General features: G+C 42.6%; 11 protein-coding genes and 10 non-coding genes across 45 annotated transcripts; 7 read left to right on the plus strand and 14 right to left on the minus strand.

The window, feature by feature from the left end:
* Positions 1–12,295: 12,295 nt before the first annotated feature.
* fam172a (family with sequence similarity 172 member A) lies at positions 12,296–157,147 on the minus strand. Its single transcript, XM_046387048.1, has 11 exons — positions 157,030–157,147; positions 156,182–156,322; positions 155,139–155,240; positions 151,235–151,335; positions 140,705–140,770; positions 139,060–139,251; positions 101,575–101,793; positions 90,029–90,148; positions 65,520–65,636; positions 58,995–59,079; positions 12,296–14,791 (listed from the first exon to the last, which is right to left on the minus strand). Exons 2-11 carry the CDS (start codon positions 156,285–156,287, stop codon positions 14,631–14,633), a joined length of 1,269 nt encoding a protein of 422 aa, XP_046243004.1. The 5' UTR covers positions 156,288–156,322; positions 157,030–157,147; the 3' UTR covers positions 12,296–14,630.
* Positions 157,148–160,066: 2,919 nt separating this feature from the next.
* Positions 160,067–270,114, minus strand: kiaa0825 (KIAA0825 ortholog). 2 transcript variants are annotated; one of them, XM_046387050.1, is made up of 23 exons: positions 269,653–270,114; positions 265,125–265,238; positions 258,539–258,707; positions 257,949–258,134; positions 257,650–257,829; positions 257,235–257,556; positions 248,264–248,431; positions 246,607–246,692; positions 246,153–246,410; positions 241,333–241,610; positions 239,800–239,950; positions 237,559–237,749; positions 235,678–235,884; positions 235,373–235,483; positions 233,460–233,599; positions 230,586–230,765; positions 227,735–227,965; positions 227,327–227,631; positions 227,036–227,142; positions 224,552–224,696; positions 222,536–222,691; positions 220,938–221,032; positions 160,067–160,989 (listed from the first exon to the last, which is right to left on the minus strand). In XM_046387050.1, the coding sequence occupies exons 2-23, from the start codon at positions 265,232–265,234 to the stop codon at positions 160,806–160,808; spliced, it is 3,960 nt and encodes a 1,319-aa protein (XP_046243006.1). In that variant the 5' UTR covers positions 265,235–265,238; positions 269,653–270,114; the 3' UTR covers positions 160,067–160,805. The 2 variants fall into 2 exon arrangements, with proteins under 2 accessions (XP_046243006.1, XP_046243005.1); XM_046387049.1 differs by having other exon boundaries at positions 257,650–257,835.
* Positions 270,115–270,313: 199 nt separating this feature from the next.
* Positions 270,314–299,461, plus strand: slf1 (SMC5-SMC6 complex localization factor 1). Of its 7 annotated transcripts, none has more exons than XM_046387067.1 (19): positions 270,314–270,598; positions 270,848–270,904; positions 270,993–271,104; positions 271,931–272,009; positions 272,192–272,417; positions 272,517–272,670; positions 273,193–273,321; positions 273,467–273,532; positions 274,036–274,182; positions 274,375–274,544; positions 274,765–274,899; positions 275,349–275,502; positions 275,656–275,824; positions 276,240–276,385; positions 276,843–276,952; positions 280,477–280,556; positions 285,047–285,139; positions 286,226–286,408; positions 298,522–299,461. In XM_046387067.1, the coding sequence occupies exons 3-19, from the start codon at positions 270,994–270,996 to the stop codon at positions 299,019–299,021; spliced, it is 2,652 nt and encodes an 883-aa protein (XP_046243023.1). In that variant the 5' UTR covers positions 270,314–270,598; positions 270,848–270,904; position 270,993; the 3' UTR covers positions 299,022–299,461. The 7 variants fall into 7 exon arrangements, with proteins under 7 accessions (XP_046243023.1, XP_046243027.1, XP_046243026.1 ...); XM_046387071.1 differs by having other exon boundaries at positions 270,993–271,035; XM_046387069.1 differs by having other exon boundaries at positions 270,327–270,455.
* A 55-nt stretch (positions 299,462–299,516) lies between these two features.
* Positions 299,517–446,254, minus strand: LOC124058133 (multiple C2 and transmembrane domain-containing protein 1-like). Of its 15 annotated transcripts, none has more exons than XM_046387052.1 (26): positions 443,806–443,967; positions 439,564–439,657; positions 433,333–434,416; positions 432,682–432,765; positions 427,671–432,373; positions 384,195–384,315; positions 369,259–369,401; positions 369,003–369,082; positions 367,367–367,478; positions 365,735–365,773; positions 362,760–362,924; positions 362,239–362,369; positions 361,217–361,403; positions 354,723–354,816; positions 349,918–350,020; positions 348,959–349,061; positions 348,262–348,363; positions 347,738–347,812; positions 345,431–345,550; positions 336,869–336,985; positions 326,028–326,084; positions 319,525–319,623; positions 311,289–311,398; positions 310,388–310,497; positions 310,166–310,263; positions 299,517–299,773 (listed from the first exon to the last, which is right to left on the minus strand). In XM_046387052.1, the coding sequence occupies exons 5-26, from the start codon at positions 428,202–428,204 to the stop codon at positions 299,648–299,650; spliced, it is 2,826 nt and encodes a 941-aa protein (XP_046243008.1). In that variant the 5' UTR covers positions 428,205–432,373; positions 432,682–432,765; positions 433,333–434,416; positions 439,564–439,657; positions 443,806–443,967; the 3' UTR covers positions 299,517–299,647. The 15 variants fall into 15 exon arrangements, with proteins under 15 accessions (XP_046243008.1, XP_046243009.1, XP_046243011.1 ...); XM_046387053.1 differs by having other exon boundaries at positions 427,671–428,302; positions 428,475–432,765; XM_046387055.1 differs by lacking the exon at positions 443,806–443,967 and adding an exon at positions 446,151–446,254 and having other exon boundaries at positions 427,671–432,765.
* LOC124058136 lies at positions 411,851–414,383 on the plus strand. The gene is made up of 3 exons (XM_046387073.1): positions 411,851–411,979; positions 413,083–413,145; positions 413,318–414,383. Exons 2-3 carry the CDS (start codon positions 413,099–413,101, stop codon positions 414,270–414,272), a joined length of 1,002 nt encoding a protein of 333 aa, XP_046243029.1. The 5' UTR covers positions 411,851–411,979; positions 413,083–413,098; the 3' UTR covers positions 414,273–414,383.
* Positions 430,899–442,245, plus strand: fam81b (family with sequence similarity 81 member B). Its single transcript, XM_046387074.1, has 9 exons — positions 430,899–431,071; positions 431,313–431,365; positions 431,858–432,065; positions 432,833–432,951; positions 434,299–434,428; positions 436,265–436,371; positions 439,615–439,726; positions 440,359–440,560; positions 442,112–442,245. Exons 2-9 carry the CDS (start codon positions 431,322–431,324, stop codon positions 442,243–442,245), a joined length of 1,056 nt encoding a protein of 351 aa, XP_046243030.1. The 5' UTR covers positions 430,899–431,071; positions 431,313–431,321.
* Positions 442,976–443,048, minus strand: trnaf-gaa. Its single transcript has one exon. It is a non-coding gene; the product is annotated as a tRNA-Phe (tRNA).
* Positions 443,471–443,544, minus strand: trnai-aau. The gene has a single exon. It is a non-coding gene; the product is annotated as a tRNA-Ile (tRNA).
* Positions 444,441–444,513, minus strand: trnaf-gaa. The gene has a single exon. It is a non-coding gene; the product is annotated as a tRNA-Phe (tRNA).
* Positions 445,031–445,104, minus strand: trnai-aau. The gene has a single exon. It is a non-coding gene; the product is annotated as a tRNA-Ile (tRNA).
* A 1,513-nt stretch (positions 446,255–447,767) lies between the features above and the next one.
* On the minus strand, positions 447,768–447,841 carry trnai-aau. Its single transcript has one exon. It is a non-coding gene; the product is annotated as a tRNA-Ile (tRNA).
* A 351-nt stretch (positions 447,842–448,192) lies between these two features.
* On the minus strand, positions 448,193–448,266 carry trnai-aau. The gene has a single exon. It is a non-coding gene; the product is annotated as a tRNA-Ile (tRNA).
* Positions 448,267–448,544: 278 nt separating this feature from the next.
* trnaf-gaa lies at positions 448,545–448,617 on the minus strand. Its single transcript has one exon. It is a non-coding gene; the product is annotated as a tRNA-Phe (tRNA).
* A 188-nt stretch (positions 448,618–448,805) lies between these two features.
* Positions 448,806–451,358, plus strand: LOC124058140. Its single transcript, XM_046387078.1, has 2 exons — positions 448,806–449,167; positions 449,762–451,358. The coding sequence occupies exon 2, from the start codon at positions 449,816–449,818 to the stop codon at positions 450,497–450,499; it is 684 nt and encodes a 227-aa protein (XP_046243034.1). The 5' UTR covers positions 448,806–449,167; positions 449,762–449,815; the 3' UTR covers positions 450,500–451,358.
* trnai-aau lies at positions 448,993–449,066 on the minus strand. Its single transcript has one exon. It is a non-coding gene; the product is annotated as a tRNA-Ile (tRNA).
* Positions 451,359–451,372: 14 nt separating the features above from the next.
* Positions 451,373–451,446, minus strand: trnai-aau. Its single transcript has one exon. It is a non-coding gene; the product is annotated as a tRNA-Ile (tRNA).
* Positions 451,447–451,480: 34 nt separating this feature from the next.
* LOC124058139 lies at positions 451,481–453,807 on the plus strand. The gene is made up of 2 exons (XM_046387077.1): positions 451,481–451,577; positions 452,046–453,807. Exon 2 carries the CDS (start codon positions 452,084–452,086, stop codon positions 452,777–452,779), a length of 696 nt encoding a protein of 231 aa, XP_046243033.1. The 5' UTR covers positions 451,481–451,577; positions 452,046–452,083; the 3' UTR covers positions 452,780–453,807.
* On the minus strand, positions 453,649–468,013 carry ttc37 (tetratricopeptide repeat domain 37). 2 transcript variants are annotated; one of them, XM_046387076.1, is made up of 41 exons: positions 467,857–468,013; positions 467,390–467,494; positions 467,102–467,245; positions 466,765–466,856; positions 466,519–466,594; positions 466,278–466,424; positions 465,813–465,911; positions 465,548–465,656; positions 465,253–465,393; positions 465,046–465,144; positions 464,772–464,896; positions 464,542–464,628; positions 464,184–464,287; positions 463,909–464,035; positions 463,493–463,672; positions 463,173–463,297; positions 462,812–463,062; positions 462,595–462,697; positions 462,300–462,482; positions 461,936–462,083; positions 461,771–461,849; positions 461,442–461,503; positions 461,292–461,348; positions 461,100–461,168; positions 460,678–460,752; positions 460,292–460,433; positions 460,078–460,171; positions 459,847–459,924; positions 459,633–459,757; positions 459,427–459,550; positions 458,935–459,159; positions 458,219–458,291; positions 458,017–458,070; positions 457,691–457,802; positions 457,371–457,499; positions 457,164–457,288; positions 456,833–456,997; positions 455,701–455,853; positions 454,944–455,074; positions 454,216–454,345; positions 453,649–454,009 (listed from the first exon to the last, which is right to left on the minus strand). In XM_046387076.1, exons 2-41 carry the CDS (start codon positions 467,477–467,479, stop codon positions 453,929–453,931), a joined length of 4,713 nt encoding a protein of 1,570 aa, XP_046243032.1. In that variant the 5' UTR covers positions 467,480–467,494; positions 467,857–468,013; the 3' UTR covers positions 453,649–453,928. The 2 variants fall into 2 exon arrangements, with proteins under 2 accessions (XP_046243032.1, XP_046243031.1); XM_046387075.1 differs by having other exon boundaries at positions 460,292–460,436.
* Positions 468,014–468,384: 371 nt separating this feature from the next.
* arsk (arylsulfatase family, member K) lies at positions 468,385–474,687 on the minus strand. 2 transcript variants are annotated; one of them, XM_046387080.1, is made up of 9 exons: positions 474,474–474,687; positions 471,929–472,068; positions 471,626–471,755; positions 471,346–471,505; positions 470,771–471,053; positions 470,482–470,653; positions 469,495–469,719; positions 469,137–469,349; positions 468,385–469,014 (listed from the first exon to the last, which is right to left on the minus strand). In XM_046387080.1, exons 2-9 carry the CDS (start codon positions 472,028–472,030, stop codon positions 468,740–468,742), a joined length of 1,560 nt encoding a protein of 519 aa, XP_046243036.1. In that variant the 5' UTR covers positions 472,031–472,068; positions 474,474–474,687; the 3' UTR covers positions 468,385–468,739. The 2 variants fall into 2 exon arrangements, with proteins under 2 accessions (XP_046243036.1, XP_046243035.1); XM_046387079.1 differs by lacking the exon at positions 474,474–474,687 and having other exon boundaries at positions 471,929–472,169.
* Positions 470,046–470,118, plus strand: trnak-uuu. The gene has a single exon. It is a non-coding gene; the product is annotated as a tRNA-Lys (tRNA).
* On the plus strand, positions 473,563–481,355 carry arrdc3a (arrestin domain containing 3a). Of its 2 annotated transcripts, none has more exons than XM_046387081.1 (8): positions 473,563–474,093; positions 476,045–476,126; positions 476,248–476,395; positions 476,605–476,707; positions 476,903–477,159; positions 477,764–477,920; positions 478,015–478,157; positions 478,279–481,355. In XM_046387081.1, exons 1-8 carry the CDS (start codon positions 473,814–473,816, stop codon positions 478,345–478,347), a joined length of 1,239 nt encoding a protein of 412 aa, XP_046243037.1. In that variant the 5' UTR covers positions 473,563–473,813; the 3' UTR covers positions 478,348–481,355. The 2 variants fall into 2 exon arrangements, with proteins under 2 accessions (XP_046243037.1, XP_046243038.1); XM_046387082.1 differs by having other exon boundaries at positions 473,953–474,093; positions 475,974–476,126.
* The last annotated feature ends 14,982 nt before the right edge of the window (positions 481,356–496,337 follow it).

Here is a 496,337-nt window from a genome sequence, read left to right on the forward strand (position 1 = left end):
AGCTTGAAAGTGATAGTATCGATTGATTTTGTCAAGAGGGGGAGTCACCTGCTGGTCGTCTCCTCCCTCACCCACTTTGACATTAAAAGTTCTCCCATTTTCAGCTTGACCACTGATCAGCTGCTTTGCCGTCTTGACCTCCTCGGATGCTCATTAAAATTTGATCCGGTGGAGGGGGGAAAAAAGAAAGCACAGAAAGAGAAAACAGCAGACGTTACACTAACAGGAATTAATCGATCTGGGCTGGATCGCGTATTAATCTTGGTGAGCTTGCATAGCAGGTACGGCAGGGCTGGGATCGCACACATGGTGCACAAAGTATTTAGTTTGAGAGCGCTGAGCGGCGGCGCTTTGTTGTGGCGTCCCTGTGCGCCCCTGTGTGCTGCGTGCGTAAAGACAGCCTCTCCGTCTCAGAGCCCTCCGCGCTATTATTGTTTCTACCTTTGTTTGCTAGATGGCGCTCTGCGTTGTGGGACCCTTCTGACACAAGAACCGCCTCATACCCTCCCTCTCTCTCCCTCTCTCTCCTCAGCTCTGCTCTCAGCCCACAGTCCACCGCGCAGCACACAGCAGCGTCTCCAAAGCCATTTTTTAAACAGGAATTTCAGCAGCTGCAAACGACTCTAATGCAACTCCACCGCTGTGAATCGTGGGGGGAGTTCCATAATTGCATTATCCTCCGCTGACTGACATTTTTGTTTGTTTTGTTAAGCCGTGGAATCACATCGATTAAAACCAGCGATCAGTAATGCATTTAATTTTAATGTAAACTGATAGTAACAAAGACTATCGCGCAATATTTGAGCTTTAGATAATTAATTGTTTGTTTATGCAATGTAACGTTGCAGAACATATACACTGATTTAATTCTGAATCACGTTGAAAGGAATGAAAGGACTTTAATTATCCGTTTTCGAATAAATAATGTCTTATTCATTTTTGTAAAGACAGGCACACTTAGTCTGACGACGCAGCCGAGAATTAAGTTCGACCACAAAATCCATACAGCAGAAATACTTCACATTTTGGCTTTGCAGAATTTGTTATGTATGGGCTCTCTGGGGAAGGCTGCTGTAGGTGCAGTGACGCAAAATAAAGCGTATTATTCAGGTAAAAAATATTTGTAAAATTTACAAAACAAATCTTAAGATTTTTTTGCAATTTCCGTGATTTTTTAAAACAATCCAGCGATCATCTGTCTTGGCTGTAAAATCTATTTTATATTGGTTGCAACCAAGAGGGGAAATAGTCCATTGTATTGTTTGCTGAGTGGCCCACTCTGCTCTAAGATATACTGCTGCAGTTACACTTTCACTAAATAGCAGCTTGTCGGTGTCTGACGTTGATGAATGTGTTGGAGACTTGGAGAGCCTTTTACAGCTGTCTTAAAACGCGCCGTGGCCCCAGACCAGCCACAAGCAGATCAGGTGCAGGGGCCTTAATACGGCAGTCAGTGACAAAGAAACACGCACTTTACACGCATTTGGAAAAGGCCACTTCTGCTGTGAAAAGTGAACTCTGCGAACGATTCACTCTCAGATCGAGTTTACTCACCTTTTCCGTTTACTCAAGTCTTTATGTTGTAAATTGAAACAATATGAGCCTGGAAGTTATTTGAAGATGTGGACTGTTGAGAAAAACAAACGCGTGAGGATTAAGCTTTTGTGAAGGTGGAAATGGTTTTAGCTCATGTTGGACAGTAGAAGTAGAAATCTTGTATTTAACCAGCTTTTAATTTGTCAGCAGATCACTGGTCAGATCCAGAAAATCAGCTTCCTCTTACGTGGTTCGAGATAAACAGCGCGAGTGCAGCCCATGTGCACTGTGAATGGTGGTTTTGGCTTTTCTTCCTGGCTGTGGCTCCGTCAGTTCCTCATGTGAAGACATCTGAAATACAAATGTAATCTCCAGTATTTCAAAATATCAGATGGGAATTAAAACTTGACGGAGGCTCATTTTTTTTGGGTAAATAGTCACCAGTGGTCTATTTATAGGAATGATACATTTTGAAATTCTGTCCGAGGTGCTCAGAAACTTTTATGGCCGTTACAGCGGAGGGCTTCAGGAACAAACCACAAACTCTTGGACACACAAGTTGCAGGATTTGAACCTTACTTGGACCTTCTAGTTTACAAGAAAATCTAACCACAGGCAATGCTGCACTGATGATTGAGTTGTATTATCTATTTGTTCTACACACACACACACACTTGCTCCCCCCTTGGATCCTGGGTGGTGTGGCACAGCAGGTTCGCTTGTACTGGATGCAGGGCTTCTCCACCTGCTGCCCCCCCTCCCCAGAAGACACAAACCCAGTCAGGCTTCACCTCATCCACCCCCCCACCCCCCCACCCCCCACAAACCCCCGTCTTCTCTCACTGCTATTTACATGAGTTGGTCTACACTTGGCTAACGCGTTATTAGCGAGCGGGGGAGAGAAGGAAGCAGCATTTCAATTATTTTTTGAACAATGGGCGTGGGCCCGTCATACATTTTGAGTGTTTGAGTAAGGCTCTCTTGGTATTTGTTTTCCTCGACTTAACAAGCCATCATCTCACGCATGCATATAGAATTGAAATTGCTCAGAGATCCCGCAGGCAAAGGGCGGGTTGCGGGTTCAATTAAGGTGGAATAATGCATGGATACAAACCGTATGATGACCTCTATTGAAAGTGATCAGAAAACGCATTCACCAAAAAACACACACAGTAGCCTCTTTGTTTTGACTTAATGTTGCCTCTTTGTGTCCGCACGGAGGCCTCTCCTCCTTCCTGAGATCCAAGCCACTTTGATTTTGGAAATAATTCCAGTGTCTGAATATAAAGCTAAGAATTTAATACCAGCCAACCTATGTCTAGACTAATTTGCTCTTTTTTTGACATTTCTTTCTTTCCTTCCTTAATCGAATTTGCCACATTTAAGCTGGTGTGTGGATTTTGAAGCATAAGCAGCCATTCGGGCTCTATCCCTGGAATGACAGAGAATACGAAGGTTTGTCATAATTTCTTAAGTAGAAAACAAGATATTTCACCGCCACAGTGGGATTTTAACGAATTAAAATATCTCACTGCCTGCCTGTGATAAAACGGTACAGGATTGAGGCGCTCGCTTGTTAAGTAACTTGCTGTCAGTATAGTTAGCAGTGCTCTGATATGGACGGTGGCTGCAGAGCCTCATCTCTTGGGGTTTTAATTAACAAGCTGTCTCAAAGCTGTAGAGCTCCATCAAACAGCCTCTCTCTCTCTCTCTCTCTCTCTCTCTCCCTCTCCCTCTCTTTCTCCACCAGTAAATCCTCCTCCCGTCAGCGCCTTGGGCTCTCTCTCAAACTTTAAGACATTCTGGTTCCCAAATCAACTTGTTACCGCAGTATGTGCGCCAGCTGATAGTGTGCAACTACTCCGAGAAGATTTACAAAATATAAATTGCTTGTTTTCTCTTTTTGCTCAGCATCTATTTACATGCACTGATGCGCACGTATATTCGCCAGACGTCCACATACTGTACGAATTCTGTTCAAGGCCTGACTGGTGCATGAAGAACTGTTGCTTTCTCTGCAGCTGAGAGAGATGATAGAGAGAGATGGCTTTTTAAAAGTGTATGAAATCGTTCAATCTGCTGCGCAAATGTTGGATTTTGAACATTTAACCCGCAAAACATGTCCTGAATATTCTTTAAACATGCTTTAGAAACTCACATTTTAAGTGTGTTAGGAAAACAAAGGCATTGGTGGAATGCAACTGAGGGAAATTGTGCTTTTGACTCACCTACGTTCACCGCTTAACACACTAAGATACGAAACAGGTTTAGAAAAATACAGATTAGACTACCCATCAGTAAACTGAATGGTTAAAATGAGCTCCACCTCAACCAGACAGGAGTAAAATCCTACTTACTCCTTAATGCATACTATGCAGCATATTGCATCGCTCACAGGGGGACATTATTGTAACAGATGAGCACTTTTAATGCTTTAAATGAATTAACAATACTTGCACTTTTCCTTAAGAGACATTTTCACTGCGGGGCTTTTATCTTTGATGTGTTTTCATACTGCAGTATAAGTGAAAGATCTGAAACTTTCCTTCTCTGCTGGGGAATGTTTATTTTAAGATAAGGTGACCATCACTTCTTATAAAATTAGGCTAAATACGACCAGTTAACCGAACATAATTTAAGCTGACCCGGTGGTGTCAACCTGAACGAAGACACACAGCAGGCGTGAGTTGAAAAAAAAAAAAGCACACCAAATACAGTCTATGTGTAATTGTAACTGATGAGGCGGTTGGCGTAACAGCCCGAGTAAACCGCCAAGCTCCTCTCGCTTTACCACAGTATTACAGAGTGTAAGCATTGGATTCAGAGAAGATTTGTCTTTGGTGAAGAAGTGAGAGAAGCATCCCTCTCCCTCCCTCTCTCCATCTCTCTCTCTCTCTCTCCCTCTCCCTCTCTGAGCCTATAGTAAACTTGGTGCCGGGGCTCCCACCGTGGCCCAGACGGGGGTAATTTGATAGCAAGGCAAGGTCAAGACAGTGCGCTGTCCATGGTGCTGCGGCGGGGCACACTGGATGTTATCATCAAATTAGACAGGACAAGTTTCAAATCGATGCCACCCCCGGATGTCTGGAGACCGCCAGCAGTCGGAGTTAAAGTCCTAACAAGTCCCCCCTGACAGGTCAACACCTCAACACAAACACACACCTCTGATGCAGCAGCCTACAGGTCAGCAGCGCTGTGCTGGCGAGATAAGCACCAATCCCATTGAAGGCTGTAAGTGAAATGTGGCTGCAGGTCCGCTGTTATTCTGCGGGCCCTGCGTGAGGCTCGGACAGCTGAGGTTGGATGTCGTGCTTTTGTAAAGATTTCCCCCCCCCGCCAACACTTGAAGTTCTTGTGTTGGCCGATTTATTTGACGGTCTTCATTTCTCTGTATGTGAGGAATATCAAAACCCTCACACGCACACACATTTTGGTCGGAAGGACGGAAGTTTAGTGAGGAGAGTAGCTTTTGGGATAATTTACTGAAGTGTGATTGTAATGCTATAATGCTAGAAATATTTTTGTTAAATAAGGACCAGCAGTTGTGGACATAAAGGTTGCACAGCCAGCAGCCGAGACACAAACAATGAGCTTTTCATACTGAGAAGATGAAAGAATATGATGTTTTATGGATGTTTTTGATCCACAAAATTGAAAAAAAAACTATACTTTTCTTTGAAATTTTCAAACACAAAGTTCAAATACGATATTATTATGAATATATTTCTTTGTGTAGTCCCGTTGCCTGAAATGAGCTGCAATTTGTTACAGATTCTGCAAAATATAGAAAATATTTCAGATTTATTAGGGTTTGAATTAAGCGTTTCTAAAGAAAATAACAATTCACGTTGTGTGTGCATTTCATACGTTTTGCTGCAAGTTCGCTACATTATAGATTTTTTTATTTTAATTCGTGTCAACGTGATCCAACTCGATTTATTTTTAAGAATATGTTTAGACTTTCAAACACCCAGCGCACATCTTTGCGCACTAAATAATGAAACCTAACAACTATCTCGACATTCTTCAAATCGTAACAATGAAAAGTTTCACTTTATTTATCCGTGCTCTGTATGTAACAGCCAAGGAGTAAACGCCATTAGTAACAATCCATTTGTGAGAGATCAGAAGTGGATGAGTTGAGGGGGGATCTCAGAGAGGAGGGAAGAGGGCACTGATTAGAGATGCTGCCAATCTGTCACCGCCTGACAGCTTTTGCTTCAGGGATAAACAGCAATAAAGTAGAGTTGGCCGCGGTGCTCTTAACTTCACACACCCTGTCACACACACACACACACACACACACACACAGCTCGCCACCGGAGGAGCAGGTAAATCCACTGAGCTCCTCACAGGGCCCCGCTCGCCTATCATCGCCTCCGTCTCCCTCCCTGCATGTCAAACTACCCCTTCCTCCCCGTCCTTCCTCCGTCAAACTCTCCTCTTTTCATCCTCCCTGCTGACTCAGGTAGCGAACACAATGAGGACCTTAGCGACAAGAAAGAGAGCTATTCAACCGGATGGAGAGATTGTGGACGGGCGACAGAGACAGACACAGAGAGAGAGAGAGAGAGAGAGAGAGAGGAGCGTTACATTTGAATGGCTGATAAAGAAGTGAAATAGATGGGAACAAAGTCTAAGCCGTCGGAACGGGAGGGGGAGGAGGGGTGAGGGAGGGAGGGGTGAGGCATCACAGAGCGGACTGCAAGGTGACTGCAGGCCCTTTAATAACACAAGTATATTAACTCGCTTAACCACGGAGATTCAAAATGAACCCAACTTCACTTAAGGGCCCCGCAAACCATGAAATGCACATCAAAACATACACCTGCCAATCCCAGCACCGATTTTCCTCCAAGCCGGCAACCCCCCCCCCCCCCCTCACACACACACACACACACACCTCACTCCACCCGAGCTGTCTGTCATGGTGTGGCCCGGCTAATTTGAGTTCATTGGATGGCAATAACTTCATTTAGACGTTCATCTCTTTTTGGGCTGGATGTAATGAGGATGCAGGGTGCTGCCAGTGAAAGGCCGCTCCCTCAGTAATAATAACTTGGATCTCACGCACTGCCGTGTTTATCCTCGGAGGGCTGCGTCCACATGATGAAACTCATCTATAATGTGTGATTTAATATCGCGTTGCGCTCCATTTTTTTTTGTTTCCCGGAGATTTTAAACCCAAAAGAGAGAAGACGGTGGGTTATAGTGTGGTTGAGTTACACTGCAAAAAAAACAAAACAAAACAAAAACAAACAAAAAAAAGATCTTTTTTTTCACTCCACACTGAGTTCTTTTTGTAATGTTTGATATTGTGAGTGTGTAAAAGCAATCTTAAAGTGGAGATAATTTCACTTCAGAGCAACTTTTAAAAAAAAGAAATCTGAACGAGTCATATTTTTCTCATGTTGCTGTACTTGTCTTAGTTTACAGTGTTTGAAAAAATATCCAATAAACATCATTTAGTGATCAGATAAAAAAAAAAAACTGGAAATGAAATGAAAAGTCATTTGACACTGTCAGGTGTAAAAACTTCAAGTTTTTAAGAAAAAAAAACCTATTTAAAAGAAAATATATGGGGGATGGTTTCGTTAAAAGGCAACATTGTTTTGCAGTGCGTGTCCAGGCCTTTTCTCTCACCGCTAACTAATCGATATCACACCAACTCCGATGCGATATCGATTTAGGGAGGATTAGACTTGAAGGAACTGTGGAAACACCTCATTATTTCGTTGCTTTAAGTGCAAGAAAAATATTGTTTCACTTACAGTCGACCTCCTTCGATTTATTGTGGTCACTTAAAATAAGACTATGCACTTAATATCTGCTCGTGGATGACAAACTTCTGCTGTTGTTAGTACTAATAAAATGGGTTATAAGGAGAATTGATCCATTTTTTTACCTACAAAATGGACTTTAAGCCACTTTCCAATTAAATTTCCGAGTCTTTTTTTCCAGACATACTTTCAGTAAAGTCTGAGAAAACCTTTTAATTATATATATATAATATAATATATAATATTTGTATATATAGCTTCGTTTAGGATTATTTTATGCATACTTTTATCTATACAACCACTTCCTTTATCCACTAATTTTTATATTTATTACTTTATTGTATAACTGCTTTTTTGAAATTGTATTCATTTAAAATTGTTCACATGCATTCTTTAAGAGAACAGAAAGTCCAGGAGGTTTGGGAATTAAAGACATTTTGTATTTTTGTTTCTTTTTTCGTTTTAATTAAATTAACGTAGTTGACCTCCTATAAAGATGTAGAACACACAGCAGTTTAGAATGTACATTTATATTTAAAAATAGATTGTAGATCTATAATGCAGATTTTTATAATATCATTTGTTGTAATATTTTAGGGTGGTGTGTTAGGTCGGTATCAGAAATGAAAGTAGGAAGATCAACTTGAGTTTATGCTGATGGGGGAAAAAAGTTCCTGCGTATTTTATTATTCATGATCAACGATCCTCTGTCACAACTTTAACACCATTTGGATTTAAATCGATGGAAATTTTTCAAAGGCCTTGTTGGTAAAATGTTAACTCTCTGAAAAACAACGAATAAATACAACAAATAAAGCTGGGGGTAATTTAGAAGTGAGCATGGGATCTGTGAGCAGCAAACTTTACGTTCCCTTCAACTTTTTCTGTGTTTGTTATGAGGAAATACTCGGAGACACTCGGGCTATTACGCGGCACAATAAAAGATTTTATTTAATTTATTTATTTTTTTTTCTATGAAGTGTACTTGTCTGAGAAAAGAAACAAGAACATACAGAGACACACACCCACGCGTGTGTAATTAAAATTGGCATTTGTCAGTATGAAAGCTGACAAATTACAGAGTGCTAAATAATACACATTTTATGTCCTAAGTTTTCGGATCCAGTCGCATTTTACAGCCTGAGAAAGGCCCCGATCATAGGCCTGCCTGGAGCCCCTTCATCCAGCCTGCCATTCATCAAGACAAAATGACCAATTTTTCCCCAGTAAGTCGTCGGTGGCCTGTTAAACCAGGCCAATGAGCTGCGCTGTGCTTCCTCCCCTGCCTCCTTCATCACTGCTCGCCTAACATTGCTTCCCTGAAATCATCGGAGTATAGCCCCAAATCTTAAAAGTCAGAGCCCATTCTTCAAATGTATTGCATTTCAGAGGGTGTTTTTTACAGCAGGAGTCTTTAGGCCAGCAGAGTATCAGAGGAGGTGTAATTGAGGGGGCGGTGAGGGGATAGAGTAGCGGTCCGCCTGAAAGCTGCTATTAAAGCCAAATGGACTGAACACCGTAAAACGGCTCTGCCAACAGCTGTCCCACAATCGGAGTATTATATGCCAGGATCCTCGAGCACGCACCACACACACATTAGGCCATGCTGCTGATGTAGTGGCTACTTAGACAGCAAAGCCGAGAAAAGAAAACACCAACGAATAAGATCATTCTCCTAATATTCGTATTATATTCCTACAGGGACTTGAGCCAAGCCGTGTTTCTTGGTGAGTTTGGTCTCTAAAGGCATTTTTCGCCTCTCTACAAGCCTTGCTCTTCTTATAATAACCTGGGGAATTGCAATTTCGCTGGGATGGCCGATTTGCTTTGCATATTTCCACACATTATGGTTATGATGGTCCTTTTTCATAGGAGCCACGAGACAGGTGAAAGCAGAGGCAGCAGAAAAGCGGGTCATCCTATATGTGACTCATATGTGTGTGTGTGTGTGTGTGCTCGGAGAGAGGAAGCTTGAGGTGTCGTTACACAAGTTTTTTGTTTCCTTTTCAAATGGCAGGAACTCCATAATCGTGTTTTCCTGCGGTTGTGCAGATTCTCAAATATATGACGTGTGATATCTTGCACATCGAGTGACTCGCATCATTAGACAGCTAAAAATTAAAGTATATATTTGCATGTTTCCGTGGGGATTCTGACAAGCCTTGAGAGTCCCAGCGCCCCACTTTTGAGACCCCACTTGGCGCGACACCTGTGCCCAGACCCGCATCTCTCAGCAGAGCTTCACCTTCCCTGCCCTGCAGAATGAAGCCCAGTCACACCCTCTCCTGAACGCGATGTCTGCGGCCCCAAGTGTCGTCTCAGTCTGCGAGTCCTCCTTATTAGAATAGAGAAGGAGAGAGGCGATTGAAGAGGAGTTGTTTCCACTGGATTAAATGGTTTTTCTGCAAGTCAATGAATATGTAATGATGTCTAACGAAACCGGCCAGCGAGTTCTGTGCTCTGGTATACAGGCCCCGTATTAAAGACCTCTTCTACTGAGGAAAAACACAGTATAGGGACGGGCAGAGAAAAGAGGGGCAGAATAGGGGAAGGAAAGAAGGGATACAATCTTGAATGCAGCGCCAAGCTTAAGCCACACATTCTCCCCCAGTCAATAGATGAAAAAGTATTTGCTCACGCACTGAGAGACTGAGAGAGAGCGGGGTTTGTTGGGTCTTTTTTGAGGCAAGGGTGGGGGGCGAATTTACATTTTTTAAACTGCTATGGAAATATTGTTTCTGATAAGCAGTCATGCCAATAAAGTAATTGAATTGAGTTGATAGAGAAGGGGCGAGAGGGAGAGAAAGAGAGTCCCTCCACCATGATTGTTGGAGACATTTTTTCCTTAGTATACCCGATAAAACATTGATTGTTGCAGTTAGTTGACCCGTAAAATTTGGGGGTTAGTTTTCTCTTCTGAGCTGAGCATATAATTATGCAAATAGTGATCTGACAGTGATCCGCTGGAGGAGTGCTGAAGGAGTGTGTGTGTGTGTGTGTGTGTGTGTGTGTGAGGAGGGGGGCTGTCAGACGGGTGACATTCCAACTTTGCCTAATGCCTGGTTCCTTTGGAAAGAGTTCATCTTCTGCAGGGACTGCGTGCATATCAGAGTGGTCCGGATCAAGCAAGCGTGACAACAACTCTCTCAAAGTAAAAATTGAAATATCAGGACGTGGCAGCACAAGGGTTCCCCAACTTTTTCACGTCAAGGACCCCACCCAACTTGCCCACTCCACTCGAAATCTGACATCACAGCACAGACCCCCACCCGTTTGGCAGGATTTCACCCCCAAGCTCCGCAGCTGATGTTATTTTCTCTTGAAGATATGATTCCGTGTGGAGCTCGTCTGTAGCTGTCTGCACCGTGAAGTCACGACAGCAGCCGGGAGAGAAGAAACAAAGCAGCCATACCTTCTATACATTCACATGCGAGCAAAAAGACAAAACGGGTCAGACTGTTTGCGGTCTGGTGTGTGGGGGTCCCTCCTCGCAGGGTCGAGAGAGCCTAAACTGGCCCCCGTGGACGTGAAGGAATCATCGCTGCCTTTAGAAGTCAGGACACAACCACATGTCACAAAGCGATGCATGCAGTGATCAATCGACTTCACAGAATCACTGTGGATAAAGGGGATATAGTTCCCATTTAGCCAAACGCCAAGAAACAGGATCACAGACGCCCAAATGCAGCCGAAACTCAAAAACCCTTGATGGAGAAGTTTGGGAACGGCGGTGAAAACTGAAGTTTATATACCCAAAGTTACTTTATACAACTTTTAATGTTGCCATACAATCTGTAAAAAATAGACTTACCAGATAGTGAACAAGCCTCAAGGCGTAAAATCAACCCTGACCGAATTTATAATTTATTTCGACGTGTGTTAGTCGTCTGCCTTTGACGATCACTGACTGGAGGTCTTAATTTATGGGGCGACTACATCACTGCTGTGGACTGAAGGAAGGTTATTTAATTAAACTCAGGAAATTCTCTACAAGGAGAGCGATCTTCTCCCTCAACGCCGCAGATTGAAGTCGGACAGGCTTGTCCTTAGGAAGTTCTAAACACATTTTTAAGACAGAAAGTTGAGTCTAATTCAGTGTGTGTGAGTGTGTGTGATTGAATGCCTCCCTTTAATCAGCGGCCTGACACGGTGTGAGGGGGACTCGCCTGGTTCCACTTGTTGTTCAGGGGTTAATGGAAAAGATTTCAAAAGATTTATTGAGGGGGCGTTTAATGACCTGATCGGTTTCACCGTGTGAAAACAAATGATGCTGTAAAACGTCGCTGAGTTGGGAGAGAGAGAGAGGGCGAGAGAGGGAGAGAGGGAGAGGGAGAGAGAGAGTGAGAGAGAGAGAGAGGGAGAGAGAGAGAGGGAGAGAGAGGGAGAGAGAGAGAGAGAGAGAGAGAGAGAGAGAGAGGGGGTCACTTTGCCAAAATTAATGACCAAAAAGAAACGAATTACTGTTTATAGTTTGTTTTCCTTGTGCTCTGACACACTGCTTACCGAGGATGTAATCAGTTTAAAGATCTTGCTCTCTTTCAGAGCAGTCTGACCTTAAATTTTCAAACCTTAAAACTTTTATCGCTTAACTTGAAAAAAAAAGGGCGACACTGAAATAAAGTTTAAACTGATTAGAAACTTAACGCTAACACTCTTCCTTCTCGGTTGGGCTTCACAGATGTCATGTGATATGACAGCTCGGGTCATTTTCACTCGGTGCTCGTCTTTCCGGTCCCTCTGCATCCGCTTTGCCCCGTTTGCACCGTCGGGCACATCTCCAGTTCTCTTTGCTCTTTGCGCACCTGGCGGTCTAATATTGTTGCTGTATTTTTCAACACCTTCCTAATGTCGCCATCCTGTACCGCCATCAGGACAGCAGACGACTGCAGATGATCAGCAAGTGCAATAAATATTAAAGCCAAAAGGAAATGCGGTATAAATCAATCGTGAAATAGAGAAATATGTACACTTAAAAAAAATCAATAAGCAAAAGTTGATTTTATTTGATTTCGACAGCTTTAATAGGCTAATTACAAAATCATTCATGTAAAAGTACAGTAGTTACTGTGTTTAAAATATTCTAAAGACAGCGTTTAAACCAAAATGGATCGAAAGAGAAGGAGAGGAACAGTTGAGAATAAAGTAAAGAATGTGTAACCTGGCAAGACACTCGCGGTTTCATAAAATCCAAAGGCTTCGTATACTGCGATAAAACAAAACAGGCGTGTTCCGTAAACCAATACAACATATAAACCATCTGGAAAAAAAATAATAATGTCTTCAAGAGCAATTGGCAAAATTAGTCCCCTTTTATTTGCAGACTTTGCTTTGGATTTAGGCTGCTCTTACATCTTTAGTTCCATTCACATATGGCTTGCTGGATAATATTAAAAACAGTGAACAGAGTCTTGTTTATTCCTAAGGCAACAATATACAAATTACGGAGTGAAAAATGAACTGATTGTAGCTGAAAAGCAGAAAGATGAGCAATGGTATCTTGAAACGAAACTCATCAAATCAAATAATAAGCCAACTTCTTTGCTGAAACCTAGAGAGATCTGAATCAAATTAAAAGGAAATTAGGCCTGCAACCATCAGCCACAGTTGTCTCATTACAGCAGAAAGATAATCCACAAAAGCCTTAAACCATACACACAGTCGGCAGGGGAGGCAGGATTTCACAGTGTAGAAGTTAAACAATAGTAAGTATTTGGAGTTTAAAAAAAGTGTATATTTGAGAATGTGTCTAAGGTATCGTAAGATTTACTATCCGGTTTGAGTTTTTGCTTAAGTCATGACACATTAGAAACGTATTCCATTAAGCCTTGAGTGGTTTATAAAACACACCAGCCTTGTGGAAAAAAAAAATGTTATCATGTTTGTGTCACATAGTCAGATTATGTGCGGCTGAGCGGGGAGCTGACTTTGTCACTTCTAAGTACACAAGAAAAGTACTTTGGTGGAGGGAAAAAGCGGGGGAAGAATAGATATGTTACAGTTCTCCAACATCTAAGGAAATATCATTCAGGCTTAGAATAATATTGAAATCTGGGATTTCCTGACATGTGTAAGGCGATATATTGAGGCTTTATGAGTGTTGTGAGCTGACTTCTGGCTCCTGTTAAAATGAAATATCCCTCAAAGCCATCCTGATGCTTGACTTTAAGTAATTTTAAATATGCTCAGTGTCCTGAATTTTCCATATTCAGCACAGGTTGTGTTTGTTTTATTTGTTTCATCACATTCAATCACACAGAGGCATCAATTTCAAAGATATCAAATTGAAAAAAAAAAAAAAAGATATTTATAATAAACACAGAGAGATGGACTCTCCACAGTTTTAGAGATATTCTAAAGTAAACACAGCTCCGAGAAGCACTGGCTTAATATTAAAAATCAAATAGTGTGAATGTGTGTACGAGACATTGCATTCAAATTTAGCTCAAAGTTGAGAAATTAAAAAAAAAAAGCTATCTCTTATTATAAGCACTGCAATCCGAGAAATATATGGCATGGGTTAGAACCACACTTTACACAAAGCTGAATGAGAAAAGTCTGGTTTAAAAGCTGACTGCATTTGCGGAGGAGTTGGAGAATGAAGAGGTCATAAAAACACCACCCTTTGTTAAAACAAAACAAATGGCCACCAGTTAAAAGCGAATGTTCACTCTTGCTTTAAAAAATAAAAAAAAAAAGCAGCAAGTAAAGGCTTAAAAAAATTAAGATGGGCACAAATCAGGATGAAATGATATCAGCAGAAGATGCCATACAGTAAGAGCTGATTTCAGGGTAAGCAGCTCAGGCTCTGGAGGGGAGAGAGAGACTGAGCAGTGCAGACTGGAGGGCAGGCGGGGCATTAGCTCAGTTCAGGCTGATGTCAGGACAATTAGAGGTGCACCACAGTGCATTGTGCACAGCGCCTGTCAGCCTTAATCTCTGCTGCCGTGGCCCGTACCCGCAGCCAGGCCACAGCCCACGGGAAAAGCTAACACTCAGGCCCATATTGCTTTGACAGTTGCACTCATCTAGAAGTAATGCAAAACGTTATTGTGATGTATACATGGTGACCCCGTACTCTTGTCTCTTTCAACAACAAGGCTATGTGTGTGCAGAGCCAGGGAAGGCTGGAAGGGAGAAATGACACTCAGGGAGAAGAGTTAGGAAAGAAAGATGGAGAGAGGTTGCAGAGGGAGAAAAAAGGGAAAGAAATTGCAGAGAGGATGTGGAACCTCAGCCGCCCTTTCTGCATTGCCCCCTCTGTTCCTTTGCCATCTCGTTCTTTCTCCTCTTGTTCCAAGTCATTCTTGTTGTCTTCTATAAATCTTGGTGTTTGCTTTTGAGGGAGCTGCTGCGTGTGGTGACAGTGTTGGAGGTCTCCTCTGCTTGCCCAACCTCCTTCAACTGTAGGACCCCACTGAAGAACCTGAAGATTGAGTCGAAACTCATCCAGGAGGTCAGCTCGTGTCTCTCTGTGCCTACATGTGAAAGACACACAGACACAAACATACACATGAGCAGGGTCCACAAAACATTTGCTTACCATGAAACTGCAAGCAAACAAGGTTTACAGCTAATATTTTTGGATTATCAGACATGTAGCTTTGTCTCCAATGCTACGTGGCAACGCAAAAGGTGAAAACAAATGAGCACCGTGAGAAAAGATGAAAAGCTTGAAAGGCTGTCCGCTCCCACAATGCAATGCATCGCTCCATGCAGGCCTAAAGTCTTATGCATGAGAGCCATGACAGCCTATGACCTGTAAGTCCAACGGGACAGCCTTAATATGTTATCCAAGTGGATACCTGATAACACCACTGCATGTCCCTCCTTCCATCTCAGGCCTTCCAACAAAACCCAGAGTCATACACAATGGGTGCACTAAGCAAAACCAGTGGAGCGGTAGTCATTCATTCTAAAGGGCTGATTGAGGATAGGCAAGATAGAAGCTGCAGAGACCAGTGAGCATATCAAGTGGTCTGGTGGTGGTGGGGAGGCAGCAGTGCTGGGTTTCCCTCTGACCTCCTCCAGGTTAGCCAGTTCCCAAGTTAGGGTCACACTGGAGCTTGAAATCTGGTACATGCGCCTCGGGTTCCGGTCTGCCTGAGAGGTTAGGGTGTCACTGGTCAGCTCTTTTAGTTGCATAGCTTGCAAACTTGATGGAAGTTTCTATTTTTCTTTTAAGACAGCAAGTCCTGCTGCAGAATACCCCGGCTCTTCATCAGAGCAGCGATGATGAGGACAGACAGTGGCTGCAGCTGGTACCCGACTTGTCTCCACTCCTGCTCGCTAGCCATTCAGTGAGAGCGCTAACAGATAATGGCTTGTTTCTGCTGCCGCTGGCTAGCTGTTCAGCTGCTAAGCAACACAACTGTAACTGGACTTGAGAAGCCATACTGAGGTGCCCTCTCGTTTCCCAGAGGGGGAATAGGTTTGCCACTAGATGATATTAAGAGTTTCATCCCTTGAGAGATAGATCTAAGAGAAATTTACATGTGTTTACAGACGGAGGGATGAAGCGTCGAAGTAATGAGTTTTCTCTTTTTGAATCCTTATTTGCACACTGAAGTCTTTTTTTGTTCTTGTTGGGGCCTGCAATCGTTCTTAAGATAAGAAAATTAAAATGGCTCCCCACAATTTTCTCCTGAGGATTAAAATAAAAAGGATAAGCTTAGAATCTGAAATCAGTTAGGGTAATATGAAAACAACTGTTCCCAGCAGAAAAGGGTTGAAAACCACAACCCTTGCGGATGAGTCAAATCAGCAGTACATTTAAAACACCTCTGCTCCTCTCCTTGGCGCCTTCCTCTTTCCTTCATTGCCTGCTTCCTCTCCTCTCGTCTGTGTACGTGTGATCGGCTATAAAAAGCTAGACTAGAAGGCCGCGGGGATACAATTAGGTAGCGCCTTAAAGGCTCTCGCACCATAGACAGGCCTCCGATGACCACTGCACTGACCCCGTGTTTATTAGATTGACCCCTGCCTGGATGCATTAATGGAGATGGTGTGTGTGTTTGTGTATTTGTTTGTGTGTATGATTGTTTGACTGGGGGTAAATGGGGGGTCTTTGGCTGAGGGTGGGTTTGGGTTCAGTTTGCTGCTGGTATGTTGTGTGTGTGTGTGTGTGTGTGTGTGTAAGTAATTTGTGTGTACGAGTATGTAAGGGGCTTCTCGATCACTCTGAGATAAGGGACTGAGCTGCACGCTATATAGCAGACTGCAGTTAGTGCCTTGGGTCAAATTTACTGGCCCAGCAATCATGGGAGTCAATAACCCAGCACTCTCAGTGACTCTGCTACCTGTGTAGGGCTCAACATAACATCCATCCCTGGAAAACAAAGACACAGCCCTCTCACACCTCTAATCTATCATTTATATCCAATTTGAGGCACCATGATCTTTTTTTTCCACCTCCACCTCCTCCATTTTACCCATCTCATCGGTCTCTCCCTCACTAGTGTTTTTACTTCTGTTTTGTCCATTTTTTTTCTCCTGCAGAAGCGATCAATGCCGCAGCGCTCTCTCATTCACCCTGAACTGGCGGTGAACTCCTCCGGAACGCCGCCAGCCTCTCCACCCTATCCCATCGCAGTTTGGGGTCACCAGGGGGGCGTCTCTGTGCCAATATGCAGATGAGCCTGTGGCCCTCCAATGACTCTGGTGTGAAGTGAAGCTCCACCCCTCTATATGGCAGAGCAGACCCCCCAACACACACATACACACACTCCCTACACACCCCTCGACAACATTCACACACGCAGAGACATAAACCCGCTCTCACACTGGCTTAAATAGGCCTATAAGAGCTTACGTCCACTCTTCCTTTAATAGCCAAAGTGTGTCGAACCTAATGGATGTTGTCAAAGCTGAGATGTGACCACTGATTTAGAGGAGGTACCCCAATGACCAGGCTTCACTAGCCACTAAAGACCGAGAGAGAGAGAGAGAGAGAGAGAGAGAGAGGGAATTACCTCAGCTATGCCACAAATCAAAGTAATATCTTTAAAAGATGTGGCGATCGATAAGGTGTCATCTGGCTGTGTCTTGTGTGTAAAGCGAACCCATAAACAGCAGCCAATGAGTACTTCTTTATCCGCAATTTTGGTCTCTCGCTGAAAAAGTTTTTCAACTAATAAGCAGATTTTATTTTATGAGCAATTGATTTCATGTATTGTTTAAACAAGATATAACAGACGAAGAGCTCGTCCATTTTAATCAGTGTAATTATAACTCGTATCTTGTGTTTAATTGATCAGACTTTGGAAATAAAGTACCCTGTGTATTTTTGTGTGTGTGTGTGCTTTCTTGCATTAACTGTAAAGCAATTAAGTTGCATGTGCTAATTTTAACAAGATCACTGTAATTGCATTAATTTAATAAAGTTTACTATAAATGCAATAATGTCCTCATTCAGTGTAAATGCAATAATGATGTTACTGTGAGATCCATGACGCTGGGTATTGTCATGGGAAACACTGGAAAAAAAATCTCTTTACTTTCACAATGTGTTTATAATTAACGTGAGGCAATGGCGAGCTTAACAGAGATTGTTTCAGTCAGTAGAACGATGACGGCTGTAACCTTGAGGTGAGGCAACACACACACACAGACACACGCAAACACATCCCTCCATGATGATATTTCACTGTTATGCAGGAAAGGGCAGGTTTAGACAGAAGGTCTATGGTGAAAGCTCCCCTTCCGTGCTCTCTGCTCAGGTCATGGCAAAGTTTCAGGCCAGCGTCTAACCTGTGGCCTGTGTTCCAGCATTCTGTGTGTGTTGTCTGAGCCCGGTGAGGCCGCCTCATTATGTGACAGGCAGAGGAGAGTATTTGATCCTGGATATTTAGCCTCCTCCTCTCTGTCACAGCCACTGGAGCCCTCTCAAGGTAATTGACTGACTGTTTGATCTCCCTCTGACTCTACACCGGTACAAGGCGCCAACACGCGCCCACACACACACACACTCACACACACGGTTGTTATCATTTGTGTGCAGTGAGGTAAGGCAACAGGGGAGGAGAGTTTTGAGCTGTTAAAAAGGAAACAAGAAAACTCCTCCATAGCTATGGGCCATGCTTTCTTCCCCCCCACACCAAACGCTGCATGCTGTTACAAATGGTAATCGTCTCTGATTGTCACAAATTTCAAAACAAACGCTAGGTGACTGAAAAGCCAAAGTGACGCCCCGAGTGATACTCCGACAGAAAGCCTGAATCAAAGCATGCCGACTATAATTAGGTTCCATCTGGGCTACATTATTTAAAGCCGCACCAGTTAATTGCTTGTGTACAAATGGCCTATTTTATTTGAATCCAACTTTTTTTGTGATTCGTAATTACATTGATGTGAAGGGGGGCATCTCTTTACTTCATTTATAATATAAATACATATTCAAATTATTAAGAGGACTTTGAGGCAAGGGAAATGTAAAGTGATGATACTTTTCTTTGTGTGAACTGAATTTCTTTAAACAATGATGAGTGCTTAATCAAATATCCTGACATTTGGGTTAAACATTTAATGAGCTTCAATTAAAACAAGGAGATGAACAATGATATAATCATGAAGCGAAAATTCCAAAAACAGAAGACCTAACAGGACTGATACATGTGATATTATTGCAAGCAGAAGCAAACATTTTCTCATTTCCTCTTGTCAAAGTTTTCATCAAAAATCTAACACAAACAGCGCATTTTCTTATCAATTTCCTATCGATGGTAACCTAAGCTTTTGTTTTATCGCGATGTGAGGCAGAGCAGTGCATTGTGGTGCGGGCCCTGGTTGGCTGTAACCTTAGCCGGCATGCTGTTTGTGGAAACAATCTGTTGCATGGATCAGCGGTGGGGAATCGCTATCTGTATCCTGGTTGTCAGACGATCGGATTTCCGCCCCTGACGCTCTCTGATATTAGATGATCTTTGGTGGTGGTGTGTGATAGAGTATGTGCACAGCGTGGGTGGTTGTCCATATGAGATACAAACGCACATACAGTCAGTTATGCGTGTTGTCATCTTGCTTGCTGACATGCATAAAGGTCACAAATGTCATTTTTGTCCCCCGTGGCTGCCTGTCGAAGGGGTTACGATCTGTTGCCACTGGAGACGAGGTCAAAGAGAGCCCAGGCAGGTGACACCCGGTCAGCCACGCTGCCAGAGCAACCCTGTCTGGTATAACTAAACGTGGAGATGTTGTCCTCACTCAAAATGCTAATTAAATCCAAATTTACGCCCTCCCTCCCTTCAGCAGCCTCTCATTTTCCACTCAGGGTGAAAACATCCATGTCAGTGTAACAGGTATAATCAGACTTTTATTTATGCTATGGTATGCAACGTGTCTTCATTTTTAATAAAATTAACACGGTACCAAGACTTCACACATCCACTGGAGCAAGAGAGACACACACACATTACACAAGGAAGAAAAAAATAAACAGGAAAACTACTCAAAACAGAGCTCATTTCATAAAACTAGTCATACCACTGCTGCTCCTTGAATGCAATTCATTTTTAATGCTCGTCAGTAAGCTGGGTCTGCTCTCCCCCTCCTCATCTCCCTCGCACTGCTTTTAATTACTTTGCTTATTATTGCGCGTTGTTGTTAGACAAAAACAAGGCAAAACTCATTACACATCCAGAGATGAGGAACCTGAATCACTAGCTACAGGGGCCGCTGAGGGGACTATGTATTTACTTAGAATAAAATACAATCAGAAGAGAGACATAGAGGAACAAAATCGAGTGAAAGCCCAGGGAAGGGAGAATATCACATTAACTTGTTTAAATCGTCACCCAGCATAAGCTACTTTACATTCCATATAATAATTCCAGGAAAAGGAAAACTTGTGACAACAAGGACTCAACACAAAAGTAAGTGCGGCACTGTTCTTCTACTTCTCTCTCCTTCAGTTCCCTCCCTTCATCTACCTTCCCCACTTGCCGCCTCCCTACCCAGACACCGAGACTGCACTGAGTGCTTTTTTATTTCAACGTGAATGAGTGGCCTTGGCCGTCATAAAGGACCCTCGCTTTTATAGACTTGGAGCGGAGTATTTACAAGATAACCCCGGTCCAAGGACAGCGCAAGCTATTTGATACCAGTGTCAGACTCCCCCCTCTCCTCTCAGTAAAATTCAAAAGCCCAAACATGCCCTCGCCTCTGACGGTACCTCTCGACGTCGGCTGCTTTACTCTGCTCTACTGAAACGGGATGAGACACTTTGGATTGAGAGCAGAGACAGCTGTGTGTGGCATTTCACAAAGACATCAGCTGTACCTTTTCTCATTTACTTCTTAGACTGGAATAATAATCGCATTAAATAACAACATTAGAGATATATTCAAAAAGTGCACTAGAATTCATTCAAGTATTCACTGTATATTTACAGCATGTGAAAATAAATTGTTAAGACATTGTCTCATATGTTAAATGAATAAAAAACTCCCCCAGTGAACATAAAAAAATATATTTAGAATTAAAAAAGACACTGCCATTTGGAACTATTTTAGATGTGGCGAAAAACAGGGGAAAATGGAAAATTTTAAGAAAAAATGTGGTTAGAATTAATTACGAAATTATGGAAAATATGTTATCCGGTTAATCTGGGGAATGCATTTATAATGGAAAGAATTTATGGCAGCTTTGAAAAACAAATCATAGCCACTTCAATTATCAGACGCACAAAACATTCCATTTCTTGCTTCTGGTGACATATTCATCCCCCATTATTATAGTGAACAAATGCTCACCCCACCGTGTTCCAAGATTGACCGGTAGTTTTTGTTCTAAACATGCACAACGTCTGCACATGTACCTGTTGATTCAGTGTACGTATGTGACAGAGAGGGTCACAGAAAGAGAGGGACTGAGCGACTGAGAGTGCGTACACATGTATGTGTATGGAGGGGCCTTGTTGGGAGTGCCACCCAGACATTAGCACTGTAAACAGTGCAGGCCTCCTTCCCTGTCCAGGCCTTTTGTTCCATCTGCACCACCATTGGTCAGGACTTAAATGGCAAACACTCAGGGGCTGCTAGCTCGCCTGACACGGTTTTGTTTTTGGCCTATTGAGGGGCAATGGAGAGCTTCTGTTTCTATGCCCAGGCACAATGTGTCTCAAAAGCAGCATGGCTGAAAAGAGAGGCCCCCACAAAGACTGTCCATTAGTGGAGGCACTGCATGCATGTGTGTACGTGCACTTACATAGACACAGGAAGACACACACACATACACACACGCACATCGTGATGCCTGGGCAAGGGTCAGGACAGACAACCTTGCCAAAGATAATGGTGGAGACGGCGCATGTGCATATGTGGGTGTGCCCATGCACACACTAAATACCACACACACATGCACACACACACACACACACAAGCACAGAGTCTATATAACCAATCCAAGCCAAACTGCACACTTGCTACACCACTTCACTACACTACGCTCACTCCTCACTCACACAAACACACAACCTCTGCTCCACTTCAGCACAATGAGGTCTGGCACACACACATGAACACACACACACACACCTCGATAGCACCTTCAGGACAATGCCGGGCATAGAAAAACACACACATGGTCAGACACACACTCACACACTTCTACAATATCAGACACACATCGCTCAGTCACAAAAGAGATGGTGGAGGAGGAGAGGGGTAAGAGAGAGCCCCTTGCACCTGTAAGAACGACAGGCTGCATTGAAAATCAATGGTCACAGAATAGACAGCTCTGAGTGTGAGAACCCCCATACACACAAGGCCATGGCAACACACCTTACGTGTAGCCTTTCTTCACTAACTAGGTTCTCTAAGTTTTACAGAAGAGCAGAGCACAGCCGTTAACACCACGAGCACATGCTATGCACAATGTAAAGGATAACCGCAAAGTGTACTGTATAGACAAAAGTATTCGGACACCAAAACGGACTTTAATGACATCACAAGTACATAGACAGCTTTGCGCCTACAACAGCTTCCACGCATCTGTGAAGGCTTTCCACAAGAGTTTGAAGTGTTTCTGTAAGAATTCTTACCCAATCATACAGTAGAGCATTTGGGAGGTTGGACCAAAAGGTCTGGCTCGCACTATCAGCTCCAGTTCATCCCAACGGTGTTGGATGGTTGGATGGGGTTGAGGTCAGAGCTCTGTGCTGGACAGTCAAATTTTTCTACACCAAACTCATCTAACCATGTCTTTATGGAGCTTTGCTTTGTGCACTGGGGCACAGTCACGCTGGAATAGAAAAGGGCCTTCAACAAACTGTTGGCCACAAAGTTGGAAGCATAGCATTGTCCAAAATGTCTTTGTGTGCTCAAGCATTAGAATTTCCCTTCAGTGAAAGTAAGGGGCTGAGCCCAACCTCTGAAAAACAGCCCCCAAAAAAACAGTTATGTCTGGATATTTCTGTTGATATAGTGTATGTTAAAGTAATGTCTAATACATAGCAATATTTTTGAATTGACTGTACAACACTACACTTCCCACTTTCACTCTACAGTGGGAAAAATGCCTTGTTGAATGTTCTTCACAATTCTAGAACTTATTATTGTTGAGAAAAAGCATGAATCAGATTTGACAGCCTTATAGCAACAGCAGTCATGACCAGCACTCATTCAGAAAACAAGCTACAACAAGAGCATAACAGTGGACGCAAATGACTGGTATTCTGTGTAACGATGTCATCCATGTCAGTCTTCAACAAAGCTTAGAAAACACCTGTTTGGTCGCACAAAGCAGCTGCTTTCGGACCACAGGACACAAGAAGGAAAACAAGTGGATCTGCTTGAATTCTTCTGCTTGGCCTAAGACTGTACTGAACTAAAGAAGAACAAAGACATACTCACACAGACATACTTACATACAGTTCTGATTTTCTTTGGTGAGATGACATTTTTCAACAATTCTCACAATCTCAACAATTCAATACAAACAGGCGAACAAGATATGAAACCATGTGCGGACATACTGTAAGACAAAGACAAACAGTAGTGTTTATGCGATCAGAGGAGTCATACAGTGCTCACATTCACAGACACACAGGGAGAAAAAAAGAAATGTGGGTTCCAAAGGGCATTTTTGGCGACCCGATGTGGACTGTATGATTTCCAAAAAATTTTGAATTGAGAGTCAACTGCAGTGGAAATTGGACATCAAAATCCACCAACCAGGTGCTTTATAAACGCCTCAGTTTGAGCTTTTCGCTTCAAACAGATGCACATACATACACCTCTATGGATGTGTAGAGCTACTTCTCACATGACCTTGTGATCCCATGCATTGTAACACAGAGAAGGGGAGATAGTGTGTGTGAGTTGGGGGGATGAATAGAGGAGAGGAGAGGAGAGGAGAGGAAAAAAGAGGGGTCAGATGGGGGAGGAGCAGGCCAGGGGTGGAGATAGCAGAGAGTGGGTGTTGAGGGTGGAGCAGGTCTGAAATAGATCACTTAAGGGAACAAAGTGTAATTAATGGGTCGCCACAGATAAGAGGGCTCTGGCCCTATCTGGGAATGTGCTAATGGAGTTGACACACACTCAACAAGATCAGCGGACAGCCCCTCTTTATGTGTGTGTGCACGTGTACGTGTTTGCATGCGCGTGCATGGGCGGGTGTGTTTTAAGGGGACACAATGGATAAATAGTGGGAGGAGAAGACTGCTAAGGTGACAGGTTAACATGGTTTCCTCCATGACGAAGATCTGCCATCCCTGCAATCAGAGAAAACCCAGAAGGAAATACATACACACACACACACAAACATATCTACGTGAGTCCGCCTCCCTAACTCACGTAGATGTCCCTCCTCACATCAAAACATGAGTGATGTTATTACACTTGGCGAGCCGGCACGCCTTCAGTCGCGGGGATGTGGTTGTTTACGGAGAGATGGAGGAGGAGGAAGCCGCCTGGTCAAGAGAGGGTCAGACCTGAAGTGTTCTAAGAGAAGCAAACTGACACAAACCTCTCCTCAAACTTCCTGCCTGCGTGTGTCCCTGCGTCAGGGGAACCTGGCTGGAGCCAAGGGGCCTGTGTGTGTGTGTGTGTGTGCTGGATAAATCTCTTAGGTCTGGAGCCTGGATGGGGAGGTCAGGGGGGAAGGGTCTGCAGGAGCCCACGTGCACTGGGACAGTGAGATGGTTTGTGATGGACAAGGCAAGACAAGGAGGATTTCCCCTGTTTGTCTGGGAGAGCAGAGCAGCCGCGTCACTCATACAAACACACACACACACACACACACACACACAGGGAGACGTCTGTCTCCAGGATGGATTTCGTGTGTGCGTATGTGTGTTTATGTGTGTGGCATGAGGGGTCAGGCATCTGGTTGGTTTTGTGTGTAGGTGTGTGCCTCTCTCATGGTCACGGACCCTGGGGCCATCTACTTCAGTCTGGTTTAGTCAGACAAGCCAAGGCCACATTGACACACAGCATGACTTAGTAATATAGAGACCGTTGGCTTGGTGCCGCAAATACAAGGCTCAGATGTGCGAATAATCAAAAAAAAAACCCAACACATATCTTACATCTTTATGGAAATGAGCTATTCAATATTATTACAGTCACCTTGATGAGTCAATAAATATCAAATGAAGTAAATGTAACAGTCCTTAAACACAAGGGCGTGACCTCGACAAGAGCAAGCTGTGCACAGTGTTGTTATATGTGTCGGCAGAAGCCTGAAAAGCGTGTTTTGTTTGCATGCGAGTATGCAGCGTAGCATCAGGGGGTTAAACAGAGAGGGACGAGACTCCAATCTGTCAGGACAAGGGGAGAACAGCTTCAAAGACTCAACATCAACCTCTCTCTGTTGCACACACACACACACACTCACGTACGTACACAAACACACTGACGGACAGTCCATTGCTCCCAGCATATCTCTACTTTGTCCTTGGACTGTCTGAATAGCACTGGAGGCGAGCATGATTTGAGAGAGCAAGTGGGAACAAGAGAGAGGGAGACAGGGAGAGGGGAAGAAAGACGAAAAGGATAGAGGGAAAGAGAGGGAAAGAAAAGAGGCGCCCCTCAATGACATCTAAAGAGATAACTCACTCTCCAGAGCTTCTTTTCTCTTGCTATCACTTTCCCAGGCAGCACTCGTGCCACATAAGGCCTCGAGTGTGTGTGCGTGTGTGTTAACTTTGTGTGTGCGCATGTGTGAATGAGTGACAGTAGTGTATATGGGAATACAGCGTACGTGAAGGTGAAAATGGCAAAAGAGTTTCGAGTCTCAATGAGATGATCTAAAGAGCTATCAAGCACAATGATGTGCATACTGAATGTGGTACATGCTATCAGTGTTGGGAAAGTTCACTTTCTAAGTGAATTAGTTCAAAGTTCAGTTCACAAATTTTCCTTTTTTTCTTCAATACGCTGCTGCGAGCTATTATTTGTCAAAATTATTGCCCATAGAGAACCACAGACAGCAATTATTTAATCAGTTTTAACACTGAAACTGTGTGTCAGATTCACCTTCGTATCAAACGCCGTAGAGTCTGAGCGGTCTGAGCTAGCTCTGTCTTCGCCCAGGCTCCATATTTTGATGACGTATTTGTTAGTGCGACAGGTATGACAGCTGTTGCCAGGTTGGGTGGTTTTTCTGCTACGTATTAAGGGCTGTTTACAGTGCGTTTAGCGTGGGTTGTCGCCTGGAAGGCTCTATGGAAATCTGGCGCGCTCTTGAACGAAGTTATACTGTGAGAGAGCGCCGTTCACAAACGCCGGAATAAATGCATTCACAAAAACGTTATTCAAGCGGAAATACAGCACGTTCAGTTCATGGTCACCTAAAATATGAACGAGCTCGTGAACGACCATTCATTGAACGCGTTCACGTGCACACTGCATGCTATATGATGGCCAGAAAAAAAACGTTCTGCTTAGTCAGATTCCATGATGGCTCTCAGCAATTACGTGCATGAAAACAGATTAGCATGTTTGTTTTTCATGTGACAGTAGTATTTAATTGTACAGACAAAGCTGAAAGTTGATAATACAATATAATTGCATGCTGGAGATGTATGTATTCACAGCAGAATCACTTCACTATAAATCTGCACTCAGATGGCTGCTTAAAAAATGATGTACAGAACACAAAACAAACAACAGCTGGCATGTCTCTTGATTGAAAGTTAACTTTGGGTAAACAAACATCGGGCCAGCGGCGGGTCACAACAATGTTGAAAACACCCAAACAAAACAGCAGGAAAACACAAAGTGGTCCGACGCTGCCACTGTTGTCGGAAATGCTCCCCTTTGTAGGCACAGACAACTGTGGGGAAGAGTTAACCTTTTGATAAGCTGCTTGGAGTCCCAGCTGTATGCATTTTTCATCGAAATGTGTGAGTCAGAAAGAGAATCATTATCTCCTCTCGCTCCATGCAGAGGCAAAGGGTTGCAGCCCTCAGTCCGGTCTTCATAAATGAACTAAGCCCTGAAATAAAGCAGTGCTGATGAGCAGAGAGAGAAACTGACCAATGCTAATTCCTAACAAAAAAAAATAAAGGAAATTTAGAGCTTTTCTTGTTAAGCACAATTGCAAAAACACTGAGACGCAGTCTAAACACTGGAATTGCTGGATGAGTGAAGATGTTCCATTCAGTTAAGAACTACCAGAATCTCCACTGCAGCTTTTTTTAAAATCCCAATTAGAGTTGTTCCTGACTAATTACCCTGACGTGTATATAGACATATTGCATATAGACATATGCAATATAAATATATATATATATATATATATATATAGCACATATTGCATATATTATAGGTGCCAAATGACATCATAACATCATAGGCGCAAAACTGTAAGCCATTGTTGACAATAGTAACAAATGCTTTTTTGTTTTTACATAGCAATATTTGACCAGGAAGATATGATATTTTGGTGCGAGAATCCAGAACCGATGTCCATAAATATCCATACAGGCAAACATTTGATTAACATGGCACACGCCTAGCATAGCAAAAAAACAAAAACTGTGCTCTTGTCTCCTCTCACGAGTGAAGAACATGGTATAGAATGATATCAATTGAAAAACCAAATTAATTCCAGTGAAGACTAGTGAGGGTAGCAACGTTTAAACGACTAGTCGACTGAGATTAGTACCTGATCCCAATGCAACTAAAAACTTTATCCTTAACATCTTTAACTTGTAACCTAAGGAACCTAATTGAGCCGTATTCAGACTGACTCTGCTTCAAATATTACAGCTTTTGCATTCATTTCAATAATATCACTGATTTTGTGCAGTGAAGTTGTTGTCTCAGACGGCTCCATCAGGGTCATCTGGCAAAAAAAAAATGAAAAAATAACTGTATAGGCCAAACAAATAAGTGCAATCGTGCTGAAAAGTACGGTGCTAGCTCTACCAATTAAGCTTGCACATGGTGAGACAGAAGAGCACATTGTTGCTACCATGACACATTTGTAGAAAGATTCTGCCTCAAAGAACTATAAACCCTCATGTTGAGCCTTTGCTTCTGACATCTCTTGACTGGACTTCTTGGTTTGAATTCCATCTGTACTCAGACCGGTGGAGCCCCTATTTCTTTAACGCAGGGTTAGTTGTTGTTCTGAACGCGGCCACGCAGTTCTTTTTCTGGAAGACTTTCCTGATTAGTACAAGAACAAACATGTATGCACACAGACATATAAGCTGGGCAGTGCTCGCCAAACAGGGCAAGGTCATTGATCCCCGTTTCAGAATGGCCACGATCACCTCTCGAGGAGACACAATCTACACCCACCCTGGCACACAGACACACACAGAAAAAAAAAAGACCCAAAGCACCCACCCCAACAGAGCTTAAGACCTTTATCTGACAGCATCAGCTAACACCAGATACACACAGTGCTGCCCTGACCTTGCAGCACTTCAAGACTAATCAAAATTGTAGCTGGGATCAGAGGTGTGGGTACAACGGGCAGAGGGAGTCACTCCTTTCGTGCATGTGTGTGTGTGCTTTTCTATACGAGTATGTGAGTATGTGGAGTGGGGTGGACCAGACAAGTCAGAGATTGAGGGAGAGGAGGTCAGGGGAGGCGCTCCACCTCTCAATCCTCCACTATTGACTTGTGAGCAGAGAGATGGTGCCGAGCGGTCAACGGCAAATTGAATAAACTGATCAATAACCTCACACTTGTCAGGAGGGGCGAAGGCACCTTTAAAAAAACACAGTAGCCCAACTTGAACTCTGCAGGAGGGGGCAATTGATCAAAATCACACAGAGCTCACCAGTTTTGTCCTCCATCCATGATATGCGTGGAGCGCTACTTCTCAATAACACTGTGGGAGAGGGCTTAGAGAGGACGGGCGTTGGGAGGAGGTGTCACTGCATTTCGACAATGGGCTACCACAGCCGAGTAGCACATTAAAACATTTAAAAGAGATAACCGACACAGAAGGTGAAAATTGCTTATGCTCAGCCTTCAAACAGCAAACAATTTAAGAGTGTGATTGAGTGTGTGGAGGTGGCTGCTTGTTGAGGCAGGTGATTGAGAAAAGTGAAAGAGTGAAACACAAGGTAAAAAAGTCAGCAGGATTGGAGGAGAAAAAGCGAGGAAACTGGGAGTGAGAAAAAGAAGTGCGGGAAGGAAGAAAGAAGAGGAGGAAAAACTACCCTCTGTCATAATTTAAACGAGCCGTAGTCTCCCAACGCTCTGTTTACAATGTATAATTTATGCCTCCCAGTTCAAACACAGCTTTATCTGCACTCAGCTGCTAAGTGATATGATTTCACTTTTTATAGCAGTGCCCCCCACCACCCATCCAATCCACCTCCACCCCCCCAGTCCCTCTGTAATGCAGGCTGGTGTGATTCTGCACGCCTCATGCACTGACTTTCAACTGTACAGCCCCCCGAGGGCTAAAGTAGCATATTAAACCCCTCCCTAACCCCATCCTCTTTCCTCCCTTAAGCAACACCACAGTCTTTGACACACATGCGTTCTTGCGTGTGCATGCACACACCCACAGACATGCACGCCCCGTATGCTGCAAAAAGAGAGGACTGCCTCATATTTTACAGCAGTTAAAGTTTCTTTCTGTATTTATGGCTATGTTGGCGAGCGGTAATGTCCCATTTCACAGCAGCATGCTCTGACCTCTGATCAGAGCCTCTCTGATGACCCCATGGCTCCGACTGAGTTGCACTAATACTCCACTTAGGTTACTCCGGTTTAATGGCACTTTTCATCCTTACTTACCATGCGGTGCACACACTCTCTCACATGCATACACATACATTACAGATACATATACACAGAGGTTGCAGTATGCTGGGAGGACATTCTGGGTATGTTTGGCGTTTGGCACAAAGTGTTTGTCAACGATTACAACACCTAATAAAGGCTTAATGGGTTGCTACAGTGTTCATGATGATACCAAGGGTAAAAAATTAAACCAATGAAGGCAAAAACTGGGGTGTACTGAGGAGATGACAAAGTTTAAGGTGAGCATGAACATTAATCTGTAATATTCCAATAGTAATTACTATTGGTAATTTTGGTGAGTTTCCATAGGCCACGTGGACGTAAGCAATAATAAACGCTTGTGAAAATGTATCTTTGTGATGATGATGTGGATTACAATTTCAAAATTAATAAAAAAAAAACTCATACTTTTAGTCACATGCATGATGACTGTGGCTTGTATACAATAAAGCGGGAGGATTCTCACTGAATCAAACTACGAACTTTGGTCTATTCTCATTACACCATTATGCAACGAATCAATTTATCTGACTTCTGCAAAGTACAACCCCTCTGCTTTTCTTCTCTGAACTCTTCTCCTCTGCTTTCCCACCATTTCATCTATACATCATATTGCTCCCTTCTCCCTTCCTCCAGCTCCCCTCTTTTTACTTATTCTCTGCCATCTCCTCCCCTCTTCTTTCTCAGCGAACTGCCTGCATAGTGTTTGTGCTAGCAGAAAATTCCCACTTAGTCTCTGGGGGTAACTGCGTTTTTCTCTGCTCCACTCGTCTCCCGTTCTTCTCTTGTATGTTTTCCATGCTGGCAAAGCTCTCTCTTCCTGCATGCAGTAGGGAGTGCGCTCCGTCTGTGGCTGTCCCATAAGGGACCCTACAGTGTGATGTTACTATCTCTCCATCCAGAGGGATCCTCTCTCCATCTTCCTCTCTCTCTCTCTGTCTGGCTGCTCTTTTCTCTCTTTTTCTACAAGATGTTCATGCCCTTATTTCCCTTCCTGCCTCTCATTACTTTATCCTCTACTCCCTCCCTTACTTTCTTAATCTGTTTATCTGACTCTTACCCCTCTGACACTTTCCACCTTTCATGCACTCTCTCTGTTTCTCCCTACCCACACCAACACTCACACACTTACTCCTTTTTCCTGTTTACTTTTCTGTTCTTTACTTTCCTGTATTCTTTTTTGGGATTGAACGATGTGGTCTCAGACAAGTGCAAATCCTAGACACTGTGCCAAAAAACATAAACCTTCAAAATGAACTGAGGTCTGAAACATCAAGAAACATCTTCTGAATATCTGGTTGCAAGCTCTCTTGTCCACCTTGTAGTCTCTCCATTTCTTTTTTTTTTTTTAAATATTACACGTTTTGGTCTTCCTTTACTCTTCTAATAGAATGGTGTGTGAGGCCTGCAGCCCAGTAAAATCTGGAGTTTCAAGTCTCCACAAACCCTCTTCTGCTACCATACTGAACAAAGTCTCAGTCTTCCCTCTCCAGGGAGGAGGCTGTTGTGTGCGTGTGTGTGCTGCAGTCCAAGTGACTGGCCAGCCAACAGACCAGGGACCCCCGCCATATGGCTAAGGGCTGTCCTGCTCCAGTGTTCCTGTAGGAGCACACTATGATGGGCCACCTCCTGCAGAACCTGAACTGGGCACTACGCCCTGTGACACACACTAAGTGGTACAGAAAGATAACCGAAACATACACTGCAGATGTTCATACGTGCATTAACAAGAGGGCTTCACAGAGCCATGGGGCTTTCTGTTTTTATATTTAAAGGAAGTACTAAAGTTAGTGTAAAAACTGAGCTAAACAATATGGAGAGTTTAACATAAATGGCGTCCTTCTCTCTAACCAGACTAAGCATTCTGTCAAAACAGGACCACCAACAGGAAATGAGCCAGACCCTTATGTGCATTCCCTTTAACATCATAGAAAATATCTGAAATGCGTATAAACATGACTTCTTAAATTCCAGCTCAAAAGAAATTCCCTGTTGGATACACTTGCTAATCGTATGCACATGTTTATTGTAAGACATCGCCTGTCTTAGTATATTTTACTTTTTCCTTGGTAAAAATAGACATACAAGAACAAGAGAAGACACAAGAAAATGAGTAAAAGAAACTGGATTTACATGAAATACAGTTTCACAATAAAATTAAACCCACTACTTATCTGTAAAATAGAGAGGGAGGGAAATGGCTCATACCACCATTAAAATGTGTTGTGTCTAAAGCTGCTTATTACCCATATCACCCTGTAAGAAAGCATGTCATCACTTAGAAATTTGGAATTGGCAACTCCAAAGTGAAAGCTGCAGATGGGAACACAGCTTGGCCAAGACACTCACACACTCACATAATGATACCAGTACATACATATACAGTGAAATACTGTATGTACTGCAGAAAGATGTAAACAGAGTTTTAAAGGTTGAGGGAGAGCTTCAGTGTGTACGAATGCAGAGCGATGGCTTGACTAGAAAAGATGAGATGCTGTGTGGGTGAGGTTCCCTTGACCTGCCATCTATGGACAAGGTCTCCGGTTAATTAAGTTTCTTGTACATCCAGCTGCATGACTATTATGTTTGCAGTTCTCTTTGGAGATTAACATGGAGGCCTCTAAATCCACCTCACAATTTCATTTCATTCAACAGGATTTCTTTTCTCTTTTCTAAAGGTTCATATCAGCAATGTGATATGGGGGTGAGGGACGGTACGTGTGTTTGTGCACGCACATGAGTGTGTGTGCATGTATATCTGTTCTTTTCAACGTGCATTTTGTGATGTGTCTGTGCTGAAGTGATAGATAAAGAGAGAGGGGGAAAGGCAGAGAGTGCTTTTCAGTGTACGTTCTGGCATGTCTGTGTGGCAGAGAGAGGTGTTAAACTGAAACACAGAGAATGGGATTCGGGTTAAAGTGAATTCATCTCTCCAAATATTACTGTTGGCTGAGTATGGCACATTGGTACATGGTGTTCTCACATGGCCAGAGATGAGCTGGGACACAAAATGTCAGAACCTGATTCCAGTGTGATCAAGTGTGAGCAATCACAAGGTGATGTCGGCACAAAAGCAGACTTTGACATGTCTGGGTAACACAATACCTCGGTGTAAATGATGAGTACAGAGGGCATGCAGCATAAGTATGTGGGACACACACACTGTTGTCTGGTATATACAGACAAATGTACATCCACATAGACACACATGCTCGCACACACATGCACACACGCACACACACCTAATGAGCGAGAGATACAGTATGTTTGTTTGGGTGGAATTTGAACCTGTCTGTGCCCCACGGCCACAGCTCAGCAGGTGTTGATGTGAACACACACACACACACACACACAAAATCACATTCAGAAAGTAAGAACACCTGGACACCTGGGCTGGGCTGCACAGCACTGTCAGACTCACAGGAGCTGTCACACACTCCAGGATGAAAGTGACCCTAGAGCTGAGGGGGGCACACCTGTGCCATGGGAGGCCCCCTGTCTGTCGAGGACCCTCTCAAAAAAAACACTCTGTCAGAGTGACAAAGTTGTAGGCGTTTAATTGGCACTTAATCTCGCTCACTGCTAACAAGAGTACTAATGACATCTCTCAGAGCTGCCTAAACAATGGGACGAAACAGGCTGAAGAGGCAAAGAGGGTTACAGTGATACACATGAAGTAAAATGAACATCATGTTCTGCATGAAGATTACTGCAAATTTTATATTTGTATGGACGAACTAGTTGACTGGCCACCTAACTAGTTTCCAGGCTGGTGGCCACAGCTTTGGTAATACTCTGTAAGTCTTTGTGTCTTTGCAGGGCGGTACAATGAGCAGCTTTGCACTTTACGCTGCTATGAGCAATCATCAAAGCCAGTCACACGTACGCATGGGAAGCCGAGGTTCCCGGGTTTCTTGCTTGGTCTCCCGGCTCAGGGCATAGTGTGTGTGTGTGTGTGCGTTTATGTGTGTGTGAGGGTTTCAAGGGATCAGAGCATTGTTTGATCATTGCCCAGTATTGTTCAGTCCAGCCACTGAAGGGCATTTTACCTGTGTGCTTAATGAGCAATGATGAGAGATGTGTGGAGAGAGACAGACAGATGGAGACACGGACAGATATAACATGAGTGAGATAGGCCAAGTCTCAGAGACAGGGTGGGACAGAGTTATAATGAGGGAGTTTGACACACAGCCACGACAGGAGACAAAAACAATGCAGCGGTAGAACGGTGACACTACAAACCCAGGCTGGGCAGTTCAGATAGATTGAGTGGAGGGAAGGGACAAGGGAGGGCAGTGGGCTTGTGGGTCCTGTCCTGCCCTCGACCTGTGAATGCTGGCACACCCTGTCCTGCTGCTGGCTAAATAAAGAGCCCCAGGGTGGGCCGGGCTGGGCGGCAGGAGAAACAGACACAGAGTCGGCATTACCCGGCTAATCTCATTAGGGAGGCAGCCCTGCCAAGCTGCCAGGGGTCAGCCAGAGTGCCACGTCACTCATCGCACCTTTGGCACTCGCTGTGACCCCCAGGCAGATTTGGTCTCAAACTTATGTCCAGCAGGAGTGGGGGCAATAAGGAGTAGGGTTGGTAGGAAAGGTGGGTAGCAGGCAGTAACGCTAAGAGGAGGGAGTAAACCAGACCAGCAGGGTTTAGAGTCAGTATAGCTTAGAGACTGCAGAGCGTCTGCATTACTTTCAGATAGAAGAAGCCAAGGGGAGAGAAACCAAAAAGTGGATAAAAGAAAAACGAGAATGAAATGAAACAGATATAAAGCAAGTGAGAGGGAGACAGAGAGAGGGACACTGAGATAAAGAGAGAGAAAGTAGCAGAGGATGGATAAGCAGCTTCCTCCTCTGCAGCTTGGTTTAATGTATTTACAGCGGATTGCATCAGGGTGCTGTAGTTAAAAGGGCCATCGCCATCCAGCAGGGTCATCTGTAGTGTGATGTGCCTCTCATAAGGGGGATGTGTGTCACACACACACACACACATACAGGATAGAGTCATATACCCACAGAGACACACAAGCATACACGAGTGTGTGCACACATGCACACACGTTCGAATCTCTTCACAGAAAAATATGAAAAGCCAACTGAGTGTCACAAACCTCTTGCCAGTTCTTTCCCATGGAGCAGACTCCTCCTACCTTCCTATCTGTCTTTCTCTTCTTCCCTCCCTCTGTGAACACAGTTGAGGGCTGATATGATGGCACTTTAAGCTCTAGCTCCCTGTGCTGGGTTGACATTCAGCGACACAGGCAAAGGTAGGGTTTAGAGCCATGGAGCACCTCAGTCCTGTCAACACCTTGACTGCATGCTGCTCCTAGACAGGGTCAGGCATGTTATCTAACGTTACCAGCGCAGCAGGCTCAGCATCACCAGCACTGCCCATTGTGGACACAGAACCAGAGCCATAATCTCTGTACCTGCATAATTCCACAGAGGAAAACTTTTCATGACAAGCTTTTCAGCCCCATTGTCCATGTCGTTCGAAAAAATAAATATGCTATAAGCAATTGCATTTATAACCGCATTAAATCCCAAGTTCTGGCATAACCTAACCTGTTAGACAAACAAATATTCAGGCCTCATAACCCCTGACTGTAAGCGAAGGACTAGCATGAAACACTACCATGAGTTCAGTTGTTTTAAACCCCAATCTCATTTTTGTAACTCTTGATACTCAGGAAATATAGTGAATGGAGGGGGATCTGAGTGATAGAGAAAAAGTAGAGTGAAAGCAAGCTGAGGGCAAGATGGAAAGCAAAGGTCATGTTAAGTCTACAGCTGCTGGTTTGTGCCCGTGATGACTAAAACAGAGACTCGCAGTTTTTGGCGGGGGCTTCCATCATTAGCCCCAAGCCAGTGCCAGTTGACATACTTGGTGGTTTTCAAAACGAAGTAAGAAAAGAGAAATTACCCGAATTGCCTTCTCTGCTCAGGGGACACATTTTCAGAGCTGTCTTAGTAAGCCCAGCTTTGTGCTATTCATGACGGCTGGCTGGCTGATGGGTTAGGCGACTACCATGATGGTAGTTTGACTGACAGCATGCAGCAGTGTGACTCCCTGGCTAGCTAGCTGACTGGCTGGCTGCCTGCCTAGCCGGGTGGCTGGTTGGTGCGCTGGCTGCAGTCTGGATAATAGCAGAGAGTTTATGTTATTGTTGAGCTCTACTCGACACCCTGAGTGTGTTTAGACGTGCCCTGTAAACTGTGCATAAGAGCATCCACTGCATATTGAGGCCCTCATCCAAAACCCTCCTAAAATAGGCAGAGATGGAGTCAGGGAGAGGGAGAGCCAGCAAACTAGAGAGGGAAGGGCACAGAGGGAAAGGTTGAGAGTTCACAGCTGAGTTCAGGCAGGCCATGCACTGCTTTGGGCCCCCGGCCAAGGCTGAGATTGGGATAAGCTCCTGATGGTTCCACTGTGAAATGGGATCAGAGGAAGGACAGAGGGAGGGATGGAGGGGTGGAGGGAGGGCTTGGGGGGGTGTAACTGTATGAATAGGCTCAAGTTGGCGTTGAGATTTGAAATTGTTTAACAAGCTGGTGTTGGAATATGCTGCCGGGAGCGGAGCTGACTGAACTGCAGCTGTACAGGGAGGAAACATGCTTGGAGGAATTTCTCTTCTCTCTAAAGTATAACAATTGATAGAATGGTGCATTTTGATTTTATTCCTGAAGAACCACATGACCTATGCCAGAGGAAATTATCTTCAGAGTATCAAAGCGAGGAATTCAAATGAATCTAGTCAGACAAACCATATGATGTGATTCTCTTTTCTGTTGTATAACTGATTTAAAAAAGGTTTCAGTCACATAGAGAATGACCAGGGAGGTGAGGTAAACACTGAAAGTAAAAGTTTTGTTGTAGTCAGCCAAAGTGCTTGAGGGCCTATTCCACCGCAGGTGCCAAAGTTTCCTAACTACAAGCTGATCAAGCTAACCTTACAGTTACCTCAGTGTAAATGCTCTACAGCTGACTAAGAGTGGGAGTGCCCTTATCCTCTCAGCAGGAGGGAGAAAGAAGTAGAGGAGAGGAGAGAGAGGGGTGTGGAGATAAAGAAAGGGTCTTTAAAAAGAGAAGCTCTCCTGGCTAATTTTGGAGGGGTGAACAGTACAGAGTTCGGATTTGTGCCAGAACACGATTTGCAATCAAAGCACATGCACCCCTTCAGGAAATATTAACAAGGACTGGAGGTGCATGCCATAGCTCGGTACAAGAGACGGTTATTGCCAGTAATTAGCCATTTAGAAACTAACACTTTTAGAGATATGATATATATGGCCAGTTAACACAGCCACAATGACTGAAAAGATACTTTCTCTTTTGTATAAAAAAAAAAGAGATCGAATTAGCTGATTTTAAAATTTGAACAAAGTGGTGCGGCTCTACAAATATGACCATTTACAAGGTGTTCTTATGACATGCTGAAAAGTGCTGAACATGAACCGATCTGCAACACATTGTATTTTTGTAACATCCAAAAACATTTCAGACACAACAACACATCTATTATGTATGTTTCTGTGAAAAGAGGAGTGCTTGTGCCATGTGCGTGCAGCGTACGTGCATGTTTTGACACGTCTGTGCGTGGTGACATTCTGGAACTCATCACCAGAAAAATCAATTCATGACACTGGTTTATAGCAGACGGCTTCTCATCAGTCTAAGACCTCATTCCATCCTCTCTCATTTCAGGTTTAGCACAGACACCAAAAAAATAAGAGCACAGACACAAAAACACACAAATCAATACACTCAGTGTATACAGAAGGTACAACTCATCCCTATGAGTGTCATCAAACACAGCTGAAAATGTGTAAAGGCTTTATTTTGTGTGTGTCCGTGAGTGTGTTTGTGTCAGAGAGATGTAGTCATTATAAACAGATGTGTCTGTGAACGTGCACAAGGCAGCATGTGCATTAGCTTGTATGTATGCATGTTTGTGTGACTGTGCGTTTGTCAAAGCATGCATATATGCGTTTTGTGCTTGTGGGTGTAATGGATCTTTTGTGTGTGTGTGTGTGTGTGTGTGTGTGTGTGTGTGTGTATGTTTGCACACAGACATGTCTGATGAAGATATCAGAGTTAGCACAGCCAGGGCAGGATCAGAATGTTGAGGAGGACTGGGGGGCTCAACAGGCAGAAAAGAGGATGCTGTCTGCCTGAAGTGTGCGCACACACAGGCACACACACACACACACATGCGCACAGGCATCCTCACACAAGTCTCTGTCATGGCCTCTGCTCCTACTGTATGTGTGGCACGCAGCACGCTTTAAAGCTAAAACTACGAGCCGCAACACTGTCTGCCTGGGGAATTCTCTACCTCAACATCACTCTCCTCCTTTGCACGTCTCTCTTAGCTTCGCATCTCTGCTCCCTCACTCTGACTCTATGGAAACCCAGAAAAAAAAACAACTTTTACTTGCACAGCCTTCCCACAAGAGTGACGCCCTCTCCGTCTCTCTCTCTTTCCCTCCTGTTGCCAACAAGCGGAAGAGACGGCAACCCCACGCTCAAAAGTGATCAATTTTTAATTCCTCACCAGTTTTTCATGTTGTGTCAGAGAAAGATGTCAGCAAACAGGAGCCCTGGGGAGGCTAGAAGAAGAAGGAAGATGAGGAGGAGGAGGAGGTAGCAGATGAGGAGAGTGCAGGTGAGGAGAACGTGGAACAAGAGCTAGAGAGTAGAACGGATCAATGTGAACAAATTGTTTTCTATATTATCACTGTTCAAATAAAGGAATTTATCATGTATCTTTTACCTATGATCACTTCCACACTCCTGAAATGTTTTCATGTATCTTTCAACGTTAAAATTCTTTTTTGAAATGTTGTTAAAGTAGCGGCTGTTGTGTCTGTGCCACAAACCAGCTGAGCAGACTGGCTTTCTGTTGGGCTCTTCGTGGTGACATGGGCGGTGAAAACGAGCAGAAAATCTAACTGTTCCATATCAAGGAATATTTTTACTGCTGCTAATGTGACTTAAATACCTTGTTCCACAGCTGAGTGGGCTAGCACCTGCTGCGAGCGGCAGCTAGCCTATTACAGCTCGGTACAGCGCTGTCGCTAATTTTCTGATTCAATTAGCATGCCTCAGAGCTTTCCAGTCTAATTGCAAACTACTTCACAGTTACCTCTCTGATTAATCGTTGCCCATCTGCGAGCCATTGCACGAGGAACTTGGTGGAACAAATTTGTGTATTCTCAAACATCAGCTGCACCGCCCTGAGCTGTTGACTACATTTCTATTGCAAAGTGTCCCCTGTGTGGCCCTGATATCTGACTTATGCCTTGATCCCATGGGACTGTACATACTGAAGATTCAAAGACCACATCCCAATGTTATACAAATGTTGTGAGAAGATGTTAGTGAACACATTGACAGTACACAGGTAGTTGAAGAACGTGTGTATTGGTCTGCGTGTGTATTTTATATGTAGGATGTAAACAGAAAAAGCTGTGGATCATGTAAATTGAAGAACTCCCACTTCCTAAACTGGAAGATAAAGGCCAGAGAAAGGATGCACAAAGACAGCCTCCCATTCCTTTGGTAGTCTTCAGCTTTTAATTACCAAATTATGCTCCAAATTACAAATAATATCTCAAAGGACAACTATCACCCTATTGCTAATTTATTCCTAATTATATACACTGACAAACACTAGTCCCATTCCTGTAGGCTTTGAACCTTTATTGAACCTTAAATCCAAGTCAAGCCAATTTTATCTACATACATACAGCCCTATAACACTCTCCAACACCGTCTATTCTTAGACTATTAGGATAAGAATTTCACAAAAAAAATCCTTTAACAGGGAAAACATGGAGGAAGCTGCTGGAAGAGCAGCAGAGGAGGGATGCATCTTCCAGGACAGACAGACATGCAATAGAAGTGATAGATGTGCAACAGATGACAAAATTATAGATTGATTGTACACATATGACAAATATGGACGCCAAGCAACTTCCAAGTACCACCAAACAGACAGGACCAGAGACATATGAGCTGGAAAGAGTACAGACAACACAAACACAGGACAGGCAAAGCTCAAGCACACCATTCCCACAGGCAGGACAGAAGAAAGTACACGGAGGGAGAAATAGACAAGACATGCACAAAAGGAAGGGGCTGAACCAGATCCAAAACATCTGGAAGAAAGCAGCCAATGGAGAGAGAGAGAGAGGTCTAAGGATGGCTATTGGTCAAACACACTGAAGTCTGAGTGGAAAGAGTGGACAAGGAGAGGAAAATAGGGAGAAAGAGAGAGAGAGGAAGAGAACAATTTTTAGTTTATGGTGATCATATACTAATGAAAACATCTGGACCTTCAAGACTGAGGCTGTCCTGTACAAAGGTTAACTAACAGGTACCAGGCCTGAAGCAAGTGAAGAATATGGAACTTGGAGACAGTCTCAGTGTAGTAGAATGGGCTGATAGTCACATATTAGTCACATATTAACAAAGCTAGCGAACTCCAACTCCTCCTCACTACCTCTCACTATCTCTAAACCAAGTAGGCTCTGTAATCACCTGTGACCTGATGAGTGCTAGGTCTCTAAGGTCAGAACTTGACGTAAACACCTGCCTATATTCAAAGATAAAATAGCAGCGCCTATTCCAGTAGCTGCTTTTAGCATATCCGGGGCAGCCCTAAAAAGGACAGGCATGAAAAAAAATTTAAAAATCCTGCTCACTACAGTAATGAGCCAACCAGCAGTCCTGTGAATTAAGCCCATTGTACATCTCATAATTACCCCTAATGCCCATGTCAATCTAAGGTAACGTCAGCTGAGATAAGCTGTTCGACCTGATGGACACATCACCACTGCTGTAATACTGTAGCACTTGATTTGCATATTGTGGAAGATCACATCAAAATAATGATACAATTGTGAGTTACAGACAGTGTTTCCACAAACAAAATCGCCGTACATAAAATCATGCACATCTCATAGCTTTACCCTGTCATGGACCAAGCTAAACACTTGCAGCCCTGTTAAAACCTCAGTCTACACCGACTGACTGTTATTGGCTTGATACTCAATTTTTCCAAACCTCCCCAAGCCAAAGGACCCAGGATGGTGTTGTGTAGACCTGGAGGTCGTAACCCTCCTCGAGACCCACCAGGAGAGCCATCACCTTTCCCACCAAACCAGATCAATAGCTCTGTGTTGTCTGGGCTGTCGGCCAGTGTATACTCGTGTTGACCTCTGGAGCTCATGAAGAGCAGCATAGGATAGATGACAGCAGAAACAGAGAAAAGCATCATGGCAGAGAAGATGAGGGCAGACAGTGGACAAGCTGCGGGCAGAGGTACTGCTAAAGAAGAAAGGAGTGGGGGTCAGACAGGAGAAAAGAGAAGGGTAGAGAGAACATGAGGAGAGGGTAATAACAAGTGTTCAAGAGAAAGCAAATACACCAATATCAAAGAGAAAGGAGTGGAGCAGAGGCAAGTGGAGAGGTTTGACAGTGAGAGAGAGCAGAAACATGGTTAAAGGAGTGTAGCTTGGGTCAAAGGTAAGGCTGAGGTATCTCAGGTTATCATATCAGTCAGTCAGCTAGAGACTTCCAGCTATCATAGCCAGGGCACATTGCTCTCAATCCCACACAATCCTCTTCTCTGTTCTCCAACCCAGCCCTATTGACAAATCTAAAACCAAGGTCACAGCAGTGTTTACACAGCCTTTAGCCTAAATTACATCATCCAAACTCTAGCCCACTGGATGCATCACACTGTCACTGAGAGTAAATGACCTGGCAGGCTGCCTTCCCGCTGAAAGAGGAGAAACAGAAGGAACAAAAGAGACAACAAGGGGAGTGTACTCTGATTAAATTTTTAAAAAAAAGCCTGATAAAAAATGTGAAGAAGAAATCGTAAAGGAGTTGGGCATGTAGAAACTTATCAGGGTGTTCAATTTGTGGCCACACAAAAAACATTCAATGCCCCTAAAACACACACACAAACATTATACACAGCATTATTGTCTTACTGTCTGTGGCAATGCTTTCCCTTTATGAGTCTCAACACTAAACAACAAGGGAGCATAATGCATATTGTTGTTGGCTCCCAATAATGATGCATAACCCAGCGGCTGCAGAGGAATATAATACCAATATGTCAGGTCTCTGATTTGGCCACAATTTGCATGGTTATAATAGCTTATCGACTGGCTCAAGGTTGAGCAGGGCCAGGCAGCTTCACTATAATGACTGGCCGGGTGCCTCCGACAGTTTATTTCAAGCTTCTGTGGCTCACTCACCCGGCCCCCTTTTTCATCAATACCCAATCTTGATCCCACTATCTGCATCCTGACAAAGTCTGCACAAACACATCTGCCCCCCCCCACCTCACCAACAACCTCACCTCCATCTCCTGCAACCCAGTGTTTTTTTCTTTAAATTATTCCTGTATCACACAAGCATTTCCCATGGAGATCAATACAGGTGCAATTCATTAGGCCTCCCAAAATCTGCTTGTCTGCAAGCATTTGCCTGTAGAACAGCTATCGACTCTTCCCGGTTTGGCCCACCGCCCACCTTGCTAAATGTTTGTGCAGCAGCACAACAGGCTCTGGAAACAGAAATTAAATTTTTTAGAAGTAAAAATCAGAATATTCTTTGAAACAATTAAAAATAGGCTCTGATATCATCTCTAAATAAAATATTTGTGTTGTAAAAAAGGTGAAAGTACTTTCAGAACTGTACAACTTCAAGCAATCCACAAACTAACATTTTAAAATTATACAGGGAAATTTGCAAAATCTGAAACTTCCAGGACAACATAAAACTGTAATAGTTAATTACAATCAACCAGTTAATAACTGTCAATTAGTTATCAATCACACAAATTCAGTCAAAAATTCCCACATATGTGAGAAGTTTATTTGTCTTTTGTTACTGCTGATATAATAATGTTGTGTTAGTTGTGACAGGCTTTAAGCAATATTTTTGACATTTATAAAACTATACATGACAAAACATTTCATTGAAAATATAATTTGGAGATTAATAGAGGAAAATAATAAAAACATTATGAGAAATAAGGGAGGTAGAGAAAAGAGACATAAGAAAAGGTTAAACAGGAGACTGGACATGTGCAGAAGAAATGGGGATGGCAGTAAAGAGCTGAAGAAAAGAACAAGTCAGACAGTCTGTCTTCATACGAGCTTGTCACTGCAAGTCCTTTCCTTCACAACAGACTGCAACACTTGACAGTGTTATTGCTCCAACACTAACCTTCTCTGAGTCAGTGTGAAGGGCATCACCTTGAGAGAAAGTCCTCAAGTGCAGGGAAAAGAGGTCATAAAACAAGAGAAACCCTGCCTTCCTTGCTCTTGCAATTTGAAACCTGTGACTGTAACTATTAAAACAAAATAAAATTAGATTGTTTTCGTTAAAACAACCAACGTAAACAATTGAAAAAAATTCTTGTGCTGCAGCATACAATCAAACTAAATTGTCTGTAAGATTGTTGTAAATAAATGCTTATTTGAAAAGTGACAGCAACAAATTGTTTCAAACCACGTTGGGACAGGGTCAAACACTCCAGTATAAAGGATATTACTACACAAGCTACTTCATAAATCTGTTGTCAGTAAACACAGTTCATCAGCAAATAACTGCTTTCTGATTTTATTTACATTTTACACAGCATGTCAGCTTCCTTAGGGTTGTACATATCAGTGTAGCCTCATTGATTATCTTTTTAAACACCACTTTCCTTTAGTGTACACATGGCACTCAGCAGGGTCTAACAAGAAAACTCTGATTTCCACTCATATGAGAGCACAAAACAAATCTTTTCTTCTCCTGACAGCAACTATCTGATATTTGACAGACACAAATTAATTAACATGCTACCTGTAATAGTTTTTGAACATCAGAAAAATTGCTTTCAGAGTTTTGTTTTGATCAAAAGGTGAATGATTGGTTGCACTGTATTTAAGAAACAAAAAAGTCCCAAAAGCTTCCTACTGGCCGTCTGATCACAAACCTATTCCATTGCTTTGACAAATCAATTCTGAAACATCTCTGTTTTGGCTGTTATGAAGCCATTTCTAAAATACAAAAGGGAGGGGGGGGGGGCACAAGGAGAAGAAAGGGATAAATCAAAAGGGGTGGTGGAAACAGTCAAGCAGTGGTCCTCGGTTGAGAGGTCAGAGTGAAGGCAGTGCGGCCATGCCCACTGTGGGCACTCAGCTGGAACTAAACGTGGACGCTGAGACGCCAACTACTGGAGCACTGCCAAGGACCTTTCACCCTGCAGCGCTTTCTCTCTCTCTCTTTTTGCCCGAGACTCAACAATGAGTGGGAACTCACTGCCTCCCACCCTACAGCCCTCCTCCAACTCCCCCATACTACATCCCCCTACCACATTTCGCACTCATTCTGTCATTTGGCTTAACATGTTCATTATGGCAAGCATAGGGATGGTAGTAAGGAGGAAGATCACTGAAGGCGGGGCAAATGAATGACTGAGAGGTGAACTTCAGAACTGTGACTGCAATGTTGTCCAAATTATTACACACATATATATATATATATATATATTTCAACACCCTCCTGGGTGACTGGGTGGTTATGGGCTTGTGTGTGTTTGTGCAGGACCACCCTCTCTGAGATGTGTGGGAGAGACAATGGGGCCAGTGAGCTAGTCCAAACAGCTGTGATCGAGCTGGGTGTCATACCACCTCCACACAGGCACACACACACGCACACGTACGCACGCACGCACACACACACACACACACACACACACACACACCATCTGTGAACACCAACACATGACAGAGCAAATAGGATTACAGTATGGAGGAAGACGAGGAGGATGATCCAAACACCATAATATCATTTCCAAGAAGGGACGGGTATGGGGCAAGGCATGGGGCAGGCTTGGGTGAGGGGTTTACCAGGGGGTGGAGCAGGGGCTTAGCCGGTCAGAGGTCAGACCTACAGTGCAGCGATCTAATGGCAGTCTGGTTTGTGCACCAAAGCTTAGCTCATATTTTCCGAAAACAAGATATAGAAACTAGGCCGGGATTCAAGAGATGAAAAGCACCACAAATAGCACACCAGATAAATGAAATGCACCAAAGTTCACATAGTTCAAACCTTTTTTTGCAGTAGGACCTTGTTTATCTTAACTCCTCAGAGACTAAAGTTATTCAGAGGAAAGTATTTGATACATAAAACACACAGAAATCCCTGATTACAATTTATATGTATGTGTATTTAACATTCTAATTTACTCTATAGCTCAAATGTATCAACATTGCTTATGCTCTAAGAACAACATACATAGTTTTTATGAGGTTTTATTTTGAGATAAATTAAGTCTGTTTTTATGTCTCCAAGGGGTTAGCTGTAATTTCTGATGGTTGGTGAGCTTTTAGCCCCTGCTGTGCGAAGGTTATAGGCCAACATTGAACATAAACCTTTTGACATGGTCAACATAACAAGGACTGAGTGTCAACTACGATTAGACCATCCGGTTAAATCCTTGGTGTATTTTATCATTCAGAAGAAACATTTTCATATCACTTTATTATCATGTGTTTTGTCGACTAATATTGAATGTATTAAAAAGAGATTACGGTTGCATTAGAGGATTAGAGGTCTTTTAAGGAACCAGGAATGAATGCACAGTGACCCCCATCAACATCCATACACACATCACCTAACCATATATGAAAGAGATTAAAATGTGATTTTCAGAATTGTAGTACACTGCAATCAATTTCTCTCTCATCCATTTTTTTCATACATACATGTATTCATTTCTCTGTTGATTGGTTCAAAGGCCTATCCGTGTGACAAAAACAAAAGGTTGATCCTGGGGCCAGAGCGGGGTAAGAATGCCAAGCATGGGTTTAAGCTGTAAAGCAACATCTATGTCAAAAGCCTCATCGTGTGTAAGATTACATCTCTGGGCCCGGTTGGGCAGGTCTTGAGTAGGAACTACTGAGACAATCTAATATGAACACATCGAGCGTGGTCCACAGGAGCCAGCCTGACATGTGACTGGCTGCGACACCTCAAGGTGAAAGGTCAACACAGATTTCAGCAAATCTGAGCAGGCACGGCATGAGCTTATATCCATGGAGGGGAGGGGGCACTGGCCTCCAACCCTTACCCGTTAAGACCCTTGAAGTTTTTTACCCTGACCTAGACTTGACTCCTTCATCTGGGATGTTAGCTATACTAATTACTGCCTGATAGCTGCCTGGTGCCAAATGCAATTCACTTCCCCCACAATTCTCCTCGACTCTGCTCCTACAGCTGGTGCCAACCTCACTTAATGCTCACGAAGTGTTTCAGACACAAAGTGGGCGCCCCCACCTTTCTTCTGCTCTGGCAATCTACCTCTTTTGTTTAGGGTTTGTTATTTGGCCACATGTTGTTCAGAGGGCAGGGCTGGGGGCAAAGGGGAGCTGCACTATGTAACATCAGAAGGTCAGCTGGCATGCACTCTGAAAGAAAAAAAAAGCATTTCATAAGCCAAACAAAAGGGGATTAAAATGGCGCCAAAGATGGATTTGGAATTTGCACTTCAGAGTACTGACCCCACCCATTTGCATCTCAAGGGTAGATGCAAGACAAACTGTCTCCTCTGCGGCTGGGGATTCTTTGGTAAGGTGGAGGTGGCTGGAAGGAGGGCCAGAGTCACTAAGTGGTCAGGTGACTTGGGCTCAAGGGTAGGGGATGGGATGCTCTGTTAGAGTCAGGAGGCCCAGTTTATTTCCTCTATGCCCTAAAGCTCCCCTGTCCAACCTTGTGGTGTCCTCAACTACCTGATCTGGTTGTGTACCACTTGGCCTTAGACCCCCATCTGTGCCTTCTGGGTCACTCCAACATCTTACTGCAACAGCTAGTCAAATCTGGGAACACAGAGAAGGCCCAGGTTTGTCTGTGATTATCAGCATGTCGGTGTGCACGTGCGGTGTCTGCACGTGTCGTTGGGGTGCACCACTAACTGTGTCTACATGTGTAGGGCTATCTCTGAGCATGACCATGTGAATTCATACATGCAGTTTGTGTGTGTGTGCGTGTGCATGTGGACAAGTGGCCTGTCTATGTTGATTAGATAGGTAAGCCCTGCAGTAGGCGGACATACTGGCCCTGAGAGGCTCACAGAAGTGATAACCAGTCTGTCTCTAGGTCACTCAGATAACATGCCTCTACACACAGCATTCTTCTTGGGAGGATGTACACACAAACATAGGTGGATATCCATGTGTGCAGGAAGGAAGGCACACATACATTCACCTAAGTATAACAAAATCACATCTCCCAATCACAGATGACACAGTTGAGGGGCCTCGGGGGATTTAAGTTTCAGAGTAAAAGTGAAACAAGTTGTACTGTACGGAAAAAAAAGTATTGGGACACCTGGCCATTACACCAACAGGGATTTAACAGCAAGGGATTCTAAATAAATAGACAACTTTGCAGCTATAACAGCTTCCACTCTTCTGGGAAGGTTTTCCACAAGATTTTGTTTCTGTGGAAATTTTTGCCCATTCATGCAGAAGAGCATTTATGAGATCAGGCACTGCTGTTGGACCAAAACTTTTGGCTCACAATCTCCGTTCCAGTTCATCTCAAAAGTGTTGGATGGGGTTGAGGTCAGGGCTCTGTGTGGGTCAGTCAAGTTCTTCTACACCAAACTCACCCAACTATGTCTTTATGGAGCTTTGCTGGAATAGAAAAGGGCCTTTCCCCAAACTGCTGCCACAAAGTTGAAAGCATAGCACTGCCCAAAATGCTGGGTGCTGAAGCGTCACTGGAGGTAAGGTGCCGAGCCCAACCCCTGAAAAACAGCCCAATACCACACCTGAATTTCTTAATAAAAAGCTGTGCCCCAATACATTTGTCCATATAGTGTACAAGTATAAATTATATGAAAACACCAATGGATGACACCTAAACTCCAGAATCTCATAATATAGACAGAAAATTTGCACCAAGATCCCAAAGTGCCCTATCTTGATTTGAAATGTCAGTTGTCTCAATTTGAGACATCACTTTAGACATATTCGTGTAGAGAAAATGGTAAGTCAAGTGAGACTAACATAACTGGAAACTAGATCGTTTAAAAATTAAGCCAATTGTTTCAAGACTAACTACTCTGGTGGTAAAACAAACAGACTTAGTTGCACACTGAGAAAAACTAAATACACAAAATTTACAACACATTTGTAATCCTGTAGTTTTGACTCAATACTTGACCACTTCCAGAGCTCAAAAGTCAGCTGACACGCAGGTCAAAGGTCCGCTGGCTCTGCCCAGAGCAGTGACAAGCCAGCGACGGTCAGAGGATGTTGGTGGATAAACAAGAGAAGCAGCAGAAGAGGGTTGGGGATTAGGAGCCATACAGCATCAGTGAGGGATCAGTGCAGACTATCTCATTACTCTGAGGCACTATAAGCACAACAACTCTCCAAGCACTTTATAATTGCTGCTTCCCAGGCTACAAACAAGCTGTGTTTATTACCCCTTTCTACTCCTTGGTGTCTTTACTGGAAAAAAATATCATCCTCTAATTGCCACATTTCTCTAATAGTAGCGTGCGTCGGTTTCACGGGCGGTTTGTCTCCTGTCCTGAAGATGGCTGGTTAATAAAGTTTTTATCTGTCAACATGGAGCACAGGGGAGGATTCAAGGTCACTGCTGTATACTAAAAACCTGCCTGGTAGTGGAATCTACCATCACTTTTGTTTACATAATTACATAAATAAGAGGTAATTTTCTTTTCTCAGCAAAAAAGACAAATAAACATTATAATTTGAGGCTGATTATAACTCAAGGACTTTCAAGGATATTTTTTTTCTTTATTTTCTAATCATCTCTTTGGCAATTATGTGCATCCCAAATATATTCTCACAGCTTCCATGTTTGTATTTCATAACAATCATATGAAATGTGCATTTAATTATAACCTAATTGTGCAGAAGAGAAGTAAGGTGGTAAAACTGCTGCCACAACATATCAGGAAGGTTCAACTAAACAGGAGCAGTGGCTTTAAACTAATAAAACCGTTCAGTGCACACAGACAAACTGCTGTTGCAGATGCTGGATCCCAGCATGAGCTCTTCAATTCAGTCGCTGTGCATACTTTATGTGTGTGTCTGTTTGTATCAATTAACAGCTAAACCTTATGAACTGGCCTCGTGAACCCATAACAGGGACAGTAACCATTAAAAAAGAAACATATAACAAGCCCAACAGAGCACAGCAGAAAATCAGTAGAATAAGAAAAAAATCTAACTTGCCCCTCATTACAGTTAATATACACTTCTAGGCGCTACGATTATATGATCTAATTAAATGTAGAAGTAAAATTCTATTTACACCCCATATAATGACCACATCTGTATTTGGAGTCACTGACAAATTGCTTAACAGAATAAAGGTAAATCAAGATTAGGTGGCATCTAAACTCCAACTGGTCTCTTTGAAAGGCAAACAAATTAAAATTAGTAGTTTGTCTAATGTTAAAAAAATCAAGCAAGCGTTAACAGATTTAACCATGTAACTTGTATCTTTGCAGCAAATGAAGTAACACTGACAAAAATGAACACAGATAAATATTACATGCATCGGTATCTGCAGGTTTGTCTTCCTTTCCTGTCATTTTAAGTGATATTATACAGTCTCTTAATCTTGAATAAAAAGCATTGAATTAGCTATGTTTTTATTTGCTAGCAGCTTGAACTTATAGGGATTTATGGTGACACTCTTGTGATTATGAATACTCAATAGATTAACCTCTCCCTGCTCTAATCTACTTTATCCCATCAACTAAGTTCACCCAGTAGCAGAGTCTTCCTATCAGACTACATTTACTGGCAAAACACTGATAATATCTCGACTACAATAGTGTCATGAATTTCAGGAGTAGTTCATGCATCATTAAATGTTTGTAAAAACCCCCAGCAATGAAGGTCAAGATGTGAGTTTTTCCTAGCTGGCTAAGTTATTCTGTCCTCCTCTCACAGACAAGGTCAACATCAATAATGATGATGATGAATATCAATCAGAGGGTTGTTGCAACACGGAAAACATCGCTCTGACACTTGTTGGGTGGTAACTTCGGAGACTCGAAGACTGTGGGATGAAGGTGATTGCTAAGAGTTATGATGCAAGCACTGGTTAGGATTTGCTGTAACCCACTGGAGTTTACTGGATTAATCCTACACCAGGGAATGCACCTAAAACCAATCTACGGCCACAAGGACACAGCATGTAATTATGGTATTTCCTGCTTTTTAACTAAATGACAGCCTACATTTGGGAAAAGTATTTAACATCCCACACAACCACTGACGATGAAAAATACAGTGGTCACCACTTCTAATCTACATCTTTACACTTGATCCTGTTGATTCTATAGCCATCAAATGTGGTATATGCATGGATTCTGTGTTCTTTTTTACTAAGTGGTTTGCCGCACATTGAGGTCAGGGGTAAATGCTAGGCGGATTAGAGCCTATATCGAGTCAATGAGAAGAGGCCATATGGGCAAATGAGATCCATTTCCGTGAAGCACTAATCTGGGGATGCCCTCTGAGTGACCAGGGATGGACACTAAACACAGCGGCTCAGAGGCTTTGGGATTCGAAAGCATCCCGTGGCCTGCTCTACTGTACACTGTACATTAGCTCCCCCATCTGACCCTGTAAACTCAGAGATGAAAGAGCTTGCCCTGAACATGAAAGATGATTAAAACACAATGAGGGCAAACAAATACAAAGTACTGTGCAGCTGCATTGGTGCCATTCATCCAAAATGTACATTACCAATACATAATATGATGTGGTCACAGTGTTTTGAATGCATTATATGGAAAAAAGTATTGGGACACCTGACCCTTACAGCAACAGGGACTTTTATGACATTGCATTCTAAACACACAGACATCTTTGCAGCTATAACAGCTTCCACTCTTCTGGGAAGGTTTTCTACTAGACTGTAAAATGTTTCTGTGGAAATTTTTGCCCATTCATGCAGTAGAACATTTGGGAGGTCAGACACTGATGTTGGACCAAAAGGTCTGGCTCACAAACTCTGGTCCAGTTCATCCCAAAGATGTTGGATGGGTTTGAGGTCAGGGCTCTGTGTGGGCCAGTCAAGTTCTCCCACATCAAACTCATCCAACCATGTCTTTATGGAGCCGTTGCTTTGTGCACTGGACCACAGTCACGCTGGAATAGAAAAGGGCCTTCCCCAAACTGTTGCCACAAAGTTGGAAGCATAGCATTGTTCAAAATGTCTTGGTATGCTGAATCATTTAGAGTTCCCTTCAGTTGAAGTCAAGGGCCGAGCCAAACCCCTGAGAGACAGCTCCATACCACACCTATATTCAATGATAAAGAGGTGTGTGCTAATATTTTTGTCTATATAGTGTTTGCAGAGTATTATGTCTGAACCTTGCTATTTCTATGTGAGTGAAAAAAGTCGCACATAGTAGGATTCAGATCAAAGCACATACAATATAAAAGCTTAGATACTATTTACTCACCATACAGATGGGTTTAAGGGGAAATACTTTCTATAAATATATACAATTATTAGTAGACTACTGAATCAAAGCTTGGAGTTTGCCCCAAAGCAAGTAAAAGTTAAAATAAAATCATAAATAAAGCAGTAGGAGGTATGGCAAGGGAAAAAAATAAAAGTGGAGATAAAACAAGAAGGAAGGGGTATTTATTAGAGATACTGTGATTGGCTGCAAGGCGGGTAGCAGAAGGACAAATGGACAAATCAGAGGAGCTAATAAGAGTGAATACGGAACGGCCCTCATGGGCAAATCTGGCACTAAGATGATAATGAGATTATAAAACCCCACTATATTGCAGCAAATTGTATAAGTGTTTCAGTGAACCTTGTTGAACTTTCATTTATGCATGCCAGGCTCTTTCCCTTTTTGTCTCTCCCCCTTCTTCTTTTTCCCGGGATGATGGGTAGAGTATGAGAAAGGAGGAGAGGATAAAATGCCTCCTGGATGGAGTTTACCTAGTGCAGGGGTGAACTGCAGACCACAGACTGCATTTTCCAGACACGCTTCTAGTTAGCATAATCACAATAGCCTAAATCGTTAAAGTAATAGAGCAATTCTAAATCACACTTGACAGCATCTTTCATGAATGCATTCATCACATAATAAATATATATGTTTATAAAACATGGCCAGCAGTGAATATACCTGACAGCAACATCATTTACAAACCTGTATTTTTTTCTTTTTTGTTCAGTCTATGTTTTGAGATTTTTCCAGTAGAAGCAAATGAACTGATTTTAACAATGACATATGAAGTGTGGTCCAAATAACAACACCAGAAGAACCTGAACTGAACTGAACAGTTAGCCAAGTTGATAACCTGGAAAAACCTTTAATATTATAAATTAATATTATATATATCATGAAACAACAACAAAAAAAACTTGCTGTTAAAGATGATAGAGAAAAAAATTTGAAAGACGACTTTTTTCTTTCTGTAAAAGACCTCAGGTTTTTTTTTACACTCTAACTAGACTCCTCTTTTTGTTTTCTCGTCCTTCACTTAGATGTAACCCATCACAGATAATGAATGTTATGAAAAATCACATGACACTATTGAGGTAGATTGTATTTGTTTATGTTAAATGTCACTGTTGTCATATTACAATTAAACTGATTTTGAAAGGCTACTGAAAATTAAAGTCTGTACAATCTTTGTATACTACTACAAATACTGTTTATATTAATAGTTTATTAAGAAACACTATTACCATTATTTTTACTGATGATACTGATCTGGCCATTACATTGTCTTAAATTACAAAAGGAGCAATATCTTCACATGACTCAAAGTTGTAAAGATGAAAACTAACTACTACTAGAAAACTAATGCCACATGTCATGACCTGCAAATCACTGCTGAAGAATTATATAGTGTTTAACTCTGACAAGCTTGAACAATTATTAGCTTAACATATTGATCAACTTCATTTCCTCCGGTTTGTCAGTTCAGACAAACAAATGGCAACACCCTTGTCTTGGACATGTAGCAAGGGCTTGTCTATTGACTATGTCGGCATATCTTTGATTCTGATCTGGGTGAAGATAAATGTCTGACAGAAAGCAAGGTGCTGGAATAGATCAATAAACATAGACACTCCTCTAGAACTGAATCAAAGTGGTCAAGTCTTTGATTCAAAGGAAACATCCTCAAGAGACGGCAACGTACATGATGGGACAGATTGGCCTGTCAACATGGAACAATACTTGTCCCAGACAATGGACTCAGGGCAGTGTTTGTAGCTGAGACACAAAGTGTGAAGGTTGGTTAACATTTTGAAGGATGATGAGTGCTGCAAAAGCCCCAAATTTAAGGTGACAAATCCATGCGCTTATTTTTTCTGTGGTTTTTACTAACTCAAGGTATTGAGAGAGGGGTTACATTTGGTTCAGGGAAAAAATACTTAAAAGTTAAGTTTTAAAGGCCAGTTTGTATTCATTCAAACAAAAATAAAAGTTACAAACCTACAAGGAGTGTTGGCAAAAAATACCAGAGAGATTTCTTGTGGTTGTAATTTTTGTGGCGTATATGCTTAAAAATGTATCTAAAAGATTGGCAAGTGGACACACCCTAGTTATCACTCCTGTGGACCACTTTCTGGAGGTCCAGGATGCGGACTTCAACAAAGAAGGGATGAGTATGTTCCATGACTGCTGGAGTAAGTGTGTAAACAAAAGAGGTGTGTTTGTAATGAATCACCAACTAGCAGGTCAGTGACGTATAGTTGGGGTTTTGGATTGCATATGCAGTTTGGGGTGTTGTACAGACCAGCATGTGGATGGCATATTAAGACATGACAGCCATTTCCACAGAAAGTAACATAAGGAATTAGGAGGTTCAAACTTACTGTCTAACAAGCAGGTACAAATTTCAGAAGGTCTTTGTGAGATAATATTCAAACAGGATTGCACAAACTCCCTATTCCCCAGCTACAACATACCATGAATGTTTCAAAATGGATCTTTTAATGCAACGTAAATCAGAATTGGGAAGATCAACACAAATGCCAAAGTCTCTTCCATCTAAACACCAGCTGTGCACTCAACAATCGTCTTCGTTTTTCTTATTTAGCACAGGTAAAATCAATGGGACGGGGCTGATAGTAATCCATGGTTTTTAAATTGTAAACATATTCATTAGCCTGTCAACAGCTCTGATTCCTTCAGGCAGGTGTACAGAATACGACCAGTGGCCAAACAAGTCTCACTGTGTGCTTAAACCTTTAGCTGTGCAAGTTATATTCCAGCTCTAATATGGCACAAATCTTGTTGTAACACTAAAACTGTCACTTTTGTGGTGTCTTGGAGAACCAGAAAATCAGAGCATCCAAAGACAAAACACCTTGTTGAGTCTCCAAGTCAAGTTGGTCATTGTAAATACGTGCGTGTGTGTGTGTATGTGTTTTTTTTTCTGAATATTCTGAATATTTTCTGAAAGACAGACACACTGCGGACAACTCAGTTCTCCAAATAATGGCATAAAGTTTCTGTGACAAAACCTGCTCCTTCAAAGTCTCTCAAACATAAATAATACAAACTGGTGCACTTAGCCAATCACCAGGAAGTGAAATGTTGTGTGAGATTTACTTGGACACTAAAGAAAAAGAATTTGTCAGAGGCTGTCATTGTTTGATGGCTGGGTATCAAATGGAAATATCACTTAAGTGGAAACATTACAGTGCTTGACATTTTAATATTCTGTGGTATTGTGTAAGCTGAGATGAATCACCCCTCTTAGGACTAGTAGAGTTGCCTTAATATGAATCAAACCAAAATGTAATTCCATCTCAAAAATCAGCACTTCATTACTAGTTTCTGACAGGCACACCGATCCCAGACATCAGAAATCCTCGGTCAGCGTTTTCCACATCACGATGATATGGTCTGTCAAAAATGTGACCCAGACAATAGCCTAATGCAACCTCAGTGAATCCAGGTCAGAGGTTAGGGTCCGGTTCAGCAGAGTTTACTGGTCTATTTCCTGCAACACTAGCGCAACGTGTGCCAGTCTGGCTAAGAAAACACTCAAACACGTATGCGAAAACACAGGCACAAACACATACGCATGCTCATGTGATCTTCCACTGGAGCACCGGACTTCCACCTTACCAAGCTGAAAAAACAGTGGCAGGAGGGAGTGAGGTTAATTCGCGTGGGCCTGAGTTTCCTCTTAAAGAGTTAAGTCACACAAACATCAATCAGACAGTGTGTATGTGTGTGTGCTAGAGGTGTTTCACGGTCAGCAGTGCGTGCATTAGAGAGGTGAGGGTTATAGTCAAGTCAAACCTAAAGCAGGACAGAACACATTTGCAATAAGAGCATGGAAGTGTATATGTATGTGTGTGTGTGTGCGTGCTTTGTATCAGCCTGTCTACTTTTATTCTAAGGCGCTCTTTTGTGTCTTTGTGGTATCTTGGTACATAAATAACACTGAGCCACAAAAGTACTCGTCCTCGTCATGAAGCAGAAAGGCAAAGTGACCTCCCATGGCACTACACAGGAATTATTTCTCGTTTCTGTAACAATATTGCATCACTTTTCAAACAGACTCCCTGCTATTTTAATTCAAGATACAAAAATCAAGAAATCCTTTCAGCAAAATCCTCACTTTTAATTATGGAAAACCTAGTTGGCAAGCAAGAAAGGTGGGCACCTCAAAAGCTTACATACACTAGTGTATTTATGTTGTGAAAGAAAATGAAAGTGAGTCTCTTTCTGCAGTCCATTAGAGTTAATTACAGCCTTGTGTTGGGATGCTTGTAACAGTGCAAGGTTGGTAATTAAAGTACAGGTAAGACATTAACTTACTTTTGTTAGCCATTAATCAGTGTTTACCTTCAGAGAGCTCTCCCTTTGTAATTAATAATCAGCTTGGACAATGAGTAATCACCCAAGAGGAAGTTGTGTGTACATGTGTGTGCGTGCATGCTTATGTTTGTCTGTTATGAGCAGAGGGGGTTTTCCCACCTTTGAAGCAAAATCTTTACTGATCAAACAACCGATCATCCATCTCACCAGAAAAAAAGTCAATAAGCTAAGCAAGAAAAACAGAGGAGCACCTACAAGAAAAATCACTCTAAGACATAGATTTTTGCTCTGTTTATCTATTTTTTTATCATGTCTACATTCACTCCTATGACGTGTTTATCCTTCTCTTGGCATTTAAATGACTGTGGAAGTTTGTAATAATTATGTCTTGGGAAAGCTTCACCAACTCCACTTCAGCAGCTCACTCCCCTTATTTCTGTTAGCCTTATAGCCACAGTGCCACACACACACACACACACACACACACACACACACACACACACACACACACAAAGGGAGCTTTTCCAGCAGGAGATTGGTTCCACTTTATCTGCATATTGAGCCTGTGTTTGGCGTGCTCCTAACTGATAAAATTCTGCTAGTGTGCCAGGCCACTGCCAAACGCCAGACCAATGACCTTCTTGGTGGAACAAATTCCTTTTGCAAGATGGAAAAAAAGAATGGAGGGAGAAGAAGAAAGATTAGGACAAAAAAAATAAATACACAAAATGAAAGTGAGGGCAGCTAGCCAGTCAAATGCGAAGGGAATGGGTCCAGGTTTTATCACATTTAAAACAAGGAATGGAGATGTTAGCAGACACCCCCGCTACGCGTTATTCTCCCTCCGTCTCGGGGTTCTTCCAGCCCCATCAGAGTGCTGTGCTGGTGTACCGGCATTGCTTCACAGATGATTAGGAATAACAGAGAAGCTCAGCCCCCACTTCTCCCTACCTCCTTCTGCCAAGAGTCTACCGGCATGGAAAACACAATCATCATATCATCAGTGCGCCACACAGAGAGGCAGAACGCAAGCGGACGAGGGGAAAGGGAGATGTATAGAGAAAGTCAGAAACAGAGGAGGGAAAGAAAAACAGACAGAATGAGACACGAAAGAGCAACTGCAAAACCCGTCCTTCAACCCATTCCTTCATCATGCCACCTGACCAGTCCCAGTGCCCATATACAAGCATGTATCCAATACTATGTTAGCCCTCAGACATCCTAGTATGTGTGTGTGTTTGCGTGCATGTGTGTGTGTGTGTGTGTGTGTCTGATCACATGCCATTTTCCACAGCAGCTGAGTTGCCCTGGGCCTGCCTTAGTCTGGCTCCACACAGGAGCAGTGGTTCACTCTATGATGTGTGTGTCTACATATGTGCATGTGTGCATGGCAGTAAAGATGCATCAGTCTGTTCTGTCTTTATGGTCAACCCTGATTACCCCCACCTATACACATACACACACACGCACACACACACACACACACACACACACACACTCATTCACATACACAAACATACTCCTACCATAGCAACCCAGACAACAGCAGTCATGGTAGCAGGAGAGGTGACTTTTGGGAGCTGTATGTGTGTTGATTGAAGTGCTGGGCCACGATGCCCTGACAGCCTTCCCTCAACCTTCTCTCAACCTCGTCACCTCTGTTGCTCTGCTGTGACTCTCTCCACAATGGCTGCTGCCTGTGAACCTGCCAGGCTGCCAAGGACACAAAGACGACTAAGACAACCTTTGACATCAGAAGCTGCCACCAAAAGACCAGAGACAAGCAGAGTTGGCAGCTCTGTTAACAGGCCAGAGACTCCGATCTATTCAGGCCGGTTAAAGTAGCAAAAGTCAATAGAGCACAAGTCAATAGTGCATACATACAGATGGACGCTGTGTCAAACAGGTCTGCGTTAGGACAATGTCAGGCATGCCAGCAGCTTCAAAAAGTAAACCTGGATATCTTGGCTCAAATGTTGCTGTCTTTTGACCGACAGCAGTCACTGAGAGGAGACATAAAACATCAAGGTAAAAAAAACTGACATTTGGACATGAAATACATTACAGGTTTTGTATCGAAGGTTAGATGACATTTCAAGGAGATGATTCACTGGTAGATGTTAAGGCCACCCACCCACACAGCTCCGTGTGGAACATGGTGTTTTAGTAGCCAAGATGAGATAGCAGTGTGAGAGATGTATTCACTGACATGAGGAGCATGTGTAAAGTGACCTATACACTTAGCATGATGTCAGTGAGGGAGTTTGAAAGGAATACAATCACACAATCGGACCTCCAGAGTGACGATGGAAATGAGCGATGAGCAAAAGATGTGTTTGCATGTGTGCACACGTAACCTAACAATCGGTCCTTAAACATGCACATGAGGCAAAAACAGGTGCATTCAGTTCTTATGACAGATGTATTATTTCCTGTTTCTGTGTGTGTGTGCGCATGCCTGCATGTGTGTCACTCTTCAAACAACACTGCAATCATCATCTCTTATCAACGGTCATGTTGAGGATTACAGCGTTCATCCCTAATCCTACATTGAGGACACATTCTCGTGATGGCCGTGACATCATCAAGGCCAGTCAGCCACAGAGAGGGCACACGGACAGGAAGCCAAACACCACAGGAGAGGATTAATGAATATAGGAGACAGAGTACATGATGAAAAAGAAAGAGGGTGCGACAAAGAAGACGAAAATAGAAGCAAAAATCAAACAGCACATTTCTGCAGCATTTGTGAGACTTTCTGTGTGTATTTGTGCTTCAAGATAATCTGCCTCTGCTTCAGTTTCTCAGTTTCTCTGGCAATGATTCTTCTCAGTCAGCCCTACTAAGACATCCAGTCTACCCAACAACCAGAAGCATGTGCACGCATATGCACACGCAGAAACAAATACTGTCAACACAAAGTGAACCCTGATAACCTTCACATTCGCACTGCTGTAAGCCACTGATGAACACATACGCAGTGCGCAAACATTGAGGAATCTATGGGAAATGATGCAAAATCATTTGACTCACCTGCAGTGTTAGATCAGCGATATAGTGTCACATAAAACCAAACTTGATTTGCCCTCTCTTCTCTTTCAGAACAGAGATTATTCACATTTTTAGGCTGCATTTAAGGAACCTGTGGTGGTTGGTTAATGAGCATTTGATTTATTTTTCAGTACATCCATGACTATGAAAATCACCAGTCATTCATAACACACCATTACAATCATTACCACATCACTGGTGGTGACCCTCACGGCTGTGCCAGTTTCTCATTATTCCCAACTGCACCTACCAACATCCCAACGCAACCCAGATTTAATTTTCCCCTTCAACTGCAGAATATAAACTTGCCTCAGCTGACACTGATATCCTGCCAGCTGCCTGCTGGTGAAGCTCTGTTAAATTTTGACGTACAAAGAGTGTACTAATAACCTATTGTTCAACAGCTTTGAGATTAATCAAGTCCTTCAAGTTCCTTCAGTAAATGTCATATTTGGAAACTTATAAGCAGTAAGTAATAAGCAGATAGAGAGTTATAATGGTTTTACTGTCAGAGTGTGTTTAAAGACAGTTAGTTTGATACCTGCAGAGACTCGGGGGCAGTCTGGCAGCATGGGTTCCAGTGGTGTGTCCAGGGGCTCTGGACTCGATACCCAGTTAAAACAGTGCTGTGGGGAGAGGAAAAAAGGGAGTGAAAATTCTGAGGATTCAGAGATTCTCTGTGTTTCCTCTGCAAATGATTCAAATGACTTTCACACAGATTACTTATGACGTGGAGGGCTGTGTATGGGAGATAATTATGTGGCAACCAGCATCCTTTACTATTATTACCTCAAACACAAACAGAATATATGGAAAAATAGAAAGGGCATGTTTTATCTTGATACTTCAAAAGCATATATTTTTACCTGATGGCAGCAAGTTTAACTGAATTTGAAAGAGACATAAGAAAGTTGGAGAAATAAATAGAGAAGGGAGTGAAAACATGGAGGAAAGGGAGACAAAGAGAAGGGGGGACAGGTGCGAAGGACAAGGAGGAGAGACAGTAAGCCAGCAAGAGGTGTGTGTATGGCTGAGCGAGGTGGGGGGAGGAGAAAGAGAGACAGGAACAAGCAATTAAAAGCTCTGTGACATGTTGCTCAGACAGCTTGGCGTTTGTTTGTGGTGGAGAGCTGAGGCCTTCTACCACGGTAGATCAGTGGGTGCCCTGGGGGGAGGGTGTCTGCCCAGCTTGCTGACCCATAACCCCCTGCAAACACCCCTAGTCCTCTCAAACCCCCTGTGGTTGACAACTCCACTGTCAGAAAGAGGAGAGGACCTCTTTATCTGTTTTTTTCTGTCTTCATCTTCCTGTCTGTGTGGCATTCTCTCTTTCTATCTCCTAAGTTATGTCACACATAGCACAGTTCAACCTGGTTAATTGACTGATGCTATATAAAAAACATACTTTCACATAGTTTTGGTTTTTCATTCTCTGGGTCAGCAGATGACAGCATTTCAAAGAGTGTTTTCCCTCTTGACTGTGCAATGTGAATTGCTATGCTGTTGCTTGTAAGGTTAGTACACAAACAAGGGAAAAGGGAGGCAGGGACAGAGGGAGGCTGAGAAGGAATGCTTGGAGAAGACGTTCCACAGATAAGATAAAAGTTCAATAGAAGAAAGAGAAAATGTAAAGAGATTAGAGTGTGCAGCTGGCGTCCCTCTGAATCACTGCTTATCTGCCCTTGTTTACTTTCACCCTGGCCCCCTGACAGTCATTACAGTGTTGTGCACACTTGTGTGTGTGCGTGTGACTGCATTGCAGGGGGTCTCCCACGAAGATGTGTAGCGCTGTGAACCCTTCAGACTCAAATACGCACAAAAACACAAATGCGTGCTTTCACATTTTTGCCCTCGGTGACCCTGACTCCCAAGGCCTTGAAAGATGAGGGACTGGAGAGACAAATCTATGAAACTCCCATTTAAACCCATCCAAACACACACACACACACACACACACACACACACACACTACATGCATGCATGCATATAAATAAATCCAGGGTCATGTCAAACTTCTACACTGCTGTTATCCTTCAAGTAACACAAACAAACACACACCGAGCTCTCAGATATGTTTTTTCCATATGAATATGTAAAGATACACAGGGACACTGAATACACTTGATGCCTACGTGAGCCCCACCTGGCTGTTGCTTTTTGTCTGCATACGTTTCTGCAGCTGTGTTAAATGTCTTCTGTTCTCTCTCTGCTTGACATGTACTACATATTAATGTGTCCCACAGTGTTACATTTACCATAAGCTTAAAAAGAAATATATAAACTCACTGCAAGAGATGATCATGATGAAACATCTGGCCCATGTCCGCAAATCCTTAGCAAATATCAACAAGCAAATAGTCGTAATATCAACAAATAAATACACAAAATCCAGTTGGGAAATGTGCACAAAATGATCTGTTAGAATGAAGTTTGGCTCATGAGTGACCTAATCCTATCCAGTCAAAAGAAATAAAAGTCAAGCAAACTGAATCTGCCTCTTAAATAGCACAAATGACCTTTCACTCTCTTCCTCTATATGTAATTTCTTCAGCACTGTCGATAAAAAAGTGCTGGCAGTCAGAAAAGGGTATAGCACAAGAGGAGTCCAAAAAATGTGGTAAGGCGGGAAGATGGAGGGGGTGGGGGGTGGGGTGTGTGTGTGACAAGTCATCTTGGTAAACAGTGGCATATTGTGTATTTTTAGATCCTTTGCTTTGCCCTAGATGTGCTCTCCTCCGAGCCTGGGCTTGAGGGCAGAGCGCTGTAGAGCAGCAGAGAAGCAGTGGGGCTCCTTGACTGCTACATCAAGTGTCTCATTGTATCTCCTTTAATTCATTCAGTATGTCTCAAGGAAGATGTCAGCTGGGCTGTGGAGCAGTGGGCTGAAGGCGGCTGGATTGAGGGAAAGGAGGGGAGCGTTTCAAAGGGCCCTGCTCCCTCCCCCCTTCACCTCCACCATCACCACCAATGGATGCAGGAAAGCCAGGGTTTGAATAGATTTGTCAAGGCAACAACACACATGTGCACACAACTTCTTGTATAAATGCGCGCACACACACACACACACGCACACACAGTCCCAGTGCTGTGGGAGACCGCAGGCATAACAGCAGTCACATAAAGGCAAGGCCTGCTGGCTGGGATTAGAGAAGGGCGACGTGACAAAAGGATGGCACATCACATCAGCTGCCTCCGACGCATAGCATCATCACTTCAAGCAGCTCGTCTGCCGATCAATGATGCCATTGAACTAAAGGCAGACAGAGAAACAAACATGTAAACAGATTTGACTCTTCCCCCACCTCTGCTGCTCTGTGCATTTGGGTCTCTGTGTGTGTGTTTGGATTTGTGCTGGATATGCACGCATACATGTGCCCATGTGTGCACACACAGCAAGACACATTGTTGCACTGTGCATTTTGTTTCTCTTGAGTCCAATCGACAACATCATGCAGAAACAAAGTTTAAAAACAATCCTTTAAAGTGGTGAGTTCGAGGCTAATACCGTGTGCTAAAGCTAACCCATAGGCTAACAATGTACTCCGAGGGTATAAATGACAAGCAGGTGTCAGTTCTACTCCTCTGCCTCTGAGATGCTTTTAAGCCTTCTTTGCTGCATGTGTGTGTGTGTGTGTGTGCGCGTGTCTGTGATCCACCACCTGCTGCCTTCTACGAGTCAGAGTGGAAGCCAGCCTGCTTCTTTCACATAACCAAAACACACACATGCGCACACGCACACACACCCGGAGAGTAATGGACACAAATCACTGCACTCAGCTGATGGCAGGGTGATCTAATGGAGCCTTCATGACGACCAAATAGGCCTGTCATAGGTGTCCATATCCACTATGCAGTAAATGTTGTAGGACTACACACACACACACACACAAACACACAGTGCCTTTAAAAAAAGAATAAAGTCTCCCTACCTTCCAAAACCTGCATTAACACATAATTACAGACTTTTATAATCACCAAGCAAATAACTTGATAATGAAGGTGGCTGACTATTAAAATAATTGTTAAGGCTAACATTATTTTATAGATCTGAATGCAAATATTAAACAAAAAAGGTGTAGCGTGTATATTTGCTCCATTCAATAGTAAAACAGTATTTCAACCTCTACTTTCAGAGAGCACACAGGACAGAGTCCCTCGACAGAAACTCTGAGCTAAGTGTACAAAAGTCCCCTAAACCATAACACACATGACAGCCAGCAACCTAACTTCTCAGAAAGTAGTCCTGAGTATCAATTCTTGCTCACTCTCTCTGCGTCTGTCTCCCTCCCATCTCCTCCAGTTGCTGTATAATCTCTATGGATTAAGATGGTTTATTCATGACCATAGTGTACTCCGTATTTGTGTGTGTGTGTGTGTGTGTGTGTGTGTGCTCTGGGCAGGCCACTAGAGTGTGACAGCAGGCCAGCACAGTGACAGGAGACACCTTGGAGACTGTGACAGGCTGCCAGCTGTACACCATCATTCGAATTTCTCTCTCTCACTGACTTCTCTTCACTATGCTACTCATCTATCTCCACATACATCTCTTCATCTCCACACCTCCATCTGTATTCACTTCATTCATATCCTACCTGTCTTTTTGTTTTTCTTTTCCACAGCCCTGCCCTGTGCTTTCTCTGCGGCAGTCAACGGGATTTAAATAATTGAACATTTCTCATACTTTATTTCTTTGTCTATTTCTTTTTCTGTCTCAGTCAATGGATGACTCTTTCCACCTCTGCTTCTGTTTGTTCCCCTCCTTTTCTCTTGTGTCTCACTTCTCCCGGCAGTGACGTCAGTTGGCCCTTGCCTGACCCATCTGCTCTATATAACCTGGCCCAGCAGGTGTTGATCTCCAAATCCCATCTCCTCTCTTTTACTCTCCTCTTCTCATCGCTCCATCCCACCATCCAGTGACCTCTTGAACCCCAGAGGGAGGGAATTATCTCTGTCCGAGGAAAACAGAGCAGTGCACTGCTGGGGTGCACCGACCTCACATGCACCCACTCATATGGGCACCCATATTTATACACCACCCAGGGCATTATTCAGGTTCACTGCTAGCTCTCCTCTGTGATGTGCAGCACCTTGAGGGCTGCCCTCCCCGTGTGTGTGTGGTGCATGTCCTTAGTGTGCAATGCAAGTGTTGTTTACATTCAAGATCCAGATATATTGGCTCTTCCTATTGATACAGATGTCCTTTAAAAGCAGCGTTATATGCATCTACTGTCAGGTTGTGTGTGTATGTTTTGCACAGCACCAACAAGTGCATGTACTTGCAGCTTGTGTGATCATTTAAAGCCAAACATCACAAAACTGAGCCAGTGGTAGAAACCACGGGATTAGCATATTGGGTGGAACACAAGGGAGTCTGACCTTTTGGTGGAACCACAGCACACAAACAGCATTGGTTTCTAACGTGAATGATTGGGACAGATTCGATTTTGGATTCACCCAATCCTCGTGCTGACCCAGGGTCTTGTTAACTAGCACTGCCACCCATGCCCGGAAGTGAGTGATAATGAAATGCTGTATTTGAGTAACATGATTGAAGTTATCGGTTTTGAAATATAAGATATCATCGACCAATCAGATGATATCCTAAACGAGGACCCATTTTCTGTCAGTGAGATGGTAAGAACAATAGGCTTCAATACCGTTTGTTTTCCTGAAAATTCAATTAAAGTTAATTTGGGTTTCAGAAGATAAAACACATTTTTTTGTTGTTGTCAAATAAAACTGATGTAATGATTTACATAATGAATTCAATGGTTCCTGAGAGAATTAAATAGACAATATAAACAATAACAATAAACATTGTTTTTGCAACAAGTAATGAGTACTCTTATAGAACAGAGCCCAAAACTGTGAGAATTAAAAATGAAAGGAAATGATGGACACATTTCCTCCAAATTTGCTTTTTTTGTTGTTGTATCATTGAGAAGGACATAACATAGCACAGGAGTGTCACTTTTTTCCCTCAAGAAAAAAAATCCCTTTAATTAGGCAAGCTCTTCTCTTAATTTTAGCCAAAAAAAGGACCGTGGGTTAATGAGTACGAGAGAGAGTGAATCCTTGCCTGTCCCCTTCCTCCGGTTGGACAAAGAAGGTTATTTCAGATTTATTGTTCTGGGTAATCATCACAAATAGAAAATCACTTAACATTCCAATTATGCTCTGTCCCAAACATCCCTTAGATGAATCAAAAATAGGAAAAGCCAGACAACGAGAAGGGGGCCAGTGCAACCTTGAATCCCCACCACTAAAGCTAACATACATACACATTCACATACAACTAACACACACTTGGGTGCACTAAACAAACACACCCGCGAAATGGGAGATGACAGAAATAGCAAAAACAAAAAGCAAGGGATATAAAAGCGGATGTAATACAAATAAAGGTATCATGTGTGAGTATGCGTGTATGTGCGTGTGTGTGTATGTGTGTATGTGTGTGTGCGTGCGTGCATGCATGACATTTGCATCGTGGGCTCCCAAGCAGCTCTGGTCTTGGATGGTCCTCATCTGTATGTGCATACTGAGTGAGCCCAGGCGCTGTACATGGCACAGAGGTCACACCAGAAAGGGCAAGTGCTAAAATGAAGCTAACACAAATGCACATGCGCATGTGCATGAGTACATCACACCCTTATCCAAAAGCACATATAGACACACGCAAGCAGGCACATATGCACCGAGCTGCATACACAACCACTATCCAGGGTTAACTGTCTTAGTTATCCATTGACATGCATGCACAAAGCACGAACAAGTGGAGGCTGATTGGAAAAAAAAAAAGGAGAAGACGACAAGGGAAGGGAAACACGCAAACAATGGTTCTTCATGACTTCTAAGGCTGGCTGTTGGTCAGAGGTAGCTGTGTAGGTCAGCAGGGTTGTGCAGGAGAAATTACAGAGGAGCAAAATCAGAGAGACCTCAGCTCACCGCTGGGAGAATTTACATGATAATATGGGAGCTCAGGCATGGACTCCTGTACAGTTTGCAGTCTCTTTGTTTGTCTTCAGTACATGTTTGTGTACTTCAGCATGTGTGCTTATTTCACCTGCTGCATCCAATCCTGCGTGCCTTTGCTGGTCTCCTGTAGCCAGATGTTGTGAGCCGAGTCAGTCAGGGCCACAGCGCACACTCTGTTCTTCACCTGCATCTCCCTCTGATTCATCTGTCAAGAAAAGGATTAAAATGTTGAATCAAATGTTAGTCAACCTTTGCGTTATGTTAATGACACAGTCACTATTGAGGAGGAAACTGTTTGCTTCAGGCAACATTAAAACAACTAAGAGACCTCATGCCGTAAGAGATATGGCATCCTCATCTTCAGAACAAACAATATTTTTTGATTGCAGTGAATGTGAATAGAACTATTTAAAAATGACATTCTGTCAATAGATTCTTGACTCACAAAAATGTTATCCCGGTCCAACACATACTGTCGGTCTACTCCTCAGACCATAACAGCACGGGCCCAGTGGATAGCTTTGTAACCAGCAGATACAGATTCAACCTGGTGTACAGCATAATGTTATAAAGTGAAATATGAAAGACCTGCTCCACCATAGCGTGTCCTTGTCACGTTCTGAGCAAATGTCCTTCCCTGTGCACGTTCAAATACCTCGACCCCCATTCTTAATACCCTTTCCCTTCACATGTCACAGAGAATGTGGCGTCCACAGACCCTTCTTCCTATTCCCTTCTGAATGTCAACGCCAAGGAAAATGTCACACAAAGAACTTGTTACCGCACTACAATAGACTTCCCACACCGCTGGTCCCACCCCAAGGAGTACTGCAGTCAGGCCTTGGGAACAAGGCTTTGCTTTAAGATAAAACAGGAAGAAAGGGGAACAGGACTTGCAAGAATAGGTTAACAATCACTTACTGTATACCTTTAGTGAACCTGGGAAACGGATTGGTGGACTGGGGATGGGTACGGCGCTGCAGTACAGCACTATGTATGGTGACTGCCTGGTCATTTGTGCATAGCGCACAGAGACCAAATGGACCAAATTATTAATGACATTGAAGCTTTATCTTAAGTGTCATCTAGCAGAATGAAAAACTTGCAGAGCAGCGGACTTCTGCTAAGCTGATAATGTTGATGGTGGTTATGACTTGGTGCTTGAGAATAAGACTAGCACTTCAGAAGGGGATCTAGGTCATATTAAAGCTGAAGGAGGAATTATACAAGTATAATAATAATAAAAAAATAAACATGGGCTGAAGCTTTAAAGCTACTATTTGACACACACACAGACTCAGGGTAAGGCTGGAGTAATCACCCATCTTACAGTATACACATTCACAGACATATAACACTGGTCATGTACAGCCAGCCAACTCTGGCTGTCTGGCTGGCTGTACATCAAAATGACGGTGGGCATTTGAATACATCCTCCCTCGCCCAGCCAAATTAAAGTGGGAGTGTATAGAGATAAATGGAACCTATTAAGGCCCTAAGGACTCATACATCATACGGCTGATAAGGCTTCCACTGGAGCGTCTTCACCAGGGTGGAGGATAGAGCAGACTAAGAGGAGGTACAACCACAAGCATAAAAAAGTCTACAACTGTAAAGACAGACAACAAAAGAGGACAGACACCACGCACACATGCTGCCTCATACAATCACATAAGCACACACAGAGATACACCCTCCTCTCTCTACTCCACCCTCATCCACGCTTGGTTGAAAAGCTTTCCTATGGCAGAACTGGACCCGTGGGAGTAGCAAAGCCAACCTTTTAAAACTGGAAGTGTCAGTCAAGGTCCTGTTTTCTGGCGCTGGCCAAACGGGCCAGTCCCTGAGTATAGGGGCTGCTAACAGAGGCCAGGAAACAGGAGGCAGTGGACTGACTGTCCATGGAAAACACTAAGCACATGACTCCTAACCAGTCAAAAACATTCCAAGCATTAAACATTTTTTTCCACCCTCCAAGTGGATAAATAGGTCTCTACTTGCTCCTATTGTAAGCCCCCCTCCCCCCTTTTTTTATTATTTTGGATGGAAAATGTTCTTAACATGGCTAAGGTTCACTGCATATCATTGGCATATTAAAACGGTACCTATGCTATAATATATTAGGTAAACGATGCGTATTTGCCAACTAGGCAACCAGGTTCATGACAGGTTGTTCCAGGCTTTCTTTTTGTAAAACCTTTTTGATTACTAGATGGATGGAAGCAAGACATAGAGCAATAATACTAATAAAGACAACCAGAGGAAGTGTGTGTGTGTGTGTGTGTGTATGTTGTACAAGCATGGCTTTATGGATATGTGTGCAGGAACAAATTTGAGCAGATTCGAGAGAGAACTGCTCAAAAGGGGGCATTTTGGTGAAGCCAGAGAATGACTGACAGTGGTTTGTCAAAGATAAAAGTATGTGCGACAAAAAAGCACAGCTGGTAAGGTGGGAGTAAAGCCGAGTTGTAGATACTGTTGGATGGATATGTCTGGAACTTAAATACTGGACTTCAGTATTTAGACAGTACATGAATAATCTTGTATAGACAGCCTGTCTCATCAAGCCGACAGATGACTGGAGAGAATGGTTTTTAAAAAAGAAGCAAACGAGACCTTCGGAAATCCGAAAGCAGCCATCCAAATTGATTAGATTCAGCACCTCTGTATGCTATCTGGTAGATAAAAACAAGTTCTTCCTATTTTCCTGGTTTGAAATACAATGAAAAACTGCTTTGCCATTCTCTAACCAACTTTTGTGCAAAAGTTTCTCTGTGAATTGATTTTCATAAATACTCACAAAGTGTTGTGTATCTGTTGAAATGAGGGGGGAAATAAATCAGGAATTCTCACCAAACAAAACCTATTTTCTTGATGATGCCTAAACCAACCAATACTGGTTATATCAATCACGCTTTGTGACAGCTCTCATTGCCGCAATGCTTATAAACATATGGTTGGCTGTGGTCACAGTTGGAGTAATAGGTTGACAAATAATGACTCCAGGAGAAAGTGCTCCATGCAGTGTGGCCCTAAACCACAATGATTTGACACCACTCAGTCCCATGTTTTACAAGCCACAATGACAACTGTTTAGCTGCATGTTGAAAGCCAAATCTAAGCAAGCCTGTGTCTTCTGCGAGGTGCATGATACCCGAGGTTAACTTACAAACCAGTTGGAACCATAAAGCCACATGCTCCCAAGTGGGCAGAGATGTTGTCTTATCTTGTCTCAGCTGTCTTATCATATGACTCTTCATGTTAGAATTTTTACTTCACGTTAGCCTGTGAGTTAGTGTCAGCCATCTCCATCCAGAATGTTAAATGTGCTAATCCACTATGTGACCACAGACTGCAGCTTTAACAAGGAAACAGGCCAGCTGTTGTGATCAGTCTTGTATCGAACAGGGAAAATGGAAGAGAAACATGTGGAAATACTTGTTGAGCTAAAACCAACACACAGATGTTGAGACATTTGCCGCCTCTCTGCTGGCCTTTGCTTTAACGTTAAAGCAGCTGGATATGCACAGCGAAGTTCGGGTGGGGGTTGGACACGGGGAGCTTGTAAGAAAAGGGAGTAGAAAAGGCAGAAGGTTTTAAGGAGAAACTAATGGATATCAAAAGTAGTACGCTTGGCAGAAAAAGGAAGGAATGTCAAGAAGAAGGAAGACAGATGAAAGACAGACAGGCAGATGTGCACAACAAAGAATATTTATGAATGCTTTATTGGTCCCCATGAGGAAAATTCTCTTTTCCCTTGGCCCACTTCACAGGAAGAACAGAACACAGGGTCAGCATCAGAACAGCATCCCTGAAGCAAGTGGGATTTCGCTGTAAAACATAAGCAGAAGCTTAAATTTAAGTGGAAATGAAGTGCCTGAACCTGAGTCCTCAGCTTGGAGGGTGGTATCTGTCCTCACTACAGCACACTGACAAAATGTTCAGTCAGATGCACTTCATCCAACTTCTGCACCATTACGGGCTGAAAAATCGACATCGGTCAAATTATCAAATCCATTTCGACGTCCTAATTTGGTGTGCCACCAAAAAAAAGGTGTAAAATAAATTTCATAACCCATTTGTGTGACAAGCTGATTTTAAGCACACCCCCTCGCTGTGATTTGGACTTAAGTTAACCTCAAATACACCACGATAACGCGATAACAAAGCTGAGTCACAAGTGATGACACAGACTTGAGTTCACCCCCGACCCACACACATTCAAACTCTAGTTGAACTAAAAACCTTCTCCCTCTTTCTCCCTGCTCTCCGTTTCGTCCTCATAAACCATTTCTGATTTCTCTGCAGAGGGCCTGGTTGCTATAGAGACTCACAAACATCACAGATTTCTGACCCCCTAGTTGGCACAATTCTGCTAAATCCAGCTTTTCACAAGCTCTATGAAATAGCCAACCCCCACACATTTGGAGCCACTCGAACACACGCACACACAGACACACCCACAGAGACTTTTTTCTAACCCCTGTATCTTGTACCTGACCTCTCACATGGCCCTCAGCAAAGTACAGTGTTTAGCGCTTTAAGCTGCTTCCTGCTACAAAGCCAGCTAATTGCCAGACTTTTGTTGTGCATAATCTTTTTTTCACCACTGACATAGAATATGATATGAAATGGTGACTGTGCCTATGTACGTGTGGGGTGTGTGCATGAAGAAAGGAAAGAGGGGGGCATATTAATCATGTTTATTTATCTGAACGAGGAGTTGAAATAAGCGACGAGACATCATTTAACAGCATGCTAAGCTAATCTCTGGTCGAGATAAATACTTCATTTCTCTCCTCTCCCTGTGACGCTTCCTTGCTTGCGACTGCTCCGCTGACGCTACATCTAAACACCGGCAATAATAAAGACAATTATTTAGGCCTTTGATAATTATGTGTCAAAGGCAGCGAAAGCCACTAGATAATTGGGCGAAAACTGAATGGTAATCCACAATGGAGATCCCCGTGGGGAGACAGGCAGACTTATCCCTAGAAAGAATGCAGAGCGAGAGAAGAGAGAGAAACAGGCAAAGACAGAAAGATGAGAGCTCTTTAAGGGGCCTTGCTCACTGTCAGACAGTCAATGTGAAAAGCCACAATTATACAGAGAGAGAGAGTGCAGATAGAGAGCAGCGAACAAGGGAAAGGAAAACAAGAGATAGAGAGAGTATGACAGAAAATAAGAGAGCATGAAAAAAGAGGACAAAATGTAGAGTGTTAGTGTGAGTGAGCAAAGGCTGAGCAGAGGCCAAGGGGAAGGAGGAGAGAGAGAAAGAGGGAGAGAGAGAGAGAGGAAGAAGCGCCCTGTGACGATGCCAGTCAGAGACGAGGCTTATAATGTGGCTGCGCCATGCACTGCCAACAGCCACAGATAATCTAGGACTACCCACTGAGCACTGAAGCACTGCTTAAATATTTGATTGATTAACTGTCCTGTTCCTGCCAGAGAGTAAGAGGAGAGCGTCAGAGAAGCCAGGGCGAACACAGAAAAAACAAACAAACATGTATGCGGGTGCACATCGAAGGTTGGAAAACACATGGCACAGACACACTAACACATACACCCCCATAAATCCTTACACGCCAACATTGGAACAGGAGGACAAACACAAACACACAGAGACATGTACACATTGCAAGCATGTGTAGAGTCTGCAAAGACAGTGGCAAGGGCTGGAAAAACAAACATAAAGGCTGACTGATGCTTTGGCAGGGATTTTCTTCTATCATAAATCAATGGAGACAATAGATTTATAGATAAACAGTGGTTAAGTTGACGACACTCAGCTGGTTTTGGCTTTTAATGACTAGAGGATTCGTAACAGGGACTATGTTTGAGAGCCATCGCTGTTATTCCTATCTGTGTATTACGGCACGTTGATAGCAACTGATCTCAGGTCATAGAGGGGTGAATTGGAGTGGAAGTGTGACGTGTTCAGCCACTCTACTTACCTTGTCCGACACACACACAAACACGCTCATCCCTGTTCACCCCTGGCTGTGAAAACACAGGCAGCTGGCCCCCTACGCTCTGACACCCTCAACAGGAAGAGACAACACCAGCGCTTCCTGTGACTTTGAAGCAGTGGTCCCAGGTCCCCTGTCGGACCCCAGCTTCCTTTGTCTTAACCGCAGGAAGGAAGCCCTCTCTAGCACGAGGCCACAGAGCCCTGGGGAGCGAGAGGGAGGGCGTTTGTATGTGTATGTGTGTGTGCGTGCATCTTTCAGTGCTGTGGGAGTGTGCAGTGGTTTTGTTCACTGAGGTCACATGCATTTACTTGCAGGGTTTTTCCCCTCTGAGTGTCCAGTGTACAAACTCTGGTCGTGGTGAGGGTGCAGAGGGGGGGCGAGAGCAGGAGAAAACTGCAATAACTTCCTCCTCGCTTTCCTCTCACGGCCGCTCGACACATGCATGATGGAGAAAGATTAGGCAGACGGAGAGAGAAAGAGAGAGAGACAGGGAGGATGGTGGCTGGAGAGACAGAGTGGGATATAAAAAAGGGTGAGGAGGGGGCATAGCTGAATTGTGTGACTGACAGCACCGGACGCAGGGTAGTAGGAGGTGGTGTATGTCTGTGTACGTGTTGGGGAGGACTCTATGTGTGTATAAGCATGCAAACCACACACACATGTATACAGGGGAGAGAAACACACCAACATCAGTGGGGGCGGTGAGGAAAAGGAAGGCCAATAAATATTTACTGACACAGCAGAAGTGGAGAATGGTTGTCCACTGGTGGAAACAAAAGGCAGAGGATGAGGAGCGGCGTGCCAGGAAACCTGCCGGCTGCGGGCGCTGCGCCCCGCTTGTGCCCGCATGGAAAACAAGAGGAAGACGGGAAGTGAGGATGGAGGAGCGAGAGAGAGAGAGCAGGGAGGATAGGATGGAGGAAGGGAGGGAAGAAGGGAGGGACAAACGGGGTTGTGGGTAAGGGAGCGCTCAAAAACAATAGAAGCCTGGTGAACATCAACTGTTGTTCACTTAAAAATTAATTTAGTTCCCGTAAAATCAGGTTGCGTGAGAGCTTTAACGTGTGAGATGACGAAGGTTTTTTTTGCATTATGGTATGTGTGATCGCGTATTTTTACAATAAAGTACAGTTTTTTTATTACTTCTTCAAACTACTGTGTGTAGGTTAGTGAGTCTCCTCAGAACTGCCAACATAATCGGAATTTACCTTCCAAATAAATCTTTTTCTTCCTGTTATTACTGTACATCCACATAATCGCAACAAAAACCTGAAACACTTGAATTCCTGTTGGTTTTTCACTTGACTGATGAGTTTTACATGCCAGTGGAAATGCATTCAAGAGCCAATGAGCCAAGCAGATGCTCAAATGTGTAGCCGCATTTCATAGTTCCTACAACAGAATTCAATTAATTTCTAATTAACATCTGCACTGTGGTAAGTGTTAATGATATCAAGTCCCAACAGTTTGATCAATTTACATTTCTGTCACCATGAAAGGACTGCTGGTCGCTGCTCAAGCTGTATCAACAATATTCATATAATGTTCACATTGAAGTGATATTGACACAATTAAGAAAGTGGACAAAGTTTTGTAACATTAGTAGTTAAGGATGTTCGTGTATTGTTTAGCGACAGCAATTACAGAAATTCTCCGAATGGTAATTTCTAATTAGGCAGCATTCCTTAACGAAGTCAAATTACGGCATGGCGACTAATTAAAGTCTTGTGTTAATTAGAATACATCTTAGTTAAGAAAACCAGCACAAGGTACGGTGGGCAACGTCTTCATCATTCCCAAATCAACTGGCCATATTAACAGCTTTGGTCTACAGAGCGAAATGAGAAAGTTACTTTTGCGCACTGCATAAAGCCTAGGCCTCATCATTTCCACTCGCCTTTTCTCTCCCTCCCTCTCACTTCCAAAGTGCTTCTTTCTTGTCTTTCTCCCTGTCTCCCAACCCTCCGGCAATGCTGTAAAATAGAAACCTAACCTCAATATTTTCCCTCACGGTGCTGGGACTTGCTGGCCCATTAAATTCCCCTTCCCATGTGTCAGCTTGCACATTTCCACCATGAAATTTTCGTATAATTAAACTTTCTTAATGATTTATAAGCTATAATAATAGCCATAAGTATTTCAGAGCAGGTTAAAGGGACAGCCTTTAAGTGCACACCGGGGGATGACCCTGTTTTAACATAGTTTCGGATGGGTGACTCTCGGCTGGAGACGAGGATGGATAGGGTGAGGGAGAACGGGATTGACGGAGGGAGGGAGTGAACGAGAGGGCCTAACAAGGGTGGGTGGAGGAGGAGGCTGAGACCTTTGTGCCATAACTCAGGGTGATACTGACATCGAGGAGAACCAAGGGCTCCATGAACCCTGGCGGGGAGGAGACAGCTTACCACAGGCAGACGGGGAGAGACACACACATGCAGAGGAGGCAAACGCAGCAACGGAGGCCGAGAAACTGACAGAGAGACGGAAAACTCGGGCTGGGAAAGGTAAAAGACTGGATGGAGAAAGAAAGAAAGACACAGGTGGAATGAGAGACAGAAAGAGATGCAGAGAGATACATAAAACAGATTCTATTAAATAAAAGTGATATTACGAGGCACTTTATTTTTAAAAGGCTAAATGAGCCCACTTAATTCTAGTGAATCAAAAAAGTTTACTGTACGAATCTAAAGCAGTACAGGAATCATTGTCTAAATGAGGTGCGCAAACACTCCGCATGTGTGTGTTGTGGAGTGCGTGCGGACACACACACACACACACACACACAGATGTTTGCTCTCTGCTGCCTCTCTGACGGCGAGGCTGATATGATTGCCACTTAGGAAATCAGTGTGTTTTCACACCACTCTCAGCTCTGCCAAAGCTAATGTGTTAAATATCCATCGGGTACTGCTGTCCATTTCTGAGACACACACACACAGACACACACAGCCTTAGGGGCCGATAAACACTGATTCCTTGTACTAACTGAGCCCACAGTTGGTATCCAAGCCAAAATTTCTAAATTGGGGTGCAGTGAGAAAATTTCACCGACTTATGATGTGGATTTTTCACTCAGCTCTTCTAAATTTGTTGTGATAAGGTTTAGGGAAGGGTAAATTATAACAATCGTGTGACTTTTTTCACTTTTGTTGTTATTTTTTATGCATCACTGTTATATACAAATCCACTTTCATGTTGTACAAATCAACACATGAAGTCCAGCTACAGGAAGTGTTTTGAAAAGGTGGAGCCTGCTAATGGCAAAATCTACCAAATATCTCGGTGGACCGTTTTTCACCTTAGCTGTGAATGGGGAGGAGGAGGAGGAGGAAGAGAAAGAAAATGAAACAAAAACAACAAATCTGGAGGCGCCTGCTGCTCAGCACATTACTGGCAAATCAGGTGTGTGTGTGTGTGTGTGTGTGTGTGTCCCTTCAGGGCTGCAGGAGATTCTCAGGGGAGGTGTTTTGTTTAAACTTCCAGGGCCACCTGACCCATCTCTGAGTGAGAAGCCACTCGTGGACAAAACAAGAAAAAAAAAAGAAAAAGAAAAGTTAGGGGAAAAAAGGAAAGGGGAGGAGAGGTCTACGGCGGCGCAAATGAAAGTGACAAAGACAGTCTTCCTTCCTTCAGGTATCACCCTCCACTTCATACACACTTCATATTTGCTCGTCTCCTGTGCTGTGGGGCAAAGGGGAAAGACAGCGACCAGGAAAAAGGAAAAAAAGAAAAACAGACTCTGTGATCCCCTTGTATTCAGTGGAAGGGGAGACTGAGGGAGGGAAAACTACAGAAGGCCAAACGAAATTAATGGAATATATAACAATCTGAAATTAACTTCTCATTGCCACTAGCCATGATTTAAAACAGTTTTTTTAACGAGAGGAAAGATGAGTCAGAAAAGAAAAAAACGGAAGAACGGGTTGAGGCCATATTACAAATTGGACAGGCTGGAGGAAGTTACAAGTTAATTTGCCCATCATGTAAAAACTTTGTAGTTCTCAAAGCAAACTAAATTATTATTTTTATGTCCAAATTAATCAAGACATAAACCTAAAAAAATTAGACCAATGTGGTTTATAAGAAAATACAAAGCAATTCAATTTGCCAATTCAACAGGCAGGGCAAAACCAAAAAAAACCAAATCCATTTCAAGTACCTGAATCATATCAGGATGCTCTGTTCAACGGGACTTAACAGCAAAAACATTTTCCCTTCAAGCTTGAAATATAAATTTAACACGCATAAATAGTTAGTCAAAATAGAAACAGAAAATTGGGTTCTATTCCAACAAAAGAAAAAAATCTGTAAAAAAAAAAAAAAGGAATAAAATAATATCCATACACTGACATTAAAAGCTATTCTTATTCTTATTTCTATTCTTATTATTGTTATTATGCATAAATCAAATACTATTTCTTGAATAAAAAAATATGTTTGCTATTCTATTCTATTCGTTTTATACTGCGGTTTATTAATACACCCAACAACCACAGCAATGCAGTTCTGAGTTCATAATGAAATCACCACAGCGATTCCCTTAATGAACTAAATGTAAAATCTACAAAAAGTAGTACACCGGTTGAAGTGCTTTTCAAGTGATATTATTGATTAAAAACAAAGCCTGAGAGAAGGGTAAGCAGCACGTACACACACATACACACACACAAACACACACACACACAGACACACACACACAATTCAGTATAAAGTATATTATTAATCTTATAAAAAAAAGCAATTAAATCAAAGTGGTATAGAGCCTGAAGCTATGAGGACTGTCAATTCTGCTGGAAATGCCACAGAAGATTACAGATGGGTTTGTGGATTCCATGAACCCTTTTTTTTGATTAGGGAGTCAATTATTTCTCATTACTGAAGATGCTATTTCGGAAAAAGACCTTGTCAGTCAATCATGCAAAAAGTCCTCGAAAAGCGTGAATAAACCATTAAAGAGAGAGGCGGATGGGGGGGTTGGAGGGAAAGCACACTGACCCTTTTCCCCACCCAAACTCCTACTTGTAGTCAAATTACCTTTTTAACTATTACACCTCTGTCAGGTCTTTGTCAGCAAATGGTAATTAGGGCCTTCAGTGGAGAACATTTGAAAAGAAAACAGTATATTTATTAGTTTATCTCAGAGAGAGGCATTTACCCAGAGCTGAAGGTAAGTTTGAATGTGGTGATTATCTTGTCAGTTTCAGGCTGTTTGTCTAAGAGTGTGCATGTGTGCACCACTAGGTGTTTGTGTGTACGAGTGTGAGTATGTCAGTGTGACTGAACGCTGATGTGTATGACTCTAGGTATAACGTGCTGATGTGTGTGCGCGTGTAGATGGACATACACATGTGCACTCATATGCACATATATACTATATATTTATATATGTGTGTGTGTGGGTGTGTGTGTGTATGCGTGTATTTTAGCTGCTTTCAGCACACTGATAGGCGAGCACAGCACATTTCTCCCGTCCTCTTTGTTCTGTGTTGGGTTTGACACCTCTAAACAATAGCAGCGCTTCACTTCGCCCAGCCCCAACCCACCACCAACCACACACTGCATGGACGGGAGCTGCCAATTAGCACTATCAAACACCCCTCATCAGCTGTCTGCTTACCACAAAAAGAAAAAAAAAATCCCAAAACAAATCAATAATTCAGAGGTTTTTTTCTATCAAAAACAATCACAGTCATCAGTGGACGTGATGACACATGAGGCAGTGTGGTCACTAATTGGACAGTACGGATTGTGTGTATAGAAAAGATGCACAGAAAACAACTGGAGTACTGCTGGGGTGACCACATTAAGTAACAACAGGCTCCCGAGCAGCAGAGTAGAAACAAAGGCCTGCATCCTCTCTGTCTCCTCCTTTCCACTCCACTGTCTGGAGCGGATCTTTATTTTGGGGCCGACTCTTCCTTGACCCAACCTGAAAGCGACTGATGTCTAAATCCCCAGCCTGTTGGATAAAGAGGGAAGTCGCTCTCTCGTCTCTCTCTCTCTCTCTCTCTCTTTTTCCTCACGCACAAAAACTCTCGTACACTTAACATATGCCCCACTCTCTCTCTTTTAGTTTCCTCACCTTTGTTTGATGCCACGCTGGGTGAGTTGTGTTTGGCGGCCACCGGGCAGGCGGACGATGTGGTGTGACCCGAGGGAAGGAGGGCCGACGTGGGGAGAGAAAAGCAAAGGGGGGGGGGGGGGACCAGACCTGTCACAGAGAAGGGTCTCAGAGGGCCGGAGGTGAACAGAGGTGTCTGGGAGATGACTCTCGCTGTTCTCGGTGGTCCAGGCCCTTTTCATTAACCTACACCCCTGAGTTCTTCCAAACACGAACGGGGGGTGGAAGTGGGGATATGTGGGGTGTGGACGGGTGCAGAGCACTAGCCCTGGTGACCACCAGAGACCTGCTGCCTGCCTGCCTGTCTGTCTGAATGCAGATCTGTGTCATCCATTACAGACAAGGGACTGCGTTTTAACAAAATACCAACACAAACAGGAGCACATGCAAGGGTACACAGACACAGACAAAACACACGCATACAAAAATACACATTCATCGGCACCTACCAAGGGAAAGAGAGGGGTAACAAAGGACAGGCAGTGCCCCCTAGTGTTTTCATCAAAGAGAAATCAGACCAAATCAGCTTACCATCAGCCTTAGCAAAGCCACAAAAACAGATACAGGAGAAAAGCGAAAAGCGAAAAGCAAAAAGAGGGAGTGGGGGGGGGGATTGGCTGGATTCACAGCAGAAATGGCATCACACGCAGAAGGCACAAGGGTGGGGGCTGGGTTACTAAGGTGGAGGGGGCAAGACACTGGGGGAAGGAAGGAGAGGGATGGAGGGATCTCGGGATGAGGAAGTTGAGGAACGAGCATGGGGGATGGGGGCGTACAGTGCATGTTAGCTGGTTGGTGGGGGAGGAAGAGGGTTAAAGGATGTCTTGACACGACCAAGATGTTTTTTAATGTTTGAGGCCGAGAAAGTGTGAGGGGGGAGAAGCAGAGAAAAAGGGAGAGAGAGGCAGACAGGCCATGCATGAAAGCTGATGTCAGAAGAGTCCAGAGGAATCGTCGAGTGTGAAGCCATCTAATAAGAAAGCAGAATATATACGAGACAGGAAGACACGCACACACACAATTACTGAGGCACCCAACGTGGCCTGCTAACCACAAAACCAATGAGTGACACGACAGGGAGAAAAATGAAACCTAGCTTACTGGGACAACAAACAACCTTTTTGGAGCAAAATGCACACTCATGCTTGAAGATGAAAAACACAAACGTGTACACAAACACGAATGCTGAAGAAAAATCTGTGCAAATGCACGTTTTTTGTTTGTTTCTGTTTTTGTTTTTTTTTAACTCGGACAACACATCCAGCTTCGTATTCCCACCATGAAACAAGGCCTACTCTTCAGTGAGTTGTGCATTCAGCTCCAAGCCAGCTAAGACATCAAAGGCTGCTCCACACCAGGAGTCTCTCGCTCGCGCTCCTTCTCCTTTCCTCTCCCTCTCTCTCTTCCTTTTGCTCTTTCATAACCCCCATCGTATTTCACAGCACATAAAGCCTTAAAATGGCACATAAAACAGTTCATCTCTTTTCACTGTCAGCTTTCCAGGCTTAAAAAATTAAATATGTTTTACTGCAGGTACATAACTAAAACACACCCATGGATAGAAATTGCCATAAAGGATTCAAACTAAGCTTTCCATAAGTAAAGGAGGATGTAGATTCTCAGCTGAATAGCCAGTATAGGGTATTTCCAGCTTTAAGTGCAGAAAACAGGAGGCGTTTAAGAAACTGTGGGATTGCCTGTTTTCCATTTAAACACAGGAGATATGTGCAGGAAATACACCGCATAGTCTACAGACGACACTGAAAAATTCTTTACAAACACTCCAAAAGAATGCTGTGACCCTGGTGCTGAGGGTTTGGAGTCGGCAAGGCAAAAACACCACAGAATACCAACACTGCATTCAGTGAACTTTAAAAGCAGTGAAACACAGAGAGCAGAGAGTGAAGGAGGTGAGCGTGGATGGAGATGCAGAGTTTGAAGGAAAAAGCAGAAACGAGAGCGAGAGGATGACAGACACGGGAACAGAGGAGGGAGAGAGGGTTTAAACTTCAACCTCAAGAGTCACTGAGTTCACTGACATTTGCACCAGGATCCGCCTAGCTGTTCCTCGCAGCTTTTCAAAAACGACACTTTCTCTCCTTTCAATTCCAGAGACTTATTCTTCCTCCTACATTCACCGCAGAATGAGACCATTCACAGTCTTGAGGGCAGAGAAAGAAAAAAAAAAAACACACAGAAAAGCAAAGTGAATTGAATGCGTTGAATTCGAGTGATGTCTGTGTGACAGTTTGCAACCCCGTATGTCCTCTCATATATTGTATGCATTCTTATGGAAGAATTAACAAGGGGGGGAGGGGAAAAATGACATGTGACAAGCGATTCATTTGAGCTGTCAACATGTCATCTTCGCCACATTCAAGCCTCGTGTCAAGCGCTCGGATTCCCTCTCTGGTGAAGGTGACCTGGGTCGTAACCGGCTGACACACCCAGCCCAGACACAGCAGGTGAAGGCAATGAAACACAACAGTCAGAACAGTTAGAGCAAAAAGAAAAAGAAAGAAATGAAAAAGAAATGTGACATCTTCTAACAAAGCAGTAAACATATGAAGAGAATCTTGCATTTTCAGGTTAGAAAAAAAAATAATTTGCCATTTTAAATGAGAAGGATGAAGCAGTGGGAGAAACTGGTGGCCTTGGACACAGACATTTGTTGAAAAAGACAAAATAAAAAGTGTATAACAGTGTGAAGAAGACCGACATAAGTGAGGTCAGTCACAAGTGAAGGATCGGAGTGAGACGACAAAAAGATGAAGAAGCAAGGCCGGTGTGAAGTTGAGGTTAAGAGAGAGAAGGGAAAACCAAAGTGACTGAATCAAAAGCAAAAGGGAAGAGCAAAGAAAAGGTGAAAGACCATATACACCAGGGTACGAGATAAAAGGGAGAAAACGAGAAGAGGTTAAGTTAAGTGGCAGACAGTAGGAGGGTTATGGCCAAAGTAGCTCAAAAGAGTGTGAGAGTCACACACACACACAAAAGAACAACGGGGAGTGGTTTGACATTTTTAAAAACACTGAGTAAGTGAAGGGTAGTTTCGCTGCGAATTAAGAAGCAAGGTAAAAGACAACAAACGACAGCGAGAAAAGCGAAAGGAGTGGACGGCAGTGCCCAGTGGGTATTACAGAGTGAATGAAAGAGCGAGCGAGGTCTGAAGTAGAGGAAAGGGAAGGGAGCGAGACCTTGCCTCTGAGGCAACGAGCCGAGAGGAACGAGAGAGGCAGACAAAGCCGCACACTGCTCTCACACGGCAGAACAAAGAGAAGAGGTGCATCTTGGGATTCTGAGCCTTGTGCCGCCACTGACGCCATGCTGGATAAACACACAATGGCACAAAAACACGGGCCTTCGTGCAGTAAAATGAACCTGTTCCCCGCTATTTTTGCAAGAGCCGTTAAATCTGTCAAGAAGAACAAGATCACTTTTACGCCTCTTGTGCCTCCTCTGCTTTCATAAAACTGAACATGAATAAGCAAAAAAATCACGACCATACAGAATATGATTAAGGTCTGTCTGTCTGTTATAAACTTGGTTATAATACTGACTTCAACATGGCATAAAAACATGCTGCTAAAATAGGGCAAAGAACAAGGAAACCCTGAGTAAATCAAGACAGCATCCTCGCTGACCAAGTGAGTAGGTGGAGAGATGGAAGACTGTCCGAACTGCTACAATGCAGGCAGTGTTGGTATGAGAATGGAAACAGGCAAGAGGAGGAGAAAAAAACACTGAAGTGAAAGACAGCACTGGGAGAGGAGAGTTTTCTTAACAGCACACTGATACAAGCAGACCAGGGCTGAGGCAGAGCGTGAGGATGAACAGGACGGGTAGAAGCGCTAATGTCAGTCTGAGAGTGTTCTTTGTATTTCAGTGCACATTTGATGAAGTGCATATATGCATTTGTTTGCTCCCGTAAAAGCAGTGTATATCACTGTATAGTGTTTACAGCTCAAGCCACAGGAGTGGCAGGGTAAAACTGGTTGCTACTTTCTCAGTTCAAGTGTCAAAATCCAAAAGAAAAGTATTCAAAATTATTGTGATATTGGCTCTCAAGTTTTCTGTCTTCAGCATCTGACTCTTACTCATACCTCCCTTGTACTCTTTTCTTTTTCCTCTCCTCCTCTCTCTCTCTCTCTCTTCCTCCGGCAGGTCTGATATGCCGGCGCTGCAGCTGAACTCTGTGTAGCACTGTCTCCGGGAAAAAAACAAAGTGATCAATGTGAGAAGGCACGGGGCGCTCATGGACAGGCCAATCAATGGTGGAAAGAACCTTGCCCAGGGCCTTATGCAAATGGAAGCACGTCCCGTAACCTCGGGAGTGAACATGCGCACTAGATCAATGGGATGAGGGTAGAACCTTACAGCAAGATCAGCCTCAGCCAGTAAATATGTAATGATGAATCCCTCAAGATTTAACTGAACTCAAATGAACTTCAACTAGCCTGGCTTCTTATATCACAAAGTGGCAAGAAAGACCCCGTGCTGAAGAGGTGGGGTTTGGGGTGGGTGGGACTTGACAAGAGAGACTTAAAAAAGAAAAAAAACAAAAACAAAAAAAGATTTGCACAACGACACACTTTGGACAGATGGATTTTTCTCTTCCTTTTCACTTGGAATGGAAAAAAAGAGGAAGACAAAAAGGTGAGGGCAGACTTATGAATAGTCACCTCAACAATACTTGTAATGATTTTCAATTATGTCACCATGGCAACATCTGTGTGTTTTGAAAAATGAAGGAAGAGAGTGGATGGATGGTCAGACCCAAGGACTGGATAAGAGCAACTATTCAAAACCAACAGCTGACATTTAGCGATGCCCTCATTTACCACAGTCTGAAACTGGTATCACTCAAGCTATCACAGACCAATTAGAAGTAGTGCATGACTTTATTATGTACAAGGTAACCGTGGTGATAACTGTGAGTGATAACTTTTGTCACCGTAAGCAGAAAATAATGGACCTCAACTCACTGAACTGGTCATGACACAGAAGACACAGAGAAAGAGAGAACTACAACTGAGAACTGAGAAACAGAGAAAAAATACTGAAAGATAAGTTAAGGACACACACAGTGAGAAAGAGGGATTCCTGAACTGATGATGAACCTGAAGCACATAGACCGTTCCAGTGTCAAAACTTCATGTGAGAGCAACAACTCCACACCTGCCTCCAGGCTGCTGAGTACACCAGAGGAGAGTGTGATCAAATGAAACACATGCTGCATATGCGCAAGGTTTTAAACAGTGTAAAAATGAAAGTGATGCATGGACTTACCCTTAGTGGGTGGCTATGGCTACAGTAGTCTTTGTAGCTCATTGATAAGAAACAAATAATTTTATCCTGTGTACTCAAGGTGCTTCCCTTCAACCTGAAACAAACTGACTAAAAATATGAATGGAATATATGTATAATCTATATTTATTTATGACAAATAACATTTATGCTAGATAAAACAAACAGATCAACGCACTGTGTTTAGTTTCTGAGACCTCGACTCTCTTGCAAATGTACAACAATAAAACAAGGTCAAATTAATCATGAAGGTAATCAAAAAAAATTTAAATCTCACACAAAATCAATTTTTCTAGATGCTGAAGGGAAGACAAGACAGACACCCCCCCCCCTTCCAGTCCTGTACAACACAACAAATGTAATCTAGAACCCAAAGAAGCTCCTGAAACATAGAGAGAAACACCAACAAAGGTGAGAATAATGGCGACGTATTGAAGGGAATACTTCACAAAGCCTATTGTGTGAGTATCCTTTTCAGGCAGCAAACCCGCTGTAATTTGGTCTGCGTCATCTGCCTCTAGTCACAATGCAGCACTACAGCTTTGAAATGGATGGCAAATGAAGGCCATTTGTACATAATCACAGCAGATAGAAGAATTCAGAAGCCCTACAATGTGTTGTTGAGGTGCAAAGAAAGACCTTGGTCTATCTTGTGGCAGCCAGCGCAGCTAAGGTTTGGTAAGGGAGGTCTCTTTTTTTCCAGAAACAAGCAAATCAATTCAAATCAAATCAGCTTGCTAGCCGTGACATTTAAACAGTTCAATTTACATCCTTATGTTAAGAGGAGAGCCGCTCTCTAAGGCGCCTGTTCATTCACAAAGAAATTAGACGTCTATATTTCAGTTGCTTAATAGAGCAAATATGCTGTAGCTGTGCTGAGGAAGAAACCATGTCTTTTCATGGTGTACAAAGGGATAGGCATTGTCTGTCATTACGAGGAGAGCACAAAAACACAGAGGGATAATATACATAATATAGACAGGAGTTGAAAACAGCGCTATTCATGATATGCATGCATTACCACGTACACACACGCAAATGCACACCAACACACATGCACACGTGCAAAACGCACATACACTCTTTCTCAGTGGTGATGGTATACAGTATGTCCTGAGGGCTGCTGTCCTGCTGTGCAGGCTGGCAGGCACTTTTGTCATGGTGGTCCTTTTGTTTCACATCAAACAAAACGCCACAGCTTTGCATACGGCTCCACTAATTTCTGCTAGTGTGCCCCAGCCATTTATCATCGCCTCTCACCCTCTCTTCCTCTCCTCCCCTAACGTGGCTCTGATAGCTGCTCTCCACCAAGCTGTTCTGCTCAGGATGATACTGGCTTCTCCAGGCAAAGGGTGACACACACAGACGCACAGACCCATACAGTACGTGAGCACCCACTTGCATACATAGACAGACATGCACACACAAACACACGCACATCAGCACACGCAGACGGTCATACACACAGGAAACTGCACTACTACTACATCGCTTGCAAGCCCGGCAGCTATGGAGAACCTTGAGATAAAAACAAACCTTCTCTTCATCCCCTCCAGAAGCAATAGACAGGCAAGCATTCAGAGTTACGAAGGCGGCCGAGATGTGCATACAACATTAGACGAGGGGATTTTCAGAGACTGCACATGGACGTCTTCACAGCTGGGATGATTTTGTCAACAAATTGAAGTGTTTTTTTTTTTTTTTTTTTGCTTGTGTTGTGATGAGCCCAGATGAAGGTTGCACTAGCCCTTGAAAAGTATTTCAGATGGATAGAAATGTGAAATTCTGTTTAAAGGAATACTCCAACATTTAAAGAATACAAACTTTTTTGCTGTCTGAGTGGGATTTAGATATCGTAAGAACATTAATACCAATTGTATGACTGAGCATTTGTAGACTGGTCTGGAAAAGATAACTTCCAGCAAAAGAGACAACTTAGAATTTGTCGTACTTACATTTTGAGCTGTGTGTGGCCACCAATCCATCCAAGAATCAGTAAGGAAAGTGCAGAGAGCCAGCGACTTAACTAAGACGACAGGACTTCTAAAAGGTTGCATGTCACATTTCCCAACAGCTGGTTATTAAATAGCTCCTTAAACCATTTGGTCCGTTTGTTTTCTTAATTTCTAAATATATCGAACATAAAAGGAAAAAATAGCAAATTAGCATATTTCCTAAAATATCAACAGTAGCCCTTTCAAACTACTGAAGCTGACAGCAAACAGTACATGACAATGAAGAAAAAAGCTGTAAGCAGTTACAGAACATGAACGCAGCTATGAATGTAAATCTGTGTCTGAGCTCTCCATGTGTATGACTTTCAAAAAGACTAAACATAGATACTTAAAGTGGTATAGGTAATAATGAGAATCAGGTACAATAAGAACACTTAATATAATCTCTTCTAATATTTACAAATGTACATTTTACAGAGTTTCCAGAAGCACACTGTTAAAAGGGTGAGCACTGCAAACAGAAGTGTTTGCACAGCGCCATGTGTTCTGTGGGCTGTTACCATGCCAGTCATGGAGCTGTACAGACCACTGCCAGACCAAGAGTTCTGCACAGAGGGCATAGTTGGCACCACCACTGCCCTGAGGGTCACCACGACTGGGAGAGAAGGAATTAGGAGGATGAAGAAAATGAGGACACAAAATAGGACCTAAAGCAGAGTGGATTTTGGAATGGTGGATATTGTGTATGGACAGGGATAAAGATTAAGGAGTGAGAAATCTGAAGACAACGGCAATGAGCTGGTTTAGGAAACTTTTTGTGCTAAATGAAAAAACAAATCTCAAACAGACACAGAAAATATAAGTACATACTTTTCCTGACATGAATCTGATTTGGCACAAACAAAGCAGTGTCAAATTTTGCATCTTCCCATACCAAGTCAGTGTGAGGATGCCGTATCAGGGCAGAGAAAATCAATCACTTTCTGAACCCTGAGCGATGTAAAACTAACTTCTCCGACTCTGACTGATTCACCTGCCAGTGTTTCATCTTTCTCATCCTCCACACACCGGTATAGCGATGAAGTCCACAAGGAGTGAACAAATCCTCCATATCTCACCTCAAGCATCTCTTCCCACATCTGACACCTAGCCACAACACACACACACAAACACACACACACACACACACACACACACACATGAAACCAAGGACGGCAGAGAGAAAACTAGCCATATTCATTATAGATTGAAACAGATGGCACTATAGAGAAAGTGTGCAGAAAGATATTCTGCAAGCATGTACTGGATGTATGTGGCAGGGGACTCTTAAAATCTGTAATCATGTTTTTGAGGGGCTGTTATGGCGACTGGCTTCTTGTCTGGTTGGCACCCACACATTTGTGTACTGGGAGACAGATGCATTCTTACATAAGACCTTATATAATGCTGCCCTGTCCTAACCAATAAGAGTGCTCCTTTTTCATTCTGTGAGCGGCAAGGTTAGTGCGGGTTAGACAACCCTTCCTCAGCGCAACCACGACTACAACTTACACTTACATGTCCAACCCCCCACACTCCTGGCAATGGAGAAAGATGAAAAGACAGGCTGAGCAGAGGGAGAGAAGGCAGCTTTATGTATGGCTCTATCCCCAGGTCCTCTGTTGTTGTTGTTGTTTATTTTTTGTTTGTTTGTTTATTTTTTGGGGGGGTGAGATTTTGTCAGCAGGTGAAGAAAGGATAATGCAGACCTGAAACCTAGAGACCGAGAGATGTGTAGAGAAAGACAGTGTACAGCCACGCAAAATCATATAGACGCTAAATAGATAGATAGATAGATAGATAGATAGATAGATAGATAGATAGATAGATAGATAGATAGATAGATAGATAGATAGATAGATAGATAGATAGATAGATAGATAGATAGATAGATAGATAGATAGATAGATAGATACTTTTTTGATCCCAGGGGAAATTCAAGATGGGGATACAGGAAAACTGGGTTCCAAACAAAGTCGCATGATGGGGGAACATGACCCATCTTCCTTAAAAACTATACGGCAAACAGACAGCAAAGGAGGAGCGAGGGGGGGTAGGCTGGCCAAGCATGAAAGCAGATGTCAGAGGAGACTAGAGACTCTGAGGGAGAGACAGAAAAAAGGAGGAACTGAAAAACAGTGAATGGCAATGGATGGATGGATTCTGCGATAGCTGAAGAATGACAGAGAGGGGAAAAGATCGTGAAAAAATAAAAAGTGGGGCCAAAGCAGAGACAGAGCGAGCAGCTTTCCCCCTGCAGCGCAAGCTTCTCTTTCTCTCTCACACTCTCATTCAAAGGCAGTTAGCTACTCTTTGATGTATCTATAATTAGTCAGTACACACTGTGAAGTGTTTTAAAAGAAATCAAATCGCAATGAAACACTTGAGCGCTCCAAACAGGGGCTAACATGCTCCGGAGCAAGGGGAGCGAGCAAGAGAAATTAATGGTGGGCCTTTTTGATGTGCTTGATCAGAAATGTATTTATTAACTGCAAAGGGGAGTAGTAATTAACCCACAGACAGCTTGTTTTCTCTGGGTCTTCTCATGTGTCAAACGGTTCATCCCGCAAGGCTCCACTCTCCACTCGCCCGCTCATGCGCATGCACCTCCCCTCCCCGTCCCGCTGGACCACTTTCTCCTCAATTAAGTAGATGGTGTGTGCATGCATGTACGTGCGTATGCGTGTGCTTGTTTATACGTATGGGAGTGTGTGCGGACTCATATGTGAGAGAGCACAGGAAAAAAAATAATGCAATAACAAGAAAGAAATGTATGGTGGCTGCTTTAAATCCCATGCGTGTCTTTATATGGAACTCCTGTAAACTGTGTGTCTGCGCCGGGGGGGGGGGGGGGGGTTGGATAAAGAGCCAAACTGCCAGGGGAAGAATACATCACCGAAATAAAACCTGTAGCACACAAAAAAAAAAAAATCTCTTCAAAACCTGCATGATTGACACGTTGTCCTCAACAGGCAAAGGTGCTGATAGGTACAGGCAGACATTTGAGAGTAGCTCATAAAAACTATGACTCCATGTATATGTTCAGGTTGGTGTGTCAGGTTGGAAAAGGTGAAGGATTTTCAACACCGATAGACAACACAAGCTGGGATGGCCTCGAGGGAAGACTGACAATGGCACATTCGACCAACTTGTCATTTAAAGTGAACACAAAGATCTTTCAAGTCTCAGTTTTGATGTTATCTTCCCCACACTGCATCTGCTATATGTATTTATATATGCACATATTGTATATTAGGGTTTTAAACAGGGTTTTCACATGACAAGGACATCACATAGAAGAAAGCAGTTAGAACACTGTCGAGGCCTTTACACACACACACACACACACACACACACACACACACACACACACACACAGAAAGTCTGACTGAAGGAAACACAGAGAGACAGAAAGAGACAAATAGAGAGAATAGCTAGTCCTCGTCACACAGCGAGAAAGCCCAGGAGATTGTGAGGCTGTCACGGACAAAACACTGCATGAATATTTAGCAGCCAAATTAAAATTACAAAATACTAAACAAAAAAAAGAGTAGGTGAAAGAGAGAGAAAGAAAATAAAATATTCCTGAAAACACCAGTTGGACAAGTGCCCATCTTTAATCCCCCACTAGCCGTATCCTCATTGTGCCGCCTCCCTCCTTTTCCCTTTCCTAAGAAAAGAGGAGAGATATGTCCTGAATAATATGGGATGTGGTGAGTCTAGCAGTAAATCCTTCAGATCAAGAGACCAGCAGACTGGCAATGTAACGCAGCTCTCAGATCATAGAGAGGCTTGCAAACATAGCTAGCACAGTATGTTAGCTACCAAAGCTGAATACAGTGCTGTCCTTTGCATTAACAGTTTTTTAAATGCTAACCCAGCTAGCACAGCATGTTAGCAGTAGGACTGGAACTGAGCCGTGCAAGCTATAAGCAAGTGGTTGTTGGAACTTCACAAGCTGCAAAAACAACAGTTTTAGGTCAGAAATAACTCCAAAAAGTAGATTTATGGTTGTGCTTTTCTTTTTCTTATCAGGCTTCAGTAATCTTGGACTAAATATGACATGTGGCTGTTGTCTTTGCTGTGGTAAAATGTTCTGAATTAAAATAATCATTAGATTATAGTCTCTTAAACCGCACAAAAGTCATTTAGGTATCAAACACATATGAATAGTACATCTTTAAACATCGCATCCCCTTAACCTGTATCTTTATTACCTCTAAGCAATTTATGTGTGCAAAACTGTTACATCTCAAAGCACATTAACTACACAGCACCTGAGTTTTTATTGCTGTCACTAGTAGGACATTTAAGTGGATGATAAATCAAGTAGTGAGTAGCGAGCTAAAATGGTACCAACAAAACCTTCCCCAGCATCAACCAAAGTGGTACTCTGGAACCTGGTATGGATAACTCACTATAACGGTATTGGAACCCTGCACTCTGAAGCTTTATTATTAGGTAACTCAAGTCATTAAAACACTAACAGAAGAGAAAGTGATGATCGATATGTGATACAGAATCCCACTAGGACATCACAGTAAGACAAAGAGTAGAAAATAAAACATTAACCTTAGAAGCTTTCATATAACCCACAAAAGACACACTGTAGGCCAATTTAGCTGAAGGGTGCGGTTATAAAGCCAAGTTGAGCCAACTTTTATTTTCACCCTCCCCTGTGCACCATTAATTCCTTCAAATCCACTTTCCTCCCACCATCTTTCAACCTATCCGCTGTCTCTCTTATGGCTGTGAGATCTGCATGCTCTGCAGCAGATCTGGTTTAACAGTACCGCTGTTGTTGCACTGCCATCCCTACATTTATCCAGCCGTGCCCCACCTTTCCTCCTGTTCGTGATGTGTAGAGGTGGTGGATATTGCCCAAGGACAAGGATGAACCAGATTGTTTACAGAAGAAGAACTTTCTTGAAGAAACAAAATGCTACTTATTTTTAATCGTTTCACCATGTTTCACACACTATCACTCTGCTGCCTGACCGATGCCAGTACTGCTCTGCATGTTCGTTTCAATGTACACTATGAGATAAAACATCGTTGTGTTTTATTTAATGTTGAAATATGTAGATTTTCCAACCTGACCATGTATGTGGATGACCGCGCTGACACGAGCGCACTGTGTGTCCGAGCTCATCTTTCTGTCAGTGGGAGGTAGGAAGGATAAACGGAAAACTAAAACACTCACCAGCTCAACAAAAGACAGCCCTCCATAGCTGTGGGCCATGATGAAGACATTCTTGGCTGCGGCTTTGGACACAAAGTGGTCCCACACGTACAGCACGTGTTCCTCGGAGGAACCATTTTCCTGCAACACACACACAACAAAACAACTCTAATGTTATATATTATATATATAAACAAAACCAAACTGCAGTTAAATTACACAACCATCCATGAGAATGAAGCATCAATAGAGTTATCAAACTTCTAGAAATTTAATGTTACAGCATCAAAACCTGAACCCTGGGGACAGCTAACAAGAAAGGTATAAAAACAAAACAAAAAAAAGTGGTGGTGGCCCGAGGTGATTTCTATAAAGAGCCACACTTCAGTAGATCAATAAGTCCTGCATATTGCAAATGCCCTAAATGTAAAACTCAATAGGCTGGGTGACGTAACGTTTAAATCTTAATTTGTACCCTGTTGCTGAATCGATGGTTCATCTATACACCAGAACAGACATAATGGGAAGACACTAGGGGAAGGTCAAAGGGAAAAAACACAGAGAGGAGATATAAACATATCTGTGACATAAACAAACTGGGAGAGGTTTGCAACCATGCACACAATTGCAAATGAATACCCTTACATAGATTCTCTCTCTCTTTCCTCTGCATGCATGTATACACACACACACACACACACACACACACACACACACACACACACACACAAACACACGAGCAGAAGACATGTTTAATTAACCAGAGATGTAAGCGTTTATCCAGGGCAGGAAAGAATAATAGTAAAAGTACATGCGAGAAAAGGGCATCCGTTAATGAACTTGTGACATTGATTCTAGACTTTGATTTCCTATCAAACTGTCCGGCTGACAGCAGAAATCAACAACACATTTCAGCAAGATGTTGCACTACACACGGACCTTTGTGGACTACAAACACCTGCATCACAACACCACACTATGTTTAAACCGCCAACAGACGCGTTGTTTTGGCTTTAATGTATAGTTATGAAGTAACTATTAATTGCACAATGTAATGGCTACAGAATAATGATTCCATCAGTGTTTAGACTGGTTCCCTATAAACCTCGATTTGCGATGTGTCTGCCACTGGGCACGAAATCTCGAGGGAAAATGAAGGCTGACTGGCGATCCAGTCAGGCTGGCAGTCTGGCACCATTTCTATCTGCTTTCATGTCTCCATTATAGACAAAATGAATGAATAAACTCACGCTTTTGTCCTGTGTAGCTGGTAGTTGCTCCTCTTGAGAAAAATGCAAAGTGATCCGGTAGTCTTTTGTGACAGCACGCCAACAACAATACTAAACCAACAATAATATCACACACACACATACACATACAGTTCTCCTAATTAGTATACAGATGTATAGAAAAAATAATATCTTGAAATAAACAAACACACAGCCTATAGAGAATGGAGTTTCGTCTGTTAATTGAGAGTCAGACTGTTCCATGTGACTCCAAAACAAATAATTAGTGATATGAGGTAAAGGACAGAAGAGGTTTCTTAAGAGACTATAATGGTTTTCATAAATGTGCTTGCATTTCACAAAGTAAGCCGGTATATTACCACAGATAGTACAAATAACGCAATTGAGGACAACGTGTACAGAACGCATATACATGTGGCAGAAAATATGGTTTAAACTTTAGTTTTAAAAGAAAGTAAGGCGGCCTGTGATTTGATGTTTTCACTTGTGTGCAAGAGTGTGTGTGTGCTTGTACTATTTGATGATGCGCTGATGTGTGTTTTGGTTTGCTGTGTTTGTCTAGAGGTAAATTAACCTGTCAGAGTGTTTGTGTTTACTGCTAGATTAGCATGAGGGGGTTGTAGTGTCAGCACCCACCTCCATTCACAGAGTGTGATGCAAGAGCAGGCAACTCCTCTCTGCCCTGCCCTTCTGCCATCAGAGCGCCTCGTGTGCTTGTGTGCATATGTGTGTGCGTTATCCTACGCGCACGGCTGAGGCAAAGTTGTCTCCCCGAAAGGCTGTGACATTAAAGTCTTTTGAAGTCTCCCTCCTCTCTCCTCGGCCTCGTCGCCCTTTATCTGTGAAGCCCATTTACTTAGCCCGCTTCCTTTCCTCTCTTCTATCTTATTTTTCTCCTCCGCTGATACCACCTGTTTCACTTTCTTCGCACTTCTCCATCTCCTGTTCTGTCCACCTCTCCACTCGCCTTTTCAGTGGCAATGCCTCACATGCACACATTAGGGAGGGTTTTCTTCTGCACATGGCATCTTTATGTTCCTATATGTGACATTTACTTCACATTAAAACTTCCAAAATTATAATAATAATAATAACTTCTATTATAGCAGTAAATAATGTAAGAATTTTCAGACACATTGCCCGGCTGATCTCTTTATGGTGTCAAATCAGTCCCCATATGCTCCAGACTCCATCACCCAACCACGCACACACAACAGCAAACACTCTTTGCCTACACCCTCAGCGACTGGCGACAGAGTGACTGACTACCTGGCATGGCAGTGTAGTGAATTATCTAAACAGCATTTGCATATTGTTGCAATTATTTCCTGGGGTTAATTAGCTGCAGTGGAGCACACCGCCCTGCGAGACCGGCATCCTGTCACAGCTCTCACACAGTATCTTAGCTTATTTATTTATTTATTAATTTTGCACAGTTTCCTCACACTGTTTGTGCGTGTTTGCTTGTGTGTGCATCTGCCAACGCTGTCAGAGCAGCGTCCCAACCGCACACCTGTTGCCAACATCCTTCAGCCATGACTGTCAGGGGACATTTCAGGGTGTGTACTGATTGTGAGTGTATACCAAATATATAGCGATCCATACTGTCCCCTCAGAGAATATAAGTATCAGGACCAGACAGTCTCCAGATGCTGACAGCTAACAATTGTCAAAGAGAAATAAAAATGGTGGATAGAGAGAGAGAGAGAGAGAGAGAGAGAGAGAGAGAGAGAGAGAGACGTTATGAAGGTTATACAGTAAATCTGTATGTGTCTAACAGAAACCGACAGCAGTGTTTGACAGTTTCTCTCCGACACACACACACAGATACACAACAATGTGAGTCCAAACAGAACTAATGCGCATTTACTGTCAGTCAGCATGAACTCCAGACTTTCAGTAAAATTAAAGCTTGTAAATAAACAGACAATATATCCAATAACGCACTACATCGAGTAAAGCGCATTTCTCTGACCTTTACAACAAGACAAACGCTACAATGCAAGACCAAATACACTATTTTTGAGACGTGTACATACATGCATACATATATGCACACACATACACTATATAGACAAAGAATTGGGATGGAGCTGTTTCTCAGGGGTTGGGCTCGGCCTCTTATTTCCAGTGAAGGGATACTTAATGCTTCAGCATACCAAGACATTTTGGACAATGCTATGCTTCCAACTTTGTGGCAACAGTTTGTTGAAGGCCCTTTTCTATTCCAGCATGACTGTGCCCCAGTGCACAAAGCAAAGCTCCATAAAGACATGGTTGGATGAGTTTGGTGTGGAAGTACTTGACTGGCCCGCAGTCAAGAGTCCTGACCTAAACCGCATCCAACACCTTTGGGATGAAGTAAAATGGAGGTTGCAGGCCAGGCTTTTTTGTCCAACATCAGTGTCTGACCTCACAAATGCTCTACTGCATGAATGGGCAAAAACTCCCACAGAAACACTCTAAAATCTTGCGGATTGCCTTCCCAGAAGAGGGGAAGCTGTTATGGCTGCAAAGCTGTCTATCATTAAAGTCCCTGTCAGTGTAACCGTCAACTGTCCCAATATTTTTGTCTAGAAAGTATGTATGTATGTATGCATATGTATATGAGTGTGTGAGCGTGTTTTGTATGTATATGCATTTTTTTAAACCTCGAAGTCTTCAGTGTTGACTAACCAAAATGTGGCTTTAGCCACATTCCAGCTACCCAATCAACTCTGATTATGTGTTATAACTTACGTCACCATTAAACCTGCTGGACAACCTGCTATGCAACATTGTGCATGATCATCTACTTCGCCTTTAGTATGTAAGTAGTTCCAACTGTTACTGCTCTGTTGAATGTGTTTGGCTTACAATTCTACTTTCAAGAATTTGTTCAGTTTAGCTCTTTCCATTACTTAGACAATAACAACTCACACTCCATTCCAAAGCCACAAATGATTCCATGAGGTGATACACACACACACACACACACACACACACACACACAAAAGCTGTCCAGTGCAATACTTGCCCTGTGTTTATTTGTCATAATGAGAAGCAGGGAGAGGAGAGCATAGAGGAGGAGAGCACTGCAGCCAGAATAACAGCCCCAACGCCAACACAAACCCAGTGTCTGACCAACACAGGAAACAATAAATCTAACAACATCAACACACTTTGACAAACAACCACTTCAGACCTCCCTGCTCCTCCCTTCTGCTCCTCCTCCTCAGTCATCTAAAGCACACAGGACTTCAAAAAACTTCTGAGGAAGCTAGAATTTCAAGTTGGGAGATGCTGAGCAGTGTGGACCGGAAGGAATCAGTGGATAGGAGCCATTATACTTTTTACACTCAGAAACTTTTCAGTGGGAGCCAGAAGTGTCAGGACAGTGTCACGGGATCCCTAAACAACTTTATTGAGTTTGGACTGTTTTGCTTGGGCAGCGCTGGTTTCAATCTTGCAAAAATGTCAATAAGTATTTCAAGGTGTTGCAGGGAGAGCCGAAGTAAAACTAAGTACGACAAACATCACAATATTTTCCAAGATTTCCTTCCGGCATCAGAAAAAGCAGAAACAAATTACTCAGCTTACATGAGGAACTTTTGCACACTTTCTCACTGACTCTTGATGCAATGCCCTTTTCCGATATTTCTCAATTCCTTGTATGTAGCAGTTACTTTTCTGCTGTCTGCATAATGTTTATATGGTGGTACACTGGCATGTTTGCACTTTTTGAAGTTTTTGTTCTTGATCTAACTTACTGATTATATTCTTGGTTTTTACTGACTCTCTTATTATTGTTGTTGCAGTCTTTGCCAACGTACTGTGTACAGCATGTCTCTGTCTATGATGGCAAACTTGCGTCCCCTCTGGGAACCGACAAAGAATCCTATCCTGTCCTTAACTCTGATTGGCTGAGTGATCTGTCTCAAACTCCCAGTCCCCTCTTGCTCCCAGGCCACAAACTGTGCAAACCCACCTGCAGCCCGAGTCATTATACTCTTTAATATGTCCTGATCAGCATGGAACAGGATTGTTTTCATTTGGCCTAATGACTAAATATTAAATAAACAATGTACATAATTACATTTGGTTTTAGAGGTTATTAGAGTAAGTTAGTTTGTGTGTGCACTTGTATGTGTGTCTGCATGATTGTGTACGGGTCTCTGTGCACACAATTAAAACGTGGACCTCAACGACACCTGTTTGCAATTGCATTCTAATCAATGTCTGGGGCGTGTACTCCTTCGACGTCTCTTTTTTTCCTTCCCCTCCCATCTTTGTTTCTTTCTTCATTTTCTTTTAAGATAGACAGAGAGCTGAAGTTGGCTAGAAGCTGTCTGGGAGCTGATGTGTCTGCTAGAGTGGGGGAAAGGAAGGTATGGAGCAAATTAGCGGTAGAGATGGGAAAATAATGACTGTGGCATTGTGGGTAATTAGCAGGTATAGTACCTATGGAGAGTTGGGAATATAATGATGTGCGAAAGAGACCGAGAAAAGGGAGAATGAGGTGAAAAACGTGTGCAAGACTAACAAGGGGGTGGGGGGTGCGGTGGAGGGGGTGCAAGTAAGAGAGTGAGGGACAGAAATGTATGTGCAGGTGTGCTATTCGACTTTGCAATGAAGGGATGCCATATAAGGAGAGGTGAAGTGAGAGAGAAAGAGAGAGAGAGAGAGCCGGAGCCAGGGAAAGGAGAAAAACTATAACGTACATGTCATCCCACGTGCAGATTAGTGTGCTCAGACTGTATACAATAAAATAGCATGACCTTGGTGGGGTCAGTCTGCTCTGACAATATTTGCCAGGGCATTGTTTCAAATCAATAACTCATTAACAAAGTACAAAGGAAGTTGCTGTGGGTTTGTGAGATTCTTTATTAGAAAAGAGCGGCTGTGGGCCAGAAAGGTCATCGCTGTGACATCTCGACTAGCCTCGCGCTGCCGCCCGGATTGTCAGGTGAAATTACTGCAAGCCATTAATTGACATAAGGCAAAGGAGAGCGGGCAGGCAGACAAGGCTGTGTTTGTTCCAGGATGACCCTGAGGTGCTGCATTTGTGTGTGTGTGTGTGTGTGTGAGTGAGTGAGTGTGAGTGAGTGTGAGTCTCTGTATGTCTTTATTCGGGTCAGCTTGTATCCACAACAGGGTTATGTGCAGAGAGAGGAGAAGAAGGAGGAGAGAGGGAGAGGGTGAGGGAGAGGGAGCTCAGTGGGTGGGGAGGTGTGAGGGAGGGCAGGATGGATGTGTTTGATGGTTGACCTGACTAGAAGATTGGGAGCAGGGATCTGAGACCAGCAACAGTGGTTCTGCCTTGAGCGAACACACAAACACACGGGTGTACGCACACAGATGTTGTATACTACACGTAACACATATTCAGAAATGCTCGCACACACACTAACACACTAACAAGACCTCCGCAGACTCATTCCCCTTTAAGGGTTTCACACCTTGACACTAAATTCAAACATAAGCAGATAGACCCTGATGTTAAAACATGCCACACACCGCAGTGAGCTTGTACGATAGCCTTAAACATGAAAACATGAAAAAGATAGATACACATGCACACAGGTCAAGAGTTTTTCTCTTCTACACCCACACAGAAATACACATCCAAATACAAAGATGGCATCTAGCCAATTTGCTCTCTGCAGCATGCAGGTGAGCTGCCCTCTAGCCCTGTTCATTGACCTCTCTCTGACCAAGTTCAGAGGTTAATCAAGTCCCTACCTGTCCTTGGATATGCTGAGCCTTACTTCTTGGCACGACCACAAGTCAAAGGTCAAATAAACCCTGTCTGTATAATTGCTTGTGGGCCACAGATTGGGGCAAAGGGGTGAAGGTGACAAAGAGCAAAAACCCAGTCCCCACAGAGAAACACTGCAGCACCATGTCGAATACAATTACTACTGTGTGTGCTTGTGTGTCTATGTCTTAATGTTCATAATCAACTTGTGGTGTGTGTGTGTGTGTGTTTCTGTGTATGTCAGTGAATCCTCAAGACGTTTTGCAGTACAGTGCGAACATGAGGAAACAGGACATCATCCGCTAAAGAAGGACAAGGATCTCAGCCGGTCCCTGTGGACAGCTGCAGCTGGGAATAATGGATCTTGGAGAGGCAGGGTCTAAATAATGGATGGTTCTTTCCTTTAGGAGACACACACTGTACAATCTACAACAGTCAGATCAGCATGTCATACTACAAGACCTCCCTGTCTGCGCCACGATCATCACTGAGAAATTGGAAACCACTGCACTCCAAATTGTCCTGAATCTGCACAGAAGACAGGAGAACTAAAGGTATGAAATTCAACACAAAAATGGCTTAACAAAAGAGACGTAAACACTCCCGTGAGTGGAAACACTAGATTTTTTTTTTTTATTCATTCATTGTGGTCTGATTGTGCCAAATCAATACATGTAGAGAACCGCCAAGGAATTCGATGTCCACCGATCTCAGTCACACAGGTGTCTCATTCCTGCACTGAAGATGAACAAAGATGGAGAAAAAGGAGAAAAGGAACAGTCTCAATCTGCTACTTCAAAATGCTACCGGAATGAGGGCTGTTCTGTACATCTCGCTCGTCGAACATTTCAGAAATATGTGACAATGTGTGACGCTAAAAGGAAAAGCATAAAAACCTTAAAGGGAAAGTGAGAAAAGTATTCCAGTCATTTATTAAAATAAGTGGTGCTCAAAGAAAGGCGAAGCTCTGTTTTTTTGTCCCCTTTGCTCTTTTTTTCCCCTTCTTCTTTCCAGGGCCTGCTGGCCTAATCCCAGCCAGAAAGCCTTGGGTGAACTCTTTGGAAGCTTCTTAAGCCCATGAATGTGCCTTTTGTTCCTGCCATTCCTCCGCTTGGCTGACAGAAAATAGCTAACTGGATTACTGCTAAAATTCAAAGTAAAGTGAACTCCCAAACTTCTATATGGCAAAGTGCTAAGAGAGCACCCCCCTCATCCTCATCAGCATCCCTCCGACCAGACTTTCTATCCTTCCATCCCTCCCTCTGTCCTCTCTTTCTCTCGTCCTCCTCAACCAACATCCCCCTAAACATGGCCCAGTGGTGTGTGATCTGGAGCAGAGGAGAGGAGAGGGATTAGATAAGGTTGAGGGGTTGCACACTGTGAACCCAAGGCTAAAAAGTAAGATTCCTAAAAGCAGTTAAGAGCTTATTAATGTGTGTAAGGAAGCGTATTAATCAACTGAGCTCTATCAGGGAGCTGGTGTGTGTGCTGGTCCGTCTTTGTGAGTCAAAGATTTGTCAGTCAAAAAAAAAAAAAAACTGTACAGTGTAATTTTATGAGTTGCAGCTCTAAACACAGAGCAAACTTGTGATATTTTTTGTGTAATCTTGGATTTCAATGTATCGCGAGAAGAAGAGGTATATATTCGAGTGTGTGTTTCTGAAAAGCTGTGTGCAGGTGGTCTGGCAGCTCAGTGGGAGTTAGAGCGCGAGGTGTAGTGACTAAAAAAGGTTTGTGTGTGCATGTCAGTGCACGTGTCTTGGGTGGGTGCTATGAAAAAAAAAAGATGAAAACAGCCCTGCTAAAGAGGTTTGATTTGATCCACCACCCACCCTGACTAACAGAGGTGAAGGAAAAAGATACACACACACACACACACACACACCAATGTCAAAACCTTAGTTCTTTTTCCACCTCCTTTACTCTTTTGTCTGCCGGTATGTGTGTGCCTTTGCATATCTGCTTGAGTGTGTGTTTATGTGCGTGTGTCCATGGATGTGTGTGTGTGGATGTGTGGATGTGTGTGACAGCTTACTCTGGGGTGGATGCAGACAGAGCAGTGGAGAGTAAAGCAGCGGAGGAGGAGGAGGAGGCGTGGACGATAGAGGCGAGGTCATACGGACTAAAGTCCTGCTGACTTCTGGATCAAAGGTCAAAATTCAAGGGGCACCCACACAGGACCGACCTGCTCACTCATTAATCTTTATCCCAAGTCTTGCAATCCCTGTATTTAAGGACAAGTGTATTTGGCTGGAAAGTCTAAACCTTCTACGTGACCCCCTACTTCTCTGGCTAATGAGGATAATTTAGCCTGTTGGTCTGAAAAAGCAGACACAGAAAGATAATTTTTCTATCTGTCTCTCTGTTCTAAAATGTCACCACACTAAATGCTGCACGACTACGGACGGCTAAATCAATTATCAAGCTACCACTCGGTATATTAAAAGTGACTTGACATGGCACTGGGCTGGTGGGGTATTTTCTTCAGTTACTCACTATGCCGTCTGTCCTGACTTCCGTGTCATGGAGCTGTGAAAAGCCGAGAAAGTTTAACTGCACAGTATTTTCAAGACTGAGACTGCAGTCTCAGAAAGAAACACCGCTGCTGCGTGCCGCCCTTGTCTCAATGCATCCGACCCTATCCAGCATGCATTATGCAGGCATGGGAGAAGCAAGTCGAGCCCAATATCGAGATGTGAATAACACAGCGTGCTTCCGCATAGGATACGGAAACCTTGGTTGGGACTGTGGTAACGATCTTATACTGCTGATGTTACTGAGTGTTAAAGATTTCAGGCAAGAGTACGGGAAGTGCGGAAGATATATATAAGGAGAAACAGAGAAATGGAGGAAAAAGGAAAAACATATTATGAATACTCCTATATATGCACATCGAAGAAAATATGGATGGCATTGACATATGCATGTCCTGCATGTACACACACAAATGCGAAATGATATAACACCCTCACACGTAATAACCATTGGATTTGAAATATTGATTTGGTGCAGTTTAAAATGAAATATAAAAGTGGCAGCAGATGCAAGTTAGTTTGACAACATTCCTGTGAACGACATGATGGATTATTTAAGACCTTCATGTCAGATAGTGTAAAGCTAGTTCATCAGCTGTATGATGGGGAAACCGGCACACATGTAAAGAAGTGTGATAGAGTAAGATAGAACTGCAGCTAATTATCTCTTATTAGAGTGTGTGTAAAGGTACTGATGAGGGGGGAAAAGCCTGCGTTGACAGCTCACACACCACCCACTAGTCCCACAGCAGCCCTAACTCTTGTCAGACACCAGAGACTGACGTATTTCACACACACACACACACACACACACACACAAACACACACACACACATACGCAAACACCCACCCACATGCACAAACGTACACGCATTTCCATGACGCTACTGCCATCAACCAAAGTAAGATGCAGATGATAAGGACGGTGAGGACAGTTCGTCGTGCCCTTAATGGTTAAATTCTTAATGAATAAGAGCACTGAAGCCGCAATTTCTGAAATTTTGTTGTCAGGGGTGAAACAAAAGACATCTATGAAGAGGACATCCCTTTTTAATTTCTCATCACGCTGGCTGTATTTATTTTATGCAAAGGGGCACTTCCTTTGTTTGACCACAAGGTAAACTGGCTGAGCTAGGTGCCTCGAGCATGGTGTGTGTGTGTGTGTGTGTGTGTGTGTGTGTGTGTGTGTGTGTGTGTGTGTGTGTGTGTGTGCGTGCATGCGTGTATTATGTATATATGGGTGTGTGATTAGGCGGGTGTACGGTCAGTGTAGTGTATGTGTGTGCGTCTGTGTGTGTGTGCGTGCGTGTATTATGTATATATGGGTGTGTGATTAGGCGGGTGTACGGTCAGTGTAGTGTATGTGTGTGTGTGTGTGTGTGCGTGCGTGCGTGTATTATGTATATATGGGTGTGTGATTAGGCGGTTGTACGGTCAGTGTAGCATGATAAGAATGTTGCCGTGTGTTTGCAGAGTGTGTGTTATGGAGATAATAATCCCAGCGGTCAACAAGAGTGAAGGGCCAGAGCTGCACTGACCAGCCCACCATCTGAGAGAGAAAAAGAGTGAGAGGGAAAGAGGGAGAGGAAGAGGGAGAGAGGGCGGTAGCCATGTGGTTAACACTTGCTCACTGAGAGGCGACTGGAGCACGGCCAACCTCTTCACACACAGGCTGACCACACAAGAGCCTCTCTTTCTCCCTCTGCCTCCCATCCTCCTTTCATCCCTTGTTACCTAACATTTCCTTCCCTAGCTTCCTCAGTTAGCCACCTCCCACCTTCCTCCTCCCCCCCGCACCTTCTTGCCTCTTTTGTCTCTTCCAAACTTGCCCAAATTCCTCCCTCCCATTTTCTCACCTATGTCTCTTCTCCTACCTCCTCCCACGACCCTAAACTGTCACTCTGTCCACCTCCCCCATCATGTCTGCTTTTGATGAACATCTATCCTTCTGGCTCTCCAAACACTTCTTCCCTGCCTTCCTTATCTGTCTCTCCTCCCCCCATCCATCCCTTCGTCCATCCCACCCTCCCTTCTTCTCCGACTTACTCGTACAGGGATCCGTTCGGTCTCTGTCTCCTTCTGTGGGTTACGATACTTCTCATAAAATTCTCTCTTCTTTTTGCCCTCTTTATCATCTTTGCGTTCCCTCTTTTCAGCGGGTTCATCCGAGGGTTCGGTCGGAGAGGGCAGGGGAGAGGACTTGGCTGGCTTCTCCACCTCCAGGTAGTTCTCGTTGGGGTTGAGCACCATCACACCGTAGCCCTCCTAAAACAAACAAGAAACACAAGTGTGTTTATTAAAGCAATGGCATCAGCATTATCTACCTTAGATATTGCTCTTCATAAGTGTTTAGCAATTGTGATATTTTATAGATTCACTGATTTCTTTCCCTTTGTAGTATAAAAAATCTATTTGTAAAGACCTTTTGCTTTATATAGTAAAATAAAATATAAAAATTTACCAGGCTGAGAAGACAAAAGGGATAAAAAAAAGAGTAGAAAAATGTCTATCAGAGAGAGGACACAATGTCAAAAATTTATTAATAATACAAATGTATCTTCGGGTAGAGAGAAACAATAGATCTGTCCGTGTGAGAGAAAAATGTGTACAAAGTTATCTTTTTAATTGTTTAATTTTTTTGTTTCTTTTAAAAATTCCTATATGAACTTTATTAAACAGCTTTTATATTTCTGGTTTGTAAGTAAGGTTTCATCACAATAATGAGACAAGCTAGGTTGTAGTTTGTTTGTTTATTAATTTATCTCATCATTTTCAGAACAGGAAAATACCAAACCTACTAAGGAAAGTTGCTACAATAAAACACAACCATCTCTGCTACACTGAAGTTCTGAAATTTTCCTGCTCAGTACACGTCCGGTGTTTCAGAGACAGCTCAGTAGTGGACAACTATGAGCGCATAATACCATAACGACACTTACAAGACACAGACTGTGAGAAGACTGAGGGGAAGATGCAAATCCAGACTGAAAGAAATGGCAGAGAGAGAGAGACAGAGGAGCGAGTGTCACTGGAGGGACAAGCCTGAGAAGTAACTGGGGGATTGGAATTCAGCAACGGTGGTCTCAGTCGGTGAGTAGCATTTAGTGACTCCAAAGGCCATGTGTCACTTAATATCAAACACAATCGATCCTACCATCTCTCGACCAAAGGGTTAGCCGCAAATGCATACGGATCTGGTATATGCATGTACGTGTGTGTGACTTCAAACTTCTCCACACAGCACTACAGATCTACAGTCTACATTTACAAAAAAAAAAAAAAAAGTGAAAATGTTTACAGGTGGAAATGTTTACAGGAGTTAATATTAAATAAATCATCACTGCACTACTTCAAAATGCCAGCATTGGAAAGAGTTAAAATGAGGAAACCCACACGGCTATAATACGAAATAATAACAGAGAGGAAACGTATTGTGAAGAGAAGGAAGTTTTCTCGTAGCCTTTAGTGACTTCGTCAACTTGGAAGCCATTTTAATTAACTGTGTTTATTATCCAAAGCACTCGGAGACTAAAGCAGGAAATGGATGGATTCCTGTTTCACTTTGGTTGTGCTAAATACACATACACACCCCAAGACTCAAACTTGTGGGTACACACACACACACACACACACACATTCTAAGGAGTACGCAAGTCATTCGTGCTGACAAAAAGACCTTTAGGAGATGTGAGAGGGAGTTAAGAGAGGCGGTGTCGCTCAGCTTCCTCTGCAAATCACCATCACACACACTATCTTCTCAAGGCGGCACGTCTCCTCTTCCTTAATAAGTGTTAACACAATGTGCCTGTCTTCCTTTGACGCAGCATGAGCATGTGTCCCTCCTGTGCCCATCGACATCAAACCTGCCACACACCCCTTCCCTTAGCACCTGCCGTGTGTTGACAACGGCAAAATGTCACTTTCTCACTTACTCAGATTAAAAAATTTGTCCGATTCTCGCTCCTCAGACAAGGCTATCCTTCCCTCAATGGACATATTTGCAATGTAAAACTTATTAATCTAAAGATAAGAAACCTAAGAAAACATTTCCAAGTTAATAAAGTGAAACCGGACATGATTACATTTAAAGTATGCTGTAAAATTACTTCAGTATTACATTGACTTCTAAACACCATTGAAACTTGAAATCAAATTTGTTTTGAAATTCTAATTTCAAGCTTTAAACAATTTCTAGCTACATAATGGCACCTGCAAGGTGATAAAGTGAAGTTTTGCATTTTACTCCAAGGCACCAAGTCTATTGGTAATTTAGCAAGTGATTTATGATTTTAAAAAAAACTACAGATGGTTTTTATGCAAATTCTAAGTAGATGTTTCTCCAAACCAGGACTTTTACTAGTCTGAGTGAGTATATACGTGTGTGTACGTAAAGCAGGAAAAGTGAAGTTTGAGAGGTTATGGAAGACGAAAGAAAATGGAATGAGTGAGGGAAGAAGAATGTGCAAGAGACAGAAGAGGAGAAACTGTGAGAAGCGGAAAGGAGACATGTATACATAAATGATAAGACAAAGATGGAGAAGAAAGGAGATACAGAGAGATGTAGTCTAACCGCATCCACACCAGCTTTGTGCCACTGCCCACTGGTGGCAGCCTGATAAAATAACTGACAAGACCAGTTCAGCCCTGTGACAGCAACATCATAAAAACAGGAAAACATTTATGATCAACGAACACATAAATTCAATACTGATAAGTTTTTCATATGAAAAGCTAAATGATCCCAAAATGAAGACCACACTGCAACGACAACATATTTCCCACAAACAGGAGGACAACAGCAGGAAAAAAAAGCTTCTTTCCCTTAAACAGTGTCAGAACACTTTGTGTGCGTTTCTCCTTTCCTCTAATCCCAGTTCACAAGGCCAAGAGTTAATGGTTTACCCGTGTCCTGATGCTAACCCTGAGTGGCCTACAACCGTGTTTAGTCTCCAATGCTCTTACCCTAAACCTTGCTGGTCAATAACCCTTGCTGGCCTTAAGTATACTACTGGTAACCTCAAGTGGTTCAGTTCCTAGCCTTTAGCTTCTTCATGCTAACCCCTACGGCGTATCCTTTGGAGAGGCTAACACACCTAACTGAGCTAACGGTGCTAACCCTTTCAGCCGTCCAGTCACCCAGAAGGACATCGCTGTAAAGGCGACCAGTGTCGTCAGCGTGCTTAGTCTGGCGGAGCAGGGCCGCCGAGTTCACCTCTGTGTCGGAAACCATCATTTATTTGAACACTGAGAGGTCTGTGTTGGTGTCAGGACAACACTGCTCTCCCTGTCCAGACACTTCCTCCTCTTATTCTTCTCTCCATCAACCAAATATACGACACTCAGTCTAATGCTGGGCACAACAAACCAACTGGACAATTTTTTTTCCTTAAAATTTTTTAATAATTTCAACTTAAACTGAAATAGGGCTTACTTATAAAGTGATTCTTGTATTTATTTTTTCTTATACAAAAAACTACTGTGACGGAAAAATTTCTGTTTTAGAGGGGGAAAAAAAGAGCACAATATTCAAATTGAACAGCACAAAGTCAATGTTTTGTCCCGAATGCCACCAAACTTTCTCCCACAGAGCTCATGTTAATCATCCTACTCACTGCGCTGGTTTGTGACAGCTAAATCTCGACATACGCCCTTCTTAAGGTAGGTCATCCTGTCTTTGTGTTTCTAGCTCACTGCTGAGTCTCTCCCACATGCACACATGCTGAATGCACCTGCTAAATCTGATCTTTGTGTTGTGATGTGCTGTCAAAGTGTGAATCTTACACAAACGCACACTGCAAACCTTGGGACAGGCTGCTTTTAACACAACTAAATCTCTCTCACACACATTGCTAACATTGGGTCACTTCGCCTTTGTCTTATACACACACACACACACACACACACACAGTCATCTAGCGTTGGGTCAGTCTTGTCTTTCTGCTGCAGTATGCAGGCTAAGTCTCTTCCCATGCCCTGTGGGTGCCCCTGTGCCACCACCACACTGAGTCCCTGCCCCGGGGCCAGCGGTCAAGAGGGTCGCCCCGACCCCTCCAAGGGGGGGCACCCCGACCCCCATCACCCTGCTCCGGACGCTCCTTAGCGCTCCTTTGTGGGCCTGTCCCGCACCAGATAGCACAACAAAGACTGCCGCTGCTACGGAAACCAGGGCTTGTCTCATCATCGTCATGAAACCCTTCCTTCGTCATCGCCTGATCCCCCCTCATGCAGCAACGTGAATCCCGCTGAAAACCCAAATGCTCCTTGTCATCATCAGTATATTGAGAACGCTGACTGAAAAAATACAATAAATAAAAGGGAATGTAAATATTATGATATTAAGCATAATTATTATATGAGCACGCTTTAGTATTACAGATCTGGAGGCACACACTGTGCTGTCCTAACATTATTGTTAATACTCTTTGATGACAATGATGTGCCCTCTTTATGGTCAAATTAGATGCCGCTTGTCCACTAGAACTTTGATGCTAACAGATCATTATTTTCCCTTCCAGTCGCATTATTTGAAAAGAAAGTAGACAGCGCGCGCACGTGTGTGTGTGTGTCCTTGTGAGTGAGTACACAAGTGCGAGGGAGAGTAAATAAGATGTTCCTTTAAGACAGCAGCACCTCTACTTTTTCCAGTGGCGTTGTAATGAAATGAAATGTGTCTAATGTGCAGAAGCGGGAGTGAGGCGGCCGGAGTGAGAGGGTGTTTCATCTGTGCGTGTGGAGCTCAGCAAAGCTTTGATGTGAGAGCTCTCATGTAGTGAGCAGGGCTTTGGGCACAGGGAAAAGGACAGCACTTGACAGGTACAAAGCATGGCTGATAGAGGTCACGGGTGCATGCAGTGAGGAAAGTGAATGGTATGGTTGTGTAAATTTGAGGTTTTATGCATGGCTCTTTGCTGAATAGGAGCATGTAAATACTCTTCTTTGCATTGCACTTGTATTTTAATGTGTTTATGTATCTGCGAGCATGCATCTTACATTTCAAGAATTAGCGTGCAGTCTATAGGCGTCTATTGAAATTGGATCTTGGGCAGCTTGCTTTATTAGTTTTTCTGTCGGGGAGCTGTTGAGATCAGGGCAAATGGCGCTCTCTTTTCTCAACAGCTTTCGCTCTACTTCCTTGTTTCAGCAATACACAGCTCCCGATTTGCTACTCAGGCTTGACTGACAAGGGGGAAAGGGTCACCAAGCATGGCATACCCAATAAGAAGAGGAGGAGGGGAGGGATGTCTGCAGGCTACAGTCTGGTTTGAGGTCTGAACGACGCACAATGGCTGACCGAGAAGAAAGGCTAAGTTGTAAAATAGGCGAGAGCAAAGCATTGGCGTCACAATTGGTTTGCATTTCAGTTACTCGTGGCTGAAGCGACATCAGATGCAAGTGAAAATCGTGAAGGAGGAAGACGGAAAAAACACAGACTGTACGGAGGTATGAAGCAGCTGAGAAGGAAGGTAAACACTAATAACAAGTACACTGTGGCTCTCCCTCTCTGTCAGGGCCACCCTGCTCTGCGTGACCTTGTCTGTCTCCGTCTCTACATGAGCTTTTTTTTTTTTTTTTTTTTGCTTGCAGGGCCCCTTTATCCATCCGATCCCCATCTTTTCTCTCTCTCTTTCGCTTTCTTTCCCACTCCCCCTCTCCCTGAGGCTGAGATACCACACAGATCGCACAGTAATGTCAGATTAAGTCACGGTGCCCCCTTTCTCATTTTAACACAGCACCAGTCTGGGACCCCCCCATACCCACCAAATACACTGCTATGTTTCTCTGAGAGCAGAACGGTGGGAGAGTACTTACTGTACCACTGGGGCTATGAAAAGACATGTGTGGATCTTAGGGATGATGTGAAAGGGGATGAGACGGGATTGTCATCAGCCTGTCAGCACAAAATCAATCACCCTCTTGATAACTAGCGACATCCATGAGGCCACTCCAGTATTTGCAGAGAAGACCTAAATGTTACTAAATACTATTATGTTTAAAAAAAAAAAAAGATGTAAAAAATGTAAATTGTGATAAAGAAAATAACATAATAACTGGGCAAAATAACAACATAAGTTAAGACACGGCTCAACTAAATAAAGTTGCATAAATCGTCAGACATACATGTGCTCAACTTCCCTTTCGTGATCCTCTGCTTAACCCCACATCCTTGTATGTTTGAGCACTCAATTGAGCAGCCAACACAAATGTTTACATAGGAAAAGTAAGACAAACTGGAGCTTCATCTCCCCGTCTGCCCTCTGAGTTAATTTTAAACAAATCGCCCACCACATGGGTTTCTCCTCTAATAAAGAGTACACATTTAATTAAGTTTCTCTAAATTCGACTTTTCACTTCAAGTTCAAAGACTGTATTTGGTGTTTGCTTCCGCTAATGTAGTCGTACACTAATTTGGTCAAAGTAAATAAGACTCTGTGGTAATGATTGCCTTTTTCTTGATCTTAATGAGCACAAATAGTTTAGGTCAGAATAAGAGGCTAACCTTTTGAGCTAGTCAAGTAGTTGTGTCTGTAATAAGCAGCAGCATTTTTAACCTTGGCATGGATGCCTCGGCTCATTTGGTTATTGTTTATATGTAGAGCTGAATATTTATAAATGAGTTCAAAGTGGAGCAGTAGGGTGGAGGAAGTGAAGAGAATAGCACAGCTTCTGATCCCTGATGCCTCAGCTTCTTTTCATGCTCGCATTTACATTTCTTTCTCCCTGTTTCACTTTCTATTTCTCTCTTCCTGTCTCGCTCCTCCCGATCTGTCTATTTTCAGCACCTTGGTGAAAGGATAGACATAAAGACACTTGCACAGACTCTGTTGAGTAACTCGCTCTGCGCAAAGCCAAAGCCAGTTTACGTGTTAATTATTTACCGTACTCGATGCCTGTGCATTGGTGGATGTGTTCAGCCACTAACCACGTTCAGTGGTTGACCAGGCATCCAAACATCTGGACAGACGCTGCCACGTAAAAACACACATATGTACAATGACACACACACAGACACACACACACAGAGAGAGTTAGGAGGCCTGCCTCATCTGCTCTCAGCACGACACACACAGAGGGAGGTGCGGGGCTGGGGGAGTGTGGTGGAGGGGTGCTCGTTTGGGGGTGGATGTAGCATTAATCACCGTCCAGGTGGAAAGTGTCAGAGCTATCGATTGTGCAAGTAAATGTTACACAAGTCATTTGTCAATTTTTTTTTTTTTTGCAACAGAAGACTTTGTGTCATTCACAAAGTATGTATGTACGTATGAATGTAAACTCACTAAAAGTGATATTTGAGAGCTGCCTCAGCAGATGTGTAATCAACTCAACTGACAACTGAATGTTTCAGAGTCTATCTATTTTATATTACATCGTTAACTACACAACCTTTAAAATAAATGGAATATTACAGTAAGCCATGTCTCAGCCGGCAGTGTTTTTAGAGCTGATTATCAAATCAATGTAGTATAACAAATAATATTTCCAGTGTACTTTAATATTAGAGTATAAAACACATGCTTGCCACAAACACAGTGTAGGAAATACAGCAAGCAGGAAGAGTCTTCAGCTAACAGAGGGAAAGCTATGGGGAAATAAATACAGGAGGCTCATTCTGACGCCGTTAGCATTTTGATTTATATATTCCATATTGTCTCCCCTAAGCATACACATGTATTTTTAATGAGGGCACAGAGAGATATAGATCATGGAATGATAGGTGCCTCCCTGCCCTCCTGCCTAACTATTTAATGTATAAATCAGGGAGAGAGGTGAAAAGAGAGGGGGAGGCAGAAAAGCCACAAAAAAGGGAAGATAGGGCATCCCAGAAGCAACCCTGTCCTGAAGGCCACTAATAACCAGGCACAGAAGAATGAAAGGCAGACAAATCGTCAGCTCAACTGGCCTAGGAAGGAAGGAAGGAGCACGGTGCTAAAAGGAGGAGATGATTATGATTATGGTTATAAAGAAGTATTCGGGTGCTATTCAGAATCTCATTTCTGAACAAGATTGGGCAAAAATAAGGAATATGACCTCTGCGGTGACAGTAAAATATCCAACAATGACAAATCAATGAGCCCAAAATGTGATTGTGCTTTTCATCTTGACTGAAGTAAAGAAATTCCACCACCATGTGAATGCTTAAAGAGCGCCGTCGATGAATGTTTCTACTTCACCATCTGGACAGGTAGTTAGTGCCTTAACTCACATGAACACACATGAACACACATGGTGGGTGTGAGACGCACAGCCATATGCCGGGGTCAGTGGCAGGACACATCTAAATACTGTGGACACATGAGCACATGTATGCATGCATGTGTATGCACAGGCTTAGGCACATGCCCATCACAATGGTAAAATAATACACAAGTACATGTGTGTGCCATGGTAAGTTATAATATATATAAGGTGTGTATATATATAATATGTAGCATGTGACACTTTTATTTTTTACAAACAATGACCATAACAATACAATAAAAGCACAGTATTTTTTTCAGGTGTGCTGTGCTATGCTGGGTGTCATCTACAAGTGAACAGCAATGTGTTGGTGAATAGTGAGACCGCGCTATTACAGCCAGGGTATTAATCTTACTGAACATCACAGGACCACTGTGACCTCCACGGGTCAGAGTTCAAGGAGGTATCCCTTCACCCCTGCCCTGTTATTGTGACCTGGACGCAAGAGCCACACAGAGAACTGGTGGTCCTGTTGACGTCACTGACTGGTGCTATGTGAGGTGCGTGCGTGATATTTCTTCTTAGGTGTGACATTCTATGAAAGGAAATTTGCTGTCTTATACGTGTAAAATATTCATTTCGAACACTGTGAGTTTGAAAGGCTACAGCTGCGCAACCGGCAATAAATCTGACTGCCACAGCATTAGCACACAGACGCACAAACACAATGAGACACACACACACACTGCAGAAGTCCAAGAGTCTAACCCCTCTCTAAGTGGAGCTGCACCACAGGTCCATGAGTCAGGGGAGGTCGCCACAGCCAATCACAAGCTGTGTTTGAAGTGTGAAGGGTAAACACCACGGCTGCTCTGTCCTGCCATTTACTCTGCTTATTTTCACAGGATGTAACCTCGCATCTCTCTGTGTGTATGTATGCACTGTATGTCTGTGTGTTCCAGTACATTTTCCATAGTGTCATTACCACATGGCTGGGTTTATGCATCATAGCACACACATGGGGCTACGCATGTATATTGGAATCCCCTTCATCCTCTCGCCATACGGCTAAAAGCACGTGGAGAAATCCATGCTGTGGCCACTAAGGAAACCATGCATGGAGCAATAGACATTTTCCTATTAACCCAATGTAGCCTTCAAAAATGGTTGAAAGCAATTTACCATGGAAAGCGGCTGTAAAACACATCCTCTCTCGCTCACACACACACACACACGCACACACAGACCAACTCCCCTCAACCCCACAGCCACCACAATCCTCACTAGAAGCTCTTTCAAATCGACAACTTTTTCTTTTTAAGACCACCTGTTGTCTATTATTTTTACATACTGCTTTTCTCATAAATCATAACACTCTGTAATTAATCAAGCTGTCAAAACAGGGACCAGAGGTCACCTGGAGGGGTCGGAGGTGGTTGCAGGGCCGATGGAGGTCAGGGTCACACCGCATTCCTCATTATCAAGTTGGGATGGGAGAGGGGCCAGGCAAACAAAAGCGAAAGCAGATGGAGGAGGGGGGGCAGATGAAAAAGAGAGCTGGAGAGACAGAGAGAGAAGGAGAAGGAGAAATTGACAAAGAAAAGTGAAAGAAGCTGTCAGCTGCCTACAGACAGAGGAGGCGATTCTGAGAAGGGAGACATCACATAAAGAGGTGGAAAAAAGAAAGAGGCATGAAATAAGAACAAAAGAAATCTACAAGATGTTTCTACTGTATAGACCTGAAATTGGCTGCAGAGAGGAGAAAGAGAAAAGAAGGAGGTAGGGTGGTGTGGCTTCTTCGATGAGAAAATAGGGAATCAGCTGTGAAAGTATGATTGTTATCTCGTTCTCTCTCTGAGTGTGAGAGTGTGTATGTGGGTGTGTGTGTGTGTATGTGTGTGTCTGTGTGGATGTGGGTGATGAGGCAGACTGATATCTCTCTCAGAGGACTGTGTATCGGTGTCTCTGTGGGTTGAGAGCCAGTTCAGAGACAGGACCACGGGCCTGGAGTGGCATGTCACAGACTCCACAATACATACTGCTGATTAGATCACACTGATTAGACTGACTGACACACACTGACACACACACACAGATAAATGCTCACAGACGAAAGCACAAAGCTGAATGAACGTGCTGTCTATACACGTGGTTATTTCCCTGCCCATCACTGGGCGAGTTATTTCAGAGACATTAAATCAGAAAAAAAAAATCAAAAGATTAAGACTATAATATTGGGCTGATAAAAGGTACGTTATTTTCGGTCTTCCTGGTTCACTTAGTGATATGAAGTAGTGTGGCAAAATGTGTTGACATTTAAAAAAGTGAATTATCTCATTATGTTGAATGTGAATATGTTACATGAAGTTATGCACAATCAACAAGATGGGGAAAAAAATGAAAGAAGCAAAATGTTCAGTAGGAGGGATGAAGGACTGGGACAGATGACTGGAATGACGGAGGGAGGAAAAGATTAGAAAAAAAGAACAATTTAAAAAGTGCAAATGCCGCGGAACTCCTCGCGCTATGTTGCCCCCCCCGCCGAATTCTCAGGCGTGGCTCGCTCTATCAAAAACATCACTCTTGAATGAGGCGCCGACCATTGCGCAAAATTAGCTGTCACCCTTTCCTCAAAATCTTTGTTAATCTTGTTTCCAGTGTTTGCGGATTTATCAGCACATGCATCAATGTCAGCTCCTTGGTTACTGAGCCGCACTACTTGGGAGAAGATATAATTAAAAATGTTTGGGGCGTGGGGGAGGGAGGGGGGGGACGGGGGTGCTGCTGTGGAGCGGGAGTGCTACGAAAGGCAGCGAGGGGTGGTGATGGCGGGGAGGTATCTGGGTGGAGGAAGGTGAAGTCTTCCTCTCGTCTCGTAGTTTCCCCTGGGAGCCTGTGGAACACATAGGCAGTGATAACAGACAAACGGGCTGGGCTGCGCCTCCCTTCCTCTCCCTCTGTTGCTCACTCTTCGGTATCACTCGGGTCAACATGTGCTGCTATCTCTCTAATGGCTCGAGCTCCACTGATCTGGCCGCGGTCAGGAAACTGGTCTCATTGTTAACAGCTGCTTGACACGGAGGAAAACAACAGCCAAATGCATCCACATAGTGATATTACTGCCTTATCAACGAATCTGATGCACGACTAACCTATACAAAGGTGTTCAACACAGGGTTGTCACGGCTGGGAGAGGAAGAAAAAGCAGAAAGGCAGTCATTTAGTACACGACATGCATGAAGATCATTTTGGAGGGAGCCGCTGTGAGTAAATAAAACAACGGTGCAACTGAAATTCTGCGGTTATTTAAGGATCTGTTTGCACATTCAGTGACTTAAACTGCACTTTGACATGTGGAGAAGGCAGTGATGAATTACACCAAGCCACCACAGCTTGTTCCTTGATATGTTTCCAGCACATCTCTTATTATCATGCGGCTTTTCAAAAACCATCACTTGCCCATCCAGCTTGCGTCAAGGGACATAAGACATGATGCATTGGATATTCAACATCCAAGTCTCCACTGCTAACTCACAGATACAAACACACACACACACACACACACACACACACCCCTCTGGGAGTGCGGTTGTGCTGCAGAGACATCCCGGAGAGCCGTGCCACAGTACCAGCAGGTTTCAGAACTGTGTGGACAGAACTCTGGCCACAGACATGACAGCTTGGGAGACAGCTCGGGAAGATGACAGACACATGTTTAAAACATACCGCATAAATGCAAACCCCTTATGAGATGACACCCACCATGAAGGCCCCCGGTCTTTCTCCCAAAAGAGTGGAGTGTCAAAGAATTCAACAACTGTGCACCCTTGTGCGTGAATGTCCATAACAAACACTGGATAAAAAAAAGCATACAGGACAAACTGTGTGTGGTTAACATCTTGGCATGCAAGCAGTCATGTGAACAGGGAGGTTTTTGATAATAGAGGATTTTCAGAGAGGCAAGAGATATCTAGTTTTTCTAATTTTCCCACATCATGGTGAGGGCTGCCACGGTTGTGTAGACCGAGGTTCACAGGTCTCGGAGACAAGAATACGGCTGTCCCATTGCAGAGGCCTTTCCATGCCATTAGGACTGGAGTGTGAACAGTAAGGTGGCCCAAGCCTTAACCTTTCACCATGCCTGATACAACACGTCAGCACTAAGAGCAGAGCTTTTTATCCGTGCTCACAAATTCTCTTCTTCTGTCCTCCTTCGACTCTTCTTCCTCCCTCCTTTTCTCCTCCATCCAGACCTTAAAGTGCGGTCTGGCAGGTTTGGCTGGGAGGTCGCGTATTCCCCCTCTTCATTAGTGAGAAAATGGACTCTGGTAAACGCTTGTTAAAGCCCTTACCTACACTCCCCCAGTTAATGGGAGTGATCCATTTGTGTCCGTTTCTGCCTGACAAGGCTTTACTGGAAGATTAATAGTGCAGTGTCAGGCCACGGCCACCCTCTGTCCCGTTCTCATTTCCTTTCTTCTGGGACGCACACATGCAATAATGGAGCCCCGTCTTTTGTTGTAACACCATGATTAGCCAGGGAGAAAAAAGCACAAGAATGAAAGAAGGACAGAAAAGGAGGAGAGAAAGGGAAAACAAAAGGAATATAAGGAAAAAAACTCTTCCCTTCATGACATGGTACAAGTGTAGGTTTTAAGGTTGTGAATTACAGGCACTTGACAATGGCAAAGTGATATTATTAATTAATCTCCACATGAGGTGAAGAGAGATATAATGAATCACTTATGGATATTTCCTCTGTTTTTAAAGGCTGGCTTTATCTTGGCATGATCCAGAGAGAGGTCTTAGAAAGAGTTGACGATGGAATGTATGACAGAAAGAGAGACAGAGAGACGGAGAAAAAGAACACCACGGGAGAAATAATAGAGACAGGGAAAAAAGACAGAGAGAGAGTGAGAGAAAGGAGTGGGGTGAAGTTCTTAAAGGGCCACCCAGGGTTTCGACTATCACCCAGGCCCCCCAGCCATCCCTCTTCCTTTCAGGGATGACACTGTCAAGTGTTCCGTCCCTTCACTGGGTGAACAGGATAAACGCTCTTAATAATTACACGGACGTTCCGGGGAAGTCTGTCCTGTCCGGGAAGAGTAATTCTTCAGATGAGAACCCCGTGGTGTAACAGGCCTGGAAATGTGCCATAAACATGTAAAATTAAAATCTAGACAGAATATTTTATTTTGTTTGGGTTTTTTTTTTTCTTTTTGTTTTATCTCTCTGGGTCTTTTCTCTCGTGTGATTTCTCTGATGGGAAGACCAACAATCTGGTAAACACACAAACAGACACAGACAGGCGACCTGCATCACAACCCCCTCCTCGCTACATCACACTCGGTGCCAACGGAGAGCAGGGTGTTTCTCAAAGGAGAGTATGGGGGATTGGGGCTGCTGGTGTCTCATTAAATTCTTGGGATTGTCTAATTGTCTTTCGTGGACCTCCGAGAGACTAGTACATTATACTCATTGCAATTAACTAAACAAAAGAGCCGAACCGCCCAAGCACTGGGGACAAGGCTGGCTAGGGGGAGCAAGCCGTCCAGCCGGGACCAGGACAACAAAACACAAACACACACACACACACCAGAAGAGAGTGCAGAGAAACACTAAGGAACAAGAGAAAAGATATGAAGGAGGAGAGCAAAAAATGAAGGCGGAATCAAAGGGGAGGGGAATGAGCGAGGACCCAGACACATCTTGGGATTGGCCAGATGTCAGATTTGGGTGGGAGGTCGGGGTGAGACCGGGTGAGGCAAAAGAGGAGGAGGGTGTCTGTGCTCATTTGAGACGCACCTTTGTGCTGGACCTGTCTTGTTTACTGCACTACAGCTTAGCAGTGCGAGGGTCCTATTCAGGGTCCAGGCCTTTCAGAAGGTACTGAAGGAGCCCTTAAGCCCACTTAACTACCATTTTCACACACTCTGCCTGCTCTCCTCTTTGTCCTTGCCTCCATTACATCAAACGCAGGAACAAAGGCGGGGAACAGAAACTGGGGCTGGCAGAATGGCGCCCATCACAAATATTAATTTGAAAAGGTGTTGGAGAGTAGAATCTACTTTTATGCACAAGGACAACTTGGGATTTTTTTTTCGCTACCTTGTCAGGGGGCTCTTTGGGGGCCGCAATGAGCTTGGTTTTCAGGCTAAAGGGGATGCTGAGGACTTGCAGCACAATTATCCAAGAATAAGGGGCTTGAGACGTGGCACACTGCTAAAGACCGAGCACACACAAGCACAGACACATGCACGCGCACTGCCTATTAAATAAGCTCCAAACATCAGGGCTCATTCACTTGCCAGGGCTATTAGGCAGAGCAACAAACTCAAAGAAGACACACACACACACACACACACACACACACACACAAGGAGCCCATGTGACTGCAGCGGTTTGCATACAAAAAACTGAGAATCAACCAACTACTCTTCTCCAGAAAAATATTCATGATACAAGCCACTACAGCAACAGAACAGCATACATAAATTAAAAAACATAGTGGAGTAAGAAAGAAAATAACAACATGTCATAATCTGATATGTCTGAAAAAACACTTTGTTCAAACACACTTGATTGAAGCACATTTGCTGGCAAGTAAATGGGTTTCTAAAACTGACCTTGAATTGACTGGTGGAAAGATAATTGTCTGAACTAGAGGTAATCCACAGTCCACCGCTCTTATTGCTATTAGCTCAGAAACACACACAAGCTTTCACACACATATGCACACACATTCACAGAGGTACAAGGCGCATGCGTTTTCAGTGGTATTCTCTTTTAGTCAGATCACATGAGAAAGTGGGGTGAAAAGTTTACGCTGCGATTACCCATCAGAAAAAAGTACCGCTTTATGACGTTGTCTCACTCACACACACACACACACACTTGCACATTTGGTAAACACACTTCCTCAGTTCAGGCAGTCACGGCCAGGGTAGTGTGGTATGTTGAAAAGCCCATCCTGTCTGTATAGATGCTGTCTTGCTCTAATCGGCAGGATACAAGAGCTGCTGTGCCGCCCCCACCTCCATCTGAGTCTGCACACACTCCAGGTCTCGTTGCTGGTCACACCAAACGCTGGCCTTCCCTGGCTCTGGCTCTCAGCAGGCTGGCTCTCACCCAGATACTCTGGCTGACCCTGCAAACATGTGGTCAACTTGGGCACGACAGACCCTCAACTCTCAGGTGTGGGGTGGGAATGGGTGGATGGAAAAACAGAAGGAGAGAAATGAGGAAAAAACACAGGACACGGGGCTCGACACCTAACTCATATTGAATTAAATAGATTTGTCCTATCACAAATGCAAGACGTAAGGCAGCTGCAACACCTCCTCCTGCTGCGTTGAGTTTAAATATGTATCTTACTCTTTGCTTTCTAACTCAGTGGAAGGTAGGAAGCTGCTGTGTGTTTATGTATACGTGTTACAATTACTAGCATGTGTGCAAGCACACGACCTGTCCACTCAGTCCCACAGGTACTCCTCAGAGGAGCAGAATGCAGTAGGGGGAGAACAGCTATTTTGATCTGTGACAGAGCCACCACTGTCAGAATCAAAGCCCGGCTCAGCGGGACGACAGACAGGCAGGGCAAAGCCACTCGGGGGGGGGGGGCACTCAATTCACCCTCGCAACAACCCCCTTCGAAAAACATAAACACCTACAATTACTCATAATCTGCTTATGATACATGTCTGAGGTTTGCTAACATTACCAGGGTGAGATAGAGACATGAGCGGAAGAGAGTGTGAGAGTCTCCACATGTCAAACAATAGCAATGACTTTTTGTTTTACTTTACTTGTTTTATTTTCATCGACCACACACTGAGGCTTAAATATTTCACACAGTGGCTTTGCTCCAGAGCTTCAAGGAAGAAATAAAGCCCGGGTGGACAGGGAGGGAAAATAACTGTCAAATAGATTGCATTTAGAGAATGAAACAAACAGGTTGGAAGCAAGTAGTGTGTAAAGACAAGTAAATAGGAAAAAATGATGAGCTGTTGTTGTTTTCTTGCTCATTCAGCTGCAGGATGGATAAATATCATGGGATGGGAACCCTGACCTGTCAATAGACATGGAAAGAGATTCTTTTTCACTGTATGATGCAACCTCGTACACCATACAATCTCAGAAGAAAAACGTTCCTTTCTAAACTGCCATGTAGAAAATTAAATACAATGGCAAGCTAGTCAGGATGTTTACTCTAAGTAGCAATCAATCTTGGACATTTTTTGTGCTTCCTGTGAGTGACACAGCAAACAGTTGGATATTAATCCTCCCTTTGCTGCAGATTGACAATACTGGGATTGTGAGTACTCGCCACAGTATGATGCCGAGCAAAAGAGGAGAGAAAGGAGGAACGAGGAGGAAAAGAAAGAAAGTAAAATCATAAACCAGATTGTCTGCAATGTAATGACTATTAACGTCTACTAACTGCCTAACAATAGTGAATATAAGCTCAACAGGCATTAATAGACAAGTGTAAAATGTCATCCAGTCAGTGAAAAACAGAACAAAACAAAGCATCAATTGAAAACTGCAAAGTTCAGTCTAACTTAAAGTAACTGATGGCAAACTCAGAAGAGCACAAGCAGGTATAAAAAAACACTTCCTTTCTCAGAGTAAATGCTGTTTAGCTTAAGGACATAATAAAATGTAGACAATAAAGGAGGAGGAGTACGTAGTATGTGTGTGTGTGTGTGTGTCAGATGGAGGTTATTGAACAAGAGAATGGAAAAGGAGCAGAAGAAAGTCTGTGAGTTGAGGACACCACCACAGTGGTGCATCTCCGGGGAAGAGTGGTGGGTGTTTCGATGACAAAGCCGTCTATTTCCATAGGCTCTCTCTGCCTGATCTCCCTCTAGTCCCTCAGAGCCACGGCCTTGATCTGGGCAAACACTGTGTGTGTGTGTGTGTGTGTGTGTGTTTATGCATTATCTGCTCATATCACTGGATGTTAATGGTACTGAGTCACAGCTGGCATTCAGTGCTACAATTTCTTCTCCATACACTCTTATAGATCCTATATCGAACACAGAGGAATGAATAGCCACATCTGCACTAACAAGGGCTAAAATCAGTGCATTTTAACATTTAAGCAATCACTAGCTGCAGGGGGAGATGAGGGATGAGTTTGTAGAAATGGAGAGATAGCCTGGAGGGAGGCTGACTGTAGGGATGAAACAAAAGATGAATGATGAAAAAGGTATGATAGTGAGGGCTGAAGATGACCATGAAGATAGAAACCAGTATAACCCATGACTTGATGTGATAATATAGACACACAGATAGATAGATAGATAGATAGATAGATAGATAGATAGATAGATAGATAGATAGATAGATAGATAGATAGATAGATAGATAGATAGATAGATAGATAGATAGATAGATAGATAGATAGATAGATAGATAGATAGATAGATAGATAGATAGCTGCAACAAAAAGGGACCCAATGAAGTCAGAGGAGGGCACAGTGGGAGAGATTGAGGCAGAGTGTTGATCTAGCCTGACAGTATACTGCCACCCATCTGTCTGAACTGGTACAACTAGGATCTGTTCTAGGATCTGTCGCTCAAGTTTCATATATTCAGGAAAAAACACAACCATAAGAAAGGCGAGATCTGAGGCAGGGAAATGATAAAAGCCCCAAAGAGATTACATGCAGACAGTGACAGTTTTTTCAAGAGAAAAGGACAGAGAGAAAGAGAGAGGAGAAGAAAAAATCATGTCTGTTCCACAAAGCCTGTTGAATCAAAAGGTAGCACAGAAGCCTGGAGCAAACGTCTGCTCACCTGCCAGTCCAGCCTGACCAAATCTCTCTCTGTCTCTCTCTCTCTTTCTGTCTCTCATCTGCATCACACACACAAATGCACACAAAAGCAAATTATCATTTTTCATTTCATTAACATCAAACCAACAATTTCATAACATGTGCTTGAATCTAAGAAGATATAAAAGTGCTCTAACACCCCACCACCACCACCCCAACTCTCGTCCACATCAGCATCAATCCGGTTTAGGAATTCCCCGGCTGGGGAACAGGGATGGCTGCTGGGCTGGGCTACCACCAGTCCTGGTTCATATGCAGGTTCCAGTTCATCCACAGTTCACGCATACTCTCATCTTTTTGAAGCAGCATCCCATCAGCTCAGGATCATGATTATTCAGGACAGAGAAGAGAAGCGTGGCATGCCATCAATATAACATCTGCCCTTCTCCCTCCCTCCCTGTCTCTCTTTTTTTTTTCTTTTATACACACACAAAACTCCCAAAGAGAGTTAGCGCTGCAGCATTTAAACTCATGTTCTGACCCCGTGTGCAGATCCATGCCAAGTAATCATTCGCCTTTACGCTCTCATTGTGCAATGTCTCCCCAGCTACAAAAAAGTACACTGCCCTAAGCTCTGAACCTTTAGCCACTCAATTTGACTAACTTTGAGGATCTTGCTGCGAAAGTTAAGCATGCATATTTAAATCTGGCACATCTGTCGAAGTATTCTGTGTATTGTTAATGCCTTGATATAAAACGGACAAAAATGAGCATGGGAATAGACATCTTTTGCCCTAAGTAATACTGGAGGGCACCCTCTATAGATTAATCTGGGTTAATCAGGTTAGAGCATGTGTGCATACTCACAGACACACACAAACGCACACAGAAACAGATAGTCGACTAAGTGGAGTTTATATTTCACAGCTTGTTAGCAGCTGTCTGACAGAGTTATCCAATATTTATGTCCACTAGATCAGTGTAGAAATGATGACTCTCCACTTTCTGTCTTTCACTTACTCTTGTTCACTCGAACATTTATGACTAGCAAAGCACACAGCATTGCCCCCTAAAATAATAGTTGGACAATGATAATCTCATAACTTCCAGTTGTATATATTGTCTTTAAGTTGGCATATAATCAACTGATGCAAAATGTGAGCCTTCCAGAGAAAAACTAAAGGACACCGGCTTCGCTGTCAACATATGTTTTTAAAAGTATTCAACACTGAAAGTCAGCATCTTCCAGCATTAGAAGCACAGGGTTTTTTCCCCCTTACTGTTGTGACTCAGGTCCCCCACCAGCCAACCAGCTTGCTTTTCCTGCACTGCCACCCACTGCCAACATATGCCACTTTCATACACAAGTAAAAGCTCAAGGAATTTCACACAAGCTACACACATATTGAATGCACACACACACACACACTGTACATGTGTTCATGTTAACACACAAGTCCCTCTAATATGCACACAAACACCCCACCCAGTCAACACACACACACACACAAACTTTGTTCTTCTCATCTGGCCTCCTCCTCCTCTTCTTGTCTTTATTTTAATCTGCAGGAGAGGAGTTCACCAAAAAGTCAGCGGGGCACACAGGAGTTGCGCCTCCAGCGTCACACAGTTGCGCACACGCATACACACATGAACATGCAAAACTACAGGGACACACAGCAGCATGGTGCAGAATGAGGAACAAGGCAAGGTGGAGGTAAGACGTTTCAGCATTTTAAATTAACCAGTGGTAAAAAGACAACAATTAAACATCAAGAACCCCCTCATGTCTTCCCGTATCAGTGAGAAAAAAAAGAACAAAGTGCACCATCCTTTTGGATTGATGTTTGTAAAGAAAGGTGAAGCAAAAAAAAAAGGATAAAGATATTCATTAGCGTTCTTATATATGTACATACATTACACATTTAATAATATATATTGTGTTCAAAAAAAACACTGGAGGGTGACGGAGTAAAGGATATTAGTAGTCAAAATGAAAAGCACTAACGCTGGAATAAATGAGAGAGAGAGAGAAAAGAGCATGATGGATCGAAAGAAATGGGAATAAGAGAAAGAAAGAAAGAGAGAGACAGAAGATAGAGAGAGAGAGAGAGAGAGAGAAATGTCTGTATGTAGGTTATTGCAGTCTCACTGCACCACTCTTGAATTTCAAACAAGAACCCTGGGCAGAGCAGAGAGCAGAGCAGAGAGCAGAGGAGAGGAAAGGCAGGAGAGACGGAGAGGCGGCGGGGCGAGAGAACGAGCAGCAAGCTAACACTGGAGGCTAACAGGAGGCAGGCAAGAGAAGTGGTTAGTAATGAGATATCTTAACTAAAGGAGGGCAACAAAGAGAAAGAGGGGAGCTGCAGGAAGAGAAGAGAGAGGCATGGATCAGGAAGAGGAACTGCTGGTAGAGAGTGCAGAAAGGGGCTGAAGAGATGAATAAAAGTCTAAAGATATCTGAACAGAACTGATGTTTTTTTCACATTTTCACTTCATCCTCAGGTTTCTTTCCCCTCAGTGTTTGTATTTGTGAGTATGTGCACTTGTATTTGTTCACGTTTGCGTGCTTCCAGGTGTTACTCGAAGAGTGTGTGCCCACTAATTTCTGCTTCTGTGTGTGAGCGTTAGACTGCAGCATCCTTCTAATTGCTGGTGTATGAGAGGGCCAGCGCTTTGAACTGGGGGCTGCGCCGGGCCTCAGTACTCGCTGCGCAGGGTGGTCTCCCATCATGCTTGGCTGATCACAGACGCTGCCTCACTATTGGCTGCCTGGCAGGCCCTCCCATCAGCCTCCATGTTACCCGCCTCTGACAACTTCATTAGCCCCATTCGGCCGTCCAAGTCTACTCTGTTATACTCTGCGCTGCCAGCAACAGGAAGCTAGCGCTGGTGCAACTGGCACACAACGAAGGGGGTGTAGGGGAGGCTCTCTTCATATCAAGTACTGTGCTAAGAAAAAAAAAAGACATCACAGAGGAAAAACACACATGCAGACAAATGTGTTTGGTTGATGGTAAGAGTTAATAAGGAGATGACACATTTGCTTTGTCCAGTAATTCCTTTCCTGAACGGGTAAATATTCATAAAGGCTCACATTTTTGTATGTTTTTGTGTCCTACTGTTGCATTCACTGAGGTATACTATCCCTTTATTATCAGACTAATAAGTGATGATATTTTTATCTGATGAATGAGGTGGAATGAACATCAGGAAAAAAGATGAGTGGAATTTTAATACGCCGTCCTCTCTATTATATGGCTACTCTAATATATTAAAGGCATCTCTGTCTCTGCCAATCAGTCTGTCTCCACTCTCTGTCTCTCTCGTTCTCACTCACACATTTAAATGGGTGTGGTAATATATTTAGATATTTAATTAAGTTGTAAAGGAATTTGCAACAAACTAACAGACGTAATTAAATGGACACCAATTGTGCCAATCATCCATTTTTTTACTCTGTTGTTTTAGAGCAAGAACTGTGAGTCTGCTTAATGTTTTATATATGAATACTGAGCAAATATATTAATAAGGCTCACTAATTTTATCATCAGTTTATCTAAAATCTGACAGACTGAAGATTTATTTTTAAAATACCAAATATCAAGATGAAAGTTCTGATGATACAGTGTGCCACAACAGAAACTGACTGACGGTCCATATCATCAATATCCTTTAATCAATTACAGGCACAGCTGACACATCTGGGACAAAGCATTTACAACACCCCATTGTAAATGACAGTCGTCATAAATCTGATCCCATTAACAAATCTTTGGTTGTCTTTCATTCCGTCACTATTCCTACTACTCAACATGCCAGCTCCTCAGTCTCCAGGCCCATCAAACTTTTTCCCGCCAGTGACACACAGAGATTATGGAGTAAGCAGCTATGTCTCTTCTCGGGACAACAGATTTTGTGTAAATCCACCTGGCCGGCTCTTTGGACTGATCTGATTTCCAGGTTGCTGAACAAGAAAGGTACTTGTAATATTAGGGTTTGGTAGCAGGTAGAGCAGGTAATCCAGGTTTACCATCGTTGTAGCTCAGTGGTAGATAGGTGAACTATTGAACCCTGTCCCTGCAGCTGAGGCTTGGTAGTGTAGCAGGCTAATTAGCCGGTTGCAGGTATGAGGGGGGAAAAAAAGGAGATATCTCTCTCTCTTCCTCTTCTGCTCCACTTCTGCTTCTTTTCATCTCTCATTCATGAGCCCTTGGTGGTGCCCTTGGCATTGGGTATGTAAACTATCAATTCATACCATCACACACAGACTCGGGGCTGGCATTATAAACCCCGTACCACAGGTTGCATAATGAGCACACAGCTTAATGAAGTTGTTTCAGAGGTGATGCTGTGTGGAAAAGAAAAATCAATGATTATTCCACAATCCTCCTTCGCTTCAAGTGAATTTAAATGCGTTAGCTGTTAGAACCTTTAGAGATGATGTTGTATCCTTAAAAGAAAGCAAAGCATATAAATATTTCTCTTCAAATCTTTTATTCATGTCACCATCTGATCATATTCACTCAGCAGTTCAGTTACTCAGTTACTCTGAATCCAAGCCTGCACACTGACCACTTCCTGCGACCACAGTTTAAGAGAAAGATGTGAAGAGGAAATTCCAACACAGAACACACTAGTTTACCTGACACCACTGGTCGCAGGCTTCAGTCCAGCTCAAATAAACAGCACAGTGTCCAGTCCTCTCCCTGATTTCTTTACTTCTGCTTCAGCATGTGAATACTGACAGAACTCAACATCAAAGGTACAACATATAGATCAGATAACATCTACAGGAAATTGATCATCTACTGTCAGAGAAAATAAAAAACAGCACCTGTGGCCCTTGGGGGCAACGGGAATAGTAATTTTCACATCGTTCTGATTTCTATTTCATAGATGAAACAATTAGGAAAATTCGTTACAAATAATCAGTGGGAAAATAAGGAATCTGAAAATATCACCTTGGACTCCGACACATGATCTTTTATATTTATTTTCTATAGAATAAACAACTAATTTATTAAGTGAACATAACCACTGACAGCTCTACAACTGAGCACCTCTCATTATTACTTTATTTGACTCACAGTCTCCCATTCAACTATTCTATTAATCAAGAACACAGAGGTGAAAATATCCATCTGGTGTACTGGGTCTTCAAGCAAAACGATGGCTGGCTGGATGGCTGAGAGAGAAACTCAATCCCGCCTCCTGCTGAGGGGGAGACGAGCACTGGCTGTCGACAGACACACCACCTGACTACTACACAGCAACTGATTTGAAACGACAAGTCAAGAGAAGTCAGGAGTAAATAAGGGAGCTATACAGAGAGTGAAAAATAGAGGGAAAGAGAGACAGAGAGAGAGAGAGAGAGAGAGGGGTAATAGATTTTAGAGTGTTTTGGGGGAGTAAACAGATGGAGTAAACACAGCATGAGGGAAACCAGGGGACTCCCACCGAACCCGCTCAATGTGTCACTGACACTGCAGAGCAGAATCAACAAAGTGCTCCGAGGGCAACATGCGCACATGCATACGCACACACCAACACAATCACACACAGTTCACCAATTGGCACGATGCTGAGACCCAGAGCTCCTATCCCGAACACTGACAGGCACATGGAGAACAGCTGGTTGACAGCACATGACAACTCCTCAGCTAGTGGGAGAGGAGAAAGGCATCTTCTTCTCCTCTAACTGTGGCTTTAACAAGTGGCCCGAAAGTGTGGGAGTGAGAATACTGTAACACTAATATATTCAGGATAGTTAGAGTAAAATATCACTCGACATTGAGGCATAGCTACAATTTACCTTCTTTCATCTCCTGATCGTGCTCTCAACCTCATCCTAATGCCCATCTGTACTCCGTCTCTCTCCAATTTCTTTCATGCCCCCAGACCTGCTCGCACGCCCAAACTGTGCTGCTGTGTGCCAGCGCAGCGACAGGCCTGTAGGCCTGTCCAAGAGAGAGATAGGGAGGAAGAGAGAAAGAGGGGAGGTAGCCAATTAAGATTGGGTAATGGGAGAGTGAATGTGAATGTGTGCGTGTGTGTGTTTCCATGCACACTCGTATGGGCGAATGCCTGACTTCAAGCCGCTGTAAGTGCACTTGTTCTTGTGTGTGTGTGTGTGTGCATGTGTGTGGTGCCACAGGCTGTGCACACAGCCAAACTTAATTTAGTAGGCCCAGGTTTTTAACACAGGCCTGAAGCTAGCCAGCAAGCTATAGCTGGACCAGAGAGCCAGACGTTAACAGGCACACTGCTCTCCTAAACCTCCTGAGATTTCCTCCGCCCTGAGGGGTGAGTGAACTCATTTACTCATTGATGACCATCACTGATCACATCCTTGTGGTCATATCTTTCCGTCAGACACTTCATTACAATAAAGCTTTATGGAGCAAAAACTTTTTCCCCCTCTGACTTTCAAGACCTTGACAGTTGACAATGCTAAAAGAGGTACAGGGACCATACAGCTGTCATTGACAAAACTTCTGACATGGTTTGTGATTGTGCGCGAATCTGACATTTTGGAAGACTGTTACCACTTGCCTTGCTGTATACAGTCTGACAGAGCCTGCTTTTAAGCCACAAACAACAAAGATAGCAACATCCAACATGTTTCTGTTGTCTCTGTGTCCCCTGGAAGGGGAGCTGAGAAGACATGCTGCTTTGTGTATATGTTTGTGTGTAGTACCCAGGTGTAATGTATGTGCAGTACATGTGTGGCATCCAGGCTGAGATGGATAAGGCAACGTGGAATTTTTGTACTGCAGTGGGGCATGCCCTTGACGTTGTTGTCACTGATAAAAACACAGGCGCAGCAACAGTCTGAACACAAACACACACCTTGATCACTAGTGTGTATGGGAATTCACGCCTGGGGACTCAACACAACAAAACAGTGTCGGATTGTGTCAGAGCCTCCAAATAAACAAACATGCGCCAAACTAGCTAAGCAAATAGCAACCAAATTTCCTCTTGTCTGGCTTACATGCTGTTTGGCTATGGAATTAATAAATATTGCATCAATGAAAAGTAGATCAACTACAAATGATGGCGGGTGGATGTAGCCTAAAGCTAAAGACTGCAGAGTGACAATCAAACTAAACATAGAATGAGGCATGTGCGTTTGCGCATGCATGGATGCACACATGCACATGCACACACTTCTTGACAATGTCTCTCTGTGTCTCATGTCTGTTTGTGTCGTCTTATTCTACGAGGTAATAGGCAGTCAGCTTCACAGCCGGAGCATGACCTAGAAAGTGAAACCACACGGCAAGGGACTAAATGTGTCACATGGGCTCAATCATTTTCCCTCTCTCTGAAGACAGAGACAGAGAGAGGGGGGGGGGAGACAGAGGGAGAGAGAGAGAGAGAGAGAGAGAGAGAGAGAGGGGAAAGGGTTTCTACCTACCCACTGCACTCAGAAGCTAATTAAGTCATTTGAAATAGCCACAGAGGGTACCTGTATGCAATCTAGCCAAGGCAAAGGGTTGATGAGGCTCTGCAAGGCCCCAGGCTAACTTCAAAAAGAAGGCAAAGGAAGAGAATGAGAGAGAGGAGGAAAAGGAGATAGACAGAGGAAAAAAAGGGAAGTGGATTTTTTAATTGAAGCCCAAGTTGAAGAGGAGCGTGTGTGTCTGTGTCTTCTTGTGTTGTGCAGCAGGAAAAAGGTTAAGCATGCCCCCAGCAGCGTATGTCTGCACACACAGGCTGTCTCAATGGGAAGCAGGTGGAAAGACGCAGAGATGGAGGGACGGAGGGGTACAGGAGAAAGGCTCAATATAATTGAGAGAGTTCACTGAGCGGCCACGTCATACTCTGTGCAAGTGTGTGTGTATGTGTGTGGCCATGAACTTCACACAAACACACACCTGTGTGTATTAGTGTATTACTTCTTACACACACATGCTGAACTTTAAACGCACATTTTCTAGTCATGGAAACTTAATTAAAATCTACAGACAACAGTGGCAGCCAGTTACACAGAGACCGAAAAGTTTGGCGTTTAAAGTGAGAGAAGAAGTCATTTTTGCTAGATTTCCAAATGACAGATTAATCAGAAACATACAGCTGTGTACACACACACATCTGAGGGTTTTGTGCCCTAACATGCATGCCCTCACCAGGGGCAAGCCTGGCGACACCGGCAACTGAACTGGGTCACTCATACACACACACATATACACACACAGTATAGACTGCGGCATTGGCAGCATGGTGATCACAGGAGAGGGCAGACAGGGGGCTGGATGTAGAGTGATTGGACTATTCTAGGTCAGCTCTCCTGACAATGCACCACTGTCTCCTAATGTGGTGGGCTAAAGGATAAAGGCTGTGTTTGGCCTGACATTACAGCTACGTGTTCCAAAAGGAATACCTGCTATAAAAAGACACACACACACACACACACACACACACACACACATACAGAAAGCTGCTAACAACTGCACCGTTGCAAACGCATGATACACACTTGTAAGTATAAACTGACACACACATGTAAATATGCACATATCTACATGTAGCAGAGGAGGTTTAGGGCAGGTTCAAGACCCCAGGAATTTGATTCACCCCCCCCTCTCTCTCTCTCTCTCTCTCTCTCTCTCTCTCTCTATTTCTATCCCAGTCTAATAAAGCTGAATGCAGCAGATCTCCTCTGCTGCCTATAGAGAGAGATCAGCCTGTGGACTTCAAAGAGGTTGCAACTAGGTCACCACAAGACACTGCAGTCAGATAGAGCACAGTCTCTGGTCTGAGACACCTCTCTTCTCTCCCTTTCCCTTCTCTCTCCTCTCCTCCCCTCTCCCTCTGGCTCTGCCAACCTCCCTCTCCCTCTCTCTCTCTCTCTCCCTCTCAAGACAATGATATCAGTGAAATTAAAATGGATTATGGCGCCTTTCTCTCTTGTCATTCCCTGGGGTTGTACAGCACCATGTCATGTTACTGTTACTATAATGTTACTTTTTTATCACTGTCTATCGAAGCTGGTGCTCAGCAGTTTAACTAATGTTTAATTTAGACACAGAGTGAGAGAAATGGGGGAAGAGAGAGGCAGCGAGAGGAGGCAGAGACAGAAAACGAGACAGAGACACCAAGCGGAATGCAGAAACAGCCCATGCCGCCCTGATCTGTCAAAGGCCAAGAAGACGATGACTCCAAAGGCACCTGCACCCCACTTTGGACAAAACAGCCACAGAGGCAGCCCGAGAGATTAACAGCAAAAAAGAACCCAAGAAAGGGAGGCAGAATTGGAGAGAAGAAGTAAAACTCAAGAGGGAGAGGGATGGGCAAATTTTAACAAGGTCAAAAAGAACAGAGAGCTGCAGGGCCACATTGCCTCTGTGAACAAAACACAGCAGCACTTAACGTGAGAAAACAGTCACCAACATCTTAAAATGGATACAGAGGAGAGGAACAAAGGGGTAAACCTTCAACAGGTAAGTGAAGAGCAGTCACACACACACACACACACACACACACACACACACACACACACACAAACGCATGCACACATCATTTTCTCTATGAAAACATTTCAGAGAATGATAAACAAGCTTTTATATACTGGCCAATATGACTGTATGAGTGCAGTAGGTGTGTGTGCTTTTGTATGCATGTGGCTGCAAATGTACATCTACATTTGATGTGCTTGTGTCTGCACATGCTTGCATTAGCAGCAATGTCCACCTACCCGTGTGGCTTCTGGAAGTGTTGCTGTGTTTATGTGTGTTCTCCTATTTTGATGCCAACACCAAAGAAACAATTACTGACAACTGCTCCTGACAGACAATACTCACTTCAACTTCCTTTTTTGAAATTAATTATCAAATATTTTGATAATGGAGTGACCATTTTGAGCCCTTTTTTAAGAAAACATGCCTAAATTCTCAGATTTTGTCTTCTCCAGTGTTTACTTAGCAGTTTCCTTGATGATCAATTAATAAAGAAAATGGTCAATAATGAAAATAATCATTCATTGTAGCTCTGTTAAGGGTAGAAATCACATTTGCTTAATGTTAGAATGATTAAGTTCTGTTAGGGGAAAAGAATTAAAGACGTTTCAGCTTTAGATGAAAAACCCAGTTATCAGAGTCTTGACAAAGAGAACCGTTTAAATCAATGAACTGAGACAAGTTATCTGTTGGTCAAACACAATTTCCTGCTTATTTAAGGGCAGGTTTAGGTGCATGTCTTACAGACGAGACTTCTCTAACTACCACTGCAGATGCTGCTGCATCCTTCAGTCAGCTGATGAAGAGCAGCATGTCGGAGCCTTCCTGGAGACAGGCTACACTGTCATCTCATCCCTCTCAAGATTCTCTTTTGTTTTCATACATAGTGTTGCTCTATGCCAAATTCATTTGCGCGTACAGTATGGGTGTACGCGTGTCACTGTCACCACGCTTCCGTGTGTGCGCCGTGTTCTGAGCTCAGGTTGACATTCGTTTGACTGACATCGGGGGCGACAGCAGCACAGTGGCATATGGTAACCGCCTGCTAACCGCTAAAACTTGACATCAGCGCAAACAAGTCAGCCAAGCGTGGCATAGTGTGCTCCTAAGAGGGTTAAGGGATAGGCTGTCAGCATACAGTGGGATAATAACACCTATCACGAACACCATAATACCACAGGAAACACACAGGTTGGTTGGTGTTGACTCTGAAGGAACTGGTGACAAGTTACAAAGTAATGGATAAGCTAGAAGGGATCTAAACATGTGTTGCATAGTTGTTGTGCCATGAAAAAGCTCAGGTGCTGATCTCAGTATTTTGTAGCATTAATGAAGCAGAAATGTAAAAAGAAACACTGCAGCAGAGAGGAGAGTCTCACACATGACATTAGCATGAGTCTGGTGTGTAAGCAGAAATAAAACACAGCCACTATGAAGTGAAAATATGTCTTCATAGTACAAGCTGTATTTGTTGACAAATATTTTACATTAATGAACACTTAAAATGTTCTTCCATCTGCTTTTAACTACATATTAGAGTGTTGTGAATCTTATTTAAATATTTACATAATAGAGGAACTGCAGTGTAAGATTTACATTTCGGTTAGCTGGATTATGTTCACCGTGGCTTTGACGTGCCTCTTTAGTACTGACTCAGAAATTTGTCCTCCCTTTCCTTTCCCAAGATACGGATCAACTTCCTTTCATAATATTTATACTGAAAATGAGTTAAGGCTTCATCAGGCTTGTTCCTCATCCTCAATTAACCTGACAACGTATTTTTAAAAATTAAACTACAAACAGAGAAGTCTGATGCCTCTTCTTCCGTGTGTGCGTGTGTGCATTGTCTCTTTTTTTAAATCTCTGCTTAAGGAGCTCCTTTGAATGGACTGGAAATTAATCACATTTTCATGTCATCGCACACGCATTTCATGCATTTATTTGTGCACAAGTTCAACCCCAGATGCATGTTGATGCCTCTTGTAACATTGGCACACACTGACCCAGTGAGCTGCAGAAAACAAAACAGCTGCAGACAAATCCGATCACCGATGCCATCTCTCCTCATTGTCTGTCTCTCTTTCTTCTGCACAGACACAAAAGCACACATATCTTGAAATGTTGTGACGCCGCCATTACTGCCATGATCTGATGTACCGCAATGTACATTTCACATCCACAGAGAATGCAGGGCAATATCAGTCGCAACAGACAGATAAGCCTTCAAATAAAGATTCCATCTTCAATGTCTGGTCACATACAGAGAAAGCCAAATGACAAAAGCAGACAGCTACAAGACACTAACACATACGGTTAGACAAAACAGACAAAACCGCAGCCTCAAATAAATGTATGGCCAAAATTACCAATCATTTGTATATGACAAATAATCCAGTGGGCTGAATGATTGAAAAGCTGGTTTAGATGCCTCTATAGCTCCATGTTGTCACCAGAAAACTCTGAAAAACTGGTTTCCACATGTCTACAGGAAAACTAAAGTGGGCCTTCAGCATCTATTTTCATTTCCAACCACAGAGTCGGCACTAAAACTATTAACAGAAAGATTTGTTGTTGTTTGCTTCTGACCCCAGCGTACCCCCCAGGACCCTGGTAACCCCTATTTAAGCACTGAGTTTCCGCTCATCGATCAAAGTGTGGCACACACAGTCCAGGAGCATGACACTGGTACCGAAGAGCTTACAGCAGTTTTCAACTTTGACCCTAAGAGATGCTCAGTGGCTGATTTGTGTTTGTGTGTGTGTGTGTAGTGTAGTGTAAATTCACAGTAGGTCACTTATCTGCACACCACTAGCTCCTCACAAAACTCAATTTCCTCCTGGAATGTCCACAGCTAAGCACTTTTAACCTCTACAAACCTGCTGCGATGGAGGATACATGTAAAATTTACAAGGGGATGAAAGAGCCTTTGCATGTGTGTGTGTGTGTGTGTGTGTGTGTGTGTGTGTGTGTGTGTGTGTGTGCATATATTATTAACTGACTCAAACTCATACAACACATACACCCACCTGTATCCAAAAAGAAGTAAAAGCCGTTACGTTTCAGCTGTCAGATAGTGAACATGCTTGAACAGGTTGATTTTGGAAGATTTTTCTGTGCATGTGTGTCTGTGTGTGCCTCTGCGTGCCTGTGTGTGTGTGTGTGTGTGTGTGTGTGTGTGTGCGTGGGTATGTGTGCGTTGGCCATAGAGGAGTGTTCCCAGTGAGAGAGTGAAGAGGTATCCACCACACACTGCCTGGGGCCCTCTGGAAGAGAGACTAAACAAGACCTTCCCATTGGGACACACATACACAGCCTGCAGCAGCAAATGACCTACTACCCACCTCACTCACACACACACACACACACACACACACACACTCACACACAGAGACAAAGCCTTTTTGATAATAGAATTTGTTAATTTCAAGAAAAAAAAAATAAAGTCAATTATCACACGTGGGCTAAAACATGCACACTCCCAGATAATGTCTCACAATTAGATCAAAGTCTTCCTCTCTCATCTTTTGTTTTTCATCCTCTCGTTTCTTCCATCCTCTCATCCCCCAAGCAACTTGGTGGCATGAGCAGCCCGAAAACCGAAGCACCGAACAACATCAGCTTCTGTATGTATATAACACATCTGAACGCATGTGCACACACTGTACATCCACAAAGCCAAAGATTTTTTTCCCCGAAGACCGTAAATAAAATCCTTAAACTTCTTAAACTGTTACATCTGTCCTCACCACGTTCAGTGTTTGAATCCACTGCAATAGTTCCCAAGCGTTTTTTAAACAATAGCACCCCAGTGAAACACAAACCATGTCGTAGTAAATATCTATTATCAGCATTTATTTTAGGTCTGTTTGCTGTAACAAATGTGCGATAAATTGTCATAAATCAAATCTTGCCACATCTCTGGCCAGTTTTTGTGGCACCCTGGGGTTCCACAGCAGGAACTTTGGGAACAACTGATCTAAAGAACCATCTTTAAAGTCATACTGTTCAAATTGGATTACTTTCAGTGGAGGAATCCTCTAATGCTATTACATTTGCTGTGTGTGTGTGTGTAAATCCTGAGGTACTTTGTACAAGGTAAACAGTATCTGCACAGCAAAATTGCCAGACTAAATTTACTTTAACTCTGAAAGTGTTGAAATTAACACTTGCTATGTTTATAGAGACCAATCAACACTTATTTACGCCACAAAACTTGAGATGTGTTTTCCTTTGAATCTCTGCTCTGAGCTCAAATGTGAAATGTCATAATGCACACTCCCGCTTACATACGTGTAAATTATGTATCTGGCAGATTTGCACTGGATGAAAATTACAGATGCCACTAGTAATTACGCTAATGACAGGACCTCCCAAAAGAAAATCCATTTTAAATAAGGTTTAATACGGAACACGGAAAACATGTCCTGGTGCACTGACGTTCAGAAAAAGTGGTAAAAAAAACAAAAAAAAGCATGCTACAACCTTTGTGTGTTTGGAAAATACTTCACCTCCATTGGAAACTGTCGTTCTCATTTATCAGTGTCTTGTGAAACAATAGCCCGTGTGTTTTCCTAGAGGAAGCCTGAGGATGAACATATCTTCTTCATATCGTTCGCTGACTGACAAATAAAGGCTCCCTGCCAAGAGAAACTCAATGAGACCACAATCAATACTCTGCTACAAGGTGTGCAGTGTACGCATGTATACACACACACACACACACACACACACACACACACACAACACAGATAGGGGATGATGTATGATTACCTGGAGCAAATAACAATCAGCTGATGCTCATACAGTATGCACACACACACACACACACACACACACAGAGACGTACACACAGACGTGCACTCTGAAAGACACTTAATATGCAAATTTTTTTTCACAACTGGGACAGCACTCCATTGTCCATCTGGACGAAGGAGGGGGCAGGGGGGCAGATAGATAGATAAATAGGTCTCTAGATATCTAGCTTGGACCTCAATTGATGAGATTCCGCATACGGTAGCAGCAGTGCTGTTAGGACAGGGAATACCACCACAAAATAATGTTTTCTCTCCCTCTGATCAATTTTTAATTTGGCCTGTGCAGCCGAGCCCTTGGCGGGCCTGGCCCCGGTAATTATGGTGGGTTATTGACAGCTGCCTTCCCGCGGGATGCTATTTAAAAGAGGTTTAACCCCAGAGCAAGTCCAGGCCCCACACCCGCCTTTGAAGGTGTCAAGTGCATTGATCTGAGCTGCGGGATGTGCTGGGACCTTCCCACCTGGAGGTGTGTGTATACCTGTGTGTGAGTGTGTGTCCATTGCTTGCAGGGGTGCTATTACAAGGCCATGGCAAGGCAGCTCCTCTTTTGACCCTTAGACACACACACACACACACACACACAACTGTCCTCTGGCTAAACCTTGCCGGCTGCCAGAATGATACCTGTCTGGCCTCTGTAGCCACTTGATGCCCCAAGATAGGCTGTACAGACATTGCATGTACAATGTTATCACTTAGATACATGCACACGTACACACACACACACACAGGTTAACTCACTGCTCGGGGGGGAATTAGAGGAACTAATGAGAAAGGAGGAGGTGGAGGAAGGATGCTGAATGGAGAGAGCGAGGAGAGAGAGACATATCCTCACGTCACACAGGGCCGTGACACAAGACAGGCAGATGCCAGAGTGTTGAAGAGGACATCGTCCAGCCCCCCAAAAAAAGGGCGGGCAGGATGACAGAAATTAAAAGAGGATTTCTGTGTTAGAGTTTGTCTGCTTCGCTGACCCCTTTCAGCCTCCCATTGAAATTCTGGGCAGATACAAAGCCCTGGGCTTTTGACACACTTTTGAAAACACCACACCCCCTTTTTCTTTCCAGTGGGTCTCCAGTGTCGAGTCTGACTCACTATCGATAGAGATAGAAAGAGAAAGAGAAAGAGAGAGAGACAGAGAGAGAGAGAGAGAGAGAGAGGCAAAGATGAAGAGAAGCGAGGTTAGGGTTCTGCATTAGCAACTTCTAAATTAAGTCATTCTTGATGAAGTGCAGAATATTTGTGTGTATACATGCACACATTTTGAAGAGAATTTTTCAAATAGCAGTAATTAACTAACAGCCTAGAAAACTAGTAAGGGCTACTTTCAGGAGAAGTTAAGGAAAAAAGGTTAAGAAAATTTTTGGATTGTTACCTCTTTCTGTGAGTTTTTTTTTCCCACTTTGGACACAAACTTACACAAGTTGGACGTCCTACTCCGAACTCCAACAGCTACTATGACTAACGATCCCACTTTTCAATATTCTCTCCTTCCTCAATTATTCTGACTGTACCCACACAATCTACCCCTGCCCCATCCCCCATACCCACCAAACCCCACTGCACCCACCTCACCCTCCCCCTCCACCATCTCAGTCTCAGGATGCAGAGCAGTGACAGGGCCAGAAGGTAATGATACAGCTGCCATGATGCAACAAGCAGACCTGTCGACTGTCAGGAATTGAAATCATGAAGGAATAAGCTGTCATTAAGAGGCCCTCTCCCAGTAGTGGAGCTGTCAGACGCCTGCCTTCTGCCTACTCTCTCCCGCTTTCTATACTCCCGTCTCTCCTCTGCCAGTCCCACCCCATTTGCAGTCACTCCCTCACCCTCCTCTCATTTCTCTCTTCCTGCTTCAATCCTTTTCGTACCCCTCTTCGTCTTTCCTCTTCTGTCCTCTTCCAACCAATCATAACCCTTCTCCCTCTCTGTACCCCCCCACCCCACCCACACACCTACACACACACCTACACACACACACACACACACACACACAAGCACTATCCAACACTCTCCATCTCAGATTCCTCTTTTCCACCTCTTCCCCCCCACACTCTGGTTGTTGCAGGAGCATCCTCCTCTCACCTGTCATTTTACCTCTAGGCTATGGGAATAGCACCACTTACATGTGCACACACACACACACACACACACACACATGCACATAAAGACAACATGCATGAGTGCTGCACACACAACACAAAGATTTTCCTGAGCCTTGCGTCGCTGTACACACCGAGCCACAACTAAATCCTCTGTCCAGTACCACGCAATCGTGTGTGCACGTCAGTGTGTGCATATTTTCCACTTCAACATATACATTCTACCATCTTATTAATGTGTCATCATCATGTAACAGCATGACAAATATTGTGATATGTCTGTTTGACATGAACATGGTGGGTAGGGGAATCAGAGACAGGCGATGGGGTGTAAATGGTGTATGAATGGTGTAAATGCCTGCCCTGAGATTCACCCTGTGAGAGTGTGAAGGGTCTGAATTGCAATCAGCTATTTTTCCCATCGGAAGAGAGGAAAGGCTGACTCGAACTTCCAAGGAACATGGCTAAGAATTTCAGTGTGCTGCTTTGACATAAGAATGTGCAAACCCATACACACCACTGAGTCAAATTAACTTTTATCTGTGTGTGTGTGTGTGTGTGTGTGTGTGCATGTGTGTGCTAGCTCATGTGTTTTGCAGAGCCACAAGCCCCCCCCATATTTGTCAAACGCACTCCATTTGACCCTTTGCTGCAGGCTTTGAATTTTCAATCAATTTCCCATGAGTAACCTCACATGAGCTGCACTCGAAGCAATAGATTCTTGCCACAAAACATTTTTGGAACACGGAGCCTAAACTAAACAATAAATAATAAAATGCATAGTCAAAATGTCAACATTTGACCCAGCACTGCATTTGACACATAATACTTGCAACTAAAAATATTGAGTAATTGTCATGGTGCCAGAGTTGTCAATACCAGATCTAATATAGTGAAAAAAACTGCCTATAGACACACTGTAGTGATATGTTAGTGTTTATTGCTGACTTTATGCTGACTTACTGTTTTAATTTTCCTTGTTTTAATGCTGAGTAGTCACGTATATATTTTGAGTATACTGCAATCCTAATTATCTACTTAAAGCACCATGCTGAATAACTATACTGGGTACTGCTGATGAGTATGCAATGTGTCACTAGTTTTGATTGTTGTCCTGGTTATTTCATTGATTAGCTCATCCCTCTCTGCTTGAAGGAGAACTAATCATCGAAATCAGATGACGTGTTGGGTTGAGAGGAAAACCAGCAAACTCTTGCCTGCCAGCACCACAATGCACTGCTTTTCTGACTAGTGCTGGGAGAAAACAGTAGCCAGCTGGGGGCTGGGGATGAGGGGGCTGGTGGGCTCTGATTGGCAGGAGCCCAGTTTGCCCACTTGGATAACTGCATGCAGCAGGAGGCATGTCCGGCCATCAGGCTGATAGCTGACACTTATGGGAAACTCTGAACGACTCTGAGTTGTCACTCATTTGTGAGCTACAGATCAAATGTGTTTCATTGCTTGTTTGTTGCATGAATGTGAATTAAGGTATAACATGTATATTTATCAACAAAAAGCAGCTTCACTGAATCAGTAACTAAACTTGTTTCATCAGACTGAACAGTTGTAAGCTGTAATTTCTGTAAATCCACAAGAACATCCACACAAATTTCATGGTATGACATAATGAACCACAAGCCTGCCCCATAATAGATGCAGACAGCATGAATTGAGTGTAAATGTGTGCGCCTGTCTTTCAAGTGCACACACAGAGTATAAGGCCTGTGTGTGGTAAATGCCTGGATGATGATTTGTCAGGGTGTAAGAACACGATTTCTTGTTTACTATGATGAATGAGCAACACTCGCACTACACACACCATGTTCTCTATATCGAAGCTGTCACTTTGGCTTCCTGCAGCACAAGTCTACCTTCTCCAACTGTAATACCAGGCAGGGTAACTGTAATTCAAAGTCTCGGGGTAGCCAAATCATCTGTACCCACACAGACAGACACACTGACACACATGCAGGCAACCCAAAACGCTACTGTTGTTGTACACAGCAGGAAAGGGCTCTACACAGCAGTGAAAGTCTTTATGGCGTTCAGAGGAACGAAACAAGGGAACAAGGGGGAGAAGGAGAGCAGGAGCTCCCCTAAGTCAGTTTGAGCAGCAGACAAATGAAATTACACAGGTGCTGTAGTGAGGGCCAGGCTGATAAATGAACACATGGATGAGGATGAAAATTATGAGACAGGCAGAGCCACCTTTTGCTTGCTGACACAAAGATGTATACACTTGTATGTGATCATACAGTAGAAAAAGAAAAACTAATCTATATTTTACATTACATTATCTCTTCGCCCCCTCAGCTCAGTCACCCATGAACACCCAGGACTACACAGGAATACACGCACACATCACACAAATGCATAAATGTTTTCTTGTGTAATAATGATCATGTTGAGGAATATGCCTCATTTAATGTTATTTTATAAGTCTCAGTTCTGGGTTTAGGACTATACAGTTTTAGTATTACTCAGGAAACACCTTAACGAATGTCTGCTTGTTATTATTTGCAACTGTGATTGCATGACGCTGTGGAGTGCAGAAATTGTTCAGCATAATATCATTTCTCATATGACCTCAGGACAACTGCTACACACTTGTGCAAATTGTACAATGAAGTTAAACTGAACTGGGTCGATGCAGTACATGCACAGTCAAAGCTTTGAAAGCACACACCAAAAACAAATTACCAGCAATCACATTCAAACCTCTGGTCAAATACGAGAAAACAAAATACCAGGACACTCTGCTTCTGACTGTGCCATGATGCCCTCTGCAGCCTCAAATATTCATGCCTGCCCTTCAAAATAAACTAGCGGGTTACACTTGTCACACCGATACGCCATCGGGCTAACCACTGTCGTAGTGGTGGTACCACCAACCACATATGAGCACACCCTCAGAGATGCACAAAACTCTACATACCAAAGATGTGTCACAGCTTATACTATTGGCAAAGGAAAAATCTCTAAAAAGTAGAAAAACAGAGATTATAAATGCAATTTTGCTGCATTTACAGCTGGCTGCATATTAAATCTGTTCTAGCACCTTGCCTGCAGAGTCCTCAGCTCAGCCCACGTGTCCCTCTTAGCGCAACAGAACAACAGAACATCTTGGATCAAAGATCAGAAAATCAATTTAGCATATAACAAGAATAGCTTGAACTTCTTTTGTTGTGCCCCCTACCGCCATGGCTCTGGTGATGAAGGGGATCTGAGTGCCTGAGTCCAGGTCCTGATTGATGATGAGTCTACGGGCCCACTGACCGGCCCGCACTACGCCACTGCCCTGGATCAGCACCAGCAGCTTGGACGGGTTGGATAAGGCATCTGGGCTCAGGTAGATAAAACTGGTAGGTTCACCTTCTGTAGCATCCACCTGCACATTCAAGAAAGAAGAAAGTTATCATGTGTCACTGACAAACATGGCTATCGGAGTCGTGCAGTTAAGTAAGATTTGTACACTTTACAACTGATGTTCACTGAATTTTTTAACTGCTCAACATGGGGGGCATTAAAGTTGCTGAAAATAAATTGCAAAAGACGATCAAATAGTGACTAACATTTTCTAGCGTAACATGCATGAGTTTAAGGAGAAAAGGCCTTGGAAAGTAAATAACACTAATCATCAGTAATCGTGATTAGAAAGCAGCCTTTGCGTGATTAAAACTGAAGCAGAAAGTAATAGAGACAGATAAAAAGAGGCTAAGTGAGTTTGTGAGTGTTTCTGTGTGTGCATGCTCTCCGTCCACATCCCATGCGTCTTTGCATCCTTCCCAAGTATGCGTGGAAGAATCTCTAAGGAGACAAACACTGTCCATAAAAGCCATGGGTGGCAGCTGCAAGAACTTAATCCCAGCAGACAAAGAGAGCCGAGTGGGGGAGAAAATCTTACCCTTTATTCTCCTGTGCTCCCTCATTCCCTCTCCCTATACTTGGCTGCGGTTAATCTTCTTAAAATCTGCGGTCACAAGTTCAATGCCACGCAGGTGGACGGACCCACCGCTAACACACAGATACACACACTTGCTTACACACACACACGACATATACACGCAGGCGGGTGGGCAGCAGAAAAGCAGAACAGAGCAATTTTCCAGAGAAATAATGAGATAAATAGGCCAGGCAGATAAACCAGTAAAAGTGTACGGGGGCTAATGAAAGGCACTGAGACCCTGGCTAGGTGATTTATGGACACTGTTAGCACTACAGCTAACTCTGCTATCCTTCTTAACAACAGCGCTGCCTAACATCCCCATAAACGCAGCCTGAAAAATGATCACAACTTTTATAAACAGGAAAAGAGCAGGAACGGAGGTGTAAAAGGGTGGGGAGGGGGGGGGCAACAAAAAAGAAACAAACATGCTTCCAACAACAAATAAAAGGGATCAAGTCGGTGCTCTGAGCCTGGATGAGCCGGGCAAAGAATAACTCTGTGATGGCAGAGTAGAAAGTCCCCTTCAGTGCAAATGAATGCAGAACAGATTAAGCATCAGCATGCTGCGCCTCTGCGCCTTTGAAATGACACGTCACAATACGGTTAATTTGTCGAGGAGACACTTTCTCACAAAGGATGTGTGCAGAGGAGGTGGTAAAAGAAAGAGAGGGAGTAAGAGAGAAACTGAGTGAGATAGAAAGACAAAGACTGTTAGAGAATGAGGAGAGCTGACTCCTCACAATCCCCTTTTCTTTATTTTTTTAAACGGGACACTCAATATCATAATCACACTCTGAAGCCCAAGCATTTACGTCAATTTTCATATTTAATACTCCCTTTTAATCTTCAAGGGTATAAATCAGAGGAAAATGCCTCTTTTCACTCTGGTACTTACTGGGAGGATTGCTTTAGTCATGTTGCACTTTTTCTCCAACAGCTCATAAACATACTGAGTGATGATCTGGAAAGAAAAAAAGACACAGAACAGACACACAGTCAAACGTTACACCGATAATGCAGTCTAATGCAATGAATATTTATATACTGCTGTTGATACAAACCCATCCAACAAAAGCCAACTAAACTCTGTGTGTATGTGTGAACAAGTAATAGCAACCGCTGTCATGCTCACAAACAGAATAAAAAAAATGCTTCAAAAACCCTCGTTTGCCCTCTGGTGTGTGTGTGTGTATCCATGAGCTACTTGAAAGGGTCTGAATAGTCCTGTGTGCGGTGTGTGTCTGTGAATCACAGTGCAGTTAGAGCGTCGAGGTTGTAAGTGCCAGGAGAGGAAATCTCCTGTACAAGCGAAGGGCTGATGTAAGTTATGTTTATCCCTGCAGCCACAGCACTAAAGAACCTTGTATACCGAATCATTCCAACCTCGGGCCAAGACTTTCATGGTTCAGTGACATTAACAACTTTCTTTTCCATTTTCCTTATTTTTTTTCTCTCCTTCTTTTCTTCTCCTCACATCCTGCTAAGCTGAGAACAGAGAGAAGTGCTTTGTGGAACAGATTTTGATTTTATTATCATTTCTGAGACAAAGACAGAGGAGAGGTGATAACAGATGACAGGGCACGCGACCGCTGGCAGCACTTCTGGAGCTGTTGTTGCTGTGATGATGCTTCCCAAACACGTGTAATGACAGACTTCCTGTCCTGTGCATGTCACAACAACACAGTGACGGGCGAATGGCGGAGGGACCACAGGGAGAGCAGAGTAACATGCTGTGCAGCTCTGCTCTGAAGTCTCACTTTGGTTCACTTTTCAAACAAAAGTACATGTGCAGTGGTTCCCACACTTGTTCACATCAAGGACCCCTAAACTGACATAAATTGCCCCAAACTGAAAACATTTAGTCCCAGAGTCTTCCATCTGATAAGAATTTTGCTTTTAGATGTTTTATTACAGAAAGTGTCAACCAATACAGTCATCCATACTCTAATTGTGTTACTCATGGATGGACTTAAGAGTTTAAATAAATCATTCCCTGTTTTGGTCTCTGAAGCTCACAGCTACACGACAGTGTATGTCACAGCATATAACCCAGATGTACTAAAATGAAAAAGAACTGATGGGATTCTTCTGGGACATGAACTGCTCAGCTTTTAGAACCTCTGGAACACACAAAACAAAGCGTTTTCTTTAGAGCATGTTCTGAAAGGTCAATCTTAGGACACTGAAATGACGCATATCCATAAATTACATCTTATAAACTCTAAACACTTTTTAAATGGCATGAATTGACATTTTCACACAGAAAAGAAAGGACAACAAAAGGCCAAATGCAACTTAAGACCCAAAAAATGAAAGTGCTTTTGCTTTTAAGTCAAATGTGAATTCTCATGACAATCACAATATTGCCATGCTCTTTATGCCTCAAAGAAACTCAATGCTAACTTGATTACTGCTTTAAGAACAATATGCAAGAACATCATTATGTACCAGACACATATTAGCCTTATGACAGCCAATCAAAGGGTAGCAGACGGACCAATGAGATGATCGATTCTACCATTTGACCCTGTGGAGGAAGGGGAAAAAAGCTACAGGAGCTAAATCCACCCCACCTCACTGCAACCCACCAAACCTCCAACAGCTAATTCACTAAAATGTCAGCCAGTCTGATGAAGACTAAAATGATTCCGGGCCTCTGTATGCCAGTGTTTAATGACATCAATAAGCCTCACAGGATATTTCATTTGCACTACGTTATTTGTTCAGGGCCTCAGGTGGCTCGAGAACCATCTGATACAGAATAAGGAGAGAGAGAGTGATGGGGAACAAGAGAAGAGGGAAAAAAGGTTGAAAAGATGTGAGAGTTTCTCTGTGTGAATGCATTTCCACTGACAGTGTAGATCATAAATAAGAATCTAGCATCCAAGCTTGTATACGGGGTGTGGTCATATGTATGCCTTAATGCATTATGAAAACTGTAGTCACATAACCTTTTCAGTAAACATAATCAAGTTCAAAGTTGAGAATCCCAACCTCTGAAAAACAGCCCCATACCACATCTGAATTCAATAATAAGGAGGTCCCAATACTTTTGTCTATATATGTATATATATTTAGAAAAAAATGGGATACAACTCAGACACTCACAAACATATCCTGATCCACAGAGACGTGCACACAGACACAGCCAACCTCCTTCTGTGTGGGCCTCTGAGGACTATGTCTCAGCAGCTGATCAGCCCAACAAGAAAAGCCTCTTTGTCACCTAATTACCAATGTGTTATTAGTGCTTTAATGAAATGCCTGCAGGAAACAACGCTGAGTGCCTGCTTTGTCAGCATCGGACGATAGGAGATGCATGAGGAGTGGATTTGGCAAACAATATTAAGACACACAAAGAGAAGTAAAGGAGGTGGGGTGAGACAGAGTAGGACTGAGATAAAAGCGACCTAAATCAATTCAGATCAATAGGTTTCATGACCATAAACATGCTTACAAGGTCCTTCTTATCTGCAACAAATACGTAATATCATTCAGGCGGACAAGATATGGGTGTAACATTATCGGAAATGTCAATGTAAGCTTAGATGCTCTCTGCCTATCATAAAAAGGGTGGTGATGGGGGGGATAAGTCCCATATTGCACAATTTCACCTACAAAGGCACAGAGCAATGAACATGAGTGACATTTAATGAAACCTCTGTAAGCATTGTAACCCTCGCTTACTTTGTCTCTCTGGACTGAAGGTAAAAAAGGCAAGAAAAGGATAAACTTTCAGTTGCCTGCTAGGACAGCAGGATGATGACGTATCCTCAAACCACACTGAGCTTTCTATGTGGCTGTGAGAGCGACCGTGAGAGAGTTTGAAATAGACCTTCTGTGGCTGAGGTCACCTCTGTGTCTGTGGTTTGTTTGTGTAGAGGAAGCATTGTGGCGATGAAGCAAAAAGAGCAGGATCAGAGAGGAAGGAAGGGACTTAGAGGAGGGCTCAGTGGGAGGAAAGAAAGAAGACAAGAAGGGAGATGTGGAGAAGTAATCCCCAGGAGCAAAAGGTTGGTGCCAGCTCCCACTGCGGTGAACAGCTGAGAGGAGCTGCAGCAACGGAAAGAGGGATGATGGAGAGAGAAAACAGTACAGTACGTAGCCTTCATATGAGGCCTTTAAGTGGGTGGGCTCTGACATCAACTCCTTGCAAACCTCAAGTCATCCCCATGAAAATCTCTTCATTACTCTCAATCTCACTCCAAGCCAAGGTCTTAATGAAGACCACTGTGGCTGCAAGATGATATGTTTTTAAATTCCTCACTACAGAGAGAGACCCCCCACATTATGTCAGCACACGTATCAGTTAATGTGTGTGCATGTGTGTGTGTGTATGCGTGTGCTCTGATTACAGCAGTCATGCCTGGTTTATCTGACCGCACCTAAGGCGACAAGGAGATGATCTTTGCCGGACATGCACAAAATAAGCATGAGGAGGAAGTGAACCAGGACAGAAAGAGAAGGACAGAGAGAAAGGTGGAAAAGACAAGGAGATGAGAAACAGGAGGTAGGGGACAGAGAGTAAAGTAAATACGGAAAGAAAAGAAGGGCAGCAGTGAAGAAACAAACCGAGGTAATTACAGGGGAGGAAGAGAACTTACTGTGGCCCTGATGTTTATCATTTAAGACTAATTCAGTGCCAGTCGTAGTGTAATGTACAATCAATTTCAAAATGAAAAGCATCAAACATTGATAAAGATTCTGTATGCAATATCAATATGTAATATTTAAATGAAAATACACTTCTTTAAATTTAAAATAATCCATCTGAAGCTCTTACTGGGATCAATGAAGCTTCAGTGTTTCATATGGAAAAAAAAACTACCTCAGTGTGCACAGATGCACTCAAGACAGCAACACACACTGTACACACACTTACACAAGTAACTCATGTATAGACACACAAACACACACCTCTTGTCTCTCTAGTCCAGAGACCCTCAAAAAGCCACTTAGCCATAGAAACCATAGAGCAAGAAGAGGCATCAAAGCTGTTTATATAATGAAACTGAAAGAGCTGTCCTATGCCGTATCACTGACTGCACCCAGGAAAGCATTGCTTCTTCTCCAGAGAATAGAGGAGAGGAAGAAAAAGGAAGAAAAAAAAGAAGAAAATCCCCCTGAACAATGCAGCACAACAACAGCGGCAACAACAGCAAAGCATACTCAGAAAGAGAGAGAGAGGCTGTGAAAATGAGAGAGCATGAGGCAACAGAAAGGTTGTTTATTTTAAGTCAGCCTCATGTACCAACAGAAAGTGGTATTAAAATAGAGCCTATTGTTGTGAATTTGTGATCTGTCAGTCCGCGTGGGAAACAAAGTGAGAGAGAGAGTGAGAGAGAGAGACTGGTGTAATTCCCATGAGGTCTCTGTCAGTCTTCTGTCAGAGGAGAGAGGGCTCTCCAGGGGAAAAGAAAGTTCTCAGACACAGACTGACAGACAGACTGTTTACCCTTAGCGTAGATATCCCTCTCTCTCTCGCTTCCTCGCCGCCCTCCTTGCACTACTCCTCCTAATGGCATCGTAATGACCTCCTCAGGTGTTAACTGAGAAGCCACTGGAGGTCTAATTCAAAGTAAAGTACTGTATGCCACCGTGGGTGCCAGAGGTAGCGACAGATGCCAGCGCTGTAACTACCAGCCCTCCTGCCTTTTTTCTCACCCTCCCACCACCACCCCCTCCAAACCTCCACCCCCTGTCCAATTCCCCTTCTCTTTCATCAACTCTAATCCACCTCACCCACTACCTGCAACCATTTCTGTCTGACTGCATCTGCTTCCTCCTCTGTGCTCTCAGCAGAAGCTGCAGCGGCAGTGTTTAAGTGTTTTGGGGATGGAGACGTGATGGCAGTGAGCGAATCTGGGCAGACAGCTGTCATTTACTGGCCTCTTTAGAGAGATCCCATTAGCTTCCCAACAAAATGGCCCACGACTGGTATGGCGCATCCTGAAGTACAGTATGGAGGCCTGTCTCCGGGGTTCCCACTTGACGCAACACTTTATGGCTGCATCATGACTTTTCAGTAGATTCATGTTGATTAATGCTGATTTTCTAAAGGGCGATACAGTCTATTACGTGTCTGCAAACACAACATCTAATGGAACATTGATGGCCTTTTCTGATAGAGCTGGGCTACCTTTACTATATACCTTCACTTTAACTTCAGATGGCTTGATAATCTGAAAGTGACATGAACGCATGACACGACAGCAGCATGAACAAGGTATACGGCTCTGTTTATGCTACTCTGTCTGCTCAGGTAGACATGTTCACACGTGTGCAATTGACAAGCAAAGTCCCTCTATAGATCCTATTGGGCCTGCATCTGCATAGTCCGCAAAGACTATCGCACCACACTGGCAGATGACAAAATTTGCTATGCAACAATGTGACCATGGAAAGCATGTTTTCAGCTCAATGAACAGCAGCCTAACTGTACTACACCATCATCAACCAACCAATCAAGGACCCTCTCTGTTTCTCTCTGACTCTCAGTCTGTATTAAATCCCTCCCCTTTTACTGCTTATATTTTCGTCCTGAGACCAGCATCCAAATGTATGCAGAAGACATTGTAATTTATGCACATGGTTGAGGTAAAACACAAGTTTCTACCATAAACTCAATTTAGTATAGTCTTGTGTAGTATAAAATAATTACTCATTACCAAAGAAAATTCTTGCCATTCTCTTCAGTGTTTTTGCTCCAGGGCACGTCAGCAGGGCCTTAAACCTTGGCCAGCTGGTCACTGCTGTGACTACACCCCGCATCCATAACGTGGAGACAGAGGGAGACAGGAAGAGAGAGAAAAAAAAAAAACATAACAGAGAGACAGCAGAGAGTGCAAGAAACAGAGCGAGAGATGAAGAGACAGAGAGAAAAGAAGAAAGAGAGAGCACGAGAGCGAGAGAGAGAGGGAGAGACGGCTTTCTAATGCAGCCATCTGGATAGCTTTACTTCATTATAATATTCTGACTGTGTGTGTGTGCGTGTGTGTTTACAAATTTGTGAGTGCCTTCCATTCCACAGATGCAGGCAGAGCAGAGAAGAATCCTCATTTATTAACAGCTTAATAGAGCTCCATCTGGGCCAGACCCTATGCTTGTCTTCTATCAGAGAGATTCATCACCGAATCACAGGAATTAGACTACAACTGACACCTACACAGGCTGAGGTGACCCTGCTGCACTTGAGCAACACTGCGCAGACAGCGAGCACTGTATTACAGCCGTAGTAAAGTCATTACGTTAACAGTCGAAGCCAAAATGTCACTACGCCAGCACTCTGTGGGTTTTTAAGTCATTTGTGTGATGTTTTAGGAAGAATGTGACAAAACACGATACAAAAGAACACGATAAAGTATAACACAACAATTACTGAAACTGGGGTTAGTGGGAATAACGGGAAATAAGATCCTCTACGTCTGTGCTTAAACTCTTTATAGAGTGCACTCAGAACATAAAGGGATATTTCAATCACAGACTTTTCATTTGTCCTACTTATCCAGACACAGACAGCCATACATGCCCTTTCTTGTGCTATTGCCATGTCTTCAGACTACACCGAGAGACATAAAAAAGGCATCAGTGAGTAGGCAGACTCGGGCTAAAAAGGAAAAATAGCTCCATCAACCAAATAACAAAGCTTTCCCTTGAACAGATTTATTTCAGATAGTTAATAATAATGTGTTCCCAGAGGACATTCAAAGGTTCTCACACCAGAGCTCAAGGTTCTCAGTACACCGTACCCAGATTCAACAGTAAACAGTGTATTTTGTGTAATACATATTTTTTTTATCATTTAGTTTTCAGTTCAACTTTTAGCAGATAAGCCACTCTTCACCTCACAGTTAAATAAAGTAAAAGGTAAGAGTGACACAGTGGAGAGAAATTCAGAATAGCAGTGAGAAAGTAGCTGTTGCAACAGGTGCTTGGAAAGCACTCAGAAAGTAATGGAGAAAAAAAAGCTTTGTTCACCTTGTACCATTCATATCTGTTTAATTTTCTATTTGTTTAATGATTCGTATTTCTTTACTAACACAGACAGGTCTACAAATTAGATCTAACTTAATAGGTGACAGTTTTCTTCTCTGAACTGTAGCCCAGGTGCCCAGCCACAAATATGGCTTCAACATATACACACAGGAATATGGCCTATACAGAGGTCAGACACAGTGGATCACTGCAGCTTCTCGAAAAGTGTGGCTGTAAAAATCCCTCCACATTATACCAAAACTATAACAGAAAGAAAAATTTTGGATTTGTTTTATATAGAAGTAAAAAAAAATTCATTGCTCACTGCTCAACCCAAATTTTCTCGCTCTTTCTTTTGCTTAGAGGCCATCACACCAACATCCTTGCTCTCCCAGTTTCTACCCGTCCCTCCATTCAGATGAGGCTGAAGTGCAAATTGGACATCTGGTGCTGTGATGTGTGTGACAATATCGGCGTACCCCCCCCCCCAACCCCAACCCAAACACACACACACACACACACAGAGAGTCCTCCACACAAAATACAGGACCACAAGCCCAAAGAAGGCACTGAAAGGAAGCATGGAGGGAGGTAGAGATGGACAGAAGAAAAGCAAGGTAAATTTATTTGTATAGCACCTTTCAACAACAGGACAATTCAAAGTGCTTTATGTAATACGTAAAGGTATTAACACAAAATACAAAAGAAACAAAGTGGAATTTAAAAAGATAATATCCAAAGACACACATAAATAGATTTAAGAGGATTAAAACTGAGTAAAATAGAAGATTAATATGACAGATAAAGAGTAGAATAAAAGTTCTAGGGCAGTTGAATTAACATGAATGAATCAATAGTCCGTATTTTCACTTCATCAAATGAAGTGGCAAACAGGAGAGCCTAAGTGCTTATTTAAAAGTTGGCACAGATCTCAGGTTTCCTTGGAGTTACTTTCTGATATGTGGCGCATTAATACTGAAAATTGCTTCTCCGTGTTTAGTTTCCACTCTGTGGAAAAGTACGCACACCTGTCCCAGAAGATCTGAGAGGTCTGGATGGTTCATGATGGAGAAGCAGGTCAGACGTATATTGTGGTCCTGTACCACTCAGTGCGTTAAAACTCCAGTGGAGAGTGAACAGAGGAAAAACTGAGAGACAAATTAATAGACTGATTCCCGAGTGGGGATCAGTGCACTGGTCCTGAGGCAGTGGTGTTTTGTCTTTGAGGAGCCAAGGCTGCTCTGTGTCTGGATGCATTATCTTAGGTCTGGTGTTGCAGGCAGAGCCAAAAATGGTTCACCAGTGTTGTTAGCATTGTAGGTATCATAAGGCAATCATTCATTTAGCTGCAAGAGATAATCTCCCTGAATGTTTTGTAGGTTGAGATAAGCAGGGGAAAACTATTAAAAATAACAGGTAACCAAAGAGCAAGCAGGAAGAGCATATGCACTGAAGCACAAAGCAGCCATCAGTCCACCAGAGGGACAGAAGAAGGGAAGGAGCGAACATTAGGGGGCAACGATGATGCGGTTCCATTCAGACCACCAGGGGCAAACAAATGCACCCACGTCCTTCCAGCTCTCAAATCCCTCAGGCTGAACTTGCTAGGCTAGTTCTCAGTCCGTCCCTGGTGGCAGGATGATAGACGGCACTGGGTTGTGTTGTGGTGTTGACCCATAGCCTGCTATGGGTCCACCACCACTGTCTGCACACAAACGTATTCCACATTTAAATTCATGACATCCGACAAAATCTCTCATCCTGTCTGATGCTGAAATGAAGTAGAGGGACGAGAGGAACAACCAGAGGAGCAAACAAAGTCGTTGAGGGAAGGAACGGACACAGAAATAACAACGCAGATACGCCTGTGTGACACACACTTTTAAACTCACACATACAGAGGCTGACTAAGCATATAACCCACTTTTACAACCAAAGTAGTTGTGTCTATTTATAATGGGGCATATTTCTTCACAACAAAAAACAATGCATTTGTACTTGCAAAACTGTATGAGGTACAATATTCATTTTCTTGAATCATCTGTGGCCTAAAAACAACAGACAGATAATACTGCTTATTCAGGTAGTGTTTCTTTTTTCTAAGCCAGTTAATCTCCAGCAGCACAATTCATACAGTATCTGCTCTCATTACACAAGCTCGTATCAACACCGATTGACACGGTTCCCTTTTTCCTTCTCAAAAGATGATGCTTCTCTGAATTTTTTAATCACAGGACAAATTTGCATACATCCTGCTTGATGATTATTTGTTTCCTCCAAATGTTTGGCCCCCCTCGGATGCCTGAGTTCAGTTAGTTTAAATGTCTGTGTGTTCTCTCAGGGCCTCTGCTTGCATGCTACCAAATGTTTGTTTCTCCAGCCTTTTTAGATGCTGGGAGATAGTGTCTGAGCAGGCAAAAGAAAATAGGAGGGAAAAAGCCTTCACAGAAAACTGGCTCTCAAAGGAGCTACTGTATACCTGCATTAGAAATAATAATAAAAAACACCCAGGTAATCCCACAAACGGGTCTATCACTTTGCTTTGAACTTCAAAGAATGCACACAATTAAAAGCAGCATAGCAGGGGATGCAAACAAAAAAAAAGAAAACAGATTACAAAAGAACATTTGTCTCATTATCTTAATGCATATTGCATGTGGTGGTACTGTGGGAGTGAATCAGAGGTGGACTTTAGGATGATGTATGTTTGGATATAAGTGTTGATAGGATTTTAAAGCTGTTGGTACCTTTCAGGATCCATGCTTTTCGTCATATACTTCATACATATGTGGCAAAGAACAAAAAAGGCCATAGGTTCTCTAATGTTTCTCGGCATCTCCATCTTAAGACGTTTGGCTGACAGGAATCAGAGGCAGGTTGTTCAATCTTCTCTTTTTTTAACCTTTATTTATTTAGGGAAGGACGCCTCTCCTTTGCAGAAAAGCCCTCATCACAATCACACAGTTGCAAACATTCACACCCTGAAGCTTCTTAGTACAGCCACATTCTGCTGTGCTGGCCGCTGGGCAGCTCCACTGGAGAGGCTGGGGTGAAGAGCTTCGGTCGAAGCACCTCAGAGGTGGAAATGAGGGAGGGGGAAACACTGCTTTTTCACTTTCCACACTAAGATTTAGTCTGCTGGGGCGGGTAACTAAACCAGTGACCTTGCAGCACAAGATATCTACACCTTCTTAATGTTGCTTCAGAGGCTTCAGGTTTGGTTTAGGACTTTCTTGCTGTTGGAGTGTGCAAAACAGAAGATCTATATGTGAAGCAACAAAGCATGTCTCAGGTTCCATGTGCCCAGTCTGTTCGCTCTCCTAAGAATCAACAGACCATTGCAGTGTCTTGTAATGTCATGTCACAGAAACTGCCCAGGACAGAAAACCCTAATAGACCCAGTAGCTGAGGCAAAGGCAGCTGAAAATGGCTGGCCTGAATTATGTGTTACCTCTCCGAGAGCTTCATAGCGCTTCTGGTTCCAGCGGTGGAGATCCTCTCTGGCATTGAACACAAAGGGCTCTCCTGTTTTTATATGTCTGAGCTGACCATCTGTTGGAGAGAGATAGAATGAAAGAAGGAAAAACACATGTGTAATCATAATGGATATCTGTGTATGTGTGTGAGAGTAAAGTGGGCAGACCACTACTTCTGACTGGACACGTAAAAGTACCTCAAAGTTAAGCAAACTAAACTTGAACTCTTTTCTTTTTTCATTGCTTATTTTTATTTTCTATCTCTCTGCTCCTCTGTTGATCCTTGGCTTCCTTACCCTCCCTCCCTCAGCCACCCGCATCTGGCAGGTTCAAGGCCTGTGGATGCAGCAGCATTCGTCCAGTCGCGACTCCAACGGCCTTCTGGCTAGTCTGGCAGGCCAGGGCTGGACAGCTGGTATGGCAAAAATTCTCCCTCTCTCACTCTTTTCATCCGTCTAAAAGCCTCTCCCCGTCCTCTTTTACATTGAAATTCCCTCTTTCCCTTCCCTCCCTCCCTCTCCTTCCTCACTCCTCTGGCCAGGCCGCAGATATGTCCCTGCCTTTTCCACCTGAAATCTCCAAGAGTAAAGACTAAAAGAGGTGTGGGAAAAGCTTCTCAACGTTTTTGTTTGTGTGTGTGTGTGTGCATGTGCACGTGCACGTGTGTGCGTGCATGTGTGTGTGAAGAGTGAAAGGTGGTCTGGCACGCGTTAACCATGACGACAACTGTTCCTTGCAATTCCTTTGAGGATACTGTCTGGGTATCAGCCAATCACGCTAACCAGCATAGCTTACACACACACACACACACACACACACACACACACACACACACACACACCAGCAGCTCCAGCCAGGAGGACCAGGTGTGGTGGTCATACAAGTGTCACTAAGCTTAAGTATGTGTGTTTCTGTAAATTGCTGGAAGCTAGGTTGCCATTACAAGAGACAAAAATTGACTGAGAAGAAACAAAAGCTTTTTGGGACAACATTTAAGTGATTTATTATAATTCGGTGGAAGCAGAGGAGTTTTTAAGACATCCAGGTTTTATTTGATAGAAAACAGTCATAAGAGCGGAAAACACTGTTCAGAAATGATGCTACTTTTTTCTTAATAAACAATTACCCTTGTGTGGCTGTGGAACCTCTACATTTACCTTAGCAATGAGCCCATCGATCCTGTGGTTGACACTACAACACAATAAAACTCTAAAGAGTGTTAAATTTAATTTTGACCTTTATGACTGCCGAATTTGTAAAAGCTAAACCACTGAAAAGTACACATACTTAACCCAAACAGCCAGGGGGCTCTCATACTTTCTCAATTATTGCACAATGTGAGGAAACCCTTCTAAGAAATAAATAAATATCTTTGCAAGATAAAAGAATGCATAAGCATTTTTTTCATCTCCTTCTAAATTACCACAATTTTCACCCCACTATCAACGTGATAAATCTTACATTGCTAATACACGGCGTATTGTGGCACTTGCTTTCATGGTTAGTTGTTAGACAACATGTAATCCTGAATCTGAGTTTGTCATCATGTTGCATTAAAAAGCAGACTTGTGCCTGAGAGGATAGCACATGAGACGAGTGAGAAGTTAGGATAAAGCCGTGTGCACTAAAAGTACCTTGAAGAAAATCAATTATGCATTCATGGAGGGGTGAGGATCTAAACACTACTGCCTAAGAGAAGGAAGAGAGGAGCTATAATGAAATCCTACTGTAGAAAAGGGGTGTGTGTGTGTGTGTGTGTGTGTGTGTGTGTGCGTGCATGAAAGAAGGAGAGAAGAAGTGCGTGTATGTGTGTGAGTGTGAGCTAGGGGGGTGATCAGCTCCATTGCCTCCCCCAACGCATCCTCTCAGAGGAATAACGTTTTCTCAACTTTTCTCCTCTTTTCTGTCATAATTAGCATTCTGTTCTCAATTTGGCCGCTTAATTAGGTGTACATAACCTTGGATTTCCAGTAATGGAAAACTGGAGGGCTAGCAAGATGAAGCCATCATCTTCAGTTGATTAAGATACCTGCAAACTATTGTACACAGGCTCGTCTGTATTCACATCATTACATGGTCAAATTAACATTTTTGTTCCACCTGTCTCGGGCAAAGGTAGCCCGGGTGTAGCTATAGAAATGCCTGCAAGCCAGAGCAACTGTGAAATGCTACCCTTCGAAAACAGGCCTGAGTGGAAATTGACAAGACATAAAGATTGGTGTGTGTGTGTGTGTGTGAGTGTGTGTGTGTGTGTGTGTGGCAGCAATAGAGAGATACATAAGAGGGCTGGAGAGACAGAAGGGTGAAGAAGAAGCGATTGAGAGTCTCTGAATGTGTTTCTCCCTCCATGGGAGGCTGAGCTGGTACTTAAGGGTGGGGCTGCTGGGTGGCGAGTGTTGGCACGGCAGCGGATGGGGGTGGGGGTCTGGGGGTGAGTCTCCGTGTCTCTGTTTTTAGGCACAGCGAGGTTATGCAAATGCTCCGTCAGGCGGAGGGCAAGGCTGAGTAGGTTACTGACGGGCCGTAGAGTACACAACATGTCCCCCACTCAGCCAGCCAGACAGCCAGGAGAGACACTGACAGAGAACAGAGGGGGTAAGAGAGATAGAGATAGAGAGGGAGGGAGAGAGAGGGAGAGAGAGACTAGGGGAATACAAAGAGTCACCACCACCTCCATCCGCTTTCAAACCTCCTTCTTTCCACCTGGTTTGATTAAAGCAAGCCAATGAATTCTAAAGAGACTTTAATATTATCTGGACCCGCACCGTTCTGGGTCCAGCTGTGCTCCTTCCTGTCAGTAATAACTGACACAGACATGCACACTCGCCAACAGTACATAATTACCCCCAAAATGTCGCAGGTGACAGCAGGGACAAGTGATGACTTAAAAAAGAGTGACATAAGTCAAACACAAATGCAATTGCACAATGATCTTAAAACCCGCCAAGGACTGTTCAACTACCATATTATCATAATCACGATTACGGTCAGTATTGAGTTCGTGATTATTCACGATTACTCTGGGCTTTGAAAATATCCAACATGTGCTCATCCCAGCTCATCTTGTACCGACTCTTTGTCACGCCCCTTGTGTGTCTCTTCAGATGCGTCAGGTATCCTCTTCACCTTAGTGCTTAGACATGTAAAGCCTGAATATGTGCTTAACATGAAATGTCAATCTGGTTACATTAAGGCACAAAAACTAGGTGGTTCGGTTCAGGTGAAGACATGCATTTCCTTTGACACGGGATGCAAAGTGCAGTCCCGCCACTCAACTCTAACCTCTGCCACTCTCAGGACTTTATGGCTTTATAAACTGCATCACGTTGCGCAGTTGCTCTGCTCTTCTGACACTGACCCTGATGTGTTTGCATGGGAACTACATTAATCACTGGCATTTTCACAAACAATGAACTGCAGTGTGCTGAACTAAACATGGCATATCCCGGCCGAGAGTGAGTCCCGGCTTTTAGAGACGGGTGTAAGGACGCCGCTGGACAGCAAAGAGGTGTGCTGGATTTATAACACGAGAATAAACAGGAGCATCATTACAAAACAGAATGCAGCACAATAATCATTTTAACTCTGGTACCTTCTTTCTATCATCACTGGAAGCCAAAATGATTTGCTCAGTTCTCTGTTGACCAACCTGCCATTAGGAACCGTCCACTGGTCACATAATTAATCTGATTTATCTTGTGTTTCCTTCAGTTTCTATCAAGAACTCATACAGTTTCACCGCCAAGATCTGATTCACCTCAGCTGATGCCTGAACTGCCAGCAGAGTTGTTTCATTTAGAGTTCATGGGATTTGGTGTTTTTTGTTAAAGCAGAAGGCTCACAGTGCTTTATGCTTTGAAGACTGAAATATGTACTTACATTCATTGAAGGCATATTCAAACTCCTCCAGTGTTCTGGGGAATGTGAATGGAGGTTCATCTTTCTTCATCAGTTCATCCAAGTCTATTCTTGAGAGCAAATCTGAGAGGAAAGGAAATAAAAAAAACGATAAGATCAAAGGTACAAAATGTGGCGACAAAAGTTGTAGATGCTATCGTTCAAAGAATGTCGAAGTCAAGATTTCATGTTATAATCTCAGTCAACAACATAGCCTGAGGCTAACCAGCAAAATCACCTATTTTATAATTTAATAATGTCTCTTCGTTTATTTTTTAACTTTTGAATTAACGCAAAAGTCCTTCCCACTCGCTTAAACTGAAAGCTATTTATCCTCAAGTGGCATAGTAGCTGAATAAAAGAAAATTCCCATCAAATAATAGCCAAACTAAGGTGTCCATTAAAATTTCATTGTGATTCTGTCAGTGGAGTAGAAAAAAAATCATACAATTGGGGGCCGAAAATGGTTGGTGAACATGTTTGACTCAAGGTTAAGTGGAATATTTCCTGTTCTGATCCAGCAAAAAGCCTGAATGTGAACTGGTGAATAAAGCTGACAAAAAATGTAAAAAAAAAAAAAAAAAATCTTCTTAGAGTCATATTGGCCACATACACATACATACTTAAATTTAAATTTAAATTTTCTATTTACCTACTTTTTGGTAGCAGGGACATAAAGAATTTCACTGCACATTGTACCGTGTATGATTGTGTGTGTGACAAATAAACCTATCTTGTATCACATTCTTTTATAACAATATGAGAGAAAGCTAATATTTCCGCCCCATTTAAAGTGACTTATTCCCAGTTTTGTTTTATTTCACATTGCCATCCATTATTTTAGTTGTGACATGAAATCTTGACTTTTTAGTTAAACTCAAAAATAAATTAAAACGAAAGTAAAAATATATATAGCACGTTTAGGAAAGTGTATGTGGCCATGTCAGCCGTGCTCATAATTTTATGTCAAAGATGTTTTCTCCTCTTTCAGTATTGCTCCCTCGTCTCCTTCGCATCATATTTACCTTTCAGTGCAGTGGTTTTCTCTCTGTCCTCCTGGCCAGCTATCTGGGCCATTGTGATCCACAGTACATACAAGGCTGGTGTGGCAGCACAAAGGTTGGCAAGCATGGGTCCTCCCCTCCCAAAGATCACAGAAAGGCGTCCTGTCACATGTGGGCATGGAAAAAGGTGAAAACTAAGCAGAAATCAGCATTGCTGGAACACTGTGTTATATCGTGCTCTAACATCCCTGTGCCTATCAGAGAATAATTCTGTTCTTTATCTACTGAAGACCATGAAGGTAATCCTCTCATAGGCTGCTGCACCTGTAAGGTGGCTCACTGCCACCTTACAGGTGCATACTGTCGTATCACACTGCTGATTCTCCTATGCAGGCTACGAGCTCACAGCTTACTGAATAAAACGGAGCGGTGATTATTTACACTGCAATAACACAATGCCTAAACAGCCAGTTATTTGTCTACATTATTGCTATGAAACATGTAAGTGTTAGCTCGGCTGCTGCACTGTGTTCGCTCAACTTTGCACACGTGTTACAACTGCATTAATTATGCAAATACAGTCAAGTTATTCTTTCCACAAAAGCACGCTGCAGGCGGTGAAAGCATCCAGCACCACACGCTTAGTCATTTTCTCACCAAGTCAATATCTGTTTAAAGTTTAGTGGTGTTAAAAACAACTCCCGGAATGTGTGCGGTCGCTCTGCATGGAGCCACTGCGAGCAGGTTCAGTAAGAATGGCTACTCGTGCTTTTATTTTACACTCGTTTCGACCAGACGAAACCGGGAGTTTCTGAGAGGAACCGCTCTTTACAGGAGACACATGCATGCCTTTTGTTCGACTCACGCACCATGAGTGTATGCGACTGTCCAGATGCTGCTGCTTCCTTGAAATTTCTAAAACAGGAAGAACTCTGAGGAGTGCTGAGCATGGAGAGCATGAAGCTTCCGGGTTACCGGGGCAACGGACCGGAAGAGATATTTAAAGAGACAGTAGCACGACAGCTGCTTCTGGTCATTCACATGTTTTCTCCTCTGTATGATTTCGACCACTCGGCTTATTTGTATTTGTTTATACAATTTTGAGGCACTAACTACATTTATTCTGTTAGACAACGTAGTTAATAAACAAAGATTTTAGATGTAAAATATATGATTATGAAATTATATATGATGCATTGTTATAGGTCAGTCTACCAACACTAAATAAAGCTGTTTAATTCAGTTTCCCCTTGAAAGCATTGAAATGTTTATCACATGCTAATACTTCAATAGTTAATAATATTCAAGGAATATATATATGATAAATGTTACACAGATTGTAAATTGTTGCTGTTTTGATATCTGGTAGTATTTTAACTTTTAACATGTTCACCATATTTATCATTACATTCATTCATTAATTCATTTATTAATTCATTCATTTATGCATTTGAACACTAAATTATGCAGTTATTATGAAAGATATGATTATGTGCACATATTGCGTGTATGCAATCACACTTCTGCCTCCATATGTTTTACGTGTGTCTGAACCGTTTCAGTGTTTCAGGTGGTGGTGCATGTGTGTATGGTATATGGTATATGGTGAATGGGCCATTCGGTCAGGATGGGTAAACACAGGCTCCTTTCTCACCCATGTTGTGGAGACCTGCAAGTGGAACTTGACTAAATGAATTTGATTGGGTCAGACTAACAAGAGGACTTAATGATTGTCATGTAGGCCATCTACAGAGCTGTTTCATGGCACCTCATCAGCTTCCTCTACAGATGTTACTTTTGATTAATAGGTTGCTTTTCACTTATCCAAACAATCCCGTTCTGCTCTGTGTCTAAAGCCATTGAAGTGACGTACCACCTTTATAAAAGGATAACTTTGCAAATGAGTAACCACAAGTTTCACAGACTTTTCACACATTTAAGGTGTTGGATACTGCCTCCTTCTCTTCCTTTTTGGCAGTAGCTGTTGTGGTGGAAATGCTCAGGACTGTCCTCACACAACTGTCAGTGTGACACTAATCAGAGCCAGTCCCTTTGAGAGGGAAAGATCACTTGATTAGTTTTATGGATGAAGCTAAAGGCCACAGGTGACTTACCAAAAACTGCCTGCCGCGCCCTGCTCACCTGCATTTTGTACCTGCACCTGTACTTTATGACATGCGCTTTTTGATGCACAGAAATAGCCCTCTGGTTATAATAAAGCTGGATGGCCTACTTCTGGACAGCCTCTAGAAGCCAGAGCTGCTGTCTCAGGGGAGCTGAGCTACCCTGTTTCCTCAAGCAAAATGCTGGCAATGCTGTGAAGGGAGACCCAAATAAGAAACAGTGATGACACATTGTGGCATCGATATCAACTGAGTTTGACAAGATAAAGGAGATTGTTCTTGCTCACTCACTGCAGCACCTCAGAGCAGAGGTGTGGACCTGAGTTACATGACTTGGACTTAAGTCACATTTTAGTGACTTGACAAATTAAAAACAACCAAATACTCGATTCACTTCTCAAAAAAAAAAAAAAAAATCTTTCCTGGCACACAGCAATGCAGACATTTTTGCCAGTCTACAAAGTGTAATTTCATGGCCTAAGTTTTCAGGTCTCAATGTAGTAAGAGATCTTAGACAAAGAAATTAACAGTTAGTGTAGATACGTTTCTGATATATCTGCACTTATTATTTATTGTCACATTTGGTGGCAGTCAAATTCACCAAAAATTTGCTTTTGTTTGGTACCACAGTGTCTTGTGGATAATCATGTTTTACCATAAGTTAGAAAAGCAGTATCAACTTTGATGCACTAATCTGACACAGTTCTTTCTTAAAATTACTTTGTTGGTGTACTTGATGTTAAATTTTGTGACAAATGCGTTATGACTTCCTCAGAACCTGAAAGCTAAATCATAAGGAATTGGGACTTGAAGAGAAACCAGGGCTCTGGTAGAAGGACGATGTTCTTGTATTGCCACCATGCTGGCTCGCTACATGCAGACACAAAGCTTGTTGCACTCAGTGGATGCACATACAAATAAAACCAGCATGTTTCTGCAGTGCTGCAGTTTGCTGTGGATAATGCACCAGAAGTCAAAATGCTGTGACTGTTTATCCCGCATAAATATGTCACGATGAGCTCTGGGATTCTGAAATGTTTATGTAGGTTTGATAATCCCTGAATGACTAGTGTATAATAGAATATTCAGTTTATTCGTTGTGATGAATCATTCTTTGTAATGATTTGTGGAGAATTATACTGTCAGCTGTCTTGCAAACCTGTCACCTAATGGAAATACAAATTGATAAGACAACAAGTACGTACTCCAGGAGAAAGAGCGAGGGAGAAAGAAGGAGATCAAGGTTTTCTTATTTAACAGAAAGCTGTTATCGTACAAGAACAGTTTGGCAAACCAAATACTTTCTTTCCTGCAACACCAGTTGTGTCTAATACAATAGATTTGCAAAGACTAACGGTGCTTTGTTGCCTTTTAGTCTTTATTCAGAGCCACAGGCTGAATATTCTGTTGTCTTTTGTATTCTCTAAGTGGTTTGGTGATCACAATCTTGCTACATTTGCATTAAAGTTCTAGTTAAGGAAAGGAACATCTCACTCCCTCCCTCTCTCTCTCCGGAGCAGGAAATACTTTCCTCCTTTCACAAATGCATTGCACAGGGTGTGCAGTGGCCCCAGTGAACTGAAAATGTATTCGTCTTGATAAAAAGAGCATCCTTTGATTCATTAAATGCTTATTTGAACATTTAATATAATAAGGAATAACATCTAACATATGGATTCAAAAATGCAATTCTTGCTTCATTGTAACAAATCATCAGAAATTCTCTAACTGTTTTGGCAATCTGCACACAAACTGATCGTACGAAGGAAGAAACATATTCAGTGGCAATAGAAGAATATTATTTTATTTTCGGGTTTAATTCTAAAACATTCCATCTCATAAATAACAAAAAAAGGACAAACTTGGAAAAATATACTGAGCAATCGTATTACACATAAAATAAATGTTGTCTTAGCTTGCACAAAATACTGACTGATATTACATAGTGGGGCAGATTTTTGGGACAGACTGTAATCAAAACATACATCATCTTGTTTCCAAACCGTGTAATATTTGATGTTTACTTTCAGGAACCTGGAGGAAAGTATGCTGCCACCAATGTCTTTACACTCACTGTCTCAAATAAAAAAAAAAAAAAACTTCAACTACCGACAGTGATCACACAGTCCCATCTTGTCCCAGGCAAACAAAATCCAGCCTCTCCATTTCCCAGAACTGATTTTCTGGAGATGTGCTCCAAAAAAGATGAAATGCGTCTGATGCAGCATAGAAAAGCACAGAGAGTTTGTCTGAGGCGTGTGCATAAAGAGGATGGCACCGTCTCCCTCACTCTTTTTGTTGTTCCACAGTTCCTTGTCCGCTGTCTCACTCACGTTTTCACGCACACACACATGAAAAGTTGCTACATACGGTGCATGCACAAACTCAATTACACACCCCTGCATGCGCACACTCACACACACACACACACACACACACACTCACTACTACCTTGAGAGCTGCAAGTGAGTATTACAAGCAAACATTTACAATGTGATAAAAAATTCCAACTACATGGACTGTTATTGGGCAGCAGTCTTATCGGGTGGTTGCGTTTCCCCCTGGGTCTGCTTTGCCAGTGTCTCATCAGCTTCAGGAGGGTCCTGCGGTCCCGGGCTGCAGCAGCAAACAAAATAGGCTTTCTGAAGTTCTTCTACCATAGATTTCTCTCCATCTTCCAGTTCTGCACCCTCCTGCATCTCCCACCTGGCAACCATAGAGAGACAAAACATCAGCTGTTTTAACACCGACAAACATTTGTCACTCAGGATTAAATGAAAACACACATAGAGCAGAGCTAACTGTGTCTTCTACAAGTTATGTTGCCGTATGAAGACTGGGCCAACATACAGAATCCATACAAATATCACACCAACAAAACTCTGTTTGAGTGTGCCCATGTTTCACCCTTATTTGTCTCTCAGAAAAAGGACCACATTCCCTGCAACAACAAAATTCAACAAAACGAGGATCCTGTTGTTCAAAATATCCAATCTTATACACACACACACACACACTGCAGACTGAAACCTTTAGAGGTTCTACATGTCACACGTTCACTGTTTAAAATCTTCACATGGGAGTCTCTTTGTCTTTCTTTTTTCATGCCGTGTGGGTCAGTTTCACAGCACACTAAGACTTTTTCATACAGAAAGGGGATGTTTGAGAAACTCCAGGGCTGTTTGAGAGAACATCAAATTAGAAAAAATGAAAGAAAATAGAATAGATGCTTCTGGCTGTCTGTAGATCTCTATGTGTCTCTCCCTTTTCTGTCAATCTGACTGTTACAGTGACTAAGTCATGGTACCGGTGACTAATTTGTAGCACAGGGGAAACTGCTCCCCATATCTTTTTTGCTTCTCTGTCCTGTTTAACCGCTTTCACAGTATGTCTCTCCATTAGAGTGGAGGAAGGGCTTCAATATGAAGACATCAAGCGTAGGCACGTTGTAATTCACTCTCAGTATTTCAATGGAATCTCTTGACGAGTGACTGTGGTCAATCAAATCCATATGGAGAAATGGCTGAAGGCTGTCTTTGAGCTGCCGCATTGCATTGCCTCCAAAGGAGAATTATATCTGTCTGACTGCAAATGATTGCATTTTCATTGCAATCTCTCTGTCTTCTTTTATCCTGCCCTCCCTCCCCTCAGATTCCTCACTGTATCTTCAAACATGTACCATATATTTGTGCTCCGTGCATATGTGTACATATGTGTAAAGAGGAAGAGGAGGGGGTAAGACACCAAGTGCATCATGCATGTGTTTCATGCATACTAAGAAGCGGGCCTCTCAATGCAGAGCACTTTGATGAAGTTTCAGCCTCTGTCACAGTGTGGACAAATCAGACATCCTCTCCCTCTCTCTGCTTCCCAACTACCATCAGTGCGATAATTACCGTCTGCATGGGGAGGATCTGTTTATGTAAATAGGCAGCTTTGACAGAGAGGTTTTCTCTCATGTGCCTGCATTCTCTCTCCATATGCAACTTTGGTCAACAGTTTCTCTGCTTTTCTGGGTAATTTTTGTATCAGTCTGAATCTCTTTCTTTCAATCTATATGACAGAGTGGACTGTCTCTCAAAAAAGACAGAACAAATGGAGAAGCAGTTAAGTCTGCCTTTGATGACTTCTCTGTTGGAAGAATGCAGAAGACTATGAGGGGCAGACAAATTGCCCCTGTATTATTTTTTTTCAGTGACACAAAATCAAAATCAGTTCCACTAAATAACCATTATGGGAAACAAACACTCACACAAATAAAACAATACAAATGTCACACCCTGTGCAAAACAAGAGCAGGAGCGAGGGAGAAGAGAAAGCTGGAGGAAGAGCCAATAAAGGAGGGAGCCGGAGAGGAAGGAAGGAAGGAAGACAGGAACGTACGCTAAAGGTTTTTCAATGTTTAATTTTCAAATAGGATTAAGCAGAATGACATTTAGCTGAAGGTTACAGGCTCAGCATTGTCTTAGCTGATATTGATATGCAGGAGGCGCCCTGCTTGTCACCGGGACAAACACCGTTGATGAATGAGAAGCCTTTCCCCAGGAAGGTGTTAAGTGCAAATTTGAAATGAGAGAGAGGTAGAGGTATAGAGAGAGAGAGAGAGGGAAGAAGAAGAGGAGGGAGTACACAGAGACAGAGATTAAATTACAACCGTAGTTGCCATGTATACTGTCACTGGATAATGTTGCCAAAAGTGTAAATTGTTCCATAAAGTATAGGTTGCATATTTGTTGAGATTGGTTGATCTCATGCTGAAAAAGAGCCAAAAAATACAAAGAGGTGCTTTGCTGTGTACATCTAATTTCGACAACTTCAAATCAACAATGCCTCTTAGAAATGCATAAGTAGGCTACAGTTGACAATAACTTCACTGTATCCTCATTTCGGCAAGTTTTCCCCCGAAATTTACATCTTAATAAGGGGAGTCTTACCCTTTAATTCTTATGGGCTCTGCTCATTTCTCATGCATTAATACTGGAGCTGCTGACTTGGCTGTTCCTCTGAATACAGAATAGGACACACATATTAAGACTCATATATTTACAGGATTGATGCCACGGGAGATTGTCTCAGAGTGAGATGAAAAGGCTGGCTCAGATGTATTTCAATGTGAACATCAATGTAAGCTGTCCTAATCATGGGACGATGCAGGCACAAGACAGATAGCATCCATCCTGATTTTCAGCTGATAATGAGTAGTGATGTTTGACAAATTAAGAGCATAAGCCCTGCTCAGAGATCATCTGGCAATCAACTTACTAAATCTTACTCATAACACACCAAAGATGAAACTTTGATGTTCAACTTCAGCGGTTCCCGTGGACTGAGAATAACAAGGAGGAGACGTAAAAAGAATATCGACTTGGAGCGGGGAAAAGAAAAGAAAGAAGAAAAGAACGGCAACAAAATAAAACAGACAGAGGTACACGTAAAGACCGTGAAAGGAAGTGAGCGAGCAGGAAGACAAAGTGCTCGAAGGATCATGAGAGACAGTGGCCAGTGGTTTCCTCTGCAGCTGTCAGTGGGCTGAGTGGTTTCTCTCAGAGTGTTGGGTGTTTGTGCTGCGCTGGGTGCCCTGCCTGCTCTGCCACTGGGACCGTTGTTTGTTTAAAAGGCTCGCCTGTCAAACAGAAAGAGCCACCGACAGCCAGACACTCGGCTAAATGACTCTGACAGCAGCCCTAATCAGAGGCTTTGCACATTGCCGCAGGGCCTGGAGGATCCATCATAACCCAAGCCTAAATATTTAAAGTGCTAAACTTTCCAAAGGTCAGACCTTTCCATGCATGCCAGGGCGACATGTGTCAGAGAAGTAGGAAACGAGGAACTGAACAAGAGAGAAAGAGAGAGGGACTGTGGTTAAATGTCCTCTATCATTTTCACCCTTGTGAGAACCACTTTCAGTTTCAGACCTTCAGTGAATGAACATCATTTTGACTAGTCATCATGTCTTCAGCTATCTCATTTGGGGTTAGAACCTGTGCTTAAAGTGAAAGTGAAATACCCTCTCAGCAATTCACACCACAAAACAGGCTTGCAACAAGAGAGTCCTTCACTTGTCTCTAAAGGCACGACATGAACATTAATGCATCAGAACTTGTGAGTCATTTCAGAAAAGCGGCTTCTAAGCATCACTGAGTGAGTGGTCTTCTTTGGGAAGGGTGGGCTCGCCAGCAATGGATGAACCTTTTCAGTCTGAATACCAGAATACCTTTTCAGGCAGATGCTTCTTGCTGATGTCAGACTTCAGAGTCTTAGTTCAGGTGTTTGAAGATGATGGGTAAAGCTGAGGTCAATGGATGAATGGAATTGGTGGAAGGATGTGTATACTGTGGAAAGACGTGTACAGTACGTCTGTGTGTATCATCAGATGTCGTGTACCCAAGTCGAATCCATACCATGTCATGCTATTATACACCTGGCCTTTGGTGGTGCTGTTGCAGTGATAGCAATGCAGTGCACACAGATCTCTGAGAAGCCGAGTGCATGTGCATCAACCACAGCAGAGAACACAAAGCGCCTCTTTGTCAGACACAAAGCTTGTTGCACTCAGTGTAAGAGGTGACAGAGAGCATTTGGGCTTATTGCTCACGACCTGTTAACGGTTTGAAGTGAAGCAGGTTAGCTTTATGATACAAAGATGTCCTGTTTTTTGATGTCAATAAACAGTGTTTATTGAAATTAAGAGAAAAAAAATTAAAACTCATGCTGAGTAGAGGGAGATAGGTAGCAGTCATATGACAAACCAAAAGAAAAATGAGAAACTGTATTTTTCAAAAAAAAAAAAAATGAAGAAAAGACCACAGATAAGTTATTAGTTGAAAATGGATATTGTACATCAAAATGTAGTCCAGTTGGGACAACTGACAAGTTCACAATACAAGCATGGGGGGGGGGGGGGGGGGGGGGGCATCTCTTTCACTCAATTTCCATTGAGAAGCAAACATCCAATTCAATTTAGATATGTGCCTGTGCCAGGCTATGAGCCAGAGGGAGATTGTAACTGACAGCCATTGGACAGCCGGCTGGATTTGAATATTGACGAGGCAGAGACTTGACAGAAAGGATTATGCTCTACCTTCTGACTCACTAGCCGCTACACTGATCCATTCTATTGTCAGATCAACTCAGTGTCAGGTCTACAGTACGTCGGTAGGTTGCGGTGATGCCACTCAGTATTAGACCCTACCTGAGATCCATCTCAATCCAAACTGATGTCCACTCAAAAGCTACAAGAAACACACTAAATCAACAAGGACAAAAAATATGCAATATCAAAGCAAATCTACTTCAAAGTAAACCTGAACAGGTAGCCTTACTCTTACAACTGCTGTATTCAATTGAGAAAAAAAAAAATTCAAACACATACACACACGCACTGTTGTAATACAGTACAGGATGACAAAATTAGCTTTGCAGCTACTAACCTTAACCCTCTCTAATTTAACTAACTCGAAACTGGGACGCATACAGAAGCTGATCCTTTGGAGTAATTTCTAATCTTGTGATGGCATTTTGACTTCATGCATCGAAAAATACAGTGACGCACCCAAACACAGGCACTGACGCACACACATTCCCGCACAAAGATATGAATAGGCCAGTAATGCAGTTCACTTTGGGGTCACGATGCATCATGTTTGGATGCACGTTTGTTCTGTGTGTGCGTGTGTATGTGTGGGTCAAGTCCACAGTCTCATCCATGTCCAACCAGCCTCGTCTCCCACCCGGCACGCACCCGCCAATCTCAAGGGCCGTCGAGAGCAGGCGAGTCATAGAACGGCTGATCAAAGGGCCTCGGACAGATCTGTGAAGGCCCTTTGAAAGGACATCCACGGTTACACAAGTTGACACGCTCGTACGTGCTTTGGCACAGACGCGCACACACACCCAGCTTCAGAGGCATGCATGCATACACACACGCACACACACACACACACGGCATTCAGAGAGGGCTATACAAACACAAAACTTCAAACGCACTTGGGTTTTAAACTCTGAATCCAAGCAATGATAAGTCCAGCACATCAGACGGCACAAAGGGCCTTTACCTCAAACACACACACACACACACACACACACACACAGATGCAGTCAGGCCATCCAATGTCCTTTTTCTGTCAGTCCTCTAAATGCAATACACAAAATAGGTTATGACGTGAGGTCTTAAAATTTTAAAATGTGACTGGCAGGGATCCTTTCCCAGGCATCTTGCGATGGTGTCATTTGGATTATCTTTCAAGATAGCAGAAGCTCTAGCTTCACTCCTTGCATGTTGCTTAACCTCGAAATTTTGTGAAACCATTTTTCTTGCCGAGAGTTCGATAAGAATGTCTTTATACACCTGTTTTTTGAATGAATCAAACAAATGAGATATAATGTGTTTATTAGTGGGCTTTAAGTCTGAGCAGATGGTAATCATTCGGTATCCATATTTTCCATAAGATGTCAAACTATTAAAAACATCATTTAAACTGCTCTTGTGGGTTACTGTTTGATTTGAAATAAAAATACATACATCATAGGGAAAAGGGCAGCTATGCCAGTTGCGCACCTGTTGGATTTTGCCTCCACCATGCAGAGGTTTTATTTTCTGTAGTGCTGGGGGTGATTATGGTGCTGGCGGGGAGTTGGTGAAGGCTCTTACGTGTGCCACAAATGCTCAGGGATCAACCATTTTTGTTTTGCAGGATCCTTTATGCATTACTGAGTGTGTTCTGCAGACTACTTACTGCGAGCTACTATTTTGTTATTTGGAGGAATATATTCACATCATGTGACGACATATTTCAAATCCCTCTGTACGGCTGTTTTTAGCTCCTCACTAGTCTCTCCAGTCATCCAGGGGAAAGTTTGTGTAAATTTGCAGTGGCTTAATTACTGAATAATTTAGACCATGCCCGAAATTAATGTAGACATTTCCATATTAATGTGTTTGCCCACCAATTCCACATTTATTTGTACTGCGGACAGGAGGGTAGCAATTATCACAGCATATCATATCAGTTGTGCTGGTATTTCAGACATCATTAGGCTGCTTGTCCACCACAGTGTGACCGAGAGTGTGAGTCTACTGGACACAGTTTGGTACATTCCTCAAACAGGCTCTCCGTGCTTCTGTGGGCAAGATCTATCAAATCTTGCTCCAGGGGAGAAAAGGGTGAGGGGCCTTGTTTGTGTTTGACAAGGTGAGGTCCAATTTAGAATCCTTGCTGTTTGTGAATGTATTATTACATGCAGACAACAGCAAATAACCAAACACCTGCCAAGTGTACACGTCCAACATCTGCTGGTCAGTGCAGTGCAGTAGCTGACTGCTCCACATAGACGCTGAGCTCTGCACATGTCCCAGGAGGTTGACAGGTCTCTGCTCCTCTTATCTCCCCTCTTCATCCCCCAACACCCCCCACCACCACCTCCACACACACACACACACACACACACACACACACCTTACCTCACCTTTCTTTTCTCCCTGCTCAGTCCCCCGACTCTTTGGCTCTTGTTAGGAGCTTGGCTGAGCAGGCTGGCACCTTTCACTGAAACAGCACCCAAGAGGAGGTTGTGACAGAGAAATGCAAGCATGTGTGCGCGTGTGTGTGCGTGCGGGTGTGTGTGTGACCTCTCTCACTTGAGCTACTGTAAATCATTACAGCAAGCCCTTTGTTAAGGAAGCCAACCATCTTGGCACTTTTCTGCCGTGTCCTGCGTATGCCTGACGACTGTCTGACACCACCTCTCAAACTCCCACCACACGGGGCACAACAATTATTTCCAAAAGAAACTAGAAGGCCACTCCAAATAAATCTCAGCATCCTTATTCCATCTGATCAACATTCATATTTACATACTGCCCTCTCACGTGAATAAAATGGTGTCTGAAGATTGATGCACATACGTCTGGGAATGACAGCCTACTCATACTTAGCTGATATGCCATGACCACCCTCTCCCTCCTTCTGTCATCTTCCTCTTGTATGTTTCTGTGGTAATGAGGGGAGGCTAAGTTAGCCGGGCAGTGAGTAAGTCAGTCATTCAGCCTGGCAGGCAGGTAACTCTTAGCAGCTCCAGAGTGCCTACAGGTGTGCGAGATCAAAAATCTCCACAATGGCAATCTGTCTTCCGCATGAGCCAAAAAGAGAGAAAGAGAAGACGGAGAGAGGAAAACAGCAGGAAGAATAGAGAGGGACGGAGGGGCTCTTAAGTTGGACAAAGATGAACACCCGATGACAAAAAGCACAAATGCAAATGAATGTGCACATACTTAATGTACCAAGAAAAAAACTCATACACAAGCTAAAAAGATACTAAGGAAGACAAAGCCCTGCTTTAGTCGCAGTTGTTTCCCTGACTACTCCTCAGCTCTTTATAATGTTTGCCTCCTATTTAAGGCCCTATACTCACTGCCTTATCAGGTTTAGTTAGCCTTGACAACCTCACCATGATTTGTTTCAGAATAATATGAGAGCATCATTGTGACCTGCAAGCTTTTGTCAGCCTTGGTCCACCAGTTGCCTCCAAAGGGCCACTTTCCCTTCCATCCTAAGCCTTCACCTGCTGCCCACCACCTTACATCATTCACCAGTCTCCAGCCAATGTTACTCATTGCCTTCAACAACCTTCCTCTGCAATCCACTTGAACCTTCATCTCACCAGTCCAACCTCTTCGCCACCACATGATCTGCAGGCCCCCCGAGCATCCACAAGAGAACATCATATCAATATCATCATCATTAGAGCATCTCATGACATGCCATCTCCCTCCGTGTCTGCTGTCTGCATTTGGGTCTACTCCTTTAAACCTTGTCCCCAAATGCATGCAATATCACCCATGAATTAATGAACAAAGATGATTCAGAAAAACAGTCAGTAACTTTAGATTTTTCTCCACACCACACGCACAAGCGCAAACACTGAGAACAAGATTTCACTCATGCTATCTCCCATCTGAACAGCATACAGAGGGAAAAAAAGATTTCACCTCAATCTGCTTCCAGGAAAAAGCCTATTACTTATTCAGTACTTTCTCTTTGTCATTTGTGCATATATAAACTGTGAAATCTACTAAGGAGCGCTGAGGGTTGAGAAACTGCGACTTGCTCTCAGACAAAGGCCTCGCTCTCAGACATTGATCTAGTAAAACTTCTATTCAAACCTAGCTATATTTCATTTCCATAGCCACTATGAATTAATTTTATATTCCAGAATATTGTATGTTTTTTATGAATTGTGTGGAGTCTTCGTTGGGGAAGTTGCCACTAAGGTTCATTTCATACTGAGGGATTAAGCTGAAAAAACCAGCAGATATGTTGGAATAAAAGTTACTGGAAACCTGTCACAAAACCAAAGACCACAGCAAGGCTAATTGTAAGTGCAATCCTGGATTCCACACATAATTAAGCTTCATCAAGTGCTGTATCGACATTCAGTGTCCTGCTGGAATGCAGGCAATCCAGTGTGACTCATTTACAAAAAAAGTATCTGAGTAATCACTTGCATTTAATTTATGCAAGCTAAAATGTAACTGCACAGAAATGCAGGGACAAATCATTTTTCATTAGCTGCCTCATGGATAGAACAGGTTTTTATACAGTTACATTACTGTAAAACTATCAGAAAGGGAGAAACCATGAAGATGTAACTTCATCATTGCAGTTACTTAGCGAAAACCTTTGCATCAGCTGCTGAGGTAGGAGCCACTCACACATAACATTAATATAACTGCCATAGAGTGGTGTTTTAGTGGACTGTCTCTTCTACTTCACATGTAGTGGAAGGTCAGAAGAGAAAGGGTTTGGTTTGTGAAGCACAAATCCTACGTGAATCATCACCTGAATCGTACCTGAATCATCAACTGTAGTTTCAAAGAACAGTTCTGACATCATTCAATACAACTCTTTCATTTTGTGAGTTAGAGAAGTTATAAAATTTCCTGTCAACAGGACAGTTAATATTTGGGCAACTAACTGACTCCAGTTGTTGTGGAAATCCTAACCTGTCCTCATCAGAAAAATGACGCTATAGGTCATTTAAGTGGCTTAGCATCACCCATATTTTATTATTGTTCGGTGACGCCAAGTGGCCATAAAATGGCAACAGTAAAAGAAGTCAGATTAAGTGGTACAAGAGTGACAACTTACCTGAAGTACCAGAAGTACTTTTTCTTTAATTAACCAAGCAGTTTTGTTGCCTAATCCTAACCAAACTGTGACTGAAAGACCCCTGAAAAACTCCAGTGGTCATATATATGTATACATAGTTCTGCCAGTCACTGACAATCAACCTAATCGACTGTTTAGGTACGAGGGCATGATGGGAAATCCTCACTGAAGGCCATACTGTAAATAGTGTCAAAGCTCCATTCATAATGACATTATTAGCACTGGGCTCCCATGGTTTTGCTGGGCCTGCATTGCACTGATTAGTCCATGCGGACATTGAGCTCAGCTTTCTCTCCATCTCTCTGAGTGTGTGTGTGTGTGTGTGTGTGTGTGTGTGTGTGTGTGTTTGTATGCCTCAGTCGGTTGGTTGGAGGTGCTCTGTTATTGTGTATCAGATCAGGGCCTTGTTCTCTTACCATTTCAAACAGTTCATTTTCTACCATGCTAATGGCAGTTTTGGGGGGTTAAGCAGATAAATAAATCCTCGCTGTCACCTCATTTAAAATCAAATGCCACTTAATTATAGCTGTATGTGTTTTCAAACACTTTGCATAATTTATTGTTCTGCTCCATCCTAATCTCCAGATCCTTATCGTTTGTTCTCTATTTTACCCCCTCTGTCCTTATAATAAAATTATAATGCTCCCTCTCTCAGTTTTTCTTCCTCTTTCTTGCTGCCAACAGCAGTGTGAAAGAGATAAGGAAGGCGATGAAAAGACGTTTTTAAGTTGTGTCTCACCTTGTAGGGATTTGATGCTGTAAAGGTCTATTGTCAACTCTGGAGAGCATACATGCACACACTCACACACACACTCAGCCCTCTGGCAGTGTTGCATTTCGCACAAGCAAAATACAAACATTGTCAAAGTCTATGAAAAGAGGTTCAATGATGAAAACATCATCATTCATGATTTGCAAACACACATATGATAAAAAAAAACAGCTAATGCAAGTAATGCATGCATTGTATGTGTGCTGTACAGGGGCACACTTTTATTTCTTTGTAGCACTAATGTGCCAGAAAGAACTAAGCACATTATTGACGTTAATGTACTGGTGCGCAGTGGGTCTTAAAGGGAGGTGATTCTAATATGCTATTTTACTGGCTGAGGCTGCCATCATCATCATTAAATGTCACATCACATCAGTCATTTTCTCTTTTTTGAGAGAAAATGGTTAAAAAGTTGGCATTCTGTCCTCAGTGACCTTGCTCACAACTCAGGGAGATTTTCTCACAAGATTCAGTGGGCAGTTAAGACAGTGAGACAACTTCAAAAAAAGGCCTGAATTAGAATTCATGCAAAACAAAAAAGATATAAGAACTGTGTTATTGACCTAATAAATAAAGCAATAAATGCTGATGAACTAGAGTCACTAAAACATCAGTTACACTGACAAACAGTGTAGTGACTATCCATGACAAATGCAAAACAGTGGATAATATGCATTGCAAAGTGAGAGAGCATATACAGTTAGTCATGTGGAGTATACATCTAGCTGTACATTCACGATTTCTGTCACTTTGCATTTAGAGGACACAGTGTAGTGTACAGCTGCAGCTGCTGGAGGGGTGGTACAGAAATTGCCGGGCTGTACAGTGGATCAGAAGCCAGATTCAATCCTTATAATCAGTGGATTGTGATTCATCAGTGTCTATATCATCCAAGTAAATACAACAAGTAAAAATTTTTGTTTAAATAAGCAGAGACAACATCTGGAACTGAATCATTTTCGCAAACAACTGATAAAGAAAGCAAGAAAAATTGATTAAATACACAGAACAAATAGATCTGAGTGACTGTGAAAGTAGTTTAGGTTAGTCACCTTGGGCACAGAGATGCCTTTCATATAAGTTGGTGATGGATCCACACAGGCAACCTGTAACATGTTCATCAATGAGCCTCAGTCAGCGTGAACGGTGAACATATTGTGTGTGCATACCTAACAAGATGTTCATGTGGCTTTCTGTCCCACAGACTCAGCCCTTGTTTCAGTGTTACCATAACTAGGTAATGGATGGGAGGAGCATGCAGTTGTGCATCCTCTCTACGGGCCTTCCATCCTGGGCTAGTCGATGGAGCAGACAGGCTGGGCTTAGTTCATCACATAGATCCCATAGGTGGACAGCACAGCAGACAGATGCAAGTCAATAGGAAGGAGCTGCTTTTGAATATTCACTCTAGTGTTCAGCGGCAGCCTGCATATTAATTTATCTACAGAAAAGTAGAGCTCTGTCTTTGATGCTTTGTGTGTGTGTGTGTGTGTGTTAGTGGTGGTGGAGTTGATTGAGTGACTTAACAGCTGGGTCACTTACACAAACACAATCAATGTCAGCAATGTCAATGTGGTTTCGGAACACAAGATTCATTGCAAATAAACTAATATTGTGTAGTATAAACTTCAGATGGACACTGCACTATATAATTACAATAAAGCAGATTGCCTAGCCTCAGAAAACCATCAATCATCTACAGTAGAGCCATTCCAAACATATTCCCTTTAGAGAGGCATAAAGATATTGCTATCGAGCGTTCAAAATGTCAGGGCAATGGAAACCCAGGCATTGTGCAATTACATAATGATTATTGCAAAAGTTTCTCCCCCTCACTCAGTGTGGCTGTAATATGCAGTGGATGGCCATGGGGGTTCATTAGTGAGAACAGGCTGCTGTTGAAAAGCTCCAGTTTCACCTCTGATCCCAGCTAATGTGATTTGGACCTGAGATTGGTAGTGGAAAGATTAGATGCTAGCTCACCTCAGGGTGGGAAACAGAGAAGGAGACATACATCAATGTTGTTTGCTTTCAAACTCAAACGTCTTCTCACCTCTAATTTGCTCTGAAGCATCTGCAAAAAAGTGTCTGAGAAAGCATTTGTAGTCTAATTTATTTTCCAGCGATGGAGAACTGGTGGGGCTGAGCAGGTGCTTGCTAATCCACTCTGTTACATTTTGGAGTGCATGATTTGGGCTTTCATAACAAATCAATTGGTTTGTTGTGAGTAGGACTAGAGAACCGAGGATCAGCTTCGGATGACAACTGTGTTAGCGTTCTCATCTCATTACCTCATGGCTTACCCCCATGGCCTGCACTGCCAGTCGCAATGTCAGGCTACTCCCTCTTTCATTTCCTTTTCATTAAGCCTCTGCTCTCTCTGTCACTTCTTAGCCTCTTGCTTATAGCCTCTCCACCTTCGTCCATATATTCCTTGTACCCCCTCCACCTCTTCCATTATGTCTCTACCTCTTTCCTTTGCCTAATTCCTTTCTCCCCCTCTCATTAGGTCATAGTTGTGGTGATTTGTCAGAGTGGCTGTGTTGATTAATAGGCTGACGGAGCCCCTATATTTGGGGGCTGTCAGCAGGGCTCCGGAGTGCCAGGGCCGCCCCGCTGAGCTCCCTCACCACCCAGGTGGCCCCATTTGGGCTAAATGAGCTGTGAAGGGTCTCGGCTATGCCCGCCTGCCCCACACTAAGACGTTAGACACAAACACACACAGGCATAGACACAAAAAGGCGCAAACACATGCGGGCAGGCATACACACACTCACACACATCTGAAATGCAAGCACACATGCAGGCACGCTCACGTACTCAACACCCTGGCTCTCACTGCCACGCACCCCTGCGTTCCCACATGATTTGTCACACTCCATCAATAGACAATAAGTTACTGCCACTCTAGCCTGTCAATGGGCCCTGTCTTCAGCAGACCCCTCTATGGTGTCTCCTCGCCCGGGAGTGGGGGTGGGGGGGTGTAACAGGGGAGTGGTGAAGGGGTGAAATAGTGCATGTGCATGCAAGAGAAAGAAAATAAAGACAGGTAGATAGACAGAAAGAGAGAGAGGAAGAAGATATTAGACAAATTGCTTCGCTATGCACCCCACCTCCCTGTGGAGGGCTTACAGAGCTCGTCCTGATGTACAGGCAAGTAGCCAGGGCCAAGGAAACTGGAGTCTGAGTCTGTATGTGTGTTTGTGCATGTGTGTGTGTAGTCTAACATGGTTCAGCTGCTCCAAGCCAATTGCCTGGCCTTGGAGTCAGAGGCGGCTTGTGTGCATGAATGCGTGTGAATGTGAACGTCCCTCTTTGCAAGATTATTTTTGTTCGCCCCCAAACTAGGAGGAGGAGACCTTGGTGAATGAGATCATCCTGCCATATCTGCACGTGTACACACATACACACACACTCACTACAAATGCACAAGCACGAGCACACACGCCTCCTCAATGATTCAATCTGATGATGGGTATTGGAGGGGAAACTGGAATCTGTGAAGGTCAAAAAAGTCTGAACAGTAACATCCACCACTGCAGGCTACTGCCACTGTCTCTGCTCCTCCACTGTCATTACTGCTGGCCGGCTAGCTCTCATTATCAACTTACTTCATCAAATACACTTCATTATCAGCTTGTCCTTAACAGACAGATGGGATGGACCCTCCAGCAAATGACAGAGTAACTAGTATAAAGTGATTCCTTTTAAAGTCTATTCAGTGAACGGGTCATAACACATATCGTCCTCTGCTATTAGTTTATGTGTGATTTACACTTGATTGGACATCTGGAGGAAGAAAAAAAGTGGTATGTTTCTTCAGAAAATACAGTTTAATTGTACCAATGGCTATGCATTATAATTACATCTGAGGTGATTATAGTCATTATGAAGTCGTTATTTCTGAGACTGTTGAACATATGAAAGGCGGATGGATACACTGGCTGAATAGACAGCTGTTACTGAAGATGTAAGTAACAGACAGCCCTATCACGCTGGCAATATGGACGACCATGAAATTAAGACTCAACGTATAGTAATTACAATGACAATGAGCTTTGTTCGAAGTGTCAAGTATCAATCTAACACTTGCCAGGCAGCTTTCATATCATAGCTAATAGGCAGTTGGCGGGCCTGGCCGTTGCCAGCCACTGAACCGAACTATTCATAAGCTGGCCCTTGTCATTGTGCTTAGCAGTTGACGTAACAGTAATACACACATCAGCTACATGTGGCCCCATGCAAATGAGTGCATTAGAGCAGACCTCGGAGTGGAGCGAGGCCAATAAATCCAGTTGGGGTGAGAAATGTAGCCTTTACCATGCGTGTCCAACCCCATCTATTTAACCTAATTACACACACCATACCAGGTAATAAAAGTCTGCATGCCATCAATTCTGACATCTAATCCAGGACACTGCAAGGAATGTCTATTAAGACCTATAAATCCTCAGGATAGTCATCTTCTCTAGGTGTGTGTGAGAAGGTGTCTGTACATATGCGTGCCACAGAAGTAAGGCATTTTGACTCCCTCACACTTGATATGTGCGAATGAACATGCATGTTTGAATGTTTTTTAAGTATATCTGCTGGTACTTTATTGAAACACAGAGGGGAGCGAACAGACCCCTGCTGCGTGCGGCTGAGCTGTAAGTCGGCGTCAGGATGCAGGAGGTGTCACAGAAAAACATGAACCCACTGAGGGAGTTCAACCATCCCGATTCTCTTTATTAGCCCTCATCCACAGGGAAAAGACAAAACAACAAATAACTGATTCAGACAGCAGTAAAACATGTGAGCAACCCCGGTTTTGGCTGGCGGTTCTTCCTACCCAGGTGTATCATGTCGCTTGCTGACAGGCCTGTCTGTCACACATGAGGTCGGGCGGAACGTGGCTGCAGGTACTTTTACTTTCCAAAGTCACGCCTTGCGATTGGTTAAAGAAAACAGCAGTTGCTGAATGGCCGCAGCCAGCTTTTTAGCCGTAGGCGGCTGGAGATAAATAGACGTGGTCACAGTAGCTTCACTCACACTCACTTTGCCTTTGTCTGCAGTGCACCTGAGCTACACCTGAACCCTTTCTCCACCCATGGATGTGGATGCATGAAAGACAGGATGAAGTGGTTAGGTGAAGCAAAGCAGAAAGGGAAGTACGGAAGACAAATAGCAGAGAGGTGATGAATCCTATCGCTGGAAGATGTCGCCTTGAACCATTTCAACTTTTCACCTCTCTGGTTAATTGGTAGAATGAGGATCAATCATGTTAGAGTGGCAACATTATAGCATTTTACATGATTGAGTATACTCGCTGTTGGGTGAGTAAAAGGAGCTCATTCAGAAAAAGAAGCATGGATAAATGCGATAAATAAATAAATAGCAGGAGATCACTACAACTACGGCACAGCGAGTTGCACTGTATTGTTGTTAGTGTAGTGCCTTTTATTTAGATTTAGCTAAAACACTGGAAGGAAGACAATTTATACACTTAAATCTCACAAATGTCAGTAAAGAACATGTCTTAACTGCCATGAAAAGCACTGCCATTTCTGTCTCAGTCATCATTGTGATGGCATATCACCCACCCAGTCTGCAATTTCCAGCTCCCTGAAAAAAGAAAAAAAGAAAAAAAAAAAAGTAAAAGGATCACCACACCTGGATTTCCACTCCAGGATGTCATCCATGGAATTCAGCAGAAAAGCTAATCCATCAAACTCCATAAAAAGAACAGTGTGGGTGTGTGTATTTTCTATTAAAAAGGATTACTCCATTACCAAAACAGACCCGGACTGAAAAGCCAGCTCAGAATATACGGTTTGGTAAATTGATTTATGACTGATTTATCTCGCATAAGCCTTAGACAGTGTTGGTATTTGGATAAGCACAGACATTGCGCCACAAACAATTACTGTTTCATATAGCTGGCTAAAAGATGGTGAATTCACAGTAGCTGATGTCAGAACATCAGGCTGGTGTTTGGCGCCGTCACTGCAGAAAAAGCTAAATAGCTGGGATTGATAGAGGAGTTTGAAGGGAGGGCGAACTTGTGACTCACTGCACTTTCTGCCTATTTTGAAAAAGGTAAATAGTCACAAGCCCCAACACATCTGCACAAATACAAAGGTTTAGAAATCATTCGCACATATACAGTATTATTCATGATTATACACAGTATACACAATGCCGGTTAAATGGCGATTTGCTGTTGGTTTGTGAAGATTATACTCTTCTTCATTGTTGCATGTTTGGTGTATTGTGCCGACTCTCTACAGAGCTCCCAGCTTCAAAGCTACTCTGGTGCAATTGTTGTCTCAGTCACCTATTACATTTTTAGAGAAAAGGCTGTAATTGTGCGAAGTGTGGCACAGATGGCTTTGTAACATTACTGTATGCTTTTCTTCAATGTAACCCATACACAGGACCCTGAAAGCTCTCACCAATTGAAGTTCTGCTTTCATCCAGCATAAAAGCCATGTTTGCAATTGAGCTTTGGTGCTATACCTTTCCTCGCCTTTACCCCCACCCTCTTCGCCTTGTTTCATATGAGTGCACCACCACAGTGGCTTGAGTAATGGGTCCAAAATGCCTTTTCCCTCAGCAAAATCACTGTTTTTGAGGGTCGCATAGAGGCAACTTCGAGACCTGAACAACTTGAACAGACTACTGCTATTACTAATTCCATTCTCACTCTCTCTATCCTAATAGCGAAAGCATTCAGCTGTACCTCACAGGCCCCGTCATTTAGTCTGGCTCAATGCGATACACAGACAAGAGACAGGAAAAGTAAGAGAAAGAGAGAGAAGCACAGGGAGAAAAGCTCAGGGGGAGAGAGAGTGAGAGCAAGAACACAGGTCAACCACAGAGCATTTTCCTTGTTTGAAAATGTCAACCTCAAAGAAAACCTTCTCTCCATCGTTGGAGGCGTGCTGGTGGGCCGTAGATGTTCCCCTGCTGCAGAACGACTCGGGGTCTAAAGCCAAACCAAGAGCAGTACAAAACAGTGACTGAGTGGTTGCGTCCTCACATCTCACGTGAGTTGAAGTGACATGCCTTTATTACCTAGTGGTCGGCCTTGTTTGCTCCATTACACTGAAACCAAGATGCACAGTGGGAGAAAAGTGCTTATTGTTCCACTGGCTCAAAAGGTTTCTCTAAAGTTATAGTTTTAGCTTAAAGTCCTTTAAATTAGTGTAGTTTAAATGAGAAATCTCCTCTCAACACTGCCTGCAATATCTCGACTACTGCTGACGTAATGGCCTCTGACTTGCGTCCTCACATACGAAAGTGCGTTGTGGGTGCGAGCACACGAGTGTACGTTTGTGCGTGTTTAGAAGTGAGAGCATGCTGCAGACAGCGGCCACTGGGAAATCAAGGAGCACTTTGTCATGCATCCTTAAATGTGTGACACTGCGTCTCATGAGACGGCGCCTGATTGGTCTACAAGGCATCAGAGAATGACGGTTGAGTGATGGCCTCATGGGGATACAGAGTGTGTGTGAGCTGTGAGTTGTGTGTTGGCTGGGGTTACAGACACAGGACAGCACATTGACATGTCTGGGTGGCACCCTGTCAAAGCCAGCTGGCAGTGTGTCGTAATGCTGCCATTAGGGAGTCATACGGCAATCGAGCCTCAGTTTTCAAGATTCACATCATTTTAGCCCACATGTGAACTCAAATAAAGAGGAAAAAAAATAACAGGATCAGCTTTAACCCACAAATGACTCTTTATATAGTGATTTGTTAGACTGAAGATACCATAACCAACACAACTCAAGAACAAACGTGTACATACCAAAAATGAATAAACAGTGCTTTTAATGTCAGATTGTAATTTTCATGGACTTCAAGTTGTTCACATTAAATTTAAGTCATCCATCACTTTACATCACTCCCAATGAGCACCACAGGAATGAGCTCAAAATCCCTGACCACCAACATTACAACCACAGCAAACTCGGTGATTACGATGGTTCAATCAGCAGCAAGCAGGAAAAAGGAAAAAAAGTTAAAACAGAATGTACGCTGATGAAAAAGCAGGCTTGAAAAAAGGTGATTAAATGTTCAAACAAATGCAGTGATTTCTAAATTCGTTTCAGCTTATATTGAATTGGATATTGTACAGAAACAAGACATTTAATGTTCAGACTGAAAATCTTCATTGTTTTTCAGGAGCATGTTTACTCTGTGTTACATCACCTTCTCTTTTAACAACACTTAGCTCTAGAGGTACAGTCGGTCGTCCGCTAATCGCAAAGGTCAGTTCTACAGACTACATGTCGAAGTGTCCTTGGGGAAGACACTGAAGCTCCATCTGTGTGTGAATATATGTGTGAATGGCCTGACGCTGTCTTGCTGGATAGCAGCATATGTTGTTCCAAAACCTGTATGTACCACTCAGGTGGTGCCGTCACAGATGTGCAAGTTACCCACATCATGGTGACCAACACAGCCCTGTTGATTCTGGCTTGGCACTGGTAACACTCGTTGTGTTCTTCTTTCGCTCAGAGAATACAATGTCCATGGTTTCCAAAAAATGTGAACTCATCAGACCATAACAACCGTTTCCACTCGGAGTGAATGGTAGACTCTCAACTTGCATTTGTAGATGCAGAGACAAACGTGAAGAGACAAGACGGTTTTAAATGTAGTGAGACAAGAAGGTCACAGGCATTTGCTGTTGGTCTCCAGTCTTGCCCCTCATGTGCCGAGATTTCTCCTGTTTTCTGGATCTATATGTCTATGTAACTGATACTATGGACTGCAACTGTCAAATGTTGAGTTATACACATGCAGGGTTTTTTGTTTGTTTTTTTGTCGTCAAATAATCTGTTTACCTGTGGAGAGTTTCTAACAGGTGTTTTAGTTTTTAAACATTCCCCTGTCCCATTGTGTTTGAAACATGCTGTTGGCATCAAATGACATATTTTTACAACAATCATATATTTACAAAAATCAGTGAAGTTTCATATCTCAGTACCTTTCATATCTTTGTCCGTTTTGTAATATAGGCAGTAGCTGTTTTAATGAGGCTAAAGGTTGCCCTGAAACGCACAGTAAAGTAAAAAACACACTAGATTTTTTAATGTACCATAAAATGTATAATAAGGGACAGAAGAAAAAAATGTGTAACACATGAGATATACCCTCACCCAATTAAAATTACAGTATGTTAACTGCTTATAACTCATACATTTTTTGAATCCAGGGGGAAAACAATGAAGGAGCAGCTTCATCCTCCTTCTCTATGAATCATGTGTAGCTGCTGTAAAGAAGAGATGAAATCTAAAACCAACAGGGGGCAGGCATAATTACCAAGCATGTCCCTCATATTTACTATGTCTTAATAAGCTGCTGGCACAGACCAGACAATGGCCTGTCATTTTTATTTTGCGTTTATTTATACTCTGTTCTGTTGCTGTATTTTCATCAGCAGATAAGCACTGGCATGTAGTGAGAGAGAGTGTTTAACTTTGTCTCCCTGGTCTCTGGTTCTGATAGATGCTACCAGCTCTTACCACCCGAGAGGTGGAGAGAGAGAGAGGGAGAGAGACAGAGAGACAGAGTGTGAGAGGAGGAGGATTTACGCTGGCACCGCATTTTTTGTCCAATTAATAGATTGCCAGTGTGTTGCGTATTTTGCATGACAAAGGAGGGTAATATTAAACTGCCATTTGTAATGAAAATGCACTTTGCAAATTAAAAAGTGCAGAAACCCAATTTTTCCTACCTCTTTAGGAAATAAACAGTCCTTAACCAATTAAAGCGCATTGTAATAATTCTGTGATTTATTGCAGGTTGTTTAACTTTCAAAACTCGGCTAACCTATATTAAGGTCACAATCCATCATGTCTTGCATGGAGTGCTATGGAGTAATGGCTGTTGTATTAGCTGCTTTTGATGATAGTATGAAAGAAGTATTAGCACTTGTCAACAAAACTGCTTACAACATAACATTAGCATGCATGAGCTGCGTCGCCTATTCATTATCTTGGCAGCTCCACACACACGGTTACTGCCTTATAAAACATTTTGCTGGGCCGGGAGCACACACTCACTGTTTGGTTTTGTGATAGAGAGGCAACATGCAAACCATGGGCCGCGCTCTGGTTGCAATGCAAACAGGCACCGGAAAGATGAAACAGTGTCTGTGACACATGAATGAGGGAGGGAGGGAGGAAGAGCAAGGGAGAGAAGGAAGGAATGAGGGATGGGAGGGATAAAGAAGATCACTCTCCATCTTTTCCTTGATCATTCGCCTTCAGTTAAGCCTCGGCTTCTGTGTTATAAACACACCAGAAAATGTCCACTGGCTGAGTGAGAAAGAAAAGGAGGGAGGACAGAGGAGTCCAAGAGTGAGAGGGAGTGCAATGTTGTTTAAAAAAAACAAAACAAAGCAGAAAACATTCTTACAGTTCAGCTGAGGCTGAATGATGACTGGCAAGAAAAAGGCAGCGCCCGAAAGAAAAATGGAAAGAGGTAGACCCAGAGCTAGCCAAGCTGAGAGGGTAATATTTGGAGGGCTGTTGAGGCAGATACAATGTGGAGAAAGAGAGAACTTCAGCGGTTAAGTAGCAACTGTTTTGAAAGACAGAAAGGTGGACTTAATGAAGGGCTTAAGAGTGAGACACATGTTGAAACCGAGAGAGGGAAAGAAGGAGAAACAGATGTAAACACACAGAGAAAGAGTTACAGCTGAAGGGCACGGCAGGGTACCAGCCAGAGAGAGAAAGATGCAGAGATGCAGGGCGGTGTGACATGGTGACATTTGCCTCCACAAATGGGCTCACTGGCTTTAGCCACGCAGTCTGGTGCGATGCCCCCCGACTGTGAGCCAAGAATGCACTTAGCTCAACAAGAGCAAATGAATGGCCCTGTTTTGACTTTTACCATTACACTCCTTCTCCCTGATAGCTGGTGCTGGGCAGAGCGAGTCTTTATTGGAACAAAGGGATCCCTGCCTGTTTAAACCCCTTCACCATGGTCTAATTAGTGTGTTAAATCAGCAGCGGGACAATATGTGGATTCAGTACTCCACTCTAGATTTTGTAGTTCTGCTTCATCTGATGTGCTATAGTTTGCAGGCAATTCAAATTAAAAAAATAATGTGTCAGCATACATTCTCACAAATGAAATGGCAATATTCTGAACATATCAAAGTAACTTAAGGACGAAAAACAGTAAAGCACATGTCAATTTACATACATACTATACAACATACCATACATTCTCCTGGGGTCCCTATAGATCCATCTACACCTGACAAGCCCACAAACATGTCAACAACAGGCCATTTAGCAGCTGAAGCCACCACGCCAGATATTCAATACAGCTAATTGCATCACTAAGGACTCTGATATCCTGAGGCAGCTCTGCTAAACATCAGGCTTACATTATTTTTTTCCCCTGAAAGTCCATTTTTAACAAACTTGCTCAGAAATCTTCTTCCTTTGTGAGAGACAAAAGTGCTAATTCTGCAGCATTGGCACTGATTGTCCCCCCCATCAACAGTGTGAATTATTTAATACCCTTTCTGCATGTCATATTTTTCTATTTGAGGAACTTGAGTCTGACAAAGAACAAATTGAATTAGATCTGTGAAATGTAACTTTCTCTAAACATGTACACCCACACACATGCAGAGGAACATGCATCCACTGCGTTAATGTGTCCATGGAAAGTGTTTGTATGCTGAAACATAAAGAAATATTTAAATGCACGCTGGTAATTGAACTCGGCCCATAGCACAGTTACCATTACAGTGTCTATACGCCGTCTCTGATCACTCAGTGCCGTGACTCGCTCTGCATGTGTTGATATCTAAATCTCTCTGTCTCTCTTTTACTCTGTAGCTCCAGCTCCCTGATGATTATTCATGTGCGTTTAACTCTCAAACAGCCCCTCATTAACTGTGGCTCGCTGGGCCATACGTTGGACCAAATTACGCAGCTTTGACATACACAGACCAGCGGGGGTGGGGTGGGGGAGAGGGAGTGGAGTCGTCGGGATAAAAGGCCTGGCTCTCTGCTTGGTCCTCTCTAACCACAGATAATGGCTGCAAACGTGTTTGTATGGTCTTTTAAAGCAATCAGCACTTTCACTTTTAAAGGAGTGGGGCTGGGGATGGGGGCGAAGAAGGGGGAGGTGAAGAGCAGGAGGAGAAGGAGGGAAAAGGGAGGTGAAGTTGTAAACACTGAGTCAGGATTGGACGCTTACCATCAAACACACAGACGGTAAGGTGGGTAAAAAAGCAAAGTCAAAAATTTGGACCAGAGACAAGAGATTTCTTGAGCGAATGTCAAGGATTTGTATCAGGGCCAATGAAGGATTTTATTTTTAATTTATTGAAATCATCTACACAAAGCGGATCAATTGATGAACCTTTATTGCCAGGTGCACCAGCTGTCAAATACACATAACTGCTGCCAAGAATTTCAATGAATGATATGCACTGACAGTTAGTTGAGTTTGTGACGCTACATTATGATGTAAGTTGTGTGTTAGGTAGTTCATGTTGTGAAAAGGTTGCAACTTACGTTAGGTTTACTCACTAACGAGATGACTAAAGAGATGGTGGTTTGTCTTAAAATAAGTGTGTTACATTAAGTTAATTTAGTTTAAAATAAGTCAGATAGACTTTTGGTTTCACAGGGGACACAAACAGTAGTCTCCTGGGTTGAGTTCCTGTGTTTGACCCATCTGTCCACCACAAATTCCTCCCTACATGGACTTTCTTGCTCTTTATACTACATCGCCTGACCTCGTCCTTGATTCCCGTCATAATTACTATAGCCAGAAGTTGCTGCCAGTGTAAGCCTCTGCAGTTTCAAATCCCTTAAACAACCGACCTGTGTTGTAGTTTTTCTGGTGAGGATGGGTTGCATATAAAGCACCATAAGGAACCCAAAAAAGAAAGAAAAGCTTTGATGCAGTCTGTAATTTCTTCATGTCAACCTACTCAGCTGGCAAACATATCAATCAACTACTACACTGATTTTAATGCAGCCCTACTTAAATGTTTAATTGTGCAACACATACAGCTGTATTGCCTAAAATATAAATATCAGAGTTGATCTTGGCAGATATTCTATATGAAATGACTCTTACTGAGATAAGTAACAAAAACATGACTCAGACATCCTTATTAGACATTTCTCCCAGTTAAATAAAAAACTAATTAATGAAATATGGGCTCTGAGTATGTAATACATGGATATGGAAGAGTTATTGAATTCTAACAGCTAATAAAGTCCACCAGGAGATTAAAAAGAGGCAGAAAATCTAACAGGCAAACAGGGAAAACAGTTGTCCAATCAAATTAGAGCTTGTAAAAGTACATATTGAGAAGGCAACAATACGTTTCCTGCTGCTGGAGTTGTAGTCGCATTTGAGTCAAGAGAACAATCAAAACCCTCTTTATTCATTAACAGCTGATGTCCTAATAACAGTGATCACAGTTAAATAGTGGAAAAGTCTAACAATAGATCTTGCTAATAGTCAAATCAGCCTTTGAAGCAACAGAGAAATTAACTCTCGAATATGCAGTCACCACTACAGTGACGTGATTAGTGTCTGTCTTATAGTCTACTGTACAATCTGGGCCAACACACACGCACACACACACTCTCAACTCAAACATACATTATATCTTAAAGTGGTATGGACTGAAGGGTTTTGATACTTGCAGGTGGCCCATGCCAATAGCAAACCGACCAAAAGAAAAATAAAGTTCAACATGCAAGTGTAATTGAAATAATGAATAAGGCTGTGGTTCTCACTAAGCTGTTCAACAGAGCTTACATTGTAAATGTTTGGTGAAATAAACGTTCTCAGACTGAAGTTGAAACCTTGATATGAGTTGGCCCCAGAGTTTGGCTTGTGTATATTTTTCATCATGCTCAGAAGAAATGGTATATTTTAGATTTATAAAATGAAACAAACACTACAATGCAAACACTGTAATAAAAGCACAGCTCCAAATACAACCAATGCGGGAAATTACGCATTACTGGATTCTCATCTCATACCATTCAATACAACCAGCCCAGATACTGTGGCTCTATTTAGTGTATAGACATGTCAGTCACTGAGTTTTAAATGAGATAGAAATTACTGCACACATCTGTTATCAGGTGCATGCTCTGATATACAATAATAACGCTGAGTGAGGGAGAACAACTTTTGAATGACCTCAAACATCGACTAAACTCAACATGGCCATTACAAATCAGCCTTTATTGAACTGCAGGCTGAAAATCACTCATCATTTACTCTCCCTGCACGTAGTTGGGCAATCAAATCAAAATGCGCCCTAATTTGACAGTTGTTATGAGAGTGACCTCAGCATAATGTGAATAACTATCCTTTATTACGAAGAAGAATTGAGACTAATTCTACATAGCTTGTCACATCTGACGCTGGACCTCAAGGTTTTTCTTGGTGGGGGGGGGGCGGCGCTGTTGGTGCCATATGCTCAGTATATGACAGCTACATCACAGCAGTGTGACAGAAGTGTATACTCCTCATGGGATGGTAACAGAACCTGTGTGTGTGAGTGAGTGTGTGTGTGTGTGTGTGTGTGTGTGTGTGTGTGTGTGTGTGTGTGTGTGTGTGTGTTTGAGTATCACAGATGTTGCAGTCTGAGGTCTGGTGCAGATGGCTTTGGGGGTACTTGCCAGTGATCTCTTTCCAGTGAGAACAGCACCATTACACACTGCTACCTGGACTGCCTTTAGAGGATAGGTGGACATGACATACACACACACACACACACATGCATACACCTTCAGGGACTCTCACACAAAAACACATAGCAAACTCAATTCTGTGCTTTTTAGCATAGAATAAAAAAAGCCTAACAATTCTTCTTCTTTTTTTTTCCTGGAAATCATTAGGATTGTACTCATAAAAATTCAGTTGTTTCATGTATGTCTCCAGCCAGACTCAATTGTTTTGCCATTTTCCACTTCACGCGATTATATTTCAGACAATAAAATTCTTCACTTTAATGTAAGTGTGTCTCATTCGGTGAGCACACCTTTAAAGCTCATGTGAGAGGAAAGCATTTTGTCAATTTGCATGTCTTTGAGAGATGAGCCTGTTAAATCTGAGATTCCTTCGGCACAGGGCATTCATTGTTACTGTATGCTCTTAATTTCATTATACTCCTCATACACACACGCATGCACACCAATGAACATATGTACACAGGCTAGGGCAGAGCCTCAAGTCCGTAAGCCAAATCACAACCAGTGTTTGGAAAGAGAGGATCTCTGCAGCATCACGTTCAAACTCCGTATACAGACACAGAAGAGCACAGGTCTCCCTCTCTCTGCCAACCTTCCTCTTCCTCTGTTTGTCAGTGTCTCCCTCTCTCCCTGTTTCCCTCACTTTCTCACTGGGTGAAGGTGTCCTCTGGGGGATAGAAAGGCCTCGGGGGGATTTGCGTTAGTGCAGAGTGCCACCTTGTTGTCAAGGCTGCAATGACACATTTCCTTCAAAGCCACTTGTGACAGCCACTCACAGAAGAGAAAAGTCATTTCATAATGCATTTCAGCATCAATGCAGCATATGCAGATAGTTTCTACAGTACCTATTAAGATGAAAAGGAGTATAATCTACCCCCTGATTATAAGAGTGTAGTCATTCAGACGTGACCTCCATTACCTCATGGCATCTTATGCCAGGTGCACTGTCTACTTTTGAACAAAATTTTCATTTTACAGAAAATATATATGTATATATATACGTAAATAAATAAATAAATATATGTTCTTTATATGAAGGGAAATAACTGTTCTCTTTGCCAGAGAATGGTTCATGACTAATGTAAGACTGCTAACTTAATTTAGGTGAAGGTGATGTACAAAGACAACAATGTGTAGGGTAAATGAGGCATCTGCATGATAAAATGGTTTTGTATGGTTATAAAACTATGACTGAAAAAATATATTTGCAAAATAAAAGTTAACTCGACGCTCATTTTTAGATTCCAGTAATGAATTAAGCCGAAAAGCTTGGAGAAGGAAAGAAAAGCCATCACTTGTGGTCAAAGTTTAACTGCACTTCATTTCAGTAAAACTATACAGTTGAATCTGTCTGGCCATGAGTATGACATTATAAGCCTCAGTGCACTAAGGCTGTCACAGACAAACAGACTGCTGATTAAGAGGATATGTGTACAGGTGTTAAGTGCACTGATGTGTTAATGGGCAAAACTAACCACCATAAAGCCCCAGAGAGGAGGGAGGGAACATAGTGTACACTGGATCAGCAATGTGTTCATTAATGTGTGGGAAACCAGAATACAGGCAGCAGGGTCCTTGTCACAGCGTTTTACTGGATGCAGAAGTTAATTAAATGAGGAAATGCAGGATGAAAAGACAGCGAAATGGAGGAGAAGTCAGGAAGGACCGAGGGGTGATTGTTAACAGGACATCTGGCACAAGCTTTTTTCTCTCTAGGAGAAGGCAGAAGGGAGGGAGGGGGGGTGGCAGCCATAAGTACTTGACCTTCCACTTGTCTGACTGGCAAACTTACACACACAAAATCAAACTCTAACAAACACACACGCGCATACAACCACATACATATGCAAAGGTGTGCACATTTTGGTATGTGAACGGGTTCCCAGAGAGCAGCAAGATGTAGTGTGAAGGTGAACAACATGGCCGGCAGGGTGCTGACACGTCAGAGACGGGGACCAGAGGATGAGATCACTGTGCTGCCTATGGCATGTGCACGCACACACACACACACACACACACACACACATATCAATACAAGATCAAACACGTGCGCGCATCTGAAACCATAAGCAAGTATGTACGCGTACATAAACACATATTGTATGCACTTGTATATGCACACAGGAACGCTCTCACACACAAACAGCCTCACTGTGTCTCTGGGAGTATGCAGTAAGTGCCTGTGCCTGCTGCATATGTGGCCCCATGCATAAACAATGTGCCCTGAGAGACAGTGGAGTGATACTATGGCCCTTAGCACAACTCCCATGAGCCTCTCTGCCCCCTCCATAACCACTATCAGTCTAGCTCTCTCCCTCTCTTTCTCTCTCTCTCACACACACACACAAGCATACAGGCAAATGAACAGCCAGAGTATACACAAATGAAAAAAAGGAGTAGAAGCAGCACAGAGAAACAGAAGCACAGAAGAGAGGTATGCATGAAAATCTAGCACACACACACACACACACACACACACATACACACATACCGATGTGAGTCCTCAGTGCAGGCACATACAGCGAAGCACACAAGCACATACAAACATGCAGTTCTGAGATTACCTGTAGACAGCAGGATACCAGCCGTTCACGTACATACAAAGTGTACCGGGGGAGTAATTGTTCGTGCTCATTTATCACCATTACTTCCAGCAAGCACAAGAATGTTTTACAAAGCAGAATTTCATGTAAATCCTTTCCATCTTGCTACTTCCTACTCCAGACTGATATAACATAAGAGTGATTCAGCTTGTGGTTACTTCTTTCACCTTTGCTGTTGTAAACATCTGCTGTCAGGTTGGTCTTTCATGAGAAAACTCAGTTTGGTGCACAGGAGGACATGCATTTTAAATTTCCAGGAGCTGCACCAGCAGTTTGATTGGAATAAACATTAGAGGAAATGGGTGGTTGGAATTTGCAGCATGACTGTAGCAAGAAAAAATGCCACAAATGGAAACTTTTACTTTATCAACTTTACTGCTAAAGGATCTCCTACAAAATACCACATGTGAGCAGATGTTTCAAAATGAGTTCAAAAAAAGCACATAAGTTCAACACGCTCACACATAGGAAGGCAGATGTGAAAACAAACCCTGTCACATGATAACAAGTGGCCACTGTGAAATCTGTATTTTGGCTTTAAGTTAACCTGCAACAGAATGAGGGCAACCAAGGTGAGGATGAAATATGCAGAGGTAAATTAGAAATGGAAATATAGGAGAGGAGAGAGGCAGAGGAAGAAATGAGAGGGGGAGAATGGGAGACAGACACAGAGAGAGAGAGAGAGAGAGAGAGAGAGAGGGAGAGCTGGCGAAACAAAGAGGAATGTCCTCAGTATTGCGAAGGAGATAATTGAGATATCCAACTCCTGACAAAATGTGCTATTTCACCGGAGCTGGGAGAAACACAGAAGCAGGGGAGGAGGAGGAGGAGGAGAAGAGGAAAAGAGATAGAAGAGAGGGATGGGGAGAGAAGAGAGAGAGAGAGTCTAGAGGGAGGTGACAGTGGTGTATGTGGCTGTGCTGCCTGTCTGACCTGATTGCAAATAAGCAAAGGAGCTCCGCCGTGGCCCAGAAGCACTTCCTCATGCACACAACTCCTCTCTCTCACAAACACACACAGTCTTTCCCTTTAATAAGACTGCTTAATGGTGGCCGTACACACATGCCACAGCAGTAAAATCTGCATGTGTGTGTGTGTGTGTGCATGAGCATAGATACATGAAGCTGGTGAGGAAGGGGACAAGGAGGAGGAGAGGGTTGCTGTAGTGAGACAGCAAGGAAAACGGGGGAAGTAGAGGGAAGGAGAAGGAGGGAAGGAGGGAGGGGCAACGGTGGGTTTCCGAGACGCATTTGCAATTTAAAACACGGTTTGGTATAATGAAAATGTAAAGCAGTGGTTTTATTTTATTCAGTGTGGCAGGTTCAGATTCCCAGAGAAGCTCCACTCGAGCAATCAGTCCATTAATAATTGAATTTTGTTCAGGAGCCGTGCGTGTTTGTGCATGCGAGTATATGAGTGTGAGCACACACGCGTGTACACACATGCGTATCGTGGGTGTGTGAAAGTGCATGCGACAAACCTCTCTTCTCTTTCCAGCTGCTGACCCTAATATGAAGCAGCCAATTAGAGATCTTTATTTAATTGCTGGGCGACTCGTCCTCACTACACACTGCCATGCTCTGCCAGCGACTGGCACTGTGGCAGGCCAGGAGACACACACACAATTACACCCATGCATATGCACACACACGCACACACACTTATGCAAGAATTTCCTTGATGATAACTCCCACAGGGAAATGCCATGCTGTAGCTGGACTATTTTAAGTCTTACAGTAGGTAACTATTATTTTGCTTTGATATCAACCACCAAGATCGCATATGTACGCACCAAAACATATATCAACCTCAAAACTGTGCATTAGCTATAACCATCAGGAGCTGTAAAGAGAAATGCCAGATTCCTCTTTCTTTTAGCACTGGTCCTTCATCTTGCTCTTCTCACTGAATGCTCTTTCCCCTCTCTAGGCCCTAAAATTTCCTTCCATCCCTCCTCTCTGGCCTAAATCGGGTCTCTCTACTCTCCCTCCCTTCTCCATCTCTCTCTCCATCTCCATCTCTCTCTCTCTCTCTCTCTCTCTCTCTCTCTCTCACTCTCCCCCTGGCTGTCAGAGAGTATCAGATCAGTAGTTAGATCCATGGCCGAGGCCAAGCCGGCCTCTCCGCTCTCAGCACTCTACCACAACACATCATTACAGCTGACAGCAGGACTTCAAAACGCACTGTACACACACGCACACACACATACATAAACGTATCCACACAAACATAGTCATGTTTATGTGCATACTCTTAGTCGCTCCATCACTCTCACACACAAATATGCACACGCAAACCCACTGTTACAAAGCATGAGGTCTTGACACATTTAATAACAATCGTGCTCTAAAGCTTGTAACAACTTTCTTTGCGTGTTGCATATCCACTAACACAGCTGTTTTTTTTATTGCACAAATAGTTTTTTACAGATCGCTTGGTCGAGTTTCATAAAACACAGATTTAAAATGGAGTGGGGAGGAGGGGGAGGTGGGGGATGCCACTTCCAAAATCAACAGCAGCAATATGCCAGGACTGGCAGGAAGAGTTAGCCTCTGTGTAACACTTCCAAAGAGAGGGATAGTCACTCTTACAAGCCTTAAGGGCCAACTGGTATGTGTGTATCTGTATGTGTATGCATGTGTGGGTGGATATTTTTTAAACCAGGCTGGGGACTTTAGAGCTCCTGCTAAAGTGAAGTTTACACTCAGTCACTCACACACACACTTGAGAATACACCTGAGAATACACACAATCACCATGTAGAACAACAAATCTAACACTTCGCTCACTTTGATCGGCTACCCGCAAACAAGGCAGTTGGGAGGGTGGGTGGTAAGAGATTCGGACTGGGGGAGCCTGGTGGGTGAGTGGATATGGGAGGGGAGTTACTGAAAAGATTTGGGATATGGTGCCCAGAAAAAAAAAGTGCCCACTTCCCTCCCCTCTGGTAAGATGACAAAGAGGAGAGAAGAGGGAAAAACAAAACACACTAATCTTCTGGCTTCGCAGGAAGCCACAAAGCATCATTTACACAGCGGAGTTAACAGGAGAGCACCAGGCTTCCTGATTTGCAGCGAGCAGCCTTGTTCTAGATAGAGATATTCAGACTGTCAGTATAAACTGCTTCTGTTTTCGTTTTGCATTTATTTCAATGCCAGACTCAGGGCATAAATTTTTCATCACCTGCTAAGCTATGAATAAAAGATTAAAAAAGGAACTGAGAGGGGAGTGGAGCGGAGGGAGGGAGGGAGGGAGGGAGGGAAGGAGAGACACAGAGAGAGAAAGAGAAAGAGAAGGAGAGAGACAGAGAAGAAGGAGAAGAAGAAGGAGAGGTACAAAAAAGTCTAACAGATGTGGCGCATGCGGTGCAACGTGCGAGCACTGTATGCATAGCGAGAAGGTCTTCTCTTTGCCCCCACCTGCCCAGCTCCCCAGCCCCCCGCACCACTGTCCCAATATACCTCTAGGAGGAGAGCAGTGGCAGCGGTGCAGGGTAAAGATGCTATAATGAGCGGGAGGCAGAGGAGCATCTCACCTTGGCTTTTTATAGGATTACCTGAGAGGTGAACTCTCTGCTCTGTGAGAGGATTCATCAGTACATCCCCTCTCCCTCTCTCCCTCTCTCCCTCCCTCTCTCTCTCTATGCCCTCAGCGGTCTTTGACAGGCAGGGCGAGAGTGAGATGTCGAAGAGCTGCTGGAAAATTCACTGCAATACACAGCTGACAGGTTCAGGTGTGGGTTAAAGAAGGGAGAGAAAGAGAGGGACAGAGGGACAGAGGAGGAAATGCAAGGATATGAGGAAGGAATGCATCTCACTCACTCCCCAGCTGTAATTTTCTCTTTCTCTTTCTGTTGATTTTATGAAGCTGTACATCCTGGCTCACATGGACTATGACTGTTAAATCCGCATATGCCTCACATCATTACCCCCTCTCCGCCCAGCAGAGTCATACAATGACAGTATGCCACCTTTATTATGAGGAATGCTGGTGTCGCTCGCATACTCAATGAGAATCCTCAATTTTAGCTACAGATAATTGACATGGCATTTTCTAGTATGTCCAGTGGTGCTTGAATAAAACATGGAAAGAATACACACACAAACTGGATTATTTCAAACATCAGTCCGCTGGAGGTTGTTGATTTTAGTGTGTGACTGAGATTTTAGAAGCCAGATGTTCCTTGTTCATTCAAACCATGAGGAGAGGTTGCCCAACATTCTCTATGTATAATGATTAATAATACTTTATAAAGCAGGACCATAGAGTGCTTTATATATTATGTATTAATATGAATCTGCAACTAGGAACTACAATTATCAAATAAATGTAGATGAGTAAAAAGTATAATATTTGCCTGAAATGGAAGGATAAAGTAGCAGAAGATGGAAATATCAAACTAAAGTAAAGCTACCTCAAAATTGTATTTTGTATTTCATATAACTGGTTATTCTAAATTTTGACACCAAGATGTTCATGTTTACTGCAAATGTGTATTAATCAGTTTATTGAGAACAATCAGCCAACCCCTCATACACACATGCACAATTTACCTGACCTGTCAAACAGGCTAAGGAGACAGGTGTATGGAGGCAATGCTCTACACAGTCTACATCATATCAGGCAGTGTCTTTATGTGTGTGTGTGTGTGTGTGTGTGTGTGTGTGTAGTGGGTGCTCAGGTCTGCAGGGAATAAGTGTGATCCACACTCAGGGCACCTGATCAAAATAACCACTTATATAGATGAGCAGTCACAGCACACACACTCAGCACAGCATCTCCACCGTTTGTACACACACATATATATAAGCATCCAGATGCAGTCATATGACCTTGTCTCAACACGTAAAAAATTAATGCTTGACTCCCCTGAAATATATACATTACACTGACACCAAGAAAAAAGAACACCCACCAACATGCAGGCATGCATGTGTGTTTGTGACACACCTGTGCACATGCACTGATATATATTTATATAAATATGTATACATACATACATATATATATATATATAAAAGCCAGCAGGTTGTAGTGCATGTATGTGCAGGGTGAAATTCATCTCTGCTTAGAGTAGAGGTAATATATCCCACCAGGACCTGTTTTCCTCATAGCAATTTAAAATAATTATTGTGAGACCTGATGCTAGACGTCAGCCCCAGCCTCCTGCATCTAAATGAGTTTGTGTGTGTGTGTGTGTGTGTGTGTGTGTGTGTGTTTGTCGCTATTTTACCGTTAGGTACTGTAAACTATGTTGAGGATCGCACAAACAGGCCCTAAAAGCCTCCTGAAACTCTGCTGCAGTTATGTTTTAAGCCAGAAGAAAGAGTGTGATATTTTGAAATACATGTACATACATATATACACTTGACGAGCACAGTCTTACACCAAAAGACAAGTCGATGATAATCATAGTGATAATGATGGCTGCTCAAGTTGTGACATTTATTGTCAAAATATAAAATGAAAGTGGAAATATTATAAGAATAGAATTTTACACGAATCTGAATCTGCTGTGCAGCCAGCTTTTACAATTTACAATTTCCAGAATTTTATCACTACAATATAGCGATTAAAAGGTGTTATTTCTTTTATCTTTTTATCTTTATCGGTATAAAAATAGATTTGGAAGCTGACTGTGTGAAAGCTGAATAAAAACTGTAAAAGGGGTTTTATAACATGGTGCCAACAGTTTGCCCCTTACACCTCCTTCTCTTTCACCTCCTGCTGTTCCCTCATATCACCACCTACTCACCACCTTTCTATCTCACATCCTTTTCTTTGATTCTCAGTGTGATTCTCCTTGTCACCCTTTCTTCCAATAGTCCCTACTGACCCTCGTCACCCGCCTGCTGTCCTTCCTCACCTCTTATATCTGACTATTTCTCATCCTGCTTTACTGCTGTCTCGGGCAAAATACCGTAAGCTTCCCCTACAACTCCATCTCCTCTCAGTCAGGAATAAGGGTGAAGGCCATGCCAGGAGGAGTTGGCATCAACCTGTCACCCCACCATTCTGGCTTCCTCCTTCTGTCAGCCTGCTTAATCAAATTACCCCCCTCATCCATGCACACACAAGCCCATTTCTCAATCAACTTCCCTCTATGGCTCTCTCCCTCCTCCTGCCCCTCCATCTTCTGCTCTCCTAAACCTTGTACCCTGTGCTCTATTTATCTGCCAGTTTCCCATAGAGTGTAAAAAAAAGAAACCAAAAAAAACCAAACATCTACATATATACATACATATATATATAGAGAGAGAGAGATGCAGTCCAACTGGCAAGAAACATGTGTGTCTTTACATGCCTTTTTTGTGTTTGTGACTCTTGGCGACTTTACTTGCGTCTTTGTGCTTGTGTGTGCAAACAGTACAACGAAATCACACTGTAACAATGGCTGAGGCTGCCGTTTCATCTTAATTAAATTTCCCTCCTCTTTTCTGCTTCCTTCCTGTGTGCCTGCTTGCCCACGCTCCAAATGTCAACAGGATTTGGGCACATGGAGTGGCATCTGGTGCCACATCACCCAACGCACATGGATACAAAAAACCTCACAGCACGGCGAGTTAACCTGGACCGCCGCCAAGCCAGCAGCTACGCGCTAGCTAAGTGCCACAGCGCCGTTCAAGTGCCCGTTCGGCTGTGCGCCCGCCCGCATCACTGCATCGCTCACACACACACACGCACACACTGGCACTCTCAACCCCCAATGGCACTAGGCGATGACAAGGAGACAGAAGGGCCTTGCCTTGCTGAGTTGCTCCCTGCCCCCAGCACATACTGTACAGCTCCCTAACTAACCCCAGAGCCATACTGTATCTCTATACCCTCACTGGTAGTCTGTCAATACAGACAACACACAAAGAAATACAGACCCTTCCAAAACCTCTCTTCAAAAACACGCAAAGTCCCAAATACAGCGTTCCTCTCAGCTATTACTTGCTTCCCAGTGTTACATGCAGAGTGGCCATTTTGCCAGAAGACACACACAAACACTCCTGCCCAGCAAACTTTTTACTGGATGTTTCTAGATGCAAAAGGTAGTTGTGCTGCTTAAATTCGAGCGTGGCAAAGAAAGATAACGTGTGAAAGGAAAGAGGAAATGAAAAGGGAGCATGAAAATGGTAAATGAAAATTGCGACCTTGAGTTTCACCTTTGTCAGTGAGGCAAAGTTGGTAAGAAATGGATGTGTGTTTTAGCCAGGGAGACCAAACAGGAAAGCTGAGGAAAGCAGAGAACTGTGACATCAACCACAACCAGAAGAAGAAAAGAGGAGGAAAGTATGCAAATGATTGGGTCAACAATATCCATGCTCACATAAAAGCACCACTGCACATGTCTTAATTCAGGGACCCTTTCATTCTTCACCTCACAGACTTTTCCCAGCTTGCCTCCATGCAGATAAGAGTTGACTCTCAATTACAGTCCATCTCCAAGCGCAGATGACAGTGTGAAGCAGGTCCAAATAAAACACATCAGGCTTTTCAAATAGGCTGGTTCAGGACCGCTGAGCAGCCAACAACGCCAGCCAGCTAGCCAGCCGGCCAACACGATATACATCCATGGCTGTGAAAAGAGCTCAAGGAAGCTAGAAATCTAGCCGTGCTGCCTGAGCCTAACATATGTTCTATTCAAGTCTGTGTCACTATTCATTTGCCTGTTCCTCTTCCTCGGTCGAGGCGGCTCTCTCATTCTCTCTCTTTCCTGTGTCTGCATTTGTCCTAATGATACGGCTTCCCCAAATCCTTTCTTCTATATACTTTGGAAATGCTCAACTGCCTCTTACATGTCATTAAAAGTTTAATTTTGAATCAAGGCATCACTCTTCTAGGTTTAAATGCTTACCAGTTTGATACCACATTTGACATGTTGTCGCATTGCCATGTTTTTGACCAAACAAGAGAAGGACAAAGTTAGGACAGAAAGATGAGAGGGAGTAACACAACCTAGCCCATTTGTAAATTTAGACTGTGCTAATTTGGCTTCGTTTTGGAGCAGTGAGTATATAAAAACAGATGCAACCAGGCAGGCAGGGAAGATGCTGAAATGGGCCTTAGTAGCTGAAAGGATCCGGCTAAACAGAAAATCTATTTGGCTTGTTTGCGGAGGAGATGCCTCGTGCTTTTGTTTGGTGCTTGTCTTTCTATTGAATCAGATAATCACAGAGTGATTATTTGATGTAGGAAAATACACAAGCTCTTATGGTGTCTGCCTGTTGAGATTTAAACACATAAAAAAAGCAACAGCACAGTCTTTCATCTACACATGAAGTTATACTTTGTGTGTTTATTGTAACAGACACACACTGCATTCGTGTCTGGTTTCAAGTGCAGCATGCTTAATCCAGTAGCTGAATAGTGGCAGTGCTATGGGTATGTACTAGTATCCATGTGCAGGTGTCTGCGCCTGCACACCTTGTCTAAAAAATCCACTCAGTGTGTGACCTCCACTTAAGTGGGTGTTTCTGCCTGGATCTGTGCAGCCACTCATACACCAAAGGGAAATAAAGCAACTGCTGCTGAGCCAGCTTAGTGCAGGCAGGACAGGCTGAGGGGTAAGAGAGAGTTCATTATGAGAATTCAAGGTACCTGAAGTTCATTTGTCTCCCTGAAGCATCAAAACAGGATAATAAGGACATGGGAGGAGGGAAATGGCAACAGTGAGTCATGTCTTTGTTTTTCCTCTCTTTAACAATTCTCTCCTTTAAATACCAAAGCACTTTCATCCTTATCTGTGACTTGTCTCTAGATTTCAATATGAAAAACGTCTTAATGTGTTCCAGTGTCAAGGTTTATGCAGGGTAAACCTGTCTCCTAGCACAATGCAGCACAGATAATGTATACAATTTCGCCAGAGAGTACTTTTCATGTAAACTAATGGCGAGTTTCCTTTTTACCGGCCATTACATGTATGCCGTTTAACTGCATTGTTCAATTGCTTTATGTAAGGGCTGTTAAGACTACAAACCTTATTTAGATATAACACAATAATAAAATTTCATTTGAAACTTCATGTCCTACAAAAGTAAAAACTCTGCTGTTGAGAAAATATTGCAATATACAATAAAGGTGCGCAGATTTTAAGAATTTGACCCGGACCTGAAAATTTGCCACTATCTGCGTCTCGCCATTGCATAATTAATGTGATTTAATTGCCATTTAGTTTCTGTTCCTGGCTTTCCTCAATCAATGTACTAGTATCTGAGTGTGCACTCTTGCCCCTGCCTTGCACACGGCCGTTGCTAAGGCTAATAAATATGCTCTTATAATCCTGCTGCTGGTGTCATCCAAGTGTCACTCCTAGACATAAGGCAGGGTGACAGTGGGGCGCCCCTTGCAGTGTGTATGTGTGTGTGTGTGTGCTTAATTTTACTTTGCATGGCTGAATGCACGGTTGTGCGTTTGTTGAGTGCATGTGAATGTGTGTGTTTATGTGTGCGTGTCCTGCATTGCGTGACGTGCACGTCTGCGGTACTGATTAAGACACACTCCTCTCTGGTGTGGTCGGACACCTGGTCTTAGTGGGAAAATGGGCTGTGGGCCACCAGGGCAAGAGGGTAGGGGGAGAGAGAGAGAGGCAGGGGGTGGCAAGAGGGAGGCAAGGTGAGCTACAGGGAAACACTGTCATCCACTTCCGCACCAAAAGGACTTTTAATTTAGCTACGGTCAGATTAGACCAAGGCACATGGCATAGGTGCAGAGATACATTACTGCCAAGCTATTGGATAACCCTGAGTGGGCAAAGTGACAACACACAAATAGATGTATGAACATGCACATACACACACGGACTTGCTTTTACCATAGGACGCAAAAACAACCATGGCACAGTCGTATTGACCTGTGCTGAATCCAACACGATGGTGCGAATACAGAGCACACTGTGGCGTGATAGCTATTTCCTCTACTAGGTTTTAGTTACAATCCAGTGAAAGATTTTTGAAAGAAATGCATGCTGAAATGCCAGATTGTATCTGAAAAAGCAGGGCAAACAACTTGATAATTTTGTTGAGGAGTTACACACCACAGGATTATACAGACGTCTGTGAAATGTGTTATGTCTGCATACCACGAACTAAATCATGCATATTACTCACACATTCAGGAAGAGCATTGATTCTCATATTCAAATTACATCTTTCGAGTGTCACGACAGAATAAAATGTATTTTGGTTTCTACAGAGGAGAGTAACACAAGCTCCATTACTTACTTTGTTTGAATATAAACACCGTATTGCTGTTCGCCAATAAAATGTGTTTCTTTTTCATTGCTGCTTGTAATGCTGCTTTTGCATAAAAGCACCACTCACTCCTTTCTGACTTGTGTAAAGCAAAAAGGAAGAATGAGGAAAGACTGAGGAGATTCTGTGACAGCTACAGCCAACATGAGGCTGTAGTAAGTGGGGTAATGGCCTTGGACTGTAAAAACAGAGACCAGGCCACAAGTATAGACAGAGCGCATGAGGTTCAGCGTAGGTGCTCACACACTCACACTCACACTCACACACATCACATTCAGTAAACATAAAAAAAAAAGAAAAACGCCTGAGGCAGCTTGATAGAATGGAGTAACAAAGCTAAGCAGGAATGGCAGTTTTCTTGGTGTCTGCTTAGACTTAAAGTAATTGCCGCATGTCTGTCATTGCCGACGAAGGCGAAGAAAATGTCTTCCTCAGCTGCTCCCCTGTCTGTTTTGTTCGCTGCACTTGTGTAAAGTGGGAGAAAATAAGTGTCATTCAATGAATGCAGCTATTCTTCCCATGACAGCTTCATATCTGTGAGTTGGGGGGAGGCCACCCCAAAAATCCTCCTTTCTGCTGGTAACGCCTTTGACAGAGTGTTAAAAAAAAAGGCCCCACCTCTTTGTCCAAGCATGGGTAAGCACACGCACACATATATAGACATGCACACACACCTACGTCCCACTCTAATAAGTTTATACACACCCACTCAACAATGTGCAAGTACTAACATTCACACACAGACAAATGCACAGAGACAGCAGTGAAGGGTGTCTGTGCCGAGTGAATGGATGGCCTTTTTAACCCTACTCAGCAAGCGTTCCTGTGTTAATACAGCTGATCAGATAACGTCAGGAGGAAGAGAGACAGAGACAGACACAGAGACAGCGAGACAGAAAGAGACGTTCTGCTGAAGAGTCGAGAGCAGAGCAGGACTTTCCTGCATTCTTACAACCATACCTGTCCGTCCGTCAGCCTGTCTGACCCTGTCTCACGCTTCCTCTCAAGCTCCTTTGCCCTCACTTTCATATGCAGCAGGCAAATGGGTCAGTTGCCATGGCAACAACTGAGAGGCCAAGGATCTTCTCGTGTATTAAGAAAAATACAGGAAGTCGTGCCTCCACCCCCCAACTTTAATAAAAAGTAAACTGAGATATTTGTCCTTAAAAGATTGACAGCATCACTTGTTTCAGTAAGTGTCCCAAAATTAAATATGTGCAGGAAGTCTGCATGGGGTGGGAGTTGGAATGGATGGGTAATTCAGCCGTGAGTTACAAGCCAAATGTTTTTCTCCTAGTTTCGTCAAAGGACGAGCCTTTGCTATACTAGGGATAATAAAACTATCATACCTGCTCTGTTCCTTGCTCCAGTAGGAGAAGATGCCAACAGTGACAGAAATGCGATCTCTATGACTACAACTTTGAATGAAAGTTGTAGTTGGGGAGCTCTTTTCAAGAGCCGGACCTCACAAATTGTGATAATAACATATTTCATCTTACAGCAATAACGTAAGGTCTTAGACTCAAAAGATCTTGATGAATTTCAGTTAATTTGTATGATACTTATGGCAAAGAGGGTGTGACCTGCAGAGGTACCATCACTGATGCACTGCACTTAGATATTTCGATAGTCAATAATACATTAATGCACTGCGCTGAGATGATGAGTAGAGGAAGTAAAGGACGGTGATGGAGAATATGAATGAGCCATTTGTATGAGGGACACAAAACAAGGGAGGTAGATGAGAGATCATTTTATTGATCTTCCACTGATCCACAACTCACGGTCTGTTAATAATGAAAACTAAATTACAATGCATACAAAAAAAATGTTTCCAAACTCAAAGTCAACTCTGCTTGTTGAAGCTCACTAAAATCAAAAGTGGACAGCAGAAATGAGTGGTCTCAGAAATTACCTGTTTATTGTGTAGTGTACAATGCTCAGTCACAGAGAGAGAGACAGAGAGAGAGAGAGAGAGAGAGAGACAGCAAGACAGAGAAAGAGACAGAGAGAGAGAGACAGACAGAGAGACAGACAGAGAGACCCCTGCGGCTCACACCCTGACGTGTATGTTACGCTCTATTAAATTAGCATGAGTCCAATATTAAAATAATAACATTTACCTCCACAATAAATGCTTTGGGTTCCAAAATCAATACTTCTACCCTCTAATGCCAAAGTATCATTACAAATAATAAGAACAAAGTTGTTGCATTAGATTGAGCATTAAAAAAAAAAAGAACTCAGAAGGGCATGCAAGTATTATAGATTAAATAATTTCATTTGAAATGTCACAGATTCCCATATGAGTTAATAGAGTTACATTGTTAAGCTGATTTTTTTTTTTTTTTTTTTTTTTGTGGGGGTGGTGATGACAAAGAAAACAAATGGCAAAGCTGCGGTAATGATAATGTGCAGATTTATACACAAATTGCCATTAAGGAAAATGCGTATTTTCCAATTTAAGTTTTGAGACTGAAAAAAAAAAAGGAAATCAAGGCAAACTTGCAAAGTAAAGGTTTACCTTGTGCTTAATTAATCGAAGCATCCCTCATAAGCACAGCTAGAGTAACTAAGGCAAAAAAAAGCCATATGTCTCTGCATCCACAAGCCTACTATGACAAAAAAAAAAAGAAACTATTTCATATATCAAATCAGACAGAGAAAATCACTGATTGAGGCACACAACTGAATTAGTGAAATAAAAAGAACCTAAAATGTTGGAGTGGAGTGGCGATTGTATCATCTTGGGGTTGATAGAGCCAAGTCTAAAGGTGAGAACAGAATGATGAGGGAACTATACAGCTGGATTGTGAAGGCCCCTGTCATGCCGTCTAGGGCCTTTTTGGATGAGCCACTCTCAAGGTACTCAGTCTCCATTCAGAGCATGAATCAATGGCTCCTGATTAGATTTCGGGGGGTTACTATGATGTTTTTGTTTGTTGTGACATCTTCCCTCGCTTTGTGAGGTCTCCGTGCTCCTGCCTGACAAAGGCACCACCTCCTTCGAAAGAGGAAGACAGAAATGGGGAGACAGGAACTGGGGGAGGGGGATCATTGAGAGGGACCGTCAAGGCTGTTTCTTGTCGTTCCTTGTCGTGTTGCATTCTGCTGTGCTTTTGTGTGCAAGCGTAAATGTAAGCATTTGTGCTTTCATGTATCAGTCTTGGTGTGTTTGTGACCAGGTGACAGCAATGCATTTGCAGTCATGGAGCACAATTTGTTAAATATCAGCAGACAGTGTGTGTATCTGGTCTACAATGAAACCTTATTAATTTTTTTTCTGTACGTCTACTCCTGGATTTTTCTGCTACTATTAAGTCCCCATTTTGCTCCTGCCACTCTGCTCTATTCAGCAGTGGAATTGGGAAATGAAAGAATAACATGATAGAAAAGAATCTGCAAGTGATGAAGGCTACAAAGTTTCCAAGTATTCATTATACTGGAAAATGCAAGTCAAAATGACATCCTGCCTTGTGTTTGATAGCCACTTCAAATGGTGAAAGTCCAAACTGGAAACTAAGTAGAGTGAAAGCAGCTCGCCAAACGCCTCACACTTTCTCTACATGAGTCATATGTGAAACTAGTATGCTGTGCAGTGCAGTTAATACTGAAAAAATGTTCAGCAAAGGAAATTTATAGTGAGAAATGTTTACCAGAAGCTGTTTGAGAAAATACATCCCACTGCATTTCCAACCTAGCCAAGGCCAAGGCTCACAGCCATCACAAGTAAACTGCCTGTGCGATAAGGGGCTGAAAGAATCCGATAAGCTCTAAATCTAAACAGGGCCAAAGCATCTGACTTAATAATAAATGTGCCATGCTAAAAGGTTACTTGAACTGACGAATTTAAATTTAATTGAGGCTGTGTGTTGAATAATTAATCTTTTTCCCAGGGAACACAAGGCGCATCGGACAAGCCAATGCTGAAAGCCCACAGAGACCCAGGGAGAGAATGAGAGGGAGAGAAACAGAGGCAAAGATGGAGGGAACACAGCGAGGAGAGCTGTGCCAGCCCACGCCACCATCCCATGAACCCTGCCAGAGAGCGACCCACCATACAACACAGTCAGGGCATGATGTCATCCGCCACATTATCACCCTAGTAACCAGCCTACGTGCGTGTGTTTGTGTGCAGAAGGGAATAAAGAAATCAACCTTTCAACAACGGAACACAAATAGGAGAGTGTGAAAAAGGGCAAAGCCGAAAAAGGAGGAAGGAATCAAAGCGCTAGCAGGAAAAAAGCACCATGAGATGATGGCTGGGATTTTTGTTGTTATTATAGTTGTTGTTGGGGTACAAAGGCAATATAAAGAGAAGCGTTTAACGTCTGTCTTTAATGTTTGTATCAGTTTGCCCCCTCTCGTTCTCCTCCTCCTCTTCCTCCTCCTCTCCTTCCTCTGTAGGTATTTCAGTTGGAGGCGTCTCCTTAGATCCATGCCTTTTAATGCTGACTGCCGCAAATCTTTTGAGGCCGACTACAAAAGCAAGCTGGCAGTAAACTTTTCCCCCTGAAGGAGAAAGAGAAGAGTGCTGTTTGGGATAGCTCCACTCTGGGGAATCTCCTTCCCGACAGGGCTGATCTGAGGATGCCACTGCCCCTCCTTGCCCCCAAACACACACACCTGCAACAGCAAAAGGGCTTGTGCATATTTGCCTGCATGATGACTGATTTTGTTTGGTCCGTGCAGATGAATGAGGAAGTGTGTATATTGCTTCTGCATGTTTAGGATGCGCCTTGCTGCATGCAGCACACTAAATATGTAAACACAAGATTGTGTGTAATCATAGTCGTTTTATTGCAACAGAGCTGTCAGGCTGCACCGCCGTCTGCCCCAGCAGCAGCAGCAGCAGCAGTCCTGGTTTTCTAGGTTTTTTCCCTTCCTCTCTTTCTCTCTCTCTTCCTCCCATCAGTCCTCTCTGGGTATAAGGCACCTCCCCTCCATTGTTGATCTGACTCTGGGCTCTACATTGCTGAGGTGGCGTATTGTGGCAGAGAGATGCCTCTGTCAGGAACGTGCTTATCCTCTTGCTCTAGCCACCCTCTTATACATAAAATATCAAACATCTGAGGGACAATATGCTGACCTGCTGTGACCTCCACACATGCATACACACACAGAAGGGACACACTCAACCTCGCGCACGCAGACACACACATACACACACACACTGTGAAAAACAGAGACATACACACACACCCGCATACACAAATGAATGCTGGCATACAGTGACACAGACACACACACACACACAAACGCTCAGAGAGCTGAAGTCGGCTCACATCCCCCACTCGTACGTGCCTTGACTTTTTTCCATCACCACCGCATCCCTCAGATGATGTATTTGCGACATCTGGCGGCGCTTGCTATATTCATGGGTACCGAGATACAACGCGTGTAGGAGGGAGAGAGAGAGAGAGAGAGAGAGCGAGGGGAGAGAGAAAGAGCCACGGTTGGCTGAGATGGCAGAGAGACTGAGGGAAAGCAAGAAAAAAAAAGAGCGAGGCAAAGGACCCCTAATCAGGGGGACATAGACGGACGGATTCATTGGCAAATATACTATGAGTTATTCGCCGTAAAGCCGCAAGCACCTCAAATTCCACAGTAAAAGGCTTGGGTACCCCCTAGTGGGCGCCCAGCGGCAATCTGGCCCTTTTGGCGTTGTGGGGGTGTGGCGGTGCTGTGGTGGGCCGCCATGAATCCATAGGGGTCAGAGGTCAGCTGTCTTGAGTTGCAGTGACATCATGACAATGGGACACTTCTAGAGCCTCAGAAACACAAGCTGATCCATTCTGCTGAGGCTAAGGCACCAGGCCCCTCTTTTCCCACACATTCACACCCTCTGCCAGACAGGGAGAGAGGGAGAGAGCAGAGGGGTGAATGTGTAGGCCTCACCCCCAGAAACCCCCCCATCTCTCTTTCTTTCTCTCCCTCTCTTTCTTTCAGGGGCTAGATTAAAAGAGATGGCTTAATTCTGTCTAATTATCTACCCTTACCCTCTCTCTGCTCCCCCCCCTCTCTTTTTCTCCCTCTCCTTATATCTCAGTGTGTGGATACTAATTAGCTGATGTGAATTGTATCTACTATACAAATAGACAGTGCAATTATGTGAAAAAAATGACATTCCTGCCTTTTAAAACATCACACATTTGTACCACCAGTATGAACTTTATTATGTTTCTTTTCCCTACTGAGGTACTTTAAAATAATCCAGCGGCACAACTGTCTTTGCTGTGGACCCGTCAACACTGTGATACCATGACTGATGATATTCATCACACATTATCAAATTGCTCAGATAATTGCATGACATTAGGGGAAAGCCTGGTATAAATGCCCTAAACACTGAACAACACTGTCAACTAAACCTACAAAGTTACTGCAATCACAACATTAGAAAAACATCTGATTCATCACTCTAACTGTATCAGCTCAACAACAAACAATACATTTTCACTCACATGTTCATTTGCTTCATGTAATGATACAGCAGTCAGTGTGTGTGTGTGTGTGTGTGTGTGTTTGTATGTAAGTGTGTTCAACTGCATGCATGTTACATAAGCAGAAATCACATTAATGAGATCATACACTAGTGTTGAAAGTGCTAATTAGTTGCTGGGCTGAGGGAGAGGAAACTAGGCGAGGATCCTAGTGACTTCAACCATTGTTTCCTAATCCCCTCCACACATTCATAATTCATTCCATCATGGATGGCGATGATACAGCGGCACTCGTTTTGTCTCTTTTTCTTTCTCTCTGGTTGGGGAGATGATGATTTTCTCTTTTCCCTCCTCTCTTTCCTCCTTGCTGTGAGGTTTCACTGCGATCATAATAAAATGTGCGAGCGAGGGATGTTCGCCTCGGGACCGAGCTGTCGGGCCACTTTGACAGCTTCATTTGTGGTGTCGCTCTTTGATCCTTCCTGTCACTGATATCCAACGCCACTGAACATACATTTGCCCCCCAACCCAAATAAATAAATAAATACTGAAGCTCAGCAGCAGCGCAGAGCCAATTGAGGCGAGGTTTTCAAGCTAGTTGGCTCTTTGCAACATCTTCTGTGAGCTAACTCGCCTCCACCCCCCCTTTAGTCTCCCTCCGAAGCAGCGATGCATCGACACCCCCAGGGCTGATCCCTTTGTAAATGCTCTCTGACACACACCCACCTACCCACACACACACATACAAAAACACACCAAGACACACACATGCACACACAACCTTGTACAGAAATAACGGCAAAATCGCTCCCAACACTAACTCCCTTTGCATATGGTGTATATTCCCAAAGTGCACCATTACTGCGTGGAAGAGACTAAGAAAGAAAGGTGTTGTTAACATATGAAGAGTAAGGTGCAACACTAAACAAGAGGCACAGATACACCTGCTGTAATATATGGGTTAGGTTGCGATGCAAAGAAAAACAGCAAGCAGCACGGGGAGCCGAAGGGGGGCTGATTATGATCGGTGCTGTCAAGTCTGAGATGCTGAGATGACAGATATCAGCCATATCTGCTCACAGTGATACAGATGGAGAGAGACAGATATCATTCCACACTGGCCTCCCACTACATGGACACAACCACCTCAAGAGGAAGTGATGAGCCAACAGATTCCAGTGCTGTGAACTTAGATTAGAAAAGTTTTGTGTTTTCAAGAAAAAACTGCTTAAGTAATTTCTTTAGATATATCTTGTCATCTTCACGCACATGTGAAAGAAGAGTGTCCTATAGCAAAGTACATTTTGAAAATGTAAATGGGTAACAATTAAAGCATTGGCTTTTTGGATTTGATAATAGACACACACACACCCTAAATTGTCCTTGCCAAATTTAGCTTTAAGTAGATGATGACTTGCCCACTACCTCTGGCCAATGACAGGTGACAGATATGCCAAGAGGCAGTGCCAGGTAAATAAATGGTAAATGGGCTGTATTTACACTATACTGACCAAAGTATTGGGACACAAACAGGGATTTTAACACTGCATTCCAGAATACATAGATATTCATATGGAGTCGGTCCCCCTTTGCAAGCATAACAGCTTCCACGCTTCTGGGAAGGATTTCCACAAGATCTGGGAGTGTTTCTGGGGGAATTTTTGCCTGCTGTGTTGAGCATTTGTGAGCTCAGGCACTGATGTTGGACCAAAAGCTCTGGCTCACAATCTCTGTACCAGTTCATCCCAAAGGTGTTGGATGGGGTTGAGGTCAGGACTCTGTGCGGGCCAGTCAAGTTCTTCCACACCAAACTCATCCAACCATGTCTTTATGGAGCTTTGCTTTGTGCACTGGGGCACAGTCATGCTGGAATAGAAAAGGGCCTTCAACAAACTGTTGCCACAAAGTTGGAAGCACAGCATTGTCCAAAATGTCTTTGTGTGCTGAAGCATTAAGATTTCCCTTCACTGTAAGTAAGGTCAACCCCTGTGAAACAGCCCCATATCCCACCTGAATTCAATAATAAAGAGGTATGTCCCAATACTTCTGTCTATATAGTGAATACTGCGTTCTTCTAGTGTGACCGAATACTCAAAGTTCTTTACAACATGAGCCAGCATTCACCCATTCACACACTGGTGCCACCTGCTCATCAGGAGCGATAATCACTAACAAGAACACTCACACACCAGTGGAAGAACCATCAATTTGGGGCTCAGTGTCTTGCCCGAGGACACTTCAACTTGTAGACTGCAGGGACCGAACCACTTACCTCCCGATTAGTGGACGACTGCTCTACCTCCTGAGCTGCAGCTGTGCAGTGAATACACCAGTATTGCAAGACGATAATGCTGTCTCCTAGATGTTATATTCACATACTACTAAATTACATTACAAATTCAATTACCTTTCTCTCCAACAACCATTCTTGCTCATACCACCTAAGGCATGATCAAACTTCTTCATGGTTATGTTTAGACACTCAAAGCACTTGGGAAAAATGATGGAAAGTGGTGGAAGTGACAGCGATTTGGAGCACAAGGCCATACATGTTTAATTTACTGACATGTAACAATAACTACAATGTTTCCCTAACTGTTCAGGTGATGATGTGATTTTGCTGCCTAACCACACGACACTGATTATGAGAAGTCTTGTTTCCTGTGCTTTTGTATGCCCACCATCAAGCACAACCTTCACTCTACAAGATGTGTGTGGTACAAAAGCATATCACTTCCTTCACTGGAAAAATGTTCCCCCATTAACATAATTCAGGCAGCAATTATGTTTCACTTTAAATGTAATGAGCAAAACAAATTAGTAGCACATAAAAGTGATTTCTAGGAGACAGAGTTGAACGAGACTCTAGTGACTGACTATATCTTTAGCACAGAGATATGTTTCTTTTCTAATGTGAAAGAAACAAGCCCAATTTGTCCTGCTGCAAACGTCTGAACTGTGCCTCTCTGCTGCAGCAGTATATTTTAGTAGCAGTACATTTTTTTTCTCTGAAAATCCAGTCGTTTTCATTTACAATTGAGCATCTGGATTTTGGTGCCTTCAAAATAATGCTGTTTTTTTTATTGTTCTTACCATAAATGCTTCAGATATCTTCACAGTTATTCAAAAAACATTCAGCTTTGTATTCCCAAAATCCAACATGGCAATAATGGCATCATATTGAAGAAAAACTAACTTAGAAGCAAACCTTACATCATAAATTCATAAAATAAGGAGGAATGTTTTTATCTACTGCTGCAGTTTTTCTTGGCAAGCATTCTGAAATGTTTAGTTCGGGCATCGTAGCCCATACATGTACATAGTGTACATATAAGAGAACCTCCTTGAAATGTCTTTACTGTTGGCAGGCTCCGAGATTACCGCAGGCATTTTGACCTCTCCACCAGGCGTGTGGGCATCAAAACCACAGACCCTACAGATGAGGTAGGAAGGCAGAACAAGAGAAAAATAAAGGAGATTGTAGTGCAGCCTGTGTTTCACTTACAGTGATTTATTTTCCTCCTAAGGATCTAAGAAATGAGAGAAAGTGTAAGAGCCTTCAGAGAAAGAAAGGATGAGACAGTAGGACAGTGCCAAGCCACCTTTAAACTTCCACTCCTCATGTGTCACATGTGTACAAGTACTGGATATAGAGTGCTGGAGGAAGGCTACATGGAGAGCACTGGGAGAGGCTCACCTTGAGAGGAAAAGAGTTGAAAAGAGTTGAAACCTCCAACAAGCAGACTCCTTTATGAGACTGTGTAAAAAGCAGAGCATGGAGAGACACCAAGTAAGGTGCATATGAAGGACAGTGGAAACAGAAAGAACGCAGAGTAAGGCTAACCTTGAGAACAGTGAGGGGCAGTGGAAAGGTCTACCACACAGTGATAAGAAGGGCTCTTTTAAAGGGCTGGAGGAGGAACACTCAGACAGGAGGGATAGGCAAGCTGACTGATTGCACGGTACAGCCCATGGGTCACACTCTGACTCAGTGAGGGCAGAGATACCAGACACACAAGGATGCACAAACGTATACCGGGCTCACAAGACACACCCATTGATACGGAAACACCAACTTGTCTGCTAACACGTGCAATCGAATGCTCAAACGCTCTATCCCCCTCTGACCACCTTTTCATCATTACAAGTCAAACTCAAGATGAAGAGAAGACAGATTGCAAAACAGACGGAGTGATAGGAGGCCAGATAGGAAGAGACAGGACAGGGAGGCTCGACAGTAATCTAAATGTCCTTTCCTTTGATTGTCATTGGCATTCTTATAGACTGGCATGTAGCAGTACAACATGTCAAATAATACCACTCACCGTTCAGTCTGTTGTAAAGGGTAGACCTGTTTCCATAATGTCATAACGGGGGGAAAAAAGAAACATCTAAAAAAGATGCTTCCAGCAAGCCTGGGTCCTGCATCCAAAGAATCCATCAAGATCAATGAATGTCTCCTGTGGCAAATTCAATCAAACAGACTGTTCCTAACAGTCATGACAAAGCAAAGATGCAGAGGAAAACAGATTTTTTTTTTTTTTTCGAGAAAATGAGAAATGAGAGAAAGAATTGATTCCTGCAAAGGCAATTCATCTCAGAGGAAAAATTCCAAAACTTTGCCTTTATGTTTCAGTTTTTTTTTTTTCTTTCCCTCCTTCCCTTTTCCTTTGTCTTCTGTCAAAAACAACTTGGGCTAACATCGCAAGCTGTCACATCAAGGCCATCCCCTGCATCTTACAAAGGGGAGAATTCTGCAGTTGGATGGAGCGGCAAAGCTCTCAGACACCCAACTACTGTGTACACACACGAGGTGTAAAGACTGAGGGGGAAAAAAAGGCTTTTTCTATTTGAACCAGAGTTTGTGCCCTGAGGACAAACCCATTACAGCACAGTGAAGGAAGTTTCATGCAATAACTGAACAAATAGACGTGGATGAAATGCTCGAGGTAGCAGCAGATCTAAATTCCATCCTTTTAAGCTATTTTAAAAACAATATAAGAATTTTGAGGGTTTAAAGTTTTATTTTTTGTTTGTATGTTTTTGTACCTAATGATGGCGGTGTCACATGATTGTTATCACTTAGATACAATACATACAGATACAATATGCAAGAATACCTTTCCTATCAACCAACTCTGAACGTAGCTATAATATATCTGCAACATGATCACAAACCACTGCTATAACAAAGTCTTTCATCATGTCTGAGTGGACACACACAAACACACACACACACACACACGCTTTCAACATCAGCAAATGCTTTCAACCATTAACATCATAGAAGCCAGATAAGTGTGCCCCCTCTTTTGCAACAACCACTGGGGAGGTGAGAGGCCTTGTAGTCAACATGCTGAAAGACTACTCAGTGATCAAAGACTCAGAAAAACATGACCCATGATGGTTTCCCTGAGAAGACAGGAGAGAGGGGAGAGCCAGAGCAGGTATGAGGAGAAAGAGATGAGGAAAAACTGAGTAAAAATCTGCAAAGGTGGGGGAAACAGAGAGTGGAAGGCAACGGGAAGAGAGAGTGCAAGCACACAGCACTTGCCACTGACTGACTCGCAGACTACCTGCTCACCACCCTTACGGTATATGGTGATCTTGCTTGGTCTTGCCAATCAGAGCTTGTTCTGAATCAGAACAGGCATTTAAATTCAGAATTACCAAAGATTTATCAAGAATTTGCTACTTGAGTCTTGAAAATGAAGTTTGGACCTAATACGCTGCCATCGACATCACAGGTTTCACGCACAGCAACACATTTGTTTAACTTGGCTAGTGTATGACAAGCCAAATCACTTGATGCAGCATGTTGAAAGAATGCAATGGTTTCTAATACCCCAGTTACAGGCCTAATGCTAGTTCAGCCAACTGTAAAGTAGCCATCACTTACCTTGAGCATAGCTTTTTTAATCACAAAATACCTTGTCATTTATATGATGTCAAATGGCTGATAAAAAAAAAAAAGTAAGCTTTTACTTTAAGGACATTTTTTGCTGAACTGAATAATACTGTGTGCCAAATTATAACTGAGGAATCAATAAGTGCAATCTGAGTCAGAGTCATTAAAATCTAAGCACTACCCAGCCCTAACTGTTATACTCAACATTTATGAGGACTAGCTAGTGAAGGTGTGTGAAGGCAGGAAAATGAAGTCCATGTCAGGGTAAAAAGAGGACGCTGAGGAGAGCCAGTAGCAACAAGAGGAGAGGAGAGGAGAGGAGAGGAGAGGAGAGGAGAGGAGAGGAGAGGAGAGGAGAGGAGAGGAGAGGCTGGATTCCAGCTGGAGTGTCTGCTCAGGATGTCTATAGATTTGTCAAGCCAAGTGCACCTCTGTGCTTACCTGTAATGGCACAGGGGCAAGGGGTGGAACAGGCGATTTCAATTCAACAAGAGTGTGTCTGAGTAGGTCTAAGTGTTAGTGTGTGTGTGTGTGTGTGATTCCATGTGTGTTTTCATCTGTAAGACAAAAGAAAAAAAGACAGTGAGTGATGAAGAAAGGCAAAGCAAAAGTGGAAACAAGTGTAGAGAGAGCTCCTGGACAAAAGGTGGAGGCGCAGAGTACAAAGATGACCACATTAGAATATGAATCCAGGGCCTTGGACACTCTTGGCACTTAAAGAGCCCCTAAAGTCAGGTGTCAACTATTATGTGTCATCAGTGGTGACACAGGGTCACTGAGCAGGACAGATGAGGTCAGCAAAGGTGCTCACCCTCTCTCTCAACATGCACCATTAAACAGTCCCACAGTGTACAAAGAGGACTAGCTGTCATTTGGGTGGAAAATAGGCTTTGCACTGACAAGAACATCCTCTATCATTGGATTTCCTTCTATAGGAAGTGCTGTCTATGATATTCAGTTAGATGAACAGAGTTGGTATTTGCATAGACATATTCATCTAATGATATGCTATTTTACATAATATGTGACTTGCACCAAAGGCAGTAACGTTCACAGATGTACCTCATTTCCTCCGATTAACTATCAAACAGGTACAAATAAAACACACTGGAAACAAGCTGAATATATAAAATGCCTCACTTGTTTGCTGTTAAACCAGCTCTGTAATTACCTGAAGGATGTTTTAATTGTCGCATGTTCTACTCTTAATATTAGTCAACGCTTTAGCAGCTCTCCAAGTGAGATTGATTGGATAAATCAGTCGGAATTATGGGAAAACAGGGGGCCTGCCAATCAGCGATGTGTGAGTGAGTTTGTGTGTTTTCAGCATGTGTGTGGCTGGTAACGTGCCAGTATTTGAGCACATGTACGTGTTTGTCGGGGTGTGTGTGTGTGTATATGTGCGTGTATGCGCATGTGAAAGTATATAAGGCTGACAGCTGGGCTTGTTCAAAAAGGCTTAGCGAGCATTCTGCCTGTTTGGGAAGCAACAAGCTCACAGTCTATCTGAACAGGGATCTAAAACCTGTGTCAACAGCAGAGTACGACTGGTGTAAACAGCCACTGAGTCAACATGCTATCATTCACATAGCTGTAGAGAAGGAGCTCTGATATAGTTTGGTGTGATATGTTGTAGAATTAAAGATAAAAAGATGAGAAACAGACAACTGTATTATTCTCAGGTCAAAAGAGAGAGTTAATAAAGTGTTTGTGCATGTTTTCAAGTGTGTTTGCCTGTGCATGGTGTCAGTATGTGTGCGAATGTGTGTGTCCAGGTACTCTGCTTGCTCTTTGCATGTGTGTATTGGATACCAATGTGTGTGCATGAGCATGCGACCACACTGTGTGAGTGTGTAGACATGTGTGTCAGTCCATCAGCATGTCGGCGTCACAGCCCTTCACTAAGTCCCAGATTAACAGTGACAGGCAGAGATCCCTCTAATTATCTCTTCCTGGACCACATGCAAATGGCAGAGCCGCATGGAGAGCAGCGATTGGCTGGGGCAGCCTGGGTGCCGCCGCCGGGCTAATGAGCCTGGCGACAGGATACAACCTCATGATGTACCACCAAAACAAACCTTCACCGTCAGGCAGCTTCACAAAAGAGCGCACCCACAAAGACATTGTGTAGGTTGCTTTTAGCCGGTGCCCTGCTTGAGAGTGACTTACACTAAATGAAAGACTCAAAGTATTGCAAAAATACCTGAACGTATCTGAACACATTTCTTACAGTTTTAGCACAGGGATTAGAGAGTGCACCTCTCCAAGCCCTATGATACAGCAGTGCTCCAACACACACATGTTCAGATAAATGTGTGTTTGTATGTGTTAGACCACTAATTCAGCCATTAGTAATATCAACCACCACTATTACCATTTGAATGATATGAGTATATGCAGCACAGCCCTTCTTGACAGCAGTATTGACTCGGTAAACTAAAATATCATTATTAGCTTTTTCAGTTCAGCACTGAGTTTTACAGCATAATCCTTCAGTACACTCATCAAATAATCAGACATATTCTGCAAGCTAAAAGCCTAACTCAGAGCCACCTCCAGAGACTTTGAATAAAGATGGCACATGGCAGAGCATAGTAAGAAAAAGAAGAAGAATACAATGATGGACTGGAACAGACGGTCACAGTCTGGCTCTTGACAATGGACTTCTGCAGTCAGCTAAAAAGTGAACCAGGCAAATCAGCAGGAAACATGGCAACAACGTCAAACAGCCCACCATGTCTTTAAGTGAGTCCCAGTCCATCTAAACTGGTTGACAAAACTGGTTCCAGGGGCAACAATACGAAATTATTTTTCTGACTGAGCTGACAAAAAACAAATACCCAGTGCACATAACTAGAATTTCTAAGCAAAAGTTTTTGCAAAAGCAAAAGTCAGGAGTGGTAATAAAATACCTGATGATAAACAAGTGTGAAACAGCAGTGGTACTGAATGTTCAGACAATTTTGAGATTATTTCTACTGCACAAGGCTCATAATGACAACCCACAATTTCACTCAATGTAATTTGGCAAGGCTCAGTTTTAAAGAGGCTGCACACAAGATGACAGACAGGGATCACAATTCACTTCACTCTACTATCAACATCCTTCGTATGACTAAACAAGCATGCCAATTGGAGGGCGATCATTAGTTTCTGCTACCAGTTTTTACACTGGAAAAAAGAGACAATGCTGTCGTCGGAAGACAAATTGTTAAACAGGCCATAAAGTTGCTGAATCATAGCTCATCTAATATTCACAAAAAAACCTGGTTTAAGTAACTGCTCGTATAGCCTGTGCACAAAAAAGTTATCAATTTTGTAAGGCTCCAAATGCACTGGTGTCATCCACAAAATTCTGGCTCTGTAACAACAGAAATTCCTCTCCCTCCACCACAAGGACAAAAGCATAGCTCTGTGGAGCACTGTCTTTATATTTGTACCACCAAATACTCCAGTGTATTTGGAGATCCTTCAGACTCGCTATTTTTAATCAGTAACGGGTGGCTTTGTTTTGCCCGTTCCATCCAGCATTTTTCTCCATCCTCGAGAGCTTTGCAGTAGATTAAGTGGCAGTTTCACTTAGCTCTGGTGTTACAAGCCTCTCCAACTATTTATCCATCCAAGGTTGGAAGATGGAACAATCACAGATGTTGCTATTTTTGTTACAAAATTATATGAAATCTGAATATTTGTGAAAAAGAGGTCAGGTGAAACTGCAGAAAGTTCGCAATACATAAGGAATAATCAGATAATCCTGCTGAGAAGCTTGCCTCGTGGTACTGCGCACTGACAATTCTGTGAATGAATAGTGATATTATTGCAACTATTGTTAACAACTGTAACTAATTCAAACCCATGGGGAGCGGAGAGTGAAGCAGAGAAATGGTTAGAATATGGTATAACCATCCAGAAAGAGATAGGAAAACTCATTTTCACATGACAGTATTTCCATGAAGGAAGCAGCCACAGTTTCCTCCAGAGTGCACCCCAGAACATGTTCTTACTGTGTTAGCATACACAACTGGACACAGTTAAGAATATACACTATATAGACAAAAGTACTCAGACTCATCTCTTTATTATTGAATTTAATTGTGGTATGGGGCTGTTTCACAGGGGTTGACCAGTGAAGGGAAATCTTAATGCTGTGCTTCCCACTTTGTGGCAACAGTTTGTTGAAGGCCCTTTTCTATTCCAGCATGACTGTGCCCCAGTGCACAAAGCAAAGCTCCATAAGACATGGTTGGATGAGTTTGGTGTGGAAGAACTTGACTGGCCCACACAGAGTCCTGACCTCAACCCCATCCAACACCTTTGGGATGAACTGGAACGGAGATTGTGAGCCAGACCTTTTGGTCCAACATCTGTGTCTGATCTCATAATGCTCTAGTGCATGAATAGGCACAAATTTTCCCTGATATCCATAATCTTGTGGAAATCCTTCCCAGAAGAGCGGAAGCAGTTGAAGCTGCAAAGCTGTCTGTGTATTTAGAATGTGATGTTACGAAAGTCCCTGTTGTGATCTGCATCTGCATGTAAATTTCAGAATTACTGCCACTCTATCCACATTCATAACTCGAATGACTATTTGGGTGAGAAGAGAATATGGGCTGGAGAAAAAGATATTGTTCAACTGCACTGTACCACAAAGTACTGCTGTAACCACAGACCACAGAGCGATGTGCAGTAGACTGATGTCTCATGTTCCTAGAATGGTTTGACCATGACCGCTCTCAGAAGATAGATTTTCCTCAAGCCTCCAGATCGTTTTTAGAGGAATGAGACAAATATTTCAGATGTATCACACCGAGGCATCATGCTTGGAGGTGAGAGTAGGTAAAGGGTTACTGAGAGATAAATACAACAGAGGGGAAACGGAGAGAGGGAGAGGGTGAGAGGAAAAGTGTGGCCTGCCTGCCTGCCTGGATGACAGTTGACTCTGTTGGATGTGACTTTCACAGTCTGCTGGCGGTTTGTGTGGAAGCCATCACATCTGTGACTGGCCGTTTGATTAATGAGCCTCTCAGCTTGTCTGTGCAGTTTGAGGAGGGGCCACGGCCTTATCCCAAGCATCACTGATTTATTCGCCTTTGGAGCAAACCTCCAAATATCACACACACTGAAATATAACACTGAACATTCACACACACGCAGGCAGACACATGTACGCCCTCCATGATATCCACGCAGTATTCAAGTTGGTGCAGTGCAGATGCGTACGCGCACAGACAGGCGTGGAAGCGGACTCATGCGCACAAGCTCATCTCATCCCTCTCCTCAGCCACCTGCTTACGGCTAATGAAAACCTCAATGTGTCAGTGCTGTCCAGGGGTAGCAAAGACAAAACAGACCATGTATAACCAAGCACACAAAAGATGTATTCTGTCTCCACCAACACAAACTCCCATCCCTAGCTGTCACTCAGCAGAGAGGACACACACAAGGGGATCGACGAGAGAAGAAAGAAGCCCTTCCTCAATGACACATCACACTCTCCTGATTTTCAAAAGTGACAAGTCTTTTGAATTTCTGGCCTTGCAAGACGAAGAGTCTGATGTTGGCTTGAGAGCGTTTCTTAGTGTTTCTTTGGCGGTAGCAGCCATGAAATGTCACTCTGGCTAACCTTGAAGATCTTGTCTCCAGTGTTGTTTAATGTTTCCAAGATGAGCTAAACCACCAGCTCAAAATGGTAAGGGGATACCACCCTTTAAGTCAGATAAATGATTGCAGAAATACTTCCAGGTACATAAATGTGCATTAGTATGTGCACCACCTACACAGATCATGCACACGCATACACACACGCACAATGCCACACCAACCAAAAGCACACACTCCCTCGTTCCCTGAAGCGTAAAGTAAGACCATTAATCCAGACACACAGAGATCCAGCTTCTCCCCAGGTTGATCAGCGTCCGTGGAGGAAGACGAACATTCTGACATATTTGTTTTTATTTTATTCCCCGAGAAAAAGGCCCACCATATGGCAGAGCCTGGGAACAGATGGCAATTGCCCACTTCCTGAAAGCACAAGCGTCTATCGCCGCAATTTAAGGAGCCGCTCAAGCAAGAGAATGCCACAGACTGGCATTTTTCCACAAACTGCTATTGTTATGGACCTGAGGGGTAGTAGCAACAATGAGACAATGCAGAGGAAATGCTTTAGCGTTCAGTAGTTACAGTGTGGCTTACAATATTAAACTGCTAAATCTGTGGGTCAATGTTGTTAGTACTGTCTTGCTGTCAGTTTGTGAAATAAAATCATGAGGACGAGTGCTTACTCAGATGATTACCTGTGAAAGCAGTTTAAGCCACAGCAACTTTAAATCTACTGTTGGCATGTGTATGACGTCTACATTGTCCCGTGCTGATTTTGAGAAGAGGTACCCAGACCAGAGTTGTCCTTGGATGATATTAGGTCCTTATGATGGAGTGGAGGAGCTGCCCTGTGACACATGAAGCTTCATCTCTCATACTTGGCTACCTCTTATGAAGCAGGTCAGAGGACCTTCTCCGACATACAGACACAAGGAAAGTGTCTCAAAAAGTCACCTTGGCAGATGACAGTTAAAATGTGACTTTAGTACGTGGCAATATACACTTTGTTCAGAGATTTGTTTTATTTTTCTTGGATTCAAAGCAAAAATGTCACAAAAGACTGCAGTACATACAGGCCTTGTATCACAATGAGAGTTAAAATAAAAAAAAGAAGAGCCATCATTGCCTCCATTAAATCCAACCTACACAGGGGTTGAGTTCCTTTTGAACTAAAAGCATGTTGTGACAGGGTTGTTCTCTGAAGAAAAGAGGATTTCAAAGATGGACCAAGGACAAATCTTTTCATTGACACTATGTGAAGAGAAACTCTCAGCTGAATCATTCAGTACCTTTGACTCCATGCCTCCACAACAAAGGGTGGCTCATAACTTGAGGTCAGAGAGTGAGGTGATGTGGACACATTTCAGTAGATCATGACAATTAACACAACCCCTTGGTGAACAATTTGTTCAAGGTGAAGCGTCAAGTGGGTATTTAACCTGGGTATGTAATGTCATTGATTTTGGTATTTCAAAAAAGGGAACCTTACTTTAAAACTCTCTTAATATGAGTGTCTACATATTAAGAGAAATGAGTGAATACAGATCAGGATGGTTGATATAAATCTTAAATGTACTGTGATCCTATTGAGGTCTGCCCTTGAACTGTTATTACTGAATACCACATAATGTGGTCTTTCTGCAGCATACTTCTTTCATTCAGTGACACATTCATTTTTATCACAGTGCGTAGGCGAACTGACATGGTTTAAAGTGAGATGGTATAAAGAAAGTCTTAAGACGCGGTTATGAAAACAAAGCCATCAGCAGACATCAGCCCCTTATCCCCTCAGTCAGTCAGTCCATCATCTTTCCATCAATCCATTTCTGACACTTGTCATTTAACAAAAAAATACAGACACAACAAACCAACAGCTTAGTCAGCCTTCTATCCATTCAGTCAAAATACCATTCAGCCTGTCATTAATCCACTGTTCCAGTAATCACTGCTTCCTACATCCATTGCACCAACCAGTCAGTGTCTAAGCAAGCCTGTCGATCACTTAGTCAGAAATGTATCTAGCAAACATACAGGCTAAAATGCTAGCCCTTCCAAAAGTGATCCATCTATGCACTCAAACCTCCAGCCTGCCAGGAAGCCAGGTCAACCAGTCAGCCAGTCAACCCTGGGGGTCCTGGGGTAGTATTAATCAGTCTGGTTTCTGCTGAAAAGCTCAATCTGCAGATGATGGATGAGCCTTCGTGCAGAGAGAACTGAAGTGACAGGTGACAAAGAAGGACACACACACCTGTATAAATCCACTCTCCCTCCTGTCTGGCTCCGATGCTACACTGTCAAGGTAGCAGGGTGAAAGCGTGTGTGTGTGTGTGTGTATTTATGTGTGTGCAGGCGCAAGCGTCTCAGCATGTGTCCTGCTCTGCTAATGAAGTCATCTGAACAGTGATTTAACAGCGCTGGTGTAAAAGCCTACCGCCCTTAACTCATAGCCTTGCTCCATTAGAATGTGATATAAACCCTGGGCACAATAACTGTCCTGCCACTGTAACAATATATAGGAGGCCAATGGGCCACACTGCTAACTCACACAGTCCAGGGAGCAAAAATAAAATATTGGCTGTGTACAGGCATGGAAAGTCATTCAAGGAGACTAAAACTTGAAAGATAAAAAACACAGAATATCACAAGGTCATAATGATAGATGCTTTTGTACAGTATAAGAAAGTGTCATTACTATTAATATTATCATGTGTGTAAGATTATGTTCTGTGGTTTGTCCAGCAACTGGAGTCAGTAAAAGAGTAATTGTTGTGAAGCCTCAGTGAAAACAGCCGAGGGCACTTCAGTCTGCGGTTATGCAGAAAGCATTATCCTTATCTGCACTAACAAATGGATCAGTGGATCCGACATCAGTGCGCTTATCCTGTGAATGGTCTTCTACAGCTTGAGAGATATTTTTGAGTCGGAGATGGATCTGAGGGAAACTTTGACAGCTTACATGTCGCCAGCCGTGAAACTAACTTCCTGCTCTGTGCGAGCGTCTCAGGCAGAACCAAAGCCCTTCTCCAAATCCTCCATGAAATCTGCTCCTCTGGCCCAACAAAGAGAGGCTAATGAGGCAAATGGCAGAATCTCAGACACTTTGATACTGTGAGATTAGGGTGAATTATATAACCTTTACCCCCTCCTCCTCCCATTCCCATCCTTCCTCTTGCATCTCGGTGCCTTGTCAGTATTGACTCTTCTCTCTCTCTTTCTCCATGTCACTCACAATCTCAAACTGCAAGTCCAAGCTCTCCCATTTCTCCCTCTCTTCCTATCTGACTTCATATCAGCTTCATTCAGTTTCTATTCATGAGTGCTCCAACACTAATTTGGCTCAGTCAAGCGATGACAGTATCTGTTTTAACATGCAACAAAGCAGCGTATAAGAAGAAGAAGAATGGAGTGTGTGTGTGTGTGTGTGTGTGGAAGGAGGGGGTAGAGGCATGAAAGTGACAAAGCTCGTCACAGCGCAGCACAGAGCTGCGTACTTCACCCTTATTAGACCTGTGTCCTTGGCAGATGCAGAGCTTGCCCTTTGTTAGAAAGGTGTGTGTGTGTTACAATGGCAGTGATTTAGAATGGATTGGGCGTAGGCGTGGAGACAAGGTGCAGTAGCCCCATGGCTCCCTGATAGCTGGCAGCGTGACAGCTGTGAATGGAGAACAGGGAACAGCCTGAAGTATTGCCATCTAATATGTGTCACATACCTGCATAAATATTTATGCCCGTAGGAGAGCAGAACAGGAGAGGAGGAGGGTGGAGAAGGATGGGGCAGGAGTGGCGGACTTGGGCGAAAACTCTTCAATCAGGTGACACTGAGATCTGAGATAGCAACTCTTTTTCTGTTTCTGACTACTTTTCTGGTCATTTCAAGACATCAGAAATACCAGGTATACCTCAGCTATCAAAATCTGCAAACATCTTGTCAGTCACACATGCAAGGGTACATTAGCAAAGATAGGACTGCAGGACTGCATGATTCAGCACACCACACCGCAATATTATAGCACTACAGTATCCTTTAAGTTTCATGAAAAAACTGTTCAAAAACAAAAAAAACACAACATCTGCAAGGATCATAACAAAAACATGAAAACACAAAAAGACACACCTTTGTGTTTGCATGCGAACACGTTCCCGCCGCCGCCACTGAACATGTGTAACAAGTGAAATGGCTGTTTTACCTGTTGGCCAGCAGAGTTTTGAAGGTGACCTGACTCATGCCCTGATATGCTGGCAGCAGCCTCGGCCAGTCCCATGCCCAGTCGACCACGGCACTCTGTTGATGTATGAGGATAGCGTATTGTTAGTTATTAATCAGGGTTAATACCATCATTGCATTACCGCTCCAGCTGGGACCCACTAACAAAGGAGGAGGGGGGTCTCCAGTGCAGGCTACCGACACCAGGCGATCAATCATGTCCGCACAAGAAGGTTTTTATTCCAATAAGACAGCAATTAATTTATAAATCCATTTGGGGGGATGTAGCCATCATTTATAGAAAGATAAATCAATTTTGGGAGGGAGTCGTTACTCTTCTGACTGCACTGCTTTTTTTCTTACCATCTTCAATGGCACCCCGCCAACCCCCCACGACTCCACCCGCACCCTCTCTCTCTCCATCTTTTGCTCCCTCTTTTTCTTAAACACACATAGACACACACACACACACACACACAAACACACTTGGCACCAGCACCATATTGGGAAAGCAAATAAAAATCAGATTGCTTTGATTGCCAAAATGTCACTCTTAACTCCAGGCTGAGTTTTATTGACAAAAGGAGGAGAACTCCACTCGTTCCCCCCAACCATCCACCCTGCCCCCTTTACTCCGTCCTCACAGGTGATTGATGGATGTAACTTTTTCTCCTCCTCCCTCCATTTTATTTGACAAACAACAAAGGCACCTGAAGCGGAGAAGGCATTTTAATCATTCTCTTAATAGGGTGTTTCTATGCAAAGCTATGCAGTCTCCTGTGATAAGCCGAAAACAGGTCTTAGGATTAAAACGTGTACCAAAAACAATAGCAGCAACACGGCTACAGTGCAAGGGATCACAAATGTATAAATACATTTAATCCGTTTTAAAAATTAAAAAGACACACACAAGCCTTGTCTCGAGGAAATGCTAGCCTTTGTTGATTGTTTTGTGTGATATCAGCAGTATTTCCCTTGGCAGTAGGAGGGAAATGAGGAGGAAAGCTGACAACTCTCACACTGAGCTAAAACTACCTGTAGCAATTCATTCCCTTCATGGAGAAAAAAAAAATCTGACAATTAACTGAACACTGGGGTGGCACTCCTGGGGATAAGATTGGGGTAAAAGGGTATACTGTTGAAAGCCCTAAAGAAGTACACTTTAAGACTGTGCTTGAATTTTTTTTTTTTTTTGGAAATGGAAAACTTCTCTCATCTTTCCACCTTTTCAGTGTTCTTTTCTTCCTGCCAGCCTAACTCCTGCTTGGAAAAGGCAGCGACCTATGGAGAATAGGAAAGCCGTGCAGCAGAAAGACCTGACAACTTCAGAGACTGCCGCAGTATCCAGTTCACCAGAGACTAAAACAGTTCCTAACCTTCAACAATAAGCTTCTGGCCTTGGGAGAAAGTTAAAATGATACTGAACTGCACATCACAAGTAAACCCACACAGCACAAAGTCTGCAGACATGAAGAAGCTCCAATAATCACTAGAATATGACATGTCACGGAGCTAAAATAAATCATAAATAAATAATTTGCTATCAAATTAACACTGTGACAATAAGCTAAAATTGCTAACCTGGTCCAGCTTTTTCTTGCCAATGTGGTCAAACTGGTGGAGAGGGTTGAAGCCCGCAGTGTCGTCATGACTCTCAGAGCCAAGGTCAAAGTTCACCAAGTGATGAGGAGTACTGGGCGAGTTTGTGCTTCCTCTTAGTTTAAACATCAATAATTCCTGTATCCGAGATGGAAGGGGAGAGAGAGAGAGAGAGAAGACAGAAACACAAGAGAGAAAAATAGTTGAAGATTGAAAAAAAATATTACGACAAACTAAGACCATCAGAGAGAAATTATTTATAAGCAAACTTCCTCACACTGACACAGCAGCAGTGTATACATTCAGAGTACACCACACTGACATTTGTAATGATTTTCGTTGCTATTGCAGTATTCATCATTTCACATGTGATAATGATAATGAACTTCTGAAAGTCTGTTTCACCCTGACGCACAGTTAAACCAACCCAACAAAAGCACAAACTAATCAAGTTCAGACAGGTTTTATACTGCGTTTTCCCCAGACAAGCATAGTGATGGGCAGAATGGTCCTTATCCACATATTTCTTAATTGATCAACCTCACAAAAGTATAATTAATCATAGCTGTTCAGAAAAGAGTAATGAAAACACAGAGCAAATAAAGATGTGTAAAGATACAGTGAAAAACAGAGGGGTTTTCAGGACACCAGTACACTTTCCGCTTTTGTTTCTGTAACCTTTGCTGTGGTCGTAGCGCAGGTGTCCTGCAAGATGTACAGTATACAGTAATGAGCTTGTGTATGTCTCTGCGTGGACAGTATGTGTGTGTACATGGGCATCCTGGTGTGAATTCTCTACATTCCCATCCGTCAGCTTGACATGGCCTCCAGACCTCCTATCTGTCCACCTCACCACCAGCCCAGTCTGTCCCTGACCTGTGTGCTCTTGCCTCGACCTTGGGTGGGAAGAGGAAGTCGAGCTGCCAGGAGGTAACTCAGAGCCTACTTGGGAATCTCATTGACATTCTGTTAAATTGCCACCCAGAGTTATAGCTGTTCACGAACTCAGCAGCTCGACATCATGCTCAACAGCAGCATAATTTAATACAGCATTTATATTTGTGTTATTCCACGTTGTGTCCTAATAGACAGCCTATAGGAGGACCATGTCAGTAAGAAGCAGCCAAATGAAGCTTCTCTTAGCTGTTTAGACAACTTTGCTACTGTGCTTATACCTTCAGAATACACTGTGTATACACTGTGCCGTCATGATCAGTGAAGTTTCTCCTCTCTGTATTAGTATTGCTGATCAAGCATTTGAGGATTTTTTTTTTTTTTCACATACTCCTGATGTGAGCGGAGCCATGGTGCAAACTTAAAATTTTTACCTCTCTGCAGAATACTGACTGCGCATGTTCGTGCTACACAGCCCAGTTCTCACTTAAAATACCTTCAGAAACACATTTTAATGTACTGTTTACCTATAATATATAACAGCTCAGATTACAACATACACAGAGGCAGTGTGGCACCAGGCATCATTCTGTCTCAAGATCCCATCACCATTACATCTTTGCACAACAGTTGTTTGCGGGTGTACTAATGTTCAAAATATCATATATTTAACCTTTAGGGGAAATTCACTGAACTCTCTTTATATATTCTACATTTATTTACTCCAATTAAGAGAACTACTACTACTTTTCATTCTGTTAAACTTTTTTATTCTCTGAAGTGAATTTAGCTAAAGCAGCTTCCACTTAAGTTAGGGGAAAAGAAAGAATCACGGCGGCCCTCTCTCAGTCAGGTCTCCTGCGAAGAGTTCTGTAGTGAGTGTGGTTACACCATGTGGCTCCCTCTCCCCTACATGTGGTGAGCGTATAACACAGCAAATCACTGTAGGTTTGCACCCTTGAGGTCACCTGAACAACAGAAGATCAAGAACAAGCAGACTGCACACAAGCAGCAGCCGCCTTCCCTCCGTCTCCCCCTCCTGAACAGCCTGCAGCCTCAGGCCAGCAGCCACCTAATTGCTGGGGAGAGGGAGTGCTTCCCTACCTCATTGCCTTGGATGATGTGATAGATCTGCCTCAGGTAGTCGCTGCCACCTGCTTTGTGGCAGACCTCCAGCAGCATCAGGCCTATTTTCTGCTCAGTCAGTTCAGCTGCAGCGACTTCGCTCTCCCCTCCTCGCTCAAATATGCTGAGAGAAAAACAGAAATGGGAAAAGGAGAAGATAGGAGAGACAACACAAAGAGAAAAAACATGGAGAGGGGGCAAAAGAAAAGGAGAGAAAACAGGAAAACGGGAGGGTGTCAGCTTGTATCTCTATACCACCTCTGGCTGAGGAAGTATTTTCTAGTTTAGAGAAGAATTTGCAATGAAATTTGGAATTTGCTCAGTGCAAAAAAAATTAACCGAAACACGACTCTGGAGTTTAGAATTAATGATATTTTTAAGCTTTTAGAGAAATCGCTCACTCCAGAGGGCAAATGAGCTAAAAATTCTTGGCAAGAAAATATCTTTGCTCCACCAAACTGTCTGAAAACTATGCCTCTAACACTGGTCAAAAAGAGTAAAAAAATACAAATTATTGAGCGTTTAGATAATACAACAATTTTCACTGTTTTCATTACCATTCATGAGATATGCTGGGGCAGTTTGACCGAAGCTGCTGGTGCACTAAAAATGACTGGTGTATGCGTTCTTAAGTGTGTATGTGCGTGTGTGTAATTGTGTGTCAAGGTCCTCATGCATGTACAGTCCCCAACCCTGGCAGACGCCTGCATCATTTTCCTGCCCTCCCTGTATAGATGGATATCACACTGCCGTCCATCAAACCTTCTCCTTCACATACACTTCCTGTCATTGTTCTCTCGCTCGCTCGTTCTCTCTCTCTTCCCCTTTGTAATTATAAGGTGGCAGAAGCGGTGTCGCCTGTCAGCCAGCCATTGGCTGCTTGACATTGAGAGTGGCAAAGGAAGAGGAGTCCCCTCTCGTCCACGTACATCCCCTCATTCTTTTGCCTGGCGCCCCGACAGTGGTGTTGTCGGCGATGGTGGCTGTGCACCCGTGTCAGCACCTGCGCTGTATCCTTTCCTGTCCATCACTGTGCAGGTGAAGCAGATGATTGGATTCAGTCAGCGGGGTGATTAATGAGGGCCCCTCCGGATTTGGGACAGCCTATCAATCATGTCATTAGGGCCAATGTGCCCTGAAAGAGGCAGACCTCCGCCAAGGAATAACTGCATTCATCTTCATCTGTGTATGCATCCCGTCAGCCCAGCCAGGGTCACCATGATGGAGAACAATAATCTTCTCCTCTACAAATTACTTTGCAAAGACAAGGTGGGTGGTGTGGGAAGGGGGGGTTACAGTTGGGGAAGGAAGGAAGGAAAGTGGGATGAGGGCACAAAGGTGGGAGGGCTCGGAAGGGGCAAATGCTCTTTTTTGGGTGTTTGTGTGTAATTGTGCATATGCATTTGTGTGTGAGTGGAGTACCAGTTGTTTTTGGAGTTAAGCATCCACCTCTATCTGTCTCTCTCTCTCTCTCTCTCTCTCTCTCTCTCTCTCTGTCTGTCTCTCTCTCCCTCTGACACTGTATTCTGATTGTTTACAAGCCAGGCGTCACTTCCCTGTGAAGGTTAGTTTAATGAATAGTAATGATCCCACTGAATGCCTCCGACAGGTGATACATAATCACTCTTCTTCCACTTTTCCATTCAACCCCTCACCACCCCTCCACCGCCCTGTCTCTTCTCTTTTTTCTCCTCCTGTCTCGTCCCGTCTTCCTGTCACTGAAACAGACTGCATTTCCTAGAACTGGCCATAATCTACTCAGTGTTTCTATTTATTTCATTTTTTTCTTTTAATTGTACATGTTATGTTGCGGCACTGAATCACCTTTTTATGAGGATGGATGCATCCTGAGTTTGTAATGATGAAGTGAGCGACCAGAGGCACAATTTCTGGGAACGAGCTAGAAAACGTCGAGCCAAAGGTCACAGATCAGTCCGAAGTGAAAGCTGTTTTCCCATCACTCCAGCCTGCAGTCCACTCAGTCAGGCGCCATGTCCATCATTTACCACAACAAACACATCTGAGATTCATTGATCTCACTCATAAAGCTTTTAAATGAAAAATTATCTCGATGATACGATACATCAGAATTTGAACGCTCAATTAAAAAAAAGCACATCTGAGCGGCATTCTTTTTCATTGTTTTCTCCAGCATCTATATTAAATTTCAGGCAGCTGAATACACCATCAGTCAGTTTGAACCTCCACCTTCATCAGACTATCAGCCCTCAAAATCGATCTTAACATTGATAAATCACAAAAATTATGTGTTGAAAATTTTTTATAAAAAGTGTTTTTTTATGATCAAGATGATCAGAATAAAGTTATGCTTTTTTGCTCATTTTTTTAAGATGCACATGAATAATGGATACTGGCCAGGACTAGCACTTTCCTTAATGCACAAAAACAATCATATCAACTATATGAATAACTCTTGCTAAATCCCTGAAGTTGACCTCTCACCTGTCCGAGCAGAGCTTGCGGGCCTTCTGCAGCTGCATGCTTGTCCACTTGGGTCTTTTTTCCTCCAGAGTCTGCAGCACTTTGTGCATTGTGGGTTTGGGAACACCCTGTCGATCAAACAGCAGACCATCAAGGTAAAGGGGTAAAATGGTTGATTTGATGGTACACATTAACCATAGATGTGATGTTATGATGGTTTCACATTTTTCAAACATACATAAACACATATGAAACAACCACCCTGCTTACTATCATTAATATTACTGATATCATATTAACCATAGCACCTACCTTCTGTTGAATGCCCATGGCAGCCTGTAGGCAATCAGCTAGCAGGGACAGGGGCTCCTTTGCCCCACGATCCAGCGCCAGACCATTGATCTGTTCTAGCGTGTGTGGGTCCTCCAGACCCTGGATTAGACAGCCGAGCAGGGCCCAGAGTAACAGGCCTACTAAGCGTAGCTGCCGGGAATGCTGGGAGAGCTGTTTCTCTGCCACTAGGAAGAGATAGCGAATGGAGAGAGGCACGGACGCTACGGCCGAGGGGAGGTTGGTGAAAACGAAGGACAAGGCTTGAATAGTTAAGGATATGAGCGCTAGAAAGGAAAAAAAAACAGAAATGTTGGCTTTTTAGAAAATAACTAAGAAATTTCTTGTATCTCAGTTGACATGACCATGTGACACCCAGTCTGTGCGTACTCTTAATGGAAGTCTCCTTTCCCCTTGCTTCCACTGGTGTGTAGTTCCACTCCTTGGGTATTTTCACCAGGATGTTCTCTGGTACATTCTGCTTCAACAAGGCTCCGCTGGGCTCTTCTGTGGCCTGCCAACCCATCACCATCGAAACCAGGTGTGCCAAGAGTCTCCTGGTAGACTTGGTGACTATCGCGCGGACACAGCTGATCACTACAGGGACTGTCTGCTTTGTGTCTGACAAAAATGGTAAAAGAATGCAGCAGGTAAAGAAGGGTGATTGAAAAAAAAGAAAAAAGACTTAGGGTATCCATCAATTTTAATACTTAATTTGAAAATAAAAGATAAATGCATAAAATTGTGCTGCACAAGAACAAGCACAAGGTTGTTAAGTTGTGACCAATGTGGTGCCATAAGGAGGACGAAGCCAGTAGAAGAAGGAACCCTCATAACAAGCTGCAAAATCCCATTACTAAATTGACTCACTTAGATTTACAACTCCGTCCTCCAAATTTAACTAAACTCAGTGTGATGCAGTGATGTGTTTTTTTTTTAAATTCCTGAGACCACCAACACACAGAGTGACTAGAAATCGACCAGGTAAGGAAATAATGTCCAGCTGAATTTAAAGAGCACACACACCGCCTCTTTTAAAAGCAGACATGAGGTACAGCAAAATCTCTCAATGCACAATAAAAAAATTAAGGCTCTCTAATATCTACATTTAAAACTGTTCTATTAAAATATCGCCTTATTGCTATACTGGGCATTAAATCTGAAAAGGTCTGGACTTTTCACAGACATGCTGTACTGACATAAAAATGTACTGTGGATGAAATTTTATGACTGCTACGAAATTAGAGTGGGTTATATTTCATATTATGAGTATTGTGCTATTGGGCTTTTCAAACAAGCAATAGCCCCTTAGTCATTACAGCACTCTCTGTCTGTGTCAGAAATGACTCCCCTTTTCAAACAACTGGACAATACAGAGACATGAATAGCTCATCCAGGTAGGGCCTAGGTATTCCGTCAAATGTCTACAATAAAAGCCAGTCATGTCAAGTTAAATTCAGATGTTCTCGATCAAATCCAGGTGGCCTGACAATAGAAATCTTACTGCCTTCTCCAGGTGCACTATGTCTCGCTCTGCCCTTTCATATCCCACTAATATTGATAACAGAACAGCTACAGTGTGAAGTTGTATGGCACCCATAAACTTTCCTACAGCATCAGCTGTAAAAACCAAGGGCTGCAACAGAAAGATATAGCACTGTGAAGGCACTGGCAGTGCACTCAAATCTCAAGGGACGCCTAACAAATGTGTGACCTCAGACCCACAGAAAAAGAGGAGAGCGGAACAGAAAATGATATAGCTTTTCGAAGGAGAAGCACTCCGTGGCAGGTGAGACCTGGACCAATTTTTCAAAGTCACTTGGTTCTCAGACTTTATACCACCCGCTACAGTATTGACTGCTGTATTGATTCGAAACAACCTGCTACAGTGTGATGAAACATCAGCGTGAGTGGAGAAATAGTGAAACTCTCAATGTAATCTATGAAAGTTAACTCGGTGAACAGTTTAAATAGAAATGAGGGCACTGGGGGTATCCTGTAACCAAAATTATAATACAAAGATTTGGCACAGTCCAATAATTAAACTAATTACCCTGTGAGGATAAATGATGATTGGGTGACATTGAGAATTTCTCTCTGGCTCTCTCTATCTCTTTTTCGTTCATTCCCTCTGTCGACCCTCCCTCGCTCCGTCTCCATCCAAATACTCTTCTCCAATCACCCTAATTTATGCTACAATAATTACCACTCACCCAGGATATAAAAATCACCACCAAAAAGAGCTCCATTCTCCACAGGAGTTCTGATTAAGCTCTGTATCAAAGCTTGAACCAGAGAGGGAGGAAGACAGAAAGAGTTGGGGAGTAGGTTACAGAATCTGTTCAGCATATTAAAGTCATGCTTAAGCTCATGTGCTTGCACTGTCAGCACTGGCCCTTAAGAAGAAATGGAGATATTCTTTCTTGGCAGCTTTACTCTTATATTTTGAAACACATATAATACATTTCCAGATAAGAAAGATAAAAAGTACGGTACCCTGCAGCATAATCTAAATACGCCATATAGACAAAAGTATTGGGATACTTGACCCTTATCCCAACAGGGACATTCATGACATCGCACATAGACAGCTTTGCAGGTGCAACAGCTCTCACTCTTCTGGGAAGGCTTTCCACAAGATGTTTCTGTGGGGATTTTTGCCCATTCCTGCAGTAGAGCATTTGTGAGGTCAGGCACTGATGTTGGACGAAAAGGACTGGCTCGTGGTCTCTGTCCCAGTTCATCCCAAAGGTGTTGGATGGGGTTGAGGTCAGGACTCTGTGCAGGCCAGTCATGTTTTTCCATATCAAACTCATCCAGCCATGTCTTTATGGACTTTGCTTTGGGGGGCACAGTCATGGTGGAATAGAACAGGGCCTTCAACAAACTGTTGCCACAAAGTTGGAAGCATAGCATTGTCCAAAATGTCTTGGTATGCTGAAGAAATAAAATTTCCTCTCACTGGAAGCCAGGGGCCGAGCCCAACCCCCGTAAAACAGCCCCATAAAGAGGTCTGTCTTGATATTTTTGTCTATATGTATACCACTAAGCTAATGAGCACTGTGTTGTGAAAAAGGTGTTCTCATGAAGCAAAAGCACGTTTTTGGCCCAGCATGGTTCCAGTACACAATAGCACTGGAGCCTCTAGTAATGCATGAACCTCACAATAATTAAAGTAATGCCATTCAGCAGAAATGACCCCTGAACTGGAACATCGCACAGCAGCTAGATGCAACTTTACCTGCTAGTGTGTATAGATGTTCCCATATTTGTGCCCTTTCCAGGTATGGCTGAAGGACCAGAGTCAAGGCCTTAGGAACATTGTTTAAACCACTGAAAAGACTGAACAGTGCGACGATGAAGTCATCTCCTGCCTTGCAGCTTTCTGTAGACATTTCTGAGCAGCTCTCCTGACAAAGATCTGAAAAAGAAAATAGAGTCAGACTGAGTCAGTGAGAAACTTCTGTGCACAACACAAATAAATGTGTGGGCATTCAAAATGTTAATGAATTTATGAAATCTTGATATTCAGTAGCACATCACACACACACACACACACACACACACACACACACACACACAAACAACAAGATGTACAAATGAGATGAAAAGGCTCGCTCATAAGAAAGTTCAGTTGGGGGTGTGTAGTTGAATGTAAAATCTGACTGGTTTTTGAATTACGATTCAGAAAATATCAAACTTAAGGAGGAAGGTAGTGAGAGATATAAAACCCTATCCTATGAAACAGCATCTTGATTTCTTTGCACAAATACACATTGGAAAATGTCAAGGCTGCCCAACCTGACACATGTTAACAGAAAGGGTGAACAAAAGGCATTGTGGAATAGAAGGGAAAGAAAAACCCACATCTGTGTTAGCTGGGAAAAAAAACAGAGGAAAAAAAACACAGAAAGAGAAACAGATTTCAAAGCCCCCACAGCACATGGAGACAGGAAGTGAAAAGGAAGAGGTTTTGACAGGGTGTCCTTGTGGGGGTTGCTGTCTGAGCACAGGGCTGAGGACGGAGGTGCGTGCGTGTGTAACCCATATGGATGTCTATATATGTGTGTTTTGTGTCCTTACAAGTGTGTGTTTCTGTGTGTGTGTGTGTGTGTGTGTTCAGTTGACAGGGGTTGTAGAGGAAAGACCCGTTGCTCCAGAGGTGGCACACATCCAGTGGTCTGTCAGTCTGCTGTGTGGGAAATGACAGCTATTTGAATAGGACAGTGTATGCAATGCAGCAGTCAGTGAGGGGGCACTGTGATGGAGGGCAGTGCAGCTTCCTTCTGACTAATGCTGAACTATTTTAAAATGACAGGGCTAAATTAGCTGCTGCACTACAGGGTCAGTAATATCAGCTGCTCTAATAACAGGCAGGTAGGAAAGACTGCCACCACTCAAGGTCCTGATGAGAACTGATTTCCTTTATCTCCCTGTCTCTGTTTCTGAGTCTGTACATCTCTCACTCTTGTCTTTTCTTTCACAATAACCTTTCCTCTCACAATAACACATCTAACACATACACTCAAAAGTACAGTCAGTCTATTAGGCGGCATTATGTGGGTTATACCAGTATCTTGTTCTTGCCTGTCTGGTAATTGGTCCTTAAGGAGAGAGTGATCTCGATATCACTGCTGTGACTGCAGAGGTTCAGAGGAATAAGGCTGACTAACATTAATTTCCACTTGGGGTGCTGGAGAGCATGATAGGTTAACTAGGTGCCTTTTAATAATGATCCCATTATGGAGCAGCAGACGACTACAGAAAAACAGATGACACTGTGCTGGCACATCTCTGTGGAGTTTCCACTACAGCTGCAGCACACAATAACTCCAAAGTGTTGGTGTTTCAATGTCAATTTCTTTTTCCTCGCTGTCTTTCCCCCTCTCATACTGTCTTTGAGCTTATCCAGCCATGATACGTATGTGCCAATACATACACCTGTTTATCTTCCGGACAACCAGACAACCAGTCACAAGGGTCCTCTCTGCAAACCTCTGTAATTGAAAGCAGACATGCTGATGATAATAAAAAGGCTGTCTGGGTATGTGTGTGAGTCTGTGTGTCTCTGTGCACCAGAACTGGCAGTTTTTGGACTTTTTGGAATCTGGTTTTACACATCAAACAGTGGTTAGCTCATTTAATTTGCTAGCTAGCTCTCTAGCAAGTTAGTGTGCTTCGATAAGGCATATAGACTGTACCGTAAAATGTGTCACTAAGCAACAATTCGATGAAACAACGTTAGCATTTGACAAAATATGCACTGCCAGATTTAAAAATTGAAGTGTCCTACTTTTACAATTACTTTTACACACCAGACTGAATTGCATTTAAGTAGTTTATTACTAATCTTATTATTATCTAGGAGTAAGTTACAAATTAATTTTAACCAAGAAAGCATCCCACTGTATACATGTATAAGGAAGTGCAGTAGCTTATGGGAGGCGCTCAATCAAGCTGCTCCTTCTGTCTGTCTGCTTCCTGGTTAATTAGCCCGTCACCGCGATAACACGCGAGCGTCAGCGCTTCTAGTGTTGATTTACGGCAGTGTGGAGGCATGGAGGGAGAAGCATTGCAGAGCCTCTGAGGCTCAGAACAAGCGAGAGAATGAGACAGTGAGAGTTGTTATTAATGAGGTCGCTATAATGTGAATTAATGTGCGAGTGCACAACAGTCTTTAAAGGTTAGACTGTTGCCGGTGCAGATCGGGGAAGAAGGAAGGGAAAATCTTTAAAGGTCAGCGTGTGTGCTCCGCCTGGGCCTGTTGAGTGTTTATTACTGCTCTCCATTGATTTAGTGATGATGGTGACCAAGGTGAAAATGATGATGAAAGCAAAGATGTTGATGATAACTTCATAAAATGGATGGAGTTCATCTACGGTCTGTATAACTCGTTTAGGATCTTAGAGCACCATAATTAAGACACTGGTAAACAACTTCCCACACATGGTCCCCATGGAATCAACCATGTGGGCTCAGTAGTATGAAAAATGAAATATTAAAGAACTAACGAAAGCAGCTTCAATTTTCCCCTAAAAGACTGACAGCTAGGCATGCACAGCACATGTACACACACATTGTATCCATTAACACAGACTAATCCAAACAGACTTACAAGAGTTTTCCAGGAGTATTCTGGGCAGGTGACAGTCTCTGTACAGCAGCATTCGCAGAAGCAACCTGGGATTGCATCCGGGGTCGGAGGTCAGCAGCCTCAGCTGACACGCAGAGGCCGTCTGGCCCATAAGGCCATCTCTGAGAGAGGAAAGACGAAAAACAGACTTGACAGTTCTGCAGTGTCAGGTGAGTGTACAGATAGCAGTCTATTTAGCAAGAGACAAAAAAGGAGGAAAAAAGCTTCACAAGTGAAGGACAAAGACTGAAATCACAGCTGTCTTGGCTGACAGTCTGGGAGGAAATAGTGTTTATGCTACAATGTTAACTTCCTTCAGTGTCACTCACTCCTGATATGAGCTTAGTCTGCAAATGCCTTCACTCTTGCTTACTTATAGTGTGCACCGGGAAAGAATTAGTTCTAATCTTGGCCAGCTAAAACCAAATTAACATTTGGGAGACAGCCAAATACATGAATATACAGCAGTACCCCCCTCCTACATCTTTTGTATAACCAAGAGGCTGCAGCCAGCTGTGGGTAATGAGCCGTATCCTTGGTGTGTGTGTGTGCACATAAGTATGTGTGTGCACACCCTTCAGCGCCCATGCTCGTGGTTATGTATGTGTGCAAGTGTGAGAGCATGCTGACATGTGTGCGCCTGCATGTTACTTTATACATCTCAATAAAATCTAATGGAAGGAACGGACAGAGTTGGTCTGAAGAGGGAGTGCAGGGGGCGCCTGCCCAGAAATTAACCATTCTATTTGAGCCAGAAAGCTAGAGCAGGGTGCACCCTGCTGCTTGACTGAAGAAAACTATGCCTCAATCTGACAGTGCAATTTATGATGTCACTAGGACCGCAAATCCAGAAGAAATCCTCTTTTAACTGCTCTGATAAATCTACCCGGCTACAGCCCAGGGTCAGCTTACAGAATCAAGACACACATACACACACACACACACACGCACACATACACACACATACACAGATATACCTGTGGAATAAGTGGAAAAATGCAGCACATGCAAACACATCAAGCCAGAAAACATAGCTTTGAATGCTTTCTTTATAGCCTGTAATGCTGGATGATTTATTTATGTTCTTTGTGATTTTATTATTGTTGTATTTAATAACCATAACAATGGGTTTTATTTTAATGGTCTGGGGAGAGATCTGGCCCCGGAGGCCAAATCCTGAATGAGGAACTGTGGATCTGGCCCCGGGCCACTAGCAGGGCCCTTGGCGCCCTCACATGCAAGCAGGAGGTGGGAGCAAAGAAATAAAGAGGTCATAAAAATAAACTAATTTCAGCTCTCCAATACTTAGGAGCAGGAAAGCAGGGGTTAGTTTGATTTGTGCTCCATCAGCACGCAATGACATCACCTCTGGCAGTGAAGGAGATGAGAGGGGAGGAGGGTGGAGTCGAGGGTGATTGACTGCACTGTGGAGGTCACAACAGTAACTGGTCGCACATGTATGTATGTACACATCCACACATACACGAGCGCATGCACACCGCCGTGCACAGCACTGACGCCTCATGTGTAAAGCCCTCAGCAACCATCAACATAAACAAAATCAGTGTCAGCAGCAACGGTAGTTTATTTTTTTATTTTTTTTCTTTCTCAGCTTGCATCTGTGTTATATTACCACGGCAACTCAGGCTTGAAGCCCTGAGCGACAGGAAAGTCTGGTTATATATCCACATACAGTATATGGCTGCAACTCCACACATACGCAAGCGTGCGCACGCACACACGCACACACATATGGTTTTCTATACAGTGGATGGATGTGTGTGTGATGGCTTAGCACACCAGAATGTGGGTGTATGTAAGTTTGTTGCAAATATGCATATGTGTACCTACTGTGTGACGGCTGGCGGATGGTATGATGGGTGTATTTTACATACTGTATGGCCTGCTCGGTGAAGAGATCAGGGTCGATAGCATTTAGCCAATGGACAACAGGGCTGTCAGGCTGATGTGGTGTTGACTCTTTGGCAGAATCAATCATAAATATCCTGGAAAAAAATAAGATTGCGCATGGTAATTTTGATACAGTTTTGAGTAATACATGCTCAGTGTCCAAAAAGCATATTGTTTCATAGTCATACGTCTTCAGGTAGTGATATCACAATACCATAAACTGCGCATCCTCATGTGTGCATGGCATGCTGCCATTTTACTTAAGGTTGGATAACAAAAACATACCAACCTATAAAGCAAAGAAAGGGGTGCTGTGACAATAACGAGGACTGTCAGGAGTTGCTCACACAGGCTGTGGATTTGGTATGGCCAGTCTGATCCACCCGCTATTATGGCAATTGCTGAATAAGGATGGGAGTGCACAAGCGCCTCAGGACATTGGCACACACTCCACATAAGCTGCTCCACATACAGCAACACGGCTGTAATGTCGCACCTTCGACAAGGAGCAAGGAAACAGAAATGGCGAATGTATGGATGAAAAGAGAAAAGATGAGTTGTGAGGGAATACAAAACACAAAAAAAGAGAGAAAGAGATAAAGTCAATATCATGTTAAAGAACATCCCTCTTTTCAAAGGCGAACATCCACCATGACATGACGTAATAGCCTCATCATGCAGTCCGTCGTGTAACAGAACCTCCTGGTGATTTTACTGCTGGAAAGTTCAGTGTACTTCAGGCTTTGGATTTCACTATAAAAGTCATTGCTTTTACATTTAAACAGCCCTAAATCTGTTTCCTCAATTGGTTGGGGATTGCTGCTCATCATCTCTCATCTCCTCATCCTCGCTCTTCCCATGGCCCAAATCGTTATTAGGGACACACAGGGCTGGACTGATACGGGAGAGGTGAGGTAGCATGAAAGCACCCATGTGAGTGCTACACGCAAAGGAAACTTGGAGAAGCTTTGAAAAGCCATCTGTTTAAGCTAGCCTTACACATTTCAACTGTCCCTCCCTGCAGAAACATAAGGATCTCCAAGCAATATAAACCAGGCTTAGTGTTGACATCATGTGGTGCTACACATGTATAATGCACTTTGTCTTTGTCACTCTTTCATCATCTAACCGTGTGTCACAGTTTAACCTGTTCATTGTCATCACTCAGCTGTTGGGAGGCAAAGACGAGGATGGAGAGGATGACCCCTGAGCCTGTGCAGAGAGAGTGCAGATGCAGTGCTGACGCTGCATTAAGACCTCCACCATCAGACCCAAAGGGGATGAGTGAAATTCGGCCAACAGCAAGAGAGTTGAAACAATTTAGGGCTTTGTCTTGGAGTTCTGATGTAAATTAGCCTAACATTACGCATAGGTAAGTCTATATTCATTATATTGTTGATACCAAACTCTACTTTCATGTAAGCTGAAGAAATGAGGGAGTTATAGTTAAAACTTAAAAGTCAAATGACCCACAGAAGGTACACACATAACATCAACATTAATTAACATTTCAGGAAAACATTCGGGGTTCAAAGTTTACTCCTGAACCTGCAAACAGCAATTTCAAATTCACGACAAGGTCCTTTAGGACTTCCCATTCGTATTGCTTAACAGCTGATGTTCAAAGTTTATTCTTGAAATCGAAAAATCCTCAGTTTTTTAGCCAACATGGATGCAGAAGGACTATTGTTTAAAGGGCTTGGGAAAACAATGCAAAACGGTAGCCAAACTTCAGTTGTTGGTGAAGATCATGTGATATGATCAAAAGCTACATAACAGCTCTTAAAGGGAGCAGTCTGGATCAGTCCATTTAGTTAGTATGGAATTAACCAGACTGAAATTCCCAGTTTGGCCTGCCAGTGAATTAGACATCCACGAAGGAAGGCACTTCCTTAGATTAACCCATAAATTTTGGAAATGTAATTAAGCAGCAACTGATCTGCAACACTGCTCACAATGACAATATACAACCTGATATATTAAAGAGATAGTTGCCAACAATTGTAATTGTACAGAAACATATTAAAGCTGAAAATTCTGCATCATCTAGTACTAAACTTCCTTACATTAATACTTTAAGCGTACTTTTGTGGCCTTATTTACATTACAAAGACTGACAAGATTTCTCAAGTGAATACAATTGAGGCCAGAATGGTACATGATAGAGTACCTGATTTGCAGGTGTCTCTTGTATGAAGGACGAGCGCTGGCATATCTTTGAACCAGCATCTGTAAAGTCTCTGACAGCACCTGGCCGAGCACCTCCTTGGCCAAGTCCGCCGGAAGGACCGCCCACAGGTCGCTACGGAGCCCACACAGGAAGTAGAACCACATCTGCACCGAGAAGGAAAAGCGCTCACCCTGCGGGACAAAGTGGGGGATGGGGGGGAGGGGAATTGCAGATGAAGATGTATTGTGATATGGATATTGACAGTGAAGCAAAAACAGAGAAAACCAAAAGGAGAAGGAGATAAAAATAGAGTGAGAAGAAGAGAGAGAGCGGGAGAAAAAACATGAAGGAGAAGAAAAAGAGAGACAGAGACAGAAGCAGGTCTGTCAACACCAGGATGTCTCAGTGGTCACGCCACCTGCACTCTGCACCTGGGTTTCTACCCCCACTGGGATTTTAGACCGCTTTAAAGTCCTGAACTGGAGAACACATCACAACAGGCACACACACACTTTCACACACGCATACACGCTCACACATACAGACAGCGAAAGAGAGACTGGGAAAGAACTTCTCTGAATAAAGTGAACAAAGACAAGTGAGACTGAGAAGAAAGAGAGACAGAGAGTCATTAATTCCTCCATTAATTAAACCTCCTTCTTCTACCTCCACGCAGCCACACTCTTCATCTTTGACCTCAAACATTAAACTGCTCCAGTGGATGGTACGTGTCTGTGTGTTTGGATCAGACTCTCCAACTTTCTCTCGTCTTCAACTCATCATGGCCCTCAATCTCTTCTCATTTTCTTCCCGGTTCACCTCATCTATCTAGCATTTTACTTCTCTCGTTTGTCTCTCTTCCTTTCTTCCCCCAAGCCAGTCATTTGAGGATCGGTGGTTGATGGGGAGCTCTACGTCCGGGATTAGCTGCCATCCTCTGCCTGTGGACTCAGCAGAGCAAAGCAGACACAGGTCTTGGATCCAAACCAAGAACAGCTACAGCTACATGTGTGGTTGGACTGTTTCATCCGTTTATTCAAGTCAAACTTTATTTGACCAGCTAGGTCAACTATGAACAAACTCCCATTAGGGATAACAGCCTGGCAACAGTGAGGACTGAATCTGGGATGGGGAACTGAGGATCGAATAAACTTGGAAAATCATAATGGATTTTTTTTTTTTTTTTTGTGCCCTCAAATGAATTTGGCTCTGAAGGCTAAATCCTGACCAAAAAATTTAGCCAAGGTCATGCTCTAAACTTAGCCTTAACTGGCCTCTTGCGCGGTTGTTGTAGAATATTAAATATTTCTCTGCCAGCAACTATTCATGTGTCAATATCAATGTAAAATAACAGTAAAGAAAAAAAAATCTCAAGCTGGAGAGGATTTCTTTGGAGCTGCAATGAGCTGTGAAAGAGCCAAGACACAGGGCTGGGAATGCAGGAGATGGAAATCTAATGCATACAACTACACATATGCAACAGACATGAAAATATAGATACACACTTCAAATGAAACACACATCCGGAGATGCTGCTGCACACCCACACGTGCATTCATCTGTACAGATGCACACAGGCATGCTTGAACAAAAGCACACACCTGCGCACAGCAGGTCTGTCTGACACCAGTGACCCAGGGAAAGAGGGAGGAACAAAGAGGAAAAAAGGCAAAAGCAGAGTAAAGTAAGAAAGGGAGGTGAGGTTTAGATTGGTTTAAGGGCATAAAGGTAGGGGAGTTTCAGGGGCCCTATGCTGTTTCCAGACAGTCCCAGTGTAGACTGCAGACTTCAGACAGCTGAATCCCTGGAGCCCCCAGGGCAGCATGGAAGCCACAGATGTTCTCAGGGAGCTCAGAGTAGAAGGCTCGGTTAGAGGAGGGAGAGTGGGAGGTGAAGGCGTAATGTGGGAATGAAAAGAAGACGCGAGAAAGCTCCAGAGTATAATTCCTGGAGTTTCTCAAAATCTACTGAAAGAAGCCTACTAAGACACGTGGCATTAGAATTTCTACCTTTTACAATGAAAGCAGTGAAATCAACACCAGGCAATACTGGAGATGTTTTATGTATAAGTGTCTTTTTGATTTGAAGGCAAATATAAATAAAAATAGTCTGATCACTGATCTATCTGAACTGGCAGAAATTAAAACTCAGAGATAGACAAATACATGTTTATTCAAGGTGTTGTAGGGAGAGAAAGAAATTTTAAATAACAGATTTCAGGAAGATGTGAGGGCACTTTACCTCATAGAAGGGTTTGGGGTCAGCCCAGTGGTGACTCTCGGCGTCTTGAAGAATGCAGGTGAAACAAACCTGGATACAGTAGCTGGTCAGTTGGTCTTTCAAGGCCTCCACTGTTTCTTGGCACTTCTGGATAGGCAGCAGGGTCAGGGGTCTAGGCATAGAGGAAGGAGACAAACATTTAAAGGCAATGACAGAAAATACACCATGTATAATACATATGGTATATTAAGAAAAAAGAAAGGAACTGTTGAAGAGTCCGAGAGGGCACAATCCTACAAGCCAATGCATAACTGACTATGTTATATTCGGAAAGCTATCAAACAAACATGAGGTGAGATGATTAGATGAAAGAACTGTTTGATTTATTCTAAAAGTTCGGTGTGACATTTTATATCCTTTAAATCGGCCTGCCTTGATACTTTCCAGAGAGGAAAGAGTTTAACAGGGGTGCAGGAGGTTTAAAACCAGGGGGACTGGATGGTGTAGAGGGAGGAAAGTGCTTTATGACCGGAGGGGGCATAGTGCAAGTGCAGGTGGAGGGGTGCACGGGGCCAGAGGTGGGACAACAGGAGCACTGAGGGCACCAGCAATGCCTTTACAGGGGATCTGTGGAGCGCAGGGGTTAAGGGGGTATTACGGGGCATAAAAACTCACCAGATGTAGACACAATATGGGTGTCATTACCTCCTGTCAATCATTTCTGCTCTTTTAGGTTTCTTTGTAACTCTCTGCTCTCCTCCTGTTTATCTCAAATGTACTGTTTTCCTTTTTAAAACAGTTTTCTGCCAATATTTAAAATCTCACACATTTTTGAGGGAGGAATCTCTCTGGCCTATTTCTTCTTTCCTCCTCTTTGCTTAATCTTTACTTACTTAAAATTATTTGCAAAGCAATTCAGTAATTATCTATTGAGTAGACTGTTAGCTGCTTGATTAGGTTATTTTTAATTAATTAACAGCATTTTTGAATGATTACAACGACGAGAGACAACGGGTCATGTTAGAAACAGGGCTAAGCCTATGGGTGTCAGATACAGGACCTGGCAGCTGTGAGAGGCTTCAAGTTTCAAAATTACATTTGTGATGCTTGCTGTTGTCTTTCCAATTGTAGTTATATTCAAACTGTGGAATAAATAAAATTGAAAAATGGCTAGCTACCAAAGTTTGTTGCCTTTCTGTTCATTTATATACAGCATGAGGCCTTCTACAGTTATATCACCGGGTCTTTACATCATCGTTTTATTGTCATTGTGTATGTATTGCTATTTTCATAGAACAAAGTACAGCAACATACACAGTACAATGATCAATTGTTAACGTGACCTTCCTATTGCAGCCAAGATTAAATCAATAAGCAAAAACATTTTATGTCTTTTATCCAGTGGATGCTGGAATGGAAGGATGTCAGATCAATGGATTTACACACTTCAATATATTTAAACACGCATAATACATAAATGCATAGAAGCCAATAAACTATTCCACTCCCACGCCAAAACGTCCACCAACACCCATGTACAAACCCTCTTCTTACACTTTAGCTGCAGTAACATTTGAATCTTTCAGCCTGGTGTGGTAGTGCTCCAATCGCTGGTGCACATAAATGCAAGTGGCCAGCAGAGCAGGCAGGTTCTTCAGTGGTGCAGAGGATGGCACCTCCTGGGCCCTCTCCTGCAAACGGCCCAACATGGCAAAAGCTGCCCTGCCACACGCCTCCACAAAGCTCGATCGCACCTCCAGGAGTGAACTGTCCCTGCAGGCTGCTGCCAAAGGTAGTAAAGCATCCAGCTCAGTCATGATTGCTCCACAGAACTGAGGGGAGAAAGAAGGCAAAGACAAGACGAGATGATTTCAAAACCGGAGGGAATACCAGTAAGAACAGTCAGTAAGAGGAAAAACAGGAAAAAAAACCACCAGAAAGAGACCTCATTAGATATAAATAATGGAACATTTGTCATCAGAATGAAAAGAATTCAAGATTGAGCATGTGAGTATTACACATGCATTTTTCCTTAACATCGTGAAGGCTGAAAAGCAAACATCAGTGCATGTCCTCCACACAAACTTTGCTGCTGAACATGCATAATTGGTATCAGGTCAAATAAAACCTTTACTTCAGAGGATACATCAGCACTTGTCTAATCTTATAACTGCATGCATCATGTTAACTACACTCACACAGAAATGTTACAGTACATACAGTAGGAAGACATGGGGGAGTGAGATGTGCTGAGAGGAAAAAAAGAAAGGGTCAGGCGAAGGTGAGAGAGGGAGAGAGAGCTGTTTCAGCGATGTTAAAGACCTACAGATTATTCTCTAAACTGTCTGAGCAACAAGCAAGACTTATCTCATTTATCCACATACGTTCTGGAGAAAGGTCCATAGGGACAGGGCTACCTCCACCTTTCCCTCTCCAGGGGCTGGGAGACTGGCTGATCAAGGGGCTTTAAAATACTCCTTGTGTGTGTGTGTTTGCTTGCTGAGAAACAGATAGGCAATCTGAGAATAAGCTGCTTTTACTTAATATAAAGCTGAAATACTTTTGTATTTTCAATAAATACAACGACTGCATTGTGTCAACTGTGCTAATTGACACAGTGCAATCATAATTCATTCTTCTTCTAGTGATACACAGCACTAGACAATTTGTAGTTTGAATTTGTTGGATGCTGATGACAGGGAACAATTAGGGGTGTGTGTGTGTGTGTGTGTGTGTGTGTGTGTGTGTGTGTGTGTGTGTGTGTGTGTGTGTGTGTGTGTGTATGTGTGCCTGTGCTAGGATGGTTGTGTAATGGTTTCATATGTATTTGGCAGACACTTTATAAAGCACGGTCTACTTATTCCTGCAGAGATCGAAATGCAGTCCAAGACACATGCACGCACACCTTGACATCACTGCCTCTGCTACCTCATGTGCTTCTTATTGACATCACATTGAGAACAGTGAAAGATGATCAGGCAGGTGCAAAGCAGACACATATGTGTGTGAGTTCACCTAAAAACTGTATACACCTATACATGTGAGTTATGAGTCAGGCAGATTTTTAAAAAGCCTTGAAACAAAGAAAAGGGATATGGGATATTCCCTGCAGCTACCAAGCCAGGGAAAAAAAATCACCATCACCCAGGAACCTCTAAGCCTGTTTAATCAATCGATCATAGCATGCATAACTTCCTTATAGAGTCACACACTCTATTACTTGACTTACTGTAGGAGCTGAATGGGAAGTTCGACATTCTGTCACATAGGGGCTCCAGCATGTGTGCACAATTGACAGTCTCACAATCTTTCTACACAGTTTTAAAAGCTTCCAGTGGGGTTAAAAGGCCTGGGAACAATGGCCATTTGAACAATTAAGTCAATACCTGACTGCAAGTAGTCATTAGGAGCTTAGAGAGAAAGAGAGAGAAAGCAGAGGCAGACAGAATACTCAGCATTACCAGGGTGATGAAGAGGCCCTGGAGAAGAATCTCATACACATACGGTATTAGCACAAGCGCACACACACAGAGATAGAGATAGAAAAGACAGTCATCCTGACATGCACACTCACACAAAAACAAAAACACATACACGTCCACACTGAAGTCAGACTGAAGCCTTAACTAGCTAAGATCAAAGCCCAGAATCCCACCAGGACTACTGCAGCAAGGTGAGAGAGATTGTATAAAGTTTTTAACTGCTAGGCAGGCCCTTTTTGTGTGTGCAGAGAGAGCAGACAGACAAGTGGAAGAATGAACATGCAGGTGAAGGCTTCAGTGAAGTCTGAATACAGAAAAGGCACTTCTGTTGCTATAATAGAGACCTAGCTTTTAGGTTAGAAGGGCCCACCCAAACAAGGAAAGCTCAATCCCAGGTTCTGACAGGAGGGCGAGCTCCAGCTGTTGAATGAAGGGTATTTGGCATTCAGCACACAACTGGCTGCCAATAAAAAAAAGTACACGATCTAAAGTACTGATGGATGAACAGTATCATCACAGTCTGCATATGTATGGTAATACAGACAGTGAAGTGGGTTCAAATGAAAAAAGTGAGGACTGAGGTAGGAACATATGAATATAAATGTGTGAAATATTGATCCATCATAATGCCTTTGAACCGACCATATTTCATGCTTATGTCTTGTATAGTAATTTGCTTTCTGCTCAAATACTAGGGCATGTGTCAAAAAAGGACAGGGGAGGAAAAATGTATATATAATAACGGTCTTGTCTTGGATGTCTGGCTCGGTATTTTTGAATGCAAATGCATGCATGTATAACCTTTGGGTTGAAAGGCTCTCATCTTTGAAGCGTTGACCTACACATAAATATGTTGTACAGGTCCTGAGCACAGACAAATTCTGACTCTCGTTAGCAATGAGAGCCACAAATACTGTCAGTGTAAAAGGAGTGAAGGGTGGGGGGTTGGTGGGGCAGTAATGATAAGAGTCTGCACAGTACACAGTGTAGAGGACAGCAGTGGGTAGCAGAGGAGCTTTAGGAAGACAGAGGAAGTCAGTCGGAGAAAGTTTCAGGGAGTTTCAGGAGGGAAAGTTGATCAGCAATAATAAAATGGGTAAAAAACAAACAAAAAAAAAAACGAGAAGAGAAGAGACAGAAAATGGAAGCAGGTATGTGGCAGTCCAGACTCCAGCACTGGAGAACCTTTGTAGAATTTGACGTTAAGCCCGGTCTCACATCAGACACTGGTCTTGCTCTTGAGAAAAGTCAATCTCTGATGGCTACTTCATCTCTCCCTGCCATTTCCCAGGCCCTCTCTTCTCATCCCTTCTCTCACAGTATCCTTTCTTTATCCTGCTCTCTACCCTAGCCTTGTTGCCTTTGTAATACATCCCTCTATCATCTGTATACCCTATACTTTCCACTATTCAACTCCTTTTTCTACACACCATCCAGCCCTCTTAATATCAGTCATGCTGGTTTTAGGTTTCCTTCTGTCTTTTTTTTGTCCTTAGAGCCCCCCACACACCTCAAGTAATACCGATGACTCTTCCCAAGGCCCTTTCTGATCCACAGTGTCAGCTGTGTCAGGCCCAAATCATTTGGGCTCTCTATTATAGAAGGTGCTTTTCCGCTAGGGCTACAAAAGCCATTAATCTCCCTGGGTCTGGGTGATGTGTGTAGACCTGCATTGTTCAGCAAGGTAGTAATAAAGGTGGTTGGAGAGCAAAGGGACAGAGGTGTGTACAGCGAAATGCACTCATGTAAAGGGTGAGGAGTGGCAGGTTGGAGTCTTATATGTGGGTTAACTGTACACACAATATGTTAGGTGCGTGTGTGTGTGTGTGTGTGTTTGTGTGTGTGTGCATGTGTCAGTTAAAACAGGAAGAAGATATTTTGACTTTAAACAGCACAATCAGAAAGAAAAAAACAAAATAACATATATATATATATATTTTAAAATATTTTAAAATATTTTATCAAAAACCATTTTCTCCAACACATAACATTTTTTCTACAGGATGAGGTGGTAACCATATTTGTATTAAGATCTATGAAGCACTCCAATTCAAGAGTTGCTGTAAAAAGCTTTGTCATTATCCTCTAGACTTCAATTTATCTAACAACACAGCTCTAATATCTCACAGCTCGAGTGAGACACTTCACTGTCAACTTTCATGTTTCATCCTTTATAAATGCTCTCCAGGCTACAGACTTTGTGTGCTTCCAGCTGTGCTAGTGGTCATTTACAGAGTGGTGTGACATTCTTTAGTGAAGTATTTGGCCATTCTGTACTCTGTGTGGGCACTGTGACAAGAACTGCTTAAAACACAGTTCTGCTTCAATAGCCGCTGAAAGTGAAAAGGTAACAATGTGAGAGAAATATTGGATTTGAGGCATGAAAGGTATTGCTGTAAAATAATGTAGAGGAGGCCTCTTAATTAAGTAAGCTTCACTCTATACCGTGAAGAAAAGAATATGAGTCAATGAGTCATAAAGTCCTCTTATTACCCAGATTAATCAAAGTAACTCCTTACTTTGATTACTGGCCAAAATGAGATAACTGATGCGCATGTGAAATCAACTTGATGAAGCTTCAAAGCTCCAGTTTACTGTCAACTGCATGAAACTACTAAGTACACATCACTAAACTTAAATCAGGAAGGGAGAAAATAATAACAAAAAAAAAAAAAATAAAACTATATACTGTGAACAAGAGAATCCACTGACTTTTAAGAGACGGTTGCCACATGGCTCAGTCTTATCATATTTTTAACAAATTAAGTAAAGATATGTTACATTCAAGAGCTTGATTTAAAATATAAATTCACTATCAGAAGCTGAACCTCTCAGTCAACAAAATATTACAAACCAAAATGTCCATCTATCCTTTCCTAAATCTGGAATTACCTTGGCTATCATTTTGGGTGTCTCTCTCTCCAGGAGGGTCTGAAAGGAGTCTTCTACAAGATGTGTGTTGCCGGCAGTGACGGTGGTGTGTCCAGTGGTGCGACTCAGGGTGACAGAGGTGTGTCCTGAAGAATGCAAGTCCTCTTCCTGCTGCAAACTCTTGGCGCAAGCATCATCCAGCACAACCTTGACGCAGTGTGCCATGTGGGGGACCAGCCCCCTAAATGCTGACCTCCAGTCAAACTCCAAAGCCTGTGGCTGCAAAATAGAAGATGAACCAACAGTCAATTCATGTCTGAATGCTGATGGGAAAATTTCCCCTGTTGTACTTCACTCAAAGGAAAACTGTCTTGCAGCTATTACAGAAATTACAGAAAAAGATTAAAAGCCAGAATGACGGTGAATAGTTGTAATAGAATGGAAACTTCCTCACGGGGTCAAACAAAGTTCTCACCTCTAGTGTGGAGAGAGGCACTTCTGCTGTGGATTTCTTGGTATCTGCTGTCAAGTGAGAATCCTCTGCACTCTTTTTCAAGTTACCTAAACAACAAATAAATCTTTTGAATGCAAACATCTTGTAAGACATCTTAGAAGACGTTAAACACTAACTGTGCCTGGTCAAGCTCCCAAAACATATCAGTGAAATTTCACCAGGGACCAACAATGATAGAGAAACAGATGAGGTATTCCGATTAAAAATGAAAAGCTATGTGGTGATAGTCTGTAGCTTCTTTAAAATCTATGCATTATTTAGCATGAATATTTCCATATCACTCATAATATACTGTATCACATTATGTGTTGAAAGCCTGACTGAATGTGAAGTACAGTGACTTGAAAGCTACTGTATATAACTCAGAGCCAGATGTGGGTCACATTGCTCTCATCTTTCACCCGCTAGCTAAAATGACACCCTTTGGCCAGAGCATAGCTGCATGTGCCTCTGAGGAAGAAGAAAAAAGTAGGAAATGCTAATGCAGATGGCTTTAAGAGTCTAACTTTGGGGCTTAGATCTGATTTTGAACCCAGATAGCATCAACCATATATGGGGTAATTCCATGAGAGGAAACAGTGGGAATGTGTAGGGAGACGGGGGAGTGTAGAGGGGGTGGCGTGAAGACAAGCGTACAGGATCGTGGGTTGGGTTGCAATTAAAAAGCGTGAACATCAAGGACACAGTTTCCTAATCAGAAAGCGAAGAGTGAGACCCCAGGCGAGGTAATTTAGCCGAACAAGACCACATGGAATGGAAGAAGGAGGAAGCAGCAAGCGCATCACTTTTTGACCTTTAAGCCCATCTGATGAATTTCTGGTAATTAAGCCGTTTGATTGCCTGGAATTAATGATTTGGATAACTGCCCTTTAAAGGCTGTTTACCTCTCTGTAAATTGAGCCTTTCTGCAAGTCTTGTTTTTGTAAATGTAACCTTTATGGAAATTACTCCATGCACCAAAAGCTTTCATTTAACATCTCTGTAGCGGCAGTTCAAAGGGGAGAGAGGAAAATGATACCAAAGCCTTATATAACACCCAAGATAATTCCCTACTAAAACAATATTTCGTCAGACACAACTTAGACTTCCTGCTAGAACATGTAACAATGTGTGCATGTGTGTGTTTGCGTGTGTGTAACTGGGCTCTTTTTTACTAGAGGAGTGTTACACATGCAGGGCTGTAACCAGAGTGTAGGAAATGCTGTGATCATTAGTATAACTTCCTCCACTGTAACCCCCACAGCACTCAAAAAAGTTTATTTTTCTAATTATTGGGATTATTCAGATCATGTTTTTGATCATTTTCCATAAATTCTTCCTACTTGTTGGTCTAAATGCAGCTTGCACTGTCAGACAAAGCCTCTTGTAAACGCTGAATGTATTTATTTATTTTCTGGCCTATAAATGGTGAATTTTAAGGACATTTGGTCTAGAGAACATTAAGGCAGCCATGTGTTTTTTATAAATCATAAAATATAAACTAAATGGGTTACTAAGACTTTGAGAAGTCCTAAAACAACTAAAGAGAATCTCGGTGATCTCTTGAGATAGGACCCTAAATTACACAACTTGTGTGTACTTGTTCACGTGTGTGTATTTTGGGGGGATTAAGTTGTACCTTTTACACAGGGAGTCTCTCCTATGCAATCAGTGAAGGTCATATTGGTGACCAGCTCTTTCACTGTCCTCTCAAACCCCAGCAGAGAGTAGGACAGCTGGGTTAACGCCCTCAGCTGGTGGGAGGTCAAACTGAAGCTCCTGTTTTTCATGGGAAGCTCCCTTGGTGCTGAGAAAGAAGGAAAAAAAGAATGTAAAAGAGGAGGGGGGGATAGAAAAATAAACAAGGTACATGCTTGCATGTATGACTGACACGGAATAAACTATTTCATGGAAACAGGTTTTCAAACAAACTTCTCAATCTACATGCACTCATCAGAAAAACAACCCCTCCTCAAGTCTTGCCTCTTATAAATATCGACCCATTCATGTTTTTCCCAAAACACACCAGGAACAAAGAGACAGTTAAAATATATGCAAAACTTTGCTCCCTGAGAAGTCACACATGCACAACCCTCTCTCTCTCTCAGCACAAAACTTTTCTCCCCCTAACCCGCCGATGACCCCCTCGGCAAATATGGATTTCCCATTTTGGAGGCTGCCAAAGCCATCACCCGGGGGATGTTCCGCATTAAGCTGGAGAATGGGCGGCTGGGAGATGCGTTGCCATACTCCCAGACACATGCACAAATACTTTTGTGTGTCCGCTTAAATGAGCTCCTCCACTGCAAAGGCATTTGGGAATGGATGAGCTCAGTATTAGCCTTGACTCTGAAAGGACGGAGATGATTGAGTGTTGAGAGGGAAGAAAGAAAAAGGGGGGCTTTTCTAATAATTGTAACATTATTGCGTCTGGGTCTTAATGCAATTTTGATATATAGTTAAACAAAATCTGACAAAATGACAACACACTGTCCCCACGGATCCCGGGTTTAATCATGCATGAGGATGGACTCTCGCTGTGTGTAGGCATGTGTGTGTGTCCACATGAGTGTTTATGAGCAAGAGTCAATGAGTAGTTGCATGTTTGTGTCTGCCGGATGTGCGTATGTGTGTTTATGTGCATGTAATGCAGGCCATTGTGAATAACTTGATTTGTAGAAGACACGTTCACACACATTTGCACATGTCAGTCTTGCAGGATAATTGCCACACTGCACCCACACACTGTGGTCACCATCGAATATAATCTGAACTCAAGTTTGTTTGTGTTTACAAGTCCAAGTGCATACATGTATTTATGTGAAAATGTGTGTGCATGTGTGTATGAAATCACATGTGAATTGCTCCATAATTATCTGGTGTGTGTTTGACTTGTATGTGCATGCATTTGTGTGTATGCGTAATTAAGCTGCATGGGTCGGCAGCTCCTCTGTAATGGGGTCCAGTGGGAGTCTGTGCCGGAGAGAGTACCTCCCACTGCATGTGTACATGCGTGACCTGGCTGACACCCACGTGCCAGCCTCGTTCTCAAGCTTGCACATTCACGCACGCATCAACAATCATGTCTATTTCTGAAGTCACCAGCAAATCAACAGATCTTTCTGTGCCTAAACGCAGGGGCAAACTGAAGCTGTCAACAACTCAAGAGTAAACAATCTAAACCAGATGAGACAGGGACACATTAGAGAGAGAGAGAGAGAGAGTTGATTCTCTAAAAAGCTTTCGCTACAACACCCCTCTCCCCAATCCCACCCTGTTGGTCATTCATGTGAGCATTGCGCCCATTAACCGCCACTTCATCTGGAGCATCACCTTTTCCAGGACATGATCTCTGTCTCTCTTATTCCTATCCATTCACTGTGCCAGCCCCCCCCCCCACACACACACACCATCTGACCCTATAACTGTTACACCTGCTCACTAAGTCACACTCTAAGCATTCATCGCACATGACCTTGATGTTTAGCAATGCTCTGCCTCAGCCTTTCATCGAGCTCTGCCGCCCAGCCTATATAGGTATTTATAGTTGTCTCCCTAGCCAAATAGCCCTATAGCCATAGCGGTCTAGTACACAGCCATCTAAACCTCATTATACCTTTGTCACAACAGTGAGGCCAAATGGAGGCTCTCATAGCCGGTTGATGGAGAGGGTGTGCTTAAAAGCACCCAGGTGTGTCATATAGCATAGTGCACAGCATGTCTCATAGAGTAGAATGTGGAAGGGCACTAGCAGGCAGGAGAGTTCAACCAAAGGTCAATGTACTGAGAATCAATAAGGGAGGACTGGTGCTGAAAGCTGGTACTGAAAGCACTCAGAAAATGATATGTTTATATAAGAGCTCCTCCACATGACATTACAGTGTGGAGGATGTACTTCTAAACAAAAAGAAAATCAATGGCTAGCTATATTACTACGATAACCATAAATGCAGTATGCATCTTATCAGAAGCCCTCAAAGCAAACAAGAGTTGGTGGGATTTATGTTTCACATGGAGTGGAAAGATTGTTAAAAACAAAAAGAAATGTCTGAAAATACCAAACTCTGAAAGTCTACAGTGGCCAGTTTCACTTTGTAGCTTTTAACAATGACAACAATGTAACACAAAAGGAAAAAACAAACTGAGCAGGTATTTTTGGCGAGCCATCAGTCTTTTCCTTGTCTGTCTCTCCTGTGGGTTTCACCATCAGTTCCACAGCACAGTCTCACGCACACACACACACACACACACACACACACATATTGCTCTTGACTGGCAGGGAACAGAAAGAGAGAGAGTGAGGGGAGAAAGGAGGAGATCTAGGGGAAGGGAAAGGGGTGGTGGTTAGGGATGAAAACACGGGGAAGAGAGGGAGGGAAAGAGAGGGAGGGGCGGGATAAGGGAATTCCCTTAGCAGTTGTTATTGATTCCGGTGTTTACGGGCGAATAGTTTAGTGCCGTTTACAAAACAGAACAGATGCAGCCAGTGAGCAAAAAGGTAAACAATTGCTGTGTGGCGGGCTGCCAAATCCCCAGTCTGATGTATTAAACTCACGGTGAAGAGCATTTCCCCTTTGGCTGCACTTATTGCCACTTCATTTCCTCTTCGCTCACATACACACTCTCCTTCTTGCCATGTCTCCCCTTCTTCGTGTCTCTTTTTATCTCTCATTCCCTCGTTTATATGAGGGAAGAAAAAAAACAGAAGGGTGTAGGGCACTTTTTGCCGTCTGGCTATTTTCTGTCCTCCTCTGACCCAGGAGGCCCAGTTCTTCCAAACAGAGCTATTAGTAGGGGGAATTGTATGTGTCTGACATGGCCGAAAACCAATTATTAGACACTTTCTACCAAATGATGCCCAAGTCTTTGGGGAATGGGCAATCATGCAATAATTTAGCCACTGATTTAATTTCTCTCCAGCACAGCATCTCTCCCTCTCTCATCCTCTGCCTCTCATTTTCCCCTCTTTCTCTCATTCTGTCTCTCTGTAGTGTAAATCAGACCATCAGAGGGGTGGTCTGTCTCTCTCTTACCGCACTTCCTGACTGGCCTCCAGTCTCTTATCATGTAATCACAATATATGAAGATGAGCCCTCTGTGCTTGCGCAGATGTATGTTGCACAACACCCTCTACAGGTGATGTAAGCATTTGGTTTCATCACATCCAGACAGATGAGCAGGGAGGAATTTCAGAGGGCAATAGGCAATTTTATTATGTCTATAACAATGTGAATACAACCTGCTTATGTAATTTTTTTAAGTAATTTCTTCATATCTTTGTCTTTGGTAGAAGACAAAGATATGAAGATATTAGAAGCTGCATTTTGGACAAATTGTAGTTGTACTACAGCTTCTGTACTTTTACGCCTGAAAAGAAAACTGTTAACGTAGTCACTTGGAAAGAAAAGAATGGATCACATTTTTGATGACTAAACATGAATTCCCTAACTCAGTTTTTCAGATCATACAAGACTAACTGACACGGCATGACTCATGGCTCATTTGCTCTATGCTTCAAAGGACAGGGAAACATGTCTCATATCTTCCTACTATTTTGTGTGTTCAAAACAATTACTTTTGTTTTGTATTTATTTAGTTGAAGTCAATGCTGGCACATCTGTTTACCAATTTGTTTAATGCTGTGGGGTAAAGGGACCACAGTCCCCAGACAAAAAAGCTAAGTGAATTTGGCTATGATCTGCATAGGTATGCTAATTAAATGACAAGTCAGTCTGGGATTCCTTTGAGTGCTAATATTGGTAAATGTGGCCTAAAGCTGCTAGCTTAAAGCATAGATGAAAAGCAGTCTAAACAGTTCTGGTTAATCTATTTATTTCTAACTCCTTTCACGCTCCTTTATTTCACATATGCAGTAATATTCCTCAAGACCTGTAAACTGACTTTGATGTGTAAAATTAGAAGAATTCCATAAACAGAAACATATAAACACTGAATGGAAGAGGGCCAAATACTGACCCTTGTGGAACCCCAAATGACACTGTGGCCTGGCTGGAAAACAACATTATAGGATAGCTTACATATGAAACTCAACAATTCACTCACACAGCATCTTTTAAAGTGATTCGATGACTCAACACAAGTTTCTGCTGCAGTGGCCACTACTCTGTATGTGCTTTTCTTATTACGCTGTAAGCTTAGTAATTGTGTATTGTGTGTGTGTGTAGTTGTGTACCACTCCATTCTTATCATGGAGGATGTGGAGGACTTTTACGTGTTTCTTTTAGTGCCTATGTTTTCTAGTATCCATGCCTTCTTGTGTGTTCATAGGATGTCAAGCAGGGTCATGTGGGGGCCTTAGGGTACGTCTGTGCCCGTATGTGTGTCTACGTGGGGAGGATATGAGCCGCTGCGGACCGCCCGCCAGGCCCTGTGACAGCTGGGGTCCTCTTCGTCAGTTGCGGCCCACTGCTCACTCAGACAGCGTTATTATGGGAGGCCTCCTGCTGTGATTCACTCTGACACATGCACGCACACATACATGGACACAAACCATACACAAGCCTCGGTCTCCTGTGGCCTTTTACCTGGGTGCTGTCCAACCAGGCCACAGCAGGGATCGCCTGCCCTTCACAGAAGGGGAAAGTAGCATTATTTGATGTTTCAATTAAGTTGCCTTAAGAGGAAGAAGTTGCAGTGGTGATGATGGTGTTCTGGTGGTAACAGAAGCAAGGCTACTTTCCTCTGCTTCATGTTTGTTTTTCTCCTTTCTCTTCTCTGTTTTCCTCCTCTGTGTCTGTCTTTGTTTCTGGCTCTCTTTGTGGTAAATATTGCAGTGACAGTGAGATAGGGGTTAAGATTTCTCTGGCTTCCTCCGCATACTTGAACCAAGCAGCCTGGATGAAGAACACAGAGGAATGTATTGTCTTGATGGGAGCATTTCATTAAAACCCACTTGTTTAGTGCCCTTGTTCACATTATTGTTTTCAAGCCCTCGGCGAATCACACTGACTCTTCATCACGAAGTGCTGGCTGCTCTCAATAAGCCAGCCATTTTTGTCTGTGCTTTCTCAATAGAAGGTGCCAGGAAAATGTTCATATCCTTGAGCTTTTCAAGAGTGATACACAAAAGCCATTGTGACCACTTGGAGGAAATGGGGAAAAAAATAAATGGCAAATATAATACACATTCTCAAGGGCCATGAAACATATTCTTCTGTGATTTCATTTGGGCCGTGGTTTAGAGAAAATGAACACTTAGACACACTCACACATAAACACAACCAGAGAGTATAAAAAAAGCAGCTCTTCTCATTAAGATTAGTAAACAACCAGTTGCTCTAAGTTTCTCAAATGAGGCCTTGTCATCGAGGACAGAACAATAAAAGAGCAGCATAAAAAAAGGATCACCAACAAACTGTAAGCGTCACGCAAACACACATGTCCACATGTACACTCACACACACGCACGCACACACACACACACACACACACACACACCCCTACCTGGTCCATAATTACATGGCAGCATGCAGGTGCACATCCCTGGCTGACAGTGTGTATAAACTCAGGAGGAGATACGATCTAGTGAGGAGCTGCTCTTAATAAATATTAACAAATGCCATTCCCAAGTAGCCTCAATCCCCACAAGCACTTCCAATGCCAGTCAGAGCTGCAGCCTAGCTATCTCGCGTCGCTACAGAACCTCTCTCCCGGCTGAATAGGCTGCTGTGCTTTCTATAAAAAAGAGTTCAAAGAGCCAGAAAGGGCGAGGGGGGCGGTTAGCGGTGAGTGCGAATGCACTTGCTATACATGTTCTAACTCAATTCATTTTTATCTATAGGGAACTACTAACATCGTCATATGGGGAAATTAGTGGAAGTGGAATCCAAATCATTGCTATCAGAATAGGGTTGCACAGTGTTTGAACAGAATTTCACAACCTCGGCTTCACCCCTGTGGTCGATTGTTGTGGAATAAATTGTATGAGCGCATGCAGAGAAGATGGAATGAAAGCTTTTGAAGTCCTACAAAAACATGGATCTCCCATGCATACATATGAAAATTACTGACACCATATGGAAATTTAATGATGCATTTTTAAAGGAGAAGTATTAAATGACTGTTGATCACATGGTTTTCTAAGTAAGACTGCAATTAGTGTGCACACACAGCTTGGGAGTCATGTTCATGTGGCATATGATCTCCATAGTCAGATACACAAAAGAAATCACAGCAGAAAGTAAAAGGTACCAACAGTAAAACTGCACCATAGTAATTTTTTGCAGCATTTCTGTTCTGATGTTGGGTGCATTTTTTTTTTTAGCATGGAATAATTATATAAACAGTATGCAAATTGTGGTCACTAGAATTTGTATTACCAAGTGTTAACTAGCTACAGTGTGTAACTGTCTCTCCTTATGCAGTTTTTATTTTGGGAAATTATTGGAAAAGTTAAAGAATTTGGATAATTGCTCATAAGTATTAAAAAAATGCAACATTTGTCCAACCACACAAATTGTAAAACTGTAAATTACACCTTTTTATTTTGGCAAAATATAGCGTAGACACACACACACACACACACACACATACAGTGACAAGCACATGCAGGCTTGGCCCACCCACTCCCCTGCAGACTCAGTGAGGTGTGTTAGTAAGGTTTAAAGCCTGCATTGTTCCTGACCAGCCAACCTGTCTAGCACACTCCCCAGTCTCACTGCTCACCCCATTACACTTGGAAAACTACAGGAAAATGGGAAAAGACAAGAAAAGAAAAAAGGAGGAAGTGGATGCTGGAGAGATGGAATAAAGGAGAAGGACGGGGGGAGAAGAGGGAGAAAAAGAGAGGGCTGAGACCATTCACATCTGTCTAGGTACAATGTCAGAGCCTGCCTTTGAGTCGGTGGGGTTAAAAGAGGAGGCAGATCTCGCCGTGAACGCTGTTAAATGGTTCAGTGGTTTGACAGTGGCTGATGCTACAGACAGCGTTGCTCCCTCGGGAGCCTGCACAGTCTCTCAGGCATGGCTCTTATCAAAATATACCTACCGCCTGCCTCTGCTGCAGAAATAAACAATAACACAGCAGGGAAGGAGGGAGAGATCTAAGGAGTCATTGGATGCTTATGAAAAAAGAACTTTTTTCTTTACCTTTGTCATAATCGTCATGACAATTATGGGCGCAGCATACAGTATAGACAGTAAAGTGTGAAAGCAGATTATGCATTAATGTTCAAGCTTTGGCTCTTAAGGAGCCACAGGCATTTGGGTGGTGGCAATGCCTTTTTTCTGGAAGGGGGGGGGGTTGACTTAAAACATGAACAACACAAAAATGTAATCCCAGTTGTAGCCCTCAAAGCTGTGTTGCAGCTGATATTCAAACACACACACATGCATGCATACACCCGCACACACACACGTAAAACCAGCACGGGCAAAACTGCTCCATTTTACCATCATTACACAGCACGGGTCCCCCGCTCCCTTTGGAGCCGTGTTCTGCCTCCGGTGCTACATTTGACGGTTTGTTGAGCGGCACGTAGGTGTGTAGCCTCCGCCGCGTTACGTGATCAAACAACCCAACTGACGCATGGCCAATTATCCTGGCTGCCTCCTCTCATCTCACATTTAAGGAGAGGGAAAGTAAAAACCAGAGAGGGAGATGGAAAGGGAGAGATGGAGGGAGAGAGAAAAAGACACAAGGCTGGTGGCGTGTTTATCGAAGAATGGCAGATGTAAAAGCACTCTTCTCCCTGTTCCTCAGGGAAGCTGACATGTGCACCGTTTTTGAAAAAGTAAACAATGGCTCACAAACAGCATTTTTTTTTTATTGTGAATATTTACCCTCAGCAAGCTGTAAATAGGCCAATATGAAACAAACAAAGAGAATATGGGGGGAATTAAGTATCAAAAGTGACACTGTGTGTGAAGCTGTGTGCTCTTCTCTTGTCTGAGTGTATAACATCACCGCCTGTCCGTCACAGCGACACATTCTGCATTCATGTCAAATATTAACAACACTTTCACATATTTTTACTCTATCCAAACCGTTGTGTAACAAGGTCGAAAGAAAATTCAGTTATTAGTCGAGTTAGTTGACCCCTCATTGTTCACAACATCACTGTTTCACTGCTCAAAAAAGACAACAGACCTTTGATATGACGTTTGTTGAATTTCTTTGAGTCAGAGCCCAACACAGTCATAGGAAAACTATGTGGTAAATAGTGTTTAAAAGTAGTTTCCCAGAAGCTCTGGCTCTGGAAATACTATTCTTCTCTTTTTGAAGGTAAAGAGGAAAGTGAGGTAGGCAGAGAAAGAGCGCAGTAAACAGAAAGCAATTACAATGGGAACAGCAGTTAGTGACAGTCTCTTATGGAGGCCTTGGCTCGGGCTCGGATAACTACACTCTACAGTTGGATAGTAACAGAAAAGTAAGAAAAAGTAAAAAAGTAAAAATGTGAGAGTGAAAATTGTTAACCTTTATTAGGCAACAATAAGAAGTGAGAAGACAGAAGGCAGAAATGGAGGACAAAAACAAATACAATAATCCTTTGAGGAGTACTAACCACAATTGAGCACAGAGTGAAAACTGAATGGAGAGAAAGAATAAAATAACTATTAGATTTAAAAACTATTTTAAAAGAGTTACTTACCTACAGTTGCCCGGGACCTGGCTGAATATTTCTTGATCTTGCTGCTGAGCGAGGTGTTGTCCCTCAAGGCCGTCTCACACTCTTTTTCCATCAGGGAGGCCAGCTCTTGGGCCAGAGTGCTGAGGTAGGCCGCATTAAGGAAACCCAGAATGGTCTGCGGTTCTGCTAATCTCGAAAGGACGTAGAGCTCATCTGTGAGAGCTTGGGTCAGAGCTGGGACCACAGAACGGAAGCCTACAGCCAGTCTGTCAAAGCCAGTCTCACCTCCTGCGCTTGAGCTCAGGGCAGAGAGAAGATCCAGCACACACTGGCTTCTCAGACGCTGGATAATAAAAACAAAGTTACTGTAAAATAATTGGTAGACTCCTGTGTCATATTGTTACTAGTTCATTGCATTTTCACTCTTTTACCACACCTGGTAATATGCAAGCACCTCTGACTCAGGGTAAAGAAAGAACAGCTGTTGTAGACAGTGGACACGTTCAGGGATGGACAGAGTGGAAATGTGTCTGGGTCCTGGGTGCTCTGGGCTGCGGCAAGACATCCGGTCCAGCAGATGGCGACGGAGCTGGAGTCGCACATCATCCCATGCCTCCTGGAGCTTCAACAAATAATAAAATAAAGGCTAAGTGCAACAACATACTGATAATCAACAGCAACACGTCATTTTTTTGCAGTGAAATGAATTAAATTAAAAATGATACAGTATACTACCTCTAATGAAGTATCATCACTGACTGAATGTACCAAGTGGAGGGGGGGCACAGTCTGTTGAGGATGAAGACAGGAGGCAGAGGAAGGAGTACAAGGAAACCAGACACCACACTGGGCAGACAAATCCAGCAGGAGCTGAAGGGTCGCCTCCTCTCTCCCCTCCTCTTCAGACCTCAGGTACTGTTGCTGAGTGGAACAGAAGGGGGATGAAAATGTGAATAACACTAGATGGAAGAGGAAAACTACCCGAAGTTATGAGTTGTGGACAATATGCTGTGTGATCGGGCAGATCTAACCCTACAAGTCAGAATAAGAATGGTCTTCCAATGTTCAAAAGTTTTGAAAATAGTTTGCAGTCAAATCCATTGGCCTGTGCTTGTTAATAAACAGGGCTGCGGGTCAACCGATAGTGAAATGTTAATAACAGAATGTGCAACTGAGGATATTCTGCAGTATCAGTGCAGATTGCTAAAGTAAATATATTTAATATAACCACCATCAGTCTTTTAGATTTCTCATTTTACAAAAGAATGATACAGTTAATATCATCATCATCACCAGTCATCATCATCATCACTCTGATGTATTACCAAAGCTCTGAAGAAGTCCAAAAGCTCTCGATGGCCTGTGGTAACAGGCCTCAAACTGTTTGGCGTTCTGAAGTTGAACCACCGGAAGGACTCTGAAGGGCTTCGTGGACGCTCCCCCATCCGGGAGCCACCCATCTTGGCCTGGAGCTCCTTTTGCTGCTGTTCAGTGCTGAGAGAAAAGGAGATGACACTGTGTAAATCTGAGAGCGAAAGACTATGAAGCAGCATGCATTACCAAGCTTAGAGTACAAGAGTATAGCACTCAGCTAAATAAATGTTAACTTAGAAACGTGAATGGAAAATCCTCCCCAAAATGTTAACAACAGAAAGAATAAAATATGAAAAGAGATGATATTCTAAACCAAATATTGTTTCAACTTTACAATATTTCTTTTTACAAGGGAACATTTTTACTTTAGGATTGGTTAGGATTAGAGTTGGTCCATCTGATATTCTCCTACATGCCATATTTACAGCATACAGCTGTTCCTGTTAATCTAAACTGTTTAACTGTCAAGATCTGGTGGGACAGTGTTTTCATTTTGACAGGAGACTGTCAAGAGATTAAGTACAAACACACCCAAAATGAAGACACTGCAAATACACAGGGACAATACATGGAAAGCAGCCACATTACAGTCATGCAAACACACAGACACCGTGCTGAAAATGCACATGGGCCCGCACTCACACCAGATAATGTTTGGTTCTCTCACTCTCATTCAGTGTCCGTGGCGTGAGAAGACAGATACCGAAGCATCAACAGTAATGAACACAGACATCGATATATCAGTGTGTGAGTGTGTGCTAAGCATCTGGTGTGAGGTGCCGTTACAGGCATCGGCAGGCATCTGAGATACACGCTTCTTGGAGTCTCACGTCTTACTCTTCCCCTTCACTCACACTCACACACTCATACACACACACACACACGGAGGTCTTTTGATTTTAACAGACCGCATCAGCTATTCTGTTTCCCCTTTAATATGACAGATTAGAAATGACATCTTTGGGCTCGACATATTTAGTCATTTCCATGCAAATCGATGCATATATATACGTTGCCATGTTAGGCAGTTTGTAGGAGTGTGTGTGTGTGTGTGTGTGTGTGTGTATGCTTGCACACAGACCTACATAACTGCATGATTTAACATGCCATGCTGTTGTGAATGCTGTTATTGTGTTCAGGTGTGACTGTGTGTTTCTTTGTCTGAACATGTGTGTAGGTTGTGTAGTAGCGCACACTGTAGAAACAGGGCTGAAATGATTTATCAGACAACTGGCTGGTTGATTAACAAAAATCAATTAAAAAGCAAAAATCACTGTTTGCGTTCAAATATCAAACCACGATCTATAATCAGATGACCAACACTGTAACATGTTTTTAATAGTAAATAACAATTTAATAGTAAGTATGGCTAAAGCTCTTTGAGTGGTCAACAGAACTAGATAAGTGTGTCTGAGACGAGCAGCTAGTATGGCGGAGTCCGTGTCGTCTTAACTACGTCAACAGTGTTTGTGTAAGTACTTTCACTGCCAATAGGGGGAGACAAAACACATTAGAAATCCATCAAAGAAATATAAAATATTCAAATAAACAAACAATAGTTAATGAGAATATTAATTAGTTGCAGACCTATATATCTGTTTTCTAAGGACAATGGTGTGTGTGTGTGTGTGTGTGTGTGTGTGTTAGCATGCATGGTACAGAGCCAACCTGCTATTCCCCAATCAGACAGCTCATCCCCATACCGCAGGTCTATAAACTGCCTGCTGCCTGCTCCTGGGCCATGAACGCATCCAGATGTCTTACTATGGCAACACATTAAATAACCGTTCAATCTGACACACTTTCGTTTCAGAGGGGAAAAACGCGAGGGGATAAAATGTTATAGACTGTTACAAACAGCTATCTTCTAGGTTGAACACCATCATTCTCTCTCTCTCTCTCTCTCTCTCTTTAACTACTTCTCTTCTCACGCTGTCCTTCTTCTTTAGGCAGGTCAGACTCTGCATCTCACTTCTTCTCTTGACACCAACTTGCTGACTGACAGGAACCTTGATTATAAAGTGGGTGTATTTTTGTGTGTTTGGATGCCAGGCAGCATTTGTTACACAGAACTATAAAGCTTCATTAAAGAAGGCCTTTATCATGTGGTTTTATTTCACCTTCCCCAGTGTGTGTGTGTGTGTGTGTGTTTCGGTATAACTGAGCTGAACACTGTATAGGAAAGATATTGCCTTAACTTGACAGATTGTGCAAGTGCAGAAACTTTTAACTATGCTTGCCCAAAGCTCACTTGCTATAAAACACAGCTCCAGCAAGGTCACAGCATAACCAGCACGGCTCAGGGTTGCTGACGGCACTGTGTGTAAAATTAATAGACACCACTTTAAACAACACAAAGGACTGTTCAGATGCTGGTTTGTTTGTGCGACCTCTGACTTTGCCTTCTCTAAGGAGAATGGAGCAGTGACTTTCTGAGAAAATGTAGTTCTGGATGCAGTGTACTTAAAGTAACAACACCTTCCCTTTCTTTCACTTTAAATACTCAGGGTAAACATATATTTAAGAATAAATGCAAAAGTAAGACATTTTGGAAAATACGTTTTTAGCATAGATTCCTGTCATGTCATTGCCATGTCTTGCAATAAAACCTCACCGCAGATTAAATGGCTGCACAGAGCACTGTATGTGTGTTTATAGTACGTCATAAACAGGGATGTTCATTCTGGGCTCCACCCCAGGACTTCCCACAAGACAGCAGGTTTCAAATGGGCTTCCATCTGCACCTCACTTTTCACCGACTCTCTGAAGTTCATTAAAAGCAGATAATGTAAGTGAACTACGCTGTGGATATAAACTAGGTGGCTTTTCTCTTGTTGCTTGGTTTTGTTAACAGACCTGAGGTTGGATTAAGCTTCTTGTGACATGCACCTTGATAGCCTGAAAGTCTCCGATCCAATTTTGCAATATGTGGACATGACAGAAAGAGACTGTTGACTTGAAACCCATATGAAGCCATAGACTACGACAGGGAGGAAAATGGTTTTCAGTCTTCATACACTGTATTTGCACTCCCCAACATCTCACCCTTGCCTTCACTCAACAAAACTATGTTCTCTAATGGCTACAGCAACATTACTGGCCCCTTCAGATACATTTTCAAGCCTTGCCTGCACAGCTTTTCTCTCCCCATTTCCCCTCTTTCTTTTCTCTCTCCTCAAAACTCTTACTTTCCTAATTTTCTTTTCTTTACTCTCCCCTTTCAATTACCCCTCCTTAGGGCCTGGTGCTGTAAGTTATAAAGTCAATGTGGATGGTCTGTGTCAAGAAGTCCATCCAGCTCTCTACAATGTTGCGACCTTTTGCCCGCTGGTGTAAAAGCTACCTGCAGCCTAATCAACTTGGCAGGATTAACTCCGAACCTGATGACTTCCAGCGCGAGCAGCTCAGACGCAGAGGAAAGAGACAGAAAGACAATGAGAGAAGAGGAAGGTGAAAATGGGCAGAAAACAGAGGAGTCACAGAAAATAAAACCATTCAACTTTCTGAGTAAGGACAACAATGGACAAACCCGTAATGGCAAAAACGCTGAAGCAGAACTCAACAAAAGACCCAGAGAATGAGAAAAGAGGCAGAGGAAACTGTGAGGAAGGGATTCTTTAGGCCTCTTGACAAACATGTCAATCATCTTACCCTAACTGACACACACACACACACATGCACTTTCAGTGCTGAAGTGAAATCTAATTGTTTTTCAGACCAGTCTAGTTTGACAGTCGACACCGTAACCGTGCTCCCCCCAACCTTCATCACCGCTGAGAGAGAAAGGGAACATCCGGAGGTCTTTTATTAGATATGATGGCACATTTCACAGCTCCCTGACTTACAGAAACCCAATCCTGCGATTAGTCAGCGCTTTGACGTTATCTTAAGTTCCTTGTCAGAATTAATTTAGTGTGGGTGGGCTGCTGTGGGGCTGTCTGTCTGTCGCGCTCCGCTCCCCTCTGCTCGCCTACAGGAGGTGGGGGGTTGGAAGCAACCGGGACAGGAAGATCCTTTTCAAATAAGCCCCAGCTCCAGTCAGTGCCAAAACAGCCGCCTGAGAACTAAATATCTCCTCCATCAAAGGCCCCCATTCTGCGAGGGCAAAAGGAGTGAATGGGCTTGAATGAACAGGCTGAAAACAGATCCCATCCTGGCCCAGTCTGTCGCCCACTTAGTGCCCTCAACCCTCAGCCCCCGAGCCACCCAGCCCAGCCAATGATACTGGAGACCCAGTACAGCTGATATACTAACTTAACACACGTGTCACGCACAGCTAAACACAAAATCAACTACATACTGCAAGGACTACAGATCAGTATTTTCCTTTGTTGAAAGGGAACCTAGCATGCTATTTTACTGTGGCAGAAGTGCTTAAACACACACTCACACATACACGAATTCAAATTAAAAAGTATTGATATTGTACCCTGATCAAGATTGGCAGGCAACTAGTGAGAGCCATTTACATTGCCAGCATGAAACTAGAGGCCTGTCTGCAGTCTCCAGGCTTGCGCTTACACTTCATTAGAGGTCTTTTCCTTGTGGCCCACCACTCCCCACTCAACTCTGCACTGCACCACTGTCCCAACTGATAAAAACTGATGGATTACAGCATTTCAATTTGGGGGGCCAGCTCTGTTGTCAGCCTATCTTAATCTCCTGCAATTAGGGAGCAGCTCTTAGGCAAATCCCTGACATCTGAGAACTGGGAGCAGGCCAGTCACTTTGACCCATAAACAGGTTGAAGTCCTTCACGGGTGCAGGCGGCTCTGTGTTCCCCATCTCTCGGCTTCCCTTTCCTCTCCTCCACTTCCGTAATTTGTCCCAGACACTGATAAGTCAATTAGGCGGTAGGTGAGTGAGCTGTGTGTGTATATGTGTGTGTGTGTGTGTGTGTGTGTGTGTGTGTGTGTGTGTGTGTGTGTGTATGTATACGCCTGCAGCCTCCCTAGCTGAGGTGAAAGAAAGGCCGTGTAAGATTTTGTTTGCCTGGATGTGCCCCAGCAGTAAAGGGGCTGTCCTGAAGTAGTCTAGGAGGAAGTTTAGCTGCAGCCTGACAGACACTGACCACTGGTCCCCCACAGCGAGAGGAGGATTGCCTTATTTTTAGCCCCATTCTCCATTATCTGGACGCTTTGTTCTCATAATGGTTATCCCTCTCCCATCTGCAGGAACACAAAATAACCCTTTAATGCTTAGAAAGCAGAAAAATGGCCCGGCCTTCGGTAATAAGCCTTGAATTACCTACCCAAGGGTTTTCGTTTCAAGATGTGGAATCTTCAATTATTATGTTCCCATTTAGAAGGAGGAAGGAAAGAAAGAGAGAGAAGGGGAGGGAGACAGAGAGAGAAAGAGAGAGTGACGAAGGGATGAGTCCCAGACACTAATGGTGCCATAGTGAGGCTTTGTTCACTTGCTACATTTAGCCTGTCCTTCATCATCTGCCCTCAGCCTCACGCCACAAACGATAAAAGACCTGAAATATAGATTTCTCTTTTCCTTACCCCCCCATGTCTCTCTCTCTCTTTATCAGTCTATTTGTGCTCTCCAACTATCCCCATCTACCATCACTGACAGACTTCTACATTTCAGTCCTCAGTGACGGTGCACTACAAAAAAAATTGAATTGCTCCACTGCATTTTCAATGAAAATGATGAGAAGATTTTTCCAGTAATTAATAACATTGAACCACAAAGAAAGATTCTTCTCTCAGTTTGTTATCGAATACCACACATGTTGGACACATTGCAAGGTTCTTCTTAGTTTGATCATGGCCTCTCGAGGCCTCTTGAGCTCAAGCATGAACACACAGACAAACCAGGTTATTGAGAGAAATCAGCTTAAGTTGCTAACACTGCAATTAGGTGGTAGGTAACTACATTTCTCCTAATCGGTTTCTTGAAACTGCAGCTGAAAAGAACGCTTTCTCTCAGTTAAGTATTCATCAAAGTTATTGAACTTTCTGGGGTGACCAGGAGAAAAGAGTGTAGCAGAGAGAGATGGAGAGAGTAGCAGAAAAAACAGCAAAAATATGCATTATTTAATTATGGTTTTCTACCTCTGGAACACTGCTTGTATTTCTGCCAGTCTAAACAATATTACTGGGGTGTATTTTTAAAAAGTGTGTCAATCATGCAGGTTTCTCCGCTCTTTAAAATTATCCTGCTGGTGTCTGCAGTCACCTTGAGAGGAAGACATTTTTTGCCCTTAATGTTTGTACAGCATGAAATTTCACAGAATTTCCTGATCATTAATATACCCATCAAAGTCAACATGAAGATTTAATTCACAAAATTTTATTACGTTTACTTGTTTAACATAGATTTCATTGTACAAGCGTTCAAGTGTTCTTTAACTAAATTCCTGTGGTTCACCTGAGATCCACAGAAGGAGTTTGGAAGCTTCACCAGAAAATAATCGCCTGATTTAAACATTTTACTGTGACGTCCATGTGTTCTTATTTGGGATGGTTTTGTCAGTTGGAATGGTGAACAAGTAAAGCAAGTATAAGTGCTTATGCTATTCTGACTGACCTGTTGGCGTTGCGACTGAGTTTCTCCTCTGTGTCACTGAGGGGTTGCTCAAAGTCCATCTCACTGGAAACCACTGGTACCAGCAGATCCAGATCCTGTGGCCACTCCATATCCCTGTGTAGGGAAAAGTAACCAGAGAGAGACAACGAGAGAGGTGACTTTAATATAAAATCCGAACCACTACATGTGACATGTACCAGTTCATAAAACAAGATAACGAGAAAGACACTGGTGTCAGGATTAAATCAACAATTTAGGCTGACACCAAATAATCTGAAGAATTGTATTATCTAAGCTGTCCGCCAAGATAGTGAAGGCTCTCTCTGTGCGCACACACGCACACGCACACACACACACAATCACCGTCACATGGTTTATAATAATTTGAAATTCCCCGAAACAGGGGTCTTATTAGAAGGCACAAATCAATTGCGCCTGAAACACCTAAAAAAAAGGAAGCTCATCATAAACAAAAATAGTTTCTTCCAGTTCTTCTCCTCTTTCCTCAGAAAGTCATTTGGAAAAGGAAGACCTCTTGATGAGGTTGATGAAAATGCATTGCCTCAGCCCCTAACCACTTCCACCTGCTGACACTACAGTGAGTTAACACAGCCACAAAAAAAATCAAATAAATAAACAATGAGGTGAGATGCTCTTCAGTCAAGGCTTTAAATAAACAACTCATCTCCTTACGTCTCTGGCAGAACTGAGGGCCACCCCCCCACCCCCATCCTGTGGTGCTTAACACTCATGCTAACAGCCAATCCCACGCCGGTGCAGCGTTGCTGGGTCTCATATCAACATTGTCATCAACGCGAGTCAAGTGGAAGGTAATGGAGAGTGTCTGTGTCAATTTGGCTTTCTCACATTCCTCCTCTCGCCCCTTTCCTCGTCATCGGCTCTGATTTTAATAATCCCTGTCAAACTGCAAACAGCTCCCCGCACTCCGCTCCGCTTCTCCACTGCTGCATACAGTCTATGCCACTCTCCCTGACAGGGCAGACAGGAAGCTCAACATTCATTTAGCCTGCACAAAGGGAGGCCTGTCCAGCTGGACAAATATTATTTTCCTCTGCTGACAGCCTCGCCAGTTAAGCTTGTCCTTTATTATTTCTCCCTCTCTTCTTCTCTCTTACTGTTTCCCCTCATCATCACGCTCCCTCTGCACCACTGTCTGAGAAGGGGTCTACGCATGCAGCCATTGCTGAAAGGGAAGAAGATTTTAAATCCATGGATTAGGAACTCAACATTGTAATTATACGGGCCAGACAGCGTGTGAGCATATGATTTAAAATGGTGTCTGTTCGTATGTGCATTGAACACCATGCTCTTCTTTATGTGTATGAAAGACAAACAGAGACAAAGAGACAAGGCGAGATGAGACAAAAAGATGGACAGAAGGACTGAATGTGTATGTCTGCTGGGTGTCTACCTCCTGGTCTGCCAACATATCATCTGTTATCTTAACCATGAGTGTGTACATATAAGTGTGAGTGTGTCAGGATTCTCCAAGCAGCACAAAGGGCCTCATTAGTGCTAGACTTTAAATCATCTGGTCTCCATTGTCTTGTCATTACCTCTTTACAAAGCAGATGTTGGAGGAGCCCTGGTGTGTTTCACAGTGTTGCAGTAGGGACAACTGGGCCAGGCGCTGAGACGCTGCCTGCCTGAGACATTGATTCCACAGCTATTATAACAGGGGAAGGAACACATTCATTCACACACAAACACACACACACACACATCACTGTCCTATCTCTCTTGCTGCTGCCTGTCTACTCCAGCTAAGCCAACACACAGGGCCATTTACAGTAATGAGTTTGTCCTGAAATATTTAGCAGCATGTCCCCCAGGCTGCCGCTTTCAAGCCACTTAGAGCATGTCAAGTTAAAGTCAACATTATTTTAAAGGTGGTGGGGGGGGGTTACCTAACAGTCTGCTGTAAAAGAAACATAATAAATTAAATAGGTGCAAATTCTATGATCACAATATGAAAACTATCTCATGCATGCCCTGGGGGGAACATGGCTTCGCTGTTTCTGTGCCACCATGTGGTCCTGCTGAAATACTTCTGACTGATTTTCTCTTTTACCTTCTCCTTTAATAAGTCCTGTCTGCTAAGCGATGGCCTTTCATTTCGTCAGATGTGATCTAATGATATTTCTGCTCAGTTTAGAAAGCACTAATGTTGTTGAAACATATTGGTCACTTCTTTATTCACTATAGGGAAATTGCGACGCAGCAACTTGGCATTGTCATAACAAATACCTATGTGATTAGGCTACACTGAGGGAATGAATAATACATGATTTAATGTTTAGTGGAATAATCATCATCATTCACCAGTATTAAAGTATACCCAGAGCAATGAGTTCAGTTACAACTATTGAAAAACAAGACAATATTGTGACACTGAAGCAGTTGATATTGTGTAGCTTATTGCATCCCAACTGTCACGATTTCAGTAAGGTTAAATACTGCTGTCTTACACATAAATTTACTGTAGGAGAACTGACATACACAACAACCACATAAACATAAAGGCTGCATGTACAGGATTTCATAACTGCAAAGGTGACCACAAAATCTGTCAAGTAAAGTAAATATATCAACACATCATAAACTGTAAACAGGGCTACAACTAACGAGTATTTGAATTTTCAAGGAATCTCTTATAAGCAAGATAATGTCAGGTAATAGTGAAAGATATTCATGCCAACATGCCACACCGTTGAATAAAATCCTTCTTGTTTTGTCCACTCAGTGGTCTACAGTCCAAAGGTACTCAATGTTCAGGAAGAAAGTATAAATAGAAGGAAGCAGAAATTCATCACATTTCAGAAGATGGAGCCAATGAAGGTTTGAGATGTTTTCTTAGTGACTTTTAAGATCAAAGAATGATTATCAAATATTATTCTGATTAAGTAAACTGGTGCTGCTTATTCTCTCAACCAACTATCAACTAATCAGCACTAGGGCTTAAAATGCATTTTATCCTCATTTGATTTTCATTTTGTAACATTTTATTTGATAGGTGTCACTGAAAGGCTTGAGGAGTTGACTTTTACTTGCTTTTCGTGGGGACATTCGGTCATGGGACTTGACTTAGTGAGACACACCTTTAGCCACCTTATATAGATCTGATTGTTAATTAACTAATTAATAATTTCATCCACAGAACATCAGAAAAAGTAAAAAAACAGTTGATGGATCAAATTTCAAAGAACTCAAATTAATATTTTAGAAAGTTTTGTTTTTTCCAAACAACCAAATCAAAACAAAATGCAATGCTATGCAAATCGTGTTTGACCTGTATTCACTAAAAATACAGTACAAAGACGAGATAATTAATGTTCAAACTAATAAATGATATATGATTTCATTTGTTTCAACAGTCCAGTCACTGTCGTCCTGTCTTGCGCCTCATAATGCACCACATGCCTTCTATGGGACAGGTCTGGACTGCAGGCAGGTGAATCTAATCCCTTTCAGTTACTCCAAAGCCTTGCTGTTGCAACATGTGCACAATGTGGCTTGAAAACGTCTATCAGTAATAAGCAGCAACATCCCTAAAAACGTTGTCTGGACGGCAGCCAATGTTGCGCAAAACCTGTATGTACCATTCAGCATTAATTATACATGTGTGAAAGTCACCCATAACCAGGCACTTACACACCCCCACTGCATCACAGATGTTGGCTTTTGAACTTTGCGCCAGTAACGATCTGGATGGTGATTTTTCTCTCTTCCTTTGAGGACACAACAACCATTATTTTCAAAAAACAATTTGAATTTGTGAACTCATTTGGACCACAGCACACTTGTCTGCTTTGCATCAGTCTAAAGTGTACTTGTACTTAAACTGTTGGGCTATTGTTCACTCTGTATTTCACAAAGTAGTGAACCTTACCCTATTTTTGCTTGTGAGTTTTTTGAGGATGCCTATTGCATTATGCAATCATGGTACTATCAGCAAATTATGGCAGTTTCACAGGCATCAGATTCAGAATGGCTGCATATTTGGAACAACAACAAAGCTTATCAATTTCAGTGTTAAATGTATTGTTTTTTGTTTTGCATTCAACTTAATATGGGTCAAAAAAGAAATTGTTGTAGTCTGTAAGAAAAGTGTCAAATCATTACAAATGAGAAACTGGAACCAGGTAATGTTTGGTGTTTTTGTATCACTTATGACATAAATAAATAATTTATCAATTGAGTAAATTATTGTCAAAACTTTTATTGATTGCCAATTACAAACTAATCACCTTTGCTCTAAAGCACATTTCTCATTGATAAGTTGATAATACTTGATTCTTAGTCTTTTCAGGTATATTTTGTCGTTAACCATAAAGAGATATTTGAGATCACAGCAGCTGGTCCCTACATAACAAATTATTGCCACAGTACTTGCCTGCATCGACAGGTTTCCTGTAGTGGATCCACACGGAACATACGTAATACAGATATCAACACTCAACACTCAGTTCAATGTTACGACAGCATATGTTTAGTTTGTGTATCTTACCTTGTACAAAGTCTTTAATATTCGTCTGTCGAACAACGCTAATCCATTAGAGGATGGGGAAATATGACCAGCCTCATTTGCAGTCAATTATTGCTGACATTTGTCTACGGAAGCTAATTGTAACTAATGAAAAGGTAAACCAAGACCATTCACCAGCACTTATGTCTCCACGTAATAGAAGTGAAAACTGATAAATGAAAACTGATGCTGTCACTGAACGTTAACCGAACAGTATACTGGATAGTTTTTGTAAACGGCCATGCAGTTTCATAAGAAGCCACTCTGTCAGTAAGAAATCATTGTTATAAATCGATCAAGTATCCCCGTTTGTCAATCAGTGCTGTCCAATATCCAGTTCTCTTCGTTATTTCCGGGGACCCAAAGCGTCCGTGACAACAACCTGGAAGTAGCTCTATGAAAACTTCCGCTTGATGGAATATTCCAACTGACAAAGCAAATGGGGGTGGGAATCACTCCATAGTAACAGAAATATATGCGTAAATTTCCAATAATAGAACTCAATTTACAAGTCATATAATTTCAGTAAATTTCAAAGTGCTTTTTAATCAAAGATGCAATCGTTTAAACGTTTCAAATAGTTACAAAACATAGTGTTATGTGACAACTTTCCCCTACTCGAAATCATTTGCTATCCGCGAAGTTGTCAGCACATGGCAGTAGGGCGGCGAAGTTCCATAAGGATGTAACATATATCGATAAGCTTATTAAAGCAATTAACAAAGTCGCCATGAATGTTCGTCGGCGAAGTTGAGCATATTTTTGGAAGAAGCACACAAACATCGGTACACTGGAAACACTGCTCATGTTATTGGATACCGGTGTCAGCGTCAGAGTTTTGGCGCGCCTGCAGGATATGTAGCTGGGAGGACACAGTCTTCCTCGGTGGTATGAAGGGTACCTGATCAGTCAGCTGTGTTTAAGAGAAGTGGGTGAAATACACATCCTACTTCTGATTAATACTGGTGAATGAACAAGAACCATCGCAGCTTTTTGTAATTTAGTCAACTCTGAAAACTGTACAGGTGAAAGATTATTGAAATGTATTTACACGTCAGGACGTTTTGGTATCTCCATATCGTTTTGTTAGTTAGTATAAAACATAACTAAATCCCCAAATATAACATTAAGTGTCATTCTGTGTATTTCGCATAATACAAATGTTTTTTCTCCATAGTGTACTGTTATCCTGTAGTAATCCAGTTAAGCTAGACTTGCAGGATTATTTTGTCAGGTGAATGGAATGACACTCAACGTATAATTTACTTATAGACTTGAACTCCACCTTACTCTCTTTGTCTCTCCTTCATTTTCCATGGCAGGATGGCGAGCCGCACACCTATTTTCCAGATCTCTGGGATCAAGGTCTGTGAAAAGAAGAAAGTTTTGGTCCGGGGAATTCAGCAGCTGGGAGGAAAATACATGGGTGGCTCAGTGAGTGGAGATCCCGCAAAGATGTTCAACCTGGGCTGTAATCATGACAAACAGGCCTGCAACCTTTTACCGATTTCTTTTCTTCTGATGTATCATATGGTTATTTGGTCCACAGCATAACATAGGCCTTTATTAGTCCTGCAGTGGGGAAATTTTCAGACATGTCAGAACAAATGCACTTCACATCTTAACCAGAGCCCACCGTCGTGTCTCACCAGCAAAACCTAGAAATCAAGACAAAGAAAGCAATGCAAATCTTTTCATTTTGAAGAGCCAGCGAATGAGGGAATGTTTTTTTGAACGCTTGAAATGCTTGATCACTCATCAAAACTGAATCCATTTAACGCATGGGCGATGAAGTAATCCAGTGAATGAATGATTTGTTCAGCTACAGTCAAGCATTTGGGCTGCGTGCTACATGAAGCCACAGGCTGGTTGTTTTTTAATAGGCCGCCTCGGTGCCAAAATGTAGTTTCAAACCATGAGACATTCAAATTTCTTGAAAAAGTCTTGAATAAATAAATCAGGCAATGGTGCTGAACTGCATTAGTTCAGGAGAAAAATACTGTGGTCCTTGTGTTGTTGGTAAACATACAGAAAAATTTACCTGTGGCTGACATCACGTCAGAGATGTTCACGGTGAGACAGACCGTTTGAAAAGTCTAAATCTAGTCTCACTTTCAGGCTAAATTTCCTTTTCTCTGTTGTGGTTAAAGTCTTAAATTGCAATTTCATTCTCACAGGTGGGACTGACAGACAATTTGATATTATTTATACACTTAATACACTTAAAGTTCATCAGACTGATGCAGTGATCATCTTCCAGGTCTATCAGCACGAGAGCACCCATCTCATAATCCCTCAGGTTTTGTCCAGCGAGAAGTTTCTGGCAGCCTGTGCTGCAGGTCAGTCATGATGATTATTATAAAATGATGATGGATGATAAAGATAATATTTCACACCTGATCACCCTGATTATCATCCGACTGAGCTGCTTCCAACACTCGAGTGACACAATACCTCTGCTCTCTCTTTCATTTGTCTTTTGTGGAATCACACCCTGTTGCTACTGCTTCTCCGCCACCAGGGAAGTGGGTCGTGACTCCAGACTATGTGCTGGACAGCATTAAGAACGGTTCCTGGCTCCCAGAAGGACCCTATGAAGTTGCCCTTTCCACATGCACCACATCTACTTTCTACCCTGTCAGGCAGTGGAGGGAGAAGGTGGCCAGTGGAAGGATAACAGGGGCCTTCCAGGGGTGGAGGGTGCTCCTCATGGTCCAAGAGCCCACCCGCAGGGCCATGTTCAAACGGTGGGGAGTCGCACAAAAAATACTTTACCACAATACTCCTTTATGAATAAAATGGTGCAAAGTTTGTTACTAAATGAATCATACTTAAATTATTCCCAGGCTCCTGAAGGCAGGCAGGGCCAAAGTTTACCGCTGCCCTCTTCCCTCTCATGCCTCAGTCACTCATGTCATGGCTAAACCCATCACAGAGGACTCAAAGTCCCACAATGCTCCTTGCTACCCTGTAAGCCACATTGTCCAGCACCTTTTTGGGGTAAGTCAGACAACAGAAATTATTTAAAAGATACTGAAATAAAAATATTTTAGTATTACTGCACTTTAATCTGACATCTTTAATCATGATTTAGTTTGAAGATTAACAATACAAAGCATAATCAATAAATATATTGTTATATTATTATATTAATAAGGCTTTATTGGTCCCCAGGAGGAAATTCATTCAATTCATACGCCACCCAGCAGTATGTAAAGTAGTATATAAAATTTATTTAATCAATTAAAATTGGCTCCACATTCCCCAGCTGTAAGATTAAAGCAGCTTTTACTCTCACCAATTATAATTTACACCATAATATAACACATTATTCTGAATTCAGCCATTCTTCAGTTAAATGTGTAGTCACTACTCAAATCTTAAAGGGTTTTATTTTGCTTCTGATTGGTTGTTGAAACCTTTTACTTGAACAATTTAATTTAAAGCTTTTAAATGTAGGAATATTGGCTTTAAAAATAGCGTTTTAAAAGTCTGAAAGTTTTTTTTTTTGTTTTTTGGCAGAGCAACTGTGTGGATATGAAGTTCAACATAAAGGATGATCACCCAGCTGATATGAAGAAGGCCAGTTTTGTTGACGTTGACTTTGCTAAGCTGGAGGCAGAGCTCAGTGACTATGTCATCAAACAGGAGGTGTGTGTGTGTGTTTGTGTTTGTGAAAAGCACTGAAGTGTGGTTTCTGGTCATAATGGAATGTACCTTTAGATGATCTACATTCTCTTCACTTGAATCACCTTTTTCTGTGCTGCATGATGTTAATGGGATCTTTCTGCTATAGGGCCGACCGAGACTCCGCTTTTTTGAATTTCTGGGTTACCATGACCCGCACCGTCCACAGTCCCAGGTAGATATGCGTCCACACACGCCCCCTGATAACTACTGTACATCTCTAAAATAACTATGTGTTTCATCAAGAAGACCAGGTCATTCAATTTCCTTTATGTCATACATTTCAATGGAAAGTGACATCTGGTGCAAGGCCACATCATATTCAGGTCACCAATTTAACCACCACTGTCAGCTGATCTCAGAGTTTTGATTGGCAGGCCTATTAACAATACTCTCCGCTGTCCTGTCCATACCTTACCCAAGTGGATCTCCATCAGATTGCTATTATAAGTGCTCGTGTATTTTCATTCTGCACTTTCTGAATCCATATGCTATTTTCCAGTAACAGACAGTCAGACATGACCCCTAGTAACTTTCTCTGCCCATTCACTTCCTATTTCCATTAGCCTTCTGCCCTTGCATTTTTCTCCTCTTTCGCCCATCCATCTCTTTGAGTGCAGCATTTTCTCCTGCTTTCCACATACTTCTCATTTCATCATTGTTCTTTTATTCCTCCAGGCAACAGAAACAGACTTTAGTAATGTTGGTAGCATGATAGAGTGTGGGCTCTTCATTGAAGCCTTGGACTCAATCAGAAGTGCTGTGTTCCCAGGCCTGCTGCCACCAGCACCGTACCTGATCTCCCTCTTAGAGTATGCACAGCAGGTAGGACCAGAATTACCAGAATGTAGAAATTCCCACCTGCTTCTGCGTAAGCCTTAAGGGCATCCCAAATGTATAATGGCTACCTTTTTGACATCTTGTTGGATCATTAAACTGTATTTTAACATTCTCACTACACATCCAAATACCCAAACCAGTGAAAATGTCATTTGTTGTCTGTTCATTTTGTCTCAGGGAAACGCCACATCTGTCTTTCTGAGAAATTTGCAGCAAGTCATGTATAACCTGCTTGTGACAAACCCTCCCTGGCTGACTCCCAGCACAGTGAGAAGATATTATATCCAGGTGTTGCAGTGCCCTCGTTGTAAGACAGGCCTGTGGCCTTTTCTGGAGACAGCCATCAGGTAAATCTCAAGTCAAAAGATGTCTTTTCAGATTATTCTTGCAGATAGTTTTACTTCTTTTATTTGCACTTTAAATGTTAGGAAACAATAAAATAAAAGTAACCACTCTATATAATTATTTAATTAATGAGTCCTCTTGAGAGTTAGTGAAATGTATTAATATGCAAAATAAAGCACCAATATATTTACTACCTCTCTGTATATGTGCGTATTCTTCCAGTTACTGCCTGTCCAGTGAGGTCACTTGTCACCCACTACCAGGACCTGCACTGCCAACACTGTTGCATTTTCATAGTGACCTGCTGGGATTTGTCCTCAAGCTCTTTCAGGGCGAACTGCACTCTGTCACCACCTGGTAACATCTTAGATACGTGCGATATAGGAGATAGGGCAGTCTTCTTTTGTTTATTTTAAATGTGTAGTCTCCTCTCTGTTAGAGTTGTAGAGTTTCCCCACAGATATGAGTTTATCTATTTCAGGAATCTTTAAAGATCTTTGTATTAAAGTTGATGTGTGCTGAAGTGTTGCAACACGTTCATTTTGACTCCTAACAAAGGAGCGGCTCATTCCACTGCTGCTGATTAGAGTCTGTTTTTAAGATATGCAAACAAGACTTGAACGAAACTAGACTTTTCTTGGTTTGAACTTGTGTGTATTTAAAAGCCTCACTGAATAATATTTACTGAACTGCATGTAATATACAATTAATCAGTGTAATTTTTTTTCTGAAAGTAAATGAATTTTTTAAAGCATTTTAGATGGTCTGATATTCCCCTCAGTCACCCCTGCCTCTCTCTGGCTCAGGGATTTTGTGCTGCCTGAGGGAAAAGGAGTCTCTCACGCTTCAGCTTCAGGATCTTTGCTGTACGGAACGTTCTGGACTGTTTGGGAGCGTTCCACGCTGTTGTCCCGAGCTGTGAAACGACTAACCCAATTCCTGATGCAGGCTGCTGTCAAGGTAAATACTGTGGGCCTTATGCATTGCTATTCTCATAGGATGGTGCATAGCGTCGCCCAGCAGAATTGCCACAAATTGAACAGAAAGACAAAATTCCTCCTACTCTAAGAGCTTGCTGACTCCATACTGTCTTTTTGTTTGTATTCACTGAAGGACTACGCTGACAGGGGTGAGAAGCAGAAGCTGCATTTGGCGGACACCCTGCTGGACCTCCTTTCTGTGTTGGTGGAGTTCTGGTGTCAGCAGCACTTCAAGCTGAACCAGAACCTGGTGGAAAAGGGTCTCAAGGACCTAGCAGAGCACTTTGCTCTTGTCAGTCAGGGTATGTAAAACAAAAAAGCAGAAATAGTGCTGAACAGAAGAATATCTGTTTTCAGTTCCTCAGCTCTGCTGTCGTTTTTGTCAATATTGGCCTCAGGTTCATAGCTGTCATTGTGTGTGTGTGTGTGTGTGTGTGTGTGTGTGTGTGTGTGTTTGTGTGTTTCAACCACAAGAAAACTGATACTGTAGAAGTAAAACTTTTTGGCTGTGACTACTTCAAGAAATGCTAGAAATTAGAAAACATTATATTCAGTGAAATACATTATTTACAAGTAATTCAGTATTTGGCAAAATAATTAACATTATATATAATTTTATTTTAAACCTTGTAATTTTAAAATTTAAATTGAAGTTAACTTTAAGTTGATAATTTCATCACTGGCAGGATGGAATCTGATGTATTTTCCCTCCTGTAGATGCGTCTCCGCAGGTTCTGTCTGAGCTTGTTGTCAGGATTCGCTCCACCAGACTGAAGTTGGTGATTGCTGACGCCATTTTCAGGAATCTGTGCTGCACAAATGGAGTTACAATTGGAGATGAACCCCTCTCTCTCCAGAAAATGGTGTGTGTGCGTTTGTTTCTTGTCTTCATTCAGTTTCCTGTTACGTACCCACAGGAAACCACAGTGCTTTGATCGGTCTTGAATTTATGACAAGCTTTGTCATGATTTGAGTCGTGCGTCTCTTACATGCGTGAATCAAAACGGCCGTATGCTGCTTAGTTTAGTAAGTCATGAGGCCAGTTGGCCCCCATTTTAAATTAATGTACTGGAAAAATCCTTTTAGTTTTGAAAGGCAAAATAAGCATGTGATCTTAAAATTCTGATAAAACTAGACACATGCACACAGAGAAAGGCAAAGATGGCTGGTGTGGTCTACCCATTATATTACAGAGTAGGAGAACATCTGGCTTTTTCACTCACACTTCTCAGTCCCCTAAAGACACTCAGGTGTCCACTTTCAGTGTAAATGCACTCTATAACATTGTGCGTGTGTGTGTTTCGGTGTGATTTCTGACAGTTGCTGTCCTACCTGCCTGCTTTGGGGAGTTTGGCTCTCAGTCCCACCACTACTCACCTCAAGACTGGACGCACCTCCCACAGCTGCGCCAACCAGGAGACCGGCTGCAGGTCAGTTGGACACAGCTGTCTGTCCACCCCACCGTTAGTCTGTCAAGTACGCAATCACAAGGACCTGAAGCATAAAACATCAGTTTAGTTTTACACTCTCAATACATTTTAAACTAACCTGAACATATTTTTGACCCTGCAGGTGCTTTCTAATTTCCGGGTCTTGATGACATTTAAAACTGCCAAACCTCAAGTACATTTACATACACTTAATGATTGACTTGGGAACTTGAAATGGCAGTGCTATTCTCTCCCGTTTCCACTCTTGTTCCCCAGGTGGCCTTAGGTTTCAAAATGAAGGAAAAACCATTGAGTGTTTGCACATTCCCAATAAGTAAACCTTGTTTTCGATAACATCAAATCCGGTCATTCCTTTCTTCATCATTGTGGTTTGTTGGTTCCCCCCAGTACATGTTGCTGGTTAGATTTCACAGAGGTCACGTAATAAAATCTTCCGCTGTATGTTATCTTCTCAAATTAGCTACATCTGTCTTCCATTTAGTTTTCTGTCTTTTTGTTGGCTTGCACGTGTCTAAATTATCGTGACTATTCAACCAGCAGTCTGTTCTGCCTCGATTGTCAAGTTTCCTCCAATAGATTTGAGGATAGAGACAGCATGAGGCAAAACGGGTGAAAATGTAGAGAGCTGAAGAGAAATGTGAATGAAAAGGAACAAAGGAACACCTGGAGAGAGGATGAGTGTGCGTGTGTGTGTGTGTTGGTGGATGGAGTTGAGGAGCAGAGATGCATGAATGGAGGGACTGAGGGAAAGCTGGAGAGGCAAATGGAGGTCAGATGGAGCGTGAGGAGTTGGCATGTGATGGGTCATGCCCAGGTCTGATCCTATCAGTGTGTGCTGGCTGACAGGAGGGGTGCAAAGGGAGGTTAGACCCCTATACACACACACACGCTCACACACGTGGAGCGCTGGGTCTGATTTGGACAGGATGGAGACAGATAGACAGACTTGGATATCCTATCAGCCTTTTGTGCCTTCCCTTACGACCACCAGCTCTCAGCATTCACCCCTCCTTCTCCATCTCTCTTGATCTGCCCTCGCATACTAAATCCCTCCATGAATTCAATTACACACACAGTCTCCATACTTCACATCAGACATCTGCTGCTCTGCCAGCAGGTAGTTGGCCTGGAGAAGGCCAGAAGTCACCAGGGAGCAGGTTCATGTGAAGGCTACTGGCTCGTTCATTGACCAGATCCCCTCTGCCCATCACTGCTCTCTTTCTACTTTCCTCACAGTTTTAGGGGTTTGGTTTATTTTGACATAAACAAAAGAAGAACTGAGGAGGAAAGAAAAACACAAGGAACCCAATCTGTGAGGATGAGATAAAGAAATGCCAAAGGGCATGTAAAATTATTTGACCCTAAAAGAAAGAATGACATCAAGATGACAAAAACTGTAACAAATTGGGGAAAGAAACCAAAAGGAACTCTTGTTTCCTTGTGTTTCAGGGTTGGATTCATGATGTTATACTTATTTTAAGTGATGCTGACACTCTCAATCAATTAACAATATTTAGTCTGATGCGCTCCCTTAGTCTCTAAGCATTTTCAGTTCAAATCTCTGTTTTTGGAGCTGCTATGGGAAATCATCTAAATATTTTCTTAGAAGATATCAGCTGCATTTATTGTACTCTGGTTTAAATAGCCCAAATGTGTTTTCATTTAAAGGTTTCATTTCTGTTTTAGCTGCCTTTTCGAACCGTCAGTAGAACGCAAGAAAAACACAAAATCCTGGCAAGTTGTTTGTTTCTGGATTATGAAAAAAAAGAGTCAGATCAGGTCATAAAGGTTGAGAGGAGCCACGTGACCCCTTTATCTTTCATTTCTGACTTTTAGAACGCATTCGGCCGTTGTTCTGTGACATCAAGCTGCTGTAGTTGTGTATGAGAGATGGCGAATGCGCTTCTTCTGCACAAACAGACAGGCTGGCATGAGGGCAGCTGTCCAGGCCATACCAAGCTGACAGGCCGGCTGACTGACGGACTGTTTAGAGGGTTTGACTTGCTGGCTGGCATGGCAGTGAGTGCTGTTAGCAGAAGAGAAGCAGTAATTAAACTAAGGTTTCCTCCTGCTGGCTTAATCAGGTTCTGTGTGTTGCTGGACTATGTCATTACTGATTTTTTATTTTTTTTTTTATGTCTTTGCGTTGGTCTGTCAGTCCAGTTCTTGTGAACGCGACATCTCAGGAACGCCAGGAGAGAATTATGCAAAAAACATCCATCTGATGATGAACTGATCAAAATTTTGCGGTCAAAGGTCAGGTGATGAGCCTGACTATTGTCAGCAGAGCATTTTAAAGATGAAATGAGATAAAATAAAGATGAAAAGATAAACTGCATTAATTACCTTCTAGTAGGTCTATCTACTCCACTACCGCTCTGACTACTACACATATTATGAGTCTGGACAATTGCAACTTGACTGTTTGGCAGAGGCACACAAGTGTTAATTCTAATCTTAGCTATTGATAGAATTAAAGCAAGTAGAAGATGCAATATGTGACTTTCTCTTGCTGAGACAATCATCATGCACTTACCCATTGATTTTTTGTGAGTCGGCCTCCAAGGGCAGACGCTGCCCCAGGCCCAGAACTGATAGCTGGGCCACTGACAGCATACTGGCCTCCTAAAGAAGACCATGAGGGAAGGGGAGGCCAGGGTGTATACAAGCCAAGTACTGTCAGCCTCTACTGCTGCCAGATTATATGGACAGGGGACACTTGGGTGAAGTGTTTTGAGAAGTGGTACACCCTTGTCCCAGACACTCTTGTGGACTCTCTCATGCACACACACACACACAGAGAGAGAGCTTGTCTCATCTCTTCTCAGCCTTGTCCCTGCTAATAACAAGCAACGTGACAGGACGTGTGTTTCCTCCTCACTGCTGGGAGCTCCTTCCTGGCTTCTGAACAAGCCAATTACCAGGGAACAAGCCTCTTCCCTGTAATACGGATGGCACTCCGCTTCAGTGTGGCACGCACGCACGTGCACAGGCGTATACACTCAAGACACCTGTCAGGCTTCATGCAGGCAGATCTCCCATACCCACTCACAGGACTAGTGACAGCCCACAGCTATTAGCACGCCACTACTTTGAAGAGGCTTCACTTTCTTTTACTAGTTATTCCTCCTAATGTGCTTGCTCACATCGAATTCTCCGTCTGTGCGTTTGAGGCGCTAAGTGGGAGGAAAAGTGCTTTGGAGACGGGAACGGAGGGTTGGGTGTGTGAAGTATGTGTGTGGCCAACACAGTAGGGAGTTGACAGATATTGTCAGATTTCATATGAAATCATACCGTGCCACTAGGATTCATTTGCTAATGGCACTTTTCACAGTACAGAAATGCCTATACGACTTTCTGTACCACTCGGTCTCCTTGCTGTGCTGAAATGGTCAAGCAATGAAACTTTGGGCTTGTTCATTTGAATCACCGGTAATCTTTTATTGAATTAGGTTTAGGACATACATATTTTCTCATAACCCCTTCTCCATATCTATATACAGTGCTCAGAGCTCTTTGGTGAATGAAACAAGCACGGAGAAAGAGAACATCCCCAGAGGTTTGAACAGAGTGAACGCAGCAGGTACGGTACACACACACACACACACATACACACACACACACACACACACACACACACATAGCTGCACATTTGCAAGGAGCAGACTTTTAATGGACTGATGCACTGCACTAGGTCATCATAAAGGGGGGAACATGATAGCTCTGTCATCACTTTCAGTTTAATGAAGAGCTCATAATGCATGGAGTGAGTGATTGATTTGCATCAGACCACACTTCTCTCTAGTCAGCTGTAAGGGCAACTAAGCTGCATAACTCAGCCCGTCGTGCGTGTTTGGCGCAGAGTTTGGGCAGCATCACCGCCTCTGTTTCAAACCGCCTCCTCCTCCATTTGTTCTGTCTACTTTGAAATGCAACAGTGCCTTCTTTAGTTTGCTTTTTTCCTCATGTCTTATTCACCTTTTAAAAAAAGTAACACATAAATAAATAATTAAGTAACATGGGCAGAAATAATGGCTTTCTCACACAGAGCACTAACACGTCATATTAGTACACACAGTGTGCCTCAGATCTCCATTTTAGGGATATTAAATGCAGCAATTAGGGGAGCACTGCAGATACACAGCGGCTGCACTGGTGGAACTTCCTGCAATTAGAGGCAAGGCACTCTGTGTGAACTCTCGAAGGTGTCAGAGCTCATATCTCCCCCCTCCACCTGATCAGAAAGGCCCTGTGCCGGTGCAAAGGAGGGGTGGAGGGTAAAGGAGTGGGGGAGGCAGGGAAGGCTGAGGCAGGAGACTCAAGGCTGTTGGCATGTGTTGTTTTTCCACTACGTGATCTCTATACCGATGCGGTCGGCATTAATTTTTGATGAACCATCGGCATAGCATCCTCCCCTCTCGCCCTCTCATCCCATCCCATCTCATCCTATTCACGCTCTCTCTCTCTCACTCTCACTTTCTCTTCCAGGCTTTTTTTCACCCACATATGTAAGCTTGCTTTCTCATATGCCGCACTTTTTTTATTCCTTTTTTTTTTTTTACTTTGGAGCATCTGTCTTGGCTCCTGGAACCTCAGGATCTTTGTCAAAGTAGCTGAGAGGGATTGAGGGACTTGAGGGTGAACTTCTCTTTTTCAGTTTCCATATTTGCCTCGTGATGCAGAAATTCAAATCTAGATCATCCTGAACACGCTGCATGTAGGCTGTCAAGCGAGAACTGCAGTTTGACTTTCATTGCTTAAAATATGTTTGCTTTTAGTTTCTTGTCATCCTAAAGCAAACCGTTTAAGTCAACATTTGCGTCCTTTAGTTCAATGCCAAAGATCTCAGATATGCAAAGCTGCTCCAGGCTACTTCATCCAGTGGTGAGAATTAACTGTTTAAAAAAGCCAGTGCTCAGGTAGCTGATCGAAGTGTAATTGTTTTCTATCAAAATATATTTACCTCCAATGAGCTTACCTCTGAGTTAACCAAGAATTTAAAGTTAGACTATGTGGATAAAATCTCACCTCGTGGTCCACTAGTAGCTCTCTCTAGTTCTGAAGTTTTCAACTTTTCAAGCAGCAACATTAGTCTTGTTGTCAATATTTTAAGGACTTTTCATCTGTGCTCTTCTAACAGGTAATTTGTAGTGAATACTCATTCTGATCTGTGCCTGATCAATCACAATCACACTCCAGCTGCACCTCTTGCATTAGTAAGAAAAATATTATAGAAATATACAAAATAGATGACAGATGCAAATCATGTTTCTGGGCCTGATTTTTACATTATGTCCATTCACACTTGTACATCCATCCAAACCTCTTCGGATCAGGCATTTATACTGAGGATTTTCTAACTATTATTAAAGAGCCCCTATGTGTTTGTGTCTTCAAGGCATCAGGGATGGCGATTTCCACTGTTGTTTTTCATTAAACTGAGGTTTCCTACATTAAAATCTTCAGCAGTGCAATTTTAGAATGATGGTTACTTTACATTAATGACATTAAGTTCTTTTGAGACACAGTGAAAGCTGCAGTAATCTCGATGTGGGAGCATTAAGGTGCAGCCATTCACTGTATAGCCAGCAACAGCAGTAGTCAACTAGTTTCAGATATATCCAGTAACTGGCACAGAATACCTTTCTGACACATTCCTCACAAATAGCATTGTTACAGGCTTCCAGCAGGTTTTTGGTCCAGGGAATGGCAGGCCAAGTGACACTTTACAGGAGTGTAGCAAGCAGACTGAGGGATATAAAGAGCAACACATACATTTAACTTTTCTATTAAAGTGTGAAACGGGGGATTTATAGAAAAGGACAGGCGGATTTATCCTTTCCGTGCTTGTAAATGCTGAGCATGCAATTACCCCTATAATAGAGGCGTTGTGTCCAAATTGGAACCATTAAAGTGATTTAACAGTGCATGGATTGGCCCTGGCATTTGCGAGGATGTGTACACATGGGGTGTAGTGGAATGGATGTTTAATCACAGCGTTTTAGAGCCCGGTAATAGCAGAGCAGCCCATGTAGAACACTGACATGCCACACAGTACAGCTTACTCATTAGGGACTGCAGTTTGGACTGGCCTCCACCATCTATTTGGGTCTTGTTTGGTTTTCAGATTGGAAATACTGGTTTGCTTCATTTATTGACCTCTTTATTGTTGGAAATGCTGATAATGTACAGCCACCACAGTGTCCAGTCTCTGACGATACGCTCACAAACAATTAATTAAGTTATTTAGAGTGAAATAAACAAAAGTCACCACAAAATAGTGGGTCATTGCACTGGATAGTGACCCTGCTCAGGTGACAGGATTCGTGGCAGGTTTTGTTTGTAATGTAAAAAAGATTTTTTAGCGATTTAGCACCAAATTGTCAGGCAGATAATTCCAGTTTGATGTAAGCTATCTCTGTTTTAATCACAGTAAAGTTATTAAACTAGTAAAAATATCATTTATGAAGTTGCATGTTGAAATTGTGTACATGTTGCTTCTCCAGCCTGTACAGTAAGGAAAAGTAATTTTTTTTTATCTAATAAGGTGTTTAGCTTCTTGCCAGCATTAACTCAGTACACTTTAAAAAACCCCAACAGCCAATTTAATCACCACTGAACTTATTAAATAAATCTGCAAAGTTTGTAGGGTGTAACATAACAGTACTGTAAATTTAAAAAAAAATTTTGTTTAATAGTTTGGTGTTGTGTGGACTACACCAACCATCTAATCTTAAGTCTTTTGTAGCGGTCTGACATTTCTAACTGTTAGGAAATATAATGAAATTGAACATAATATAAAATTTGTGCATTTTCAAAACTTTAAACATAATTTAACTTCCGTTTTGTCACGTTTTACATCACAGGAACATAAAAGATTTTCTTTTTGATAAACAGTCCTTCCATTTCCCAGCCTTTTTTTCCTTTTTTTTCCCTACCCTTCAACCTCTTTACGACCAGTGGATGGCATTTAATGCATCTTCTGCATCCTCAAAGACACATCCTGGAAGAAAGGAATTCTTCAGAATGAATAAGAGCCAACACTTTCAATATTTCCCTTATATGCTTTGAAATTCAGCAGACCCTTTCACTCTCTTCTCCACTGCTTCTTCTCTCCCCCCCCCCATTTCCTTCCTCCTCCACCTCTTTTGCCCCAGCCTGTGCTGTGTGCGCACTGGAGTGAAGCCCCTGTACAGGCGTGGCGTCCTGGGGAGAGCTAGTAAAGCATTTATTACGGGCTTTGCAGTTCTGTATTATACTGGCAAGCACAGAGCCACTCATGCTTGGCCTTTAACTTCCTCTGAAGTTCAGCCATACATGAAAAGAGGGGACTCGGGCCCACTAATATATTCCTGGTTTAATATTGTATCAGGAAAAAGTGAGGGACGGGGTAAAGATGAGGGGGTAAAAAAGGGAGAAGAGGGGAGAAGAAAATTGTGTTTAAAAATGTAAATAGAATCCTTGAGAGTTTTTTTCCTCGCCTGTTCGCTGGTAGTTTGTTGATTAGATATCACGTGATGACACTGGCAATGCCCAGCGGAGCTTTTGAACCCTGGATCTGTGAAGAATCCTTTTTGAGGCTTTGTGCGTGGGCTGTCTACCATAACTTCCTCTCAAGTAACAATATAGGGACGAGCGGACAGGAAGCGAGACTACTTTCTCACCACTGCATTCATTCACTCGCCGACTGCACCGATAATAACTTTGTTTGGTTCTGGGTTTAAGTGGAAAATCTCTGTGTCTATAAAAGAGGAAAAGAGCAAGGCGAATTAGCCCCACTCTCCATCTTTAATTTTTTTTCCCCCATCCCCCCCCTTGAAAGATTCCCCCCCCTTTTCTCATCACTCTTCTTAAATCGCATCCTCATTGGCGGGTCGTACTTTTTTTAGGTCAGGCTTTTTTTTTTCTTTTTTGGTGTTTGGGGACATTTCTGTGGTATTTTATTGGTGTGTTCACCATGTGGAGGGGGACAATGGGCAGAACATCGGGCACACCCTAATTTTGGATTTCTCTCTTCTCTTCCGCCTCTTCTCTCTTTTGGGTGTGTTTGTCCGTTGTGTGTCCTGGTCGAAGGAGAGACCCTCCTCCACAGAGCTTGCAAGAGGAACCAAGTGGAAACAGTGCTTCAGATCCTGGCGCTTCCTGGCACGGACATCAACGTTAAAGGTAAGAGTTTCTCGCTTCCCCTTTTCTCTGTAACCTCAGCCTCGCCGTTCACTCCTACTGTTTGCTCTGAGGTTTCGAAGAGCGATTAACATTGGAGAAAAAAAAAGAGGAGAGAAGAAATAGGAGTGCGTGTGCGTCATCATTGAGGTTAACCTTCAGCTAAAATGTAAAGGGTGTGTCTAGAAAGAGCGGGATGGGTTTAGTGGCTCAGATTTCTAGCTTTATGATGACTTTGCTAAGTGAATTGAATGCCTTTTGATATTTCAGAGTGACTTTCTTTTTTCCCTTTAGGTCAAATATAATGACTTGCCCTACTTACATGGAAATGTTGTGCTGGTTTCAAAGGTTTCTCCGATTTTGTCACCCTTTAATAGCCGTCTAATTTAACGTGCATCTCAGTAGGGCGCTTGTGAAAAGAGGTGATGTCCAAAATGTGATCAGGCAGAACTGTGTGTAAAATGGTAAAATTATTGCTGGCACTTTGCAGTTCTCAAAATGAGGCCCGCGTTAACAGAAGATGCACAACATTTTCAGTCTTTTGGAGTCTCTTCCAAAACAGATCTGCATTATGACGGGCATGTTAATTTAGTAACAAAAGTTGTAAAATATGATGGGCTGAAGAATTTAATGTCTTGAGGAAATGCAGATTTTGGCATAATTGTGTACGACGTATGTGGATTGCAATTATAACCTAGTTCTGTGTCCAAAATAAGAATTTTAAACAGTTCAATGGCGCTTATATAAATCGCAAGCTGCTTTTTAGCAGCCTTAGTTCAGTTCATTTAATGTGCTTATGCCAGTGGAAAAGTCACTGATATAGAGCTAACGCTCTTGCAAAATATACTCTTGTCAGTTTTTCACCAGTTTTGGTACAGAGTTTCTCCAATTAGTCCCTGCTAGCTTATTTGCTAGTTGAGTTGTTAGCTTCCAAAGCTAACAATCAATTAGCCATAACGGAGTGGGTTATCCTGCTCACACCACAAGATCTTTAAAAGAAACCAGATCACTTTTGTTTTCTCCGGACTATTCAACTTCTGACTTTACGTACACGTGTGTTTGTGTGTGGTTGGTTTATTGAACATGTAGACCATGCAGGCTGGACGCCTCTGCATGAAGCATGCAACCATGGCAGCACTTCGTGTGTGGAGGCATTGCTACGTCACCACCCTGCCCCCGTGCTGGATAACCAGGTGGGCGGAGTCAGTCCACTGCACGACGCCCTGCTAAATGGACACATGGACATCGCCAGAATACTACTGGAGCATGCAGGTGGGAAACTAAACCAATTCACCCAGAACTTCAGATCAAGAGCTGACATAAAGCATGACATAAATCATTGGGGAGGGGTTGTAAGATGGAGCTAATGTAATTCAGAATGAGCTAATTCAAATATTACCTTCAGATAGTATTATTTTACCAAGTAATATTGGCCTTTAAAGTAGTTGCTAAAAGACACATCAGCACTTAAGTGAGTGCTTGTGTTTAGCATTGGTATTTGTTGTTGTTTGCCCCCAAGGTGACAAACTCCAACATCCACACTTTGGAGCTGGCTGAAGCTTTACATTCATAAACTAACCTGTGATTCTGAGTCATTTTTTCGAATCTGCACAGTGCATTGATGGGTGAATGCAAATGAAGAGTTTTCAGTTGGTCTACATTTCCTGCTGGATTTTTTTTTTCTTTTTCTTTTTACAGTACAACCATATTAAAGTAAAAGTTTTCTTTTTAGACGGTTGCTAATATAGTATGTCGAAACTGTGACACTAATATTCATCTCTGTGCTGTTTTGTCAGTACCATTACTCAGGCAGGTTCAATTAAAAATTGCCTCTCTAACTGTATGTTACATGTTTACGTATTTCCTGATTGGATGGGATATAGTCAACTGTTTTCATATGTCTTTGTATAATCCATCTTCCTCAAAACAATTCATTAAACCAAATGGTCCTTGTCACAGTGATGGAATCATATAATGTTAAAATAAAACACCTTTAACTTGTCTAGCCAGTTGGCTGCCAAGAGAGCTAATCTGTAGAATTAGCCATTTAACTAATGATTTACTGCAGTGGTGGGCAGCATGTCACCGCTGCTGTAGCCAAGACAAGCTTTCTATTTAATGTAACAAATGTAGCAGAGCTTACTGACAGATTGAATGCTGCTTTCGACCTTATTAGCAGGGCCAGTTTTTATCTTCCTAGCCTTGTAATGTAAAGGACCTGTTGATGGCGGGGCTTTTTAAGGGCCACTCCACCAATTTTAGACATCTCTTGCAGTTTATCTAGCACATAGATAAAGATGCTATTAATTGGCTTTATGGGAAATGGTTTTGGGGCTTGATCCAAACTTCAGACTAAAAGTTAGGGTTGTCTCTGGCTTTTAATGTTTACACTCAGGTTGTGTACAATGCTTGTATATTGTCGTACTTTTGTTTTTGTTTTTTCTTTTTTAAATTTAACCTTTATTTAACTGGGGCAGCTCCCATTGAGATTAAACTTAAATCTCTTTTTCAAGGGAGTTCTGGCCAAGACAGGCAGCAGCACAAAATGAAACAAGTGATTGTAAACAGACAACACAGACGCTATTACAATACATCCCAAACAACAAAGTGTAGTACAAGTTAGTGAAAATATCAGTTTATATCACCACACCCATATTTTTATTGTGACTATCTAAAGTGCATTTGGTCAGAGCGAGAGAAGAATCTGATAAGAAATGACAAATCTGTTAGAAATTATATTTATGGTTACCTATAGTGCCTAAAGAATTCTGTTTTGCACACACAGTGACAGACAAGACTGGCCTTAGCAGTTGTTTGCCCCTTTGCTGTATAATTGTTTTAGATCATCTGTACCATCTCTCTCTCTCTCTGCCCCAACTGCTTGTCATCGTAATCCTCTCGCAATCATGCACTACAGATTCTGTCCAAACAGATTACAGCATCACCTCATAAGATGTCTGTTAAAGGCGTCAGGATCCTCCGCTTGTGAAATTCACATGCAGGTTTTTGTGGAAATGTGTCACAACACAGCTAGCTTGCGTGTCTGCATCTTCTGCGTGCCACATACAGTCTCTGAGCTCAGGAGGACTGAAGTGTGCGTGATGGGTGTCGGAGCTCAGGAGAGGGTGGTGCAGCAGCAGCAGGTGGTAGAGGAAATGTGTGTGTTTTGGGGGGTGGGGGTGTCATTTACCAGCATTGAACAAGTCTCCCATGTAACATACCTCTGCCTCTGCTCACTTCTCAGTTTGACTAATTATAGTTAATTTGATTCGACTTTCCTATTAACACATGTACATATTCTGTCCTCAAAAAATAAATTAGACTGGGATTGTTTAGTCCCGGAGAGGAAACAAGAGAGCGCTCCCTTTTTTTTTTTTTTTTTTCCTCCCTTCCTCAGTAGCAGGAGGGAAAGCAAATTAAAAGAGGTCAGAGGAAGAAGCAGCTATCTGTATCTGTAAAATTAGAATAGGAGGAGAGAGAGTATATATGTGTATGTGTGCGTGTGCGTGTGTGTGTGTGCAGCAGCAGCAGACGTCTGGCCTGCTGTCTAGGCCAGGTCTCTTCACAGGGACCAAGCACAGCAACAGGAAAGAGAATAGTCCCGATTTGAAACACCTGCAGGCTTGTACATTATACTTCTTTTTCTCACTCGCTCTTTCCTGACTGTTTGCTGTTTCCCCACACCTTGATGGCGGGTTGTCTAAAGGCTACAGCAGGGAGCTTGTGAGGAGGTGGTCCTCTTGACTCTAGGCTATACTGTCTTTCCGTGATCTGTGATCTCCATCTTGTTGCCATGGTCACCATCGACAGGCCTGCCTTTTTTTTTCCATTCCTGTTCTTCTTTTTTAGACGCTGTTAAATCTGGAAAGTTTTTGCTTTGGGGCTACATCATGTTTAGTTACTGTAACCATCTTTATGTTGTTGTTCAATCCAGTTTTTACTCTAAACTAAAGCAGGACTTTTGTGCTTGTGGCTGCATTTCTAACAGCCATACATCAGACTACTTTTTTAAATTTTGAGAGTCCCAGGACAGGAAAACAGGCTAGTGGGTCAGATGCATCTCGTCTTTCTTTATCATATTGCTGTGTTTTATTCTTTGGAGTACCAGCTACATCTCCTGAAACTATATTTTTCATTGAGGCATTTGCCCTCCTGTAATACTCGTTTCCAGCACACAGGCTGAACCTAGCTGCCAAGGTTTTGGTAGGCCAGAGAGGGCAACACTGACACTGGCACACCAACAAAGCTTTTGGTGGGAGTGATCTCACCCTTTTGTAAGCCTGTCTGCTTGGAGGCCTGGGCTCTGTGTGTGTGTGTGTGTGTGTGTTTTCCAGGGTGAATGGAGGGGTGGCGGGGGGGGTGGCTGTATCCCACCCCCTATCCCCTACCCCCTCTACCTCGGTCCCTCCAGGCTTATGGAACTGGCAAGGAAAGGATGCCATGGCTGAGGGCAAGGCTGACTCTGCTCTCTTCCCCTCCTCCTCCCATTGCTCAAGGCTGCCCCACATGACCCTGTGTAGAAGTGTGTTTTTGCATGCATGTGTGCTTGGCTTTTTTTTTTTCTTACACAGGAAGTTGAAGTGTCCTTGGCTATAGATGTTGGTCTATGTGTGTGCATGCACAAATATTTTCTTGAATTTCAAATACTGTAATGAGCTGGTGTGCTGGCTTGCAATTAAGAAAATGCAAATGTGTGTGCGTGTGTGTGTGTTGTGATGCTCCCTGTGCCCCTTCCTCAGCTGGTAGGAGTGTGTAAATTTTGCAGGTTGGCCAGGGCAGCCAGCACCCCTGATTGGAATGGAAAATGACCTGGAGCCTACACACACACAGAGAGAGAGAGAGAGAGAGAGAGAAAGAGAGAGAGAGAGAGAGAGAGTGGAGGCGTGTCAGTGAGCAAAGAGGGTGGAGAAATAAAGAAAAGAGCCTTTAAGCTGTCACCACTCTGCCCTGTGAGTGTAATCGCTGATGGCGTCCTCTCAATACAGCCCACCATGTTAGTAAGCACAGCCAGTCCACCTCAACTTGTAAACACAGACACACACACACACACACAGACTCATTTAGATGCTTGGAGGTGAAAGAGTGTAGAAGCAGAAAAAACAGGTATGTGTAAAAGCGTTTGTTATTGTTTCGCCTTTGTCTAATCATTTGGCTTGAGTCAAGTTCAGAGAGGTTGCCTCTTCCATTTCTTTGTGCTTCTCTTGTACGCACACACAACTATACGCACGCATGTGGTTAATGCATAGCGTCCCGTAGTCCCCGCAGATCTTAAACTGAACGAGTGTTTGTGGAGCAGAAAGATGTCATTTGCTCGGTGGCACAGGAAACATGCGGTCCCCTCGGAACGCTGAAGTCAGTCATGGTTTGTCTCTGTCTGTTTGTCTGTCTTTGTCTCACTCACACACACACACACACACACACACACACACACACATACACAAACAGGTAGTGCTTTTAGGCACACTTGGGCCTCTTCACTGTCAACCCAGTAAAGAAAGTTCATTGTGTTCTGCACTTATTTCCCTGTGGGTCCTGAACTGGCAACTGCAAGGAGCTGAGCACTCGTACTATTAGAGGTGAGGCTGTTTTTTTGGAGCCCTCGGCTTCACTCGGGTGTGTTGAGGCTTCAGCTGTAGGTTTCTGCAGGCTGTATTTCAAGGACTTCCCTCACTGGGAATTTTTGACAAGATCCTCCTGCTTTTCCCTCTCTCTTTCTGCCTGTCTTTCGCCCCCCCCCCCCCCAATGTTTTGGGGTGGATGCCAGGATTACGTCTGGAGCTCTATCCAAAAGTCTCCCCGGGTGTTTCTCAACGTGCTCCAAGAGAAGGAAGAGCGATTGCTACCAAAGGTTTCTTGCAGGCTACTCATGCCCAGCACCACCTTTTTACAGTGTACAAATGCATACGCACATATTTTACCCTTTTTAAGCAGCTGCAGCACTTAGTGAACGTGAAGGCCATGGAGGGGGGTAGCTCCAGTGAAAAGGAAAGCGCAGAGGCCAAGGAACATTATAACGTTTTGATTTATTTTGCTGTCCTCTTTCACCAACAAGGTTCTGTTGGAATTTAATGTCGTGTATTTATTTGTAAGGGCTACGTGCCAATTGAGAATGGTGAATTTGTAAGTGTCGAAAACATGCTGTTCCATACACAAAGCTGAGTTTCAAGGTTTAGTTCGTTTCTTTTGTTCGCTTGCAGGTTGATTTAAGAGAAAAACGTGGTCACAGGCCAAAGATGGTTTTGTGTTATCAGCCATGAAGATTGCTTTCTGTATCGGCACCCTCCAACCTTGAACTTAAACCATTACGTACTCCACAAGAATAAAATATCCCTACCACCCCCTCATACCCCCTATTCATCAACTCTGGAAGGAATTTAACAATATATTGAAAAAAATAATGTTGATAGAAAATACAGACAGGAGAAGACTTTTTACTTATTTGAAATTTCTTAACGAGACATCAGCACTGTGCCTTGAAAGTCAACAATGGTGTTTGAACTCTGCTGGAGTGGGTCATATTGTGAAAATGAAGTGTAAATGAAAACATTCAATGGCACTTTGTGTGTTTGCTTAAATCATTCTTTCAATGAGAAGTGAAACCCTGCAGCGGATGAAAAGTGTTGTACTTTTAAAGAGTTTGGAGCGGCGTTGAGGATGGTGCTGACAGTGGAAGCAGTCATTTGTTCAGTATGAATGTTAAGTGTGTTGGAAGTTTCATATTAACATTACAAGTTTAACTTCGTGTTGTATCTAGCCACAGACCTTGAAGAAATAGTCCCTACGAAATTCTGTTGATAATTGAAAGTACAAGGGTACTGTTTTGGGCAAGAGATGCATTTTTTTCTTAATATAATTTTCTTGATCACCAGAGGATGAATCCTAATGATGTCTTTGGCAACTCCCTGACTTTTCATCTGTCAGCAGGTCAAAGCTTTCATTTTGTGCAAACATTCATAGTTTCCAGAAAATGTATCCCTGTCTGTAGATGCGATCTTCTCTTTCCTCTTACTTCAGCTGTACTTTTAGTACAAATTAGCAAATGTTGACACGCTAAACTAACAACGTGACGATGACACACTATACCTGCTAAACATCAGTATGCTAGCTTTGTCGTTTTAAGATTATTAGCATGCTGACATGAATGTTGAACTCAACTGCATCACTATCCCTAAGTAGCCACTACACAGCCACTAGCATGGCTGTAGACTCTTAACTTGTTTCTAAAATAACACCTATTCTTCAGCTGCATCATCTGCAGAAGACTAGCATGTACTTGGCTCTTAGCTTTGCACAATTCAGGAACAAAAAACAGCACTTTAAGTACAAGAAAATACCAACGTGTCCTTCCTGTACTAGTCTCTGCCATGAAAATAAAGTCCAATGATTTAAACTTGTATTGTTGAGCCCATGAGAACTTTGGAGGCAAAATCTAAAGTCTTTAATTATCTGTTTACTGATTGTGTATCTTTATCTCACTCCAGTCTTCTGTATGCTTGGAGTGAGTTTTGGTTTACCTTTGGTATACTGTCTTTTGTATGCACATTTCAGTCTGCTTTGTTCAAATTAACTTCCAAATAGTTTGAGTGAATGAATGTTACTGGTATCTTAGGAAAGTGTTAATTTGCTTGCACATGATGATTCAGCGCATGAGCTAAAAGCTGTTGTCAGTGATTAGCCTTTTCTGATTCAAGAGACCAGTTAAGAGTTCATTTAGGGCTCCTCTCTGATTATTTAAGATGCTTAACGCACACCGCTGATCACCATCCAGTAAATCAGAGCATATCTGATGCCCCCTCTCACTAGAGGTGTCAGAGTGGCAGGGGATTACACAAAGCTAGCAGTTGGTGTCCATGCTTTTACATGCTACCTTATCTGCCCCACCTTCTCCTGAAGCCTATGATCCAGCTGTAATCTGTGCCTGACCAGGCTGTGTTTGGGTGAGGAGCTCAGGAAGACGGCAATCACACGCAACCATTGACTGTAAAAGATGGACAACAAAGTGAAACCAAAACATCTTGATCGCCTCCTCCATGTTAGCACATGGAACAGGGGACAAACTAAATTTTATGTTTTTATCAGGCTGGATAAGTTTGGTTTTATTAGCTATCTGAAACTATAAGAATCTGGAGAAACATCGTGATTGGCAAGTGAGTCTTGCCTGCGCGTGATTGGATCATGCAAGCATATGGGCAGGAACTTGATAATGTGCCTCCACCACCAATCACGACTGCGCAGACTCGGCTTTAAATAAGGTCAACAGCACAAGATGGCAAACAGTACATCTGGGATATTTTGAGGAGCAAGTGGAGTCACATCATCCATCTTTATCTGAGTCAAAGCAAACAACCTGTGTGAGAGGAGAAAGCCTGTTTCTGGCTATAATAACATTAGTAGAATTTAAGCAGTATACAAAATGGAAATATCATAGAGGCAGTATTGTACTGTATCCCCCTCCCTAACATTGGTATGTAAGAGATATTGACCTGGCTGCTTCATCTGATTGAACTTCCTTGGGCCATGTTTTTGTACTCTGAATATCAGGGTAGAAATAGGAGAAAAATATCACTGTGTGCTCAGACGCTGTTGCTAAAGCAGAGAGGGGTTTTAGCATATTCACATGTCTGGCTGGTCTTTCCTTTTTCCTCCATCTGATGCCTCTCCGCTGGCTGCTTTGGTGCCTCACTTGGTTGGCCCGGTTGTTTTTGCTGTGGTTTCTAGTCGCTAGCTAGCAGCTCCCCACGGATTTGTGATGCTGTGCCCCTGGCTGCAGTTCACACACTCGCCCTGCCTCTCTTATTCAGGTAGCGAGGGGGGGAAACAGAAAGAGAGAAAGGATGTTTACCATGCTGTGGAGCTGCCTGCTTCCCAGCTTGTCTGCCTCAGCCCCAGCCTCAGACCAGAGACACAGAGAGAGTGAGACATGGGGGGGAGGGCGCACTGCATCTTTCTTTCCTTCCCTCACTCCCTCCCTCCCTCTTTTTGCGGCCGTTTTCCCCCACCTCCCCTCTCGCTTTTATATTTCTTGTCTTCGTCTGCCCTCTAAAGGCCAAAGGGCTTTGCGCTGTGTGTGTGTGTGTATGTGTGTGTGTGTGTGTGTGGCAGTCTGGCTACATCTGGCTGGTGCATCAGGCTTTTGCTTGGCATGTGCATTTCCTCCCTTATGCTCTAGCTTCAGAGCTCAGGTCTTAGCCTTGCAATTTCACATTCATTTACACACACACACATGCACACACATAAAGGAAGGTGTAATTACCCCGTGCTCTCATGTAATCCCCCAGGTGTTGTATTTATCTCCACTGCAGCATATCTGACGCCCAGCGCCAACGTCTGGATTCACTTCAGTCACTGTCCCTGCACCAAAACCAACCATGCCCCAACCTCCTGTCTCATAACAGCATGTCTATGTGTGTGTGTGTATGTATATATTACATCATAAACAGCACTTGATGCTGTTTTCATGCCCGCTGTTAGAAAATATGTAATGCAGCACTGGCTACGACTACCGGTGTTTTAAGTATTAAGCATGAATTAAGCATGGATAATGAGGGGCAGCTGATTCTCCTGCAGTACAGGCGGGGAGGCAAATGCACTAAAATCCTGGAAAAGCGAGAGACACAAGCTGATGGTTAATGGGAATAAAAAGGGAGAAAGTCAAGCAGGTAAACACGCAAATGTGACAAACGGCAGACAGCACGCTCCGGTAGATACACTCAGCTTTCAGGCAGACAGATCCACAATCAAACACGCAGCCGTACAGTCAGCGGCACAGGCTTTCAGGCAAACCGAGCCCAGGGCCGTGCTGCGGGGGCCCCTCTCCTCCCCACACCAGTGTCAACCCTCTGGTTGAAGACTGTCTGTCAGACACAGGTTTGACACCACGACGTCGGGGAGCGCCTATCTTGTGTTTTCTCTTGCCGGTGATTTGAATCTCACATGTGAGCGAGCAGAGCTGTGGCTGACAGAAAGGTTGGATCGGACTAAAAGCAGACTCCTGTTATTTTATTTCGGAGTGGAATTTTATGTTTCAGATAGTTTTGTTGTCATTTCTGACTTTTACAAGAGAGTAAAAGGGAAGATTTCTGTTGTTTGACAGTAGAAATGGAAATCTGACTTGTAGTGCGAGTGCTGTTTGGTCTGGTTCTTTATGCTTAAACTGTCCCTGTTTCTATTAGCTTTGCTGCTCCAACAAGCCAGTTTCCCATGAGAGGGAGACAAGGATGAACATTTTATTTAGCTGATGCATGGAAGTCGTGCATTTCAGTATTCATTAGCATATTGTAAGTAATTTCTAAATGTAGTTCATACGTTTGAGTATTTTTTTCATTTTTGCCCTGTGCTCATTTTTCTCGCTATTATTTTTAAATGTCGCTCTGTTGTGCCAGCTGAAGACAAGTAGTGCTGCTTATGAAAGAAGTATTAAGTAGGAGTGGGAGAAGTAAACCTTGTGCTCCCTTTTTCCTTTTCTGAATGTATAGTTAAGAACACTCTTCAGAGCGCTTGGGTTCGTGGCCCAAATGCAAATACTGTGCAGCACCTTGTAGGCCCCTCAGTCCAAGGCTGGTCCTCTCAAAGGAAGGCACAGATTAGGACACAATGTGAAGAAAAACGGCCTTGGTCATCAAAAGCTCTTTTAAGCTCATCTGGAAGGGAAAATGATGGATCCATTTTTCTGCATGTGTTCCTCTGTGTCTCTATGGGGCACTAAAGTAGTGTTTTGTTTTGTTTTTTTATACAAATATTCACATTCTGGTGGACCTGAACCTCCCTGCTATGTGTCCGCCATGGTTGACTGCACACATTCCACTCTTACTGGATGAGTGTAATAGCGAGGGCAGTTTGTTATAGAAACCTGGTGATTATGATCTGCTGTGAACAACCTCTCTCTCTTTCTCTTTCTCTCTCTCTCTCTGTCTCTCTCTCCCTCTCCCTCTCTCTCTCACTCACACACACACCACGTCGCTCCATTTCCCCCCGCCTCCCCTCCACCTTTCTCTTGTGGCCACTTTGATCAAATCTGTGCTCTTACGTCCTTGACTGCTGCCCCCAATGCCTGACCCCTGCATTTGAAATTTTCCCGCTTATGTAAAAGTTTATGTAGATTAATGCCACAATTTATGCAGATTCAGTTTTTGCCACTCAGGCTTGAAGCACTAAAAGGTAGATGAGCACTGACCTTCCCTGCTAACAGCTACGTGAGCTCTCACCGATTATCTCTTCACTGCTGCACATGGTGTTGGTTCTGTGGCAGACAGAGAGATGGAGAGCAATTTCAGAATTTGTAACGTTCCATTTTTACCCTTTTTTTAACGGCATCATTTAAAACAAGGTTGTCTTTTTGTCAAAATGGCATTTGGTAGGCTTAGTAAGTATGGTTTATGTCACCATGTCTCTCTCTCTCTCACACACACACACACACACACACACACACACAATTGTCCCTCCTTTAAAACATCATGCTTCCTTCAGCGCCGCCGAGTCTGTCAAACAGAAACAACTGCCAGCAGTGGTATCAAGCAGCCGTGTGTCACGCCGAGCCTCCACAGAGCCGTAAACTTGCGAGTGGCAGCAGCATTGCCGAGGTTGAACAGTCAAGGGCCATCAAGAGCAGTTTGCCATAGAAATGGGTCTATCTGAAAGCAAACAAAGGGCTCACACTTGACTCGACCCGCTCCATGTAGGCTAAGTGCGCAAGGGCCTGTCTGACACTAGAAAATGGCTTTCAGTCTGAACAGACCAAGCAGAAGAGTAGAGAGAGTAGACCGTAAATGCCACTGTTATGACTTTCCTGAGGGTGGGGTGGGGTGGGGTGGGGTTGGGTTTGGTGGGGGTGTTACATTCAGCTGTGACAGTCATGTCCAGTTTGAATGTACTGAAGCAGGGCTGGAAGGGTGAAATCAAGGTTACTGGAGATGTCTGAATGTGTAGATATCTGGATGGATTAATTGTATTCGTATTCGACGTACCTCATCTGCTGTTTTGTTTAAATTATAATAAAGATGTTCACTGAAAGTGCAAGCCTAAGACAGGATCTGCTGCTATAAGTCCGCCTCACAAACCCCATTTTCACATCTCTATGAAGAGTGAACTTTTAGCACAGTAATTTTCTGATATCACAGCCGAGGCCTGTTGTGACGTTGATACCCCCCCACCCAGTAGCTCTTTGTGTTAGTGTTACTGATGACAGCGAACATCAAAAAAGCTAGCAGGAAAGCAGAGACTCGATCAGGTCACTAACACTCTGCGCCTTTTACACAAACACAAAGTGACCCGCCAGTCACACGCTTAAGACAAGGTGTCAGCTGAAGTTAGTGCTGAAGTGAGCTAAAAGCCCTGGCTGGCACTGAGGCCCAATGGGAAAACAGCTGTTCGCTTTAACTCCTCACCTCACTGCGGGCATGTACTGTGCAGGATAAGTATTCGTGTGTGTGTGTGTGTTTGTGCACTATTTATATCCGCTGCCATGTCCCACAGTTGACCCGTGCAGCCTTGTCTTCTGCATTATTTGATAATGATGCTGCAGCTTACAGTAGCTGGGTTGTCATTGTGTCATGATGTTATCACTGATGTTTCAGCTGGATGTTTACATTGGACTGATAAACCTCCTGGTCTCAGGGCAGTCGGCCATTTTGAAATCAAATATTTAAACTCTGATCAAGTCCTAATCTATCACAGCTTCTCAAATCCACAGGCAGGTGTTAAACATCATTACTAAATGTTTTCTGTGCTAATTTCAAGTACTTTAAAGTGACGCCACTCGTATTCTTCTTTGCTTTACATCTTGGAGGCTTGAAGATGAGTTTTAGACAGGGGAGAATAATAGCAGTGGGGGTGTCAAAGAGTATTCATGTTGAAGTGGTGTTTGTATGTAGATTTGTAGTGTATGAAGGTTGTGACACTTTGAAGCACTCCAACAACTGAATACGTGCCCTTGTCCTTGCGCTTTCATACTGAGAGTTGCTTGAGTTCAGTAGAGCCAATTACAGATCCTCCTAAAGACTCTGTTGTTGTCTTTGTACATTATTGATTAAGTATTTTGATGCTATCAGAATAAACTTTAGTCAACTTTTGAGTGTTTAGATAGTATAAGATTCTTTATCGTCATTGTACCGAACATACAACGAAATTCAGATGCACTCAAGAATCTGGCTCAGTATAAAAAGTATTTTAGTTTAACTGGCAAACAATTTCAGTCAGCCTTGGTGCAGATTGTTTCCTCTTGCTGCAGCATTTTGATCCATGCATACCATCTTTATAAGTGCAGTAATGTGGAAATGCTAAGCTGTCGTGTGCATAATGTACTGTAATGTGAGAGGTGAGAGAAGTAACTGAAGCCATAGTCAGTAAAGGTTGTGTGGTCTGATGTTGTATACCTCTGTCTCTCCCAGGCTCAGCTCTCCTTCAGCAGACTGATGGGGACGGGCGGACTGCACTGGATCTGGTCTCTGCAACAAGTCAGAAGGAGGAGCTCCTCCGCAGCGCGCAGGTCGGAGACTTGGCCCTAAGTAACAGGATAGTGACTGAGGTCTTGAACCTACCGCTCCTGGAGGCCGGATCGGCTCTGCTGGCCCATCTCATCTTCTCCTACCAGCAAGAGAGGGGCCTGTCTCGCTGCGTGCAGCCCGGCGACAGATCCTACAGCCTGGGCTACAAGCTGGTCAGGGCTCTGCAAGCGCACTCCCTCCAGAGAGTGACTCTGGGCTGGACGGACCAGCGGGCGGTGAGGCTGGTGAAGGACGCCGAGACGGTCTTGGAGCTCGGCAGAGGGAGCTACCTGGGGCAGGTGTCTCAGGCAGTGAGAGAGTGCACAGGAGAGAACACACTGTTCTTAATGGAGATAGTGCAGAATCTGAAGTCTGGTGGAGAAGCACTAGCAGCTGACCTGTGACACAGGTTCAGTGGACAATGCACTCAAAAAGACTTGAACGCACAACTTATTGAAATGTTATCTGTCAGTTGTATACAACAGTTAACTCTATGACCATAGAATACTCCGAGGCCTTAAAGTGACCACATACACCTTCGCCTTCTGTGGATGTTACACCACCAAAATAACAAGGCCTTTGCCTATATAGAGAAAACATTTAATTACAACATGGTTTGGATACATTTTACTACCTTGTTTTGGTTTAAATTATTTTATATTTCTGAAATGGAAGAATGTCTCCAAAAAATGTATTTAAGTTGAATGTTCTGGGTTTGTATTGTAACACTAACATTTCCATACAGACTTACTACTTCAAGTCTTTGTTTTCTGCAGATACTTTTTTATGTTTAAAGATATTTTTCACATGTAAATAACTATCATAATAAACAAAACTAACTTAACTGGCTGGTAAACTTGCATGATGTGTTTTACACCAATAAATCACAAGGAAATGGCTGCTGGAATGCAAGGCTGAAAGATGCTCTGATAAATGGAGTGGCTTCATGTGAGGGCCACAGTGGGGGGAAAAAAAGTAAAACCAGTTCTCACAGAAGTCGTCCTGAGATGTTTGAGGCGCTCGTGTGCACTCAGCGTGTCAGCCACTCAGACAGCAGTGAAGAATGAGCCACTTCCTGGAGCTGAACATGAATGAAGGAAGGGGCTGAGGCTTGCTGGGTTGGGTTGAGTGGGTGAGATGTGGGGGGAGTCTGAACCTGAAATGAGAGATCGAGATAAATGGCCTTATATATTCCTTTCGCTTCTCCCAGTGTTGGTTCACAAATGAGACTTTTGATGCAGAAAACAAATTTTACAATAACCCAGACACTTTTGAAGATGATAAAAAATATTTAATCTTGTATTTGTTTTTTTCCTTTTTTTCTCTCTCTCCCTCTCTCTTTCAAAATAAGCAACATACATCAGATGCATTTAATTTCTCAAACCAGAAAATATACATCATATATTCCACCACCACTCCTGACCAGTCCTGTCTCAGCCCCTTACTCCTGCCCTAAAATGTTATTGGTCAGAAGTGGACACATGAAGTTGATGTCACAGGCAGGCAACATTGCAGGCGGAAAAAATACAGATCTTAGAAAATGAGACAGGCATACACGTACATTACAATATCATCACCAGACCATCAACAGGCATACTGTATAAAATACAAACATAAATTAATAAGTAGGTAGCTATGTACAGTATTATTTAAAAAATAAATAGTCTCATTTCAACTCGGTGCAAATAAAAGTGCTTTTTTTTTCCTTTACAGCTGTCCATCTGATACATTCCTTTATATAATTTATTTTCTCTACATCGTACAAAATAAAAACACTTTGGTTTGCTTGCAAACAGTTCCACAACCCAATAATAAATGACAAAAAAAAAGAAAAAGAAACAGTATTTGGATGCAGTACCACACAATATTCATCACGGTTTGCTGTAAAGTAACTACATACAGTAGTAGACACATACATATCAGGTATTCAAACAGTCCCTTCAGGCATTATAAAAAGCCATCCTTCACGAGCCGCAGAGTGTGTTTGCTGAGGAGGCTATAATCAGTCTGCGACGCTGCTCTTGGGGGACAGTCTGTTATTGTCTTTCAAGTGGATTTCTCAAAGCAACAAAACAAAATCAATGGCCCTCTGGAGTGACAGATCCAAGCCTGTTGATATTTAGGCGTGGAGATGGATGGGTGAAGAGGGAGGGAGCAGGCAGAGGCGACGGCAGGCAGACAGGCAGGGCGAGGTTATGACAAAATGGCAGAAGAGAGCTATAGTTGTGGCGGGCTTAGGGTGATAAAGACAGACAGTGAGACAAACAGATAGACGGACAAAGTGGGAGAGACGGAGAAGGGGGGGCAAAAGATGGAGGCAGGGATCAGAGGGATGAGAGGAGGCCTCCTCAAATGGAGCCTGAGCTGTGATCTTTCAACAGATGCTCAGCTAGGAGCCCAGGAGACCGTCCCCTTCAGACAGGGTCGCAACCCGGCTCACTGACGAATGAGGGAACCGCAGAGATGGGAAGAGTCGTCTGAAACAGCATAAACACACACACACACACACACTCATCCCTCCGTCCCTGACATCTCAGGCCTAAGTCCCCTCAGAGCCTTGTCTTGTCACACAGTGACTTGCTGCACATCTAGCTGCACCAGCAAACTCCACACCACATAACAGCTGGCACTTCTGCTGCTTCACACACACACACACACACACACACACGCAACAAATGAAAATACGGATCAGTCCACAGCTGGAGGGGAGACACAACTGTAATGCGCCGACACTGAGAAAAGCAACATGTCTTTGATTGTATAAACGTGTATACGCAAACACTCTTACGTGCACGGCTCACATACAGGAGGCTGCGTCTCTGGAAAGGCAGATCAAAGTTGAGCTGTGGGCACAGGAGGTGGGGCAGATGGAGAGGGCGGCCAGCCCGGGGCACCGCATCACAGACAGCATGTTTGTGCGAGTGCGTGAGCTTGAGAGGGAGAGAATGTGCCTGCTCAAATGGGATGTTAAGCTTTCATCTGTGAGCGCGTAGGTACAGTACGTGTATGTGAGATCTGCTAAAGACGTAGTGTGTTTACGCGTCGTGTCCGCGTGCAATGCTTGTGTGCGCGTGCAAATGCTCTCGCGTGTGGCCGTCGAGGCAAACGCACAGGGAGAGGAAAAGGAGACCTGCCTTTCAAACAAGATTAGAGCTGCTGCCGCCTAAAGGCCTGCCTGCCTGCCTGGTGACACTCTGCATAGACTCGGTGACATCTATATCAACACCAGGACAGCACACGGCCCAGTCTGCTGTGCCTCGCGACAGACAGAGCAGGTGTCTCGCTGACTGACTGACTGGGGATTGTGACATGCTTTTAAAGGGGCTAAATGAGGCTACAGCTAAATTATCTGGACAGTTAGTTAGTGATAACGGTTTGGGGCATAACACTCAACGGCGTTGCTCTTTTTTTCCTCTTGGGGTTATTTGATGATAATTATGTAATCACAATTTATTTTAGGAAAAATCAGATTCACTGTGCTAATACCACTGCCCAGTGTGGTTTGATTGTTTTTTTGTTTTGGAGTCAGTTATCTATTTGAAGAAAAAAAGGGCTTTGGCTATGGTGTTAAAGCACAGAATGTTACCACCAGCACAATCCTCCTGGTCCAGCTTTGTGTTTGTGTACAAGGATAAATCTGGAGGCTACCACCGTAATTGCTCATCGAGTTGGCTGGATGAGTTAAGTGGTACAATCCAAATTACTACCACTGAACATAACATCATTAGAACATCCAAGAAGGGGAAAAAATAAAAACACTTCAGTACAAAAACAATTAGAAAATATCAACATATTACCAAAATCATCTTATAACTACAATAGAAGCTAAAAAAACCCCAAAAAAACAGTAAAGTCTATTGCAGAGCAATAATGCAGAAAGTTAGTATAAGGCTTGTACTTTGCTAAACATGGATGCACTGAGAAAGTCTGTTTGGGGTGGTGAGTATAAATGTTAAAACTTGTTTTACTCATTGTGTGACACTTGTGGCAAGCAAATGAGTCCTCTGAGCTGTCAGAGTGATGGAGAGAAGAGAGGAGATGGAGAGTGGCTCACACGGCTGAGGAAAAGGTCATTCCATCCATACTTACCGCTCGCCTTTAAAATCAATCAAAAGCATAACGGTGATAAGAATAATTCAAGAGATCTTTTGTACTCGTGTATTTTTTCCCTCATACAAAAATTACACTTCAGGAAACTGTACTGTACATCATGAGTAATTAAAGACAGGAAAAAAGGATTGAGAGGAGAAAATAGGAAAGAAAAAAAAAAGAAAGGATAGTTGAGCCGAGCTGGTCCAGAGCCATCTTCCTCAGCTCCTCGGTGTCCAGTAATAAGAACACGAGAAGAGAAGTGGAGAAGAGAGGAGTTGGTGGGCGGACACAGTCATCTACCCGGGGTTGTTTTTCTTCCTTTTATTTGGACTGGGATTGGGATCCAGTTTCAGCTCTCGATACTGCACCTGTTAAAACACACAGCAACACACACACCAGCATGCGTGCACACAAACACATGTACACACACACATACACACACACACACCCGGTCAGGTGGAAAGAGCAAAGGATGCTTGAATAGCACAGAAACCCTCCAGAGGCTCTCTGAGTCCAGCTGTGTGGAACAGTGGCCTCGGGGAGGGGATTACACACTGATTACAACACACACACACACACACACAATCCATGTACACTGTTCAAAGCTCCAAACACACACGTGCTTGCACACAAATATGAGTGTACACTCATACTTCCACAGATGTGGGACAGTGGCCTAAGGGAAGGGATCACACAAACAAACGGAGAACAGGGCAAGGCCTCATGGGAAAGCTTGGAGAGACAACAGAGTCATCTCAGCATGGCAAGATGGTGAGGAGAGAAAGGGCAGAGCGATGGGAAGGAAACAGAAGGTCAAAAAAAAAAAAAAAAACCCAATAAAAAACAAGAACACATTGTAACCCTTTCAAAACCAAAGTGCTTAGCTGGTAGTTTCAGTTACTACAGACTCAACACAGTACTCATGAGAAGCTCATGAGAAAATGAGTACTATCTACTGGCCAGAGAGATGACCAAACAAACCGGGGATTTCCACTGTGTCTGTGTCATTCATGGCACAAAAAACAAGACCAGCTTCAGTCAGTCATCAGAGATCTACGTCTATGCATGGCTTCACTCCTGATGAGTGCGCACTACGGCAGACCTGCCCTGAGAAGACTCCTGCCTCTTGGCAGACAGGTGGACTACCTGTTATGTGAGTATAAGATGACCAAAGCTCCTGGATTTGCTGCAGGACTACGTACTCTGTGGTCCCATATTAGCCTATGTACGTTACAGCACCGGACTAAAAACTAATCTAGCATGTAACTCTCACAAAATCCACAACTTATGGTTTTTGCACAGATTAAATAAATAACATGTAGCATGTTAATTACTGAGCTTTAGAGGTGCCGGTAGGTGGTCTTTGTTACCTTTGGACAGAGCCTGGCTGTCTGTTTCTACCTGTGAGGAGTCTTTACACACAGTTTAGCTAATCATCAATTGGCTGTAACTTCAATAGACATATGAGACTAATGCCCATATTCTCATCTATCTCACAGCAGTAAGACTGCTGTTAATTATTGGAAGTTGGAGTTCTTTCCATCCTAAAATTTACCAAGACATTAAATATCTCATGACTACTTTGTGTCTTCATTGCATCACAAAAAACTTATTGGTGAAGAGTCACCTGTTTCTCCCAAAGGGAACCGATTCAGACTTCATGTGACGCTTTGCGAAGATGGTGAGCAGAGCTTAGACAGGAACTGCTCTTAAGTGATGGACACTCTATAAGCACCAGCATCACAGTGGCTGAGCGTCGACAACCAGAGACTGTCACTCTGGCAGTCTTTCACTTTCAGATGTACACACACTTGTGCGTGCACACACAAATACAGTCGCTAGCCTAGACAGATTCAAGACACTGACAAGCACTAGCCACTGAATCAGAATACTAATAGGAAAAAAAAAGGCAGAGACTTAACAGTCGCAGCACCAAAGAGCCAGTAGCGTCTGTGGGATCCTTCCTAGTCTGACGTACTGTAGGCTACTCTGCCTGTCTGACTGACTGACACCCTCTCTGATTCTCCAGGCAGACAACAAACTGACGTCAATATGGTTTCTCTGTTCTGTCTCATGGTGGGTCTGTCTGCTGTGGACGGGAACAGCAGCGTCTCTCGGCGCTGGCTGGGAACGAGCCTTTATCATCTTTTACTGGTTCCTGTCGCTTCAGTGACGCCTTCCAGTATCCTCTGCCTGCAATGTACAAATCTAAGAGGCGTGAGTGGATGCTCAACAATGAAGACACACACAAGCACCAGTAAGAAGAACACACACCCTCGCACCTCACATGTCATGCAGAAACGCGAACACTCTTGCATCATTAAAATCCCATATGCACTGTGCACACACACATGCAGTGGGGTATTTCAGTTCCTCTGCCTCACAGTGGTGGTCACCAATGTCTTGTCACGGTGCTTACAGAGTGGTTAGGCCAACATGTGCTTCTCTCTACGCCTCACTAGCCAGCCAGACTGCACTGATTCAGATCTGGATACTGTCCACTAACATCCTAGCAAACAGCTGTACAAATACAACTGGTTTGTTGAATACAGTGAGAAGGATGGGAAGAGATGGAAAGCGACGAGGAAATAATCCAGGTGCAGAAAACAAGGGAGGAAAGGAATGATGGGAAGCGAAAGAAAGGAGGGACAAAAATAGATGGAAAGATGAAGAGAGGAAGGGCAGACAGTGGGGCAAATCAACACAGGGAACAGGAGAGAAAACAATGAGAGTTAAGAGGAGACTGGGTGAGACAGAGGGAGATCTGTGGACACTCGGGTGATGACAGATACTGTTATCATGTGGGTGTGGATCCTTTTATAGCCCAGCCAACTAAAGCAGACAATGGAGCAAAAAACCCAGGGGACAGAGAGGGGTTTTATATGGCCCTATCTGTGTGTGTGTATATATGTATGTGTGTGTGTGTGTGTGTGTGTACTGGCAGTTTCGTTAGGGGACCATGACAGTCCTGGCAAACTGCCCACATTGACTGCGATCAATGACAGAGGTGCATCCACAAATGAAAAACTGAGTGAAAGGCTGAATAATTTAATAGTGCATCTACATGAAGCAGACATGGACATAAATCCCTTAATGTCAATGACTACAACAAAATACACAGAAAATCCACCTTCACCAAAATGGTTCTCCCTATGCAACTCGTTGTCATTCATTGTTTGCTGCCAGCTTCAAGCAAGCTAACATGAATCCAAAAGTAGGACAGAAAATGTGCGGGATCACTGGCTGTTAGTGGTCCCATTATACGGCCAAACGCCTACAGCAGCAAAAAGGAACAGGCAATTTAATTCTGCGCGTTGACATTCCTGTCCAAAACAAAACTCTTTGTGAGCGCAAACAACAACAAAGAAAAGTTTGCACGTCAGTAGAAAAGTAGGGTTTCGTCTCTCATGAAGAGTAGCAAAGGGGATCGACAAAAAGAAAGGGTGCAGGAAAAAAAATATATCTCAATCAAACAGGAGTTTTCTCTGTGAACAGCTGCCAGCCAAAAGGGACGGGGCTCATGCATCACAGGTTCAATTCCACCTTACAGGTGACAGGCCTGCCTAATGCTATACCCTGGGCTCCCCCGCTCACCTCACCTAAAATCCCTCACACACACACACACAAGAAGCAAACACAGTCACCAAGCCGATACAGAAAACAAGAGCTAGTTAAAGTCACAAACAGAAGAAAAGGCAGAGGAGACGAGGAGAAAGTGGGACGTTAGCAAAATAAAAGAAACCGGAATTGGGTGAAAGTAAAAAGTGTGGTAATGCGGTGAGCACATAAGCAATTTGGTAGCGCGAGTGGGGAGCTTAAAGGGAACATTGACAAGAGAGGCAGTGGGTAAAGACCCGGCGCTGCTCAAAGGCTGCTCCACCCTCGCTCCTCTCCCAAATGTTGACAGTACAAGTGCAAAAACAGGCTTTGAAGTGTGCTCTGCTGAAGGGGCGCCGCGTACCGTGCATCGTGCTTCGTTTAACAGTGTTACCCACAAAGCATCCCGGGACCTGCTCCTCTCTCTCACACACACACAGTGAACCTTTGACAGTGTTTTGATGATGCCACTATGGGCAGACAGACAAGGCAAAATCAGGGTGGGGTGACAGAGAGCTAAAAAAAAAGAGAAAAGAAAAGAAAAGGCAAATAGATGAGTGAATAAATGAAGTCAAGAAAGGCAAGGGTGCAACATTTTAATGACTCTATGTTATTCTGTTTTCCCGTCCTTTCCAGAGAGAACAAACCTCAGCAGGTTTCATCTCATGTGACGCCTAATGGAGCATAAGGGTTATTAAATGTTTCCAGGGAAACACTATTGTGTTTAGTTCACACATCTGCAGATCGGAGGATTCAGCACTCACGTCTATTCCTGGGAAAGAAAAAAGCATGTCAAGGTGACATAAAGCAGAGAGCAAAAAATAAAATTTAAATTAAAAAAAAAATACAAAGTAAGGAAAGTTTTGCCTATTAGCTGCTGTGGCACGACACATGCTGAATAGTGACTAATTGGCCACTTGCAGTGACATGTTTAAATTTGTCACAAAAGTGGAGAAGGACAAAGGAAAGGAGAGAGAGACCTCTGGTAGATCTAAGTGATGGCATCTGTCAAAGTTTCAACCTCTAGATATCCTGCCTTTGACCCGTGTGCGTCCATTGAGGTTTCATCCCCAACATAAATGTTGTCTAAAAATATTAACCCGACTACCCCCTGCTCATTAGGCGCTAAATTGGAATTCATGCTTATTTTTGTACTGGGGGTTTGATCCAGATACTTTACACCGATCATAAAAGGCCACTTGGCATGCTAATGGCCATGCACTCCTAGCTCGCATGGCTAATGGTGTCGTAAAACATACTAGTGCACTGACACCTCCAAAGCGCCAGGTAGGGAATACTTAGCACTATAGAGGTGCTCAGTTTGGCCTCGTTTAAGGGACATGAAGGATTCCCTGATGAAGACCATAATGATAGCTTACACTGGTAAAAATCAAAACTAGATACATGAAACTCAGAGAGGGTCAGTGACTCTTTAATACACACACACACATAAATGTGTACTAAAAGCCATGCCAGCCTTTAGCATTACTGCTCATAGGGGGACATAATGATTTAAGTAAACTGTTCAGGTGGTAAAAAGGTGACTCTGTCTGTTGCAGCTTCCATGCACCACTGGGGTTTCAGTTTTTAAAAGGTGTTTGACAGTGCTGTTAGGGGCCCAGTGCCACTGATTTAAAGGGTTTGCTTTGGAAGACAAAAGTTTTTTCCCTTAACTGTACAACTGATGACAGTCTTGTTGCCGCTAAATGCAAAAGTTTATTTTATGTACTTGTACATTAAGAGAAAGGTTAAACAACTGTGAGAATACAAAAGCTGTTTCACAGTTACTGTAATGTTACATAAGCTATGATGGACTGTGGTCCAGTGTGGATGCCCTTTGTGTATAAAGTCATTAGAACCTCATCAGTTCTGGCTGCACTGAAGCACCTCCAAATGATGCGGAACACTGCACCGAAACGCCCCCAACCTCACATGCACTACTGCTGAGAGACCGTGTGTGTGTGATTATATATGTGTGTTAGGTCACACTGGGGCCCTAAAATAGCACTTCATTAGTCATCCAGGGTATCGGGCATGGTGGGCCCATGAACCAATGCCAGTGGGTGCCATGGACACGTGCCTGCGAGGGGGACGCTCCATTTGGACCCCAACACCTCTGTGCATCATCCCAGAGCCTAAAGGGCTTAATCCCCACAGACGGATTTGACCCAGTAATGGGGGGGGCGGGTGCACGCAATGAGGTGAACCCACCACCGCAGGCAGCAACGGGACGCTCCGCAGAGCAGAACGTTCTGGTCTGTTTTTAGCCAACAACAGCAGTGCAGGGTGTCTTCGTAGAAAATGGACCTTCGGATTCAGTGAGAATGTGATCATCTCAGTTCTTTATCAGCTGACTAAGCAGTGAATCTAATTCGTTTATAGCTTTATCTTAGCCTGTCCTAAATAATCAAATAATAATCATCTCATCTGATCAATCAACTCTCCTTGTACTTTCTGTCCTCATTCCTCCTGCCATTTCTCTATTTCCATCCTCATCGTTCTTGAGCTGAAATCTATTCTTAACCCTCTCCCATGGTCTTTCACCCTCATTACTTGGAAAGCCTCCAAACTGTCAGTGAAACCTGGCAACAATTACCATTGCAACAGCTGCAGCAATAACTGTTACAGTAGCACTTACAGTATTACTTATATAGCAGGCACAACCCCAGCAGCACGGGCACCAGACCAGAGCACCGCGTCTCCCCCCACCTTCCAAAGCCAGCAGGCCCTCATTAGGGGTCTTGTAAAGACCTCATACCTGACGGGGCTGGGCCCCTTCACCACTCCATTCCTCTAGGCTCCAGGTGTGTAAGGTGGCTGCACTTCACCAGAGGGGACAGCTTGGGCTCATTTATGCCTATGGCTACCTGCCTGATGCCTACTGCTGCAGCAGGCCCCAGTAAACTAAGAAACTGTAAAACTGCACGGGGTCCAAAAGGGAGAGAACATTGGGGGGGGGGTGTGTGCAGGGGAGCAAGGATTATGACCCTGTAAAGATGAAAGAAGTTCTGGGCAACAGGCGATCAAAGAGGAAGTGTGTCAGTGCTGATGTGGCAGGGGATTGGTCGTATCAGAGGCCCCGGGTCGTTCAGCCTCAGACTGCATGTGAGTTTATCTGTGCGTTCATGTGAGTGTGTATTGAACTCAGCACAGCAGGGCTTAACGGCCACAGCGGACACCATCGGTGCTGGATAACACAACGACTTTCACAAGCTGCCGCTTAATTGCAGTTTAAACTGCACTTTGTCCCGAGCAGCACAGCACGTTGCAGTTAACATACACACACACACACACACACACATCTACAAACCATATTTCACCTAAAGAAGCATCTGTAGTCTTCAGCCACAAAGTTAATCTGATCTCACGGTTAATGTAGAAGCAAAACCGCATGGGGCTGGTTAACTGTTGGTTTACACTCTGTTCCAATTACTAGCATAGCTGGGAAACTACAGCTAACTGTAATTGTGTGTGAGCACATGTGTATGGAGTCAATCAACCTAGTTATATGCTGGGCACTAAACTCACTTAACCTTGTTATCTTATTGCACAGCTCCAGCTATGTATGTGGAAATTGAATTAGACGAGGAAGCTATTAATAGGGAAACACAGAAATGACTTTGAAACAATTAGATTAGATGTCGTACGTGGCTAAAATAACGGACAGTCAGTTCACATGAAAAGTACAAGAGTGAGAAGCCAACCACTGAGAGGAGGAAAAAGAAAGAATACAGAGAGAGTTAGAGACAGAGGAGATCAGAAAAGGGGCCTTAACCCTTGCTCATGTCTGGAACTGACAGATGTGTTGTCAAAAAGACATAAAAGATGAGACAACGATGAAAGTACAAAGTTCACCCACCACTTGTACATCTGAGGGCACTCTGGACAGGAAGTCTAGCAGCTCGTTGTTATCAATGGTGTAAGGGTCTCGCAGCTTCTTGGTGAATTTATTCACTCCTGTAGAGTGAGAAAAAATGGTTGGGGGCAGGCAGGGAAGAATTGGAAAAGAGAGGTGGACATCAGCCGATACTGAGCATATACCAAATTTGACTACTTATATGTATTTTTGTCATTAGCTCACCCCAGGCTAGCACTATGTATCTTAGAGGGATGAAGTAGATGATGATGGTGGCCACTCCAAGAGCCACGATGGCCAGCCAGCTTAAGAAAGGCACAGTCCAGTTAAATGTGCTGCAAAGGGAGGAGAAAGAGGCTGTAAACACTAAGAGACACAGCAAAGCTCAGTCCAGCCAAACATGCAAAGAGATAAGCAGAGAGTCAGCAAGGGCATTTTAATACTTTCCAAGCCAAACAGGCTAATCTGGATGCCACTGCGCTACAAATTCATCACACTCAATAGAACTCTGCAGAAGGAAATAACTGCAATAACCCAAAGTCTTACAGGTCAGCATTGCAGGGTGAAAGTGGGCTATGACTCAATACAAGGCACACTACATAGTCAGTAAAATGCTCTAAACATTACAGAAACACAGGTCAAAGCTGCATCAGTTTGATTTCAAATGTTTTTAGTTGTACCGAATGAATGAAGATGAAGAAGGAACCTGTGGCCTGACTCTTTTTGTACTGCAGCTGTTAATCAGCACAAAATTCCCAGCTTTCCATTCCCTTTGCTTTTATGTATGCATGTATGTGGCATCAAGGGCACCTGCAGCAGTGTACAGTAAATAAGTGTTTTTGTATGTGCATGTGCACTGATGTGTGTTTAATCTAGTACACAGATGATTCAGTTAAGAGGTCGTGCCGGGTTACGTGAGATGTGAAGGACATAAAGACAGACAGACTGTGTGTTTGGCTCTCAGGGTTGGGTGTCACTCCGGCAGCGTTTCCTGAGAGCAGCATCGAATTATATTCAGTTAGGCTGACAAGGGAAGCGGGGCAACCTGGCATTGCGGAAAAACACACTGGGACGTGCAGAGCAGAGCGAAGCGGGCCGGGTGCCGAGAAGCGGGCTTACGACTCACTTCTTTATCCTCTCGCCATAGGAAGCCACTTCATCCAGTGCATTCTGCACGCTGATGCACACGTCCTGAATGGCATAAAGCTTGTTCATGAAGCCCTTTCTCTCCGAGTCCTGCAAGAGGACAGATAGAGATGTAGGCAAGGGAGACAGGAAGCGAGGGTGCAAGAGGTAGAGAGGAAGAGAGAGAGACATCGAAGAGAGGGAGGAGAGAGAAGAAAGAGGCTGGGCACAGGCATCTTTGTGAAAACAATACATTTTAAATAGCGTCAAAGATTTGGAGTGGGGAGCCAAATCACCGGATATCCTGCATGAACTGACGGAGTGCTTTCATTTCAGGCAGTAATAGAGATATAAAGTCGGCAGAACAAATCAAAATGTTTCCCTCCTTACAAAAGCTCACACAGGAAAATTTGAATATGTGAATAGAGAGGCAGAATTAAACTGAAAGCCAAATGGATACATCAATCTTTGGGTGCTCTTTCTCTCTCTCTCTCTCTCTCTCTGCTGCTGCCAAGACAGCCAGGAAGACCGGGCAGAGCCCTCTTTTGTTCTGCTGGCTGGCACACTGTGATGATGTCACCAGCCATGACATCATTATCATCCTTATTAACGCCGTCACCCACCATGAAGAGCTCTTCCTTTCCAACTTTTGATGGTTGAGAACTTGAGAATGTTGTGAGTTGTGTCGGGAGAAACCACAAACTAGACAGGCGGTCTCAAATCTACAGTCCCCCTCTCACTGAAACAAACTGAAGAATCCAAGAAGTCATGCAACAGTCAACGAGCTGCCTGCTGACCGACTGACAGGCAGGGACAGGATGGATCGGGACAGAATGAGGTGACAGAGAGTGATCGAGAGCTGCTGGCTGAGTGAGGACATCAACACGCAGACTGGTTGAGACTGGACGTGATCTGTGGGCATGCTTGGGAGACAAAAAGGGGGGCATAACAATTATCTGTTATCAGACGGAAGTTACAAGAGTGTCCAGTGGTACCATTGATGGGTGGTCAGTTTACGATATGGGGAATCTGATCAAACTGGCACATGAAGAGACTTTCATCCAATTCCAGTATGTTAGAACACCAGCATGCAGACAAGTGGAACTAAATTATTTTTCTTGCTCACAGAATCCTAATAATTTTTGGTTTTGAACTGATGTGCTCTTTCACCCTGTTTCTCAGAGTATTCGTTAAAAAATGAACACTTGTGAACTGAAGATGCCAGAACACTTCATGGTTCAGATAAGAAAGAATTTGGGTTTTATACAGCTAAGGAAAAAAGGATATTCCACAGCTGAATGTAAGTTAATGAAATGCAAAATGGACAAGAACATTTTTAAAGAGAAACCAAAAGATGGCCTGCATGGCCACCAAATATTTCTTTTGTCAGAGAAGCAGCACAGTATAGCAATGACTGTTATTGATGAAGATGCATGGTCGTAGTCAGATTAGAGAAGTAATCCTCATCATTATACCCAACGAAGACAGTGAGGCAGTCAAAGACATGAAGCCTCCCGGACCCCAGAGGCCTTTACCACATTTCACTCCTTGAGGCCAGTTCCCCCCCACCTCACCACAACCCTCCCATTGAGACCAAAACCCACCCTCTTCTTTTTACTCTCCATCCAGGATCAGATAATGTGAAAAATGAACCATGGAGCAGCCAGGGAGACCACATGGCCTCCCCAGTAAAACCACACAAGACAAATAGATATAATTAGACAGCATCCGTGGGTTATTTTTCTTCGCAAATATTTTACAAGACTCCCTTTCTTTCTTCCTCCCTCTCCTCCTCTTCGCAGACCTTTCCTCAGAGTCCATCTGTTTTTCATTGCTCGCTCAAACAAATCTCAGAACGCAGGGTCTATTGTGCTGGGCTGGGTTAGGCTGAGCTGAGCCGGGCTGGGCCGGGTCAGGCCGCTTTATTTTCGGGCCCGGGCTCAGGGGAGAGCGTTTGAGGGCCAGGGGAGTGGTGTGAGAGAGCGGACGGGGGTGGAGAGGATATGTCAGAGGTCATCAGAGTATAAACCATTGCCACATGCCCCTCGAACTGCAGTCTGACTCGTATTTCCTGTCTTCAAACACAGCTCAGGGAGGCGGGAGGTAGCAATAACACAGAGGGCCACGGAGAACCTTGTTTTCCCAGCTTCCCTGCACACTGCGCACATATGGAGCCAGGCAACCTGTTCTTATAATGGAACCTAATATGCACACAAACACACACACACTTCAGCTATTAGATAAGGTTGATCTGCACACCTGGTCTTGCTGTGTGACTCTACAAACGATATTATACCCCGACTCAGATTAGACGATGAGGGCCCTTGACTTCTAAAAGCAGTTTCTTTCTCTACTGAGCAAATTTGTTTTAGATGGCAGAGTCATCACTGATAGAGAGGGAAGTGATACAGAAAAATGAAGAGGGAGACATGGCATTCACACATCGCAGTCAAGGTTAAAGGAAGCTTTCTGTTAACTTAGATATTTAACAAAATGGTGAGATATTTGAATTAGGAGGTGAGCTCTCTAAGACACATTTACACTCCTTCAAGAGTGGATCCATCACTAGCATAATAAGTTAAGTCCAGGACTGCAATGCTTTGTAAGATTTTGTGGGGAATGTGTGCGTTTGAGTGTCAGGCACTACCTCACATGTGATCTGACGAGAACATGGTTTTGTCAGGTCCTGGCCAGGAGGAGCAGTGGGGTCTTTACAGGAGACTCAGGGTTTGTATTTCCATCTGTCTTTTCCTGTGTCTGTCAGGGAGACTAAGTGGGTTTGTTTGGAGGCCTGAAGGCAAGGCTAATAAAATGAGAGGCCTCTTGTTTAGACTTGGCTACAACTGCAGGTCATGTTAATGCTCAAATTTTGCCACAAAGCCCAGCACTTCTGACAGCAGTGTAGTGAAGGATGACGCTGCATGGCTAGAATCATTCAGACAAATAGTGCACTGAGTCTGCATAAGTTTAGCATCATGTATTTTAATAGGTTGGGACTGTAGGTTAATCTGCAATGTGTAACACCGACATGTTATGTTATGTATCACAAATTATCATTTCAGACTGATCACAGGATATCCATTCTTGCTGATTTCATCTACTGGAAGACAGGTCCAGATACTGATGTGTACTTTTCTGTCAAAAATACATACCATGTTTGTCTGTATATGAAGTACAGTACTGTACATATACCACTAAAGATCTAAGTCTTAGCTTCTCCCACAGCTGCTTCATGCAAGGGATGCAAAATGATTGCATATACAATAGAAGCAGAAACATTAAATGAAAACAAATCATATGCAAGAATATCAAAATGCTGAATATAAATTAGCATCCCCAGTTGTGCATTGACACAATATATAAGACAAGAGAATACATACTGTTTTAATTAATTCTTTTGAGTGCCCATGACCATCAGTTCTCTGCTAATGCAAAACATCAGTAATTTATGGGATGCATATTCCTGAGTGTTTATCTAAGTTAAATACAAAGGAATCCCTTTATACAGTTCTCTGTCATTATTGTTCATTCTCTTTGTCCTTTCCTTTCTGTGGTCCATCTATAGTTATAAAAATCATTTATTTTATTATCCATTGTACAGTAAAGGGCCACGACCACTGAGTGTAATGTGAGTTCAGGCTAAGGGCAAAAGAACTGCATATTCTGGTGCACTAAATTAAAAAAACTGCACTGGGGTGCTCCGTTTATCCTGTGAATGAAATGTTTCCATGTGCAGAAGAAACTCTTTGACATCAATTAACTCTCATCTGGCTGGTAGCAGAAATATTTTGTGAGTCTTTGTTGGCAGAGAGTTGTTTTAATTGCACGCACGCTTTTTATAGACAACAAGTGCATCTTCTGTGGTTATGTCCAAGGTTTGCATCATTGTTTAGATGTGTGGAGTGCAATATGAAATCTCAGTCAAGCACCAATCAGTTCAACACTAAGCCATCCTGTGAGCAAGTGTGCGGAGCAGGCTGCATCATGGGAGAGCTCCCACCAGGGAAGTCAGAGGCAGGAAGGCTCATTAAAGTGATGCAAGCTGTTTGCATGTGTTAAGGAGACACAACCCTCAGTGACACCAGAGAGAGCCCAGGGACACACACTCTCTCTCACACACACACACAGAGAGATAGATGGCAACACAACGTTAGGCTAACCACATTGCATTTGCTGGTAAATTGTGGTAAACACTTGTGGTAAACTCACTTGATTAAATATTTAACAAAGGAGAGATGCACAATGCCTTTGTGTACTCGACTGCTCCATTTCTCTGTCAGAGAGCAGAAGCATCATGGCAGAGTGCATCTAAATGCAAAAAGTGCAAAGTGAGCACTTGTAAACTTTGCAAAGACAGTTTGCTCTTCACTGACCCAAGGCCTAGAGCTAAACAAGAGAGAGGTCACCGAGGACTTAGCCTATTACAATGGACTCAAATATCTGTCCTATATCCACCGGATGGAAATAGAGAGAGCCATCTGAGACTGTTTTAACCTCCGATCACATTGTTCTCCCTGCTGGGTTACGCCATAAAAATGATAAACCTAACCGTTATAATGTATCAGCACATATCCCACCACACCACGAAATGAGTCTGAACCACAAGTGGCTGCTGCTCGTGGCTGCCGTGCTAAAATTGCACCTGTTTTTCTTTGTTTTTCTTTTTGCCTCTCTCAGTCTGGCAGCACAGTAAAAAATTGAAATGTCATATAAAACGTGACAGGATGCTAATATGTGGCTCCCAGAGGGCATCTGAAAGCGTTCCTGTTGATTTTGTAACTGCAGAGGGAGTCGGCATCGCTCCCATTTAAACCCCAGGAAAAAAGGGGAGCGAAAAAAAAACAATGAAAAGTTGAGCAAGTTGAGGGATGCTTCAGGGGTGACACAAATTCAATTTCCAAAGCTTGTGCAAGATTTAAGAGTGACAGAATAATAAACCCTGCATACAATTAGCAACTTTTATTTGTTGCAATCTGAAAAATAAAACATAAAAAAAAATACTCATTTTGGACCAATGAACATATTTGGCTGTGTAGAATTTTGACTCAAAATGTTCAGATGGCCTGTCCCTAAAATGAAGCAAGTAAAATGCTCTGAAAAGTCTACATGAGTTCACTCTGTCATAATTTCTTTTAATTTTTCACCTCATTGGGAAACTTTTTTATCTCTCATGTCAGCTCCTAAGACAGAGGCACATTATGTAAGCCAGTAACTGCCCTTAAAATTAAAACTAATATGTTTCAGTGGTGTCTATTCCAAGTATTACCAATTCCACTGGGGAACGATGAGTCACAGTTTTTACTCACTGGGAGTTAAGAGGAGCCCCTGAGGGAAAAGAGAGAAAAAAGTTGGGAACCCAGTGGCCTAGAAGAACATCTCCTCTCCCCTCCGTCAGGAAATGACAACAAGGCGAGACAAAGGCCCTGCGACCGGCCTCAGATACCACCATGCAACCTGGCACCTCGCCAGCGCCACATGAAAGAAGCAGATGTTCCCTTTTTTTCGTAGACTGCGGTTTTAATAAATAATTTATCCCATACAACAACTAATCCGTGAGCGAATGTGGGGAATACATCTCTATTTCCCTCCCTCTCCTTTTATCATAAACACATAAATATCTGTTTAACTAGGGTGTTGAGATGCGCTGCACGTCCTCCTGGTCTTCATCAAGCGCTTCACACACGCCAATTCCACGTTAAGATGTGAAAGGGCGCCCCACTCCCGTAGGCCCAAATGGATGAATGTGAGGAGTGTGTGTATATGTGCAGGTCTGTGTGTATGGGTTGTACACACAGTTTTCTTTGAGAATATCTGTGCGTGCTTGGTTGCTCCCACAAAGCCAAAGTCAAACTCTAGTTAAGATTGTGAGCTGAAGGTGGACCAGGCAGACACAATGCACTGTAGCACCAATTAGTCTCTTCAGTCCCAGAGCGAGGATAAATATACACATATGTAAAAGAGAGGGATGGAGGGATGGAGAAAAAGAGGGAATAAAAGAAAGAGGTGGCAGTGGTGGTGACTTATTTTCAGTTTGACCTCTGCTTCCTATCCTAAAGAGAAAGGTTTCTGGTGTTATGAGTGTGTGTGTCTCTAATGTGTCTGGGTGGCAGGAGGTTGTTTGCCACTGATCATCTTTACCCATCTCCCCCTGGGGGCTCTCATCACCTCCACCACACCAGGCACTCCATCAGACTCAAGGTCGGGTGCACGTATGTGCACGTGTCTGTGCGTGCACATACGTGCACACGCACACACACATAAATGACTTCCACCCCACAACTTCCATGCTTGATCACTTCTCCTTCCTCACCTCCTGCTGAATGCCACCCGACCCCCGCCCACTGTGCACCCCCAGCCTGCCCAATTCTCCCCCACTTTGCCTCACCTCTGCTACCCTGCTCTTGCACTCTCCTTCCACTGTCCTTCCCAGGATCCAGCCAGGCAGTGTGTGATGAATGGGACAACATTACTCTTCTCCTCTGTTGGCCTGGTTTAACTGCTCCACCCCCCCACCCCACACCCCCACTCCGGCTGTGTGTCTGTCAGTCTGTCCTATCTGTCTGTCTCAGCCTCCCTGTCTGGGTGGGCCTGAAACATATGTTACTACTGCACAAGCTAAACTCTGGATTAATTGGTTTTGGACTTAACCCAAGACGAATGGGCTTTTATCTTTTTAGATGAGGTACAGAAATTAAGTAATTAGTAAAAAAGACATGAACTGCAGACTTTTTGATTCTGTAAATGGAGTATGTATCCACAAGAGTCTATTCTATTCAAGTAATTAAAAATTTTCACTGTGCAATATTATTTCTTTTTCATTCATTCATTAAATAATACTCAGGTTAAATTACATCTGATTCATCACCACTGTGTGTAAAACCTGATCTTCCTAAGTTTGGCGTAACTTTATTTACATATTCATGTTCAGAGACACACAGGCAATGGAAACAGCTGTAACAGCCACTGTTTTAAACTTTGTTTTGGAAGGGAAGCGGGAGTGCATCGCTATGAAGTGAAGGGATCACGTCTTCAAAAAAGTAAATAAAATATGCATCCTCTCTGTGCTCATTACAGATTTATGACTCTTGTTAAAAGAAAAGGTGGCGGCTGCCTTCTAACATGTCTGACTTTCAAATTCAGACGACACCGCTGTCAAGTGTTGTGCTCCACATTCTGTCCAATGAGAGACCGGGAGGGCTGAGTGTGTGCCATCATCAGCATCCTATTTGGTGAGAGTCTCGAAGAGAGTTACTTTGGGTGGATGAGAGCACACAAGAACTCCTCACCTACAGTGCAACGAGTGCTCATTGTAATCCTTTGATGCATAGTTCATCAGTCAAAAAGTTCAGTTGGTTCAGCCGCTTGTGTGTATGTGATTCAGAACAATAACAGTTGGGGGAGTCGACATTGCTGCATTAGGCATAATGAGCATTGGGATTTGCTTCAGCATATGAAATAGTTTTGCTGTCTCTGTAGTAACTTTTAAGAAAAAGTGCTCACAAGCGCATTCAAATCACCCCATCACCACACACACATGCACACTCATACAGACACACACAGCTCTCTAAAGCTCACTGGAAAATTAGTTTGTTAGGCACTTCCTATCAAGCGAGTTAAGGGTCATAAGGTGTGAAAACAAACATACATTTGTGAGAGGGATGTAATTAGTGCATTCAAAAAAAATTCTGAATCTAAAAATGTATTTCTGAAAAATACAAATAATACACTGAAGCCCCAGTAATAAGATCTATTCCCTGATGGCCCCCCTCACTGCACAAATTATATCCAAAACAGGTGTGAATGCAGTTGAGTCAATGTCAATGTGTTTTTTCGTCAGGCTTCAGTACCCCACAGCCCTTTAGTCCCACCAGACCTCCCACCACACCTAAGTGCACCACAATCTACAGGTGTTGCCTTGCAGGGTGACACATCTACTGTGTTACAGGTAAGTCACACAAAAAGACAGAAGCAGCCCTCCATGCTGGAGTCTCATTTGTTTCCCCATCACCTTAAAGAGCAGGCAGAGGCAGAGGCCTCGAGGTGGGGTTGGGTTGGGGGCTGAACGTGCAGTGCGTGGGTGCTGACTGAGACGCGGACAGAGGACAGGTACTGTACACAAACCCCAACAGGACGGCAGACAGAGTCCGCCGGACAGACAATGAGCTAAATAGGAAACCAGAAGACAGTGACACATACCATCAGGAGCCATTGCCAGAGCCACACACATGCCCACTTACCACCATCGCTCGTATCCACTCAAAGTGCCAGGAAGCCAACATATCCTCAAGGATATGGTTTTTATCACGGCTGTCCTCCCAGGGGTCTGGCTTAGGGTCCTTGTGGATAAATTACAGTGAGATTTTCTTTTTACAACCCAGAGAAATTAAGGTGAAAGGGTTAAAGAAAACATGTGGATGTTTTACAACTGGGGTCTTATACTTGGCCAATATAACCAGGCTGTAGCCTGTAGATAAGGATAACATTGTTCTCACCAAATACACTGCAGAGATTGTAAACATAAGCACTGCACTAGAAAACACCTTCAACCTTGCAATGCAGAAAAGAGTCATAATTGATTTCTTTTCAGAACTCACCTTTGTTTAGACTTAAAAATAACTGCAGGTGATGGTTGGCTTAAAATTGGACTGATGTGAGACCCACAGTGCAAAATAACAAATAAAAATAAATAAAGTTCAGTTGCAAAAGGTCAGAGTTAAAGTAGAGAGAATTAAAGTAAAACTGTCAAGAGAATGGGGGGAGTCAAAGAATGAATCAGAAATGACAGAAAGCAGAAGACAAAGCAAGAGATATGTATCTGGGGGGAATAGAGATAGTGAGATAAGATCCACCTGATGTATGTGTGTGACAAAGAAGAAAAACAAACAAACAATGCAATGTATTTTGCATAGAGAGACAATACCCCTCCATGCCTCTTTCATCCTCCTTTTTGTTTTCATTCCTCCCTCTATTAGCAAAACATGATTAAAATGCAGTTCCTAGCAGCGTCTCTGCTGAACAACGGAAAAAAGACAGCGAGATGGGAAGAAAAATGAAGCGGAAAAGTCAAAAGCATCTTTTATGGCGTGACGCTTTTCATCCTTCACAGGCAGCAAGAAGAAAAGAACACAGACATTCAAACTTTTTTCTCTTTCCCCAACTCCCTCTCTCTGTCCTATTCTCCTCAGCAGCCATAAAACCCCCTGATACCTGAGGACAACCCCACTGCATCGCAAGCTCAATAGCCTCCCCAGAACAACATTTCAGTCACACTTTTATTCCAGAGCATTGATGCAATTCCCAGTGCTCCCTTTAGTCCAATTACATTATGCCATGTTGCTATCTGAGCGATCGGCACAGTGCCGTGACTGGGACTGAGAGAGGAGTGGCGGGGTTTGGTAAGGTGCTGCAGAGCCCTGTATGCTATCTGGAGAAAAGTCAGAAAACTTGTGCTGTTTTTAACCGTATCTGCACAAAAGACAAAGTGTGTGTCTTATTTAACATTGCAAGGAGCAGAGAGCTTTGGCTCTTGCTTAATGATACAAGGACAAAGAGACAGTAGCTGAGACGGAGACGGGGAGAGAAAGACAAGAGATGGAGAAAAGAGAAACAGCGAGAGAGCATGTTAAAATCACAAGCTGAAAACGACTGTGAGGCCTGGAGGACAAGAAGTGGATATGTGCGCTGAAACCAGCCATTCGCCAGGAGTTATACACTTGCCAGAAAACCACTACTAAACACACATGTGCACAACTGTGTGTCTGTGTGTGTGTGTGTGTGTGTGTGTACATGTATGTGCATGAGTCATGCCCACAGGGAAAGCAGCAGAGGGTAGAATGGCTGTCTCAGCACTACTGATGAGAAGGATAAAGAGATACTGCGGTGCAGGAAGATGGCTGTGTGGCAGGAGAGATGAAGAAACAGAGGCTCATGTATGCTCTGCCGCATGTACACAGCGGACGCATCGATAAGACATCCAAAAGAGGAAAAAAAAAATATGATACATCTCTCATAATACTGATGAAATCAGAGATGCATTCCAACTTCCAACCTTTTGAGACCACTGGTTGGGCTTGACATACATGTCTAAGAGAGCAAGACTGTTTATTGTGTGTCAAGCTAGGTGCACATGAGTCATACAGTCCTAAATCATTCAAAATTATATTTCAATCCCATAAGGCATAACCATAATGTCTAGTGCCCCTATAGGTCAAAGATAATGAAAAAACAATAAATAGGTGACTGACCGCAGTCTCAGATGAAAACATATTTAACTATTAGTTGAATGGCTTAGGGGATGACTCGTTTCAGTATAATTCAAATTTTACAGATCATTGTGTTCAACCTAATAAATAAATTCTGCTTTATATTTACCATCAGCTTTGCATGTGAGGGAGGGGAGGAGAAACCAGGGGAAGGAGATTTTTTTGAAGGTGCATGTGGTGTGTGTGTGTGTGTGTGTGTGTGAGGGAGAGATATAGATAGATAGACAGAAAGAGAGAAGGAGAGGGGGGTGCACCAAGCCGTAAGCCCGTGAGCAGGACATGATTGCAGTGTGTATCTTATCTGTGTCAGGTCCTCCTGAGGCTAGTGGAGCCTAGCTGAGCAGAGCACGAGCGCTTCAGTGACCAGTCAACCGTGTGAGGGTAATCTCCTCACTCTTTCAGTGTGTCTGTCTCTCCCTCTCACTCCCTCTCTTTTTCCAGTAAGCCCCCCCTTTGGGAGGCAGCTGAGCCACTGCACACACACGCAGAATAGTGAGACGCTCACACAAATACACAAACACATTTATGCTCACACTCATACCCATGCAGAGCCTAAAGGTGATGGACTCATGCCAGCTCTGGACAGTGAGCCCACAGGTGAGAGGAGACATCACAGGCTACATTGCACACTGAAGCACCTGCAGCCAGTAGGCTGTAAATAAAGGAATAAGTAGCCTGTTTCTGCTATCTCACATTGTCTCCTGATGTTACCTCAAGCTGTAGTGAAAAGGTCCGTAAAAGCACTACAGGACACATTTCTTTTTGTTTGTTTTTTTTAAAGAGGTGAAGGAGAATAATGCTTTGTGTCGAAGGTGTAGGGGAAGGTTGTGAAATGTCATTGATACTTGGATGTGAATATTTTTCTACTGTCACATAAATGTTGAGGAGTAACAAAACATATACCTCAGAGTTGTAGCAGAGTACTTACAGAGTACCTTGAATTTGTACTGAACTACAGTACTTGAGTAAATGTACTTAGTAAATTTCCACTAAGCTGAGAAACGTCATGAAATGAGCTAATGCTAGCTAGTTCACTTAACGGTAAATATGATTCGGAAGGTTGTAATTGCAAGGTTGTCATTGCAAAAGCAATGGCTGCCATCATCATCCCTTTATCAAACTTTACTAACAGGAAAGTTTCACTTTAGCCTGAGCATATAAATTGCCGTATTGTCACCTCCAAACATGACAAGAGTAACAATTCATGTTCGCCTTGAAAATAAGAGCTTACCTCAAGAGATGTTCGCCAAGGTCGACATCATCCCCTAGTTTTAAAAGCTCTCCAGATCCATGTATGACCTGGTTGACACTAAAAACGGTGATGGCACATAGGCTATGAATAATCAAAAGTCTTTAAAATTCTCTTTGTAAAGATCATTTTCCAAAACAAAACAAAACAAAAATTCACTGGAAACTACATCTCTGATAATATTACAGTAAAATTTTTAAAGATAAAGATAAATAATGAAGTAGTTGAATGGCCGATGATTTCAACTTGACCTCAGTTCAGTTCATTTCTTATTATGAAAAACAGCTTTTCACCATTTACATGGAAGACTCTCAGTGAAGAGGGCTCTGCATGAAGCCATTGTGGTTCTTTTGGACTATTTGAATCCATGAAAACCTTATTTATACAATAAATGTTCTTCTTTGTACGACACTGACATCCCATCATGCAGAATATATGTAAGGTACATTATTTTCAAGCACACAATTTCAATAATTTTCTATGTACTGGATCATTTATGTACTTTAAAAGGGAAAAGGTGCATCTCAAACATTCCACCACATTAAAATGAGATTTATTGAAAGCAGAGGTTAAAAGCTGAAAGAGTGGTTAGATTGCTAACATATTTTATGTGTGTGTGTGTGTGTGTGTGGGCATTAAGAATCAAGCAACATTCCATGTTGAAGGTCAGCACGGGAGGAGGAGGAGAAGAAAAAAAATTAGTCTAACATTCTTCCACCCATGAGCCTGCCTGCTTGGCTTTAAGAACTGAGCCGTCCCCATCAATTAGTCTAGATGCTGGACTCTCATTGAGATTAAGTGACTAATATCAGTGCTTGCTCACAAGAAAGACACTTTTCACGTCTGCCCAACAATCTGTTAAGTCAAAACACATGTGGTGATCCAAAGCAAAAAGCCTGCAAGGGGTCTTCTATGCAATGAAAAACAGGTGCTCTACTTTTTGGCCATGTAATACCCCATTTAGCCTCTGGAGCAAAGGTTATCCAGCTAATAGCTGCCTTGTGGTGCACTGGGAAGAGCTGTGCACATGGCCGGAGTAAACATCTGGGACAGATTGTACATACTTGCAACACATGCTTCAAGTTCAATTAAAATGAGGCCTTGGCATTTTTATTAATCTTTTTTCCCTCTCCTCTCTCTCTGTTTCTCTCTCTCTTCTTACTTCCCCTATACGCCTGTGCCATAAAAAGAGGCCTCCTTTGACCCATCCTTCATACTTACTCATACAATCTGAAGCCGTACCTCATATTCAATGTAAAAGACCTCATATCCAATGTAAAAGACAATTTTGTTAAACTTTGAAACTCCATTTGTTCTGCACTTAACCAGATTGGAGGGAGAGCAAAGGGAAGACACACACACACACACACACACACACACACAGAGAGAGAGAGAGAGAGAGAGAGAGAGAGAGAGAGAGAGAGAGAAAATGAAAGGGGCGGGTGGCTGAGGGAAGGGTAGAAGGAGAGTAGGAGGGGAGAGACATGGAGGCAAAGAAAAAAGAAAAATGCCCCCTTTTCAACTTCCCTACAGCTCAAAAATGAAATGCTAACAGTTGAGGGGAGCAATAGATCAAAATGTATGAAGCCAGAGTTGGTAAATTGTAGCCTTTGTGGCGGCTGTGCTATCCAGCATCCCAGCCCTGTGTGAGCACAGAGAGCAAGGCCCTCTTATGTGGAATAATCAGTTTGGCACCAAATCTGACAGAGGCCGCAGAAGCTGCTGCTGCACCTCATTTCAATATGAAAGTCCAAAATGTATTTCATATAATCTGCAGCTTTTTCAAATGCCTGTATTTTTATTTTTTTCTCTGAGAGGAGGTAGGAAATGCAATGATGGAGGACAGACGTAAAGACGGGGTATAAAAAAAAAAAAAGGTTCAAGGTTGCCTGGTGCATATCTTCAGTCAGCGGCCCCCCTGTACATTTCAGCCTTGGAACTTCACAGCCATGAAACTTTGCATCTGCATCACTGTGGGAGAGGATGTAATGCTCACGTATCTTTGTGTGCTCATCGCACAACTGGCTTCCCCGGCTGACTGATTGTCTGACTTACTGGTGGGATGACTATTTGACCATCTGCACTATACATGTGTTTTTTTAACTCTGTTGTTGGGTTTGCACTTAGGACTCTTCGAAAATGGAAGAGGTTGTAGCAAGGTTGCAGTTGGATAAGTAAATTCAGCATACAGACTTTCCTCGGGCAAAATAATTTTCAAATATCAAATTGCCTGGTCAAAGGCCTTTACAATTACCCTTGCAAACAGCCAGAGCTTTCCTCCGAAAAGATTACCAAAACAGACCATGCAATTTACACATTTTAGCCTACTAACCTTTATATTGCTGGAGTGTGGCTGTAAGGCATCAAGTATCAGCTCAAGTAATTTCAGATTCCAGACTGTTCAGTCAAGGCAGTTCACGGTTTTCGCAGTAAACGGTTTGGACTTCACTTTAAAGCTTCAAGTTGTAATTTTGTCCTTCCTTAACTCTGCATAAGTCTCATCAGAGGGGATTATCAGACAGAAAATCTTTTCATTTGAAGTGTGCCTCACCAAAAAACAGACAGCACAGTGGATAGATAGATCGGTACCATTTCAATTACCAGCCTATAGTGAAACACTGACGTGGTGTTGTACCCTAGCCAGTGGTGTTTGTTTCAGTAGCTGTTCCTTCAGTGTAAACGAGCGGAGGTAGTAAAGCAGCCACCTGTTGTTACCTGATAGTGTTTGGACAAGCCCAGATGCTGTTTTACTGGGACATAAAGGGGCAGTGAATGGACCTAAATAGCTAAGCAAGCACTTTATATGGGTGCATGTTCTCAGGAAGCAGGACTGAAGAACGACGTTAGAAACGTAAATTTGACATGGTGTTATATGAAGGGAAAAATAAGGATAGTGCACCAAACTGCAGTAAAAGACCAAAGCAAAGCCAGCCACAAGAAAGGTTAGCAATGTGCTGTGTGCACACCTACAGAGGAAACTTTTCAAAAGGTTAAAAGGTTGTACAATCTTTGTACATGTGTTTGCGCCTCAGGCAGTGAGAATAACGGAACAGGGGAGGAGATGGGAGGGGAAGATGGAGTCATTTCATTCGTCTGTTTGTGTTTCCGGTATATGAAGAAGTGTCAACCCCTCCTGAGGCAGTGTGTACGTGTGTGTGTGTGTGTGTGTGTGTGTGTGTGTGTGTGTGTGTGTGTGTGTGTGTGTATCCCGGATACAAGACATAATTACCTTGTCATCTTTCTCAAAATCCTCATCCTCGTCCTCCAGCAGGTCCTCCACAGCTTGCTGACAGCCGGAAGAGAGGAAAGAAAAAAAATATTATAAATAAAAAAACAAAATGCAACCGCTATAGTACTGATAAACATTATATAGCACAGGGTTAACATCATCAAAACAGCGAAAGAGGCATGCTAAAGCTGATTGGTTATGCTTAACATCTGGCAAGAGTTTGTTAATGAGTATGGAAAGCATGCAGATAGCACAACTATTAGATTGGTGTGTGCTAATATGTCACGAGCCTCAGAATGATTTAGAATTTAATTTTAGAAACATTCTGTTGTTCAAATGTGTTGACACTTCTGGAAATGTAAGCAAATGCTCTGGCTTTGAATTTCAGCGGGCTGAGGATTAAACTCCATTCATCCAGTCCAATCGCATTGCACAAATGCATCAAAATCTTATACCATTTAGCAAGACGACACATCAAAACTCTTCTTCTTATTCTGAGGATTCAGCTTGGTCTCTTCTGACCTCTTTCACCTTCGCACTTGTCTCTCACCTCTCTTCACTACACATTCATCTATCTATCATCTCGCATCCTCTCACAGCCTGATGTTCCACGAGAAAGGAAAGAAGAAAGCCTGCAGCACAGAGAGCAAGTCACAAAGAACAGCAACTACGTGCTTCACTGGTCCACAACCGATGGAACCGGAGCTGGTGTAGCTCTGAAGCCCCAAGATACCGAGATACATACTGTAGAACACAAGAAAAAATGACACACTAATGTGCACACATGGCTACATATAAGGGTACATATACTGTCCAACCTAACGATGGTACATGCAAATTGTAGCTTTTCCTGTTCAGCAAATGAAATGTAATAGAAAAATACCTCTATGGAAAATGCAGCCTTCCACATTCAGCTCAGACCTCAATGGGAAAAACAACCAAATGCAACAATGTTTTGGCATATATGTATAGTATTTGAGTTGTGTGTCTCTGTGAGCACGCACAAGTTCTCATGTGTAGTCTGACGCCACTGAGGCGAAAACCACAGATCACTGCTGCATCTCTCATCCAACCTCTTTCTGTCATTCACACATCAAAAAGCCACAAGGTCATATTGTTGCTCTGAATTTACATAAACAAACAACCATATCATAAGCCCTACAGCTGTCAACCTCAGCATTCATCTGCTCTCATTGTTGTACTGTGTTACCAAACCCCAACCCCCCAAAACAAACCAATCGCCCAGCCTCAACATCAACACAACCCCCCTAACCACCTCCAGAACAGCGCGAACTAGTTTGGAGAAATCCAAAAATCATTACTTAACAAGACAATAGCTTTTGTCCTTTTTGTTTTTCATTGGAATAAGGGGGGAAACTATGTGGCGGCTGACATAAGCCTCTTATGTAAATGCAGCTTCCCACACAAACAAAGAGGAGTTCAGAACGGCAGAGTTGAGAGGGTAGAGTCAATAGTGTGTGTGCGTGTGTGTGTGAGTGTTCTATCAATAGCTCAGAGTCACTAGGGCAAAGTGTTGTGCATGTATGCATGGCACTCCTTGTTTTAACTGTCTGACTGTGTAGCAACTGGTTATTCCCAGTTCACTGAGACTCCATCAGCGTCTAGACAAATAAGCTTGACTGCTCGCAGTTCACACTCTCGTTACTGATACGAAACACATTCACTACTACAGAATAAAAGAAACCAGAGAGGGAATTCTTGTGCTCAGGCGATGCAGAAGATGTAGACATGATACTGTAAAATGAAAGCCTGCTGGCATAAACAAATGAACTATAACTGTTTATAAAGTCATCATGGTTCCTCCCAAATCCTTTCACCCATGCCAAAATACAAACATAATGGATTGCTCCACACAGAGGCTTTACTAGGGCACGCCTGGCACACGCTCCGAACTTTAAACAAAAGCAATGAGCATGAGCTAGCTGCAGAAGCATGACCTAGAGAGACAGAGAGAATGATAGAGTCGTTTGTCTCCCTCTGCTCTCCGCTCTGCTTTCTCTCCTCTATCGCCGCTGGTTACAGAGAGAAGTCATGTTTCCTGCAATGAGACACAGTGTAAAATTAATAAATAAAAAGACATGGAACGTGTCATCTGCCCTGAAGATTGCCACGGCTAAATGTGTGCACTGAAGCTACTGTCTCAGTAAGGGAGGATATAAATTACCTCAGTGCAGCCAATGAATTCCAAACATCTTTCTTCCTTTCTCCCCCACTCTCTCTATTTGTCTCATTCTTTCTCTCTTTCTAAGACCTGTTTGGTGTATGATATCATTTGTCTGCTTATCCCCCCATTATCATGTTGTTTGAATCACTATCATTACAGCACGGCAGCATCAAAGCCTTGCTGTCGACAGGCTCATGTAGAGCTCACATTGCCTGCAGAGCTGCTCCAGTCAATTCAATATCTGCTGAGGTGGGGATTAACATATTCAGACCTATTCAAATGATACAGGGATGATGCGGGCTACTCTTATAGATTACACTGTGCCCCATAAATACATACAAAGATGGCGATAATATAAAATACACACAAAGAATTGTTGTGAGTACAATGACATTTAGAGTTCAAATGGCTGTGAAACTGTGAATACATCTGTTTGGCCGCACCAAATTGCACCACTAAGGCTGATTTGCAAGAAAGAAGTTTCTATTGCATTGGCTCGGCTCCCAACACAAGCTCTGCTACAGCACTTTCTCTCTTAATGCACTTCCCATCAATGCAGAACACTGTCTGAGAAGGATGAATGGCTGTCCATTAAAATTAAGTAGAAAAAAGCATTATGCTGTCTTCATCATTGGTATTGCCAGGTCATTTTACCAGTTTGTATGTGTGTGTGAGTGCATGCATGTGCAGGAGTGGGAGTGTGAAAGGGTCTGACGGTCAGCGCTGAGTGACATGACACTGTCAGTGACAACATACGGCAATAAACAACTTAGTCTTATTGTATTTTTCCAAAAAATATGAAAAGATAAGAATTTAGTCTTTGTAGCACTAATAATCGTTACAATTGCCTAATCTTGATTTGTGATATGATTCGTATCTTTAAAGAAAATCATTTTACTGTCGTTTAGTGACAGTGAAGTCGGGCCTTTTAATGTAAGTAGGAGGTCTATTTGGCCTGCAATTAAAATCCTTCACATCTATTTATGAAACAGAAAACTTGATTAAATTAAAAATTGCTTGTCATGCAAATACTTTATCTTATGTATAATAACAGTAATATTTAAAATGGTAGCCATGATGTGACTTTATTCAAACTTTTGGAAATAAAGACTTAATGATGGATAGTTTTTCCAAGTGCACATTTCAATTTTTTGATTCTTCAGACAGTTAGATGTAAATCAGGTGCCAGGGTCCATAAAAAAAGAAACATAAATCTTGATTTAAAATGACCCACAGATGTCCAGGCTAAGCACAGAATGACCTCAAACACTGTCTGGAATTCTTCAGCTTATCCTTGTACGACTAGTGCTTTACTCTACGTGGTGACTGATGCTTCACAGCTACAGAGCTGAAACTGTGACACTCCCATGTATTGAATCTACATGTCAGCACCATTCAGGCTTAGAGAGGCAGATCTTTCTCTAACATTTACTGTTGCTCTGTGCCAGCTGAGGTGTACGGTGCTAGCTGGACCGAATTTGAAAACGTCAGGTAAAAAGCGTCCGCCGAGTGTTGGGATCAGATGTTTTCCTGTGCAAGTGAACCTTTGCTGCACAGACTGATTGACAGAGATGCAATGAAAAGTTGTAAGAGTGATAAAAGGGGATAGCAGGAAAAAAGTTACCAAGTGCAAAATTCTGATACCTTATTAATTGCCAAGAAGAATTTGTGGATCCTCCTTTTGCCTCCCCAGGGAGGCACCCATAATGCCTTTCCAGAGACATAGAGGGACCTCATGCTTAGAGGATGGTCTCACGTCTCAGCAGTGTTATGGTCAATGTGATGCTAAAGTTACGATGAAGTTTAAAATCTAACTTGACAAGTCAGGAACAGAAAAATGACTCTGAGTGGCAGGTTGCTACTTTCATGTGTGCACACACACACACACACACACACCCACTGAAGAAAAGTAGACATTTACTCACTGAAGTAGTAGCTACATCACTTTCACCCCTCCTCTGGAATGCCTCTATACTCACCCCTCTCTCTCCCTAGCCGGACTGAGTTCCACTCTCTCCCCTCCTAACCTTCCCAATGACAGCCGCAGGGGGAATTGACGCCGAGGCAGACATCCCGGCGAACATGAAGATATACTTTCTCCTTCTTTTTTCGTCCATTCCTCGATCCCTCCCTCCCTCCATCCTCCTGCTGCTCTTCCTCTTTGATACGTGAGGGGGTTTTAACCTCTCCAGCTGCTGAGGTTTGGCCGACTGGCTGGTTGGGGGATCTCAAGGCCCTACTTGGTATGCACTATCCATGAGCGTGTGTGTGTATGTGTATGTGTGTGCGTGTGTGCGCGTGTGCATATTGCCTACACCACAGTTTCTGCAGACTGGGGGAGGGTTGTGCGTCTGATAAGGACTGCTGGCTGAGCCTGGCTGACCCACACGGGCCCTTCACAAGCTGTCAGAGCCATGGCCCTCAGAGGGGGGCCCTTCCATCTGCACTGCCCCAGCCAGGGCTCACCCAGCAGGGGGCTGGATAGGGTAGACACTGGGGTGCTACCAGAGCTGGAGGGTGGGGGGTGAGGAGGGCGGCTCCATATTCATGAAAGCAATGCCAATCTGCGAGCACTGAAAATGATTGAGCTGTGGGATAATAATGCAAGCATCGCCAGCACATTGTGCATTTCTCATTGCTTATTTGCTGACAAATCAGCAAGTATATTTAGTCAGAGATTCAGCAGCTATCCAGAGGAAATCACAGCTTTATACTCTCCACTGGCATTGTCGAGATTGTTTGCGATAAGACGTTTGTCCTCCGACAGACGATCCTGACTTGTCTTACTGTTTTTCATACTGAGTTGTGGAAAAGTGGGCTACAGTTGGTACTTACTTGATGCGTAATGTATTGCACACCAACATACTCACATCTGTAGGCTTAACCTCAAGGTTTAAAGAAAAAATGCAAACAGCTACAGTGGGAGCACTGTATAGACGAAACAACAACAACAACAACAACAACAGGCACAGACGAAGACACTCTGAGCTGCTGACATTGTTAGCAAAGAGCACAGACAGTTACAAAGGTTCAGTGTGATGAGGGGAGTCAGACAAATGGAGGGAAATGAAGAGAAAGAGACACAACATGATGAAAAGGGAGGCTGGGAGGATTCTGCAGTGGCATTCCTGATGCTCCCGATGCTCCCGTCCCGCTTCAAACTATGCCCGTCGCCTGTCTTTCTGGCTGCCAGCCTGCCATCCTATCTGCCAGTTTAGCAGAGACAGCGAGAGGCAGCGAGAGGAGCAGAGATGAGTGCGGTGATGCCGGGGCGGCACGGGGGAAATCAGTGGGGCACAGGCGCTCCCAGTTAAAAGTGACATGACCTTTTGATTTTGTCACCTGTCACCAACTGCCATGTCTGACTCCGCACTGAGGAGTGCCTGCCATCCACCAATGTTTTCCTCTGCCTCCGTCTCTCTGAATGCCTCTCTGTCTTTTTCTGTCTCCCGCTCCCACTCTATCTCCTTTTCACGTTCTCCTTTTCTTTCCAGAGTTGCGGTTTTATGGGGAAAAAGTGGAGCTGTGACTTTCTGGAGGAGTTGAGGTATAATAGGCAGCGATTCCTCTTTTCCTTCCAGCTTTCTTAATATTTACTCTTCTCTACCTGTGTTGTGCGTGGCTCTTAATGAGGGCAGATGTCAAGGCACGGTGTGTTTAGAGATGCAGACAAGTTTTGGGGGTTTTTTTTAGATGCAAAACCTCAGAGAAAAATACAATAGATAAAAACGGCAATGAAGTCTTGTTCCAGAAATGATCCAGTGTTCTACTAAGATCAGACACTATTACTTTCTTAGAGAAAAATCAGATTATTTTTACACTAATGAACCATACGCTGCTGTCACGTTGAGGGCTTCACAGTCAGCAAAGTAAAGATTAAACTACTACAAGTATAACGACATGGATACAAACAAATAAGAAAATGAGTAGAAAATTTTAGACGATAATTTTATTTTAAAGGATAACTAAGCTCTATCAAGGAGGTTAAACTCTGAAATTCTTTCTGTGAAAATACTAAGTCGGGATGTAGAGTGAGTTGAAAGTAATCAGCTGTAGCTTGCTGTTGGAGGCATGCCTGTAAGTGTGAAGTATTTTCAGGCCAATAAGGTCTTCTCTTCTCTAATGGGCTGGCGGATCCAGTGGGTGAATCTATGTAATGGTCTGAAGCATGGGATAAAGAGGATGGTTCTCCAGTGTCACGAGGCCTAATTGCCCGTCATCCTGTTGCAGAAAGAGACATCACCATGTTCTGTATGTGCCCTCTACAACAGCCTGCACTGAAATTAACACCCTCATAACATCTGGTAAGAGCCTTTCTGGGCCCACAGAACAGCAAGGAGGGATTTCTGTTGGGATGCGTTCTGCTCCTAAAGCTCAACGCCCATCATATACACTCATGCAAGCAGGCGGACACATGAATACACTACTATGAAAAGATACACATGTGTGCACACGCGCCTCGCAGCCTTTTTCTCTTCCAGTGGAGCTGCCTGTCCTCTGGTTGACCGAGCCCAGCCTACTGGCAGCTTCCTCTGCAACAGGCTTGGGATGGATCTAAGGCCCAAACTGTTCCAGGTTTCAAAACAAGATAAAGATGGAGAGGTCATTAAAGTGCTCCTACACAATAGGAGTATCCACGCAAATGCAGAAAGACAGGATGGGTCTTCCTGGATAGAACATGATCAGGTTTGAATGTCAAAGTAAAAGCAGGATCATATTTTGCATATATTCAAAAGCACAGAAGGTCCACTTGGTTTGTTTGCTTCGGTGTGTTACAGCATGACACACAAGTCAGCTAACAGTGTCTAAGAGTCAGGGTTCACAGGTCAGAGTGCTACATGATAAGAGAGGAGGTCGTCGACCTTGCTGGTGCACTGCCTCCTTTAATCACTGCTCTGAGGTGCTTCGACTGCTTAGCAGGTACTGGTCAAGGTTGGGGCGAGGGTAAGGAGCGCTGATCTGGGATCTGTTTGCCAAGCAGCATGTAACCACACAACACTCAGTGACCCTGAGTTGTGAATTACAGCGTGTAGAGAACAGTGTTTGTTTATTTGCTGCGGACAGGGCTATGGACTGTGGTTGTGGTGTAAAAACACAGAAGGGTCCTCACATTGAACCCATCAGGTGAAGCAAGGACCTTCAGTTCATTAGGAAGTCTGTACTCAAGGGTATACTTTTTGTGTTTTCTGATTTTCTACCACCACCCCCCCTCACCCTTTTTCTCTCACTCTTCTGAGTGAGTTCAGCAGAGATTCCTTCGGCATTACCCTCACCCCAGACTGCTGGAAAACCGCAGCGCTCCGGATGCTGACCCTTGCTCGGCTCAGCACAATGCTTTAATTTGGTGTGTTGTTTAAAGTAATTAGAAAGCCTTTTTTCCCTTGTTTTCTTTTCTATTCTTTTTCTGTTCTTTGCCAAGTGCAAGAGGGAAACAGTGAGTCGGTCCATGACTTCAGCTTGATAAAGACTCGGAAGAGGAATCCAAGGGACCGAGAGGGGAAGCAAAGAATACAGATACTGTACGCTCTCGCTGTACCCACTTCCCCCCTGCACCACAGATCTGAAAACAAACAGGGACAGGACTCGGGGGATGCTCTCGTCTAAATGTGTGTGTTAGAGTATGGGCATGTGCAGCACTTGCGCACAAAAATGCCTTAAAATAATAAGTGCCAACAAACCTTACCTTTACTGCATGTATTCATGACTGACAGAAGATAGTAAAATCACAACCCGAAAGAGGCTGAGAGTCGATAATGGAACTAGGAAACAAAGTTCATCACATTTACCAATCTTGAAGCAGTGAGATTGCAATGCCGAGACAAGAGAGACGATGATTGTCAGAGGATCTTCTTTGTGCCGGCTGTGCTGCTCTGTACTGTTCAGCACGACAGTGACAGCAGCAAGAAAGGTTGCATTAACGGTGCTAATCTTTGACATTTAATCCCACGTTCATCAGCTATAGTGTTGCTCAGAATGTCTGCACACACATGCATATGCACGTGCATGTGTGCATATTTACCCAACACAGAAGATAAACATAGATGCACAAATTTCTCCTACAGACACAGACATAACTTTTATCTCTATGTGCACTCATTGCATTTTTTACCACACACATAGCTGTACCACGCATACACACACCTGCAGTGACTCACACATGCAAATGTATGTGTGTGTGTGTGTGTGTGCGTGCATGAATCATAACTTTGGAATAAAAGATAACATAGCAGGCTACATCGGGGGGCAGAACACCACCATCATAACACACACAATATTCAACATTCATGCATCATGCATACACCTGCACACTCATTTATACTACATTTACTGGACTGCTGTCCCATTCTCTTTTGCACTGCATATTTGCCTCTGCTTATCTCACCACGAGCCCCAAACTATCCAGTAGCCAGTATCAGCACTGCCACTCCAATTCACACATATCAAGACCGTCAGACTGTGAGAAGCACAGAACATGCTCACTCAAAGCCATTGCTGATTGTACTCATATTAGAGAGTGGAGACATTTAATTGAAAGAAGGTCAGATATGAAATTTTGCAGCATTGCTCTAATAGCTAACAGGCATCTGTGGCCTTGGTGTTCTATTCAGCCCAACGTCCCAAGCAGATACGTTGTTTGAATTCAACCCCTCAAACCGCACTCTAAAGATGTGGTTCTGAAGCAACTTTCAGAAGAAATAAAGCCCCTTTAACTTGGACTATGCCAAAAAACCAGACCAGACGAGTTACGAGGACTCAAAGAGAAATGAAAAAGTAGATGTTATTGGTTACAGTTGTCAATAAATGATACTGCTTCCATCAAATTAAACTTGTATGCGAAGAAGCTTCCCAGTCTAAATGTGGAAGTACAAATAAATCAAAACTACAGTGTTGTCGTGTTACGAAGACACAGTCGAATATCGAAAAACCTGAAACTAAGACATCCCATGTAAGCACAGTAATAAGTGTCCATATCGCCTCTCGTCTCTGAGCACAGGACAACACTGCAGAACTGAGCAGAACATTATTGTCGTACTAAAAGGCACTTGGCACTTGGCACATAGGAGTATCAGCAATATCAACATGTGTTAATGTTCCAGGCAATTCCTGAGGTACTTGAGACACAATAGTTCCTTTCAAGGAGTAGAGAAAAGCAATTTTGCATGAAGTAGGAGTTACATGTACTTACTCATATGTGAAGTGAGTGGCACATTACTAAAATATGTAACCTCTGTTGCCTCATTTTAATTAGGAAGTGCATGGGAAAAGCATATCATTAAGTCTGGATAAATACAAGCAGCAGGTGGGGGGACAAACCATCATGCCGTGGTTTTGTCTTGAGGCATGTGTGCATATTTTTTTTTTTTGTCAAGCAATGTCGCCATCTACAGGTGAACAGAAATATCCTCTGCAATTTAACTCACTCACAAGTAAAATGTTTTATTCTGTCTGCTTGCATTTGCAAACCTTAACTTGACAGACCATATCCAGTTTAAAGATCTTCATGTCTAGTGTGTAGCACAAAGTACTGTGTAAAAACCAAGTTATTGTCAAGTAATAGAAAACATGTATCTGTCTAAAAGGAGTTGTTTTTTGACGATTTATTGTCAACTTTTTCTCCTGACAAATATTAAAACAGAGGCTTGTAAATGACACAGCTCAGTAATAAAAACTTACCAAAGATCTGTTGTAACTATTGTACAGTTCACATCTAATTCCATTTTTATGTGTAGTATGTCAATGACACACAGCAATGAGATTTGGTTCATTATGAGACTGGATTTAATATCTCCTCCAAATCCAATCTAACACAAAGAATCCTTATGAAGAGATAAATACACACATATAGAAAGCAAGAGACCACGAGAAAAAATCTGTGGTCTGTTAACTGGTTATTTCCAAGTGAGTCTTGGAAAAAAAGGCACTTATTAAAATTAATCACTTCATTGTTCACGCTCACTCCATAGTCCAGCTCTCTCTCTCCCTCGTTTTCACTCTCCACTCTCCAAATGTGCCTGGCCATGATGAAAACATGTCTGTTTCTCCATGACATTGCTTTGACATCGTTTAATTGGTATAAGAGATAAAAATAAATGAATTAAATAAATATACTACCAGGTAAGTGGCGTAACGTAGCTCAAGGTGACAGCCTATTATTTCTCCCTTTTCTTCGCCTCAAAGAAGGTGTTACGAGGCAAAGTGAGAAATGTGAGATTGCCCTGAAAATGCAGCTCCTCAGAGGCAGTTTTTTATTTTAAAAATATTCTGCAGAGTGTTCTAATTTTGGTCAAAGTTTACAAATGGAATTTAATCAAAAGGTCTGTTTGAAATGAGTTTGTCTTATGCTAATCTAGTTGCATTCTAACTCATCTGTACTTCTATACTGATCACATGTGACATTTTTTACAGCAAAAACCATTTGTAGATAGATAGATAGATAGATAGATAGATAGATAGATAGATAGATAGATAGATAGATAGATACTTTATTGATCCCGAGGGAAATTCAAGCCAAAGTTAGTTAGTCTCATATTAAATCATGAAATGCATGTAAATGTGATTAATGTAATAAATAAAACAAGTGCAATGTTGAAATGACACAATGCTGTCTTAATTTAACTCTGCAACGTATGTGGAAAGAAGCTACGAGGCTACTCACCACATCTTGCCTGGTATCCTTCCCCGATGCGATGAGGATGTAGTTCCAGGCCAAAGGCAACAGCAAAGCCAGGGGAATCATATAGAGTTCAAAGTTCCAAACGACAATCACAAAAAGCTGAAAACAGAAGAGAAAGACAAAACCGTCAGCAAAAAGAAAAGTGAGAACAAAAAAAAAGTGTGAACAGTGTGAGCTAAGAGTGTATACACTCAAGACCCCATATTGACCCGCATGAGGCACACTCCTGAGAACGTACGCCGACCATATGTGCAACTGGAATGGACACACATTCAAACGCATTCATATGCAGAATCATAAACACCATGGAACAAAGAGAAAAAATAAGACTGGATCTCAACAAAGGTACAGGCCTGGTGTCAGTGAGCCTAGGTTCAACACCCTGACCCTAAAGGCTCTCTGGGCCTTCAGCTGAAGAGGACGATGAGGAGGATGAGTATGAGCCGTCAGAGCCCCTTTCCTCCTTGCCAATCATCACAGAGGCTGAGGTCATGTACCGTTTTCAGCCACAGCACGTCAAAGCTGACCCTTCCACACTCAGCCCTCACACCCTGGTATCTGACCTCACACACCCCACACCCCGAGTCTCTAACCCTGTCACTCCAAGCCCCAATACCCTCTCTGCTACCCCAAAAGACTCTTATGCCCCATCTCTAACCCTGTCTGCACCCATCTGCCAAAACCATAACCTCAACACCTCCCCTCTCATCCCTAAACAAGAAAAGTACCATCTGAAAATTAACCTTTCCTAAAACCCCGTATTCTGGTTTTGGCAGGGCTCTTTAGCCCCTGACAACAGATTACTGCGGTGGCTGGGAGAAGTTATATGTGGGAAAGTAAAATTGCTAATGATGGAAGCTTGTGTTTTGGGTTTTCTTTTTTCAGAGGCATTGTGTCAATTGTGAGTATGTTGTGTGTCAACTATTTCAAAAAGTTTAACTGGATGAAAGGGGATATCTGGTGGGAATAAAATCTGTCAGAAGCAAATAGAACAAAACAAGATTTATCTTTTCTCTTTATTTCATGTATAATTACCCAAAGATTTTCCATGCTTGTTAAGACCTCAGCAACAATTATAACAAATGGTGAAAATGCAACCTATGCCTAACACTTAATATTTTATAGCAAAACACATTGGTAACACTTTCTATGAAGACCGCATCTGCAGGCATTCATAGTGAATTATAATGCATTCATACTGCTTTACAACTATATTAATAAACACAAAAAATTATTTCTGATGCACTACCTGAACAGTCATAAGACTTTAGGAGTTGTCACCTATCATGGATTTTCACCTATTCATGAAATTTCAAGAGTCTTATGGATGCTCTTGGCTAGTATCAACAAGAGGTTGACTCATGGGGCTAATAATGCCTTATGACTACCACTACAAACTTCAGTAATCACCTGTAGTAAGGACTCAAATAAGCCCCGCCAGTCAACTTCGAGTTTATAACTAGTCATAAGCATCTGGCATATAATTCATTATAAGTCACATTTATAATTTATATGACTGTTTATGTAGTGCATCACAAAGCATAATGTGTGTTTATGAGTGTAGTCATAAAGTATTATGAATGTATTATAAGACAATATGAACGCCTTCTTAGTGCACTATAAATGTGTTCTTCATAGAAAGTGTTACCAACATGTTTATCAAATTCAAAAGTAAAACAAACCCATTATTTCAAATAAGAGCAAAGAAGTTTTGAAATTAATTATGCTCTGCATGGAAATACATCCGTGCTTAATAATCAGTTGTGATGGGAAACTTTTAAGAGTGCTGAAAACTGAGACTTTTATTGCATAAAGCAAATTTATTGGTCTGTGCACCAATTATGATATATCCTGTTTGGCTGAACAACATCAACAAGAGAGAGAAAGCTCAATAATCAACAATCAAATAGTTTAATTTCTGTGTGTGTGTGGGGAAAGAGCAAGAGAAAGGGAGAGAGAGAGAGTGCGAAGGAGAGAGGAGAGAGCGAAAATAAAGCTCTTCATTGTGTTTACAGTCGAAGGTTAATGTGAATATGAGGTTCAACAGCCCCTCAAGAGTGTGTATGCAGGTCTGCTGGAGTCACACTCACACACACACACACTTGCGTGCTGTGCCGTCGGTATTTCATTTCCTTTTCACGCACACCAACACGTGCATCTGAATATCAATGCAAACAACTCTTCATAATAGCAACACAGACAAACAATTACATCTCCTCAACTTTCCCACTTCTCACAAAGAAAAGTTTGAAAGGCTCACACCCAAACTTTCGGACAGAACTATAACTTCATGTAAAATGAACTAACAGACACTGAGTATACAAAGCAAAAAATAAATAAATAAATAAATAAAAATAAAAAATGGGGACATAAATTAAACATCAGAAATGTCCAGTGCATTTGCATAACGCTCACAGCAAAATAAACCTGAATGGCCTTGGTGCAGCAACCTCCCAAAAGGATCGGAAAATCTTTCTCTGTCTCTCTCAGGCTCAACTTCACTTTCTCATATACAAAGAGTCTTTCTCTGATTCAGCTGTGTGGGAGAACTGGAGAAAAACTATTCAATAATTCATATTTGTATACTAATAAGCAACACAACCATTTCCCTTCATACATCACAGAAAAGCTGTTAGGAACGTGTAAGCTCAGCAACGGAAACGCGCATACAGACAAGCACAACAGCACATGCTCACACACATTTTCTCTAAGAAATGTAACCACACTAAAATTATCCATCTTCCTACAAATTATTACAATTTACAAACCTGTATAATCTGTAACATTAATAAGCAAACTGGAATAATCTCTAACCAAACAACGTGCGGTGGAGGTGCAGACACATGACTTCAGTCAAACAAACAAAGGAGTTCACTTGTTTTAAACCTATTCTTGTAGATGCTATAAATAACTGCACACTTACAAACATCTTCATCAGACACACACAGAGCTTCTTTCAAATACTCTGCTATAAATATACCGCACAGCGGGCACGTATTGTACTGTAAAGATATTTAGTTCTGTTTGTCTAATCGCTCATGCTGTCCTTATCACACAACAGACAAATTAATTGCTCCTCTCTGTCCTGATGTTTATATGAAACCTTAAAACCCTCTTTTATGTCTTTTTTTTTTTTTTAAAGAAATCTTGCTTTCTTCTCCATTTGCCTGGGGTCGTATAACCTGTCGTCCCCCTTCATTCCTCCTCCATTTGGTGATAGTAGCTGAGGGCGAAGTTTTGACTGGCAGCTAGAGGAACCGGACACCCAGGCTCAGCAGTGGCCAGCCCTGCCCCGTCTCCATGCCTCCCGGCTGGGTAATAGGGGCCCTGCAGTGCCTGGACCTTTTCACCAGGACTGGGCGATCACAGCCACCCCCCACTGCTCGCTACACCAGATAGCAGGCTCTTCGCCTGGGGAAGAGGGAGCGGGAAGGAGCCTGCTGAGGATGTCAGTGACCGGAGAAAGGAGCAGGACAGAAAAAAAAAGAAAAAAAACCCAAAACAACAAAAACAACGATGAAATCATGCTGGATCGAAGCGGAAAAAAAGCGGGGGGAAATACTTAATGAAGCTCCAGATGTAGTCTATGGGAGCAATTTGTAGATGACTCTGTGTGGCCACACACACATTATGGAGTGGTCGGCGACGGTTCACAGTGAATATGTGAACACACACACACACACACAGAGGGAAGCTCACCATGCTTCACTCTTTCTTTTGTTTAATGCCACTGAATTCTTACCTGTACGTGATCGTCTCTCTCTATATATTTTCCCTTTCACATTATTCAAATAATGCAAACTCTCTAATTTGGTAATGAGAACATGTTAATAAATGTGTAACTTGTTTTTGTATTTGTTACAAACACTAAAATGAGACGTGTACTCTTTCATTCCTTTTCATACTACGTTGCATGAACCAAACTATTATAACCAGTTAGTTTGGTTTATTTTGCCTTCAAAACGACTGGCAGCAGTTTTCCCTTCACCCAGCAAATCTATTTTGTCATAAAACTTCATTCTCCTTTATTTTAAAATGATCTGTGCTTCAACAAGTCTTTAGTGAAATGCACTGAAATTTCTAGGACCAGAACTATTCACTTGTCATAAAACAAAGTCAAATAATTTTTTCCACTGTCAAATCTGCTAAATCATTTCAAATACAGTTTAATACATGTGAACTGGGCAAACCTCACATCTAAGCACAAGCTGAAATTCAAATGAGATATTTAATTAAAAGAGACAATCACAAGCATGAACAAAGTAAATCCATGGCAGTATAATTTGTAATATTTTGGCTAAAATATCAACACACAAAATCAGTAAACAAAACTATTTTGACAGGTCTCTGTAGTTGGATTTAATTACAGTCATAATATTTGATGCTTTCTCTTAGTATTAAGAAATCCCCTGAACGCAAGGAGACGTATTAAAAATGTTAACAAAACAGACAAGTCAAAATGATTTATTCAAGCACTCAGTGTGACACGTTGAGAGTCGTATCTTGCATTATTTGTTTCAAAACACAACCCGCGTCCTTACGGCTCAGAGCCGCGGCACTGTGGGAGGGTAATATTCAGTACTTTGGCTTACATTAACCACACACCAGGCTAACTTTTTCCCTGCTCTGTCTCAGTGGAGTGAAACTGAAGTTTGGATTTCAGAGTTCCCCTTTATCTCTCTTACATCAATTTCCATGCTGGCACTAAGTGTTGCCAGATAGCAACTAGAAAGTCCTGTTAAGTTCAAGGGAACACGAGAGGGAGGGAGACTGTGTCCTGTTTGTGACCGGACCCAACCATCCTTCTGTGGTGCTAGACTGCCCCCTGCTGTATCCCTGCAGAACACAGATCTACAACGCAATTAATGCTGTTCAACCGATAGAAAAGCAGCCTACGTGAATAAAACGGATGTGTCAAAGCCAGTCATTTTGCAAAAACACGGAAAATTAAAAGAAAGCGTCCACCATTAAGGCCACAGTGCTGCGACTGCACGATGTTACTCACAAGAAGTAAGGATGCTCTATCTCTGACTTCTCAACAAAAGGCTTTACACATTTTCTATTGAGTCTCAATCTCTGGTGATTAAACTCTGACTTGGTATTCTCTAGTAGTCATGCCACTATATTTCAACTATCATTCATTTTGCAAATCAGGAGAGCAGTAAAATGTGAAAGTATATCTTTCAAAGCTGTCCCTTGCTGTGGGCAAAGACGAACTCCCGACTTTAAAACTTTTAAAAGTTAGACAAATTCTTTGAAGAGGAGTCAAAGGAGCAATTTAAAGAGACCTGGAGTGGTGTGTACCACTGCCTGCTATGGCGTCTCTGCACTGTGTGTGTGTATCAAACTGCCAGGAAGGCATGTGCAAACACGCACACACTCCAATAGTTGCTTCTGTACCTGTCTTTGCTTTTTTCCCTTTTTTTTATTTCAGCAGGGTGAATTTTTATCTAAATGCAAAGCAGGTGATAGGTGCTCCAGTTTCCTCTAGAAGTAGCTCCCTTGTCTGGGCTCTCTTCCTGATAAGAGTCCTACTTTGCCTGACATAAAAGAGCCCGGTATCATTTCCCCTGCCTCCCCAACAACCCCCAGCTCGCTGCCCTCGCCCTTCCCCGAGCTTCACAAAGCTGCCTCTATTTGCTCCCAATTCAGGGCCCAATTGCAGATAAAGTTACAGCAAATTTGTTTGGAGGAAGAGCTGCTGAGGCCTGCGGTCCCTGGGGCAATAACAGCCTTGTCTTGCAGGGGCCGTGGGGAGAGCTGGCAGCAGCAGGAGAACAGAACCCAACACCGCTCAGCCCCACAATGGCCTCGGCTCTCCGGGAGGGAAAGCAAAGGAAGAGGAGGGGGTGAGGGAGAGATAAAGAGGAACAGGGATGGATGGATGGATGGACGGATGGATGGATAGAAGGGAGAGACACTCGGCTTACAGGTGCGGAGAAAGGAAGCAAGCGCTTAACCCTGAGATAGGGAGATGGAGACACCAAGGCCCACCCACACAAACAGACACACACACTCACACACACACACACACACACTCACACATACATATGCAGACACCACCCATCATGCAGGACAGGAGGTAACTCCAGTCCCGTCCATTGTGCCAACGCCTCAGGCAAAGCTGCCACGGCGGCTGATTCACTGTCGGGATGGGTGTGTGACAGCCGTGTGGGTGTGAGAGACAGAGAAAGGCTTCATTTGAGACTACGTGATATCTCTCTTTCTCTCACATGCACAAAAAAACACACACAACATACACACTAATCACAGCTGGCACTAATGGGCGATGTGTACATGAGGCAGGCGCTGCAGAACTGAGCAGAAGAAGCGTAAGCGACCATAAAGAAAATTTCAAGCAGTTTTATGTAGGGAATGTTGTGAAGTGACGCTGAATGACAAGTACTATAGCATTCTCAAAATCCCACAAACGTATGAACACACTTAAATTCCCCTCTAAGGTCTACTTAGCAGTTAAGAAGTGTGCACATTTGTAAGTTTAGAGACTGCACTGGCCACAACTCCACCTCTGTAGCTACAGCTGTGTTGGAAAGTTAAGTGTAACATCTGTCTAGAAAGACAGCCAGACAGAAACACACGTGCACATGTGAACAGACACACATGCCCGTAATCGCACACAGCCGTACACCTTCACGAACACACCACCTTGGCCAGATGGCCCCCCATAAAAACCCACTTAAAGAGATGAGCGAAGTGATTAAGAGGCCTCTCAAAGTGAGGGAGAAATGAGAGAGGGATGAAGAAATGGAAGAGAAGGGAGGGAGTACCTGTGTAGAGCAGAGGCCTTAAATACTCCGATGCTTTTAGCTAAGTGCATACTCCTACGATAACAGACTCCCAAAAGAGCCAAAGAAGGTGGAGGGGGGAAGAAAAGCACAATGACACCTAAATTTCAGACTTTGTATAAACTATAAAATGTCCTTGGCCTAGATACTCCTTTATCGTCATCTGAATACTTTAAATTTAAGTGAGTACAATGAGAATATGAATAGTTGGCACTGTTACTCAGAAATGGATGTACTATACACTGTTTTCAAAAAGGGTGAAGAGCTACACAAGGTAAGTGTGTGCTGAGGCGGCACTATCCAAGGCTACTTCCTCCCCTCGCTACTCACCCATGTAGACTGCCAGTTCGGAAGTGACCTTGTTTTCTGTGAATCCCTTGACATTTTTTTCGTATGACAGTTTCATTTATTTCTAAAAGATAAGACACGACTGGGCTCGCACACCCAGTTCGGTCCTACATGAGAGAAAACGCATACATAAACACACACGCCAGGCTCGCACATGAGTGCGCTCGCACACACAAGGAGGGAAAATGTTAACTGATCAATACCATGTCTCCTCTGACCCATGTTTTGTGATGACACTGTGACCTGCTGTACCAGCACACACACACAAATACAGCCTTGGCAGAGATGAAAGTGGTGTCAGACAGCCAAATACGGCTAATGTCTATTGTCTGCTGTGGAGACACTTTGTGCCCCAATGGTAAAGGGCTGGGGTGGGGCGGGCCCACCTGTCCTGCAGCTACTTAAGTCAGGACACTAAACCAGACAGGATTAAATGCCTGCTCTGTCATCTTCAGGGTTGGAACCTTCATGCAACCACTCAGCGCCCGGCGGGAGAATGTCTTTTACTGATAGCTCTGCTGTCCAATTACACTTCACCTTTTAATACCAGACACAGATGACAGGAGGGAAAGGAGAGAGTGAGAGAGAGAGAGAGAGAGAGAGGATGAAGAAGAGAGAGAGAGAGACGCTGCCATTTCCAGCGTCTGCAGGAACAGCTTGTCACTCTGCAATAGACTGTCGCTGCATTTCCTCTTTATTTCAATGTCTGAGGGTTTTGTAAAAAGTGCTTAAGCTGCACTACCAAGTATCCACTCATTCCCAGCAACTGAGTGTCAACACAGGCACATGTTGTGCATATAATACATTCACTTGTACATTTGATACAAAGCCAGAAAGGGGATTCATCGAGACTATCATATCAAGATATGTGAGATATGAGAGTGTGTGAGTAACAGTGTGTAGTGTGGGGGTTACACAGTTGTTAATGCACTTATCTTGAGACATCAACAATCTCTCCTGTTAGAGTGTGCAATTATCAGTGGAGGAGCCATACTTTGTTAGCAGAAATGGTCCTACAGCCTCTGTGAACACAGTACTGCACACGCGCAGATGCTAATTGGCACAGATAGTGTGATCAGTAAAACATTTGTGTATTAAAGTAACATAAATAAATACTTTTTGTAGTAATTTGGACCCCTCAGTGTGAGTGGGTTCATTCAGTTTCATTCAAAAGGTGTGAGGCCCAGCTACACTTAAGTATATTTCTGAGATGGTCTTTCACCTAAAACTAAAATTCTTGATTAACCAATTTAATAATAATAATGACACAGCACAATCATCTTTGTGGCAACATAATAAGTTTCAGTTCCTCACGTCTGGTAAATGAGCAAAATTGTATGCGATATGCCACAATTTATGGTACTGTATTTGCGAGTACACTCTGACGTACCACAAAAGCACAGATGCTCCTCTGTGGAGAGTCCCACTCGAAGCAGCTGTTGATGTAGCAGCCTGTGTTGATCAGGAACATGATGCAGCGTCTAACTCTGTTGAAGTTGCGCAACAGCAGCTAAAAAGAAGGTAAAGAACACAGCGTGGTGTTATACACATGACATATCACTCCAGTTTAGTGCAGTGGTAGATAAAGTACATAAACATGGACATTCTGTACTGCGAATTTACAGATGCCTAATGAGACTGATGTGACAGGTCATGTAACTGAGCATAACTGCAAAAAACAATAAAACACTTTCCCATATTAACTGCACATGCATACTCTTTGGAAAGAGTTCAGCAAATAGGAGAATAATTAGCTGTCCACAAACATAAGCACAGCCATTACAGCAAATCTCTGATCTCGAGGTCAGTTTTCCCGCCCTTATGTTTAGTTAATTCATCATAATTTAGTAAGTGAAAATGCTACAGTGTATAATTAGTTAGTTAAAACGACGTGCTGTCGGTAAGTCTGCCAGTCTCTCGTTCTGCCGTCACTTTGGAAAGTTAACTGGAGCAAAGACTCTTGCAACTGGAGAGCTGCAGCTTTGACCTCACTTTGGCTTGAACATTACAACATTACAGCACTGAGGACACCATGAGGACATCTGCGCCTTTCCTTTCTTTAGATTGCTCTATATAGATGTGGATCAGCGTATAGGGCAAACAGCCACTTTAAGTGTGACGAGCTGACTCACACAACTCTCCCAGTGATAAAGTTAAGTAAAATAATAACAATTTCCAGCACACTCCCTGGATTCTCCTCCCTGAGGGCTCTCCATGTATTTGGCCAGACACGAGAGAACTGCCTAACTGCTGTCCTCCCCCTGGGTTGCCAACCATTCAGGGAATAGCGTAACAGCAGTGCAGAACGCCAACCACCCAATCAGGTCACCACCAGGAGAAAGTGCTCCCAAAGGAATAGCTGTCTCTGCAGATCGCTGTTTAAAAAATTCTAGGCCATTATTTTACTCTTTGGGAAATAGTGTGTGTGTGCGCTTGAATGTGTGTATAGCATGAGCGTACAGCATGTATTTGTAACACTACAGTAAAGTCCATTATCTGCATGTATGTGTGTTTCTGGGTGGATTTGCATGTGGTTAGGGCTGGCTTGGCTGCTTTGATGCTAGCAGAGAGGACGATTCCTCCTCCTCCTCTATGTATAATTATGTGAAGCTTTTTGTTGCCAAACTGAGGATGACTGTATGGTGTCCTGCTGGGGACACACAGACCCTAAGGACAGCAAGACTGTGAATCATCCATTTCCACGTTTCTTAACGCATGTACTCGATGTACATGCTATACTCCTCTGGGCTCATTATTGCAATAACTGCCTAGATAAGAATATTTAATTTTTCATGAATTATTTCAACAAGGGCCTTGAGTCAATCCTTGAAAACATTTAGAAAAGTCATTTATTCCGTCAAATGTCATAATTACATTTATATGGTTTTGTTTGGCAGGCAGCTTATGTGTTTTTGCTTTTCTTTTCTGTGTGTGTCTGCACACTAAGCAGCAAGCAACAGCAGGGGAGCTGCTACCACACAAAAGAGCCCTCGCGGGGCAATCCCTCCAAAGCAGCCAGTGACATCATCATTGCGAGACGCTGACATGGGTCATCTCTGCGAGTCAGAGGTGAAATGGAGATGAAAAAGGATTCTGCACTTGGGAGAAAAGCGTAAAGTGGGCCGAGACAGGGAGCAACAGAGAAGGCAGAAACAGCGAGGAAAGGGAATAGATGGAGGGCTGACAAAAGGGTGGTATGGGAGCTGGTGTGTGTGTGTGCGCTGGGCAGGGCTGTGCTCGGCTGTGCGTGGCGCAGCACTGTCTGCTGAGCCCAAACGGTCACTCATATGACATGTCTGATGCAGGCCAGCCCCTACTTTTCAGCCTTTTGTGGTGCCGCCACACTGAGCGGCGTGACAATGAAGTGCAAAGCAGCAGTGGCAAAGAAGGCCAACTATAAGGATGGCCAATCTACTTATGCACCCCAGAGCTGACGGCTTGACATTTCTATTCACCACTCAGAGTGGATGTGAGGGACGGGGAGGGGGTGAGAGAAGGGAGAGAAGAGGGAAAAAAAAAAGAAACAAAATGCTGTTTTTCCTTCAATCATTCTGTTGTATCTTGCCCACACAGTTGTTATTCTTTACAAGATGCCACTCTCGAGGCTTGCTGGTTTTGCTCAAGACAGTGAAGTACTGTCGGACATCGATAAAAATGAGGCAGAGGAGTAGAAGATAAGCGCTTGCCACTGATGTACCTGTTTGGACACTCTGGGTTCCTCCTCGATATACTTCTGCTCGATGGGAATCAACGTCCTGAGACCAGCCTTCACCTGGAGGATGGAGTTATAGCACACACAGCATCATAAACAGCAAACGGTGAGAGTGAAGCGACACTGATTTAAATTAACGCGGGGGTGATGATGACAGCGAATTTTGATTATTCTTAAGGTTTTTCTAACACATGCTTAAAGCGTGCCCCATGTCAGGGGCTGAAGAGAGCGGGAGTGAAAGCTGTAAGATGGCCGCCATAGGACACACACAGCGGTGGTGTATGGGCAAACAAAGGCAGTTGAGAGGGAGTCTTGGATAATTAAAGCCAAAACGAGGACGAGGGACAAGGGACGAGGGATGAGATGGAAAGCGAGGGAGGGGGGGACAAACAGAATAAAGACAACAGCAGCGTGGGGGGGTGGTTGCTGGAGAGAATAATGGGGGGTGGGGGGGCAAAATAAAAAAAAAAATCAGGGAGGAGAATCAAAAAAAGCAAAAAAGGACTTACAGCATTAAAAATCACGTCTATTTCGAGAAAGATGACCCCTTTTGTTGGCCCTGTCAGCTCCTTGCTTTTCAAGGCGTAGGCTTTGCGTTCTCCATTTTGGATCTGTGGGAGAGGGACATGACAGGCGTCTGTCTGGCAATACCCGGCTGAATCGGCTCCCCGGGCCACCTTTGAACCCCAGCTGCTGCCGCTGACAGGGAACCCAAAACAACTGTGGCAACTCTGACAAGTACCTGTTCATTACCCACTGCAGCTCGGCTCTGTCAAACAGAAATTAGCTATCCTGGGGAATCATACTCTACGGCAGAGCATAGATATATTAGACACACAGTTCTTTTGCGGGCTATCTATATTTTTTTCAAATATAAGAGACACTCTTCTGTCCTTCTTTTCTTGTCTAAATCGCATCATTCCATCTCTCGATCAGTGTCATTTTCATAGAGTCTCTCATCCCCTCACTTTCTTTTCACCTATCAATCTCTTCTGTTTCTCGGCCTCTCTTCCACTTTTTCTCCTTCCTGTCATCTCTTTTCTCTTTGTGAAATAATAACAGTCTCATCTGTGTAGTTGCAAAAATAACCCCTGCTTTTTATATCTTCCACTGCGTATTTTCATTCTTTCCGTTCCTCTATGTTCTTTCTATTATCCCCAAGGGAAAAAGAAAAAAAATACACACAGAAATCTGCCTTTGACTCACATTTAGTAAAGGAATCGCCACTTTTCCCAGAAAGTCTGCACTTCTGTCTCGGTCCTCATCGTAAACAGTGACCTCGAGTACCGAGTGGATGTCCTTCACGTTACTGGACCACACACAAAGACAATGACACAAACGCCACAATGAAATATGGGCTACACACTCAAACAGTATGAAAGCTATCACATCTTAGAATCTGACAAGCTATGTGACTCCTAACAAATGAATTATATTTAAATACCCTTTATTACAGGCACATAAATGTTTAAAAATCACCATTAACATTTTTTATATCTTTACCACATTACTGCATGAGCTAAGGAGAACTAAAGTGTGAAGCTCAGATGTGTCATCTTTTGAAAACTAGGCTAGCAAGAAGATGGCTGATGTTATGTATAGAAAGGAGGCTATGAGAAAGACGTGCACTCAAAGAAAGACTAAATTAATCAGTCCCATCCCTGGGAATTCACAAGTTTGAATTCACATGTATTGCCTCATATATAGAGGAAATTATGTGGAGTCAGAACTACACTAACATTTAACAATAGCCCTGGTAAAACTATACGTTAAATAAAATATTTTTCAGAGAATGAAAAATGTCATAAGATTTCTTTTTATCTTATGTTAATGTGTTCATGTATTTTTTTTTTTTTAAGGAATACAAGATATTTTAAAACGCTATTAAATAAAAAGTTGTATTCAAAAGTCATTCACAGTTAAATAAAAACTGTGATTAATATATATTTTTCATGTTCAAATTGGCAGAATTCATTTTTAAAATCACAAAAACACAATGTTATCAATTTAAATCTATTTGATTAATATTATATGTGGCTGTTACTTTGACTTCCCCAGTGTTTAATTCAGTAACTCATGTTGGTTAAAATGAAAATCAATTGTTATTTTTATTATTGCAAACAAACTGTATGTGTCTGTTTACTGGCATTGTAAAAGCCACTCACAAAGTGAAGACCTTGTTCCACTCTGGGTTGAGGTTTTTGTAGACCGTGTGCGTCTGCAGCCGATCGTTACTCAGCTCCACCACACAGAATGGGTCACTTTTACCTGCACAGGACCAATAAAAACAAAAACTGATAAAACGGACTGACATATATACAGTAGATACTAAACTATGGTTAGCTTGAGGTTTCAAGGAACGTGAGAATCTTAAGTAATTCCTTTTGTCTCATATCATTCAGACAGATGGTGTATGGCATCATATCCTTATACCACAGGACAGCTCAAACGCCCTGGACTTATCACAGCTGTAATATGAATCTTTCATTTCTAGCCCCAATGCGGTATATGTCATTAAACAGTATATCAGTTAAAGTGCTGCAAGCCGTTTCTATCAACACCTTGGGAACATGGACAACTAGAAGATAAGCTCCAGGACAACCGTGCCCTGGGCAGCCACAAGCAGCGGCTGGGGGGGTGAAAAGGGAGAGAGAAGACTTAGAGAATGGATAGTGCAGAGAAGACAGAGGGCGACGGGGCTCTGAAGGCCAGAGAAGTTCAAAGTAGAAGATAAAGACAGCCGAGCAGGGGTGTGAGAAACACAGCAGCTCCACGATTAGCGAGTCCTAGCGAGTGGTGAGACGGCAACGGCGAAGTGAAAAAAAAAAAAAAAAAAGAGTGAAAGCTAGAGGAATATGAGAATAAAATGACGAAAGACTGACAGAGGAAACATTTCCTCTCCATCCTTTCTGCTTTGTTCTACTGACAGCAATGTAAATTAATAAATACTGAGGTTTTTAGCCATTAAAATTGAAATTTAACTCCTGTGTTTATTACAATGTGTTTCATACACTGGTGGCAAAACAAGTTTGATCAATAAAACACAAGTGACATTTTACAGTAATGACACTTATCCAAAATGTAGATTTACACTATAAATCACTGGAAAAACTCACATATGACATATGAAATAATTTGAGTGGCTTGTCGCTGCCAAATGATAAAACTTTAATCCACTATGTGAGAACTTTAAAGACCCTGTTATAAAACATGGATATGATATATGGTTCACTGTAAATCATATTCATTAATGCTAATTCATTCCAACAAAACTTTCAATTCAGAATTTACTACTGTTATGTAACTGCGTAGAGAGAGACGGAGAAGGAACAAACATAACCACAGAGTTATTTCCTCCTCCTGAGAATTGCATAGTGTACTATAATAATCAAAACCAGTAATGTCCTATATATTCTCCATTTGTTTACTAACATCTCACATTTCAATTTCTTTGTACACAGAAAGGAGAGAGACCAGCTCCCCACGCCTGCCAGCCCACCTCCCTTCGATTGCCTCAAAATGAACTAAAAACAACAAAACTCTTAATTCTGCCTTTGATCATTATTTTTTATTAAAACTGTTGGGAGCCGTTGTGCTGTTTGTTCAAGCTTATCACTTGAAAAGGCTGGGTCAGGAAGTTTAAAAAAAAAAAAACGTCCCACACGAATTCCTGTGGAAAATATTGAGTATACTGAAATATTAGTAAAGAGCAGCGATGTTGCATAATCAGACTCAATAAAGTTGGGATTGAGTTCAAAGCCCCCTGCTGTATTTGTGCATGTGCTTGTGTATGCCCATCTGTGTGTGTCTGAGTGTCATTGATTGGTGTGATTTTCTTCAAATGTTGTGACAAGGGCAGGACATTTAGTGGGTGTGCAAAGTAAATGTCACCGTGATCAATGCTGAGCTGTAGGTGTTGCCTTTCATATCTGTTTGTGGCGCTCTATTGATGTAGAGTGTTTGAAGTGGATATTGACAGCTACGACTCCTACGACAGGAAATAAGATACATTAAAATAGACAAAAGACAATGGACCCAAGAGCCTATTTCTCAATGCAAGTCGCTGTACACTGTTAGCATTATAAATTGCTTGTATAGCATATAAACTGTTGTATGAAAACACAAATGGAGCCATTCTAAATACAGACAAAAACTTATTTTAAAATTGCAAAAACACTTCATCTTGGCAGTTTCATTCAATATTTTTACAGAAGTGAGTATCTGAAATTATCCTGCAGCTTCCATAGCATAAACGATTACGATTTTGTCCTCACAAATCAAGTCAGATTAAATTTAACTGCAATCACCCAATTAAAGAGATGGAAATTATTTCTGCAGAACCCCGTCCCTCCCCCATTTTCGCTCTAATATTCTGGTTTTAATGACATGGCAGGCTGTGTTGCCGCAGAGAGCCAGTTGTCGTTGGTGATGAACTTTCACCTTATTGGCCGCCAGCACCAGAGGCGGCTGTCTTAACCAATTACACGCTCAGGCTCGAGAACCACTCGGAGATCACACAGGTAATGTCCGAGCAAAGCTCCTCCCCCGCCTCTGGGTCCCGTCTCTGCAGCTCTGGAAGAAGGTCTGCAGAAAGAAGCGGGCTCAAACTCATTTCAGGGTGCCCTGAGATAAGTGTGGAGGATGGATACAGTACACAGACGAGGGAGCGTGCTGTAATTGCCTCTCAGGAAGCTTAGAGTTAGTGAGAAGTTTGAATTCGGAGAAGGATCCCGTGCTTTCACGTATAATCACAATTAATTATGGTTCAGGCTTTAAAATGGAAATCGTGCAATTTTGTTGCATTTATTTTCCATTTCTTCGTCATTTTTTATAGGCTATACATGATTATCTACAGCATTCCTCCAAGTATCAAGTGATGAAGGGAAAAATCTGCACCTAACAAGTAGAAGACATCCACATATGCTGTGGTACTGCTGCTGCATGTGCATGTGTGCTACTATTGAAATGTTCCAACAGTATAGCATCCACTCAGAGGGACAAGAGCTGGCAGACAAAAGGGATTGTTGGTTTTAGAGACTATTTTCAGTTATCCTACTCGGGCTGGAGAGCAGCTACTCCACAAAAACACTTCAATTAGAGAGAGAGAGATGGCCAGAGAGGAGAGAGGAGAGAGGAGGAGGAGGAGGAGGAGGAGGAGGGGAAAAGACAGGAGACAGGCAGCGTGAATGGGAGAGAGACACTGAACTCTTTCTCTGACCTCCTCTCTGTCTGTCTGTCCGTCTGTTTCTCTCTCACCTTGTTCTTGACCCTCTCTTGGTCTGAGCTGTTAAAATAGGGTGTTCGTGTGGTGAGAGCTCTTATGTGGCTCTTACGGAGCTATTGTTTCTGCCAGTGACACACACACACACACACACACACAGAGAGCATCAAACTCAAAACAGGAATAAGCCATCTAGAAATAACCCTTCGCCTGTCTCTTATCTGTATCAGCTTACCTACTGTATCCATCTTTGTACACCCGCTGAAAGAAAACATTTTCCGCTGAACAACAGAAACATACTAGATACAGATCTATTTGACTGTAACAAAAAAGTTATGTGTGAAAACCCACATGTGACCCCAAAGTCCATTTGTGTGTGTGTGAATACATACAGATATGAAAACATCTTCAGCTGTACTCTGCTTATAGTATGTGAAATCCAAGCTTTCCATGTGAAGTGCACATGGCAGGCAGCACATGTGGAAAAAACATTTCTCCCATAAATCAAAACTTTCAAAAAAAAACTTATTCTTGATTAAAAACTGACCCATTTCATGATGTCAGACACTCTATAAAAGGATGTTTGTTGTGTGTTTTCAAATCTGACATTTGACATCAGTTTTATATTTAATATAATTGCTTTCTGTGTAAAATTTTAGCCCTGCACAGCACCACAGCACATGCTGCACTTGCACCGTGGCATAAGCCTGTGGTAATAATTTAAAATCGCCACAGTGTGTAAAGGCACCGCTTGGAAGTCACACACATTCTCTATGACCACGCCCAACCGACAAAGACAAAGACAAAGGCAAACAAACAGCCAATGAACACTAGATTTCCATAGGTTTACTCTTCTTTTTTTTCCATAAGGATGCATGACGCTCAGACTGAATGATGAGCTCTACAATGAGGTCACAGAGCAAATTTCTGCTCCGAGTGAAATACAAGAGCCAGAGAGCCATTAGCCCTGCACTCCAGCTGCTCCGGTCGCTCCACGCAATAACCTAAATCAACCAGCTCCACTCCGCATTGGCTAATGGGACTGTGGCTCTTTCAAATGGAGAAAAACTCCAGTCTCTTTCTCACACACATTCACGCACACACATTTCGTTCTCTGTCTACTAGATAATACAGAGTGAAAAACTAGGCCTGTCCACTGTAGACCTAATTAAAAGTAAGAATTAATGGAGAATGGAGGATTCAGAGAGAGCAAGCAGAGAAAGAGCGGGAGGAGGGAGGAGGAGGGCGAGAGATTTGTTGGTTCAAATATGTACTTTTTCTCTATTATTCAAATGAGCAGCCTGCATCTTTGCTAAAAATGCAGAGACAAATTTAGCGTCCTGCACAAAGTAGACTTTAACTCTCTCTGAGGAGTCTCGCAGAGGATCATCCCTTAAACAAAAATTACACTCTGACTTTAAATATGAGTAGATTTATGGCAGACTGCCGGCATAGGAAAACGTGCCACAGAAATTGCTCAATGTCTAGAGTTATTTTAAGCAAAAAAAATGCTCTTGAAATGGATAATATTTCCTGTCATCTTCTTGGTAGTGTTCATTCTGATAGTTAAGTACAAACAAAATTGTAACACAACAACAAAAATGGAGGCCTATTTGTCAGATTATTTTTTTAAAAGTGTCAACATCTGACCATGAACACAAGAGTGAAAAAATAAGACAAAATGTTTACATTTTAACAGTGTGTACAGGTTACAGCCCCTTTGTTTGCACACAAGTTCACTGTTCTTACCTGTGACATCTGCTGCCATCAGTCCCTCGGCCCTGATGACCTTCACCTGCACCACACCGACATCTTTCAGGTTGTGGAAGGACCTCCACGCGCTCTAAAACATCACAGGAACAGGGGTGAAAGGTCAGAGAGGGTGTCAAATTAGCACCGAAGAGAAAGTCGGGTCAATAGCCTGACATTTCATTAAGAGAGGAAAGGCTAGAACATGTCCTTTAACAGTCCTTATTTGAAAATGCAGAGCTGGCATTTATAGTCCAGTCTAACAGAGGATAAATGGCCAAATTTAATTTCACTTAATAGCTGTGCTCGTCTGTTTGAAATGTTTCCTAACTTCCTTCTTTTTTAGAAAAGGTGAAACTTCACTGATTTTTGTAGAGATGAAAAGCCACGCAGAATGACACAGAATGCATAACAAATCTGTCTTATGAACTGTACACAATTCACTGTTTTGTGCTTTTCCATTAATTGTTACCCTCAAAAAGTTATTCACACTGAAAAGAGTTTCCAGCTGGGTCTTCCTGAAAGAGGAGTGTCAGTCTGTTGTGGCAGAAAATGTTTGTATGCGATACAAGCACCCTCTCACTATCCCTAACATGAGTAAAATGCAGAAATTGTAATATAATTTCACATTTCAATGTGTATCATTTTGTGAAATGTCTGTTGTTGGTTTTTTTTAACCCCATGCTGACTGGTATTTCCTTTTTTGTTATGTGTAAGATAAAAAAGAGGTGTTAAGAGGGAGTGTGAGTGGGAGCAGAGAAAGATGAGAGACAAAAGTGAAATACATGCAATATAAACAACAGCGAAAGTCCTGGAACAACCACAAATCTGTATATGTTCAATATACTGCGTAATACAACAGGATTATGAGGAAAACATGTCAGAAATTACAGAATAATTTGCATCTTACTGATATTACTGTGTCTGTAAGGGGCTCGTTGTGAACTGTCTACATTTCCGTTTGTGTTTTTGTTTGCTTAATAGAGAGACAGAACAGTCTAAGGCTGACAACATAATCAGAAAAATACTGTGGTGAGCAGACACATCCAGTGAAGCGTAACTGGCAGTGATATCATAGTTAAGGCAAACACAAGTGCTGACCTTCACACACAATTTCCAGTTTACACAACAGCCAAACAACACTGGAAAAAAAACACCAAGTGTGAATAAAGTGAAGCACACAAGTTTAGTCACACGTGTACCCTCTCCTACGCTTACAAACAAAGTGAAGAGGTGCCATGAGGCCCTGTGATTGTCGGAAATGAGAAGGCAAGTACTGTATGTACCAATTTCTTAATAACCAGGAGAAAGGATGATGAGTGTGTAAAAACTAGTCTGTAAATCTGCAGAATAAAGTGAGACCTGTGGAGATCAACAACTGGGCCATGAGGCAGAGACACACACTGACACACACGCACACAATCATACGGTCATGCCCCAAATACTCCGGTATAAACACATACACAGAAAACCTACACTGAGGCCAAACTGAGTAGCATGTCGGCGTGCCTTAAAAGCAGAGTGGAAATGCACTTCACTTCAATTTATTTCTCTCTCTCTGGCAATAACCCCTTCCATCCCCACAGGAGTAATTATAATTTAAATTTCAGAGTCAGGGCCAGGCTACAGACTTAATTCATTATTACCAACTCTGTCAGACTCTGCCTGTTTCCAGCGATATCATTGTCCAAAAGCTCTCTAAAGGAGATGAGAGGGGAGAGTGCGTGAAAGAAAGAGAGGGGGAAAGAGAGGATGTGAAAGAGGGAAAAAGAGAGAGGGAGAGAGGGGACAACTCTCAATTTTAAGGCACGATTTCTCTGAAGATACAGCGGCTTGTTGTGATTATTGGGGAGCAGCTAAGAAGAGAGGCGCAGGGAGAGAGGGAGTCAGGGAGTCAGGGAGAGGGCACGGGGGAGGCAACAGAGGAAGAGTCAAGGGCAAACCAATGGCTGTCTAGTTAGGATGTTAGTGCAGAACACGTAATGATGCCGACGGCCCAGCTGGGAACTGAAAGGAATACTTTTTTAATACTGACCAAAATGCATCTGTACCAACAAGTATCAAAAATTACACCAAAAGCTGGCAATCAATGTCTCGTCACACTGATAATCCTGTTTACTCATTATTTAATTAGATATTCACAGGCTTGCATTGGAATTAGACTTGGACTGTATTTTGTTTAGGCAAAGTTCCTGTTCAGCTGCTCGTGTTTGCACATTTGAGAAGTTTGGCTTCTTTTGTTAAATGGATTTTATTTTTATATGCATCCATACTGATACACAGACAAACAAATGGCACAGAGATGCAACAAAGAAAATGAATTACAAAATTATGTCTTTAATGTATGGATGCAGAGATATTTCTTCACCCCCAACCCATTATCCACACTCCATCCCTTCCTCCCACCATACAGCCTCCCTGAGGGGACATTTACGGTTCAGCCTCAATCCATGATTGCTGGTGAGAACACACCCATCCTCCACAAGGATTCAAATCCTCATCGGAAAGATAGACAGCAAAAGATGGAGAAGACCGTCAAACAGACAGGTAGAGATGAAGGGAGGCCAAGACCAACCCCGCCCCCTTCATTTAGGTTTCCCCATAGCCCCTCATCAGCATGCAGGTGGAATGACGGGGAAAAGGAGGAGATGAAAAGGAGGGATGAACAGAGGAGAGAATGGGAAAATGGAAGGACGAAGTTGGCTTTCATAAAACAAACCCCCTCTGTCTGTGATTGACATCTTGTCTCTGTGACATCTTCTTCCCGTCTCTGTCACGCTCAACAGACGCACAAACGAATCGAGCTTATGACTGACGCTGTCATCTTTGCATCGTGTCACCTCTCATCAGCGTTGCATGTAACATTTCACACACGAAAGCATCTGCCCAGCAGCCGCTCAGTTCAAGGGACATTTAATCAAATGACTGTGAAATGCTCAAACACAATCCCAGTGCTAACAACTTCCTCCAGTTCCCACTCCTGCTCATCAACTCAAGATCAGTGTGAGTCTCTGCACCTCCTACACCACACTGCAGCACCCTTGTCTCACTTCCTGTTCAGGTTGTGTCCTTTCTCTTCACCTTAGAGCAGTGCACCAGAGTGGGTGGGAGAGGTACTGCAGCTGTGTGTGTGTGTGTGTGTGTGTGTGTGTGTGTGTGTGTGTGTGTGTGTGTGTGTGTGTGTGTGTGTACATGCAGGGGTGGCTGGTGAAGTGCCACCACTTCAGCGGAGGTCACAATGTCCTCCTTCTCTCACCCACCCATCTTGCGGCCACCTTAGGCCCATTAAGAGCCATTAGTGTGTGTGCTCCTTTGCCGTCATAATGCATAAATCTCTTCCTCTCCTTTCCCCTCTCTCCCTCACTCCCTCTCTACTTCTGGGAAATAGTAATTAGGGATGAAGGAAAGGTTACGGCGAGCAGTAGTACATCTAAGGTAGTTGTCACTAAGTGTATTGCACCGTGTTGCATATAGCTCTGCCATCAGCTGCATTCAAAGGAGTTTGCAGTGGAAAATCATGTGTACTCATTCACACGCACGCACACGGTACATGAAAGTGTACAGAGGCACTCACAAGGCTGGCAGAGACACACACACAAAGCCATCACAATGCAGAACAGCTAGAATGAGAGAGACATTAATGAGCTCTGCGCTAGCATCAGATCCCAGCACTCAGGTGCCTATTATCAGCCTTCTTCAATGGCCGCAGATTGGAATGAGGGAAAAACACCTGCCAAACACAGCACAGTGACCTCACCATGACCACATAAGGTGTGATGTGTGTGTGTGTGTGTGTGTGTTCTAGGATTTAAAATCAGTAATATATTCCCTTAGATTCAGGTTATTAAACTGAGTGTGTGTCACAGGTGTGTGTCTGTTTGTTTGTTTTTTGAGCAGTGTGGGCCACGGTGCTGACGGTTGGGTTGAGAAAAGGATTTCGACTGTCATCTCTTCCTAATTCTCATGATTTGCGAAGGAATCTGCTCTTTACAGCTGTGACGATGACAATGCGGTACTCGTGTAAGTGTGTTTTTAAGATAGCTTACGCAGGAAGGTAGTGTTTTTGCATGTGTCTGTATGTGTGTGCCTGTTTGTGATTAGCAGTAGTGGATGCTTTACGCAGGGTTGTGCCGGACAGCTGATTTCAAGCTGATAATACCAGTCAGTAGAAAAAATGTGCCCAGCACAACCTACACCTGCACATTCACACAGGCACACACACTGGGCAGATTAGTGGGCTTTGAGCAGCACTGTTATGCATTAGTGGTGGTACTTGGTCTTATCAGTGCTCTTTGATAAGGTACATCTTTATTAAATTTTCCTACTGAAAGACAGCCAGTCTGGGGAAAAGGAATATGTTAATAGGCAGAGACCATTCAAGTCTTCTAACCCGACCTCACTGTGCCCCTCCATCTGCAACCCCCCCCACCCCACCTTCCTCCACCCTCTATCTCTCCATCCCTTCATCTAACGGGAGGGCCACAGTGGCGACAGACAAAGAGCCGAGGCTGCTGGGAGCGCGGAACAGAGATGGGGAGTGCAGGAGAGAGGAGGCAGGGAAAGAGGAGGGCGAAGGAAGGAAAATGTCTCGCCTTCAACCGAGCAGAAAAACAGGGTCTGCACAAGTTGTGAGAAAGGTGAAATAGCTTTTTCTTTTCATTTTACACGCCTTCCCTTCCCGGTGCAACCCTCATCCTTTACCTCTCGCCCCCTATTACACATACTCACACAAACACACACACACATACACTCAGGCGCCCCGTCCTCATTTTGTGGCTGTGAGGAGAAGCACAGCATGTGTGTGTGTCTCAGTCCTAGAGCTCCCCCCTCTGATCTTGTGTGGTTGCTGCAGCGCGGAGCAGAGTGACCGACCTCCCATGGCTAGCCAATAAGGCACCGCCGCAGTTATGTAGGTCGTGGCACCCGTGTTTGGCCTGTGGAGCCTCGCCGCTGGTGCCTATGCACACACGGAAAGACGCACACGCACACACACACCAGCTGGAGAGTATGGTTAACTTTATTTAGAACAAAGACAGCTTCTTACTGTACTGTGCACTAATGTGAACACACATGAGCAGTATACACACACATGAAAGCGTGTAACTAAGTGGTGCCCATGGGAAAATATGTTCCTGTAACTCTCCTAGACAATTAAGATGTAATTGTGCAATGGTGATAAAACAAATCTAGATTTAGTGTTGTTAACTTCTAAATTAAACTAAAAAACATTAGATGAACAAATATCTTACATTTTCCAATACAATAAGCCATGACTGAAAGCAAAAGGCTGCAGCACTGCGTGATAACATCACAGAACATTCTGGATGATGAGCGGAGAAATGTCTCACGTCAAGGCTGTCGAATGAAATGTATTGAAAGTGTGTGAGCATGTGTGTGAGTGTCTCTTTGTAAGCGAGGAGTGAGTATGACAGGGTGTGAAGGGTTAACTAGGCTAAGACAAAGAGAGTGAAACCATTGTGTTGAGTGGAGGGCCTCTGGAGCAGATGGGGCCTTTGGGTCTCTCTTTTTCACTCGCTCTCTCGCCCTCCAATATCTACTCATATCAGTGACGACTGGCTAACAAGAAAGACATTTTAAATGTAAATAAATGAGCTTGCATGCATTAATCATATATGCACAACTCACTGCAGGATGCTGATGCAAATACAGCACAATACTGGTGGTGCAAATCATAGCAACAAAAACAAACCAGCCGTGTGAGCCTCCGTCTTTTCCAAACAGTTGGTCCAGCTTGTCTCAGTAGTGCCTTTAAGACACTTGTCATCTCTCTTCCCTGACCTCTGAACCATCGTGTTTCTTCCTTCCTTTCCCTTTCAGCTCTCCTCTCTTCTGACTCCAAACCACAGCTGCATCTTGGTGAAGTTAATTTCAAATATCTGCACAATTGCTTTAGTAAGATGCATTCTTCTTGATGAATGAGCAAGATTCTTCATAAACTGAGACTTTATGACAATCAGAAGTCTGATGATAAATGCATGAGGGAGTTGTTGTTTGACGCATCAGTGTGACTCATGACACAAAAGAAACAAAACTTTTCTTTGTCTTTGTGACTCGGATACAGTGACGTGCATCACACAGTGCTCAATCAAAGGAAGAAGGCACGGTATCAGATATACGGTCAATCAGTAACACAGCATGAAATCTGTTCGAGCTGTGCGTCAAGAACTGATGAAAGGAAAATATGAAGCATGTGGATTTTGAGTAGTTAAAGATTAAAGAGAAAGGGAACTTTGGCATACTGGTTATTGTGGGGTTGTAGTCACGCGATCTCCTTAAGGTTCGATGTTTTAATAGCATTTTGTGTTTCAAAGAGCAGTCGACAACACAGTAAAGATGGGCGTGTATAGAAAGGTCTTTCTGATGTTTAGGTCTTTTAGATGACTCCTCATACGTTGGGTATTTTTCTCACAAAAGTATTAACACAGAATAACCAAAACGTAAACCCACACACACAAACAATGAAACTAACTCACATATCTCTGCATGATCTGGTGTCTCTCATGCGGGTCGTCCAGCATGTTGACGGACAGGTCTGAGATGGAAACGGCGGCGGAAGCGGTGAGTGTAACCAGCAGCACCAGCACGCCTTCACCTTCTTCCAGTGGCAGGTCCAGCTTGTGTGTGTGTTCTTTACTGAGGAGCGACAGGTCAATGGTACACCTGAAGTGCCCACACACGCACAAACAAATTGAAATCGAGACAAAGTTACAGAATTAGTGAAGTGAACATTTTGCGGGGAAGCTGACTACGCTTGAACGCAGGCGCACAATTAAAGACAAAAACAAGAAAGGCTTAAGTAGTAAATAAAGACTAAACTTAAAGAAATGCTAGTGTAGCCATTTTGGGGCTCAAGTTTGCTGAAAAACTGCAATGTAATAATGTAATTATTATCACAAAACGTATATGAAGAGGCACTTCATACAGACGTCTCCGAGTTTTATAATCTCATCAACACAAATTTTTGAACATCGCACGCTGGTGTGGAGCACAGCACCAGCAACTGCTTAGTAACAGCACATAGCAAATATCACGTATGCAGGATATAAGCAACTGCAAACTACTAGATGACACAATTAAACCCTTTTAGTAAGCACTTGAGGGATCTCCTCTTGACAGAATCGATTTTCTTTCATGGACCTAATCTAACTCCAGTTAATATCAAGGAAAGCCAATAGTAATTATTGGACTTGGGTCACAGATTTCAAAGCAAAGGCTTCCTCGAGCACCTCCATTCTAATGAAAAGCTAGATATACGGCCTTTACCCATGGGAAAATAGCCAGTATTTGCCTTTAAACTTTAAATTTGCAGAGGGATGCTATGGATATGCTCATGGATACTGGATGGGCCCTACCCTTGTTGTTTTGGGAATTGTACTAAAAGTCAAAATAGCTTTAATTTTGTCAAGCTGCACCTGTTCTACCTATATAATTTAAAAAATATTGAGACAGCAACATATCCTGAATGATGCACGCACACTGATGAAAACCACTGTACCTTCCCATGAAGTCATCCTTCTTGCCAGCATCTTTGTCCCAGACTGTAATGTCCACAAAGCCTCCCTGCTCTTCATACAGGTGGAAGTCAAACTGCTCTCTCCACTGGGGGTTCAGTGTTTTGGGAATTGTCTGAGTAAACACCATAAGGAAAAACATTGTTTGTCTCAGCTGTTCTCTGTATGAGAAACCTACGATACGTACAGTACATATAAGCTGATGCAGCTAATAAAATATTAACCATTGACAGTCTATGTGAACCAAAACTCATCACATCTTTACGATAGAGTGAAAAGGGCTGATGATTGCACAAATGCAGAAAAGCAGTTATGAAAATTTATTATGTGAGTGATTAGAAATATATATTTATTCTAGCAAAAAGAGCATCAAGGGAGCAAATGCTCCTATTGGTCCAAGACGTACACAGTAGACGTGCTTGTATACACATATAAAGAAGTTTAGTCTGAATGCCTGGTGCCACCAGACAAACCTAAAAATATTTTCACACAGGTGTGTGTTCACCTTGCTCTTGTACTTCTGGTGCCCCATCCTGAATTTGACATAGGGGTCACTGAGGCCGTTGGCATCCATGGGCTGCAGGTTACGACCTTCTATCAGACTGATGCTGACTATACCTCGCCACAGCTGGGCTTTCCTGTGCACATCTGACAGACGCATACTCTGATACTGCACGCACACACACACATTCAAAGAAACATTTACACACGCACACACACATACACACACATTTATACATATGCAAGAATGTCCCACAAAATAAAACAAACACATACATTAATCAACTCCAAGATAGCACGATGGCTTTTGTATGCTTTGTCAAGAGGAAAATAACCAAAACAAAACACGTCAAGACAACACAGAGAAGAGCAGGCAAAACACACAAGATAACACTTAACATAAAATGAGATAACAAAAAACAATTTTACCCCTGAGATGTGAGCTCACCTTATAGAACATCAATGTATTATCAAGCATAGTATGCAGTCAGCTTAAGTCTAAAACCTTGAACAATTCCTTGGAAAAGCCTGAAACGCCTTCATTGTCGGTAGCAACAGTACTGTAAAACACGCCTTCAGAGCGTCTACTAAGAATCTGCTGCAGACAACACAGCTCACGGTCTGCACAAGAATGTATACATGACTGCATCAGCTTGGTCTTTGTTGTACAAATTCTTAATATAATAATACAAAATAAATAATATGAGGAGAGTAATTTGCAGACTGCTTTATCCAAAACAGGTTGACCACTAAGAAGCTGTTGCAGTTTAACTCTGTAAATTTCTTAAACCCTCCGGCTGTAGTGTAAGCTGACAGGACTGCAAATTCAGATTGATGATTCTCCATATATTTAGTATTTTTTTCCCCCCCTGCAGTTTTCTCAGCACTTACAGGCCTATTTAACCTCTCTTTGAATCATGTCAGTATCCTTCACTAAAACAAAGAGCAGGGTGTTTATTTGTCAAACAAATACACCCCTCTCTTTCTCCTCTCTCTCCTTCTTTCTGCCTTTTCCTCTCCTCCTTCCTCGTTAGGGAGAATTTATTAGCATAGCTTTTGTTTTGCGGGTGAATTTCATTAAACTCTGAACAAACCCTGCCTCACAAGCGCAGGCCTTTGATCTGGAGATGGAGCCTCTTAATTTCCATTCTCCAGACATTAAACAATGCGAATGGCTCCCTGCAATATAGCCAACTTCTAATACAGCAACTCCCACATCTTTCATTTCTCCTGCTCAATTGCTGCTAACACATACTGTATGCTAATGATGAGAGGTCACTGTTATGTCCTCCTCAAGCACAATCCTAATTGTTGCCTTGTTTTTGTTGCTAGATAATTCTTGTTACAGAAAACCATAGGTTATCAGGATTGGGAGTCCACATCCCACTGTGCTCTGGATCATGCACAGAGATGTTCGGAGGAGGAAAGTCTTATAAGAGATGTTAATATTCAATATAAAATGAATACACCCTTGAATATGGTTCAACTTTTGCCAACCCTTTGGAAGAAGAAAAAACATGTTTGAAGTGCCAAGATAAGCATTTTGCCAAGTGGTGAAGTTAGAAAGACCTGGATTTTATATGCCTCTGACTCATAATTATTATCTAAAACTACTTCCTGAATAGTTTGCTTCTTCTACTGTGGGTTCAACATTCATTGATGCTTCATTAAAAAGAAGTGGTTGTGTAAAAATAACCGTGCACTGTATGTTGTCGAGCACGGAGGCAGGGAGGCACTCAGGAGCAGTGCCTTTTTTGGTGGGGTAGCACAGTAGCTAGTTAGTTAGTGTTTGAGCTAATTCCCGAGTCACAGGCGGGGTGGCCCAGTTTGGAGGCTTCAAAGGCATGGTTTGGGGAAGCACGATGCAGCAGGACGTCTGCCCAGCTCCGACCAAGCACACTTAAAATGTGTCTCCTGGTGCATACCAAACTTTTCACTGTTAGTTAGAGCCTCTGGGCACAATTTAGTAGATTTAAAGTAAACACATCGGACACATGAGCAAATAAAGCTGCAAATAAACCCAGTCGTGTTCACGGAATCGACCCTGATACTGCTGTGTTTGTGTTTGGCTGAAAAACACGGTAAGTACTTCATGCATGAGCCAATAAGAAGCAGAACTTCGACAGGCATGCTTTCTGTTCAACCTGACAGCCAACAAGGATAATGAAACCCAAAAAATACAAAAATAATTTTTAAAAAAAAGAAAAGGTAGCAGTTTCTTTTGCATGAGAGGCAAGATGAGAACTCAAAATCATGTAAACATCAACGTCTTGATGTAAAAGGGTCTAAGAGTGTCCTATAATCAATCCAGAAAATTCACAATCGAACTTTCTTATTTGACCCTTGATTTGCTGTACAGGACTTCTTTAAAACCCCTAAAAACAAATCAGCGGCTTTATTTTCTCACACAGTAGCTGCAATACACTGTGCAGATCAAAGGTGGAAGAAGCTCGAGCATATATTTGCAGCCCAAGCTGAGCAGAAGCACTGCTTAATTTAGTTCAATATAGATTATTTCAACAGTGAGAAAATTATATAATGAAGCCTGTTCTAATACTAAATAGGCTTCAAAATATATTTTAAAACATCTAATTACTTCCACCCTTGGTGTATATTTATATGACTTATGACTTGCCATCGCATGTGTAAATACAGCCCACTGCTAGACTTAATCTTGCCTGCATTCCAAAATAAAAGCGTACATCCTCTAAAGTGATGTAAATAGCAGGTGGTATATTGCAGCTTGTGGAAAATAAGCTAATGACAATGAGAACTAAATAAAGAAAGAAAAACTGCTCAGACAACTGTGGAAGGAGGAAAAAAACGAAGGGGAGAGGGCCAGGGAGACTCCATCCATGTACCAGGACACAAGTGAAGAGTGCAGGAAAGGTGAGGTGCAGTGCGGTCGGTAGTGGGGTTACAGTACAGTCGGAAATTTGTGGGTGGGTGGGTGGGGGGTTACATGCTGTTTTAGTTTACCTTACTAGATCGCTTCCAGTTCCTTCTCAAAAGCATGGTCTGTAAATGAGACAAAGCTGTTACACAGAGCGCCCCCCACTGTCTCCCCCTTAGAGCTGCAGGGTCAGAGGTTAAAGGGCATGAGGTGTATGAAGTTCAGATGTTAGCCCTGGCCTGGTGCAGGTGGGGTTAGACAAAGAGAGGAGGGCAGCTGTCATTCATGCAGGTTAAGTAAGCCATAAGTGTCTAAAGAAGCGCTCTTACTCGTCATATGGTGTTATGAAGTATTTGCAGTATATGCAGACATGCGTGCTCGCTCTCTCTCTCTCTCTCTCTCACACACACACACATATGTTTAGATACAAGAGCAGTTTATGCCTCTCATAGAGTATAACCATAATTTTTATACTTGATACTTTCACAAATGTCATTTTCATTCTTAGAAACAGATAAGAGCAGTAACTGGAACTGGTAGCTGCTCCCTTGTTTGACTTCTTTGGGTCCAATAATAAAAAAAAAAAACAGTTGAACATTGTACTTCACTACAAACAAGAGTAAAAACATTTTTATAATGGAAAGGAATGAGGATTAGAGATATGTCCTCAAAAATATCTTGCAACATGTATCAAACTTCAGTAACTTCAGTGTTCTTATTACTGCAAAAGTAATGTAAATACAAAAATAATCAGAGGACACACTACTATACATGTGTACTAAGAAAACCCACACGAGTCCCTCCTGTCAGCCCAACACTCATAATGTAACACAGACCATCATGTACACAACTAATGCTGCAAGATTCCTAAAATCAGATTATTAGCAAAGCAATACAGGATTAATTTAAAAGCAGTGTAAAGTTCTGTATTTTTATTTACTGTTCCATACCAGTAGATGGCAACAGAAACAGTCCATAATGTACTCGTATAACCTTGTACTCATTTTCTCCACAGTTGGAGAAATCCAAAATGATGCTTAACCTAAATAGAGTTTATTTGTTCTGTCAAATGTGGACTCTCTGAACTGCAGTACTAAATAAGCTGCAGAATTAAGACATCAGATCAAAAGGAATAAAATATTTCCCTCATGACTCTGCCTTGTTCCGGCTCAAGCATGCAGGGGTCCAATTAACCAAACAAATAATTGAACAGAAATAAATGCAACTGCGAAACATCGAGCACGTCCGCAGAGGCGCGAGCCAACATAATTAGGAAAGAGAATCCAGTGCTCTTTGAACATGGAACTTTTCCACAGAACATATTAATTACACTTATGTTTATGTATATGTATTTGCTGAGTTGAAGAGTTTCCAGTAACTGATGCTGACTGGAGCCAGCACATTGCAGCTCAATACAACGTGCTTGTACTTATGATGTACTGGAGAAACAGTTCACTGTTGCTAAATTCCAATTATAAATATTCTAAACGTATTATATTGATTTAATATGCCGATAAGCTTAACTTAAGTCTACAGGATCTCCACATGCGGCTGCAGTATATCAGGCGCGTTATTCCTTATCGTGGTGTGACATGATGAAGCGCATTGATATTCAAGTAAGACAGGAAAGAATGATCTCCCCTCAATGAGGAAAAGATGCAGTGCGTGCAAAAATCATTCTTTTCTGATTCATACAGAGGTTCATATAAATTTCTTACAGCATCCCTCACGTCTCCTTCCTTCGGTGACAAGGTGACAGCGAGATCCAGGCTGCCCAGGTCATGTTCAGGGTACTGTGGGTCCTTCAGGTCCAGTGTTATATCCAGTGTCCTGCAAAGCAGCACAGCAAACCATGTTCACATTCATTCTGTAAGTGCTTACACATAATCCACACAGCAAATGGATTCCACATGTGTATACAAATGAAGGCATTCACTGCATGCAACCACCGTAACACAGAGTGGATTACACATATTCACTCAACTAATGTGGAGTGCTGAGATTAGCCTCCCACAAGCTGACTACTGATATTCTATTTTCTATCTGCCATTTTTACTGCTTTCAGTGAGTTAGGATTAAAATGGCTATAAACAGTGATGTCTTTTCCTCACAAAATTCTCTAAGAGCAACATCGATTCTTAGCTGAGGGGATACCTTGTACGCAAACTTGCTGAGCTGTATGTTATTAATGTCAGTAAAAGAAGCAGTGTAATTACAGGAGAAAAGTGCAAACTTAGGCTTCATGTTGTGGCTGCTTGCATTCAGCTGGCGATGCAGAAAATAAGTAATATTAACATTTTGCACAGCATATCATCCATACACTAAAAGAACAATGAAGGCACAGCAACTATAGACCAGTCTGAATTATGTTTTAATTCTTGTTTTTTTTGCTACCAATGTTTGTGACAATTAGTTGGCTGGTAATCATCACAAATAATCTTCATAACCCTCGTTATGGGACGTTGTCAGACCTGAATGAGTGTAATGTTTAAATGTGCTGGATCAAGTTTAAAGTTTAAGAGCTCCACAGTGTACAGTTGCCACGTAAGAAATAAACAGGACATTAGCAGTACAAATAAGAATGCAAGAGTGGTATTTACAAAATTTACACAAGTGGTTTTAGCAATTTTCTCTCTTGCTTCATTTGCAACAACAACAATGTTGTTTTTTGTTCAAACTTATGACTTAATGGGACGTTTGAATAGATTGGATCCATTGTTGATGTTCTTAATGACGTGTGCTTTTCCAACTATTATCAGTCCAAAAGTGTGCAGTGAAAGAGGCCTTTTCCCGGCACTGTTCCACCTGACATATGCCTGACTAAAGGTGGGTGTGCAGGGCCTTTAAAATCCTTTTTGTTCGCTTTTTCCACACTCCACCCACTCCAAAGCAATTGATGACACACAAGAGACTGCGTGATGACAGTATGTCTACTTAACAGATAATAAATGATGGACTTTAGGTAATTATACTCCTCTTCACATTCTCCTACGTAAAATAAATAGTGAATATACTGTGCCTGTTATACTTCATGAGGTCTGAGTTGAATTACCAAAATCTGCCACTAGAGGGAGACTACAGATTACATTAGATAAAAATGATAGATTCAACAGCAAAGATGCTTGTGAGAGGGGTGCATGTCAAGAAAACAGGTTTTTCAAGAGAGGACTCTGAACCTGGCCATTACATATGGTATTCAGGTACCAAGACAGTGCTTCAAAAACCATCGACGGAGAAATTGAGCACAGGACACAGTTTTGTCAACAAAAAGGCAAGAAATTGAGGGTGTGTACACAGTTAGCAAAGAGAGAAGAAAGAAGAAATAAAAGAAGAAGTCAAAGGCAACACAGAAACCTCTGATGTTCCAGCGACTCCAAGTGGAGGTATGCTGAACCCATGAAATCATCCTGAAGTCCAAAGTCATAGTCAAAAACCTACAAAGAGACAGACAGCATATACAGCAACTGTCAGCAAGCGACCCTCAAGGGTTATTATTGTTTTCACATTGATTTGTCTTTCTTGGCATAAAAACGAAAGCACGCACAGCGAACTCATGTCCACTGAGACTTAACAATCATTCAAAATACAATCCAGGACTTATCTGCTATACCTTGACATACAGAGGGTCCCTCAGGGTTTCCACCAACAGGCTCACTCTCTCATCCCAAACCGGATTGAGGTTTTTATGGATGGTCTTACTCCTGAACACCTCCTTCCCTGCAATCTTAAACTTCACATATGGGTCACTGGTCCCTAGAGGAAGAGAAAGAAAACACAGACAAGTACTGTTAATAGAGGGATGACCCATCTGTAAGAAAAAGCATTAGGCTCAAACTGAACATGTAAGCACGTCATCATCTTCAGCTTGTGTCACGGGTCAATAATGTGGTAAAACAGTTTATGAGACTGGTGTCAGAAACATTCAAATTGCCTGTGGCTGATTGTGTAATAATATCAAGCACAATTTGGAAAACAAGGACATGCTATATTTTTTCAAGATCTTAAAGAATGATTGCATTTTCAAATACACAAACATTTTTCAGTTTCCGCATATTTAAGGTTTGTGGAGCAGTCGTGCCAAAATATGTCCTTCGTTCCCTCTTTCAGGTTATTTTCAAACAAGTTTGAGTCTGGAGCTTTGAAGGCCTCAGGACAGAATAAAACTGTGTGTCACATGACTCATCCTGTACTGTTGGTCATGTGATTACCAGTCTTTAATGTTGAAGCTGGGATCTTGGATACACACATGCCGTACAGTAGCTCTATTTGACCACTAGATGGTGCCAAAGTATTATATTTGTATTACTCTGCCAAAGTGTCAGATGATTTTGGTGGGTTTGAGAATTAACCTGTGAAACTAGTCTTTCTTTCTTTCGTAATAATAAGCATTTGCAGGACATGCACACTTGTAAACACATCAACATCAACTTAAACAAGCTCACAAACTAATAAAACTTTTATACAAAAATATCCACACAAAAAGGCACTTTGGGCTTTAATGCACACACACATCATTCCTTGCGACATACACAAACAGACTAGATGGCCTACAGCTTATTTATTATTCCTCATGATAGCAAATAGCCAAAAATATGATTTATATAAATAATAAATCTACATTTTATTATCCTGTTAATGGGCACTGGTCCTCCCTCCCACTGCACTTCTGCATTATTCTATCTATCTATTCCCCAAGGACCATAAACCTCAGAATAAAGTGACCAGACAGAAACATATATTAAAAGCAAAAATTTAAATAATAGAGATCATGCATTTTAAAAAAAAATGTAATGAAATATGACAAAAAACATTCAGTCCAGACACACAACTTCCAGTTTTCTCTGGGAATGTCTCCATAGTGCAGCGCTTGCATTCAAAGCCCTGTTTGTTCAGGAGATAATCAGGTTTAGTCAGGTTTTAATCAGATTTAAAATGAATTAATCTTAATTACTAAATATCACACCAAGGGAAGTATCTTGCAAGTAAGTTGTACTTGCACATTTGCAAATGGCTGTCAGTCCATCATGTACGTTAAGCACTTTAAAATTGAGTCTCTCAAGTAATGATACAAAGCAAAGCAGTGACAAGCAACAGCTTCCAGTGAAACGGAACCCTGGACTGATTTGTTTGTTTGTGCTGTGGGTGCCTCACAGCAGCGTCATGTTATCATCCAATGTGACCAAAGTGATTACGAAGCAAATCACACTAGAAGGAGGGGAATCCTGTTATCAACATCCATTCTCACTCTGTGCCTGTAGTTTACCCTTCTGCCACCTCCTGTTTTTAATACAACAGGAATGGAAGCGAACATATAGTATCTACTGTAGCGTAGTACTATACATTTTACTCTATGTACATCATGACAAGGCTGTGTTATGGACAAGGTTGGCAGCAATGATACAAGATGATAAAAGGCTCATCGGTTCATGATGGAGTCGCAAGAGAACTAGAGTGAATATCTGACTCCCACATAATGATGTTACTGGTGCTTATTAGAAGTAGAGACTTGACCAAGAGACCAGTGTCAAGACTGACATTGGTTATTTTGTGATTACAAGTCATGTGAGCAAAAACACAAAGTAGTGATGATGAAGGATACTTATATGGGCAATTATGAAGTACTGTACTGTGTTCAGAATTCAAACAATGACCTGCCACCTGGGTCTGACATAAGAGCATCTTTAAGAACACAGCAAACACAAAAACCATCAGATCTCCTGCTGACACGATTCTCAGCTGCCAGCAAGCTTTGATGTGAGAGCACCAAAATATACACCAACACCTGCACGCTGGGAAAACTTCACTGAGCATCTGAACAACCTCGGACAACCTTATGCCCGCCAGCAGAGATACTAGAAGCACATTCTCACACACACATGCTTTCACACACTGTTGCCCTTGACATATCACTGCAGGAGAGCTGCGGCAAGACGAGGCAGAAGACAGTGTAAGAAGAAAAGGGGGGAAAAGAGACAGAAATATCTTGGGTGGCATTTCTTTGCAGTAAATGCAGTTACGTAAATACAAGCATTAAATAAATAAAAAGGAATCTCTTTTTTAATGAAGTGAATTAGCTTAAATTTTTAACTTGGGCTGAAGACACTAAAGAGAAGTAATCCCATACCACATCATGGAGGCAAAAGCGATAAATCTCTAAAACAGCAACTGTCTTCCTGTCTTTCTCTGTCCCGCTGGGTCGATATTCCCCAGACACACATCACTGGCTCAGAGTCTCTGCATCCCACAGTGCCAGCTTTATGGTGCCATAAACACACTCAGGCAAAATGGAAAAGGTTGGTGCTGTAGGTGGGTGGCGGCTGAATATGAGTGAGCGTGGGTACAGCACAGAGGAGTAATCGCAGAGGTACTTTCTTGGAAATCGACATATTTATGACATTTATACCATATTTTTCTAAAATATGTTCCACAGCTGGGAAACATCCAAATAGAGAATTGTGGCGTGCTCCACAAAATGCTGGCGGGTGGATGGGTCAATAACCAATAAGTATTATAAAATCAATAAGTTTGAGAAGAATTTACAACGGTTGAAAAGAAATCCTGCAGCCAGATGGGGTTCAAGACATTAGGTTTGATGGACTGGTTCACCCTGGATGTTTGTCCATCTTGTCGGCAGAAGGCTGTGAAATGAAAGTGCTGGGTAAGGAGAGACTGGGTATAAGGAAGTCAATGTGTCACCCGAAGATAAACCGGCAGAGGAGCCGTAGGTACTGAAGTGCAGCCAAGGAGAGCAAAAAGCGATTTTCTGTCTTTCTAGTGTTGAGTGGCATTACTTGTGAGGCGTGTGGGCTAAACGCATGAGGCAAAATCCAGTTCACAAAAGAAAATTTGCAAAGGTTTTGTAAATTTAAATGTTAACACATGCAGTATAATGTTTGAACTCAATACACTTTCCTAGAATTCAACATTTTTCAGCGTACTAGAAAAGAAAAAAGGCTGAAACTGAAATTAAAAGCAGGTCAAAACACTCCTAACCAGCCTGGACAGGAAATAACAGTGAAATCCAATAAAATACAACTTTTCTTCAAACAGACTTCCAGCTGAGGGTAGGATCAGGAAAAGGCACCGCTAAGACCAGGATGGAAGACTGCAAAACTGGTTGATAGCTCAGCTACTAACCGGATGTCATCTTACCACCAGGGGCTATGCTTATGTGTCACATACCAGGTAAGTTTCAGGGCAGAGGTTTCCATGGTAACAGACCTAATTTTGCCTGAATCTTAATAATCCTCCTTTCTGGAGTAACCTCTTGGGTCCGCAGACTGCCGAGTGAGTGTGCGAGCGAGTGAATGTTGAGAAACTGAGTGGTTCATATCAAGGTGTTAATCTATTCATCTTATTTGATGCTATTAAAACCAGCCACTAAACACTGTAATAGTAGCTGGGAGCAGAAATAAATGAGTTTGTGAGGGAACCCAGTGGTGCACTCAGCAGGTAAATTTACCTTGGGTGTGGCTCATAGGCAGATCTAAAAGCCCCTGATAGACTTGTTTTTGATAGCTGCTCTCTGTCTTCCTGACAGGCGGTTGAAAACATTATCCACCACACATTTATCTCCACTGAACACCTAATAGGCAGCAGCCATAAAAATACTGCTCAATGTCGCTGTCTGGCAGTAAGTCAGGCTACCCTGCCAGACACCCTGGAATGCCAGAACAATAAACTTAAAAGCAGAAAGTAATCCAAATGTAAACAAGCACCCAGTCCCATAAACCTTATAACAGCTCTCAAATGGTCACTTAACAATACAACAGTATTACACGATATTCGTTAGCAATTAGGCAAACTGACTGATGAATAACTGATGAATAAACACAGATTTTCAGATTTCAGTTGCATGCAAATCCCCACCTGGAGTGCAAGATTAACAGTAAGGTTAAGTTTAGAGGTTGAATATAAGACTGTTGCCGAAACAAGCCGATGAGAACTCCACTTCCAGTGACTCGCTGTGCACATTCACAGTCCACATAAAGTGGAGAGAGCCTTCATCTCCACCTCTTGCTCACAGTGTGCTGTTGCTTCTCATTTTCACCTCACCCAATGGGACAACCTGCAGTTAACTTCTTGTGCACATGCATTGTTACACTGTGTGTGTGTATTTGTACACGTAGTTGTAATGTGCGAAATTCACTTTTTGCAAAGTAAAAATAAGAAGTATTTAAAAATACTGCTGTAAAACAACTTGAAAATGAATGTCCCATTCACAGCAAACCATCTGTTACCAATGGGAGGCAGTGTGTATCTGCGAATAGGCATCATAAACACACACTCAGGGGATATGCATGACTAAAAGCCATTCCTACTCCATGTATTGACTTATTTCCTAACAAGGTTTAGCTTTGATCTGCATAAGCTTTTACTTTTATTGATATACAGCATACAAAATCCAATTGTGGTTTACTCTTCAAAAGCATTCATTTTCTGTAGTCTTCCTCTTGCACTTTGCTGCAATTGTCGAGTCAGTTGATTTTTGCCACCCTGTGCTCTCCTGTAACCTCACCACGTCTTTCTTTCTTTCCTCTTCAACCTGCTGTCTAGATTACATTATTACGCCTCACCACGCTAACTTCCTGCTGACTTCTTTGCTGCCGTGAGTCTGTTGAGAAAGACATCTGATTTAGAGTATTCACACCTGCATGAACATTTCCCTACACCTGAACCACTGCATCAGGATGATCATTTTTATGATGCAAACCACAGACTGCAACACCAGGCCTATTACACATATACACAGCATATACACAGCATATACGCAGCAGCTCTCATCCTCAGTTACAAATCGGTGCATTTGCTCTTATCGCTCTGGTGTCGTTTGTGTTAGGCCTAAAACACACCTGTGATTGATTGTGAGACTAAATACAACCCTTTGGTGCCTCATACCTTACTTTGCACCAAGATCATGCACAGTCAAATTAGCACAAGGGAGTTCAACATGCCCTAAATGCATTTGCCCCACAGACTTTAGACTTTACATGACAGATCATTTAAATACGACCCCTAATTTGCCAAAGCACTGAAATTAGACACCTCTTAACAATGGTTAATGACCACGGCCTGACAAACGATAGATGCTGTATAACGCAGTGTCTCCAACCACTGTATGGATTAATACAGTCGTACTGTAGCATAGCAGGATGTGATACAGGATGTTTTACATCAGTTTTACCTTCTATTTCATTTTAACAGCTTTTGCTTCACTTTATTTGTGAAATATTGTTGTTTTTTATTTGCACAATTCCCTCATTTAAGGCCAAACATGACAACTTTTCAAAGACTTCTGAGCTTGTGCTCTTCAGGAGAGTTTGTAAAGGATACAAAGTCAAGTCAAGCAGAAGTCCATTTAGGGGTGAGAAGATTTCAAAACTCTCAGTTCCAGCAGTTGAAGCTGTGATGTAACAGTCATTATACGGGTGGGCTGAAAATACAGAAAAGGCAATCAAAGACTAAAGCTTTGATTTAAATGCCTGTGAAGCTCTGAGATTAAGCAACAGTCCAAGGGCATGCAAGTATACTTCCAAATGCCCCAGACAAACTGCTGAGCAGCAGGATTCATATATTTCACACATACGGGGAAGCATTTTGTGCTCGCGTGTGTGTTATATACACTCACAGAAGTGGTCAGTCCATTGACAAAATGCACCACTACTTGTCTCGCTTTTCATTATAAACCCACTTCCTCACACATTGCAAAGCCAAACAACTGACTAGCTCTTTGTTATGGGAGGCCGCAGGGCAACAAAACAAACTTGCTTGTCAAGCATGAGGCCTTGAACTTATAAAAAATATGGGAGGAAAAAGAAGATGCCAGTCTGTCTGCTGACAGTAAGGAGGGAAAGCAGGGAGCTCTGGGTTACGCATGCTGGTGAAAAGAGGCTTCAGTCACAGTTTAAATGACATAATATGAGGATGAGGTCAGGTTCAGACTCATCAAAACCAGTCTAAACCACCTGACACGCTGTCTTGGGTCAAGATGTTTTTTAATAAGCTAATGAAAGGTGCTTGTTGGTGACTGCAGGGTGACAGACAATAATGGTGATGTAGGGTTGTGATTAGCTGCACATTTCTAATATTAAAACACTCTTTTTGTCATATGGCTTTACACTGATGTGAGGAACAATTAATTATTCTACTTACCCATTTTCATCATCAGTCTAGATACTCATTACACATTCATGATCAATAGCTTTCTGTGTCCGCAAAGAGCAGACAAACGGTCATGAATTATTAACTGATAATATATGAGCAGGTAATTACATTTCTTCAGAGGACTGTGATATCCTGCTCTAAAAATAAGTATCATACTTTTTCAAACTTCTTCTAGGAAAGAGAAAAAGATGAACTTGCTGCTAGTAAAACTTACTCTGAGCAGCTTGTTCCTGCAAATTACTCTAATAGATTTTCAAAAATACAAACAGCCTGTCTCTTTCCCTGAAACATATCTCGAAGGCATCAAAATGTGAAAAACAGAACAAGCAACTCAATGTACGCTGACTCAGACTAAGCATTAGATTAAACACAATAAAATTTCTTATTGGTGAAATATGGAGCGAACTGAAGCGAAGCATTGCAGACATCACATTTACTGATAACATTTTAAGTATTAAAACACAATGAATATGAACGACAAACTGCTTGCCGATGGCATTAGAAATCCCTCAATAATGTATGATGTCAGAGTAAAGTCGCAGCCATCACAGTCCATCCGAGTTGTTTGATTTTCCAGTATGGCAAAATTAAGTTGATTCTATGAGAGAAAATTGACTGCCACAGAAAGTAATAAAATATAGATCATGTGGCTGAAGATTCATATCATGTAGCTCTTTCACTGCAGACCTTTGGCAAGTCAGAGTAGGAAAAGCACAGGGTTAATTAATAACATTACTAACGACTACTATGTCATATTCAAGTTCCAGGGTCTAATAAATCTGAATCACAGGAAAGGTCCGTTATGCATCCTGAATGGAAATGAACCGTTCCTGTAATGTCAAGTCTGCCCTGAAAAATATCTATTACAAAACTGTGATGTGTGTTTAAGAAACCTTTCTAATTCTCAACACGTATCAAACTCTAGAGATTATATATATCCAGTGTATTTTCTGTGAGGAGCTGCTTATGATCTCATAGACATTTAGTAACCAAGCAAAGTTCCAACAATTCTGCATAAACCTTTAAAATACAAACAATTTTCACTCCCTGAGACACCTTCATCTCCAGGGAGGAGAGAAGGATGAAACCCAACCATCACCTCAAAGAAGAAACGGAATTTCAATCTAAGACAATAAAAAATGGCACCAAATCAACCTTAGTAATAACCTTAAAAACAAGTGACCATTGCAAACATTTCCTCCCTCTTGGCACTCCCTGCTTCTCTGACATACAGCACAGAAGGGCCCATTCAGAGTTAAGCAGCACACTGCCTGTCGTGAACACTGTTATTCATAACCAAACCATGGAGGACGCTCATTGATGCATGTCATGAGATATGAGAACAGGTGAGGAGAAAAATGTAGTAAAGCTGCCCATTAAGTCCTCTGTCATGCTCAAGCTGCAAGCATGGAGCTGCCTCATGCTCAGGCTGAGTGTGTGTGTGTGTGTGTGTGTGTGTGTGTAAACTGCCAGTGTATGTGCAGTGAAAGGATGGATGGGTGCAGCTCTGGGGTTTCCCGTTACCCAGAATGCAATTTGCTCAAGAGGATTGTATTGGATAAGGGTGCAGAGATAAGGAACTCCATCACTGGATGCTGACAGGTGGCTTGAGAGCCCAGCTAATTACATTTACACACAATCACACACATGCATGCGTCTGCCTCTTGCTGCTTTATGCTGACAGGAGTTTAGCTTGCAGTCATCCACTGACATTTACCCAAACTAAACCTTCACAAACGTGCGACGTGATCTTGCATGCAAAGTGTGAAATACCGTTAACAGCAGGATCTCTTACTGAACACAGCTGAGCTGACTGTGCAGAAACTGAAATAAAAACAGACAACTGCACGGCATGTGGCAGAACAACATGGCATGTGAGAAAGCAATGAAGGGGACTTGAAATAAAACAAAAGACAACATGCCGTTAGTGTTGTCGAGCTCTGGCACTCTCGCTGATTTCACAGCCGAGATAATTAGGGTTGCTGTGATCCCGTTGCTCTTAGTCATACTATATGAAGTGGGAACTAATCACTGTAACCCGCCACACTAAGATTAGTCCTTAAAATAGGCAAACACATCGGCAGACAGATGCACACAGCACACACATGTTTTATAATGAACACACATGTGCCAGCACGCGCTGACAAAACGACTACAACAGTATAGCTGGTCACTGCTTCGTCTCAGTGGGACGAAATACAGTACGTCGAGTAGGAATGTGTAGCATTTTATGACATCAAACAACAAATCTAAAGATGAATGAATGGGCAGCATGAAAGTAAGAAGAGAGAGTAAGAAAAACACCAGAGAGAGAGAGAGAGAGAGAGACCAAATAGTCAGTATCATAAGAGGAACGGATGAGAAACAACAGCCCACAGGTAACAAAAAAACAGAAGAAAAACACATGAATAAGTGGTGTCAGCTTCCGGCAGAAAAGTGAAAAAAAAGGTTCAATTTTAACATGAAAAAACCTCAGTCTGATCAAAATAAGAACCAGATATCATACTGATCGCAACATGTCTGCTGAATGATCTAACTACAAAGCAAGGAATTCCCGTTTGTTTGCCCGTCCGTCCTCTGAATATCTTGAGAATTATTCAGCTGATCTACTTCACACCTGGCAAGTGCATTGAATGGGACCAAAGTACACGCAGTTTTGAATTTGGTGCAATTTAGACACGCGACATTTTCAATATTAATACACTCTGACTAATCAACTGAACAGCACTTTGTACAGCAGCGGAGACAACAGCTTCAGGGCTCAACTCAACTTAGTGTGAGATCACAGATGGAGAGCGAATCTTTGGCAATACACACACAGAAGAGACGAGACACAGTCAAAGGAATAAGTGAGTCTGAAAAGAGTCATTTTACACGCCGTGGTCTAAAAAGAGACAAGCAGACAGCAAAAACAAAACTTTCAGTAGACCGTGTCCCCCATTAAGCTAACAACAATAAATTTACTGCTATGGACGGAAAAACGGCAGAGCGTATTTTAACCTCCTAAAAGGAGGCAAACCTCAAAGAAATCAATATCAGCTTAAGTGATTTTGCTATTTCCAAAGCCACACTAACACTTCACTTTCTGAAATGTTACTTTATTGCCCCCATGTTAAAAGTAGTTTCTGTTATGGTAATGCAACATTAAACCAATCTTCATCTGTTTCTTGTTATTTTTATAGTCAGGCATCTGGCAAATAGGGTGTTTATTATTATTATTATTATTATTATTATTATTATTATTACCACAAATATTATAACACTGCAGTGACATGGAAATGAGATGATGATTACATAATGAATATAATAGTGAAATAATGAGAAAAGTATTTTTATACTTGGGCTATTTGTCACAAGTAATAAAACAGTTAAATAAATAAAAGAATCATAGAGATTCATAATTAATTTATAATACAGATATACATTTACAACACAGCAGCAGGAGAAGCTAACTAATAGACAGTATTAATAAAGATAACATTCAACAAACAATTTAATTGATAATAATGATGATAAAAATGATCTGCACCTCTGGCAAATGCTAATTTCTATTTGTTTAATAGTATCTGCTAAAAGAAAAGCTTTCTATTAAGAACAATTTTCCAATAGCAACAAGTTAATATTCAGCATTCAAGTAAAATTAATGCATTCCTTAAATGTAGTACACTGAACTGTGAATTGCAATTTGCACCTGGTGCATTTGCATGATTATCCTTCATTATATGCAAGCCGAGGAACAGAAATAGTTCTGCTGCATCAGCACAGGAGCCATTCAGCCATTCGTTTTAAAAGCGTACTGAAGTAAAGATGCATTTGATAATGTCATCACACATCATCATTGACTACCTGTAACTCTTTAGTTTTACAAACTGAATCCAAAAATGTGCTGTGATATAAGTGAAAAGAAAAAAACAACGTTGCACTTGACAAGCTGAACACAGCAACAACAAAGTGAGCTGGTAAATTTAATCCAGGTCGAAGTCATTACATTCCTGATAAATACACAGACTCATGACTGAACTACTGGGCATTACCTTCCACCATCAATGTAGACAACAAGTGAATTATACTCCCTGTTTGCACAAAAGGCATTTCAGTTTTGTTTAAAGATTTAGCTCATACATGGTGCAGTTGTTCACAACAAAAGACATAAAATGATAAAACCATTATGCTTCCTCTATGTCCTCTGTGACACACACACACACACACAAAAGGTATTGCAAGATGGAGAGGAGAGGCTGCCAAAGCCATCTCAGGTCTTGGACTTAAGATAAGCTTCACCTTGCTGTACCTCACCCACAGGGACATAAGGGCAGATACACGGGACAGTGTGTTTTCATCTGAGGTCACCTACAAAGTTGTAAAACATCCCATCGGTATCTCACCACATATGACAGCTATGACAGGGTTAGGACTCCTGGGACACAACAGGTTCTTCCCGGTGTAAAACCAGGTGAAAAGCAAAACAAGGTAATTTGACAGGTAGAATTTGCTGGGATGAAACAAAAATTAGTTACTCAAAGGCTGCTTCCGAATTTAAACAAATGGCTGTCATCGTGTGGCCATCAGTGATTAATTTTATTCACTACTTTTCATTTCTCTCTTCCTACATAATCAGGGTAGACACTTCTTCTGTACAAGCTGTACTTTGTTAAAACAGCTGACATTCACCCTTATCAAATGCTTATTAGGTTATCTTGTCATAATACAGTAAGGCCACGTCATGGTTTGACTATGCAGACCAAAGAGAGACTAATGAAGATGCCAGCAAGTTCCCGTGTCTGGGCTCCCAAATGTCTCCTGTTTGTTCAGCACCACACAAGTGAGCCGGTGAAACCTTCTTACTCCTCTCAAGAAGCCTTGCACTGTGTTCTGAGGATGAGGGAAATCATCCCTCGGAGGTGTATGTGCTGTGAGGACTCAGCTAGATAACAACTAACCTCCGAGTACCATATACACCCATCCTGAATTACATCTATATGTGCATATACAACCTGTACACGCACATCTAGACATTCTTTGAATGTGTACATTACACAGAGTACTTTCAACTTTAAATCAAAGGTAACATGTTTAATTTCTACAGAAGCAAGGAAAAACAAAGATTCTGAGAAACAAATCTGAGAAATGCATCACAACTGTGACTAGTATAATATAATCATCGGATGACAAAAATATTTGTGTACTGATTCATTTCATTGCACTGTATCTTGTCAATGCCTGCACTTCTTCCCTGGCCGATACGTCCACCCTCTGCCCTAAGCACTGAACCCTCACAGACTTAAACTGACAGCACCTGCATGCTCAGCGGAAATACATTAGTGCAAGAGGGTGCAAGAGCTCATAATACTTTATGAGGAACGAGGCTGTTCTCGAGAACTAGAGCAGAAGCTTTTCTGCAGCCAGTCAAAAGAAGCTTATATTTCACATGTAGTTTAATTAGCTGGAGTGCTTTAAGTTTAAACTAGGCTTGTGCTGACTGGAGAATAAATCGTATTGATGTTTGAAGGGTTTTTTGGTGACTGTTTTTTTTCCTGCATCAGTTTTAACCAATTTACTTTCAGAACTAAGATGTGATAAAAAAATATTTTTAGAGAAGTTTCTGGTGGAGTGACACATCCACCTGCTGAGCCCCGTTAATTAGCACGAGTGAATTTTAAGTGTTCAATTCCAAACCAATTTGCCATCTCTTTTCTGTGGTTCTGACACCTCACATCTCCATTCTCCACATGCCTACTCACCAAAACATTGCTCTTTATGAGAGTACTTAACCTTATGGATATGATTTGGATTGTTATTGCATTTTTTACTTGCAAGCAGCAGAATCACTCTTAATGAAAAAATTGCAAAAAAAAAAAAAAAACTCTCACATTTTAAGAGTGTCACTAAGCTGTGTATGTCTTATGAGCGTAACCATAATAAGCAGAGTGTGGTACTACCTGGACAGTCAGCCCTATACACACATCTCTGTTAATGTTTTGCTTCCATTAGTTATTGTTCTATGTGTGTTTAAAGCAAATTAATTATGTTGAATTTTGCAGGAGTCCATAACTTTCATCAGCTTAACCTGAGGAAAATTTGTTGTAGCAACACATCCTTTAATTATCAGTCAGGGCTGCTTCATTTCAACTTCAGATGAGCCTTTTGGTATTATTCCCTCATTCAAAGACTCATGAAAAGGTTCCTTTCATTATATGGAACTTCACAAAAGGGACATAAAGGGAAAGCAATACGCTAATGTGGAACTGGACACCCCTCGTCACTGAGAGTCATCCTCCCATCCCTTGTATCTGACTAGTCAACCTTGTCTCTGAATGCATCACTCGGCTGTATGGATCAGAGCTGCAGTGTCAGATGAGACTGAACCAACACTGATGTCCTTTACCTGTGTTCCTCCGTTAGCCCATTATAAAGCGCCAGTTAAATCTCCCTTAAATTTTGACTTTACATCCCAGGATTCTTCAGTTTATCAGACTCACTGCACTTTGACTGAAAAATCAGCCCGTCAATTATTCTACGGCAATGCGATAAAGGTGCCATCCTGTGTTCAAATGATCACTCAATTTTTTTTAGCAACAAATATCAAAGCTTTTTTATTATTATTATTCGCTTAATCAAGTTTGCCATTCACAAAATAATCGTGAATAAAGGTGAATGTTTTAGTTGTTCATAAAGCTTCAGGCCACTGAATAAGCAACACACCTTATGTGTTTCATGAGGTACTGTAATGAAGGGTTTAGCCTGTCTGTGCGATGAGATGTTACTCTCAGCTCAGTTATTTTTACTTACTCCTCCAGGTTCACTTGAAACAAATATCAGAAAATGCATATTACAAGGGTATTTCTGAAAAGAAAGCCTCAAAAAGCCTCACATGACAAAACCTGAAACTATTTGCATCATTTATAATTCATGTTGGAGATTTTAGTGAAGCAATAGGTACCAAGGCTAAATTGCTTCTCTTTCTCCCAGAAAACTTCATCTGTGTAAACACTCAGCTGTTCTCCAGTCTACACACCTGAAAGGTGAGCCGAGACTGATTGGTTCATGGAAAATCCCACCAATCCTGCGTCTGTCTTCTGCGATTTATCCCTTGCCTGCTGCACGCACTGACAGAACTACATGGTAAGTTTTGGCATCCACTGCTGCATATATTAATGTTTAGAAGGAGGTTTCTGAGCATTGTGTGAAAAAAGAACATGAATTTCAAAACTGGCTGCTAATAATTCATTATTGCTCATTATTCAAATTCATTACAGTATATTTCTATGTTATCTGACCATGTCTCTCTCTCTCTCTCTCTATAATGAGCCGTCTTATGGTCTTAGGACAGGACAGGTGAGCTCTGCGCCTCACTGCTCATTACCCAGACAGACAGGAAAAATCTTCAGGAGAGAGCTCATTTGGATCTGTCGTCATGGTGACTGCTACAGCTAAGCTAATGAGACCCCAGCATCCGTCACTACCTAAAACGCTGTCTGTTATGAGTTTCTAAGAAAATCTCGGCCCCCCTTGTTTTGGTTGGCTGGCCTTTCCACTATGTAAGACATAATCACCCGCATAAACAAAGTACAGCTCCTGCACTTTATACTACATACTGGACCTTTGAAAACACAATCACTTTTCCAACCATTATGAAATGCCATTCAGGAATATTTTTCGTCCCTGATTTTGTTCCATTAAAGTTACTAAATTAAATATTGAGTACAAAATGCAGAAATCTAATCGAGTATATGTCTCATATTACAACACTGTATAGTCCTCATCTTAACTAAAACCCTTTTTAACAATGCCTACTTATAGTATCCCTTAGAAATATTACACATAAGTACCAGGGGATAGGACTAGTATCAACTGTCTTGGCTCTAAATGTGACAATGTTCTAGCTCAAGCCAAAGCGGAGGTCTTCTCATGCCTAGATGCACAGGAAATGTGCTGCATCATTCCTAGTAATTCCATCTCACTTCACACATCGAAAATGGAGTGAGGTGTGAGGATGAGAAGCGTGACTTAATAAAACCCTACATGAGAAGAGAGATAAGAGAGAGAAGAAGAGGGAGCAAAATGTGAGAAAACAAAATAGAGGTGAAAGAGGGAGAATACACAGTGCCAGGAGAAATATTACATTGACAAAAAGAGGGGGTATATATATGTTAGACGCCAAAAGATCGTAGATGAATAGAGGATACAATAAAAAATGAAGCTTCACACATCCTGGGTGCTGCACTGCTGTTGCTGGTTACTAAACAATAGAGAAAGCTGGACAGAGACCAGGATAGGGTAGCTTTCATTTGGTAATAGAGGCTTGATAAAGCTGTTCACCCTGTCTCTCTGCATAAACCTCAGTGCTGTCGAGGGAACAGGAAGAATAAACAGAGCTCCTACCTGTCCTGTCTCGGATGGCCAGGTTGTTCCCTTTCTTCAAGACGATATCCAGCTGGTACATGGCTGGACTAGGAGGTTGAGGGGCAGGTTCTGCATTACTGGGGCCCCCTATGTTGATGCCCTGTAGAGAGAGAAAGTTACCACTCTTAAGAGGACACAAAGACAAATAAAAGACTTGAGAACCTACGCACGCCAGTCACATCTGTACAAACTAATGAACATAAAATTTTATTTCAAGGGTGTAGCATTAGTTGACTTAACAATGTTTACATCCCATATGTGTAATCAGCAAGCAAATTTGAGACAGTGGATTTTGTCTAGATTAGACAGTTGGCTCTGACTCAGAATCATTTATATTTAGAAACAACGAAAATTAAACTTCAGGCACATCTCACACTGCAGCCCTGAGGTCAGTGCTGTGCTCTACTTTGACCCCACCCCACCCCCGCTCTTATCACAGCTCCCCTTGGAGGAGGGCCATTAGCAAGCCACATGATGAACCAGGCTATGCTCTGGGATCCGCTACAGCTTACTTTCTTCCTCTATATTTTGCCCATCTTATTCTCCTTGCCTTATTTCCCACTCCTCCCCATTAGACAACCCGTGCGTGGGCATTCCTGTCATGTTTCCCCAACTATCGTACTCTGAGATGAGGCTAAGAATAACTACATAAGAGCATGAAAATGCTAGGGGACCACTGGGAGGCCACTAAGAGACTGCCCAGCCTGGCACAAGAGCAACTCCCACCAGAGAGGCATAGAAGAATTGAGAGATCTGCGAACAGCTAAAAACCTGGTTGGAAATGGAGAAAACAGGAACGAAGACCCATGAAAACACTCTCAATTAACTGTCACATCAAGTGCACACTTCTTAATGAGGCTGTCATAACGTTTCCTGTGATTGTCAATAACACCGATTCCCCCCAGTATAATATCTGACTGCCCTAAAATGTAAACTGGCCTCTGTATTTCTCTGTGTGATGACACTATTGATTTACATACAAACGTTCATATATTGCATGCTGATAGAATATGCAGGGAAAATACAGTGAAAATTTTGTGGAATGTGATGGTGCAGCATTGTTCTTCCATTCTTTAGACACAGCTCTGCACTGAGGCTACAGGTTAATAATGGTGAGTGTATTACACTGAGGTTCTTGTAGCCTCACTGTGATTGTCTTGTGTTGCCCTCACTTGTAATAATTTTTGATGAATAAGATGCTTAACTATCATTTGTCTTATCAAGTCTATCTATCAACTATCAACTATCTTTTGCGTGGTATCAAACAAGGTATTAAGTACCGTTTTTGTATACTGGTATTACAGTGAAGCTTAAACTTCTAGTCGAGTGACAACTTTACATGTTCACGATTATGTGAAAATGTACCTCTGCAGGGCGCAGTACAAAGTACACACACACAGACACACACACACACACACACACAATAAGCTAGGTCATACATGTGGTGCTGTGTAAAGCTTGGAACAAATCTCCATGGAAAAGTCAACCAAAAACAATTTTAGTTTGACGGCACCTGCTGTCCAAACGAGGAGAAAGGGAAATAGAGTTGATCTGTCGGGAAAAGGGACAAACTAAAATAAATCTAAAAAAAAAAAAAAGAAAGTGTAATCTGTCAAGAAACAGGTGCAGCAGCGCAAATACCTGGAGAAATCTAATGTGAATATCCAGGGACAGACAGAGAGCAAAGCTGTGCTTGGGTAGGATAAATTTGGGGTCAACAGTGCATGTAAGTCACTGTAATTGAACTGTGTGTGTGCTGTTGCAGTGGGGGTCTGACTATGTAACGTTAAGCCTTTTTGTCCATGAACATGGCTACCAAACAATGCCAGAGACATGCCAGAGTCGGGTCACATCATCACACAGCGATTAAGAAAACTGTCTCTCACCAGTGCTCTTCTGTATACGTATAAAATATTCATTACATTGTATTTTCCAGAATATATTCATTGTGTGTATGCCATACATACCACAATCAGATGCAGGCAACTCAAGTTAAAAATCACACACAGATGCACACTAACATAATAGGGAACACGGGACTTAAAATGGATTTGCAGATAGTCCAAGCAGCTCTTTGAGTGAGCAGCAGTACACATGATAGGATCAATGAAGTCTTTGCTTTAACAAGCAAAAAGATGAAATAGAAAAACAGGCTGACGAGTTTCAACATGTACAAAACAACCAGAAGCAAAGCAAGCAATTACAGATAAGTTACAGACTCATGAAAAATGAAAGTTTATCTTGCCGGGTGACGAGTGAGGTGCTCTTGATTGAGCTCAATATTTCCATTGCAAATCTAAATCAAAACCTAATAGATCTTCGAGTCTATTTTTTTACATTCCACATGCAGAGGTACAGCAATTGTTTTCTGGGCTAGGGGCCAAACCGTGCCTGACCTACACTACATTATGTACCTGAACGCATCCCGTGTATACATTTAGACAGAGCAGTCCAGCTGCTATACTGCTGCTCTTCTAAAGAGCTGTTCACACTAGGACTCCTGTGTAGACAAGGTGTTAACTTGTACCGATATCAACATGTGTAGGCCAACAGCCTAAGTAATGGGAAAGTAGTGTAGGGATGTCAAACTAGGTCTGAAGTAGAGGCCTGCCAGAGAGAACACTGACAAGTTGATTTCTGAGGTGTAAAATGTCACACAACAAAATAAACTAAAAAATAAAGGATCTGTATCAAGACAGTTTGCAAGTTTGTGTAAAATAAATCAATTCTCAGCCACAAGATCATGAAAAAGTTAAGGAAAAGTAAACTAGAAGCAAAAATAAGTTTAAATACTGGCTGACATATTCACACACATAAACACAGCAGTCATTTTGTTCAATAACCATCACCCTGGTCCATCCTTTGGGACAGACCTGGCAGAAAGGATTCGTCTAGATCCTGTCCCGAGTCCTGTAGACCTTCAGGCCTTACTTCTGCACACTGAGGCCTCAGAGCCAAGAGCCACACAAAGACACAGACAACACACACGTTCACAGTGGAAGAAATAAGAGGAAAAGAGAAGAAGGAAAGGAAAGGAAGCCAAAATCCATCCCACTCCACCTGCTCTGTATCACGGTTCCTTGAAGCTGACAGAGAACCAAACAATAGTTACCACAACCCAATTTTCTGGCTCTCTCCAGTTCCACAGGGCAATAAACATCCTGGCAGAGGGAGACCTTACGGATCAACGGGCTGGGTGTATGTCAGTGCTTGTTTGGCTGAAAATACATTTGCAATTACGTACACTACTGTGACACATGACGCATACACAAAGACAAGGAAATTTATTTTAGTCTTTCTGAGCACGATTTCATAGATCTGCACTTAAGAATAGGATACATGCAGCATTTGCAAATTTTTGAACACTTGTGAATTATGTATATTTATAGACTCGGGTATTGTGAGTTGTATTTGTACAAGTGTGTATTGCAGAGACGTGTTTCTTGTGTTTTTCATTTCCTATTTTATGAATGTACAGTCACATGTATGTTTTTTTAAATCGCATGTGTTATGGTGAAACTGAAGGCATGTTTCCATGATTTTGCATTTGCACATTTTCACTAGCAATTCTCATTTAAGTTGCGATTGAAATTTCATCCTAAACCTGTCTGAACATGTAGCTTTCACCAGCACAATGTAAATACAAGACAGAAAGGGTCCATTACAGTAGCATGTTGCACAAATCCCGTGAGATTCAACTATGAGAGCACTTTGCATTTACATTAATAATCCCTGGAGAACCACGCTGGAAAGTGCTCCTGGTATTTGGATACAAGTCATCAGCATTTCACAGAAAACCCTTCTGACTGAATCCCAGTTGAATCCATTCAAATATCAATCAATACCAATTTCCTTTTCCATTAAGTAAATCCTCCTTTGATGGTATAAACAAGGTCCAACATTGCATTGCAAATATTGATGGCAACCTTGTGTTCTTTCATCATCTCCAGGGGGCTGTTTACATGTATATGTGTTGTGTGGTGTGTGTGTGTGTGTGTGTGTGTGTGTGTGTGTGTGTGTGTGTGTGTGTGTGTGTGTGTGTGTGCATGTTTTCCTGCCTGTTCCTTCATGTTTCTGTGTGTGAACTTGTAGGGTTATCAAAAATGAATCAGACAGAAAGGAGATGATCCCTCATCAATAAAAAAGACAGATAATGTATCACACCAAAAATATGAGAGCAAATAGTCAATAGGATATTCCACCCCAGCTGACTCCAGGGCAGACACAGTGCATATTATCTGCTGTTCACAGTCTAAGAGGAAGAGCAAAAGGGGCTTAGGAGTAAATTATCTGGATATACTGCACAAGCATCAGTTCAGCGCTGAGACATGTTATGAGGCCATAAAAACCATTTAGTCAAACAGCTGCACTTCCACTGGCTTCTGTGAGCCATAATTAATGTTACACTGCACAACAAAATTCATCTACAGTCATATAAAAACAAAGCTTGACCAGTTTTGCAGTTTTTGAAGCACAAAATGAAATTCAATAAATGACAAAAAAAATACCAGCAGGTTTTGAGCTAATTAAATTATTAGCTTCGATATCCTTTCACTAACATAATTGTGTAGCAAACAAGCAAACTCAAACAAAGTCCATGACCTTTTAACCTCAGATTAAGTTTTGGCCCTTTAGGTTACAACGATGAGCTCCCAAATCTCCCGTGTTTAGCTGCAGTCTGAGACGCACATCACAAGGTCAATGTGTCAATATGGCAAAAGTCAAAAGACTTGGTTGGTCATCCAGCATCTCATAACGTTCCATTTCTTTTCAGCTCAAAATGTAAACTTGCACAAGCGTTTTATCACCATAACTTTCCACTCCCTGGTGGCTCTGGGTGAAAATGCACAGACATAAAATGTTAGTCCACAACTGAAACCCATTTACAGAAAAAAGTTAATGATGTTGTAAAAACAAGGAGGAAGCACTATGTTGCTGGATTTAGTATGATTTCACTGTCTGAATTTCTGTGCTCCACGAGTTCTCTCAATCTTTGAGCATGAGAAAAGCACCACTTCGAAAGTCTGAATTGGGAAAACACTCACCATCGTTCAAGAGGAAAGGCCTAAATTTCCAAAACGTGCTGTCCAAGAAACATGTGGCACACATGCAGCATTAGAACATCAGTCTTCTAGCTGCCTTCTGTTAATAAGCCCACCATGATGCAGAAAATACTTTTCCCTTATCAGTAGTTCAAACATCCTTTAGCGCCCTGAGTTACTGGTGATGGTAATGGCTGATGTTTAAGCTTGACTGCTGCTTGAACTGAGTGAAAAATGGCCTTCTGGGACATGTTTCTTAAGGTTCACATTTCACATTGAAAGGGCAAACTGGTAAAGAACAGAACTGCCTAGAAAACTTACCTCCTGGGATCTCAACCAGAGTCATATATTTCTTATCCTTGGTTATATGTCATGACAGTCGGGTCCTTTACGGAGGAGGAAGCCTGAATTTAGCCCTGGGCTCCGTGTGGAGCCAGACTCTCATTTCTCAGAGGGATGGCAGGTAATTTCCAGGCCCTGTACCTCTGTTCCTGCATAACAATAATGTGTTCCAGCTTTGCTCATTAACACAAGCATTATGACAGTTCTCCCACAACCCAACATGAAAACTGTTTGTCTCCCCTTTGATTAAGACACAAATTCTTTTCTGACCAGTCATTTTTCTGCACAAGAGCCTTGTCATCTTCATAGTTCGCTTTATTTACTGTTAACTACTTGTTAGAGGTTAAAAATCGTCTGAGGAATAACTTACTAATGCTACTGATAGTTAGGATTATAAATGTTAGGTTTCACCACACTGGCTGACAAAAAAAAGGCTCAGCTACTGTGTGAAGGATGTTGCATATATTTGATGTTAACAGTACAACAGCACTGCTAAGAGTCTTGGTGTAATATTAGTATAGGCAATAACACAAAATCTAATCACTTAATTATATAAAGTCATCCTGTTAAGTACTCAGAACTCCAACCAAAACCTGTGCAAGTGTATTAATTTGTAGTATTAATCATCAGCTAATGATCTTACAGCAGCGGCGCATGGCCTTGTGTCTCACTCAAGGATAAAATACTTGACAAGCAGCTGTTGTTAACTGTTGTGTTCGTTGATGGATGGTCTTGCAAACTACGAGATCGAGCTGCTGAGCCACACTGACAGGATGATGAAAGTTTTGTCTCTCAGGCCATCATGTATTTAAAAGTAAAATCTGTGTGTATTTTAATGCCTCCTGCCCCTGAGTTGAATTAATTTCTATTTTAACATCATAAATCCATGAATGGAAACCTAAGTGTGCTTTAATGAGTGCAACAGCCTGCCAACAAAAAAGCCCTGAAAATTATTAATTAATAATAAAAGTAAAAGAACTGAAGTGTACTTCATGGAGCAATTGAAAAGTACTTCATACAGCAGGGGTAGTAGGAAAAACTGGCACATACTACTGACGTCTGCTCCTCTTGTCTACTCTTTGAGTGTTTGTTTCCTTGAGGGCGTGGGTCTAAGTTTTGTGTGGGCAAAAACACAAGATGCTAACCGAGCATTGTTACGCAACCACAAAAAAATTATGTTTGGGGTAAAACATTTCCATGATGAACCCCCCAACAAAGTGTTTAAAGTGTGCAAAAATAGTGAGTGCAACCTAAAAGTGGATTGAGTCCGAACAGCTCCCAGTCAGAGGTGTGATATTTCACAGGCTAATACCATTATTTCTCTTTATGGATTCATTTTCTGCCACAGAACCTCTTAACGAGCTTCGACTGCACAGGACAGGCAGTCATCCATCAAAAAAATATCTCAAGGCTTCCAAGATAAAAGCATGCAAGCACAGCATCACACTCATATAAAACCACCTACACACACGTGCACTCACAAATATTTTGCATCTGCATATAGAAACACACACACAAAATAGGACAGAGCTACTAGGCAGGACCCATTAGTTTTAATGCCATCACACTGATTGAAAAAATGAAACAAAATTTGTAATGAACACCAGCTCAGCACCGATCCAGTCTACCCCCCGTGGTGCTTTGCTATGTCTAATCTTAGCCTCCAAAATACCCGCTGACATAAATGTATGAACCCACATGCAGCACACAGACACATGAGGGTAGGAAGGCTCTTGAGGTACATCACTGAGACCTATTGAATTGCTAGAAATGTATCTTTCATGTACTTGATCTAAATATAGGACATATGGGGGAGGTAAATGGTGGAGAAAAGGAGATTCAGACTGAGGTTGTTTCCAGCTGTATGTTACAGTAAACCACAGTACATTTCTCCCTCAAGACCCTTTTGTCAAGTTTCTGCTGAAGCACAGTAACAAGCTGATGTCCACTATGAAAGACGCATGGCCACGTTAGGTTCTGTTAGCCTCTCTTTCTTGTGTATTTAGAAAAAGAAATAACTCACCACAAGTCAAAGCCACAAAGAGAAGTAGAACAAATACAAGCATCACCTCACAACCTATAATGTTGTTATATATATATTGTCATCTCTCTATCTCTAATATACACATACATACTACACAGACACTAATATGTACATTGTATATTATATTAGCTGTGCTTGAACTTGAGACATCAATTAGCCTAAAACTTGTTAAATTGTTCTGATTAGTCTACGTCACTTTAAAAAGTCTGAGATCAATAAACAAATCTAACAGAGTGAACACATAAATGTTGCACTTAAAACTCTCACTGTGCTGACTGAGCCATATTTTTACCCTGCATTCCTCAGTCACAGATGGTATAAGCAGTTTGTCAGCAACTCAATAAGGTCCTCACTTCATCAACACATGGAGGCTGAAATCTGATTGGACAAAAAGTCGAACATCCACACGTACTGGAAGCGGTGCAGCCGAGAGAAATGCTACGAAATGAGGAGAATAAACTGTTGGGAAAAAATTAATCCAATTTCAGGGAACAAATATTAGAATTTAGGTTGTAAATGTAGCTCAGTGCTTCTGATAGTGTTTAGGCCAGCAGAGACGGCCTTGCTGGCTCTGACAGCAAACCACTGGTGGGCATATATGATGTCTGATATGAAAACTTTGTCATTATTATTTTTTTTATTATTTTTATTATTATTTTACAGCAATAATGCGGATCAATACGTTAGGGTTAATTTATCAGTATCAGTCGGACTCCGTCTGGGACTCAGTGTTATACTAATCTAAAGATTAACTGATGACAGATAAATATGCACATATTCCTCTTTGTCATCACACAGTGACAGTCACAAAGCCTTGAAAAATGTTCTCAATTAAACTTTCCCAGCCAAATAAGCAGCTGCATTAAATACCACTACCTCAGGGCCATTACCATTACTCCTCTCCTCAGTATGTGTAGCTGGGTAATGCGTAATGTGACAGAACACAGAGCCAGTGCAGGGCTCAAGCAGGTAGACAGTCAACAGCCACTCGGCAAGATAATGAGGTCTCTCTGGTGTGTTCTTTTCTTAATAACAGTCTAGCAGTGCACTGCACAAAGAGCAAGCTCCTTCACTTTCTCTAACAGCGTCACAGATGATGCTGGTCTCAGCCTCGGACAATGACTCACTTGAATCAGCAGGTATAATGTCCTGCTGTTAGCAGCTGAAACACTCACCTGTGTGTTTGATTAGGTGACAGTTTAAATCCGGCTCAAGCTGGGGAGTCAACACTGAGAAACTACACTAATACCTTGGATTACTATTTAATATCAGCCAGACTTCACACTGATAATATTGAATACTGCATCTTTCAGTGGGGTAAGTCATATGCATGCAGTGCAGGCATCCTTTTTACTATTGCTCACGTTTGCCCCTGAATGTCACTGCTTTCTCTCAGAGCGATGCTGATGTCAAAGCATATTTCTCCCCTCTATCCGCACTACCCTATTATCCTACTTAGCAGCCCATACAGTAATGCATCACATTCTATCAAGTGTTCACGATCACAAAAGAGAAACCCTGTGAGGCAGAGGCAGTCACGAAGTTGGAGCGCAATGAAGTGACTGGAAAAGTACAGTGACACTGTTAATGAGAGGAAGTTCATTTGTTCAATGTCATCCCAGCTGAACAGACAGCATTAGATATTATTTTAATGAACTCTTAAAGGTCTGGGGTGTGGAGGATTTAGGGGGATCTCCTGGCAGAAAATGAGCTCCTCTATTACTAATCCTTCATTCATTAGTGTATAATCACCTGAAACTAAGTATCGTTTTGTTCTTGTTACCTTTGAATGATCCCCTCATATCTACAGATGGAGCAGGTCCTCCTCCAGAGAGTCTGCCATTTTGCACCGCCATGTTTCTCCAGTAACGTCATGGTCCAGCTGTGCCTCTCCCTCAATCCTTGTGTTTCTGCTGTTTACCACTCCCCTGAGGTTCTTGTCAGTTCCCTGTTTGTTGTTTCTCTCTGTCTGAGCATGGCGCACCATTTCCCTGCCAGTCAATCTGCACACCTGTGAGCCATTTCCTCATCAAGCTCCTCCAGTATATATACCCTGGCTCTACACTTCAGTCTTCACTGGATTGTTCAGGTCAACAATGTGGCATTAATGTTATGGCCAGGTTCTCAGTCAGCATATCTTTACCATTATTTGTGCTTTTAGCTTATATTTGCTAGTGACTATTCTCATCTTTTCTTTCTTTCTCAAAGACAGTCACATTCATTGGCCATTGTGCGATGACAATGCAGGCGTTCATTCATGCTCCGTGCTCGACTCCGTGTGAACCTTTATTACCCATCCGATGTCTGCCAGCCTGCCTTTCATTCGGCAGTCCAACTAACTCTGCCTGCTCCACTGGCTCAGCTCTCCAAACCTCCTCTACAATTTCTCATTACAGAGACCCATAAAAGAAAGGCCTTGAAGTACCAACCCTTATTTCAGGAGTTAAGTAATCAAAGATAACCTTTTGTAAAATAACTGAGGAATGCACCCCAGCATGTGAATGCGTGTATGTCACAAAGAAGGAGACTTGACAAAACCAATCCCAGGTAACTGACACAAGAGGATTATTACAGTTATTAACATGCACTCATCCATGACCACTATCAATAGCTCTTTATACATTAGTGATATAAAAAGGAGATGAATGAACACCCGAAGGGCTCTTAATTAAATAATGGCTCTTCTCTGCTTGTCATTAAACCACCAAACATTAATCTCCTTTTTTTTTTTTTTTTTAAGAACAAGCAGCGGGCATTTCTGCTAGACGTTTTATTCATTTTAATTTCTTTTTCTGTAGAGCTTTTTACTGGTGATCGTGAGCAACAATGAAAAGTCTTCTTCAGCTCCCTGCTCTTATTGAAGGTATCCTGCAGTGACGCATGATGTAAAGAACAACACAGTTCAGTTTCTCATCAGTCCATAGATGAAAGCAGCTGTGGCCCATAACCACGTAAAAGCAGTTAAATGTGAACTGCATAAGTGGACTGTGTGGTAATCAGTGGGTCCAAGCATGAGCATCTGGGGGGGGTGAAGACAGAGGACCAACTGAGGACAGAAGTCTCTGAGTTGAACTGTGTTCCCTACACGTGTCCTTTGACATCCTGAGCAGAGCAGCAGGAATGCTGCATACATTCCTGTCAAAGGCGATTAGAATATACCCAGAGCTTTCCAAGCCCCAAGGACGAAGATCAAGCTTACTGCTGGTGGAGAAAACAAGGAACTCTTTATAGATGTAGTTAGGGAATGTGTGCAATATAGTCCATAATTAAGTGTAATAAAAACAATACCGTGAAATACAGCATCGTTTTGTTTTACATTTGCAGTATGTTACATTCACATAAGAGCTTAAACAGGAAGAGGGAAATCATTATGGACTGACACAATCACTTTGTCACACTTGACAACTTGTCTGAATCCATTAAAATTATCCATCCAGTAGCTTGAGTGTACTGACAGTCAGTGCAGTGGTGCGTGCATGTGTGTGTGTGTGTGTATACCATTATGTAATGTCTTATCCTAACTACATCACAGCAATGCTATGGGGAACTGGGGAACATAGTGGTGATACTTGACAGCTTGGTTCACGTCCAATAAAAATGTTAGCTCTTGGATCAAAAACGGCTGGCCAGAGAAGAAGAGCAACAGTAAAATAAATTTTGTGCACCACAGTAAGTCACCACAAAGAGCAGCACCTCATAATGATCATCGGCCCTCTCTAACAGCTGAGAGATCATCATCATCCCACTCATCATGGTCACTCCACTACCCCAGCTGCCAACAGTGTGCGACTTTAATCTATAGCTCTGACCTCCATACCAGGATAGTAACCCAGTTCCCATCGTTTCTGCCAGCTGTGTTAAGAATCTCCCTCCCAGTTGCAGCAGATGTCATGGCTGAGCTACACAGTTTGGCCCACTTTGCTTTATGGTAACACGGGTGGCTCGTGGATAAGCACAGTGTGATATACAAGAGGAACCCATGATGAGCAAGATTAAGTCGAAGTCCTAACAAAGACGGCTGCAGTGCACAAACTTGTGTGCATACAAACAGCATATCTGTCGACTACCTCACACAATCCACGATAAGTTCTTGTTTCATTTGACTTGAGCAGCTTGCAAACTGACAGAAAATGTTACATTTTTGTTTGAACTTAATGAGGCCATACCTAAAGACCGTTTTATGCTTTTAAAGTTGTCATTGTTTACATGTCTTCTCATAAACTGTCACACCCGGCTAGTGATTTATCAATCAGTAGTCCAGTCTATGGATTTATGTCACCACACTTGTACACTACTTTAATTCAATTAAAAACACTGGGTTTATTAATGAATAATTAGATGGTGAGGAAAAGGCTCAGGCAGCAAGAGCACGACAGCTTCTGACGTCCATATTCTTTTAGATTATAAGAACATGGTTTTCTAGTGTGGTAAAAAAAAAGGACCAATTTCACACAGCCTGATAAGTGTAGCAGAGGAGCAGTTTGTCTGTAAATTTGTACATTTACTCTGGCCTTCATGAAAAAATGACAGGGTGTGACAACAGTAATGTCTAAATAAGGCAACTGTTAACACTGTCAGTGCTGATCAGTCATGGCTAACACTTTAATATCTCACTGCCCTACTATAGAGATGGCTCGTACCTGTCAGGCATATCCGGTGAAAAGAAAATTACATTTTCAACACGTCTACATGAATCGTGTTAGCTGTGGTTAAACGTGCTAAAAGTGTTAATAGCACATCCTATTGCAACAGCACCTATACAATACATTCTGCTGAGAGGGAACACGCAACGAAAGCAACAAATGACATTCATAGGCACTTTTACAAGGACGAGTTTGCTTTCGGAAAGTATAAAACATGAATTTCAGGACAGGTTAATACTAAAGAAATGGCACTCTTGTCTGCTGCATCTGCTGGCTATACAACACAGTCACTTTCCATAAATAATGAAGAGGAAAGATCTTCCACTGAGGAAGACGGAGGCGGAGGAGGGGAACCAAGAGCAAAAGGGGGGGGGGGGGTTGGTAAAGTGCATGGTAAAGAGCATTCACAGAGAAAAGAGGTGTACAATCATGAACAGAAAACAGCAGACAGTTGAAAAGAGGTATGTAGAGGACTAGACAGAAAGGTCATGACAGTATGAACGATGGAAACATGAGTGGCAGTTATGCAGGAGGGAGAATGAAACGTAGAATGAAAGTAGACACAAGAACAGACAGAAAATAAGTTATTTGGGTACACAGACAAACAAATTTAATGAGAAAACAGGTCAGATCTGTCACACAACAAACATATCAGCATACTGCAATGCCTTAGCAGGTTTTTCCCATGTGTTTGTCAGCAATGAGTTTGGTGTGGTGACAAAGTGAGCCGAGAGAGCGTCAAGTGCTGCTGACATCGCAGACAGCCAAGCTGGTCGCCCTGCTGCCAACCAAACCTGTCAACCGACCCGAAACGAGTCGATGCCTGTCTGAGATCACGCTGACATGCCTCACAAGCAGACAACAGGGCAGCAGAACACATCCGTCAGGAACATGTTGGTCCAGGCTTCCTTTTGCCGGCTCAGCAATTTCACAGCAGAACAGAACCAGCCCAAAAAGACTGCTGATGTGCTTTTTGGAGGCATCGCCGTCCTCCACACACTGCAGGGATCCACAAATAGAAGCTTTATATTTTAGTTTCCTTTCAGAAAGTATCACACTTAATGGATTACTATGGCAGTTAGGGGATTCTCTTTAATAATGCACACATGTCAAAGATCAGACCACTGGGGGAAATTTGATCGTTGACACAGACGACTAAAATTCACTAGAGTTCTAAAATCTACGGTTAGTCAACTAGTGTATAAACATTGTTACCCAAGCTATTCGGCAGCAGAAGTACTATTCAGTTAAACATATTACTCTATTGATGTACAAGAAGCAGTCCATGTGGAATGAAGAACTATTTGTGGTACAAGAAGTTGGCCCAGCAGGTGCCGCCTTTGTGCTTTTAATTAAGGAAATCCATTTTTAAGTAACAACCCTAAAATCTATTGTGGTCCCTTCACAACTGCTGCAACAGCAACATTTTTGTGTACATGTAATTGAATAAACTACATTCAGGTATATATCATGATGATGCTGAACTACACATCCAGTTGTTATAAAGGCTCATATCAGTGCCATAGTTGAAAAAGCCACTGCTCGAGTGTACAACAGGAAGGCTTTAATCATAGCATGGAGCAATCAAAATTGATTTGACTGAACTGAACCCTGTTCGATGTATTCCAATGCAGCGTTGTTTTATGAAATCCATCTTGTGCTTTAAAGCCAAATATGCACACGCAAACAGTTTTTAGTTTATTCATCTTGCTGAAATCTCATTTATTTTGCTTATGCGGATGCCCCTGTGATTCACCCTGTTGCAGCCTGGTCTGGTCTGTTTGATAAATAACACTTGCTTATGTGCCACTTCTAGCATATTAAAGAATGACAAATAACAAAATATTCAAAGAAAATTAACTGTTTTAATGAGGGTGCTGTCATGAACATATTGTACACTTCACGTTGTGAAAAGAAGGACCAGTGCCAGAATGTCTAATACCAGCCATTTCTCTGTAGCTCCCTACACTTAACTTCACTACTGCTTCATATTTCTCATATTTCTTTTTCCAAATGTGAACTCAAAGAGGGGCAAAAATAAAAAGGCTTTATCTTCTCATTTTAAAAGCTCTCCTGTGTGTGCCAGTCCCCCTGTGAAACATTTAAACTCCTACTATAATGAAAAAGCCCTGAAAAGCCAGTAGCGATATTAGCATTTTTTATTTTGCTGTATGCTTTTCCTTCTCCCCCCTACATACTAATGAGATAGAAACATGATTCTGTCCATTATTTTTCTACTTTCTTACCTTTGAGGGAGTTTCCCTCCCCCCTTTCTCTTAACAATGTGGAGTTTCCTCTGTTGAACTATGGACATTGTAGGCTGCTGTGTGCTATGAGATTGAGTACGTGTGACAAGGCATGGCCTCTCATCAGTACTGACTCCCTAAGCAGCAGCGCTTCCCTCGCCGTCTGAGTCGTGATGCTTGATTTTACAGCTGGACTCAACAGCATCTTTTCAGGCACGGCTCGGTACATCACATAAATGCATTTATTTAGACTTAACATGATGCTGATATAACGGCAAGCTGATCCAATATACAGAATCACAGTCAGTGGGAACTGCAGTATTCAGGACATTGAACAATGCTGTACCTTTTGTGTACAATCCAGCACCACTTGCTCTGCAAAATGTTAGGCATACTAACCAGATGGCATCACTCTGGACATCTATTTCACTACCGAAGATATACAGAAAATATTTCTTTATACACTGATGAACCTAAGCACACAAAATGCTTTCTTTGTGACAAATAATCCAGCGATAAAGGTATACATAAATAAGCCTATGCAGGCAAATTGAATATCCAGTCCAATAAATCTTGATTTTCACAATATAAAGCAGTTTCCCTCTGTGCCAACGAGTGCCATTCCTGCTCTACGTGAGAACGGTGCTGATCAAAGCCTGTGGTACCACCTCCACACTGGCAAACAAACCAACTGGCTGGATGACAAAAGTGTGTGCCTTTTACACCACCATCTCTGCAAAAAATGCTAGGACTGAAAGGTCAGGAGAACTGTAGGAGTGGATGGTGTGGCAATGAGCAGATGATGGATGTGCCAATAGATGAAAAGAGACACAAGGAAACATAAATTGTGAAAAACAGAGAAGCAGAAGGCAAGATGGAGAAACTGAGTCATTTTATCCAATTCATACAGTACACAGGCTGGGAGACATGTTTAATCAGAGTGGCAGTTCATTGCAATGAGCAAGCTTCATCTGAGAAATGTGGGGAATAACCCAGGAGCCACAAAGCTCCTGAGCAATATCTACTTGCATATGAATTTTCCATGTAACTCTATTTGGATAGAGAGGAAGGGGTTCTTGCTATTATTTGCCCCAAAGACAATAGTGATCATGACAATGATCAAGAAAGAGAAAAAAAAAAATCCAAGAAGACAGCATTCTTCACAAGGCTGAATTCACAGACGATGTGCTATCTTAAATGTAGCAGGAGTTCTGGCTTTTTCAGTAAGTAATCTATCACATCAGCAAAGCATAAGCCTCTTCTTCTCCAGGTCTGCCTCGCTGGGGCATTTACACCATCCAAATGCTGCAAATGTTGGCTGTTGCTGAACTCCACTAGGCACCCTGACAGGTAATCAGTCATACTTGGAAAAACTTCTTTTAAAATTTTGAAACTCAATTTGGCAGCCAAAACGCCGCAAGTGGCTGATGAACGTTGGGATCTCGCAGTATAAACGTGGTTTGCTTCCCAGCTGCTGTTAATGGCTATTATGTGGACTGAAATAATTTATGCATCAAAGATAAAGCTCTCAAAATTAAACATTTTACATAAGAGGTCTGTTGCAGATGGTGCACTTACTTTTAAAAACACATTAGTCTCTCCAAGGAGAACCTCATGGTGTGCATTATGCCTGTGCTGTACTGGATACGCAACTCAGGCACAAGTTGCCACTTTTCTTGCCATCACGTGTTGAAAGGGGACGAAAATTAAAACTGGCATTTTGATGAATGATGTGACAATGACTGGATTTTCTCATATGCTTAATCGTCTCTTTTAGATCTTGAAAATTGATGATAATCAATTCTCAAACAACCAAAGCTCTGCCTGAAGTATCCCAGCAGCATATCCAGCATTGTCTGAGGAACATCACTGGAGAGTCATTCACATCTCCTGATCAGAAATTTCCCTCTTCATCCTCCTCAGGCTTTCCCCCTCCACTTTCACCTACTGTAGTCTTTTCTCTCTCATTTTTCTCCTCAATGTCTTTTCTTCCCTTCTCCCCGAGTCATGGCTATTTTGCTCTCATTCTGAGCACGTTCAGCCCTTGAAACAGGAATTAAGGGAGCAAGACTGCAGCTGGAGACACAGGCAGAAAGGTGTGGACCAGGGATGTGTTGTGGGTGGGGCAGGGGGACATGGGAATTCACCCCAAGAAACTGACCAATCTGTTCTCCCTTTATCACCAATTTTCTAGTCAAGATGGACAAAACAGGAAGATATCGTTCTTCAAACGTATCAATCCATACATTTCTGTATTTCACTCTTCCTCTCTTTTCTCACACTGATATTTGTCTGAATCTCTCTCTCTCTCTCTCTCTTTTTCCATCTTTCCTCAGAGCTTGACTAATAGTCCCATGTCATGTCATACTAGCAGCCTGCTCGGGTTCCACTCTATCGGAAACTGGACACGGCACACCCACTGCACCTCCACTCCACCTTCCTCCACCACACACACAAACACACACACTCAGAAACATCTGCATGTAGAATAAACACGGCCAGTACCTTCTTTTGGCAACACTGGGCGCAAATCACCACATAAACAAAGCAGATACTCAGATATATGGAAATACTGTATGAAAATCTGTTCTGCATGCAAATGTGTGAACGTGCTGAAGTGATGGAAAGACTGTGCTGGTGAATGGCACATTTTAATCCCTCACTCAACTGTCTCAAATCCTCTGGACTGAAATACTCTTGGAGGAAAGGAACACTCATGTATAGCCACTCTTTGCCTTTACATTCAATACGCCAATAAGAAGCAGAAAACATCCGTATCCAGAAATGAGCAATCCACAAAGGAAAACAGCAGAAACACAAAACATCATTGTGTACATTCTCATACAGTGTGTGTATACCTACAGTAAGGTTTCGTCCCGCAGCTGAGAGAGGCAGCGCAAACATCCAGACACTGAACACGCTCCACTGTACTACTGCTGCTGCTGCTGCTGCTGCTGGCTTACTCTCCGGTATGAGCGACACTCACACACACACACCGGCTCGCTCTGTACCTTGCTCACACACATACACGCACACACACAGCAAAGGGCAACCAGCTGTGAGCTTCTCGCATACCCTGCAAGCAGTCAGTCAGCATCACAACTCTGCAGACTGCTCTCTCTCTCTCTCTCACATAGACACACACAACTGTGCGGAGAGGCTCAGTGTCCATTGACTAATCTGTCGGGATGGAACAATATCAAAAAAAAAAAAAAAAAATACAGTAATAGGGGAACAACCAGGACTCACTACTGGCTGCAGTCTCAGATGTCTGCAGATGTTTACTCACAGAGAGAGCTGGCTTTATCCCCCCTCAATCCTCTCAACTGGACATTTGATAAAGATTACATATCCGCTTTTATTGAGCGATACAACAAAGAGACAATGACTAAAAAGCACTAAGGATAGAGAGAGAGAGTGGGACAGCAAGAAAATAAAGTGAAGAGGGGGATGAATTACAAAGAAAAAGAAAGAAATAAAGTACAGCAGTTATCAGTAGTTGTGATAATAGGGAAGCTACAAGCAGGAACTGCAATTAGATAGCAGTTTATTTTTAACAGGGTGCTTTACATAGGGTCTCTCATTCGCCAGCATACATAAGACTGATGCTGCAGCTGGCCATTGGGACAACTGAGGTTCAGTGTCTTGCCCTGGGATATCTGAACCACGTATCAAACCAGCAGCCCTTATTTATTTACTCTGTTTTGGCAGTGCAACTTTTTTAAAGTCTCCACACACACACACACACACACACACAGTCCACTTACGTTAGTGTTGTTGTTGTGTCAGCGGAATCGCCTTCGTTCCAACTGAGCTGCTAGTAATTAAAGGTCTGAACAACAGGAGGGAAATTAGTATGTTGCATTGGACTAGCAGACTAGTACACACTTTAGTGACATTTTCTATTTCACAGCATTACACCGACTTCAATCAGACTAGAGGCTTAGCCAACCAGAGTGGTAAAACACCTGTGTGGGTGTGCAGGGCTGGATTAGCCATTGTCAGACATTGTTGATACCACACAAAATACTGTCACCACATAACATTCCACAATTTTTCCTATATTTGTGTTGTACACAAAACACTACAGTGTACAATTATCCTTCATACCATTGTTAAACTAGAATTACCACCTCCCTGTTGTATGATTCTGAGCAACACTGAAGTTGCACTTTACATCCATGTGTGTTCAGACTCAAGAGTAATGAAGACTTGGAATGAATTTAACAGAAAGGTTTTACTCATAGTTCTTGGCAAAATGGAAGTTATCACCCTGCTGACATGTATGATTCCAATGAATAATTTCATTGGAATTAAGTGTAAAAATGGAGGACAAGAAAACTCCTCATGAGTGAAGCCAAAATATCTTCATCGCCTCCTGGTGGCAGGCTGCAGTATAGCTTATACACACCTCCCCCTCCAAGTTAGCAGATGATGGGACCATGATTTCTGTGACTTGTTGGCACATCTTTGATTCCAAGAGCACGTTTGTTCCTTTTTTTAAGTTGTTCCTGAGGTACTGCATTCACCAGAACAGGACATACAGGCAGAGACAGATGGATGGACCAACAAGACAAAAATATAAGGCCTCAGGCCCCGGTTATCACATTAAAGGCGTAAAACCCAATTTGTTCTCCATTCCTGCGGCTGTCTCTTAAAAGTGAAATGTTGAATAAGCAATTAGCTCTACCTCTGGCGGTGTGGAATCGCTTTACACGCCATAGCAGGTATGTCCATAAAACTTGTAGGAAATTGTAACAATCATTTCTTTACTGGTGAACAACAGAAGACCTAAAAAATCCCCTCTGAAACAAGTTACCACCAATGGAGTCACAGCTGAGTGGGCACTTCTCCTTTAGGTAACCATGCCGAGATAGTTTTTTCAGGTTTTTTCACTTAGGTGTCCAGTCAAAGTTTAAGAGACAATGAATTGAACAGTGTGTGTGTGGGAAAATGTGACTTTAATGAGGCTGCACTGTTCAGCAGTAATGTCAAAAGTCGTCTTGAGTATACATGTGTAAGCTGTAAATAATGTAAAACACAGTCTCTCGCTTTCATCTACTCTCTCTCTCTCTCTCTATCAGTCCTGTCCTCCATGATAGTCTGCCTGCCAGCTATTCATATCACTCATGTGAAGGGTGCTCCACACCAGAAGCTATCAGTCCAAGGGAAAAAGAGCCTTATTCTGGAAGGAACTCTGGAAAGGTTTGTTTCATGAGTCAGAAAAAACATGAGTTTTTGTAAGGTGGAGCATAAAAAAAGACCCTATAAAATAGAAAATGTACAGCAGTGTAGATGACTAAACCAGGTGAACTAGAAGGGGAAAGAAGAAGAAAAGGAGGAGGGAGATTTTAGCATGTTAGATATAGGGTGTATCAGATGGGAAAACATTTTGACAGCAGCAAAGGGAGTAATAATAAACTCATATGAAAAAAAAGCTGCAAGAAGGACCAGAATGGTACATTAAAATATAAAAAAGAAACACAAAGAAAAGGAGGGAAATGCTGGGAGGCCCTCACAACAGATATAACAGATATATATATATACATATATACACATATATATATATATGTATATATATATGTGTGTATATATGTATGTATATATATATATATGTATAAGTATATATATATGTATATATATATGTGTATATATGTATATATTTCCTCTTTTTTGATCTCTTTGCATTTAGGAAGCAAGGCAGGGTGATTGCCAGGCCAGACAGGGGGCATGACAGCAGGGAGGTGCCACTCTGCTTCCTGGCACCGACAGCTCTGCAGAGTCACGACAAAACTCTGTCGAAGCACGGTAAAGAGAGGGAGCAGTGTGTGTATGTGTGTGTGTGTGTGTATTCTTATATTACAACAGGGTCAGACGCCAGCACACGACAGCTGTCCCTTTCATGTGTGCTGCTGCATGAGGCTTGTTCAGTGTCTGTCAGCAGGTCTTATAAACTTCAGTTGCCGAGTTCAATCTAGCACAGTAATACACCTCATTCTCAAGGCCTGAAGGAGTACATGACGTTTAAAACGAAATATATATATATATCAACCCAGAAGCAACAACAACAACAGAATAGCTGAAGATGCTTCGGTACACTCCATAATAACGCAGATTTTCCTCAAGCCAGAGAAACTCTGACAGGCTTAGAAATGACATAATATATACCAGCAGGTTACTGGTAACTGCATGTACATGTGCAATATGTGTGCACGTGCATGTGCACTTACAGTTGATGATATTCGTGTATATTTAGAGAACATGTGGTGACTGAGGCTATAGTCTGTGCAGCTTCGGGCTTGTGTAAACACCAAAACCTCCCAGCATTGCACTTGAGGCAACAAACAAAAATGTGTCTTTTACACACAGAAAGGCACAGTGTGCATGCGTTATAAAAATGTGTGCGGCTGTTTCCTTTCTACACACACTCATGCTCTTGTAAGCACACATGCATGCAATAAACAAACACACCCGTGCAATGCCTCCATGCTGAATCTCCTGTTTTGGCACGTCTGCACCACCGAACCCTGGAGTGTGCACCATCTGCCTGCTCATTACTCACCACACATCACAGAGCATATGCATACAGACACACACACACACACAAACAGGCATGTGCAGCATAATATCAGTAAAAACACATATATACACACACTTCACATTTCAGCCGTGAATTCTGCATGACATGACTGACAGTGGAAGTGACAGGAGCTCTTCAAAATCTCAGCAAGCAACTCCTCTCCCATAATTCTTTTACTACTGCAGTGTTTTCAGTGAAAGAAAACAAGAAGAGGTACAGGCTTTATCTGTGCAGGAAGTAACATGGTGGACTCAATGAGCAGGCAGACAGATGGACAGGGAGTGGAATGGAACACAAAGACAGGCAGGCAGGCCAGCACAGACACAAAGATGTTGTTTTATTTACTTTCATACCCCATACCCCGTAGCAAGCTCATGGCATTTACTCAGAATTTAAATCAATAATCAATTAAACAAATGTAGCAGCCACTGGGAGTGGGCTCTGCATACCATTACAGGGATCAACTAATCTCTATCCCAGCAGGAAACAGAGGAGCTCACCACAAGTCCATTGGTACAGGTGGCACACAGATGATGCTGCTCAAGCCAACTTCTGCCCTTATTATGATTATTATTCCTGTTGCCACCCTCACTCCTCATCAATTCCTTTTTTCTTCTATTGCTTACTGTCTTTCTCTTCTTTATTTTAACCGGTAGGAAAAATATTTCCTGTATTTTCTCTCATTTCTTTTATGTGTCTGAGGTCTCTGCTTACTGGCTCTGCGGACCACAGAAGTATCAAAGTTGGATTTATCTTATTTGCTTTGTGAGTGTGTGTCAGAGAGATACTGCCTCGAGTGCTCTGAATGGTCACCCAAATATTCACTGTTCATCTTTAGATCCGTGTACAAAGTTGAAATATTAGATAACTGTAAATGACCTGTTGAAGTTGTTGAAGTTTGCAGTGCTACCACACCATGGCTGATACTCAATTCGCTTAATAGGTCAGTAATAGTGTCAGCCAATCCAGGGGATCAGATTGCTCGCTTTTGTTTAGCTCTTAGTTTTTAACTGATAATCAACATACTCATTAAAATACTCATTAGTTTCACTGGTTGCAGTTGAGTGATGTGATCGTTGAACTGTCATTTCAACTAATACAGTTAGGGTTTTAATTCTCTTTATGATATCGATATTTGTTCCTTGTGTTCCTGACAATTAGCTTGTGACAGCTGTGATGAAATAAGCCACAACTAGCACAGCAGATCAGCCTTGATAGTGAGGCCCGATAGTAACTGCCAGTGCCAATAGAGTCAAGCATATTCAGTACTAATGCAGAGCGAGATGACTGCGGGGGGGGGAGTCAAACAAAACAGGACAAAAATTAAATCCAGAGGAGGCAGAAAACAAAGCAAGTGAACCACAGCAGAGAGAGAGAGATGAGTGGTTTAGGCCAGAGCAGAAGAAGGGAAAGGGATGCTGTGATGTACAAAGGGCATAGTCTAGTTAAAAGCCCGACAGCTCCAGTGGCTGCCAGCAGAGAAGGCACACACTGGGAGCCAGGCCAGACACAGCATACCCTCCTGAGAGAATCACTGCTTCCCCTGGATCCATAAGATGGATTCATGGCACTCCTCTGTTTACCTTTGTCTTTCACTCTTTCCCATCCTCTATGCCTCCTTGACTTTGCTGGCTTCATCACTTCATCATTTGCTTCTTGTGCTACTGCCACCCTCCTGACTTTGTCAATTAGGTGCCAACCCCACTGTCTCCCCTTTGTCTCCTTTTCCTTTTGAGCTGTCAGTATCCTTGGACAGCTTCTGTTTCTGTCAGACTGCCAATTAGCACTCAGTACCTCAAAGACAAATGTGAAGACAAACTAAAAGTAATCGGTCACCCAAATCAGAGGACATGAGTGGAGGAAAACCTCTAGAAAATTGGTAGAACGTGTATTCGTCACTGTGAATTTCCTTGAGTAATTTGAGTCTGGGTTGCTGAATATACACACAAAATACAGTATTAAACATATAGTTTTGTGTGAACGGAACAGTAAATAAACTGAAGTTGAAACTGAAACTTAAACCACATCTTTTCTGTTTGCATGTTTCTGATTTGCAGGTCTCTATAATTTGAGCAGAGGCAATGGGCAACATGACTTCTTTAAAACAAAACTAATTCTGAGCTGTCTTGTGGTTGTGAATGTGGTTGTGGTTTCAAAGGCTCCATAGCATACACTCAGTTAAAAAAATAAATAATTTAACACAATGATGGGAGCCGAATCGTCTAAAATTTAAATTGGGTAGTCCATGAAGTAAGTTCAAAGTAAATTACCAATTTAATGTTTAACTGGATTTTTGTCCTTGTTGTACTCGGCATAACGCTCTGCTCACCAGGATTAAATTCTATCAAGTTGCTGCAGCTGCCACGTGACTGTCACGTCCTGGGTTTCTGTCATTTGGTTTTTGAGTCCATGTGTCATGTTTCATGTGTGTCTTGTGTTTCCATGTGTTATGTTCCAGGTTTTTGTCATGTAATGTCTTATTTTGAACGCAGCACTTCTCCTGTGTGTCTCTGTTTCATGTAGCTTTGCTTTTGTTATCCTGATTGCTTTCTCCCTGCTCCCCTTCCCCCGTGTTTCACCTGTGTCTCCTTGTCTTGTCTATTTAGTCCTTGTCTTCCCAGTCACTCTTTGTCAGTGCATTACATTGTCTCCCGTTTTCATGCCAGGATATCTTTTGTTCTGTCTCGCCTTGCCATGCTACGCCAGGAGTTTTTGCCACAGTTTTTCTTTGATCCCCTGCCACAGTGAGTGCGTGCTTTTTTGAGTTTTGCTTTAAATAATAAAAGACTATTGTTCGGACCTCTGCCTCGCATCCCTGCTTTTGACTCTGCATCGGGGTTCAGCTTTCCCTGCGTCAGCGACACCGCCGCCGCTTCGTGACACAGGTGAAACACATTAGGAGGGAGAAAGCAATCAGGATAAACAAAAGCAAAGCTACATGAAACAGAGACACACAGGGGAAGTGACGCTTTCAAAATAAAACAGGACATGACAAAAACCTGGAACATAACACATGGAAACACAAGACACACATGAAACATGACACATGGACTCAAAAACCAAGCGACAGAAACCCAGGATGTGACAGTGACCAAGACTGATATCTTCTCACTCATCCAGTTATATTCAACACTACATGCTTTTCCAGTGCAACAACACTTCAATATGCAGGAGCAGCTCAAACACATTAGCCTTATCTTCACTGAATGACATGTTTTATCTGAAGTCAGAGACTGTCTGGATCCTGCCAGCCTTCGACTACCCCAAAGGGCTGCTGGTCTCCTATATCAGGTTCACATCCCCTGAACACAAAGCCATGCTGGCTCACAACCCCCTTGTTACAGGCATAAACACACCACCTCAATAAATAACTGAAATCAAATACTGAATCTTCCTTTCCAGTTTCAGACTATATAATTTTGTTAATAAAGCCTCACTATGATAAACTAACCTCCCTGCAGTGACCAGTCATTTCTGGCTTATGGCTTGTGTTGAGCTATGTGACACAATCACTTAAGAATTCACAACGACAAAAATAATTTATGAGACGACACTTGAGACCACCCACTTTGCTGTGGGTGGGAGTAATGTTATTATTGTCCACTGGTCTCCAGTCATTGGAGAGGCCGGTATCTCTGTCTTCCTTTAGATGATTTCTCCTTGTGTGAATTTTGAATGACCGTGAGCCAAGAATGAAACCCTACTCATTCCGACCCCCGACTGTGATGTTTACCAATGCTTTCTGCTATAAAACACTGTAGATGCGCTGAAATAGCTTGGCGTGACCTCACATTACCTATATTTGCAGCAACACCAAAATACACACATTTGCACATCATCCACAAAACCAGAAATAAACACTGTCACACAAATACAAGCGCAGAAACACAGAATATATCACAATAGCTACTTTAGAAGTTGTTTAGATAGGCTTTTCCATGAACAACCCCGGGATTCTTCCCCCACACAATGTGTCATCACAGCAGCCTACACTCCAGACCTGGAAAGAAGCCCACACTTCAGAACCGAGCGACTGTAGTAGCGAACCTTACAAGTTTCACCCAGTGATTCATCCTCTTTCATTAGAACAACACCCACATGTGCAGTCATACCTCAACATGGTTCTCTGAAAGCCACTGAAATCTCATTGGTTCCTTAAAACTCACCCTCGTGAATTCTTCAATATTTAAGAAAAAAAAAAAGCCCTAGTAAGCCTTCGTTATCAAAACTGTCCTTGCTCCAGGTTTTTAAAGTTTAATGACTAGGACTTCCTTTCTCATCTCATCTAAGACACATTTTACATTGACACTACAAGACAGGATTGCTCCTCTCAATAGGTCAGTCAATGTGATCTTTTAACTTCTCATCAGTATTAATGAATAAAATGTCTCAAGGTGAGAACAGTCAAAAGTATTACAGTATTGAAAGAGGCACTGGTGCAGTCCAGGAAGCTATTACCATGAAACCAGAGGACCACTTAATATCATCACACAATTCTAACATAATAATGAAAAGCTGACATGTATGACAGTGTCGCACTGTAACATGTATTCAAAAATAAGATGAAACTGATCTCTCCTAATGGGAAAACTAGACTGTGTGTGTCCTAAGAGAATAAATGAGAATGAACAGCAGGAGAGATTCTATGATTAAAGAAGATGGAGAGACAGAAAGACAGAGATGAGCAGATGGCTGACAGAAAGCAACATTTAAAGCTTCCAGGCGATGACTGACACTTCAAGGCCACTGTTAAGCAATATAAAGAAAACTAAGTGAAGGTTCTCACTCCCTCTCTCTTGACAGACACTAAATGATGACAAATTTCAGTCACATTAATGTCTAATGTCTGGTTCAGGCATTTATGGGCACCATTTTGATCACTCTATGTGGTTGAATTGTCTCTTTTATATGAATACACACACAGAGTCTTCAGTCAGGCAGAACTTACTATATCATCTGCATAAACATTATAATTTGTTACATTCATAAATAAATAGCTCCATTCGAGTTGTGTGACATCCATAAATTTTAATGTCTGTATTTTCTGAGATGTAAGGGTGCATGACTTTACACATGGACATGAAAAGACCCCTGAGCAGGGTGGGGGGTGTCCCGTTTCCTGTGTGGTGAGTTGTTGCTATGTCAAGTAAAGCCCAGTAATAACAAATACATGACAGAAATTCTATTCTCGTTTGGAAGGCTCTCAGGCGTATAACTGGTAACCACGAAGGTGAATACAAACTGAATCCTTTCTAAGTGATGGATATTCAAAACCCACTACATGTAGCATCAATAGTGCTAATGCTGTTAACTAGCCTTGTAATAAATCACAGATTGAAACTCACCCCTGATTCCATGAAGCTCATGGATGACAGTACAGACAGTGCAGAGTCCCTCACGGCAACATAATACAGTCAGAGGACTGAGAAGGACACACAGTCAATGGACAATATGTGTGTCCCAGAGTAATATGTCAGCTGGTGCGCCAACAGCAGACAGGCACACCAACGAGAACAGGAATTCTCGCCTCAGCTCACAGCTTCAGGGGTAAACTTTTTGACTCACCAGCTACGCTGACTGGTGAATTAAAAAAAAAAAATTCCATTGAACAAGATTATTTTCTACCAGCCAAAATATATGCATACTGAATATGACTTTGGTAGAGATACGTCCATGGGGACCTGTTGTACAAGAACAAGAAGCTTTTTGATAACACTGATTTGATTTTTAAAGCAAATCTGCCTTTGAAGAAATGACAGTGAAATCATTATTTTAGCATTTTTTTAGCATCTAAGTCATAAAACTGCTTCAGTGAAAAATAAGAAAATAATGCCAGATGTGGTCAACATAAGAAAACCAAACAGACACCTTCCTGTTTTAAACAGCCTTGTGGCCATTTGAATATTGGTTTCAGCACTCTAATGTCTGACCAGTGAATCCACACATATGTGTATGGATGTGTCCCACTGATTGCCTGCCAGGGTGGACAGGAATATGACTCTCCTCACTGAGAAATGGCATTAAGACAGAAAGACAGATAGGAGAAAAGAATGAAAGTGACAGGCAGCAAACAATGAAATAAAGTGAAATGAAAATTAATGTTGTGAAGTGACAAGCCTTTTTATAGAGTCTATGGCCTGTGGTCATAATCAGGACTTGGAAATAGCAGCCACCTGTTGGAGGTGGAGACTTCGCCACAACACTGAGCGGCTGGCAGGCCTCTGATGGGACTCTAAAACAAGCATTACTTACACACTCCATCACATTGTCACAGATGATTATATACATTCTTCAGTGTGTTAAGATTAGAAATAGGTAGACCTCATCATTGTTATTCATATCGCAACAGTACACACCTATAAGCTCCAAGGTTACTCAGAAAAATCACTGAGACGAAGCTCAGACAGTAATTTTAATTTTTCAAAATATGGGTGTTAAAGTGTGAGAATTAAGGAAAAAATTGGGGTGTCTACCCAAAATATAAAAAATCTGGAAAAATTTCCCAGATCCATGAAACAATGATTTAAAATCCCATGACAAACCATGACATAGAAACATAGAAAAACAGCAATGCATATACTAATGCAAACTGCATACATAGTATATTCAATTTGCATATACGATGACATAACATCACATTAGACAAGAATCACAAATAAAACATCTACAGAATATTCGAAATAAGTTATCAAACAAATGCTTACTTTTAAATCTTTGTTTGTCTAAAACTTAATCATAATTTAAATGCATGAGAAGTTACACGGCAACACATTTCTGTAAACTCTATGAATTTCAAACGTATACAAAAAGAGAAAAACACCAGCCTAGTTGGTGCAGCTGCATCAAGAAGAAATTTCACTTGCTGAGGTAAGTCCTTTTATGGCAATATTAGTCAATGGAAGAAAAATTATATTATTCAACAGTTTAGTGAACAGAAATAATACAATGACATTCAATAAGACATGAGCCTCCAAGGATTTAAGCAAACTAAATGTCTAATCTATCTTTTTAGATGGTATTAATCAGTAGTAAAGAACAGACTATAAGCTTTATTACATTAAAGTAAAAATGGAAAACAAAACAAAAAGATAAATGTTTATACAGCTACTATTTTTGCTGATTTGGTATTTGTATTGTTTGGTGTTTTGTATCATCCACTACAAGTACTGAATGTACAAACTTGGAGTGTATCATAATATTTATGCTATGACCGAAATGTTCATACAAGCAAACTAAAAATATTGGTCATATCTACAGCAATTTCAATCTCACATTACAGTTTTAAACATTTAACTACACATTAAATGCAGTTTCTCCTCTCTTCAGTTGCTAGCAACATTTAAACAGAAAGGAGCTTATCAAACTGAGACAGAAGGTAAAGACAGTTCAGAAGAGTCCTGTATCTTCCTGTATCTGAGTCACATGTCTTACACTGCTGCCATTAGGAGATGATCAGCGGGTGCTGAGTCTATTCATCCCAAAGGGAGAAGTGAGCCTGAGCACAGATGATGACCAATTCTTTCGCCCCACAGTTAATATTGGACCTATTTTTCACAAGTCCCATATCCTCCAAACATTCTGATACTAAAATGGCATTTTTCAAACTGACAAATTAGGAGAGAATTAACTTTGCATGATCCACCTCTGACTCAGCAACACACTTTCATGAGATCTGAAAATCTGTCAGTTTCTGCAGCAAAATAAGGCATAAACATCCAAAAATTTGACTGTATCTAGTGTTGCATTGTTTTGATATGGGCAAGAAATGGCTCTCAGTGACGTGTTGGTGTTAAAAATTCCCAGTGAGGATGAAGGGAGAGGCAAACACGCCCACTTATAGGACAGGAAGTGTGTAGCATTTCATACCACTGGCGTAGCTTTGTCAAAAAAAATAATTAATAATTCCTGACAGGTTTTGAGAGAGAAAAACAAATGTAAGTAAGTCATTCTGCTTTTGTTTTTCCATACAGAACCTGAAAGAAGAGGATGTCCAAACCCAGCAGAAAGAAACACATCAGTTTGTCCCCTTTCAGGTACATTTCTTCTGGCACAGCAAAGGCTACACGTATTCGTGTCATGTCGTGTTGGTTTCTAACCTCTGTTTAATTCACAGTACATATTATGCACACAATCCAATGAACTGCTTCTGAAACATATGATTAATGAAAATCAGCGTTCAAAGTTTTGCGTATTTGCACTGCACAGGAGGACACAAAAGGCAGCAAACAACAGAAGGCTCTGCATCATATGGATCAACAGGATGGTGAAAAAGCAAGTGGAGAAGCAAATGGGAGAGCTGCGTTCAGAATTCCTTCTCATGTTTCAGGACCTGAGAGAGGAGATGGCGGCTGTGCTTCAGGAAATAAGAGAGCTGGTTGCAGAAAAAGCAAGAGAGAGAGCCCTACATCGTGCCAAGGTGGACCAGCAGTGGATGACATTAAGATGGCTAACAACAATGGAGGATGAATACAAGAAGAAAACTGGAGAAGACGAACAAGATGAAGCACAATCGCTGAACCTGGGGTCATTAAGCTTCACCTTTTCTGAAAAATCCTTAGATAGCAGTTCCTCCTCAATGACAAAAACATCCAAGTGTGAGGTTGAGGACCACTTAAAGATTTTGTCAGATGTCTCCAATCATACTGATACGAATGACGGTGACACAAGTGGTGGTAACACCAGTGATGTCTGCAATGATGCTGAAACCAGCTCACAACCAGCTAAACATCAGCAACGCAAAAACCGACGAATTCCAACAGATGTTGCCAATGTCGCCAGCCAGCAGAAGAAGGAATCAGAGGAGGGTGAAAGTTCAAGGAGCTCCTTTCACGGGGACCACAGCTTCATGAATGGGGAATGTGGAGAAAAAGCCCAACTGGACAGAACAAAAGAGGAGGAGGATTTAGTGATGGAGAGGCAATGGATAGAATGGATGGACAAACAGGAAGTGAGTGAAAAAAAAGTGAATATCAAAGTAAAGCCAATTGACCAACTGAATACTGAAAAACAGGAAGAGGCTGCAGCTCCTGCATCAAAGGGGGAAAAAAAGGAGCAAAACCCAAAAGGTGTGGGCACAGTGAAGAAAATGAAGACATACATCAGTGGCCTTTTTAATCCTCATTCATCTGATAAATGGGTGCGATTAGAAGAAGAGGACTGACACACTCATCTCAACAAAACATTTTTTGTGTGTCCGCAGTGCTTCATCAAACATCCAAGAATGAGCATTTGAATTGCTATATTCAGTAAATAAAGCATTGTGCATAACGAGGACAGCTCCACTTTTAATAGTGTGAAAAAGCCATCTCTCCCTCTCTGCGAAGCGTTGGTGCTGCAGTGTGTATCACTGTGATGTATGAGTTGGGGTCAGTGGAGGAAAACGATAATAGAGCTTTCCGGTATCCTACCGTGAACCAGAAAAATCTGTCTTTTCCCAAATTACCTCCTCATCCAATACTCCCACCTGAAAAATACTGAGCACACTAAGGGGTTTTGTTCTTCAAAACGAAATCTTAAGTTGTGAGATAGAGTCATGAGCTCACAAGGAAGAACTCCTCTGCTGCCAAAAATGTATGCCAGAGATGCAGATCAAATATTTCCAGACGCCTACATTAACATTCATCTATCAGGGACAAATAATCTGAACACGCATCCATCTGAAAACATTCCCACTTCATCAAAACTCCAGAAAAATTCAATCTTAAGACGCTGACATTTTGATTCGACATTATTCTGTGATGCATTGACTCTCAGTGGAAACAACAGAATTAATTTAACCTGAGGTGACTTTAATCATCTGTTAAAAATGATTTTAAATTCCTTCTTAAGATGAATAATTTTCTGATGGATGCTCTGAGGATAACAAACACAACAACAGGCAAGCTAATCACACGGGCTCTTAATCGCGGAGAGGCTGTAAAGCTGCCTGAGCCTGGCGACTGTAGTACTCAGGATCCGATCCAAGATATGAGCTCAAGCCCAGTACAACACTAAGACTGGGTTCTGATGTGAAAAAGAGCACTCATTTATTTTAGCAGTCATACACATAACCTTCTTTGTAACCAGCAACAGTACACAAATACAACCTGCTTGACATGTGAACATAAAAAACAAGCACTGGAGATTTCAGTTTAAAACTAGAAAATCTGCAACAGCCTCTGTTGATTGTGCACCATTTTCTTCTTCTTCATTCACCATCGTATCTGTCATAAGTCATAAATTACAAATCATAAGGATGAGGACTGTTCTATGTAACGAATCAGTGAAGAAGAAAGGATGAATGAACTACCAAAAGGAGGTGAAGATAACATGAGAAACTGACCTAGTTTATTTTTTTTTAAGAGTCCTCAAAAGGAGCAAAACAACACAGAAACACAAGCTCACAAAAAACACTTTTACTATTTCTACCATTCCCCTCATGCACAAACACTAACAGAAGTGTCGGTGAAGGTTCTCAGTCATCCAGGTCATGGTCTGTGTAGTAAATTTTTGGGCATCTGGACTTGTTAGAGTTCTTGAAGACGTTTCACTAACAGAAGTATACTTTTTTTAACTCCTCACCTTACAGCCCATTTGACTGCATGCTGGTGTAGTAAAATAGGTTATGAGGTTGCTTACACATTTCAGGGGCAAAAGAATACAAAGTGTAGTCATATATTCATATTCAATTTAATTCTTAACCATACCTGTGAAGACAGACTACAATTGAAGCAGAAATGGTGTCTAACTTTTTAGTGCTATTGGGCCACTGCAATTTTAATCTCACAGGGAAAGACCAGACTGCGTAGAAATCGTGACAGAGTATGCAAAAAGTGGCCTTGATTTGATATTAATAGAAGCCTAAGCATCACATCCATCCAGTCAGTCAGCCAAGAGGCTCTCTGATCATTTCCTGCCAGTTTCCACTCCAGAGAGCTACATCAGCTTCGACCAGCAGGTGGCACTAAGTCCCTTCCAAGCTCCAGCCAAACTCAGCAGCAGGATCACCAGTGCCAGCAAAATCCAGTTCATGTTCATATAAACCATCAGTTCTCTCTCCAACAGACACTGATTTCATGCTGTCAAGCTCAGCTGACCATCAACTGATCCCTCATCTGCACGCAGTAGACAGAACAAAAGCACAGAACTACTGTGATGTGTGATGTTGCTGTCTGTTATTTTCTCTACTGTGGATAACACGTTGCTAATGTGATGATCATGTGCCAAAATTATGTTTCTCTCACAGTCAGAGCCCTGAACAAACCCATACCCCCGGAAAGCTGACAGCTTCACAGAGACACCCACTGGGACAATGCTTATGAGCTGATGGGCTTCCAGGCTCTGAATGACTAAAGACGTACATCAAGCTGCAATTTATCTAATTCAATGAATTCAGAAGTCCTATTAAGTTAATTATGCAGGCATGGAGAGAAAAAACAAACTGCAGGGCACACAGTTGACATTGCCGTTATTGAATAGCTTTTCCATGTAAATACAAATGCATTTAAAGTTAAACGCAGTTAAAAAAGACGTATTCAATTCAATTCAATTTTCTTTAAAGTGCCAATTCATAACACAGTTATCTCAAGACATTTTACAGGGGTGTAAACATCAACAAAAAAGAAGAGAATCAGAGAGAAACAGGTCCCAGGGCAAAACCTCACACTGAGTAAGCACATATGGCAGCAGAGTTTATTCCTAAATCTTATACAACATTGCAATTCTAAAAAGTCAACTCTAAAGCGATTATTGGGAGCAAAAAGACAGATATTGGATGGAACATAACATTAAAGCCTTGTGACGTACTACACGGTCACTGACCACTGATGAGCCACAGGTCAACCCATTAGACGTGTTTTGTGCAGGGTCAGGTCAGCGTACATGAAAATACAAGTTCAGGTGAGCAGGTCTGTGAGTGAAAAAGCAGCACTGCATGTAAACTATTAAAGTGCTTCCTCCAGGTTGAATGCTTTAATTGATGATGTATGTTCTGTATGACCCGATAAAGTTGTTTTCACATTGCTCTTTGAAAAACACATTTTAAGGGGCTGGACATCACAAATAGTTTGGAAGCCAATCTTGGTCCAATAATCAGCATGCATTGTGAAGTAAGTGTGATGTTTAAAGGTGGAGCCTCCGGTGGACATGGACTGAGAATGGACTTTATACAGTGAACAACAACCTGTGACCAGCAATTAAACTTGTGAAATAAAACCGACTTGCATATTTATATACTCTGGATTTTTTTTTAATGAAGCAGCAGGTGGAATTTGGCAGACACACGTTAGACATTTTTTATGTATGCCTTCATAACTTACAGAAACAGTATGTGCAGTAGTTCACCTTCCACCATCACTGTCACTTCTTTACGTGAACTCGGCCATTAAGAACACAATTTTTAACAATTCATCGGTTTATACCTAAAAAGCCTAAATGAGACACAGTGCGTTCAGTGCTGACCCTAGCAGCAGTCCTCAGTCCTGACGATTCAAGTGTTGATTAGCACAAACATTTTTATGGGTCAGGCGGTGCACCCACCCTCTCATAACGAGTCCGGTGGGCGAGGAGAGTAAAAAAACCCTGACGCCCACATCACAACCAGCCACAAAACACACCAGTCTTCTCTCACTGAAGCACCAGTTTGAAAGAAACAGCTAGATAAAGATGCATCCAGATGCTTCCAGACCTCGCTAATTTTTGTAAAAAAGCCTTCACATGAGATGACTAAATGCTTATCTATTGACCTGCTGTGCCGAACTTATTTCCGATGTCTTCATATTCTTTGATTTCCTTTAAAACTCGCCACAAAGACAAAAAGGCAAAGGATTCTGAAAGAGACAAGACAAAGGCTCAAGTGACATTGGCTGGCTAGATCATTGGGCACTGAGCCCAAAGTGACCCCACACCAACACCTTCTCCTTAGGCTTTGTGACAAGCCACTAAAAGAAAAAGCAATCCGTTATCATTCAGCTGTGAAGACAGCGCTCTGTCGCCACTGTTATTTTTATAATGTCCGACATGCAGGATGATTAAATAAACAAAACATGCTTTTGTGTGAAAAATTCTCTTTATCCAGCTCTGCTCAGCCATGATCAGGTGCACCCTTCCACACCAATGTATCAGCACAGCAGCAGTCGTGCCTGCAGTCTGGCTGTCTGCTCCATGCTGGGATGGCAAGCCGATAGGCAATCTGATAGATAAGTAAGTCTGAATCTCTTTTATTACCTTTGTAAGAAAACTGAATTTGCCACATTATCTCAACCGTTGGGTCTTGTATGTGTCACGTCAATATTACTTTAAAAACAGGATGATCTTGAACATTGTTGAAGTCTCCTGCCCTCCTAGCAATACTGTCCTGCCCCACCATATTTTCCTGTGTGCAAAAATCTCTTCTCTCTTATTTTTCTTCACATGGCATTGGCCTATTTCGATACATTAAGAATGAATTACATTTGTTTGATCCTGACCTCGGCACTCCATATTATTTGCTGCATGACATGTTAGGAATATTGGAATCTCCCCTTAATATAAAGTTTTACTATATTTACTATAAGTTGCTTGAAGCCTCCATTAAGAGTTTAAAATGTACGCACTGTGAATCATCACAATGCAAACTCTTTTTACTCAAGTATAGTCTATAAAATTAGCAGTCCCTCAGCTTTATTCCAGCCTCTGACTGTAAAGTTTGCCTCCAGCAAACAGAACCTCACTGCATGTGAATTTATGAATATCTCACAGTCTGTTGACTCAAGAGCACCCAGAGACACAAGACATGCAAGACAACAGTTAAAGCTAATCAAAAGCCACGTTATGACTGGACACACAAACCCTAAGCTGAAAAACCACACTCCTTGATTTAACCTCTGACTCACAGATGGTCACTATGAATATTCAGAGAAAAACAAAACTGAAAGAGAAATTGAAAAAATAACCCAACAAATGCTGTCCTTTTGCTTTCATCCATTAAACAAACACTTAGGCCAAGCTTGTAAGATGCTGTTACACCAATAAGTAAATTCATGTTAAAGAACACTCCAAGAAAATGAAGATCAGTACAGGCACATTTTAAGATGCCCATTTGTACTGGAACATTTCTAGTGGCCAGTTTTTCACAAGTGGAGCTGCAGTAAATTTTGGCAGTCAAGTTCCACTCTCTAAATCAGTCCTACAGCTGCTAAGGTCCAGTCTCTTCTGTAACCACCAAATTCACTGATTGCTGCATTTTACTGAAAAGAAGTCCAATGGAAAACACATGCAATGGGTGCTTAAATAAACGACTAATCCTTGTAAGCATTTCTCCAACTTGCATTCTGCTCCAGTATTAAAAACTCTCTACACAGCCAGAGATACTAACTTCAATATCAAAGGGAGGAGAAGCACTCAGCTCAGTCGTTTGCTAAGTAAATGGGGGTGTCCCAAACACTTCTCCTGTCATTCCCCACCAATCAAGCACGGCACCGGTTCTGGAAAACACTAATCAAACTGTTAAGAACAAACATCAATGATTTGTTAACACGAACACAAGTGTCCCGAAATAATGAAGCACTTTCAGTTAAATTAAGCATAAGAATCAAGAAAAGCCATAGCATGTGCACTTAACCACAGTTTGTGCAACTAGGTTCATATCATCTGCTTGGTGGCAAAAAATAACAGCAGATCTGACAAAATTATTTTAGGAAGCAGGACAAAGGTGACATTAGGCAGCGCACCACTTGTTTAATTCAGCATGATGCTATTATTCAGGTGAAATCTAAGCTCCAGAGAGGACAAACACCTCTATAGTCAGTACAGAGCTGCAGTCCGCGGTCGGGATATTGTCTTTTGTAATGGTTCAAGTCTGGCAAATGTGTGCTAACTTAGCTAATGTGAAACCAAAATCAGGTATCAATGTGACAATAAGTAAATAAACTCATTAAAGGAGCCTTGGGGTGGGCTTTCAGCCACAATGGTTAATACTCATGTCACAGGTGCAGCACACATTGCACAGGAAACAACACTCCAGTCACAAACTGGAATAATAAGAAGCTCCCATGTATATTTGTTAGTATGCGGTACATCAGAATGTACAGCCATGCTCCCATATTGATCTTAATGGGCTGCAGGAACACTTATGACTCAGAGACTATTGGGACAGCTTCATCTATGCTACAAGGGAAACTCATTTGCAAATATTCAATATCCACTCACCACTGAGGAAGTGGGGTCTACATTGAGTTGCAAATGATCTATACTTGATTAGCATGAGGCGCAGGGGAAAATATCCCACAGCCTTTGGTCACCATGTGTTGTTTTGTCTGAAAAGAACGGCCACTGCTGTATTATATTTGTCTGTCTGTCTGTCTCAGACTAGGTTTGTCCCTGCTTTGATCTCATGCATGTGACCCTATTATAAAAGCTGTCATAGCTCAGCTGCTAGGTTGTTAAATTTCGAGAGCGTCCAGGCTGAAGGTTGGAGAAGGATAAGTGGCAGACACAGGAATCGTAAACAAGAAAATTACACTCAGTCTACTACCTTTCACTTAAATAATACAAACCCGTAACTGTTTGCTAATAATCAACAAATATCAGAAAGAAGGCTATTGTTGGATGTCATCCGTAATTTGACCAAGCTGCTTACCCATATATACAACCTCCCTGCACACAACCTTATCCACCAAGCTACAGCTGTGGTCTGACTTTACTTAGTGATGATTAATCTATGTGGGAGGGCAGCTTTCAAAGATCGAAAGCTAAATCCATGGCTCCATCTATTGATTTAAATGGTGGCCCATCTCTACCTGCTCTACACTAACTAATTATTATGTCTGCCACTGCTTTTGGCCTTTGTTAAATATATGTATAGTGCAAGCTTATTATTGCTGTACAAGAGAAGCAGGAGGGAGTGGATGTCTTAATCTGTTCAGAGAATAATACCAGAGTCCCAGATCTCTTTTCTCTCTTTGTGCTGCCATTCGTAAAGGCATGTCAGACTTGTGAGTCATTTAACGGTGCACACTGTCCTGCTTTACCTCATTTAGACGAGTGAGTCTATGGCACATGTATACCTTATTTTCATGTGCTTTATAGTGTGCGTGCGGGTTTGTGTGTGTGTGTATGAGACTATGTAATGGACCTAGCTGAGACTGGAAACAACGCTAGAGGGTAAAACAATGTCACAGTCCAGAGGCCCCATCTTGCAGTACGCAGACTGTTCTTCTGACAGGCCTGAGATATATTTTTGATTTGTCCTCAGAAAGCTCTTGTGAGGAAAGAGTGTCGTTGTTAGAGACGCCAGGACAATCACAGAAAGCCAGATCTCAGATCAGTCAGAAAGAGACAATGTAGGTAAGGTTATCTCTCAAGGACAAACTGTGGAAGGAAAGAGGGAACAAGCTTTTTTTGGATCACTGAGGGCAATGGCTGACAAATACACCAGGTTTGTGACCTTGCAGTAGGATAATTCAATCAAGGTACAGAGGCATAGAGGAGACTGATCAACCTCATTTAAAGGGTTGCTTTTGATCAAGTGACGTCTTATCTGGCTGTTGAATTTAGTACTCAAAGGCTTAGCCGACAGCTGAAAATTAACAAGTCTAATAAACAAAACGTCGATTCCAGCCTCTACAGAGTGAGGACTTGCAGTTTTTCTGTATTTTAATCTAAACTGAATGTCTTGCTCAGACAAAACAAAGGTTCACTCACAGTCTGATTCTTACATTTTGTAATTTATTGATGAGATAATCCAGTCCTAAATCTCCAGCTGAGGCTGCTGAAGCAGCACATCAACTTTGGGAGTGAACTGCTCCCTAAGTTTTGAAAGTTTACTGTGTATTTGTCTAATCAGTCTGTTCCGTCTTTTTACATTTCCCCCTTTCTCTTTCCTCCTCTTTCAGCTCTTGCAGTGATACAATAAATTCTTGATTAACGTCCATCAAACAAAGGGCTGAGGAAGAGTATTTGAATAACTCAAGTTCTTCTAAAACTATGAAGAACTACATAAAGGATCAAATACAATTTTTAAAAGGAAACTATAGAAAGAATCTGGTAAGACAGTGAAGTATCCAGAGGCAAATATTTCAAGACTGAAAAAAGCCTATGTTATTTATTCTTGAAGCTTTTTCTGGGGAAATAATAAACAGAAAGCAAGGATACGTTGGTGCTGTCAGGTAACGATTTCATAACATGGCTAACAGATAGATAAAACACATTCATACAGCTTCCATATCTTAAAATGCTGCCAGCCCCTGCAAACACAGACGGAGCTGAAGGAAAGTGCTTTTATAAAACACTGGGAACAAACTGATCCATCGCGCTACCTCTTACGGCTGTGCGTATGTTTATCAAATATAAATTTGCTGCTCTCAATTGCACTTTTCTACAGGTGAAAGCACTCTAGTCTTCTATTACAGGTACTTTCAAAGACTTCCGTGGCAGAGAAACAGGCATTCTCGCATGTGTGGGAGTCACACACCAGGCACTACAAGACACTTAATCACAAAGTGAGAGCTAAAACCCATCAACATCTCCAAATGGTGTCAGTCATACTTTCACCAGTGCGAAAATGTTTTTTTTTTCTCCAACTTCACAATCCCCGACAGCTTAGAGGTCAGCATCAATCATGTGTCTGTCAGTGTGTGTTACAGCTGAAGGTTCCCCGAGCTGTAATAAATCCTAATTTAAGCTGCCATCAGGACACATCCAGATGTCACAGGCTGATTCCAAGTGGCCATGATTCTGTTCTCACAACACAACTCAGACAACAGCCGCGCCAAACACAGATTCCTACAGGATATCAGTGTGTGGCTCATTTCACAGTCACTTCATTCTCCAAAGAGGACAAGACCTAAAATCATCACAAGTATCTGATATGCAACATAAACTGAGATCTAAAAGCTCTGTTTCATGGGTCTGATATCATTTCAGTTATTGAATTAAATGTCTGGCCTTGCTCACAAACATCTAACAAGATTATTTTGATTTTAGTCAACAAACATTCACTGAAAACTGATGGAGCAACCAGCAAACATTCTTAACAGTTTTTAACATAAGGCACTGAAGGTACATTTAGTCACTCTAGAATTCTGAGTTGTGTATCATTTATTATTTAACACTGTACATCTTGCAGTATTTGAGAACTCAACTCTGTCGTTTAAAAGGATAAAGCACTTGTCCAGATCACGCTCATCCAAAAACAGGTGTATTACCTCCAAACATTGCCATTCAGCTCGTCTGTGAGACACTTCCACAAATGAAAATACCTACCACATGTTCTACATAACATTTACATGTATTTAGCATTAGGTTGTGAGTGTATAGGCTGTGTGACACAAAAACCTACTTCCCTGGTAAGTATGTGTTAAATATTTTAAACTACTCCATCTGAGCATGAGGAAGAAAGAAAATACACTGATAACTAGAATGAGAGTTTCAGGGTTAACAGCACAAAATACAGAGACTGAGATTTTTTTGTCTATGATAGCCTGTTCTGTTGAGATAAAGTATAACTATAAAAACGGTAATAAAAACAATGCTGCATGCTCTGCTTACTAAAATTAATTGCATATTCAAAGGGCAAGTACAAACACACTTTGAGTCTCTTCCGTGCAGACAAAGATACAACCTAAACATACTGATCCTACTCAGGTACAAAGTGGGCTGCAGGACCGGTTCAGGATTGCGACTGTAAACACGAGAAAACGTTTTCTATTTTGTGCGTAGTTCGAGTCTACTTCCTGCTCACGGTGATGATTGCTGGAGAAGTGCAGTTAGCTCATACAGCCTATAAGTCTATGGCCTGACTTACCTGCAACCATAAATAAAATATGAATAATTAACAGTTTAAATGACACATTAACGATGTTGTTTTTTTTCTGTACTTTGACGTGTTCTTGAAATTTTCGATTAAAAATGCACGGGCTACTAGTTTAATGCTAACTGATGTATTACACTTATTTTGATTAATAATGTGTACTTTTATATGACATTCGGCAGCTGCTTCAATGTGATGTGACCCAGTGACTCAACATGAATATGAAAAAGCATTTTTACACTGGCCAATTATGAGTCACCTCCTCCTACTAAGTGCTTCTTCAATTTTATAGAATTTTTTTATGAAAAACAGGATGTTTTTCATGTAGGCTAATGTGACTCGGTGACTCAAAATCAGCATCAAAATGTAGTTTTGGTTAGCTTTATTTATTTATTTGTTTGTCTGTCAAAGGGTGATCTTCTTTCAGATATATTGAATGGTACCCTAAACAGATAATGTGTTCAGATGCCAGTGTAGACTACACAAAGTAGCAAATTGACTGATTGAAAGTGAAACTGAGGATGGCTTACAGGCTGATAAAATAACAGTTTAGTTAATGTGGCCAAACCCATTTAAGTCTCAATAGCCTAAAGAAAGAAAAACGGCCATCAGGAATCCCATTGAGGAGCAAAAACCTCCATCACACCAAACACGACAGCCTGAGTGGAAAGAAATAAATGCAAGCACAGCTCCAGTTCGCCCACTGGCTTAGTTTCAGTGCCACAGAAAAAGTACTCTTAGAGCAGCCCAAAGGCAGTTTAGAGGAAAAGTTATTTACAGATGATTTAAATTGCTTCCCCAATCAGTTGACGTGAGATTTTAGATACTGCAGGCCTAGATGAATGCATGTGTATTCATTCATTTTCAGAATCATTTATCAGAAATCCAAATCAGGAGGTGGCATGATCTGACCTGAGACAGGAACGACAGCAAAAACAGGAGGACATGCCTCCTCAGGTGCCATCACTTATTGTTACATATACACTGCCTTCCTCTCTTTGTTCTTTCGTCTGACTCCAGTCATGACGTGTGTGTTCTGTAAGTTCAATTCTTTATTTAATGATTTCTTATTGCACACAGATTCTGTGGAGATTTGATCTAATGTTAATCATTTTATTGTCTTCTTGCAGCGCCTAAACCACACATACTAACCCAAAGAAACCACAAAAGGAAAATGAAGGAAAATGAAACCGCTCTGCATTGTTGCATCTATGGGTCTCTGACACACACCCACACACACACACACACACTTTAGCCTGTTCGCCAGCAATTATGTCAGCAGTCTAAGACCTGTATTTACAGTTTCTTTGCTGCTGTTGCAAGATCAGGACAGAGTAAAGCATCTAAACCAAAAATAAGACCCCCTTTAAACCCCAGTCAGTAGTTTAAAGTTATATTGTACGTGACACTGGGCTTCTAGCGCATCAGTCAGGTAATGATAAATGGGCAGCACTGCTTGACACTGAAGGTTAAAGAGCTAACCACACCAAAGAAGGTCAAAAGAACTTAGCTCATCTGACAATCTGTTCCATCAATGTGATGCATTATATACATTTAGTAAAGCGTCTATAGAGCCAATAAAACCAATTTAGGGGTTGTTTATTCCCTTGGGAGGAATTCAGTTTTTCTCCCCATGAAATAATTAAGCCCTTATTTCTTTCCTCTATTGAGTCAATAATGAAATTACTTCCAGAACTTGGCATTAATCCCTCCCATCACTTACGTTCCAGCTCAAAATATGAAAGGCATTTTGCTTGTTAGGTATCATATATTCTTATTTCATTTATGAAATTGTCGCTTGGAGCTTTATGCTCTCATTTCAGTAATGAGAATGTGTCGACACTCACCTAATGCTGGATTTGTGGATGACTGTAAAAGTGTGCGACTTTCAGTTAGAATCCTTGTTTAGGCAGCACATACTGTTAGTGCATCATCAGTATGCAAGTGAATGCAGTTGACATGCATGCACAAAAATGCACATGCAAGTGCATCAAGCATAAATTTTTAGCTTGATTATCTGCCTGTGTGTTTTGATGTCCAGTTTATTTGCTGATTTCTTTGTCATATGACCCTTTCCCTTCCCTCCAGATATTAATAAAGAATGCCTAATCTCATCTCATCTACTATAATCTCCTCTCTCCACTTCTTCTCCTCCAACCTTAATCTGCTCTTATCACACCACGCCATCATCTCTCATCTTATCACCCCTAACCCCATCTGGTCTTTCTTCATCACCTTTATTTCCTGTCATCACCAATCATCTCATATTTTCTTATTTATTTTTCCTCTTCCACATAATATCTCTACATAAATTCTTAATCTATTATGCACCTCAGTACATAATAGATTAAGTTGTATATCTCTGCATCTATGATTGAACATGCAACCAAGCTAACAACAAATAACTACCTGTACTACAACCTGAGAGGTTCAACCTGTCACTCTCCTCTTTCCGGCTATATGGAAAATCCAACAAACGAACAACAGAAGCTTGTATAAACACGGCAACAACAGGAGGCAGCCAATGGCACACGCTGAATGCTACAACTTTATTTGGCAAAGTGAGATCTCTCTGTATTATGTAACTGACCTGGTAAGTGTTGTGATGAAGCTGCAAGATCAATTTCAGTGAAGTTATGAATATTTGCTATTCTTTTACCTCTTCTGCTGAGTGAACGATGCTTCTCCTAGAGATTTAATGGGTAAGAGATGTTAGGCCCCAACCTCAGTGGGGAGAGAAGTGTACTTAAATGCTAAATCACATTTAGACAGGGACCTGGATGATGCTCAGCTGCAAGTCTGGAACACTTCAAGAGTGGTGAGATGAAAAGCCCTGCAATAAATGCAGAATGTGCTGACGGGCATTCACTCTTAGTGACTCTTCAGTTTTATTTCTCTCAGCAGTACTGTTAAACATCAGAACATCACGTCTGAAATGGCATAACCCACTGAAGGATGAGTGAATAGGATGAGTACTATCAGGAGACAAGGCGTGGACCTTAAGGACTTCTACTATTACTCTCATCAGAGAATGTCTCCATATGGTTTCACTACTCAGACCTGTAGGGCTGCGCAACAAGCCTATTCTAGCTGACATATCCCTTTAATTCAGCTTTTCCTGGGGCACCCTGACTCAGCATGTTGAGTTGTGTGGGAATATAATTGCCATCAATCTCCAACACTGCTGGTGGTGTGCCTGATAACCATTTGCCAACCGACCACTTTTAATGAAAAGGAAAGGCTTGATGAACCCTTTGAGCATGCATGGGCCCATTGCAGCCTCTGTCTACAGGCAAGGACACTGTGACAGATGGACTGTGAAGCAAGGGGACAATCCCTATGCAGGAAGAAAGGGAAGTGAGCTGGCAAAAAAGGAGGCTGTTAGTGACATACACGCATGTGGCCTGTAGAAATCTTATTAGGGAGTCTTTGATTAATATAACCTCACACTGCCAAGATTATGGTGATATGGTACCAAATAAGCAATGATGTTAAGTTTGTTGGTTGTGATGGTAACATAGGCCTATACTGGTATTGACTGTAGTCATCTGGTCCCTGCAATCCTACAAGCTACAGGACAGAGTAAAGAAAGCAGTGAACTGGCGTACCGATGAGCACGTCACATGATCCGAGTGGTGAGCACCACTATCATGAAACTTGTCTCCTTTATTTAACGCCCAGGACATTGTAGCCCAGTCTGCTCCATTAGGGACTCAAATTTTTATAACAGGCTTGCTTGATGGTAAGGGATATTCTATCAGATGCGTGTTTTGCCACATGCTCGGTACTCACAGAATCACTTGCGTTTTTACGCAGCTGCTCCTCCTCTCCCATCACCGCGGCCGGGTCCATCACGAGTTTCTCGAAGCAAGCAGAGCCGAGAGAGGAGCTCTTCTGCTGGTACATGATCAGCTGGGATACGGGGAGTTTGGGGCTTCCATGCGCCGTCAGCTCGGGTTTGCTCCCTGTGGCTCCAGAAGCTGCACCAAGGGGCTGTAGCAGAGGCTGCCCGTCGCTGCTGGTGCCGGGGACAGCGTCGCTTCCGAGGGACTTATCCCCTTCAAAAGGCGCCGGGGTAGGGCTGCACAGATTCGGCTGAGACGACGAAAACACCCGGTCCAACTGTTTCTTTTTCTTCTTAAACATCCACAGCCCCGATTCCTTTTTGCTGCCCTCCGCGCCCCCGCCACCACGACGTTCTGATCCCAGTTTAGGACTGAGCCAAGGCTTGGTTTTCTCCTGAAAATTCTTCCACATCCTCCGCTGGTAGGACAGAGACTCTTGCCCCTTTGCGGTGCTCTCATGCTTGGGAGATTTTTGCTCCATGGTGCCTGTGCAGCAGCCAGCCAGCCTGAGCACACTCTGAATAGTGGAAGGATGTCACAGTTGGGCTGCTGCAGCTCGGGGGCACTTCCACTGATGATCTGTTTAGAGCGCCAAGAAGGAGACGCACAGTGTAATGATGAAAGGGGCTTTAGTCTCCCAATGAACCTTGCAGAATGCCTACGCAGGCAGTCAGTAAATTTATGTCACACACCATGCAGCACGATTGTTAGGCGCCAGGCAATAATGTCGTAGATTTAAGATTTATTTTACCTCAGTGGTGAGGTTGGAGCACATGTGCAGTCACGTCAGCAAGATCACCTGAAAATGTTTGGTAAATTCTGCGTTTGGATCTTGACTTTGCGTCCCTGCTCTGTCCACCGTGCTTCGCCAGGATCTAGTCAAACTTACCCATTAATTGTTTTATTCAAATAAAGGAGGAACGCTGCACCGCGCCTCCCTCTGGCCAGCCATGTCACTGGACTGGATAATCTGCATGCTGGTGATTGCGTAACGCAACCCGACAGTGCCTCGTGGAGATGTTTATAATTCAGACGTGGATCTCCTATCGCGCCCATCTGAGTTAGTCTCTTTTCAGTTTAATATTTGTTGTTTGTTTCAGCTATTCTATTCACTCTCCCAAAGCTGTGACCTTTGCAAATCCAGAGCTGACAGAGAGTCTGAATCCTTAGAGGATTTAAAAACTTGTTTTCTTTTGTGCCATGTGGAGGCTGATGCACTGTAACCACGTCTGGATTTGTTCTCCCCATCAAATGGGTCAGACTTCAGTGAATGTTATCACCCCACATGCAGCAAGCAAGCAGGCAGCCCTGAGCAGCCTCTTCTGTTTTTAGATGCCATGCGGTGTGTATGATAACTCATTACATCTTCCCCTCTGGCCCTTGTTTCAGTGCTGGCCTGTTCCGTCCCCCCGGTGAACACTGTGCCCACTTCAACATAAACAAACACACAGAGACAATAATTACAAGAATGAGTAACCCTCTCCATCTAACTCGCATACACACACACACACACTCACCTATGCAGAAGAGGTCACAAAATGACCTTTTATCTGCAAAAAAGGTCGGTGAATTTTTGACTTTGAGCAAGTAAATTACAAAGGGGCTTGTTATAAGTGGATGAACTTCATCCCACGACACAAAGGGAAGGTGAGAGTCTGAGGTCTCGTACGCTGCTTGCACGGACATTTATTAATGCGAGATATGACCTTGGTGTCACTCGTAGGAGTGATGATGAAGATGATGAGGATAACAAAGCCTTCTCCTGAGAGTTATTGGCCTTAGCCTTTATGATGCTGACTTCTAATCTATTTTCTTTGTTGTTGTTGTTGTTTAATCTGGACGTATGTCAAACACTGGATGAGAAGTCAATAATGAGTTTGATGTAGCTTGGGATCACTTTGCTTGATATTTCATCCACCCTACGAAATGAAACACTTTAATTACAACCAGCAGGACACTGGCAGCACCACAGTGAAGTGCCCTGAAGCCCTCTTCCAGTTAAGTAGATGGAGATGTGAGCCCGTGAGCCAAACAATCGCTTTCACCTATGGCATCGGCTTTTTTATTGGGCTAGCATGGATAACTGATGAGTCTGCAGTGGGCAAGCCTTTCTTCTTAATGGTCCTTGTCCTGTGTGTGTGTGTGTGTGTGTGTGTGTGTGTGTGTGTGTTTGCACAAAAAAGTCAGAATCATGTTCCTCCACTGACTGCAATCACATGTAATTCAGTGGCTCTCCACTACTTGACTCACAGGTCTTGGCTGAATAAAACATTACATGGTGTTGAATCATGCCTCTCACAATTCATTCAGTCAGAGAAAAGCTCAATGTTCAATGGCCAGTCAGTTATATTGTGTGCAATGGGACAGCAGAGGAACGGGATACGGAGCTGAGGCTTGAAATGATTTGGGAAATTGTGCCTTTCTGCCAGAACTGGAGCTTCAAAGGGGGGTTAGTATACAGCTGCTAGTGAGGTAATTTAACACTTAACGCTTGATTCAGACACATTCAATTTTTACGGACTTTCCTTTATTTTTTCCAGCTAGAAATTCCTAATGATATTAAGTGTATCAATGCAAAACTCCGGCTAGCTTTGGTCATACAGAGGAGGACAGATAAAGGCAAGCCGTTTTGCTTTGTTCTAGTTTGGTATTGATTTGAAAGTGCTTTAAAATGTTCACACAAAATTCAGCAGCTGAATGCTACTCAAATGCTACTCAAATAATCACTTTGTTTGCAGTTTGTAATTAACCACATTCGCCCGCATTATAAGAACAACCTCATCAGGGCTTGATTGTTGTACTTAATTGATTAATTAATAATTTAAACTATTAATGATTGTGGTATTTATTTGTATCAGGATTAAAATAACTCAAGTGAATCCTAATTACAAATAGAGCCTAAATAAAACCCAGATGTTGGAGGAAAAGATTATTTAACATCTTAGGAATCAGAGAACAGTGATGCTAGCGAAATGGAGAGTTAGCTTAAGCCGCTGTTACATTACAAAACTGTTTTTGGATTTCTGTATCTATACAGTCATCAACTATCCAAGTCGATCTGAAGACAGCTGGGATCTCTGGCTGCCTTTTTTTTCTTTTTGACAAGTGCAGCCGCCATTTGACTGAGAATTAGTTATTTTGTGGACTGGTCAGTAGGTCGGTTCACACACCGCGTTCTGCTTTGCTGAGTTAAGCTGCTTCACCAACAACACAATGCATCATTCTCGCATTACTGTGCTGACAAATTCACTCTGGCAGGCAGGCACACCCCACTCAGGGAGACCACAGTTACCAAGTGACAACACAAACACATGAACTCAAAAGCCCGCTGAAGAAAACCAAAAGACTGTGAGTACTCTGTAATGTCAGAAAGGACAATCACTGACAAATATATTGTTGTTGTTGTTTAGAAAAGGGAACATATTATATAATGTTATATGGGTCTTGTCATACTAGGGCAGACTTCAAATCGTTTGTCTGTTTGTAAAATAAAATGATAATCCATTTAACAGAGCAGATTAAAAACACTTTAAAATAAAAACTACTGTACATAACATCAAAATATGTAATATGTATTTTTCTTTTCCAGACAAGAAGAATGTCACACAAGTCAAAGTTAGAGTCCTGTCAGGCTCACACCAGGTATCTTTGTTTCAAATTACTATTCTATATATTTCTATTCATGTTAACCCTCAAAAACTATTGGAGCACCTTGATATTTATCAACCTCCTTAGCTCCTATGGGTCATTAATTTAATTCTAAAATCAACCTGTGTAGATAAGTTCTGCATTCCTCCACAGATGGGATGGAAATATGACTGGGAACAACCAGTGATCTTTTCTTACACTGTTGTGAATCACACTGATCAAATAAATCCTTAATCCCCAGTAGCATCAGGCAGGGTGACACAGCACACACACAGACGTGAACTCAGTGAGAGATGTGGTTTGAGGATGACCTGAGGATATGAAAACCAGCAGCACCTCGTTACATTATACTCTCTAAAAGTATTCATTAATGTGGCAGGAAAACTTGACTTTCCATGTTTTCTTTTTAACCTTCAGTAAGCAAAATCAATAACAACAAGCTTCTGAATTTTAATGACTCAAAGCTTTGTTTTGTTGCTTATTGAGGCCTGATGTCCTGGAGGGTCGTGTGAGCACTCAGGACGGGACGCTGGCTGTGCTGCTGGATCAGGCTTTTAGGATCAAAGAGGAGGTGGCAGCGAGTCTGCGGTCCACCCAGGGCTCTGTGCAAGTGGAGGCACTTTCCCGCAAGCTGCTGGAAAATCACATACTGACAATCACCCGCATTGTCAAGCAGCTTAGCACAGACATACAGGTATACAAGTGAGTAGACGGTGGACATTAGAGGGGAGGGTGTTGTTCAGTCCTGTTGCCTGCATTTTTATCAGAAATATCTGAAATGTCTCAGGTGGTGCATCTGTGCAGATTTCTGTTTGGTCTTCTTTTCTTCCTCATTCTTTCAGGGGCTTCCCTCTTTTCTCCTTGTTTGACACACAGCACACACCCAGGCACACACAAACTCCTGGCCACAAACTCACAGCTGATTTGATTACACCTGATAGAATGGTGCAGCGCCTGAGCAAAGCCTGCCTGACTCCTCATCAGCTTGTGGACATTTTGGCTCTATAAGCAAAAAACAAGCGAGTGTGTGCTTAGATACCTACTGCCAAGTTATGCACTAACCTCTGAGAAACAGCATTTGGAAGAATTGGAAGTCGTCAGAACATTAAGTCACATTTTGACGACAGAAACAGAGCACAAAAATGAAATACATAACTTCATTAGTGCATACGAAGCGGGCCATTAGCGGCTGTCATTATCTGAACTATTACATGAACGCCCAAGAGCTCATTAATTCTGCACATGAAGAAGTAATAAGCGGAGACGTGAAGACGCTGATAAATCAAATGACAGGAACATCACACACTCACTATTTGTTCCAACAGCAAGCCAGAGGGTCGGGTCTTTGATGCTGGTTTATCAGAGATAAACTGCACACATGTGAATGGCCTCTCCTCTGCAGAAGAAATGACCGTTCCTTTAATTCAAAATAGATAAATGTGCTCTTTTTGGTCTGAACAGGCTCTGGAGAGAGGGATCGCCCAGCGGGACTCTGTCACCTGTGGCACCACAATGGCTGTTCAGAGCCTGGACCAGAAGAACATGGCTGGAATTGGAGACCTGCGAGGAAGAATAGCCAGGTGTGCACACCAGGCCTGGGACAATTTATGTATGCAAACGCTGATGTACAGAGTGTTAGCTAGCAGCTAGCTTCCCTTCCCTTCCTTCTTTAATTGGAGGGCTTGTGCCATCATTTAAGCCCAGGCCTGATGAACTTTCCTTATTGATATCCTGCTTGTTTTTTTCTCCATCTAATGAAGTGAAATAGTATAGGCTGCGTCTTGTCTGGCAGCTTTTCAGAGTCTCACAACTTTCAATCCCCTGTAACTTCGCCTCTGTCACCTTTACACACACACATTGATTATTTTGTTCTCAACCGAGTGAAGTTTCCAGGTTCGAACACAGTCAGGATGCTGATTAACACATGCTCATTATTTTGTGTTGGTGCAGATTGAACTTACTCAGTTGGATTGCTGAAGGGGGGCTGTCAGGTGTATCACCAGAAACTAGATCAAAGATAAAATCTGTGGACATCTTGTTTCACAGCAGGCCTGTCTCCTCCTTGTTACTTAAGAGGTCAGAGGGAGAGGAGGGATATCTCAACAAACAACCTGATATATAGTGGAATGAAGGCTGCATTCAAACCTTACCTACTCAGTCTGATGACCTCTTGTATGTTAGTCATAAATAATCAAGCAAGATGAGAGCCGGCAGTTTTTGATAAGCTGTACTGTTCTGCGAAGTCGTTAATGGAAGGCCTGTAGTGGTCTTTGGAGGAGATTTCACACTGTGCATCTCCATAATTAGCTGTTTGAATTGATTGTTGAGCCTACATTGTACTCCATCACCAACGTTTTATTGACATACACACACATTAGACCTGATAGAGAGAGAGTGTGTGTTTGCAGGCTTAGTGATGGAATCTTAAATTAAGCATGAGGGAAGAAAGCCACCTGGCAGCTCTCATAACAAGAGTCAGCACAGTTCATTCTTACTACAAAAACTGGACAGACAGCATGTTAGAAACAAGACGCTGCGTGTGAGCTTCTGTTAAGTGTATTTCCACCATATGCTGATTGTGTTTGGAAATAAATCTGTTAAACTGGTTTGGCTGGTTTACATGTTTCGTCTGTGTGTTTATCAGTAATTCATCAACGGATTCAAAAATGTATCTGGAATATTCAATTGTCTTTGTTCAGCATTCAAAGGATAAACTATCACTGCTTTGGATTCAGCAGAGCCTCCTTTTGCCTTCCATTAGTTTACCTTGGAAAGAATTGATAAGGGCAGCTGTCTGATTTCCTCCCCCCATCAATCTGGCTGTTTGTCTCCTGTCTGAACTGTGGGATGCTTCAGTAAACCACTTCCTCCCTGTTTTCACACCTTTATTCAGTGGTCCTTCTCTGCCTCTCCACCTATTATCTCAGGTGTGACGCCTGCATCGCCAAGCTCAGCGCCGATGCGAGCTCTGGGGAGCGGCAGCTGATTAGACTGCAGCAGGAGGTGGCAGAGCTCAGGTCAGCTGTCGATCGACGGATCCAGGAGCTGGAAGTCAAGGTACGAGATGGTACAGGTGTGCTGACAAAGGGTTTGGCATGCAAAATGTAAGCTTAAGTACATACTAAGTACAAAGCAGATAAATGCCATTGGCCAAACAGAGAATCTTTAAAAGTCAGTCCTCTGATACATACTTACATACTACTCTGTGACACTGAATCTTAAATCTGTAATAACGTAAATCTAGGAGAACACACTGTATATTTTTATGATGCATGTTAGGCTCTAGGGAACCATAATGTATGTCATTTGGCCGACCCACCACTTTGGTTCAGAGGGTAAATGTCTCAGCAACGATTTAATGGATTTGCTCAGACATTCATGGCCATCAGATGAATCGGATGACTTTGGCGATTCCTCCCTGACTTTTCCCCTCATGCCATCAGCAGATTTTTAGGGGGCTTTTTACCAAAGGCGCCCAGGGAGCATATTGGGGGGGTTAAGTGCATTGCTCAAGGGCACATCAGCTGGCTAATGGAGGGGGGGGCGGGCATTTTTCGCATTAATCACTCCACCACACCCAAATTTTTCCTGCCCGTCCGGTGGGGGAATTGAACCGGTGACCCTCCGTTCACAAGCCGCTTCTCCAACCTCTAGGCCACGGCTGCCCCCACATCCAGTACCACCAGCAGGTCAGAGTTTTCTTACATCCTATGACATACCTCAGCATCCACTGATAAATAGCCACAAGATTTGTCAAGACAAATGCCTTAACAACAGTTTCTGGATTTCCATTACATTTTGGCCTGATTTTAATTCTTTACTTCTCATCTGGAGCACCATCAGGTCAAACTCCTCAAACAACTGCCCAGTACTTTGGTGCATGATCACATACCTGCAAAACTAATGTCAACGGACACCTTGTCTTTCATGCTTCTTAGCAACTGATGACCACATTGTCCCTGTTAGCATCAACATTTTGTTACTAAACTGTGAGCATGTTAGCATGCTGGCTTTAGCATGACTGTAGACTCATGTTCTTGTTCTTAGATTTCTTAAATTATGCCATATCACACTAAGTAGCAACATTTACAACCCTAACCTAATCCCTCGCCCTCCTTCTCCTCCACTGTCTTTACACACACACACACACACACACACATACACACACACACACACTCACAGTAATGCCTTGCATTCATTTGAATATTCCAGTATTAAATGGAAAAGTGTTCATTAGGCAAAAATGCAGGATTACATTCATTTAAATGCTGATGTATGGGTTGTATTTGGCTTATCCGAGACTGAATGGCTGACAGCTTAGTGCTGCTGAGTGAGAACGTCTTTATCGAGCAAACTCACAGGCTCAACCGCAACCACAGCATGAGAAGTGAAATTCATAAGATCTCTCCATTAACAGCTTTTACTGCCCTTGGAGTCAAATTTCTTCATAACACCAATAAATATATTTTTTTTTTTAAAAAAAAAAAAAACAACCCTGGATTAGGACACATATGTGACATGTTATAATGTCCTCCATCACTTTACTAAATCTAAAGCCAATTACAGCTGCCCTCAGCACATGCACTCACACTGATTCAGCCTGCGCTCACTTCTGTTTGGTGGTCAATCATGGTGATGACAGCACATTAGCTGTGGAGCAGTGGTCAAGCATGTACCATAAAGATAATTGAAAATGCAGACAAAGCGGGTCGCTGCTGTTGCTACCAGTCCCGACTGGCCACAGGAGTGGTGCAGCGGCTCAGTCGGCTCAACTCAGCAGAAAACGAGAAAGGTAAAGGTGACATCACAGAGCCTGCGCCTCAAGGATGCTCCAGTGTCACATATTTGTTGTTGTTTTGTTTATTTACTTATTTATTTTTTTAATTTTTACAGCTTCATTATGACCTGGAAAGACTGGAGGCCTCATTGTCAGAACATTCCCAGGGCCAAAGGAAGTGCCTGTCTGATCTGCATGCACAAGTTAAACTACTAGAAGCCAGGTAAGGCCATTGGTTAAAGCGCAAGCACAACCCAAACACATAAGATAGTTAGTATTGATCAGGAGTTAAAAAAAAGCAAGTAAAGACACCAAAAATGTCAACAACATATCCAGGGATTGCTTTGATAATCAGACTTATGGGGGAAATTGGGCTGCAGCTAAACATGCAGCCACTGCAGAGTTTTATGAGAATATCAGTTTCTACAGGGGGATGGTCATTACCACCGGAAATGAAATCTTAATCTGTCAAAACAAAATATGTATGTATGTTAGAAACATCTGTGGACGTGACTTTTAATTTAACATGTCGTGACATGAACACTGGTTGTTTTTTTTTTGTTTTTTTTAATTCCATACTTGAATTTCTTGAAGACGTTGTATCAGCTGGGCTTGTGATTAGGACATATGGACATTTTTTTGGTTAATTTGCCTTTCACCAGAGATCTTTGGGTGATTTGTTTTTTATGTTCCCTTTTTCATTCTGTCCAAACCCTCATAAGGAATAATCTATGAGTTACCAATTTGCCTAACAATTAATATCCCCTGTCCTCACCCTCTCTCTCTACAGCTGTTTCAGAGCCATCTCACAACATTGATGCCAGAGGCCCAGAGAAGCTGCTAGTTAAATTAATTTACTAATCCATCTGATAAATAATCTCAGTTGGCAGCAACATCCGAAAATGAATCACGTGATCTAACCATAGGGGATTCAGAGACAGAGAGACATGAATGATGAATGTAGTCATCTCATAGATCCGTATTGGAAACCAGGTCACTCATCATGTTAGAACCAAAAGAACAACAGATAAAGATAGATGAAAACCAACACTCTCTGTGTTTCTGACACAGGAAGAATAATGACAAGAACAAAAACCAAATATTATATCTTCCAGGCTTGATCACTGATGTATCGTCCCTCCAAACTTGTTAGTGATGTTTGCTCCTTGTTTATTCACACTCTACATTTTTATTTCATTCCGCTTCGGTCCTCAGGGGGACCTCAGGGGGACCTCAGGGGGACCTCAGGGGGACCTCAGGGGGACCTCAGGGGGACCTCAGTGGATCTTGCACTCTCCTGGTTATTCAAAACCCTTTCAGCTCTGACCACCTGATTTCAAAGATACACAAGGTCCCAGCTGCTCTCAGGTCACTCTCTGCAGAGGCAGTTTAGCTACATTAGTTAGGACCTCAAAACCCGCAACAAGACATTCACCAATCAAGGCCTTTTGGTTAATATTTAACACCTACAACCATTTAAGCCCCCTTATTTCAAATCCAGCATATTGATGTCACTGTCATGTCACTGACAGTTTGGGTATATCCAAAACCAATTTTACAAATAAAACACATTAACCCAAACTAAGAGGAGTGGGGAGAAGAAAAAGCATAAACTCAACCCGACCTCGTTGTTAATAATAACACAACATACTGTAGATACAGATGGCCATGCCCTTTCTTTGTTCACCTTTTTTGTTTTGACAGATCATATAAAAATTCAACAACACACACTCAATGCAATCAATAACAGTCATCCTAACATAGATGTTACTCAGCAAGTTCACAACCTCCCATCATGTTTTATTTACAAATTCTTTCAAATTGAACGATGTTTGAGCCACGCTTTGAGTCAAGTCAAGAAAACTTCACAGAATCGCTCCATATAATGAAATACACCTCTGACTTAATGCGGTACGTGCATACAAGTTCTTGAAATTTAAGCCAAACTAAAGTGTTCTTTGCTTTGTTCAATACAGCAATAGATTTACACCCTTTTCTCTTCATATATTCTCTATGAGCTTCCTGTATAACATCTATAAACATTTTAATTAGATTGTCCTGTCTTTAATTACCAAAAAATATTTTGTGCGACATTTGATAATAAGTCTCAGATCACCTCAAGCACACACAGGCAGTTATTAAATGGAGGCACACGGACCCTTTTTGCAAGAATTATTTAAAAAATTAGCCGTCCTGTTGTCTGGTGCATGTCAGGCCTAACAACTGTCATTACATTAGTCAGAATAGAAAGCCAGAATGCTGTTATTGATGAGGTGTTTCTATAGCAGCAGACATGTAGGGCTCAATTCATTTGTAGCAGGAGTCTGAATTATGTTGCAAACACACACACACACACACAAATTGATTTTCTCATTTAAGAAGAACCCCTTGGATTGGAGGAATTAGTGGAACTGAACTGAAGTGCTGATATGTGTCACAATCGAAACTGTGAGCCAAAACGCATTGCGTGCTATACATCAATGCAGCCCACACAATACAATACACTCAGCATGTGCACAGTTGCAGCTTTCATCTGAGACAAATTCTGACCCAGTGTGGTGGGTGAGTAATGTGAACCACACACACAGTTACATAAATGGCAACCTGTTAAGATGAGCATTAAGCATTTCTTCACCTGCTCATGAAGCATCATCTCACCACGTTTTTCTCTTTAATTAGTCTCACCACATTTATGAGCTGACTTTTTTTTTTTTTTTTTTAAAAAAACACAAGGCAAAGTAATCTGCCTGTTTTTAAAAATTATAATAATATATACCAACAAAATTTGAAAAGGAAAGCAATACTTCAATATGGCTGTTGAAAGAATCTCCAAATGTGTATTTCTAAACATGTATGTGTGTGTGCTTATGTGTGCAGATGTGCATTCAGCCTTATTGTTGTGTGTGTTTGTCTCTGTTCACTTAAAGTAGCAGCACCCCACCCCACCACAGAGTAACTGTGTTCCTGTTAAAAGCAGCACTCTTGCTGAGGAAGTCTCACCTCTAATTACCAGAGAGAAACTGCCATCCTGAACACTGACTATCAAACTGCTTCAACCAGCAGAGCATAAAGCATCTTGATTTTAAAAGTGACAGAACATCAGTTATTGATTTGTGACTGACACTCCGTTTTCACACCACAGACGTTTTACTCAGTGCAAAGACAAGGAGGTGCCAGAAAAGTATTGGTTATGGAAACACACAAATTCTCATGTGAATGCCAAGCACCAAGTAGTGCCAAGTAGGAGCTGTATTTAATGGGCCTAAATTTACAGCAAGTTTTGCTCGGGTTTCCAGGTATTAGTCAGTCTGCAGGCATTCTTAAGACATCTATAATCTAATCTAATCTTCTAATGGTGTTTTGTGTGCCTAGTTTGAAAAAGGAAGGCAAAGAAAACGCAGTTTCATTACTTAACTGTTTCTGTGGCTGCATTTCTCTTCTTTCTGCCTCGATGATGACTTCACAGGATGTCGGGTGAACTGAAGGAAGCCAAGGAGCAGACAGATTCGCTGAGGAAGTGGACAGAACAGGAGATCATCAGCTCAGTCCAGCGCTGCACACAACAGCAGGACAAAATGGTATCATAGTTGTCAACTTGACCCACAGTTTGTGCAGCGATTTCTACAATAACAAAATGCAATGCAGGCCTCAATCAGAATGTGGTATATTCATACATTTGTCTCCTTGGGCTTTTTCAAAGCCAAACAATCTTTTTCACAGTTTCCAGTGTGGTTTGGTCACACTTTGTGCTATGTCTCAGCAGAAAGAAGCACACATGACTCAGCAGAAAAACGACATAACTTTGAAAAATGACGATCATCATCAGCTTAAGAGGCTGTTGCCTCTCGCCCCTTCCCCAGTTTTATTTGTTATGTGTATTATGCATTGTTTTCCCTCTCATGTCAGTAAAGTAATATAAAAACATAACTTTTTGTGATTTCGCTCTCTGTCGCTGCAGAAAAATGTGAAACTTTAACTCATCTACCAACCACCCTCTTCCTATTTCATGCCACAGAAAAACAGTAAAATGTGCTGCAAGATTTCTCTGTGGTGACATTGCCAGATAAAGAGGCAGTGGGTGTGAATTTGTAAAGCTCCAAACAAGCAGCACCATATGTGAGGATTAAGAAAATGTTGTGCTGTACTGTAAGTTTGAAATCATAGTGTGGGTGTGTGTGTGTGTGTGTGTGTGTGTGTGTTCTGTGCACAGTTAGGGTCAGTTTCCAGACTGGCTGACCAGCTACGTGCTCTGCAGTCGCGTGTGGAGCACTTTGAAACTCGGTTGGAGCAGGTCGGACGCAGTCAGGCAGATCAGCTGAAATGCACTGAAACCAAACTCAGTAAGAGAACGACCTCAGTGGAGAGCAGCCTTCATCAGGAGCTGCAGCTGCTCAAACAGGAATACCACAAAGGTGGGTGATCACCGCTTGTAACCTGCTGTCATCAGTGAGCAAACTCACACATCCTATGTGGACTTTACCATACACGTCAAGGAAAAAAATGCACATACAAAAAAGCTTCACGGGAGAGAAAAATTGACAGGGAAAAAACAACAGAATGTTTGTGATTAGTCATAAATTAAAGCGACCTGGCTACTTGGCAAATGTGGCTCATTTCTTTCGCCCGCAAAATGAGATGCCTGGTATCCCATTTAATGAAAATGGTCAAGCACTTGGGGAAAACATCTTAAATTAAGCATGACAAGTGAGGTATATTTGCTGATATTAAGGGCAGCAGAGCTCACTTTGACAGGAGAGGAACATGTAACCTGATCAGAGACAGAGCATTGTCCTCTAATCTTTAAGGCTGGTCAGAATCAGAGTCTTACAGCTGGAAACAGACTGCAGACAAGGTTTCCAGATAAGCCTCTTGTCTGAAACATATACCTTATCAATACGGCAGGGCAAATCTGTCTCTCTCTCTCTGGTGTTTTCTAATTGAAAAACCACACACACTGTTTACCATGACCTCCAAAATGCAAATACATCAGGGTTTTTAACCAAAATAAATGAGATGGATGTGAGTTATAGGCGCCTCAAAGCTCGTAAGTCATAAGACGAGCCACAGGAATGCATAGCCATCCAGGCAACCCAGTACAGCAGCTGAGCTGTGCGTCAGGGTGCTGTTAACATCCATCTCCATCTCACTCCTGTGCCAATTGGATGCTCATTTCCCAGGAGCCATGGCACAAGATCTCAAACATTCCCCACTTCCTGTCAACCCTGCTCAGTCTCCAGCCTTTATTACAGTGTCAACAAATAGAAGAGAGGCAAAGCCTCCCTCAGTAAATAAAAGCTGCCGGTAAAATGCTCCATGAATCACCTCCCAGCCACCGATCCCGTTTCGAGAGAGCCATCCATCCATGACTCTATTTTAAGTATAGGATGAAAAGATGAAGGGAGATGGTTATGGAGGGGAGAAAAGCAATGCATAAATGATGAGAGTCGTAGATATTCGTCACAAGACGGGCAGAGAGAGGAGAGATTTAATATCCCAGCACTGTCTAAGAAAGTTTATCCCTTCCTCTCACACTCCACAAGTCACTGAATCCGTACTGAAGTACAAGCAATACTGAAACACATTTCCACTTTAGGCAGTAACTATCCAGTGAAGTCATAATAACCGATGATTAGGACCAAAGACAATTTTATCCAGTGATAAGAAACAGGGTAATATAGAGAGAGCAAAACGCATCCAAAGATCAATAAATTAATTGAATTTTAATAGAAACGCACCAGTTTTGCAACTGTTTCTGTAACACCAAATGACACATGGTTAGAGCTAAAGCAAACTGTCACAAAGCTCACATTTTAGATTATTTTAATCACTCAAGAGGCAGACACCAAAGCCCATATCAGTACCAGTATAACACCTCAATCGTCAGCAATATTCGGAGAATAATTTTCACCTCAAGTGCATTATACCTGGTAACCCTCTGCCCATCCCGTGTCTCTTTTGGACAGGGTTCCTGTCTGTGCGTGATGCCATTGAGTCCCTGAGGCAGATAGGAGACATTAAATCCCACCTTGACAGGAAGCAGTTTCAGAAGGATATCAGGGACATCTGCAGCAAGGAGGCAGAGCTCAATGACTTGTGACATTGTGAGCTGAAGAGGAGCCCCTTGTTACTGTCGCACTCATCCTGAAGCAAGACTTTGAGTCAGGCTGTTTTCAAATCAAAAGGCATGCTTGTCAGTGACTGCAGAGTTATTCACCTCTTTATTCTATGAGCCCACAGTTAACAAGACTGTGGCCTAATTTGTTTTTGTCACACTCTCCAAACCCGAGAGATGATCTAGCAATTTGAAATGCCTTTTGTGAAATGTTAGGAAAATTAATTATACAGATGTAATATTTTTGTGGAAGCCTTCTCTAATCCTTCATAACCACCGCTGTCAGTGACAGCGCAGTTAATTCAAAAATCGCATTTTAAAACGATAAGAAGTTAAATTGTCTACAATTTCACTTCACCTTCCTCATCTTCTGTCACTTATGCAGGCTTGTTAGCCCGCACTATAAAAGTAAATGAGAACACTGTTGTATTAAAAGACTGTGACACGCTTAACACTTTTCATTTTTAATAAATGAAAATTTTTTCATTTTTAATAAATGAAAAATTTATAATATGCATTAAACATTATTAGATTTGACAGTTACTATTAAAATTTGCAAGTTTTCACGAGGATATATCCTGAAATCTAATTTAGATTAAATAAGGAATTATTATGATGAATGATTCTGCCACCAGGGGGCGCTGTAACCTAATGTACTTTGTTATCTGCCAAAGTATAAATTGGTACGTTGTTCGAAGTGATCAGAAAATACGTCTGCCGAAACCCGGGATTGAACCAGGGACCTTCAGATCTTCAGTCTGACGCTCTCCCAACTGAGCTATTTCGGCAGGAAAAGTCACTTTTATGTGCCTATCACTTTCCAGTGTAAAACATAAGTGCGGAAAAAATATCGAAGCATTATTGTTTTAATTTAAAGCGAAATCGAAAACATGTGGCAGGCGAACCGAAAGTCTTCGCCACACCCAGGAGACTAACTGCTGGGCTTTCTTACGTATTCGCACGAGAGACCAACAGCAGAACTTAAATATAGAGAATATCGGACTTAAATCCGCCAGGTGACCATGGGCGTGTCTGAACAACTGTTCACTAACAAGTTTCCAGTATCAGTTTAAAGGCAGATGATACAGGTTGTTCACAGTCCAGCATTACGGGAAAGGTCATGGCAGGGCGGTGGCGGATCTCGACAACGGGAACCGCTAACTGCCTTTGCCCTCGTGTGGCATATGTTACCTTAAGGCAAAAACGGACGTGGCCCGTACGGGGATCGAACCCGCGACCTTGGCGTTATTAGCACCACGCTCTAACCAACTGAGCTAACCGGCCATAGGAAGACACGGAAAGTGACGTCATCAAAGGTAACCGTAAACTGTGTGCCACAGCTCAGGATGCGGACAGATGTTGCCAGCCGAACCACTACCATAGGAAGCTCCTCTTGTGACGCCATCAAAACCGCAACCGTGAACTGTGAGGGAAGGGACATTGAGATAGTGAACTGAATAAATAACTGGGTGTTCACCTCAACAATAAACTGGACTGGACAGACACCTCCACTGCACCATACAGGAAAGGCCAGAGCAGACCTACCCGCTGAGGAGACTCGGGTCCGGTACTCCAAAAGACCTCTTTTGACTGGTGGCCTGGGCCCTATTCTATGGAGTGTCCTGCTGGGGCAGCAGCATCCCTGGTGCAGACGGGACCGGGTGAACCCATAAAGAGCAGCTATCCTCTTTGCTGGTGAACGAGTCTCACTTCATGCATTAGAATCTGATGGCACTTAAGTGACAGGCTGCTTCACCTCAAGAGTATATGATGAAACACTATTACATGTCCTTCCTTCCTGCTGCTGTGAGACTGTGCAACCAGCACTGCTCCCGCCAGACACCGTGCAATACACCGCTAACTGAACAATAAATCACAGTGCAATAATCCCCCATCTAACATGTGCAACAGAATGAAACTGCAGTACTGTGAATAGTCTTGTAATATGGTAATAAGTATCTAGTGTGTTTTAGATTTCCTTTTTTAACCTTTGTATATTTCTTTTGAATGATATCTTTGTGCCTGTGCTGCTGTGACAATGTAAATTTGCCCTCCGTGGGACTAATAAAGGATGAATATGAATGTGTTTAACGATTGTGGCACCAGGGGGCGCCATAACTAAGTGTACATAGTTCTCTTAATTGGCAATACGCTGTTCGTGGCGAAACAGAAAAAAGTTCTGCCGAAACCCGGGATTGAACCAGGGACCTTCAGATCTTCAGTCTGACGCTCTCCCAACTGAGCTATTTCGGCTTCAAAAACATATTTTAAGCGCTTATCGGTTTCCAGAGTAAATTACGTATCTGAAAAAGTAAGTAGTGCTGTGGTTCGCGGCATCTTCAAGAAGAAATCGAACCGGAATTGTTCTCCACACTTAGGAGACTACCTGCTCGGTCTACACCGGTTTACATTCGCCAGGTGGTCCGGACAACCAGATTGAATGGTAACATTGATCCTCAAATATTTTATACTCTGCACTTTTCTCCTTTCTTGGTCGGGAATACTGCATGTGCAATGTCTGTAAAAACAAGAATTTCCCTCCAGGGATAAATAAAGGAATTCTGATTCTGATTCTGATTCTGAACTGATGGGCGTGTCTGAACAACTGTTCACAAGTTCTCAATATCAATTTAAAGGCAGTTGTTATAGGTTGTTTACAGTGCAGCTTTATTGCAGAGGGTACAGCAGAGCGGTGCTCATTAGTGCTCATGGATCTTGCAGGGGAACCGCTAACTGTCATTGGCATGTGACTTTACAGCAAAAAGGGACGTGGCCCGTACGGGGATCGAACCCGCGACCTTGGCGTTATTAGCACCACGCTCTAACCAACTGAGCTAACCGGCCACAGGAAACGAGCAACGTGACGTCATCAAATGTGAAACCGCAAACTGCGGCACTTCTAGAATGAACAACCATAATTATTCTTGATTGTGCAGAAGTAAGAAAGTCATCAAACTAAACCTAAATAAATCCCTTTGCAAACTATAGAGGCAAGTCAAGGCAGTTTGGTGAAAAAAAGTAAGCAAATAGTTCACTTTCACTAAAACATCACCCAATCTACTTGCGTGTATGTGTGTATGTGTGTGTGTGTGTGTGTGTGTGTGTGTGTGTGTGTGTGTGTGTGTGTGTGTGTGTGTTTGAGCGAGAGAGAGACATGAACGAAAGAAGCGCTTGTTAAAGCCAGACTGATAACCTGGTGTCTATGATTGGTGCTGATGATGATTCACACCCTGTAACAACCAGACGGTGTCGATAACCACTGAGGGCGCACAATCAGACTCTCTGCACTGTAATCGTTCGCTCACATTGTCCTCGTCGAGGCAAAAGTTTCATTGATTTGAAGAACTTGAAATTTCGATTTTGATATTTGAAAATTACAGAATGGTACTCAAATTAAAAAAAAGATAACTGATAGTATAACTAAATAACTAATACCGATAGCTTGCTGCAATATTCGCGGCTCGTCCCTCCCCTCCATGCTGACCGGGACCTGAACACGATCCTGTCCGAGCTATCACAACCACAGCGCGTTAAATTACCTGCCCTCCATTTCCACTGTATTTCATCTCACACAGGTATACATTCGTCTCCTACGTGCATATGTGTTCCTTAGGCAAACATTCATTTTCTTCTTACATACATGCTACGTAAGCCCATATTTCTCTCACTTTTTTTGTTTCAGTTTTGTTTGTTTATTCGGAGCGGGCCTGTGGACCCTGCTCGTCAAAGGGCGGGGGTGGGGAGCGGGCTAGGCCGGCGGAGCACGGATCGGGCCTGGGAACCGTGAAACTCTTGAATCTTCAGGGCAACAAACAGAGCAGCACAATCTGGCCGGAGTGCGGCACAAACACCTACCCTCCACCAAGCTGTCTCAAAACAACAGTATTTACCTCACATATAGTGCTCTCCCACAGCATTTTTCCAGCGATGACGCCCAGAAGCGAGCTGGGGAAGGAGCCGCGTCTTGCACCGGCACAGCACACCTGCAGCGGCCAGACAGTCGGTTTAAATAGCCCGCCTTGAAAAAAGGGTGCGTTTGTTACAGCCACCAGCCAGAAGAGGATCTCCTGTGGAACTCTAGCTAACAAATTGTCTACCTGAACCAGCTTGCAGGTTGAAAAAGCTTGCAATTTGTACCCCATTTGTGTTTAGCCTATTTAGGCTTTTTCTAACCATAAGATTATGGGTCGTCTACAACCGCATTAGAAACTGACAGTCTGACCGTGTAACATATAAGTTTAATATAAACACACTGCCTCTCTCGGAAAACAATGGTATGATGCTTTGGTATGATGCTTCAGTCCAGGCTAAAATAACTCTGCAACTATTTGATGGATTGCCGTAAACCTTTGCACAGATGTCGTAAGTGCCCAGGAAATAAAGCCTAATGACTGTGGTGATCTAGTTACACACTGTGACCCAGGTGTGTTTGTGCTACTTAGCAAATGTTAGCATGCTAACATGGTAAAGGTGTGCTCATGGCAAACATACTAAACCGCATGCTGTCAGTATTTATGTGAAAGCAAACTGCTGCCTCACAGAACAGCTAGTATGGCTGTAGACTCTTGGCCTTCTTTAAGTATTCTTGTGCATTTTTAGAACTTCATTAGATGAAGTTAAAGGTATGAAAATGCTGTAGAGGTTTGACAGAGGGGTGGGCTGAAGGGCTGTCTTGGTCATGTGAAACAAACATCCCCAGCTGGAACCAGGAAGACTTCAATTACACAATCAGCAAACCACCAGACCTAAAGGATATTCCACACAAATATCAGCAGGAGCAACAGGAGTGTGATGCAAAAAAGCAGAAAAACATTGTAAGTGAGAAGGTTTAAGAGAAACCAGTAATTCAGTCATGAATGAGAGGACTTTTGTCATGCAATCCTCAAGTAAAGTAAAGTGAAAGTGTTGCATTGTCTTAATTATATTTAAAACAATTTTTAAAAAACTAAATAAAGCTAACATTAAAGTGTTGCAGCCTCTGACATCACTTGAGGTAATTTATCAGCTGTCCCTCTCCTTTCCTTTATAATACTTGTTTCACATAGGCTACACAGCAGCATCGCAGCAGACATGATTTCTGTGTTTACTTAATGAGATTCTGAAAACCACATGCCCCTTAAAGTTAGTTCTGTATTACTGAATTTTCCCATGAAAAAAAAAAACTTTTCAGGATGTCTTACTGGAGGTACATATGATAAGAAGGATCACTAAAAGCATAGTGCCATTGTAAAAATAACATTTAAAAAATGGCATTTATGTGAAAATACTAATAAAAGACTAAAACTAAATCATAAACTAAACTAAATCATATTTCATTCCTGCCCTCTCATACACATATATTCTCCTTTCTTATATTTCTCCCTTATTTACTTTTGTATATTTTAAGTGAAAAGTATCTTTATTTTTAATGCCTGTGCTGATGTGACAATATGAATTAAGGATTATCTTCAGTATGAACTTGTCGTGCCACCAGGGAGCGCTACAACACAGTAAAAGCAAAGCTGTCATGGCCCGTACGGGGATCGAACCCGCGACCTTGGCGTTATTAGCACCACGCTCTAACCAACTGAGCTAACCGGCCACAGGTAATAGTAAACATGACGTCATCAAAGGTGTAACTGAAACCCATCCACCACAGATCAGTACTCAGGGACCAGACAGGTGTTTCTTGCCTTCCAGCATGCCTCCTGACAGTGATAGCAAAATAAAAAAGGCCTGCGCAACAGATGAGAGTCACTCATTCAAAAACCAGGTGGGTTTAGAAGTTGACTCAACAGCATGATGCTCTGTCAAAACCCTTGATTTTGCTGAAATTGATAGAGTTCGATTTTATTCTTGGTTATGGTACAGACAGAATGCACATCCTGTGGCAGCTAACCACGATGAAAACGCAGGGAATTTGTGTTGACCCCCCATGAAGTAAAAGCGGACGTGGCCCGTACGGGGATCGAACCCGCGACCTTGGCGTTATTAGCACCACGCTCTAACCAACTGAGCTAACCGGCCATGGCAAAATTAGGTACGTGACGTAATCTCGACTTCAGTTCAGATCTTTTGTAGTTATGGTGAAGACAAGATATTTCTCCATTATTTAAGACCTAACTGTGTGGAGTTGTCTGTACCGGCTTTAAGAAAGCTGACAGACAGCACTGGGGTTTGTCCTGAAATCTGTTTTTGAGTGCCTATTTGTGAATATGAATGATTCTGTCACTAAGGGGCGCTGCAACATCATGCAGGTTGTTTGTCTAAAATTTGGTATTTGTATGTACGCTGCTCGATACAGCTGCCGAAACCCGGGATTGAACCAGGGACCTTCAGATCTTCAGTCTGACGCTCTCCCAACTGAGCTATTTCGGCACAAAGGCCTACAACAAAAAATCTTCAAACCTAAATTGAAAACATGTGATCAGAGCAGGTGAACTGTGATCGTTTGCTACTCCCAGTCCAGGAGCCTGCCTGATCCTTTGGACACCTTTTGGCTTTTGACCATAACTGGCTTAATATTGGACTCACATTCACCAGAAGAACGACTGCAAATAAATAGCAACGTTGCTCCGCAATTAGAGGACGTGTGTAAGTAAGGTACCAATTTTCCTGTACCCTCAAGTTATTATTGCAGATGTCACAGCAAATGGGCTGTGGAAATGAAGTAAACGTCATGGAAATTTCAGCGCAACTGTAAACTTTCATGGACAGTGTGTAGCACATGTCACCGTACCGCAAAACGATGTGTGGCCCGTACGGGGATCGAACCCGCGACCTTGGCGTTATTAGCACCACGCTCTAACCAACTGAGCTAACCGGCCTCAGGTGTCGGAAGCCATGACGTCATCACAACTGCAAGCGAAACTTACTGAACAGAAAGTAGAAGCTTCCGGACTGACAGGGTGATAGCTCCTCTGTGACTGTAAGTTTTGATATTTTGCTATAAAAAGGGAATTGTATTTTACCATATTTATTTATTTGCCATAAGAACTTCAATAATAACAATATAACCAACAAAGTAGGAGTCTTAAAGCATGATAATGTTGAATGGAAGTGCTTAGGCTAACACAGACTGATCGTGTGTTTTATGTAAAGCGTTTTATTTGATTTATTATACAGGTAATTGTCAAGGTCAGTTGTTCACAAACTGTGGGTAGAGCCTTCCTGCAGGAAGTCGTGTGAAAGATGTGACGGACATTCCTGGAAAACATTCCTGTGTGTGTGTGTGTGTATTTATCGTACATGGTTGTTCAGTATGTTGTCCTTTTACTGCACACTGTGTGTGTTTGTTTGGGTGTATGTGTATGGGTGTGTGCGTGTGTGTGTGTAATTATTGTCACTGTCTTACCTACATGTTTAGTTTTTAACTGCACATTGGAGACTGGTCAAACGAAATGTCAATTTTCTGTGCTAACCCCTGTTACATAGATTTTTGACAATAAAGTACACAGTGCATATGAAGACAATTATAAATAGGATTTCTGAAATCTGCCATTTCTGTATTCATTTCTCACAGCTGTAGATCTGAGGTGAAACAACATCGTCTGTCAAGTCACATTCCTAAATCAGGATGTCAGTGCAGTTCTCTGGCTGGGAGGTGGTCGATGACGGTGCTTCTTTTCCTGGTGTGGAGCTGGGGCCCTCCCAAAAACCCCAAAAACGAGGCGTCTACACCATGTACCATGGGACCAGTGTTTCCAGCGCACGGCTCATCATTGCCAACGGTTTTACGCAGTCATCACGCGGCATGCTGGGAAGAGGTGTTTATGTCAGTCGTGATAAGAAGAAGGCGGCTCATTATCCACTGAATAGTCAGATTACAGACCGTGTGGTCCTTGAGTTACGTGTGCGTCCTGGCCGCGTCAAGCGTATTGACAAGGACAACCACCCTATGCAACTCAGCTGGCACACAAATGGCTACGACACTGCATGGGTGCCCCCCAATTGTGGCATGACAGCCGTGCCCAGCGGCCTGGAGGAGGACTGTGTGTTTGACCCCAAAAGAGTGCAGGTGGTAGGCATTGCAAAGGCGCCAAACAACACGATACAGAAAGATCTTGAACAACTTCTGTCTAAAACAGCCAAAAACAAAGGAGGAGGAGGAGGAGGGGGAGGCAATGGTGCTGCAGATGGGTGTTTGCTGTGTAAGAGAAGGACTCAGCAGGGTTCTCCACACATCAAGCAACAGTGCTGGAAGTGTGGGCAAAACATCTGCATTCTCATGACCAAACATTTCTGTCCAGATAAACCATGACCGGCGCTTCAGTGTGATGCTAAGAGGATCCCGGTGATCTTGCTTTGTAAACAAGACTCATAGTCTCAGTTTGTCTTCTTAGATAAAGCAACAACTGTAATGGGTGTAACGTGTTTTTATTACTTGCTGTTGAAAAAGTTTTGGGGTTGGCTGTAAATAAGCTACAAAATTTTATTCATGAATTGAGACCAGTTCGTCATTATCTCACCTGTAATTTGTTATTCCACAAAGTAAAAAGAAAGTTTACAATGTTAATCTGTTATTTCTATAGCACTGCCTTTGTATTATCCAATCAATAAGCATTGATTGATCACAGACAATAAACCTAAAGAGAAATTATTCTCTTTCTGTCTTACTGTGGACATCAGCTATTTTGTGTAAAGTAAATTTAAAGGTCCAGTGGAATTTAAGATAAAATTGGAGTATAATATTCCTAACTGTGTTTTCATTAATTTATATTCACCTGAGAGCAAGAATTGTTGTGTTTTCATTACCTGAGCCTTTTGTATCTGTGGTGGGAGCAGATCCTCTTCAACATAGTCTGCCATGTTTCTACAAGAGCCCAGAATGGACAAACTAAACACTGGCTCTTATGAAGGCCTTTTTGCGTTTTTTATCTGCCACCATAGTGATACCAGGGTGATACGAGGGGTGTTCAGTTGGTTGCAATCTGCAATCATAGTTTGATTTATAATTTTAATTGTAAAGGCACACTGCCTGTGTCTAGGCAGCTATCTCTAAGTAGTATCAATTGGGAAGGGAAAATGTCGTACATTTTTAAAAGATTTGATGTGCCATTTTCATTGACAGCTTCTGCAACTCGTGAAAATATCAGTAATATTAATACCGTAAGTTGGACCAAAAACGAATCTGTGGCCCGTACGGGGATCGAACCCGCGACCTTGGCGTTATTAGCACCACGCTCTAACCAACTGAGCTAACCGGCCATGTTTACCTCGCTGAAAAGTTATCTTAATGAATGTACTCGACAATGAAAGTTAACAGGAATGCATTTAAATCTCCTGAATAGAAAGTGAAACTTACTGAGATTACATAAATTGAGGCTTTCTCGCTGACGGTAAGGTTTCTTCAAAGCTTAATCTTTCAACTAACACATAAGTATATTGTAGAATCTGGTCTTGGCTTGAGCAAATCGTAAACGCTGTTTTTAAAGGTGATATATAAACGAAGGTATCATACTATTATATACCCAAATCTGTTACCCGCCAGATGTGTGTCGATCGAGGGTCAACTACATGAAAGCCATTTGACAGGTGATGTTTTAGACCGGCCTGTGTATTTTCTGTTAATAACACAGCTAAAAAAGTAACCGTGTTGTGTCTAAATTTCGAGGCAACTTCAAATAGCTATTAAAATGAAGTTTGGGGAAAATGTTTAGAATTCTATATATATATATATAATCCATCGACGAACTGAAGCTACAATCAATTCATTTCTGAAAAATAAATAAAAGAGAAAAAAGACCGTCCGGGGTCTTTCTTTCTTTCTTTCTTTTCTACCCGTAACAATTTTTGTATTCCCACAGAGTTGCTGGTTTGAACAGCTTGGCCCTGTTAAAGCAGGATGTCCCTGTCATTCTTTGGTTGGGAGGTGGCCTATGATGATGACTCTCCTCGTGTGGAGCTGGGGTCAGCTCAGGAGCCCAAAGACCGCGGGGTCTACACCATGTACCACGGCACCAGCGTGGCCAACGCACGGCTCATCATCGCCAACGGCTTTCGACAGTCATCAGGTGGCATGCTGGGAAAAGGCGTGTACATGAGCCGTGACAAGAAGAAGGCACAACGTTACCCATTACACAGTAACGACTCAGACCGTGTGGTCCTTGAGTTGAGTGTGCGCGTTGGCCGTGTCAAGCGTATCGATATAGACAACCATCCCATGCAATACACCTGGAGCACACAGGGCTACGACACTGCATGGGTGCCCCCCAATTGTGGCATGAAAGCCGTGCCCAGCGGCCTAGAGGAGGACTGTGTGTTTGACCCCAAAAGAGTGCAGGTGGTTGGCCTTGCTATGGCACCAAACGCCGTTCTGGCAGAGCTTCAACAGCTCGTAGCTAACAGTCTAAGAAACCCCAGCACAGGTGGTGTTGGTGCAGCATGGCGTGGTGGTGGTGGTGCTGCTGCTGCAGACGTGTGCTCACTGTGCAAGAGAAGGACCCAGCAGGGTTCCCCACACGTCACACAACCATGCTGGGGCTGTGGGCACAACATCTGCACACTCATGACCAAACACGTGTGTCCAGCTGGCTTCTGAGAGGGTGAGAAGACCTGGAGAGTGAAACAGATGGAAGAATGATGGGGAATCCAAGACCATCACCTAAGGAGACCATCGAGCCTCCTTAGGTGATGGAGGGCAAAATCGTTTACTAGTAAAAATTCTCAGCTCAGGGTGTAAATCAAGCATTCATGCTATCAAAAATAAATAATTGACTCAATAATGAATTGACATGCAATTAAAGGTGACAAAAATAATGTTAAAAATAAATGCATCCATTAATTGGTTCATAATGTGTTCTAATTTGCTTTGGCCTCTTTTTCTACCATAGTATGATTTCCTCCTTAATTTACTTTCCCATTAGTTTATTTGTTTTAAATTATACTTATTTATTTGTGCAAATGAGGGGGCAGTAATTCAGAGTGTCAGCTTTTCACCTATCGGTTCACTGATATCACAGACTGACTTAGCTAACACAGATCAGAATAAACATAACACTCAAAAAGACAGCCCCCATATTCACATGAGGAAGCAGAAATGCATTAAAAAATAAAGAACATCAGGAAATGAATTACTGAAGTGAAATACAAAGGGAAAATAATACAGAAATAAATATATAAATAAATAAGTACAAATAAAACATAAATTACTGAAAAGAAAAACTGAATGGGAAAGTAAATAAATCAGGGAGTTAATAAAGTGGTAAAAAGAGAAGCAAATTAAAACTAATACATCAATTTATGTTACTTTTATGAACTGATTCCTGAATTTATTTTTAATATTGTTTGTGTAGGTACTGACATCAATACATTCGAGTCATTTGGATGGAAACGATTCAGGCTTATTCTAATAATATATATTTCATCTGAGATGAGTTTTGATTATTTGCAATCACGATTGAAACAATATTTATATATTGAGCAAAATCTGTTTATTTCAGCCAGAATGACATTGGTTATTTTATACATTTTGAAATAATATGATGACATATATGATACCTGAACACTGCCTAGTGTAAAACCAAAGAATAACGTAAACCCAATAAATGTCACATTTATGCTGTGAGAGCCACGATGTCCAGTTCGATATGATTTCATATTTAGCTGAATGACTTATGCCTATGACTAAGACCTGTGGATAAACCTGTGAAGCTGCATGATTTCATAGTGATGAAGCTGTAGACAAAATTCATGATGAAGAAGAGGCAAGCAGTGAATGAAACTTCAGCAGTCTTTCATCTCCATTCTTTTTGGCATGTTGCAAAAGGACCTGCAGAAAAGACGAGAAAATATGTTCACTATCATCACTGTGGTAAAAGTAAGAAACAAGCTTTAGTTTGACTGTGTCTCCCACAGGAGCCACAGGTGGAAATGAGTATATATAAATGCCATTTAAAATGAATGAATAGATAAATACGTCACAGCAAAATAATTCAAACTAATGCCAGTGCAAGTATCAGGTAGCCATGTGCTCACATTAACTAGCTCTTCGTCGTTTTTAGCCAGCAAATGTCTGAGCAGGTACCAGCTGGCCACCTGCACTACCGTCACTGGGAAGTCTTGAGGGGGGGCGTCTACCAGCCTCTCCAACAAACGCCTCGTTTCCCTGCAGAAGACACAAAGACACACACACACACACACACAGAGAAATGGGCATATGTATAACACGAGCCTTCTTCTCCATTTAATTGTCTGGATGCCTTATGAATCCCTAACCATTCTCTTGTTTCCATTCTGTGTGATAAAATGAAACTTGACATGAAAGGGCCTTTGATACAGATTGCACGCTTGGCACAGAGGAGTTCCTGCAGCATCAGTCAAGGAAAATAGCTAGTTCATAATTGGCATTTTGCTCTCCTCAGCTCTCTGATGAATGCAGCATTCTAATTAGGAGTCCTGGCAGGCCTGCGAGCTGGTGGCAGAAGACTGTTATCTCAGGACAGCAAAACTTTGCTTTGTAAATTGCTTTGCAGTTCCAATAGCACCGACATCTTGAGAAGACAGATGGAGACATAAATCTGAAGTTTCTGGAATTTTTATGATTCATTTTGTCACTTTAGATAATACATAACACTTATACACCAATGGGACAAAATCATTTGCGTGCCAAAAGCTATGCAAAACAGCCCACACGCCTATAACATGCGTGTGTATTTGCATACTTCCTGCTGCAGTGGAAACAAAACACGCTGAGAAGCACTAACCTGGCAGCCATCTTGGTCGCATACTGGAGCAGGGCCTGGAAAAGGAAAGCCACAGGGGATGAACCCAGCTTCAAGACCTCAGTGGTGGCTTCTAGTATCAGGTTTGTCCAGTCGTTTCCTGGGACACCCGCCTAAGAGGTCAGACAACATTGGGTAAAGAACAAAAGCAGCAACGAGAAGCCTACATAAAATGAAGTTTTACACGTCTATTAAACATGTAATGTAATTCTTTTAACTGCACTGTTTGTTCATGACACCTGCCTCCTGCTCTGTGTCGGGAACTGCTTTCAGAGGAGCAGTGGCTGTAATCAAAATTAGATGATGAAAAGCAGCTGTGGGATTTGCTGTTCTGTGAGCCGTGGACTAAAAAAAAAACAGATATCCCCTCTGGTTACATCACAAAGGCAGCAGCTTGTTTGTATTTCCACTTGGCCTTGGCTTCTGATCCTACAGTTCTGTTGGATATTCACAGATCTTTCATCTCCTCTGCCTTGTTTCTGCCCACATGACAGGGATATACTCAGCCTTGTGTGTATAGTAATATGCAAATCTTCCTCTCATTATTCTGATGAGTCTCTATTATTAAAACGCTACTCCTGAGGCAAAGAAAAACAGTGCAATCCTGCACTGTGATGCTTTTAACCTCTAGTTTGCAATACTATAAAGATTGTAATATGTAGATGGTTGCTCTTTGATAGCTGCACTTTATCACCCAACAATTAGGATGATTTACGTTGTATCCAATGCAGAAACTCACCATACAGGGTCCGAGGGCCAGCAGGGCTAGTCGGAGGAGGCTTGATACCTGGCTGCTGTGCATGCCGAGCTGCAAGGCCAGCTGAAGGCTCTGCCTGTAAGCCATGACTGCCTGGACCAGCAGACCCTGGCTGCGATACACCTCAGCCAGCCACTGAAAGGAGGAGAGCCGGAGTGTGATTGAAAGATAAAGGACGAGTGGGAGCAGAGGTGAGAATTAGGTATTTACAGAGGGACAGGTGGGAGAGGAAATATGAGAGGCAAAGGAACAGGAGCACAGAAGAGACTCTTGGAGGCGATGCGAGATAAAGTTTAGAAGGAGGAAGGAGATAAAAATACTATGATACCAGTCTACCTCTGATAATCAGAGAGATAATCCACTGCCTTTTGCTTAAAGTTTCAGCAAATATAAGACTAATTGTACAAAAATGTGAGTATCTTCAGCTACAAATATATAGAGTGACTTCTAAATGGATATGTTATAATAATATAATAACAGTCAAGTAAAATTCTACTTTATTACTTGCAGCAACAATCTCTAAAGTTAATGAAATAATTTCATATGCAAATAAAAGGACTAACAGAAACAGTATGGATGATTATTCTCTGTCACTGCATAAAAACATTGAGTGCATGTTGTTTCAGTAGTTTGTACAGCGTGTGGTACTGCTACACATTTTAACTTCACATTTATACTGTAACTTTTGTGGTCATTCAAGGCCTCTTTGCTGCTTTGCTCCACCTGGTAGCAGCCACTTGATGTTAAATGTAGCAATGTGACACCTCAAGCAAGGCACAGAAATCATATTCATGCGACCAGTGCCTGAGTGAAAACAAAACAAAACAGCTTTTGACTTGAGGGAAAAAACTCATCTTATCATTTCATGACCTTCTCTTTTAAACAAGTGACCCATGTTGAGAATATAAATATTTTCAACCCTAATTATGGAGGAGAGTTTATATGAGGTGCTTAATTTTGTTTTAAACGTGTGCATGAACGGTGTGGCATAGTATTGGTTAAAATGCTGTACCATTAAACAACTGGTGCTTGAAATTAAAACAGCTCATCAGTAATTTCCTGCGATATGAAACACTGGCGAGGTATCTTACTCTCTGATAAAGTGTCCACTTACGTGCCACGCCCCAACGTTGGCGGGGTTCACCATCACCGTGTTGTTAAGCTGCTCCAGCACAGCGTCCGGGAGGACAGTATCACCACTGGCAAGAAGGAGGCGCTGACACTGCACCTGTCTGAGTGACAGCAGCACGGCTGGGTGTTCTGGAGAAACATTCAGCACCTGGGACGAGGCAGAGCACGAGGAACACAACAGTGCAAATAAGAGACCACATGAGAGAATTTGTTTTAATTCATCTGTGTTGATTTCTGTTGAAACAACCTTATCCCCTTCTACAAAAACAGTAAATCTGAGAACAATACTGAGATTGTGTGTGTTCTTATCTCACCTGTGAGCAGAGAGCTTCAGCCTGATCCAGTTGTCCCCCCAGCATGAGACCAGTCACTGCCTGTTGTAACACCCAGCCTTCCAGACTCTGGGCCAGAGGGCGCTCTATCTCCTCCACAATACGCACTGAGTCACAGACAGTCATCGGTCACACAGTCAAACACAACATGGTAAACACCATAAAACACACATGGACAAAAGCACACACCTTTCTCAGAAACCACTGACATGAGGACCTGCTCCAGACCTTGTCGGCCCGGAGCAGAACCCGAAAGATAACAGGAGGTGTTTTCTGTGTGACAGGCAGCCATTAGTCCCGCCCATGTTGCTGGATCATCTGAAAGTAGAAAGAGACATGGAGATCACATGTTTCACATTTATTCGTGTTATTTGGAAGGTGGCTTCACATTTAGGGAAAGTGAAAGACAAAGAGGCCGTTCTGTAACACCAAGCTGTATATACTGGGGACACCGCGATCTAAAAAGGGTTCTCACAGTAAACAATACACAGTAAACAATGTATTTGTACCAGGACAGAGCAGCACAGCTCTCTGCATCGTCTTCAGTGCATTCCTGTGTTGGTCTTCTCCTGAATGCCTCCCGCTGGCCAGTTGGTTCACTCCACTGTACAACAACGCCCTCTGCAGGCACACCAGATAGATCACATGCAAACACTGTGGCATTTTGAAGGCTGACATTATTTTTTGTGTAAAACAGATCAAATGCTGGAGAGTTCAGAAAAAATAAGAAAATTTAAAATTGACTTTAATTTATAATGGCATGGAAGTTAAAGAAAAAAGAGCAAACACAACAGATAAAGCCACAAAGCCAATTTAAACACAGTCACTGTTTTACCTTTCCTTGGGTCATACTGGAGAGACAGGCGACATGACCAGCCATCGCTCCACCCTGGAATACACAGCAGACAAAAGCATGAACTCTTTCACTATTAAAGTCCAGCAGTACTTGAGCAGAAAAGCATGAGGCTGCTCGGTTAAATGTGTGTGAGTATCATAGAGTCCCTGGCTTTTTTACTTGAGATGTGCGTGCAGCTTACATTTGCCTTCCTGGGGTAGTACTGTGGTACCAGTCTGGACAGCAGCGCCCACAGAGATGGGTTTCCAGGATTGCTGTAAATAAAACACACAAAACTATTCTGTAGAATTTATACATTATATATCGGCTTCTCCCATTAAAATATTCTATTAATTATTATGGACGCACTATCTTGCACCAGTCGATAATTCTTCAAGGTGTTTATTCATAGGTGTGTAGGTTCAAATTAACAAGGACTGCATCAGAACAAAGTACCTTTGTAATTTTTATTGTTAAAAAGTTTCAAAGGAGGCAGAAGATTCACATTGATGCATTTACTGCACTTAGAAAACTGAAAAAAGTGCAACAATGCAGATACCTGAATATTTATTTTTGTCACCTGTCATTGAGATTGTCATAGAACGTGTCGTCAGCCAGTTAATTTTTCAACTGTAGACCTAATTTGATACGCCTCCACAAATCTGCACACCCTGTACAGTAACAGAAAAATTTCTATCCAAAACTGTACCAAAGACGCATACAATTATACACACTGCAAAAAAACATACATCCTACTATCTCTATTATTTTGTGCAATCCCGTAAAAGAGACGACTCAGTAATCTGGGATTGAATGTCAAAAAAGCTGTCTGACCACACTGATGTCAGCTGATCTTTTTCACAGTGACATGAGGTAACATCAGTAGGATACTCTCAGAAATTCAAACGAGCAGCTTACCTGTGTACAGCTCTGGAAGCCTCTCTTTGCACCGCACTGTACTTGCCCTGCAGGGCCAGCAAGGCGCAGGTGAGAAGACACCGCTGCTCCACAACATTCCCAGAGGCTGAACCTTGCTTCAGCAGCTCAGTCAATGCAGCAGACGCTAATGTAGCATCGCCGTGGACCAATCCGAGGGCGCATAAACACAGCAGAGACTCTGAAATCGGCTCCTTTAACATTGAGCTGCAGAGACAGAAAGCACACACACTTCACCAGCCCCTGATCGATACAGAAATTCAAAACATTTATTAACATTATAGCCTGAAAATATCAGCAGGAATCATAGCTTGAACACATCTCATTTCCCAATTCTCAAAAGCATTACCGTGTAAATAATAAAAGTTTTAAAATTAATTGGATTATGCATCTTTACATGTCAAATCTTAACAAGTTTATTTTTATACTGGCATTCATGAACTAAAGATGTAGACTGTAACACTGTGGACTCACCATTTAAACAGCAGAGTCTTGGCTGAGTCCAGGTTACCCTGCAGGTGCTGAAGCAGAGCCAGAGCTGTTAAGATGTAGGCCTTCTCTTTCTCACTGGAAGCCACAGCCAAGGCACGTTCGTAGGCTGCAGCATACATAAAATCGCTTATTCACAGTCACCGTGATAAACACGTATACAGTCTCCCAGTCTGAGTCCCAGGCCTTACCGTTAATGCTCTCTGTGATTAGTCCAGCCCTGCAGTAGGCCAGAGCCAGCCCAGACAGGTCGCTGAGCTCCTGCAGTGGAGTGGAGTTATAAACACGCACCGCCTCCTCCCACTGGCCTGACGTGCTATAGAAGACAACAGGGGACATACAAAGAATGAGGTCTGGACTTTGTTAAGCAGAGTCAAAGATGGTAGTGAGACGGCAGGTTGTTACCACAAAGCACGGCCATAGCTGCCCAAGGCAAAAGCCAGCTCTTCTGTTGTGGACATGGACTGCAGCAGTTCAACAGCTCTGAGAAAAAGAATAGAAAAAGATTAACTGTAAAAATAAATAAATAAAAATCTAAAAAACTCCATCTAGATGAAATGTATGTGAAACATCTTTTTTTCCCCTCATTCTTTTGTAGTACACCGTAGAGTCAGATAATGTAACTCAGACAGACACCTTCTGTAAGCCTGCAAGGCCTGCCTCTTCAGTTGCAGATGCTCATTCAGGTAGCCAAGCATGATGAATGCATCAGGGTCAGACTGGATCCTCTCTGAGAATGATGCAGAGCAGACTTCATGTCACGCAACATCCATCTCTGACGCATGACCCACATACGAACAAAGGATCTGTGGATACTGAATGCACAGTGACACACAAAGAGATGCTGTACCTGTGTACTTGGTGAGTGCCACCTGAGCTGCCGAGATGGCGTTCATCTGGACTATGTTGTAGCGGTACAGTTCAGAGTCCCTGTTGCTCTTATCCAGCAGGGTGGAACACACCCAGTAGGCGTAACCTTTCACTCCCTCCATCTGCTGGGGCAAAGATGAGTGGTAGAGAGAAGTAGATGACGAGCAAGATAAAGCTGAGAAAGGCAAGACATATACATCCTCTCTTTCATTGTGATATCATCCGTGATTACTTTATAGTAGTGACAAAAGATTTAGAGCTGAACATGTAACAGGGAGACAGAGAAAGAGGAAGCAAAGATGTTATTAGTCAGCTAAGTTGTGGGTGTTAAAGCAGCAATTCAAGTGGTTTGGGCAGGTCACGCACATGTGTGCTGAGTTCAGTGGTGTGCCTGAAAAGATCCATGGTGTCATAGCTTCCTACTCTCTCCGCAATCAGTGCCTGGTAGGAGGACAAAGGGACAGAACTATTAATTAGACAGACAAAGGCAAACTGGGGCATTCTATAAGTCTTATGAACACTGATATGCAAATTAGTTTATTCAAACCTCACACTGAATATTTCAAGTCTGTATTGATAAACAGAATCCAATTACAATAAATTGTAGCCAAGATTGATGTCAGGTTGCACCACCATTTTTCTACAGTAGCCCAGAAGGGCCAAACCCCAAACACTGGCTCTAGAGTTTTTCACAGCCACGGAAAAGAGTTGTTCAGTTTCACCCACAACGCCTAGATGTCACTAAATCTTACACACTGGACCCTTAGCCCTTTGTCTCGTCTTTGTACCTGTCCGATCCAGCAGTTGACATAAAGTGGCTCCAGGGACTGGGCAATCTTGAAGGCCTTGTGTGCAAGCTAAGAAAACAAGAGCAGACGTAAGCAAAGAAAATATCAGCCTATGAGAACTATTTACTAAACTGTGCTTCTTATCCAAGTGATGATAAAACACAACAAACACAAAGAAACTTGATCACACACCTCTATATTGTCCTTCTTTAAATACAGGGTCCCAAGGTTAGTCCAAGCAACAACATTCTGTAATGAAACATTAAGAAATCACGTAAGAACCAGTTTCAGAATATTTAGTGATAATACCATCGATCACCTGAACTAATGTTCAGTACATACATTTGATTCCACTTGTATGGACTTGATGAAGCAATGCTGAGCCAGAGCAAAGTTCTCAAGACCTGATGTGACAGAAAGAAAATGAGGAGATAATTAATTCAAAGTAGTTGTTGTTGTAATAAGGTACATATAAACTGGCATCATAACTTAAAAAACAAAAATATTTCATCCAAAAATAAACTGTTTTATTGACAACTCAAAGGATACACTCTGTACTGTACTTAAAGCACAGTTTTAGTTTTTTGGCCCGATGAAATGTTGATGGGTCAAGTATATATTAACAACCAATCAATCAGTCCCCCAAATAGACCTGTACAGTATATTATTACCTTTGCTCATGGAAACCACTCCCAAGCCATTCCAGTAGCTGTGGTTCCCACTCTCCATCATAATAGCTTTTTTCAAACACTGAAATGAGGAAAATCTTTTTTAAAAAGTCCACCTCTGGGATAAAACAATAAAGAACTGTTGTCATGCAGGATGCTGTGAATTACCTGCTGGGCCTTCTCTAGGAGCAGAGATAACGAGTTCAGCTCTCCCTCTGCAGGGCAGGACAGCCTGGCCTGGTGGTAGTAATTGAGTCCCAGGTCGTACCAAAGGCTTGGGACCTCAGACATCAGTTTCAAAGCACGGGCATAACACCTGTCGACAAAAACTTCTACTTAATGTTGAGTTTTAGGATTTTTAGTAGACGAGAGCAGAGACTCAACCCCACGGTAATACAGAAACTATTTGGCCATTAAAGCTATTCATTGTCGACATTTTTGTTGCACTGTACTAAATGTATGACTTGACGGAGAGGTGGTGGTATAGGCAGATTGGAAAATATGTACTGTACATGCCTGTTTGTGCTCATACCTCTCACCGACTTTGAGTGTCTGGACCTGGTTCAGTGTGTTGCTCTGGGTGTTGGGGTCTGAACCAGCCAATGGGGCAGGCACTAAAACCTGCGCTCTGTTTGGTGACACCATACTGACTGCGGTGCAAGCATCTCCCAGCAGCTTCCACAAACAGGACAGGTCTGGACGCAGCTCCACAGCTCTGATGGAGGCAAAAATGTGGAAAAGACAGATCAACAGAACTGGAGAAACAGTCTGTGACACTGTGAGGTAATGAATCAAAGACAAAGCAGCAAACAGTGTTGAGCTATTACCTGAAGAGGTTCTGTATGGCTTGCTGAATGAGGTCAATGGCTCCCCCATCCCTGCAGTCTTCCATTAGACTTTTTGCCAGAGACAGTTGGCACTCTCCAAGACCTGAACAACAGATCATACCAATCTGATTAAAATGTCTAGGTTCACATATATGACTCAGTGAGGGGCAATTAAAAAGCAAAGTGAAGGCTTTGGACACAACGATACAAAACCAACCTTTAAGAGCAGGAACATAGTCCTGCTTTGCTGTGATCTGCAAATACTCTGCAACTGCCTCCTTGAACTTGCCCAGGGTCTGTTTGATAGCAGCAGCCTGGTAGACACTGTAGATGGAGGACGGCTGAAGCTGATGGGCCTTACCAAAGGCTTTCAGAGCTGCTGTGAAGCTCCGGCGGTTTAGGTAGGCCTCACCCAGACATTCCCAACATACCCAGTCCTCGGGGTCTGCTCTCAGAGCTGCCTGCAGACTATAAACAGAAATAACATGATGAGGTTATGCTCTTACAACACCTATGATAATGTAGGAAATGGACCCAACATCTAACACATTTTACTGTCTGAGATGTGAAAGCCTTACTCAGCCGTAGCTTGCTTGTGCTCTCCCACCTTCAGGTAGTAAAGACCTCGTCTCATCCAAGCCCATTTAGCTGAGCCAGGAGTGGCTTTCTCAATCACTGACTGGAGTATTGCTAAGGCAGTGTCCTATATCATTTAGGTAAGAGGGGGGGACAATGAAGGGAAAATACAGGGAAAATAAAAGAAAGACCATAAGGAGGGTTAAGACAAAAGAGAGGCACCCATAAGAAAACACTGTAACAAAACACACCCCAACACCACCCATAAATGGTGTGTGTGTTTTTTAAGAGTGTGTGTCTGTTTGCAAATAAATTCATTTACCATATCGTCAATCTCCATACTGAGATCCACTGAGGCAGCTCCAGATTCTGCATCATTGTTGTCCAACTCAAATGCCTTCTTATAGCAGCCTCGTGCCCTGCTATGATCATTTGCCACCTCTCGGTAATAATGTCCAAGGTAGCGGAATGCAGATCCAGAATGTGGGTCCAACTTTGCAGCCTGGATGGACAAAATGGACAAATTAAGCTTTCAGACTACAAGACCACTCAGCACTGCACTTGACTTCTGGTGATAAAAAAAAAATCATATTGTGACATTTCAAATTTATTTGTCCTTGATTCTAATCTTTAGTAGACTGTACCCTCAATATTTTAGATTTTCAAAGGAATATATAGTAGAACACAATTACCCTTACCTAACAAAAATTCCCAAATGTCAATAATAACTGTACTCACCTTGATCAAATGCGTATGGGCTTTGCTCCGGTCTTTACGGGTCTCGTTTCCCATGTCCCAGTAGAGTTTTCCCAGCAAAAAATAATACTCTCCGCAGTTAGGGCTCTGACTGGTTGCCATCAGGAAACTAACAGAAGAGCAAAAGAGGAAAGTTCAATTAAGAGAACAAAATCTTTTTACACCACACCAATGCATTGCCTGATTTTAACTAGGTTTAACATAATGGGGTGCCCAGATTTAAAACTTAAAAGAAAACAAGAAGAAACAGGTTGTGCCTCTTCTCTGCCAGCTCCTGCTGGCCCTGAGCCAGTTGTGCCAGTCCTCTCAGAACCAATCCCTGGACCTGGTTAGGGTTAGAGGCCACCAGCTCTGATGACACCTTCAGAAGACACAGTTTACTTTGCATCAGTCTTTCTTGTTTCTAATGCAAGAGACAATATTTCAAACATTAAAAAAGACTACAGAAATCGATCTCAATGTGTCATATAGATTATTATTCAGTGTCCAATTCTGAAAGTTGGTCAAACTTACACATTAAATCAATAATTAACTGTAATACTGTTTTTTCTACAGCATCATATAATAAATTTGATACATTCACAGACAAAATTCAGTAGGTGAAAAGTTTTCAACCTTAAGTGCTTGATCAACTTCTCCCTTGTTCAGGTATGCATGTCCTTTCAGGGCTATGAGAACAGGGTCTTGTTCAGCATTTGGGATCTCAAAAAGAAAAGATAAGGAAAAACAGGCATATTTACTTTGACATTACAAAGTATGATACATATACAGCAAAATATCTTCATAACAAACCCATAATAAATAAAACCGTTTAATAAGACAAGAGTATCAGTCAATCATCTTACCTGTGAAAAAGTCTCCAAAGCCTGGTCTGCAACTTTCTCTTCTCCACTCCTTACTAAAGCCTCAAGCTTCAGCCTAAGCAGTTTGACCCTCAGCTCCTTGTCTCCAGAAACACAAACTGCCAGACCTAACACACCCACAAACACACACACACACAGGGTAAGGGGCTGAAGACAGCCGCACTTTGAAGATGGTTGTAAACACCCTGGTATCACTCATAAATTTGTTAAATTTGTCTGATAACTATGGTGACTGTATACAGCAGACTAGACAAACCTTGAGAGCATGATACAGCACCTTCTGAGTATCTGTGCATTTTAAACTGAGCTTCAGCCAGACTGTACCATCCTGTACTGGAGCTCATCTTTTTCAGTCCTAATAAAACAAGAAAGACAAATTTTAAATGGTCATAAAGTGCAGGTCTCAGTATAGAGCGTTCAACATCGAGAACAAAATCCAATCTTTGTTGATGCACAAACTAACCTTGTTCAAGGTCCTTAATGGCATCTTTATACCTCCCTTCTTGCACTGCTTTGGTGCCCAGACCCATGTGACCTAATCCACTGTTAGGGTCCAGATCCAGGAGCCGGGAGAAACAGCTGACTGCATCCTCACTCTGAACACCTTCAAATAAAAGCATGGCTTTTGAAAGTAACATTTATTGCATTTTATTGCACAACACTCTGAGCTTGAGTATCTAATATTAATTAATCAATAAATCAATCATTAAATACATCGTATGATTTTAGACTTAATGAGCAATACAGCAGTATCATACCTGTTTTGAGGTAGTGAGAACACAGGACTTCAAGAGGATAACTTTGCTTGGGGTAGAGGGACAGCATGGACTCACACGCCTCTTTCAGTTTGGCTTCATCATTTGGTAGCTGCAGGAAGGGGAGAGTCACAACGAGTTGCTGATTAAGCGAATATCTTTACAGGTAAAAGTATGAGGTGCTTTGATATTTTTGATCAAATGTCCACATTTTAATGTTCATTGAACATCTGCGGTGGTGACAAAGACATCAATAAAGCACACTTACTTTAGAAAGGCATTTGATGTAGTCAGTTGAGATCTTCTTGTGTTCCTCTCCTGGTACAGGATCAATGAGAACCATGGCTTTCTCAAATGCAGTGATTAACTGATGACCACAAACAAGGAAACAGTTAACAAAGAGCAGGTGACAAAGAGATACAGTACAGCATTAAGAAAAATCTGTACTGCCACCTGCTGGTACGAAGAGCTATTTCCTCTCATGCAGGGACACAATGTATATGCTAGTTGGCCATCAGCTGTGGTCTTTGTGGTGTGTTCAAGTGCACCTTTTTGGCCCAAACACAAGCAATAAAACAGATGGCCTTTGTCACTGCTAGTTATTTGATGTCAGATTTGTGTGTCTGGGGCTTTGGGGCTAGTAGATTGGAGGGCATGGGCTCTTATATGTTGTAAAGAGTTTATACACAAAGAAACACTAAATGTTGCTGTCTACAGTTGGGAAACAACTTACAAGCTGTTGAATTTCATTGTCCTGCACTTCTTCATTAAGGCAGTCTGAGAGGAGTTGGGTCATCTGTTGCCATAGCTGCAGCAACTCTTTCTTGTCCACAGCCTCTTCCTCCTTCAGTTGCAGGAGCAGCAGCCAAACCTTTGCCAACTATTCAACACATACAAATTAATTAAGATGTCTGACAAGAACACAAAACAGTGTCTTTTTTTCCATTAAACACATGTGTCTTTCAATTACATACCTTTAAATATTCTTTGTCAGCCTGATACATATTTGACAGCTTTTTGATCATCTCATAACATTTACTTTTGTCAGAGCTGTTAATGGAGAACATAATGAGTTAAATTAATAAAGCCAAATCAAAGATGTTATTAGTCAAAACTATGATATTTTGCTAAGAAATTGGTGGGCCCAAGCAAATATTATCAAAAATCATCACATTTTCAATGCACTTTTAAAAGACACCTGAGATTTTTCGATACATTACCTTGCATACAGGTCAACAAGCTTCTGATAAACATTCGGTAGCTCAACTTTGAAATCCCACTGATCAGTCTTCTCATAAAGGTTTGCCAGGCCCTACAACACAAGTGCATTCAGTGACACAGTCATTACTGGGCCTGGGGAGAGAAGTACTATAACATGAAACATCCTCGGTACAAATTAACACATTTAAAAGGCTTGTTCTTCTCAATAGTGTGGAAATCAACTGGCTTCATTTCCTTTGAGTAATAACCATTATCAGTAAATGATTTGCTATCAGTAGGAGTCGTTTAAAACTGGGTAGGACCTGCAAGCACTGACAACTACATTTGGTACCTTACCTGCCATGCCAGCAGCTGCTCAGGCTCCAGCTCTACAGCCTTTTTATAAGCTGTCTGTGCCTGGTCTGGCTGCTCGAGTTCACTGGCTGCCAGGCCGATGAAGACCCATGCATTATAATTGTTCTTCTCAAGTTTCAAAACAGCCTTAAACCACAGTGGAAAGCGCAAAATCAGCTGTGCAATATCTTTGTTCAAGTCATACATTTCCTCATTTATTACCCAGACTCCGTGAAAGAGATTCATCTCAACACTTTCCTGTTCTGCGTATCTGAAATTGAAATACTTTACCTTGCAGTGTTTTAGGGCCTCTTTGAACTCTTTGTTCTTTATGGCCTCTCTGGCACTTTTCAGGGCCGTTTTCACCTCTTTACTTGACATTTTGTTGCTATGTCACTGCAACACAGAAAGAGAAACACTGCCATTTTACGAGTGAAAAGTAATCGTTGTCAACCACGTCAACCATATAACGCTAACCAGATGAACTTGCCAAGCGTCTGTACGAATGAATAATGAGCTTATTAACACACTAATTTCACTCACACTGTAAGTATAAATGTCTAATGCCTAACGTTTTCAAGTACTGACGATCTACCTCGTGACTTTACAGTAAACTCTGATAAGTTAAGTTAGCTAGAGTTTGTATTAACTATTAGCAACGATAGCTAGCTAAACGCAATTTAGCATTATTTGTGAGCTCGTCAGAGTCTCTAAATGACTCATTCTAATGTATTTCAGAATGGGAATTTGTTTCAAACCTTAATTGACGTATAAAATGATATTTGTTCTGTGTGTTGCGGTGTCACCCATGTGGGTTTTGTAAATGTGAGCAAAATGTTGGCCAAATCCACTGTTTACGTTGACAACTTGCTCTGTGGCTTCGGCGTGACACGGAAATGAAAGAGAAGAAACCACACCTTCTCTGAATTTCAAAATAAAATTACTGACTGATTGGTTCCCTGGATCAGTGTGAGCAGATAAACGCAAAATCACTACAAAAACCAAAAGTGAACTAAATATTTATTTATTTAATTGGAAAACAACGAACAAATGAACAAACTTTCAGACTCTTACTCCCACGATGCACCACAGAGCGACACAGGAAATCATTCCTGCCTGTCGCCATCAAACTGCTAAACTCAGCACTGTGACAGACACACTTACTTTATATATACAATGTATATAAAGTTTTTACACATGTACACACCTGTATTTTTAAATTTTTTTAAATTTTTAACACATGTAAATACCTGTACTTTTAGATTTTAGATTTATACTTATCTTGTTTTGTTTATCCTATTTTTATACCTTTCACTTTTCTTTCTTGGTCGGGAATACTGCAAGTGCAATGTCTGTACGAAAAAGAATTTCCCTTCGGGGATAAATAAAGGAATTCTGATTCTGACTCTGAAACTTGGAAATGAACAAAGGAAGAAAGTTAATCTATGTCATGTAAAGTCCCACCGGTAGTCTGTGTCCATGTTTGTGTGGTTATGTGTCATATCAGTAAAAGTCTAGATTTTGCCAAAGTGTGAGCCCAGGGCATTAAAAAAGCGATACTTTGAGATGCTCCAGTTGTGAGCATAAAAGTCCAAGTTCTTGTTTGAGTCCAGCTCATTATATAACCATTAAAAAAAAAAATCACACAGAGCCATAGAGCCACTTGTCAATAGCTCTCTCATTGGCTAACGCATCTTTCTGCCAATCCACGTTCCACCTGAGGTTAGCAATGACCTCGCTGTAGTTCCTGCCCAAACTGTCCCGCCAGGCAACAAATGATTTTTTATTGTAGAGGTGGACAGTTGATGAGACTTTTGGATAGTCTACAATGCTACGCAAGAGCTTGTCCAAATACGCCTGCACAACTGGGAATTTGAGAACTACATTGTGAAGTTCCTCCTTGTCCAATGTTATGTCTGCAAAACACAGAGAGTGCAGGAAATCGGTGAGAATCACAACTTTATGGCTGTTTTTTTCTTCCTGAAAGCATATGACCCTTTCAGCGACTGAGGTTTAGTTTCCGAAACTAGGAACTCACCAAAAAGCTGTGGGGGGACACTCAGGCCATCTGCATAGGCAATATATTTCCACCGGCCACTTCTAAGCATGTATGTGGAGGCGTTGACATTACAACCATGATATTCACTCAGAACCCAGTCTGGATGCTGCTTCTTGTAAGTGCTGGCCTTGGACAGCAGAGGAAGGAGTGAGTGGCCACTGAGGGTACCTACTGCTGAAATACCAGCAATGTCTGCAAAATACACAAGTATAATACATCAAGTTAAAATAATAAAATCAAAATTTAATGGGGAATTTATTCTGTTGCTTTTAACTCTAAATATTTTAATGACTTATCTTTTACAGACATTTCAATCCTATGTTTTCTATTTCCTTACCTAAAACAGTAGGATAGAGATCAACCAAAGACACAAGCTGGTTGACCTGCAGGCCAGATGTCATTCCAGGTCCCATGATCAGCAGGGGAACATGGGAACTGCCTTCAAACATTGACATCTTGTAGAACTGCCGGTGCTCCATGGCCAGCTCTCCGTGGTCAGCCGTAAAGATCACAACAGTGTTGTTAAGCAGGCCAGTCTCTCTCAGGGCTGAAATCACTTGACCTGTTGAAACAAAGACATGGTGTAAGACACAGAGTGAGACCAGAACTGCTGCTGGATTTTCACTTAATTCAGCTGAAGAGACTTTATTCAAACTGTGGTGTCAGGATAAAACGGTGGCAAAAAGGATCTCACCGTGACCAATGAGATTTACCCTGCAGAGAGCAGATTGTATGGATTTTAATATGCCTTAACTGAGAAAGTGAATGAAGAAAATAAAACGACTGCACAATCAATATGGGCAATTCAAGATATTTAATAGTTATATTTCGCTTGCTGATGCACAGTATACTTTCTGTCACCTGCTATGATACACCTTGCTTTATAGAGCCCGGATAGCTCAGTCGGTAGAGCATCAGACTTTTAATCTGAGGGTCCAGGGTTCAAGTCCCTGTTCGGGCGGCATCTTTTTGATCACACAATTTCCCCTCGGGGATGAATAAAGTCATCTACCTACCTATGTAGAAAGAAACACTGGCTGTGCTGCAACACAGAAAGTCCTTTCCTAAGACTACTTCACTTGAGTATTTTTGTTCGTGTTGGGATTTTGATGAATGGTGACTCATGTTTTTCTCCAGTGAAGTTCGGTTCTCTGAACCTGAGCAAAGACCCAAATCCTTGCATATTTGGACTTCTTCACCAATCATTTTGGTAATGGAAAGTGATTGAAGAATTTGAGATGTCTTTGGGAGTACAAAAGACTACAGTTAAGCTCAAAGTTCCTACTTCCTGACTACAGAGACTGAATTAGTGCTGTCAACTAACCCAGCATGGCATCAGCTTCAGCACACATGGCATAATAGAAGGCTCTAATGCTTTTGACTTCCTCCTCAGTGAAAACACCACTGCAGTTTTTGGTGAAGGTGGAGTAGTAGTCAACAGGGTGCATGGCAGCCATGGGCAACCATTTAGGTACAGTGATGAGCTCAGACGACACCTGTGTGTGTAAAATAAAACCTTAGAATTCTAAAGTGAAATATATAAAAACATACAATGGAATTCTGCAGTCATGAAGTGAAAATTTTTTTAAGATAGAGGCAAAGAGAAAGCCTGCCCTTTCTAGCCAGTATGGTGAGGTAAGGAAGGTGGATCCTCCTGCTGTGGGCCCCAGCGATTTGGTGTTATATGGATGTGGTAAATTGAGGCCAAGATAAAGAGCAAAGGGCTGGTGTGAAGATGCAGCTCTTTGGTGGATCCACTGCGTAGCCTTCTCCGTGTTGTTCCAGTCTTTTCTCATGATCTTTGTTGTTGACATGTTGCCAACAAGTTGCGTAACTGGTCGGCCCTCTTGGCTCAGAAGGAACTGAACATCACGTGTCCAGGCCTCAACTCGGTTACTGCATGAGTGGCACAAACACAAGCAAAATCCAACAAAATGCAGACACAAAAGAAGAGAGAATGGAAAGAAACATGTAAGGACAAGCATTCAAGAACGTGATTCATGCTGTTCTGGAAAATAGAGGCCCACACACAGTATGTTGTTGCTTATTACTCATACAGTAAGTCACAAGAAAATTTTTTTATATATGAGTTTGCAGTGTTGTTGATCTTAGTTTGGTGAATAAGAAAAAGTTAGTGAAGATTCTCTCTTATCTGAGATACAAGCGCAACCAAAGCAACTGTCCCTACCTGACAGTGTGACTCCCTGAGGTGTAGTCCAGCTTGCCCAGCATCTTAGTAAGATATCCATTCGCCTCCAGCAAACCCATCCATGTTGTTGCATTAGCTTCGAGACACTTGTAGTTGTTCCATGACTGCGTGAGGTGGACAAACTGACCACTCCACATTGCTGAGAGCAAAGATTAAACGGTTTAACTTTATTCATCATTACACCACCATCTTAAATATCACAATACTTGTCTCACATGTTCAAAGGTAAATCCCCACTGACTTTCAGTGGGTAACTGACCTGCTCTTGACGGGCAGCAGATCGGTGAGTTGGTGTAAGCGTTGAGGAATGTGGTACCAAGCTCCCTGAGGTAGTTCACAAATGGCAGCTGCACAACTTTGCTGCCAGGTTCAAAGGTTAATCGCCCATCCTGCAGGCAGAGGAAAACTGACATTCAGCCAGCGATTCACAGCCAAACAAAGATTAAATATAAAAAAAACAAGCATCTATCTGTATGGTGCTTAATCTTGTCTTCTCTTAGTAACTGAAATCAGCAAAAGAAGCTGCTACTTTGACACTTTCTGTTCTGTAATTCACACTTACAAATGCATCACTCATCACCATCACAATGTTGGGTCTGGTTCCATTTTGGCACAAACTTTGACCAAACATTTGAAACAGAAAAGTCAGAGCCAACACTTTCATATTCCCGACAGCGTTTCACCTCCTTGCAATATGGCGATCTGCCGTGGTAAAGAGAAGAGATTTGTTCAGGGTTAGCAGAGGAAGACACTGATAGAAATTGTTCCTCTATGACGGCGAGTGTTCGACTTTGAAAGACTTGATGTAAACATCCTGGTTACGCTTTCAAAATAAGAGTTTCCTTGTTTCGTTTAAAATGCAGCAGTTCAGTTGTGCGCATTGGTTAAATATGAAAAACATCTGACTTATTAAACATATTTATATATCAATCACATTCATTCCAAAATAAATAGAAGAAAAAAGTTTTTCAGGGGGACAGATGAGATACGTTTTGAAACCTGCAATGACATACTGAAAGCTCTCGGGGGCAGCATTCATCTTTTAATGAAGCATCTGAGTGGCACAACATTTGATACTGACTTGACACTGTCATGAGCACAACTATGTATAGGAGAAATATTAGTGCAAGTGATGCATTTTTAAGAATTATATAACGTAGCATGGCCCATGATAAATAATTATTTCGTTCTAATTGTGTTTTAATCAAACACTATCTCCATGCTCTTTGTGTCCGACTTGTACTGCAGAACTAATGTAGCACCTTGTAAATAATCAGAATAAACTAGAACCAAAAGGATCACTGTTTCGCCTTCATGAATTGCTTGTCGGGAGCAATACACATGAGTTACAGTGCTGTTCAACAGGTGATTCTGCAGATGTGTGTAGAGGCCTTCACGGCCACCAGGGGGCGTTTCGAGCCTCAGAGTTGTTTGTTCAACACAAGGACAAATCCCAACCGAGTCCCCCCAACACCCCCATATGTGCATGGATCATTTTAATCTGAACACAAAAAACACCATATGTGACAGATGAACGTATAGAAAGCATATCTGGAAGTCTGCTCACCCCCCCCCCCCCTTTACACAGTACCCAGCAGTCTACATGGTCAGTGCTGCTGCAGACATCATGCAGCATTCAGCTGTTATTTTCTGTTGACTGCACATGGATGTAGAAGTTGCAGTGAGCGTGTGTATCGACTACATCACTGATGAACGTGTTTATGTTTGAGCCACATGCCTTGAAATAAGGCTGTAAGCTGTAAAAAAGATCTTGAGGTGATGTACAATATATGAATCAATTATCACTATATATGCACATATTACGAAGGGTGGAGAGATGCGCATTTTCCTTTATTCCTAGTTCAATCAACAGACATATTTCTTAGATCAATTTCTGAATTAAAGTCAGGAAATAAGTCAGCTGTGGGGCCTTTTGGAGAGTTATGTTCGTGTAATTTAAATAGATCTTATATAAAACAAAAATAACAACAAATTACCTGTAATGCTTCGCTTACAAACCTACAGTGGGGAACATTTCTTTGTGCAGACTTTCAGCTGTTTGACCAAACTTGTCATATGGCTCAGTGCCACACTTCTCTGCCTTGTTCCAGAAGGCGGAAGGAGGGGGCAGTGAAGCCCTGCGCATGCGCCCAAGGTTGTTTTTCACACAGCTCATCGCTTAAAGTGAGCCGAGCAACGGGGGTTTCCTTGTCTTTGACTGGAGACCAACCAGGAGAGAGGCGGATGATAACAGCATCCCTTGCTGTTATTCAGCCATCACACATCTCAATGAACTGCTCTCAAAGAAACCACTGATCGTGCCCACTGCTTTTTGCAGGGCAGAGATACAGATCAGTGTCTAAAAACTGCATCTCTTTTTCATATGAGATTATTTTTTCATAGACTCTTTTTTATTTCAAGGTCTCTGTAGCCTATCTCTTTCCACCATGGTGCTAGGAAAGGTAAAAAGCTTCACAGTAAGCTACGACTGTCTCAATGACAGCAATGTTCCCGTTTTCTCAAGCGGGGACTGCGTCTCAGGGAGGGTGATCATCGAAGTCACGGGAGAAATCCGTGTGAAATCTCTCAAAATCCACGCAAAAGGATTTGCAAAAGTTCGTTGGACTGAATCGAGAAATGCTGGATCCAACACTGCCTACACGCAAAACTACACAGAAGAAGTGGAATATCTAAATCACAAAGATATTTTAATTGGACACGAGAGAGGTAAGAGAGTGTGGTCTTATTTCTTTTTAGCACAGGTTTTTAGAGAAAATGAGATGCTCTTTGTGCTGGTTGGGGATCAGGTTCATTGGAGGATGAGGATGCTGGTGTACCGAATGTCAGGGGGGGAAAGTGCTAATAACTTAGTAATGTACACAATATAAAGATGCATAAGTTTCATATTGGAGCTTGTTTTTGTGGTGGGTTTAAATGTGGTTTGTGACATGAGATAAAAATAACTCCATCGTTAGCCTACTTGTTTGTGTCAAGGTGTCAGAATGAATGACAGGAGCTCGAGCAACTGTGTTTTTCATAGTATTTCGAGTGTAAAACGACAATTATATAACATTTTCGAGACACAGGACGATAGAGTAACAACTTAAGACGATGTGTCCGCAGCTTTGTTAGAAATTTTCAAGGCAGAAATGCGTTTTATTGGGTGTTTCTTTGTAGCTTTTCTTAAGTTTCCACCCATTGTTCAAAGCGGTTCAATCCTGTTCCGAAAACTGGACCTGGTGAAGGCGGGGCAACGCGCATGCTCCTCCCTCAGCCGCGTGTCATTGGCTGAGGTGCCCATGTGTGGCCAATGACATCACTCATATGCAGAGATTGACAAAAAAAATTCTGCAACTTTTTAATTAAGAAAACACCTGCAAAATGAAACTCTCAGATAGAAGCACCTGTAGTTTGATTTAAAGCCTATTAGAAGCTACAGTACGGTACTTTGTTTCCGTTTAATAAACTCTTACTTTGTGCTTGTGTTTTTCTGAAATGAAATACGAGATAGAATTGGGCTTTATTGTAAGCAGCTTTGTCCCTGCAAAGAATGGTGTCGTTTCATCCAGACTGGTTTGTTTTTCATAGTGAAAATCAGCCCCTTGTGAGCATCTGCATTTGCACTTGAGTGCCTTGTAATCGTTTGTGTTTAACTTGATGTATTGGTCCGTTTCTCTGAATCATTGAATGGACAGGTTCTGGTCCACCCTGCAGCAGCCTGTGATCAGGGTTTGTCCAGTCGTCAGTTCCCCTCTGCGTTCATTTTCAAGGCAAATTTTTGTACAACAAATAGTTGATTATTACCAAGGTAAACTGACTGTCGTAGACCAGAGCTGTTGGTGCGTCCCTGAACAGTAATATTAATACCTCAACACAAGTTACATTTACGAGCTCTTTATAAAACATTCCTGGTGAAGCTGAGGTGGATTAAAGCGGCGGAAAGCCGCGATGGTTGGCGCTCGGAGCAGCGTCGTAGTAGTGACTGCGGTGTCGCACAGTGAATGCGTAATGAGAGCAGAGCGGCTGTGGGAAGCTGCTCACACCGGTTTAGGCCGGTCTCCTCCTGCTGGAGTCTGCCGTTTGACTGACAGCTCCGCACTTGTTTACCACACGGCTGCTGCTGTGGGGAGGGAGTGCTGAGCTGGCAGAAGCATAGCCGTCCTGTCGTCCCAGCTCTTCAGAATAAACTCTTTGGTTTATTAATATACTTAATTAATTTTTTTAAATGAAAAACTGTTTTTTTTTAATAGGAGTTTAACGGTGCGAAAGTGTCCTCCTCCTGACAAACATTAGATTATCTTTAATATTCCAGACATAGAAAGAACAGAAATTGGTCCTTGTTTGTGAGACAGATTTACCAAATAGGATCTTATTGTTGCCCCACATTGCCCCAATTTTCCCCCCATCATAGCTTATGTATTTCCATCATGTATGGCACAATGGGATCTAGTTCTTTGTTCATTCAAAGGCACAATCAACTTCTTTGGCATGCTCTAAATATTGGTTTGCTTCTTATCTTTAATTACATTAATTTTCCAAAGACAGATAGTAAACCCCCTTAATTCTCTTTTGTCTCCCCCACCCTGTGTTTTTGGTATGACTTTCAGATGCCTTCGTAGAGCATTTTACGCAGGTATGGTATACATGTGTTTGGAATATTGTCCTCCTTGTTTTTCAGACGATGACAACTCTGAGGAAGGACTCACCACTATCCATTCAGGAAGACATGAGTATGCATTCAGCCTCGAGCTTCCACAGACGTGAGTGTCTCAAAACTGCACTCGAGTCAGAGATCAAACATCAATACCATCGTTGTTCAGCTGTGGCATGAATGAGCTTTTGACAGCTCACATAACCCCTTTCTTGTCTTTCCTCTTCTAGACCTCTGGCTACCTCTTTCGAAGGGAAGCATGGCAGTGTGCGCTACTGGGTGAAGGCAGAACTCCACAGGCCGTGGCTTCTGCCCATGAAGACCAAGAAGGAATTTACAGTCTTTGAGCACATTGACATCAACACTCCATTATTGCTGGTAAGCTCTTTTGAAGCAGCCTTAGGTGTCTTTTAATTGGCCGAGGTGCTGCCTACAAATAGGAAGATAAATATTCAGGGTCAAAGTGAAAATGTGGTGAAGTTTTGACTGATTACGCAGCGGATAGCAGGAGCAGAGCAGTCCGTACATTATTGTCAGCCCTTTTGAAGATATCATTTGCTAATGTATCTGTTTTCCTTTTTCTTCAGTCACCACAGGCTGGCACGAAAGACAAAACGCTTTGCTGTTGGTTCTGCACCTCAGGTCCTATTTCCCTAAGTGCCAAAATTGAAAGGAAGGGATACACCCCAGGTGAGAATAAGTAAATGTTTTATAATGCTACATCTTACTTTGTCTTCCGTTAACCAAATAACTGAATGGAAGTATCACACTGTACAAATCACTGCGTTTTCTAGTAATCACACACCAGATTAAAAAAAATGATCACCATCGATCGAAATGGAAAAACTTAAGTTAACCTCACATCTGTCCTCCTGAACTCTCCAGGAGAGTCGATCCAGATCTTTGCAGAGATTGAGAACTGCTCATCCCGCATGGTGGTGCCAAAGGCAGCCATCTACCAGACCCAGACCTTCTATGCCAAAGGGAAGATGAAGGAGGTCAAGCAGCTGGTGGCCAACCTGCGGGGAGAGTCTCTGTCCTCAGGCAAAACAGAGACCTGGAGTGGCAAGATGCTGAAGATTCCACCTGTCTCACCCTCCATCCTGGACTGCAGCATAATTAGGGTGGAGTATTCCCTCATGGTGAGTATGTTTGTGCCACTCCTGCTTCCCATTTGAACAGTTTTGCCAGCTTGCTTCTGTGCAGAGATCATTGGCATAGAGACGCAGGTGTTTTTGACTTCATTACAGTCTATTCCTGTCCTTGTTATCGCCATTGCTCGGCACCATTATCGACACAGAATCAATATTTCCTAGTAAGCCAGTATCTCTCCTGGTAAAGGACGTGGCTGACTCAGCTTGCTTTACCAAATCTGGGCCTTGGATTGCACCAGGTGTTCTCTCCACATGCTGCTAAGAGCATTAGCCCAGAATATCTTTGGTAACACCTGCCTCGAGGGTGCTTATACCCTCTTTACCTTGCTAACAGACAGCCACCAGGCAAGGGCTCTACCTTGCATAAGCAAGCGACCTCAAGACATTGACCCACATGTTGCTGAATGACTGCAAAGCAGTTTAACCCTGACTAGCATGGTTTCATCTTAGAGCAGATTAAAAATCTGTTTCATTTCATGCTGCATGCTTGGCTCCAGAGCCCTCTTTTTAGTACATTGCAGCACAATTGTCGTGCCTCCACAGTAATTTGCATATTCTAACCTGTTTTGGTTATCCCTATGTCTGTGCTCAGGTATACGTAGACATACCTGGGGCGATAAACCTGTCCTTGAACCTGCCCCTGGTCATCGGAACCATCCCTCTCCACCCCTTTGGCTCCCGTACCTCCAGCGTCAGCAGTCAGTGCAGCATGAGCTGGCTGGGCCTGGGTCTGCCTGAGAGGCCTGAAGGTGGGTTGAATGAGATTTATGTTTCAGATTTATGGCTCTATTCTGAGTTTAATTCCCCTAGAATGTGAACATGTGGCTTGCCCCTCCTCTGCAGCTCCTCCAAGCTATGCAGAAATTGTGACAGAAGAGCAGAGGCAGAGCAGTCTGGATGTGCCAGCAGCCCGTGAGGAGCTGGACGGACCTCTCTTCGCCTACATTCACGAGTTCCGCTTCCAGCCTCCACCTCTGTACTCTGAGGTAAGCATCAATGAAATAAAGAACATTTGTCCATTAATTTTTTTTTTAGTACAGACTAAATTAAATCAGCTCTGTGTTTCATTAAATAAACCCTCTTTTGCTGTTCTGCTCTCCACTCCAGATCGATCCTAACCCGGATCATGCCAGCCGTACAGAGGAGCGCAGACTCGACGCCTGTCCGTCACGCTGAAGGGTATTCCTGCAATTCCCCTGAGCGAGTCGGGGAACTCAAATGAACCAGCTTGCAAGGCTCAGCTTTGTTTATTTTTCTCCAACAACGGTGTTCACTTAACACTGCTGACATCAAGAGAAAAGTATCCAACAAACCAACCAAGACTTGGACAAATACCCACAGTTGAGTTGGGTTGGACAAATCTGTTCCTGCCATCCCTCAGTGAGAGAAACAGGAGTCACTGGTTTGGGGTATTACTTCCTTCCTGTGTCAGTCTGCTGAGGGTTGGATATGTACAGATGAACACATTTTCAGTCTGTATGAAACCCCCCCTATCCACTAGTAGCGAGAGCCCTGCTGATAGTACTGACAGTGATGAGGAAGAATCAGCAAGGCTCGACCTGCCAAGCTCCTCTTTGACCCTTGATTCTTCTGTACCCATGGCACATAAGGACGTGGTTCTTCACGCAAAAGGCAGGACTAATCATGTCCAGACTTCAGTAGAATCACCTAAAGAAAAATGGGATGAAGACAGAAAAATATCAACCTTCTGACCACCATAGCCTGTATGAATGAAAGTGTTCAGCGGCAGCGGTTGACAACAGAGCAAAGACTACGTCCTCCTGCCTCATTTGGGATTTTGTTTTGCACATTTATTCTTTACTTGAGTTGTGTGGCTCCATTTAATGAGAACTGAAAAAAAAAATCACTAATAGTTTGGTTTCAGCCTTGTAATGCGCCAGACTAAGAATATGAGACTGCAGGCTTAACTTTAAAGACTTTCATCTGCATAACTTTGAGCAATGCTGAGAACAGGATTTGATTTTGGAAAAAAAGACTGAAAAGGACAAGAACAATGCACTGAATTTGTTTAAGCTGTTTTAAAGAATTTTCTTTTTCTCCTTATGACATTTCCTCAGTGACTTATAACAACTAGACTGGACTCTTACTACAACTTCAGCACACTGTCTCCATCTGAAAGCTCTTTAAGATGTTGCCTCCTCAGCTTGGATCCATGTGTGGCTTCCCTCCTCTTTTAGTTTAACTCTGTTATTCTGTTTCTGTATTTAGCTCCAATCGTAGAACAGCTTTTAGCCTTTTTTTGTGTTGAGGTTGCTCTGGATTTGGACTAGGAGGGTTGCAGACCTGCATTCGCCACTCAAATCGTAGCTGAAGAGAAACATGAGTCTCTGAGTGAGTGAGTGAGTGTGTGTGTGTGTGTGTGTGTGTGTGTGTGTGTGTAACACAGAGGGTGGTACATTGTGGAGGACTTGCCTCACCCTAATTGCCTGCAGCCCTTCTACTCCTAATCTCAGGGCAAGCCAGGCTTGCATTACTGCCCAAAAAGCACTGTCTCAGGTGGTCTTCTCACTTGCCAAACGGTTGGAAAAAAGAGAGAAAAAAAAGTTATAAGTTTTCTTTTAAATTGCACTGTTAAAAATAACGAAGGGTTTTGGATTTTTTTTTTTTTTAAACTTCCAAGATGAGAAAATAAACCTGCAGATAAGCAAGGCAGCTTTCTGAGATAAATCACATTCCCTTTTTGTCCTGCTGCACTTGCCCAGTTCATCCAACAAACTGTTAGATGTACCAGACCAGTGAAACCAGAATGCTGGCTATAAAAAAAAAGAGACCGAAAAGGAGGAATGACGCTGCTCCTGCATTAAAGGAGCAAACCCAGCACAAATGAGAAAAAGCTGGGGACGTTGCTGAACTTCTGTTGAGACTGGTCAGAACAAGTAGTAGTAGGTTGACATGAGTAATACATTGGTTTTCTCACTCGGTCAACATAAAAGACCAGCTGCAACAGAGGTTTGACATAGTCAGGAAAGAGAAAAGCAGCACTTTTTTGATAAGAAAATTTTTTTAAAAAAAGCATTCAGTGGTGAAGGTCTGGAGAAAAACCTTTTGGTACTAACCTTGTTATCCGAGAGGATTTTTTTCAGTAAAGCAGTGTTCTGTAGGACATTAATGCATTATTTGAATTTTTTTCTAAGTTTACATTTTAAACATAGCTGACACCAGTTTGTATGTTGTGTGTGTGTGTGTGTGTATGTGTGCGCACGCATGTGCACGCTCTTATTGAGATCCAGCTGCAACTAAGTATACAGCTTCTGACCGTAATCGACAAACTGCAGATTATTAAAGTGATCTTATCTTAGTGGCCTTGACGCAGAAGAGACCTGATCATGATTCTTCATTTTTCAGTGTCTATATTAACTCTTCTTTCTCCTTTATTATGTTTGTACACACCCTTTCCATGTTTATTCAAAAGGACAAAAAGGGAAAGAGGAAATAAAAAGTCCTTTAGAAGAAAGCGTTTTTAAAAAATGACATCTTGGACAGGCCTCTCGATTGTTATTTTTTTGAAGCTGATGAGGGTTGACTAATTTTTTTTCCGTATTTCTGGGCATTGGTTTAGTTTGCTTCTTAGTTTACTAAGCAACCTTCCTGAGTTAGTCTCCCTGACCTCTCTGATCCCCCTCAGGCCTGGGGGTGGCAGCTGTTGATCAGCACCCTATCCCCCACCTCCCCATCCGAGAAACGTTTAGGTAACGTGGGACAACAGACCAACTGCTTCTTCCACGTCAAACCGTTCTACCCCGTTGTATTTGTTTGCAGTCTTTTGTTTGGATTTTATCTTAGGGAAACAAAATCAAGCTACACGGTAATGAATAAGCTTACATATTTGTTTCAGGTTGGTCAGTTCCATAGTCCATTTGCTTGGGCCTCAGAGTAGTCCAGTGTCAAAGCTAAGCTAAACTCCTGACCTAATAAAGGCAGGGACTGAAATGTTCAGAGATAAAGAACCTGGCAGACAGGATCTGAAACATTTTAGAAACCAAGTGCAATATCACTCTCTGAATTTTCTCCATTCTCCATTTGTATGTTTGTTTTTATCTTTTTTCTTGTCTGTCAATCATGACGATGTATAGATATTCTATGAATATTCTATGTTCAGAATGATTTAACCCTTTGTCTAGTTCTTCCTTTTGATTTGAATAAACGTTTTGTTCTAAATTGCAGTTGACTGTCATCTGATTTTTTGGGGGTTTATACCATGGGAGCATATACGCGACGCACTTTCACGATAAAGCATATACTTTTAATGCTGTTTTGTCTGAGCATCAATCTTTGACAGAATTACAACAAAACATCCTTTCAAGTGAAAAACAAAAAGAGTTCAAAGTAAGCTGGAAGTGATTAACCATTAGCTATCGTTTTGCCCTGAGAGAAAACCTTTTTTATTTGGTCATGACACCTTTAGATCAGAAGCACACAGGTTGCCACTCAGCTGGGCCCAGATTATCCTCTGAAAGTTTGTACAACATTGCCCCTAGAGGTGGTTTAATAAACTGCACCTGGCCTTGCTGGCAGAAAGTTTCATGATGGCAAGTCTTACACAGCCTTGCTTTCATCATATGTTTATAGAAAAATACACTTAACACACAGTATATTAAACGTTTTGTTTTTATGTAATGTGTTATTACCCCCACAATGGAGATGACGTGGCACAGGTTTTATCCCTCTTTTTGTTCTGTTTGTGCGCGTCCACACTCGTCTTTGCTGACCAAATCTTCCGGAGTTTAACTGGAGATTCCTTAGGACAGAGAAGGAGACACAAAACCAGAGTGAAAAGCCACACTTTCCTCATCACTTGAGTGCCAGTTGTGTGAATCATGAGACTGCATAAGGTCAGAGTGATTCAGAGCGCCAAATAATTTAGTCTTCCTGCCTCATATTACAGGCTCATGTGCTTTTATTGATGGGGGAAGTTATTAAAGTTCATGTCCTTCAATTCATTGTTTTGAAATTGCAGAGCATATCTTTTAAAGCTGAGTATGTAGGATCATCTGTTGAAAATGTATACATTTCTGATAAAAAACAAACATACCCAAACTATGATCCAGCGTGTCAAAAAAATTAGAATTTTGATGTTTAGCTGAAAGGAAGCAGGGATGAGTTACTGCAGTCCTTTCTAGGAAAGTCTCAGTGAAACCTGATACAGGCTGAGGGCTGCAGACCACAGTCACGGGTCGACATGTAGCAAAAGACTTGATTTATTGATCCCTGCTAAAGAAAGGAGCCATGATGGAGGAGGTTTAAATGCACATTTCTTCACAAAGTTCGAGCATCAAATGATTACTTTAGTTGACTTTGAGCTTGTTTTCCCCTCATGTGTTATGTGTGCATAACATTTACATTTTGATACATACACACATTACCAATCCCTGAGTGGTCCTGAAATCTTTTGTGGCTTGTTTTGATTCAGACTTAAGCAAATATTTAACTTGCACAGGTTGAAGTTTTCAGTCTTCCTATAGGCTGCTCTCATTCTGGCACAAGTTTGTCTATACATGACCTATTTATAACGTTCAACGGTCTATTTTGTAAGCAGACGATCAATTTTACTCGTAGTGTATTGACTTGCATTTTACGTCAGCCCGGTTTTATGCTATTTGATTTTGTTACAAGAGCATGAGCTGCTGGTGGTCAAAGTGGAACGAAATGCGCAGAACGATCTCTGAAGAAAGCATGAATGTCATTGCTATTGCGTAACTGAACCTGTCTTTGATTTCTTAATGCCCTCTGTGACTCAGGGACCGGTTACAGGAGTAACTGTGGTGTAAAGAAAATGGGGGGGGGAAAAATGTGTCTAAACCTTTACTCAAAACAAATAAGTTCAATACAAAGTGACAGCTCATCAGGCTCACTGGGAATTTTTGCACATTATCAGTTTGAGCCAGCGTCAGTGATGACTCAGCAGCCCTGTCAGCTTTGACCAAGCACTTCAGTGTGGCTTTGTCTCCTCCCCGCCTCCCCTCAGCCTCCCACCCCTTTGACTTTTGCGGGCCCAGGCCTTTGTGGGTGTCTGACCCCTGTGGATTGAAAAAAAAAAAAAGGGTGGAGGGGATTATGAAGGGACAGCACAGATTGGGGGCTGCGTGCATGTATGTGTGCGCGGTGCGAGTGTTGATTAGCAAGTGCTGACGCTACACAGGCCTCAGCTGTTTCCTCTCACCAGCTAATCCCGCTACCCAGAAGCCCCTGTGATCCAGAGGTTCTCAGCAGCTTACTGTGACCAGGCACGTTCAGGGAAGAGTTGGACTGAGCCCCCTCCCTCCAAAAGCCTGCCAATGCCACATCATCATTGTGACATAATAGATACACACACACACACGTCTCTGCACTGAGGCACGGAGAGGAGCTTCAACGCGAGCCCACGCTTTCCTCGAAACAGTGGAACAAAATGCTGAAAGTGCAGGAGCGGATCCACTGAGAAGGATACGTCTTGTGTGTGTGATGTATGTGAGAAATCCTGATTTGTGACTGCTGTTTTATCAAATCCAAAGAGGTATAACATCCTCTGGCGCATCTCCACTTACAGGAATAAGAAAGTTTAATTGTTTGCCTGGCATCATGACCCCATGACGAGGAGCCTGACCTCTGCAGCTGAATAACTGACAAAACTGAGCCACTGTTCAGTTATAATTAACACTTGATCCTCTGAAAATCTCACTGCTTCATGTCAAACATTAATTCTTCCTCACCTATTTATTAAATGAAGCTATGGGGAAAGTTTAACAAGGAGTGTCACCACTTCCTGGCACTTCTGACTCACGCATCAAGAATCTAATCCAACCAATTTATTCATTTTTGTCTTCAGTGGATGTTCCTCGCTCATTTTTTATGGACAAACTTCAAACTTCACTTCCCATGGACAAAATCCTTTAAATAGTCTGCTTTTCCGCTCCTTATAAGCCATAACTCCATAACTCTCTGCTAAATAAACCCTATCGGTCTCTACATACCATCCTCAGTGTATGCTCCTCATTCCCAGCAACCCCAGCAGCATCCTCGCCTGACTATCATAGTTCATCAGCCACACAGACTCATCTTCAGCAGTGGTCATTTATTAAAGGATTTATACCAAATTATTCAGCATGAGACATCTCTAATGTTACATCAGAGGCAGATTCAGGAATGATAAAGAATGACTTAAAAGATCCGTGTTTGCAGGCATTTAGTTAATACATCCAGTAGGATAACATGTCATACGGTTGAATACGTTCACTAGTCGTAACGTCTTCATCAGCTCCTGCTAACATGCATTCACACACAGCAGCAGCACTGCAGCGGCTCTCCGTCAGTCGCGAGTACAGACTCGCTCTGTTTTTCTCATTGGGCACAAAGAAGAGAACAGAGATAGAGACAGAGATAGACTGAAAGGAGGCAGAGGCGGGAGTATGTCTTTTTTTTTCAAGGGCTTTTTTCCCCCTTCATGTTGTTTCTCAGCAGCTGGTTCATTCCAGTTTGAAGTACTTCTGCGTGTGGAGGCTGACAGCAGAGGCTGCTGCTTTTTCGTCGCTGAAAGCCTGACTGTTGTTTGTCCTTGCCAGGAACAAGTTGTTTACTGTCACTGAATGCACCACACTGGACAGCTGGAAGAGAGAATAACTTATCGTGACACAAAGCAGAGCCTCCCACTTTTCTTTATTTACTCAGCTGTACCTTAGTACAGAGAGAACATTAAGTTGAACCTGGTGGAGACCTTTCGTCCTTGCATCTTGTCTTTGTCAACACACGTGCACGTTCCATTTCTCCGCAAAAACATTTTAAATGAATATTGATGCGATCATGCATGTCAACACCATCTGCTGCACATAAACAGTATGTGTCACTTGTCAATTTGTTTGACTGTTTGACAAGTTGTCCCTCCAAGAAAGAGAACATCAGATTCCTCTTTTAATCTCAGCCTGAAGTCTCCAGCTTCTGTCTTCACTTCACTGACATGCTGTGTTTTTGCAAGAAATGCAATTGTTGTTTCTTTAAGGAAAGAAATTGTAGCAGTGGCACAACAGCTTTGATACGTGCACTGAGTGTAATTTATGATGATGGTGCTAATCAAAAATCCTTTTAAATATCCTGTGGAGCTGTAAGGGCTGTTGTGGACCTCCATGTTTAGTATGGACAGGAACCTGATAGATGGCTACACTGTGCTATGTTCCCATGCCAGGACTCCCATCCCTGCCATACCAAAGTCCCAGCATGGTCAGCATTCCACCTCCAACCATATTTTTCACACACACATACACACAGAGAGACGCTGCAATCCACCGGCATGTTTGCAACTCTTACGCAGCACAAGTTCAGGACCTTTCTGTTACTACAGTTGGGAAACGTCCTGTACAGTTTGCACCTCTTCTCGCACTGCCAAAAATAGATGTAGTCAAAGGAAGGAGTCAGGTTCAAGGTACTGAAGATGATATTAGTTGTCCTTTTAACTATTCAAAGAGAAATACTGTATGTAATAAACTGGGCCATCTTAATGTCCAGATTAGACGTTGAGTAAATCCAGCCCTGAAGTGACTGTTGGAAGTGAGCAGTGGAGAATGACGTCGGTTTGATTTCTGTTATTCAGGCTGCAGAGGGATTAGAAAGCCTATAGCTATACTGTTGTGTAGGCAGGATGTCAGCCGTGCTTTCATATCCAAGGCAGCGGAGGTAAACATAACACATTGTTAGGCCTGATTATAATACTTTAAAATCCTGTCAGAGCCGGGGAGCTAAAAAGTCACACAGAGTTCATTTTTGACAGATTGTATTTGGACACACACCTTCCTTGTTCTCCCTCTTTCCATCATTTGTCACCTGTAGTATCGTATGCAACCACATTGTTTTATTTCGCTCCTGAAGTTTCCATCTTAAGCCTCACCTCATCACTATATGTGTTTGACAAGCTTTGCAGAGGCCAAAGCTGCTTTAACAGTTAAGGCAACGCTGCATGAGATGGCATTTCTTATCATAACCAGAGGAGGAAAGACGGACGGCTCTGGGAACTCTGCATGACACAAACCCAAGGAGAAACACAAAGTCAGCCTGACATTACCAACACGCCTCTACGTTCAAAATGCACCGCACAACATAAGGTGAAGCTGTATACTATGCAACTCAGATTACTGCATTTCCTCAGCATTGTGAGCAATGCCTGGTGCTCTTCTCTATTCTGAGAGCTCGAGGGGAGGAATGGGAGACATCTTCAGCAGTGACACCCGCTCCTGTTATGTCACCGAGGAGTTGGCTCCAGAGCAAAGAGTGGGTGAAATGCTCTTGCGGCCCTATAAAAGATGAAGCTGCATATGAGAGTATGGAGAAATTGACATCCCGGGTGGTTTAGCTACAACCCCAGTTGTAGAAGTTGGGTCGCTGTGTACAACATAAATGAAAAACAGAATTGTTTTTAAGTGTGTTTGTGGCATTAAAACATGATATCTAATGGCAAGCCACCAAATCAAGCATGATAATACAAGGTGAAGCATGACGTTCTTTTTATGCAACGCCCTCCCCACAGTCCTCGGTCACCTTATGTTCTCTCTCAAGGAGACGAGAGGCCGGTCCGAGGAGTGCTGTTTCACCGCTTGTCTTATTTTACCCCGCTGGTCCCCTGAGGAAGTTGCTCAGGTTCCTATTTTAGCTGCGGCTGACTCATGGCATATCCCACCCCTCAGCTCTCCCTCTTTGTGCCTGCTCAGATTCTCCTGAGTCACAGAGAGAGAAAGACGCTCACCCCTCCTTCCCACTCTGACCCGTCGCCCGCCACCCCCTCCCCTCAGTGCATCTCGCTCCTGACAAACAACAGGTGCAGCGGGGCCTGCAGAAGGCGGGCTGTCTGGTGGGCACCCTGTCCAAGCCTTCCAATCACTTCTTACTGTTATTTCACCCCTGTGCCTCCAAACATCCAGTCTGTCGCCTCTTCCCTATCTTTCATCCTCTAAATCCTCTCACCCCCCCCTCGTCTGCCGGTCCTTCCACCTCTGTCTCTGCACTTGCTCCACCTTTGCTCCTCTAATCTCAAACTCCTGCCCCTCTCCTTCCCACTCGACTCACCTTCTCTCCAGGAAAATGAGAAATGAGAAATATTTTTCTCCCACCAACTGTTTGTCCCTTATACTTAACTCTCTTTACTAAAAGAGATGCTTACTGTATGACTTCACCCTCTATGTGTACTCCTGCTTCAATATCTCCTCAAAGGCATGTGATGCAGATGCTTTTCCAATGATCATGCTTCCTGCAGCATCGTAATTCCCAAAACTTGAACAACAGATGCCTGTTTTGTGGGTCAAAAATGTGCTCTTTGTATGCCTGTACGGTTTCTAGGCCATCACGGGTGTTGTGCAGGTTTCAAACATCACATGGCCTTCCTTCTCTAACCCAGATCCTTCTGTTTAACACTCACTAGGTGACTGACTCCCAAAATAGCACGGTTGCCTTATCCATACAGTAAAATGGGGCAAGTTGTACAATACAGTGTCAGAGGGGAAAGTACACAAGCTTGAAAGGTTTTTTTGTTAGTGGGTTAGTGGAGCTGAAGTAGAATTAAACTGCACTGAGACGATATTTCTTCTTATCACGTATATCATTTTTGCCGCTTTTCTCTTTATATCTGTGTTTATACTTTACATTTCTCTGCATTAAAGTTGCTGAATGAAAGTTTAAAGGGATGGCTGTCCATGGGCCCGCTCCCTCTGCTATTTTGGGTTGATACTCATGTGTAGGCTTTAGATCTGCTGTCACACTGCCACCACATAAACCCTCTTTACAGTATGGAGGACTCATAAAAACTTGTATTTGGCCTTGCTCAAAATACTGGGACACTGGGATGACATTCAATGACCCTGCAGCGGAGGCTCAAGGTGAATGATGATGGTTTCTGTCCTGCATTTTAAAAAACAGACAAACAGTCAGTTGTTCCCCTTTGCTGTTTCATAACAGATGAATAAATCTGAAGCAGCAAAACAGAGGCTACTCATCTGAAAGGCTAATCACCGACATCTCAGGTGAAGCATGGCCCACTGCTGACACCACTTGAATTGCTTCTCCTAAATGTGTTGCCAGATATCTCTGGACTTCAGCTCATGTTCCAGAAGTTTCCATCAGTCCGTCTGGTCTTGTCTGGACTGGACTGACGGGCATTTCCCCGAGCCCTGAGTATTTACTCCTTGGGTTAGACTGACATGGAAGCAGTATGGTCGGTCACCCCCAGCTGGTGAGAGTAACGCTGAATCCAGCAGAAAGGATAGGAACGGCCAGGTGGCTCAACAAGAACAAGGACACACACACACACACACACACACACACACACACTCAAGCATCTTTATCATAAACCTGAGTGAGTTGTGTGGCCAAACTGTCCCTCAGCAACACTCACACTTGTGTCCAAATGACAATTTGATGAAAGCCACAAAAGATGTTAATCATAACAAAGTGGGAGCTGATGAAGGCTTGATGGGATTTGAGTTGGCTCTGGGACAACAGAGAGCAAAACAGAAGAGGATTACACAACAGATAAATGACCTGCGGCATTGTTTTTCTAACTGTTGCTGTTGCACAAAAACATTTGTAGGTTCGTATTCTCTGCTGTGTATCAATGACAGGAGGATAGCAGGATGTCAAAATTTCTCTAAAACTCATGCTTCACTCTCTTCCTAATTATCACCTGAAATGAGAAGGTTTGGAGTCAGGCCGAGTCTTCTGTCAGGCCTGTGAGTTTTGGCAGACACTGTTGAGGAGTAGAGATGGAAGGATGTGAGATGAGGTGCTATTTATATTGGTTAGGCTGAGGCTTAACTACTCTCTGGAACTTTCTGTGAACTATCAAAACTCAGCTCATCCATATTCCCATTCTCTTTTTTTTCCCCACTTAGTCTGACAATCCTGTGATGATGTTGTGGGATGTCCTGCCCGTTCAGTTTCTCTTTCCCCTTTCAATTTCGTCACACCAGCTCATCTCTCCAAACCTGTCCAGTTTCTGTTTATTCTGTTTATTTCACTCTTCCTCTTTATTGTAAACTCTGTTGTGGTCTCTGTCTTTCAGATTCTGTTCCTTCTCCTCTGCTCTACACTCTGAGCGATGAATTACCACTGAGTCATGAGGGTCCTGTCATTGGGTGTGGCTAGATGTTTCTGCTGACAGGGATGGGCCAATAGGAAAAAGGGGATGGACCACACCCTTACAAGGTCCACCCACACTTCTACTCCAAGATCTGACTGCATGCACACGCACACACACACACACACACGTGGAAAAAGCAAAATTTGAGTGTCTGCTTTATCTTTATTTTCAAGGAAGCAGACTCCAGTACCTCATTTCCTGCTGCTTTAAAAAAATAGCATCTTCTCAGTCACTTTTTTCTTCTATTATCATCTCTGGTACGGCAAGTGATAACTAAGTAATCAGCTTCTCAGAAAACAGGCTGCTTTGGCTTCTCTACCCCCACCTATTTTCGACAACAGACACACACCCAAGAGTCACTTTAGGACAAGGGCAGCCCGGTCCGGTCTGCTCCAGTTCTGTGACGCATTTTAATCATTTGGAGCAGCTGCCAGAAAAAAAAGAGAGACTAAAAGCCTTCTCTCATTTCATTTAACTGAGTCAGTTTTTGGCAGCTCGACTCTTTTCCCTCCAAATAAGCGGCGCTGCTGCAGTGAGCGCTGCAAGGAGCGTCGCTCATCGTCACTGCGAGCTGAGCAGACGAAGAGGAATGTGTGACACATACCAGTGCAATCGTCTTCTGACCAGTTCGCCCTCTGCTCACCATGTGCTTGGCTGCTTCCAGCATCTCGTCGCAGACAACCAGAGTACCACAATATGTGATGTGGATGGTATGTGAGGTGAATTTTAACAGTCATCTTAGCATTTCATATTACGGCCTGTCACGGTAAGATGACATCCCGTTAATCCACTCAAAAACTCCCTTTGAATATGTTTTGTGAAGTATGCGAATGCAGTTTAACTGAAGCCTTTTTACAGACAGCTGCATGAAGGGATCTTAGGCCAAAGTCAAAGCCGTTCGCACTGACACAGCATGACAGTTGAAGTCTTGAAAAGTCTTTGTTTCAGGAAGCTTCATGTTTCTCATTAATTTTCAGGTTGGAGGATTACTGAAAACATTTGTTAAGCAACACACACAATTGACGACCATTCGAGAATTTAATCACAATGAGACTGGAATTCATTTCTCGGTTCAGGTTCGTTACTGTGGCTAAATTACTTAAAAAGACCCAATCTCAAGGTTGTTTTTATCCAGTCTTGTCTAAGAATTGGGCAGATTTTTATTTGATTTTGTGTCAGCTTCAAAGACCACAGCTGAGGAAATATCACAATACTGAATCAGTGTTTGACAGCTTCTACACTTGATGATGATCCTGTACAGTCTGCACTTCATCATCATTACACACAGAAGACAAGAGCCACTCAGAAAACAACAAAAGAACCGTATGGGGTCCTGACACTTCTAAACACCCACAGACCTCACTGTGATACTACTAAGATCACACTCTGCATGTAGTTCACTCTGTTGTTCTCCATGGCAGCCGAGGTGCAACAACAGGTGTTTGACTGCAAACTGTATGACCCACGAAGCATGCAGAATAAAAAAAGATCACATTAACTCAGAATAAATACTTCCCGGTAAAGATGTTCATGGTACTATTTACACCTTAACACTGAGGTGAGACAGAAAGTGATGGGTGTGCTGGAGTACAATTTAAGGTCAACTTAAAGCATCGCTGCTCTCATTCTTTAACCTCGTTTTTTGAACCACGCTGTCCTCTGTTATTTGATGCTGATCTTGGTGCATGAGCCTGAGTCAAGATCAAAAGAAAGGATATGAAACTTCTTATAAAATATTGTTATCGTGACAAAAATTATACTAGGTCTTTTCTCCTTCATCACAGTAACTCCATTGTTCAAGGTTGGTTAGTGAACTTCCCCACCGCCAACCCTCAGGTCCAGTCCTGACTGGCTGACGTTTGACATTTCATTAAGGACACACAACAATAACTGATATTGTTCTCGTGTGCAGTCAGAGCCTGGCTGGACCGGTTACTCCGCCTCATGCCTCATTGCTGCTGCTGCTGCTGCTGAGGAACTTCTGGATCAAACCAGCTGTGTCTGGCTGCACTCACACAGAAGAAACACTGTGACCAACATCATGTGTCACTTCCTTTAGTTTGGAAGGGTCACTCTTGCAACTTTCTCTGCACCTCCTTCTTCTTTTGCTTATAGCTGCTGTCCCTTTCCAGCTGGCTGTCATCTGTGGTGCGCCTGTAGATGCTAATAGAACTGCTGTGAGTGATGTCTGTCAGCAAGATAACTCACATTTCCACTTATTGTGCTTACATTGTGGTATTTATAGAGTGCATCCTCGACACAGAGGTCAAAAAGTGCTTTCTATCTCCAGGCAGACAACATTCGCTCATCTGGCGAAGCGACTCGTCCTGATCTGCTTTGAACTGAAGGAAACACGACCAACCTAAACGGGGATCAGAGAAGGAAATCTGGTGACTTTGTCAAAATTCTTCCTCTCTTACTGTTGAGTCATAACAGTAAAGATGGAATATATTCTGACAAAGATAGTGAGAACATCTTTGAGCCGATGACATTTAAATAGATGATACTGATGATGACGATGTTGGCAGTCGTGGCGGTCAGTGTGATGGCCGCAATAAAATAGCCATGAGGGGATGAGAGGAGGGCAGCTATCTGTCCCTCACATGCATCACTGAGCTGTCAAAGGAAAAGCGACTGGACGGTGATAAGCAAAAACTGGTCTCAGCCTGCTCGACTGAGCACTGCACACCATGGAGAGAGTATGAAAGAGGGAGAGCCAAAGAGGGAGCGAGGGAGAGGGGGATCAGTTAGTTTATAATTGACTCTGTTCCTTGCCACAGATAGCTGGCGACTCTGAAATTCTTCTTCATCATAGCTGTGCTTGCAGCCTGCTTCACTTCGCGTGTGCGCGCACACACACACACACACGCTAACTGGCTTTGAGAACACGTGTGCACTCCAGCACAAACGGGTGTGGTGGTGACAGCACAGCTCCTGTGGACTTGACCTGCATGGGAACATAGTGCTGCTTACAACAAGCACAACAACAAAAGGACAATTACTGCACGCACAGCTTTGATCCTGTAATGCTTTTTCATACAAACGCACGCTCTGTAACACTAAAAGAGTTTCAGACTCTGATGGTTAGTGGCTCTCAGTGATGTCTGTGTTTCCAGCAAAACAATTCACGGGTCCAAACGTGAGGGCTATTTCAGGCTGCTGGGACGTTTGAAAACGTATACATCCAAATGAGAGGCTCCAGCTCCAGTGTCAGCTTTCAAACACTGGGAAGCACACATGCAGTGCCACCACTCACACAGGCACACACACAGGGCCATGCAGTGATTTGCACTTTAATGGGTGAACAAGCATAAACACACGCTACTGTCATACACAAAAACAAACCCACACAGACAAGTAGAGGCAGATAAAAACGACCAATAAGACGCCAGTAAGGGGATAATGTAGTTTTGTAGCCAACCAGACAGCATAGTGAGAACAAGACAGAGTGTCATTTGCAGACATGATATGTTTACTCCCCTTGGCTACATACAACCCAGATTTTACGCCCTTCGTCCAGCCATGTTGGCAAGGCCGCCGCAGATAGTGTTGCCTTTCACTTTGCAGAATCATAAATCATAGAGCTGCTGCAGCCTGCTACAACACACTGCGCCTACTGTAATTTGGCAGAGAAACAATGAAAGGCATCAAAGAAGTGGCCAGAGGCTGGCCAAAGAGGAAGTCGTCGTGTGTTATTCTCTTTTCGTTTCGTCACTACTGAATTCATTATTCACGCTGCTCTGCTACTCCCGGCTGTCGGCTTCAGTCAATGAACCTGCTCATTTCAATGGACAAGCTGTATCGATCTATAGCGTCTAGGTCTGAGGCCCAAGACATCGTGTTTGCTCCGGTGCTGCTGGCTACTCCTCCACAGGCTCCCTCTTTTAATCTGCCTGACCTTTGGAGTCAGTGGACGGAAAGAGCCAGAAGGTCACATTAACTGACCTGAGTGTCAGCAGCTTCAAATAAAAACTGATACAACGTCACACTCCTAAAAAATACGGCCAGCATTCGAAGGCTCAAGTGCACTTCACGTATTGTAATTAAGTTAATGCAGAGCCCACTGCTGTTAATATCAGGTAGCCAGAATGAGCTTTTGCAGTGTGGAGAACCGGATGATGCTGCTAGTTTATAACCTTTAGAGCAAAGTTGTGACCTTTAACTTTAGACAGATAGAAGTTACGTGTATATAATAGACATGTATGTTAATCTCTATACACTTTCATCTTATTGCGCATGTCATCTTTCTAACTCAGGGTCTGTTATGTCAGTCCTTTACCAGCATAGGGACTGGCAATTAAAGTTTCAATGTAAAGAAGGCTTCAGATACGACTTTGAAGCAGCACTTTGTACTGAATGTACAGCTTGTGACTAATGACTTTGTCCAAAGTAAATAAATCTGTAGTGGTGCTAAGACTGGAGCTGAGAAAAAAAGGTTTAAAATAGACAAGCTGTAAATTGCAAATACAAACGCTGGAATGTTTTCATTTTAATTAGAATCAGGATTATTTTATCCCCCAAAAATGGCAGCCAGCCTGTACAATCAGCATAATACCTACACAAAGCAAACTCTGCCTTGGGATAAACACCATTACACAATCAGTCCACTCAAGAAACTGTAAAAGTATCTTTCGGCTATAGATGCCTGTTTGTTAGTTCTGCCAGCGCATATTTTACATCCTATTTTCACAACAAATATTTATTTCCAAGACATAAACATTCTTTATATGGGCTGGTAAGACATCCAGTTCAATTCCAATTTACTCGATTTTGACCAAATATCTTGGGTAGTTTACTGATTGAGAGTTTATAAACAAACACTAAAGCACTGCCATAGGTTACCACAATTATAATACATTATGTCTACATGTCTTATAATAACATGGATGGCTGATGACTCTTTCTTCCATATTTGAGTAAGGAAGGCCAAAGTCTTCATCTGATCAGATGTCAGACACGGTGAGGCAGCGATGAGTGCGATGCAACTGATGATGGATGACAAGATGGTCTGGAGTACACTCTGAACTCAGCGTAATGTGCACAGCAAATGTGCCTGCACACGCGCGCGCACACACACACACACCCACACACACTTACCCTGATGTAGGTACATATTTGCATCATGTTCTCACTGTGTTTGTTGTCCCATGAGGAAAGACAGGAAGATATGCAAACGTGTACACACACACACACACACACACACACAATCTCCTCAACACCCTCATGTAAACATGTTTACTTTCAACTTCTCTGCTCTCCCATTACACAACTTTCATCACGCTCCTGCTCTTTTTGCTCTGTGGTGCGTTTCAGCAAAGGCTGACAGGCGCGTGGGGAATGTAGTACTGTAGGAGAACAAGCGCCATGTGCGTAATACACAGATTCACAAATGCTTACTAGCAGTGCAAATCATCCACACTTGAACTTGAGGTTGTCGATGTGTTCTGGACAGCAATGCTTGCTCAGCAGTTTGTGATATGAAGAAGTCAAAGGGTTTGGCTCTCACATGTTCTCTTGGTATGGACTGTAAAATTATGCAACGGCGAGGAAAGATTCTGTCGTGCCTGTTATGAATGCATGCCAGACTTAACCTAAGCAAGTTATTGATTATCAGACAGACATCAAAGGGAGCTGATTGTTTGATCAAATTACTCCCACACTGCTAAGATACTCCAAACGAGGCAGGATTACAGTGATTAGAATCAGCTGGCTACACTGTGAGACTCTGAGCTCACAACATGAGCATCTTTACATGGCCTGAAGCCTGGATTATGTACAACGCAGATCATTTTCTGTGCTATGGATGTGAAAAGACAAAAAACAGGGACGTTAACCAGAGCAACAGGTAGCGCGCAGTAAGTTTGCACAACAACCAACCACCACTGTCGATTCAACGGATGCAGACCTTTGCTGCCAGGCTTCACTGTTGAACTGGGTCACTCCATTGTAGTCTGAGACAAGGCGATGAATGTGCCATTAAAAGGTCTGGTTAGATTCACTCAAACTGTATATACTTATTCAGAACCTAAAGAATTAAAGGAAGGTTTTCTTACATTCATTATGCTCTAAAGAAAAGGCCAGTGAAAACAGTCAAGAGGTGGCATTATCACGTTTCGGAAATTCACACCCTTTCCATTCAGTCTGAAGAGTGATGTAATCCACGGAGATTGTTGTTTTTTCATAACAAACTTTAGTTGAACGTCATTGAAAGTGTGTGAACACAATATCTTTTCTCATTGTTTGGTGGTGTAACTTTATCTCCTGCATCGTTTTGAAAAGACACCCCGCCCTCCACCCCCAAAAAACATCCATTCACAACTTTACTAACAAAACCAAGCAAGCTTTAAAAAGAAAGAGCAGTAATAGTTTCTAAAATAGGACACGAGGGATGAGAATCTCCATGTCTGCTGTCTTCTGGGCTTTGCTTTGTCAGACAACCTTGCGCTGAGGATGCAGTGATTCACTGAGCGCTACAAGTGCAGAGTAATCATCTGAGCATCCATACGGACAGGCTATAAATGAGTGTGAATCAGTTGCTGCCTGGTCGTCTGCTGTCTTATCTCGACTGTTCCCTCTGGGCATAGACAGACCAAGGACTTCAACATAAACACGTCTGCCTCCAGCCTCGTGTCTCTGGGACCAAGGCTGGAGGTTTGGGTGGACATCAAGCTGCTCGTTGTGGCTGTTAAAGTGTTTTAACCACTTGAGGCTAAGAGAGGTGGCGTGGATTGTTTGAGCCCTTAAAACTCTGAGTGTCTCATCTGAGCCTTTGGAAATAGCAGTTTAAAAGGCATTTCTTTTATTATAAGATCATTGCTGTTTAACCCAAAAATCTATGAAGTTATCTTTAGGAGTGCTGGTAGGTGTTACCTTTAGAGTTTAGTTTAGTTACCTCAGAGATTTTCGTTTTCATTTTCGTTTAAGATTGTAACTGTACACTGTGGTAAATTACGTAACTAAAATGTGCTGTAAAATATGCCATATGCACAGGGTTCCCTAGTCAGCGGTTTTTATGCAGCAGTTAATTTAGATGTCTGTCAGCTGACCTGATCAA

The sequence above is a fragment of the Scatophagus argus genome, chromosome 4 (assembly GCF_020382885.2).
Source record: "Scatophagus argus isolate fScaArg1 chromosome 4, fScaArg1.pri, whole genome shotgun sequence".
In the NCBI taxonomy this organism is placed as follows: Eukaryota; Metazoa; Chordata; class Actinopteri; family Scatophagidae; genus Scatophagus; species Scatophagus argus.

Coding starts and splice junctions, on each gene's coding strand:
- arsk (XM_046387080.1), bottom strand. CDS start 472,030: ATGAAAGTGTTGGCTCTGACTTTTCTGTTTCAAATGTTTGGTCAAAGT. Junction 471,054..471,345: donor TCAGGGAGTCACACTGTCAG/GTAGGGACAGTT, acceptor CCACTCATGCAG/TAACCGAGTTGAGGCCTGGA. Junction 470,654..470,770: donor CACCATACTGGCTAGAAAGG/GCAGGCTTTCTC, acceptor TTACACACACAG/GTGTCGTCTGAGCTCATCAC.
- LOC124058140 (XM_046387078.1), top strand. CDS start 449,816: ATGTCAGTGCAGTTCTCTGGCTGGGAGGTGGTCGATGACGGTGCTTCT.
- fam172a (XM_046387048.1), bottom strand. CDS start 156,287: ATGCTTGCCAACCTTTGTGCTGCCACACCAGCCTTGTATGTACTGTGG. Junction 101,794..139,059: donor TCATCACCAGAGCCATGGCG/GTAGGGGGCACA, acceptor TGTTTGTTTTAG/GAGGGCTACGGTGTGATGGT. Junction 90,149..101,574: donor CCGAACGGATCCCTGTACGA/GTAAGTCGGAGA, acceptor TGTGTGTTGCAG/GAAAATGGTTCCTCCGAGGA.
- arrdc3a (XM_046387081.1), top strand. CDS start 473,814: ATGGTGCTAGGAAAGGTAAAAAGCTTCACAGTAAGCTACGACTGTCTC. Junction 477,160..477,763: donor GGGTGGAGTATTCCCTCATG/GTGAGTATGTTT, acceptor GTCTGTGCTCAG/GTATACGTAGACATACCTGG. Junction 477,921..478,014: donor TCTGCCTGAGAGGCCTGAAG/GTGGGTTGAATG, acceptor CCTCCTCTGCAG/CTCCTCCAAGCTATGCAGAA.
- fam81b (XM_046387074.1), top strand. CDS start 431,322: ATGTCACACAAGTCAAAGTTAGAGTCCTGTCAGGCTCACACCAG. Junction 434,429..436,264: donor TCCAGGAGCTGGAAGTCAAG/GTACGAGATGGT, acceptor TAATTTTTACAG/CTTCATTATGACCTGGAAAG. Junction 440,561..442,111: donor CAAACAGGAATACCACAAAG/GTGGGTGATCAC, acceptor TCTTTTGGACAG/GGTTCCTGTCTGTGCGTGAT.
- LOC124058136 (XM_046387073.1), top strand. CDS start 413,099: ATGTCCAAACCCAGCAGAAAGAAACACATCAGTTTGTCCCCTTTCAG. Junction 413,146..413,317: donor ATCAGTTTGTCCCCTTTCAG/GTACATTTCTTC, acceptor TGCACTGCACAG/GAGGACACAAAAGGCAGCAA.
- LOC124058133 (XM_046387055.1), bottom strand. CDS start 428,204: ATGGAGCAAAAATCTCCCAAGCATGAGAGCACCGCAAAGGGGCAAGAG. Junction 361,404..362,238: donor AAGGATGACTTCATGGGAAG/GTACAGTGGTTT, acceptor TGGGCACTTCAG/GTGTACCATTGACCTGTCGC. Junction 326,085..336,868: donor AGGATACCAGGCAAGATGTG/GTGAGTAGCCTC, acceptor TCCGGCTGTCAG/CAAGCTGTGGAGGACCTGCT.
- LOC124058139 (XM_046387077.1), top strand. CDS start 452,084: ATGTCCCTGTCATTCTTTGGTTGGGAGGTGGCCTATGATGATGACTCT.
- slf1 (XM_046387067.1), top strand. CDS start 270,994: ATGGCGAGCCGCACACCTATTTTCCAGATCTCTGGGATCAAGGTCTGT. Junction 276,953..280,476: donor AACCAGGAGACCGGCTGCAG/GTCAGTTGGACA, acceptor ATCTATATACAG/TGCTCAGAGCTCTTTGGTGA. Junction 280,557..285,046: donor GAACAGAGTGAACGCAGCAG/GTACGGTACACA, acceptor TCCTGGTCGAAG/GAGAGACCCTCCTCCACAGA.
- ttc37 (XM_046387075.1), bottom strand. CDS start 467,479: ATGTCAAGTAAAGAGGTGAAAACGGCCCTGAAAAGTGCCAGAGAGGCC. Junction 463,673..463,908: donor CCCATACGCATTTGATCAAG/GTGAGTACAGTT, acceptor TTGTCCATCCAG/GCTGCAAAGTTGGACCCACA. Junction 457,500..457,690: donor AGCTGTGCTGCTCTGTCCTG/GTACAAATACAT, acceptor TTCTACTTTCAG/ATGATCCAGCAACATGGGCG.
- kiaa0825 (XM_046387049.1), bottom strand. CDS start 265,234: ATGGAGTGGCCACAGGATCTGGATCTGCTGGTACCAGTGGTTTCCAGT. Junction 246,411..246,606: donor TGCCTCTCTCCACACTAGAG/GTGAGAACTTTG, acceptor TCTATTTTGCAG/CCACAGGCTTTGGAGTTTGA. Junction 227,632..227,734: donor AAAGGAGACTTCCATTAAGA/GTACGCACAGAC, acceptor TTTCCTTTCTAG/CGCTCATATCCTTAACTATT.